This window comes from Eschrichtius robustus, chromosome 10 (genome assembly GCF_028021215.1).
Source record: "Eschrichtius robustus isolate mEscRob2 chromosome 10, mEscRob2.pri, whole genome shotgun sequence".
NCBI lineage: Eukaryota > Metazoa > Chordata > Mammalia > Artiodactyla > Eschrichtiidae > Eschrichtius > Eschrichtius robustus.
Window position 1 is genome coordinate 6,116,226 of NC_090833.1, and position 570,677 is coordinate 6,686,902.

Below are 570,677 nucleotides of genomic sequence, written 5' to 3' on the forward strand. Positions count from 1 at the left end.
AGGCCTGGGCATGCTACGTGGCCCCTGTCCACCCCAGGGCCTGCCCCTCCCCCAGAGACACACACCAGCAGATTCAGACAGGACAACACCCCAAAAGAGGCTCAGAGGGATTGGGAAGGCAAACAAAGAAAATCACCACCCAGGAAACGTTGCTTTTTTTTTTTTTTTTTTTTTTTTTTGGTAAGAGTTGCCCAAATTCCTTTCCAAAGCTGCAGGCTCTGGTGGGGGGGAGGGCACCATGACAATTCAGACTCCCACTGGCCTTTCAGCTCAGCCAAAGGCTCTGATGATTCCGCTCATGTCTGCTCCCCACAATGGCCCTGTGACATGGGCTGAGCAGAGACTCACTCCCATCTGACGGATGGAGAAACTGAGTCCCAGTGAGAAGTGACTTGCCCAGAGTCCCGGAGAAAGCTGGTCACTGAGTCAGACTGGGAGCCTGTGGCCCTCCCTGGGGCCATGGGTCAAGGCAAAGACACATGGAAAACAGAAATGTACAGCCTGGGCAGGGGGCAGTGGGCGTGGAGGTGGAGGGGATTCTGCGTTTGTCCCAATCATGGGGAGCAGACAAAGCCTGAGAGGCCTAGATGCCAAGACAGAAGATGGGACCAGCTGTGTATTCAACAGAAGCCTTTTATTCATTCAAAAATCAACCATTGGGTTTATTCCGCAGATATTAAAAAAGGCGGGGGGCAAAGCTTCCCATTACAGTGCCCTTATGCTGATTCACTTGCTATCTCTGGGGTAGACCTAGAAGAAGGGCGTCTGGGAGACATGCTGCCAATAAGGTGGGGCTAGAAGCCCAGGGCCTGGGTGAGATCATAGCCCCCGCCTCCCCATCTGCGGCCTCCCTCTCAAATCACCTATTTGTCTGGTCAGGTCCCCCAAATGCCTTTACTGATCATTGCCACCAGGGGGCGCACCCGCGTTCCCCTCAATCTCTTAGAAGCTGAAACCACGGGGAACCCGATAGCTTTCCACTAGGTGAGCAGTGGGGCTTTCCCCAGGGAGAGGCTGCCTCTTCCCAGGGGGCCCAGGAACCCCACGCCCCAACCCCCTAAAGAAGAGACAGGGTCCCCGAAAGCCCAGCTGCATCTTTCATCTAGGAAGTTGGCTGTCAAAATGAAAAGCATTTCAGGGGCAGAGGAGGACACACATCTGCCTTGACGTTATTCTAAACGTTGCCTGGTTAAATACTGGAAACTCATGACGTTCTCCTAAGTACCATCAACGCAGAGTGGGGAGCGGATTCTATGAGGAAGAGGCCAGGGCTGCTGCAGACGGACTGCCCGAGGCTGGCCCCTGCTCCTGGGCTGGGGAGCGAAGGCTAAGAGCCTGGCTTCTGGCTGGTCTGGAAGCCCCAGAGAGCAGCAGTTGATGGGGCTGGGCCTCGGGTGGGAAACGGTGCTGGGGAGAGAGGCCCATGGGCTGCTCAGGGCTCTGCAGGTGCTGCAGCTAGAGGCCTGGTGAGAGGAGGGGACGGAACTGTCCCTGCCCGCAACCTCGGGCAAAAATGGCCAGTGTCCAGCACCCTGCCAGGAAGAAGCGTGGCCCTTCCAGCAGCTCTGGACTGTCTCTGGGCAAGGACCCAAGGTGTGCCTGGGGCATGGGTCCGCCTGCTAAGGTCAAAAGCCACACGCGTAGCTCCAAACCAAAAGGCCTAACGGTGAGGAGGTGGGAGGAAAGCCTTGCACACAGATCTCCCTAGACTCCTAGGAATCAATGTCTCAGCTGGCGGGACCCACATGCTTAACCTTGGATAATTCTTAGCCACAAGCCCTTTCCCGTGATGCTCCAGGACAGGCTGCACAAAAGCTCCTGCCCACTGGACCAGAGAGGTAAATCAAGGCTCAGGTGGAGGCCAGAGAAATCGTTTGACCTGGGGAAAGGCCCCGCTCTCCCCATCTCCAGCCCTAAGCCACCAAGTTCACCTGCTGCCCTAGGGTCCTAGGTCAGAGCCAGGCTGAGGAACTGCAGGATTTGGTGGTGAGTACTGGGCCTCCTAGGCCAGTGGCCTGAGCAGGAAGGTGACCGCAGGGGCCTCAAAGAGCCCAAGCTTCAAAGTCACCCGTGAAAATGGAACTACTGCTCCTATCCCCGCAGGATCTGGGGGGCTTCCAGTGGAGGGAGAGGGCAGCCAGAGGGCTGGCAAATGCAAGGAGGGAGAGACAGGGGCTGGCCAAGCGGTCCAGCCTGCAGGAGCGGACACGCAAGTCCCACGCTGGCAGAGCCGCTCTCTGGCGGAGGGTCTGCTGTGAGAGTTAGGGTTAGCAGGAGAAGCTCTGGCCTCCTGGGAAAGTGCGAAGTGGACGCCAAGGGCAATTTAAAGTGGGGGCCGAGGGTCAGCTCCTCCCCTCCGGTGGCCGGGATAAGTCAGGAGGTGATAGGCTGCTGACTTCGCAAAGAAGCAGCAGGGATTCTCAACTCCGGCCTGGCCCTAAACGGTCTGGGAGGCTGCTTCTCACCCAGAAGCCTTCCCAGGGTGAGGACTAGTTCTGGGCCTGAAAGATAGCTCAAGAGTCCAGGAGGGACCAGGAAGCTCTGCGGGGAGGGACAGGGTATGTCATCCGAACCCACACACCACGACCAGCGGCTGCTGTGTCCCTGAAGACTGTGCTGAGACAAATAGTGACTCGGACAGTCCCCGTGTCTGCTGGGGTCTGTAAACTTAGCCACAGACCGCAGAATCACCAACTGCAGGAAACCCAAGCTTAGAATTAGACAGCATCAGCACGAAGGGAAGCCTTCGGATCCCCCAGCCCAGGCCTCCCGGCTCTGCAGCAGGGGGAACTGGGGCCCACAGAGACGGGGGGGGGGGCCCACAATCACGGAGCAAGAGCCAGCCTCAGGATCCTGCCTTCTGGTCCAAGGTCATCTGACTTTCCTGGTGACAGTTGTGGGCCTGCCCTGTCTCAGTGGCAGGCAGAGCTAGAAGCTTCCTGTGAGCACATGTGGGCCACAGCCCAAGAAGCTACCTGAATGGGATTGCCTGTGGCCCTTCTCTCTCCGCCTCTCCCTTCCGGCCTTTCAGCTAAAAGAGAGAAAGATACTGTGGTCCGCTGGACGAGGCAGGCAGGAAGGCAGGAAAGCAGGGTGAGTGGCTACTCTCAAAACCCACCAAGGAGGGAGACACAGACTTTACATCTGCTCACTCCTTCCTCCTTCTCTCCTTAGGTTCTCGGTCCACCCCCGCCCCTTCCTGGCTCCCAGTCTCAGCACAAGCCTCGCCACTCTCCATGGCGCTGCGAACACCAAAGCAAGAACTGAGAAACCGGAAGATGTCCCGTTTGTCCTCAGAAAAGAGGTTATGGACCCAGAGGAGGATACAGGACCGAGAGATGTGTGAACTGGGAACAGAGAAAAGAGATACAGGAGGGAGGCATTCGAGCTGTAGGGAACAGTGCATTAGCCACTTAAGAAGCCCACCTTTCCCCTCTCCAAACATCGAGCACAGTATCTGAAAAAAAAAAAAAGATTTTTGGCTTCTTGGCCGCTGCAGGCCACCATCACCCCAAGCGCCTGGGAAGGTGGGCGAGGGCGTGCACGTGTAAACGGTGGGCCCCGCATCCCTGGGAGCGTCAGACACACGAGGCAGCAGCAACAGTTACCAACCAATAAATAAAAGGTATCAATTATATATGTATATATATAAAAAAAAAACCTCACTTTCCCCACAAAAAGCACAATACTGTTATCACAAAAAAATCATCAACATTGTAATTAATCATCCTAGCCGCGCAGGTGGTCTTGCTGCTCGAGGATGGGGCGCCAAATCACGATGGGCAGGCAGCCCCCCCACGCCCCGACCCCCCGTGGCCGAGGCCGTGACTTCCGTGGCCTCTCCCGCTGACAAGGTCAAGGCAGGAGGCAGAGTTCTTTGACGTCCCCGAGGCCTTCTCCCCATCTGTCAGTCTGAATCTTCTAGGACAGAAGGTAGTTGTTTTTTTTTTTTTTCTTTTTCAATGTCTGTTTGAAATAAAGAACAAAAGCACACACGCAGGAGCGCAGGAGGGACCGAGAGGCCGCCTGCGAAGCAGCCGAGTCCTTGGTTTTGCAGAGGGCTGGAGCCTTTTCCCATCTGTACTGTCGCTTTCTGGACAAGCAGAAGTTGGTGGCAATTGGAGCCGGTGGCTTCAGGCGGCGGGTGGGTGCGGGGCGGGTGGAGGAGAGCCGGGCCTCACAGTTCCAGGGCAGCCCGGCGGGGCGTGGATGCGGAGAAAGGCTGGGTGGACACAGGAGGGTGGTGGTGTCGGGGCGGAGGGGCCCTCATGGCACGGGAGGAGGTGAGTGGTTCCCAGGCATCTGGAAGACACAGGGAGGCGGGGCAGGTTCAGAGCTGGCTGCCAGGGACACAGAGCGGGCGACAGTCAACTAGAGGACCAGGTGGCATTATATGTCACAAGTCCTAAAAATGTGCATGCCCTCCGATCCACACATTTGGTGCTTAGTATTTATCCTTAAGAAATAAATGTTTATGGGGGGTGGGGGAGGGATGGACTGGGAGTTTGGGGTTAGTAGATGCAAATTATTACATACAGAATGGATAAACAACAAGGTCCTACTGTATAGCCCAGGGAACTATATTCAATATCCTGGGATAAACCATAATGGAAAAGAATATGAAAAAGAATGTATATAAAAAGAAATATGTATCTGAATCACTTTGCTGTACAGCAGAAATTAACACGACGTTGTAAATCAACTATACTTCAATAAAAAATAAGTTAAAAAGAAAGAAAGAAATGTTTATGACAGTATCATCTGTAATAGCAAAATTAAAAGGAAGGAAGCAAACTCAGTGTCCACTATCAGGGGACAGGTTGGATAAATAAGGACAGAACCCCAGGATAAAAAAGTTTGCAACCATTAAGAACAATGTGTGCAATGGCCAATAATCACATGAAAAGATGCTCAACAGAATTAGTCATCAGGGAAACACAAATCAAAACCACAATGAGACACCACTTCGCACCCACTAGGATAAAACCTGAAACTAACAAGTGTTGGTGAGGGTGTGAAGAAATTGGAACCCTCGACCATGGCTGGTAGGAATATAAAATGACACAGCTACTGTGGAAAAGTTTGGCAGTTCCTCAAAAAATTAAACATAGTTACTATATGACCCAGCAATTGCACCCCAGGGATGTACTCTAAAAACTGGAAAATAGGTACTCAAATCCACGGACACCAATGTTCATAGCACCATAATTCACAATTGCCAAAAGGTGGAAATGACCCAGATGTCCATCAATGGATGAATGGATAAAGAAATGTGATCTAACCACACAATGGAATACTATTCAGCCATGCAAACGGATGAAGTACTGGTACATGCCCCAACACAGATGAAACTTGACCACATGATGCTAAGTGAAAGAACCAGACATAAAAGGTCACACAGTAAATGATTCCATTTATATGAAACATCCAGAATAGAGACAGAAAGCAAAGTATGGTTGCCAGAGGCTCAGTGAGGAGTGGGGGTGGGGGAGACACTGCTTAAGGGATATGGAGTTTTATTTTGGAGTGAGGCAAAAGTTCTAGAATGTACTAAATGCCACTGAATTGTTCACTTTAAGATAGTTAATTTTATGTTATGTGAATTTCACCTCAATACATTTTTTTAAAAAAGCAGCAGCCTGGGGGACAGTTATGTCTGTTACTGTCTGTGCCATCCAAAGATCCTTCCCATAACCTGCTCCAGCCCTGTGTTTAAATCGCACGTCCCCACTCCCCACTGGACAGGTGCAGGTGTCTGATCCAAAGGGGTCATTTTCCTGATTTGGGGAGATGACTTAAAAACATTATCTGGGCCAATCTGAAGCTATGTGGAGGTGGCCCTGGGGGAGCAGGAAGGCCCTGCAGGACCAGAATTGGGGGGGCCATTGTGGTGCAGGTGCCGAGGGAGAGAGGGTATGGAGCAACCACCCAGAGAAAGGCCAGAGCACCCAAGGGAGAGGCCTGGGTCCTCTCAGCCTTCCAGGTCCCCTGCCAGCCCCTGGAGGTTCAGCTGGGTCTCCAATCACATGCTTTGCCTTCCGCAGTGATCTGTGACTTGCATTATTGTATCTGCTAGTTAAGGGAATTCCCTGGCAGTCCAGTGGTTAGGACTCCAAGCTCTCACTGCCAAGGCCTGGGGTTCGATCCATGGTTGGGGAACTAAAATCCCATAAGCTGTGCGGCGTGGCCAAAAAAAATGTAAAAAAAAGAAAAAAAAAAAAGAACTGCAAACATGATGAAACTCACCAAATGCATTTAAATCCCTAAATTCATAGTTACACATATATTTTTTAAAAACTTCATTGGTCACCTCTAAGGATTTTAGAAATCCAACTTGTTTTGAAAACTGATAAAGAATCAAGTATCCATCATGCCTTCCCTATGAAAACCAAGCCTCGGGGTAACCAACGAGTGGATGAGGGGAAGTTTCCCTTTGTCAAAGTAATCTAGCCAATAACGAAGAAGGAAAGACAACTTTAGGACGTCACCATTTTGCACCATGTAATGAATGAATGGACAGAGGTGGCGATCAGCAACAGCTGCTGATGTCACCGAGGTCATGTGCACCTGCCAGACACACACAACCCCACTCATGAGGTGTTCTCGCCCAAAGTGGACCAAACCCAATGCCAAGCCAGCCTGCAGATCTAACTGCCATTTCCAGGAAGAACAACAAAGAGGAGAGCCTGTTAACAGCACCATGGGGCACTGTACAGAATGCTCTGCTCAGCAAATAGCAAGAAGGAAAAGGGAAGGGGGAAAACTTAAGAGACTAAAATAAACGTAGACCTATCAACCAGTTGCTATCTATGGACTTTATTCAGATTCCAATAAACAAAGTGAAAAAAATTGTGAGACAACAGGAAAGTGGAATATAAGTGCTGATGAGAGCATATTAAGGAATTACTGATTTTTTGGGTATTATGGATTTGTTTTAAAGAATCGTTATCTTTTAGAAATACATTTTGAAATATTTATGTATGAAATGATACGATGTCTTGAATTTGCTTCAAAACAACCCAGTGTCGGGGGTGTGTGGGGGAGGGTATAGATGGTACAAGATTGCTGTGAATCGGTGATTCTGAAGCTGGGAGATGGGTACACGGAGTTACATATTCTCTCTACTATTGCATGAGAATGTTCCCATAATAAAAATTGTTTTAATCCACTCTCAAATTTCCAACAACCTAAGTGCCCCACACCATAAGACTGGTTAAAGTGTGGTCCAGCCATAAACGGAATACTATGCAGCTATTAAAAATGATGATCTCGAGCAACATTTAGTGACGCAAAAAATATGCATGATCTCAGTTCCTGATAATAATTCAGTGAATTATATAACGGTAATTTATCTAAGAATTATGATCCATCAGGAATCTGAGAAGGCAAATAAATCACAAAAACAATGGAACACAAATTGGATATAATTACTATCAGGCAGGATCTAGGAAGGCCTGAGAAAAATGGTATGGCAATTTTCGGGAAGAGCTATAGAAAAGTGGATCTTGTCACCCTGAAAAACTTGTCATGGAAATAAAGTTACATCGTGTTGGCCGACATGTTGCCGGTGAGGGTAAGATATATGTCTACATAAATTGTGTTAAGAAAAGCCAGTGTAGAGAAAACCATAATTCAAAAAGAGTCATGTACCAAAATGTTCATTGCAGCTCTATTTACAATAGCCAGGACATGGAAGCAACCTAAGTGTCCATCATCGGATGAATGGATAAAGAAGATGTGGCACATATATACAATGGAATATTACTCAGCCATAAAAAGAAACGAAATTGAGTTATTTGTAATGAGATGGATGGAGTTAGAGTCAGTCATACAGAGTGAAGTAAGTCAGAAAGAGAAAAGCAAATACAGTATGCTAACACATATATATGGAATCTAAGGGAAAAAAAAAAAAAAGGTCATGAAGAACCTAGTGGCAAGACGGGAATAAAGACACAGACCTACTAGAGAATGGACTTGAGGATATGGGGAGGGGTAAGGGTAAGCTGGGACAAAGTTAGAGAGTGGCATGGACATATATACACTACCAAACATAAAATAGATAGCTAGTGGGAAGCAACCGCATAGCACAGGGAGATCAGCTCGGTGCTTTGTGACCACCTGGAGGGGTGGGATGGGGAGGGTGGGAGGGAGGGAGATGCAAGAGGGAAGAGATGTGGGAACATATGTATATGTATAACTGATTCACTTTGTTATAAAGCAGAAACTAACACACCATTGTAAAGCAATTATACTCCAATAAAGATGTTAAAAAAAAAAAGGAACGCCAGTGTAGCCATCCTTCACACAACAGGATGTGAAGCCAAGTTGGGTAAAACACATTAAAAATCTCTTTTCTCCAAGTCTCCAAAAGAAAAAATAAATGCTTCCTACAAGTTGTTCCTTTAAAAAAAAAACAAAACACACAGCCAACAGCATATGGTTATGAACTCGTTGTTGAGGAAATATATATACACATATATTCATAGAAAACTGTAAGACAAAAACAAATAGGGTAGTTCAAAAAGAATCACACACTTTAAAGAAATTAATTACACCGTACAACTTTTCCTTGGGGGGATACAGCAAGAACTTATGTTTGCACCATTTTTCCACGGCCTGGAGGAAATAAAGCAGCTGTTATATGATAGTTGCCAATGAGGCCACTGGTGGTAATTCACAAAAGGGGGACTCTGAAAAATCAGACAACAGATCAGTATGCACTGTGGGACCCAGAGCTGCATACTGAACATTTTTAAGATTATAGAAATAACTGTCACAGTTCCTTTATAAATTGGTTTGATTATATGTTCCTATGTGACCTAGTTACTGAGTATTAAGTTTTTGTTAAGTGTTCAATTCTTTCTGAATCATTCTGGACACAAAATGTTCACAGTGGTTATTTCTGGGTTATATATGAAGGGTTTTTTTCAATAAACTTTTTTATGGAGGTTTTCTTTTTAAACATATTTTCTAACGTCTCTTCAATGAAAACGGATGTCTTGTGCAAAAATATAAGAACATTAGAAGCTTCAAAACAGGCTTCCTAAACAAAATATCAGCAAATCAAATCTGATGGTACATAAAAGCACATCATGGGTGGCTTAGCATTCAAAAATCAATCGGTATAAGTCAGAATGGCTACCATCAAAAAATCCACAAACAGGGGCTTCCCTGGTGGCGCAGTGGTTGAGAATCTGCCTGCCAGTGCAGGGGACACGGGTTCGATCCCTGATCCAGGAAGATCCCACATGCCACAGAGCAACTAAGCCCGTGCGCCACAACTACTGAGCCTGCGCTCTAGAGCCTGTGAGCCACAACTATTGAGCCCACGTGCCACAACTACTGAAGTCGCGCACCTAGAGCCCGTGCTCCACAGCGAAAGAAGCCACTGCAATGAGAAGCCCACGCACTGCAATGAAGACCCAACACAGCCTAAAATTAAAAAAAAAAAAAAATCCACAAACAGTAAATGCTGGAGAGGGTGTGAAGAGAAGAGAACCCTCCTACACTGTTGGTGGGAATGTAAATTGGTGCAGCCGCTATGGAGAACAGTATGAAGGTTCCTTTAAAAACTAAAAATAGAGCTACCATATGATCCTGCAATCCCATTCCTGAGCATATATCCAGAGAAAAACATGGTTCGAAAGGATCATGCACCCCAGTGTTCATTGCAGCTTTGTTTACGATAGCCAAGACATGGAAACAACCTAAATGTCCGTTGACAGAGAATGGGTAAAGAAGATGTGGTACATATATACAATGGAATATTACTCAGTCTTTAAAAAGAATGAAATAGGCATAGGAGGGAGGCTGGGGAGATCAAGAGAGGCAGGTGGGAGGAGCCATCCAGGAGGAGTGGGAGAGGAGCAGAGGGCGATTGCCCCGCCCACTCGGGCCGGGGAGCCTGCTGAGCTCCCAGGCCAGTCCCCTGCCCTCCAAGGCCCCCTCCAGGCCACGTGGGTCCTTGGGGGCATAGGAAGGAGGCCAGGGGGAGAATAGGAGAGGCACGTGGGAGGGGCCTTCCGGGAGGAGAGGGAGAGGAGCAGAGGGTGATTGCCCCACCCACTCGAGCCCAGGAAGCCTGCTGGGCTCCCAGGTGAGGTCCCCTGCCCTCTGAGACCAGGGGTGGGGGACACGCCTGGGCCCCTTCTGTTCCTTGAGCCTAAGTTCCACCCCCCTACAGCCCCCAGGGCCTTTTCCAGATCCTGAGCATTGGCCCCGCCCATCACCCAAACCTCGCCCTTGCTTTGGCCCCGCCCTCCACAGCTAAGGCCTTCCCCCCCCTTTTTTCTTTTTTTTTTTTTCTTTTCCCTCCTCCTCTTTTTTACTATTGTGGTACTGATGTACCTTCCAGTTGTTGATTCATCTATATTTTTATGTTCATATTCTTCCTAACATATCTGTTAGTTTCCTAGTCTAATTTTATTTTTCACTTTGTTATTGTTGTGGGGTTATTTTTGCCACCCCAGGCAGCAGGACCTTGATTCACAAGCCCGGGTCGGCTGAAGCTCCTGCGGTGGGAGCTCCAAGTCCGAACCACTAGACTAACAGAGAACCTCAGACCCCAGGGACTATTTATCGGAGTGAGGTCTCACGGAGTTCCTCATCTCAGCACCAAGACCCAGCTCTACCCAATAGCCTACAAACCCCACTGTTAAAAGCCTCAGGCCAAACAACCAGTAAGACAGGAACACAATCCCACTCATTAAAAAAAAAAAAAAAATGAGATGGCAAAAAAATATGTCACAGATGGAGGAGCAAGGTAAAAACCTACAAGACCAAATAAATGAAGAGGAGATAGGCAATCTACCTGAAAAAGAATTCAGAGTAATGATCGTAAAGATGATCCAGAATCTCGGAAATAGAATGGAAACACGGACTGAGAAAATACAAGAAATGTTTAACAGAGATCTAGAAGAACTAAAGAACAAACAAACAGAGATGAACAACACAATAACTGAAATGAAAAATACACTAGAAGGAATCAATAACAGAATAACTGAGGCAGAAGAACGAATAAGTGAGCTGGAAGACAAAATGGTGGAAATAACTGCCGAGGAGCAGAATAAAGAAAAAAGAATGAAAAGAATTGAAGACAATCTCAGAGACTTCTGGGACAACACTAAATGCACCAACATTCGAATTATAGGGGTCCCAGAAGAAGAAGAGAAAAAGAAAGGACCCGAGAAAATATTTGAAGAGATTATAGTTGAAAAATTCCCTAAGATGGGAAAGGAAACAGTCACCCAAGTCCAGGAAGCACAGAGAGTCCCATACAGGATAAAACCTAGGAAAAACACACCAAGACACATATTAATCAAACTAACAAAAATTAAATTCAAAGAAAAATTATTAAAAGCAGCAAGAGAAAAACAAAAAATAACATACAAAGGAATCCCCAGAAGGTTACCAGCTGATTTTTCAGCGGAAACTCTGCAGGTCAGAAGGGAGTGGCAGGATATACTTAAAGTGATGAAAGATAAAAACCTACAACCAAGATTACTCTACCCAGCAAGGATCTCATTCAGATTCGGTGGAGAAGTCAAAAGCTTTTCAGACAAGCAAAAGCTAAGAGAATTCAGCACCACCAAACCAGCTTTACAACAAATGCTAAAGAAACTTCTCTAAGCAGAAAACACAAGAGAAGAAAAAGACCCACAAAAACAAACCCAAAACAATTAAGAAAATGGTAATAGGAACATACATATCGATAATAACCTTGAATGTAAATGGATTAAATGCCATAACCAAAAGACACAGACTGGCTGAACGGATACAAAAACAAGACCCATCTATATGCTGTCTACAAGAGACCCACTTCAGACCTAGGGACACATACAGACTGAAAGTGAGGGGATGGAAAAAGATATTCCATGCAAATGGAAATCAAAAGAAAGCTGGAGGGGCTTCCCTGGTGGCGCACTGGTTAAGAATCTACCTGCCAATGCAGGAGACAGGGGTTCGAGCCCTGGTCTGGGAAGATCCCACATGCTGCGGAACAACTAAGCCCACGCACCACAACTACTGAGCCTGCACTCTAGAGCCCACGAGACACAACTACGGAAGCCAGCGAGCCATAACTACTGAAGACCGTGTGCCTAGAGCCTGTGCTCCACAACAAGAGAAGCCACTGCAATGAGAAGCCCGCACACCGCAACAAAGAGTAGCCACTGCTCGCTGCAACTAGAGAAAGCCCACACACAGCTATGAAGACTCAATGCAGCCAAAAAAAAAAAAAATTGATAAACCCTTAGCCAGACTCATCAAGAAAAAAAGGGAGAAGATGCAAATCAATAAAATTAGAAATGAAAAAGGAGAAATCACAACTGACACTGCAGAAATACAAAGGATTATAAGAGACTACTACAAACAACTATATGCCGATAAAATGGACAACCACGAAGAAATGGACAAATTCTTGGAAAGGTACAACTTTCCGACACTGAACCAGGAAGAATTAGAAAATATAAAAAGACCTATCACAAGTAATGAAATTGAAACCGTAATTAAAAATCTTCCAACAGGGCTTCCCTGGTGGCGCAGTGGTTGAGAATCTGCCTGCTAATGCATGGGACACGGGTTCGAGCCCTGGTCTGGGAAAATCCCACATGCCGTGGAGCAACTGGGCCCGTGAGCCACAACTGCTGAGCCTGCGCGTCTGGAGCCTGTGCCCTGCAACGGGAGGGGCCGCGATAGTGACAGGCCCATGCACCGCGATGAAGAGTGGCCCCCGCACCACGATGAAGAGTGGTCCCTGCTTGCCGCAACTACAGAAAGCCCTTGCACAAAACGAAGAACCAACACAGCTAAAAATAAATAAATAAATAAAGTAGCTATTAATTTAAAAATATACATATATATCCAGTTAATCTATAAAAAAAAAAAAAAATCTTCCAACAAACAAAAGTCCAAGACCAGATGGCTTCACAGGTGTATTCTATCAAACATTTAGAGAAGAGCTAACACTGATCCTTCTCAAACTCTTCCAAAAAATTGCAGAGAGAGAAACACTCCCAAATTCATTCTATGAAGCCACCATCACCCTGATACCAAAATCAGAAAAAGATATCACAAAAAAAGAAAATTATAGACCAATATCACTGATGAACCTAGATGCAAAATTCCTGAACAAAATACTAGCAAACAGAATCCAACAGCACATTAAAAGGATCATACACCATGATCAAGTGGGATTTATCCCAGGATGCAAGGATTCTTCAATATATGCAAATCAATCAGTGTGATACACCGCATTAACAAATTAAGGAATAAAAACCATATGATCATCTCAATAAATGCAGAAAAAGCTTTTAACAAAATTCAACACCAATTTATGATAAAAAAAACTCTCCAGAAAATGGGAATAGAGGGAACCTACCGCAACACAATAAAGGCCATATATGACAAACCCACAGCAAGCATCATACTCAATGGTGAAAAACTGAAAGTATACCCACTAAGATCAGGAACAAGACAAGGATGTCCACCCTTGCCACTCTTATTCAACATAGTTTTGGAAGTCCTAGCCACAGCAATCAGAGAAGAAAAAGAAATAAAAGGAAAACAAGTTGGAAAAGAAGAAGTAAAACTGTCGCTGTTTGCCAATGACATGATACTATACATAGAAAATCCTAAAGATGCCACCAGAAAACTACTAGAACTAATCAATGAATTTGGTAAGGTTGCAGGATACAAAGTTAATGCACAGAAATCTCTGGCATTCCTACAACAACAACGAAAAATCAGAAAGAGAAATTAAGGAAACACTCCCATTTACCATTGCAACAAAAAGAATAAAATACCTAGGAATAAACCTGCCTAAGGAGGCGAAAGACTTGTACTCAGAAAACTATAAAACACTGATGAAAGAAATCAAAGATGACAAACAGATGGAGAAATACACCATGTTCTTGGATTGGAAGAATCAATATTGTGAAAATGACTTTACTATCCAAAGCAATCTACAGATTCAGTGCAATCCCTATCAAACTACCAATGGCATTCTTCACAGAATTAGAACAAAAAATTTTACAATTCGTATGGAAACACAAAAGACCCCAAATAGCCAAAGCAATCTTGAGAAAGAAAAATGGAGTTGGAGGAATCAGGCTCCCTGACTTCAAACTATACCACAAAGTTACAGTAATCAAGACAGTATGGTACTGGCACAAAAACAGAAATATAGATCAATGGTACAAGATAGAATGCCCAGAGATATGCCCTGCACATATGAGCACCTAATTTATGACAAAGGAGGCAAGAACATTCAGTGGGAAAAAGACAGCCTCTTCAATAAGTGGTGCTGGGAAAACCAGACAGCTACATGTAAAAGCATGAAATTAGAACACTACCTAACACCATACACAAAAATAAACCCCCAATGTATTAAAGCCTTAAATGTAAGACCAGACACTATAAAACTCTTAGAGGAAAACATAGGAAAAAACACTCTGACATAAACCACAGCAAGGTCTTTTTTGACCCACCTCCTAGAGTAACGGAAATAAAAGCAAAAATAAACAAATGGGACTTAATTAAACTTTTGCACAGCAAAGGAAACCATAAACAAGACGAAAAGACAACCCTCAGAATGGGAGAAAATATTTGCAAATGAAACAACAGACAAAGGATTAATCTCCAAAATATACAAACAGCTCATGGAGCTCAATATCAAAAAACAAACAATCCAGTTAAAAAATGGGCAGAAGACCTAAACAGACATTTCACCAAGGAAGACATACAGATGGCCAAGAGGCACATGAAAAGATGCTCAACATCACTAATTATTAGAGAAATGCAAATCAAAACTACAATGAGGTATCACCTCACACTGGTCAGAATGGTCATTTTCAAAAAGTCTAGAAACAAATAAATGCTGGAAAGGGTGTGGTGAAAGGGAACCCTCCTGCACTGTTGGTGGGAATGTAAACTGATACAACCACTATGGAAAACAGTATGGAGGTTCCTTAAAAAACTAAAAATAGAACTACCATATGACCCAGCAATCCCACTACTGGGCATATACCCTGAGAACACCATAATTCAAAAAGAGACATGTGCCACAATGTTCACTGCAGCACTATTTACAATAGCCAGGACATGGAACCAACCTAAATGTCCATCGACAGATGAATGGATAAAGAAGATGTGGCACATATATACAATGGAATATTACTCAGCCATAAAAAGAAACGAAATTGAGTTATTTGTAGTGAGGTGGATGGACCTAGAGTCTGTCGTACAGAGTGAAGTAAGTCAGAAGGAGAAAAACAAATACCGTATGCCAACACATATATATGAAATCTAAAAAAAAAAAAAAAATGGCACTGATAAACCTAGTTGCAGGGCAGGAATAAAGAGGTAGACATAGAAAATGGACTTGAGGACACGGGACTGGAGGGCGAAGCTGGGGTGAAGTGAGAGTACCATTGACATATATACACTACGGAATGTAAAATAGTTGGCTGGTGGGAAGCAGCAGCATAGCACAGGGAGATCGGCTCGGTGCTTTGCGATGACCTAGAGGGGTGGGATAGGGAGGATGGGAGGGAGGCTCAAGAGGGAGCGGATATGGGGACATGTGTATGCATATGGCTGATTCACTTTGTTGTGCAACATCAACTAACTCAGTATTGTGAAGCAATTATACTCCAATAAAGATCTATTAAAAATTTTTTTTAAAAAATGGATAAGCAACAAGGACCTACTGTATAGCACAGGGAACTCTGCTCAGTATTATGTAACAACCTAAATGGGAAAATAATTTGAAAAAGAGTAGAAAAAAAAAAGGTAGTGTATTTAAGTGGACAGGAATCCACGGATGATCCATAAAATGTATTCACACACACACACACACACACGCACACGCACACACACACACAAAATCAATCAGTGTAATTCATCATACTGACAACAAAAAAGAGAGAAAAGTCATATGAGCATCTGGATAAATGCAGAAAATTTTGATAAAGTTCAATACCACTCATGATTTTTTTAAAAAAACAAATAACTCCTACCAAACTAAAAAAGAAGGAAACTTTCTAAATCTGCTAAAATCTATCTACAAAGGATCTATAACAAGTATCGTAACTAATGGTGAATTATTGAAAGCTTTCCCCCAAGACTGAGAATGAGACAAGAATGTTCACCGTCACTACTCTTATGTGACTGGAGGGCCCAACCAGTGCGAGGAAGCAGGAAAAAGGAACAAAAGGCAGAGGGATAGGAAAGGAAGAAATAGAATGCAGACAATCCCAAAGAAACTAAGGCAGACTCCTAGATTTAATAAATGAAGTTAGCAGGACCATGGATATATGATCAATAAACAAAAGTCAACTGAATTTCTATAAATCAGAAACAAACAGAAAATACAATTTTAAAATTACTGTTTAAAACACCATCAAAAACATCAAATACTTAGGAATAAATCAACTAAAAGATGTGAGAGACCTTTTAGCTAAAAACAGCAAAATGTTATAGAGAAAAAAAATTTAAAGACCTAAACACAGAGAGAGATATACCATCTTCATGGATTGGAAGACTCAACATTATAAAGATGCCAATTCTCCCCCAAACTGAACAGTAGACTCAACTCAATCCCAATCAAAATCCCAGCATGTGTGTGTGTGTGTGTGTGTGTGTAGACATTTATAAGTTGATTCTAAAATTTGTATAGAAATAGCCTAAAGTAGCCAAGGCATTCTTTAAAAAGAAGTGATGGGATCTTGCTTCTCAAGATCAAGTTATAAAAAGACTGTGCTTTCATCTTGGGTTCTCCCTCTCCTTCCCTCCCAGAAAGCTTACCCTGGGGGAAGCCAGCCGCCATGTTGTTAGGCAGCCCTGTGCAGAGGGCCACATGGTGAGGCCGCCAAACCAAATGAGTGAACTTACAAGTGGGTCACCCCTGGCCAAGCCTTCAGATGAGACCGCAGTCCTGGCCAACAGCTGATGATCATCCCAGTTTACCTAATACAGAGGGGTTTCCCAGGACATGGGATCTTCAGCACTGAATCCGGGACAGTCCTGGGCAAACTGGGATGGTTGGCCACCCTCCTGACAGCTTGGCTGCATCCTCATGAGAGACCTTGAGCCAAAGGCACCCAACAAAGCTGTACCCAAATTCCTGATGTTTGTTCTTTTCAGCTGCTGTTTTGCAGTACTGCAGTGTGCAGCAACAGATAACTAAGACAGCACTGCACAAAAGGCGTAAAATGGAGGATGCACATACGACAAGGTGCCCAACTTCTGTGCTCATCAGTGAGACGCAAATTAAGATTACAACAAGCTATCATGACACGCCCACCCAAACGGCTGAAATTTTAAAAGACAGAGAACACCCAGTGTTGGCAAGGATGTGGAGCAATGGGAGCTCTCATACACCGCAAGTGGGAGTAGGAGATGGTACAACCATGTTGGAAAACTTCTGGAAGTATCTACTAAAGCTAAACATACACACATTCTGTGTCCCAGCAATTCTACTCTTAGATCTATATCAACAGAATGCATCATCCGTCCACCAGGAGACACATACAAGAGTGTTTGTAAAAAAATGGTCAGAAGAACCTAGGGGCAAGACGGGAATAAAGATGCAGACCTACTAGAGAATGGACTTGAGGATACGGGGAGGGGGAAGGGTAAGCTGGGACAGAATGAGAGAGTGGCATGGACATATATACACTACCAAACGTAAAACAGATAGCTAGTGGGAAGCAGCCGAATAGCACAGGGAGATCAGCGCGGTGCTTTGTGACCACCTACAGGGGTGGGATAGGGAAGGTGGGAGGGAGACGCAAGAGGGAGGGGATATGGGGATGTATGTATATGTATAGCTGATTCACTTTGTTATACAGCAGAAACTGACACAACATTGTAAAGCAATTATACTCTAATAAAGATGATAAAAAAAAAAGAGTGTTTGCAGCTGGACAGGACCATGGGGGTCAGTTCTCTGCCAGCAGCAGAGGCCTCTGTGGGCTATCATCCTGCACTTACGGAAATCCGACTGGGCAAAAAAAGAAACCACGTTGGAGCTATTGATCAAGAGAGTGGGAGCTGAGGTCTTCAGCCACCCCAACGGAGAGAAGATGAGAAACTCCTGTTCTCCCAGGCCCCTGGCCCTGGCTGAGAGCTGGGATTTTCAAAGTGTTTTCAACCCAGGGAAACTTCTATTCAAGTAAACTCTCAGGCTGAATCTGGGTATATAAAAATGACAAAAATTGAGGAGCCCTGGCTGATGTGAAGGCCCTGCCTCCTAGGCATCCCCTACTAGCTATGCTCCAACTGGGCAGACCCCGATTCCTCCCCCCCCGGGAAACTCAGGTACTTATCTGCCAACCCCAAGTGTCCTGAGGCTGGGTTTGCCCCCTTGCCCCCACCCCAGGCCCCAAGTCCCCCTCCACTCACCTCAGCTCTGGGCCCTGGACTATACCAGCCCGTCGTAGAGGGACAGCGCCTGCACGATGGACGGGTCCGCCTTGGATCCTTCCTGGAACTCCTGCAGCGTCAGCTTCCCGTCGGCATTCTGCAAGCAGAGAGAGGAGGGTGAAGGTGAGGGGACAACCAACCTCCCAGGACAGCGGCCTCTGCCGTGGGCCCTGGACGCTCCCTCCCCAAGCCCAGCCCAGGGCTGCTTCCACAGTTAAGTCAGGAGGGAGGCAAAGCAGCTCATTAGGTGGGAGGGGTCAGGCATAGACAGACGCGGGCACTTCCTGGCTGGGTGACCTTGGGCACACGACCCACCTCTCTGGGCCCTTGTTTCCTCATCTGGAGACTGGAGAGAACTGAACAGCTTCTTCAGGGCACTGAGGTGGGCACTCCTTGAGCTCAAGCTGTGTGAAACGCTCGGCAGACTGGAAGCACCCGGTAACTCCCCAGGTATCGTCCTCACTGCTGTTCATCCCCACAGAGGGTGTTAATCCCACAGGGCTGAGAGCCTGATGCATTTCTCTGGGGTCACCCTTGGAAGGGCATTTAAGCCATCCCCCTGGAGACCTACGAGGAGGCTGGACGGAGCCCATGTAAAGGGGCTTTAGTGGGTCTCTTGCAGAAGGAGATGGTTTGGGCCAGAATCCCTTCCCCTGGAGCATCTTGCAAGGAAACGCGTGAGAGCAAAAGAAAAAGGCCTTGGAAGCCACCCACAGCCTGCACCCAGAGAGAGAGATCGTGACGAGCTTTCCACAAGCTCCGCAGGCAGACCTTGAGGGTCGTCTACCGTGGGCCCTGAGCACGCTATGCGTGCGCTTGGTCTCATGGGGTCCCCACAGCCGCTCTAAGAAGAGGGGCTGCTCTGCTTTCTCTGGTTCCTTTAGGTGTAAGGTTAGATTGTTTATCTGAGATTTTTCTTGTTTCTTGAGGTAGGATTATATTGCTATAAACTTCCCTCTTAGAAGTGCTTTTGCTGCACCCCATAGGTTTTGGGTCGTCGTGTTTTCATTGTCATTGGTCTCTAGGTATTTTTTGATTCCCTCTTTGATTTCTTCAGTGATCTCTTGGTTATTTAGCAGCGTACTGTTTAGCCAAAGAGGGGCTGCTCTTATCACCATTTTACCAGTGAGCATGCCGAGGCTTAGTCACCTATCCAGGGCCCCCTGGCGGCTAACTGGGGAAGCCAGGTTTACACCCAGTCTGACTACAGCGTGGACTTTGCTTCCCAAAATAAGGGAGGTCTGAATTGGGGGTGGGGGGGATTTAACACCTTGGTGTTAAATAACATTGAACCACCCTGCGAGAAGCTAGTATTCTCTGCCGCACTCTATGGACACATCTTCTGATTATTATCAGGAGCCCAGCGTGGTCTGAGCCTCTGTGTCTTTACTACCTCTCTGACATGTGATCTCACTTTTTTAAATTAAGGAAGTAAGGCCTCAGGCTCAAAGCTTTCAGGGCAGGCACCTGTATCTAGCCAGAATGTAATAATAAGCCCAAGGTCACTGTTCATTTGAATTCTTTTATTGAAGGCAAGCAATACTGGGTTTCCTTACCATATTGATGTCAAATTCCAGTTTAAAACAAAGTTATTTCCAGTTTAAAAAAAAGTTTGGTATAAAGAAGGGTTTCTTAACCTGGGGTCTGAGGATAGAATTCAGCAGGCCTGTGAACTAAAATGGGAAAAAATGAGGTCTTTCTTTTCGCTAACTTATAACTGAAATTTAGCTCTTCCTTCCATAATGAATCTAGGTAACGATCTCCCACAGAACCAGCAGTACCTGTGACTTTGTCAACTGTGGGGATTGAGGCATTTTTATAACACTCCACGGTTGCTGTAGGCATCACCTGCACATATCATCGATTCGAAACTGTGGGGCGCTTAAACCACTATATCTCATCATCCGATGTGTTCATAAAGAAGCTCATATACCACATCACAAATTCTTTTAAAAGAAATTTTGATAGCTGAATTCCAAAATAGCTTCCTTCTTAGTCCTGTGGATTTTATCTCATGCACTTAAAACCATTACTCTGAGAAGTCCACAGACAACTTCTCCAGAATGCCCAAATTTCTTGTCCATGGCAAAAAATTAGAAAGGTTAAGAATCTTGGGACTTCCCTGGTGGCGCATTGGTTAAGAATCCGCCTGCCAATGCAGGGGACACGGGTTCCAGCCCTGGTCTGGGAAGATCCCACATGCCGCAGAGCAACTAAGCCCATGCGCCACAACGACTGAGCCTGCGCTCTAGAGCCCGCGAGCCACAACTGCTGAAGCCCATGCGCCTAGAGCCCGTGCTCCGCAACGAGAAGCCCCCTCAATGAGAAGCCCGTGCACCACAACGAAGAGCAGCCCCTGCTCTCGCCACTAGAGAAAAGCCCACGCGCAGCAACAAAGACCCAACGCAGCCAAAAATAGATTAATTAATTAATTAATTTTAAAAAATAAATAAAGAATCTTAGTTGATCAAAGAGAAAGTGTTGGACAAATTTACTTAAAACCCTGGATGTCTGAAGGGGACGGCTGCCAACCGGACCAGTGGACGTCACACCAGGTGTGCTGCCTGCCTCGAGCCAGGCCCCTAGGTGGTCAGTGGCGCCTCCGGGGAGGGGTCTCACCTTGTCCATCATGGCGAAGATTCGGTCCACCCTCTTCTCGGGGGTGTTCTCCTCCTCGGGGAGTTCCACTGTGTTCCCCTGCCAGGGACAGACAAGGTGGGGGCTGGCTCCTGGCACTCTGGGCTTTGGGCCCTTTTCCCAAAAATATGCTCCCCAGACCTGGGCGGGTTCCAGATGATGACCGCCTCTGCCTCCCACTCCCCGCAATGTCCCCCGCCATCTGTAATTCTGCTCTGGAACCTCCCGCCCACCCCAGCCCCCATCTGCCACCCCAGCCCCCATCTGCCACCCCAACTGCAGATGTGCTGAGCGGCCCCAGGCAGTGACCCTCGCCTGGCCAACGCTTGCCCCGGTCGGGAGAGCAGTCCTACGGGGGTGCTTCCTCTGGGACAGACCCAATCACTAAATTTGACGCCCCTACTGCCTCCCCCTACCCCATAGGACCCGGGCCTCTCACCACCATCTGGTAAATGGCGTCCACTATATCCAGCATCTCGTTCCTGGTGATGTAGCCGTCGTTATCCAAGTCGTAGAGCTTGAAGGCCCCTGCGGTCAACCAGCCAGGGCAGAGTGACCCCCCCGGCCCGGGGCAGGGGGTGCTGGTTCCCGCCCCTGTACCACAGCCCCATTACTCATCCAATCAATGAATATTTACATCAAAACAGACGGGACACGCGCATGCGCACGCACTACAGGAACACATGCGCCGTTTCAACTAGGGTTATTAAAAAAAAACCCTAAATATAAAAAGGAGGGGGCACTGGGTCTGCGAGAGCTGAGGCTGGAGCTGGAGCTGAGGGAGGGAGGGGACCCCAGGAGGAGCCCTAAAGGCCCCCCTCTCCTTCCCCATGCCCCGGCCTCTGCCTCCTTTCAGCCCACTTCCTTTCCACAATTACACTGTATCCTGCTGGGATCAACTTAGAAAATAAAATAATATGCCTGGGGAGGAGGGAAGGAGCTTCTGTATAAATAAAATCCTCTTTTATTCCTAAAAAGAGAAAGAAAAAGAAACTGCCGCATTTTCTCGGTGCCGATGCAAAGCAGTGAAAGTGTCTCAGTGGGAAGTGAGTTCTGGCCCAGCTGTTTTCATCTTCTCTCCAGATTCCCTCTCGCAGCAGCACGATCCCGCACACTCTCCCCTCTGAATCCTTCTCTCATTCCCCCTCAGGGCCGCGCACATGCTGTTCCCCTGCCTGGAACCCTCTTCCCTCCTTCCTCCCTGGCACCTTCACCCTTCCCAGCTCAGCTCCCGACTCATAACAGGGTCAGTTCCTCTCCTGTTGGTTCACACTTCCCTCTTCCTGCCTCGGTTGCAGTTTTCTGGGATCTTTCGGATAAGGTCCCTGAGCTAGACTGACAGCCGCGAGGGCAGGTGCCCGTCTATCTGATGCACCCGTGGGTCCTGGCCTCTGCCCAGCACTGACACGTGGCCGTGTTTGGTCAACATCTGTTGGGTGAACCAGTAAATAAGTGAATGCATGAGATCAGTCATCAAAACAGCCTCCTAAGTGGTGGATCGAGCCCTGGAACCGGGTCTTTTAACTCCACGCTGTCCTGCCCGAGGTCCCATGTCTGCACCTGCTCGGATGCCCCTTTGCTCCTGCCCCATCTGTCCACGCATCTAAGGAAGACACGTTCCTCCTGCCTGGCCTCCTCCAAGAAACTGCCTCTGACCTGGAAGGGCAGGACATCTGTGCCACTCTCAGCCCCAGACAGATGACCTGGCCCAGGTAGCTGGCCTCCCTCCCGCCTGGGACCGCCCAGCGGCCGCCCCATAGAGCCCAGGGGGCAGGACTTACACCGCAGCTTCTCATCCAGGGTTCCCCTCGAGGTCACCGACAGCGCCTGGATGAACTCAGAGAACTCAATCCGCCCGTCCTGCAGGAGAGAGAGGAGTGGGGGTGGGCCTCAGTTAGCGCTGAGTCACCTGGTCAGGCTGCACCTTGGGCAGGTGGTGATGGGCGGCAGCAAGTACCAGACACCCAAGTGGAGAGTGCGGGAGTGAAGGGATGAGGGTCAGGAGAAGGAAGGGGAGGGGGAGGGGGTAGGATTAGAAATGGGAAAAGAGGATTTCCCTGGCGGTCCAGTGGTTAAGACTCCATGCTCCCATTGCAGGGGGCACGGGTTTGATCCCTGATCGGGGAACAAAGATCTCGCGAGCTGCATGGTGTGGCCAAAAAAAAAAAGGGGAAAGCCAGGCAGGAGGGACAAGGAAAAGGGTGAGGCCAAAGGGAGAGCCTGACACTCCACATCTGGTGGGAGGAAGAGGGACCACCAGCACACATGACCCTCTGGGCAGGAGTCACCCAGAAACCCCTTTCTCCTTGGCCTTGAACCACAGGCTCAGGGGCTTTAGAAAAAGGTGGGGATCTGGACTGTTCAATCCTATTTATTTTGCAAATAAGGAAACTGAGGTCCGGAGAGGCCAGAGCTCTTCCCAGGGCCAGGCAGTGTGATTGTCAGCTGAGGCCACCTGCAGAGAAAGCCAGGGCGTGACACAGCAGAAAAAATCCGAGTGCCCTACAGCGTGGAGCGTGGAAACAAGTTACAGTACGTCCACCTTGAATACAAGAGAGCCAGGAAATATGCCAGCGTGGCACAGAGTCTGGAGGACTGCAGATGCCCCAATGGTGGATATGCTGTCAGGGTGGCCATCACCAGGAAGGGACACACTGCAACACGGATAAGCCTTGAAAACACGATACTCAGTGAAAGAAGCCAGGCACAAAAGAGCCCGTATTATATGATTCTCAGTTTCCTCATCTGCAAAATGGGGGCAATTAAAAGGCACCCCTACAGGCAGTTGGTTGTAAGGTCTCACTAAAAATAATCCACATAGCAACTAAACCCGTGCACCACAGCTACTGAGCCTGCACTCTAGAGCCCGCGAGCCACAACTACCGAGCCCGCATGCTGCAACTACTGAGCCTGTGCACCTAGAGCCCATGCTGCGCAATAAGAGAAGCCACTGCAGTGAGAAGCCCGCACGCCGCAACTAGAGAAAGCCCGTGTGCAGCAACGAAGACCCGATGCAGCCAAAAATAAAATAAATAAATAAATTTATTTTTAAAAAAATCCACATAAAGAGCGTAGTACATAGTAAATGTTCAGTAAATGTCAGTTATGATTATAAATCCTGTTATTATCCCTGGAGGCATTTGCATTTTGTGCATGTAAGAAAAGGGTCAAGGTATACATATGTGTGCATGTGTGTATACATGTATGTCTGTGTGCATGGTATGTATGTGCATACACGGAGCTCTGTGGGTTCCTTGTGCATGTGTGAGCTCCTGCAATGTATATACGTGCATGCATTTGTGTACAATATGAGTGCATGTATGTGTGTGCATGCATGCGTTTGTGTGCATCTGTGTATAAGCACGTGTGGGTGTGCACGCATGTGCATGCGTTTGTGTGTATATATGTATGTGTGAGTGCACATGTCTGTGTGTTCCTTCTCTGGAATGGAACATCAGCAGGACAGCGTGGGTGTGGAGCCGCGCAGGCTGCCGCCGGAGGGAGGGGACTCCGGGCTGGCACAGGCCTTGTCAATTCCCAGCTCACCTTGTTTTCATCAAAGACGTTGAAAACAAATGTGGCGAACTTGGTGGGGTCTCCAAACGGGAAGAACTGCTTGTAGATCTTCTGGAAGCCCGCTGCATCCAGCTGCCCGCTGGGGCAGTCCTTGATGAAGCCTTTGTACCTGGAGGTAGAGACCAGGTGAGAGAGGGTAAAGGAGACTCCAGCATCACCCACCTGCTGGGAGCTCCTGCCCAGCGCCCTGGAAGCCTGTGAATCCCTGTCCCGGGAGACAGCGCCACACGGGGCTGTGAGCACAGACCTGGACTCCACGGGCACAGGCTCATCCCACCTCTGCCTCTCACCAGCTGTGTGACCTGGGACAGGTGGCCACACCTGTCTTAGCCTCATCTGTCCCAGAGGCCTAAGAGTCACTTGGCCACTCGGCCCCCTGCTCCACACAGGCGACTAAAACAAAACTTGCATGAATGACCTCCCCGAAGTCCCGCTGTCGCACAAGGTACTCCCCCCTCCCCGACCCTCTCCACTGACCCCCTCCCGGAGCCAGGCAGGCAGGTGGTGCTGGTGGCGCTGGTGGCGCTGGTGGGCAGAGCCACCATATGGGGCCAGCAGCTGGTTCCTCCCACATGCCTGCACCCCACAGTGTGCAGACACCCGCTCCCCTGCCTGTGTTCCCAGAGAACTGTGTAAATGACGCGGGAGCCGCCCAGCAAACTGGGAGGGCATCCTGGTGGGTTCCAACTGGACCTGCCCACCCTGCATTCCCATTGCCCAGACACCCTCCAGATACCCGGCCAGCTGATGGCAACATGGCTTTGCAGCCCAAATCCCAGTCCTGCATTTGCTAGCTGCATCCTCAGGCAGGTGCCTTCACCTCTCTGAGCCTGACTCTCCTCATCTATAAACAGGGACAGCTATCACATCCATCTTGTGGGGACTGCGTGAGATGATGTAGCATACTTGGCACAGGGCTGGACGTAAAAAATAAGCAATGGCACGATCTTTAGTATTATGACCTCAATGTGTTCTTTTAAATCAATTCATAAGTTGGCTCCTGCGTGTAGCTTGGCAACTCCAACCAGGACATACATTCCTCTGAGGAGGATTCCCAGCACAAAGCGGGGCTAGAGAGAGGGGTCAGCTATTATCAGCTACCAGCTGCTACCTCTGCTGGACCACTCTCTGCTAGGAACTTTGCAAACCTTATTCTCCTGGAACGCCCATAACAGCCCTATGAGAAATGTACTATGATGAAGCCCTTTTTTTTTTTTTTTGGCCGCGTGGCTTGTGGGATCTTAGTTCCCCGACCAGGGATTGAACCCGGGCCCCAGCAGTGAAAGCGCGGAGTCCTAACCACTGGACCGCCAGGGAAGTCCCAAGCCCATTTTAAAGATGAGGAAACTGAGGCTTTGAGACAGGGAGATCTGCAAGTCCTTGCAGCCCAGACTGGAGCTGAGGTGGGGTTCGAAGTAACCACTGATGGGGCCAGATGCTCAGAGACACGGGCTCACTGAAGACGTCCCCCCCCACCGCCCCACTGTTCTCTGGTCTAGCCAGGGCCACTCTCCCGTCACGTCCCGGGAAAGTTGCTGGTGGCGCCGTGACTGAGGGCCGTATACACAGGGAGCGTGTGGAGAAGCCACTGTCCCTCCACCCATCAGAGAACAAGCTAAGGGGCCCAGGCTGGGTGAAGGGACACGCAGGGCACCGGAAGGAGGGAGGCTTGGGAATCCTGGGGCCTAAGTGATCAAGGTCAGACGTCAGAAAGAAAGCAAGACAAGACTCTTGCTAACATGTCAGCGGTTCCTTAGGGGTGAGGGCGAGGCTGGGAGATGGAGTGGGGCGTGGCGTTGGGCTGCCGTGGACACCCACCCTCCCGTAGTGCCCCCAGCAAGCATGAGCCTGTAAAAAATGGCTGGGCCTCTGCGTGCCTCCCCACCCACCCCCTGGGGCACCTCGAGGGGCCAGAGGCCCAGGGAGGCGGTCCCGGCCCAGTAACCAGGATCACTGCCCCATCTCACCACCGCCTGCACCAGTCCCTGTGCCAGGCACTGGACTAAGCCTTCGTGGGCGGTTCCTCCTGCAGTCGCCACTCAGCCCTGCTCAGTGGGTTCAGTGATCCCCATTTCACAGATGAAGGCACTGAGGCACAGAGGTCAGGGCCCCTCCCACAGCAGGTACCAAGAAGGGACTCGGCCCCTCCGGGTCCCTCCCCTTGAAGCCTCCTTCCCAGCTGGGTGTTCCAGACTCAAACCTTCACATCTGGGCCAGGACGCAGAGCCAGAGAGGAGCGTTTCGGAGCCAAGATCTGGTCCATGACCCCAGGCCCCTGGTCAGGACGGGTCCCTGGGCAGGAGGAGGGAACAGGCCCGGCACCAGGCCGTGATGACCACATGGGGGCACAGCCGGCCTTGGAGGCCAGAGGGGGGACATCGCTTCCCGTCGTGTCCCCCAGAGCCTCCTATTTCCCCACAATGGCTGTGTGTCACTTGAGTAATTTGAAAAGATTATTAAAAACAATAAAGGGAGAACAAAAGGCGCCCAGAGGCGTCTCGCGGCCCAGTCCCTGCGGGTGCCTGGCTCTTAGGAGGGGAGGCAGCGCAGGTGCCGCAGCAGCGGGAGCTGTCAGCACTGCGAACAGCCGCGGGGGGCCCTGCAGCTTTACTGGGGGCAGGTGGGTACAGGCAGGCTGGCCTCGGTGGGGAGCCTCCGGGGGACTATCTGGTTTCCCCTGCAGAGACTGTCACTGTCACTGTCACTGTGGGGCCCCAGCCCCCTTGGTGCCATTAGCAGCAGGCCCAACCCCTCGGGGGCCCGATCGATGAAGGTTAGCTCCAGCCTGACGGCCCAGCCTCCTCTGGCCACACACCCTCACCGCCCCACGCCGCCCATATTCCACACCCTGCCGCACTTTCCAGAGCTTGCCATGCCATCCAGCCGCCAGGCCTTTGGGCCTGCAGGTCCCTGTGCCTGCAAAACACATCCTCCTCCTCTTTGCCTGGCTAATGCACTCATCCACCAGGTCCTGGCTTCCCTCCAGGACGTCCGCCCAGGCCCCCAGGGGGCCGCAATGCTCATCTGCTCCCCCATCCCTTGAACGACCCCAGCGCAGCACGAACCATGCTGTGTCATGTTTGCCACCAGTCTGTGTCCTCCACTCAACAGTGAACTCCCAGTGCCCTGACGCCTGGCACATAACGGGGGCTCAGTAAATGCCCAGTGAGTTCAATGAATGAGCTGAATGAATGAATTAATGAATGAACACACAGAGAGAGGGAGAGGCCAGGTGTCAGGCGTCTTCTTCCTAAGCCCCGGGGACCGTGGTCAGAACCTGAGAACTCCGTGCAGATGGTTAGAGAACCACAGATATACGCCCACCCCTCTGTGGATTGATGGGGAACTGGGGGCCCAGAGAGGGAGAGAGACTGGCCCAAGGTCACACAGCAAGTTAGCAGCAGAAACAGGGCTCACACCCGGGACTCCTGCCTCCCAGTCTCCCTCTTCGCCAGGCTGCACTGGCCCCAGCCCCATGGAAAGCCAAGAGCCTGCTCCCCAAACATTGCATAACCCCATCGGTCATCATCAGAAGATGCGGGGCACCCTGTCTCGCTGGAGCAGAGAGGAGGAGGTCTGTCCCAGACGCCCCACTTGCCCCAGGCCCCAAATTTGCTCTTCAAGTCCTCACAGCTCTGAGGCCAGGACTTCCTGCCATGGTCCGATTCCGAGGTGCAGCTCAGCCCCGTGGTGGGCTGAGCCAGGACACTCACCCCAGGCACACACCCCCACCCCAAGGCAGGCACCCAAGGGAGCTGCGGCTTAATAACAGAGCTCTTGAGACCAGCCTGAGCAGGTCGCGGCGCAGGTCTGGGGCCAGGCGGCAGTGCCCCCGGCCCGGCCACGGTGCAGGCCTGGTACACGGACGATTCGGCTGACAACCCGCTGTGGCTCCACCACACGGAGCCCGTGCGCCCGGTCGGCCTGGAGCAGCTGTGCGGGCTCGGGGTCCTTTACTGGAAATTGGATGCTAACGAATATGAGAATGATCCAGAATTAGAAAAGATCCGAAAAGAGAGAAACTACTCCTGGATGGACATAATAACCATAGGCAGAGACAAACTACCAAATTACGAAGCAAAGATTAAGATGATTTACAAGGAGCATTTACACCTGGATGACAAGATTCGCTTCATCTGGGACGGCAGTGGGTACTCTGACGTGAGAGATAAAGAGGACAGGTGGATCCGGATCTTCATGGAAAAAGGAGACGTGATCATTCTCCCTGCCGGGATTTACCACCGTTTCACACTGGACAAGAATAAATACGAGAAAGCCATGCGGCTGTTTGTGGGAGACCCAGTGTGGACGGCATACAACCAGCCGGCTGACAACTTCGAGGCCCGGAGGCAGAACCTGGAATTTCTGGCGCAGACAGCCCAGCGGAGCCCTGGGGCCTCATGCACCCCGGCCCCCCTTGTGAAGGTTCCAGATGTGATGGCAGCAGAAAATCTGTCATTTTCTCCTTGCTTTTGTGTTATAGACTTGAGGCTAGGTGAGCTTTCCTCTGCAAGGTTGCTTGATCAGAATACATTTTAATGGAAGTAGCTATAGAACTTGTTTGTACATGGAAGCACCTGTGGAAATCTGGGCAAATCCGTTCATTTCTCTGATTCAGGATCAGTGGTCAGTGGCCCTGTGTCAGCTGGTGCCTCCAGCTCTGACCGAGTGAATTTCATCTCCCCAAATGCAGCCATTTAGCTGCCCCATCTGGACAATTTTTGGACTTTAAGCAGATACCAGGCGAGGCCATGCCTGCCTTGTGCAGAGGGGTGACAGTGGATGACAGGACTGGGCAGAGAAAAGACGCTTTTCTCCCAAAACACGGGGGAAGCTGGGGGGCGGTGGGGTGCCATGGGGGACAAACTGGCATGTTAGGGGGACACTCGCTTGCTTATGCCACTTTCTTGTTCAAAATATAGTAGCTGCCTTAATGTTAAAAGAAAATAAATAAAAATTTAAAAAATAAGAGTTCCTGCCCAAGAATTCTATCCCAGGATGACTGAGAGATGTACGTGACTGCAGCCCCATCCCTGACCCAGGCTCAGGTTCCAACAGGCCTGGGCCTCTCCCTCTCCCCGCCCCCACCCCGTCTCTCCTCAGACACGCTGCTGCCTGGAAACCTGCTCTGGGGCCTGCCCTGTGCTCCAGCCCTGGCCCATCCTGTCTCACTGTGAGAGGGGCCCGAGCAAACCCCTTCCCTGCAATGCCCCCCAGTTTCCCTGCTGGTAAAATAAGTGACTTAGACTAGATCAGGGTTTTTCCACCCACGCCATTGACATTTGGGGCCAGATGATTCTTGGTGATGGGGGTCTGTCCGGTGGTTTAGCGGCATCCCTGGCCTCCACGTGCTAGATGCCAGAAGCGCCCCCACCCCAGGTTATGACAACCCAAAGTGTCTCCAGACAGTGCCAAATATCCCCCCGGAGCAGAACCACTCCAGTGGAGAACCACGGGGCTAGATGGTCTCTGGGGACCCCCACAAAGCGGAGGGAAGGGTCTTCCCCAGTGTCTGCCTTCCAGTGATCTGCGATTCTGAATAACAGGGACCTACTGAGAGCCGGGCACGGAGCTATGTGATTTCCAGGCACCATTTCACCAAATCGTCCCAACAGGCCCAGGAGGGGAGGATTATTATGCCCATTGTACAGATGGAGAAACTGAGGCTGGGGGCTGTTAAGTCTCCTGGCTCAGGGCCTTCACACGGCATTTCTTTTGCCCGACCCACTCCTTCCCCTCCTCCTTCCCCCTTTTATTCTTGGCTTCAGTGCATCTCCCCTAGAGAAGCCCGCTCTGGCCACCCAAGACTCCAGTACACACACTGGTCGACACACTCACAGCACCCTGTCCCTGGCCTGGGCCTCGCAGCTGTGCCTGTAGCCTGTATGATGCCTGGGCCAGTGAGTGCACCACAGGGTCTGTCAAGGCAGGGACCCCGTCTTCTAGCTCACCCCGAATCTGCAGGGTCCACCGCAGGTGCTCAGTAAATATCTACTGGAGCTGCACAGCTAGCAAATGGGGGGCCACAACTGGACACCTGCCACCGCCTCTGTGTGCGGCCAGTCACCAGCGAGGCCCGAAGCCTCCGTGGCCTGCTTTCCTCAGTGCCTTCTGCCTGATTCCAGACCAAGGGTGGAAGCAGCAGTAGTCCTGGCACTGTCGCTGGCGCAGGTTAGGCCGGGGAGGGGGGGTGAGGCACGTTCTGAGGAATTTATATGGAGACCACCCCTCCCACAACCGTGTTCTAGAGCAGGGGTCTCAACTCTCTTTGGGGATGGCAGGAGAAGCTGTGGAACCGAGCCTGGGACGTGGCGCGGCTCCTGAGCTCCATACACAGTTTCCAGCCACCAGAGCACAGGTTTTCGACATGGTTGACTGTGCTTGGGAACCAGCTCTCCACGACGGGGTGGAGACGGGAGAAGAAAATCCCAGATTTGACAACTGCATTCTTAAGCCTCTTTAAAAGGGAAAGGGAAAAAAAAAAGAAAGCTGTCATTTCATAAAAACACTGAAGGCTGAACGCCACTTATAAAACACTCCCGACTCAACGCTGGGCTTCCTCCCTGTAAGCTTCCCACCCCGCCTCTGCCCCCCACTGCGCCAGCCTGTGTCCCCCAGGTGACTCCAGCACCTCGTCTCCCCCAGTCCCTGCCGCCCCCAGTGCTGGCCATGGGCCTGGCACATAATAGGTGCTCAGTAAAGATTTACGGAATGAATGAACCAACAAATGAATGAAGGAATGAGTGAGCAGATGAATGAATTAGTGAATGAGTGACAGAATGAATGAGGGAGTGAGCAAATGAGGGAGTGAGCGAATGAATGAAGGAGTAAGGCAGTGAATGAGGGAGTGAATAAATGAATGAAGGAGTGACTGACTGAATGAATGAGGAGCAAATGAGTGACTGAATGAATGAGGGAGTGAATGAGTGACCGGATGAATGAATGAATGAGTGAATGAAGGCATGAGGGAGCAATGAGGGAGCGAATGAATGAATGAATGAGTGATGAGAGAATGCATAAATGCACGCTGGCCATGAGGCACGGGTCCAACTCCAGCTCAGCATCCCGTTCTCTGTGGCCCCCAGCATCCCCAACGCCGCCAGGGCCTTGGTTCCCCAAAGGCACCAGCCTGCTAGGACTTTCTGGAATTCACTGCTCGCAGTTCCCACAGAGCCTTGTCCTCTGGGACCCAGCTTGAAGCAAGCCTCGCATAGCCCTCCATGCCCACCTCCCTCCCCGCCAGGGTTAGGTGTGGCAGATGCTGCTCTCTGCAGTGTGGAAAGTGGGAAGTAAATAGATGGATAAATAATAAAGCGTAACCCCCAGCTGCAATCAGGGATTGCCACAGCGGCCCTGGCAAACTGTTCTCCCATTATCTTTTCAAACACCTCCCTTCCCCTGGCGTTCCCCTCCCAGCTCCCTGGAGACCTGCCTTCAGACGATCCTGGAGGAGGGGCTCAAACACATCCATGAGGATGAGGCCTCTTCCCTGCTCCTCTCCCCTCCCCCATCTCTCTCCTCACCGCGCCCCCCCATCCTCCACCGCCTTCAGCTTTGTGGGGTTTCCCAAAGCCAGAGCCAGCAGAGCTGAGCCCCCGTAGCCCAGGCCATGGAGGCCAGCAAGCTGGACCCAGACTCCACACACACACACAGCTGTGAGACCCAGACAAGTATCTCCGCCCTTCGGAGCCTCAGTTTCTTCATCTGTAAAACGGGCTGTTCCTAGACTGACCCCACGGCATTGGCGGCGGCCTCCTTACCCACAGCTGTGACTGTGGAGGAGGGTCCAGGATTGACAGCCGGCCCTGTGGAGGCGGCTGCAGAATTCCTGCTGCTTCCGCCCACTATTTTTGTTACAATACCATCGGGTTATTTGGTTATTATAAATGTAATAAAAGCATTACAGACAACTTGTAAAATAGAAAATATAAGAGAAAAAAGAATACCCATGATGCCACCACCCCCAGCACACCCACTTCTAGCCTCTGGCCAGTCTCCTTTCCATCTTCTTTTCGGTCCACACTTTCTTCATCATGGAACTGTGTTGGGGCACTATTTGTGCCCTGCTGTTCCCCCTCGGGATGGCGTTCCCTTCACCCTCCAGGTGATCACAATTTCACGATCGCCTTTAAGGGCCTGGGACCTGCTATAGTTTCCTAGTCAGTCCCCATCGAGGTTCCCGATCTTCCATTGTGGTGAATGGAGCTTGGTCAAGAGGAAGGGATGTGGTGGGCGGGGGCCTCGGGCTGGCTGTGGACCTGACACTGGCCCCACCTCCCGACGCCCCAGCCTCCTCCCGTCTCTGCCAAATACAGAGCCAGGAGCAGTGGAGATGACACCATGGGTGCCCAGCATGAAGCCGGGGGTGAGGTGAGCGCCCAGCTGGCCCGGCTCAGGCATCACATCCCTGTGGCCTGGTCTGCGCTCCTGACCACCTGGGGCCTCAGCTCTCCTGGAGGACCTGGGACATGCCCAGCTCTGCTTCTGCTCACTGGGTGGCCCAGGACAAGTCACAGAGTCACAGAAGACCCCTGGGTCTGGTTCCTATTCTGGGGAGCAGCTACTGAAAGTCAGCACCAAACAAGATGATCCTATACCAGGCTGGAGAAACAGGGGCAGGGTGGTCAGTGCAGACCTCTCCCAGGAGGTGACACTGTAGCGAAGATGCCAAGATCTGGGGCAGAGGGAACAGCAGAGGGAACAGCAAGGATGGAGGCCCTGAGGTAGGAAGGAGCGTGGCATGGCTGAGGGACAGTAAGTGTGGCTGGTGCCTGGTAAGCCGGGGAGAGGGTGAGGCCAGAGACCTTGGGGAGCCCCGAGGACCAGGCAAAGGGGCTGGGTCTTTATTCTAAGTGCAGGAAGAAGCCATGAAGGGCTTTAAACAAGAGAGAGAGAAACACAGGAGGAAACTGAAGCCGCCCTGGCTGAATCCACCCACACATGTCACAGGTGTGATCGGAAAACTCTGTCCATTGCGGCCCCGCTGCTCTCCGTGTGCCCCTCCCTCCCATTTCCCAATCCCACCCCAGATGGTTTGGTGCTAAATTGTTTGCTACCCTGGTAGTCTGGGCTCAGGAACCTGAGTTTTCCCAAGGAAGGGCAGGCATTCCCCAGCTATCAGGTGCCAGAGAGCCGTTTAGGACATGAAGGGGCATGGCTGGAGGCCGTGGTGAGAAAGGGTCCTCTGAAATGGGCCAGGGCACTTGGGATGCAGGTGCTTGTCCCATTTGTCTCCTGTGCAAAGGACAGAGGGGATAGCGGGCTGCATGGATCTGGCCTCTGACCCAGCAGGCTTGTGTTATGGTCCCAGGGAAGCAGGGAGGTGTAGGCCCATCATGGGATTACAAATTGGTTCATTTCGTGTGCTAAGAATAATTACACGGGCTGCCCACAGCACTGGAGGAGACTGATCCAGAGTGCCATAATCTGTGATCCATTACTGATGTCTGCTGTGGACACAGGTGGGGAGAGTGATGGTATGAGTGTCGCTGTTTAACCATCCCTAGTCTACCTTCGTCCTGTGGGGTATAACCATTCTAGGATACAACAGTGAGGTAGGTGGTGGGCTGACCCAGGAGGGTTAGAGAAAGGCACCACCAAAATGAACCAAAGGGCATTTACTTGAGGTCCATGGAAGTTTGTGGCAAAGAAAAGATCTTTTTTTTTCTTTATAAGCTCTTTAGAGAGAGTTCCCCTACAGCAAGGACTGGGCATCACAAGGGCCCTGGTTTTGTTGTAGAAGCCTCAACTGCCTCCTCCAAGCCGGCCTTCTTGGCCTCCCTGCTGTTCTTCAAACACACCAAGCCCCTTCCCACTGCTGAGCCTCTGTCCTTGCCGTTCCCTGTGCCTGGAACACTGTTCTGTGGTTGAGTCCTGTTGTCCAGGTCATAGCTCAGATGTCAGCTTGATGAAGGAACAAAAATCCCTCCACCTGTTTGGGATTCAGTTTCCCCACCTACATAATGAGGAGAGGACCCTCAATCTCAGGATCCCTCCATGGTTGTACTGATCAGTGTTATTAGTAGTATTAGCATTATTAACAAAACAGAGAACTTATTACTAGGCTCTGTTCCAGACACTGTGTATGAATTAGCTCATTTATTCTTCACAGTATTCCTATAAAGCTTGACTATTATTACCCTCACTTTCCAGATGGGGAAACTGAGGCACCGAGCAGTCCAGTAACTTGTCCGAGGTTGCTCAGCTCAAGCCCTGGTTCCGGAGCCCTTCTGGCCACTTTGCCTCCTGTCTCTCCTGGGGAAGACCCAGGGGAGCAGGGGAGGATGCCAGGGCTCAGGTGTGCCCTGCACCTCCTGGGGCTCAGAAGCCTCGTCTAGGGAATGCCGTGGTGGGACACCGCTCTGGGTGACTACGAGGACAAAATGAACAAGGCCACATCTGAGAGCGCACCCAGCACGCAGCAGCACTGGGGAGGCATCTGCCACCTCGCAAGGACAGACCTCGCCCTCATCCCTGCTCTGACCTTCTCTGAGCCTCAGCTTAGCTTTCCCATCGCCATGGAGATGATAAACCATGTCAACCCCCAGGACAGCACCCAGGAGTCGATGACAATGCGTATGTGAAGCACCTAGGGGTGCCGGATGGGTGCTGAGCACCTGCTATGGCCAGGCCCTGGGGACACAGCAGTGAACAGGGCAGAGCCGGCCTCAAGGTCAGGAGGGGAGGCGAAGGGGGACGCAGACCTGTAACTGCTGTTTGTCCCAGGTGTGTCCTGTTTGTGCCTGGTGTGTCCCGGGCTGTGACACTGGGCTGTGGGAGGTCAGAGGAGGCTCCTAACTCAACCTGGGGGCTCAGGAGGTTTCAGGGAAGAAGGCCTGAGGGTGAGGAGGTGGTGGCCAAGCAAAGAGGAGGAGGGGTGTTCCCAGAGGGGTGAACAGCCCAGGCAAAGGTCAGGAAGCCCCAGAAAGTAAGGTGAATTCGGGAACGGATAGCAATTCGGGCAGGCCAGAGGGCAGAGGGCAGAGGAGAGGAAGAAATGGCAGTGAGACTGGAGGGGTCAGCACAGCAAGGCTGGCCTGAGCCAGGCCTCGTAACCACGTAACCATGCCAGAGGTGCAGACTTCACCTGAGTCCAGGGAGAGTTTAAGCAGAAGCCTGGCATCATTGAATATTTGCTCAACAAAAACCCCTCTGGCTGACATGTGGGAAGGAGGGGGATTATGTACAGATGGGGAATCCAGGAAGGCTTCCTGGAGGAGGTGACTTAGGTAAGCCTTGGGAGAGTGGAGTTCAGATGGCCCCGAAAGGAAGGGTGGGAAAAGTGAGTGACAAAGGCTCGGGAAGGCGGGGTGGGGCTATCCAGGAGGGAGAGCCTCACAGATAAAGACCTAGAAACAGGGACTTCCTTGGTGGCGCAGTGGTTAAGAATCTGCCTGCCAACGCAGGGGACACGGGCTTGGTCCCTGGTCCGGGAAGATCCCACGTGCCACGGAACAACTAAGCCCATGCGCCACAACTACTGAGCCTGCGCTCTAGAGCCCGTGAGCCACAACTACTAAGCCTGCGTGCTGCAGCGACTGAAACCCGCGCACCTAGCGCCTGTGCTCCGCAACAAGAGAAGCCACTGCAATGAGAAGCCCGCGCACCGCAACGAAGAGTAGCCCCCGCTCGCCGCAACTAGAGAAAAGCCCGCGCGCAGCAACGAAGACCCAACGCAGCCAAAAAAGAAAAATACCTAGAAGCAGGAGTATTTCTGGAACGCTCACCTGGGGAAGTGGAGAAGTGGAAAATGAGGTCAGAGGCAGGTCAGGCCCACCTGTTGGGTCCTAGGATGTGGGGGAGGAAGAAGGGAGTGGCAGCTGCTCCCGTCGCATCCACTCCCCCTGTGGGGCACAGCCAGCTCACCACCCCGGTTCTGCCCACCTAGCCAGGGTCTCCAGCAAGGGGTCAGCAGAGCCAAGCAGGGCAGCCACAACTCTCCCCCTCTGCCACCTGGACTCAAGGACAGGGAGGTGTAGGCAGTGGCCCCTGGGGAGCCTGGCCCTGCCCCCAGCAGGGCTCCACCAGGAGTCTCGTGGCCTGGGCCCTTGCCATGGCCGCTGCGGCCTGCTGTGATGGAGGGCACATCTGTAGGCCTCAGCTCCCCATCTGAACAGTCGACGGAAGACCACTGTCAAGGCTGTCATCTCTTGGGACCTTTACAGGGAATGTCGCCCTGATGCCTCATCATTCCTGTCATACACGTGGGGAAACGGAGGCTGAGGGGGGTTGGATCACTTGAGGTCACTTGGATAGGAAGAGGTAGGTGCAGAGTCCATTTCTAAGCCACCAAACTTTCTGGAAGGTCTCCAAGCTCGCCTCCTTGCTCACCTACTCCCAACTCAGGTTCACCTTACCATGTGTGAGTCTCCCCTGTCTGCTCCACATTCCACAATGACAGACAGTATACCACTCTCCCCTCTCTGCCCCAGGGCAGGCATAACTAATCCATTCCAGACCTTCCAGGCATTAATGATGCTATACTTTCCGTTTGCTCCATGATATACAGCCTCAGAATCCTTCTTAACACAGCACTCCAGGCAGCTACTATGGATTGATTAGAGCTGGCATCCAGAAAGAAACCTATCTGCCATCCTTGATCCACTCTAATCAATCACTTTATAGACAGGGTGGCTGAACTCTAGAGAAGAGACTTCTCAAGGCCACGGGATGATTTAGTGACAAAGCTGGGCCTGGGATCCAGTCTCCTGACTTGTTTTTGGTCCAAACCCCTCCCTTGGGTGAGCAGGGTCTGAAATTAACACTGGTGGTCCTTAGAGATGCCACACAAGGCAAGGAGTCACCACCACCCCACCCCCACCCCAGTTCAACTGGATCTATGTCAGTCTCCCGTGAACAAAGGGATGTGAACAAAGGCTGCCTGGACTGGTTTGCAGATAAGCCGCTCTCAGAGGGTCCTCCACGTGCCGCTGTCCTGGGCAGCTGGACTGCCGTCTCATCAGCACAAAGCCAACACCCCCTCTCCCACCCAACAGTTTGGGGAAAAGCAGCTACTCACCACTGCTGGACCTCCTTCTCAGTAACTGCAAAAGAAAAGAGAAAAGTGGTCTTTTAGCTCAGGAAGGCGTCCTAGGGGACAGACAGACACAGGGGAGCCTCCTTCCTGCCCTCCCCACCCCAGCCCACAGCCAGTCTGCCCAAGTCTGGACACCAGCCAGCTCTGAACAAGAAGGTGCCTGCAACTCCCACGCCCGCCCCGGTGAACAGTCCCAGTCAGGAGCTCTGTGTCTAACCCCCCCAGGGGACGACACTGGCCCATCCCCTCCAGATGCCCACTGCACCGCCTGGAGGACGGCTGAGATCAGCCTCTTGCGGGCAGCGGCTGGCCTCTCTCTGCAGTCCTGGGCTGGGCAGGCAGGATTATTGTGCCCAGGCCAACGCTGAAGATAATTCTTCCCCATCTAGCATCCTTGGGGACAGGACGGTCACAGAAGTCACTGGCTTCCCCAGGCACTCAGCTGCCCTGCCTGCACATGGGGGGCCAGGGCAGAAAGGCTGAGCCCCCTCCTCGGCCCTGGCAGCACCCAGCAGTTTCCCCTCCTCCACCCATCCCTCCAGCCCCTCAGAGCCATCAGTCCCGGCTTCTTTTTACAGGCAAGACGAGAACAGAATGGTGAACCAAAAGCTAGAATGAGCCATATAAAGTAGCTGAACCTCCAGCCAAGCCCAAATAGTCATTCTTTATTGAATCATGAAACAAACAAAAAAATGTTTTTTTATGAAAAGTACTGAATCGGTTCAGGTTGGAGCAAAACCAGTAATTTCGCTCAAATCACTGAATAAGAACATCTAACCACCTCTAAGGCCTCACTCATTCTCGGGGCAGAGGGGGTGGGGAGTGACTTTGGGAGAGCACCTCCAGCTCCCCATGCCTCAGTTTCCTCGTTTGTAAAGTGGGAAAGATAGTTATAGTACCTGCCACACGAGCTGTCCTGGGAATTCAATCAGAACAGGTGTGAAAACTCCTGAATCCCCAGCACAGGGCCTGGCACACGGATGTGCTCAATACAGGCCTGTAGAATGAATGAATGAATGAACGAACGAATGGACAGGACGGTGGGTGTTGGGTGCAGGTCAGGTGAATAAAGGAACTGGCATCCCTTCCCAGAGAAGTGAGGAGGGAGGCCCAAGGGGGTCCACCTCACCCTTTGTGCCCGATTACACTTGAGGCCACTTTTCAAAAACTGTTCAAAGCAAGCTCGTAACAGCTGCCAAGTCCTGAGTGCCCACTGCGAGCCTCGATCTGTACCAGGGTGGGCCTCTGTGCTTCGGCTCAGCTGCCCTGACAATGCTCCCAGGGAAGCTGTGACTCTGCCCTGACTGCAAATGGGGAAACTGAGTTACAAAATGGGCAGGACGTGAAGTGGTAGTGCGAGGGTCTGAACTCAGGTCTGTGGCTCAGCCATCTGCCAGCCAGGCCCTGGCAGTCAGGCTCTGGGGGCAGGCTTCAAGCTCCTGCCAGGCCCCTTCTCATCGGCGCTCTCCTCCCACGAGCCCAATCAGAGGCTAAGGAAGAGCCCGGTCCATGAGCAGGATACTGACAAAAAGAGCGAGGCAACAGTGAGAGCTGTAGGTTACTGGGAACAGCCAGACCTGGTGTAAAAAAATGCAATTTTCCAAGAGAGTTTTGGCAGAGGGTAGGGGGTGGGAAGGGAGTCCAGCAGGGGGGTGGAGAGGGAAGTGTCCGTGGTCTAACTCAGGGTAGGCTGCCCTACACCTGCCACCCACACCTGGCAGTGAAGGGCAGCAGGGTCTGAGGGGCTGATGCTTAAAGACCCAAGCTGGAGACACAGGAGTCCCATCATAGCACAGCTGGGAACTTAGGGGCTTATACTCTGGAGCCAGACTGGACAGCCTGAGTTTAAACCTAGCACCACAGCTTCCTAGCTGTGTGTCCTTGGGCTAAGTACTTCCCTTCTCTGAGCCTCAGTTTCCTCATCTGTCAAATGGGCTTGTTGGGAAGATTAAAGTGCTTGGTGCTCTTCACGGGCATAAGACTCCCACAGGTAGGTGTGATCCCATTTTCCCAGTGAGGAGACTGAGGCTCAGGCAGGTCTGCTTACTTGCCCGAAGTCACCCAAGGTGACTGGGTGGGGCCAGGGGCCAGGACTGTGCCTCCAGAACCCAGGATGGATGTCCAAGTGGATGCCCCCCCCACCCACCTTGAGTAAGCCAATGAGCTGCATGACCTTGTATGACCTTGGCGTCATGTGATATAAACGGCAGGAGCCGGGTAGCAAGGGCTCAGGCAGCTGGTCCACTGCTGACCTTAGGGGAGGCCTCCCAGGGTCAGAGAAGGCTTTCCTGGAATCCCCTAGCTCAGAAGTCCCAACGCTCTCCTGACCACACAACCCCGCCCCGTCCCCCAGCAGCCTCCCCCCAGGGCCTGTCAGCCTCCAGGCTCCCCTGTGCCCCTCACCAGCCCCTGAACCCAACAAGCTCCTAGGATGCAGACATGTTTGTCTGCCCCCTGCCCCATTAGAATGGTCCCACCACAGTACACTGTGTGGTCAGCAGGCAGCCAAGCTGTAAGCTGGGGAGGGGCAGACAGGTAGCTGTGAGCTGGGGAGGGGAAGACAGACCCTGCCCTGTGCTTTAAGCGAATTAACCTTTAGAAAACAGGTATCCCCGGCACCGTCCCAGGCCCGGCAGCTGCCACTGCTTGACTGCCTGGAGCCTTGGAGGATCTTGGAGGGTCTTGGAGGGGGACGGGCAGCAGGCAGGTCTCAGGGGGCCTGGCCACCTGCCCCCAGCCCCTCCCCAAAGGTCAGGCAGGTCTGCATCCAAATCCAAGCCCCCCGAGTCTAATCATGAGGATATAACCAGGCAAATGCAGAATGGGGGACATTCTATAAGACAAGTGGCCAGGATACTTTTATAAGTCAGGGTGCGAAAGGTAAAAAAGGCAGGGGGTTGTTCCAGAAAAAAAACCTAAAGAGACAAGGCCATCAAATGCAGCTCGCAATGCTTGGATTGGGTCCTGGATCTGGAGTTGAAGACCAGCTACGACGGGTATGGTGGATATGACGGGGCTGGTGGGGGAAGCTGCCTGCAGGCGGGCAGTTGGATGCCCTGATGGACGCACTGTTGGTTTCTTTAGGAGCAGCAACGGTAGGGAGGTTATGCGGGAAAATGTCCTTTTTCCTCGGGATGTGCCCTGAAGCATTTAGGGGTGACGATCAGGATGCCTGCAGCCTCTTGCGAAAGGTTCAGAAATACACACACACAGATTTAGAAAGCGAGAGGAAGCAGATGTGGCAAAATGCTGACAGCTGGTGAATCTAGATGCGGACACACAGGTGCTCACAGCACTAGTGCTGCTCTTGATATTTCAAAATAAAAAGTTGGGGGGAAATGTTTGTCCTCATCAGCCCACCACCTGTGTGCCGTCCTCACAGCACCAGATGGGCCGAGGGTCCTGCCCAGGAGCACGCCCCTAGCAGCTCCGACCACCACAGGCACTAGGAGGGAGGAGGGGGCTAAGGGACAGTTATGGGGTCCCTCTGCCTCCGCCCTCCACCCACATACTAGAGCGACAGGCTCAGGCTCCCGGCTTGGTCCCATCCCCCCATCTCCCGGAGCCAACCTCCGGTGTGAAATTAACAAGCATCCACCAAGCACTCGGTGGGTCCAGGCTCAGCACTCAGGGCCCGGCACGAATGAAAGGCATTTTCAGTGCTACTGGCCCCTGCTCTCCTGCCTTCCCCCAACCCTGTGACCCCCTCAAGCTCCTCTAACTGGTCCCACCTCCAGGCCTTTGTACCTGCTGTTCCTTCTGCACAGAACACATGCCCTCACCTCTGCTACCTGTAACCCCTACACACATTTCAAGTCCCAGCTGGGATGTCCCTTTTCTAGGAAGCCCTCCCAAGCCCCCTTTGGAAACTCCCCTCGTATGTGGGAATCACTGTTTTACACATAGTCTGTCTTCCCATCAACTGTACAACAGAGGATCAGACAGGGCACTGCCTGCCGGGGCCAAGCCGGGGAAAGGGGGTAACAGGACATCGGTAAAGTAGGGTGGGCCACAGAGAGGGCTCTAGTTGTGTGGTCTTGGGCGAATGACCCCACACCTCTGAGCCTTGGTTTGTTCATCTGTAAAATGGGACCAACAGACTCTCTCTTAGAGGAGGAGGATGGACTTAAAGTGCTTGGTGTGATGTCTGGCACCCAGCAAGCACTCAATGGAAGCCCTTTTTTTCCCCCTCACCTTCCCAGCTGGATGCTAAGCCCCCAGAAGTCAAGGCACTTCTCCCAGCATCACCCCCAAAGCCCAGCCCAGTGTCCTGTTGATTCCCACATCAACACCAAGCCACTTGGCTGGATTGGGAACACATCCTAAAACATGTTTCTCACAACATGTTTACCTTCACAATTAAAACTGGCTTCAGCCAATTTTACAAACAAGCTGCCTTTCTCCAGCTCACTCCTGCCTCCAGGCCTGGCGTGCCCAGGCTCATTAGGAAACCAGTATTTAAGACCTGTCTTGATCACTTGTAGGCTGGGTTGCTCCAAACAAGTTACTTAACCTCTCTGAACCTCAGTCCTCATCTGAAGGATGGGGTACAAACTCCTACCTGGCAGAGTCATCGGGAAGGTTTCTTGAGAGGTGGATAGAAAATTCCCAGCTTAGCATGGGGCTGAGCTCTACTCCCCTCCTGCTGATCTCCCCCGAGAGCTGGGGGCAGCAGAGCGGGAGGGAGCCTTCTGGGGGCTCAGCGTGGAGGGAGGGGCCCAGCCCCTGCACAGCCTTCACCCCCCAGCTATGGCAGGGGTGCCCCCAGGGCCCCCTGCTCCCCTCCACCCACAGAGCCGCGTTCCCGGGCCGCCCCCCGCTCCTCCTCCTTTTCCCGCAGCTCTTGTCTGCCAGGAACGAACACGAGAGCCGGTCCCTGGAGCCCAGGATAAATGTTGAGTCTGATTTTGATTTCCCTAAAGCAAAATACCTCTCTCCTGATTGAAGCTCAGCTCAAACATGGTGGGCACAGAAAGCAGGGGCTGCGGCCCACAGAGGCGCTGGCGGCAGCAGGAGGGATGGAGGGCACCCTGCGTGCGAGCTCTTGCCCCCCTCCCCAGCCACTGTCCTGCGGGCCCTTTCCAGCTCCAGGGACAAAGGCTGCGTGAGTGTCGGCTGTGCCTCTGCCACCCCCACTGCAGGAAAACCATTAGCAAAGGGGCCTCCGGTTTGATTCACACAAAAAGAGAACTGGGGGCTGTTTGGACCTGGCCGCCAGCATCCCCTTGTCACTGAATCCCACCCTCCCATCAGTCCTGACATCACTGACTGTACACCTTCCAGAAGTGCAGCCCCCCTCGGTCAGCTCCTCCCCAGGCCCTAGGCCTCTCCGTCTTTGCTCAGCCTCCAAATAGTGGGGTTCTCCAAGTCCCTGCCTCAATGTTCTCCTCACGTGCTCTCTGGGGGGCGGCATGTGCACCCTGCACCCCTCCCTCCAGGCTTCTGGCTCCTCTGGACAGCCCAGGGACCCCTCATGCTCCACGTGGCCCAAAGGGATCCCCATCCCAGACCGGAACTCCCCTCCTGGATCCCCATTCTGTGAGCACCCCTGTTCCTGCCCTACCAGCAGTGCCACCCATCCTGGCTCCCTGGAGAGCACGAGGGCACTGTCCAGGGCCGGCCTGGAGTCCCCCACCCCAGCCCAGGGCTGTGCCAGCCTCTTCTCAGCCTCCCACCTCTGTTCCTCCCTCCCATCTGGTCCCCATCCAGCAGCCGCCAGCAGCCCTAATTTGGTCATGTCCCTCCCCTCCTAGCAAAGCTTCTTCAGAGAAGGGAGAGAACGTGCTGGTGGGCCAGGATGCGGCCCCCTGCCCCACAGCAGCCTGACTCCCCCACTCCAGGGGCCGTGACCCCAGCATCCCCAAGGAGGGGCAGTTGTCTGTAGGAGAGATGGCAGAGCATGGTGGTCTTGTGGCACGTGGATTCCAGGGGTCTGCCGCCCACCTCCTGCATGACCTGTCACTTCCCTGGTCTGGGCCTCTGTGTTCCTGTCCCTGAAGGGGGAGAGGACTCCTCCCGCCGCTCGCAGCAACGCTACCCGGCTGTGCCAGCGTGAAGGGCTGCACCGGGGAGGACAGGAAAGTGCACTGAACGCCCGTGGGGTTTCCCACCCACAGGGGCCTGCCACACCGAGGGCTGGGTGAGAGGAGAGCTGCCCCCTCTAATCCCCCAGGAGCCACAAGCTCCCCAGCCCCAAATCAGTCCCCACCCCCAGCTGTAACAGACCCATGGGCCACAGCCCCTGACGTCAGCCAGCACTCTCAGAGCAGCTTCCAGCAGCCCGTGGAAATGCACTGGTGCCCCTGGGAGGGGCAGGGGACTTCGGGCTGCCTGCCATGGCCACGCTGCTTCCCCTCTCTGGAGGCTCCTGAGACTTCCAGGCTCCCACGAAGTGACCTGCGGGCAGCAAGTCAATGACGATGGAGACCCACAGGCCCCGAGCCCAGGGAGCAGCCCATGGACACCATGAGGGGCGGTATGGAGACTGGAGGGTGGGCACCCGCCCTGGGCCAGATAACCTGGGCTGGGTCCCAGATGCACTAACGCGGCGGGTGACCTTGGACGGGGCTGGCAGGCTCACGTGTAAAAGAGTCCTCGGCAGAGCCGCCGCAGATCAGATGTAACATGGTAACACGCACGGGAGCCCGAGTGCCACGGTCACCGTCGCTGTGATGACCATCCCACGCCTCTGCCGGGGCGGGAAGAGAGCGGACCCAGCGCCCTCCACCCCGCCCCATGCCTGTTTCCCATAAATGCCCAGCTGCAGGGGAGCTGGGCCCCAGGGCCGGCCTGAGTTTCATCAGAAAGGAGGCCTGGCCTCCTGCCCAGAATCCCGGGCAGTCTGGGCTGCGCTGGGCGCTGCGGGAGCCCCTCGTCCTGACCCAGAAGAAGCGAGGTGCCCAGAGCCCCAAACCCTACAGCCCTCCCCTTGGGGTGGCAGTGGCCCAGCCTCCCTGGCTCACTATTTCCACCCTCGTTGGCTGAGCGCCGGCTGGTAGGGGCCCCGCCTGCCTCGCTCACCCTGCACCCTGCTGTGCAGGCTCGCCCGCCAGGACCCAGGACACCAGACTGCCATCCACGGGTAGATAAGGATCGGACCTGTGAGCCACCACTACAGCTGCCAGCCCTGCACCCAGCCCTTCATACACGAGATTCTGGAGACCCTCACAAAGCGCCCAGGGTCCCGGGGTACAGAGGGAACCACGTCCACGATCACCCAGCTGACCAGGCTCTGACCGCCTCCCGGGCCCTGCTCCTTACACCCTCACGGTGCCCCCATCCCCTGCACTAAGAGGGGCCAGGGCACTGGGGTGGCAGGAGGATGGCTGAGCAGTTCTGGGGCTATTTCATCTGCAGAAGAGCCCCCTGAGGGTCTGGGGGAAGCTTCAGGCCCATAAGGCCTGACTTCAGGAACCTGGAGTGGATGGTGGGTCCCTGACCACAGAGGGTGGGTTCGGGCTGGGACTGGGCCAGCTGAGCCCCCGGCTCCTGGGACCTGCTCTCCGCCACCCTGAGCTCAGGCCTGGTGGACCTGACCATGGCCCAAAGAACCCGGGCTCTCTCCCACTGTTGGCCTTTGCAGAGAAGGGTCCACCCACCATGTGGTCGCTGTGTGTCCCCGGTCAATGCACTCCCTTCTCTGAGCCATGGTTTCCTCCTCCATCACAGGGCTGCTGTCAGAGCCAACAAGAGGAGGTTGAGTTGAAAGTGTTGAGCCCAGCATGTGACAAGTGCTCCACACGGAGACATGGGCTATCATGACGACAGATACGGCATTAGAATTAAATGGCAGGGGTCTCACTGCCACTGGGGCAGCAGCGGGACAAGTGGCTGGTGGCACCAGGCTGTGGGACCCGTGCTAAGTTAGGAAACTTTCCAGGACACAGAGAGGAGCCAAGCCCTCAAGGGAACACAGGTGTGAGAAGCTGCTCAGAGCCCCTCAAATCCCAGTTCAAATCTCCTGTATCCCACTTGGCCCCTCAGGATCCTCCCTGAGGCCCAGACTACTCCACTGGCTGAGCTTTTGGGCTGCATCAGCCCTTCTTCTGAGAGGTGGGGGGTCCCCAACAGCCCACTTCACTGATGAAGAAACTGAGGCTTCACTGAGAGGCAAAGGCACTCGTCCCAGGTCACATGGTCAGTGGCAGAGGAGTGGAGGTGGGAGCTCAGGTCCATCTGACTCTGGAGGCCAAACTCAAGAAGGCTTTAGCCTGGAGATGGTCATCCCCAAGAAGGGGGCTGCACACCAAGCACCCCTAAGCCATGGCAAGCCCTTGCCAAGCACCTGCTGCGGGCCAGGCACTGGGGTGCGTGAGACTTGGGGAGCAGCCGGCTCCTGCCCATCAAAGTGCCCCTTGGCGGTACCTCCACTGGAGAGCCAGGCCCCTGGGCTCCATCTTTCTCCTGGATGCTGTAACCCTTCTCACTTTCAGATTTACCAAATAGAGCTTGAATCTTTGTGATTCATTTCCCACTCCAAGCCTCAGTTTTCTCATCTGACAAACGGGGTAAGAATGTTCACTTTGGGTCTTCCCTGGTGGCACAGTGGTTAAGAATCCACCTGCCAATGCAGGGGACACAAGTTCAAGCCCTGGTCTGGGAAGATCCCACATGCCACGGAACAACTAAGCCCGTGCGTCACAACTACTGAGCCTGGGCTCCAGAGCCCACGAGCCGCAACTACTGAGTCCGCGTGCTGCAACTACCAAAGCCCATGTGCCTAGAGCCCGTGCTCCACAACAAGAGAAGCCACTGCAATGAGAAGCCCATGCACCGCAATGAAGAATAGCCCCCGCTCGCCACAACTAGAGAAAGCCCGCACGCAGCAACGAAGACCCAACGCAGCCAAAAATAAATTAAAAAAAAAAAAAATGTTCACTCTGACAAGCTCACAGGTAGGTGAAATCGCTTGGTCCCTGGAGCAGGGCCATGTGGTAGAAGGGTCCAAGGGCTCCCCAAAGGTGCCTTCCCCAGACCCCCTGAAGGGAGAAGGCCAGTGCCCCTGCCCCCGGGAGTGAGAGGCAGAGTCTAGGCAACCACCGAAACAAGGTGTAGTTCAAATCTTGTGTTTTAGCTCAAATATTTCTGCAGATTTTGCATTCTATTCCATCGTTTATAGACATTTGTTTTACTTTAAAGTTACAAAATGCATTGATTTTAATTTCTATGTAAGTTAAATAACTTTTGCCGAAATGTTCTCAAGTAAAACCACAGAAAGATGTCATTCGTCTTGTGGTTTCCAGGAATAGCAAGACGAAAGAGCTGCCATTTACTAGGCATGACTGTTTGTGTCCTAGACTAGGCACTTCGCACGCCTGAATCTCATTCAGTGCCCGAACCGTGCTGTGAGGCAAGGATTTTGATTATCCCATTATACAGATCAGGAAACTGAGGCCCTTAGAGCTGAAGCCGCTTGCCCAAGGACCAAAGTCAGTCTGCAGTGGAGCTGGGACCAGAACCAGGGTCTGGGTGACTGCAGGGCTTGTGCAGAAGTGCAGTGTTTAAAACGTCACACAAAAACATTCTGAGAATAACCTTCTTTAACGTCCTGCCTGCTTCCTGAACTTCGTTGTCTGGTCCCACTGAATCTTTGGTTTCTCTGAATCCCCAACAAAGGGCCACCGGGGTTCCGAAGCAAAGGTCCTCAATATTTGCTGATCTATTAACAACTTGCTTTGACTAAGTGGGGGTTCAAATTCCAGCTCTCCCATGTCCTGGCTGTGTGACCTTGGACAAGTCAGTTAACCTCTCTGAACCTCGTCAGGAAACTGAGGATGATAAAACCTACCATAGCTGTATACATAGAGAAAAGACTAGAAGGAACAGGTGAAAATGTTAATGACAGTGATGTCAGAGAAACAGTACAAGGAGTGGTTTTGTTCTCATCTTTGTGACGGCCCGGATTTTCCAATTCCGTCCTTCCCCCATCATTGGGGGCTCCATGGGCAGGATCAGGGTCTGCCTACATCACAGCCACAGAACAGCGTCTGGTACATAGTAGGCGCTCAGTGTGTACTCGTTCTTATAGAATGCACGTGTTATGCTTGATTTAGGTGGGTAAGTTGGAAAGTAGACATGCCTACTTTAGTTTTCTAAAACTCAGTTATTCCTGGCTAATAAATGGACTTGCCCTGGTGGCTACACATGGGCTCTTTCTCTCTCTCTCTCTCACACACACACACACACACACACACACACACACACACACACACACCCCAAGGTAAGACTCCAACTACTCCCTGGTTCAAGCCATCTCTACTGCCAGACTCTGAATCTTCCAGAACAGTAGTGAGTCCTGAAGGAAGTGAACCACACCTTCTGCTTCCTTTGAGACCTTGGGAAACGGTCAGCATGTGGGATTTTCTCAGGACTCCTGGTGGAGGACCTCTCAAACATTTCAGAGCTGAGCCGAGTGCTCAGGGATTCGGTTCAGCCCAATTTCATGAACATTTTCCAAGCACCTGCCAAGGTCAGAGGCTGTGGGAGGCCCTGAGGCACCTGGTCAACAGGAAAGGTCTTTTTCTGCATTGAGTCATTCTTTAGCCCCTGTGTGACCTGCAGAAACTGAGTTCACCTCTTTGAGCCTCAGTTTCCTCACCTGTAAAATGGGGATGGTGGTGGTGACAATACCTTCTTTCCAGGGTGGTTAGAAGGAACAAACGGGATTTTTCACCCCTTCATTCATCCAACAATTAATTTCTGAGCACTCAAATGGGCCAGGGAACACAGCAGTGACCCAGACCCCGACCCCTGTCCTCCGAGGCCCTGATGTAACAGTAGATGCGGACCTACAGCACATGACCACACAGCTGTCTAATTATCTGCCGTGATAAGAAGGGAAAGTGTAAAGCTGGAACCCGACCCAAGCAGGGGGTCAGGGCGTCCCTGGGGACAGGGCGCTTAGGCTGACACGTAAAGGACGATTAGACTTCAGCAGGCAAAGAGAAAGGGCTTTCCAGCAAGGGGGGTGGGGCGCAATGTCCAAAACCCAGAGACGGTACAGAGAATGGTGAGGCCAGGGGACCACCAGAAGCCACATCTCTCTGGAACAAAGTACTAGCCAGAGGAAGCGCCGTGTGGAGCTTCCGCTGGCTGCGGGGACAGAGCACAGCAAAGGGCTCCAAGATATTAACAATTGCTATTATTAACAAAGGTGTCACAGCACCCAAAGACGAGGCAGGATGACCAGGGCCAATAACATGAGCACCTGGGAGGGGAGGGGGCTACAGGAAGCCATGGACAGTTGCCACTCCTCCTACCCACCCCGTCCTGGGGCATGTGGCATTTGCCTCCCCCCACCCATAGCCCCCACTTCCTTGCTTCATCCCCAGCCCTGGGAGGGGGTGAGACACGCTGGGCTGGCCTTCATCACAGCTCAGGCACGAGCCGATTAGCCACCGTCCTTAAGGTCGCAACCACTAGAGCAAGGAAACCTCAGAATGGGGGTGGCGGAGGGGCACTCAGAGCCGGGGAAAAGGCACACAGTCCCCCACACGGGGAGAGACCCAGGGAACCCTGACAAGGACACAAACGAATAAGCAGGGGCTGTACCTGGAATGGGAACCAGGCAGTGAGGGGTCATCAGGACCCAGTCCCACCCCACCGCCGGCATCCCTCCCTTCCCCTTCCCGCCCAGGATGCGGCAGATCCCCTCCTAAGAGTAACCAGCCAGCCAGGGCCTGCACCTGAGCCGAGATGGGGCGGAATGACTCCAGCGGGGGGCCCAGGGGGTTCTGGGGCACAAATCCCAGGGCACCTGGTCCGGGAGGGTGGAGCTCCAGGTGCCCCAGGGCGGCAGCACTGCGGGGGCCGGCTCCAGCTCTGGCCATTTAAGAGCCCAGGGCAGAGGCCAGCCCGGACCCACCCTCTGTGGGCAGGCACAGAAGTGACTCTTTGCGGTCCCTGTCCTGGTCCTGGGCAGCAGGAGGAGCCCCCCGGCACTGGGACTCCAGGAGAGGCACAGCCGCACACCCATCAGCCTGGCCAGAGCCCACCAGAGGCTGGACCCTGACCCTGACCCAGAACGCCCACTGGTGCCTCCTTCGCCCAAGGAGGGCCCTGTCTCCCCTAGTGTGCCCTGTGACCTTGCCTGTTTCCCAAGACTAGCCCCATCAGTGTGCCCTCCGGGTGGGGCCCTCCCTGCTGGTCAGCCGGCCCCTCCGAGGGGCTACCCCGCTAGGCCTCTGGCTCGCTGTGCATCCCCTCTACACTCCCGCCCCTGCTCCATGTTTCCAGGGCCTCAGAGTTGCAACCTTGAGGCCTCCAGACCCGGAACACACTGTTCCTTCTGTCTGAAACACTCTCAACATCTCGCATAAACCCTCCCCCGCCCCCAAAACCTCTCTGTGCCTTCTCAACTCCTACTTCTCCCTCAGGTAGGGCTGCCAAATTTAGCAAATAAAAATACAGGATGTCCAGTGAAATTCGAATTTCACATAAACAATGAGTAACTGTTTAATATGTCTGGCAGTCCTACCCTTGGGTCTCCGCTGAAACACAGCCTCTTCCAAGAAGCCCTCCCAGGCGCACCACAGAACCGGTGGGCTCCCGTAGCGTTGTGCAACGCTCTGTCATTTCCTCACCAAGCTGTGAATGCCACGAGGGCCAGAAATCCATCCATCCAATGTGCCTCATGTCCTGGCACCCACGGGACCTGGCAGGAGACAGCTGTTCCACAAACTGTTTCTGCATCAGGCAGTGAGGGGTGGCAGAGCGGCCCGGGGATGCCCTGAGCCAGACTCACCTACACGGGTACACAGGGCCTCCAGCTGTGAGAGAACGGGTCTCCTTCCCCAAGATGCGCCCAGAATGCTTCTCATGACCACTCACCCCCCTCCACGGAGCCAGAGCGGAGCAAACACGAATCAAGGTGAGAGCAGCTAGCAGGCTCTCTCCTGTATTTTGACGGCCACTGTTGGTTTTAATTAAGATCCCGTCCTGCTCAGGCCCAGCAAGGGCCTCATCATAGGCAGTCTGGAAACAATAATCACCCAACGTGGCCGTGTAGGCTACCGAGCCACGGAGGGTGGCAGGGCGACGGGTGCCGGGGGGCAGGAGCCCTGCCAGCACAGGCTTTGAGCTCGTCTAGCTCCTTGCCTGCCCAGCACATACACCATATATTTTTGAACAGAAGGGAAGCGTTTGCTTTTTCCCCCACAGTGCCAAAAATAGCCCCATCTCCTGCCTTTGAACAGGAATCTTTTGGTTCCTACAAAGAGAAAGGAGCAGGAGGGGCCTGGGAGGAGGGGCCAAGCTGGCTGGCTGGACCCCTCCTCGGCTCCCCAGCCCCAGAAGGTGAGAGAGGCTGGGGTCTTTGCTAAGCCTCACCTGCTGAGGCCCAGCCTCCCAGAACCTGACTTCTGAGGACCGCCCCACCCCCCGCAGATGTGTTAAGCCCCTCATCACCCAGGCCAGGAGGTAGGAGGAGGCCAGACAAATGGAAAGCAAAGACCCGAGATGGATGAGAAGAAACGTCGTTTAAGGACTTCCTTGGTGGCGTTAAGACTCCGCGCTTCCACTGCCAGGGACGCAGGTCCGATCCCTGGTCAGGGAACTAAGATCCCACATGCCACGTGGCCAAAAAAAAAAAAGAAAGAAAGAAAAGAAATGTCGTTCATTCATTAGCTTGTTTGTTTATGGATTTGTTTTTTCCTTCATTCCAACAAATGTGCTCCAGGCTCTGTCCTAGGAGCAGGGATGCAGCAGTGAACCGTGAAACCAGACGCTCCCCACCCTCACGGCGCTCACAGCCGAACGGCAAGAAGGTGGGTTAAACAGGTCCTCACCACCAGGTCTGGGGCGGGCACTGGCTGGGCCCAGGGCACCTCCATGGAAGGGGACGTTGGGGCCTGATGCAAGCTGAGTGTGGGCCGGGGTGGGTCCTGCTCAGGGTCAGAGGAACGAGGCAAACAGAAGGTCAGATGGAAGGCGGTCTCAGCTGCCCCTCGCCCAGGTGAGGACCCTCATTTCTCCCGCAGCAGGCCCGCAGGAGGCGTTTTCCCATTTTATGTATGAGGCCACCAGGACTCAGAGGAGGGATTTCAAGAGCCTAGCATGTGCCAGGCCCTTTTGCCAATATTTTCACACTCATTCCATCCACCATCCTGGGAGGTGGGGTTAGCACCATCTGCCCATTTTACAGATGAAGTGAGGAAGCTCAATAGGAAAGGGCTTGGCCAAGATCCCAGAGCTGATGAGAGGAGCTGGGCTCTGTACCCAGGCCCAGCTGGTCCCTGAGGAGGAATTCCTGACACTACCAGCAAGCCATCTCAGCTGCCGTCCCCCTCCCCCCAGTTCCCTAGAAGAGAAAGCAGGGGTTCAGGGTAGGAAGTGATCACAGGGCTGGGAAGTGGAGAACAGGGGATTTGAACCTAGCTCTGTCTGCCTCCAAATCCAGGGTCCTTTCTGGTTCCCACAGCAGTTTCTTACTTCAAAAAAAAAAAAAAAAAAGAGGCCACTTCCTGTCCCCAAAAGGCCAGAGCAATGAGGGAGCTGGTGGAGCCTGGAGAAAGAGAGAATGGCGCTCTGAGCCCACTTCCTAGCTGAAAACCCAAGCCTGAAATAAAAAATGCAGAGTGCTATTTCTGCCTTGGGTTAAACATTCCTCAAAGCCACATTCCTCCGCTCTCCTCCTTCTCCCCTGCCAGGGAATCCGGAGCACGGTGGCCTGGATGCCCCGCCAGCTTCCTGGGGCCACCTCATGAGACCAGGAGTGCCAGGGCCAGCAGCTGCCCTGAACCCATCCTGGGCACCCCCAACCCAGGCTCCCTTGGTGGGGAACACGGCCTCCTAGAGGGCACCGTCAGGGTTCCCTGGGGCTGAGAAAAGGTGACATCCATATCACTGAGAGTGGGACAGACGGGGATGCTGAGACCCTGAGAGGCGCAGCCACAGCAAATTGGGCTGGAACCAGGACCCCAGACTCTTAGCTCCCTGGCAATTCCCCACCCCCATCAGATTGCAGGTCAGGGACACAGGTGGGCCCCGCCCCGGTCAGCAGAGAAGCAAAGCAAAGCAACACATGGACAAGCACTTTGGAAAGCCCAAGCCTTACCCAGAGGCATTCCCAGGCCTGCACCGTGTGCAGCTCCCGGCTGGGCACTGAACAAATGCCCAAATCCACCAGATGTGTCCCTACCCTCAGGGTGCCTGCAGTCCCCCAGGACACTGCTACCAGACCTCCAGACCCCCAGGTCCTCTCTGTCACTGTGCCTTTGAGCCCCGCATGGCACCCGTGAGGACTCGGTCTCTCCCTTGTCCAACAGACACTTCCTGAGGCGCCCAGGCCACACCAGGCACGGGCAGGGCAGGATGGCCGGGGCACTCTGGGCCTCCACGGCCTCATCCTCGGGCTTCGCCTTAGCACCCAAGGCCCCCCCCCGCCGGATGGGGCAAAGGCTGAGAAAGCCTCAGAGGCCTGGGTGCGGCCCAGCCCGCTGTACACTCCTAGTGATGCTACCGGGACTTGTCACGACCCTCCTCCTGTCACCTTACTGAAGGCCTCGACTCTGCCTCCATCCCAGAGGAAGCCAAGTGAGGCTGCCCCCAGTCCCCTGCAGGAATCAGAACAGCAAGACCAGTAGAGCTGGGGATTCCCTGGCGGCCCAGTGGCTAGGACTCCGCACTTTCACTGCCGAGGACTCGGGTTCAATCCCTGGTCGGGGAACTAAGATCCTGCAAGCTGCAACGGCGTGGCCAAAAAAAGAAAAAAAAAAAAAAAAAAAAGACCAGTAGGGCTGTGTGTTACCAGCTGGAAGGATCCTACCACCCCACCATCCAACCTCACATCCGGCCCAGGAATCCAGGACGCCTGGCAGTGTCTGACACTCCAGCAGTTGCTTGAATGCCTCCAGTGATGGGACACTCACTACTCTTGGCAGCAGCTCTAAGGTTACAAGGTTCACAGAGGCCATGGGAGGTGGGCACGGGGTGGGAAGGGCATGGCTTTGGCAAGACAAAGGTCTAAGCCTGAGCCCCAGCTTGGCCACTGACTGGGTGGGAGGCCTTGGGCACATCCCTGAACCTGCCCAGGCCTCCTTTGCTTCATCTGTAAAATGGGCATAATAGTTCCTCCTCCCAGGGCTGTGGTGAGAACACAGGAGGGAAAATCTGTACTCAACACTCCTGGCACCGAGTGCCCACTTGGTAAACAAGAGCCACCATCACTGTCACTCCTCCCAATGACAGTTCCCCACTGCTCGAGGGCAGAGGGGCTCCCAGAGACCATCGAGGCCAGGGCAGAAGGGGCAAGATGTGGCAGCCATGTCACCTGGCCCCAGGGCAGGCAGCTGAGCAATCAGCCTCTGATCCAGGGCCCGGCCTGTCTGTGCCTCCCACCTGAGTGCCCCTTGCACACCTACATTACAACCTGCTCAGACCTGCCCTCACACTCACCAACGTGCCGCTCATTCCTGACACATGCCATGACCCCGTCTCTCACACTCGGAGCATGCCCACGTGAGCCAGGGCTGCACACCCACACTCACTCACGCTCACCCGCACACCTGCACCGAAGCTTCTCGGCGCCCCCCACCTGCACGGGGCCCCTCATCACAGCCCAGGGTCAACTTCCCCCGCACCACTCACCAGATGTGTGGCCCTAAGCCGGTGCTGGTCCCCTCTGAGCCTCAGTTTCCTCACCTGTAAAGTGGGGACCATGCACGGCTCCTGGGAGGAGTGGGTGACGAACACATCAACGCGGAGCTGGGCTGGCGTGCTTAATGCCAGACTCCGGCCGAGGCGACAGCCTCTGATCCTTACTCGTTGCTGGTTACGGGGTCTCCATCACCACTGATGAGCTACGGGGAGCACCCAAGCCACCAAATTCAGTGTCTCTGCTGTTTCTAACCTCGAACGCAACAGCCCCGTGTTATGAGGGTATTATGATCTCCAAGTCACAGATGAGAAAACTGAGGCATCAAGAGACGAAAGACTTGCCTGTGGCTGAGCCAGCCAGAGAGTCCAAGTCATCAGACACCGGAGCCCGAGCACGTTCCGTCCCTGGGGCCCAGGAGGAACCACCCCACGGAAGTCTCACCATCTGGCAATCTGAATATTGTACAGAGCGGGAAAGCGAGGCCCAGGGGGGACTAGTGATTCTAAAGTCACCGTCCAGGCTGCAGTGCTTCTGGGACAGAACCCCAAGCAGGTGTGTCTCCAGTCCTCCAGGCCCACATCCACGCAGGATCCTAAAACCCAGCACTCCGGAGTCGGCCCGCCCTCCCCAGCTCCCAGAACAACACGGCTAGCAGCCAGGCCAAACACAGAAGCCGTCTGCATTTACCATTCACTCCCAATTCAGCCGAGGGCCCGTGACAGCTCACCCTGTTACCTCCCAGGGGGGTGGCCGTGAACGGTCCCCTGACTCTGACGGCCAAGCAGCCCCACTCCTGTGAGGACATTTACTGAGCGCTTACTAGGTGTCAGTCCCTGTGCCTGCCAACGGCACACACCTGGCACCCAGAGCTCAGCAGGGTGAGGGGCTCCCCAGGGTCACATGGCCGGCAAGCTGGCCCTTGAGCCCTCACCACTCTGCTGTCCCACCCCCGGCCGGGAACCTGACCCCAATTTCACATTACCTGGAAACTTGACGTGTTAATTTATGACGATCTCTGCCGTGGTAGATAGACCACGTGTGCAAAGTGTTTCATCTCATGATGACAGTAAGGAGGAACCTCTTTTTAATTTATACTGTTTTTATTTTTCCTTACTTGAGAGCAAGAGAGATTTAGGACAAGATGAACCCTATCAGCTTCAATGAAGAAAGCCAGACATCCTCATCTCCACCCCAGCAGCCAACCCATCACGGTACCATGGGAGGCACCCGACAGGAGTCAACCTGCCCCGTGTATTTGCCATGTGACCCTGGGAGAGATACTTCACCTCTCTGGTACTCGACTGGTCCATTAGTAAAATGAGGACTTTGGACTACATGACCCCAAAGTCTCCTCTAGCTCAAAGATTCCAGGATTTTATTTCATACTAATCAAAGAAATGAATATTGAAACAGTGAGCTACTCTTCTTCCTCATCAAGTTGGCAATTATTAAGAAAAACAATAACACTCAGTGCTGTCAAGGATGCAGGGAAATAGGCACTCTCTCATCCACTTTTGCTGAAAATATAAATGGGAACATACTTTGTGGAGAGCAATTGAACAATTTTTCAATCAAAAGCCTTTTAAGATGTTCCCAGACTTTAATACCACAACTTCATTTGGGGAAATTTATCTTCAAGAAGAGACATGTGCAAAGATTTACTACAAAGATGTTCATGCCGAGATTTAGTACAAAGATGATTCTCAAGCACTGTTTATATTGGGGAGAAAAAAAAACAACCTAAATGTCCGATGGCCAGGGATTAAATAAAATACGTTGCATTCATATCATGCACCATAAAAAAATCATGGGCAAACGTTCACAGTTGTCAGATTTTGAAAAGTTAAAAAGTATATAATCCCAAATTTACAAGGTAATGAAACTTATGTACCAAGTCCTATTGAGTCTTCCTCCTAAATATATGTAGGATCTGTCCTTGACGCCACCCCCAGTGATACCCCCAATTTGATCACCATGATCACCCGGACTTGATTCCAACCCCCTCCATACTTGGGACTACGTGCTAAAAGGATATCCAAACCCAAATCTAACGTCTCCACCACCTCCATCCACAGACGGCCCCCCCCGGCCCCGCCCATCTCGGAAAATGTCCAAAACCCTTCCTACGGCCTCTGGGGCCCTTGGTGAGGGATGGCGTGAGCCCAGTGCGCTGGCCGGCTGCATCTGCCCCTGAGGGGCTCAGGCCTGGCCTTGGGAGCAGAGGAGTCTGGGCCCAATCCCAAGGCCGCGGCCAGGAGGAAGGGCTCTCACCTGACACTGTGAGCTATGACATGCCAGAAGTCTCTAGGGTGGGGATGGGGGTGGATGAAGCTGAAGGATGCAGAAAGAGCCGGAAGAGGTGTTTGGAGGAGGCCTGGGCTCTGGGCCCCGGGGGAGTCCCTGCCCCTCTGTGACCTCTGCTTCTCTCAACAAGGGGGGCTGTAAACCAGTGGGCCCGTCCTGCTCTGGAGGACAGAGGACTTGCCTCTGAGGATCAGCTGCCACCGGGAGAGGTTTAAAGGGTCCCCCCAGAACCAGGCACCATGCTAAACCCTTCAAGTGCGCTGATTCCTCCCACCTCTGGGGCCCCCGTGATGCCTGTTTTCCAGAGGAGGAAAGTGAGGCTCCATGAGACGGGGCTTGCCCACGGAAAGGGCCAGAACCCCAGCGCAGCTGGTCCCCGGGGTCTACTTCCCTCCCTGAGACTCTGTGGCTAAACAGCGCCCCCTCCCCTTCTGGCTCACACTCGGACCTCCAAGCCCTCTCCCCTTTAGATCTCCACAGAGTCACGTGGGCAGGTACTGCAGATGAGCAAACTGGTGCTCAGAGAGGGTAAGCAACTTGCCCAAGGTCACAGAGCCCGAGTGAGGACCCAGCCCATTCTCCAGGATACTGAGTTTACAACAGGCTTGATATTTCTTGCCCAACCCAGCTTTAACAGTCTAACCTCAGTTCCTCCTGCTGCTGCTCTGTTTAGCCTTCAGTGGAGTCGGGGAGCGGCCTCCTTGGTCTCACCCGCATGCACACAGGATGCAGAGGGATCGCAGAAGCCGCCTCCCTCCCTCAGGGCCTTCCCTCTCCTGGGTGGCTTATCCCTTGTCTGGCTGTGGGGCCCTCCACACCCCAACTCGCTCATTTATCTTAAGATGGGTGCCAGATACTGCCTCCCCCCAAGGCAATGTCTTGCCCTGCCTGGTCGAGCAGAGTTGGGTGGGGGAAGCACCAATCAGGGAGTATTCCTTATCCTATAGGAAGGGACCCTCATGGGCCCCTTCCCAAAGCCAGAGAGACTGGTGACATCCAGCATCTCCCAACCAGACGCCTGGGGGTCCCCTTCTCTGCTCTGGGCCGCAGACGCTTTAGCTGCTGGCTACCCTGACCACCCCCCAACCAGATGCTCCTCCCTCCACCATTCTGGCATCAGGGGAAAGGCCGAAGAGACCCAAGGTTGGCAAGCAAGGTCAAGGCAGAGCCTGCACTGACCAAGAGCAGCAGGGAGGAGGTGACCTCCTCTGAGTTTTGGAAGGAGGCTCCGTGGGGAGAGCCGTGAGCACCACGGGGAGAGAATAAGGGGGAGAGAGGGTGGAGGTTTCTGCCTCTTGGGGCTGGCTGGCTTGGCCCAGAAGTCTTTAAACGGATGCAGCTCAGACCACGACAAATGGCTTGAGCCCCACAAGCTCGGTTTTCCGGATGACCTGGCTAGTTTCCACCTGAGGGCAGGAATTACATCTCTCTCGTTCACATCTCCATCTCTGTGCCCAGGACAGAGTGAGCACAGTGAAGGGCAAGTCAGGGCAGCCTCAAAATTAACAAGTGGGATGGGGGTGGGGGAGAGACTGCAGCAGGTAAAACAAGAACCTGCTAAGATTCGGGCAAACCAAAAGTCCCATCTTTCCATGCCTCCTGAGTGCCAGGCACAAAGACCAGGGCCGTAGGAAGGTTCCTTCATGGGGAGATGAACTTTGCTCACAAGATATATTTACGACCAGTTCGGGATGAAGCCGAATTCTGTAGTCAAAACAACGTGTTAATAACGATCGCTAACACGCATCCTTGCATCCTTGACAAGTGTGTGTCACACATCAGGGACCTCTTACCATACGCCTTATACTCTGCTGTATGTGAATCATCTTGTTGCCTCCTTACATGCCCTTGGAGTCAGGGACCATGAGCACACCCATTTTGCAGATGAGGAAACTGAGGCTCAGTTAGGTGAAGGGCTGGCCTGTCCCACAGCCTGGGCACACAGGGATGACAATATCCTCACCAACAAACTGCACAAAAGTGGGCCAGACCTCACAGAAACCGGGCTGCTGGCCACACCGAGCACTGCTTGATGAGTCCCGGCTGGGCGGGGCCTCCACCTCTCGCAAACCTCCTGCTGCCCCTGGACGTGAACTGTGCCGGGAAGGGTGAGGATTGGGTTACGGGGCGCTGATGACTTACAAAATCTTTTCTGCAGGGGAGGGAAAAAAATCTGCTCTGCAGTGTTAAGGCTGAATGACAGAGAGGTTTAGCTAGGCTGAATCCAGATATGCCTAGGGAGGGCCACACGGTTGGAGTTCTGAGAACTCCTCCTGCTTCCTCACACACACAGATCACCAAGACAGTCTTCTCCAGAGAGCACGAGACTCACCACCAAGGATGGCGGCCAGCACTGACGTGGGCGTGAACATCTGGGGCTCCCCTCTGGGCCCCCCTCGGCATTGTGGCTGGCTGTGGGATGCCGAGGTGGCCTAGGCCACCGGGGAATGCTTACACATGCCAGGACTCCCAGAACCAGTTGTGGGTCTTCAACTGGGACTCCTCAGAACCAAGGTCTGCATGACAAACACTCGTTAAGGGTACAAATTCCTGGGCCCGGCCCAGACTCTAAGAATCGGAAATCTGGGAGGGCGACCAGACCCAGGCACCTTGGTGTTTAACGGACCCTCCAGGAGATTCTGACATTTGAGAGTCCTTCCTAAGCGCTCCTCTCTTGACCCCGTACAACACACAGAACCCCTTGAACAAAGAGCTGACGGCTTCACGCCCCGGCCAAAGGAGGCCCATCTGGGGCCTCAGAACAGGCTCGAGGCTTTTCCTGCTGTTCCTGCCGGGAGACTTTTCATTCAACAGATACCTGTGGCCCTACTAAGTGCCAACGCAACCCGACAGGGAAGGGCCTGCCCTGAGGGAGCCGACATCAGCAAGGGAGATAGACAGGAGTCCCATGAGCCCACCACGACCTCCATCAGCCCAAACCCAATAAGAGCCCTAGAGGAAAAGTACCCGGCTCACTCTCTCCCTCATCGAAACTGTTCCAGGTCTCCAAAGGCCTTTTAAAATAGCCCGGCCCAGCCCAGCACCATGGGCCTGATTCCTAACAAGGCCTTGTTGACTCATCTTCTCCCAAAGTTGACAGATCTGCCCAGAGAGAGGGCGATGGACAAAATGACCGCCCCAGGTGCCTTCCCAACCCAGAGGCCACCATCATGGGCTTAGAAATCGGAAAGGGACACACAGAAGAAAAGCCCCTCCGGATTTCTCAGCGTGAGCTCTGAGGTCTCTCAAGGGGCTTAACTTGGGGGCCAGACAGGCCTGAGTTCGAGTCCTGGCGCCGCCTGCTGACGGGCCCTGGGATCTTGGGTCCCGGAATTACTGTGAGGATTGAACGCGTTAGGGAGGCAAGGAGCTTGGTGCGTGATGTGCTCCAGAAGCAGGAAACCCGGCTTCACTCAGCTCGCAGGTGATGGAGATACCCCAGTGCAGCCCAAGCTCACCCCTCCTTTGAAACCCACTGGACCCTCTGCCTCCCCAAGCCCAGGGGCCCGGGAAGCCCCGTGTGCAGCCTGCCTGCTGACAGCGACGGGCCGCAGCTGGACAGAGCCTGAAGGAAGGCCCAGCAAATCTCACAAAACAGCAGCCAAACTGGGAAGGGCCACCTACCCACCTTGGAAAGAAGGTAAGAGCAGCAAGGACGGAGTCCCTGGTCCTCAGGGCCTCAGCCCTTCAAGGAGCAGCTACTGGGATGTGAGCGCCTTGCTGCAGAATTCCACTGGAGAGGGGCCAGTACCTCCCAGTGGGCTAGCACCCACTCAGGAAAGACCCCTTCAATCCCAGCACATGGGGGCGAGGGGCATGGAGCTGAAGTGTGGGCTTGGACAGACCTGCAAACGTGCCCAGAAGACCAATGGAGTGGGGGGAGGGGCGAGCAGAGGTTGTGCAATGCACCATCACAAGCTGCCTCCCAAGCCTCCATCAACGCGTGGAGGTGGCGGTCAATCTGCCTCCGTCCAGGGAGGGCACAGAGCGGCTGGACCCACGCAGCCGCCCAAGTACGGGCTCAGAATCCCAACCCAAGCCCAGAGCCCCTGCCCCGTTCCAAGTCAGATCCCCAGGCAGAAGCCCTTCCAGACCACTCAGCAGTCCTCCTCCGATCCCCCAAAAGAAAGACCCTAAAAGAAAGACCGTGTGGTCAGGACCCAGTGCCATTAACCCTTGGCATGCTGGGACATCTCCAAGAGGCTTGCAGGGAAGGGAGAAGTCTGGTACAGAGAAACTGGAGAGGTGAGGTGACCGGAGAGTTGCGAAGTTGGGCACGTGGAGAGAGACACACTGGGACAAATCTAGAGAAATCTGAAATTGACAGACCCTCCTCTCAGGGGTGCCCCAGACGGTTAAAAGATGAGATGGACCAGATCACCCAGGGCTGTAGAAACCCATTTGCCAGCTTGGCAGATACAGATAGAAGCTGGGAAGGTGCAATCAGGGCCAGAGGAGAATTCAGCCTATAAACCCTGCAGCCAAAAGGGCGCCCAGGACCCTTCACCGCTGCCGCTGCCATGAGCTCTCTGACAAGTCTCGCCACCCCACCACACACGATCAGGGCCAGCGAGGGGGCGACAGGCCAACCTCGCCGTAGCAGCGGCGGCGGCGGCGGCGGCAGCGGCAGTGGCGGCGGCATCGTGATGCATGAATCACCCGCCCCGCTGCGCTCGTGCCAGTCGGCTCCGCGCAGCCGGAGCCACCTCGCAAGCAGGCGCCCCCTCTCCGCCCCTCGCCCTTGCACACTCCTGCCCTTTTGGACAGCTCTGCAGGGAGGGGGGCCGGGGGGGGCTGGGGGCTTCCCTCCGGGCCCGGGGGTGGCCCCGCGCACGCGGACAGGCGGCACACGTCCCGGGCGCGCGTGGTTGGGGGGCTGTCCTAGAACAATAGGGCCAGGTGTAGGGCTGGGGGCGCGGCCGGGAGCTTCCGAGGGGCCCGGGGCGGGTGCAGGGCAGCGGATGGCCGAGGCAGGGTGGCGGCGTCGTGGAGAGCGGAGAGCGGGCCCCGAGCGGACGCGGGGCGGGGGGTGGGGTGGGGGTGGTGACCGCGCGTGGGGGGAGGGGCGCGAGGGGGCGGAGGCAGCGCCCGGGAGCGCTGGGCGGGGGTCCCGGCGCGCGCACTCACAGTAGGTTTTCCTGGTCAGCTCCTCCACAACTTCAGGCTTCAACTTGCTGTTGGATTTCCCCATCCTCGGCGGCCGCGGCCCCCGCGCCCTGGGCCGGACCCCGTCGGGGCGCCCAGCGGGAGTGGCTGGGCCGGGGCGGGGTGCGCGGGGGGCCGGCGGGCCGGGGCCGCGCCTTTGTTTGCAGCTCGCGGCGCGGGGCCCGGGGCGCGGGGCAGCCGCTGGGCAGGCCCGGGCCGTCCGGCCGCCGCCCTCTCCGGGCGCCGCGGCGCGGAGCTGCGCTGGGCTGGGCGCCGACGCGGCCGCGGTGTCGCCGCGGTCGTCCCTGGTTACTGAGCTCCGCGGCACATGCTCGCTGCTGCGCTCCCTCTCGCCGCCGCCCCTGCGCTCCCCGCCTCCCGCCTCCCGCCCGCACCGGCGCGCCAGGGGTGGACCCGGAGCCGCCACTCAGCGCCTGGCGCCACCTCCCGCCCCGCACCCGCCCGGCCGGGCCTGCGCCCGCGGAACGGCGACCCCGCGAGCGCCAAGCCAAGCTCGCAGAGGGGCGCCCCCGGCCTCATCGGTCCCCGGGCGGGAGGGCGAGGTCACCCCCTCCACCTCCCTCGCGGCGACCCGCGGCGCTCCGGCCCCCCCCCCAAGGGCGGAGCCGGGCGGGGGAGGGCCCGGAAGATCTGACGTGAATGAGGCTGAGGCTCGGCTTGGCGAAATTCATTCATTCGACACGGATTTCTTGGGCGCTGGGGAAGCCAGGGAGCAGGCCAGGCGCGGTCCCAGCCCTGACGGGGCGGGGGCGGGAGGGGAGGACACGGCTCTGCAGGATGTCACATGTGGTGGCGGGGGGGGGGGGGAAGAGGGGTGCACCTACCGCGGCCTGGGTAAGGTGACCTCCAAGCCCGCGGGGAGGGAGGGAGGGTGGTTGGGAACGTGTTCAAGGCCCAGAAAACCTGGAGGAGGGAAGGAGGCCTGAACCCCAGGGAGAGCTCCTCTCCGTGCACGGGACTCCACGCACAGCCCGGGGTATGATGTGAGGCCAGAGAGAAGGGCAAGGACCAGTGGGGACAGGCCTGCGCTCGCCCCAAGGAGCTGGGCCTCTGCGATTTAAGCAAGGAGGTAACAGGGTCAGATCTGCTTTCTCTGCTTCTCTGGCCTCAGTGTGGAGGGGCGCTCTGGGCAGGAGCCGTGGCCCAGACCAGTGGCCAGGGCTCCACCTGGATGGACAGAGGCAAGGGATGGGGGGTGGGGTAAGTGTATGGTGAGGGAGAGAGTCTACGTGGGCTTCCAGGGCCACCCCATCTCTAATGTGAACATGTTGGGACCTCTTCTGTCCCCCTCCGAGCTTTATCGTTTTTCTCTTTAGCAACTATCACAGATTTCTTTTTTTTAAATTTAATTTTATTTATTTTTTTATACAGCAGGTTCTTATTAGTCATCCATTTTATACACATCAGTGTATACATGTCAATCCCAATCGCCCAATTCATCCCACCACCATCCCCACCCCACCCCCGCGGCTTTCCCCTCTTGGTGTCCATACGTTTGTTCTCTACATCAGTGTCTCAACTTCTGCCCTGCAAACCGGTTCATCTGTACCACTTTTCTAGGTTCCACATACATGCGTTAATATACGATATTTGTTTTTCTCTTTCTGACTTACTTCACTCTGTATGACAGTCTCTAGATCCATCCACGTCTCAACAAATGACCCAATTTCGTTCCTTTTTATGGCTGAGTAATATTCCATTGTATATATGTACCACATCTTCTTTATCCATTCGTCTGTCGATGGGCATTTAGGTTGCTTCCATGACCTGGCTATTGTAAATAGTGCTGCAATGAACATTGGGGTGCATGTGTCTTTTTGAATTATGGTTTTCACCCACTTCAGACCTAGGGACACATACAGACTGAAAGTGAGGAGATGGAAAAAGGTATTCCATGTAGATGGAAGTCAAAAGAAAGCTGAGTAGCAATACTCATATCAGATAAAATAGACTTTAAAATAAAGAATGTTACAAGAGACAAGGAAGGACACTACATAATGATCAAGGGATCAATCCAAGAAGAAGATATAACAATTATAAATATATATGCACCCAACATAGGAGCACCTCAGTACATAAGGCAACTGCTAACAGCTATAAAAGAGGAAATCGACAGTAACACAGTAATAGTGGGGGACTTTAACACCTCACTTACACCAATGGACAGATCATCCAAACAGAAAATTAATAAGGAAACACGAGCTTTCAATGACACAACAGACCAGATAGATTTAATTGATATTTATAGGACATTCCATCCAAAAACAGCAGATTACACTTTATTCTCAAGTGCGCACGGAACATTCTCCAGGATAGATCACATCTTGGGTCACAAATCAAGCCTCAGTAAGTTTAAGAAAATTGGAATCATATCAAGCATCTTTTCTGACCACAACGCTATGAGATTAGAAATGAATTACAGGGAAAAAAATCTAAAAAACACAAACACATGGAGGCTAAACAATACGTTACTAAATAACCAAGAGATCACTGAAGAAATCAAAGAGGAAATCAAAAAATACCTAGAGACAAATGACAATGAAAACACGACGATCCAAAACCTATGGGATGCAGCAAAAGCAGTTCTAAGAGGGAAGTTTATAGCTATACAAGCCTACATCAAGAAACAAGAAAAATCTCAAATAAACAATCTAACCTTACACCTAAAGGAACTAGAGAAAGAAGAACAAACAATATCACAGATTTCATTAGCAGATTTTTTCGTTGTGTTTTGCTGTCTCCTCAGCTAGAGTATGAGCCCCCCGAGGGCAGGGATTCTTTCTTATTTGTAGTTGTATCTCCAGCACCTAGAAGGCACCTGACTTGCAGTGGCCACTCAGCAAACCTCTGTGAATGAGTGAAGGGCTGAGGGAGGAAGGACACTGGTGCTGGGGGCCTGGGGGTGGACAGAGCATGGCAGGAAGAGGCCGCCCTCCTCAGGGCCGCAGGGATGAGGTGGTGGGCAGGGCCTCTTTTTGTCCCCACTTTGGCAGTGTTCAGACCTCAGGGGATCCGGGAAGCCCGGAGGAACGGGGGAGACAGAAACCCTGCTTCTCAACCCCCAAATGCCTCCTCCTCCCTCCAGACACGCCCCATTCCAGCCTTTCCCCTGAAGGCCTTTCCTGGGTTGAGGCTCCAGCCCCAGGAAGCCTTCAGAGAGGGGTACACTTGCTGGCCTGCTAGAGCTCATTCTGTCAAGGAAGTGAGGAGGGTACGGACCCCAAGAGCTGGGCCCACAGTTGGAGGCGCCTGGTTTAAACTTGGGAACAGGATGTCCCAACCATGAGGACTGGCTAGGAATGGAAAGTAGGGAGGGACCCGCGGTGAGGGGTTTAGAGCTGGCCAGCCCAGCCTGAGCGTCCTGCCTGGGAGGAGGGGGAGCCAGCAAGGGGACCAAGGCCTAGTTGGGACGACAGTGACAGCGGTAGCAATTAAAGCCCCAAATCCAGGTGCTCCTCCTGTATTTCTTGCCCACTGTCTACATGCCAGGCACTGTGCTGAGCGCTGGGGACACCACCGTGACCAACGTGGTCCATTTCCTCAGGGGGCTCAGGGACCTCCCCCTCCCCTGTCTGCCCCACATTGGTCCCCAAATCACACTGGTGACAAACTCCACGAAAGGATGCGAACCATACACAGAAACTCCTGTGGGGGCGGGGAGCTTCCTGCGGGCTTCACAGATTCACTCCGTCATTCAGCAAATATTTACTGAGCACCTACTATGTGCCGGGCCCGCAGGATAGAGACGAAACTCCTGCTGTTGTGGAGTGTACAGTTAATGAGGGCAGAGTGATATAAACATAAACAAAATTCATGAGTAAAATATATAATGTCAGAGGTGAAATATAACAATAAGGCAGGGAAGACGGATGGCAAGTGCTGGGGTGGGAGCTGTGAGATGTTTACTGGCAGGGAGCCCTCACTGAAGAGGTGCTTTCTGAACAAGGACCTGAAGGAGGGGGACGCCCTGCAGTGGAGCCTGGTGGCCTGTGTGTGGCCTGGCAGGGGCGCAGCAAGGTGGGGCTTAGAGAGTGAGGCAGAGATGGGAGATGAGGTCAGATTCAGGGATCTGTTGGTACTTAGCCGGATCCCTGGGCTGCTGCACACTGACTCCAGGCAGGTGGGGCGGAAACAGGGACCCTTGGGAGGTCACAGCACCATCAGCTGGGGCGGTGGTGGCCGGGTCCAGCGTGGCAGCGAGGACGTAGAGAGAACTGGTTAGGCTCGGTTATATTTTGAAGGCAGAGACGGCAGGATACCTGAATGGATTGGGTAAGGATGTGAGACAAAGAAAGAAAGGAATCAAGGCCAAGGATTTTGACCTGAGCCACTGGGAGAATGGGTTCCATTTGCTACCGTGGGGAGTGGCCAGGTTTGCAGGCAGAAAGAGCAGGAGTCCGGTTCTGGACGTGTGAGGTATGGGAGGCTTATTAGACATCCAAGTGGAGATGCCGAAGAGGCAGGTGATACAGGCGCCTGGAGTTCAGGGACAGGTCCAGGCTGCAGGGATCAGCTGGGGAGTCATCCTGGCAGAGATGGAATTTAAAGCCCTGCGACAGGATAAGGTCACTAAGGGAGCGTATAGATAGATATACAGGAGCTGGTCGGACAAGGCTGGGCAGAGTGTTCCGGGCCCCCATGACGTGGGGAGAGCATGTGGGAAGGTGCTGGGCCTTGGGGCCAGCCTTACCCTCTTTCCTGACCTGGATTTCAGCCCAAAGGTTCCCTGCCAACATCCAAATACCTTATCCCCAGCCACCCTGGACTAAGCACTCAGATCCACTCTCTGATGCCCGGGTCGTTCTGAGAGCACTGGTTCTGGGTCTTTCTGCCACAAGAGTTTGGTGTTTAAGGTGAAGAAAAACGTGCAGCCAGGCTTCAAGCCAGGGTTTCACGACCAGATTCCCACTTTCAGAGGCCCCTTCTGGCTGCTGTGGATTGGAGGGGACAGAGTGGAAGCCCAGAGGCCGGTGAAAAGCCAGGGAGTTTGAGTGGCAACTGATTACATGGGGCTTGGCGGGGGTGAGAGGGAGGAAGGGATGTAAAGGATCCCTGGTAGAGGGGGTGGAGGGGGAGGGGAGAGCCCGGCAAGGAGCAGGTCATAAACCAGTGCACACAGAATAATCGAATTAGCTCCGTATACCTATGTAGAAAGCAGTCTGAAGGGTATACCTCCAGGGTGTTACAGCAATTGCTACCAGTATATGTGGGATTATAAGTCATTTTATTTTCTTCTCTCATCTGTGTTTTTCCTTGTGTTTTAAAAAATTGGGATGGGACTTCCTTGGCGGTCCTATGGTTAGGACTCAGTGCTTTCACTGCCGTGGCCCTGGGTTCAATCCCTGGTCGGGGAACTAAGATCCAGCAAACCGCTCAGCGGAAAAAAACAAAAATTGGGATGTAATTCACATAACATAAATTTACCATTTTAAAGTATATAATTCAGTAGTTTTAGTATATTCTCTAGGTTCTGCAGCCATTATCACTGCCTAATTCCAGAAGCTCCTCTGTGTCTTATATAGACTGTTTTCTACAACTAAATGCATTGCTTTTGAATAAGAAAAATATTTCATAAATCATTTTGCTCAGCTGCCAGTAGCCCCAGGAATACGCCTTCCTGAGTCAGCTGCTAGAGCTTGTGGATGACCTGGACACCCAGCCCCCTTCCAGACGTGGTGAATCTGAAGGAGGTGGCATCATGGCCTGGGAATCTGCATTTTAACACAGCATCTGGTCCCCCTCTCTCGCCTTTCAGCTGAGAGTCCCATCCCTTGTGTTATAAGCTCACCTGGGAGAGTGACCCCAGATGCTTGCTTGGTAGTTCTTCCAGAAAGCTCGTGGGGGGCGGGGGGAGAAATGACACACATGTGGTGGGCAGAGTCTGGATTAAAGATTCCCCCAGGTCACTGCATCCTGGGTGTCGGTTACCTCTTCTGCCTGATCAACAGCTCCATCCTGATCTCTTCCAAGTCTCGGCCCACGTATCCAGTGCCTTATGGGGTGTGTCCATTTGGACGTCCCACTAGCATCTCAGACTCATCATGACAGAAACATAACATCACCTCCCTCCCAAAAAGAATCTTCTCCCCTTGGGCAAATGGCGCCACCCCCATACTCAGTGGCTCCAGCCAGAAATCTGAATCATCTTAGGCTCCTCCCTCTCCCCAGGAACCCCCCTCTCTAGATCCATCAACCTGGTCCATTGGATTTCACTGCCTAAATAGCCCTCAAGGCGTAACGCTTTTCTCCACTCCTCCCCACCCCACAACAGGTCTAATCCAGCCACTGCCCTTTCTCAAAGCCACCGTCTCCTGCCTCATCTCTTGGTCCCCCTAACAAGTTGTTACCCCGCTGGGGCTGCCCTCCCACCCCCTCCCACATTGCAGTGACTGCCTAGACCTTCAAGCTCCAACACAGAAACCCCTCCCACACCTGCAGCCACTGAGCACCTGAGACGTGGCCGATCCGATGGAGACGTGCTCTCTGCACAAAGTACACACTGGATTTCGAAGGGTCACACAAAATAAAAAGAATGAAAACTATCTCATTAATATATTTGATTACACATTGAACCGATAATATTTTGGCTATAATGGGTGAAATATACTATTAAAATTAATTCCATCTGTTTCTTTTAGTTTTTTTTAAATGAACCTACTAGAAAATATAAACTTCCACTTGTGGCCACATTCTATTCCTAACAGACAGTGCTGTCTTGGATGTCCCTTCTAGTCTCCATTTAAGCATCACCTCCACAGAGCCTTCCCGGGGTCCCACAGGTGACCTCATGCCCCCCTAGTGTGCACCTACGCCCAACGGCACCTGGTCCTGGGGTTTGCAGCACTTTATGTGATTTAAGGAGGTGTGTCCCGAGGAAGTCCTTTCCATTCCATCGTTCCATTGGTCAGGTGGATGAGAATGGCGGCTGCCCAGGTACAGCCAGCTGCTAGGAGTGGGGGGAGGGGTGTGCTGGAATTTGGCCCAGTGGGGGGAGGAGGAGGAGGGGACCCACTGAATCCCCAGCGTGGAGCATGCATCCTGAGGCCCAGGTTCAGGCCTGGTTCTGTTCCTCATGCACTGTGTAGCTCTGGGCAAATCATTTCCCATCTCATGGACGAATCTGATCTTCTCATGAGGGGAGGGTTTATAAGCATCAAGAAGGCTGGGCACAAGCGCATGACAAACAGTTAACATCTTTAACCTATTAAGAACTTTCTAAGCTAATAAGCAAACGGTGAGCCCTCAATAGAAAATGGGGAAAGGACTCAAGGAGGTGATACTGGAGCAAATGCAAGCCTCCCGTCAGCACAAAAGCTGTCCCTGACAACTCATCAGAGGAGCACAGAACAAACTGGAAGAAAAAAGAGTCAGTGACCATAACCCCGTGTTGGCAAAGAAGTGAGAAAATGGGCAACCAGCCACTGCCAGGCAGGTTGAGTTGCTACAGCCTTTCTGAAGAACATTTTGGCCGTAAATATCCATATTCTCTGACTCAGCAATTCCACTTCTAGGAAATTATCCGAAGCCAACAATTGGAGCTCTATACAAGTGTTTAGCTTCAAGGACGTTACCGTAGCGGCACTTATAACAACAACAACAAAAATGGAAACAACCTACATATCCAAAACCAAGGGATTCCATTATCCATACCGTGGAATCCTGTCCAACAGTATTAAATTATAGCATGGACAGAAATCTACTTACATGAGACAGATCCGTTAACAGCACAAAAAAAAGTTTCAAAAATCCTAGGATGATGCCAACTGTGGGATGAAAAAGAAATCCATGTTCTTCATTGTGTGTGTGTGTGTGTGTGTGTTTTTGGCCACACCGTGCGGCATGCAGGATCTTAGTTCCCAGACCAGGGATAGAACCCGTGCCCCCTGCAGTGGAGGCGCAGAGTCTTAACCACTGGACCGCCAGGGAAGTCCCTGTGTTTTTTAATTAAGTAGTTTTTAATCATATTTTTTCTCCAAATTATAAAAAGATTATCAAAAGTATATAATCCAGTATCTCCTGAAGAAAAACCAGTCTCAGTGGTACACATGTCCTGTGGGGAAAAGGGTTCCCTGGTCAAATGCTTTGGGGGGATATCCCATCTAAGAGTCAGGCACATTAGCATACTAATAAAGGCTCTGAGAAATCCTGCAGGAAAGAAATTTGTTTTATTTCAGTATTTCTACATTTATTTTTCCCTTAACTCCAGATAGCATTTGAAGAACCGATGTCCTGTGGAATACACAAACATGAGGAACCCACTGTTTTATGGGTTCTCCCGTGGGAGAAATGATGTAATGAAGAGGTGAAATGGATGGAGGCGAAGCATTGAGTCTTTAGTTGTCATATTCACAGGGTCGGCACTGCTAGAGAGAGCCCACCCAGCGGCCAGCTGCCTCCCCATCTCAGACGTCCTGCAGGTACCTGGCCCACAGTGGGAGGTGCATGACCATAGGCTGGGTCCAGCTGAGCTGATTCACCCTGTCGCCAAAACATGCTGCAGTGGGCTGCCGACTCCAGCCCGTGGGCAGTGGCTGCTGGAGCGTTGTGTTGGGCAGGGGCTTGGCTGGAGAGAGCAGCATGAACCACTGCGCTGTGGGTCATGGTCATCACGGAGGAAGAGGCAGCACTGTGTATCTCTGTGTTCCCCTGGGAAGAATTCTGTGGTCTTTCCCATCCTTCTTTCCTGTGGGGCAGGCTACATCATTCACCCCGAGTGAATTACCACCCAGTCAGGGCAAATGGTGATTGGAGAGGACCAGGGACTCTGGGGTCAGAGAGGACCAGGGGCTGGTCCTTCATCCATGATGTCAGAACTGCCCACCACAGTCACATCCTCACTAGGCCCTCTGGCCAGCAGCCTTGCGTTACAGGGGCCTGTGGAAGTGGCCAGTGGGACAGTGGTTAGCACAGGCCCTGGAGCAAGACTATGCTTACTGGTTGTGTGGCCTTAGGTAAGTTACTTAAACTCCTTAAGCCTCAGTTTCCATATCTGGAAAGTGGGCATAATAAAAAGACTACCTCCCCACAGAATCGTTATGAGAATTAAGTGATGTATGGAAATACTTAGCACTCCTTAGTAAAGACTGGCTATTATCATTATTGATGAATAATAATATAGGTTTTAATAATAATATAATTATTGTTATTGACAAAGGAAAAGAGATCATTTAATGACATCATCTGGGGGGGGGGGCACGCCCAGGCATGTGACGACCCGAGCACGTGATGTGGTCAGTGCCGAGATCCTCACGGGAGAAAAAAAGAACAAAAAGAAAAACAGCTGGGCAGGTCTTCAAGATGGCGGAGGAGTAAGACGTGGAGATCACCTTCCTCCCCACAAATACATCAAAACTACATCTACATGTGGAACAGCTCCCACAGAACACCTACTGAACACTGGCAGAAGACCTCATGCTTCCCGAAAGATGCCTTCAGGTGACCTACATGCAGATGTGGGGCCAAATCCAAAGCTGAACCCCAGGAGCTGTGCAAACAAAGAAGAGAAAGGGAAACCTCTCCCAGCAGCCTCAGGAGCAGCGGATTAAATCTCCACAATCAACTTGATGTACCCTGCATCTGTGGAATACCTGAATACACAACGAATCATCCCAAAATTGAGGCGGTGGACGTTGGGAGCAACTGTAGACTTGGGGTTTGCTTTCTGCATCTAATTTGTTTCTGGTTTAATGTTTATCTTAGTTTAGTATTTAGAGCCTATTATCACTGGTAGATTCATTTATCGATTTGGTTGCTCTCTTCCTTTTATATATATATATATATGTGTGTGTGTGTGTGTGGTTTTTTTTTTCCTTTTTCTCTTTTTGTGAGTGTGTATGTGTATGCTTCTTTGTGTGATTTTGTCTGTATAGCTTTGCTTTTGTCATTTGTTCTAGGCTTCTGACTGTCCGTTTCTGTTTTTCTGTTTTTTCCTTTTTTTTTTTTACTATAGTTTTTAGCACTGGTTATCATTAGTGGATTTGTTTTTTGGTTTGGTTGCTCTCTTCTTTCTTTCTCTCTTTTTTCTTTATTACTTTTTTATTTTTAATAATTTTTACCTATTTTAATGCCTTTATTTTATTTTATTCTTTCTTTCTTTCTCCCTCCCTCCCTCCCTCCCTCCCTCTCTCTCTCTCTCTCTCTCTCTCTTTCTTTCTTTCCCTTTTCTTCTGAGCTGTGTGGATGACAGGGTCTTGGTGCTCTGGCCAGTTGTCAGACCTGAGCCTCTGAGGTGGGAGAGCCGAGTTCAGGACATTGGTCCACCACAGACCTCCCGGCCCCATTTAATTTCAAATGGCAAAAGCTCTCCCAGAGATCTCCATCTCAATGCTAAGACCCAGCTCCACTCAACGACCAGCAAGTTATAGTGCAGGACACCCTATGCCAAACAACTAGCAAGACAGGAACACAACCCCACCCATTAACAGAGAGGCTGCCTAAAATCATAATAAGGTCATAGACACCCCAAAGCATACCACCGGACGTGGTCCTGCAAACCAGAAAGACAAGATCCAGCCTCATCCACCAGAACACCAGTCCCCTCCACCAGGAATCCTACACAACCCACTGAACCAACCTTACCCATTGGGAGCAGACACCAAAAACAACGGGAAATACGAACCTGCAGCCTGTAAAAAGGAGACCCCAAACACAGTAAGTTAAGCAAAATGAGAAGACAGAGAAATACACAGCAGATGAAGGAGGTAAAAACCCACCAGACCAAACAAATGAAGAGGAAATAGGCAGTCTACCTGAAAAAGAATTCAGAGTAATGATAGTAAAGATGATCCAAAATCTTGGAAATAGAATGGAGAAAATACAAGAAATGTTTAACAACGACCTAGAAGAACTAAAGAGCAAACAAACAATGATGAACAACACAATAAATAAAATTAAAAATTCTCTAGAAGGAATCAATAGCAGAATAACCGAGGCAGAAGAACGGATAAGTGACCTGCAAGATAAAATAGTGGAAATAACTACCGCAGAGCAGAAGAAAGAAAAAAGAATGAAAAGAATTGAGGACAATCTCAGAGACCTCTGGGACAACACTAAACGCACCAACGTTCGAATTGTAGGGGTCACAGAAGAAGAAGAGAAAAAAAAGGGACTGAGAAAATATTTGAAGAGATTATAGTTGAAAACTTCCCTAATATGGGAAAGGAAATAGTCAATCAAGTCCAGGAAGCACAGAGAGTCCCATACAGGATAAATCCAAGGAGAAACACGCCAAGACACATATTAATCAAACTATCAAAAATTAAATACAAAGAAAAAATATTAAAAGCAGCAAGGGAAAAGCGACAATTAACATACAAGGGGATCCCCATAAGGTTAACAGCTGATCTTTCAGCAGAAACTCTGCAAGCCAGAAGAGAGTGGCAGGACATATTTAAAGTGATGAAAGGCAAAAACCTACAACCAAGATTACTCTACCCAGCAAGGATCTCATTCAGATTCGACGGAGAAATTAAAACCTTTCCAGATAAGCAAAAGCTAAGAGAATTCAGTACCACCAAACCAGCTCTACAACAAATGCTAAAGGAACTTCTGTAGGCAGGAAACACAAGAGAAGGAAAAGACCTACAATAACAAATGCCAAACAATTAAGAAAATGGTAATAGGAACATACATATCGATAACAACCTTAAATGTAAATGGATTAAATGCTCCAACCAAAACATATAGACTGGCTGAATGGATACAAAAACAAGACCTGTATATATGCTGTCTACAAGAGACCTACTTCAGACCTAGGGACACATACAGACTGAAATTGAGGGGATGGAAAAAGATATTCCATGCAAATGGAAATCAAAAGAAAGCTGGAGTAGCAATTCTTATATCAGACAAAATAGACTTTAAAATAAAGACTATTACAAGAGACAAAGAAGGACACTACAGAATGATCAAGGGATCAATCCAAGAAGATATAACAATTGTGAGTATTTATGCACCCAACATAGGAGCACCTCAGTACATAAGGCAAATGCCAACAGCCATAAAAGGGGAAATCGACAGTAACACAATCATAGTAGGGGACTTTAACACCCCACTTTCACCAATGGACAGATCATCCAAAATGAAAATAAATAAGGAAACACAAGATTTAAATGATACATTAAACAAGATAGACTTAATTGATATTTATAGGACATTCCACCGAAAAACTACAGAATACACTTTCTTCTCAAGTGCTCATGGAACATTCTCCAGGATAGATCATATCTTGGGTCATAAGTCAAGCCTTGGTAAATTTAAGAAAACTGAAATCATATCAAGTATCTTTTCCGACCACAGTGCTATGAGACTAGATATCAATTACAGAACAAAATCTGTAAAAAATACAAACACATGGAGGCTAAACAAAACACTACTAAATAACCAAGAGATCACTGAAGAAATCAAAGAGGAAATCAAAAAATACCTAGAAACAAATGACAACCCAAAACCTATGGGATGCAGCAAAAGCAGTTCTAAGAGGGAAGTTTATAGCAATACAATCCTACCTCAAGAAACAAGAAACATCTCAAATAAACAACCTAACCCTACACCTAAAGCAATTAGAGAACAAAGAACAAAAAACCCCCAGAGTTAGCAGAAGGAAAGAAATCATAAAGATTAATGAGAAATCAATGAGAAAGCAATAAAGGAAACAATAGCAAAGATCAATAAAACTAAAAGTTGGTTCTTTGAGAAGATAAACAAAATTGATAAACCATTAGCCAGACTCATCAAGAAAAAAAGGGAGAAGACTCAAATCAACAGAATCAGAAATGAAAGAGGAGAAGTAACAACTGACACTGCAGAAATACAAAGGATCATGAGAGATTACTACAAGCAACTCTATGCCAATAAAATGGACAACCTGGAAGAAATGGACAAATTCTTAGAAAAACACAACCTTCTGAGACTGAACCAGGAAGAAATAGAAAATATAAACAGACCTGTCACAAGCACTGAAATTGAGACTGTGATTAAAAATCTTCCAACAAACAAAAGCCCAGGACCAGATGGCTTCACAGGTGAATTCTATCTAACATTTAGAGAAGAGCTAACACCTATTTTTCTCAAACTCTTCCAAAATATAGCAGAGGGAGGAACACTCCCAAACTCACTCTATGAGGCCACCATCACCCTGATACCAAAACCAGATGAAGATGTCACAAAGAAAGAAAACTACAGGCCAATATCACTGATGAACATAGATGCAAAAATCCTCAACAAAATACTAGCAAACAGAATCCAACAGCACATTAAAAGGATCATACACCATGATCAAGTGGGGTTTATCCCAGGAATGCAAGAATTCTTCAGTATACGCAAATCAATCAATGTGATAAACCATATTAACAAATTGAAGGAGAAAAACCATATATCATCTCAATAGATGCAGAAAAAGCTTTTGACAAAATTCAACACCCATTTATGATAAAAACCCTCCAGAAAGTAGGCATAGATGGAACTTACTCAACATAAAGGCCATATATGACAAACCCACAGCCAACATTGTTCTCAATGGTGAAAAACTGAAACCATTTCCACTAAGATCAGGAAGAAGACAAGGTTGCCCACTCTCGCCACTATTACTCAACATAGTTTTGGAAGTTTTAGCCACAGCAATCAGAAAAGAAAAAGAAATTAAAGGAATCCAAATCAGAAAAGAAGAAGTAAAACTGTCACTGTTTGTAGATGACATGATACTATACATAAAGAATCCTAAAGATGCTACCAGAAAACTGCTAGAGCTAATCAATGAATTTGGTAAAGTTGCAGGATACAAAATTAATGCACAGAAAATCTCTTGCATTCCTATCCACTAATGATGAAAAATCTGAAAGAGAAATTAAGGAAACTCTCCCATTTACCACTGCAACAAAAAGAATAAAATACCTAGGAATAAACCTACTTAAGGAGACAAAAGACCTGTATGCCAAAAACTATAAGACACTGATGAAAGAAATTAAAGATGATACAAACAGATGGAGAGATACACCATGTTCCTGGCTTGGAAGAATCAACATTGTGAAAATGACTATACTACCCAAAGCAATCTACACATTCAATGCAATCCCTATCAAACTACCAATGGCATTTTTCACAGAACTAGAACAAAAAATTTCACAATTTGTATGGAAACACAAGAGATCCCAAATAGCCAAAGCAATCTTGAGAAAGAAAAACGGAGCCGGAGGAATCAGGCTTCCTGACTTCAGACTATTCTACAAAGCTACAGTCATCAAGACAGTATGGTACTGGCACAAAAACAGAAATACAGATCAATGGAACAGGATAGAAAGCCCAGAGATAAACCCACGCACATATGGTCAACTTATCTTTGATAAAGGAGGCAAGAATATACAATGGAGAAAAGACAGCCTCTTCAATAAGTGGTGCTGGGAAAACTGGACAGCTACATGTAAAAGGATGAAATTAGAACACTCCTTAACACCATACACAAAAATAAACTCAAAATGGATTAAAGACCTAAATGTAAGGCCAGACACTATCAAACTCTTAGAGGAAAACATAGGCAGAACACTCTATGACATAAATCACAGCAAGATCCTTTTTGACCCACCTCCTAGAGAAATGGAAATAAAAACAAAAATAAACAAATGGGACCTAATGAAACTTCAAAGCTTTTGCACAGCAAAGGAAACCATAAACAAGATGAAAAGACAACCCTCAGAATGGGAGAAAATATTTGCAAATGAAGCAACTGACACAGGATTAATCTCCAAAAATATACAAGCAGCTCATGCAGCTCAATATCAAAAAAAAACAAACAACCTCATCCAAAACTGGGCAGAAGACCTAAATAGACATTTCTCCAAAGAAGATATACAGACTGCCAACAAATACATGAAAGGATGCTCAACATCACTAATCTTTAGAGAAATGCAAATCAAAACTACAATGAGGTATCACCTCACACTGGTCAGAATGGCCATCATCAAAAAATCTACAAACAATAAATGCTGGAGAGGGTGTGGAGAAAAGAACCCTCTTGCACTGTTGGTGGGAATGTAAATTGATACAGCCACTATGGAGAACAGTATGGAGGTTCCTTAAAAAACTAAAAATAGAACTACCATACGACCCAGCAATCCCACTACTGGGCATATACCCTGAGAAAACCATAATTCAAAAAGAGTCATGTACCACAATGTTCATCGCAGCTCTATTTACAATAGCCAGGACATGGAAGCAACCTAAGTGTCCATCAACAGATGAATGGATAAAGAAGATGTGGCACATATATACAATGGAATATTACTCAGCCATAAAAGGAAACGAAATTGAGTTATTTGTAGTGAGGTGGATGGACCTAGAGTCTGTCGTACAGAGTGAAGTAAGTCAGAAGTAGAAAAACAAATACCATATGCTAACACATATACATGGAACCTAAAAAAAAAAAAAAAAAAGGTTCTGAAGAACATAGGGGCAGGACAGGAATAAAGATGCAGACATAGAGAATGGACTTGAGGACACGGAGAGGGGGAAGGGTAAGCTGGGACGAAGCGAGAGAGTGGCATGGACATATATACACTACCAAATGTAAAACAGATAGCTAGTGGGAAGCAGCCGCATAGCACAGGGAGATCAACTCGGTGCTTTGTGACCACCTAGAGGGGTGGGATAGGGAGGGTGGGAGGGAGATGCAAGAGGGAGGAGATCTGGGGATATGTGTACCTGTATAGCTGATTCATTTTTTTATACAGCAGAAACTAACACACCATTGTAAAGCAATTATACTCTAATAAAGATGTTAAAAAAAAAAATGAGATCATCTGTGGAAAGGACCCTGAACCAAGATTGTGAGGGCTGGTCCTAGGGTCAGGCATGGGGCCTCCTGAGCCTCGGTCTCCCCACTTGTAAGTTGGGATCGTGGTGCCCTGGGGAGCCTGCTGCCTCACAGGGCTGCTTATGGGCCTTGATGGTGGGGCTTCCCCATCGCAGAAGGAGCGGATATCACAGGGAGCAGCTGAGCGAGTGGGTCTGTGAATGAGAAGCAGGTGCAAAACCCATCGGCCTGGGGACACAGGCGCCTGGGGAAGTGAGAAGGGATCTCTTTGTTCCTGAGTCCATGACCATCACGCCCACCCACCATTAACAAGCAGTGTTCTGGTCCTCAAAGTCTCTCTGCCCGGTGAGCTTGGGAGATGTACCTCCTCTAAACCTCACCTTCCCAGGGAAGCCTTCCGTGAGGGTCTTGAGTGAGGCGCTTCTCACAAGTGGGCAGCTGGCCAAACACACACACACACACACACACACACACACACACACACACACACTCCTTCTGCCCCAAGCCCCACGCAGAAGCAAAGGGGAACAGGCTGTCGGCTAGTGTTCCCCTGTCCTTGCCAACCCCACTAAGGCTTATGCTCTGGGTCTGGGGGAGGGTCAGGGAACCCATGCTTGCCCCTGACCCAGCCGAAGTGAAAGGGGGATTTATTAGAAGGTCAGGAGGAGCCAGGGGGCAGCCCTGGGACAGTGCCGGTTCCTCCCCGACATCCCGGCTCCCGGTGGCCCGCAACAGAGACCAAAGCCGGCTAACGGCAGCAGAACTGGCAATGTGTGTACGCACAGAAGTGCTCAGGGGACTGATGGAACAGCCGGAGGACGGGCTGGGGAGGGGCAGGACCCAGGAATCTCCGGGATGTGGGATCTACCGGCAGAGGCAAGGAGACAGTGTCTTCAGGATGAGATGGGCTCTGGGCTCTTCCTCCTTCTCTGCAGCCCTTTGCCCAAAATCCAGTCCCGAGGGAGACTGTGTGATGGGCCACACCACACGGGGGTCTGGGGACTACACTGGATGGGGGTGGGCAGGGCAGCTCGGTGGACAGCTTCCCCAAGGTTGATCCTAGTGGAGGAGTGGGGGGAGTCTCCCTCCAAAGTAAATTGGGTGTTTTTTCCAGAAGAATGGGGAATGAATGTTGGGGAGGAATGGGGTGCAGCGGGGCAAAATCCACTACATGATGCCCAGGACCCTGCTTCCTGGGGGCAGTTTCTGCCTTTGCAGACAGCTTCCCCTGTGCCTCCTGCCCCAGCTCGGCCTTACAATCCCTCCAGGTCACCTGCCCACCAGACCGGCCGGTGAGTCACAAAGCCCAATCCTGGGGACAGGATCTGATTGGCTCACATGAGTCAGGTGTTTGCCTGGTCCAACCAGCCCTGGCCAACGAGGTTAGGTCACACAATGCCAGCTTCAGAAGTCCCCCATCCGGAAACGGGAGCTGGACAGACACCCCGAATACCAGTAACCACAGAATTCGAGAATCCTCAAAGCTGGTAGCCAGTATTTGAAGCCCCCAAGTCCAATGTGCCCAACTTGCGGACAGGAGAGAGGAGGACAGAGGCTTGCTTCTCTCTGAGGGGTGGGTGCTGGACCCCCTCCCCAGGGACCAGTGGGCCCTCCCAGGGTCAAGCTCAGACATGCTCAGGAGTGGGGAAGAGGAGCAGCTCTCTTGGAGGCCCAAGCCCTGGAGCCCATGACCACCCTGGGTGCTGGGGAGCCGCACACCACCCGCCCCCCAGCTCATCAGAGAGATGTCTGCTGGTTTCCAAGCCAGGCCCAGCCCCTCCTCATCCCAGGGAGTGCCAGAGCCAGAGTTAGGAGACAGAATATGGTCTCTTCTGGGCAGATCCAAGGGTTGGTTCCTAGGAGAGGCCCTGACGGCTCCCGGGCCCCAGCCCAGCTCTCCCAGGCTCCCGGGCCCCATATGTCTGTTATCTCTGAGCCAACCCAGCACCCCATGAGGGCAGGACTCCATGTGTCTTGTCACTGCTGCCTGGCCAGGGCCCAACCCAGAGTGGAAGCTCAGACAACACTGATGAACATGGGTGGTGACCCTTCAGCCCCTTGACTCCTCTTTGACCATGACGTTAAGTCTATCTGTCTCCTTGAGGTCAGCCATGCAATGAATACAATCATGCCCAGGCCACTGTCCTGGGCTCCAGGCCCACTAACCTCCTTTTGGTACAGACTTGGACAACTGCTCTCACTCTCTGGACCTCAGTTTCCCCGTCTGTACAATGAGGGGCTTCAAGGTTCTTTCCAGTTGGGACATTGTGTGCTGTAACAGTTCCAAGCTGGGGTTCAGTCTTGAAGCAGCAGAGCTGACCAGCATTCAAGTGGGACGCCTTGCCTTCTCTTGGAGTCCTTCAGCTTCTCTTGCTTTCAGACTTGAACTTAGTAAAGAGCAAGTCCACAGTAACAGCAGCAGCTACCACTCACTGCGCCCTTGCTGTGTGCCAGGCAGTGCGCCAAGCGCTTCCTCAGCACCAGCTCACTGAGCCTTTGCAGGATGCTATGAATTAGGCAGCCAGGCCCAGAGAGGTTGAGGAGCTGGGCCTGGGTCACACATCTGCTGGCCAGCCATAGGGATTCAAGTCAGGCTTGCCTGATCCCCAGCCTGTGAGTTCACTATGTGGTGCAAAAACACCCTGAAATCTGAGTATAAAGAGATGTGTGGTCTGCTGAGACCCATCTTCACATTAACCGCTTGGTTTCACAGCTCACCAACGCTGGCAGAAGGCAGGGTGTCCACATGATTTGGGGCTACTTACTGCATGGGTAAGTCTGCAAAGCCTCTTCCTCCTAACAGCTCTGGGGGGCCTGAAGGGCTTCACCTGTTCGGCCTCTGAAGTTTTGCGGAGGGAGCCTGACAGCACCCCCTGGGTCCGGCAAACAGTGGACAACCATCAACTGTGCATCTTTAAAGCCCTCACTGTCAGGACTTCCCTGGTGGTCCAGTGGTTAAGACTCCAAACTCCCAATGCAGGGGGCCCGGGTTCGACCCCCGGTCAGGGAACTAGATCCCACATGCCGCAACTAAAGATCCCACATGCCGCAACTAAGACCCGGCGCAGCCAAATAAATAAATAAATATTAAAAAATAAAATCAAGCCCTCATTCTCAACGGCCGCTGGGCCATCACTAACATACTGACGTGCAGACCACACACCCACTCCCCCAGCCCAGAGAAATTCACGCTCCCTCACTGACTGCTGGCCACGGATGCCTGACCCAGGGCTCCATGCCCAGTGTGGGATCCCTGCCCGCCCTTCGAAGCCCAACCCACTGCGGGGGACTCAGACGGGGTCTTCGTGTGGATTCTGGGAATAAAGAGGCAGAATGCTGTAAATTAGGATGTAGGAAAAGCTCCTCTGGTAGGTGAGGGCACAGGGCTGAAAGTTTGGAGGAGGAATTCTAGAAGTGTCTTTCCTGGACTCCCCAGCCCCCATCTCTCTGCGCCTTCATTTATAAAAGAATGGCCTCTGCTCCTCCTGACTGTGAAATGCTTCTAGAGCTGGCACTGCCACACGCCCCCTCTCGCCCCGCAACAGGTTAAGTATGGGCTGGGGGCTGGAGAGGGGACGTCCTTTCCCCCCTCGCTCCCACTCTGAGAGCCCATCCAGCAACACACCTGACCCAAGTCCCAAGTGGCTCCCAGGCTGGGGGCGGGAAGGGCAGATATGACCTGACGGTCCGCGGAGTTCGGCCTCTCTCGCCTTCCTGCCCCGCCCAGCAGTTCCTGCTTCTTGCGGTTCTCTGCCCCACTCCATCTGAAGGACACCTGCCAACAGCAAGCTGACAGCAGGGCCCTGCAGGTGACAGAGTGCCCCTCGGGGCCTGGGGCCTGGGGCCTGGGGCGAGACTGAAAACAACAAACCAGAGGAAAGAGAGGCATAGCTTTTGGCTCCTTCCAAACAGGCTGGTGGCCTGGGGGTGATTTAAGGGCCAGCTTGTCTCCAAGGGTGAGGATGGGCCCTGAGCCTGGAAGGCCGTGGGAGCCAGTGCAGGCTGTGGGGTGGGGGAGGCCCTGTGATGACTTGGACCCTTACTGCCCGTGTGGCCCTAGGTTCTCCCCCACTCTGTTGCATGGCCAGGTTTCCCGGCAGTTCCCTCCAGAGAAGTAAATACAGCCTTGTTAATAATTCTGTCTGAATCACCCGGCCTCTGGCTGCTCTGTGCTAAGAGTGGTTCATAGGGGCCTGGAGAGACTCATAACCGGGAGGTTAAACAGGACTGAAAATCAATGAGGCCACCCTCTAATGGGTTTTATGAGGCCTGGACCAGGAAAAGGCAGAAGCCACGATAGTCGGGGCCACCAATATGCAGGGTGGGCAAAGGAGCCCGCATGTGAATTCCAGAAGGGGTAAACAAGTTTTCTCTCAAAACCAACAAAATCAGCTTTTATCCCAGGCTCAGCCCTGGAAGGCTTGTTGCTTCCAGTCAAAACCCAGAGTGGTGGGTAGGAAGGACTCGCCCCAGGATACAGCACAGCTGGGCTCCATGTCCGGCACTTGCTGTGTGGCCGTGCGCAGGTCAGTTGCCCCCTGGGACCTCACCTTGGCTGCCTGGTCTATGGAACCGGGCGGGCCCCCTTCCGTGCTCAGTGTTGGGTCTGGGGTCAGGGCTGCTGAAATCCCCCCTGGCTGCCTGCCCTCAGGGCATCGGTGATGAATGAACGTCATTAGCAGATTCTCAGGAAGGACACTGTGTATAAACCATCCCCTCCCCTCCCATGACAGCCCTTCCACCTCTGCTAACTACCCCCTTCTCGTCTCAGAATTCTGCCCCAACGTTTTCCAGGGAGCCTTTCAGAACCTTCCAGGGAGACTGCAAAGGTTCCTCAGGGCTTCCTGATCCCTTGTGCGTCCCTTCTGTCAGAGTGTTTATCTGCTGGAGCACTTTATAGTAACAGAAAACCTGACCTAAACTGGCTAGAGCATAAAGGGAACTTTGACTCATGTAACTCAGGAGTCCGGCAGTATCTGCCTTCAGGCAAGGCTTGATCCCGGCTTATAGGTTATGAGAGGATCTGGGTTTCCTCTCTCCATTTCTGGCTCTGCATCCTCAGTGTTGGGGCCATTCTCAGGAAGGCTCTCCAACTTGCTGCAGGCGGCAGTTTAGGCGTCCCACTTGGTGTTCACATCTTGCTGAAAGTGACCCACTTCCTCCCCACCCCCATCCTGCCAACCAATCAATGTAGTGGGGTGGGGAGACGAGGGATGTGCTGATCAGTTTCAATCACTTGAGGTTCAAGCCTAGAGCTAGGAGTATGGGGTCAGTCTCCTCCAAATCACAAGGCTGAGAATTCTGAGGTCCAGTTTGGGATAGAGGAGATAAAAGTGCGAGAAGCAGCCAGGCGATGTCCCCCACATCACTCCTTTGTGCTGTAATTACCAGCATGCTGGCTGATCAGGGGGCAGTCTGACCATATCACTTCCCTGTTAAAACTTGCCAGTGCCTTCCCACTGCCTTCGTGGTAAAGGCCAGCCTCCTTAGCAGAGGGCCTCCTGATATAGCCCACATCTGCTTTTCTAGTCTCATCCCTCTCTGCTCCTGACTTTCCCACTCATGATTCCAGCTCTACTGGATTCGTCCCAATGTGCCAGGATCTCATCACTGGCCTTAGCACATGCCATTCCCCCCACCCAAACACCTTTCCATCACCGCCTGCTTCATTGAACTAATCCATACAAAATGGTACTTCCTCCATGAAGCCCTCCTTGACCTACCCAGGGTTGGGTGCACAGGCTCTGTGCTCCCACAGACACCTCTCAGTTTGGATCACTATTTTTTTAACAGCTTTTGTTAGCTATGATTCACATACCATACAATTCACACATGTAAACTGTACATTTAATGGTTTGTAGTATATTCATAGTGTTGTACAACCATCACCAAAATTTTAGAACATTTTCATCACTTCAAAAAAAAAAAAAACTCTTCTAAAAAAAAGAGTGGATATATGTATAACTGATTCACTTTGCTGTACACCTGAAACTAACACAACATTGCAAATCAACTATACTCCAATAAAAATTAAAAACAACAACAGCAAAACTCACTCTTTAGCAGTCACCCCTGGCAACCCCCTTCCCCCAGCCCCTGGCAACCACTAATCTACTTTCTGTCTCTACAGACTTACCTATTCTAGACATATTATATACATGGGATCATACAATATGCGGCCTTTGTGTTTTCTTTCATTTAGCAAAATGTTGTCAAGTTTCATCCATGTCGTAACATGTATCAGTAATTCAAGCTTTTTTTTTTTATTGCTGAATAATATTCCTTTGTATAGATAGACCACTTTTATTTATCCATTCATCAGTGATGGACATTTGGGTTATTTCCAATTTTAGGCTATCAGGAGTAATGCTTCTATGGATATTTGTATCCAAGTTTTTATGTGGACCTGTGTCTTCATTTCTCTTGGCTGTGTACCTAAGGGTGGAATTGCTGAGTCACATGGTAACTCTACACGTCGTCTTTGGAGGAACGGCCAAACTTTTCCAAAGCAGCTGCATTTTATACATTCCCATCAACAAGTGTGTAAGGATTCCAATTTCTCCATATCCTCACCAATACTTGTTATTATGTATTTTTTTATTATAGCTACCCTAGTAGTGTGAAGTAGTATCTCACTAATTTTGATTCACTTTTCTCTGGATGTTGAGAGTCTTTTCAGGTGCTTGCTGGCCATCTGTCTATCTTCTTTATAGAAATGGCTATTCAGATGCCAAGACCATTTCAATGGGGTAAGGACAGTCTTGTCAACTAACGGTACTGGGAAAACTGGATATCCACACGCAAGAGAATGAAGCTGGACCCTCATCCTTACACTATATACAAAAATGAACTCAAAATGGATCAAAGACCTAATGTAAGACCTAAAACTCTTAGAAGAAAAATAAAAGCTTCATAGCATTGGATTTGGCAGTGATTTCTTGGCAACAACAAAATAAATAAATTGGACTTAATCAAAATTTTAAAATTTTGTGCAGCAAAGGACACTATCAAGAGCGAAAATTCAACCCACAGAGTGGGAGAAAATACTGCAAACCATATATCTGACAAAAGATTAGTATCCAGGGTATATAAAGAACTCCTACAACTCAACAACAAAAAACCCCAATCCAAAAATGGGCAAAGGGAACTTTGAGGACATGACGCTAAGTGAAATAGGCCACTCACAAGAGACAAATACTGTGTGATTCCATTTATACGAGGTGTCTAGAGTAGTCAGATTCATAGACAAAGTAGAATGGGGGGTGCTAGGGATTTGTGGGGTAGGGGAGAATAAGGAGCTGTGGTTTAGTGGGTGTAGAGTTTCAGTTTTGCAAGATGAAAAGAGTTCTGGAGATTGGTTGCAGAACAACGTGAATGTATTTAACACGACTGAACCGTACACTTAAAAATGGTTAAGATGATAAATTTATGTATATTTTACCATAATTAAAACTAAACTAAAACTAAAATGAGCCAAGGACTTGAATGGACATTTCTCTGAAGAAGATAAACAAATGGCCAAGAAGCACAGAAAAGATGCTCAACATCACTATTCATGAGGGACATGCAAATCAAGACCACAATGAGATACCAAATCACAGCCACTATGATGGCTATGATAAAAACAAAATAACCTATAAAATAACAAGTGTTGGCAAAGAACACTTGTGGAGAAACTGGAATCCTTGTGCACTGCTAGTGGGAATGTAAAATGGTGCACCTGCTGTGGAAAATGGTATGGCAGTTCCTCCAAAATTTAAATGCAAAACTACCATATGATCCAGCAATCCACTTCCGGGTATGTACTCAAAAGAGTTGAAAACAGAGACTTGAATAGATATTTGTACACCCACGTTCACAGCAGCACTACTCACCATAACCAAAAAGTGGAAGCAATCCAAGTATTCATCAATGGATGAATGGATAAACAAAATATGGTATGTCTATATATACATAAAATGGAATACTGTTCAGCCTTAAAAAGGAATGAAATTCTGATACATATCACAGATGAACCTTGAAATTATTATGCTAAGTGAAACACCTATTCAGATCCTTTGCCCATTTAAAAAATGGGTTCTCTTTTTATTGAGTTGTAAGAGTTCTTCATATATCCTGGAGCCAAGACCATTCTCAGATATACGGTTTGTAAGTATCTGGGTTGTCTTTTCACTTTCTTGATGATGTCCTTTGAAGCACGAAAGCTTTAATTTTCATCAACTCCAGTTTATCTTTTTTCTTTATTGCTTGTCTTTGGTGTCATATCTAAGAAACCATTGCCTAATAATACAAGGTCATAAAGATTTACTCCTGTGTTTTCTTCTAAGAGTTTTATAGCTTTAAGTGTATGGTTCATTTTGAGGTAATTTTGGTATATGGTGTGAGGTAGGGCTACAAACTTACTTTTTGCATGTGGATGTCCAGTTGTCCTTAGCAGCACTGGTTGGAAAAAAAAAAAAAATTCTTTCCAGATTGAATGGTTTTGGAACAGTTGCCAAAAATCAACTGACCACAGATATATGGGTTTATTTCAGGGCTTTCTATTTTATCTCATTGAGCTATACATTTATAATTCTATCACTACCACATTCTCTTGATCACTACAGTGTTTTAGTAAGTTTTGAAATTGAGAAGGGGGAATCCATCAGCTTTGTCCCTCTTTTTCAAGATTGTTCTGGCTATTCCAGATCCCTTGCATTTGCATATGAATTTTAAGAGCAGTCTGTGAATTTCTGCAAAGAAACCAGCTGGGATTTGGGTAGGGATTGCACTGAACTTGGAGATCAATTTGGGGAGTATTGTCATCTTTAACAATATTGTTTCCTGATCCATGAATATGAGATGGCTTTCTATTTACTTAGATCGTCTTTCTTTCAGTGTTTTTGTTTTCAGAATATTAATTTTATACTTCTTCCGTTAAATTTATGTGTTTTATTCTTTTTGATGCTATTGTAAATGGCAATGCTTTCATTTCATTTTTTGGACTGTTCATTGCAAGCATATAGAAATAGTTGATTTCTGTATATTGACCATGCATCCTCCTTGCTTGCTTTTGCACCTCTATGCTTAGCACAGTAGGCAGGCACTCGGCCGAGGCGTGGCAAAGGCTGGGAGTGGGGCAAGACTGGAGGTCAGGCCACCAGCTGCAAGGCAGCAGCTGATGTTGTAATCCAGGTTACGGGTGAGTGTGGCTGGCCTGGCTAGTGGCAGTGGGGAGAGAGAAATGGGTAGGCTTGAGCCACAGGACTGGGATGGGGTGGGGGAAAAGGGAAGTGCCAAGGATAAGGCCCAAGTTTTTGGCCTGGATCGCATTTACCAGGATTGGGGAGGGGACGTGGGAATTTCATTTTGCAAGTGTAGCTTTGAAGTGCCTTTGAAACAGTCCAGGGACTTCCCTGGCAGGCCAGTGGTCAAGACTCCATGCTTCCACTGCAGGGGGCACGGGTTCGATCCCTGGTCAGGGAATTAAGATCCCGCATGCCACGCGGCGCGGCCAAAAAAACAAAAACAAAACGGTCCAGGAGGCAGCTGGATAAACCATTAGCAGCTCAGGACAGTTCTAGGCTGGGAATACGATCCTGGGTGTCAGAGAGCAGAAGAAGAGAGCTGGGGCAGTGCCGAGGAGCCCAACACCGACGGGCTGGGCACAGGAAGCCGACTGTGGCCAAGCAGCTGGAGAGAGAAGGAAAACTACCGGAAGTCTAACCTGGCTGGCGTGGAATTCCGAGGAGGGAGGCAGTGGGTGCAAGGTGATGTGGCCAAGGGTGAAAGGGGAGGGGTCCCACTGTGCCACAGGCTGCTACAGTCACGGCAGGTAATAACCAAGCCCTAGAGGCTGCGGGAGACTTTGGCCGGTGGAACCCAGACCACAGTGAGTTGGGGGTACTGGAGGGGAAAGAGGCAGACCTGAGAAGTTCGCCCTGTAAGTGGGGGGCAGGGGCTGCAGCTTGGCCTAGGGAGATTTGTTTTTTTTAATGGGAAAAAAACTTTGACCAAGCCGTACTGCTGATGCGAAGGGGCCAGTTAAAATGGAAAGGGTGGGAGGAAGGAGGGGAGGCAGTTACGCGCTCAACTCTCCCCCATGCACCCCCCTTATTGCTCTCCCATCATGCGGTGGAAGCCAGGCTCACATCATTTTACGCTGTGGTCCTGCAAATGCTAGTGCGTTGAGGAGTGCTTTCAGCCCTCGGTGAGCCTTGCAGCCTAGAGCCCGGGCCCTGAATGAGACACGTGTTAAGTGCATAAACAAGACTTAAGCTCGGTTGGTTCTGCAGATGTTTCCATGAGCAGATTCCTTGTTTTTTATGAAAGTCAGCAACCCTGGCAAACTGGGAAAGAGCGGTGCAGGGTGCAGCTCCTGCAAGGGGCACACTGATCCCCGAAAATCCAGCCCCCAAACCGCTGAGGCAGCTTCTCCCCGCGTGGTGGGGGCCAGGCCAGCTCTAGGGCTGGATGCATGCTCAGGGGCAGCTCGGCGCAGCTCGGGCGCAGATCTGCGGGAAGAAAGTCAGCACTTTCTCACCCCACTTAACCAGCCTCACTGTCGAGTAGCCTGAGGGACCGCGCAGCTCTCAACCTGCCGACCTGACAGATCCCTGGAGAAGGGCAGGGCGCCCGAAGGCGGCTGCCACAGGGAAGGAGCCCACGTGGGCGTCGGAGGACTCCACAGGGTCCCAGTGGCAGTCGGCCGCTCTCAGCAGGTACATCTGGGTCAGCTGTCCGCTGCCCACTTGGTCTGCTCTTCTGGCTCGTTAGAGAAACCAGAAGGCGAGTGAGCTGTGGTCGGACCCACTGGCACAGGCCTTCCTGACCCTGAGCGGCACTGGAGATGCAGGGTCCTCGGCCCGCGAGGCTCATAGGTAGTCAGCCCGGATGGCTACATTTCTAATGGGGGAGGAGGAAACGAATGCTGATGGAAGGGAGCAGTTCAGCTGGCCCGCCGGCACCCCTCACCGGATTACCCCTGCAACTCTGCCAGGCAGGGCCAGAGTCAGGACGCCGTCTCACTGCTGTGTGTCCAGCAGGAGTCTGCACGGGTGGGTGCTCGACGCACCCCCTGAATGACTGGGGCAAGTCTCAAGAAGGGAGCTGGGTTACAACAGCGGTTCTCAAGGTGTGACCTGGGACCGGACGAGGTGGCATCACCTGGGAGCTTGTTAGCAACGCAATGTCTCGGGCCCCGCAGGAGACCTACTGAATCAGAAGCCCTGGGCCCTCCGGGGACTCTGACGCTTGCTCCAGTTTGTGAAGTACTGGATTAGATGGTCCCCAGGTCCTTCCCACACCTTTCCTCAGCTGTCCCCTTCCTGGGTGGCCTCAGCATCTCTCACCCCTGAGAGTCTCACCCGATTCCTGGGCTCTACTCTTGGAATGCCTTGTCCCCGCTCCTCAGGCTTCTTTCCATGGACACCCTGGGTAACCCAAGGCCTGTGCAGAGTCAGGAAGGAGCTGTGGGTGAGGCATGGCCAGTAACTGGAAAGCCCAGGGGAAATGACACGGACGCTGAGGCCCTTCATTCCGAGCTTCTGGGATACAGTGAACTGAGGATCATTCTAACGTTACTGCAAACACAGCAACAGTACCCGACAGAGCTCCAGGCCAGGCCCTTGACTTAATCCTCATCACCACACCAAGGCTGGAGTCAGGAGACCTGGGTTCTCACCTCAGCTCCGATACTTATTGGCTGGGTGAGGGGGAGGGTGGGGCACAACCCTCTCTAGGCCCCCATTTTTTGCAGCTTTAAAGCCAGGGCTTTGGATGGACAAATCACAGACAGTCTCCTGCGTGGAAGTAGCCATACACGGAAGTGTGATTCCACTCACGTGACGTTCTAGAACAAACTAACCTACAGCGTAGAAATCAGAGCAGCGGCTGTGGTAGTTCTGGATAGGGGTTGGTTTTGACTGAGAAGGGGCACAGGGGACTTTATGGGGTGGTGGAAATGTTCCATCTCACTTACGGCGGAGGCTACAGAACTGTATATACACTTGTCAAAACTCATCCAACTACAAGCTTAAAGGGTAAATTTTACTGTATGTGAATTATACCTCAATTTAAAACATTCCTAGTAAAATAAGGGGTTTGGGATTGGATGACTTCCAAAAATGCTTTGAGTCTGAAATCTTGGATTTCTCTGATTCTGATGTGGGAACACCAGCAGGGTTATCTGATGACCAACATCATAAGAGGGTGAACCCGAGCCTGTCGCAGGGTGGGCTTTACCCCAAGTCTCCGCCGTCATCTCCCCTCAAACGGCAGCAGTGCCCAGGCCCTGACTCAGAGAGCACCCCCTGTCCCCAGTGGAGGCAGGACACCAGTCAACTACAACTGATCTTCAGTCTGTTCCAAAACAAAGCCTCTGGAGTTGAAGTCACGTTTGAGTTTCAGTGGCAGCTGAGACACAGGGAGCTTCTCTAGTAGGTGTCACTCTTGCCAGTGGGAACGAGTGGGAGGCAATTAACTAATTTAATGAACAAAAATCACAAAGGAAAGAATTACAAGGGGGGAGGGGGCGGAGAGACAGCAGGCAGGAGTCGGCAACTCCCTCGGATTACAAACATACGTTCCTGTCACAGAATCTTTATTTTACATGTTTGCATCGCAGCAGGAGAACCCGTCCCCTACATCACCCCGATCGGAACCTCCACCCGGCAGATGTTCACATAAACACTCTTCAGTGACCATCAGTGTTAAAAAAAAAAAGTACCGAAAACTCCTGCTGCATCCCATTCTAACCTGGAAAGCAAAGAATATTTACAGACATTTTCTCCCCCAAATGAAACTTATTTCTGGATTGGATGTGTCTGAGTTCTTCTGAGGTCACATGACTAGGCAAATCCAATTTATCATCCACAAAAGCTGCTTAAGGCATCAAGAAACCCCCTTGTGTGGACAGGATTTTTGGATCCTTTTGTAATAAGTGTCTTAAACGCTAAGAAGGCTGACCGCCTGGCCCCCTGACCGGTTTGGCTGCCCACCCCAAAGCCTCAAACCCCACCCCAAGATAAGCTTGCTGTCTGGGGGCGAGCTAGCTCTTCTATTTTACCTTGACCTTTACTGACTTTATCCGCACTCCTTCCCAAATGGCCTGCCTGCAGACTTCCTGCCAGTAGAGCCCCAAAGGTCCTTGACGCGACACAACCGAACCCTGGCTCCTGCCCCTCCCCGCCGAGTGCTTTCTGCACACAGTCTCTCAGAGGATGTGCGTGCCCATGTCCTAGCAACGAGCCACCGAAAAACATTATCTTTCAAGCATAAGCCGTGCAGAGAGGGCAGATGCATCGCCAGGCGACAGAAGGGGGGCCCGGGGGGAATGTCCGGCTTGCCAGTCAGTAACTACATTCCAGGTCCTAGTGACAAGTATTAGCATCAACTCAGGTGGAGCTCTTGTACGACCTCCTGCCAGAAACACCCTAGAGAAAACTGGAGTAAAGGGCAGATCTTCTAGAACGTCTGGTATGGTTTCTGATACACCAAGAGGTATCAAGTCAAAGTCTAACTTAACTTCTTCAGTGGGGAATTCTGAATTCTCAAGAGAAAAAAAAGCAGCAGGCCACAGGCACCCTGGACTCAGCGTGTTTGGAATCTGCTGACGGTCAGGCGTGGGTCAGGGAAGCAAGGGCGAGGTGTGGAGTGCAGAGCGGGAGGAGGAGTGGGCGAGGAGCCGTGCCCTCTGAACTCGCTGCTCGGCAGCAGGAAGCACCAACAGCCCCACTGTTCCACGGGGTGTACAGAGCAGGGCCGATAACCCATCAGACTGTCTCAGGTCCTAGACGCCTCCCTCGAAGGAACTGCTCCAGGATGGCAGAGATGGCCAGAGCCACTCACAATTAAAACTGGCATCTTTGACACTGTTCCTTGGTCGGTACGGACTAAAACAAGACATACACTTCCGTGCGGGGGGCAGATCATATATGGTCCAAAGCAATAATATGTGCTCTTGGGATAAAATTCTCCTTAGCTTGGAAAATACATCCTTCACACAGCTGCTGGGAGAAAATGCTGCAATGCACCAAAGGCTTCAGCCCGTATCCCAGACTGAGCCCATGTGGAACTGATGGGCGAGGGCCAAGGCGAGGAAAGAGAAGGAGATGGGGGGGGAGGGGGAAGGAGGAGGGGGAGGAGGAGGGGGAGGAGGAGGAGGGAGTGGGGAGGGGGAGGAGGGGAGGGGAGGAGGGGAAGGAGGAGGGGGGAAGAGGAAGGGGGGAGAGGGAGGAGGGGGAGGAAGGAGGGGAAGGAGGAGGGGGGAGGAGGAAGAGGGGGAGAGGGAAGACGGAGGGGGGAGGAGAGCATCCTGTGGCGAGATCACAATGAGGGAGTGGACGCCTTGCCGTGACAGCCCCGTGGAGTGGACTTATGAAGAGACTGGGTGCCGCCTTGGCTGGCCGGACATGTCCAGGGGAAAAAAAAAACTGGAAATTTTACTCTAAAGTGGTTTCTTGAAAGAAAACTGAACTGACTCAGGCTATGATCTGAGAAACCATCTTTTACACTAGAGCAAGCTTCTCTTTACAAGAGAACGAGCCAGCAGGCACATTCAGTGGAGGCACTGCTGCTAAAACGTTAAAGTACTGCGGGACCAAGAAACAGGCTGATGGAGTCTTTGGCCACTGTTAAGAGCCAGGATTAAGAGATCAGTGATGGTTCTTGTGGTCCAAGAAGCAATTTTCCAGCAAAACACACATACTTTATTAAAGGAAAACAGACCCTTCACTTCCTAAAGTTTCACAGGCAGCGGCACTTCCAGCCCACGGCCGGATGCTTAGAGGAAGTACGTATATTTCGCGCAGGCAGAAACGGGGAGCAGCAGCACAGGGCGAAGCTATAAATACCACCGACCGATCGTTCTGTGATGTGCACCGATCCCTGAAATACTGAGCGCGCTTAACCACTCACACACTGCATCGCCACGAGCCCAAGCGGACGGTGAAAATCGGGCTGCAGGAAGCGGGCTGTCAGCTGGGGAAGCAACTTGGCTTTAGACCCCAATCAGTCATCTTCACTCAAGAGTAGAGCTGAATGCTGCTCATAGCCATCAAGTCATAGAGAAAGAGAACACATTTTTGCGGAACAGGATGAAGAGCTTAAATAATTTTGTAAAAACTTGAACTACCACCTATTTTCCCAATCTTGGGCTGGGGTTTTGATTTCTCTTGATCAGCGGCCTGCCTTTAAACCTTCTGCCAGTTAAAATATAGGACGTGGGCAGACGACCCGTTTGTTAGGAAGCCTGCGGCCTGCCTTTATTTCTAATCCACCACCTTATCTCATTTGTACCTTCCGGTTCCAGAAGGGTCAGGACTGTAAAACTGCAGCCTCTCAGCCATTCTGTGAGCCTAGAGGTGCCGCGTGGGATTTGAAGACCACCCGGTACCACAGAGAAGCCCAGCCCTCTGGCTCATGCCCTCCTGTGACGGCTGGGGCCCGGGGACCTCAGAGCAGGAGGGCTGAGCAGGGGCCGGTGCCAGCCCACATGCACACCCTCATCTTCATTCACTCGCTTCCCCGCTTCCAGCACATGAAGTGAGGACACCTCCGTGGAGACCCTTTCGTGTGTGTGTGTGTGTGTGTGTGTGTGTGTGTGTGTCTCCTCAAACCTTTGGTTCTTGCCAAGAGGTCTTGGCCTAGTCGAGAACATCTGCTTGCAGGACAAACAGCAAACACGTCCCTCGGAGGGGAGCACCAAAGGGAGTTTTGGACACGGTATGAGACACATTTCTTAATCACTGGGATGGTGTTCACATCAGGAAAACAAAGCCTGAAAAATACTCCCGTCCTCCTTGCCACTTCCTTCTCCCATCACACAGCTCCAAGATTACTTAAAAGACAAAAAAAGGCCCTTAGATGAATACTTGGGGCATATTCCCTTGCTCCTGAAGATGGGAAGACACACGAACCCTTCCCTAAGATATCTGCGGAGAGATGGGCAGCAGCGGCCTTGGAAGATGCTGGCTCTTCCTCCTCACTCAGCCAGGACCGAGCCCCTGTGGAGGTGGCACTGGGCAGAGCACAGAGGGCTCATCGAAGTGCATAAAAAGGACACTTGCTTCCTCACTGGCCGTTTAGGAAGTGACAATGGTACAGGAGAGGGAAAACAACTGTTTTCTGAGTAAAGACACTTCAGGTTCCCAAACCGGGCATACTGAGCGGCACCCCTAAATCTTGTGGCTTCTGATCGACCCTTCCAAGCCAGAGGTAAGAGAATAACCACCAGCTACCGTCACCATCCAGCACCCAGGAGGCAGGCCAGGAGGTCGGGTGGGGCTCGGGCTCCTGACGCACGTGGGCACCGGGAGCTACCCCACCCGGCCGGGACCCCACGCTCCAGGGAGCTTGCCTGATGCAGTGTTTCAGTCCCCAGCTCAGGCTCTGGCAGCCAAAGCCTTAGTAGGAAATGAGCGGTAAGCCCTGCTATGCCCTCCATCACAGTGAACCTTCTGAGCTTGTCCCACTACTCAGATGACTTGGCTACGAGCTGCAATACTGTTCACCTCTGGCAAGCTATCCGTGTTCCTCTCCAAGCTCTGAAAGTTTGGAAGGCAACCTCACTGAGCTTCTGTGAAAGATCTCATCATCCCCACACCCCGAGAGTAAACCTGTTTAATCACCCTCATCTTCTTCGCATACTTACTCTTGGAATACAGGGACAAGGTCTGCTTCATTCCTCCCTTTAGAAGTCCTACCTGGCTACAGGAAAAGCTTTGTCATGATGACGATTTGCCTTAAGGATTTGCTTCAACATTATCCTTTCTGCCCCCAGCTGCTCCTTAAGGAAAAGTCCTTCCTGTTTCCCCGTACTCTGATCACACAAAATAGACGCAGCTGCGAGAAGAGAGGGCCGCCAGAGACGGTGCTGCTCTGGGCCGTCGGGGGAACCAGATGTTCAGGGAAATCCTACAGGAGGCGGCTTTTCGAGCTTAAAAACACACTTCCGTCCATCCATTAGGTTAACACAACACACTTCAGTCAAGAGAACCATTTGCCACCACCAGGGCCTTGACTCTGACACCGCAGCCCTCGGACGACCGTTGTTCCTGGTCATTTTCAGAATCCGGGATGAAGGTCTGGGGTGACATTCAGGGCCGGAAATCCTGGGGCAGGTTCTTAATACTAAATTGGGTTTTGACTTTGCTTTCTAAAATAACCTGATCTCACTCGTTTTTTTCTCCCCAAGACGCAGCGATGCTCGCCGCTCCCTTCTTTGTGAGCCCCCGTGCCCCACTTGACATCTGCTCGTTTCCTAAAGCCCCTTCCCAGGCCCTGAACGGCTGCAGACACACCGCCACCCGCCATGCCCCATCCACCAACATTCCGCTGCTACACACTGGGTCACAACTGCACCTACCTGAAGAGTTCCCAGTTTAAAATAATAGAGATTAAAAACAAAGTCTTCCTTTTAACCTCCTTCTCTTACACCCCCTACCCAGCACTCCCACCTGAAGGAGAATTCTAGCTGCCTATCACTAGCCACAGATCCGGCTTCCAGAAAAGAGTGAAAAGTTCGGCTTCCGTGGTAATTTGCTCCCAGCCACGTGCTCTGCGGTGTCACCGTCGGGAGGGGCCGACCTCTCTCGCTGACCAACAGGACTATGAATCAATTGTTTCCTTTGACAGTGCCGCCTCGGAGCTGCTCCATCACGCGCTGCCTTCCCACTCACCCTGCGGCTCCACCGAGCCGTTGGTCACCTTCTTGACTTTCTTCATATTCTCCATCACCCCTGACGTGGTCACTCTGAATGAGGGAAAAAACGAGGAAAACCTCAGCCTTAAAGTAAAAGGCCGTCTTCACCACAGCACAGTGGCAGCCAGGGGTAAAGGGTGTTGGCTCTGGAATCAGACACACCTGGGTTCAAATCCTGACCCCCCCCCCCCCCCCCGCACTCTGCATGCGGTGTTAAGCCTGCCCGAGTCACGTGACCTCTCTGTGCTGCGGCAGAAACACAGTCCCCACTTTCCAGAACTGTCGTGAGGGAAAAACGAGATTCTCCATCGTGCCCAGTCACTACGTACCAGCTGTTATCACAACCGGCATTCATCTCTTTCTTTTTGTCACCAATTTTTATGTTACATATATACACTAGTCACAATTATGACACCAGTATCTGTGTCATAATTAACATTCTGAAAAAAAGCTAATCAGCTGTAGACATTTACACTAACCAGCCACAGTGGATCATTTCTGAGTCCTGGGACAGAACCACAGGTTTGGAGGAACTTTCTGGGCTCAAAGATTCTTTGACCGTTAGAGACAGAGAGTGACTCACGACATCTCCTGAGAAGGTGGGGGTCTATGAGAAGACAGCCTCTTGCCTCACAGAATGTGAGCTAGACAGATTCTAAGGATCTGGGTATCCATGACGCAATTGAGCGGCTCCGTAGCAGGAAACACCAAGCAGATACTGAACTCCACCTGGTAGGCGGAGCACAGGGGATTTTCAGGGCAGCAAAATGACTCTGTGTGATTCTATTATGTAACGGTAGGCACACACCTGTCCAAACCCTCACAGTGTGCAACACCAGGAGGGAGCCCTACTGTAAACTACGGGCTCTGGACGATAATAAGTTGATAGAGGCTCATCAATTGTAAGCAATGTCCTACTGCGGACAGGGGATGCTGATAATGGAGGAAGCTAGGCGTGTGTGGGGCGGGGGCGTATGCGAAGTGTCTGTACCCTCTGTTCAATTTTGTTCAATGTTATGAACCTAAAACTGTTCTCCAAAAATAAAGTGTTAGAAACAAACACCCCTGGCCCAGCATCTCCCTAAGGACTCTAGGAAGCAAGGAGGCACCTATGTTCCTCCATCGTGGACCAACAGGAATTTCCTAATCAGTAAAATAAATTCAATCAATCATTCCAATAGACTCTCTCCAAGGACCCTACCTATCCCCCCCACCAACTCCCAAATCCTGTTACTTACAAATGGCGACTCAGTGGCCCTACATGTGACATCTAGAGTTTGTCCAGCTGGACCTAACAGTAGATAAATTATTTTATTTGAGTAAGGAGAGAAAGTTTTTTCTCGCTTCTCTCCTGCCACCACGCGGCTGCTGTGACCAAGCCCCAACACCATCCAGTCCTCCCCAGAGTTGGGGCTTTTCTCAAACAAGAGTCCTTTGGACTCATGCGTTATCTGTACTTCTGGTAAAGTCAGGACAAAGTATGCTGCAGGTAGGTGGTTCTTGTGGGAACTGAGGGATCCCTGCAGAGGCTGTGCGTTGAGTGTAAATGCAGCCCCCAAACAAAGGGAACACTGCAACTGAGAGAACCCAGCATCACTTCCTGCCAGCCGGTGCCCGTCTCGGGCCTGACCTCACCGGGAAGCGCTCACACTTCTCCCAGGAGAAATCCATGCACCCAGGGCAGCTTCTAAAGGGACCTTCTCCAGACTAGGACACGGGCACCACAAGCCTCTCCAGCCCCAGCAGAGCAACCCCTATGCGCCTCCAAACCTGTTGACGTAAGGGAAGAAATACAACCTCGAGTCTTCCAGAAACACTCCTGGCAACAGCCAGCAGATCTGTGGCTACTGCCCCAGGTTAAAAAGGACAAGGAGGAGCTCAACCCGTGCGGACGCTGAGGGCAGAGCACAGGCACCGTGACCCGAGGACGGCTCGGAGAGCAGGCTTGGGAAAAACCTTTGCTCCCTTCCTTTCCCTAAGGAAATACTCCTTGCCAGATGGCGGCCCAATTGAGAAAACAACGTTCACTCTGTCATGCCAGGCCTGGGGCAAGGACAGAGAGCTGGAACTGGTGTTCCCAGGGTGCCCCCTGCCCAGCAGAAGGGACGGTCTTCCAGACGGACACGCAGAGCCACTTCACACACACAGGACAGAAGTGCCAGGGCGCAGGTGTGGCGACGGCTCAGGGTGAGAAGAGCCACCTCTGCTGGGGGGGTGGGGAGCTGGGGGCCGCTTTGAAGCCTGTATTGAAAGACGAGGAGGGGCAAGATGGAGGAGTGGGAGGAGGGCAGGGGAGTGTCTGAAAAGAAATCTAACAAGCAAAGGCATGGAGGGAACACAAGAAAGCTCCCCGACAGTCAGGCAGTGCTAAGAAGCTGCTGGTGAAGGAACGTGGCAGGAGAGTCGAGGGTGGGCGGGCGGGGCTGTGGACGGCCTTCCGTGCCGTGTCACCGGGGTGGACGTGACTCTTATACCTGGGTTCTCGGGCCTGGCTCCAGCAGGATCCAGGGGAGCTAAAAAAGCACAGAGACACCTGAACCCCCAACATTCAGAATCTAGTCTCCGGGGAGGAGCCAGGGCACCCTCTTACAAAACAGTCTACAGGTGATTTGGGCGGCTGAGGAGAATGGACGGGAAGGGGAGAAGACGGGAGGTAAGGACATAGGCCACACGAGGGCAGGGCGCCAGGATAAAGCGGGGAGAGGGCGGGAGACGCGACGTTAAGCCTCCAAGACGCGGTCACTCGCCCCACACGGGCCGAGAGAGAGGGAGGCATCTAGGCCAAGACCCATATTCTGCTGACAGCGACTGGGTGGGTGGATGCTGGAGCCCACAGGGTATGCAGGGGAGAGGCAAGCTTGGGGTGACGGTGGGCATGTGGACAGAGGGACCCGAAGCTCAGGACAGGCAAGGGGCTGGAGACTGGGGAGCGGTCAGTGGGCGGAGCGGAGGCACCCCGGGCGAGAAGCGGCTGAGCGGGAGTCCCCCGGCTACAGGGTGAGGGGTGCGCGGGCACAGAAGGGCGGCACGGGCGGAGCTGGCGATGATGGATGTGGCGTGAGGCTGGACGGGCGCTGCGCCCTGGCTCCCCAGTGAATCTCTGGGAAGTGAGAGGGACGCCAGGTGGAGGAGACAGAGGAGGAGACCGTGGTCAGACTGACGCCCGGGAGCCTCCCGGGCAGGAGGCGGCGCTTCGGCAACTTCACAGCTCCACACACACCTCCCCGCGTGTCCCGGTTTCAGCACAAACACTGAAGGGGGACAAACAGCCGAAGAGCCGTCCTCGGAGCAGCACCCCGCGCTACACACAACCTGCGCAGAGGCCGTACATGTGGCGCAGAAAGACGCCGGACAGAGCTCAGGTCAAGCACCGAGCAGCGGTGATTTTCAGTCGAAACTCAAACCCCAGGGGTGTGAATGCAGGCGCAGCCCCCAGAACCGCCCAGGCGGGGAGAGCCCGGTCCCCAGAGGGCAAGGCCTGCCCTTCCTGCCTCTGCCCGTTCCTGCCCTGCCTGACCAGCTCCTTCTCACCCCCACTGCTGAGGTGCCTTTCTGTGGCTCCAGGCACACACCTCTATCGCAGCGCTGTCTACACTCTGTCACGCTGTTCCCGTAGGAGACTGGGGGATTCGGCACCGGCTGGTGTCCAGAACCACCTGTGGAGTCGACAGAGCACTCACACCAGCACGAGTAGACTCAGTGCCCGGGCCAAGCCAGCCTCTCTGGCTGCCAGGCCCCACGCTGTTTCCAGCAGAAGCTGTCCTGCCCCCAGGGCCTGCTCAACTTTTCTGAGCCGAGGTGGCCACTCCTGACTTCAAGAGGACACTGGCCCAAGGGTCAGCAGCTCCTGAGCCGGTCTGAGGCAAGCGGCAACAGTGCTAAGCCGACAGAGGTGCTCCCAGGGGGATGGGTCCAGGGGAGCGTGGAGGATGGAGAAGACAGTGGAGCAGAGAGGCGCCCAGAGAAGGGGGGCTAACGCAGAGACAGGGGGAGCGGACGGACCCAGCTGCCTCCCGCTTTCCTTCTGCCCCTACGTGGTGACCTCTCTTTTCCTTGTAGAGGCCTGAGTCTCGTGTTTGCAACCAACAGGGCCTAATGAATACGGGAAAGACGAGAAAGGGGGCTTCGGGTCCCCACTGCTCCTTCTGCCACACGAGACTGCCGTCAACTGTGGCCTGGGCCGAAGTGGCACACGGATGCATCTGTTTCTGTAACCAAACTGAATCTAAATGCTAACCATTTCTGGACTTGAATTGTAGAGAGGCTTGGTTAAGAGACAATTCTATTAGTCTCCAACCTCTGTTTCTACATTTATTGGTTACCCACTTGCATGAATGCAGGAAGTAGTAAAAGGTTACTGGCAACCCTGAAGCCGGCATTCTGGAAGGGGAACTCCAGAGACACAGCTCCTGGGCCCTGGAACCCAAACCAAATCTCTTCCCACTCCTGCTTCTCAAGATGGCAGAAATAATTCAGATCATCAAGGATAAGCACAGCACATGCGGTGGCCGTTAAGTCTGATAACTGAAATTACATCCAATACTTAACTTGCTGATTTTGTTATGATAAATTCTGTTACCAAAATCAGTAAGCCACTCTGAGCTTTAGCCCAAAGAGAGATGTCAAAAGGAACAGAAGGAGAAAAAGATGGAAAGTCAGCATTACTTCCGAAGGCGCCCTCATTCCCCAGGCCCAGAGGGCGCAGCTGCCCGGACTGCATGCAGGCCTAGGCTGGAGGCAGGGAGGACGCACTACCTTGGGCCAGACTCACTTGCCAGTGCACCGCCCTCCCGCAGCTCAGCTTCAGACAGAGGAGGTGAGAAGAGGTGAATGAGAAGCTACCCAGAACCCCAGCCGGCAAGGTCAGTGCGTGGCCCAGGTCAGAGTTCTGGTGCAGAGGGCATACTAGGAAGGGTGTGAATTCGTCTTAGGTGTGCGAGGCATAAACATTATTATTGATACTTTGCACAAAGAGGTGCTTAATATCCTGGGTGGGGATCAGACCTAGCGCCCTCCTTCAGGAAACACCCTCCAGTGTGCATGACAGAGCACTCGTGACCTTCTAGAAAATACAGGCAAGGCTCTGCTGCTCTCTGGTTTGGGTTATTTCTGGAGGATTTCAGAAGGGCCCTCCAGGAACAGTACTTCCGAGCAGAAGAGGGAGATGACAGCCCGGGCTCGGCGGTCCCAGAAGCTGCTGAGCCTTGACCCTCACCTGCGGCTGAAGCCTCCCCCTCAGGCCTCTGCTGCTGTCACATCTTATAAATTCACAGAACTTTCCCAACAGTCGAGTTCTTAGCTAGAGAGAAACCCCAGCACAACTGCCTTGCTGACTAAAAGGCACCTGGCCTCAAGTGGCTCCTCAACTTGTCTTTCACAGGCTCATATGGGCTGGTGCTCCCGGGAACACCACCACCACCCCTGTAAGCAAACCTTGATTTGGGCCGACTCCTTCTCTAGCTGGTACGTGTGCAGCCCTCCCGTCACGGAAGAGACGCTCACTTCACCATTACGGGAGGGCCCACACTCAGCCAACCCCGGAGAACAGAGCACGGAGCGCTCTTCCCCGGTAACAGGAGTAGAAGCTGAGGCAACCCAAGGGTCAATCTTGGCTCAAACTGCCCACCCTGCCCAAATCTTGCCAGAAGCACAAAACACACACACCCTAGTCTCCAGTGGACTGATGGTCTGTCTGTCTTCTTCCCTTTTCCTCCCCTGATTTTAACACACACACAGGCCCTCTTGCGTTTTCGTTACCACTACCACCAAATACTGTCAGAGAGAAATAAAAACCAAAACAAATTTTAAAAAATGTTGCCAATGAGACAAACATACCTTAACAAAGCATCTGCGCTTCTAGATGCAATGGCTGATGGAAAGGATGTGGGGAACAGGAACGCCTGCCTTGCTGGGGAGAACATCAACTGATCACACTTCAGTCAAGCGGAAGATGCTAGGACCCAGCCATTCAGCTTCTCGCTATGACCCCAGAGCAACCCTGCCTTAAACGGTTACGGAATGCTGAGCTAAAGGGCTCCCCGCAGGGGAAAGGAAAAATACACCACGTCTCAGGTTACTTCCCGACGCCGCTGCTTACCAGATGGACTCTATATGTTTTTATTTTTTACCAACAGCTTAAGTATTTTAATTGTTTCCAACTAAGCCTGTTCATTATAACTATATAATAAAGATGTACAAAGAATAATGTAGCACTTTTTGGTTAGATTTAAGTCAAAGGCATTCATCAATAAGGAATCTTCGGATGTGAATATTCCAGCAATTTCTCTAAGCCATCTGATGAGGACAATCGTCTCTGAATATTACCTTACTTCAGAAGGTATTGGCAGACATTTAAATTGAACTCAGACTTCTTCAAAATAAACCTTAATTTAAAAAAACTATTCTGGCCTGAGGGTCTGGCTTCCAATCGTCCTGAATCTCGGTGCTGCCTGAGATCCTTCCCTTCGGGACACTGATAGTTGTAGGAAAACCCTCAACTACCGGGAGCCACTAAAAATAAAATAGGCCACTTGGATGACCACAAAGGTTTGCGAGACAACCAAGAGCCAGGGCAGGGTTGAAGGAGGAGGCTCACCCCTCCATGAGGCCCCTCCTTCATGACTGGGAGAGGGGGCTGTTTATCTAACGCACAGATACCAACACACGGTCGAGCAGAATGAAGACATCGAAGATGATGTTCCAAACAAAACAAAAGACAGAACCTCAGAAAACGCCCCTAATGAAATGGAGAAGTGACTAGAAAGCTTTCCTGAAAACTAAAATGACTAGTTTAAACAACTTGTGTGTGAACGTGAAGCGTGAAAACAAATTTACACAAATGAGAGACCTAACGGAAGGAATGGCTATCTTGATTTAAGGCAGCCTGGGCGCATGTCTTAAAAAGCAGCTATACAAGATGATTAAGTTCCATATATATGTTGTAAAACACTGGGCTATAATTAGCAACACTGTATTATACACTTAAACATTTATTAAGAGGCCGTGTGGCTGACAGGGTCTTGGTGCTCCAGACAGGTGTCAGGCCTGTGCCTCTGAGGTGGGAGAGCCAAGTTCAAGACATTGGTCCACCAGAGACCTCCCGGCTCCATGTAATATCAAACAGCAAAAGCTCTCCCAGAGATCTCCATCTCAATGCTAAGACCCAGCTCCACTCAATGACCAGCAAGCTACAGTGCTAGACACCCCATACCAAACAACTAGCAAGACAGGAACACAACCCCACCCATTAGCAGAGAGGCTGCCTAAAATCATAATAAGGTCACAGACACCCCAAAACCCACCACCGGACGCAGACCTGCACACCAGAAAGACAAGATCCAGACTCATCCACCAGAAAACAGGCACCAGTCCCCTCTACCAGGAAGCCTACACAAACCACTGAACCAACCGTAGCCATTGGGAGGAGACACCAAAAACAACAGGAACTACGAACCTGCAGCCTGTGAAAAGGAGACCCCAAACACAGTAAGTTAAGGAAAATGAGAAGACAGAGAAACACACAGCAGATGAAGGAGCAAGGTAAAAACCCACCAGACCAAACAAATGAAGAGGAAATAGGCAGTCTACCTGAAAAAGAATTCACAGTAATGATAGTAAAGATGATCCAAAATCTTGGAAACAGAATGGAGAAAATACAAGAAACGTTTAACAACGATCTAGAAGAACTAAAGAGCAAACAAACAATGATGAACACCACAATAAATGACATTAAAAATTCTCTAGAAGGAATCAATAGCAGAACAACCGAGACAGAAGAACGGATAAGTGACCTGGAAGATAAAATAGTGGAAATAACTACCGCAAAGCAGAATAAAGAAAAAAGAATGAAGAGAATTGAGGACAATCTCAGAGACCTCTGGGACAACACTAAACGCACCAACATTCGAATTATAGGGGTCACAGAAGAAGAAGAGAAAAAAAAGGGACTGAGAAAATATTTGAAGAGATTATAGTTGAAAACTTCCCTAATATGGGAAAGGAAATAGTCAATCAAGTCCAGGAAGCACAGAGAGTCCCATACAGGATAAATCCAAGGAGAAACACGCCAAGACACATATTCATCAAACTATCAAAAATTAAATACAAAGAAAAAAGCAGCAAGGGAAAACCAACAAATAATATACAAGGGAATCCCCATAAGGTTAACAGCTGATCTTTCAGCAGAAACTCTGAAAACCAGAAGGGAGTGGCAGGACACATCTAAAGTGATGAAAGGGAAAAACCTACAACCAAGATTACTCTACCCAGCAAGGATCTCATTCAGATTCAATGGAGAAATTAAAAGCTATACAGACAAGTAAAAGCTAAGAGAATTCAGCACTACCAAACCAGCTTTACAACAAATGCTAAAGGAACTTCTCTAGGCAGGAAACACAAGAGAAGGAAAAGACCTACGATAACAAACCCAAAACAATTAAGAAAATGGTAATAGGAACATACATATCGATAATTACCTTAAATGTAAATGGATTAAATGCTCCAACCAAAAGACACAGACTGGGTGGATGGAGACAAAAACAAGACTGGTATATATGCTGTGTACAAGAGACCCACTTCAGACCTAGGGACACATACAGACTGAAAGTGAGGGGATGGAAAAAGATATTCCATGCAAATGGAAATCAGAAGAAAGCTGGAGTAGCAATTCTTATATCAGACAAAATAGACTTTAAAGACTATTACAAGAGACAAAGAAGGACACTACATAATGATCAAGGGATCAAACCAAGAAGAAGATATAACAATTGTAAATATTTATGCACCTAACATAGGAGCACCTCAACACATAAGGCAAATGCTAACAGCCATAAAAGGGGAAATTGACAGTAACACAATAGTAGGGGACTTTAACACCCCACTTTCACCAGTGGACAGATCATCCAAAATGAAAATAAATAAGGAAGCACAAGCTTTAAATGATACATTAAACAAGATAGACTTAATTGATATTTATAGGACATTCCACCGAAAAACAACAGAATACGCTTTCTTCTCAAGTGCTCATGGAACATTCTCCAGGATAGATGATATCTTGGGTCACAAATCAAGCCTTGGTAAATTTAAGAAAATTGAAATCGTATCACGTAGCTTTTCCGACCACGACGCTATGAAACTAGATATCAACTACAGGGAAAAATCTGTAAAAAATACAAACACATGGAGGCTAAATAACCAAGAGATCACTGAAGAAATCAAAGAGGAAACCAAAAAATACCTAGAAACAAATGACAATGAAAACACGACAACCCAAAACCTATGGGATGCAGCAAAAGCAGTTCTAAGAGGGAAGTTAGCAATACAATCCTACCTCAAGAAACAAGAAACATCTCAAATACACAACCAAACCTTACACCTAAAGCAATTAGAGAAAGAAGAACAAAAAAACCCCAAAGTTAGCAGGGAGGAAAGAAATCATAAAGATCAGATCAGAAATAAATGAAAAAGAAATGAAGGAAATGATAGCAAAGATCAATAAAACTAAAAGTTGGTTCTTTGAGAAGATAAACAAAATTGATAAACCATTAGCCAGGCTCATCAAGAAAAAAAGAGAGAAGACTCAAATCAATAGAATTAGAAATGAAAAAGGAGAAGTAACAACTGACACTGCAGAAATACAGATGATCATGAGAGATTACTACAAGCAACTATATGTCAATAAAATGGACAACCTGGAAGAAATGGACAGATTCTTAGAAATGCACAACCTTCCGAGACTGAACCAGGAAGAAATAGAAAATATAAACAGACCTATCACAAGCACTGAAGTTGACACTGTGATTAAAAATCTTCCAACAAACAAAAGTCCAGGACCAGATGGCTTCACAGGCGAATTCTATCAAACATTTGGAGAAGAGCTAACACCTATCCTTGTCAAACTCTTCCAAGATATAGCAGAGGGAGGAACACTCCCAAACTCATTCTATGAGGCCACCATCACCCTGATACCAAAACCAGACAAAGATGTCACAAAGAAAGAAAACTACAGGCCAATATCACTGATGAACATAGATGCAAAATCCTCAACAAAATACTAGCAAACAGAATCCAACAGCACATTAAAAGGATCATACACCATGATCAAGTGGGGTTTATCCCAGGAATGCAAAGATTCTTCAATATACGCAAATCAATGTGATAAACCATATTAACAAACTGAAGGAGAAAAACCATATGATCATCTCAATAGATGCAGAAAAAGCTTTTGACAAAATTCAACACCCATTTATGATAAAAACCCTCTAGAAAGTAGGCATAGAGGGAGCTTACCTCAACATAATAAAGGCCATATATGACAAACCCACAGCCAACATTGTTCTCAATGGTGAAAAACTGAAACCATTTCCTCTAAGATCAGGAACAAGACAAGGTTGTCCACTCTCACCACTATTACTCAACATAGTTTTGGAAGTTTTAGCCACAGCAATCAGAAAAGAAAAGGAAATAAAAGGAATCCAAATCAGAAAAGAAGAAGTAAAACTGTCACTGTTTGCAGATGACATGATACTATACACAGAGAATCCTAAAGATGCTACTAGAAAACTACTAGAGCTAATCAATGAATTTGGTAAAGTAGAAGGATACAAAATTAATGCACAGAAAATCTCTTGCATTCCTATCCACTAATGATGAAAAATCTGAAAGAGAAATTAAGGAAACACTCCCATTTACCACTGCAACAAAAAGAATAAGATACCTAGGAATAAACCTACCTAAGGAGACAAAAGACCTGTATGCAGAAAACTATAAGACACTGATGAAAGAAATTAAATTGGGAGATTGGAATTAATACATATACACTAATATGTATAAAATGGATAACTAATAAGAACCTGCTGTTTAAAAAAATAAATAAAATTTAAAAAAAAGGTATGTAAAAAAAAAGAAATGAAAGATTATACAAACAGATGGAGAGATATACCATGTTCCTGGACTGGAAGAATCTACATTGTGAAAATGACTATACTACCCAAAGCAATCTACAGATTCCATGCAATCCCTATCAAACTACCAATGGTATTTTTCACAGAAATAGAACAAAAAGTTTCACAATTTGTATGGAAACACAAAAGACCCCAAACAGCCAAAGCAATCTTGAGAAAGAAAAACGGAGCAGGCGGAATCAGGCTCCCTGACTTCAGACCATACTACAAAGCTACAGTAGTCAAGACAGTATGGTACTGGCACAAAAACAAATATAGATCTATCAAACAGGATAGAAAGCCCAGAGATAAACCCATGCACATATGGTCACTTTATTTTTGATAAATGAGGCAAAAATATACAATGGAGAAAAGACAGCCTCTTCAATAAGTGGTGCTGGGAAAACTGGACAGCTACATGTAAAAGAATGAAATTAGAACACTCCCTAACACCATACACAAAAATAAACTCAAAATGGATTAAAGATCTAAATGTAAGGCCAGACACTATAAAACTCTTAGAGGGAAACATAGGCAGAACACTCCATGACATAAATCACAGGAAGATCCTTTATGACCCACCTCCTAGAGAAATGGAAATAAAAACAAAAAATAAATAAATGGGACCTAATGAAACTTCAAAGCTTTTGCACAGCAAAGGAAACCATAAACAAGATGAAAAGACAACCCTCAGAATGGGAGAAAATATTTGCAAATGAAGCAACTGACAAAGGATTCATCTCCAAAATTTACAAGCAGCTCATGCAGCTCAATATCAAAAAAACAAACAACCCAATCCAAAACTGGGCAGAAGACCTAAATAGACATTTCTCCAAAGAAGATATACAGATTGCCAAGAAACACATGAAAGGATGCTCAACATCACTAATCATTAGAGAAATGCAAATCAAAACTACAATGAGGTATCACCTCACACCGGTCAGAATGGCCATCATCAAAAAATCTACAAACAATAAATGCTGGAGAGGGTGTGGAGAAAAGGGAACCCTCTTGCACTGTTGGTGGGAATGTAAATTGATACAGTCACTATGGAGAACAATATGGAGGTTCCTTAAAAAACTAAAAATAGAACTACTATATGACCCAGCAATCCCACTACTGGGTATACACCCTAAGAAAACCATAATTCAAAAAGAGTCAAGTACCACAATGTTCATTGCAGCTCTATTTACAATAGCCAGGACATGGAAGCAACCTAAGTGTCCACTGATGAATGGATAAAGAAGATGTGGCACATATATACAGTGGAATATTACTCAGCCATAAAAAGGAATGAAATTGAGTTATTTATAGTGAGGTGGATGGACCTAGAGTCTGTCATACAGAGTGAAGTAAATCAGAAAGCGAAAAACAAATACCATATGCTAACACATATATATGGAATCTAAAAGAAAAAAAAAAAGGTTCTGAAGAACCTAGGGGTAGGGCAGGAATAACGATGCAGACGTAGAGAATGGACTTGAGGACACAGGGAGGGGGAAGGGTAAACTGGGACGAAGTGAGAGAGTGGCATGGACGTATATACACTACCAAATGTAAAACAGATAGCTAGTGGGAAGCAGCCGCATAGCACAGGGAGATCAGCTCGGTGCTTTATGACCACCTAGAGGGGTGGGATAGGCAGGGTGGGAGGGAGACGCAAGAGGGAGGAGATATGGGGATACATGTATACGTATAGCTGATTCACTTTGTTATACAGCAGAAACTGACACAACATTGTAAAGCAATTCTACTCCAATAAAGATGTTAAAATAAATAAATAAATAAGAGCAACACAAGTAAAAAATAAAAATAAAAAAACTATTCTATATTCTGTTCTATATTTAAACAATTTTAAAAGAACTTTCCTTTCCGGAAACAATAATAAAGGAAACAAGGCATTTCATAAAATGTGGTCCTGAACAAGTCACAGTAAAAACTGAATGTACACTTAACTCCAGGTGACTGTCACTTGTGCCTCTTCAACCAACAGTCACTTGCTCAGATTATGCCACTTCTAAAGAAGGCACATCTGACGGTTCTCCTGCTTTCCCCTCCACTCTCTGTAAAAAAAGGGGCTTCTTCCTCTGAGCAGGGAGCTGTTGTTTGGGGCTCTGCTTCCATTTACTGTTCCCACACAGGAGCTGAGCACATCCCACGCTGCCTGACCTGCCCGCTGGCCCAGCGGAGCCCGCTGTGGGCCGAGGCTCAGCCTGCGAACTGGGAAAGGTGAAAAGGCCGCCTGCACTGAAGGCAGCACTCTCGAAAGAGTGGACAGGAAGGGAGAAACACAGCCACAAGCTAATCATCAAAGTCATCTACTGACCTGGCCCAGCAGAGCTCATCAGTTAACGAGCAAATATTCTTCCCCTTTTTTTAATAAGCAAGTATTCTTAATCACCATTCACTTTTCTAGAAAACGGTTGCCCTTTCCCAGAAAACAGGACCCTAGAGTCACTTAGCCTGTGACTCAGAACAGCCCATTTTAATGCTCAGATATAGGTCAAGTCATTGTGCTAGCTGTGAAAAGCTACTCAGTTACCTGATGATAAAGGACGTGCGAGGATAACTGGCAGACTTACAGATGACTCGGATGATTCCATTTTTAGACATAAGCTCCCAATGGCAGGCCCAGCAGGAAGTTGGGTGCCCATCCTCAGTAGTTTCGAACTGGCCAAGTATATCCTCGAGTTCTTGCCACTAAGTTATTGGAAGCTGGCTCCAATGATGCTTAATAGAATGGCAAGTTCTACTTCCCCCGAAAAGACTGAGCGATGCTTGGTAGGTACTGTACCTCAAACTGAACACGAGAGCATGGGGCCTGCATGTCCATTTCCTTCTGCTAAAAAGGGAGGGACAACCTCTGGAGCAACAAACTGCAGAGAGCAGCTGCTCCAGTTCATACCACGCTGCTCTCAGTTACGTAAGGGGCGAGGGAGGGGAGGGAAGAAAGGAGAGTCTTACACAGATTCCATTTCCAAGTCATCTTCTTCCTGAGAAAGTTGTAGGTAGGGGTTATCTGAAGCTGGACGGAACTTATACCCCGTTAGAACAAAGAACACCAGCGTGGCCATTTCATCCAGGAGCTGCAAATTTTAAAACCACCCCCAAATAAAGGGATTAGAATATTGTTCTTCAGGAAGCAGTGGAACTAAACAAACTGACCCCCTCCCCCCGACCACTCGCCGATCAGTCACTCAAATGCCAGAGCTGACCGCTGGGGAGCATTTTCCTTAGGGGATTTGCTGAAGCCTTAGCTAGGCGCATTCTGCCCAGAGATGATATTTGAGACTCCTTGTTTTAAGTGTCTTCATCGGCATCTTTTAAGAGCTCATTACATACATACATTTTCCTACAGTGTCTAAAGCACCAAGTGAGAGCCTCCAGAAAAAAGTCTCTAAATCATATGGTGGCTACCCTAGTAGTTAAACTAGTTCTAGTATATTGCAAAGATACTTTATTATTGAAATACTAATAATGGGCAAGAAAAAGGGAGGTCTGGATTCCAAGCTATTCTAAGCCCTATAACTGATTTCATCTAGATTTTAATTATACAGGGCAAGTCTTTCTCGGCCTGAGGCTTTTCTCTGCAAAAACTTTTCAAATTGAAAACTAAAATCAATAATGCAATTACTTCCAGATTTCTCATGTAATCCAGCAGCTTTCCTGGACACACATATCATGTTAATTGCAGACCGGAAGAGACAAAAGGTCTTAGTGGCCACCGCCAAATAAATTAGTAACAATCTTAAATTACACCCTAAGACTTCATCCTCAGACACAAATTCTCTGGCACTGTCCCCTGTGAGCAGCATACCTGGTAGAGCCACTTCCACTGGAACGGAACAGCAAGTTTGAGGAGAAATGCAATAATCCTGGTGAAGTATATATAACATACGATCTGTATGAGGGGCAAAGAAAACAAGAAATAAAATCAACATAGAAATTATGGCACCACTTTCTTCCAATGATCTGCTTTCACAAATTAACTACAAAAGAGAAAACAGAATTACCTGAAGATTATTTGACACTTATAGTGCTAATTAATAAACATGGCACAGAGACAGATGCTCTGCTACTTACACTAGGAAGAATTTCTTCTTTTTCTCTAGGCGACCAAGATATGGACTGACCACAGTCACACCCACTGGGAGGACACTTTGCTGTGGTTGCTCTTAATTCCTGAGTAACCCTTTCGTTGCCTAATTCTCATACATAAACCACTGATTTCAAGCCCCAAAGGGTACTAGTTTTTTATTCCTAGGATTTGAGAAATATTTTCCAGCAGTAATAGCAAAATAAAGCCACACAGGGAAAATACTGATTTTTAGTCTCTTCAGCAGATGCTGTAAATGTTCGAGGTCCACGCTCGGAGGAAGTACCAATAATCCTAAGCATTCTAGTAAGAGAGGATGTGAAAAGGATTCAACACGCTGACCCCTCGAGAGTGGACGGCTCACTGGGACTGCACCCAGGGCGGACAGGCTTGCAGGGGACTGTGCAAAGTGACAGTCAATGCCAAAAGCACAGATGAAGATGACTCAGAAGCTTTCGTTTAGGAGTATGGAAGCAAATTCTAGAAGAAATCTATACCTTATATAGTCCAGGAAATTATGACTCTAATAACTTATAGTAAGTCCTGCCTTTGGTGCTACGTTTATATGGACTTTTCGTGTTCATTCCAGTCCTGTTTGTAGATATGATCCCATTTTTGTAAATGAATTTTTTAAAAAGCAAGTCAAAGGAACAGCTATGCGTGGCATATGCCTAGAAAAGAATCTAGAGAAATAACCACTGAACTGTTAACCATAATACCTGGGGGAGGAGGAAGAAAAGGGGAAGGGGTATAGAAGGTCAGGGTCATAAAGGGCTTTTGCTGTGTTCCTATAATCCTGCATTTAAAAAATATCAAGCATGTATTACTTTTCTGAGTATTTAAAGCCCAATTTAAAACTAAAATTTAAAAAGAAGCAACTCAGATATTTAATTTCCCATGTCCACGGCCACCATTTGGTTTTGTAAAACGAAGCCCACACACAGCTCCAGGTAGCACACTTCCTGTGCTTCTACCAATGCTTTGGAAGTTCATTAGCTCTACTCCATGAATTGACCTTATTTACAAATTTAGGAATTTTGTACTCACCAAGACGTAGTAATGTCTGAAAAGTTTCAGCTTTGCCAAGTTAATGGCAGCTGGGGAGAAGAAAAGAACAAAATGAGAGGCTACTTCTTTTCTCATTCTTAAAGCCCATCACATTCAGGTACCCTCTCAGTCAAGAGGCCAAGTCTAATGCAGATGAGTACCGCCCAAGGCGGGGGTGGGGGGGGGGGACGCGGAGCACATCTGTATTTCTGGAAATGCAGTTTGGCAGGGTCTCCCCCAGTCACCAGGAAGAATTTGGGAGTTGTGGCGGCAACATGCTGAGACTCCCAGCTCCAGTAAACCAGTGCACCTCCCCACTCCGCGTTCAGAAGCTTTAACCAGCCATGCAGAGAATACAGTGACACCAGAGAAATCGGCAGACACTACAAATCAGGACTCTTCCCCCGCCCCCGCAAAGCCATCATTAAATATTTCAGCTCTGCTACTGTGGCTACAGGGCTGCACCCCCCAATAGGACCAGTCCCAGGTAGGTCCCTGAGCCCCATCCAAGGGAGCCTCCAGCTAACTGAGGGTGTAAATTCAATTAACCCATGGGTGCGTCTTGCAAATTTCACTTAGGTTTTCACTAAGTGTCTTGTAACAGAGCCCTTTAAATACAACCTCCCCAGCTTTGCCCTACCTTCAAGATTGCTCAAGGTCAGGGAGCCAGGACAGCTAACTTCCTGCCACCGCCAATGGCCATGAAATATTGATGACCAGAGAGGGTAGCCTGGCTCCCTCCCCGATTAGCAATTCTTTCATTCATCATAAACCTCCCTGCAGGAGGCAAATTAATTTTGCTTAATAACATTTAATTACCGGTTCCCTTTAGGAATGGAACTGTGGGTGGTGAAGGAGCGATTTCCTTCTGTCTCCCTCCTCTGGCTCATGATTAGTCGGGGGGCAGTCAAGCTTAGGATTCCCGGAATCCTGAATTAATCTTCAAGGTGATTATCAACTAACAGTATCTGCAAGAATCCGCTCTGAGAAACTGCGTGTGTCAATGACAGAAGGTTCAGAAAATCTGAGAAATTCTAACTCTCCAAATTGAGAGGCTATAATACCCACATATAGAGCTGTGATGGACTCGTGCGCTCAAGTAACACCTGAAGAAGCTAAATGAAGTAGGCAGATCAGTAAAAGCTTTCTTATCTAGCAACCCCTCTGGTGGTCTTGCTATTTTTTAAATTAAATCTCTCCGGTTCTCAGTCCTTCTTCATCTACTCTGACTCTGGGCCAGGCCCCGGGATGCAGCAGTGACCACGGCGCCTGCCCCAGGGGCGGCTGCCATCCCTTAGGGAAGGAGAGGCACTGGATCACCGGCCAGCCACTCACAATGCTAAGCGCACAGAGTACTGGGCGGTGCGGGTGTGGGGTCAGGTTCTCCTCCCCGCCTGGGGGTCAGGAGAGGCTTCACGAGGTCAAGATGTTAAAACTGAGAGGTGTCGGATAACTACGTCCCCAGATTTCAAACTCTGCACGTTGGCATGAACCAGCGTTCCCTCTGTGTTCCTCTTTGCGTGCGAGTCTCTGCTCACACTGGCGGCGGTCAACGACATGGCCAGCTGCTCCTGCACTCTGTCTGCCCCTTAAAACCAGGTGGCCTACGAGAACTGGGCCCCTTCCAAACAAGCAAATCGGTCTTGAATTTGGACGTTCAATCCTCTTCTTTGTGAATAACTGACAAAGAACAGCACCAACAATCAGACCATTTAAACAATAAAAATGCTTTACAAGTCTCTGCTGAATTTTGCTTGCTGAAATAAATCCTGGCAAATGAATCTCCTGCCTTTGCTTCAACAAGGAACATCAGCCCGACAGAGAGAAGCGGCATGTTTCTATTCCTGGATTTCAAGGTGCTGTGCTGGGATATGCATGGTTGCCATGGCCACGCCCAATGAAGGGCTCCCAACTCAGACTAAGGGGATAGGGAGGAAGGACAGGATTCCCAAAGGAGGTGGTGTCCAAGCAGAGGCCTGACCGGGGCTCAGGAGGGAGCGAGAGTGGAGAGGCCGAGCGGAGAGAACGTTTGGGAAGAGCAGATACCAAGGTCTGGAGGTGCTGGTATCACGTCTCGGTGCAGAGAAAGCAGCTCAGCGCGACTGGACTGCGGAGAGGCCAGGGACCCGGCCGGGCTGAGGACAAAGCCCCAAACTGAGTCAGACGCAGACCACGAGCTGCACTCCCCGTTGGTGCCAAGGCCCCAGGGAGCCTCTGAAGCGTCTCAAGCAGGGCAAAGCCTGAATCACATCTACATTTTGGAATAATCTCCCTGGAGAAAAGATGGAAGAGTCAGGAATAAGAGCCCAGGGACTTCCCTGGCGGTCCAGTGGTTAGGACTCGGCGCTTTCACTGCTGAGGGCCCGGGCTCAATCCCTGGTCGGGGAACTAAGCGCGGCCACGAGAAAAAAAAAAGAAGAAGAAGAATGACAGCCCCACTGAAGTCAAAAACCTTGAATTTGTGGAGGTTCCTCTAAGAAGTGGCGAGGGATCTGTCAGGGCAGAGCAGTGGCGGGCCAGGGAACAAGGTGGATCCTGTCTTAGTGGCTGGGGGAGAGGTGGGATGAAGGTGAGGGTACCAGAGAGAATTCTTCAGGTGAAGTCTGAGCCCCGCGCCATCACAGGAAAGCAAATCAGGGGCAGAGGGAGGGCTGACTGAGAGGAAGCAGAGGGGTCAGGTCACCGCAGGTCTCCATGGGGTCAGAGGAAGCGGGGGAGGCACTGCCTCTCCCATCCCCCTGCGATCCGCACCACCACGGCTGCCTGTCAGACACTCCGAGAAGTCAGGCAGGCCAGGAAGCAGTCAAATAATGAGCCTGCACACGCACGTCCAGGCAACACGAGGCAACGTCAGCACGGGCACCGATGCTGTGCCATCCCAGGACACGTGCTAGAACGGATAAACGGACCTTGGGGACAACCGGTGTTGACTCTTAAGAAATGCAGCGGCCATGAAGAACCTAGTGGCAAGACGGGAATAAAGACACAGACCAACTAGAGAATGGACTTGAGGATATGGGGAGGGGGTGGGGTGAGATGTGACAGGGTAAGAGAGTGTCATGGACATATATACACTACCAAATGTAAAATAGATAGCTAGTGGGAAGCAGCCGCATAGCACAGGGAGATCAGCTCGGTGCTTTGTGACCACCTAGAGGGGTGGGATGGGGAGGGTGGGAGGGAGGGAGATGCAAGAGGGAAGAGATATGGGAACATATTGTATGTGTATAACTGATTCACTTTGTTATAAAGCAGAAGCTAACACACCATTGTAAGGCAATTATCCTTCAATAAAGATGTTTAAAAAAAAAAAAAAAAAAAAGAAATGCAGCCACAATACGCAGAGCTCAGGGTTGATCCCGAAACCCACCAGTCACGACAGACATCATTTCCAGTCACAAGACAGACATCTGTTTGCAAATCTGCTGCTCGTGGGATCAGGCTCCCGGGTCCCACATGGGTGTTCTAGTCACAGCCAAGGCTGTGAAGGCAGGAAGCAAGCTCACTTATTGTTGTAACAGCGTAGGCCCTGCACATTTGAACATCTTGGGTTCTAATTCCGACTGTGCTGCTTACTAGCTGTGTGACCTCAGATAATTCACCTAACTTCTCTGAGCCTCAGTTCCTTCATCTGTAAAACAAGAATAACACCACCTACCACTAGGGTTGGTTGGAGGGACTGATTGACACCGTACATGGAAAACAAACAGCACACAGCAAGCACTGGATGACCGTCTGATGTTACAGCATTAGGACTGTATCAGGATTACAGCTGATCCTTGAACAACACGGATTTGAACTGCTCAGGTCCACCCTTCCGTGGATTTTTTTTTCCCAACGGTAAATACTATAGTACTAGGGGACCCGTGGTTTGTGGAATGCAGATACGGAAGAACAGCGGTGGCTGTAAGTTATACTCAGATTTTCGACTGCGCAGAGGGTTCGACTGCCCCCAGCCCCGCGTTGTTCAAGGGTCAACTGTTTATAGTTTTCCGATACCAAATGCGTTGCGGTGGCCGCCACATCTGGCAGGAGTCCAGGCTCTGGTAAGTGAAACGGGACCAAGTGGTGGCCCCGGGCTCTCCTGGAAGCAGGGCTGCTGCGTGCACACGCTGAGTCAGCACGCTGAGCAGGGGAGGACCAGCGCCGAGGGTGCAGCCTCACCAGCGTGCGGCAATGGGCAGTGATGCAGCACGCCGCAGCCTGGAATCCCAAGCCTCCCCCTGCGTTTCTTCCAAAAAAGCCTTCCCTGCAGTTAAGAACGCTGACAGCCTGCAGCTTACTGGACCACGGCAGGGCTGGCCTCCCACGGGAGTGAAGGCTCACCAAGTCTGGGCTGGCTATTTCTGATCCCACCACGAGGAACAGCAAATATGGTAGAAGAACGAGCAAGATGAGAGGAAAAACACCTCGGACAGGAGCCAGGAGACCTGAATTCTGGTCGCTGCACCATCGTAACTCAGTGTGCCCTAGCCTGGCCTGCCACTTCCTTCTCTGGGCATCAGTCTCCTTTAGAGGAGAACGTCTTCATGGTGGGTTAGAATTTCTTGATGGCAGTGGCTCTTAACCGGGTGAGCACCGGAATCATCTGGAGAGCTTTATTTAAGGCTAGATGCCCAGGTTGCCCCTGATTCTTCTGCAACTGGGCCTGGCTATAAGGATTTTGAAAAGCCTCCCAGGGAACGGGGAAGGGCAGGGAGTGGGGGCAGGGAGGGAGCAGGTCCACCTGCTTCAGGAGCTCCTACAAGGCTGACCTCTTGTGGATTCCTCTTCCTCCCACTCACTCTCAGGAAAACAGCCATGACTCTGGATTTTGGCAAGTGCTTTTTACTGATGAGAACAGAACAAGTGCCCAATGAGAACAGAACAAGGGCCCGCGAGGCAGGAAGAACGCAGGTTCTCATATACTTAACAAGTCGGTTCTCTGACGCAGTAGCAAAAGAGCAAACGCACCCGATCTAGAGGAAACACCACACCTTCCCTAGACTTTCACCTTTCCTCTTTACACCAGTGGGTAACTAAACAGGCTGGCAAGAAGGCAGGTCACCCCCTTCCTCCCCAGTGGTCTTCCCTGGGTGGTCTCGGAACCGTGACAACGAAAAGAACAATAGTGCTGGTGGTCACATCTACTGAGTGGTAACCATGCACCAGGCACCAGCCTGGGCACCCCTCATGCTTCATCTCATGTAATCCTCCCAACAGCCTCTATGAGGGAAGAGGCATTGTTACCACTGCCTCACAGATGAAGGACTCAGGCCTGAAGAAGTTTAGTAAATTACCAAGGTCACATGGCTTGCAAGTGGGGAGGCCAGTGCTCAAACCCAAGTCCCTCCCTCCAAGGACCAAGCTTTTAACACCTACACTTCGTGCTAAGAGAAAGGCAATTCATGGCTTCGTAATCCACTGGCAGCTCAGGGGTGTGATGGTGGCTCAGAGTGTGGGCAATGCCCAGGAGCTGCCAGCAATCCAGTACTGAGGAGTCAATACTGGATGATCCGCGGGACACACAGAGGCAAAGGCCCACGACAGCCACTTAAAGGGTGAAAAATTTCCAAAACAATCCTTCCCTGGGTGCAAGGAAAGCCTCGGGGCTTGAAAACATCCTCACCTACCCATCACCTTTTTCTCCTGCTTCCTCCCTGCCACGCTTCAGAGGGAATTTTGAGTCAGGCACAAAAATTAAAGAAACGAGTGTGATGGCAAAGCCTGGACGGCAGGAGACTCACTCTGACTCACTCTCAGTAGTACCATTTCCACAACCTGCTTCAGCCTCGGGCTCAGGCCCACTCTGTACGGGGGAAAGGGCTGCTCCCCCTGTTCACGGTCAAGCACAGACCTGAAAGCCAGGCCACACACTGACCTGGGACCCCACTGTTCTGAAAGGGTCCTTTCTGGGGAGTGATCAGCTCATGGGGTGCCCTCTGGCCTCCATTAAGAAGAGATTCCACTAACGCATCTCGCAGAGAAGGTATCAGGAGCAAGTACGGGAAGGGTGCGCTAATACAAGAAGAACTACTTAGAGAATGAAATTCTTTGACATTCAAACTGTTGAGGGTTGTGTGAAAAGTGGTTCAAAATACATTTCCAATACATATTAAATCAATGACCCAGGAGTGGTCAAAAGTCACTGAACTGAACAGTTAATGACTGTGCATCTTACTGTAAGCAAAATTTTATCTTAAATGACTAATAAAAAGAAAGAAACAAGAATGGCCCAAGAGAGCGGCTGATGGCCATCCCACACGAGGAAAGTAATTCTATGAAGACTTTCACTGTCAAGTCAAGCAAGTTTCTGCCTTTCACTTCCCTTATACTCTAGAACCACACCAAAGGCCCTGCTAGAGGAGGGGTCCTCAGGGCCAAGCTGATCTCAGACTCTGCTCCTGTCAGCCCCTCCCATCACGTCCCGTCTCTGGAAGTTCGCAATGAGCTGAGCTGAGCAGAGTGTCTGGGACTCCCCCAGCCCCAGGGCCGCCCACTGCACAGATTCAGTCCGCGGCGGTGAGGAAGACAGTCAGACATCCCACTGCTTGAAGACACAGCTGGTTAACAGCAGACAGCACCTTCTCAATAAGAGAACCGGACCTCCCTGAGTACTGCAGTGATGGAGAAGCGCTGGTTTCAACTGTGTCTGTCTCAAGACTCTCAGAGTCAAATGCGTGCTGACACCCCTAGACAGAGAACCACGCCCGGAGCCAAGGTAAGCCGCCAACCCAGATTACTGACCAGGCCCGCGGGGTGGCCGAGGGAGGGACCCCTCAGGCAGTTAGGTTCCCAATGTTTTAAAGGCCTAATAAAAAACTGGTAATGTGGGCTTCCCTAGTGGCGCAGTGGTCGAGAATCTGCCTGCCGATGCAGGGGACATGGGTTCGAGCCCTGGTCTGGGAAGATCCCGCATGCCCGGAGCGGCTAGGCCCGTGAGCCACAGTTGCTGAGCCTGCGCGTCTGGAGCCTGTGCTCCGCAACAGGAGAGGCCGCGATAGTGAGAGGCCCGCGCACCGCGATGAAGAGTGGCCCCCGCTTGCCGCAACTGGAGAAAGCCCTCGCACAGAAACGAAGACCCAACACAGCCAAAAATAAATAAATAAATAAATTAAAAAAAAAAAAAAAACTGGTAATGTGACCACGATGAGGCTGGTTCTCAGCCCGAGAACATGAGAGGCCCTTTTGCTTTTGGTTGTAGATTATACGAACTCAGGGTGGTATCACTGGCTAAATGATTATTTCAGAATGTTGATCAGAAGCTGTGATTAGGTTCACGACATTGAAGGAATTTTGTGTGATCTGTGGAGGGAAAGTAATGAGATGAGGTTTTGGTGTTTAAAGAAATTAAAAATCACTGGGCTTCCCTGGTGGCGCAGTTGTTAAGAATCCGCCTGCCAATGCAGGGGACATGGGTTCGAGCCCTGGTCCAGGAAGATCCCACATGCCGCAGAGCAACTAAGCCCGTGTGCCACAACTACTGAGCCTGCACTCTAGAGTCTGTGAGCCACAACTACTGAGCCCGCGTGCCACAATTACTGAAACCCACGCGCCTAGAGCCCGTGCTCCACTACAAGAGAAGCCACCGCAATGAGAAGCCCACGCACCGCAACAAAGAGTAGCCCCCGCTCGCCGCAACTAGAGAAAGCCCACGTGAGGCAACGAACACCCAATGCAGCCAAAAATAAATAAATAAATAAATTTATTTTTTTTAAAAAAATTAAAAATCACTGTATTAAGCCAGTCTCATAAAATACACTTTTTTCTCTCATTCTCTCTTCATGACAGTCTACTTAGCTATGGTTTTCACCCTTCCTAGGGTCACAGACTTGTTTGAAAATTTGCTGAAGGCCACGCACCCCCTCGCCGCGCCTGAAGTGCCCGGTGGCACACGCCAGGGTAAGGCACTCACGGATGCCATGGGAAGAACATCAGAGTCAGAGGGTCGCCACACACTTCAGTGAAGTGGCCCTGAGCACAGGACAGAATCCTTCTGAGAGCTCAACATATGCCCCCTCACCTCATGCCTTAAGAGAGGCAGGAGCTTTATGAGTACTTCTATCACACTGCCGGAGAGAAAGCGTTCTGCCTGCGAACGCTCCACCCTTCTGGCGCCGAGGACTGTTACAGTGCTCCCGTGGCGTGCGTCAGATTGCTGGCACACAGGTGCATTTACAAGTACGTGCTCTAGCTACACGCGGACAAAAGGAGGCATGAACATCTTCTGAGGGAGCAGATAAAGGGAATCTCATCTCTTCTGCCTCTTCTCTCTTATCATCAGGAAACAGCGCTCCAGAGCCAGGAGCCCAACAGACTGCCCTCCACAGCGGGGGCAGACACTCGCAGACGGCAGTTCTGGAGGAAATCAGCCTTGCCCAGGCCGCACCCCGTCCTAGAGCACCGCCCGCAACCCCCACCTCCAGCCCCAGCCCCAGCCCCACGCCGAGGAGGTGGAATCACGCCAGATGTGCAGCCGGGAGGCTCCGCCTTCTCCTGCCCTCCTCCTTCCCCTCCAGGCTTTTGACCCAGAGTCTCCAAGTTTAACCCAATCACGGTCCTCAGTGCCTAGCGCATCAGCGCATCTGGGGCCACCTTAGTCTCCACTTGGAAAGTGAAAAAAAGTTTGGACAAACCTAGAGTTATAACCAGGAACTGAGGAAGAGGTGCTTATTCACATGGGCCAGGCGGAAGGGCACAACCCAAAGCCCCGCTGGTAAACAGAGGAGATCCATGTGAAAAGCCATCTTGCTAGTTAAAGAAAAGCACCAATTCCCATTAGAGTAACAGGTCAGGTAAAATATCAGAGCAGATGAAGATGCAAAAGCTGCTGTTCCAATCAAACAACAAAGAACACAGTTCTGGATACAAAAGTTGGAGTTCGGCAAATACTTAAAGGCAGTGATTTCTTACATCTATGTGAGCTTAATAGTTTTCAAAGTGCTCACTATAGAGTGAAGTCAGTCAACAGCACTACATTGTAGGTACGGTTTTTAAAATGGTATCTCTTAAATGTCTACAACAGCCAGGAGCCGGCAAACTGTTTCTATACAGGCCTGGAGAGCAGGCGTCTAGGCCTTGTGGGCCGGGGATCTCTGCCACAGCCCCTCAACTCTGCCACCTCAGCGCAAAAGCAGCCACAAACCACAGGCATACACACTGCACAGCTGTGTTCCAATAAGACTTTATCTATAAAAACAGACAGAGGGTATTTCTCTTCCTTTCTCATCAGTGGGTTTTTCATTAGGCCTGTTTATATGAACATATCCAAATAAAACATTTTTCCCCCCCGTGAGTTGCCCAGAATGAACAGACATCTTAAATAGTCATAGAATATGGCCAAGTAAGTCTGAAGCGGGCTCCGTAGGCACAGGAGAAGAGAGCCAGGCAGGCTTGCACTCCCCCCATGGTCATTGTGACCACCAAAGACTCAAGAAGGCTTGTCCCTAACACACGTTTCTCAAACTTTCAGTCTCAGGACCCCTTCACGCTTTTAAAAACTTACTGAGGACCCCAAAGAGCTTTTGTTAATGTGGGTGGAGTCTACCAATACTTACCGTATTAGAAACGGAAACAAATTCCAAAAACATTTAATAATTCATTTAAAAGTAACAAAAATAATCCATTACATGTTAATATAAACAATGTTTTCCTTATTAAAAAATAACTTTCAAAAAAATTTCATGAGAAGAGTGAAACTGTTTTCCATTTTTGTAAATCCCTTTAACGTCTAGCTTAATAGAACACAACTGGATTCTTGTATTTGCTTCTGCCTTCAAATCTGGAGTGAGGGAGTGTTTTGGTCGAAGTCTACGAAGAAAATAGGGCCTAATCAGATGTCGGCCTTCTCAGAGAACTGTGAACAGTCGTCTTTGATTCTGCATTAAAGCTTGACAAATGGTAGCTTCTTAAAGATAGGTGAGGTGGGGAATCCGAAACTGTAGCAATGAACTTTCTTTTCTTTTTTAGATTACTGTTTTTTTAATTAAAAAAATTTTTTTAAAAAAAAATTTTTGGCTGCATTGGGTCTTTGTTGCTGCACATGGGCTTTCTCTAGCTGTGGCGAGCGGGGTCACGGGCTTCTCAATGCGGTGGCCTCTCTTGCTGTGGAGCACAGGCTCTAGGTGCACAGGCTTCAGTAGCTGCAGCACACGGGCTCAGTAGTTGCGGCACGTGGGCTCAGTAGTTGCGGCGCACGGGCTTCAGCAGTTGTGGCTCGCAGGCTCCGGAGCACAGGCTCGGTAGTTGTGGCACACGGGCTTCGCTGCTCCGCGGCATGTGGGATCTTCGCGGGCCAGGGATCGGACCCATGTCCCCTGCATTGGCAGGCGGATTCTTAACCACTCTGCCACCAGGGAAGTCCCTGTAGCAATGAACTTTCGCACTCTGTCACAGTAAAATCCACTGGTCCATCTTACACTCTGAATGGATCTTTTATTCATGCATGACTGTGTAACATGCACTGATCAGGTAGAAAATAGTGTTTCACTGAGTTAAGCAGATCTCTGAAATACTGAAATTTTATCATAAAATATTTTTAAAGTCACGTTTGTTTAATATCACCCCTGCTCACGTCAGATGTCTGTTAAGAACTGGGAAGCCGTCAAGCTTACAGTGGTAGATTATAAGTTTTCCTAAATTAAAATCTGTGCTTTCAAGTGAAAATCAGATCACTGACAACAAATATTTTTAATTGTTTTCCTGAAGTGACACATTCACTTCGTTCATTTTCAGGAAAATGTTTGTTAAAAGCCCAGGTCTGAGTAAACATAGTTCGACTGTCATCATTCTTTCAAATAAAAACAGTGTCCCGAGAGAAAGCAGCTAGTTCAGCTCACAACTCAAACAACTGCACACGTGCTTTTCCTCAAGATGACCACCACACCCCGGTACAATGCAGAAGTGCTTCCTGGGTACTTCCCATTCCACACAGAATGGTAAAAGACATATATTCAAGGGTTGAGACTTAATAACATTAGTGCTTTCTCCTAATTCATCAAGGTCATTCTTAAGTGAAGTGAGCCTTTTTCACCCCCAGGAAGTAGATGGCAATGAAGAATGCAGTGGCCACTAACAGTTTGGTGCCACCGTCCTGAATCATGCTAAGGCGCCAGCTGTTTTACCCACCTCTGCTTCTGCACCATCAGTGCAAACATGAACAGCAAAGAAGGCTGATAAAGTCTTACTATGAAACAAGTTCTGATCCCGAGGAGCCTCTTGAGAACGGCTGCCCTCTCAGGGCCACAGCTACTTTCAGAACGTAGCGGCAGCTGGGAATGAAGCCTTTCCTCCACAACCTCTTCAACCAGCCAATCACCATTTGTTTAAGTGCTTTTGAAGCTCACGTGAAAGCTAAGGTTCCGAAGAATGCTTCCGCTGAAATTTCCTCAGAAACAAAAGGGGAAAAAAGAAGATGCTGCGAAGCAGAGACTGTTAATTAGATGTATGGTGTGTCTCCCCAGTCCAGTCCTCTGAGGTAACGACACCGGAGACAGAGAAGGGAACAAGGGTGCAGGCTCAAAGGCAGAAAGAGCCAGTGACCCCTGGCAGGCAAAACACAGCGCAGCAGAGCTGGGCGCGCCTGTGAAGACTCAACGAAGCCTCCTCGCAGAGGCTGTGGCACGGCAGTGACACTAAATGACAGAGCACCTGAGAGAAGCCACCACGTGTGACAGAAGAGACAAAGACACGATTAAGGACGGTGGGCAGCTTCGCCCTTAATGTTTCCCTTTATACTTTCTCAGCTTCTGTCAAAAGGAATCTAGACACAAAGAAGTAAACAAATCCAAACCCACATTCTTTGAAAGCAACATGCCCCCAGATAGCTGGAACACTCCTCCCACTCATTACCTATGAAATTACCCACTCCTATAAAAACTGACAACCCCGTACCCTGGTGCCGCTCTCGCCTTCTGAGATGGCCCACACTCTGTGGAGTGTGTTTCTCCCTAAATAAATCCACTTCTTACCCATCAAAAAAGAAAAAAGAAAAGAAAAGAAAGCAATATGAATCCCACGTGCAGGGAGAAAAACTACAAACAGCCTTTCCCCCACTTGCAATCAGTCAGCCTAGACTGCACTTAAACTGACATTCTTAAGCCCAAGTCGCGGTCAAGGTCACGTAATGAGTCAGTGGAATAATGAGACTAAGAATAAGAACCAAAGTGTCAGGCTCCATCCAGCCAAAAGCTTCCAAATCCAGTAGGAGACTTTATTGCCCACGGCCTCTGCTCTGTCAGCTGCCTCCAGGATGGGCTAGATCTCAGGCAGGGAGAACTGAGGAGCAGAGCGGGTCAACCGCAACATTCCAGAGCCAGCAGGCGGCGGGCAATGCGCTCACTCAGGCTCTCCCGTGCTGCCTCACCTCTGTCCTGGGGTGGCCGAGCAGGGCATGGCCGCTCAGCAGCCATGCCCGAGGATGGTGTGCCAGCACAGCGTGCTGTCCCTGAGTTCTCTGCAGGGGAGACTTCAACCGTGGGGACATGGCCCTGTTTCTGGAAGGGTCACAAGCATAACCATTCTTCAAAGTTCAGAGTGAAATATGCATTTGTGGATTAGCTCCAAAGCACCCCACAACCTAAATCAGTTCAGTGAAAGAACACGAATCAAGAAGACACCCCTATTCTAATCAACTCTGTCCCTCTTTCAAAGGGCTTGTGATATCTGCTGATGAGAAATGGGTGCTTTCTTAATGGTATGTCCCCGAGAATGGTGGAACGAAAGCCCTGGTGTGCCTGCATGACTTCCCGTTTTCATATTCGCTCTCTGCTGAAGAGGTCCCATGCTGTCACCTGGTGGAAAAAACAAGAAACTGCCTTGTATGCCCCAGGGGATGACAAAAGCGTTCCTGTTCCATAAAGTTTCTCTTTACTACAGATGCTGGGGGACAACTGTGACCCCCCATCTTGGGCTTCACTTGCTGTGTTGTCCACCGCAGGCAGGACACTTTACTAACATCCTCAGCCAACAATCAATGTCTCAGGGAATAAATGGTCACAGAGACAGTTAATTACCACAGTCGCCCCCAAGCCCTCTCTAAAAGCAAAGCGGAGAAGGCAGAGAGGTGTCAGAGGATCAGAACAATGGAGAAGGGGAGAAGGGAGTGGTGAGGAAGGAATAGAGGAATTCACAAAGGGGTAAGGATGAAGCCAAGAAGAAAAGTACAGATAGGACTTCTCTGGTGGTCCAGTGGTTAAGAATCCACCTTCCAATGCAGGGTACGCGGGTTCGATCCCTGGTCGGGGAACTAAGATCTCATATGCCGCAGGGCAACTAAGCCTGCACGCCGCAACTACTGAGCCCGCGCGTCACAACTAGAGAGCCCAAGTGCCGCAACTACCATGGGACAACGAAGCCTGCACGCCGCAACTACTGAGCCTGCGTGCTCTGGAGCCCACGCACCACAACTAGAGAGAAACCCACGCGCCGCAACACAGACCTGACGCAGCCAAATAAATAAATTAATAAAAAAAAGAAAAGTACAGATAAAACTTATCAACTGGAAAACATTACCCTTGGGAGTTTTAGACATTTTCAGTCAAATAGTCAGTAAAATGAACCCAGAACTACTGAAGTGTAAAAAGATGAAAAAGTTAAAATGTCTCATTTCAATATAGTAAGGTAAGAGAAAGACCTATTCATTAAGTTACAGAAATAATAAAACCAACTTTTTATATAACATGCATAGAAGAAGGAAAAAAAAAAAAAAAAAAAAGGCAAGAATATGCCCAAACAATAAGTTCCCAGAAGGTGGGGTTTTTATTTCCTGTTTGTGGCAGCGTGCTTTATCAAGATTCTAATTCATGGTTTATTTTTTGCAGCTTTCCTTTACCCCACTCCAAGAAGGCAGAACGGCTCTCTGAGATCCGTGGCTCAGAAAGCCAGGCTAAAAGCAAAAGATTTCTGCAGACCACGTTCCAGCTTAAACTCACTGAAAAGAATCTACCCCAGAGGGCATTCCAGAGGGAGAAGGGAATCCAGGGCCTTTGAAGGAAGAGAGAAAAAAACAAAAAAAAAAGCTATTTCCTGGGACTAGAAAGAGAGTTGGCACACTCTGCAAGTGGGGCCTTATGGCCCCCTGGGAAGCTGGGGGCACCTTGGGAGCCTGGAATCTGAGTACCAGGGCTCCCAGCCTGGCATGACCCTCACACACCAGCCTTCTCACAGCAAGAGCGCTTCACAGACCCAGAAAGCAGGAATCCCAACAGGAACTACTGTGGGCCCCAAACTGGAGATACCCCAGCGAGCACTGTGCTCTCGGTAAGAACGCCGGGATCGTGCCTGACACTGGCGTGTAGTCTTGAAGTCAGGTTAATTCAATTTAAAGAAAATCATGTGATGTTAATTGTATAGCAAATGTGAAGGAAGATGTGTACCTACTATCTATTTTCCAAAATTTCCAAAATGAATCTACATTACTTTTACAATCAGAAAACAGGTCAGCAACAAAATTTTATTTAACAAGAACAAATGAATAATCTGCCTTAAAGAACATTACTACCAGCACTGCGTGTGGGATTTCATGGATCCAGAGGCCGACGGGACCTTTGAGAGAGCATGGCTCCTCAACCCGCTGTGGCCTGAAATCCCCACGTGGCCCACGGCAGCCTGTAGTCGTGGACATTATTCAGATAAGCCCAGAAATGCAAAACATTTTCTCTGTGGTTTCTTTTCAGACTTAGGAGGCATGGTTCAAAAATCAAGAAGATGCAAAAGGGTTATAATGGCACAACCATTTAAAAATCAGAGAGTTTCAGAGGTTCTTTCTGGCATGAGTCTCTTTTTAAATTAATACTGACACAACTATTTTGAAAGCGTGTTAAATCAGCAGGAAGGGATGCTTCACACATAGCCATTCCCAATCCATAATACCTCCTGTTCTCACAGTGAAGTGTAATCTGGTCCTTCCAAGACAACATTTTCTCCTCCTGACTCAGTTCTGAGAAGGTGAAGATCCCATTCACGAGTGGAGATAAGCAGTCACCCCCAGGCCTTACACAACTGCTCTCGGTAATGCTCCCCACCTGCCTCACCACCAAACCACCTGGGGCTGCTCTTACAAAGCCCCTAGGGCTCTCCCTTGGGCACCCGCCTTCCTGCTCCACCCTCAGCAGTGCCCAGGCATGTGGCTTTAGGGAACGCTGTCCAGCACCCAAAGGAACTTGCCTTTTCCATCTGTTGCTGATGCTTCTTGTAAATGTCTGATTGACCTAAAAATAAACATTTGGAGAACAAAAGGTTAGCTGACAAATTTGCACTCCTCTTTATTTTCAGCACTAGTAACTTGAGGCCTTGAATTTCTCAATTATAAACTTAAAAGGCTGGACTAGATGATTTTAGAGCACTCTCCCTAGACAACATGATTGTTGATAATCAACCCTTCAGCATGTATGGTGCCCAAGCCTGAGGGTTAAAGATGCCCTCTGCTGGCTCAAAAAAGCCTGGCAGAGACCCTGGGTGTGAGGGGATAGATCAAAACACAATAACATTAACACTCTTCATCTTTTTCTACCTAATCTCTCAGTCCCACAGCTACGCCCCCGCCGCAACACAGCTAGGACAATGGAGCCTCAGTGAGTTCACCTGCTACCTGGAGAGAACGGACCCTGTAAGAAGGTCACAGGCCGACTTCCGAAGTCTCGGTCTAGGAGCTGCGAGCACAAGGCCTCATGCAGACTCGATACTTCATCGACCTGAGATTTCTAACTTCGCTGAAAAAATGCCAAGACTTCAGGGAATCTTTTCTGGCTGTGAGGTGCTTGGTAACTAATTACCATTCAGACAGGGGAACGTGATCGTTCTTAAAGAAGCTGTAGACCAGCGTTCTAGGCAGAGTTCACAGGCACCGAGGGAAGGACTGTGTGGGAGGAAGGGCACAGCACAAGCAGACATGGCACAGGCAGAGGAGGGCTGGGGTCTCACAGACGCGGGCTGCAGTCCTGGCACAGCTGCCCACTCTCTACTCAACTGTAAATAAGTCATTTCTCCTAAAACCTCCGCAGTTTGCCTACCTGTGAGAAGTGAATGGCGCAACATGTGAAATTAAGTGGCACAAAGCTGACACTGAACCAAAGCTGGCCGAATCTGAATGTTTAAAAAAATTTTTGATACTGTTTCTTAAACTACCTCTCTAGTACTTGAGTTTTTTCATTTTACAGCAATTTTCAGAGTGTTTACCTTGAAGAATCTTGCCATCTGGCACCTGCTCCTTAGTGCTGTAATTAACAAATGGCAGGAAATGGCCCCTTGTAGCTCCAGAGCGCATCTGGGGCTTCCCCAACCCCCCCAGGTCCTTTCTATGTTACTGTGCAAACGTGGCAGTGGGGGCTGAGGCTCTGTTCCCTAATAATACGATGCTCTTTCTACCTGAAGACAATGCTGGTCATCCTGTTACAGAAGCCTGAGCAGGATACGGGGAGGTTGTGGAGATTAAGAAGACTCACTCGTGCTCTCTCTCCTATGCTGGCAGCTGTCTGCTCTATCTGCTGAACTGATGCATGTACACATGTGATGTATGACGGAGTTAGCGTTAAGAGTGAACCTAAACAACTGGCTGGAATGAGGATTACACTCCACTGGCACCATGTTCTAAATAATCAGAATAACTGAATGACCTGATCGACCCCAGGAGTCTAAAAATATTAATTCACTGCACGGGGCACTGCAGAGTGGAACACCTCACTTCTAATAAAAGGTAGGTAAATCTATGTTTTTAAACTTTATTCTAAAAGAACTGATTGCTTTCAAGTAGCCACGGAACTAGATCATTATGAAGGCGAGTGTTTGATTTTTGTTAGCCCTTCTTCCTCTAATTGCTTCCTAACGAAGCAAGAAGTTCCTTCACTTTGATGAGATCTCAGGAGGATATTCTTTCTCATCAACCACTGACTTGGCACTAACGTGTCTTTACACACAATCGAAGCACAATACATACACGCATCTAAAGCCTGCCACTTCCAGGAATGAAGCAAACCATTCTGAAGATATCTGCAATGTTTATGAGCTGAGAACTATCACTAGTTTTATGTTAATAAACTTCCTCACTTTCTACCTCATTTGGCAAGATGAGGCCGTTTATGGGCGTTCTTCAACTCCCTTCCCTTTAAATTCATTCTGCTATTTTATGTTGCCACTAAGTTCTCATCTCAAGAATCTTCTCTAGTGTCTGAACTGCTAAAAGCCTGTGCCAGATGAGCGTTATCACAATCTACCGGGGAACCTGAAAGAGACAAAAGTTCCAAGGTCCTGCCCCTGGAGACTAATTCAGGTGAGTCTGGGGCCCAGGAAGTTGTCACTTTTAAACAGATGCCCTGTGTGCTTCTGACCAGTTTGGGAACGGCAGGTTCAGCCATCGGGCTGGACAGACAAGACCACGGTGCCCACGCAGCCTCCCTCCCCGCAGACACTCACCATACCACCGGGAAGAGGATGGCTCCACAGCACAGCAGGTCCACCAGAAACAGGGAATCCTTCCACAAGCCATACTCAGTCGTCCCCTCCTCGGTGGACTCTATGATGATATAGGCCACGTTTGCCAGGACCTGCAGGACACAGAAGTTGCTGAGGCCCCAAAGCATGGACAGATCTTTACAAGAGCAGCCCCGATGCGGGGGGACACAGGGACCTACAGGCCCCAACCTGGGACCACAGCATGGTTTCCAGGTCCACGTGCTCTTGCAGAACTTTGCTTCCCTCCGACCAAGAAGTAGTCTCCGTGCCTCCTCGAGCTTGCGACTGCTCTGACCAATGGAGGGTAGCCATGACTGACACATGTCACTTCCAAGGCAGGTCACGCAAAGGACACTGCCCCTGCCTGGCTCTCACACACCTTTGGAGCCCCGGTCTTATAAGAAGTCTGGCTACCCTGAAGCCGCCCTGCCGGAGAACCCCGGCAGAGAGAGAGACGATGCCCGAGGAGTCCCCACAGTTCCCGCTTCATCTGACCAAGTCCTCCCAGCCCAGGAGACAGAGGCAAGTGAAGACAGCCCCACCACCGTCTACCAGAACTGCATGAGACCTACCAGACCCACCCACGTAAGCCGCTGCCGAATTCCTGACCGACAGAAAATGTGAGACAGAGTAAACAATCATTGCGCTGCGAAGTCACTAAGCCATAACAGGGCGATCTGTTATGCAGCCACAGACGACCGGGACACTCTGCTCTGTAGGCACCTTCAGCCTCAGCAGTGGCTCAGGTGCTGAACAGGTGGCACTTCACTTCCCCTCCAGCCACCTCCTCAGGCCTGAGATCTCACGCATGGGGCCCCTGGCTCTCGGGGACAGATAACAGGACTGTTTTATCAGAGACCAGAGCGGCAAGGAGGGCCAGTTTCAGCCCAGTGGGTGAGTGGCACGTTGCTCCTCAGAGGAATAACCCAGGTCGGCCTGCCCCACAGGGGACGCGGCTTGGTTCTCCGCACTGAGGTGCGTCCGCGTCCATGGCCTGCTTCAATCTCCAAAGTGAAGGATGTGCCTTGTATGTTCGGTCCTGTCATTAAGCTCTTAGCATGTTATGAAAAGTCCCTCAGCTGGCTAAACAGAGAGAGCAATATTTTAAAAACTGTGACGCTATTGAGCATAAGGGAGACATAATTTATGAGATATTCTTTCGAAGATTATCACTAGGTATGAAAGCAGAGATTAGAATCCCACCTCTGTACTCCATGCGAAGTCCATGGTCCCAAATACTCTCCTTCACTGCTCTAAAGGGAATTCTCCACACTTCTATGAAAATGTGAAACCTGTCGTGCAATGACTTGGCAAGGGTAGTTTCTCTTTCCATCTAGGACTTAACAGTTAAATCATCACTGAAGCCATAGTTCACTTAACACAAATGCAAAAATTAGCTTGAAATTTCAGTCTCCCACCGACACCCAGCCTCTGGGTTCCTCCTGCAGCCCAGTTCCTCCTAAACGTCTGCATCTGTGGCTCTGTCCATGCAGACAAAGTGGGAAACTAACAGCTTAAATGCTTAATTCCATTTTGTCCTTAGTTCACACTCTTGACACGAGACACAAAATGTTCCCAGAAGTGCTGGTGTGGAACCAAGCGCCAATAATGTTCTCGAAACTCCATTTTTACATCACTCCATTTTTACATCACTCCCTACTCAGAAAGGCACAGTGGCTCCCCATGACCAAAAGGAAAGTTTCAACTTTTCAAGGCTGATGCTCAAGGACTTCCCAGACGAGTCCTTACATTTAAATACTCATAACTTCCTTATATTTAGTTTTTTAAATGGCCTTGTTTCCTCAGAGTGACCTGCCACGTAACCTTGTGGGGAACAAAAGCAGGGAAGCTGGGAAGGTGTGTCCGTTATATCACAGTTTAGGCTATGTGAGGAAGAGTCAAACCGGAGGGGAGGGCAGCGGCTCCTAGAGGGAAGGCGAGACGGGGCAGGACCGCACGGGGAGGAGCACCCAGCCCACCGCCTCCGAGCTCTGAGACCTCGGCAGGCTGGAGGACTCAGCCCGGCAGAGAAGTGGCCCCAGTGGCTCAACAGCCAAGACCTGCCCAGCGCCTCAGCATCTCCTGTACACCAGACAGTCGTGTCATGTTTGCCTCTGTCATGTGTCTTACCTTAAAATCTCGGCAAGGCCCGTCTCCACCATGAAGCTCTTCCGGATCATTTGAAGTGGGGTGAACACTCTCTCGCTGGAAACCTACAGCAACTGGTCTGTACCATTCACTTGGCACTAGTGTGTGCCCCTTATTATTGAACGTGAAGATGGTTTTGCCGCAAACATTGCCAAACCGTCGATCACCAGAGTGGAGCAGGCCGACCTGGGTGCCCAGAAAGTTGTCCCTCTCCCACCCTCACCCGCCACACTTACACTGTGCTCCAAAATGATTGGCTGACGAGAACAACTTTATCAAATAGAAGCTCCCTGGTCAAGCAGAGCTGAGGAGCTGTGCATCCCTGCTAGGACCTCTCTGTTTAGTATGCGTCCCTTACGTCCAGGTTCTATATCCAATAAGACTGTTACACATAAGACAAGGTTCCTCTCTTGAGGGGCTCACAATTTTATAAAGTTGGCCTCAGTCCAGGGCCCCAAACATATAAAGCATTTAATAAATGTTTGCCCCAATGTCTCATATTCTACCTTGTGGAAAACTCACTGGTGGCATTCAGTTTGAAAATAATTTGTTGGGAATTCCCTGGCGGTCCAGTGGTTAGGACTTGGCGCTTTCACTGCCGTGGCCCGGGTTCAATCCCTGGGTGGGGAACTAAGACCCTGCAAGCTGTGCGGCATGCCGGGGGAAAACAAAAAACTGTTGCTCAGGTCACTGTGTACCCAAGCTTCTTTGCTAACAGGATCATCCTGTTACAAGGCAAACAGATTCCCTCACTTCTCAGCAGCTCCCTATTCACACGCTGGCTTAAAGATGGTGGATGGTGGAACATCCCCCAGTGCAACGACCTGAGGTCTAGGTCTGGGAGAATTCAGAAAGAGAGGCCCAGTCTTCAATCCCAAAGGCAGAAGCGGGGGTTTGCAGGAGAACTGACTCCCTCTTCCCAGGCCGGCCTGGAGCTGAGCCCAGCGAAGTGTCAGGAGAGAACGAGGACTAGGCAGGACTAGGGCTCCTTTACCTGAAGCGGGATGACGATCATGAAGATCTTTTTGTCTTTATCAGAAAGGATGTGCTTAATGAAAGCCCAGCCGGTGCCAATGAGTGCGATGGTGATGAACAGCAGTGCCCCTTTCAAGCTGCAAAGGAACAAAATGAACAGACACCAATGGGTCTCTTTAGCCTCTCACTCTGAGAGTTAGAGTCTACAGCTCATTCTATGATTTCACGCACTTCCTGCAAAAGACAGGCGGCCAAACTCAGGGAATTCACCGCCAGCGAGCAGCACTTTCAGGCACACAGACAGTTAGCTAGGCACCCCGCCATGTGCTCGGCAGGAGCACGTCGACAGCCCCGAGTTCTCAAGTCGGGACAGCCGCTGTACGCCACGCGCCTCAGGCCTGGCAGGAATTTGGCAGGCTGCCCTGGGAGGGCAGGGCCAGTCAACATGGGGCAGGTCTCGTCCTGCCACGGCTCCCCCAACTTGTCTGGCAAGCCACGTCGCAGGATGGGTGCTTCCTGTGTCACTCTGCATACTTACAGATGAGTGATGTAGTACACCACAGCCCACCCTTCGATCGGGAAGCCCTGGGAGGAGATATAGTGGTAGTCGATCTGCAATCAAACAAGTGCATTTCAGAAAGATCATCTACTACGTGCCTTACACACAGCAGAACAGGAAATGCCACCAGAGGCCCTCGTGGCGGGGGACACCCGCTCCCAATCCCTAATACTGAGCTTGCTGATGCACAGTGAAGCCTGTGAGCGCACTACAAATGTCAGGTAGCTGGAGAAACTTGACGCCAGGGTTCCATGTCACTAACACCTAGTCCGGGTCCCTCTCTTTTTTTGGCCGTGCCGCGCAGCATGTGGGATCTTAGTCCCCGACCAGGGATCGAACCTGCACCCCCAGCATTTGAAGCTCAGAATCTTAAGCACTGGGTCACCAGGGAAGTCCCAGGGTCCCCTCTCTTGAGGCAGGTGATTCACTCTGGCAAATGGATGCCTATTCTTTTCTTTAAAATCTCCAAGGGAGTTCCCTGGTGGTTAGGATTCCAGGTTTTCACTGCCGTAGCCCAGGTAAAATAAAATAAAATAAAATAAAATAAAATGACGTATAAAACCACCAAAAAACAAATAAACAAACAAACAAAAAAACCTCCAAATGCCACAGGTCTTTTCAGTGCCCCAGTCAAGAACTTTATCTTTCATAGCCTTGCTGCTTACATAATAAATCAGTCAGTAAAGTCAGTAAAAAAAATCTACGTGGAATCACCTAGCTTCAACTATGTTTTCTTTGGGAAAAAAATCTGTAAATTTAGAGCTACCTGAAATCACCAGTGCATTTTAACTAAAGTGACCAGTTTCAGCAGTGGCCCAAATGCTTCCAGGCAGGACTCCCAAAGCTGACATCAGTTTCTTTATACATCTTTCATTCTCCCACACGTGGCTGTCTAGATATGAAAGTGACTCAAGAATCTTATCATTCGTTATCTACATGGTTCCAGAAAGAATCTTTTACCTTACACCCAAATGGGAAATTATCCAAATAATTGTCATTTCTTGAAATTGTAACTGGCTATATTATTACTTTTTCTATGACAATAGTTTTAAGTGCAGTAGGATCTTGTGCACATGTCTGGAGACTGTCACCCTCACGTGTGACCCATGGATACCTCGTAGGCCGACAAATCAGGGAAGTTGTGATCTTACTCCCATGGGCAGGCTCGTTTCAATCTGCATCGGTACTAAATATTCAAAGCTTAAGCTCAATTCTTATGCCTCAATCCTTAGAGGATCAGTTTTCTCTCAAATAAGTATCCTAACACTGAACTTCAAATCAAACGGGAACATGAGGGAATACTTGGAAAAATAAAGGAAGTCACGGAAACAATTCAGCAGGTGGCACACTAATCTCAAGAAATGACTGGGAAAACAAAAACAAAAAAAATAAACACCAACAAGTGTTCTGAGAAAACTCTGAGTCTGAAGGTAACGTCTGAAGATCTCAAGTCTAGTATTAGGGAGACTGTGATGATTTATCTCCGTGACCAGTCCCTCCCAGACCAAAGGAGGCTTCATGACAAAGGTATTCTTTCATCTTCTATTTGATGTGTCCTGTCTTCTACCTTATTTTTCCAGACAGTATAGGCATTGTACATCATTTCGCGAATGACCCCAAAATACTAATACGTACTGCGTGGAACACCAAGGAAAGAGACTTGGTGAAAGGAAGGGCGGCCATCAACCAGTGAATTTTAAATACATCATTCCTATGTAAAAACAGAGAGAAAAGAATTAAAGGAATATTTCATACTCCCAAAGAACAGGTGAAGCTCCAGGCATCATATATTTATAAGGAGGCAGTAAATATAATCTAAGCAAACCACAAACATGAAGCTTTTTAAACAAGTGGTTGCTGCCAGCAGAAAAGGCCTGGAATGGAGTCCCAAGTCACCTCTACTATATAATTCAATGCTGTGAATGGAGCCGAGTTACACACAATGGGTTTCCAGGCCTGATAAGATGGAAATCTAAACAGGCTGCCAGCTTCTTCTCCAGAAACCACCTTGGAAAGCCCGCAGAGGCGAGAATGAGGCAGATGGATCTATGAAAATGGCATGAAATCCCCAAGAAGGCAGAGGTGATTAGGCACAGCTATAGGGGAAATCTGTAGCCAGGAGGAGAGGCGGATTTGGAGCCAGGCAGCAGGGATGGTCAAAGAGAAAGCGCTGGGGTCGTGCCCCTCTCTCCCCCCTCACAGCTGGAACCTGCCAAACATACCAGGACAGTGGCGCAAAGCACCCACTGCCCCACCTCCCCCTACGGGCACGAGTCCACCTTCAGGCTGCCAGGCATTCAACTCCTCTACCCCTTCCTGCCTCGTCCTAGGAATTAACCTAATAAGACAAACAAAACCATGATGGAGAAAAGTCTTAAACTCTATTAAAGAAAGCTAACAAAGACTTGAGTAAGAGCTGCAGTGGGGACTCCCACTCTCGCATATCAAGACATTCTGCAAAGCCACAGCAGTAAAAAAAAATGGGAAACGGGTGTCGCATCAGACAAGTAAACCAACAGAATAGACTAGAAGGCTTATGAATAGATTCGTGTGTGTATGGAAGCTTGATAGTTAAGGTGATACCAAGTCAGTGGGAAAAGAACAGCCTGCTTAATGACTGACACCGGGAAAAAATTAGCTCAAACCTATATAAGAAATAAGGAAAGCTGGATCTCTGCTTCACACTTCCTTACCACCCAGGCGGAGCCTGCTGCTGAACATAAGACACGCATTTTGTAATCCTGAAGTAGGAATGGGCCTCCTAAGATCCTAGGAGCACTGCCCAAAAGACTAAAATTAGACAGCTGTGACTCCATTAGTATGAAGGATTTTTACTCAACAATTCAACTGGGAGAAGAAATTTGCAACGTCTAAGACATGCAAGGGATTGAGATCCCAATGTGCAAGGAACTTACGCAAAGCAACAAGAAAAACACAGAAAATCCCACAGAAAAATATGCAAATACAGGCAGTCACAGAGGGAAAACCTAGAAGGTTAACATGTCTCTGCAAAGATAATTCACATCACTGATATTCAGAGAAATGCAGAAGAAAATGAGGTGCCAGTTTATACCCATCACACTGGCAAAACATTAAGGTGTCAGTGTTGGCACACGTGTAGTAGGAGCATAAGCCCGGCACAGGCACGCATCCTGGCGGGCAACCGGCGGCACTTAGCAAAATTAAAGGAGAGCTCCCCGACACCCAGGGCACCTCCTTCAGAGGCTGCAGAGCCCTCCGGGGACAGGAAGGAGGGTGGGTCATGACAGTAGGGGGAGCAGGGAAATGAAGACAACCTCGGGGTCCACCACTAAGGGGCTGGGTGAGTGGGATGGGGACGCTCACTGTGGATGACCCGGAGCAGCTGAACAGTGACGAACTGGATGTGCACGCAGCCATGTGACTAGAGCTTAAAGAGGACGTTCTGAGTGAAAAATGTCCAAAAACAACACCTACAGGTGGAACAGTTTATATAAATTAAAAATACATGCAGGGCTTCCCTGGTGGCCATCCCCGGTGGCGCAGTGGTTAAGAATCCGCCTGCCAATGCAGGGGACACGGGTTCGAGCCCTGGTCCGGGAAGATCCCACATGCCGCGGAGCAACTAGGCCCGTGCGCCACAACTACTGAGCCTGTGCTCTACAGCCCGTGCGCCACAACTACTGAAGCCCGTGCGCCACAACTACTGAAGCCTGCGCACCTGGAGCCTGTGCTCTGCAACGAAAGAAGCCACCACAACGAGAAGCCCGCGCACTGCAACAAAGAGTAGCCCCTGCTCGCTGCAACTAGAGAAAGCTCACGTGCTGCAACGAAGACCCAACACAGCCAAAAATAATAAATAAATAAAATAAATAAATTAAAAAAAAAATACATGCAATACCAATAAACATTATTTGTTTACAAGAATACACAAATATCCCCAAAACACATACTAAACGCACCTGAGTGGCTGGCCGTGCGGGGGAAGGAACGGGAGAGGGGACAGGAAATAAAACAGGAGAGGGCCTGGCACAGACCGATAAGGAGGGCGTGTCGTGAGCTGACGCACACCCAGTTTCCGGACTGGTTTCCTCCCTGGTACTTTCCTGCTCCAGTGCCTACCTACTTGAAGGTCGAAAGGGAAGTCAAGGCCAGAGTAGTCGGCCCCTCCTGAATAGTAATGAGATTTACCCAGAGTGCAGAACCGTCAAGGGCTGTGCTCACCACACACCCTGGCCACCAAGACTCGCGGTCCAAGTTACAGCATTGATGGCTGGGCCGTTATGTGAATGAAGGAAAGATCTCGGGCTCTGGAGCCACACCGACCTGGCTCACATACGGGTTCTACCCTGACGACCTTCATCTCTCTAGGCCTCAGAAACCTCTGCTGAAAATGGGCCAACAATGACCTCAAGGAGCCACGACGTCCAGTGCCTGGCTGGGCAGAGAGCAGGTACCAAACCGATCAGCTGCCCGTGTTCCCTTCCCACTTCCCGTGCTCTGGGGCCCACGACAGAACCACAAAGGCACAGCAAGCCACTCTGGGCCCCAGGGCCAGCTCTGTTGGGGGACGCTAGCCATGTCTCTCACGTCCCCCCTCAAGGCCTCAATAAGATGAGGCAAAAAATCTCTCAGTTCCCTCCAGCACTAAGGGGATACAAGTCTCTGAAATGCGCTGGCAGCCCTGGAGTCACATCTGTGACGTGACTCACATGGCTGGCTGTGAGACTCCTGGAAAAACAGGGGGATGGGGCAGAGGGCTGAAATGATATGTTTCTGTATATACGCTATACTTCAACAAGTTTAAAATACGTTGTACAAAGTAGGTCAGCCTCGTTTAACCACAGATTTTAAACTGTTGTCATGATTTTATATAAGTGAACCAGTGACAGTGACTGTTGCATCGCCAAATAAAGGGAAATTAAAATACCACTGAACATCTGGCTAAACTATTTTGTATGTCCCTCATCTTTGCATAGCACCCTGATCTGCAAAACCCTCTCGTACACATCATTTCAGGGGGAATCACGTAAGAAACCTAAGGATCTAAGACTTTGAGGGGAAGGCAGGGCAGTTATGACTGTCCCAGTTTTGTAGCCGAGGAAAAAGAGACTTAGAGTGAAGGAAGGCACACAGGCAGTAAGAGTCAGCATTTACACCTGAAATCAGGTCTCCGACTCCTAGTTCTTACTTTTCTAATAACGGCAAAAGCAAAACTTTCTTTAAAAAAAACAAACCAAACCCCGCCCCCCCAAACACCTTTTATGGCCTGAATTTGTAGGATTCTTTTTTTCTTATTAATGGCTGCCTGATCTCTAGTCCAAACATGATTATGTAGGGTTCTTCACAAGTAAACAAGACACAGTTCCAGCCAGCGGATGTAAAAGATTTACAACAAACGGGAACCAGCAACCACATCCAGCAGAGCCCAGGACCCGAGCTGAGCATGTCCACTAGAAGACAATCTGGCCACCAGAGGTTAAAGGGATCTCAATCTGTCCCACTGCTCCAGAGAAAGAGGTATCTGGTACTTGGGGGTGCTTAATAATTGTCTGAATTTAAATCTATATTATAATACCATATTCACATAGCATCATTTACACAGTTTATGGGCCTTATACTATAACAAACACTTCACACTATTTTTTAACTGAAAATTAGTGTTTTGTTTTCCATTTTGGGGGAGCGACACAATTAAACACTAGCTCCACACATATGTTGCTGCTCCCCTCAAGTACCAAGAACGGCAAGTTAAAGCCTCAGGGATTTCAGAAGAAAGGCCAAGAGTCAGGCAGGTGGGCTTTGAAGGGGTTTTCTCGAGGGATGATCCTCTGGAGGTCAGTATCTACCCCGCCCAGGCTCTGGGCCGGGGCCTTCAGTGCGCAGCAGCAACTCCATGCTCCCACCAGGCACTGGGCTGTCGTCACTCATCTCTTAAGAACAAAGAGCCCCTGAATGGGACCAACGTGTTCACTCTGAGTCCTGGACTCCAGTGTCCTCGCTATGGAAATGTTTTGCTTATACATTTTATTTTGCTTGTATATTACTGAAATATTTGGATTTGCTTTTTAAACAAAGCAATGGGAAGTGAACAAACACCAAGGCATGCAAAGGCCTCCCAGGTGGCAAGGCTCCTGCACGGTCTCCCTTTGTTTCGGGGAAGATGCCCTTTGAAGAGAACAGGATCGCTAGTGCCAAGTCCTCCAGGTTCAGAAGGCAGCAAAAGGTGAAGTTATACAAGTCCCCGAACACTCTTGGATGAAGGGCTCAAGGAGGTGATAATTTACCGTCGTTTTCGAAGGATGTGAATCCAGATGGTCCCAGAGAGAAAAAAGAAAAAGGCCATAGAAATGTATAATTTGGGGAGAGGAATTTCTCCCGCTGAGAGGTAGCTGTCAGGATTCTTCTCTGTGATGTCGATCTGAAACCAACATGACATTAATTTTTACTTTTCAGAAACAGATCATCCCATATTCAGCAATCTGGAATCTTAGCTGTTTCATGGAAGTTCAAGAAAGTGAGTACCAGCAGATAACAACCACATTCTTAATGCATAGGCTGAAAGTGTAAACACATCCTAAATTGCTGTATATTTTCTTATTTATGAACCCTCTGCTGAAGTATCCTGCCCACTGGCATAAATGTTATTTTGGCCACATGTTTCTCTTACTCTGGCTTAAGTGTTCTTAAAACTACTCTCATAAAGAAATAACTGTCTCCCATTTTACACGGCTGACAACACCCACACGTGAGTTTCTGTATGGTACTCACATCGAGGCTGAATGAAAACTTGTCATTAGACCGTATTTCACTTCCAGGGCATTTATGAAAATAAAGACTGTAGAGGCCTTCTTGGTCTTCAGTGCTGATGTTAAAGAAAAACTGAAAGTGAAGAAGAAAAAAATTTAAGGGTACCCAAATCCTCGGCTAAATATTTAAATCTTAGAAATAAGTCGTGAATACCAGGAACAGAAGAAAACAGACTGCTTACTTAGATTAATCAAACTCTCCCAGAGCAGAGTTTAAATAGATGTTTTCTTATTCTATGATACCCTCCTAATATTTTGTTATAAGAATTTTCAAGCTAACAGAAAGGCTAACAGAATTATACAGTGAATACCTATGTACCCACTACCTAGATTCTACAATTAACAGTTTACTACACTTGCTTTATCACATATCTATCCATCAGTGATGGGTTTTTGCAGAAGTCTGCAGAGCTAACCTAAGATACAGTTTTCTGGTTTTCAAGACAACATATTGTTGTTTTGCTCTTTGGTAAAAAATACTTCTGAGAAAGAAAGGAGGTTCATCTGATATTTGAAAAGGTAAAGGACCAGTATTCCCTCATCAAAATTTACCCATATGATTTTAAACAACAGTAACAGAGGCTACATTTTCTACATTTAGACATTTTTCTTTGTTTTTCAACATTATTTCATGTATTCAAATGAAGTTTAATGTAAATTTAAAAATGTATGTATATAAAAAGATCACAGAATGTGACACCTTAATCAGTTCCAGAGAACATTTTACTAAAAGCCTAAAATATACTGCTTAGGGTTACACATATCGGTGGTAAACTCTGAAGAAAAGTGGGAATGGTTATGATAACATCTCTCACGACAGGGGTTACTCTAGGGTTGAGAAGAGCACGAGGGCCACAAGGGGGTTCTGGGGTGTTGGCACTGTTCTAGTTCTCGTCCCAAGTGATGGTTACAAAGGTGATTATTTATAATTACTTGTACTCAACATAAGTACTATACACTCTTCTATAGGTACTATACCTCAAAATTTAAAAGAATGGGGGAAAAAAAGAGACATCTGACAAGAAGACAAAAAGAAAAGACCAAGAATTATTCAAGCTGAAATTATTAGCATGAAACCATGTTGCAAACTCATCACTGTAAAGTGAGAGTATGTATTCTTGTCCACCCAAGGTAGCCAGAAAAAGAAAACTTTTCTAAACATGTAATTTTAATTACAAAAGTAAGACTCTCAGGAAATTTCTAAAAAATGTTTTTTTTAAAAATCAATAGAACCTCGTGTTTGGTAATTGCAATCATTGTTGCTTTTGTTGTGGTCATCCATTTACAATGCTTGGTGTCAGTCTATTTATCTCTTGTAAAAATAAAATACAGTGTGTGTGTGTGTGTGTGTGTGTGTGTGTGTGTGTGTGTGTGGAAAAAAAAAAATCAATAGAACCATCATGGTGGATCAGAGTAGACACCTGACACTTGAAGGAAAAAAAAACAAAACAAAATAAAGCAAAAATGAGAATTTTAGGGTTGAGGTAAGCCCTGACAGTCCCTTTCCAGCTCTAGGTAGATAAACTATCAGACCTACTCTGTGGATGGAGCAGAAAAGCTCAGAACGACCGTACTGTCCGAAACTGGGAGGACACCGGGTAGCAGAACACTAAGGAGCCACCTACTGACTTCTTCACAAGGAGAGGGGAAGCCAGAGAACACGCAAGCGGTCCATTTTGTGTGCTGCCTGTTTTATGCATCCCAAGAACCCTATCAACTGGCTGTCTGAAGCAATGTTCTGAATCACCACAAATGCTGCTTTCCCCTCAGTGCTCACCTTGACACAAAGCACTAGTAACTGACAAATGTGTATCCTATAAATGCTTTCCTTTTGTGACTTAAAAAAAAAAAAAAATTCAAAATACTTATTTTATTAACAAACATTTTAAAGTGAGGGAAAGAAGAGAGAAAAGTACCTTTTGTATTTTCTTAAGAAGGTAGTAAAGCAAAGTGATTAAACACATGGGCCTTGGAGTGAGACAAACCTGGGTTTGAACCCTCCCCTTGGGCAAGTTACTTAACCTCTCTGAGCCTCAGTTTCCTCGTCTGTAAAAGGAGAATAATAACAGTACCTACTTCACAGACTGCTGGGAGGATGAACTGAGATAATGATGACGTATGAGTACTTAGCACGATGTCTGACTCACTCATTCATCTCCATAATGACTGATGGGCAGCCTGTTATGGGCCAGGCCCAAGATGAGTAATTTCATATACAGCAGCAATAAAGCAGACAGAAATCCCTGCCCTTATGGCTACCTTCTGAAGGGAGGGACAGATAATAAATACAATAAGTAAGTACAAGTATACCGTATGTTGGAAAGAAGCACTAAGGGAAAAAACAGAGCCAGGGGCGGGGCAGGGGGGTGCTGCATTTAAAACAGGGCGATTGGAGGAAGCTTTGTTGAAAAGGTGACATTTGAGCAAAGACTTGAAGGAGGAAGAAATTGATCACACAGATTCTGAGGGACGAATGTTCCTCCAGCGGGTACAGCTAGAGCAGAGCCCAAGGCCTGATCTTTTCTAGGAGCAGCAAGGTGGCCTGTGTAGCTGGAAGAGAGTAATAAGCAGGGGGTGGGGAGGAAACAGGAGCTGAGGTCAGAAAGTTGACAGCAGCTGGACCATGTGGGCTTGCAGACCACGTGGAAGGACCTGGGCTTTTACTCTGAGACAGATGGGAAGCTGTTGGGGGTTCAGAGCAGATGAGCACCCCAAAAGCCCTCAGTTAGCTGTTAACACCGACGGTCACTAAACTTAAAAGAACATATAAAAATTGTTAGATAGGCAAAAGAATCTATGGGGAAAGAAATCAGAATAGCAGATGCAGGGGTGGGGGCCTTTCGGAGATGGTAAAAATACAGAGAATCTTGAGAGTGGGTTATGTGGGTGCATGCAGTTGTCAGAATTGATTGAACCATACACGTAAGACCTGGGCATTTCCCTCTAAGCAAATTATACCTCAATTAATGAAAACTGGTTAGAAAAGTGACAGTGATTCTTACAAATTAATGATAAAAGATTATTTGTATAGTGCTTTACAAAGCACTTTTATTTTTGAAGAATGATACACCTAACCACCCTATGAGACACGCGCCCTCATTTTCCATTTTCAGATGATTCAAGAGCGAGGTTCAGAAGTTGAGGGAGCTGTCCAAGGTCACCAGCTGGCACATGGGCTCTGAGATCCAGTCCAGTGTGCTCCCCCGTACCCCACACGTGGGCTCTGATGCTGCCATGAACACCCGTGTGCAGTTAACAACGGTGATGGCTGAGCAGGTCACCCAGGCCTCTAAGGCTCAGTGAACTCACCTCTGAAATGACATCACCCTAGAAGATCACAATGGTCCTTTCAGGTACAGAAGTCTGTGTTTCTGACACACTCTGAATGGGAGGCAGCGTGGGACTGCAGAGGCAGAGGTGTGGGGACAGCCAGGGAGAACCGGGTTGGAATCCGGGCCTTCTCACTCACACTGGACATAACACTCTGAGTTATTCTCTCTCAGAGATTTATGATTTGATAAGTGGTGGGTAACAATACCCACCTTGTAGGTTTGTTATGGAGAGAGCTACTGTATTCAAGTGACTGACACACAGCATACCTAAATTACTACTCCTAAATTCAAAATGTCTATAAAAATTCACCCTTTTACATGGTAGAGATAAATTCTACGAAGCTTGACTGGAAGAGAATACATACCTGAAATGAAACTGCCCCATCATTATTACGAACAGAAAAGGATTTCTCTCCTGTTGCCTAAAAAAGACATTAACAACCTATTTTAGAATGAGACTGGCAGAAAAAGCATGCTAATAACAATAAAAATTTTAAAACTCCAAAACATGCTTCTCTTAAACCGGAAATTTGCTGGTCTTCAAAAGCTCACTGAAAAAGAAATTCATCATTTTTTCAAGATGTATGAAATCACCTTTCACAGAGAATGGTAATTCTTTACCCATTTCCTTTCTTCATCTACCTCTTGTCTCTTCAATACCCCCTATTCACTACTGAACACCTCTCTAGTCTTAAAGCTTCAGCTAGACAACGGACGCCAACCCAGGTCACACCCCGACACAGCACCTGGGCTCCATCCCCGACTTCAAATGATCTACATATTGCCACCGGCACAGCGGACTAAAGGTAAGTAACAGAAAGAAGGAACTACTGATCCATAGAACAACATGGGCAGACCTAAAATAATTATGCTAAATGAAAGAAGACAAAAAAGAGTAGGTACCACGTAATTCATTCATAGCAGCTTCTATAAAACTAATCTATAGTTACAGATCAGTTGTTACTTAGGGAAAGGAAGGTGACAAAGGGACAGGAGAAACCTTTGGGGTGATGGACATGTTCACTCTCTTGTTGTGGTGGTGGTTTCACAGGTGTACACACAAGCCAAAACTTATCAAATTGTCACTTTAAATATGTGCAGTTTATTGTATGTCGATTATACTTCAATAAAGCTGTTAAAATAAAACAAAATAAAATACTGCCATTTGGATGTCCCATCACTGAAAAATCAAGATATTCCCAAACCAACACTTTCCCGTTTTTCCTTCTGCTATTTCTACTTCCTACACCTCTGGGGGAAAAAAAAAAAAAAAAAAAAAATCTACCTCTTCTCCTACCCTCCCACCACCCCCAAATGACCTCCCAGACTGATTCCAAAGCTCTGCTCTAGTTCAGATCCTCATCACCCTAAACCTGTATTATCACAACAGCATTCCTCCTGGTCCCTCTAATTTCACTGTCTCCCTCTCCAAGGCTACCCTGCACATTCCTTCAGAACTATGACCTTCCCTTAACACCTTCTGTATCACATTCCATCCTTGTCAAGAACACATGATGACTTCCTGTTTTCTGTGCATCGATACCTTCAATTTTCCAGCCCTCTGTTATCTAAGACTGCTCCTCTCTGCTCCCAAATAGGTACCTTTTACTTCCAATAGGCCAGTGCCCAGCACCTGTCATGCTCATCTCCACTTCCGGTCTTTGCTCATGATGGTCTTCATCTCCTTCCTTCTCTTCTTCCCCAAACAATCTACCAAACTTCAAGCCCTGGTGACGCCTCCCTCCAGAGGGCTCTCCGAGAGCCCACTTCCCTCTCCCCTCACTATCTGAGCCTCTATCATGTAAGTGCTGTATAGCTCAGCACTCAGTCTTACTTTGAAATTGTTTCCGAGTGCCTAAGTTATCTCCCCAAACAGAAGGCAACCCCCTGTAGATCAGGCATGCAGATGTATGTGTGCACACCTGTGTGTGTACATATATACATATGTATATACATTCCTATATGCACACACATACACAGACATACATATACACCCAGGAAAGCTGAGAGCATAAGTCAGGTTATTTCTTACCTTTGAATCCACTGTACTTCTTTCAGACTTTCCACTGTCTAGAAGCAGAACCATTTAAGAGCTATTATTGCATGATTCAGCTCATATGTATATTACAGTATCATTTTATGAGACTCTAGCTCGTCTAATATCAAATAATGCAAACAATCAAAACGGTGAGGCCACGTGCCATCTTGTGAAATGCCATCTGCTTAGAACCCCAAACACTCCTGAGCTGTAGAAGCCGCAAATGGCAACCTGTTCTATTATAAATGCAATCTAACAAATGATAATGCTCAGTACAGACGAGGGAAATCATCTCAAAATAACCTAGTGCATGTCACTGTCAGAGACACCACGTGGAATGACTTCCTTATCTTCTAAGTAATTACGTTTGAAAACAGATCATTGTTTAAAATACATATATATATAATATATGAGATTTATTTATATACACGGAAAAATAGGAAATAACATTAGCATAAAGCATACTATTTTTATTTCCACGGCAAGGAGTGTAGAAATTGCTAATGACATCTTTCAATGAACAGAGAGGGCATCTGTGTCTTATTTTTACTTAAGACTCTCTTCGTGAGGAAGACAGCATCTCAAACTCCCTGCAGGAAGGGAGAGAGTTTCAGAATAAAAAGAAGGAAAAGAGGATTTTCTGCCCAGGGAATGGTTATGTGAGCCTGAGGAGCCTGGACAAGGAGATGGTACACGTACGTGAAACTACACCATCACACAAATGTAACATTTCTGCACATCTTTTCAGCTGGGTTAGAATTTTGACAAACTGAGAAAAAACCACATAAATAATACAATAAATAGTTATCTTTAAAACACTCATAAATTCTTCGATAAACCTAACGGTTAATGAAAGAGGTGATAAATATAAATTGGTTAATCAACATATGGAGGAAAAGAGCAGCCTCAGTAATAAGAGTGACTTCAAAATCAAGAATACCTTTTTGCCTTTCACTTTAGAATTTAAAAAACAAAACAAAACAAAACCAAAAACCCAGTATTGTCTAGGACATGGTGACGTGGGCACTATTCTTATATATTTCCCAACAGGAGTATAAATTCACACAACTCATGTGGAAAGGAATGAAAATATGTATCAATATTCTCAAAAGTATTCATATCCTTTGAGCCAGAAATTCCAATTCTGGGAACCCATCCTAAAGAAAGTTCTACATATGAAAAAAAATCTACAAATAACAATGTCTGATGTAACAATGTTTTAATATAATAGCATCAAAGTAGAAATATGTCTCTTTACAGGGAAAGGCTGAGCAAATTACAGTATCCATTTAATGGGATATCTGATAAGTATGAAATAACTTAAAGTTGAGTGAACAGGGATGCTTATAAAATTATAAACATGTGTATGAGTTTTAAAAATCAAACACTCTAGACTTAGGAAACAAGTTTAGAAGGAAACATAAATTACTAAAATTCTAACACAGGGAGTATGGAGAAATGACTTTTCTTCTCCCATCTTTTCCACATTTTTCTTTGTTACATATTTTTATATCACCTCAAAAATAAAATAATGCTAAGATCCTATTTGTTTTTACTTAGGAACAAAAAAGAATCTACAAATCAGGGTAGTGAAGAAAATGCTAGTTTCTACCTCACAGTTTACCTTGTTTTTTCTGAGTCTGGCTGCCTGCTGAAACAGCGTTAACACCAGGCTCCTGGTTCTGACCAAGGACTTTCTCATTCTTGCTGAAGATGATCTTTGGTAACTGGGTACCAGCTTCTGGTGGAGATTTTATTCGCACTCTATATTCAAACAAGACAGAAGAAAAAGAGTTCAAAGTAATGCTTATGGCCATTAAGTGTTATAAGTTAGGTGTTGTTTCCAGCTCCAAATCCATCATCTCATGCAGTCCCATGATGTCCTATGATGCAGATTCTATTATCTGCATTTTACAGATGCTGAAATGAAAGCTCAGAAAGGTTAAAGAACCTGCCCAAGAGCAGTAAGCTAGTGAGCAGCTGGGCGAGGACCTGGGCAGTCTCACTCTAAAGCTTAAGTTCATAGCAACCATACAATTCTGAGGTACACATTCCCTCCTAAGTATGTGCAATGTGTTCAACAAATTGGTGTACAAGGGAAAAGGAACAAGAGGTAAAAAAAAAACCCCAGTAAGATGTTAAAGTGAAGCCTTGGGGACCGCACGAGGGGCAGTGAGCATTATTAGCAGCCCACCTAATATGCATCTCCCCCCTTCTCCCTGCTTACCAGACCGTGATTGTGTTTGCCCCATCCCGCCTGAGGAGGCACCAGCAAGTCTCCACGCCTGAGTGGACACACAGCCTCAGCTGGCACCGCCACGCGTACCAAGGGGAGCATGTCTAGCACTGAACGGGGAGGAGCCTTCCTCTCGTCCCCTTAGCTGGATGCAGACAATGCACTCACCTCACTGAACACACCACGCTATCTCACACCACTCCGCCTTTGTACATCACGTTCCCTTTGCCTAAAACGCTCCTCCCTTTCTTATTCATCTGTAAAGTCTATTCATGAGAAGGGTGGTTGCACCAACACTTCTCTGAAGCCTTCCCTTCTCTTCTGCAATCCTCAGTCTCTCTGCTCTACTACTTCTCTAGTTTGCTGTGATCGTTTGTATTGCTCTTCTGTCTCCCTCATCCATCTAGAAGCTCCTCCAGGACTGGACCTCTGTCTTCCTCATCTTGTTTTTAATCTCCAGCACTCAGCAAAATATTTGGCATGTGGCAGACAATAAATGGTAACTTAACTACCAAATTCCCCCTAACTTTACTCTAGGATTGAACTGAAGGATCAGTAGAATTACTTACTCACTTCTGGAGATGTCTAGGATTAGAAGGGTGACAGAGGCAGACTGTTTCTTTAAAATACAGTAATTCACATCTTCATCCTGAGAAAGGAAGACCCAATTACACACCACCTTATTCATTCACACTAGAGTATGAACAAAACGTTTTCAGGAACAAAGCAAATAAGTGGCCCAGACTCCGTTCAAATAACACAACTGTGGGTGCTCAGAGATGCCTGGAAGTCAAAGCTGCTACCACCTCAAGACAACAGCACTGATGGAAGCAGGGTGTTTCCACCCAGTGTCTTGGGTTCAAGTGAAGGGAGTGATCAGGTCATGCATTTGATGCTCACCAGATAAGAAGAAAATCCATCATTCTTTGTGCGGTCTAGGCTGAATGCAATCTAAGAGGAGGTAAAAACAATGGAAGTAAATAACCACATGATGTCCGGGCGCCCATACCTTCATTACTCCAAGAGCAGAAAGGTGACTCTTTTGGCCTGGCCACCTCTTGGTTTTCTTAGCATTCATTTTGTAAGAAGGATCAGTTACTACTAAAATTATTCAAGAATTACAACTTAACTGTTAAGAATAAAACTATCTGACGCCCACTCACAAGTTTAATGGTCTCTATATTTTGATACTTCATATTTAAATATGGGGTGAAGCTTTCACCTAAGCAACAGAAAAGATCTCCTGGAAAGGCACTTACAGCTGCGTCCTTGTCTGTGGTTCCTTCAGGCTCATTCACTGAAAGGCTACTGACATTCACCATCATGTACCCATTCTTGAAGAATCCAAAGGTGTTCAGATGAACCTTATGCCTCACATCATCCTAAAAGGATTTGCAGTGGTGGAATTAGTAACATGGAGAAGTTAACTTGATTAGTTAACCTATTCATTTGCTTGGAAAACTATGGCTATCTAGTTCCCTGCTACCTAACCAATGTTTCTATATATTCAGTAATATAGACAGCTGTGGGACCTTTTCTTGCTCCAAAAGCTGAAGAAGACTCATCAGAAACTCATAATATAGCAACAATTTTGCAGAAGGAAACACACAATAGATTCGATTCATTCCAGTGTATTTGTAAGGGTCCCGGGGGCAGACTCGATGGCCTGTGGAATGTGGATTCCAGGGAAGGAGGAACAGTGTTTTAGTCATCCTCCCATGCTTCCTTCAAGTACAAGGCCTGGCATCCAGCAGGCACTCAAAACATGGAGGCGGGGGAGGGGGGCATGGCGGGAGGGAGAAGAGGCCAGAGCCGCTCCAAGAATACACTCATTTATATAAACCTTCTTAGGCGTTTCAGTGTGACCAGCTCCTCACACTGCAGGACAACAGGAATATCTGAACGTTACTTGAAACTATCTCAAAATGGCGATTCCAATGTCAACTCAGTCAACAAATTTTAGGGCCAACGGAACAATGGTATTCGTGAATACTTCTAAAGTTGAGGTTCCACAAAGACGCTTCACACTGTGTAAAGTCATGAGTTTTATATTGAAAATTATCTGCCCAAACGTTCACAGTTACTAAGTAGCTCCGAAATGCAAGACATTATGCTAAGTACTCTTCTAAAACTCGGATTTGGTTCTTCCTCAAATCTGCATAGTCATTAATGGTAGTGTTTGTTTCTTGCTCATATTTTAAAACTCTATCCGTCGTTTCTTTCATTTTAAATATAGCTATCTTACAACACACTGAGCAGCTCTGAGACCCCTAATTCTGCTCTTGGTCATCTCTGCTGACTTTCCTAGCAATTGGTTTCTTTGTGTGAGGGGTAATTTTTTATCTCTAGACTTGGAGCTCCTGGACTTCAGAGGTAGTCTAATTGCAAACACCAAACGCCTATGATGAGAGGCTAAGGATCAGATCTTCAGCAGAAAAATCAAACTGATTCCTCCCATAGCTAAGACACGTTTTACTGCCGTTAGGAGGGTTTTATTTCCGAGCCCACTCTCTCACTCAACGAACAGAGCTCTTGAGAGTCTGCTATTATGAGCTGGGGACAGGGACACAGTTCCAGCGCCCCTCCTGGCCTGGGTCTAGGGCTTTGGCTCCTGCTCCCCCTCACCAGCTGCTCAAAATCCAAGGCTCTGGGTCCAAATTTCTATGCCTTGGGGCAGCCCTGGCTTGTGTTATTTTGCCACTGGGGCTTCAGCTCCTTCTCTCCCTCTCCCCTTTATCTGGCCCTGGGACTTCCCCTCCTCCTTCTCGGAGCCCAGCTATGCATTTGTTAGACTTCCACTTCCAGGTGGGATGGAGGAGCTTGCAGCAAACCAGCACTCCCAGGGAGAAAAAAAAAGCCAGATAAGATAACTTAACTGTTATCTTCCAGAAGTCATCTGCTAGAAGACACTGGAGAGCTGCTTGACCACAAAAACCAGAAAAGCTAAAGCTCCCAGTCTTTCCTGGGACTCTACGAGAGATGAGCCTCCAGAGAACATGATTTGAGTGGGCACCTTCTCAGTTCTCCCGAAGGTGTTACAAGGCTACTACCATCCTAGACTCACAGGACAGAAATTAATTCAGCTACATATGATGGATCACTTTGGACATTAGGGCTTAATACTCTGGCAAAATCCACAGGTGAGAAGGGCTACAGAGGGACAATGAAGGAAAATGAAAAAAGTCCTGCCCCACGCAATGTGGAGGGATCTCACAGACATTAACACTAAGCAAAATAAGCCATATTCCCCATAGGTATAACAAATTCAAATTCAAACGTAGGGGGAAATATGCTAAGGCAACAGAGGTCAGGATGGTGGTTGGTTATTCTTGGGAGGGAGATACTTTCCAGTCGCTTGGGGAATGCGGCCTTAAGGAGCTTCTGGAAATGCTTGGTAACATTGTTGCTGGTTGCACAAGTGTTCTTACACAGTGGAAATTCATTGAGTTGTACGCTTACAATGAGTATTTCCTGTAGCATGTATATTATACTTCAATAAGTTTAAATTTTGAAAGTATGTTTGTTCTAATTTATCCTGCATTTAGATGCTGTGTAGCAAAAATGGAAGCCTGTTAATCGATTTTTATATTCACGTAGTCCACTACAATGTCTATTTTCTAGGTTTTTGGGGGAAAATGTTTCAATTGCAACCTTATAACAGTGATTTTTTTCCACACAAACTCTATATTCCTTTACTGGTTTTTTTTCACTTTTATATAGCATTTTACTTGATAATACAATGCCATTAAAAACATGTTTTTGAAGAATATTTTAAACAATCACAACAGCATCACAACTCCCTGTTTCCAGCACTTACCAAGAACTGGGTTATGTGCCAAGGGCTTTCGTATGATGTCTAATCCTCACTCAGCCCAGTGTGGTTAAAAGCAGTATCCCCATGACAGGGATGAAGACACAAGTTCAGAGATGAAACGCTACCCAAGACTATGGAGACTCTAAGTGGTAAAGCTGGGATTTCAACACAGATCTGACATGAAAGCCATTTTCACACCACTATCCCCTACTATTGGAAAGTAATAACAATATAATATTAAATGCAGGTTGGAGTACCTAGAAGAAATGGACAAATTCCTAGAAACATATAACTTACCAAGACTCAATCTGAAGAAACAGAAAATCTGAATGAGACTGAATCAGTGTTCAAACAGTTAAGGAAAAATTAACACCAGTGTTTCTCAAACTCTTCCAAAAAACTGAAGAGGAGGAAACACTTCCAAACTTATTCTACAAGGCCAGAATCATCCTGATACCAAGCCTATAAGGACACCACAAGAAAAGAAAATTACAAGCCAATATCCCTGATGAACAAAGATGCAAAAATCCTCAACAAAATTCTAGCAAACCAAATTCAACAGCCTATTAAAAGGCGCAAAAAAAAAAAAAAAAAAAAAAAAAGGCTCATACACCATGATCAAGTAAAATTTATCCCTGGGATGCAAGGATGGTTCAACATATGTAAATCAATAAATGTGATACACCACATTAACAAAGTGAAGGAAAAAATCCTACGATTATCTCAGTAAATGCAGAAAAGGCATTTGACAAATACAACACCCTTTCATGATAAAGATGCTCAACAGATTAGGTATGGAAGGAATGTACCTCAGCATGATATGGGCTGTAATATGACAAGTTCCCAGCTAACATCATACTCAGCAGTGAAAAGATGTAAACTTTCCCCCTAAGATCAGGAACAAGGCAAGGATGCCTACTCTCACCATTCAACACAGTACTAGAAGTTCTACCCAGAGCAATCAGACAAGAAAAAGAAATAACAGGTATCCAAATCGGAAAGGGAAAAGTAAAATTGTTTCTATTCAGAGACGACATGATCTTATATATAGAAAACACTGAAGACTCCTCCAAGAAACTATTAAAACTAATAAATTCATGGGACTTCCCTGGTGGGGCAGTGGTTAAGACTCCGCCCTTCCAATGAAGGGGGCCCAGGTTCAAACCCTGGTCAGGGAACTAGACCCCACAAGCATGCCGCAACTAAGAGTTCCCATGCCGGGGGCTTCCCTGGTGGCGCAGTGGTTGAGAATCTGCCTGCCAATGCAGGGGACACGGGTTCGAGCCCTGGTCTGGGAAGATCCCACATGCTGCGGAGCAACTAGGTCCGTGAGCCACAACTACTGAGCCTGCGCGTCTGGTGCCTGTGCTCCGCAATAAGAGAGGCCGCGATAGTGAGAGGCCCGCGCACCACGATGAAGAGTGGCCCCCGCTTGCCGCAACCAGAGAAAGCCCTTGCAAGGAAATGAAGACCCAACACAGCCAAAAATAAATAAATAAATAAATAAATAAATAAATATTTAATATGTAACTTTCTCTTCAGTGATTACTGTATTAAAAAAAAAAAAAAGAGTTCCCATGCCACAACTAAGGAGCCCACCAGCCGCAACTAAGACCTGGCACAACCAAATAAATAAATAAATAAAATATTTTTAAAAACCTAATAAACAAATTCAGTAAAGTTGCAAGACAAAATCAACATACAAAAATTAGTGGCATTTCTGATACAATAACGAAATATCTGAAAGAGAAATAAAGAAAACAATTCTATTTTCAATAGCATAAAAAAACAACAGGGACTCCCCTGGTGGTCCAGCGGGTAAGACTCTGCACTCCCAATGCAGGGGGCCCAGGTTTGATCCCTGGTTGGGGAACTAGATCCCGCATGCATGCTGCAACCAAAAGTTCACATGCTGCAGCTAAGAAGTCCACACGCCACAACTAAAGATCCTGCATGCCACAACGAAGATCCCGCGTGCTGCAACTAAGACCCAGTGCAGCCAAAATAAATAATAAATAAATAAATAAATAAATATTTTTAAAAAAAACTTAGGAATAAATTTTACCAAAGAGAAGAAAGAACTATACACTGAAAACGACAAAAACACTGATGAAAGAAATTAAAGAAGACACAAATAAATGGAGAGATAAGCTGTACTCATGGATTAGAAGAATTAACATTGTTAAAACGTCCATTCTATCCATATCATTCAATGTAATCCCTATCAAAATTCCAGTGGCATTTTTCACAGAAATAGAACAATCCTAAATTCACATGGTACCACAAAAGACCTTAAAGCAATCTTGAGTAACAAGAACAAAGCTGAAGGCAACACATTGACTGATTTCAAAATGTCTTACAAAGTTATAGTAATCAAAATACCATGGTACTAGCATAAAGACATATAGACCAATGGAACAGAAAATAGAGCCCAGAAATAAATCCACTCATTTATGTTCAACTGATCTTTGACAAAGGTGCCAAGAACACACAGTGGGGAAAGGATAGTCTCTTCAATAAATGGTGTTGGGAAAACTGTATATCCAAATGCAGAAGAATGAAACTGGACTCTTTTCTCACACCATATATAAAAATCAGCTCAAAATGGATTAATGACTTAAATGTAAGACCTGAAACTGTAAAACTACTACAAGAAAACATAGGAAAACAGCTTCTTAACAATGGTCTGGGCAATAACTTTTTGGATAGAAACCAAAAGCACAGGCAACAAAAGAAAAATAGACAAATGCGACTGCATCAAACAAAAAAGCTTCCGCACAGCAAAGAAAACAATCAACAGAGTGAAGAGACAACCTACGGAATGAGGAAAAATATTTGCAAACCATGTATCTGATAAGGGGTTAATATCCAAAATACACAGGGAGCTCAAACAACTCAATAGCAAGAAAACAAATATCCTGATTTAACAATGGATTAAGGGGGCTTCCCTGGTGGCGCAGTGCTTAAGAATCTGACTGCCAATGCAGGGCACACGGGTTCAAGCCCTGGCCTGGGAAGATCCCATATGCCGCAGAGCAACTAAGCCCATGAGCCACAACTACTGAGCCTGAGCTCTAGAGCCCGTGAGTCACAACTATTGAAGCTCGCGTGCCACAACTACTGAAGCCTGCGCGCCTAGAGCCCGTGCTCTGCAACAAGAGAAGCCACGACAATGAGAAGCCCACTCGCCGCAACTAGAGAAAGCCCGCACGCAGTAACGAAGACACAACACAGTCAAAAATAAATAAATAATTTTTTTAAAAAAAGGATAAAGGATCTGAAGAGACATTTCTCAAAAGAAGACATAAAAGGTGCTCAATATCACTAATCATCAGGGAAACGTAAATTAAAGCCACAATGAAATATCACCTCACACATGCTAGAATGGCTATTATCAAAAAGTCAAAAGACAACAAGTGTTGATGAGGGAGTGGAGACAAGGGAACTCTTGTACACTGTTGGTGGGAGTGTAAATTAGACCAGTCATTATGGAAAACAGTATGAAGGTTCCTCAAAAAATTAAAATTAGAACTCTAGGGAATTCCCTGGCAGTCCAGTGGTTAGGACTCACTGCTTTCAGTCCCGTGGCCCGGGTCCAATCCCTGGTCAGGGAACTAAGATCCCATAAGACGCAGGTGCGGCCAAAAAGAAAACCACAACTCTATATGATCCAGCAATCCCACTTCTGGGTATAAATCCAAAGGAAGTAAAATCACTATCTTGAAGAGATAGCTGTAACATTATTCACAATAGCCAAGATATGGAAACAGTCTGAGTAGCTGTCAGCAGATAAATGGATAAAGAAAACGTGTGTTCATGTATGGACTATTTTTCAGCCTTAAAGAAGAAGGAAACCTTGTCATTTGCAACAACACAGATGAACCTGGAAGATATTACGCTAAGTTAAATAAGCCAGACACACAAAGACAAACACTGCACAGTCTCACTTATATGTGGAACCTAAAAAAGTTGAATTCTAAGAAGCAAAGAGCAGAATGGTGGTTACCAAGGCTGGGGGCAGAGGGAAATAGAAAGATGTTGGTCAAAGGGTACAAAGTTTCAGATACGCAGGATGAGTAAGTTCTGCAGATTTAATGCACAACGTGGTGACTACAGTTAACTATACTGTATACTTGGGGTTTCCCTAGTGGCGCAGTGGTTAAGAATCCGTCTGCCAATGCAGGGGACATGGGTTCGAGCCCTGGTCCGGGAAGATCCCACGTGTCACGGAGCAACTAAGCCCACAAGCCACAATTACTGAGCCCGTGTGCCACAATTACTGAAGCCCACGCGCTCTAGGGCCTGTGCTCCACAACAAGAGAAGCCACCGCAATGAGAGGCCCGTGCACCACAACGAAGAGTAGCCCCCACTCACCGCAACTAGAGAAAGCCTGCGCGCAGCAACAAAGACCCAACGCAGGGCTTCCCTGGTGGTGCAGTGGTTGAGAATCCGCCTGTCAATGCAGGGGACACGGGTTCGAGCCCTGGTCTGGGAGGATCCCACATGCCGCGGAGCAACTGGGCCCTTGAGCCACAGCTACTGAGTCTGCGCGTCTGGAGCCTGTGCTCCACAACGGGAGAGGCCGCGACAGTGAGAGGCCCGCGCACTGCCATGAAGAGCGGCCCCCCCCTCGCCGCAACTGGAGAAAGCCCTCGCACAGAAACGAAGACACAACACAGCCATAAAAAAAAAAAAAAAAGACCCAACGCAGCCAAAAATAAATAAATAAATAAATAAATTTATTTTAAAAAAACAATACTGTATACTTGAAATCTGCTAAGAGAGTAAATCTTAACTATTCACAAACATACACACACATTGTATGTCTTAAATACATACAATTTTTATTTGTCAATTATACCTCAATAAAGCTAGAAAAAATATTAAAAGCAAAGAACAGAATCAAACTATATACAGTAAGAAATTCATCAAACCATGAAAAGGTTAGTACCAGTGGGATGGTGGGTAGCAATTTTTTCTTCATACTTTTCTATATTTCCTAAATTTCTAACAAAGACCATGTGTTAATCTGTAATTACAAAAAAAAAAAATCAATCGTTATTTCTAAGTATTACCATTTGCCAGTAATAACTGCAGGACCCTCGCCTAATCTAACCTCTGACACTCCATTTTAAGCTATCATGTCACCATATCAAATAAGATACGTATGGAAGTGACTTTGTAAACTGTATTTCACTATACAAATCACAGAGACACAAACTTTTAGATTGAAAGTAACCAGGAAGGTCAAACATTCTAACCACTCATTCAACTTTGATTTAATTCAATGTAAATAAACCAATATTTACAAAACACCCCTAAGGGCTGAGGCCCAAGAAGTGATAAACACTCAGTCTCAAAAAAAATCTCCAACAGCCAGGCCTAACTGTCCAGGAACAAGGAAACCTCTCCTTCTACCACAAGGAAGCCAGAAATCTGGGGGCCCTGGGATGAACATCCCGCCCACTGTAAGTGCTACAGCCAGAGTGCTACAGGCAACATCTGGGGATGGGGTGTGAGAGGGGAAGAGAGAAGCCTCAGCACTCACATCTGTCCCTCCAGATACTCTCCCAGGTTAAGAGGCAGCAATGTCAGTGTCTTGATGGCAGAGTGACAAAGTAAAAGGAGGCAAGGCAAGGAGTTGCCAAAGCGGGGTGAAGATGACAATATCTGACACAAGCAATGAAGATTTAATTACATTTTCAAAGCCCACTCAATCATTTCCATCAGCACTGAACCAGCAGTAAGGTTTGTCTGTTTCTCCAAGGATCACAGAAATCGCAAACATTTGACCTTGTACTGTGCTAGGAAGAACTCTGTCTATCACCATTCACTCATTACAACATTGTGAGGCAGGTGTTGTTATGCCCATTTTACAGATGAGGCTCAGAGTGGTAAAACTTGCTTAAAATCGTAATGTTAGTAGCTGGCAAAGCCGGTATTCTAACTCAGGTTTGTTTAAAACCCAAACCTGTGCTCTTATCCATCTCATACTTTTTACAGGGACTTCCCTGGTGGTCCAGTGGTAAAGAATCTGCCTTCCAATGCAGGAGATGCGGGTTCAATCCCTGGTCGGGGAACTAAGATCCCACATGCCGCATGGTGCGGCCGAAAAAGAAAAAAAGAAAACTAATACTTTTTACAACCAAATAAACAGTATATCTTTTGTTTGTTTTAAAACTTTTTTATTATAGAAAATTTCAAGCCATCAACTTGTGGTCAATTTTGTTCCCTTACATTCCTCCCCATATAGGGGAGGAATAAAAAAATAACCTTAAAAACAAGTTATATTCCTAATCACAGTAAACTGCTTATCAAGTTAATTAAATGAATTTGTTCACTCATGAGAAGTCAAGGTTACCAGAACATAAACAAAATACAGGACTGTTCCCAGGTACATATTTATATGGTTGATTTTTGTAAAAACTTATATTTTTTCCTGGCCTTCCTTAGTAGATTTATATTATCTGAAGTTGGTGGAAACATAATTGGCCCAGTTATAATCTCAAAAGTACTAGTTCAAACAAAGAAATAAGCATTAGTTTGATGATGAAGCCATCTGAATTAATGTATACTTAATTTATCATAGAGGATCTCAGAAAAAAATGCAGCATCAGATTATTCTGGATTATTTCAGATTATTCTGAAAGGTTTTTTTTGGTAAATAAATAAATATATTTGTTTATTTATTTATTTATGCGTGCATGCATGCATGCTGTGCTGGGTCTTAGTTGCAGCACACCGGATCCTAGTTGCAGCATGCATGTGGGATCTAGTTCCCCGACCAGGGATCCAACCTGGGCCCCCTGCATTGGGAGTGCGGAGTCTTACCCACTGGACCACCAAGGAAGTCCCCTGAAAGGTTTGTTCTTATTTGCAAGAAACTACTTTGTAAAATTAAAACTTTAAGATTGTTGAAATTCTAAGCCAAAAATTTACGCAAAAAGTTTATTTAAAATGTGAAGTTTTGGGGCTTCCCTAGTGGCGCAGTGGTTAAGAATCCACCTGCCAACGCAGGGGACATGGGTTTGAGCCCTGGTCCGGGAAGATCCCACATGCTGTGGAGCAACTAAGCCCGTGTGCCACAACTACTGAGCCTGCGCTCTAGAGCCTGCAAGCCACAACTACTGAGCTCGCGTGCCACAACTACTGAAGTCCATGTGCCTAGAGCCCGTGCTCCGCAACAAGAGAAGCCACCGCAATGAGAAGCCCACGCACTGCAACAAAGAGTAGCTCCCGCTTGCTGCAACTAGAGAAAGCCCATGCGCAGTAATGAAGACACAACACAGCCAAAAATAAAAATAAATTAAATAAATAAATTTATTTTTAAAAAAGTGAAGTTTTGGGTCTTAATTATGGGTGCAATTTTTTTTCTCTTCTTCATGTTTTCTGTTTGCATGCAACTTTATTTTTCCCACCACAAACGCTTTACCAGCATTTAAGAACACATATACACTGAAAAGTATATTCTTACTGAAATAAGTTTTCCTAAAATTTCTGGTCTACAGAGAAGATCTGAAATTAAAAGACAGCAGGGGGCTAATAAACATGCTGAGATCCTGAACCTCACCAACAGTCAGCTTAAAACAAGATGTCACCTCTTCCGTATCAGGTTGGCACAAGCTAAGACATAATGTGCTGTGGAGTATGTGGGTAACTGCACACTCTGAACATGCTCATACTCTACTGCTGGAGTGCAAATTGATAAAACCTTTATAGAGGGCTATTTGGTACCTTTCCTAGGAATCTACCCCACAGAAATACACAAAGGTATATGACAAGAATATTCATAGCAGCTTTGTTTATAATAGCTAAAATCAAGCAGTAAAAATACACTATAAACTTCCATCAACAAAAGAATGATTTTTAGAAATGGTGAGTCCCTCTTACAATGAATATTACTGTAGTAGTTAAATAGAAGGAAGTAGACCCATATATATACTAACATTTTTTAAATGTCCACAACTAATAAATGAAAAAGTTCATTCATTCAACAAGTATTTATTGAGTACCTACGGGCACTGCTCTAGGTTTTGAGAACAAAACACTGAAAAAATGAACAAAAAGGCCTCTCTCGCTGAGCTTACATTCTAGGAGAGACAGACAGATAAGAACAAATAAACAGTATAAGACATGGTCTGCTCAATGGTGATGAGCGCTGCAGAGTAATACAGCAGGGAAGGGAGAGGAGGAGGGCGTGCAGGACTGCCACCCAAGCGAGGCTGCTCAGAGAAAGCTTCCCTGGGAAGGCATCTTTGAGCAGGGACCGAGAGGAGCTGGCCATCAGCCTGCAGGCATCAAGAGGAAGGGCCTCTTGGGCCCTTGGGCCTCGGCACCCAGGAGTGCCACCCTCAGGTGAACCTGTGCTCTGTGGACGGAGGAGTGCAAGAGGCCAGGACGGCTGGACATCGGCTTAGAAGTCATCGAAGAGCTCTGCACACACCCTGACCTGACTTAGATGTTATAAAGTGATTACACCAAACAAAGAAAAGAAAGAAACATATGTGTGGGAAATGTGTATATGAAGACCTTAATGGGGAAGGGACACACCAAATGGAACCAGTGGTTAACTCGGAAGAATCCAACTAAGGGGATGGGGAACAGCAAGGACTAGGACTCGTAACAGAAAAGCTCTTACGTCACCAAAAAGCAAACTTACTTGTCATATACTAAATACTATTTGACTCCCTCAAATGTTTTACGAAAGGTAATTGTAACTTCTGTTGTTCTAATCGACACTTTATCCAAGCAAAAAAATTTTGGGTTTTCTGTAAACTATGCCTCTGAAAATGAAGTACTGTATTCAAAAAAATCATTTTTATTTGACTTCCAGAGTGAATAGGATAGTTTTTGTAATCAAATTTAATTTTTAAAAATTATAAACGGGGAATTTCCTGGCGGTCCAGTGGATAGGACTCTGTGCTTCCAGCGCAGGGGGCACGGGTTCGATCCTTGGTCGGGGAACTAAGATCCCACATGCTGTGGCCAAAAAAAAAAAAAGACAACTATATTAGGGAAAAAAGAATCAAAGTTCTCCCCTGCCCCCGAGTCACTACTGTTTCACCACCTTGTGAAAACTATTCAGAATTTGGAGATTTCCCTCTAATCTCTGTTTTATTTTAATATCATTTATTTTGAATTATAAAACTTGCACATGCTCACAGAAAATGAAATTGAAAAAGTACAGAAAAGTAGCTACAACCTTACCACTCAGGTATAAACTAATAATAATAGTTTGGTGTTTTCCTTTTACATCTAAGAATATTTAAAACACATTTTTCAGTCATTGTAGCTTTTCAGTGGTACTAACCAAACAAAACAGAAAAGTACAGAGCCATAATTTATAATCTTGCTGTTTGGTGGCATCTATAACAAGATCAGCCACGTACTAAGCACTCACAAGCCCACCACCCAGGTGCAGAGAACTTGTATTTTTATAAACATTGGCAATCATACTTTTTCCAGTAGTAAGCGCTCATTTTAGAAAATCTGGAACACAGACACACATCCATTTCTTCACTCAACATACTCTTCCTGAATCCTCATCTGTGTCAGGCCCTGCGCAATCGATGGTCAGCGAGACAAGCGAGCCGTGCCCTCATAAGACTCACAATACCCCTAGCTGTAGAACAGTAAAAGGAATAGCAACAAATATCTGTCTACCCACTCCCCACAATTACCAAATGTCTGTATTACAGTTGCTTCAGAGCCACAGGAAGGGAGGGCGGGAAGGAGGAAAAGAACAGAACTTCATTGACAAGGTGAAGTGCCTTTGTACCTCTACCGAATCCTACTCCCCTCCACCATCGCTTTCCAAGCTCATGAATTGGTTAAGTGCGCTTCTATTTTTCACTGGACATATCCATAACCATAAACATCATATAGCATTGCTATGTTTTTAAAATTTGGATAAACTGTGTCACAGTGTATGTGTATGTCTGGCAACTTGCATTTTCAGACAACTCTGTATTCTTTGAGCACCTACCTGTGTTGATACATTGAATATGCTCTAGTTCCTCACTTTATCTGCTTGTGTTCCATCATTATGTACATCACAGTATATCCATTTCCCCAAAGCATTACTTGTGCATTCAGGTTAATTCCCAATCTTCTGCTGTGACAATGCTGTTATGAACATTCCCTGTACATATCTTATGCATTATGTGTGTGGGGATTGAGGGTATATATATATCTAGATGGCACATTTTCAATTTTACTAGAAATTGCCAAATGGATCCCCAAAGTATATGAAAGTTTCCTTACATCCTTACTGAAACTTGATGTCATCAAACATTTCATTTTTCCCAGTTGTGGGGAAAATCAAGGCTGATGTTGACCGAATTTGCATTTCCTGGTACTTCATGAGTTTGAGCACCTCATCTGGGTTTATCAGCCATTTGGGTTTTTCTTCTGTGAAATGCTTTTTTAAAAATATCATATGTCCGGGCTTCCCTGGTGGCGCAGTGGTTAAGAACCTGCCTGCCAATGCAGGGGACAAGGGTCGAGCCCTGGTCCAGGAAGATCCCACATGCCGCGGAGCAACTAAGCCCATGTGCCACAACTACCGAGCCTGCGCTCTAGAGACCGCGAGCCACAACTACTGAGCCTACGTGCCACAACTACTGAAGCCCAGGCGCCTAGAGCCTGTGCTCTGCAACAAGAGGAGCCACCGCAATGAGAAGCCCGCACACCGCAACGAAGAGTAGCCCCCACTCGCCGCAAACAGAGAAAGCCCGCACACAGCAACGAAGACCCAACGCAGCCAAAAATAAAATAATAAAATTTAAAAAAAATAAAAAAATAAAATATCATATGTCCATTTTCCTTTTAGATTTTTAAAATATTTATTTATTTATTTATTATTTATGTTTGGCTGCACTGGGTCTTTGTTGCTGTGCGTGGGCTTTCTCTAGTTGTGGTGAACAGGGGCTACTCTTCGTTGCGGTGCGCGGGCTTCTCCTTGCAGTGGCTTCTCTTGTTGTGGTGTACGGGCTCAGTAGTTGTGGTTCGCGGGCTTAGTCGCTCCGCAGCATGTGCGATCTTCCCGGACCAGGGATCGAACCCGTGTCCCCTGCACTGGCAAGCAGATTCTTAATCACTGTGCCACCAGGGAAGTCCCTGGATTTTATTTTAAGTTCTTCATATATTCTGGCTACTAATCTTTGATTTTTATACTGCAAGTATCTTCTCCCAGTCTCTTTTTTTTCTTTTGTTATATAAGTCTTTTTACATTTTGAAGGAGAAAACGTATTGATTCTTATTCCTGATACTTTTCTCCTTCAAAAAACCTACCGGGAGGTGGGGGAGGGAAGTACTGGGAGTCTGTGATTAGCAGATCCAAACTATTATATAGTATAGGATGGATAAACAACAAGATTCTACTGTATAACACAGGGAACTCTGTTCAATATCCTGTGATAAACCACAATGGAAAAGAATATGAAAAAGAATATATACGTGTATAACTGAGTCACTTTGCTGTGCAGCAGAAATTATCACAACATTGTAAATCAACTATATTTCAATAAAAATTTAAAAAAACCCATCAATACTTATTCCTGATAGTATTTTTAAATGTCTTTTAAAAAACATCGTTCTCTATTCCAAAGTCATAGAATATTCACGATATGTTATTCTAAAAGTTTTAGAGTTTCTGTTTTCACATTTTGGTCTTTAATTCACGCAGAATATATATTTTTTGTAGGGTAGGCATCTATTCCCTGCTCCCCCCCGCCCCCATGGCGAGCCAGCTACTTATCCTAAGACCACTTGAGAGCAATCTGTCCTAACTTCCACTGCCCTATGATGCCCCCTCTACTGCACATCAAGTTCTCAGGTTGACATAAGTCTCTTATCTGTGCTTCCTATTCTGCCCCATCGATCTGCTTGATCCCCACTACAGTACTGTATGGCCTTACAGTACAAAACTGAGCAGGACAAGACCTCTCCCCTCCTCGTTTAGGTGTGTGTTGGTTATTTCAAGACTTTTAGTGACTGGAAGAGAAAACCAGGGGGGCTTCTGGTGTGCTAGTAATGTCCAGCTTCTTGACCTGGGTGCTGGTTATGTGGGTACATTCAGTCATTAAAAAAATTCACCAAGCTGCACACACATGAACTAAGAAACTAAAGAAAGGAAGGGCAATGAGACTAGAGAGGAGGCTGGCTAACAGAAAGACTGGCGGTCTAGGGGTTTTGAGTTCCCCCTGATGGGACCAGGGTGCCACTGATGGGCTTAAAAGGGGACTGACACGACTGGCTTTGGCTTTTAGGAAGATCATTCCAGCGACAAAACAAAATACGAACTGGAGTAATGCTAGGACACCAGGTATGAGGAGACCGCCCTGGTCCAAGAGATATGAGGATGGCCTAGACCCAGCAGTCACAGTGGTGATGAGAGAGAGCAGTGAATGGATTGGAGATCTATTTATTTAGAACACACATATATGGAACGTGGTGATGAGAAGATAAGAATAAAAGATTTCTGACTTGAGAAAATGAGCAGCTGGTGGTCCCAGATACTAAGAAAAGAAAAACTAGAGAAAGAGTACATATAGGTTGAGGGTGAAGGGAGTGGGAGATCAGGTTGGTTTCTAACATACAGAGGTGCTTATGAGCCATCTGAGTGGAAACGGGGGTTAAGAAATCGGATATACTTGTCCAGAGCTCAGAAGAAAGGTCAGCTCTGGAGATGAAATAAGAAAAAAAATTCCCATAATTCTTAAAGACAACTACCATTTCGGTGTATTTTCTCCTTTTTAAAAAAAGTTGTTTTAAACTTTTCACTAAATACTAGAATACAATTCTGCTCTTTGTACTAAATATTAGAACACAAGAAGTGTTTTATGTTCCTCAATAACTTCATATTTTAAACTGCTTTCAAATATAAAGCAAGTGGAGTAACGATACTTTAGTTTTTCTCACAAACTGAATTTAGAAAATAAATACAGTAACATTTAACTGAGCTAGCTGATGGTCACTTACCTAGCCACTTCTATATTTTAAACAGCTCTCCAACTGGCAGTCCACTGACTTAGACTGGCCCACAAATGTGTTGTATTTGGCCAACACCGTGTTTTGTTTTCGTTTTTAAATTTGAGTTAGTTGCTAGTTAATTTCACATAAAAGCCTGAATTTCTAGCTTTTCTTAAATACACACACACACACACACACACACGATCCAGCATATCTAGGCCACACAGGATGAAGGATAGATGAACATACTAAATTACACCACAAGGAAATAATCAGCAAAATCCAGTACAGGGGTGCTTGGAGGAACGATTTATTTTTCTACCTTCCAGATCTATTAACCTGCTGAATCGCCCCTAGATCAAGAGAGACTTAAGAGACATATTAACCAATCATACTGTAAGGACAATATTTAGATTCTGATTTTTACAATGTTTAAATCCATTTATGACCAATGGAAATTTGAACCTGATTTGGTATTTCATGATATTAAAGATTAACTTCTTTTTTGTTATAATGGCATTGTAGTTATGTTTTTGAAAGAGTCCCTGTTTCTTATAGGTACATACTGAAATATTTATGGATCAAACGACATGATGACTTTGATTCACTCTAAAATAACGTAAGAAGTACTAATGTTGGCACAATATGTAGAAAGAAGAACCCTCACAAATTTCTGGTGGGACTGTAAAATGGTATAGTCACTTTGAAAGTGCTTTGGCAGTTTCTTAAGAAGTTAAATCCAGATCCACCATATGACCCAGCAATTCTACTCCACTCCTAGCTATCACCCCCCAAAATGAAAACATATGTCCCCACAAAGACTTGCATGTGAATGTTTGCAGCAATATTATTCACAATAGCCAAAAAAGGAAACCCAAATGTCCATCACTGGTGAATGGCTGAGCATAAGGTGGTATATGCATACAATGGAATAGTAGTCAGCCATTGAAAGGAATGAATTACTAATACACAGTACAACATGTATGAACCTCAACAACATAAATAAAAGAAGCCACACACAAAAGATCACATACTGTGTGATTCCATTTACATGAAATATCCAGAAAGGGCAAATCTACAGAGACAGAAAGTAGATTAGTGGTTGTCTGGGGCTGGAGGTGGGAACAGGAATTAACTGTAAAGCAACACAAGGGATCTTACAGAGGTGATGGAAATGTTCTATGGCTGAACAGTGGTGATAGATGCACAACTCAGTAAATTTACTAACAATCACTGAATTGTACACTTAAAATGGGTGAATTTTAATGTATATAAACTATGCCTCAATAAAGTTGTTTCAGAAAGTTAAGGAATCTAAAGAAAGAACAAAAGAGAAGAAATTTGAGAAGACTGAGAAAACCAGAAGAATGATGGAAAATGTAGCATGGGATGAGACAACTGAATAAAAAATAAAAAAAAGACTTGTTTCTAATTAAATAATAAAGAATGCAAGTGAGAAGTGATTTGTGTGGGGAAAGGGCAGAATTAGCCACTGGTTAATGGTTACTGAGGCTGGGTGACAGCTACATGGGAGTTCACTATACTATTCTGTCTATTTGGTGTATGGTTGAAATTCTCCTTTTTCTCTCAGTCTCAAGCAAAAGAAGATAATCTAATGCTGCTGCTCTGACAGGCTCTCTTCAGGTGATTTCCATTTCCTTGGGCAAAACGCCATACTGTTTACTTTAAGAGAAAAGGAGCAACTACAGTATTGACTATGGAAAGGGCACCACAGTATTTGAGAAACAATTACAAAGATGAAAAATATTAATTAATTTAGCACAATATGGAGAAATCAATCACCAGAATTACACCAACTCGGGTTGCTTCTACCACTGAGGATAGTATACTTTTTCCTCTATACCAATATTGTCAGTATTTACCTATTGATGTTGCCCATCTGACACTTTAATTTTAGAAATGCCCAAAGCCAAGAGACATGATCCAGTGTCTTTAGCTTTGTCTCTAATTAGCTTTGTCTCTAATTTATAAACTACATAAACTCAGTTGCATGACTTCATCTAAGACTCATGATCCCAAACTATAAAGTGAAAGAATTTTAGGAGTTCATCTCTTGGAGTCATAAACCTGGGGACTAGGGCCTATGGATAAGCTTCCGCAGGATTATAAAGCCCTAGAAATTCCAAGAAAGTTTTGCCTACATTTCTACCTGCATTTTCTGGGGAGAGATTCAATACCTTTCAGCAGATTCCCAAAAGGAGCCAAGTCTCACTTGGCTTCCTGCGGTTGAGAACCATTTTAATCAGTATACATATTATTTACAAACAACTGATAGCCAGGGTATGGAGTATGGGTCTGGCCAGGTTTTTAAATCCAGATTCTGTATTCTTTAAACTGTACATTCACAAAATACAATGCTTTGTTAAAGTACTGTTTTAATAAGACAAACTTTCTACAATCCCACACTTCTAAGAAAATTGTATATTACGAAAACAGTGCACAAGGCTTTGAGTCATAACGATTTATTTTTCTACTTTCCAGATCTATTAACCTGCTGAATCGCCTGGAGGCATGTTTTGAGTTATAAAGCAAGATCCAAGGGATCATTCTAGGCCTATCATAAATCTCTGCCCTAGACAGACAATGACAGGAGCGAGAGATAAAAAGGCAGGCCCTCTAATTAGAAACATATTTTAAACGTTGGGTTTAAATTTCCGGTCACGTATTTCAAGCGAGATTTGAAATTCCTCCTGGAGATTCCCGCTTTGATCGGTCCAGAGTGCGCCCGAAGCCGAACCAGGAAATTGAGGCAAAGGTTCTGCCAAGTACAAGGGCATGGACAAGTGGAGACCGCGGACAAGCGAAGTGGGGCATAAAAGTTGGAGGTGACAAGGGAGGAGGAAAAGCAGATTGCTGTCGGCAAGGAAGCTAGGGAAACCAGCAGGGACTGCAAGCGCGGCCTCCGGAGTCCTTCGGGGTTACGCCGCAGTTCAGCCCCTTCCCCTCTTTCAGCTCGAATCTTCCTACCCTTTCCAGACAGACCGAGGACTCCCGCCATTCCCACAGTTCCCAACAGACCCCTCTCGGAGGGAGGCCGCGCCCGGGAAAAAGGGCGGGAACCCAAACGCTCACAGACCACCCCCCCCTCCTCTGGGCCAAAGTAGCCCCCAGCCCCCGGGAGTGGCCGCAGCCTCCGGCCCCCGGCTCGCTCCTACCCGGCCCCGGTCGGCCTTACCTTGAGCGCCAGGTGGTGGACGCGGCCCAGGCCAGGCTCGGCCAGCAGCTGCAGCAGCCCCAGTAGGGGGAACAGCCGAAGGCCGGCGGGCAGCCGAGGACTGCGGGAGCCCGAGGAGCCGAGGGACGCCGGGGCGGCCATATTTGTTCCAGCATCACCAGCCGCTTCCTCTCCCGCCCACTTCCGGGGGTCAAAGGACGGCGGCCGCCGGAAGGGCCTGGAAGGAGGGCTCAGGGCCTCCGCGGCAGCGGCGCGGGAACTGTAGCCTTTTTCCTGGACTGTGGGGCCGGGGAAGTCGCCGAGAGGCCTAAGCTGGCCACTTCGAGGCCGTTCAGTTGGCCTCCGCTGTGAAGACTTTAGGTTTAGCCAGAAGAGGTGGCGCCTTCATTGGGGGACCCTGTGGCGGTTGCCATGGCAGCAGTCGCTGGGCAGGACCAGCCCGGTCGTCGCCTCCGCCCGGCGGAGCTTGGAAAGCGACCTTGGGCCTGCGCGACCCGGCCCACCGAGGCACCCCGCTTTCCAAGGGTGGGGGTACCTCCAGGGTGCCTGGCCGTTGATGGGACTGATTTCCCGAGCAGCGTTGACTCGGTGGAAAATGCCAAGTTCGTGGCTTGTCTTTAGTCCTTTGGTTTTTTTGAGGCTCTTCACGCTGAAATTTTTGACGAAGTGGTTGTAGTGATAGGAATTTATTGAGCCCTTATCAGGCACTTCGTTAGACCTTTTGTGTGCATTTTTGCATTTAATCCTTGGAACAATCTGATGAGATAGGAGGTAGGTATAAGCATTATCCCCCTTTACCGGTAAGCAAACTGAAGCTCTAAGAAATTAAGTCATTTGTTCCAGGTTGAACTGGGAATCACGTGGAAACTACTAAATACTATGTTATATTGCTTCATGCTAGTTTATCCGACCACTAGAGTATGAATCTTTTAATTCTGTGTGGAAACTTCCTTTGCCTCTTATCTTTGGAATTTGTAGGGAGATCTTTTTTTCTTTATTATTTATTATTTATTTTTTAATTTATGTAAGGTGATCTTTAAGGGAAGGATTCAGTAGCTGGTTGCCTTGAACTCAACTATTTTTTATCAAGGAGTTATAGAAGAACGTGCTTATTAAAATTGCCAATAGACTAACTAGGTTTATTTAGTTTTTAGTTTTTTGAGGTTTTTTTTGGTTTGTTTTTGTTTTTTCGTTTTGTTTTTCTTGCCACACAAATAATGCATGCTCTTTGTGTGCAATCATTTAAGCAAAAGAGGAGAAAATAAAAACCACCAGGAATCCCAATACTGAGTGACTATCAGTGTACTAATGTGTTTTATGACAGAATCAGATTCTTCGTTTTTAACTGGACCTAGGAACTGAAATTAACATGATGTATTTAAATGGAGCTAAAGTGCTGTACTCAGGTTAAAAAGAATCAGTTGGGAAAGTACAGAATAGAGGAGGGAGGGTCCTAGATCTTTTAGCTGTGCAATCATAGTAGTAAAAGTCATGAATCTATGAATTCTTCCCTTGAGTCAAAAACCAGTACAGGTTCTGTCACACCCTCTGCAAGAAAAAAAACAGGGTACTAAGGTGTAGCCGAGAAGCTAGAAAGGCAATGTTTACTATTTGGTTGTTTACTTCTTTCTCCAACCTCATATCCTTAGCCATCTATTGTGAATATGCAACCTTACTTCTTTGAACAGAATTCTCATCTGATCTTACTACCCCATCTTACAGGAAACTGAGAAGAAGAAACTTTATTGTTTTGGAAATCCACAAAGGAGATAATAGTTAATCTATTTATTGAGCAATTAAGTTTGCCAAATATTCTGCTAAGTACTTTATATGTACATTTTCTAATTTAAGACCAAAATCTTTATAAGATCTATATTTATGTTCCTTTTTTAAAGATAAGACTTGGTTAGATAGATTAATTTATTCAGGGTGGTCTGATCATTTATAAATGACTCTCATCCAGGCCTCTCCCATAAAGCCCAGCACTTAATCCCTGTCCTGCTATTGTTGTAAAAAATTCATTTCATGTGAGGCTGGAAGGGTCCTTCGATAATCAACAGATCCTTCCACCTTATTTAACAGATGTGAAAACAAATCCAAGGAACTCAAGTGACTTGCTCAAGATCACACAATGAGTTGGGTAATTTTGGGCAAGCATCTTTAGAACCAGGACTGGAACTGCATCTGCTTCAGAACAGGATCTGCGCTTCTTGCGCTATACCGTACATGGCTTTCTAATTCTTATAATTTTATTATTATTTTCTTTTAATTCTTATAATTTTAAATTTTCAAAAAATAAAATCCCAGAATCTGAGTAACCAGCGTGTTATCAAGTGAAATGCAAGAGAAATTTTCAGAAAGTATTTTAACGATCAGCAGTATGAAAGAACATAAAAGAAATGTAAAATAGTTGATAACTTTCTTTTAGGTATCTAGAGGAAATACCAAAGGCAGTTAGCTGATTCTCACTTCAGTATGAAACTAATTGTTAAAAGAAATGGGGATTTTCAAGTGCAGTTTCATTTTTAAAGGCAATTTACAGTGTTTTGGAGTATTATTATAGTTTACTTTTTAAAGTGAGGTACCATTTTTGAGAATCTCTGGTTTTAAATTTGAATATAATAGGCTTCTAAAAGTGGATTGATCAGGAAGAATATTAATTTTATTTAATATTGTAATAACTAGTTTATAAAGTAGAAGACGTTTGTCTTTTAGTCTCTGGGAAAACAAGTTTTACAAGGGCTCAAAGCTGGGTTCTTATTCCTTGCTTCTTTTCACTTGGGAATTATTATGTGACCTTCACAGGGTCACATACCAATGGCATCTGTCCAGACGTTTATGAGGAATAGCTTCTCCAGGTATTTGAGAACTATATTGTGCCAGTCATTAGCTTGGAATTGAGAGAAGTAAGAAAGGGAACACAAATTACAAAGACTTAAAGTGAAGTATTGATTAGACAGTTGCTTCTCAAATTCTGTGAAAACTGCTATCTTGGCAATTTTATATTTATTTATATATTTTTATATTTAAGCACATGATTTCAGAGTTTCAAGAACAGATTATTTGCATAATCATGGTACTGTAACCGGAAACAGACCTGTTGAGTAAGAGAACAAGTTAGGCCTGCCTCTCCCTGGCAACATTTTCAAAGGGGCATTAAACTTTGAGGTACTGACTGAAAAGGCCTGGAGGGGCTGGAAATACTATCTCCTAAACCTGACTTTCGGCCTTATCCTCTTAGTCAAGTGGATTTTATTTTTCTATTTCCTCTAACTTTGCAAGATCCGCTGAAGTTTGCCACTAGTAGCAGAATTGGTAGTTTGAACCTAGTGTGATTCATAATGTTTAGCATCAATTTAGAAATTTCCAGAGATGTTTAATGTAATTATTGGGTTAATATTCTCCACTTATGATTGCCATTTGTCTTTCTTATCAAAAGGGATGACATTTCAGACCAAAACCCTCTATAAACACAGTATAGGGAACCAAAAGTCAAATTGGGGTCTGGCAACACACTCAGAAGTCAAATGTCACTTTCGTTCTTTGACTTGAAATGCCATTTCTTGGGGCATGGGGGAAGCCCACGGCCTCTCCTTGCAGAGGGTGATCTTCTTGGAAAAGCTAGGCCCTGACACATCTTGAGTCCTGCAGGCTGGAGAAAAATTTCCAGTTCATTACTCCTCAGTTTGGTGGCACAGTGTGTAACTGGCTCAGCCACATACAGCTGGTTTTTCCTGATTTTAGGCACATCTTTATAGAACTTCAGGGGAATTCCACTGTCAGGTACAAAAATTGGTTGCAGTTTTAAGATTCTACTCACCACAGAGTTCCTACTTTTATCCCACTTCAGCTTTTTCCACTAGAGTTTGAATGATAAGCAAATGGAGAATTAAAAGCTAGAAACTGATGGAAGCTATTTTAAAGGAAAAAAAAAAAATCTTGAGAATTTCATTAGGAAGAGTACTTCACCAACAGACAACCACCAATCAATTGCAGTTCAGGCAATCTGTCTTGCTGCATCAGAAGTGCTTTAAAGGATTGCTTTACTTGATAGAGGAAGTAAAAATCCTCCAGAAAACAAGAGGAAAGGAAAGGGAACCAATACTTGTGCCCTCACGTGCTAAGCATTTTACATGTATTCTTTCTTTTAATCTTTGCAGTAACCTTTGGAGCAAAGTAGCATTATTTCCATTTTATGGAGGAGGAGACTGAGGCTTAGAGAAGGAAAATAATTCAACCAAAGCTCTAGAGCTTTCTGTGCAGGGCTATCCACTCTGGCTAACACCAAAGCCTGTGCTTACCGCCAGCTCCCTCCTTCCAGCCTCACAACAACCTGTGAGGTCCCTGTTTTAAGTGAAATTCTGAGAGTTTAAGTAACTTGCAGAAGGCCACGTACCTAATAAGTAGTGGAACACTAGGATCCCAATTGAACAATTACAAAACCTAGCTTCTTTAAAATAGATTAGATAGAGATATCTGTACATCTAAGCCCCTGAATTAGATGTTTATTACTTGTAAGCAGCATTAGAGTTGCCAAACGACCCTGTTAGAATTGTTTACCTCTAACTACATGGCAACTACACAGGGTCTCTGTCTAGATACCTTATTTCAGTGCTAATAATGTCCATGTGATCAGATTATTCAGTGGAAATTTATATAGTCACCTGCCAAGATCATAACTTTGTAAATCAGTGTTCTCTAGATGTTCCTGAAAGGGAAAACAGGTGTATATAACCCAGACTGACCACCTAGGTAATTCCAGCATTTACATAGACAGGGTTTACAATACCTCTTGTGAAAATTGATTCCTAAGTAGGTCAGTCACAGTAATGTTAATAGAATTTTTAAAACTCACTCCCTTTTATTATAAGGGAAACTGAAGTGGATTTAGTTCACCCTAAAAAATACTGTGCTGTATATATGTTTTCCTCTGCTGGCTTATTTCTCTTTATCCTGAATCCTGTTGGCTTCCATTGTTTTAAAATCAATGGTGTTTTTTTCTTTTATTTCTTGGAGATTCTGATACTTTCAAACCTTTTTCAGTTACCAGCAGTCTTTTTTTTTTTTTAATATAAATTTATTTATTTATTTGTTTTTGGCTGTGTTGGGTCTTTGTTGCTGCGCGCAGGCTTTCTCTAGTTGTGGCGAGCGGGGGCTACTCTTCATTGCGATGCACGGGCTTCTCATTGTGGTGGCTTCTCTTGTTGTGGAGCATGGGCTCTAGGCGCGCAGGTGTCAGTAGTGGCACACAGGCTCAGTAGTTGTAGCTCATGGGCTCTAGAGCACAGGCTCAGTAGTTGTAGCACACGGGCTCAGTTGCTCCGCGGCATGTGGGATCTTCCCGGACCAGGGCTCGAACCCGTGTTCCCTGCATTGGCAGGCAGATTCTTAACCACTGCGCCACCAGGGAAGCCCACCACCAGTCTTAATGAAGTTAAAGATATTTGCAGTGTGGTCTAATTAACCCAGTTCCATATAGTTCTGCTGCTGTGGCTTTTTATGGGCTCCTATAACTATTTCCTGCTTACTCATCTTAAAAGGTTTCCTTTTAATGTGGTCTCTCTCTCTTTTTTTTTTTCTGCTGTCCCTTCCTCTTTGTCCCCTCTTCTTTCTCTTCTTTAGAGCAGCAGGTTGCTTTTCCTCCTGATTAGCATCTTTTCACACGTGGTCACTCTGTTTTTGAGAAGTCTGCTAGAAGGCAGTCAAGTGTACTTGAAAAAATATTAAACCTTGGTAGGAAGGGAAATTGAGGTGAATACTGAGGTAGGGTCTTGTTAGATGATCTGCATTTCACTTACCATTTCCAAATAGCCAACTAAACTGTGCAGTATTGTTTGAATTTCTAACCCCTCCAACTCACTCTGGCTATTAATCTACCTTGGGAGATAAGTGGATGGCAGTTCTGATTGTTACACATCTAGCAGGCTTGGGTAAAGAGTTCCCAGACCTGGTAACCGAGAACAAAATATTTAAACACACACACTAAAAACAAGGGGATGGAGGGAACTTGTAACTGAAGACAGACCAAAACAGTTTTGACTGTTTAAATTTATTGTAATTCTGCCCAACAAAGGAAGTAGAACTTGGTTTATCTGCAAGAGTAAAACACCACCCTTGCTCCACCCTCTCGTGGAGAATGATAAGCTGGTTGAGGCTGGGTGTAGTGGGATTGGAGAGATGCATCACTGTGAAATATTTCTAAAATGGGGCCCATTTTAGGAGTCCACAGTTATTCAGAAAAGTCAGTAGCATTAGCTGAGGAAGAAAGAAAAGTTGGGGAGAAAAGGCCTAGCGATTCAGAGGAAGGAGTTGGAACTCAAGCAATTCTCCATTCCGGGAATGTTATTTGTGTAGACCCTCCAAATACAGAGAAAAAGGAGTCCGTATCTACTGAAAAATGAGCTCTCAGTTTACCACCAACAGGCCAGGTAACAGGTGCTCATTTCCTTGATCCTCGCCAGCACACGGCAAGATGGCTACATTATTAAATAACTCCATTTGTCAGGCGAGGGCTCTGAGCTTCTAGAGGTGTAGGCATTGTCGGAGGCCACCCAGCTAGTAAGTGCGGGAGGCTGGATTGGAACCAAACGCGTTATCTGTGGACCCAGCGCCTTTGCTTTTACCCACTAAGCGGCAACGTGATTTCACGTCTGAGAGTTTCTTGGCCGAACAAGTTGGAAATCACTGTTGGAAAGCTGTTTGGCCGCTCTTCGCCTCGACGTCCCTCTGTGTGCAGTACACACACAGCACCGTACCAGGCCCCACTCCCACCGCGCAAGGCTGCAAGGCTCCTCGGGCCTCCACGGTTCCCGGGCGGTGGGGAAAGACCATCCGAGCGAACTCCGGTCGGTGTGAATGGCTGCCAGGGAAAAGTATGGTCCTGAAATTCAAAGCGGCGCTCGGCGCAGGGGAGCAACCTCAGGCCTCTGCAGAGCACCCGTAATAACCGGGGCCGGCTATGTTCAAAGGCGAGTGGTTGTCCTAAGAGCAGAGAGTGTGGTTGCTAATAAGTAATAAAAAAAAATCGGTAGTGGGGTGCGGGGGGAAGGTCCGGGCCTCCAAGTCCCGGCGGTGCCCCCTCCTCCCTCCGGGTCCTTCCGGACCCCCGGACCACGCGGGCGGGGCGGAGGGCGCCTAGGGGGAGGTGGGGCCGGGGGCGGGGCGCGCGCGTGCGCGAGCTGTCAGGCCGACCCCGCCCCCGGCGTGCAGTCCCGCCCCCTCCCGCCCCTCCCCCTCCCCTTGCTCTCGGGCTGTGGGGCGGGCTGGCGGGCGCTGCGGCGACCGCGGCTGCTGCTTCCTCGGGCCATTTTGCTGAGGAGCGAAGGGGAGGAGGAGCCGCCGAGGAGACTCAAGGCGAGGAGCGGCGAGCCAGAGGAGGCGGCGACCGCGCGGGCACGGGCTTTCCTCGGTCGCGGGGATCTCGAGGGGCGAAGGGATCGCCTGGGAGGGGGACCGGAGAGCCGCGCCTGCCGCGCGGCGCGCCCCTTTCCGCCCCCTGCACCATGAGCTGGGGCACCGAGCTCTGGGTGAGTGAGGGGCTGGGCCCGCCGGGATGCGGGGGAAGGTGCCTGGCGCGCCTGGGCTGGGGGCGCGGGCCGGGCTGCCCGGGTGGAGGCGACCGCGCGCTGGTCGGGGTCCCGGCGGCCTGGGGGTAGGCGCAGGTCCGGGAGCCTCTCGTCGGCCTTGGCTTGAGCAGGAGGTGCGAGCCAGATTCGCCCTTCGGAGGTGAGGGGCGCTGGGGTGGGTCCCCGGCGGCCCGAGCAGGGGGCGCGGATCTGGGTCCCCCCGCGGCCTGAGCCGGAGGCGCGGGCGGGACTCCCTCTCCTCGGCGCCCGAGGCCAGCGGTGTGTGTTGGGAAGAGCCTTAATCCCCCGGAGCGAGTAACCGATGCGCCGCGGGCCGATCCAATGGGGGCGTGGAGGCCCGGGGATTTTCAGGGCTGCGTTCGGTGTTCGGCGCCCAGACCCGAGGTCCTAGGCTGCTTTCTCTTCGTGGAGGTGCGGGCGGGTCAGGCGCTCCTCCGGGGGGCGGGGCGGCCCTGGAGGGGCCGGCCCCGGGTCTTGGGTTTTGGGGCGCAGGGGCGAGAACTGGTGTCTTCCTCCTAGTGGCGAGGACGTTTGCCCTGTGGTGGTTTAGGGGTGCACTTGTGATTTTTTGAGGGGCAGCTCAGATCCTCGATTTGATGTGGGGACTGCGGCGTTTGGCCTGGAGGGGAAAGTAGTCGGAGTTAGAGGGAGATCTGGTGTTATCACCTTCAGGAAGAGGCATTCGCGGGGTAGATTTTATATTTTTTGACTGCTCAGAGGAAAGAGGCTAAACTGGGGTAGGGAGCGCCCCGCCGGGATTCTTAACCTGGGGCGCGGATGGATAAACAAGTAGCGTGCTGTCTGGAAGCTCCTCTCCCCGGACCAGGGCGAAAGGAGGATGCCAAGGCGGTGCACAGGCCGTCCTCGGGGAGGAGAGGCTGTGGCTTGTGGACCGGAGCTCGTTTCCCTGCCTTCCTCTGGATTCCTGAGGCAATCACCGGGCAAGGGATGTGCAGAGCAGTGTCCAGAGGGAGGAGTAGATGAAATCTCAACTATCGCCCTGAAGTGTTCTCAAGATGAGACATTTCCCATGGTGAACTCGAAAGTGCCTCCCTTCGGAATTCCATTTGTAAAGGGTGTGGAGGAGAAAGTGTGGGGTGGTGGTGGCTCTCTGAGCTGAGGCGAAGAAATCTCACGTCAAAATAAAACAAGGTTAGAGCAGCTATAGAAACAGCGCGCACCCTCCCTTAATTTTTTTTTTTTTTTTTTTTGCTTTAATTGTTTTTACATAACCACTTCTTAGGCTCAGAAGCAGCCACTGGTATTAATACCAAAATCCTGAAGGCAATAGCTCCCTTACATTAAGATAACTCATTTTATAAACATCCTCTATCAAAAGGGACTCCAATTTTCGACTGATGTTTACAAATATTCATTTAAAAAATAAAGTAACAGATGGTTTTAAGTATTTACACACGGCCAATTAGGCAGAATCTACCATTTTAAGTGTTGAATTTCTTTCTTCTTCTATTCCTTCTCCACTCCCTTTGGCTCTTTTTACCTTTTCTGGGATGAGGGGAACAAATCAGAAGTAATTTTTAATCAAGAGAATAGAAAATTTGGCACGATTTTGTTTCACTTGTTCAAACTAGAGAAGGCGATTATTGGGGTGGGGGGAATGCAATATATTTCTAAGTGAAATAGGCTGTAGTTAAAGGGACTGAACACAATGGTGGGCACTTCACGGTGATGTTGGTGAACGTTATAGAAGGTGATCCAGAAGAGGGGGGGTAGCTAAGAGAAGAAAACCGGTAAAATAGCTACAATCACCTGCATTATTCTGTACACTTATTTTTGGAGGTAGAGGGTGGGAAGGAAGGCAAAGACAGGGAGTTGTTGAAAATCAGTGGGAACTGGAATATATATGAATGAAAGGAAATCTTGGATTTGCTTCAAAAGAATTTGGGGTGGTAGTGGATGGGGATGTCAATGAAGGGAACGTGCTTGGGAGTTGGTCATTGTTGAAGCTGGGTGATGGGTACAGGAGGACTTGTGATACTATGCTTTCTACTGTCTATGCTTGAAATTTTCTACAGTGAAAATAATTGGAAAAGATTTTTAAGGGAGAAGGTGTGTAAACTAATTGAGAATTTTTTTCACTTGTTTTTAAGTTTATGAGGAAGAATGAGTCATCCGTTGTCTCTATACAAGTATATGTCAGTGAAGAGTTAAAAAAAAGAAAAAGGCATTCCAGTAGAGTATTGCCCTTTGCCCTTTAGTGGCTTAGAGGTTAATAGAGGGAAAAGAATGATCACATAATTTGTGCTGAGAGAAGTGCAAAATCTGAGTTTAAATTCCAAGAAGTAGAAGGGGAACGAAATGTCTGTTTCCAGTTGCCTTGTTTTATTAATGTTTGAGATTTTTTAAAAATTAGAATAATGAAGGATTCTGAAAAATAAACCTCCAGTTCTCTGGTGGTGAGAGACTCAGTGTTGTGCGGTGCGTTGGGCAGCCCTGGGCAGCCTGGCAGGGCCGTGATTGAGGGTTTTCCTTGAATGGTGGCTGTGGGGATCATGCACATAGGTAATGAGATAATGATGGGGCGCTCAAGCCTAACATGGCAGAATGATGCTTCTGTATGGAGGGAGATGGAGCTCTGGTTCGGGTAGCCACGAGCTCTTTGTAATAGGTGTTCTCAGCTTTCATAGACCTCCACAAATGACATCCAGTTTCACACACGTTTTAGGATGCCAGTCAACGTCCAGGCAGGCTTTTCAAAATGACAGGTTTCTAACATGCACTTTACATTAAAGGCCTGTTCTTAGCCACATCCTGCTTTGTAGACAGAGTAAAACCGTTCTCTTTTCTCCTTTTTTTTTTTTTTTAACCTCTCCATAGGCATAAACTTTGATATTCTAGGACATTTTTGAGAAATCATAAAATGTCAGGAAGTTATCAGGCAATCATAAAAATGGACTCAAAACCCATAATTTGTAATAACTTTATTGGATTAAATTGTATTAAAATAGGGGACTTCTATTTTATATCAGGAGCTATAACAAAGTATAAACGGCTGATTTAAAGTGACTAGGGTAAAATTGTTTCTGTACCAAAATTAACCAAAATGCATTTACTCACGACTTTGTTTAAAAAGTCATGTTAATAGGCTAAATAGTTTTCACTGACTTGTTGAAATTGTGACTGGTCATTGGAGAAATGGCAAAGCAAGAATTTCTTACATTTGAATTTTTTTTTTTGGTTTTGTAGCTACGTGTTAGAAAGAAGTGAGAAGTTATTGAAGTGTCAGCTCAACTTTTTGTAAGCTTGATCATTAATGTGAAGTAAGAAAAAGTCCATTGGAAATTTTAGCTTTCCTTATAACTGTTCTACTCTTTGTGGCTAAAAATTTACTCGGTGACAGAATCTACCTTTATCTCCTAGTGTCCTCTCTGCCATCTTTCTTTTGGTGCTAATAAGAAATGGAGTAGCCCAAAATAATAACAGCAAGAAAGCAAACAGAGAGACCCGAATAATACATATTGGTTAACATATTACTATGTTAAGCCACCTGTGTTGATTGTACTTAATTTTTTTTCTTAAACCTATGTTTTTAGGACAGTGCCAGGCATATAATGTGCATTCCACAATTTGTTGAATATAGTGACATTGATTGTGGTGTGCACCTTTAAGAGGCAGCAGTGAAAGAGTTGTCTACCAACTGGACCAGGAACAATGCCTGCCTCACAGTTGGGAGTTCAAGAAATATTTATTGAGGGACTTCCCTGGTGGGGCAGTAGTTAAGAATCTGCCTGCCAATGCAGGGGACACGGGTTCCAGCCCTGGTCCGGGAAGATCCCACATGCCGTGGAGCAACTAAGCCCGTGCGCCACAACTACTGAGCCTGCAAGCCACAACTACTGAGCCCACGTGCCACAACTACTGAAGCCCGCCTGCCACAACTACTGAAGCCTGTGTGCCTAGAGCCCGTGCTCCGCAATAAGAGAAGCCACCGCAATGAGAAGCCCGCGCACCACAACAAAGAGTAGCCCCCGCTCACTGCAACTAGAGAAAGCCCGCGCACAGCAACGAAGACCCAGCACAGCCAAAAATAAATAAATATATTAAAAAGAAAGAAATATTTATTGAATAAATGAATGAATCCTTTTTTTCCTTTTGTTTTAACATTTGCTGTTTTAAAGTAATGGGAGGGTAGTTTTAATGCCTTTCTGCACTTTGGCAGTTGTAAACATTTAAAAAAAAATAATTCTAGGCACCATTTTTTTTTAAATAGACTTATTTTTTAGAGCAGTTATAGTTTCACAGCAAAATTGAGCAGAAAGTCCAGAGATTTATACTGCTTCCTCACAAATACACAGTCTAGATCTCCGTTTTGTGGGGGGGACACACTGCACGGCCTGTGGGATTTTTTTTTTTTTTTTTTTTAAGAATTTCACTTTTATTTATTTTTTTATTTTTGGCTGTGTTGGGTCTTTGTTTCTGTGCGAGGGCTTTCTCTAGTTGCGGTCTTTGTTTCTGTGCGAGGGCTTTCTCTAGTTGCGGCGAGCGGGGGCCACTCTTCATCGCGGTGCGCGGGCCTCTCACTGTCGCGGCCTCTCTTGTTGCGGAGCACAGGCTCCAGACGCGCAGGCTCAGTAGTGGTGGCACACGGGCTTAGTTGCTCCACGGCATGTGGGATCTTCCCAGACCAGGGCTCGAACCCGTGTCCCCTGCATTGGCAGGCAGATTCTCAACCACTGCGCCACCAGGGAAGCCCGGCCTGTGGGATTTTAGTTCAGAAGTGAGGAGTCGTAACCACTGGACCGCCAGGGAAGTCCCTCTAGACATTTTTTTAAAATAATTTTTTAAATTAATTAATTAATCTATTTATTTTTGGCTGCGTTGGGTCTTCGTTGCCCAGTTGCGGCGAGCGGGGGCTACTCTTCGTTGCGGTGCGTGGGCTTCTCATTGCGGTGGCTTCTCTCATTGCGGAGCACGGGCTCTAGGCGCACAGGCTTCAGTAGTTGTGGCAGGCGGGCTTCAGTAGTTGTGGCATGCGGGCTCAGTAGTTGTGGCTTGCAGGCTCAGTAGTTGTGGCGCACGGGCTTAGTTGCTCCACAGCATGTGGGATCTTCCTGGACCAGGGCTCGAACCCATGTCCCCTGCATTGGCAGGCGGATTCTTAACCACTGCGCCACCAGGGAAGCCCTAATGGACTGTTAATAGTTGCAGGATTTGGAGAATTAGTACCTATTATTACTTGCCAGTACTAAATGGAGTAGAGTACTAACAACAGTTCATAGCTCTTCTCCTGCTCTTTCTTCTTTAATCCTTCAGAGATTTCTGTTTGGGATAAACATGGCAAGACCAACAGGGGAGACATCACTCTTGGAACTTCGGTGAGCAGAGCAGAACTGCCTCGAAAGATAGACCAAATCAAGTTTAATTCTGTCATCCCTACCTCTCTATTAAAACAGGGTTTACACAGTCTTTTCTGGTTAGTAGATTTTTTAAAAAATTAGTTTACTTTTTATCTTTATTTTTTGTAATCGAAGTGTAGTTGATTTATAATGTTTCAGGTGTACAGCAAAGTGATTCAGTCATATATATATATATTCTTTTTCACATTTTTTCATTATAAGTTATTACAAGATATTGAATATAGTTCCCTGTGCTATACAGTAGGTCCTTCTTGTTTATCTTTTTTACTGATATATAGTAGTTTGTATCTGCTAATCCCAAACTCCTAATTTATCCCTCCCCTCCCCCCCTTTCCCTTTTGGTAACCAGAAGTTTGTCTTCTATGTCTGTGAGTCTGTTTTTGTTTGTCTTTATTTATTTATTGTGCCGTGCAGCTCGGGACATGTGTGATCTTAGTTCCCCGACCAGGGATTGAACCGGGACCCACAGTATTGAAAGCACCAAGTCCTAACCACTGGACCACCAGGGAATCCCCAGTCTATTTCTGTTTTGTAAATAAGTTCATTTGTATCATTTTTTTAGATTCCACATGTAAGCGATATGATATTTGTCTCTCTGGTTAGTAGATATTAAACAAAACAGGGGAGGTCAGGTGATTCTGTGGTTGGAAATTTACCCATCAGCTTGTTGCCTTCACTTTATACATTAGATATCATCCTGAACATTGCATTTTTGGTAAGTAAAACTGTGTTTCAAGCACCGTAAGGGGTTTTGTCTGTGCTTACCGTGTGATCACATTAGAACTCTTGCTTTACATTGGTGCGACATGGAAAGTGCCTCTTTGAAGGACTATTCAAGTATCACCCACTTCCTTGCTAAAGCTAATATTGTGTTTCCTGCAAGTATTACTCATACTTGTTTCATCAACACCACCCACATTTAAAAATAAGGCTTTATTTTGACACTTAAAAATTGCAAGCTACCAAGAATACACGTATGCCCTGGGAAATTAATCTAATTAGATTTTGGAATGTGGGTGTGAAGTCTTCTGGAATTAGTGTTTGTAATGCAATATTTGTTTCCTGATTTAATAATATATAGTCATACTAGCTTGAGCCTAGTGATGTGTCTAGGTAAAAAAAATTAAAAAAGTCATAAAGGGCCAAATATGTATATTATCTTAAAGAGTTAGTTGGGAATATACAAGTTTTTAATATTGATTCTTTTAACTCATAAGCCTCATCTGTAAAATTCTATGCTAAATTTATGTAACTCGGGACTTCCTTGGTGGCGCAGTGGTTAAGAATCTGCCTGTCAATGCAGGAGACACAGATTTGAGCCCTGGTCCGGGAAGATCCCACATGCCACGGAGCAGCTAAGCCCGTGTGCCACAACTACTGAGCCTGCGCTCTAGAGCCTGTATGCCACAACTACTGAAACCCTTGTGCCTAGAGCCCATGCTCCACAACAAGAGAAGCCACTGCAATGGGAAGCCCACGTGCAGCAACGAAGACCCAACACAGCCAAAAAAAAAAAAAGAAAAAAAAATTTATGTAATTCTTTTTAAATTTGTATTTTATTTATTTATTTATTTTTATACAGCAGGTTCTTATTAGTTATCTATTTTATACATATTAGTGTATATATGTCAATCCCAATCTCCCAATTCATCCCACCACCAGCCCCCCGCCTTCCCCCCCTTGGTGTCTATACGTTTGTTCTCTACATTTGTGTCTCTATTTCTGCCTTGCAAACCGGTTCGTCTGTACCATTTTTCTAGATTCCACATATATGCGTTAATATACGATATTTGTTTTCCTCTTTCTGACTTACTTCATTCTGTATGACAGTCTCTAGGTCCATCCACGTCTCTACCAATGTCCCAATTTCATTCCTTTTTATGGCTGAGTAATATTCCATTGTATACATGTACCACATCTTCTTTATCCATTCGTCTGTCGATGGGCTATGTAAATCTTAACAACCTCAGTTGTTTAATACTAGCACTGTATTCATACCACCACTGCCAACAGCAAAATAGATGAAACTTCCAATCTCTTGCTGCAAAAGTTATTAAAACCTGTTCACATTTAAACTATAATATCACATTAACTATATCGTGGTTTCTTTTTAAAACTTTGAACACACCATTCTAATCATTGGCATGAAGTTTTTAATAAGAATTATTTCTTAGGACTTCCCTGGTGGCACAGTGGTTAAGAATCTGCCTGCCAGTGCAGGGGACATGGGTTCGATCCCCGGTCTGGGAAGATCCCACATGCCGTGGAGCAACTGAGCCCGTGCACCACAACTACTGAGTCTGCATGCCACAACTATGAAACCCGTGCACCCTAGAACCCGTGCTCCACAACAGGAGAAGCCACTGCAATGAGAAGCCCGCACACCACAATGAAGAGTAGCCCCTGCTTGCCGCAACTAGAGAAAGCCTGTGCACAGCAATGAAAACCCAATGCAGCCAAAAATAAATAAATAAAATAAATAGCAGACCGTACCCTAAAGGAGGCTGTCCGCTAACCAGCTGGGCAGGGAGGTCTTTCTGGAAGAAGGATCTGAGCGGTACATCTCTGCACTGGCCACATCCTCATTATCCCCTTTTACAAGAAAGGAAATCGAAGCACAGAACGGTAAACTAACTTATCAAGTTCACAGAGTAGAAAGCAGAGATTCAATCCCAGGTCTGGGACTCTAGAGCTCTCCTTCTCGTCCTTTTTTTTTTTTTTTTTTTTTAATTATTTATTTATTTATTTATTTATTTATTTATTTATGGCTGTGTTGGGTCTTCGTTTCTGTGCGAGGGCTTTCTCCAGTTGTGGCGAGCGGGGGCCACTCTTCATCGCGGTGCGTGGGCGTCTCACTGTAGCGGCCTCTCCGGTTGCGGAGCACAGGCTCCAGATGCGCAGGCTCAGTAGTTGTGGCTCATGGGCCTAGTTGCTCCGCGCATGTGGGATCTTCCCAGACCAGGGCTCGAACCCGTGTCCCCTGCATTGGCAGGCAGATTCTGAACCACTGCGCCACCAGGGAAGCCCTCGTCCTTTTTTTTTTAAGTTAATACCATCAAAATGTATTTTTATTGTTTGTACTTTTTATTATAGGAATTTTCAAACATACTTAGAGAGAATATGATGACCCCTATGTACTCATCACCCAACTTCAAGATTATCAATATCTTTGGCATTCTTGTTTCATCTTTTTGCCGCCACATGGTTTTTTAGAGCCCTCAGTCTTCCCCGCCACACACTGTAATAAATACTACTCTGCTCCCTCCCTTTCTGAGGAATCATGCATAGAACCCAAATTCTCCCTCCATCTTTTAAAGTATGAAAACGGAAGAGAACCAACTTGTTAAGTGCTTGACACACCTTGATTAGGGTATTTAAATGCATCCTTTCATAACCTAACAAGGACCCTGTGAGTTTATTTCCATTTTATAGACCAGACCCACCCAAACAATGAATGCTAGTGCTAGAATTTAAATATTTGTTTCCGAACACTAAACAAATGTAGTTTTAAAAAAATTCATCTTCTCTATTAGTAACTCACAATCCCTCTTTTCCCCATTACTCATATTTCCCCTATCACTGATGGAGGTTTTGCTTTCTAAAACGTTTCATGTTACTCACATTGAGAATCATTAAGAACCAATGACTCACAGTACCGTGTTGTAAACGCAACAGAAACTATTATGAATGAAGCTTCGGTTCTAGCAGGTGTTTCATATATGTCTAGTGATTCCCTCCCATTCCTTTAAGTCCGAAGTTTTTTTTTCTTTTTAATTTAAAGAAATTAATTTGTAAAGGTATTAAATAGTAAGAGTAATATCAATTTTCTGATTTGGGGGGTCTAACAAAATTATGTCTTGTTGAAAAGTATTTTTAATGAAATTGAGACGAAACAAAGAGAATTCAATATTGACCACTTTGGGGGTGCTCTGGCTGTCCCATGCAGGGCTTCAAAGTTTTGGTTCTTGAGGAACAGGAAACTAAATATTTCCTTTCATATCAATAGCAAAAGAAAACTTGGCACCTTCACAGGAAGCTATTCCCCTTGTACTTCTATTTGCACAACCAAAACTGAGAGTGGGTTCCTGAAATGCATTAAAATACCCGACGGGTGCTTGGGAGAAATGGCGTGGGCCCACCCAGGTGGATGAGACAGCCTGGAAGGGCTAAGCCAGGGCCGTATGGCTTGCCTCTTCCAGCATTTATTCGTGTCCAGCAAGTCTTCATCTCTGCTCCTCGTTTTCCCCATCTATAAAGTGGTGTGGCGATGCTTGCCTTCGGCTCCACAGAAAGCATAAAGATCAGTGCTTGTTTGTGAAGTGCTTTCAGACTGTTGGATGAGAGGTGATGGGAAAGTACTTAGGAGAGTCTAGGGGAGGGTTAAAGGAAAAAAAAATCCTGTTCCTTGAGAACAAATTGCAGAGCTCTCCTGCTGGAACTGGGACTTGTGAAAAATGAGCAATTCTAGTTTGCACAGTGCAGTCTGTCCTTTGATTTAAAATTCTGTTTTCATGTTAACCATAAAATAAAATAACCTAATAGTAGGAAAGTGCCTGGAAATCAGTGCTTTGGAAAGGAAATCTGGATTATAGGAGACTATGCATGTTTATCTCTTTTCTTTTTCCTTTTTTTAAAAATATAAAATGCACTGCAAAACTCTAACCATACTAATTTTTTAGCAATATACTTGGGTCTACTTAAGGGATAATTTAAATGTTATCCCTCAGAGGGAGATAGTTCTCTTTGGCTATTAATACCACTTAAAAAAAAAAAACTACCGAAGTCACATTATTTCCCCCCAAAAGCTGGGTATTTGCTGCTTGAGACAGCTAATGAATTATTCTACATATCAGCTTAGTTTGAGATTGTTTTCTTCTTAGCAAAGAGAACTAAGAAGTTTTAAAATATTTGTGTTAGGACAGATATATATGGAAATGCCTGGCAATGTTTGGGCAAAGAAATTTGTATTTCATGAGTGTGTATATGTATGTAAACTGTATTTTTCAGCATGACTGAATTTTTTTTTTTAATTTTTATTTTATTTATTTTATTTTTGGCTGCGTTGGGTCTTCACTGCTGCACGTGGGCTTCCTCTAGTTGCGGTGAGCGGGGGCTACTCTTCATTGCGGTGGCTTCTCGTGTTGTGGAGCACGGCCTCTAAGCACGTGGGCTTCAGTAGTTGTGGCACACGGGCTCAGTAGTTGTGGCTCGTGGACTCTAGAGCACAGGCTCAGTAGTTGTGGTGCACGGGCCTATTTACTCTGCGGCATGTGGGATCCTCCCGGACCAGGGCTCGAACCATTGCGCCACCAGGGAAGCCCAGCATGACTGAAGTTTTAAATTTAAAATTTACTTATCTTTGGTGGTGCAGTGGTTAAGAATCCGCCTGCCAATGCAGGAGACACAGGTTTGAGCCCTGGTCCGGGAAGATCCCACATGCCGCAGAGCAACTAAGCCCGTGCGCCACAACTACTGAGCCTGCGCTCCAGAGCCTGCGAGCCACAACTACTGAGCCCTCGTGCCTAGAGCCCGTGCTCCACAACAAAGAGAAGCCACCGCAATGAGAAGCCCACACACCGCAACGAAGAGTAGCCCTAGCTCGCCACAACTAGAGAAAAGCCCGGGCACAGCAGCAAAGACCCAGTGCAGCAAGCAAGCAATCAATCAATCAATCAATCAATCAATCAATCAATCAATCAATATTAAAAAATAAAATAAAATTTACTTATCTTTAAAACTAGCAAAGCAATCTGTTTGCATTGTTCAATTTTCAAACAATACTAAAGTGTACCTGAAAAGTCTCCCTATCATCTTAGGATAGATGTAATTCTTTTTGTTTTGTTTTGTTTTTTGGCTGCTCTGCTCAGCTTGTGGGATCTTAGTTCCCCGACCAGGAACTGAACCCCAGCCATGGCAGTGAAAGCGTAGAGTCCTAACCACTGGACTGCAGGGAATTCCCAGGATACATGTAATTCTTAATTGCCATTACCGTTTTTGGCAGAGAGATAGGTGATGGTTGGTGGCAAATAATGTGACTTTAGTATGTAAAAGAAGAGACCAAAATTATAAAAATTATATCAGACAAGAGAGATGAGGATGATTGAGACGTCCATATTTTGTCCAAAGTATCTATTTATTCTTTGAGCATCTACTAAGTGCCCAGACATGGTTCTTGCCTACAAGTAGCTTATAGTCTAGTTGGGGAGGGGCAGAAACATAGATAGGAAACTGCAGTACACTTTGACAAGGACTCAGGTAGGGTAACCACATGGAAACTTGTACACAGGAGTATAACTCAGTTGGGGAGGAAATGACATCTGTATGGTGTCCTGAAGGACTGGTAAGTTACACAGGTGAAGGGAGGTGGTCAGGTTGGCAGGGTGATCTAGACAGTCTTTCTGGAGGAGGGAGTAGATGCCATGTCCAAAGGCTCATAAGTATAACAGGACGCAGAGCTCCAGAATGAGCCAAGCACGTGAAGAGGAGCCTGGAAACGTAGACTGTAGCTGAAACCAGGTGACTATGGCTTTACCTTGAGGGCACCCACGCTTGAACTGCTGAAAGCAGTTGCTATGGGGCTAATTGTTGGTCTCCTTACTGCAGTGTGGAGAGGACTGGAAAGGAGGGAGATAGCTTCGGGCTAGACTAGGCTAATTGGCTGATTGGATTAATCCTGTGAGTTGGAGCAGAGAGTACCCCTCCACATTTTTATAAGGGTAGAATTGATGAAAATGAATTGCTAAGGAGTCTTGGATGCCGAGAGAAGACCTGGCAGTGTACATCGGGAGTGGTGAGCCAGGGCATCAGGAGGATGAGGTCAATTCACTGCTTTGGCTAGTGGGTTAAGTAGTAAGTATATCAACCTCGGGTTTTTTTGGGTTTTTTTCTCCAGTTGGATACAAAACCAAAACCTACAGTCACTTCTTTCTTTCTTGCCCTCTCTTTGTTTCTGCTCAGTTAGTACAACCTTGATAGGGCTACCAGGGTCTGTTCCTCAGCTCTTTTAAGCTAACAGAGTTGGTATTTTCAGTATGCCTTGGAGGTGACTCACATTAACCGAACTCCCAAGACTGATGCACAAACCAGAATGCAAATTTCAAATTTATAATGAGAAGTATATCCATAAGGAGACTAGCTATTCATATTTGCTGAAGTGCACATTTTCTCCCTGAAGGCTAATCTATGTGGAAGGCTAAATGCTATACACAGTTTCTTGGAGAGCATAAAATCAAAATCGAGTTGGAGGAATTTAATGGATTGTGACACCAAGCTGTGGAAGCTTGAGGCATCTATCTCTTCTAGAGGGATAGATCTACATTAAGGGTAGAATAGAGTCTGTTTTTACAGATGCTATGTGGGTGATTCCCTTTCCTTTTAACCTGTCCTTTCTTTAGACAGACTACAGGGTATTCGGTTATACAGATAGATAGATAGACAGACAGACAGACAGATAGATAGATAGTTTGGCTGCACTGGGTCTTCGTTGCTGCGCACAGGCTTTCTCTAGTTGAGGCGAGTGGGGGCTACTCCCCTTGCGGTGTGGAGCTTCTCATTGTGGTGGCTTCTCTTGTTGTGGAGCATGGGCTCTAGGTGCGCAGGCTTCAGTAGTTGAGGCACACGGGCTCGGTAGTTGTGGCTCGCAGGCTCTAGAGTGCAGGCTCAGTAGTTGTGGTGCACGGACTTCGTTGCTCTGCAGCATGTGGGATCTTCCCAGACCAGGGATCAAACCCGTGTCCCCTGCAGGCGGATTCTTAACCGCTGCACCACCAGGGAGGTCCCTTTGGTTATGTTTAGACCTTCTAAATTCTAATCTCTATTCCATCTTTCGTCCCTGAGATTCCATCCAACATTTCCCAAACTGGCAAGAATGAGCATCTATAAATTTAAAAGCTCTCCTTGGTAATTCTGATGTGGCTTAGGTAGCATGATGTAACAGTAAGATTCCTACGCATACAGTCTCAGTTTTTGCTCATTTTTATTCTTTACAAAAAATTTTAAATCTAGCAATATTTTGGAGCTACTTTCTTACCCTGTCAACCACTTACAAGCATAATCGTTCTAAGGTACCCTTTATTCCTTTATCCCTTTATTCCTTGGTTCTCTCCTTGTGATTTACTCAGGGACCCAGATAAGTCATAATTCATTCAACAATATTATTGACCACCTGCTATATGCCAGGCATATTTCCCTTTGTTCTAGACGAAGGGAAAATGGCAGTAAGCCACAGAATAAAAAATTTTGCCTTAATATATGTGACCTAAAGGCAAGTATAAGGGTATAGCTAATGTATCCAATAATGATAAATGCTATGGAGAAAAATAAGGCTTTGAGAGACTGAAAACAGTAGGATTAAGGTTGATGGGGAAAAGAACAGAATTTTAGTGCTGGACATTTTGCAAGATGCCTATTAGATATCTAAGTATCTTGTATCTAGTAGCTAGTTAAATGTACGCATCTGGAGCTCCGGGAACAGATCCAAGCTGTTTGGGTCTGTTTGGATCTGATTACCCAATGTAAGTAGGAGAAGCTAGAATTATAATGGTAAAATTCTAAGCTCTTGACATAGTTATATTCCTGCAAGCACTCTTATTTAACTTTAGAACTCTGTCACTTGGAAAAACTGTCATAATATGTTGCCCTTTTGGACAGTGGCTGTGCTCCCTGTTTGCTGGACTGTTTGCCTTACTGAGAATCATTATGTGAAACTTGGTTTAGGTTAGGAAGGGCATAGACTATTAAGAGTTGATTGGTTTTGTAAATTGTTATATGAGCATAATAAACAGATCTTGAAGCTTCGATAGGTGTAGAAATAAAACTAATGTACCAACTTGTAAATGAAAAAATAAAAATAAATGGCCACTGATGGGTAGTGAGTTTTTGGTAATAATTAGAAATTAATGTCACACATGCATCATTTTAATAGGTTCTTGCAGACAGTCTAAGATTTTCAATTTTACTTCTTTGAAAGCTGCCTATTTGCTTTGGAGATGATTAGCAAATGTTTAGAATTATTCAGTTTACACTGTGCTGACTTAGATCTCTGTCATACCTGATATATTGCTTACTTTTCCTCTTTACATTTCTCGGAGATAGTTTAAAATCGGCAATACTAGATCACCAAATTGATCAGATTTTGGGGGGAGCTCTACTTCATATGTGTGACAGATTCTGTTTTGTAAGGATGGCCACAGCAGTATCTCCAATTCCACGTGCTCTTCTAGTGTGACGTTGAGACTCCTCCCACTGAGGGGAAGGGGAGGGCTTACATCCCTTCCCCTTGAACCTAGGCAGATCTTTGTGACTTCCTTGATGGGTAGAATATGGTGAAATGGTGCCATATGATGCCATATGATCCTTTCTGAAGCAGGATCATAAATATGCCATGCACTTTTGCCTTGCTCTTTTGGGATGCTTACGCTTAGAACTCAAGCACCATATTGTTAGGAAGCCCAAGCAGCCCACATAGAGAATCCATATGGAGAAGTCAACTGTAGGGGTTCCAGCTGACAACCCAATTGAGGTTTCGGGGAACAGATGTAATCGGCGGCCAGCCTGAGTGAAGGGTGTCCAGATGATTGTACCTCCTCGTAATCAAGTCCCCGCAGCCTTCAAGCCTTCCCAGCTGGGGCCCCAGCCACGGAGGAGCAGAGACAAATTGTCCCTGTCAAATCGCTGACCTATAATTAAATGGTTCTCTCCAACTAAGTTTTGGGGCTGATTTCTTATACAATAACAACTAGAACAATATCCTTGAATGTCAGGCTAGATAATAATACTACTATCCTTGTTTATTTATTTAAGAATAGGGCTACCATGTGTCCTTTTCTTTTTTCTTTTTTTTTTTTTTATAAACATCTTTATTGAAGTATAATTGCCTTACAATAGTGTGTTAGCTTCTGCTTTATAACAAAGTGAATCAGTTATACATATACAATATGTTCCCATTTCTCTTCCCTCTTGCATCTCCCTCCCTCCGACCCTCCCCATCCCACCCCTCTAGGTGGTCACAAAGCACCGAGCTGATCTCCCTGTGCTATGCGGCTGCTTCCCACTAGTTATCTATTTTACATTTGGTAGTGTATATATGTCCATGACACTCTCTTACCCTGTCACATCTCACCCCACCCCCTCCCCATATCCTCAAGTCCATTCTCTAGTAGGTCTGTGTCTTTATTCCCGTCTTGCCACTAGGTTCTTCATGGCCTTTTTTTTTTTTTTTTTTTTTTTCCTTAGATTCCGTATATATGTGTTAGCATACTGTATTTGTTTTTCTCTTTCTGACTTACTTCACTCTGTATGACAGACTCTAACTCCATCCACCTCATTACAAATACCTCCATTTCATTTCTTTTTATGGCTGAGTAATATTCCATTGTATATATGTGCCACATTTTCTTTATCCATTCATCTGTCGATGGACATTTAGGTTGCTTCCATGTCCTGGCTATTGTAAATAGAGCTGCAATGAACATTTTGGTACATGACTCTTTTTGACCTATGGTTTTCTCAGGGTATATGCCCAGTAGTGGGATTGCTGGGTCGTATGGTAGTTCTATTTGTAGTTTTTTCAGGAACCTCCATACTGTTCTCCATAGTGGCTGTATCAATTTACATTCCCACCAACAGTGCAAGAGTGTTCCCTTTCCTCCACACCCTCTCCAGCATTTATTGTTTCTAGATTTTTTGATGATGGCCATTCTGACCGGTGTGAGATGATATCTCATTGTAGTTTTGATTTGCATTTCTCTAATGATTAATGATGTTGAGCATTCTTTCATGTGTCTGTAGGCCATCTGTATATCTTCTTTGGAGAAATGTCTATTTAGGTCTTCTGCCCATTTTTGGATTGGGTTGTTGGTTTTTTTGTTATTGAGCTGCATGAGCTGCTTGTAAATCTTGGAGATTAATCCTTTGTCAGTTGCTTCATTTGCAAATATTTTCTCCTATTCTGATGGTTGTCTTTTGGTCTTGTTTATGGTTTCCTTTGCTGTGCAAAAGCTTTTAAGTTTCATTAGGTCCCATTTGTTTATTTGTGTTCTTATTTCCATTTCTCTGGGAGCTGGGTCAAAAAGAATCTTGCTGTGATGTATGTCATAGAGTGTTCTGCCTATGTTTTCCTCTAAGAGTTTGATAGTGTCTGCCCTTACACTTAGGTCTTTAATCCATTTTGAGTTTATTTTTGTGCATGGTGTAAGGGAGTGTTCTAATTTCATACTTTTACATGTACCTGTCCAATTTTCCCAGCACCACTTATTGAAGAGGCTGTCTTTTCTCCACTGTATATTCTTGCCTCCTTTATCAAAGATAAGGTGACCATATGTGTGTGGGTTTATCTCTGGGCTTTCTATCCTGTTCCATTGATCTATATTTCTGTTTTTGTGCCAGTACCAAACTGTCTTGATTACTGAAGCTTTGTAATATAGTCTGAAGTCAGGAAGCCTGATTCCCCCAGCTCCATTTTTCATTCTCAAGATTGCTTTGGCTATTCGGGGTCTTTTGTGTTTCCATACAAATTGTGAAATTTTTTGTTCTAGTTCTGTGAAAAATGCCAGTGGTAGTTTGATAGGGATTGCATTGAATCTGTAGATTGCTTTGGGTAGTAGAGTCATTTTCACAATGTTGATTCTTCCAATCCAGGAACATGGTATATCTCTCCATCTATTTGTATCATCTTTAATTTCTTTCATCAGTGTCTTATAATTTTCTGCATACAGGTCTTTTGTCTCCTTAGGTAGGTTTATTCCTAGATATTTTATTCTTTTTGTTGCAATGGTAAATGGGAGTGTTTTCTTAATTTCACTTTCAGATTTTTCGTCATTAGTGTATAGAAATGCAAGAGATTTCTGTGCATTAATTTTGTATCCTGCTACTTTACCAAATTCATTGATTAGCTCTAGGAGTTTTCTGGTAGCATCTTTAGGATTCTCTATGTATAGTATCATGTCGTCTGCAAATAGTGACAGCTTTACTTCTTCTTTTCCGATTTGGATTCCTTTTATTTCTTTGTCTTCTCTGATTGCTGTGGCTAACACTTCCAAAACTATGTTGAATAATAGTGGTGAGAGTGGGCAACCTTGTCTTGTTCCTGATCTTAGTGGAAATGGTTTCAGTTTTTCACCATTGAGGACAATGTTGGCTGTGGGTTTGTCATATATGGCCTTTATTATGTTGAGGAAAGTTCCCTCTATGCCTACTTTCTGCAGGGCTTTTATCATAAATGGGTGTTGAATTTTGTCAAAAGCTTTCTCTGCATCTATTGAGATGATCATATGGTTTTTCTCCTTCAATTTGTTAATATGGTGTATCACATTGATTGATTTGCGTATATTGAAGAATCCTTGCATTCCTGGGATAAACCCCACTTGATCATGGTGTATGATCCTTTTAATGTGCTGTTGGATTCTGTTTGCTAGTATTTTGTTGAGGATTTTTGCATCTATGTTCATCAGTGATATTGGCCTGTAGTTTTCTTTCTTTGTGACATCTTTGTCTGGTTTTGGTATCAGGGTGATGGTGGCCTCGTAGAATGAGTTTGGGAGTGTTCCTCCCTCTGCAATATTTTGGAAGAGTTTGAGAAGGATAGGTGTTAGCTCTTCTCTAAATGTTTGATAGAATTCACCTGTGAAGCCATCTGGTCCTGGGCTTTTGTTTGTTGGAAGGTTTTTAATCACAGTTTCAATTTCAGTGCTTGTGATTGGTCTGTTCATATTTTCTATTTCTTCCTGGTTCAGTCTCGGCAGTTTGTGCATTTCTAAGAATCTGTCCATTTCTTCCAGGTTGTCCATTTTATTGGCATAGAGTTGCTTGTAGTAATCTCTCATGATCTTTTGTATTTCTGCAGTGTCAGTGGTTACTTCTCCTTTTTCATTTCTAATTCTATTGATCTGAGTCTTCTCCCTTTTTCTCTTGATGAGTCTGGCTAATGGTTTATCAATTTTGTTTATCTTCTCAAAGAACCAGCTTTTAGTTTCATTGATTTTTGCTATTGTTTCCTTCATTTCTTTTTCATTTATTTCTGACCTGATCTTTATAATTTCTTTCCTTCTGCTGGCTTTGGGGTTTTTTTGTTCTTCTTTCTCTAATTGCTTCAGGTGCAAGGTTAGATTGTTTATTCGAGATGTTTCCTGTTTCTTGAGGTAGGCTTGTATTGCTATAAACTTCCCTCTTAGCACTGCTTTTGCTGCGTCCCATAGGTTTTGGGTTGTCGTATCTCCATTGTCATTTGTTTCTAGGTATTTTTTGATTTCCCCTTTGATTTCTTCAGTAATCACTTCGTTATTAAGTAGTGTATTGTGTAGCCTCCATGTGTTTGTATTTTTTACAGATCTTTTCCTGTAATTGATATCTAGTCTCATAGCGTTGTGGTCGGAAAAGATACTTGATACGATTTCAATTTTCTTAAATTTACCAAGGCTTGATTTATGACCCAAGATATGATCTATCCTGGAGAATGTTCCATGAGCACTTGAGAAAAATGTGTATTCTGTTGTTTTTGGGTAGAATGTCCTATAAATATCAATTAAGTCCATCTTGTTTAATGTATCATTTAAAGCTTGTGTTTCCTTATTTATTTTCATTTTGGATGATCTGTCCATTGGTGAAAGTGGGGTGTTAAAGTCCCCTACTATGATTGTGTTGCTGTCGATTTCCCCTTTTATGGCTGTTAGTATTTGCCTTATGTATTGAGGTGCTCCTATGTTGGGTGCATAAATATTTACAATTGTTATAGCTTCCTCTTGGATCGATCCCTTGATCATTATATAGTGTCCTTCTTTGTCTCTTGTAATAGTCTTTATTTTAAAGTCTATTTTGTCTGATATGAGAATTGCTACTCCAGCTTTCTTTTGATTTCCATTTGCATGGAATATCTTTTTCCATCCCCTCACTTTCAGTCTGTATGTGTCTCTAGGTCTGAAGTGGGTCTCTTGTAGACAGCATATATATGGGTCTTGTTTTTGTATCCATTCAGCCAGCCTGTGTCTTTTGGTGGGAGCATTTAATCCATTTACATTCAAGGTTCCTTTTCTTAAAAATAAAATAAAATCACTTTCTCTCTGAAGAAATCCCTTCAAATAAGAAATTGAAAAGTTGGGGAACATTCAAGAAGTATTTATATTTACTTTCTCTGAAGATGATGGAATAGGAAAGTGAGAACCTCTGACATGAAGACTTACAGGAGAAAGTAAACTCCTCAAACTAAGTTTGTCCTAAGGTTCTTGTCACCAGATTGTACACTTTGACTATGATGATGCTGTGTCAGTCTTTACTAAATCTCAAGAATTTTTACATTATTGTCATAGCCATTGACCCACAGAAGAGGACATTTCATTGCCCATCCTTTTTGTAAGAAATGGTTTTTCTAGTTTTCTCCCCCTAAAATTCATCTTCTCTCCTTTGAAATGTAAGCCATGCTGATCCACTAAAGAAGTGTTTTTTAAGAAATATCAAATAAAACACAATAATTTCTGTAGTTTTAGTTGTGAAATAGAATCAATATTCTGGAGGCAGTGAGTCTGTCAGACTAAAGCTAAGCATATGGATCTCGTCTTTCTGCTACTCACTCTGTCTTCACTCTCTGAGTGGAACACTTGGGCTTCTAGTCTCTAATGGCTGCTTATTTTTAAATTCTTTTGTTTTATTCTTAGAAGATTTCTACAGTTTAGTCAGTGCCATATTGTTCAAGAGCATGGGTTTGGATGCCGACTGCGTGGTTCATAGTGTGATGAACCTAGCTGAGTAATTTGGGACAAGTCATCTAACCTCAGTTCCTTCATCTGTAAAATGGGGATAATAATAGTGCCTGCTTTATGGGATTATTGAGAACATTAAATGAGTTAATGAATACTTAGAGCACTAAATGTCCGACACAATAAGCTTTATGAGCATTGGCTATTGTTATTCACCTTCGTATGTTGCTGGTTGTGGTGATATTTGGGTTCACGTCTTGGGTTCCATGTTGAGAAGCAACTGAATGAATACTTCTTTGTTGGGGGTTTTGTAGACGTGACCAGTGAATTGGGTGTAGATTAGACTGCATGACCTCAAGTCTCTTCAACTCAAGTGTTCTAGGGTAATCCGAGTTCCAGGATCAACTGACACTGGAAGTGGTTGTCCCAGGAGTACTGGTTCATAATACACGGAGAATACATCAAGGTCAGTTATGGTAGAGTAACTACTTCCAAGGCTAGAAACTCTACTTAGAAATTTTATGTATAGTTCCCACACTGTAGCCCAAAGAAATGCCAATAATGTTAATAGGAGGTTTGTAAAATTTCAGCAATTCAAAAAGTGACACAGAAATAGAATCATTAGGCACATTCCTTAAGTTGTCAGGCACTCTGTACATGGATTGAATGTCTTGGGTATGACACTATAAGCAGAAATATCAGGGACTGTTTTGCTGAACAGAAGTTTTTTGGCTGAGAAACCTGAAAGGCTTGGTGTTTAATTTATTTTGTCACTTTGGTAGATCAGTAGGTAAATAAGGTAGATAAATAAGACCATTCCAGAAAAACTTTAGGCAAGTGCTTCATTTCTAGATAAAAATATTCAAGCACCTGATGGAAATGAAATGCAGGTTAATGACTTCTTTCTTCTTTACTTTCTGGATTATTTTTGGATTATGAAGTGCTGGTAATTGAGAAAGTGGAAGGAAAAGCTAATTAGATGAGAAGGAAACCCTCAGTTAGATGAAAGGCATTGGAAACAGTTGGCTGGGATAAAGAATGTTTCTGATAATTTCTAGCAGATCTATACATTCTTTGATTATTACCAAAGAAGAAGAAGAAGAAGGAGATTAAAAACTTTAATCAATTGCAGAGTCAGTTGCAGAATTGCGCAAAGGATTATCTCTATCAGCAGTGCTCAGTTAGGTGTTACCCATGTCCGGTAGTCTGTAAAAAGATCTTTTTGTTTAAAAATAAATCGTGTTTCTTTGAGGTATAGACCACACCCAGGTCACATGCTTGGAGTGTGTGGCTGGCTGTTAAATGATTGCAAATGTAGGCCAAGCTGAAGATTATACTTAACTTGGTTTTTCAACGTGGCAGAGACTAGGGTATCTCAAAGGGAGATTAAAGGATTTTTCTGCACTATTTGCTTGGTCATCTTTGAATTGTGGGCCCGTCCTAGGGACCAGGCAATCTCATATGGGATGAAAGGAAAGAAAGAAAGGGAGAAAAGAGAGACTAGCTAGAGGGAATGTAAGGTTTGCTGATGTCAGTAGAAGGTTGAGCCCAGAGAAACTGAGTAAATGCTAAATGCCCAGATTTAAAAAGAGGACCCATCCTTTGGATCCTGTAGGCAGCTCCAAGGGGTACTGTGGGGAGAACATGTCCTGGGTAACCTGGGTTACCTCCTATGCAGTGGGTGAGGGGCGGACCTGAGCCCAAACCTAAGGAGGCCTTTACCATCTCAGAGTAAAAGCTGAATTTAGACAGCCCTTTACCTTGTCTGCCTACCAGGTGCCCCTAGACACTCTCTTCCAGCCACATCTGCCTTTTCAATCCATCCTGCGCACCAGCCTGCTTCTCCCCCAGGGCTCTGTACTGCTTTGTCCCAGCTTTGCCCTCCACCAGGAATACCCTTGCCCGGGGTAGCTTCGTGCCCCTTCACCTCCTCCCGCCAACCCTACTTGTGTGTCGTTTTGTCCCCATAATATACTTCATGCATTTCCACACTTAAATGAACTCTGAGAGCTCAGCCATGATAGAAGACTCTGTTCAAGCAGCCAAACTGGGGAAAAGTCATGATTTCAAAAGCATGATTTATTTCTTATTTACGTCTTGAATTTATTTATGTATTTGAATAGACGATATACCTCTTTTCCTCCCTGGGGGCAACCACTGTTACTAGTTTTTTGTGAATTCTTCCAGAGAGCTATCAAGCATTTATAAACAGATGCCCCTCCCCCCATACAAATGTTAGTATACTGTTTGCACTTTTTTTTAACCTTACTTTTATCGCTTATACTATCTTGGTGTTTTGTTTTGTTTTGTTTTCCTTAGCTGCCTCATTCTTCTTCTTTTTTTCCCCTTTTTTCCTTTTTTTTTTTTTAATTCAAGTATAGTTGATTTACAATGTAGTGTTAGTTTCAGGTGTACAGCAAAGTGATGTAGTTATACATATATGTATATAATATATATTTTTTCAGATTCTTTTCCCTTATAGGTTATTACGAAATATTGAGTATAATTTCCTGTGCTATACATGCCTCATTCTTCTTAATGTAACTTAATTCTTATTTAATAAATAAAATTCTATCCTATGGATATATTGAAATTTGCTGTGGTCACTAAGTTGTCTTCAATATATTTTCCTATTAAACATAGTACAGATTAATAGTCTTATATGTGTTATTTTACATCCGTGTAAGTATATTTGGAGGATAAATACCAAGAACTTAGATAAGTATCACCAAACCACCCTCCAAAGAGGGTCTAACAATTGTGCTCTCACCAGCCATGTGTTAGAGTTTTCCCCAACTGTGTGTAATCAAACGTTTTGATATCCACTCAACAATCGAGTGCTGTTAATTTTATGTTATGTGAATTTCACCTCAATTTAAAAGAAAAAAAGATAAAAAACCAGACTGGTACTGGGCATATTTGTTATCTCTAAGATGGCAAACAGATCATCTGGGAAGCTCCTTGGTCTTTGGAAATTTAAAAGCCATTGTAAACACTGTATAAAACAATTGCGTTTAAGCTTCTCAGAAGGGTTCTAGAAATGTTTTCCCAAATAATTAAAGGATTGCTGTGTCGTGTTTGAAGTCTCCTTAGTGACTGTCTAAGAACTCTTGTTGCAAAAAAGGTTCTAAGGGTATATTAGGTGCTATTTAAAAATATACCCACAACGTTAGACCGAACTCAAAAAATTAATTGGTAACTGTTCTCTCTGCAAAATTAATTTTTCACCAAATCAGTTGTTAAGCTATCTACCCAAACCATTATTTAGTGGCTTTCAGTTAAGTTGGCTAATGGTAGTGTTCTGAAGTAGAAGAGAATGGAACTGAGAGTGAGCGGTCAAGGTTGACTTTTTTACACCTTACTGTAATTGCAGCGTGGGACCGAAAATAACTATTTGGTTCTTTCTTTTTCTAAAGCCACTATAGCTAGATTGACTATAAACATCATTCAGTTTACCTGTGTTATAACTCACTTCCACAAACATGCATTGCGCAAGGCACCGAGCGAGGTGCCGAGGGGGTGGGTATGAAAAGACCTGAGAGCCGTCCTTAAGTTGAATAGGTATGAGATTTCTAGAAATTGCTATCATAATTTTTCAACACCTAAAAACCCATCTGTTCTGAATGGCCAGTTTTATGTTAGGTCAGAAGCACTTTGGAAAAGTAGCCAGCAATTTGAGATTATTTTGGAGAAGTCTTTTTTTTTTTTTTTTTTTAAACAGAGGTGGGAATCTATGGGTATCTATTTAACAGTGATTTTAATTCATCTCAGTAATAGAGGATGTTAGAACTAACTCTGGCTGTATGCTGATGCCCACGATCTACAGGGGCCAGTGGGTTTTATATTCTCTGTTGTTCCTGCAGTGGGAATGAAGGGCTGAAGGCTGCCTGCCACTTGAGAAAATGGCAGCTTTTCAAAGTTCTGGAGTGCTAACCTCCCTTGAACCTGTTAAGGCATTCAGAGCAGAGTACAAGAAACTTAAGGTTTGAATTGGACTCTATCTCTGCTGAGTTGGCATAGCATAGTAATGCTCTCTTCCTATTGGTAATTTTTGGTGTTGTTACTAAATTCTTAGTACCCTTTGGTTTTATGTTGACGTGAGGTAGTTTGTGTTACAGAAACAGTCGTTTTAAAGTTATTATTGCACTAATAGTCTCAAATAGACAACACTTAGTAAACCAAAAAGAGGGAAAAAATGCCTAACACAAGAAAAGTTAGAGGGCATTTCTGAAGTACCCCCGATTAAATGAGAAAATCTATGTTCATGTATATTGCTGATGTGAAAATAAGCACATTTGACATTGTCTCCTAGGCAGAATCACTGCTGTTCGTGGCATGTGTGTCATGCTAGGGTTTTGACAGCCAACGGGGATTTCCCCTTTAGTATCCACATGGAGAAATATGATTAAAACATAGTTCTGTTGCCTAAAAGGCAAATCATCAGAACAGCTTTATAAGGGACTTGTAGTGGTTACTTTCAACTTCTGTAGTCTTTTTTGTTTTGTTTTTAATCTAGTGGGGTCCTGTTAAAATAGTGCAGTGTTTATAGAGATAAAATCAGCATTGTGCATTTGACCACTTGAAAAATTTGAGGTTCCTTCCTGGCCAGCCATCATTCAGAAAACCAAAACAAACAACAAAACAAGCAGGGGTGGTATTGTTTATTTCTTTCCAGTTAATTACTGTCAGATTTGAACTTGTGTGGTAGTTTGAGCTCCAGATGGCGCAGTCATAATGATCTCTTTTGGAGCTTTACTCATTGATTTTAGTAAACATCAGAGCAAATTACAAAATTGGTATTCCAAAATATTTTCCTAAATCACTCCATGGGTGTATCTTTCATCCAAAATCACTATTAAACCCATAAAGACTTTTTATGAAACCAATGCAATCTGATTGTCAGTTCAATCCAAAAAATCAGCTTGGCTGGTGTATGTTGGCTTTTGTCTGGGGAAAAATATAATGATTTGATTGTCTTTTTTAATGTATTATTTTACTGTTTCTAGCTAGCAAAAGACGATTCTTACTTGCTTGAAATAAAGTCCGTACTTCAGATTTTCAGGGGGCAGAATTTTCAGAGTTAGTAGAAATTCTTCTGGTACAATTCAGCTACATTATATTCTTCTTTACCTGAGCTATATTGAAATATAATTGACATATAACATTGTATATGTTTAAGATGTACAACTTGTTGATTTGATACACTTATATATTACAGAGTGATTACCACCTTAGTGTTACCTAACACCTCCATCATGTCACATAATTACCATCTCTTATTTTGTGGTGAGAACATTTAAGATCTACTCTCTTAGTGACTTTTAAGTATATAATATAGCATTATTAACTATAATCACCATGCTGTACATTAGAACTTGTTCATCTTCTAACTGGAAGGTTGTACCCTTTCACCAACATCTTCCCATTTCCATATTCTCCCCTGGTCCTTGTTAACCACCATTCTACTCTCTGTTTCTCTGAGTTTGGCTTCTTTAGATTCCACATATAAGTGATACCATACAGTATCTGTCTTTCTCTGTCTGACTTCTTTCACTTAGCATAATACCCTCCAGGTCTATCCATGTGTCACAAATGGTGGTATTTCCTTCTTTCTCTTGATGAATAATATTCCATTGTTTATGTAGACCACATTTCTTTATTCATATATTCTTATTTTACTAAGTGGTAACTGTATATAAAAGTGGACTCTTTTGACTACATTTAAAATAATCCAGGTATTCTCTATATGCTCTATGGCAGGTCTAAAAACAAAATTTTGAGATAGTGAAAATTGCAGTGAACCTTAGTAATTCTTTTGTCTTTTCTTTCTACAATAATTTTCAATTAGCCATGAATGTGATGCCATTTAAATCTTCTCAAAACCAGAAATATGTTTTTAAGTTTAAGAAATTTCTCACTAACACTGGCTCTTTTGATATTATTAAAATAGTACTTTTGCCAAGATACTCATTCTGTTATGTCCTGCGGGAATACAGGGATGAGCACCCAGAGGGTGTCTGCCCTCATAGAGCTTACTAATTAAATAACTTCCCAGGTAGATGTGGATTTATACTCTGATCAATGTCGCAAGAGAAAGGTACATAATATTATGAGACTATGATTGGGGAGCCAGCTAAGTCCAGGTAATTTCAAGAGGCTTCTCTGGAGAAGTAAATATTGTCTTGCTAGTTTATGCTGTCTTTACAAATACTGCCTGAAAAAAAAAATTGCACAGCATTCTTACAATTTGCCCCACCTTAAATTATTCATAATTCTTAAAGGCACCATGTCCTTTTTTGTTCATTAGAATTTCTTATAAATGCCTAATAGTGCTGAGAGAACCATCCAAGAGAAAGTTTTCTTAATTTGAGGAAATCCTGACTTTTCTGTGCAGTGTGCTTTTTAAATAATACTGTCATACTTTTGTTATCCACGTCACTTTTTAAAATAAAGAAATAAAGAGAACAACTCCAGAACAAAAAAGAATTTTTTTTGGAAGGGAAAATATCAGTCAGACCGGCACACTGATGTTTATAGCTTTATTCATAATTGCCAAAACTGAGAAACAACTGTGATGTCTTTCAATAGGTGAATGGTAAAGCAAACTGGTACATCCAGACAATGGAATATTATTTAGCAATAAAGAGAAATGAACTATCAAGTCATAGAAAGACAAGGAGGAACTTTTTAAAAAAAATCTTTTAATTGAAGTATAGTTGATTTCCAAATTGTGTAAGTTTCAGGTGTACAGCACAGGGACTCAGTTATACATATCCCATATATATACATATATATATATATATATATATGTATATATATCCTTTTTCAGATTCTTTTCTCTTATAGATTATTATATAATATTGAGTATAGTTCCCTGTGCTTTACAGTAGGTCCTTGTAAGACATGGAGAAACTTTAAATGCACATTGCTAAGTGAAAGAACCGGTCTGAAAAAGCTACCCACTGTCTGATTCCAACTGTATTACATTCTGGAAAAGGCAAAACTATGCAGATAGTAAAAAAATCACAGGTTGCCAGGGTTTAGGATGGAGGGAGGGATGAATAGGTGGAGCATAGGGGATTCTTAGGGCAGTGAAACGACTCTGTATGATACTGTAATGGTGGATACATGCCATTATTCATTTGGCGAAACCCGTAAAATGTACACCAAGAGTGAACCATAATGTAAACTATGGACTTTAGTTAATAATAATGCATCAATATTGGCTAATGATTTATAGCAAGTGTACCACACTGATGCAAGATGTTAATAATAGCAGAAACTGGGATGGGGAGAGCAGTATATGGGAACTTTGTACATTCTGCTCAATTTTCCTGTAAACCTGAAACTGCTGGGGAAAAAAAAGTCTATTAATTAAAAAGTAAAAAAATAAATCAGTGCAGTAAACCAAGATCATTAAGTAACCTGTTAACCTGTTAGCTCTTGTGAAGGAAAAAAATTGTCTATCGATTTTTATTTTAAACTTAAAAGAATCTGCATTGGTTCTTTCCTTTCCTTTTTTTTTTAATTAATTTTTATTGGAGTATGGTTGCTTTACAATGGTGTTCCTTTCTTTTAAAAAGACATTTTCCACCCCCAGAGGCTAATGTTTTAATTTTTTTTTAAAGTAAATTTATTTATTTATGTATTTATTTTTGGCTGTGTTGGGTCTTTGTTGCTGCACGCGGGCTTTCTCTCTAGTTGCAGCGAGAGGGGGCTACTCTTCGTTGCGGTGCACGGGCTTCTCATTGTGGAGGCTTCTCTTGTTGGGGAGCACAGGCTCTAGGAGCACGGGCTTCAGTAGTTGTGGCATGTGGGCTCAGTAGTTGTGGCACACGGGCTTAGTTGTTGTGGCTCATGGGCTTAGTTGCTCCCACAGCATGTGGGATCGTCCCAGACCACGGATCGAACCTGTGTCCCCTGCATTGGCAGGCGGATTCTTAACCACTGCGCCACGAGGGAAGTCCCCTAATGTTTTATTGATGCATGATTTCATAGAATCAGATGTTTCTGAAGATTCCATTTTTTAAAAAATTTATTTTATTGAAGTATAGTTGATTTATAATGTGTTAATTTCTGCTGTACAGAAAAGTGATTCAGTTTTATATATGTATGTACATATATATGTATATATGTACATATATACATACATGTATATGTACATACATATACAGACATATATTCTTTTTCATACTCTTTTCCATTATGGTTTATCACAGGATATTGAATATAGTTCCCTGTGCTATGCAGTAGGATCTTGTTGTTTATCCATCTTACATATAATAGTTTGCATCTGCTAATCCCAAACTCCCAATCCACCCCTCCCCCACCTCCCTCCCCCTTGGCAACCACAAGTCTGTTCTCTATGTCTGTGAGTCTGTTTCTATTTCGTAGATAAGTTCAGTTGTGTCATATTTTAGATTCCACACATAAGTGATATTATATGGTATTTGTCTTTCTCTTTCTGACTTCAATTAGTGTGATAATCTCTAGGTCCATCCACGTTGCTGCAAATGGCATTATTTCATTCTTTTTTATGGCTGAATGGTATTCCACTGTATATATGTATCATATCTTCTTTATCCATTCATCGGTTGATGGATGACCATGCTGATTATCTTGAGTAGTTAACATCTTCTGCACCCTTGTGTTTGCATAATTCTTTGAAGAATTCCTGAAATATGGGCACTTCCCACTGAATTAGAGGTCTCCTACGGTCCTACCCCAAATCCCTGGAACACTGGGATTTCTGCTCTTAGACTCAGGATTATGGTCATAACCACTAGCAATGTTGGATTCCTTACTAGCTCACACTGTGAGTAACCCATGTGCAGAAAGTGGGAATGGAATCTAGTGTTAAAGATGGTTTTACCTAGTCTTTTAATTTTTTATTTTAATTTTTTATTTTTTGGCCACACCATTTGGCATGCGGTATCTTAGTTCCCTGACCGGGGATCGAACCCGTGCCCCCTGCAGTGGAAGCATGGATTCTTAACCACTGGATGGCCAGGGAAGTCCCTTACCTGTCTTTTAGGGTACAGAATTTAACCATTAGACCTGTGTTATGATATCGCTATGATGTTTAATTTATCAGTAAGCTATTATTTAGCTACTTAATTACTTGGTGCCAATTTTCATCACTTTACTCCATATTCACTCATTTTATGTCCCAACCACTTTACCAGGTTGGTACTTTTTTTTCCCCACTGCCTCATTTTCGCTTTTCAGATCTCATGAGCATTATCTCGCTTGTGAAACCTAAACACAGATCCCTACGTACAAGAGAGTCTGAGAAATGTAGTTGTTTTTTTTAAAATTCTTCTTCTTTTTTTTTTTTTAAGTAATCCTTTATTTATTTATTTATTTTTATATTTATTCTTGGCTATGTTGGGTCTTCGTTTCTGTGCAAGGGCTTTCTCCAGTTGCGGCAAGTGGGGACCACTCTTCATCGCGGTGCGCGGGCCTCTGCACCATCGCGGCCTCACTTGTTGCGGAGCACAGGCTCCAGACGCACAGGCTCAGTAGTTGTGGCACACGGGCTTAGTTGCTCCGCGGCATGTGGGATCTTCCCAGACCAGGGCTCGAACCCGTGTACCCTGCATCAGCAGGCAGATTCTCAACCACTGCGCCACCAGGGAAGCCCAGAAATGTAGTTTTTAGCCTTCTAGTCTTTATGGTAAAGTAGAAACTTCGAAGGGGTGAAAAGTGAATACTGAAAGTCAGTAAGCGATATCAGAACAACTCACTATTCTCAAAGTATTTCAGTGACTCCCCAACCTACTCTAAAATTCCTTCCAATGGCCAGCGTGGCCCTATATTGTCTAGTCTAATGTGATCTTTCTGACTTCTCTTAATAGTCTTTTTCATAAACTTTTTTTATTGTAAAATATACATAATATAAAATTTGCCATTTTAGCCACTTTTAAGTATACAGTTCAATGGCTTTAAGTGTGGTATTATTATTTTCACTTACAGATGAGGAAACTGTAACACAGAAGTTATGCAACTTCACACTGCTAGTGCAGGGAGGCGCTGAGACTGGAGTCTCATGCCACAGTCCACAAACCTCCCCCTGCCCTGCAATAAAACACTTAGCCTGACCAACAGCGCTGTATGTTTTTAGTTTACTCATTTTAGTTTGTTTTTAAAGCATTAGTATAGTGTATTGGTTATATTAGCATTTGCCCAAAATAAATCTGTAACACAGAAATAGCTCAAAAGAATGAAATAAGATGCAGCTAGAAATAATTTACAACCACTCAAAAATAGAGCCAAACATGCGGGTTTTCTTTGAACTATCTATTCATGTTTATTTTTAAAACTTGAATAGCTTTTACTTATTAAGAAAACTGACTATCCGTGTATAATTAATGAACAGAAAACACTTGTGCCAGGATTACAGGTATCTAAACATTTAGCTGTCTCACATTCTTTGGCAACAGCTTAGGGAAAGCAGTCATGTACTAGAATTCTTTTTTTAAGCTTTTTTTTTGCACCCGAGCTCAGGGACTTAAGTGCTCCTAATGGTATGATTGGAGGTTTAAGAAACAAGGCAAAAAAAAGAAAGCAACCCTATATATGTAAAATCTCATGTTATTGCAGGCTCTTCGAAAGTAACATTTTTAATAGCTTCATTAGAACAGGGTACTTTTCTGTTCACAGTTGCGTCCCTAGCTCTTGGCAGAGAGGCTGGCACACGTTATCCTGAAATCCAGGAAAATAAACGACGTATGTGAACTAAACTGACTCTGATAATGGGCTTGAAGAAATTAAATAGCAGAAGAATTACAGTAATGGCTGAAGGAGTTTCCATTGACTCATTCATTCATTCCACAAATATTTAACAAGGGCCCCCAGGTGGTATGTGCCATGTTAGTCTTGACTGATGGTGCAAGATGTAGTGAGTCAGGCTCAGATGAGGTCTTGCTCAGTGAAAGAGGTAACTAGCGTTGGGATTACAGGTAAGAGTACCTGGTGCACCTTCGATAAACTGATTAGTATGAAGGTGGCAGCACTTGGCAGTAGATTTAGAAATTTAGAGGAAAAGACATTTGAAAGTGAACCCTGGATTTCTATTTAATGTTACATGATATGTCAGTAGAGATGTTTTTCCTTTTAGTAAAAGCATCAAACTTGAGTAAAATGGCAACATTTATGTTATTTTATCATGAATTACTACCTGGAAGGAAGTGGTAATACAATAAAGTGAAGGTAAAAGTTACTTCCAGAATAGATATTTCCTTATGTTATTTCCTTGGGTGTCTTTAAAATAATAACTTGTTAGTTAAATTAGCATTGTACTATATTGATAATCAGGAAAAATGCTCATTGAAGAAAATTTGGAACACACAGAAAAGTGGAAAATAGTCACAGTTCTAACCCCCTAGGTAAACGTACATTTATATTTCTCTGTGTCAAAAATACATATCAAATTTTAAATCCAACATTTATACCAAATATGACACTCTAAGATATGATGAGCTTATGCAGAACAATAAGATAATTTCAAAATTTCTAACAGAGAAGTGAATAAGGATTAAGAAGAGAACCATTATAAGAGGAAATTCCAAATGCTAATGAACATGTCTAAAAAAGGTTAATTCCACGAATAATCAAAGAAATTCATAATAAAGCACTTTCCTTACCAAATAAGCAAAATGGGTTTTTTGGTTTTGTTTTTGTTCATTTGTTCTTTGTTTTACAAATGGTAATATTCAATTCTGGTCAGGGTTCAGTAAGATAGGGACCCTTGTTCTCTGTTGGTGGGGTGTAATTGGTTCACCTGTTTTGCAAGAGGCTTGGGCAGCAGACGAGGCTGGTTTTCAGTCAGGATGCTACAACACAGCTGGCCTCTGTTCTGATTGGATGGGGAGTCAGTTGATAAGTGGTTGTTAAATATTTTGACTGTCACTTCTGCTAATAGGTATCAGTGGGTGTTAAGATGTTCCTATCTGGAGACCCAGTAGTTCTTCTCATGGGAATGTAAACTAATTTTGAATTAATCTTTCTGAGATTTCTTTATAGCATTGTACAGTAAAGATCTAGTAGTATGTAAGCTCCATGAGAATAGAAAATTTATGTTTCTCTTTGCTGCTGCACTCTCAGTTCCTAGAATAGTGTTTAACACATAGTAAGTGCTCAATAAAATATCGCTGGATGAATGAATGGATGAATGTGATTTTGGCATAGGGAAGAAACAGCATATGTTGTTGACTGTAATATTTTGTGTTCTCTTAACCTTCATCGACATTTTATTTGAGAGAAATGATTATATTCCTGTGATAGTATGTGAAAAATATTTTTGGCTTTTAGACAATAATAGTCTTGGATTTTTAAAAAGTTTTTTCTTTCTAAGTGTGAAGTCTTTTTTTGCAATCAATAATCAATCCATACTTGGGTATTAAATGATGCCCATCTTCTGAAGAACGTTTTATATTTTTTATGGGAACAAAATAAGCACATCAATCAAGGAAAAAGTAATAGTTCAATACTTCATGTAAGATGTTTCTGTTGACTTCATTTTTTTTCTTTCATAAATGTATCTTCATTTTTGTTCTCCAGTTGGCAGAGGTTCAAGTGATCTTAAGTCCCTCTTAAACTGAAGATTTCCCTATCAATCCAACTGTAAACTAGCAATTAAATATTAATTATGGTATATTACAAATGAATGTATGAAACTGTATGGATAGAATGATGTGTACAGAAATAGCAGTGAGATGAACATCCATGTGCATTTCACCCAGGGAAAGAAATAGAACTTCACTCCAGAAGCCCCCTATGAGCCTGATCACATCTCCACCTTCATACTCTCCTGCCCTAATTGAGTATTATTCAAAATTTTGTATTAAAAATACTATTTTGTTTTTCTTTGTAGTTTTTCATCACTTATGAATATATCGGTAAACAATACATTGTTTAGTTTTGTTTCTTTTTGGACTTTATATAAATGGAATCAGATGGACAGTTGGGTTGTTTGTATTTTGCTGCTGTGAATTATGCTGCTATAAACATTCCTGTGCATGTCCCTTGGTGCACATGAGCAAGAGTTTATTGTTTTGGTCCTAGACCTTAAGATACATCTCCAGCAGAAGAATTGCTGGGTTATACAGGGGCAAATGCTCACCTTTACTAGGTAAACCAATCTGTGTTCCAAGGTCCCCAGCGGTATATTAGCATTCACCTAGCAACACATCCTTGTTAACACTTGGTGTTTTCTGAGTTAAAATTTTGCCAGGTGGGTGGGTATAATTTTAATATGCATTTTCTTGATTACTAATAAAGGCTAAATGTCATTTCATTCTTAAAATTATTATGATTTTTGCCCCGTTTCCTATTGGGTTATTTCCTCTTTTTTTAAAATTATTTATTTATTTATTTATTTTTGGCTGTGTTGGGTCTTCGTTTCTGTGCGAGGGCTTTGTCCAGTTGCGGTAAGCGGGGGCCACTCTTCATCGCGGTGCGCGGGCCTCTCACTATCGCGGCCTCTCTTGTTGCGGAGCACAGGCTCCAGACGTGCAGGCTCAGTAGTTGTGGCTCACGGGCCCAGTTGCTCCGCGGCATGTGGGATCTTCCCAGACCAGGGCTCGAACCCGTGTCCCCTGCATTGGCAGGCAGATTCCCAACCACTGCGCCACCAGGGAAGCCCGTTATTTCCTCTTTTTGAGAAATGATTTAGTTCTCATCACAAGAAAAACATTTTTTTGTAACTGTGTATGGTGACTGATGTTAACTAGACTTACTGTGGCAATCATTTCACAATATAAATATCAAATAATTATTTTGTACACCTGAAACTAATATAATGTTATATGTCAGTTATACCTCAATTAAAAAAAGAAAATTGATTTGAAGGAGTTCCTTCTATATTCTAGATACTTACTAGCCCTTTGTTGATCATGTGTTACAAATATCTTCTTCCAGTTTGTCCTGTATCGTTTCACTTTCCTCCTGGTATCTTTTCATGAACAGAAGTTTTTAGTTTTTATACAGTCAGGTTTATCAATCTATTTTTCTTTACAGTGAATGCTTTTTTGTATCTTGTTTAAAAATTCTTTCCTACCTCAAGGTCAGAAAAGCATTCTCCTGTATTGTCTCCTGAAAATGTTATGGTCTTGCCCTTTCCATTTAGGTCCTTAATCTACCTGGAATTAGTTTGTGTATGTATTGTAAGAGAGTTTTGATTTCATTTTTTTCAATAGATATACGATTATCCCAGCACCTTTTATTTTATTTTATCTTTTTTGAATTTTTGAATTTTATTTTATTTTTTTATACAGCAGGTTCTTATTCGTTATCCATTTTATACATATTAGTGTATATATGTCAATCCCAATCTCCCAATTCATCACACCACCACCACCCACCCCCCGCCACTTCCAGCATCTTTTATTGAACAGCTTGTTTTTTCCCCATTGGCCTTTGATGATGATGATGGTGGTGGTGGTGGTGGTGGTGGTGGTGGTGATGCTAGTATTCACACTTACTGAGGGCTTACCATGTACCAAGCAGTGCTCTAAGCATGAGATAACTTATTTAAACCTTACAGTAACCCTACAAATAGATCCTGCTATCATGCCTATTTTTTAGACAAGAAGCAGAAACACAGAGAAGTTAAGTAACTTGCTCCACGTGACATAGCTGGTATGTCAAAGAGCCAGAGTTCAAACCAATTCATTCTAGCTCCAGACCCCAGGTCCTACCATCAGGTTCTCTATACAAAGTCTTTTTTGACATGGGTCTGTTCCTGGCCTTTCTGTTCTTTGCATTCATCTATTTTTCTGTCCCTGGCCAATACCACACATCCTCTTAATTAACTTCATAATAAGTCAGTATCCGGTGTGGCTAGTACCCACCCCTGTCTTGTTCTTCAAGAGTGTTTTTGGCTATTGATTTACCTTTTCAACTCCATTTTTTTAAATTTATTTATTTTTTATCTTTGGCTGCATTGGGTCTTCGTTGCTGCACGTGGGCTTTCTCTAGTTGCAGGCGAGCGGGGTCTACTCTTTGTTGCGGTACGCGGGCTTCTCACTGCAGTAGCTTCTCTTTACTGTGGAACACAGGCTCTAGGTGCGCGGGCTTCAGTAGTTGTGGCACTCGGGCTCCGTAGTTGTGGCTCACGGGCTCTAGAGCACAGGCTCAGTAGTTGTGGCACGCGGGCTTAGTTGCTCCGTGGCACGTGGGATCCTCCAGGACCAGGGCTCAAACGCGTGTCCCCTGCATTGGCAGGCGGATTCTTAACTGCGCCACCAGGGAAGTCCCTCAACTCCTTTTAATCTTTGAGTTATATTCTCCAAAAACTTGTTGAGATTTTAATTGAAACTGCATTGGATCTATAGATAATTTGGGGGAGATTTGATACATTTACAGTATAGAGCCTTCCAATCCATGAACATGACTTGTATCTCTCCACTTATTCTGGTTTTCTTTAACGTCTCTTAAGAAAATTTTATCATTTTCTCTATGACGATCTCACACATTTTTTATTAAGTTCATTTCTATCTACTTGCAGCTTTTCATGCTACTGTAAATGAAATTGTTTCTAAAATTTCATGTTCTGTTTGTTGCTGGTTTATAGAAAAGCAATTGTGTCCTGTACATTGATTTTATATCCAGCAATCATGTTAAACTCTTAATTCTAAAAAATTGTCACTGGATTCTTTTGTCTGTGCTACATAGTTAATCATATAATCTGTGAGTGACATATTTCTTCCTTTCCAATCCTTGTACCTTTTATTTTTCCTATCTTGTCTTATTGAGCAACTGATTTCCCCAAATTACGTTCAACATCTATTGATATTATCCAAAACCTTTGGAGCCAGATGTGTTTGGAATTTCAGATTTTTTAGAATTTAGAAAGGGGACTTCCTGTAACCAGGAGGAGGAAACATCACTGATGTGCTGGGAATGGCAGAAACAAGAGATGAAAAACATCTGGCTCTTTAATGAAATTACTGACCATCAACACCAATCCTGGAACATCCCTGCCTCTGGACTCTTTGTAATGTGAGATAGTATGTGTCCTTACCATCTAAGCCTCTTTTCTTCATGTCTTTTGTTACTTTCAATCTAACCCACACCCCCTTGTTTCTTTTCCAAAATTGCAAGCATTCAACCATTTCTTACTGAGCGCTGACCATAGGCACTGGAATTATAGTGGAAACACTGGAGTTGTAGTGGGGGTTAAAATTAAAAGGCAGTGGGAGCCTGGAAGTATGGGACTCAATCTAGATGTGGGATTAGAGAAAGCCTTTCAGAGGAAGTGATGTTTAAACTGAAACAAGAAGGAGCAGTAAAAGGCAGCTGGGCAAATCGGGGAGAGAGGGTGCAGTTCCAAGCACCACAGGCAGCTATGACCAAGTCAAGTTAAGAAGAGGAGGAGTTCAATAAACTTTTGTTTGTTTGTTTGTTTGTTTGTTTTTAAAGCTTTGGGTTTATTTATTTATTTATTTATTTATGGCTGTGTTGGGTCTTCGTTTCTGTGCGAGGGCTTTCTCTAGTTGCGGCAAGTGGGGGCCACTCTTCATCGCGGTGTGCGGGCCTCTCACTATCGCGGCCTCTCTTGTTGCGGAGCACAGGCTCCAGACGCACAGGCTCAGTAGTTGTGGCTTATGGGCCCAGTTGCTCCGCGGCATGTGGGATCCCCCCAGACCAGGGCTCGAACCCGTGTCCCCTGCATCGGCAGGCAGACTCTCAACCACTGCGCCACCAGGGAAGCCCAGAGGAGGAGTTTAATAGGGAGGATAATCTTTCTCAGGAGCCACCTGTAGATATCCCATACACCTGACTAGCCAGGGTGATGTCACATGTTCATGTCCTAGTTGCAAGGGACATGGGAAAAGAGACCTTGTATCAGGAGAGGTGCTCGACCCACAGAATGGGGGGCAGGCAACTGCTTCGTTGCCAGCCAAGAGGGTCTGTTCCAAGGGATATCTTACAGAACCAGGGGCTGGAAGAACAGGCCAGTCTCCCAAAGGACTTGAGTCAGCCAGTGGAAAGCTCGCCATACACCCATTTTGAATGCCCAGAGTAATGTTGTCTGGCATCTCTGCTTTATTCTCCATCTCTGCAGGCTCACATTTTTTTTTCTCTAACTTAGCATGCACAGGGACAATTTTCACCTCTTACCTCCAGCACCTATTTTCAGAGACTTTCTGATGGGTCCAATCTAGCCTGTCATGTGGGTTCTTTGGGTCAGACACTGGGTTGTGGCAGTGGGATTGAGACTTGGTATCCCCTGTTTTGGAAAGGGACAGCCTGTTTTTGCTTAACCTTCTTTACTTAAAATTGGAAGTGAGTAAATTGCTAAATGTTTAGATAATCTTTTTCATTGATGTTAACTAAGTTTCTGGTGCCAGGGCTTAAAAAAATTTTTCCCTGTGATATTTCTATAATATTTTGCCCAACGCCCCACACACCTGGAAATATTTTTATAGAGTTTAGAAATAAGTCAGACTTTTAAAATCTGGCTTTTCCTTTTCATTAAAAATTTAGCTTATATACTTTGCTCTTCATTAGTCTTTGGACTGCCTTCAAAGTTCTTCCTGGTATTTAGAGTGTGGTTTCCTCCTCTTTCCCTCCCTCTTTTCTTCTGCCCTTGTGTTGGTCTTGAACGTGCTTCCTGGAGGAGAGAATCACCCGTGGAGGACAGTGTGGGATGTTTGAGAGGTACAGTGAGTTCTCCAGGGCACAGAGGAATGCTGGACAGCTGGAGGAGGGGAAGGGGACTGAACTCTTGCACCTGCTGATGGAGTGGGCTCGGGAAAGGAACCAGTTCATATTTAGACAACCTTCAATGTTCCAAGCTGATGCACAGAAACCAGGAAATGAATGAGGAGATTCCGTGCCAGGTCGAAGCCAGACAGTAATGATTCTGGGTGTTTGTGTTACAGATATTCATCTTACAGTCATGAGTTGACTAAGCAAAGCCCCTCTTGTGTGCTGTCACAATGAGACAGAGCGTTTTTTCTTATAAAGAACAAGATTTTGTTCTCTGACTAGTTTCTATCTTCAATTAGCATTGATTCAGCCCACTACTTACAAGCTAGACCCAGCTTTCTGAACCTAGTTTTTATAGCTTCATCGTCCTTTTTCTTTCTTCCTTCCTTCCTTCCTTCCTTTCTTTCTTTGAAGTATAGTTGATTTACAGTGTTGTGTTTCAGGTGTACAGCAAAGTGAATCAGTTGTACATGTACATATATCCACTCTTTTTTAGATTCTTTTCCCATATACATCATTATGGAGTATTGAGTAGAGTTCCTGTGCTATACAGTAGGTCCTTGTTGTTTATCTACTTTATATACAGTAGTGTGTATCTGTTAATCCAAAACTCCCTAATTTATCCCTCCCCCCTGCACCCATCATCCTTAATTCTTTGCCTCCTCTGCTTAAGATATTTGATAATGCCTATCTGGAAAAATACTGTTAAAAATATCATTTACAAAGTTAGTGGGTTGGCTTTTTTTTTTTTAATGAAAGAAAGTAAGCCCTATTTGAAATGTGTTTTCCTTAAAATCCTATCCTTTGCAGTCTCTTTCACTCAGTCTGTTTGGGGGAGTTACAGATGTTTGTTGCTTTTACTGTATCCAAAGGAACAGAGATGGGGGTGGAAAGTGACTAAGGTGTTCTAAGAACATTGACATAGGCCAGCAGCTCATTGTGGCTTCTTTTTTTTTTTTTTTTTTTTTAATAAATTTATTTATTTATTTATTTTTGGATGTGTTGGGTCTTAGTTTCTGTGCAAGGGCTTTCTCCAGCTGCGGCGAGCGGGGGCCACTCTTCATCGCGGTGCGCGGGCCTCTCACTGTCGCGGCCTCTCCCGTTGCGGAGCACAGGCTCCAGACGTGCAGGCTCAGTAGTTGTGGCTCACGGGCCTAGCCGCTCCGCGCATGTGGGATCTTCCCGGACTATTGGCAGGCGGATTCCTAACCACTGCGCCACCAGGGAAGCCCCTCATTGTGGCTTCTTAAAGGAATACGTTCCATAGCAATTTCCCCTCCAAATCTCATCTGCTTGGACTCTGGTAGAGTCAAAATTCTGGTGCTTTTTCTCCATGTTATAGTTGTCACCTTCTCTTTTCACTTCAGGATGCAATGTGAAATCGCATCACATTTGGCTGAGGGCACCCCACATTCATTAGCCCCAAGTCTTCTGCTTTCTGGGGCCTCTCATTTGTTGTACATCCAACATTAGCCTCTTTATTGCCCTTTTTACACAATATAATTATCATTAGAAAAATTCCAAAATGCAGCTTTTCATGTTCTGTGCGCCTTTCCACATTCTTCATGTCGCTAACTTCATCCATATGCTGTTGCCTCAAACTTCAGCTAAAGTTTTTTTTTTTTGACTCATACATGTATTTTCATCTTGTGTTTGTTTATGTTCTTACCTCTCATGTTTCCAATGCAATGGCTGGAAAGAACCGTGAACATGGACTAATTCTTTAGTCTTTTCATTTTCACAACAGAAAGAGTGTTCAATGGTGACTCGTTACAGCAAATATACCTAAATTTGTATACCTATTTTTATGACATGTTGTAGACTTGCTTTTTAAAGAGATTCTGAGTTCAGGAAAACCTTTCATTTTGCGTGCATTCCCTTCCTAATTAAAATCCATTGTACTAACTTGACTGTCCAGCCATGACCCTATGATATCAGAGCCCCTATTTTGTCAATTATGTCACAGGCTCTTGCTTGAGTAGGCATTTTCAACCCAAGGAGCACACCACACTAATTCACAGGACCCGTTTCAGAATCAGCAGATGTATTGTGTATATGGTTTGACAGAATCTGCCTCTACTTGTATTGCCAAAACACAAGGGTTTCTGGCTGCTTGAAAGAAACACTCTAATGCTGCCTTTCACATTTTATCTACTGTGGTCAAACATTGAAGTCACTTTGGGTAATGGTTTTTCATCACTTTTAAGGTTTGACAACTTTTATGTTGAACCTATATTTGGGGGTATTTCTGCTTTTAATTTAATGTATGAGAACAAGTCTTCTTTTGTCCATGAAAATGAATTGAAGTCTTTGTTAAACATTCAAGAAATAGAATTGCAGGTGGTATTTTGGATGACACATTTTTGTTATTAAGTTTTTAAAAATTAATTAATTAATTAATTTGGCTGCGTCGGGTCTTAGTTGCAGCACATGCGATCTTCACTGCGACGCACGGGCTTCTTGCTAGTTGTGGTGTGCGGGCTCCAGAGTGTGCAGGCTCAGTAGTTGCGGCGCGAGGGCTTAGTTGCCCCGCGGCATGTGGGATCTTCGTTCCCCTACCAGGGATCGGACCACGTCCCTTGCATCGGAAGGTGGATTCTTAACCACTGGACCACCAGGGAGGTCCCTTGTTTATAAAGTTTTATAAAACTTTTTTTGTTTCTGTAGATGCAGCCACTTGACTATTCAGACTCAAATGGATTTTTTTAAAACATTTTTTTAAATTGATTTATTTGGTTGCACCAGGTCTTAGTTGCAGCACGTGGGCTCCTTAGTTGTGGCATGCGAACTCTTAGTTGCGGCATGCATATGGGATCTTGTTCCCTGACCAGGGATTGAACCTGAGGCCCCTGCATTGGGAGTGTGGAGTCTTATCCACTGACTGCACCACCACGGAAGTCCCTAAAAACACTTTAAATGGAGGTTTTGTTACATTTACTGAGGATAAATCTATACCTTCTGACACTCTTATTTTTTAATTTTTATTTTATATTGAAGTATAGTTGATTAACAATGTTGTGTTAGTTTCAGGTGTACAGCAAAGTGATTCAGTTATACATATACCTGTATCTATTCTTTTTCAAATTCCTTCTGACACTCTTCCCTCAAAGAGAAGAGGAAGCCAACACCAGTAATTGCATTCCAAGCGATTCTGTTGAAATGGAGCCATTTAAGGTCTGCCGCTTTATAAAGTGCCCACGTCCTTAGGAAAGTGGATTTTTACAGAATTAGAGTATCCTAACATGGTGGTTTGATAGCACAGATGGAACTGCCCCAGTGATATGGTGGGGATAATTCCCTTCCCTGAGTAAGTAACTTGCTGCAGAGGGACGGATTTAAGTGGAGGAGAGCTACCCTCAGTATACCCTTCCTCTTGAGTCTGAGCCATTTACACAGAGGCAACTTTAGCAACTTAGTTTCTTACTAGATTGGCTTTTTCCAGGGATTTTGAATGTATCTGTTTAGCATACTTTATTTATTTGGTTGTGCTGGGTCTTAGTTGCAGCAGGCGGGCTCCTTAGTTGTGGCAGGCGGGCTCCTTAGTTGTGGCATGCATGTGGGATCCAGTTCCCTGACCAGGGATCGAACCTGGGCCCCCTGCATTGGGAGCGCAGAGTCTTAACCACTGCGCCACCAGGGAAGTCCCTAGAATACTTTTTGATTACAGGAAGTATCGTGTTAAAAATTGACCTACACTTTGGAGAAAACTTCCTTGTGGCTGATTTGGGTCTCCTCATCTTAAAGTAAATAGCTTTTGTGCATGTAGTTCCTGTGTTAATTCTTTTGCATCATTTGAAAAAAAAAATCAGATTTCAGAAGTCTTCCTAAATAACCAAAAATAATCATTGTATGCTGACCTAGAGAGACCAGTCTCAACCCTGACTGAGGTTTATATTGTAGGTATATGGGAAGGCAAAATTTGTTTGTATTCAGCTTCATGATTTTTTTAAAAAATAAATTTATTTATTTTTTTATTTTGGCTGCATTGGGTCTTCGTTGCTGCACGTGGGCTTTCTCTAGTTGCGGTGAGCGGGGGCTACTCTTCATTGCAGTGCAAGGGCTTCTCTTTGTGGTGGTTCCCTTGTTGCTGAGCACGGGCTCTAGGCGCGTGGGCTTCAGTAGTTGTGGCACGCGGGCTCAGTAGTTGTGGTGCATGGGCTTAGTTGCTCCGTGGCATGTGGGATCTTCCTGGACCAGGGATCTAACCGGTGTCCCCTGCACTGGCAGGTGGATTCTTAACCACTGCGCCACCAGGGAAGTCCCAGCTTCATGATTTTTTAGAAACTGATGAAGATATAATGAGCCAAACAAATGCCAGAGTTCATGCTTATTTCGGTTCAATCTTCAGTGTATAAAGGAGCTTAATCACAGTCTAGGACAGAAAACCACACCTGAAAAATAATTGTAAAATACAGCAATTGTATATTGATTAATACAATTGCAACTTTCCTCATTTGTCTCTGCAGCTTGCTCAGTCCCTTATAGCTGAAAGCTCCTGGCAGGAGCCTTTGGCTGGTTGGAATTCAGGGAGCAATGAGAATTCAAGAGGAGGCTCTGGGGGAGCGGGAAGATTCTGGAAAGGTACCTGTCAGGTTGTAAGCAGCTACTTGGACGCATCCATTTGCAGTCTTTTTGGCAATTTTGGAGTTATTTGTTGAGTGTATATATAATATGCTCTTATAAATTAAACATTTTCCATTAGGTCATACATTATCTGACTTTCTTCATCTTTGGCAATATGAAGCTTTCAAGTAGAAATTTTAGAGTATGTGTCATATGACAGTGGTTCCTAAAGTGTGGTCCCTGGACCTCTGGAGGTTCCAGAAACCCTCTCATGGAGTCCATGCAGTCAAAACTATTTTCATAATGATACTAAGACATTGTCTTTTTCACTGTGTTGGCATTTGTACTGATGGTGCAAAAGCAGTGTTGGTAAGATGGCTGGTGCCTTAGCAGGAATCAGGGCGGTGGCTCCAAATTGTAGTAGAAGTTAACTGAGTTCTTCACCGTTAGTTGTTAAAAAAAAAAATCGGTTTTATTTTTAAATGTCCTTGATGAAACAGTAAAGATTATTAATTTTATTAAATCTCAACCTTTGAATATACATCATACATCTTTTTAATAGTGTGTGTGACAAGACAGACAGGAAGTATGCTTAAACCAAAATACTTAAGTGATTGTTTTGAGCTGGTCTAGCTGCTTTTATCATAGGACACCGTTTTTACTTCAAAGAACGATCGACAGACAAACTCTTGGGCATTTGGCAGACATTTTCTCAAAAATGAATGAAGTGAGCCTGTCACCTCAAGGAAACAACTGACAACATTTGTTGCCAATGATAAAATTCCAGCTTTTAAGTGGAAATTAGAATTTTGGAAAATGTGTACATGGCACTGTGAGCTTGACAGTTTCCAAATATTTAAAGACTCATCAGATAAGATAGGTAGTGAAATAAACATGGAATTTTAAAATATTTTATACTGAAATGTGTCAACACTTGGAAGATCTGCATATATCAGTGAAATAATATTTTCCAAATGACCAATGCATAATGCAGTCATGCGTAGGTAAAAGATCCATTCAAAGTGCAAAATAGACTAGTGCATTTTATTGTAACCAGTATGAAAAATTCATTGCCATGGTTTCAGATTTCACATTGCAGCTAGCCTTTAAGAAACTACTATTTGTTGAGTTTGGGTGTGGTGTCAAATAAGAACATCTGCAATTACCTAGGAAAGGCATTGAAATACTCCTCCATTTTCTAACTACGTATCTGTGTGAAGTTGTATTTTTTTTTTTAATTTTTTATTTATTTATTTTATTTATGGCTGTGTTGGGTCTTCGTTTCTGTGCGAGGGCTTTCTCTAGTTGTGGCAAGCGGGGGCCACTCTTCATCGCGGTGCGCGGGCCTCTCACTATCGCGGCCTCTCTTGTTGCGGAGCACAGGCTGCAGACGCGCAGGCTCAGTAGCTGTGGCTCACGGGCCCAGTTGCTCCGCGGCATGTGGGATCTTCCCAGACCAGGGCTTGAACCCGTGTCCCCTGCATTGGCAGGCAGATTCTCAACCACTGCGCCACCAGGGAAGCCCCGAAGTTGTATTTTTTGATGTACTTCCACCAAAGTAAAGACTCATAACAGACTAAATGTAAAAGAATATGAGAATCCAGCTGTCTTCTATTAAACCAGACATTAAAGAGATTTACAGAAATGTAAAACAGTGCCATTCTTCTCATTTTGTTTTGTTTTGGAAAGTAAAGTTCCTAAAAATAAAAAAAAAAATTAAAAAAAAAATATGCTAGTTACATTAATATGTAATGGATTTATTATTGTCTTTTTAAGTGAATTGATAGGTATTTTAAAAATCTTTTAGTTTTTAATTTCTGATAGAGTAAATATTGATAGCTATAAACCATGTAAACAAAAGCTCTTTGGGGTCCTCAACGATTTGTTTTTAAATTTATTTATTTATTTATTTATGGCTGTGTTGGGTCTTCGTTGCTGTGCGCGGTCTCTAGTTGCGGTGAGTGAGGGCTACTCTTTGTTGTGTTGCGCGGGCTTCTCATTGTGGTGGCCTCTCTTGTTGCGGAGCACGGGCTCTAGACACACGGGCTTCAGTAGTTGTGGCTTGTGGGTTCAGTAGTTGTGGTATGTGGGCTCTAGAGCACAGGCTCACTAGTTGTGGCACACGGGCTTAGTTGCCCTGCGGCATGTGGGATCTTCCCGGACCAGGGCTCGAACCCGTGTCCCCTGCATTGGCAGGCGAATTCTTAACCACTGCGCCACCAGGGAAGAAGCCCTCCTCAACGATTTTTAAGAGGGCAAAGGAGTTTTCAAAACTGTCATCATGTGACATTAAACAGGAAGGGATGCATTTCTCTCTCTCTCTTTCTCTCCCTCTCCATCCCTCCCTCCCTCCCTGTCTTTAATTGAGGTATAATTCACAGATAATGGAAAGGACTCATTTTTGATAATGGTACCATCCCCAAAGTAGCAAAGGCTATTTTTAAAAACACCACCTAAAATATTTGCTTACAAAAGAGTCTTTTTAAGATTTGGAGTTTTTTTTCCATTAAGTTTTCCACATTTTAGTCAAGAATGTAAGTGGGTTGATTAGTTTTTCATCTGTTTTGAATTTTCTCATAGCTGCTGTCAAGAAAGTCCATGTTGTGGCCATCCATGTGACAGCAGCAGTAGACCCTGGCGTCACTGGAGATGTTTTAATGTAGCATAAAAAAGAACTATGCTATATTCACAAGCAAGTACTAGTTTATTTGTTACTGAGTCAGGTTTTTTATTATTAAGATCTTCTATCTCACTTGGACCCTGTTATTTTAGTAAGTGCTTTATTATAGCTTGCAGAATGTTCTTGAATGCAGATAACTTTATTGAAAACATATTGTTGGTTTGAGGCCCGTAATTTTTAAGGTGGACTCAATTCAAATGTAGATTTTTTAAAAAAGTGTTTTGATCTCAAAAGCTGTTGCTTTATATTATACATATTAGGGCTAAAAAGAATTGCAAAGTAATATAATAAGGAAAAATATGAACTTAGGTTGTTAGCAGGACAAGGGTGAAATCTAAGAGCAGACTATCTTAGTAAGTCTTCAAGGAAACATCTATAAACATCTATAGATGTTTATAACATCTATAAACATCTATAACTGCTAAAAACAGTAAGGCTCTGGAGATAGGAAATTATACAGAGAGAGGGCTCTCAAATGGAGGGAGGTGTGTGAAAAGGAATTTTAAATAAATAAGGTCAATATGAAACTATATTAACAAAGGGTTACCGATTAGCAGAGAGCTTTAAAGAAGCCTTCTCTAAATAACTAGGAATGATTGTAATCATTACTTGAACTGTTTGTATATTTGCGCTCTCAAGTAGTTTAAAGAGATCTACAGTCTTGTTTACACTATAAATTTGCCTGACAACCCTTGACCTTATAGGTAACATAAATAAATAACATTCTTGAGCAGTGTTTCTTGAAATGAAATCTCAGAGTTTGTGGAATATGTTATTGAGGACCAAGAATCAATGAAAATCTTAAATATTGGTCTCTGATTTTTTATGAGAATATTAGAAATTATTAGGTATAAAGGTAAACATTGTACAGTGATTACTTTCAATTAGAAAATATTCTTGTAAAAGAAAGCCTGAACTTCTTAAGCTGAGGTTTCTCAAACTGTTCTGTGGGCCTGGGCGGGAGTAAGGTTGAGGAAATTATTTTTCTTCAGAAGAGGGTTTCTCTTGTGGATCTTGCTTGCAGAATCTTAGTTCCCCGACCAGGGATGGAACCCATGCCCCCTGCAGTGGAAGCGCAGAGTCCTAAGCAGTGGACCGCCAGGGAATTCCCAGGGTTTCTCAAGTTTGAGAAAAAAGTGTCTTGACTCTGCCACCCTCCTGCTCCAGGTCAAGTATATGGAACGTTTTCTCATGTTACAGTTTGCTCTGCTTTGAATGGAAAATAGAATCAAAGCACAATGATAGATTTAAAATTGAAGACGCTGGATCTAAAAAATAAGCTGAAGGACAATGCCGAGTGTATATTGTAAGATTGTACATGCCTGGGACAGGGTTACATGGTGGCTTTGTGTGTTTGTATTTGACTTGGCACTTTTCCATTTTACATGATCCTCACGACCGATTTCTCAAATTAGGCGGGGATTCTATCTTCATCTTGTAGGCGGATGACTAAAACCTTGAGATGTTCTGTGGCCTTTCTCTGCGAAGTCCCAGAGCTGGGGCTAGAACCTCATCCGCTATTGCTGTTACCTCTTATGAGCAGACTTTCACCTTTGCAAATTCCTCTTCCCCAATGTTGTGCTAACACCCTCTTCACCTTCGTAGGTCTTTCCGGGCTCTCCTCCCTGGGCTTGGCCCTCTTTATGAATTCAGTGCAGAGCTGCAGCCGACTCTGGGGTTCTGATCCTTGGCTATTGTTTCAGATCTACCAGCTCCCTGGCCTCCGTCCTTGAGCCCTGAATACATCTGTGTTTCCAACTCTCTTCTGGACATGTCAGTTCCTGACTCCACATGTCACTTCACCCCAAACTGCTGCCCCTCCGCCTGTGTACTCACAGGAAGCAGAACCAAGGAGTCGCCCTAGAATCCTCCCCTCTCCTGCACATCCCTTCCAGCCTCCCCATCCGATCAGTCACGAAGACTAGCTGATTCTTTGTTCATGGTCTATAAAATCCTCCCCTCTGCTCCCAGTTTCTCTGCTTTGGACTACTGAACAGTCCCCTGACATCCAGCTCCTGGTGATGCTAAACATATCTCTGGTTGTGCCACTCCGTTTGCGAGCCCTTCAGTGGCTCACTTGTGCCCACCAGGGAGTCTAGACACCTTAACTCGGCATTCAAGGCCCTGGGTGATCAGGCCGGGACCCTGTAGTTCCGTCACCCACCACCGCTCACTCCCTTGCGCCCTACCCCCACCTTGAGCTCCAGCAGGACCGGTCCCCCTGATTCCTGGGCCTCTCCCTGCCTTTGCATTACGGGTGGCTGGAATACCTACCCGCTCTCTTCCGGACTAGGAATCTTGAGGCAGCCTGTACATCGTGGCTATAATTCTCTTCTTTCTTGTTCCCCAGCCCCAAGCACCATTCCTGGCAAATAGAGTAGGCTTGATGCATGGTTGAATGTTGGAATGAAGTCCGCATGAGTCATTTGTTTGAAGAAAGCAGTATTTTGTAACTCTTCTCCCTGCCATTTCCTTGTCCCAAATTTCAGTGAGCTTATCCTGAATGCTAACTCAGAGATAACAGTTAAGGTGCTAATAGTGTGACTGAGTTGACACGGGAGTGTGTTTCATCTCTCAGTTTTTGATATCTGCAGAAGACACTTTGCTTTGCACTAGGACATTAAATACATCCAAACACCATGTTTCTAACAGGAATACGGGACGTGAACAGAGAGGTCAGAGTTCAATATCTCAGGCAGTTTTCAAACCAAATTTGGTAATGTTGATTTAAAATTGCTCAGCGAAAAAGCACCCGAGTACAATCATGGAAAATGTTAGAACTGCTTTCTACGTACTGATTTATTGTTGAGAGAATTGTTCACTGAAGTTACGTTAATCACAGAGAAAGATTACAAGCTCTCCCTTTCTTTTTTATTAACAGGATCAATTTGACAACTTAGAAAAACACACACAGTGGGGAATTGATATTCTTGAGAAATACATCAAATTTGTAAAGGAAAGGACAGAGATTGAACTCAGCTATGCAAAGCAACTCAGGTAAGTTGATATTGAGAAAGTTTGTTAACTGCAGAATGGATGTAAAGATAATTTATATCCTCATTTTATACTGTAAATGTATAATCCTTTAAATATTTATTTTCCCCTTTCATGTAAGCTTATATTTCAGTAGAAACAATTTTTTTTTTAATATTGAAAATTATTTTTTAGAGGACAGTAAACATAAAAACCAAGTTATTGCTTTTAGGCTCTGTTTCTTTTTTTTTAATTTTTAAATTTAATTTTATTTATTTTTTTATACAGCAGGTTCTTATTAGTCATCAATTTTATACACAGCAGTGTATACATGTCAATCCCAATCGCCCAATTCAGCACACCACCATCCCCACCCCCCCCGTGGCTTTCCCCCCTTGGTGTCCATACATTTGTTCTCTACATCTGTGTCTCAATTTCTGTGCTGCAAAACGGTTCATCTGTACCATTTTTCTAGGTTCCACATACATGCGTTAATATACGATATTTGTTTTTCGCTTTCTGACTTCACTCTGTATGACAGTCTCTAGATCCACCCACATTTCAACAAATGACTCAATTTCGTTCCTTTTTATGGCTGAGTAATATTCCATTGTATATATGTACCACATCTTCTTTATCCATTCATCTGTCGATGGGCATTTAGGTTGCTTCCATGACCTGGCTATTGTAAATAGTGCTGCAATGAACATTGGGGTGCATGTGTCTCTTTGAATTATGGTTTTCTCTGGGTATATGCCCAGTAGTGGGATTGCTGGATCATATGGTAATTCTATTTTTAGTTTTTTAAGGAACCTCCATACTTTTCTCCATAAGGGCTGTATCAATTTATATTCCCACCAACAGTGCAAGAGGGTTCCCTTTTCTCCACACCCTCTCCAGCGTTTGTTGTTTGTAGATTTTCTGATGATGCCCATTCTAACTGGTATGAGGTGATACCTCATTGTAGTTTTGATTTGCATTTCTCTAATAATTAGTGATGTTGAGCAGCTTTTCATGTGCTTCTTGGCCATCTGTATGTCTTCTTTGGAGAAATGTCCATTTAGGTTTTCTGCCCATTTTTGGATTGGGTTGTTTGTTTCTTTAATATTGAGCTGCATGAGCTGTTTATATATTTTGGAGATTAATCCTTTGTCCGTTGATTCGTTTGCAAATACTTTCTCCCATTCTGAGGGTTGTCTTTTCATCTTGTTTATGGTTTCCTTTGCTGTGCAAAAGCTTTTAAGTTTCATTAGGTCTCATTTGTTTATTTTTGTTTTTATTTCCATTACTCTAGGAGGTGGATCAAAAAAGATCTTGCTGTGATTTATGTCAAGAGTGTTCTTCCTATGTTTTCCTCTAAGAGTTTTATAGTGTCTGGTCTTACATTTAGGTCTCAAATCCATTTTGAGTTTATTTTTGTGTATGGTGTTAGGGAGTGTTCTAATTTCATTCTTTTACATGTAGCTGTCCAGTTTTCCCAGCACCACTTATTGAAGAGACTGTCTTGTCTCCATTGTATATCCTTGCCTCCTTTGTCATAGATTAGTTGACCGTAGGTGTGTGGGTTTATCTCTGGGCTTTCTATCTTGTTCCATTGATCTATGTTTCTGTTTTTGTGCCAGTACCATATTGTCTTGATTACTGTAGCTTTGTAGTATAATCTGAAGTCAGGGAGTCTGATTCTTCCAGCTCCGTTTTTTTCCCTCAAGACTGCTTTGGCTATTCGGGGTCTTTTGTGTCTCCATACACATTTTAAGATTTTTTGTTCTAGTTCTGTAAAAAATGCCATTGGTAATTTGATAGGGGTTGTCTTGAATCTGTAGATTGCTTTGGGTAGTATAGTCATTTTCACAGTATTGATTCTTCCAATCCAAGAACATGGTATATCTCTCCATCTGTTGGTATCATCTTTAATTTCTTTCATCAGTATATTATAGTTTTCTGCATACAGGTCTTTTGTCTCCCTAGGTAGGTTTATTCCTAGGTATTTTATTCTTTTTGTTGCAATAGTAAATGGGAGTGTTTCCTTAATTTCTCTTTCAGATTTTTCGTCATTAGTGGATAGGAATGCAAAAGATTTCTGTGCATTAATTTTGTACCCTGCTACTTTACCAAATTCATTGATTAGCTCTAGTAGTTTTCTGGTGGCATTTTTAGGATTCTCTATGTATAGTATCATGTCATCTGCAAACAGTGACAGTTTTACTTCTTCTTTTCCAATTTGTATTCCTTTTATTTCTTTTTCTTCTCTGATTGCCATGGCTAGGAGTTCCAAAACTATGTTGAATAATAGTGGTGAGGGTGGACATCCTTGTCTCGTTCCTGATCTTAGAGGAAATGCTTTCAGTTTTTCACCATTGAGAATGTTGTTTGCTGTGGGTTTGTCGTCTATGGCCTTTATTATGTTGAGGTAGGTTCCCTCTATGCTCACTTTCTGGAGAGTTTTTATCATAAATGGGTGTTGAATTTTGTCAAAAGCTTTTTCTGCATCTATTGAGATGATCATATGGTTTTGATTCTTCAATTTGTTAATATGGTGTATCACATTGATTGATTTGCCTATATTGAAGAATCCTTGCATCCCTGGGATAAATCCCACTTGATCATGGTATATGATCCTTTTAATGTGTTGTTGGATTCTGTTTGCTAGTATTTTGTTGAGGATTTTTGCATCTATATTCATGAGTGATATTGGTCTGTAATTTTCTTTTTTTGTAGTATCTTTGTCTGGTTTTGGTATCAGGGTGATGGTGACCTCATAGAATGAGTTTGGGAGTGTTCCTTCCTCTGCAATTTTTTGGAAGAGTTTGAGAAGGATCGATGTTAGCTCTTCTCTAAATGTTTGATAGAATTCACCTGTGAAGCCATCTGGTCCTGGACTTTTGTTTGTTGGAAGATTTTTAATCACAGGTTCAATTTCATTCCTTGTGATTGGTCTGTTCATATTTTCTATTTCTTCCTGGTTTAGTCTTGGAAGGTTATACCTTTCTAAGAATTTGTCCATTTCTTCCAGGTTGTCCATTTTATTGGCATAGAGTTGCTCATAGTAGTCTCTTAGGATGCTTTGTATTTCTGCGGTGTCTGCTGTAACTTCTCCTTTTTCATTTCTAATTTTATTGATTTGAGTCCTCTCCCTCTTTTTCTTTTTTTTTTTTTGATACTTACACTGTCATTTTAAATCTTTAATCAGATTCCATCCATGATTATCAGTCATATTACATGCCATGATTAGCTTTCTATAAACAATTTTGCTTTCTGTGTACAAATCAGTATCAATGAAATAAAATATAAAACCGTATACTAAGCAAAGAACTTTATTAATCTTTGTTTCAAACTTTATTCCCAGGCTTCCTCAGCTTAATTAGCTGCAAAGAATGAATTGTATATAAGCAAAAACTGAAAAGAGCTGCAGTGTCCAGGGGCTTGGGCTTAAAAATATTAGAGATGTAGATTTTATCAGATCCATAAACAAAATTTTAAAAAGCAGTCATAATATAAAATAGCAGCTCCCAGTAACTTCTTCAAGATTTATCTTCTTCAGAAGTTGACTCAATTCAGTTTGCTTCATTCTTGGAAGCCTCATCAAAATTCTCCACAAGATCTGGAACTTCATCATCATCATCCTCTCCAGTAGCAAGTGGTGCTTTTCCATCCACAGATTGTTTGGGCAGAGCTTCAGCCAGTCTCCTTAAACTGGTCAGACTGTCTGCGCCAAGCTGGTTTAAGATGCTGGGCAGCATTTCTGTCAGCTGCTTTGTCTCAGCATGGCCTGTAATGGTGAAAGTGTTTGCTGCCAGAGATGCCTGAACTTTAGGGTTGTTAAAGTGGATCACTGTTCCTTGGTTTGTGAACATATTCACCTCTTCAATACCAGAGATATTGTTTACCCCTAACTTCTTTAAAGAGAACTGAAGTTTTTTGTCGTCTGCTGTGGCTGTTCTATGAACCACCTTCTTCTTTCTGCGAGCAGTTCCTTTCCCACCAATGCGCACTTGTGCCTGCAGTTTGGCGAGTTTCTCCTGGTTCATGATAGTTTCTTTCATCTTGTTGGAGCGGAAATGGGGCCGCGCGGGGGACTAGGGTTGGCGCTCGGGGGGGTCTCGGGCAGACCAGCTGAGATAAGGCGCACACACGCGGGGACGCAGGATGGCAGCTAGAGCTCCCTCTTTTTCTTGATGAGTCTGGCTATTGGTTTATCAATTTTGTTTGTCTTCTCAAAGAACGAGCTTTTAGTTTTATTGATCTTTGCTGTTGTTTTCTTTGTTTCTATTTCATTTATTTCTGCTCTGATCTTTATGATTTCTTTCCTTCTGCTAACTGTGGGTTTTGTTTGTTCTTCTTTCTCCAGTTCCTTTAGGTGTGAGGTTAGATTGTTTATTTGAGATTTTTCTTGTTTCTTGAGGTAGGCTTGTATAGCTATACACTTCCCCCTTAGAACTGCTTTTGCTGCATCCCACAGGTTTTGGATCGTCGTGTTTTCATTGTCATTTGTCTCTAGGTATTTTTTGATTTCTTCAGTGATCTCTTGATTATTTAGTAACGTATTGTTTAGCCTCCATGTGTTTGTGTTTTTTACGTTTTTTCCCCTGCAATTCATTTCTAATCTCATAGAGTTGTGGTCAGAAAAGATGCTTGATATGATTTCAATTTTCTTAAATTTACTGAGGCTTGATTTGTGACCCAAGATGTGATCTATCCTGGAGAATATTCCGTGTGCACTTGAGAAGAAAGTGTAATCTGCTGTTTTTGGATGGAATGTCCTATAAATATCAACTAAATCTATCTGGTCTATTGTGTCATTTAAAGCTTCTGTTTCCTTATTTATTTTCATTTTGGATGATCTGTCCATTGGTGTGAGTGAGGTGTTAAAGTCCCCCACTATTATTGTGTTACTGTCGATTTCCTCTTTTAGAGCTGTTAGCAGTTGCCTTATGTATTGAGGTGCTCCTATGTTGGGTGCATATATATTTATAATTGTTATATCTTCTTCTTGGGTTGATCCCTTCATCATTATGTAGTGTCCTTCCTTGTCTCTTGTAACATTCTTTATTTTAAAGTCTATTTTATCTGATATGAGTATAGCTACTCCAGCTTTCTTTTGATTTCCATTTGCATGGAATATCTTTTTCTATCCCCTCACTTTCAGTCTGTATGTGTCCCTAGGTCTGAAGTGGGTCTCTTGTAGACAGCATATATATGGGTCTTGTTTCTGTATCCATTCAGCAAGCCTGTGTCTTTTGGTTGGAGCATTTAATCCATTCACGTTTAAGGTAATTATCGATATGTATGTTCCTATGACCATTTTCTTAATTGTTTTGGGTTTGTTTTTGTAGGTCCTTTTCTTCTCTTGTGTTTCCCACTTAGAGAAGTTCCTTTAGCGTTTGTTGTAGAACTGGTTTGGTGGTGCTGATTTCTTTTAGCTTTTGCTTGTCTGTAAAGCTTTTGATTTCCCCATCAAATCTAATTGAGATCCTTGCCGGGTAGAGTAATCTTGGTTGTAGGTTCTTCCCTTTCATCACTTTAAGTATATCATGCCACTCGCTTCTGGCTTGTAGAGTTTCTGCTGAGAAATCAGCTGTTAACCTTATGGGAGTTCCCTTGTATGTTATTTGTCGTTTTTCCCTTGCTGCTTTCAATAATTTTTCTTTGTCTTTAATTTTTGCCAATTTGATTACTATGTGTCTCGGCGTGTTTCTCCTTGGGTTTATCCTGTATGGGACTCTCTGCGCTTCCTGGACTTGGGTGGCTGTTTCCTTTCCCATGTTAAGGAAGTTTTCGACTATAATCTCTTCAAATATTTTCTCTGGTCCTTTCTCTCTCTCTTCTCCTTCTGGGACCCCTATAATGCGAATGTTGTTGTGTTTAATGTTGTCCCAGAGGTCTCTTAGGCTGTCTTTATTTCTTTTCATTCTCTTTTCTTTAGTCTGTTCTGCAGCAGTGAATTCCACCATTCTGTCTTCCAGGTCACTTATCCGTTCTTCTGCCTCAGTTATTCTGCTGTTGAGTCCTTCTAGTGTAGTTTTCATTTCAGTTATTGTATTGGTCATCTCTGTGTGTTTGTTCTTTAATTCTTCTAGGTCTTTGTTAATCATTTCTTGCATCTTCTCGTTCTTTGCCTCCATTCTTTTTCCGAAGTCCTGGATCATCTTCACTATCGTTATTCTGAATTCTTTTTCTGGAAGGTTGCCTATGTCCACTTCATTTAGTTGTTTTTCTGGGGTTTTATCTTGTTCCTTAATCTGGTACATTGCCCTCTGCCTTTTCATCTTGTCTGTCTTTCTGTGAATGTGGTTTTTGTTTCACAGGCTGCAGGATTGTAGTTCTTCTTGCTTCTGCTGTCTGCCCTCTAGGCTCTGTTTCTTAAAAGGATTCTGCTGAATTTTGGAGCACCTTTTTTTTTTTCCCCAGAAAACTTTTTTGAGATATAATATATATACAGAAAAGTGCACAGATCATAAATGTAAAGCCCCAGAAATTTTCATAGTGAATACCACTATGTGACCAGCACCCAGGCCAAGAAACAGGAAATTACCAGCCTCAGAGGCCCTCCATCGCCCCAGCCCTTTCCAGTTCATCCCCCTCTCCTCATGGTTGACCACTTTCCTGATCTCTGACAGCTTGGATTAGTCTTGCTTACTTTTGAACCTTATGCAAATGTAATCATTTATTATGCACTGTTTGTATTTGGCTTCCTTTGTTCCTCATTACGTCTATGAGATTCATTTGTGTTGTTGCATGTGGTGGTGATTTTCTTTTGATTGCTGTTTAGTATTTTGGTATATGGATGTATCACAGTTTGTCCAGTCTACTGTCACTAGGCTATTGCTTGTTTCCAATTTGGGGATATAAAGTATATACCCAGGAGTGGAATTCCTGGGTCATAGGCTTTGTGTATGTTTAGCTTTCGTAGATGGAGTCAAACAATTTTCCAGACAGTTTGTCTGATTCACGATCCCTCCAGCAGTGTGTGAGAGGTCCTGTGGAGGCCTTTCTTATAACAATTCAACAATGATGAAATTATCCAAGAAAGTTGTGTTTTCATATAAAATGTTTAAAAGTGGCTGGTAGAACTAAGCTTGAACTTGAAGTGGCAAAATCTTTAATGATTTCTTTCGTTAAAAAATTTAATTATTTAATTATTTATTTATTTTTGGCTGCGTTGGGTCTTTGTTGCGGTGTGCGGGCTTCTCATTGCAGTGTCTTCTCTTGTTGAGGAGCACAGGCTATAGGCACACGGGCTCTAGAGCACAGTTGCTCTGCGGCATGTGGGATCTTCCCAGACCAGGGCTCGAACCTGTGTCCCCTGCATTGGCAGGTGGATTCTTAACCACTGTGCTACCAGGGAAGTCCCTTTAATGATTTCTTGTTTGGCTGGTTTGCACAGACTGTGAAATGTCTAGATGACTTTTGGTTTAGAAATATTTCATTTTAATCCAAAGAGCATCTGGATGAGGTGTATGTCATGTATCTTTGAAAGAATGTGGCTTCACAGAGGGCTGTTGTTGTGGTTTGTAAATAAGCACCTAAGTGGTAGTACATATGGTATACTTTTACGGATGATAAGTTTTGTTTCCGTTGAGTAAATGAAATGTAAAACAGATTGCTCAATGAAATAATTTGTATAAATAATTTTATTTAATGTATTTAATAATAAATTTATTTAAGAATAATTTAATAATAAATAAATTATTCTTAAATTTGCTTAATAAGAATTTAATAAGTAAATTTGTTTTTATAAATAACTTTTATTCCAGATGAATTTCTGGTGCCCTGTATGTGTATCAGCCTCATTAGCACTTTAAGGCTTTTAAAACTGAAAGTGTGAATGGAGAATGAGCTGCTTTGCTGATTATTTAAACATTGCGCTGTCATAAAATGTTGTCTTTCATGTGGAAATGGGTTACCTAACAGCTTTAGGCAAAGTAAGGTCTCACCTAATGGATTTCCCTATATTTGTTGTATTCTTTTTCTCTTAGCCTAGTCTCTTCTTTCCTGGTGCCTTATCCACTGTCTTGTTTTGCTTTGGAGGTTTGTCATGGGATGTCATTAAGTCGGTTCTCAGCAAATTTCTCCATCAGTTCTATGTCATGAAGGGAAGGTGCTTTCTTTGTTTCCCTCTGGGAAGTACCTGGCTCCCTGCCCTTTCTCATCCCCCTCTATGAGGGAAGTGATGATTTAGGTAACAAAATTGGAGGCTATTGGAAAAGACTCCAAATCCCAATAATAGGTTTGGGATAATATTTAATAGCTCTCCATCGACCATTTTACCCTGTTCTGGATCATGTTTCATGACTTGAAATAGAGTAGCGGTATTACTGCTCTGATGGTAATCTCTTAGGAAGTCCTTTTCCTGAGATTTAAATGTTAACATTTGTTTCATCACATCCCTGCAAAGTATCTAAATTTGTGCTTATTGGGAGAAGTTGATAAAAAAAGATTATGAGTAATTGAAGACAATTCAAGACAATTACTAATCCTTTGGAGGTGTCTTCTAATTCTTTGGACTGAGATCTGGGCAGGGCCCTTGATGCTGATGAGTAATCATACTATCTGCCCTTTGTTGATTTGCTTTCCCACTTGCCTGTGTCTTTCATAGCTTCTCTTTCCACAAACCCCCACACCTCCCTTCCCATCCTCACCACTTGCTTCCTACTTCACTGAGAAAATTGAAGCAGATAGAGGAAAACACCCTCAGACTCTCAGGCCCTGTGACCCATCTGTCAGCATCTGTTTCCACACCTCGATGCCCCCTCCTCTGATGCTCCTGGCTGAATCCAAGCCCTCCTCTTGCACACTAGATCTTCCCCCATCTCTCCGACTCCGGAGCTCTGTTCCCATTAGTTTTCCTCTGTCTCCTATGTTATCAAGGCTTTACTTTCTACTGGATTATTCCCATGGTCACAAGAATGTACCACTGTCTCCCATCATTAAAAAACAAACAAGAAAACAAAACTTTTCTTGAGCTCACTTCCCCCACCAGCTGCCACCATTTCTTTGCCTTCCTTTGCAGCAAACCTTCCCAACAATGTCTCTCCAGTTCCCCTCCTCTCTCTATTAAGCTCACCTGCACCTCTGCACCAGAATGGCTCCTCGGGGCACCAGTGACCTTCATCCTGTCCCACCCAGTCGCCCGTCTTCAGTCCTCACCACCCTTGACCCCTCAGCATCTTTGAAGGGGTGGATGCTCCCTCCTCGAAACACTTTCCTCACTTGGCATCTGAAACCCCAGTCTCTTGGCTTCCTTTCTATCTCACCAGAAGCTCTTCGGAAGCTCTGCTCAACCCCCTTCGCGGTTCCTCCTCTCCTTCTGCCACTTCACTCCGATGTGCCCCGGCACCCAGTTCTCTGTCACCTTCCCTTCTCTATTTATACTCTCCTGGTGATGGCTTTAAGTACGATCTTTACGGCAACAGATATGTCTTCAAGCTTGACCTCTGTCCTGAACTCCAGAAACAGGTTACTCAGAATCTCCATGTGGATGTCTGAAACAGAATATCCACTCAAAATCTGCATTTCCGGGGCTTCCCTGGTGGTGCAGTGGTTGGGAGCCCGCCTGCCAATGCAGGGGACATGGTTCGAGCCCTGGTCCAGGAAGATCCCACATGCCGTGGAGCAGTTGGGCCTGTGCGCCACAACTACTGAGCCTGCGTGCCACAATTACTGAAGCCCACGCGCCTAGAGCCTGTGATCCACAACAAGAGAAGCCACCGCAATGAGAAGCCCGCGCACCGCAACGAAGAGTAGCCCCCACTCACCGCAACTAGAGAAAGCCCACACGCAGCAACGAAGACCCAACGCAGCCAAAAACAAACAAAAAAACCCCAGCAAAATCTGCATCTCCGCAGCCCGGCTCCCCCCAACTCCCCGGCTCGGCTGGAGGGCAGCTGCATCCTTCCTTGCTTGGGTCAAAAACTGCAGAGTCATCTTTGGCTTTTGTCTTTCTCCCACACTCCCCCGCCCCCATCGGGAAGTCCTGGTACCTCTGCTTTCCAGATTGATCCAGGATCCCTGCCCTTCTCAGCACCTCCACTGCTGGCATTGTGGTCCAAGTCCCCATCACCTCTTACCTGGCTTATTATGAGTCTTGTAGCTGGTTTCTTATTCCTCCCTTGTTTCCTACTGTCCGTCTTTTCCACAAGACAGCCAGATCACAGTACTCCTCATTCAAAACACCAGCGTCTCCCCATTTCCCTCGAAGTAAATCGAAAATCCTTACGGTGGATGTCCTACAAAGCCCTACATGAACGGGTCTCTCTACCTCTCAGACATTATCTCTTTCTCTCTCTCCCTTCGTATCTCTGCTCTAACAGAATTGGCCTCCTTGCTGTATCTTGTACGTGCCAGGCATGCTCTCACCCCGGGATGCTGCATTAGCCTTTCATATAGATGTCACCTAGAGGTTCATCCCCCAGGATCCACGTGGCCAACTCCCTCACCTCCTTCAAGTCTTTGCTCAAATGTCACCTGCTCAGTAAGGGCCTCCCTGCCTCCCTGCTGGACTTTTTGGTTTTTCCAAAGCACTGATAACTTTCTAACATTATGTAATTTTCTTATATATTGTGTTGTTCATTGTCTTCTGCTCCCTCCCTGCTAGAATATAAGCCTCTCAAGGGCAGGGCTCTTTGCGTTGTGTTCACTAATGAATCCCTGTAGTATGGAACAGTGCATAAAATAGGTGCTTAGTAAATAGTTGTAGAAAGAGTGAATCAACAGGGAACAGGTCTACAATATTTGGTCAGCACTGCTTCAAGGAGAATTATGTGTTTGCACAGGCCTATGGGAGCTGATGAGGGTTTAAAAACAAACAGAACAACTAATAATGTGTCAACAGAGTTAGGGGGTGGGGGGACTCTAGTGAACAGACACAGGAAGTGCCTGAGCCTGAGGGACTCACCTTCTCACTATGGAAAAAAGACTGCATGCAAATAAGCAAGGCAGTAAATCACTTAAAGATAGCATTTATCACCCCGAATAAGTAAAACCAGTGATGCATTAGAGCATGATGGCGGGGCAAGGCTTACTTAGCCTGACTGGCCAGGGAAATCCATTGCTTGAGAACTGACAGACAAGGAGAAAGCAGGCCTGCAAAGATCTGAGAGCAGTTCTTCCAGGCCAAGTAATCAGCGAGTGCAAAGGTCCTGAGGTGGGGACATGTTCAAGGAATGGAAAGACCAGTGTGACTGGAGCATATTCAACAAAGACTTGCTTAAAACATCAATATGATGTTGAAAAACCATCATGATCTCTTTGGGGAGTTGTCTGTCGTTAAATAATTTCTTGTCTGCATTAGAGGAAAAAAAACTCTAACTTATTTTAGACATGGAAGATGATAATTAGGGCTTTGATTTCTGTAGGTCAGTGGTTAACAAACTACGGGCCATGGCCATGGCCAAACCCATCACTGCCTGGTTTTATAAATAAAGTTTTATTGGAATACAGGTGCATCCATTCATTTATGTATTGTCCATGGCTGCTTTTGCAGCCCCATGACCATGAGGCTGCAAGTCTAAAATATTAACAAGTCTAAAATATTTACTGTCTGGCCCTTTATAAATTTGCTTTTATATATAAGCATATACACATATATGTGCTTATATATAAGTTTGCTGACCCCTGCTATAGTTAATATCCATTCAAGGCAGCGTAGGGTCAAATTCTTAATATAATCTTTTTTTTTAAAAAAAGATTTATTTATTATATTTATTTTTGGCTGCATCGGGTCTTAGTTGCAGCACGCAGGATCTTCGTTGAGACATGTGGGATCTTTCATTGTGGTGCGTGGGCTTCTCTCTAGCTGTGACGTGTGGGTTTTCTCTTCTCTAGTTGTGGCGCTCAGGCTCCAGGGCGCATGTAATCTGTAGTTGTGGCGCGCAGGTTCTAGAGCACGTGGGCTCTGTAGTTTGGGCTCACGGGCTCTAGTTGAGGTGCATGAGCTCAGTAGTTGTGGCACGGGAGCTTAGTTGCCCCATGGCCTGTGGGATCTTAGTCCCCTGACCAGGGATTGAACCCACGTCCCCTGCATTGGAAGGCGGATTCTTTACCACTGGACCACCAGGAAAGTCCCAAATTCTTAATATAATCTTTTTCAAAATTCTTATTTTTTATTTATGGCTGCATTGGGTCTTCGTTGCTGCACGCAGGCTTTCTCTAGTGCAGCGAGTGGGGGCTACTCTTCATTGCGGTGCACGGGCTTCTCATTGCGGTGGCTTCTCTTGTTGTGGAGCACGGGCTCTAGGCGCGCGGGCTTCAGTAGTTGTGGTGCACGGGCTCAGTAGTTGTGGCTCATGGACTAGAGCGCAGGCTCAGTAGTTGTGGCACATGGGCCACAACTTAGTTGCTCCGTGGCATGTGGGATCTTCCCGGACCAGGGCTTGAACCCGTGTCCCCTACATTGGCAGGTGGCTTCTTAACCACTGCGCCACCAGGGAAGTCCCCTTAATATAATCTTAAAACATCTTACATGACCTATATAAGAGAACCAACTATTGTTGCTTGCCCCTTAGCAACTGTTTCTTTAAAAATAAACAAACAGGACTTCCCTGGTGGCGCAGTGGCTAAAAATATGCCTGCCAATGCAGGGGACATGAGTTCGATCCCTGGCCGGGGAAGATCCCACATGCCTCAGAGCAACTAAGCCCGTGCACCACAACTACTGAGCCTACTCACCACAACTACTGAAGGCCACGCACCCTAGAGCCTGTGCTCCGCGACAAGAGAAGCCACAGCAATGAGAAGCCCACACACCGCAAGGAACAGTAGCCCCCGCTCACCGCAACTACAGAAAGCCTGCCCTCAGCAACGAAGACCCAACGCAGCCAAAACAAACAAACAAACAAAAACAAAACAAACTAAATTATTTGTTATGACCAGGTAATGAATTCATATGATTAAAACTTCTAAAGGTACAAAATGGTTTACAGTGAAGTGTCCCTTCTCTTACCCCTGTTCCCAGGGACAGTAAATGTTATCTGTCTCTTACGTATCCTTCCAGAGAGATATTATGGATACACAGGCAAGGAAGTGTCAAATTTCTTTTCTTCCTTGCTTCCCCAGCAGTTCAGTGTGCCCTTGCCTTTCTGCATCCTGGAAATTACTCCGAGGGTTCATTTTTATTTTTTACAGCTATACAGTGTTGCATTGAATTGGTGGATATGTTGTTTCCAATTGTTTGCAACTCTGAACAGAGTTGCACTGGATAACCTTGAATGATACACTTGGGCAAGCATATCTAGAGAATAAGTTCCTAAAAGCAGCACTTTGGTTCTGGTAGAATTTGCCAAGTTGCCCTTCTCGGAAGCTGTGACCCTTATCACCATTTCAGAGTGTGTGGCGGTGCTTCTCGCCTTGACCCTCGATGCTTCTTGTTCCCCATCTTTTTTATCTTTGCCGATTTGATAAGTAAAAATTGCTAAGTCTGACAGGTAATTTGTGTTTCTCTTAGCATGAATGAGGTTGAGTATGTTTTTATACATTTGAGCTGTTTGTACTTTCTTCTTGATGAATCATTCTTGTCCTGGTCAATTTTTTTTTTTTATTGGATCTCATTGTAAATAAAAGGTAACTGTGTAAAAGTCATTTTATAAAATATGTTGCATATTGTATATGCAAGGTATTAAATTTAAATTTACTTGAACAATTAAAAATATTTTATTAAAGTGAAACTGAAGGATTTAGCAAACTTGAAATATTAAACAAATTCTTATAAGATTTTGAAAAAAGATTATGAAAAATGTGTAGGGTGTCATTCATGATTTTTGTTTGTTTTTGTTTTTGTTTTAACTCATGTAATTTTTATTTTGGTAGATTGGAGTTTTATTTATTTATTTATTTATTTTATTTTTGGCTGTGTTGGGTCTTCGTTTCTGTGCGAGGGCTTTCTCTAGTTGCGGCAAGCGGGGACCACTCTTCATCGCGGTGCACGGGCCTCTCACTGTCGCGGCCTCTCTTGTTGCGGAGCAGAGGCTCCAGAAGCGCAGGCTCAGTGGTTGTGGCTCGCGGGCCTAGTTGCTCCGCGGCATGTGGGATCCTCCCAGACCAGGGCTCGAACCCGTGTCCCCTGCATTGGCAGGCAGATTCTCAACCACTGCGCCACCAGGGAAACCCCTCATGTTGTAATTTTAAACAGGCTCAATTGACTCACTGGTAGGAAAGATAAAGAAAATAGTATTTACCTGTTTTACTTCCTCTCCTAATTGAGTTATATAATTTAGTCTGTAACATGAGTCTCACAGTTAATTTGCCTTAATTATAGATTTATGCTCATCACCATTCCCTCTACCACAGTCTCTCCACTTGTTTGTTGGCCTCAAGAAAAATAGGGATATTTTCTCCCTATAGGAGCCTGTGGCATAATCCTCCAGTTCTTTCTTGTTTGAGAATGCCACTATACAGTCATCCCTCAGAATTCGTGGGGGATTGGTTCCAGGAACACCACCCCCTGCCCCTGCCCCTGCCCTCCTCGGATACCAAAATCTGAAGATGCTCAAGTCCCTTATATGACATGGCATAGTATTTGTGTATAATCTACACACATCCTTCTGTATACTTTAAATCATCTCTTGATTACTTATAATACGTAATACAATGTAAATGCTGTGTAAACAGTTGCCATCATGAAGTAAATTCATGTGTTGCTTTTTGGAACTTTCTGGAATTTTCCCCCCAATATTTTTGATCCACAGTTGGTTGACTCTGTGGATGTAGACCCCACAGATGCAGAAGGTAGACTGCACTTAACAACAATTTGACTTGATTATTCTCTGGTCATACTTTTCTCTCCAAACTTTGTTGCTGCATTGTCTTCTGGTTGAAAAGTCTGGGGCCAGCCAAATTTTTATTCTTTGTAGGTGACTTGCTTTTTTGACTCTGTATGTGAAGAACTTTTTTGTTCCACTTAGCAGTTTGATAACTTTACCAAGCAATGCCTTGTGGTTGATCACTCTTTATCAATTTCCCTTTCATATGAAAAGTCAATAATTTATTTCAGGGGAACTTTTGTCAATTATATCTGAATTTTTTTCTATTCTACTTATTGGGTCATATGCTTCAGAGATCCATTTTCCTTATGTTACAGCATCTTGTTCTTCAGATCTTTTTTCTTCTTCTGATTATGAGAGTTGCTTTCCACGTTATGATTGTCTTAAAACTTTCCTCACTTAAATTTGATATCCAGCCTAATTTATTTATTAGCTCTGGAGTGGTGTGTTTTAGTTCCTAGTTCATATCCTTAGCTTTGCAGCCTCCCAGTTTCATCCCATTCTGTTTTATCCTGTAGGCTGGGGATTCTTGCTTTATTGGCTTTGTGTTTTTATTAAATTTGTTTATAGTGTAAAATATTCTGCAAATCCTAATCCAAAGTTAGAATTTGCTTCATTTCCTTGTATGTTTTCTTACAGATTGGGTTTTTCTCTGTCATTTTCTTCCTTCCTTTTTTATTTTTATTTTTAAAAAATTTTGGCCGCATTGGGTCTTCGTTGCTGTGCGTGGGCTTTCTCTAGTTGCAGTGAGTGGGGGCTACTCTTCATTGCAGTGCAAGGACTTCTCATTGCAATGGCTTCTCTTGCTGCTGAGCAAGGGCTCTAGGCGCACGGGCTTCAGTAGTTGTGGCGCACAGGCTTTGTTGCTCCACACGGCATGTGGGATCTTCTCGGACCAGGGATTGAACCTGTGTCCCCTGCATTGACAGGCGGATTCCTAAGCACTGCGCCACCAGGGAAGTCCCTTCCTTTTCTTCTGTATTACATACTGCATCTTTTCACCTTGCTTATATTTAATACAGGCAGTTAAGTGAAGTGGTTACAAGTAACAGACTCTAGAGTCCCAATGCCTGGGATGTTCTTCCAGTTAATAGTAATATGATTTGGGACAAATTACTCTCTGTGCTTTGTCTTTTTCATCTGTAATATGTGAATAATAATAATGACGATAATTCCCACCTTATAAGGGTCTTGAGGGGACTTAATGAGATAAAACATGTAAACGTCTTAGGTTGATGCCTAAGCATGTTTTTGTTATTAACACAAGCAACACCAATGCCCCTGTTTGATCTGATAGAATGTGAATGATCACTGCTGTGCTTCCGGTGCCATTGGTCTTTCCCTCTGAGCTCCCTTATAGGGTAAGGTGGGCGAAAGTGTTGCCAAACCAGGTTCATTTGCCAACATGCAGCAAGCCAAACACTGAGTCGCCGAGGTTTGCAGCAGGGAAAGGGTTTATTCACAAGGCAGCCAAGCGAGGAGATAGAAGAACAAGTCTCAGATCCACCTCCCTGAAGGCGAGGGACTTGGGATATTTATGGCATAAAGAAGCAGGGTGGTCTTAGGCGTGGGGAAAGGTGATTGCAGGTAGGGAAAAGGTGAGGTAATTAGTGTTCTGTGCAGGCATATCTGAGTTACTTGCTTCTTCATGGGATGCATGTTCAAAAATGGAGGCGCTTAGCATGATCTGAAGGTGGGGTTTTTGGCCCTCTGGTGTCAAAATGTCATTTACCAGACACCTGTGCAGGCCCTGTTTTAGGTAGTCCCAACCAGTCTTAGCTGGCTTGAGCTTGAGCTAGACACAGCTAGCTCTAAGTTCCTGGAAAACAACCCAGGCAAACATCTTATTGTTTCGGCTGTGATGCTTGGAGGACAACTAAGCCTTTTGTAGCAACAATTAAAGCATCGGCTTGATCGGTGAAGGCAGGTTACACGTGAAGGGGTTTTTAATAAACTGGAAGGCAAGCTCAAGAATTCCTGTTAGTCACCAGTTTGTATTAACCCCATGGGGCATGGTCTCAAAAGCACTTGTTTTTGTACATCTTGTCTTTGAGACTCTGAGTTTTGTTGTCTGTTCTGAAACTTTGTTAGAGGTTCTGTTTTAGCATTCACTCCATTAGGTCAAAGGCGTTCACCCCTATTCCTTGGGAATCCCTAGGTTTTGTGGTGATCTTCCCCAGGCATTCAGCCTGCAGCCCTGGGAAGTAGAGGCCCAGGTGGCCAGCCCCAGCTCCTGCCAAATCCTGGAATCTGGGTGGTCGGCCTGCATGTCTTCCTCTCAGATCTTTTCTGTCACTGTTCCCTGAGTGCTTACTCACCCCTCAGTTTACTTCTGTCTGAATCGGTTTTCAGGGTTTTGTGGACTCAAGCATCTGTTCTACACTGTTCCAGAATCTTCTGTCCCTCACTCTGGTCACCGCTTCTCAAAGTGTGTAGATTGAGGTTATGTGCCTTTCTTCATTGGTTTATTTTCTGCTGTTGAAAATTTCCTGGCTTTTATTTCACCTCTTGTTGGAAAAGCACAATTCTCTGATCAGATTTTATTGTGCCATCTTTATCTGGAAATCTGTGGTGAGCTTTTAAAATATAAAAGACAGATTAAAAAAAAAAACAACAACACAAAACATTCCTGTGTCCAGCCTTGGACCTTCCATTTCAGAGGGTCTGGAATGAGGCCCAAGTGTTTCCTTTTTAAAAGCCTAACTGCAGTTCTTGGGACCAACCAAATTTAAATCCAGTATCTTTATTAAAAGATATCTATTTTCCTCTTACCTTTTAATTAGCCTATCTGAAGAGCGAGTATATAAAACAATTTAAATTTCTCAGAAGGACCCCATAAATTTAAAGGTGCTTTTGGTGTTTATTTGCTTGCTTATTTTTAAAATAACCTCATACAAATGGGGCGAGAAAGCCCGCCTCCAGAGAATGGAAATGCAAGTTGCTCTTTTTTTTGTAGTGGTCCCTGAGAGAAATATCCTTAGATCTGAAGTTCCCTTATAGACCTCTTAAGCTTTTAGTTTTCTGCTGGTGTTTATAGAGTGAAATATTCACTGATGCTTTTAAGAAGCATTTTGAATGCTATATATGCTAACATCGTCAAAGTGATACTCATTCTTCAGTACTGGACCGTCTTTACTGGAGAGCACCCACAACTGGTCTTTAATCCTGTTTAGGATTTGACTGGTAAAACGGAACTATAAAAAGTACTGGTTTCACCTGGATCTCTTCAAGCTATGTTTCCTTCAACTAGATATAAAGTTTAAGTTATTTTTACGGCTGCTAATGACTGAAAGCTAAAAAGAAAATGTAGATTTAAATCAACCTCTAAAATAAGAGTTTTGAATGAGTTTTTATATAAGATGTGAATTCAGAAGTGACATTTTCCATTTGGAATTTATAGTTAGCGGAAGAAATGGTCAATATTTAAAACCATGCACTAAAAATATCTCACATGCAACCTCTAGGCTTTTCAATACTGCAGGTCCCATATATGCTGCTTTAAATATATTTGGAAAATAACCTATTGATTAGTCATCTGCTTTCCATGGCTCCCCTTTTATTCCTGGTACATGTAAGTCGGAGCTATTGTTTTTATTAAATCTACCTTTTTAAGGACTAAATGTGGTAGGCAACTCAAAGAATTCTACCGTGCTTTCAATATATAAGATTTCTCTCTTTTAACAAAGTGAATCAGCTATGTATAGCTGATTCACTTTGTTATAAAGCAGAAACTAACACACCATTGTAAAGCAATTATACTCCAATAAAGATGTTAAAAAAATTAAATTAAATTAAAAACAAAAATTTCTCTCTTTTGCATTAATTTTTCTCTAAGGCACATGCTTAGAGGAAATACTGCTTTTTCACATTCTTTCAAATCTAGATCTATTAGATAATCTTTGCTGTGTATCCAGAGTATCAGTAGAGAGAACACAATGTAGTTTGTTTAAGCATAGCTCACGTGATAGCAACCTCCAAGTCAGTACATTTTTCTTTCATCAGTTTGTCTAATTATAATTTTTAAATTGTTATATACCCATGCCTTCTTTTTAAAGTAATTGCAATAATCACTATTCTATTGGGTGATATATATTCCCTGGGAATTTACAAACTTTAAGGGACAATAGAGGTCATTTCACCCACCTGCCTCGGGCTTACAGATGAGAAACTGGAAGCACAGCCTTGCCCATTGCTTTGTCTGAGGTTACACCATCTAGTCACATGGCCTCTGGATTCCCAGAGCAATGTCCTTTTTACTAAAGTCCTCTGCCTCTCATGTCACCTAGTAACACCTGTTAGAGGTGAACTCACATTTCGCTTTGTCTGTAAAACGTAACATGATCAAAATTGTAAATTTACAGTAACTTTTAAAAATTATTTATTTATTTATTTATTTATTTATGGCTGTGTTGGGTCTTCATTTCTGTGCGAGGACTTTCTCTAGTTGCGGCAAGTGGGGACCACTCTTCATCGCCATGCACGGGCCTCTCATTATCGCGGCCTCTCTTGTTGCGGAGCACAGGCTCCAGATGCGCAGGCTCAGTAATTGTGGCTCACGGGCCTAGTTGCTCCGCGGCATGTGGGATCTTCCCAGACCAGGGCTCGAACCCGCGTCCCCTGCATTGGCAGGCAGATTCTCAACCACTGCGCCACCAGGGAAGCCCTGTAAATTTATTATTGCACACTTTTCTAGGCACATCTGTAGATTCAGGGGAAATGAAAGAAATAGAATGTGAAATAATGAAAGTAGCTACTATGAAAGAGGAATAGCAACATGGAATAAACAGGGAAGTGAATACTGAGATGCTGTCATATGAAGAGTCCCACTGTGGACCACTAGTCCACTCCTAGGGCTGTTCTTCTTCTTTTTTTTTAAAATTGAAGTATAGTTGATGTTAGTTGCTGTACAGCAAAGTGACTCAGCTATATATATATATATACACACACACACACACACACACACACACACACACACACATTCTTTTTCATATTCTTTTCCGTTATGGTTTATCCCAGGACACTGAATATAGTTCCCTGTGCTATATAGTAGGACCTTGTTGTCCATCCATTCTATATGTAATAGTTTGCATCTACTAACCCCAAACTCTCAGTCCAGCCCTCTCCCCCTTGGCAACCACAAGTCTGTTCTCTATGTCTGTGAGTCTGTTTCTGTTTCGTAGATAGGTTTATTTGTGCCATATTTTAGATTCCACATATAAGTGATATCATATGGTATTTATCTTTCTCTTTCTGACTTACTTCACTTAGTAAGGTCCATCCTTACTCTAGGTCCATCCATGTTGCTGCAAATGGCATTATTTCATTCTTTTTAATGACTGAGTAGTATTCCATTGTATATATGTACCACATCTTCTTTATCTATGGCTGTTCTTCTTCCTTTTTTTTTTTCAATATTTATTTATTTATTTATTGGCTGCATCAGGTCTTAGTTGTGGCACGTGGGATCTTTCGTTGCATCGTTCGGGCTTCTCTCTAGTTGTGGCGCATGGGCTTAGTTGCCCTGCGGCATGTGGGATCTTAGTTCCCTGACCAGGGTTCGAACTGGTGTCCCCTGCATTGCAAGATGGATTCTTAACCACTGGACCACCAGGGAAGTCCCTCTATGGCTGTTCTTCTAACTACACAAGCCAAAATCAGGACCCAAAAGAAATCAATCAGTGGAACAAATGTTAGTGAGTTTTCTTTTTTCAAGATTACCTCTTAGTTTTTGTGTAACTTGAAGCATGCAGAATGTAGAGGGGAGTATCTGGATTCTTGACCTGGAGATGGGATTAGGAAGAGAGATTAAAGCAATTTTGACTAATCTGAGTGTGTTCAGTGCAAGCCTGCTAGGCAGGTTAAAAATTCTCCTTGCTGAATGTCTTAGCATAACCATCCCCCCAATATTGTCTCTACTTCCTCCAAGAAGACTTATTCACAAGTAGTTTTCATTAAGTTTTGGGAGAGCAGCACACAGCCTTGAAAACCTGCCCTTGACACTTTGATTTTTCATTTAAACATTTGGACTCAGTCCATATGCTTGCCTTGGATTTAGAGCAATAATGGTTGCATAGAAACACATGGTCTGCCCTCTCCAGTTAAATAATGTCAGGTCTTAACATCCAGGTAAATGACCAGTTGGCGACCATTTCTGTTCTTATTTGCTCTACCTTTAGGTAAAAGAGTCAAAGCTATGCAAGTCTTTCACGCTGAAAGATGGAAGGAAATAAATGGATTTCAGCTGTGGACATTTTGTGACTTCTTTTTTTAACTTGTAAACAAAAGCACTGACTTCGTTCATTCCTCATTTCTCAATTATCCTTCTGTATAAGGTGACATGTCTTTCTTTTTGTCTTAGGAATCTTTCGAAGAAATACCAACCTAAAAAGAACTCGAAGGAGGAAGAAGAATACAGGTGTGTTTATCACTGATCGTTATGTGGTAATATCTGTATGGCATTGTTGATGATTATAAAGGAAATCTACATATATTTTGTAGATATATCTACAAAAACAAGTTGCCTTCCTCATTCATATCTGTGTCAGTTTTTAAATTGGGGGAAAGACAATAAAAACCTACTGAAATAACTTATACTCACTAGACCTATTCCAGATTGTTTCAATTAAGGTAATTAGGAAAAGCTTAGAATATAATCTAAGCAAATACAGGAAGTGTGGACTGTGCATTCTACATCTTGATTTGGTTTTGTAATATCAGGTGTCTCATTCATCTAAGAAATATGTCTGTTTCAGACAGCAATTAAGACATCTAAACATGAAAAGCCCAAAAGTATTGTCTATAATTTAGATCTAAATATCCATGACATTAGTACCTATAGTACGTATATGTATTTTGGGTTATATGTGGGCTATTAACAAAGCCAAATATTGCCTTATTTAGGGCAATTTGGCTTCACAAAATGAAAAATATTTCAGTTGTAATTTATTCTGCGCCATTTTGATGAGAACCCTCTTATGTGTAATGAATTGTCAAGACCCTATGGGAACTGGATGCAAATTAACCTGATTTTAATTACTGTTTCGCTGGTGGGAAGCAACATGAGAGAGGATGTGCCTTGTTTGAAAAGGAGTGGTGTGCATTCTGTTCTGTAGGTATACAGCATGTAAAGCCTTCCTTTCCACCCTGAATGAGATGAACGATTATGCTGGACAGCATGAAGTCATCTCCGAGAATATGACCTCCCAGATCACCGTGGAGTTAGCACGCTACGTCCAGGAATTGAAGCAGGAGAGGAAATCGGTAACTAAAATTTGTTTTTTCTTCCTAAGAGATGGACCAAAGATGATGGGAGTATCCCTACAAGTTTTAAAATTATCAATAAATGGAATCATATGAGATGGTGGGTCTTAAATTGCCACCTTTAAGACACGTATAAACATTCCTGACCCGGTTCGTAGAAAGTGTTTCTAGGTCTTTACATCCGATTTCAAGCGTCCCTCGGACATTCTGAAACTCATTTGTGGATCCCAGAATACTAACCCCTTTGAGGAATTTAAATATATTTGCGGCTATCGGATATACAAGAGTAAGCAATACAATATGATGTACGCTGTGTGGAATAAACTGTGTTAAAATAAATGTTATAAGGAGTTCAAAAGAGCCAGAAAGATGACCTCAGTTACAGCCACTTCGTTCCGTGGCTCATTCGTTGTCATCTAACGAAGAGGGCCTTTTTGTTCCTCTTGTCATCATTACAATCTTTTCATAGCTTTTGTTGTTAACAAAAGGGAAAAATGTACCCTCAAGTAAAGTATATTCATAGTCAAGATTTTGCCCTAAGAGATTTATCATTAAGCCGTGGTGGTCTGTATCATTGTACTTTGATCGCCTGTGAGGTGCATTATAATTTGTTAGTAATAAAGTACCAAAGTTGGCCAGTGATATGCTTTTCTATATAAATTTGAGTCCACAGTAATTCTTTTAATGCTCTGGAGATACATGAGACAACAAGATTAATAGGGTTCTTGCTGAAATGGTGGAGATATTAAATAATAATGACCAAAATAATTATTTAATTGCAGTTGTGATAGTTTTGACAAAGTACGAGTACATATGTGAGAACATATAATGAATGGGAACACCTAACATGCTTATGCTCTGGATCATGGGAAAGCTTCCCGGGCGGCTTGACAGTTAAGGCTTTAACAGGACTTGAGGGACAAGTAGAAGTTGCATGGGACAAACATTCAGTAGAGGGAGCAGCCGTGCAAAGGCCCTGAGACAGGAAGGTGTTTGGAACATCTGAGGAGTTTAGTTCTTTCTGAACTGTAAATATGTAGCAAATAGCTTTGGGTATGTTTAGAAGTTAGGAAGAGATATATGCCTTAGGATCAACCCATTGGATTAAAAAAAGAGCTAATACACTGAGCTGATGTTTTTATCTATTCACATTAAAGCAGTGATTACCAAGCAGGCACAATTTTGCTCCCCACCCCAGCAAACATTTGTCAATGTCTGGAGACATTTTTGGTTATTAGGGGCATTATAGCTGGGGGGTTGCTGCTGGCATCTAGTGGGTAGAGCCCAAAGGTGCTGTCAAACACCCTATAACACTCAGAACAGCCTCCACGACAAAGAATTACCTGGTCCAAAATGTCCATAGGGGCTGAGAAACCCTGCACCAGAGCTCCAATTAGGTGACAGTCTCTATAGACCATGCACTAAAGGAGAGCTTTTCCTTTATATGATGGAAAGGAAGAAGTGAAACAGAATATTAAGGTTTGGAATTAAGCAAAATACCTAATATAATCATAAAGTAAACACGATAAATCTGAACACAATGCTGGACTACTTCCCTCGTTCCTGACTTGCCCTTGACCTTGCAAAGTTTATACCTTCTTCTTATTTGTTACTTTGGTCAGTGGCTTGTATCTCTTGCTGACCTTCCTTCACTCATACAGTTTAGCATTTTAGCCAACACCCTAAACAAAAACTATGCATTTACCTTAGTAGGAATCATTAATTGTATTTCTGGAGTGAATCATGAAATGTGAAGCCCACATAACTTGGCCTCCTCCTACTTATTTGAATTCTCCCCCTCCAACCATGTGGCCTTCTTACCCTGTGCAATCAATGCCCTGTGCGATCCTGCCCCTGGGCCTTTGCACTGGCTTTTCTCGCCTTGGTAAGCTTTTCCCCCAGGTATCTGCAGAACTCACTGCCTGACTTCTTTCTCAGGAATATCATCTCATTGAAGTCTATCTTGTTTACCTTATTTAAAAGTACAAAGTCCCCCCGCCTTCTCCACCCCATTTCTACCACCTCCCCCTGCTTTATTTTTCTTTAGTACTTAACCAGCGTCTAACATTTTATATATTTACTTGTTTGTTTTTCTTTCACCCCACGCTGTAAGCTCCACTAGGGCAAGAATTTTCTTGTCCACTGTTGTATTCTCAGTCCCTGGAACGGTGCCCAGGGTGACACAAAGCAGGCTCTTGATCAATACTCTTGGAGTGAAAGAAAGAATTGAGAAGTAGAAGCAGCCTTCTTCGACATAGCTTAGTTCTCAGTTAGACTTCGTTTCACTAGTTGCAGATCCTTGTATTTCTTTGCTGTGTTATGATTGTGTCCTTTTGTTTTATTTACTCACTGGTAATCATGTCTTTTTTACAGTCTGTCATGTCTGTACTTTGAATTCTTTTCCTTTTTTAATAAAAAATTATAGTAATTTAATGAGTAAATTATAGGTGGTGCAGACACACGTTGAATAATATCTTGCGATGCATAGTGTTCCTTTTATTTCAAGGAGAATTGCATGTATGCTTCTCTGAGTCAGATGTTCTGTTGAGAGGAGCTGTAAACAGTAATGCTTTCTTAAAGCCTTTTGTAATTCTATTGAGATGAAAATTTTGGAAATTGTGAAACCTTTTAAAATTCTAGAAAGAGTATCAGTAAGTACATGTACATTTGTGGTGTTTTGATATCATGCATCATGAACATTTCTGCTTTGCTTATTATATGGGTAATAGCTACCATTATTTTGAATGACTGCATGATGTGGCATTGTGTTGATGTTCTCTGATTTCTAAAATTACTCTCATAATATTGGATATTTAACTGTTTGGCCTCAAGGGATCGTTTTTACAGGTTATAATAACTGACTTCTATCCTCACAGCATCCCTGGGGGAGGGGGAGGGCTGTTATCTTATACATTGTGCTCATTATCTTACATTTTGTTACCAGGCAGCCCACCTCTCAGGGCAGCGCGCATTCACACACATGCTCTGGTTCCCACTGAGTTATTTTCTTGAACTGACCCCCAAGGATGCTGGGCTAACTGGTGTGAAGGTCTCCATCAGCAGTCAGCTGTAGAAAGGGCTCCTTGAGATCATCTCACACTATGCAGTATTTCTCCTTGCAACCTTTCACTTTTGGCTACCCTGACTTTTCTTAGTAAGTGATCTAATTTTCATAAGGATGACTGTCAAAACCACAGGAGAATGTGATGGTTTCCACTTTCTGGTGACGGTCATTATCAGCAGAAGTGCCACAACAGAGCGAGAGCCCAAATCCAGCTCTTCTGGGGTCAAATCCAGTTGCTGCTTTGATGCGGGACCATGAAGGGCTGACAGTGAACTTCAGATCTTCTTTAGAGGAGAGGAGAGCCTCAATCAGCAGTATGTCCAGAGAGCCGCAGCTCCTGGCAGGCAGGGAGGAGAGGAAAGGACCCACGCTCTGCAGTCAACAAACCCACTCAGGACCCGGGCAGCCCCACCAGCTAGGAAACCTTAGGCAGGTTATATAACTCTCTGAGCAGCCAGTTCTGCATCTGTAACTGAGGCTGATTATAATAAACCACCTTCCCGAGTTCAGGGGAGGATCGCAAGAAAACAGGTACAAACCGCCTAGCACCACATTCTGTGTATTGATATATAGGCACTGCATATCTGGTACCTTCCATCAGGTCATTCTGTTTCTCAATACAGAATCTCCTTTCTACTCCAGGAAGGGTTTGATCAGGGTTTATTACAGAAAACAGGAGCATATACAGGTCTCCTTGTGACCATATGTCATAACATATTGTCCATAACAGGACCAGTCTAAAAAATGTTGAATTGGCTGATGGCATTGAAAACAAGCCGCTTTTAAAATTTTAGGTGGAGTTACTGTTTCTCATGGCTGACTACAAATAGTGTCTTGCTAAAGTACCATTCTTAACCATCAGCCTAATACATTTTGGGCCATTTGATACAGTGGCGAAATCCTCCCTGCCCAAAGGGATGATTTAGAATTTACAGGATTACTGCTGGATCTCGTTACTGCATATAGAGAGGATTTCCAAGTTCAGTTCAGAATACTAGTAGAAAATTATTTTTCATATAGATTTTGCGATGTTTGAATAGATGAATCTCTAACAAGAGTGCCTGGTGAGAAATAGCTCACCATGCAAACAGATGAGGTTTCCTTCCTTTTTTGAATGGATTTGAAAGGAAGTAGAAGACAGTAAGGTAGTGGGAGAGATGGATATTCTCCTTGCCCCTGAGGCCATATCGTGCTCATGAGCCAGCTGTTTGATCTTAAACAAAAGCTTAAAGTCTTAAAGGTATAACTGATTCATTTTGCTGTACAGCAGAAGCTAACACAACATTGTACATCAACTATACTCCAATAAAAATTAATTTTAAAAACTCTTGAAGTCTTAAAAGTAAAATAGGATAGTACTTGCTGTTCATGTTTTTGGGAGAAAGGATGATTTTTTAAAATTTATTTTATTTTTTATTGAAGTATAGTTGATTTACAATGTTATGCCAGTCTCTGCTGTACAACAGAGTGACTCAGTTACACACACATATATATACATTTCTTTTGGGACTTCCCTGGTGGTCCAGCGGTTAAGAAAGACTCTGCGCTTCCGCAGCAGGGGGCACAGGTTTGACCCCTGGTCTGGGAACTAAGATCCCACATGCCGCGTGGTGCGGCCAAAAAAAGAAAAAAAAAAAGTGTGAAAAGACTTTGTCAACATAAAAAACAAATTCTTTTCCATTATGGTTTACCCCAGGAGATTGGATATAGTTCCTTGTGCTATACAGTAGGACCTTGTTGTTTATCCATTCTAAATGTAATAGTTTGCATCTACTAAACCCCAAACTCCCAGTCCGTCCCTCTCCCTCCCCACCACACCACCCCCGCCCCCCTGCCCCTGGCTTCGTTCTCTATGTCTGTGAGTCTGTTTCTGTTTCATAGGTAGGTTCATCTGTGCCATATTTTAGATTCCACATGTAAGTGATATCGTATGGTATTTGTCTTTCTCTTTCTGACTTACTTCACTTAGTACGATAATCTCTAGGTCCATCTATGCTGCTGCAAATGGCATTATTTCGTTCTTTTTTATGGCTGAGTAGTATTCCATTGTATATATGTACCACATCTTCTTTTTCCATTCATCTGTTTATAGACATTTAGGTTGTTTCCATGTTTTGGCTATTGTGAATAGTGTTGCTGTGAACATAGGGGTGCGTGTATCTTTTTGAATTATAGTTTTGTCTCAGTATATGCCCAGGAGTGGAATTGCTGGATCATATGGTAGTTCTATTTTTAGTTTTCTGAGGAACCTCCATACTGTTTTCCATAATGGCTGCACCAACTTACATTCCCACCAGCAGAGTTGGAGGGTTCCCTTTTCTCCACACCCTCTCCAGCGTTTGTTATTTGTAGACTTGAGAAAATGTGATTTTTATGCAGCAGTTTCCACATATGCTATGTTCTCCTATTACAATGCAGCTCACTCACATAATATTATGAATAACCAGTGTTGGTCCTGACACACAAAAATCCGTTTGCTCATTTTGATGAGAATATGTTGATTTTGTAAAAGGAAATTCTTTAAAAGAGAGCTTTGACTTGCCATTTGCAAGAGCACAGCTGTTGAGGTTCTTTCCTAAGCCTGGTGTTCAAGCCAGCAGCAGTTCTCATTAAGAAACACCAACACTCCTGGAAGCCTGAGAGGAGGGGGGCTCTTAATTTCTTCACCTCATGGGCTCCACTTAAAGCAATTGTATTTTTGTCAAGATGCTCACCTTCTCTTTAGAGGTGATGGACTCAGTGGCCAGTCCTTGGGGTGAATATAAGTCAAAGCACACAGTGACCGTTCCTTTGTTTTGCCTTCAGTCTTTTATTCTCAAACATAAATTATCAATGCATCTGATCCTGTGACAATGTCTGGGATTAACTGGGTGTTCAATGATAATGGATAGAAATAAGTGGAAAATCAACAGTTCTTTCTAAGACAACATGATTAGTTTTAATGTGTAAAGTTTAGACATTTTATACTTGCCTGATTTTCCTAGATTTTTATAAACTTACAGGAAGTACAAGATTCATCATCTCTTTAAGCTGACCACATACAATAAGAACGTCTGTTTCTTTTATTTACTTTCCCTTTTTAAGGGGAGTTGCTGTGATTCATTGATTAGTTACCAAAGTTTTTAAAGAATGTTACTAAAACTCTGAATTAAAGGACAAAAACTCACAATTCTTATCAATCAAAATCATTTTTCCAAGTTTCCTTCTGGATGTCATTTATAGATATATAGATAGTTATTTATATAGAGAAGTATTGATATCCTCTATATATGGATATAATATACATATAATATTTAAGGGTATTAGTCCTAGTATAGGTATAATTTGTTTTTCTTTATTCCCCATTCAATATCATAAACACTTTATATGTTTCTACATGAAACTATATAGTTTTCATAATTAGAATTTTAGTGGCTATGTATTATTCTAACACATAATTCACTTAACTAATTACTGTTTGATCATAGGTTATTAGTGGTTTCTGATTATTTATTTATTTATTTAGTTAGTTAGTTATATAAATAATACTGCCGTGAATTCTTTACTTTTGTAGCTGTTTTCTTTGTGCGGGGGGTGGGGATTATTTCTCCAAGCTAAATGCCCAGAAATGAGAATATGAGGTCAAAGCAGACCAGATTCATGGTTCTTGGTTCAACTTTGGCCATTTGTGAGATTGATGGTCTTTAAAAGAAGAAAAGATGAGATTCCCAAGTTGCTGAAAGGACCAACTTGGGTGTGAATTGGCTTATCTGAGATGTGGGTAATTCAGAGTTGCTATCAGATAGATTCCTCTGAAAGAACTATTATAAATATGCTCTTACTAGCAATTTTTGCACTCTGAATCAAGTTATTAAAGAATTTTAGAGAGAGAGATTCAGCTCCAACCTTTGAGTCTGGGTAGGGTTATCTGCAGTGGTCACCACTAACCACATATGAGGGATTTATGGAGATTTAAGGCTCCAGGAGGGGAATGAGGAAGTTCCAGCCAACATTTACTGGAACCTCCAACTACGTTTCTCCTGGCAGGTGGAAAGAACGCTTGATTACGAAATGTTGGCCAGGAGCAGAATCACTTTTTTGGCAATGGTTATCTGAAGAGTTCTGGAGGAAATAATTATACCTTCAGTGACTCACTAAAATTTTTATAAATCTCAGATAATGCTTGCAAGACCCCACATTACTGAGAATTGACAATATGAAATTTTCCCCCAAGGTTTTGGAAATGTTTGAAAATGGATACTAAAAGCCACACATTTACACAGCGGTTAAGAATCTGCCTGCCAGTGCAGGGGACACGAGTTCGAGCCCTGGTCCGGGAAGATCCCACGTGCCGCGGAGCAACTAAGCCCATGTGCCACAGCTACTGAGCCCGAGTGCCACAACTACTGAGCCCGCGCTCTAGAGCCCGCTCACTGCAACGAAGAGTAGCCCCAGCTCGCCGCAACTAGAGAAAGCCCGCGCACGGCAACAAAGACCCAACTCAGCCATAAATAAATAAATAAATTTTTAAAATAAATAAATAAAATAAAAGCCACACATTAAAAAGTTTAGGTATTGGCTATGTCGTATTTATGAAACTTATGAAGAGGCTTAATTTCCTATAAGGCAGTTCTGCAGCCCAGACTGACTCTAGTATGTTTAGAACATGTTTTGGTTTTTTGGTTGGTCTTTGTTGGTTGGTTTGTTTTTCGGCTGCTCTATGCCATGCAGCTTGTGGGATCTCAGTTCCCTGACCTGGGCCACAGCAGTGAAAGTGCTGAATCCTAACCACTGGACCACCAGGGCACTCCCTAGAACATGTTTTTATAAGAGATGACAGCAAAGAGACAAAACTTAGCATGAAGGAAAGCAAAAAGTAAAAGGAGCTTATCTATATGACCAAGCTAATTACAAATCTGTTTTTGATTTATTCAGTTCTATTGAGATTCAACTGTGGATAATCTGCTATAAAGCCAGAACCTGTAGGAAGAAAACACAGAAAAGCAAGACAGATTTTAGATTTCATGATCTGGAAAAGGAGCAGTGGGTCTAAAGAGCTGTTCTTCCTTACTGGTGTTACTGCATTTATTTAAATAAATCAAAATGCGGGAAACCCTATAAAAGTTGTTGGTCTTCTGCATGTCACACTTATACAGCACCCACTAATAGCCCCTGGTTTAATGTATGTCTAGGTGTATTTTGTTTTGTTCTGTTCTCTTTGTTTTCAAAGAACATGTGATAGCGGCATTCAATTAAATAACACCCTGTCCCCACTGTGGTTCTGTCACTGCAACACCACTGGCCTGGTGAACCAAAAAAATTTTATTTTCTCATTTATGGGGTAACATACTTAATTATCAGGATCCTTAAATTCTGTCCTTGATTTCTTGGATTTGAAATGCGACTTTGGGTTTTGTATTTCCCCCTTGTAAGTTAGAATGAGACCTTCTTTCTCTTCCAAAAAGTGTGAGAATTTCTTGACTACTGTGGTGTGTCTCACCTGACTCTCCTATATCCAGTCATCTCCCCTTAGATGTCTGATATAGCATCACCCATCACCCATGTCCACACCGCTGTCAGCAGAGGCCCTGGAGCCCGGCAACAGTGTGAAGGATGCCCCAGAGTTGTGCAATGCGGTGGCCCTGTCAACCTGTCCAAAACAAACTTTGGATTCCCCAAAGTTTATCCTTTATCATGCCCCATTCCAATCTGCAATTCCTGCCATCTGTGAATGGCAGTCCTTTTTAACCCAGTTGTTCTGGCCAAAAACGTGGGGCACCCAGGACTTACTTTTCCCTTATGCCCCATCTTCTGTCTAGTGTCAAGTCCTGTCAGCTCCCCCTTCAGTAATTGTTCTGAATCCAAACACTTCTCACCACATCCAGTCTCTCATCGTCTCTCATCTGGAGGACTGTCCTAAGCCTTTTATTTTTAATTCATCTCTGCTTCCAGGCTTGCCCCATGGTCCGTGGTCCAGCTCCCCATCTCCGTCTCCACCACCAGCTCATCCTTAGGCAGGTGGTCCCCATCCTCCTGCCTGGTCCCCTTGCACCTCCTGCCCCCATTCAGTCCATTCTCCATGCAGCAGCCAGCGCAATCTTGTGATAGTGCAAATCAGACAATGTCCCTTCCCTTCTTAAAATTTCCAGTAGCTTTCCATTGTGCTCATGTGGCTTGGGAGGCTGTCCACGGTCTAGCCCTTGCCGCCTTCTTCTGCCTTATCCTTCCTCTCAGTCTAATTGCACTGGCTTCTAGCTGTTCCTTGGACACGCCAAGCCCTTTCCCACTTCAAAGCATCTGCATTAACTGTTCCTGCTGCTTGGAAGGGTGTCTCCGAGAACTTTGCAATTTCACTCCTACACTTTATTCAAGTCTCTGCTCAAGCATCCTCCCAGACCGCCCTATCTAAATGCTGCCTGCACCCACACCCATTCCTCTTGAGTTCCTTACCCTCTTTCTCTTACTGCTGTGTCCACTATTTCACTAGGAAAGGGGCTTTGTTTTATTCGCAAGTAAAGCAACACCCTGCACATGTGGGTGTGGAATTAACACCTGTCGAGTGAACGATTTGAGTTAGATTTTAAGATCTTTCAGCCCAAGGAAGGATTACTGTCCCAAACGTTTCACCCATCAACCTCGCACTCTATCTAAAGTCCTTATTAAGGGCGATTTTCCTTGTTTTGGTTTGGAAGAACAGTTTCATACCCTTGGAAGAGATCAAGTGAGGAATCTGAGTCATTTGCTGCTTAATACTGATCATTTGAAGATCCTTTCATCCTGAGTTAATAGGGATTCTTCAGAGGAATTAGAACTTTAAGGGATGTGAAAGAAGGAATTGTTTTGAAGAACAGTTTAAAAAAGACTACTGGAGTCTAGGTAAAAAGTGTGGATGTGGGGAATTCCCTGGCGGTCCAGTGGTTAGGACTCAGTGCTCGCACTGCCGAGGCCTGGGGTTGGGTCCCTGGTCGGGGAACTGAGATCCCACAAGCTGCACGGCAAAGCCAAGGGGAAAAAAAAGTGTGGTTGTGGGGAGAGTTCTGGGGAGTAAAAGCCAGCCTGAGAATAAGAGGGTCGGTGGCGTAGGGGAGCAGCTGGAGAGGGGATGAAGGAAACTTGGCCGGGGCTGCTGGACCTGGACCTGGACTGGGGAGGGTAGGGGTGGGGGTTGCTGCCCAGTGCCTGGATGGTCAATGTTACAGGGGAAGTTAAATAACTGAAAACATTGCACGGGGAGGCAGGCATTTTTAGGAACTTTAAACAGGTTCATTGAGAAGATATTTTTATTATAAATGAATTTGGGGGAAACAGGCCTTACTGAAGAAAAGCAGAATGCAACTCCTGTCAGGAACGTTTCTGGGTTTATGGTTTGGGACTTCAGTGAGGTGACGGAATGCTCCCTTGAGCAGGTCTGAAGATGCTTCACAGTTTTCCTACACGGTCCACATAAAGATCTACACACAGAGATTTATTGCTACGTTAATTAATCCTGAGTCAGGCTTAGAAGCTGCTAGCATTCAAACCCACCACACTGTAGGTTTTGAGGAAATTCTAATATTTGTCACAGACATATTTTCTGGAAGCTCCTTTTCTCTTGGCCTTTTCAAGTTTTTGTGTTCCTTTGTTTTCATCTGTGGAATCTGAGTTTTATTTAAAATTCCAGATGGCTGACTGTCCTTAGTTGAGTGTTTATTCTTTTTATTTTTTTTTCCACTTTTTTTTTTTAAGTGGCTGTTCTCACATCAATGCCATATTTTGCTTTTTTAAATGTAGTTTTAAAAATTAATTTTTATATATATATATATATATATATATATATATATATATATATTAAAAGGAGCGGCTGTTGTACCTAATTGTAATGTGTGAATAATAAACATTCTCACTGTTTGTCTATCCAGCCTAAGTATGATTTCTTGCAGTGCAGTAAAATCTCCTTGGAAGCTTTGTCATTGTCTTTTTTTTTTTTTTTAGTTTATTTATTTTATTTATTTATTTTTGGCTGCACTTGGGCTCAATAGTTGGGCTCTAGAGTGCAGGCTTCAGTAGTTGTGGCGCACAGGCTTAGTTGCTCCGAGGCATGTGGGATCTTCCTGGACCAGGGATCGAACCCATGTCCCCTGTATTGGCAGGCGGATTCTTAACCACTGCGCCACCAGGGAAGTCCCTGTCGTTGTCATTTTGCTTTAAGTTAATGTTTGCCTATTTTAGGTTCCCTGTGATTTTTTATCTCAGCTACCCCTGGCCCCCAGGAAATTTCTAAAAAATTTTTCAAGGCTGATTTTATTTGTATAGATTTTACCTGTATATTTTTAAGGTTCAACCAAAAAGTTGAAATGAAAGTAAGTTTAGCTGTCACCCCAGATACCATCAGGCATTTTTAAAAGGTCTATTATTATGTTTGAAGAGAAACTAAAGCATCTTATTACAGGAGAAAGCAAAGAGCATTTTTCTGGGTCTCTAGAGATGGCATTTCCTGTCTCTCCTCTGACAGGAGAAAAGAGCTGTGATGACTTCACTCCGTGGCTCCAAAAGAAGTGCTTATTATCTTTTTCTAGAGAACAATTCCTCTTTATTTAGGGCTTGGAGACACACTTTTTAGATCCACACTTGCTATCTGCCCAGCGAAGAAATGTTTGACCATTGTTTGTTAGTAAACAACAAACACATCTGGCAAGCTGGTTGGTTTGTTTAACTTTGTAACTGTTAAGATAGCTTTTCCGATTAAAGGAGGGAAGATGGAGCTGGCTACAAAGGACCGCCGCTATTTAGGTCATGGGATACTCAGGACTGTCAGGAGGGCTTTTGTTCCATCCGTTAGTTTCCTAAGGGGTCAGGCAGCACAAGGTTGTTTTTGTGTGTTGCAGGCAAATCCATTTTGGAGGAACACATACTAGGCAAGAAAGACTGGAAGGAAAATCAGTGACACCTCGATTTTTTTTCTTAAGCTACATGGAATGCAATCACAGGTGTAGTTCTCAGATCATTGTTTCGGTCCCACCGAATTGTGGTGTCATGGGGTGTATTGTGACAGGAGTCCTTCCCGGCAAAAAGCTCACCAGTAACGTCAAGCAAGGTCCACACCGTGCTTGAAAAATAAATTCATACTTATTTTTGAACCTTGGAATGAAGAAGTGACAAGAGAGTTTACTATGTAGTAGATTTTCAATAAAAATCATCCCTCGTGCTTCCAAAAACATGACCTTTTTTGGAACACTATTGTCTTCAGAGAAGATTCCTTTGCTAGTAAAGCCCATTCCACCTTTCCTGTGCCATGTCCGTCACTTCTCCATGTTCTTTGTGTGCGTTTCCTCTCCATCAGGACGGCCCCGGCTGTGAGGGAGCTTTCGTTTTGTGAAAACATTCATTTCAGGGTTGCTGTCGAGTTGGAGCGGAAGCTTAGAGCCCAGCTCTGAATTGGGTGCCGAGGTTTTCTTTTTCTTTTTGTGTCTGTCTTTGAATCTCGAAGTAAGATTTGGGGGAATGGAGGTATCTTTTCTGCAAACTGCAGAACACAGGAGACCTGCTTAGGAAATGGGGCTGGTCCTCTGGACTGTTTGGGACAATGACGAGTGACTCCCAGGGCCTAGGGGCACAGCTGAGCCTTGATCTCCCTCCTGAGCCTTCTTTAAAACGACATATGTGGCTTTCAGAAGACCTGTACTTCCTCCAAAGCTCCCTAACTCTGCTCTCAGCTTACCTTACTCCTCCCGAAGCCCGATCCTTTCTTGCTTGTTTATTCCTACCTTCGACTCCATCTCTTTGCGGTCCTATCCCTGTGTCTATTATGAGACTTGAAAAATGAAGCCCCACGGGGCTCCTCTAGACCAAAAAATTGCTAGATGGATAAACCTTGCTGTCAAGAGGCACTTAAAATGGTGAAACTTGACCTCAGAAGAGAGACAAGAAAACATTCCCTTATAAAGGAACACTGTTCTTAAAAAAAAAAAAAAAAAAAATCTGATTTTGTCTCCTCCTCCCTGGCCTCCCAGGAGTCAGCTACCTTTTGCGACTCGGCTAAGCCATAGGCGCTGACGACTGAGAGAAAAGGCTTTGAGGCTGTACCAAGGGGACCTCTCCGTGCCTGTCCCCCTTTCACCGTGCCTTCTCTACAGCACACCCCTCCCAGCCGTGCTTACCTCGGAGGCCAGAAAACAGACAGCACATTCAAGCCTAGTCATTGAGGGAAGGCCATTTATTAAAAGGAGCATTTACCACTTGTGGAAAGGGCTCAGGAAAAGCAGTAAGGGATGGAGCGGTACCCCCAGGCTAATCACGGTGGGGAGCTGCCGTGGCCCTGGGTCTCAAAGGGCAAGGCAGCCTTGTAGGAACTTCAGAGATCAGCTGCAGGGGCGCTGCCTGACCGGAGCTGTGGCCTTTGGTCAAAGGACGTGGCCAGCCCCTGGCATCCTAGCGAGGGAAAGCTGCAGATGGAAATTCATACCCTCTGATATGCCAGAACCCTCTCCGTGGCAAATCTAACGGAACCAGAGGGCAAGGGCTTCTGTTCACGTAGTCCATGCAAGTCTGAACAACCTTGGAATCACCCGGACCCCTCCGTATCTCACAGCCCACATCTGATCTGATTCGCCAGCAAATCCTAGTGGTTTTCCTGATCAAAGGACACCCAGAATCTGAGCCTCTGTCACCACCTGCACTGCTACCCCATGGTCCAAGTCTCCATCATTTCCAGGGTTGGAGAGAGACTCCCACCTGGAACCTTCCTTTACGGCATCTACAGATCCCCCGCTCATTCATACAAAAAGCCTACGAGACCCTGCACAGGCTGCCCCTTTCTTCTCTGACGCCATCTCCTCATATTCTTGAGGCTCACTTTGGTCTGGCCCTCTGGTGTGCTTGATGGTCAACACCAAGCACATACCTGCCTCAGGGCCTTTGCAGATGGCAGGGAGGTGAATTTTAAGTTTTAAGAAAATCTAAGTAATGGAAACATCTATCCACACAAAACTTATACAAATGTTTGCAGCTGCATTATTCATAATAGCCCCAAACTGGGAACAACCAAATGCCCATTAGCTGGTGAATGGACCAACAAAATGTGGTATAGTCACCCAAAGAAATATCACGCCACAATAAAAAGGAATAAAGTACTGATACATGTGATCACGTGGATAAACCTTGAAAACATTAGGCTAAGTGAACATTATGAAATAATGAAGGCATGATGTGAGTCACAAAAGACATCATATTGTACGATTCCATTCATATGAAACTTCCAGAATAAGCAAATCTATACAGACAGGAAGTGGTGTGGTGGTTGCCTAGGGCTGGGGAGGATGGCGGGTGACAGCTAAGAGGTACGGCGTTTCTTTTTGGGGTGATAAAAATGTTCTAAAATTGACTGGTGAGGGTTGCCTATTTTGTGGCTATACTAAAATCCATTGAATTGAACAATGTCGATGGGTGAATCTTTTGGTATAAGAATTACATCTCAAAGCAATTAAAAATAAAGATCAAAGTGATTGCCGTCTTAATAAAGCATTCCTGTCATTTTTACAAGTGGTGTATGTAAGTCTTAGCATTCAGTATTATTATAGCTAAAGTTTGAAAGTGAACTCTTGACTATTACTGTTTTCATTTCCCGTTTATTTTTTAACTCTTAAATGTCTCTGGCATGCACATGCTAGATATTCAATATTTAAATATCATTGAAGTGGATGAATTTTTCTTTTCTCAAGTGTTAATGTGAGAAAGAGGGGGTACTAATTATGGGTGTGTTCCCCCCTCCAGCACTTTCACGACGGACGGAAGGCACAGCAGCACATAGAGACTTGCTGGAAGCAACTAGAATCAGTAAGTGAAAACCCAACCGCTCAAGAAATGTCTTTATAGATTTTCTTGTTTGACTTTAACTTAAGCTTGAATCAACCAGTAAGTACAAAACAAACAGAGACACTATTTATTGTCTTTAGAGATTTTTATAATTTGAATTTAACTGGTTTCTAGAAATCATTACTGAAAGTAAAATGTTAAGCCCAAAAGAGTTCGAGCAGAGTCTTTTTCTAAAAATCATATGGAAAGAACAAAGATTAGACAGTTTGGATGGAAATAAATGTGGATTTTAAAATAACTTCCTGAAATGATGACACGGAACAAATCAGTTTGGAGAAGAAAGCTTTCGGGGTGGTGGGGGGCGGGGCGGATGTCGATAAAATTACATCTTCTCATAAGAATCTCATGGTTTCATTAAAAATTACTTTCCCCGCCACCATCTTCCTCTGCTTTTAGAGTAAAAGACGTTTTGAGCGGGATTGCAAAGAGGCTGACCGAGCCCAGCAGTACTTTGAGAAAATGGATGCTGACATAAATGTTACAAAAGCAGATGTTGAAAAGGTAAGGCGAAAGTGAGGGTCTTTCTTTCATTTCCCTTTTTAATGTTCATCACGTATCCTCCCGGACTGCTGGTCCCCAAGTTCTCCTTTCTGCTGCAACCACAAAAGGCCACTTTACTTGGGATCATTTTCGTGTTTTGTCAACGGAGGGATGTTGGCGGTGGGGTGTCAGGGAGAGAATCTAAAATTTGGGGAATCTTCGGTGTTATGATTTGAGCAGTTTGTTGATTTATTTAGTCATCAGGGCGATAACACGGAGACTTAGACCATGAACATACCTTAGGGGGTGGTTTCCGCAGGCTGTGGTTCTCTCTTAATGGCTTTTCAAAGAAAAAGTCAGCCTCTTAAAACCTGGAGCAGACTGTCCAGTGCCATCTGGAAGAGCTCGGCCGCTTACGGTGCTTCTGTTAAAAAGATAAAGAGATTCACACGAGTGGCCTGTGTTCTAATGGATTCATTCAGGTTGATAACAGGTTGGACTTGAAGGCTTGCATTGGAGAGTCCTCCCGAAAGCTTTTCCCGAAATGGACTTGGATTGGCAATTAGGAATATTATTATAAAGCTTGTACTGTGTCTTCCTGTGGTTCCCTCTGTGTTTTTTCCCTGGAAGTTAAAGTTTCTTTTTATTAAAGTCATCAATATTAGTGTAAACAAAACTAGGCTGTTAAATAACAGTATTCATTCGTGACTGCCCAGGGCTATTTTGGCATTCACAGACTCATGCTTTACATGGGGGAAAACCCTGCATTTTTGTAGATTTCTTTCACTTTTGCCAGATTATTTGGAGTTGAATTTGCTCAGAAAATAGTGTGAATTAGTTATTTATTGCCCAATTCTGCCAAATTCCTTGCTTAAAGCCTAGGTATATATTAGTATGCCTTCCTGTAAAATTATCTAATATATTAGAAAACACATTCTTAATGTCTATATTTGATCTTGAGTGGAGATATTTACTTTACCAAAAGATATATTAATTTGCTGGTAAAGTTACCATAAATTTGTTATAAGTTCTCATAAAATATTAATTCCCCAAAGTATTTAATATGTTATTCCATTAAAATAGATTGACCCGAAGTTTATCAAAAAAACATTTGGGGTTAAAGGAGGTAAAATCAGTATATGTGTCCCAGAAACATGCCTGGCACAAAGGTATGCATTCTGTAGCAAATATTTTATTACCCTAAATGTAAAATTGGAGTGATTTTTATTTATTGAAAGACTTTTTAAAAGGCATTACTATTATGGCCTTTTCTTAGAAAAAAAGCTATCTATCCTTGCTCATTGTAGAAATACCTGAAAATACAACCAAATGAAGTGGGAGAAAAAAATTAAAACATCCAACTACGGTTAATAAAATACCTTTCAGAGCCTCCACCATTCCTTCCTGGTCTCTAAACAAAGCTTTCTTTTTTTTTTTTTTTTTTTTTGGCCGCGCCGCGTGGCTTGCGAGATCTTAGTTCCCTGACCAGGGATCGAACCCGTGCCCCCTGAAGTGGATGCACGGAGTCCTAACCACTAGGACTGCCAGGGAACTCCCTCAGAGCCTTTTCTTTAAAAAAGATTACGTATACTACACATGTACAGTGTAAAGAATAGTAACAAAGGGAACAGCTGCTAATCCACAACCTGTCTTAAGAAATAAAAATCTTATTGTTGCCTTTCAAGTCTCCCTTCCTAACTTCATCCTTCTCTTCACCCTAGAGGTAAACTTTATCCTTAATTTGGTGTTAATCACCTCCTCGCTTCTTCATAGCTTTACCGTAGGTGTCTGTACCTCCAAAGAGTTTATTTCATAATTTTGCGCCCTTTTCACCTTTATAGAAACAAAATCATACTTTCATTTCTTTTCTTGTGACTTGACTGTTTTTCATTTGATATTATGTTTTTTACTTAATTCATGTGGACTGTAGAGCACATAACTTTTATATATTAATTTTAGAGCCAGATGCTTGCTAAACTCTCTTTTTATTTCTATTTTGGGGTTTTCCGTAGAGACAGTCATAACACCAGCAAATAATACAGTCTTATTTCTTCTTTTTCAATCTTTATGTCTTTTATTTATTTCTCATATCTTGCTTTGCTGGTTATGACCTCTATTATGCTGGCAGTAGCAGTTATTGTGGACTTCCTTATCTCGTTCTAGATTATAAAGAGAGTGCTTCAAATGTTTCCCCATTAAGCATGATTATAATATACCCTTTATTGGGCTAAGGGACTTCCCTTCTTTTTCTATTTTGCCAAGAAGTTTTTTGTTTTTTGTTTTTTAAAAATTTTATTTATTTATTTATTTATTTATTTTTGGCTGTGTTGGGTCTTCGTTTCTGTGCGAGGGCTTTCTCTAGTTGCGGCAAGCGGGGGCCACTCTTCATCGCGGTGCGCGGGCCTCTCACTGTCGCGGCCTCTCTTGTTGCGGAGCACAGGCTCCAGACGCGCAGGCTCAGTAGTTGTGGCTCATGGGCCTAGTTGCTCCGCGGCATGTGGGATCCTCCCAGACCAGGGCTCGAACCCATGTCCCCTGCATTGGCAGGCAGATTCTCAACCACTGCGCCACCAGGGAAACCCCAAGAAGTTTTTTTTTAAAGCTTGACTTAATATTGAACATCATCAAATACCTTTTCTGCTTCCTTTAATCCATTAACAGGTAGATTACATTATTAAATTTTCTCGTATTGAACCAAATTAGCGTTCCTGGGACTAATATAACTAGGTTATGATGTATTTTTTTTTTAGACAGAGCTGAATTTATTTTGTTAACATTTTAAGATTTTGCATCTATAGTCACTGAAATTGACCTGTAATTTTTCTTTCTTGGCTGTTCTAGCTTTTGCTTTACTTCTTTTTAGTTTTGGAGTGTTGCCCTTTATTTTCTGGATAATATATGTAAGATGAAATTAACTGTTCCTTAAATATTTTGTAATACTTTATTGTGGGAGAGTGTCTAACTACTGATCCAATTCCTTTATTATCTTTTCTTTGGTTGATCCTGGTATGTTATATTTTTCTAGAAATATATCCATCTCATCCCAAGTTTTCAAGTTAAGTGGCCAAAAGTTGCCCATCATATTCTCTCACCTTAATTTTTTGCTGCATATATTGTGTGCCCCCCTTATTTATTCCTAATATTATTTATTTATACTTTTGGGGGAGGGCCTTTTTTTTTTTTAATCAATTCTTATTTATTTATTTATTTATTTATTTGGCTGCATTTGGTCTTAAATGTGGCATCCGGGATCATCGTTGTGGCATGAGGGATCTTTCGATGCCGCACGGGCTTCTCTCTAGTTGTGGCACGTGGACTCCAGAGTGCACAGTCTCAGTAGTTGCGGCGTGCAGGATTAGTTGCCCCACGGCATGTGGGATCTTAGTTCCCCAACCAGGGATCGAACCCATGTCCCCTGGATTGGAAGGTGATTCTTAACCACTGAACCACCAGCGAAGTCCCGGGAAGGGTCTGTTTTGTTTTGTTTTGTTTTGTTTTAATAATGTATACATTTTAAAATTTTTATTTATTTATTTATTTTTGGCTGTGTTGGGTCTTTGCTGCTGCGTGCGGTCCTTCTCTAGCTGCGGTGAGTGAGGGATACTCCTCCTTGCGGTGCGCTGGCTTCTCATTGCGGTGGCTTCTCTTTGTTGCAGAGCACAGGCTCTAGGCGCACGGGCTTCAGTAGTTGCGGCACATGGGCTCAGCAGCTGTGGCTCATGGGCTCCAGAGCACAGGCTTAGTAGCTGTGGCGCATGGGCCTAGTTGCTCCATGACATGTGGGATCTTCCCCAACCAGGGCTTGAACCCGTGTCCCCTGCACCATCAGGCAGACTCCCAACCACTGCACCACCAGGGAAGTCCGAGGGTCTGTTTTTTTTTTTTAAAGGACGTTAATGGTCTTCATCTTTTATTTGTTTGTTTGTTTGTTTGTTTGTTTTTGGCCACACCGTGCAGCATGTGGGATCTTAGTTCCCCGACCAGGTATCGAACCATGCTCCCTTCAGTGGAAGCGCAGAGTCTTAACCATTGGACTGCCGGGGAAGTCCCGAGGGTCTGTTTTTTAAATCATTTTTTATTAGTATTTTACAAGAACCAGAAGTTATCTTTATGGAACTTCTTTTTACTTTCTATTTTATTTATTTTCTTTTTCTTCTTCTTCCTCCTCTTCTTCTTCTGTCAATATCTTTGGATTTATTTTATTGCCCTTTTAAAAATTTCTTTCTGCAGATGCTTTCCTCATTTCAACTTTTCTTCTTTTCTAATATAAGCATTTAAGGAACAAAGTTCCCATTTAAGTACTGTTTTATTTGCAACCCATGAATTTTGGTATGCAGTATTATTATTATTATTCATTTTCAGATATTTTTCATTTCTTTTACTATTTAGTCTCTCCACTAATTTATTTGGAAGCATATTTTTAAATTTCCAATTGTATGGTGTATTTAAACTTATCTTTTTGTTAATGATTTCTAACTTAATTGCATTGTGGTTATAGAAAGTCTGAGTTTGAGACTTTTACGTTTGTTGAGACTTGTCTTATAGCCTAGTACAGGGTCAGTTTTTATAAATGTTCTCTAAGTAATTGAAAAGAATGTGTATTTTCCATTTCTTGGTTGCAGAGTTCTACATTTTTTCATTAGAGCAAACTTGCTGATTACCCACATCTTCCCATCATTAAGGATTTTTTGTCTGCTTGTTGTAATGTATTTTGATAGAGATATGTCACTTCTTTGTGCCTCACTTTCCTTGTCTGTAAAATGGGAACACAGAGGGAAATGACTGATGCAAGTGTTGGTTGAGATAATATGTACAAGATACTCAAAGCCATTTATGGCAGTGGCCAGTGATCATTACATTAACTATTGCGATGATAATGATGAAAGATTTGTTATTTTCTGTCCATTTTGCTCTTCCATTGTAAAGCTGTTTTATTAAAAAATAAAGTTTAGAATTGTAATGTCTTCAATGTGATTTAATTTTTCACTGATATGTGGTGATCTTCTTTCCACAGTCATGCTTTATGCCTTGAAGTCTATTTTACCCAACATAAACCAGCCTTTTCTTTGGGTCAGCATTTGCCTGGCAAGTCTTTCCCATAGTTTTAGTCTATATGTTTCTTTGTTCCCATATTTAGATGTGTCTTTTGTAAATGGCATATAGCTGGATTTCTTTTTAATCCAGTCTGATGGTCTTTACCTTTCACCTGGAGAGTTTGGATGGATGTATACCATCTCATTTTATTTCTATTTGTTTCACTTTTTCTATGTTTCCTTCCCCCTTTCCCTGATACTCTCTGTTTCTTGCCTTCTTGGATTTTTGAAAATTGTGTTTTGTTTTCCTCATTCCATTTTCTCCTCTACTGCTTTGGAGATTATGTATTCTATTTCTGTGCTTTATTTGGTAAACCTAGACTTTTTTTTTTTTTTTTTTTTTTGGCTGCATTGGGTCTTTGTTGCTGTGTGTGGGCTTTCTCTAGTTGTGGCAAGCGGGGGCTACTCTTCATTGCGGTGCACGGGCTTCTCATGGTGGTGGCTTCTCTTGTTGCGGAGCACGGGCTCTAGGCACGCAGGCTTCAGTAGCTGTGGCACGTGGGCTCAGTAGTTGTGTCTCATGGGCTCTAGAGCGCAGGCTCAGTAGTTGTGGCACACGGGCTTAGTTGCTCTGCAGCACGTGGGATCTTCCTGGAGCAGGGCTCGAACCCATGTCTCCTGCATTGGCAGGCGAATTCTTAACCACTGCGCCACCAGGGAAGTCCTAGACATTTTAACATATATGTTCAGCCTAACTATAAAGAAAATTAAGGTCTTTACTAGTGTCCACCCAAACAACTTTAACTAAAACCAGCTCCCTCTTAACATTGCAATGTATTTGTGAATATTTTTGGTTCAACTGCATTAATTTTTTTTTTTTTATAGTTCTGTAAGTATACTTTCTATTTTCTTTATTCACCATTTCTTTTTGTACCTGGGGTCTTATTCCTTCTTCCCAAAGGACACCTTTAGAAGTTCCCTTAGCAGAGATTTATTCCAGTAAAATCTCAGTTTTTGTTTGATTGGAACTGTCCTTTTTTCACTTTCATTCTTGAAACATGATTTCTCCATGTGTACAGCCCTAGGGTGATTGTATTGCACCTGGAGGGTCTTATGCTACCATCTTTTGACTCCCATGTGTAGTTGACAAGTCACAGTGTGTGAGAAGCCAGTATAATTGTTAATCCTTTGAAGATAATCTGTCTCTTCTTTTTAGTAACTATTAAAATCTATTTTCTTGTCTTTTTGTCTTTAAAATAGGGGTGACTTTCTTTACCTTCCTTTTGATTCATCGGGCTTATTACCTCCAGATTGGAATTTTCTGATGCTTGCCTATTCCTCATTCTATTGTTTCCATTGGAACTCTGATTATAAGGCATTAGTTAAAATATCTACTCTATGTCCTCCATGCCTATTAAGCTATATTTGTATTTTCCATCTCTTTGTCCCTCTCTTTCTCTGCTGTGTTCCATGTAATTCCTTTAGATATAACTTTCATTTCAGTAATTCTGTCTTAAGCTGTGTCTAATCTGTGGTTTAACATGTCCATTGAGTTTCTAATTTCAGTTGTTACATTTTCATTTCTAGAAGTTCTTTATAGTTCTCTTTAAAATCTATCTAGTCATTTGTTATTTTCTTGTTGCTTTCTCACACCCTCGTACCATATTTTACTTCTTTAAACATACTAAACACACTGACTTTATATTCTCTATTTGATTAATTTCAGTATCTACAATTTATATGGGCCTGTTTCGTCAGTTTGTTGTGTCTGCTGACTTGTTTATGGTGACTTGTTTCCTCCTATATTTTTGTCCTTTCTTCTATAATGCCATAAATGCGTTGCTGAAAAACTTTATGTTCTGCAAAAAAAGCTGCTATAAATAATGAACAGGACTTAGGGGAAAATAGGCTTAGAAATAGATCACTCAATACTTACAGAACTTTGTAACCAGAGAACCAACAAAACAACAATCCTAGTAAAACAACTAGTATTTGAATTGAGTATCACAGTCCTTGTCCTTTAAGATGTAGGTCCTTCTGAGTATTAGGGCCTTAAGACATGTAGGTCCTTGGAAGCATTCACTTTCAGCAAAATGAAAAATCTGATCCTGGCTAAATACTTCCTGCACTTATCTGTCGTTCTGCCACAGGTGGAAATATCTTTCCAGATTTTGCATTCGTAGCTTTACCAGGTAGTTCATCAGAATGAGTATTGTAGCAGTTCTTGAAGCCACTGAAGCAGCCACTAGTTGCAATTCTGTAGATTTTTAGCCTTTTTCTTTCTTTCTTTTTTTAAATTGAAGTATAATTGACGTACAATATTATATTAGTTTCAGGCGTACTTAGCCTTTTTCTTAAAATCTGCATGACGTTGCTAAGGCTTACCTGTGATTGCTTCGAAACATTAATTTACTGTGAAAAATTGCGTATAGACTGGCAAGCCTTCTGTGTTATACCAACATCATTGCCTTATATTTCAGTCACATAAGAAAGTATGTCACAGCAGAAAAACATGTGAGATTCAAAACAGAGTGTGTGTGATTATAAATGTGCGTTTCTTGGAATTTCATCTCTGGCCTACATTTAAAGTGGGTTCTCCAGGGAGTTGGCATTACCTGGGGTCACTACCAGGCCAGGACTGCATCAATCTGAATTTCCAGCTTGGGGTTGGGGATCCACACATGCTGTGTGAGTTCTAGTCCTTTGTGATTGAAAAATTTCCGGGATGACTTTTTAATTTTCCTCCCTCAGGTCAGATCCAAGGTAGTTAGCTTAACGAACGTGCAATTGCTGGGTCCAGTTGCAGCTTTAGGACTTTTGGAAGGTACTACCAAACTGAATTGCTCTCCTCAACTATTTTAATATTTCCAAGGATGTATTATTATTTCTTATACGTAGAGAGTCATTTTGTTATTTTTATGGAAGTACTATTTACCTCCTCCCTAAGGATGTGATAAATTACTGGATTTTAGCATCACAAATGTTGAAGCTCATAGAGCAATGTCTAAACATTGGAATTCTTAAGTTATTCTTAAGTTATTTTGCTTATGAGTATCACTTGAAGCACTATAATTTCCCCAAAACCAACTGTGATTTGATTGTTATATCAGTTTTTGCATTATCAGCAGTGAAGCCTCTTGTCAGTATCAAGCTGAAAGGATGCAGTGTTTCAGTTCTTATGGATACTTAATGTAATTTCCCATTTTGACTTCTAATAGCCTTCAGATCTAATATAAATGTCTTTTCCTCCAGTTTCTGCCCATGATTAAATTATCCAGTTGTATTCAAGATCACTCCCCCTCCTTTTTCCAGCAGTCAGCCCCACGACACTTGGAATGCCATGCCTGTGTTTACAAAGACATTGTAGCTGCTCCCACCATGAGTAGGATGGACTTTCCTAAACTACGCTTGTGTTTGATGACACAGCTCATGGGAACTATATGTGCATGCATCTTCTAAGCTGCGTAGGATCTGGGTAGGACCCTGATTTTCTTCTTCTCCTTTTGGGAAGTTAAATGTTCCGCAGAGGGATTGGCTCTGTGTTCAAATTGCCTAAATCTGCTCGAGTCCACGTTTTTGCTTTGTGTTCAGCATCAGTGTGTGGCCAGATGTTTAGTCATTTGCTTACAAGAGGGTATTTGTTAGCCTTGAGGCACCCAGTTTAACTAAATGTAAATTTATACATAGAAAGTAGACATAAGAAAAAAAAATTGACAGTTTAACCTCTGGGCCAGTGAACATATTTGGATGTTGTGAGGATGCCATGTGCCTTAGAAGAACGATGGGGAAAGAAAATAAGTTCAATGGAATGGTTTTTATGCCACTGTCAGAAAGCTTTGGATTTGAAGACTTGGAATGAGTTGTGGTGATTTGAAATTAGTGAAGCTGGCTATGTCAAAGAACCAATAGAGGTTGGAATAGGTCATCTCATGGCTCGTGACCCATACGCTCAAGTTGAAGGTAAAACCAGACTTTTTTCCTCCTTTTTAAGGAGATGGAAAAGATAGTCCTTACTATCTGTCTTGTAATATTGAGCAGTCAAAGGACTGCAAGGGAACATGGAAAAATCAAACCATATTATGTCTTACTCAAATATAGGAGTCTCCTGTAAAAAAATTAAAGCACTGAGGATAAGGTGGAAGTATTCTCTGCTGTCCAGCCGTCCACCTTCCAGACCCTCCTCAGAGGTGGTCACTCTCGCCATTGGTATGTGTCCTTATAGACCTTTTAAAATAGGTTTTTATTGAGGTGTAATTTACATACCATAACGTGGCCACATGTTACGTGGACAGCTCAATGAGTTTTTACATATATATGAAATCGTGTGCCACCACCCCAGATAAGGAACATTTCTAGGACCCCAGCAGGCTCCCTGGAACCCTCCCCCCACCCCAAAGTTATTGTAATAATAATAATAACTGTTATTCTTACCTCTGACATATATTCGTTTAGCCTATTTCTGTACTTCATACAAATTATATAATACATATTCTTCTGTTTGACTTCTCTAACTCAATATGATGTCTGTGAGATTCATATTTTTGTCATGCGGGGGTGGTCCGTGTTGCCGTGTGGTGCCCACTGTGTGGATGTACCACAATTTATCCATTCTCAGGTTGGTAGATGTTTGGACTGTTCCCATATTGAGACTAAATTAAGAATAAAGCTCCTAAGAAAAAAAAAAAGAATAAAAGCTCCTGTGAACATTTTTATACATGTCAGTTGGTGGCCATGGTCTCTTCACCTTGGGTGTGTACCTGAGGTGCGGTGGAACCCTGGGTCACAGGTGCGTATTTGGCGTGATGCGCTGTCAGAGCTTTGACAAAGTGGCTGTACCAACCGACACACCTTCCGCAGCTGCTCCTCACCCTCATGGAGGGTCGGTATTCTCAGTCCTTTTATTTTAGCCTTTTTGATGAGCATGGAGTGGACTCTGGTAGTGGTTTTAATTTGCATTTGTATTTCCTTGATGACAAATGATGTTGAGCATCTTTTCGTATGCCATTATCCACCATTTGAGTAACCTCTTTTTTGAAGTGCCCAAATCTTTAGCTCATTTTATTAAAGAAAAAAAATTTTATTTAGGGGCTTCCGTGCTGGCGCAGTCATTGAGAATCCGCCTGCCAATGCAGGGGACACGGGTTTGAGCCCTGGTCCGGGAAGATCCCACATGCCGCGGAGCAACTAAGCCCGTGTGCCACAACTACTGAGCCTGTGCTCTAGAGCCTGTGCGCCACAACTACTGAAGCCCGCGCGCTTAGAGCCCATGCTCCACAAAAAGAGAAGCCACCACAATGAGAAGCCCATGCACCACAACGAATTGCAGCTCCCACTTGTGGCAACTAGAAGAAAGCCCGTGCACAGCAACGCAGCCAAAAATAAATAAAAATAAAATAATAAAACATTTAAAAAAAAAGGAAAGAAAAAATAAAGTGCAGTGATTTAACTGCATTCAAGGTCAACATTAAAAAATATATATATATATTTATTTATTTATTTGGCTGTGCCAGGTCTTAGTTGCAGCATGTGTGATTTTTAGTTGCGGCATGGGGTGTCTTTAGTTGTGGCATGCGGGATCTAGTTCCCTTACCAGGTATCGAACCTGGGCCCCCTGCACTGGGAACGTGGAGTCTTAACTGCTGGACTGCCAGAAAAGTCCCTTTAGCTCATTTTAAAAATAGATTTTCTTCTTTCTGGCATACAGGTGCTCTTTATACACTTCATATATGAGTGTGTATGTATATATGTGTGTGTGTGTGTGAGTGTGTACATATATACATATGTATGTATGTATATGCTAATACAGTTATCTTTACTTACCCCCAATAAAGCCTTTTCTATGCCTTTAATCGATATGTGGGTCATCTTTTATTTTAAAATTTTCATCATTGCTGTTAAAATATTGTTGTGTGATGGAAAAAGCCTAGACAACCAGAATATTATCATTTCCAAGTTACACATCTTTAAGGATCAGGCTTAGAAATACAGAGAGCCCAGCTCTCCGTGGCCCCATCTCTCAGAAGCCCAGTGCCATCAGATTGGACATGGTGCCAAAGGACCATTTAAACTCTTGATGTATTCTCGATTTGGGGGGCTGGGGGTAGAGTATAGTGTGTAAAGAGGTGGGCAAGAGACTACTTTTTAACGGAGTCAGTATTTCAAGCTTTATAGAGTTTGGAGGTTACTTGTGAAGAATCAGAATGCTAAGTAGCCATTAATTTATTTTATTAAAATGTTTCTAGTAATTTTTTTCTTGCAGTTTGCTTCCGCTTGGTATAGCTTTTCATCCAACTAAATTCCAAAGTTGTCTATTTCTTTTTTTTTTTTTTAACATCTTTGTTGGAGTATACTTGCTTTACAATGGTGTGTTAGTTTCTGCTTTATAACAAAGTGAATCAGTTATACATATACATATGTTCCCTGTCTATTTCTATTTAAACATGGGCCCCCAAATGTGTTACCGTATATATATATTTTTTAATTTAAGGGAATTCTAATGGAATCACGATTTCATGACCTTATTGTCATTTTCAAAAAGCATCTAACTTGTTGACAGCATTCCTGAGTTGTGAAGTGTTCCCATCCATTCATTCCCTCACCCATTATTTGTTGCCTATGTGCTGGTGAGGTGTGGTGGTGGCATAGATACCGTCGTGGAATCACACAATCCTTGACTTGAAGGAATTTGACTTTCGTTTTCTTCCTAATACTTAGTGACTGTATGGTGAATTTTCCCATGTGCTCCCTACATACTTCTTGAATGCCATTTTGGTGACAAACACTTTAAAGTCGGGTTTTATCTGTCGCTGTGCTTTGGAATAATAACATGCTAGACAAATGTGGATGAGAGGCAGTGCCTAATCTCTGCTTTCTGATAATGCTGCAGCTGGCTAGTGCGGTGCTGGGATGAAAAAGGAAAAGGTTATCAAAATGAATGGAATGTGAACTAATATTTCCGAACAGAGAGAACAGTATTTTCTAAATGCATGCATTAAACTGAGTTCATCCATGTCAGGCAATGAATAATTCCCTTTCTCTAATTCGCCCTTGCCTTGTGACTGTTGGCTCTTACATAATTTCTAAATGCAAAATAGGATATTGTTTAACAGAAACTGCAGTTCGTGGTTACAAGTAGCTGCAGAAATTGTTAGTGAGCTCAAGTTATGGTTTTTAAACTCTGGCATCAATTTCTCCTTTTCTTACAGGTCTAGTTTCATTTAAATTGTGTGATTCTTTGACTGCTAACGTCTTCATTTTCTGGGCAGTTGTTTGCCGTCAAACAGTTAACTTGGCTTCTTAATTCAAATTCATTGCAGTTCTGAGTGTTGACTAACCAGAAGAATTCTCTATACAATGTGATAAGTTGCCCTGTTTGGCCTAATCATGAGTTTTACTGTATAACCCGATTTAAGGAAATGTTTTAAAAGTTAAATTAAATTAAAATGCTGACCATGAGCCCTTAGAACAGTGTATCCATTTCTTAGGGAGTTTGCATTCCATTTTTGTGTGATATTATGGCTTCCAAACATAGTTGGCTTTGAACATTATTAGCTTTTAAATTCTACATAGATGCCCCTATCATGAAGTAGAACAGGACATTCTGAGTCATTTATGAATTAAGGTAGAATTCTAAGAAGTATGTGATAAAACTTCACGTTTCTAATGACAATAAACTATGCATGCACTCTTTTTATGTCATATATTACATAATAGAATCTTTTAAAGAGAAAAATACAATTTTAGTAAAGGATCTATGTCAGTGTTAAGCAAGAATGAAGGAATTTACTTTGAATGATTATCAGTTTGATAATTATCTTGATAAAACAAATGAAATTTACTAGTTTAAGAGGTTGTCCTCAGTTGGAATCAGGGATGTCTGCTCTGTGAAGCACAGGCAGGACAAAGTTGGTTCTGTTCTAACTGAAGCCAGCTGAGTAGCAGAGTGTTAAATTTTTTTACCATTTGGGGAAACATTCTCTAGCAAGATGACTACTTTAGTTATTGTACGTATAAGGAATTGTACTATTAAATTTTTTCTCTGCCCTTGCTGTAACCACGAGGTTGACATCTTTATTAAACATGTTAATATCTTTGGGGCTTTCCCCAAATTTGCTTCATATCAAATGTCTGACTGGTTATCTGAAGGAATTGTTCACTGTAACAATTTAGAAAACAATTTTTTTTTTTTCAAAAGAGGAAGTGGTTTGTATGAATGCAGGAAATAAATTTCGCAACGGCAGCTTGATCTTTTAGTTTAAAATTGTTTTCGTTTGCAACAAGAGAAAAATGTATAGAATTAAAAATGGATATCGTTGCTGTGACTATTCTTTAAAAGTGGATCAGTGTTCAAATCAAAGATTCTAGAAAAGTCATCTTTGTTATCCTCTTGTTTATATTTGTCCTGTAAGCAGTCATATCTGTAGAGTTTATGTTTTGTTTATTTTGCTTCTCAGTGTGCCTGTATTAAGTGAACATCCTGGATGGTTTCGGTTGTTTTGATGCTTAATGTTTGTCCTGAGTTAATACGGATATGTTTTCTTCTTTTTTGATGCTTCACATGGGAAATGGAATTTAATGGAAATTTTCCCCAATTATCAAATGTGGAATAAATGAATTTATATTTGGAAACAGGACACAACTTTGAATATTAGTAGGATGCGTTGTTTTTTTTTTTAAGGCTGTGACACTCAATATTTAAAAAATGAATTTGTGATAGGAATGTTGAAACATAAAATTATTTACTGTGGTTAAATGTTTCACATACAGGTATTCTTAACGTTGCATTCAGCTCCCAGTTTTAGTTCATTTGCTAGCAATTACTACAGCCTCTATGTTGTTGACCTTAATTTTCGCTTCTTTGCTTTGGAAATAAGTGGTTTTTACACAGCAAATGGAGTTTGGGTAAACAAACATTTAAAAAGAAACAGGAAAGTCAAAATGTCAAAATCTCAGAGCATCAGAAATGTTGGAGGGCGGGGTGCTCCCCAAAGTGAATGCATATAAAGACCAAATACTTTTTTTTTTTTTTTAATTTATTTATTTTTGGCTGTGTTGGGTCTTCGTTTCTGTGCGAGGGCTTTCTCTAGTTGCGGCGAGCAGGGGCCAGTCTTCATCGCTGTGTGCGGGCCTCTCACTGTCGCGGCCTCTCTTGTTGCGGAGCACAGGCTCCAGACGCGCAGGCTCAGTAGCTGTGGCTCACGGGCCTAGTTGCTCCGCGGCATGTGGGATCTTCCCAGACCAGGGCGCGAACCCGTGTCCCCTGCATTAGCAGGCGGATTCTCAAACACTGCGCCACCAGGGAAGCCCAGACCAAATACTTTTAAAAGCCTCTTCAGTGAACTATTTCCAGTATGCATTATGTTACTTACATGAAAATGCTAACACGAGAATCTATCTTAGCTTTGCTTTAGTACTCCTAACAACAAAAGCCTTTAAGTGAATGTTCAAAATAGCAATAGAATGAAGTAAGATGTTAGGTCATTCCCATACCCTAGATCTGAAAATAAAAGTGAATTGAATAAAACATGAATACAAATATTCATATTATATGAATATATGAACATGAATATAAAATAAAATAAATAAATGATATTTACTTATTTGAGTGTGTGTGTTTGTGTGTGTGTGTGGCTTCAATACTTGGCATTTCCTTTGTGCCCCTCATCGTTCTAAAGGCTTTTGTACGGCAACTCATTTAATAAAATATTTTAATTTTTACTGATAGTAAATGGTCTATCTTGGCCAGGAGCTGGTTCTTAATATTTTTTTAAATTAATTCATTAATTCATTTTATTTTTGGCTGTGGTGGGTCTTCGTTGCTGCACGCGGGCTTTCTCTAGTTGCGGCGAGCGGGGGCTACTCTTCGTTGCGGTGCGGTGGCTTCTCTTGTTGCAGAGCACGGGCTCTAGGTGCGCGGGCTAGAATCGCGTGCCCCCTGCAGTGGAAGCCCAGAGTCTTAACCACTGGACCACCAGGGAAGTCCCCGATTAAGTATATTTTAAACATCCTAGACATTCTATTAGAGTATTTATTGAACAAATAGTTCAGAGCATCAGTAGGATTATAATGAATACCTTTCTTGAGGGCCTTGCTTAGCAGATAACGAAGAGATAGAGAGACAAGGAAAACTCGAGTCAGTTGCAGAATCAGATAATGTGTATAACATGCCAAGCTGCGGGGTGAAGATATTCAGAGCAGCAGTAGATAAAAAATGATTAATGAGGTACATCATATGTGAAATCACCTGGTCTTATGACCAGCAAATACTAGGAGCTTAAAAGTTGCTCATAGATTCTGCATCTGAAAAAGCTCCATGTGGATTACAGGTTGTTGGGATAGGGCTGAAGGAAGAATCAGGACTTGAGTATGATGGATGGGTAGAAATTGAATGGATAGAGCAGAGAGGGAGCATCTGAGATGGAGAGAACTTCATCTCAGGCATTGCGGGAAGCATGCTGCTGATGTTGACAGACAGGGAGTTGAGTAGGATCTTCCAGAGAGGTGACATGAGAACGGATTGTGAAGGATATTAAGAGTGAAATGGGAGAATGAATGTGATCCGCATGAAATGGTACTGAACCTACTTCTCAGAAAACTTACACTGGGAACGTGTTTTATTTTTTTCGAAGAGGGTTTCAGTCCTTGCCATAATTCTTTTATCCCTTTATAGATAAAAAAGGTAAGGCTATACAGTGTTAAATTTCCATTAACCTGGGACTTCCCTGGTGGTCCAGTGGTAAAGAATCCACTTTCCACTGCAGGGGATGCGGGTTCTATCCCTGGTCCGGGAACTAAGATCCCACATGCCGCGGGGCAACTAAGCCCGCACACCACAACTACTGAGCTCGCGCACCTCAACTAGAGAGCCTGCGTGCCACAAACTACGGAGCCCACGCGCTCTGGAGCCTGTGCGCCACAACTAGAGAAGAGAAAACCCGCACACCACAACTAGAGAAAAGCCTGCACTTCACAACTAGAGAGAAGCCTGCATGCCACAACAAAGAGCCTGCACACCTGAGAGAAGATCCCGCATGCCACAACTAAGACTTGACACAGCCATAAAAATAAAATTTAAAAAATTTTAAAAAATTACCAGTAACCTAAAATGGCCATGCTGGATGCGGGAGAGCTAAGACTGAAGCACATTTCAATGAATTCTTTGTGAACTCAGTGTCCTTACCAGTGTACCGTATGATTTCACTCCTGGTTTATATTAAACGAGCTCTTTATTGTTAGCCACTGCTCTTGCCTACAGAACTAGGCTGGTGATAATGGGCTGGGATAAGGTGATAAATAGCAATTGACGTGAAGCCTCAGTATATACTAGGGGCCCAATAAGGAGAGGTGGGTCCAGGGACCATCTAAAGGGGGCAGCCATGTCTTCACCATCTATCCACACAACCAGAGACATGTACTAAGGCAGGCCAAGTGTTGTTACTTCTTGCATATTCCTCCTTTCTGGGTTAAATTCCCTCCTTTCTGAATGATAGGTTGTTTTTATTTTTTTCCATAAGGGTTTGTGAGTAGTAAGTTCTTTATTTGTCTGAAATGTTTTTATTTTGTCCTCACTCTAATGTGATGGTTTAGTTAGGTATAGAATTCTAAGCTGACAGTGATTTTCTCTAAACATTTTGAAAACCTCATTCCATTGTCTTTTGTCATTCATTGTTCCTTTTGGGAAGTTGGCTAACTACTTAATAACTATGTTCCTTTTGTGGATGCTTGACTGTCCTCCCTAGCTCTTAAGACCTTATCATTGCCTCTGGTGTTCCGTGGCATCACTGTGATATTTCAAAGTACAGACTTTTTGTTTCTTATTTACTCTGCTTAGGGTTCATTGGGGATTTGTTCCTTTCATAAATGTAGGAAAAATCTCAGGTGTTAACTCTGCAAATATGCCTTTCTTTCATTCTCTTGAATTGTTGGTTCTGGGGCTCAGATATGTGTGAAACTTCTCATTCTGTTCCCCATGCTTCTTAACTTCTTTTTCCTTCATTTCATTTCTTTATCTCTATATATCACACTTTGTGTAACTTTCTCAGCTACTTCATGAGTTCTCTTCAATTATTCTATTATTTAACTGATCTATTAAGTTTTTAAATTTCAATGAGTGCATTTTTTATTTCTGGAAGTTCCATTTGGTTCTTTCTCAGATATACTTCATCTTTATAATGTCTTTCATTTTCTTGTGATTTCTATTGCTTCTTTTATTTCTTTCATCCTTTTAAATGTTCTTGTTTTATATGTTCTTTAAATTTTTCTTTTAGCTCAGGTTTTTATAAAATTAATTAATTAATTTATTTATTTGTTTATGGCTGCGTTGGGTCTTCGTTGTTGCACACGGGCTTTCTCTAGTTGTGGCGAGGGGGGCTACTCCTCATTGCGGTGCACGTGCTTCTCATTGCAGTGGTTTCTCTTGTTGCAGAGCATGGGCTCTAGGCACACGGGCTTCAGTAGTTGTGGTGCACGGGCTTAGTTGCTCTGCGGCATGTGGGATCTTCCTGGACCAGGGCCCGAACCCATGTCCCCTGCATTGGCAGGCAGATTCTTAACCACTGCACTACCAGGGAAGTCCCTAGCTCAAGTTTTTATGGTGATAGTTTTTCTCTCTACTGTGTCAGCTCTCACAGTGGTTTATTTCCTTGTGCATTTATGATTGTTAATACTATTATTTTTTGTATGAGCATACCTTCAACAGGGATGGTTTTTTTCCTCTGGGAATCCCTTAAAAGCAGGATTGTGGGTGTATCCCCACTCCCATTAGGGTTTTATATTTATTTTGGCCAGACAACCTGGGGCCGATTTTTATGTTAATTTCTTGTGGTGGAGATTCTTGCAACACCTTTACGGTATACACAGGCTTAAGGTTTTGTTTCTCAGAGGACACTCTTACCCCACTTCATCCCATAGCCTGATACCTAATCAAACTTCTTTGTTGTCTTCTTTGACCACTAGAAGTTTTGCTAGGTGTTGCCCAGCTTAAAGAACGCAGAGAAAAGTAGTACTGTGGTCAAAATTCAGGAAGGGCCTGTAATCTTTTATCTTGACCTATTAATAATATACTACTGAAAATAACATCTGTAAGATTTTTAGTATTAAACATTCCTGATTAAACATCTATTGTGACTTGGGTACTAAGGATGGACAGCTGCTCACCAAACACCTCAGATTTCTCTTTTTTTTTTTTTAAACTGAAGTATAGTTTTTTTAATAATGTTTCATGTGTACAGCAAAGTGATTCAGCCATAAATATATATATATATATATATATATATACCTTTTCAGATTCTTTTCCATTATAGGTTATTACAAGATATTGAATATAGTTCCCTGTGCTATCTAGTAGGTCCTTGTTGTTTATTTTATATATAGTAGTGTGTATCTGTTAATCCCAAATTCCTAATTTATCCCCCTCCCCTTTCCCCTTTTGTAACCATAAGTTTGTTTTGTGAGTCTATTTCTGTTTTGTAGATAAGTTCACATGTCTCATTTTTTTTTAGATTCCACATATAAGTGACATCATATGGTATTTGTCTTTCTCTGACTTACTTCATTTAATGTGATAATATCTAGGTCCATCCATGTTGCTGCAAATGGCATTATTTCATTATTTTTAATGGCTGAGTAATATTCCAGTGTGTGTGTGTGTGTGTGTGTGTGTGTGTGTGTGTGTGTGTACATATATATACCTCAGATTTCATGGTATTTCATTTCTTTCTCTGGGGTATATAACATGATTAATTTTTTTTACTCTTCTAAGGAATATATATGTTTTGTAGAACTGCATTCCAGAGTGCTTTCAGTAGTTTTGCTCTTGACAATAATGCCACAGCCATAGAGAATGGTGATCATATAGGCATCAACTTTCCAGAATCCAGGCTGTTCTCTTCAGCTGTGCATATATGGAACCTTGTGAGTGTCATATTTTGGGGTGACGTCACTTATTAAGGGGGGAAAGGGAAGAGAAAGAAATCATCAATCTCAACCTACTTTAACTGAAAACTCAAGACCCTTACCAATAATAATGTGTTAGAAGCCAGGGAGGAGGAGGGGGCAAGTCTTGGAGACCATGATTTATATTTTACCAAGATCTCTGAGCTCATACCAAGTTTGTTTTCGCCAGCTTAACTTGGAGGTATGCCAGCATCAAGAGCAACCGTATCAGCAGTGGCTTCTGTTTCAGCAGAAATTGTCACTCACCTTCTAATTCTACTTTTTAAATAAGGCAACTGGGGTATAGGGAAACAGAAGGCCTTTTCTAAACTATTTAGCAAGTGAATGGCCCCTGAGGGATTGAGATGCTGGTCTCATTTTGCTGTCTTTCCATATTCTCTCCTATTTCAGCACCAAAGTAACCTACAATGCTGGGACTAGAAGTTGTAAGCCTGTTTAAAAAAAAAAAGAAATCAGGAAATTGCTGGAATATTTCAAGCATATTTCTTTGGTTAACTTATTTTGAAGTTTTTCTGTGTTCTGTATTTTAGCTGCCCTTATAATTGATCAAAGACAGACTCATTGTTTTGGCAAGTCCCCGGCCTGGAAGTCTCCAACAAAAACTCACGGTGCTCTGTCTGAATAGGAATTTTTAGATGCATTTTAGCCTTGAACTTGAAAATGTATTCTAGATGCAACAGTTTGCTGGGAAATTGAAACAATGCCATTTATCATACAACAACATTACTCCAGACAGAGAACTTTTCCGTCTCTTCCTTTGTTAATATCCCTCCTACTATATCTTTCAGAGCAGTGTGTGTGTGTGTGTGTGTGTGTGTGTGTGTGTGTGTGTGTGTGTACCTCAAAGGCAAGCCATACCTCTTCAATCTTTCACTGTTTCTGGAATTCTGCATTAGAATTTGCCTCTTTTGCTAAGCTTTTTGGCAAAATAAACTAACTTCATCACTCTTTTCAGAAGTGATCATTATTAATGTTTTATTTTTATAATAATGAGATTATACTGTAAATACTGTTTTAGAAACTTGAAAAAAATTAAATTATATATAGCTTTCACTTTCCCTTATTAAATAGTCTTTCACATTATTTTTCTTCCAGGCTACACAATGGTCCATCAAGGGTATGACATATAATTAACCAATCACATTACTGCACATGGTCTCAAATTTTTAGCTATTATAAACAATACTGTGTGGATATCTTTTGTGAACACTGAAAATTATTTCATTAGGATAAATTCCCAGAAGTAGAATTGCTGGGTCAAAGACTAGGGTGAAATCAGTTTTACTCCTAATCATTGACAAATCATAGAGAAATTCAGTTTACCAGTTAGAAGTTTCAGGGATTCTCAATAGATTGCTGTTTTTCTGGTCTCAAAAATACCTAGAGGAGGACTTCCCTGGTGGCGCAGTGGTTAAGAATCCGCCTGCCAATGCAGGGACACGGGTTTGATCCCTGGTCCGGGAAGATCCCACATGCCTCGGAGCAACTAAGCCCGTGCGCCACAACTACTGAGCCTGCGCACCTAGAGCCCGTGTTCCGCAACAAGAGAAGCCACCACGATGAGAAGCCTGCGCACAGCAACAAAGAGTAGCCCCCGCTCACTGCAACTGGAGAAAGCCGGCACGCAGCAATGAAGACCCAACGCAGCCAAAGATAAATAAATAAATAAATTACTTTAAAAAAAAAAAGTACATCCTTTATTTAAAAAAAAAAACAACAACCTAGAGGGACTTCCCTGGTGGTCAGTGGTTAAGATTTCATGCTTCCACTGCAGGGGGTGTGGGTTTGATCCCTGGTCGGGGAACTAAGATCCCACATGCTGTGCGGTGCTGCGTGGGGCGGGGACGACACACCTAGAGAATAGGTCACAGTATCCAGTGGCCCCTACCTCTCTTGTATGCTGTGAGAATGTGTGCATTTCTTCTCTTTAACCTGGCCACGTCCAAAAGAAAAGGTGCTCCAATCATTGGAGCTACTGGTGACTCTGAGACTCACCATCTTTGCCAGCTGTTGCTTGGGGATCATTGTAATGTGGTGCTGTCATTTAATGATGTCCTTGCAGCTGTGTTCTTGGAACTTTCCGGTGAATTTCCCAAGGCTGCTCTACCTCCTCTCAGTGTTATCTCAGATCCCGCTCCACCAGGGAAGGACACTAGGTTGTCACTATTACCAGCGTTTACCAGAGGGTGGAATGTGCAGGGACTTTTAGTTTCTAAACCTTACAATTCCGTAAATTTGAATTATTTACAGCAAGCATATTTTTGAAATTGGGTGAAAAAAGAACTAAAGATGGAGAGAGGCCAGATAACCCAGGTTATTAAATTCGTAGGTTTGATTTTATCCACCATATTAAGTCAGCGGCTCAGGTAGTTGCAGAGGGGTGAATCGAGAGCCAGGTGCCCTGCTGGATTCTTGCTGTGTCTCCAGCCCAGGCTCTGTGCCCTTTTGGCTGGATTTCGGGGCTGGTGGTCAGGCCATCTGCCCCCTAAGTGGAGCTGTTGCAGGTCACTGGCTATTGGATAATAAATATGGACAGCCTAGCTGTGGTTCAGAATAGTAAATTCAGAATAAAAATCTCAATTTAGCCCTCCTTTCCCCTCTGGCCTAAAATACAATTGATCTCTTCTTATGATAATGATGAAATAAAATATTGAAAGTCAAGCTGCTCCAGAGAACATTTACTGCTGTTGGAACTACCAGTGATAAAACATTTTTCATTGTGCTCCCCCAATTTTTGGTAATCAAGTGGGGCCTTTCTAAGTTGTTATATTTACGTACTCCTAACCAAGGAAAAATATGACTTTCCAAAAGCTAGGAATGCTGCTGCAATAAATAGTTTATCATTTAAGGAACAACAGTGTCCACAGTCCTGAGAAGTCTGAGGTCATGTTCAAAAATTAATACATCTCATTATGTATTTAACAATAAATATATAAATAGAACCAGTCCATATTTGCTCATCTTGTTGAAAGGTCAAAAGCTATAAGCAGCCCTGATAAAAGATGTGAGGGTATAACCTAGTAAGTATAACCGCGTTCCCTGTGTGAAAGTAAACACATTCCTTAGTATAGCTCATTTTCTCTGTTTATGACAATTGAGACTCCGCCAGCAGTGTTCCTTTCTTCTTAATATTTGAAATATTAAGGAAAATGTAATAGCGAATTGAACAGGAAATAGCTACACATTTTGGCCATGCTAATCATCTAAATTTAACTAACTGAATGGATTTTAGTATTTTTGTCTTTAAACCTGTGAGGATTTAGAAGCATTGGGCTGCAGCTCAGTTTCTAAAATATTGTTTTCTTTATTTAGAAACTGTAACTCTGACCTTTTAGGCAGCACAGCTTTATTTCCATAGGATGTTGAGTTAGACGGTGTTAAGAATTACTAAGCAGTGAAGTAGCGCTTAAGCAATACATACTTAGGCCTATTTGGATTTATTTGGGGAGATTCCCAAGGATTTGTCAAAGAAATTCTAAAATTTAAATTCAGTCTTTCTGATTGACAGTGAAACTGGTGTAGTTCTTATTTAAAGATGTCTGTGAATTACAGCCTCAGGCAGTTGTGGTCATTCTGGACTTTTTTAGAATGTTATCTCTAAATTCTGTAACTCTGAGTCATTAAAAAAAAAAAAAAATCCTCTGACCTTCTCTCTGCCCTACAGTAATATTGCTATAAGATGCAGTATCTTTTTTTCTTAGAATGAGAACATGAATGAAAAGAAATAGCTAATGGTCTGGCTGAGAATAGAAATACTGTACCTCTTTAAGATAATAGTTGCTATTTTCAGATGGACTTAAAAAGGGAGGAGAAGTTGTGATGCTTCTAATCTTCGTGTAGCCTTAGACATTAGGAGATACACTCTCGAAAATATCTAGTTACTTAGCGGTTACTCCAAATAAGTTTTTGAAAATACTTTTAAAGATATTTTTAAAAACATATTTGTAGTAATGAGTAACTGACTCAGCACTAGTTTTAGAGAGAGACTCTTGAAGTTCCATCGCAAAATAAACATAGCAGCTTACGAAACAAAAATAGATTTCCATAGTAAATCTTGGTCAGAACAATGGCACATTCCTGGGCCTGGGATTCAACAGTGAGTATTAATTCAAAGCAGCTGGATGCTGGGATTGAGAGTAAGACAGTCCTGTCTTCCTGCTGTGGCCTTGCAGAATCTGATGTGTGACAATATTTTGCTGCTTTTAAATGTTGCTTTATCCTTTTAGTGAGTCAGAGAGAATCTGCAGAGGTACAGAGGCTTTTGCAACCTCAGGTCCAAACTTTTCCTTTCAGGAAAACTCCCAGAGAGATCATGCTTCTTTAACAAAAGGTAGACCCATTCCCTCTGGAGTCTGTTTGTTTTCTTCTACTCAGCTCACTTTCCAGGCTGGATTTTATCCATGTTCTTCCTTATCTCAGTTTCTTCCATAGTTTACATCTACTGGTCACCTAGTTACATTTCAGGAATGCATTGTGCAGGGCACTGTGAAACTATTATGAATTAATATGCTTATAAAAGCAATTATATAGCCAAAGCAAAAACATGATTAGAGATTCTGGGGAGTTCGGAGGTTAGAGGATGACAACCACTTCCAATCGGATGGTGCTGGGGTACCTCTGGCAGGCTCACCTCCAGTTCTCATGAGTAAGATATTCCATGGTCGTTACGATGGCTTGATTGTCAGGAAGCATTAATCTGCTTATGTGGGCTGTGTGTGCGTGTGTGTGTGTGTGTATACACACATTAAGTGCATTTAATGATGCCATTCTGACCGCTGTTTCAGAACTAAGCTATTTTAAGTTTTCACCAAATTAGAATCATTTCTCCAAAATAAATAAGGAGACTGTCCATCTTGCTACTCTCCTTACAAAAGAGATGACGCAACCTCCCTCCCCTGGGATTTTTCTGAGACTTTTTTTCTGAGGAAGTTTTGTAAATGAAAGAGAGAATTTTTTAGAAATGGGAGGTCTACCTGGGAATTTCCTTGTTTGTTTGTTTTTTCCCCCATAATCATAATAGAGTGAGAAATGATAAAATTCTAGGCAATTGAAAGAGTTAAAAGGGTTTTTGAGTTGGTTGCATCAGGGGAACAGATGGAGTGCACGTAGGTGGGGAGGCTACTATTTAAATGGAGGAGGGTTACTGTGTATTGGAAAGGCATGGATTTTGCAGGGTAGCTGGGGACTCAACATGCTGGGAACTAGCTTAGTGTATTTGCTAGTGAACACAGTAAAGCGGAAGCCAAAGCGTATGGTCAGGAAGGGAGTTAACAGTCCGCTGACAAAGAGGAAGAATGTGGCAGCTGAACTAACTGAGGGGAGGTGAGAAGTTGGTAAATTGGTTTTGAGGTACCTAAAGGTCTTAAGAAACTAAGAAACCTCAGGTAGTAAGGAAATCAGTTTGGAAATATTAATATTGTTCCCTGCATTTGGGAAGTGTTTACGTATGAACAGGGAAGAAAATAAAGGAAGCACCTCTGAATGACCACCTTGGGCTTTCACGGATACACAGATGAGCAAAGCATATCAAGGAAGTGAAATCAGGTTAAGCCTTCAAGTCACAGAGGCAGGAAACCAATGAAGGACATGGAGGTGCGAAGAAACCGATCTGATACCAGTGATCAGACAGAGAGTGGGACAAACGACTCCTGCCTTTCTTCTTCGTGTTGGCATTTGAACGGTTCTTTGTTTTTTCTTTTTCTTTTTTTAAGCAGTTAGGTTCAGTAAAACAAGACAAAACAACAAACAAAAGTTGCCTTGGGTATGTTGGAACAAGGCCCTTTTCCTGTTGTGTTGTTGGTTCAGTGTGGTAAGTTTGCCCCGTATACAGGCCAAGCCATCTCTTCATCTGGCAGGGGGTAGTTTTTTCCCTGCACGGACCTCAGATTGTCTTAGAGATTCATGAGATTGTATTTATCAAGGTACCTCCAAGGTGCTAGAGGAATCTGAGGAGTTCTTACCAGCATAACAATCTCTGCTATTTGTGGAGGACTTGTGACTTTACAGGCATTCTTGTTTGAACTTTCAAATCGATTCTGCAGCTTGTCACTAAGAGCCCCTTTCTTGCCTGTGTGTAATTAGCCAAAAAATGAATGAGAAGAGAGAAACAAATTTATGAATTCTATTATTATTTAGGAGAAAAGCAATGCAGTAAAACACAAAATAGCACGCACGCACACACACACACACATAAAAAGCACAAAGAGAGCACCATACTTACTGCTTCTTTGAAGTATATTCTGAAAATAAACATAGTGGAGAGTTTTAGAAAGGTCGCTTTAGATCAGTGGTTCATATACCTTTTTTTTTTAAATTAATTAATTAATTAATTTATTTATTTTTAGCTGTGTTGGGTCTTCACTGCTGTGCACAGGCTTTCTCTAGTTACGGCGAGCGGGACCTACTCTTCGTTGCGGTGCGCGGGCTTCTCGTTGCAGCGGCTTCTCTTGTGGAGCACGGGCTCTAGGCGTGCGGGCTTCAGTAGTTGTGGCACACGGGCTTCAGTAGTTGTGGCACACAGGCTTAGTTGCTCCGCGGTATGTGGGATCTTTCTGGACCAGGGATCACAGTCGTGTCCCCTCCATTGGCAGGTGGATTCTCAACCACTGCACCACCAGGGAAGCCCCGATATGCCTTTTTAATTCATGAACTCCGTTGAGAATTGGATTAAAAACTTTATGGATCGCCCGTCCCCTCCTCAGGAAATAAAAAATATGATCAGCGGTTCCCACAAGGGAACCTGAATCTCAGTAACATAAATGTGCGAATTGGGCCAAGTGCAGACAGTAAAGAATATTGGCACATGTGTCAAACTAGCAAGTAATGCCAAGTTAAGACAATAGAGAATGGTGGGGTTTGTGAAAAATTAGGGTGCACATCCTTGCCTAAAGTAAATTCAAATTCTAAATAATTTCTTTTTCTTTTTCCTTTTTTCTTTTTAATTGAAGTGCAGTTGATTTATAATATTATGTTAGTTTCGGGTGTACAGCATAGTGATTCAGTATTTTTGTAGAGTATACTCCACTCTAGGTTATTACAAGATAATGGCCATAATTCCTGTGCTATACAATATATCCTTGTTGCTTATCTATTATAAATATAGTAGCTTGTATCATTAATCCCATACCCCTAATTTGTCCCTTTCCCCTTTGGTAACCACTAGTTTGTTTTCTATCTGTGAGTCTGATATTCTTTTGTACTATTTTTTTAGATTCCACATGTAAGTGATCTCATACAGTATTTGTCTTTCTCTGTCTGACTTATTTCACTAAGCATAATATTCCCTAGGGCCATCCATGTTGCTGCAAATGTTAGTATTTCATTCTTTTTTATATCTGAGTAATATTCCATTGTGTGTGTATATATATGTGTGTGTGTGTGTGTGTGTGTGTGTGTGTGTGTATCACATCTTCCTAATCCAGTCATCTGTTGATAGACACTTGGGTTGCTTCCATGTCTTGGCTATTGTAAATAGTGCTGCTATGAATATTGGGGTGCATGTATCTTTTTGAATTAATGTTTTCATTTTTTTTCCTGGATATATACCCAAGAGTGGAATTGCTGGATCATATGGTAGTTTTATTTTTAGTTTTTTGAGGAACCTCTATATTGTTTTCCACAGGGGCTGCACCAGTTTCCACCAATAGTGTACAAGGGTTCACTTTTCTCTACATCCTCACCAACATTTGTTATTTGTAGACTTTTTCCTGATAGCCATTTTGACAGGTGCGAGGTGATATTTCACTGTTGTTTTGACTTGCATTTCTGTAATAATTAGTGATGTCGAGCATCTTTTCATGTGCCTGTTGGCCATCTATGTGTCTTCTTTGGAGAAATGTCTTTTCAGGTCTTCTGCCCATTTTTGGATTGGATTGTTTAAACAATTTTTTTAAAAAACAGCACCTGCTAAATACAACAAATGGAAGGTAAATTTGATCCTCCAGTTCCTCCAGTGTGCAATCCTAGGCTTTTATTTATTATGTGTAAACATGTGGGTATTCTCATTTTTTGCCCTAAGGCACGACAACAAGCTCAAATGCGTCACCAAATGGCAGAGGACAGCAAAGCAGATTACTCATCAATTCTTCAGAAATTCAACCACGAGCAGCATGAATATTACCATACTCACATTCCCAATATCTTTCAGGTAAGGAGTTCAGATCTCTCAGATTTGCTTTGCTTAGAAAAACGTTGCCTTGGAATCATGATTTCTGGGCTTATATTCTAAGTATTTATATAATTCCAAGTTTCCTCTAATTCAAATCATTTTTTAAAACATTCAGATCAAGCACTGACTGACATTAAGATGAAATCTAACATGAATCTCAGGATTAATCAATAGCCTTTGCAAACTTCCTTGGTTTGCCCCTGCAGCCATTCTTGGTCAGTCTTAGAACTGTGATTCTCAGATTAACACTCTTTTTGGTAAAAGGACCGTTCTGGTTACAAAACTTCCAACTTACCTTTAGGAATCTAAGCGGCATTGAGACAGTTGTAGGATTTGAACAGATGACAGTTCTTTCCTTTGGATTGTTTTTCTTTTGGCTACTTTAGGTTGTCAAAAATAGTATGAGAAAAGATACATACATTCCCACTCTGGGAATTTTTTACAACTTAAAGTCCAACTGTAGAAAAAATAATAAATATTTGTGTCATAGTGTCTACACAGCAAACAAGAACCTCCAGCTTGTAGAAGCCAGGTATACTAGTTAATGTAAGCCTGTGTTGGGTCAAGGCAGTTAACCAAATACCATACTTTTGGTAAAGGATAAAGCAGTGCCTCAAAGATGGAGGAGATGTTTAAAATCTAATACCAAATGGTGTTAATAGTAAAACTACTTGAGTTTCGGGTTCTTAATGAAATTGGAATGGAATTGTGTAAAGTGTACATTTAGGCAGCCCAGCAATTCATAAAATAGGTGTCCAGCTGGCTAAGGTAGAGGCACAAGAAATTTACGGTTGCTGTAACTCTAACCTTTTTATAGGCCTATTTCCCGCCTAGAGAATTTTTTAGAGGTAACAGTGCTGTCAAGAAACAACTTCCTTAAGTAACAGTGGACCAAACTGGGGCTTCCTTGGTGGCATAGTAGTTAAGAATCTGCCTGCCAATGCAGGGGACACGGGTTCGAGCCCTGGTCTGGGAAGATCCCACATGTTGCAGAGCAACTAAGCCCGAGTGCCACAACTACTGATCCTGTACTCTAGAGCCCACGAGCCACAACTACTGAAGCCCGTGTGCCTAGAGCCTGTGCTTCGCAACAAGAGAAGCCACCGCAATGAGAAGCCCATGGACTACAACAAAGAGTAGCCCCCGCTCGCTGCAACTAGAGAAAGCCCGTGCACAGCAATGAAGACCCAAAGCAACCAAAATTAAATTAATTAATTAACTGATTTTTTTAAAACCCAGAAAACAGTGGACCAAATTAATTTTATGCAAATTCTAATGTTTCAGAAAATACAAGAGATGGAGGAGAGGAGGATAGTGAGAATTGGAGAATCAGTGAAGACGTATGCAGAGCTGGATCGGCAGGTGATTCCAATCATCGGGAAGTGCTTGGATGGAATAGTAAAGGCAGCCGAGTCAATTGATCCGAAAAATGTAAGTACTGTAGTTCGGACTTAATTTATAACTAAGAGTTTGCGGTCCCATTATTTCCCTGCCCCTTTGCACAGTGACCATATTTAATCACCTGAAAGTAGTTGCTTTCAGTGGTCACAAATACTTTTCAACAGTAACAGCACCATTTTAGAGTTTTTTAGTTCAGCCCTCTGTGTTTTGGATTAGTATAGTCACTGGCACACTTAGGATTGTAGAGCTGAATCTGCTAGTATAGGTTTAGGTTCATATAACAATGGCAGTGTTGTCTTAAGGTGGTTTATTTTTCCTCCCATGTAAAGATGTCTAGAGGCAAGAGGGTCCAACCATGGTATGGGCAGATGGTCCACAAGTTCTCAGGGACCCAGGCTTCTCCTAGTTCACAGCTTTTGATGATATGACTTTCAAACTCAGTATGGCTTCTGTAGCTCCAACCATCACATCCAAATTCCAGAAAACGTTATATAGAGAAGGGCCCATGCCACCTCTTTAAAGAGGCTTCCTAAAATTGCTCCCTGTACTTCTGCCTACATCTCAAGAGATCTCAGAGGTCAAAACTTAGGGGCCACCTCCTGCTGTACAAAAGACTGGGGAGTGAAGCCTTTTTGCTGGGTGGCCATGTGCCTGACTTAAAATCAGGGTTCTTGTTACTAAGAAGGAAGGGTGATTGGCTATTGCAAGACAGTTCATCCCTTTGGCACACCTACAAAATCAGTGTCAACTGAAATAGCTATGGCAAATTAAAATGTGGGCTCACTGTAGGAAGTTGAGATTTTTCCAAATTGTCTTCTCTAGTAGTTTTTTTTTTTTTAAAGATTTATTTATTTATTTATTTATTTAATATTTATTTTTGGCTGCAATGGGTCTTTGTTGCTGCATGTGGGCTTTCTCTAGTTGTGGCGAGCGGGGGCTACTCTTCGTTGCAGTGCGCGGGCTTCTCATTACGGCGGCTTCTCTTGTTGCGGAGCACGGGCTCTAGGCGAGTGGGCTTCAGCAGTTGTGGCACTTGGGCTCAGTAGTTGTGGCTCACGGGCTCTAGGCACGTGGGCTCAGGAGTTGTGGCTCGCAGGCTCTAGAGCACAGGCTCAGTAGTTGTGGTGCATGGGCTTAGTTGTTCCACGGCATGTGGGATCTTCCCGGACCAAGGCTCGAACCTATGTCCCCTGCATTGGCAGGCGGATTCTTAACCACTGCGCCACCAGGGAAGTCCCATCTAGTAGATTTTTTAAATCAGATGATCATTGAGTTAGAAAGTTATTACAAATCACATGTGCTTTTGTAACAGTTTAACTATACATCTATCTATCTATCTTTGACACGATGGTTGTCATTTCCTTACGTGTTGGTCTTCACCACCTGACCCCAAGAAGATTCTGAACTCAAAGTTCCTAGCAGGGTGCACACCACAGAGTAGGCAATCAGTTCACTGATTTATTCAGCAAACATTTACTGCACCATCATCACTGGACATCATCTAGGTACTAGGGACACAGTGGAGGAAAAACAGAAAGGAGCTTACATTCTAGTAGAGGAGAGACTGTGAACAAATATATACATAAAGAAAAATTATTCAATAAAGTCATATCTTTGAACCACAATTAACCAAAGAAATCAGAGAGATTATCTACTCTTTGTTTTGACTTTGTGTATGCCAAATTGCTTTAAGACCTTCTGATGAGAACCAGTTTTTGTATTACTGTATTTTTCAAGGGAATTGCATAATAAATGGCCCAATTTTTCTGCTTTTAGCAAAGTCATTCTTTTTTTTTTTTTTTTTAAATAAATTTATTTATTTTATGATTTTATTTTATTTATTTCTTGTTTCTGGCTGCGTTGGGTCTTCGTTGCTGCGCACGGGTTTTTCTCTGGTTGCGGCGAGTGGGGGCTACTCATTGCAGTGGCTTCTCATGTTGCGGAGCACGGGCTCTAGGCATGCGGGCTTCAGTGGTTGTGGCATGTGGACTCAGTAGTTGTGGCTCGCGGGCTCTAGAGCGCGGGCTCAGCAGTTGTGGCGCATGGGCTTAGTCGCTCCGCGGCATGTGGGATCTTCCCGGACCAGGGATCGAACCCGTGTCCCCTGCACTGACAGGCGGTTTCTCAACCACTGCACCACCAGGGAAGTCCAGCAAAGTCATTCTTAATTAATATTCGTTTCTGTAAATGTAGAAAAATGGTTAGTTATTAAAAGTATCTTCAAATCTCAGCTAGACATGTAGCTTTACAAATTATTCTTTCTAATGATAAAAATATTACTAGAAAATCTATTATTAATCAATATAACTTATTTAGAATATCATCTGTATGAGGTCATCATAGTTCATTGTGTAAAAGGTATTTGCATGCATTTGAACGTATTTGTGTGTGATGGGTGTAATTTCAGGATTCACAGCTGGCCATAGAAGCTTATAAGTCTGGTTTTGAGCCGCCTGGAGACATTGAATTTGAGGATTACACTCAGCCGATGAAGCGCACTGTGTCAGACAACAGCCTTTCAAATTCCAGAGGAGAAGGCAAATCAGAGCTCAAATTTGGTGGCAAATCCAAAGGAAAGTTATGGCCGTTCATCAAAAAAAATAAGGTACTGATGGCTGGACCCAGTGTGAAATGAGTGTTATAAAGTGTGGAGATGTTCACTTTATCTTTTAGTCTTAAAGGAACGAAGATTTTAAGCTTGTTTCAGAATGCAAAAAAAAAAAGCTAGTGTGCTATTTTATTTTAAGACAGTATCTCTCTTTGGTGATGGTACCTTGGCTATGGCCATTTGTCTTATTGCAGACACATTATCACCTGTACCGTGTCACCCACACTAACAGATTACTGACCTCTGGCTGTTTTGCATCATGCCTTTCACTCCTAAGTCTCCTAGATTGCTGGTTACCTGGGCTGGGAGTAGGAAAATTGTACAACATTTCTATAACCATGTATCAGCATATCTAATTGAAATTGTTTCCATGGGTTAATAACTTGGTTTCCAACTCATGTTAACATATGTATCCATGAACATTTTTCATTTTCTTTTTGTAGTGTGATACGTAAGTGCATGACAGCATTAACCTGGGCATAAAGTATGATCAAGGCGACATGACTGCTTTAACCTTAGAATAATTTAATATTTCAAGACTGTCTTTGCTGTTTTCACAACCTTAGCATTTAAGGACTTTCATTTTCTCCCATCAAGCTGTGTTCGTTTAGGTGGTTTAGAAATATTTACCCTTCTGGCTTACACTGGTTTAGAGTAACTAATTAGAACGGTAGTTTGCATGTGAAAGTCTGCATGAGCTTCTTGTCAGATATTTTTTGCTATTCTTCTGTTGCTTTACTTACTAAAGCTCCCACTTTCATCATATTCTCATTTAACATATCCTTACATATTTTCTTTTGGACCATGGCCGAAATATTTAATTGTTTGTGTTTGACTTGCTTTGGGTTTCAAATATTATTTGATGCTTATTTTTGTTTTGTGTCTTATCTTCTTGTTTCTGATTTTTTACTCTGTCACTGCTCCGTCTCTTACACGTAGCTTATGTCCCTTTTAACATCCCCCCATCAGCCTCCCCCACCTCCCCCTGCCTCTGCCTCACCCTCTGCTGTTCCCAACGGCCCCCAGTCTCCCAAGCAGCAAAAGGAACCCCTCTCCCATCGCTTCAACGAGTTCATGACCTCCAAACCCAAAATCCACTGCTTCAGGAGTCTAAAGCGTGGGGTAAGTTCTGCTCTGGAATCCTGTCTCTCTTGTGCGCTTTGGTTGCATGTTTTGTTCTGCATAACTTATTTTGTTTGTGAATGACTCCATTGTGTTTTCCCATAACATAAAACAATAAGAACCTATGATTCATTATAGCCGGAAAGAAGAAGAGCCACAGAGAGAGGAAAGAAGGAAGGAAGCAGGATGGGTGGGGGAGGGGTGTGGAGCCAGCCACCCCAGAGTTCTTTTTGTCTGTAGTACATTTTGGATGGACCTTTCTCCGTTTCCCTTTTGAAACATCTAAGTCATTAATATTTTACCTTGATTTTACCAAAAAAGGAAACTTAGATTTCGTTTCTAAAGCTAGCAACATTTGAGGCGTTGGAAATCACTGTATAGTCAGAAAATATTTGCTTAATAATTACTGAAACAATATGTAATGAGGGTACTTTTCTCTGAGCTATGCCTCAGGGTTTGAGGCGAAATGGTATGGGTTACAGCGGTTTCTTTAGCTATTTTGGTGATCGTACAAGATGTTGATTAAATATCTGATAACAGACTGACTGCAAAAAGGCATAATGCAGTATTTATCTTAAAGGGGGAAATAATAGCGGCTCACATTTACTGAGTGCTTGTCATTTGCCAGACTCTGTTCTATGCGCTCATTTACTTTTTTCAACCACCCTATGAACCTAGGTACTAAGAGTTCTTTATTTTACTGATAAGAAAACTGGTGCATACAAAGATGAAGTTAGGAAGATATTGAGCCAGGATTTAAAGCCAGGGAGCCTGCTTATGATCTGAGATTCTGTAAGTCCATACTCAGGGAGAATCTATTATACTATGATTGACTCATAAGTGGATGTTATTTAGACTCAGGTTTGCCATCCTAATTAAGATCTCATGTGCTTAAGTCACAGGGTTTTATGGAATTGATCAGCAGTCCAAAGTAGATACCAGTTCGGTTTTTTAGAAAAAGATTGGAACAAGGTCATTCCTAGCCTCCTGAATAAACCTAAATGGTCAGTCTAGTCTAAGCCATCCCCAGATATTCTTTATAATGAATAATGAGTAAACAAACATTCAATGCATTAACATATCCAGTAAGGTTTTCTTTTGTCCTGTCCTGTGGGAGTTGAAATATAGTTGTAGTGGGATGTGTTCTTGTACAAATACAATTTTTACTTTTCCCTTCCTCTGTGTAAAAAAGTTGTAAATATAGTAGATAGCTACATTGTTACCTTTTAAAATAAGGGACAAAAACCTCATTTCTTTATATGCAGAGTTCCTTTAGTAATGGAATCTCAAAGTTTTATGCAAAGAATGCAGTTGGTGGAATTATCCTGTTTTAAGGTTACCCAGCATATCCAGGTTAAGAATTAGAATTTAATTTCCTAAAGATTTCAAGGGAGGCCTTGTTGGAAGGCAGAATATAGCTTCAAAAGTGGATGATGAATCGTGTTGAGTTCTATAATTAGATCTCCATTATGCTGGCTTTTAGAATTCTCCATCCATCTCTGCTCCTTGTTCATCGAAGAATTTTCAACATATGACTGTGTGTCGCTACACTAGACTATAGACTATAAAATTTTCCATTAACTGTAAATCAGTTACCCCATCTCTGCTGCTTCCAAAACCTTCACAGAGCACTCATTTATTATATTTATAAATATATCTCTGCATTGTCTTTTGCAATCTCATAATGAAGGATGTTGAATATTCATGATTGTTTACCATTTGTGTATGTATCTATTCCATTCTTCTCTCAACATCACAGTCTTTTGGTTGCACATGGTTTCTGAATCATGTTTCATGGTGTTCTGTAAATGTTTAGGAAGAGACCAAGAATGTCAGTAATCAATAAGTGTAAGAAAACATGGCTAGGAAAAAATTAACACTTGAAAACAAAAACAGTGAAATGAGAAACAGGTTATTTTGATTAATTAAAGGAACCCTATCCCATTTTTAAAAAAAAAAACATAATTAGCAAAAATAAATTTTATTTCTTACACCTCAAATCTGTGCTCAGCAAACTTCTATTTTTTTAAAAAAATTTCCTAAACTTTGAGTGTGTTTTCAAGAATAAACACACACACACACACACACACACACACACACACACTAGAAGCATCAGTAAATAAATAGAAACATATTTTTGCTTCCCTCATTTTTAGTTGATCTGTTTTTAGGATCAGATTTGATGTACTTTTCTTCAGGAAGTAGCAGTGCAGAAAAAAAAAAAAAGGAAAGGAAATACATCATACAAGTAAGATGAGGAAGTTTAAAAAAATCTGAAGTTTGGGGAAATAAATTTGATTTTAAAGCAATTTCAAAACGGAAGGTACATGGTTTAACGGGATCCATGACTAAAATGATGCAGTCCTTGATATTTCATTTATTCTACTTTTTAAGACTGTTACGCCAAAGATAGGAAAAGGATTCTAGGAGAATAACAAACCTGTTATTTTAATATGTCTTTTTATTTATCATGTTTTTCAGCTTTCAGATCTAGATTTTAATCATTTGTTTCTATTATCAGAATGTATAAATCCTATGCAAACGTTTCTTCGCTAAGTAATTTCGTTTCTGAAGAGCTAAGTAGGATAAAATATTTTTTGTTGTAAATCATTCACATTTGTAAGCAAATGTCTCATTGAACATCTTTAAAGATTGGCATGCCACCATTATTAACCATTATTTCATCTTTACTGAAGTCAAAGAAGAATGAAGCTAGATTGTGTGTTCTCAATTTGCAGTCTACAAAGTGTAACTTTATTGTCTTAACATTTCTTTTTCTGGTATGAGCAAGGGGCTTCTAAATCTAAAATATGGACATACTTTCCCCACGTTTTAGAGTTAATTGTACAGAAAAATACCATCATCGTTGATCAAAAGATTTTGAAAATCCCGACCAATTGTTTATCAGATGTAACAATCTTCTGGTTACTTTCATTTTATTTATTTTACCTTGTTCTCTTGCTGATTATTGGCAGACTCAGTCTCTCTGTTTTCACAAAGAACTCATGAAGAGGACGATAGGGAAACCCACGTATGCTTTTGAAGCTAGGGATTATGTTGTAAGTTTACCTGTGACGGCTAGGTCATACGGTCACGGCACAGGCACTAACCCCTGTGACAGCACCAAGACTGGGGACCCAGATGCTCTCTGACCCGGACGCTGGGAAAAGCCTCACTGTATCGATCCAACCACACAGGCTTCTTCTTCCGGAAAAGTTGCATGGAAAAAGGAACCAAACTATCAAACTTCCTAAAAATGTCAGTGAGCTGAGCTTGTGTTTTTCCCCTTTTCACTGATTGGGATTGCCGTCTGAGCTGATGTCACTAGGTATGATTTTACGGCAGAATTTCACCCCTAAAAGGCAGCTGGTCACGGGAGAATGACACTCTCGCAGACGGCAGCGTGTAGCACGCTTACCCACACCCACGTCTGAAACAGATGGATCCGTGGATCCGTAAGGGACAACCAAAAAAATCAGCGAAGCCTGAGCAAGGTCATAGAGCAGTGAAATGACTTTCCGTGGACCTTAAACCAGATACTTATATATTCATGTTCACCGTCCCCTTTCTTTGTACTTGAGGTTAGTACCTGTGACGGCCCAATAACACATGGATCCGCCAGCTCTGTGTGCCCTCATGTGTTATTGACACTCGTGGCTCCCCAGGGTCCGTAATTGTTGCCTGAAACTGACAGCTTTTTAGCTCTTCAGGTGTCTTGCAATGCACTTAATGCAACCTTTAAAAGTATTCTCTTGGCAGATGATTCAGTTTCTAATTTGAAATGATCTAACTGGCTGGCTTACAGCTTAAGACCAAAAACCAGTTTATAATTGTTAAAAAGGATACCATATACTGTGATGGCACTTCTTGTAGATTATCCATCACTGTTCACTTCAGAAAATTGAATTTGTCTGAGAATTCGATATTGCCTATCTCTGTTGAGATTTGTTCTCAATCCTAATGACTTGTTTTTTATTATGAAGTGGTTATATTCCTATGCTCTTAGTTTTGATGTTAGAATTCTGTTTTTGGAATGCTTAAGAAAGAATATATTACTTTAAGCAATGGAAGTAGCCAAATAGCAAGCAGATAGAGTGCTGAGTTCAAATTAGGACATTTATACAGTAATGTCTGAGAAGCATTTGTATATGGTCGTATGCTTTGCAGGGAAGATATTTGCAAAGTTTTCTGCTGTGCACCATAAGTGTTGTCTGTAAAGAACTCAAATTGTGATGAACAGATCTGTGCTAAAGTTTACAAGAGGGGCTCAAGGCATTCATGTAGGTTGCCTGTGTGAGAGCGGTCATGAATCTGACTGTACCTGTTTCCCCCAAAGTTTTGTCCTGCTACATCTTTCCTTAAAAGTCTTTTTCCCCATAGGGACAATTTCTTTAAAAGCTTAATGCTTGTTCACAAAGAAGTATCAACTTTGAGTTAATCTGAAGAATAAGATTTTTAAAATCTAGTTAAGGAATTTTTAACACCCTCTCCCCTCCCAATTTAAAATCAAAGGACACTTTCTTTGGTACTTTGTCTCCGACATATTTTTGGATCCTACTACCAATTGCCTAAACTTTAGGGTTGATAACAGCTAAGTAAGTGTGCACCGAGCTCTCAAAATACTGCTTTATAGCCAAAAAGCATGTCTCACCTGTTTCTGAAGAACCAATGTTTCTTTTCCTAATTTTGAGATGCCTTTTAATCTGGTTTTGGATCCAGTAATTAGTATAGTTTTGCCAGTCTCCGGGCCTAGCAGAATTGCAGCTGCTGTGTCCTGGTAATTAACAGGAAATCCATAGCAAGGAGTAAGTACACCTCAGTAGTTGAGACAGTTGGCTATCTATTTCCTACAGGAAACTTGTAAGAGCAGCAGCTTCTGTTAACTCCCCAGATGCTATAGAACCCCTGTGGGTAGGGCTCTCAGTTCGATAGAAAGCCCCAGAAGACACCTTCTGCAGAGCAAGAGGTGCATGAAGTCCGCAGGTGGAAGAGAGCATCATGCTTCCACCTCCAGCCGGGCGCTGAAAGGCTCCCTGGAGGTTGGTTCTTAGAGCATCTTCCAGTCCTTGGTTCCCATTTACCAGTTTGAGACTTTGCCTTAATACCTTTAGGAAATGCCACTGTTCGTATTTATTAGATCTCCTTAAGATAAAAATATTACTGGGATGTTCTGGAACTAATTGCTTTCCCAACGCTTTTAGTCTGTGTGAAACTTTCCATGGGAAATTCGGTGAACAAAAGGCTATGTGATTATTTCCATCTTTTGTAATCATGCTATTTCACCGACTGCAAACTTATATTAGTTTATACTCAGGCTGATGTGACCAATCCAGAGCAGTAAACGGAAACTTTCCTTTTCTATCTGTATTCTTTGCTCTGGCAACGTGGCAGCTAAAGAAAGGTTTTGGTCGATCAGCCCCTCTTGGGAACTTTGGCACAGAACCGCTACAAATCATTTTCACAAAGTGCCAGGTGAATTGATGTGTTATGTTAATTCAGTGGAATGGACCAAGTTCCTCTTCTTCTCATGTGTTGTTGTTTCTCTCTCTCTCTCTCTCTCTCTCTCTCTCTTTTTTTTTCCCTATTACCCCTTCAATTTTTACACGAAGCTTTCTCTCAAGCTGGTAAGCACAATTCCTCCATGCATGTCCTGAATCTAATCAGGTTTTTTGGTGTATGTTTTGTGGGTGCTGTGCCACTGTGCAACATATCTTCAGAGTTAACTGTTGATTTGTGTTTCTCTTGTGTGTGCTTTTGTTGGTGCTTCTTTATTAGACCTCTGGAATACAAAGGTCCAGAGTCTAACAGAGGTGATCGTAATCTTTTCAAGTTGCTAAGAAAATTAACGCTTAACTCATGATTTGGTTTTCTTTACCACTGGAGTCTTAAGAGGATGACAGATGTTGATAAACTTTATTTAAATATGAACATAAATATGAACATTAAATATGAGGGAGTTTATGTATTGGATCATTTGGAATAAAAGCAAATATAATCATTGAAAATTGCTCCTCCCCGGGAGCCATAGAAGCAGATGAAAAATGCTGGGGACCTGAGGGAGACATGCAGGAATGATGCCGGGCTCCAACTCAGGTCTAAGGCACCTTCGAGAATTGGAGGTCATGAAATCTTTAAGTTGCTACATAAATACATTGGTGCCTTGCGCATAGCTGATTTAAGAAATCAAAGACGATTTTATGGACAATGAAAAGAGCCTCCTAAGCCTTTCTAAAATGATTTCCTTAGTGTTCGGTGTTGTTTCTACTTTTAATTCCATAGCCCTAGTAAATAGTCAAACTAATCATTAAATCTATTAAAAGAAACTCTTAACCACATAACCCATTACTGTACTTCAAATATGTGTAAGTTACTTAATAGTCTCAAACACCAGAGCTGAGAATATCCTAAAATTATGGACAATGGTGAACTGTGACACCTCTTCAACCAGGAACAAGATCAGCATTTTATGAGCTGCTGTTGAGAAAGTAGGACAATATTTTATGGTTATCCTTATACATACTTTTATATGTGTTTCAGTATATACATAAACATATATATACATAATTTTTTGACCTGACTCAGTATTTGGCAACTGTTCCAGGCCTAAGGAAAAGGAATATTTTATTAAATTAAACATTTCTTAGACGGCAAAATAAAATCCCGAGAAGAATTCTACAAGGAGGAAAGATCTTAAATGAACATCAGTCATTAGCAGCAGTATGAATTTGGGAGAAATTGGATCCATTAACTGGGAGTCTGTCAGATGCCAGGGTTTCTTTTTTGCCCTTTATTTGTTCTTTTGCTCACGTGCTAGCAGCTAAAGATAATATTATCAGGCAGTCTTTCTGTTTGAGATAAATCATTTTACCAACCTTGTATTGAATTGTTGCTTGATGCCCTTACTTTGAAGCTAACAAAGAAGTTACACACAGACGGCTTGGGTGTAAAAATAATAAAACTCAAGAAGCAGCTCATTTCATTGCCCAGGAGCAAGTGTTTGATTCCAGTAGCACGTAAAACAAGATCCTCTTAGAGCCACAGCCATTGAAAATATGCGTATTTTGGCCCTTTTCCCAAACCCTGGTACTGCCAGTCTCTTAGGTGCCCCTCCAAAGAGTTCAGAAAATCTTTTCTGACTCGAAGTTAGAACTAAAAATTCTTTTGTGGCAAAATGAATCATAGGTGAGAGTATTGTTTGAAAGAATTCAATCTTCAAAAGGCGAATAGGACAAAATGAACCTTTGAAGGTACTTTCCAGAAACCTCAAGTTTCTTTGGATCTAGAAGAAGCTGTTGACCTGAATCTCCAATGGTAACATGAAGTTTGTTTGAGGCATAGTTACTGGGATTAGTTTTTAAATAACAACACAGAAATATAGAATATCTATTGAAAGGGACCTAATTGGTCAGTTAGACTAACTCCTGATCAAGTGAAGGGGATTCATTTATTATTTAATTGCTTTCGTTTTTGTAGATAATCAGGGTTGCATTTGTTGTTATTGTTGTTTGGGCTATCTATTTATAAGTCATAAGTTAGAGTGTTTTTTACTACAGATTTCTATGCACCTGTTTATCCAGTGCAAATCTTACACCTGTTCACAGTCTAGACCTATGTGGTACAATATGGTATCCACTCACCCCAGGTAACTTAATTAAATTTAACTTAATTTAAATGAAAAGTAACTAAAATTTTAAAATTCAGTTCCACAGTTGTACTGGGCACGCTTCAAGGGCTCAACAGCTACGTATGGCTACTATATTGGACGGTGCAGATGTGAGAACATTTCCATCACTGAGAAAGCTCTTTTGGGTCTCATAGCACATAGCGAGGCTCAATAAATCTGTATGAATTAACACTGACTGCTTACTAGGCTTGCTGACTTCTGCAGCAGTGTATCTCACGCTGTGTTTTGTCGCATTCTAGCATTAAAACAAAAATGAAACAAAAACAAAATCTCTGTTCTAGAAAACATGCTGATCTGTTTTAAGTCAATTCAGCATGAGAACAAAGTACTGAGCTTTCAGGCTCAGTGACTGAGTTGAGAAAATTGAAAAGCACTTAATTAAGGTTTCAAGTGTTATAGCCCAATAGTATATGGAAAAGGAAAAATAAGTCTGCTTTATTTTTATATTGAAGATTAGTTGGCTTCATCTTAGTTTTAGAAGCAAGTTGAACTTCCTTGGTTTGGCATTAGGGAATAATCACTTCTATTTTGCTTTTCACTCAAACACACACACACACACAAGTCTTTGAGACTATTAGCTGAAAGGTCTTTGGTGGCCTTAGTGGTGAACTATTTGCTGAATCACAAACTTCCAACCCAGCAGCCTGGCATTTTCTCATAAGCAGCCTAGGAACTTCAGTCACAAGCCCCCGTGTAAGCTGCTTGGCAAACTCAAGCTAATTTTGCAATTATATTATCCGGTCCCTTCTTTTCCACCCACTCCCAGGCAAGCCCGTCTTGCCTTTGTTTAATTGGTTCTAAAGCAAAATCTCTTTTATAAATTCCCTGGCTTATCCCTGGCTATTGATAAATTTCTCTTTCTTTATGAAAATAGCCTCATTTAAGGAAAAGCACCTGATGGCCACAGCTTAGCTACAGCTTCTGACGTGTAAGCGTAGGTAGGAGTCTAGAAACTCACGGTTGATATTTTCTACTTAAATCACGTGCACAGAGGAAAGAGAGCAATTTTTTTGAAAGGGAATCAAGATATCAAAGTACACTTCTTCTGATGAATTAGAATCAGCTGAGGCCGATTTCATACACTGTGGGAAGTTGGTTTTGAATTTGGGGCTGGGGGCGGTGTTCTCTATGAATTCTCTGAGATGATCCTAAAGATGACGAAAAAGAACCGACCAGATTTTTTAGAGGCAGCAGAGGCAAGAAGAGTGCATGGGAGGGAGGTGGGGGGCGGGATTTTTTTTTTAATGTCCCTTTTACCCACATTCTCTGAGGAACTAGACGTCCCATCTGTCACTTCACGGGGATGGAAACTTTTGGCCTCAGCCTGTGTGAAGAGACGGGAAGGAATACTCAGACGGGGTGGGGTGGGGAGAAGCAGTGCCATGGAAATGAAACAGTTGGCGGGGGCACTTAACACTGTTTTATGTGAAGAAACATAAACCTAAAGCTTCAGTGTTGCCACCGACACTGACAGTAAAGTGCAGAATCAGTCTCCAAATTTGTTTTTCATTGATCCTCTCTGGAGTCAGAGGTATATCTTCCTGTCTCGGTGCTCCCTGCCTTGTCAGAGGTGGCGGGGCCGGCATGAAACGGTTTGCGGGCCTTTTGCGGTTTGCATGCACTGATTTTTGCATCTCAGCTGGGTGTCGTGGGAAAGAGCTTAATTTAGTTCATGAAAACACATGCAGACGTCTGCATTGCCCTGGTATCTGGGGACTCTTTCCCGCAGGCTTCCCTCGGTGTCTTTTTGTCAAGGAGCACCGTGAGGTTTTCTGGCTTATTTCTATTTGCATCTGCAGGGTGCGACTCCAGAAGATTTCAGCAACCTCCCACCTGAACAGAGAAGGAAAAAGCTACAACAGAAAGTCGATGAATTAAATAAAGAAATTCAAAAGGAGATGGATCAAAGGTAGAGTGGATCAATATGACTTATTAAGAAATTTGAGTTCAGTTTGGAAAGATGGGAGGCCCTAAATTAAATTTTAATCCAAGTGATTATTTTAGCTGTGTGTTTGGTTGGATTGCTGGATTGCTTTATTAAAGACAGGGAGGGGGCTTCCCTGGTGGTGCAGTGGTTGAGAATCTGCCTGCCAATGCAGGGGACACGGGTTCGAGCCCTGGTCTGGGAAGATCCCACATGCCGCGGAGCAACTAGGCCCGTGAGCCGCAATTACTGAGCCTGCGCGTCTGGAGCCTGTGCTCCGCAACAAGAGAGGCCGCGGCAGTGAGAGGCCCGCGCACCGCGATGAAGAGTGGCCCCCACTCGCCGCAACTAGAGAAAGCCCACGCACAGAAACGAAGACCCAACACAGCCAAAAATAAATAAATAAATAAAGTGTAAAATTAAAAAAAAAAAAAAAGACAGGGAGGATTCTTTTAACAAATAGGTATTATTCTGAGTTTGGGCAACAAAATACATATGGTTATCTTCTTTATTTTTGTATGTGTTCACTTACTTTAATAATGCTACATTTTATGCTACATTTAATGTTATAAGTAATAATCCTAGTTATTACTTTAAAATGTATATCTCAGAAATAACTAATTTTCTTGTCAACTGCATTATTATGAAGTTTCATCAAATCTTTAAAAAAAAAAAAAATAATGCTACATTTACCATGTTGTCACCATGGAATGTAAATTCAGGTTAGACAAGAAAATTTCACAAGTACAACAAAGCATTCTGTAGCATACCAAAGTTTGTATAATGTCTGACCAAACCAGTTTGCTCATAAATCACCTCCATTATAGGTAATCTATTTAGTTTAATGTTTATGATTCTTATAGAGAAAATAAACATACTGCACACATTAAAAAAAGTGTTTTTCATTTACCTTTGCATTAGCACTTAAAAAACACATTTCTATTTCAAGATGTATATTAGCCGTAAAAAGGAACAAAATTGGAACAACATTGGAACAAAAGGAACAACGTCTCATTTGTAGAGATGTGGATGGACCTAGAGACTGTCATACAGAGTGAAGTAAGCCAGAAAGAGAAAAACAAATATCGTATATTAACGCATATATGTGGAATCTAGAAAAATGGTACAGATGAACCTATTTGTAGGGCAGGAATAGAGACATAGATGTAGAGAACGGACATGTGGACACGGGGGGGAAGGGGAGGATGGGACGAATTGGGAGATTAGGTTTGACATAAATATACTACCATGTGTAAAATAGATAGCTAGTGGGAACCTCCCTGTATAGCACAGGGAGCTCAGCGTGGTGCTCTGTGATGACCTAGATGCAGGGGCAGGGGGGAGGTCCACGAGGGAGGGGATATATGTACACATATAGCTGATTCACTTCATTGTACGGTAGAAACTAACACAACACTGTAAAGCAATTTTACTCCAATAAAATAAAATTCTAATATAACAGCAGCAAAATAAAACCCTGCAATTACAAAAGTGCTAAACGGGGATCTACAATTATTTTCTTTTTTTAAATTAATTAATTAATTAATTTCTTTATGGCTGCGTTGGGTCTTCATTGCTGGGCGCGGGTTTTCTCTAGTTGCGGGGAGGGGGGGCTACTCATTGTTGCCGTGCGCGGGCTTCAGTAGTTGTGGCTCACGGGCTTAGTTGCTCTGCGGCATGTGGGATCTTCCTGGACCAGGGCTCGAACCCATGTCCCCTGCATTGGCAGGCAGATTCTTAACCGCTGCACCACCAGGGAAGTCCCTTAAGTTATTTTCATGTTTACAACTATGATTCTGAAATAAATACTACTTCTAAGCAGCTCTGTTACCAGCTTTTTAGGTTTGGTTTAAAAACATACACATAATTGCTAGGAGGTTTATAATGTTGTATTCCGTTCCTGAAAGCGTTCCTCAAAAGCCAACCAGCCCTCAAAACAGTACTCAGTCCACAAGGCAGTCAGAAAGAGTTAAATTAACTGAGGTAAATAAGAGTCCTACATTACATCAAAAGCATATGATATTCTGCAGCAACTAACTGGGAGCATTTCAGGATTGGTTGGCGTGTTGTCCTCTTTAGAACTAATTTCATCAGAAGAGTTTAAGAAGGTGGACATTGGGGACTTCCCTGTGGTCCAGTGGTAAAGAATCCAGCTTACAACGCAGGGGACCGCAGGTTCGATCCCTGGTCGGGGAACTAAGATCCCACATGCCGCGGGGCAACTAAGCCTACGCGCCACAACTACTGAGCTTGTGCGCCTCAGCAAGAGAGCCTGCGTGCCACAAACTACAGAGCCCACGCGCCCTGGAGCCTGCGTGCCACAACTAGAGAAGAGAAAACCCACGCACCACAACTAGAGAGAAGCCCGCGCACCCCAGTGAAGATCCCCCATGCCGCAACTAAGACCTGACACAGTCAAAAATAAATTAAATAAATAAATTAATAATAAATAAATCTTAAAAAAAAAATAAGGTGGACATTGTACCACTACCAAGTGCATTTAAAAGTGACATGTTTCTTCTGTGCTAATTTGACTTCCCTGAATGACCTAGCTAGTGAACTAGTCAACGGTAACTTGGTCACCAGGCAAACCAAGCCTGCAAGAAAGGACGCCAGTGTTCAAATTACCATGTTATTGTCTGACCCAGTTTATTTTCAACATAAACATAAATCTCAATATGAGATGTCTAACTAAAGCAAGCACCGCCAAGAAGACCAAGACAGCATCTCCTGTTCCAAGGTTTAGGTTTTGCCCAGAATTCTCGGTAGGTGGAATAGCCCGCACCAAGAGTCATTGCTCCCATAACAAAGCTTTGGGCTGCCACACGCATGTGGATCAAATAAACAGACATTTTAGTATTTCCCCTGCTCTTCAATCTATATAATCCATGTGCAACGATTGCTGCAAAAACCTGCCATTCCAGTGGGGACAAATGGTGCCTCTCTAGCTTTCTGGATAAGTTTAGATACTTGATCTTCATCATATGAAGAAAGAGAAACATCTGTGTCGCTTGGCATAGTGATTGAAGAATCTTCAGACAATGACAAGACATCTCAGGCTCCAAATGGCTTCAAAAAGGTTTTCTGGTGGTTTTTAAAATTATTTATTTATTTATTTATTTATTTATTTATTTATTTATTTTTGGCTGTGTTGGGTCTTCGTTTCTGTGCGAGGGCTTTCTCCAGTTGCAGCAAGCGGGGGCCACTCTTCATCGCAGTGCGCAGGTCTCTCACTATCGTGGCCTCTCTTGTTGCGGAGCACAGGCTCCAGACGCGCAGCCTCAGTAGTTGTGGCTCACGGGCCTAGTTGCTCCACGGCATGTGGGATCTTCCCAGACCGGGGCACGAACCCATGTCCCCTGCATCGGCAGGCAGATTCTCAACCACTGCGCCACCAGGGAAGCCCCGGTGGGGTTTTTTTTGTTTGTTTTTGTTTTGTTTTGTTTTGTTTGGCCGCACCACGTGGCTTGTAGGATCTTAGTTCCCTGACCAGGGATTGAACCCGGGCTGTGGCAGTGAAAGCCTGGAATCCTAACCACTAGGCCACCAGGGAACTCCTGTTATCTCTCTATCCTGAGTGTAGAGGTGAGGTTTTGTACAAATGAGGAAGAGCAAAGTGGCATGACCCCCACCCTCTCGCTTGCCCCACGTCCGAGCTTTGGATACAAAATGTACTTGTCTTTCTATTTGAGGGTAAGTAAAAATCAGCCTTCCTATAGATTCTCATGTCTTCTTGTCTTTCTATAGAGTGTGTTGATGGTATCTAGAAAACAAGTCACAGTACGTCTTATACACATCACCAGCCATTAGAGGTGTAAATATTTGCTTGTTCTTGACAAGCATCTGCCCATCTGCCCAGGCTCCCACGGTGAGAGTCCCCTGGTTTCTGAGCTGTTCTGTAAGTTTGATCCTAGGGATGGTAGGTTGGTGCATATGCAAAAAAAAAAGAAAAAAGGAGGAAAAGATTCAATATCTCTTCCCATTTGCACTTCCTTCCCACATTTATAACGAATAATACTTTCACATCATTTAGGGGATACTTGCTAATAATCCTGATTGAAAAGCCACTTTAGGGAACTATACTCAATATTTTGTAATAACCTATAAGGGAAAAGAATCTGGAAAAAAAAGTTAGATATGTATATGTATAACTGAATCACTTTGCTGTACACCTGAAACTAACACAACATTGTAAATCAACTGTACTCCAGTTAAAAAAAAGAAAAGAACAGCTACTTTTTATTCTCTCACCTATATTCTCACTGAGGGAATTAAGTGAATCATCATTAATAGCGAGTTGAACTTAAAAGATAACTTGAGATTTTGTGCTCTATAAGTAGGCCAAATTGTAGTCCTACATAAATTTAGTTATATTGAAGCTGGGGTTAAAACTTGGTTGTGCAAAAAATAAACAAACAAACTTGGTGAGGCAGTCAGTTTAAGTACATGCAAAAGAAAAGTGGGTTTTGATTTTTTTTTTAATCTCTGGGAGAGCAACTCCTGAAAAATAGATCATTTTATAAACATTGTTGCAGTATGTTGAAAAGAGGAACGCATATGATGAACTTTGTTCTAGTTTTATATTAAAAATATACTTTATGAAATAAAACTTTTTGTACTTTTTATAAATAAAAGTCTTTGTACATTTTATAACATCTGGGACCAAATATAAAAGGGTTTATAAATGTATTATAAACCTCCTGCTGTTTACTAAGTGAGCACTTATATTTTGCACAGGAGTAACAAGTTATGACTCAAATATCTGAAATGACATTTTATAGGTTGTTGACAGACTCTCTCTAATTGTTTGATATCATGCAGAAAAGTTTCTCTGTCACTTGGGTTGTGGCCATGGAACTTGGTTAACGTTTGAAACCCCAGAGCAGCGCTTGCTGGTAATAAGGCAAATCACGTTCAACCGCTCACTTCACCTCTGTTTATTGAGCATTTACTGTGTACAAGGAAATATTCTAGGTATAGCAATGAGGATAAAGTGATGAACAACACATCAAAAACATCTGTTCTCATGCAACTTACATTTTGTGCAGGAGGAACAGAAAATAAAAGGTTTTGAGCAGAGGTGGCATGATCTGGAAAAGGTTGGATTTTTGTTTTCAGTTTTGTTTTTTTTTAATAATCAATCCAAAAAGTCAAGAAAGGAGAGAAAAAATATTAATATATAGAATAGGCAGGACAAATCAAAAGCACAAAGTAGAGTGGAAGATTTAAAATTCCAAGCACACTAGACACCCCGGATCCCAATCTGGTTCCACCTGTTTCTTTTGCACACTTTGGACAAGATTCTTAACCTCTTAGTACCTCGGTTTCCTCACCTTGAAAAGGGAGTTAATATGCCTGTCTATGACGATTAAGTGTGTCAGGGTATGTCAGGTGCTGAGGACAGTGCCTGGCATATTGTGTTTGTAAAATAAAATGAATCAGTATGTTAAATGTGAACAGACTACATGTTCCAACTAAAAGAGATTTTCAGATTGGACAAAAAACTAAAACCCACATGTATGCTAGTTACAAAAGACACGTCCAACTCATAAAGTGCAGAAAGGTTGAAAGTAAAGACTGGAAAAAGATGGGGCTTCCCTGGTGGCTCAGTGGTTAAGAATCCGCCTGCCAATGCAGGGGTCAGGGGTTCGAGTCCTGGTCTGGGAAGGTCCCACGTGGCGTGGAGCAACTAAGCGCATGTGCCACAACTACTGAGCCTGTGCTCTAGAGCCTGCGAGACACAGCTACTGAAGCCCACATGCCTAGAGCCCGTGCTCCGCAACAAGAGAAGCCACTGTAATGAGAAGCCTGCGCGCAGCAACGAAGACCCAATGCAGCCAAAAAAAAAAAAAAAATTAATTAATTAATTTTTTAAAAAAAGAATGGAAAAAGACAGACCGTGCAGGTACCAACCAGAAGGAAAACTGGTGTGAGAAGACTGACTTTCAGGCCAAAAAACACCCCAAACTATTCAGCTCAAAAGGATCAACTTCATAAAATAAATGATTCAAATAACAAATAGCTCAATTCACCAAGAAGACATACAATTTTAAATCTGTAGAACCATAATAGCATCACCTCAAAATATAGAAAAGGTTATGCTATCAACCTTCTGACGTAAGTACAAGAAATACAAATACATCATTATAGTGGGAGATTTTTAATGCACTTTTCTCGGTAATTGATAGGATAGATTAGCAGAGAGTCAGGATAGAGGATTTGAACAATATAATTAACAAAACTGACCTAATACACAGATATCCAATAACTGCATGCTACACATTCTTTTCAAGCACACATAGAACATTTCCAAAAATTGGGCATATCCTGGTTGTATAAAATGAATCTCAACAAACATCAAAGGATAGACATCATTCAAGGTATGTTCTCTGAAGGCTGCAATTAAGCTGGATATCAATAACAAAAATTTAGAAATTAAGAAATGTGGCTCTCAACTAACACAGCATTGTAAAACAACTATACCCCATTAAAAAATAAAATAAAATAAAATGTGGCTCTCCGCATTGGCTCAGTTATAGCAAGAAGCCTGCTCAGTCAAGTTAGAAAGGCTCCCCACCCTTGTTATCTATCACTCTGGCATGACATCAGGAAGAATCCTGTTAAGTTGGTTTAGCAGGAATCACTCCATTCACCTTTGATTTTCCATCCACTGAGTCCCTCATTCTGCTTATTGGCTAAAAATCCCCAGCTATCTTTACTGTATTAGGAATTGAACCCAGCTCTAAACTGAGGTGTCTTTTCCCCGACTGCAATTGTTTTTTGTTTTTTGTGTTTTTTAAATATAATCTGTTTTTACTGCTTAAAAAAAAAAAGAGAAAGAAATGTGGCTCTAAGTGACACATAGATTAAGGAAGAAGTCATCATAGATACTAGAAAATATATGAAACAGAACTGAGCCTTAACCTTAATGTACATTCTCCATCTCCGTTTTTGGGATGTCACTAAAGCCATGCTTATAAAAGGAAATTTAAAGCTTCCAATACATATTAGAAACAAAGAAGGCTGCAAATCAATGAGCTAAGCATCTATCTCAAGAAGTTAGAAAAAGAGTAGCAAATTGAACCAAAGAAAATAGAAGAAAGGAAACGATAAAGGAAAGAGTATCAATTAATGAAATAGAAAGAATCACACATTCAACAGAGAGGATGAACAGAGCCAAAAGTTGGTTCCTTGAAATGATTAACAAAATTGAAAAACCTGCAGAGATTGATTAGGAGAGACCTGGGCAAGAGGAATGGGAGATAGTGATTTTAAACAACTCTTTTGAGAAGTTTTGCAGAGAAATAGGGTACTGGAGGTATAGGCCATGAAGTCAAGAGAAGACTTGTGTACATGTGGATGACCTTGCAGTTTGTTTGTTGTAGGGACATTTATTCATGTAACAAATACTTAGTGAGCATCTATAGTGCGCCAGGCGTCGTCCGGTCACTGGGGGTTTATCATGTTCGTAAAGGGGTTGAGCCCAGAGAGCTCCTCGGAGAGCTGCTGTTCTAGGTGGGAGAGGCAGACAATAAACAATAAGCATAATAACAAGTCATATAATGTTGGGAAGAGATACATGCAGTGGAAATAAAAGAAAGTAGAGCGAGGTAAGTGGGCTGGGAGGGCAAGTGGGTGGAGGGCTCCCGTGGAGATGTGGTCTTAGGGAAGAACAGAGGGTTCCTTGTGCCCACCAAGGGGCAACACGGGCTCAGAGGCAAGGGGGCAGGTGGAGGGGTGGTGAGGACTTGTGGAAATTCTCTTCCACTTATTTCTGTTTTTTTTTTTTTTTTTTTTTTTTTGGCTGTGTTGGGTCTTCGTTTCTGTGCGAGGGCTTTCTCTAGTTGCGGCAAGCAGGGGCCACTCTTCATCGCGGTGCGCGGGCCTCTCACTGTCGCGGCCTCTCGTTGTGGAGCGCAGGCTCAGTAGTGGTGGTGCACGGGCTTAGTTGCTCCGCGGCATGTGGGATCCTCCCAGACCAGGACTCGAACCCGTGTCCCCTGCATCGGCATGCAGACTCTCAACCACTGCGCCACCAGGGAAGCCCCTATTTCTGTATTTTTGATTAAACTATTTCCCATGACTCAAAATACAGTTTGTGTTGTTGGTCTTATGCTGGGTGCTTGGTGTAGAGTTTCTTTTGCTGAAGCTCATTAAAGTTAGCCCCTCACCCTCGGCAGGGAGTCATTTGCTCTAAATTTAACTCGAATGCTCCTGAAGTCCCTTGAAGCCAGGGTTCCAGTTAGCAGAGCTCTCTGGTCCTAGAAACAACCTTCAGAGAGCTGCTACGGGCGGCCTTCCAGACAGGATTGCAGGAGGGGTGTGGGATCTTGCAGTGTGTAGCTTTAAGGCTCCGCTGCCCACCTGTCACGGATCCTGACTGTGGGCTCCGTTTCTTAATAGTTGAAATCATTGATTAACTTAATCTTTAAAATTCCCAAAGCAATGACCTGCGCTTCTTCATGAGGTAAACATTGCAGCCCACGAGACCCATGGTTTGCATGCAAAACATGTACGTGGAAATATTGGGGTTTTGTCTCTTGTTATGTAGGGCAAAGCGATGTGCAGGATTAATTTATGTTTCTTACTCGCTAAAGACAAGAGGGAGATTTCGTTCCGAAAAGGCAACTGGAATTTAAATATGGGTCTCTGGATCATACCAACCTTGGTAGCAGAATCCTTATAGAGACGTTTTAGAAGGGAGGCTGACCCAGTATCCCCCTCCAATCCACACCGCGGTGCAGTCTCGCCACGCCCTCATTCCCGTAGTTTTCATGGTGGTGGGAGAATATGACTGGCTGACGACAGCATTAACCTTTACCACGTTCTGCCCCTTCTTCTTTTCAGAGATGCCATCACAAAAATGAAAGATGTCTACCTAAAGAATCCGCAAATGGGAGACCCCGCCAGTTTGGATCACAAATTAGCAGAAGTCAGCCAAAATATAGAAAAACTGAGACTGGAGGCCCAGAAATTTGAGGTAGGAAAAAGCTGTTGTGGAAAAGCTTTGTTGGAAAAAAAAAAGAAATAGAAGTGGGTGGAGGGGTCACGAGACGCATATGGTTGTAAATCGCCAGCGTTTCTTTCCCTGCGAGAGATGCAGCTGGAAAAATCAGGTGTCTCATGAGTTACGATAAAAGGAAAAAGACACTGTCATCCACTGGGTGTTCAGCTTTTCAGCATATCCTATTTTAATGGTGTCCCTTAAAAGGGACACTATTTAAGGTTATATTTGTATACAGTGTTCGTTTTGTTTTTTTTTTTTCATCTAAGTGTTTCACTTAAGTTGTTCTGCTTCATCTCCTGTTGACAGTGGGTATAATTGGGAATATACAGTCGTCCATCATCTCAGTGAATCAAAAAGATAATTTTTAAAAGACCATTGATATTTGTAATTTTCATGTAGTGTCTTTGCCTGGCTTTGGTATCAGTGTAAAAATTTTCAAAATATATTCTGGATGCAAATTCCTTTTCAGATCTATGATTTACAAATATTTTCTCCCATTCTGTGGATTGTTTTTTTACTCTCTTCAAGGTGTCCTTTGAAACACAAAAGTTTTATTTATGTTTTTATTTTTTTGGCCACGCCACACGGCTTGCAGGATCTTGGTTCCCCGACCAGGGATTGAACCCAGGCCACGGCAGTTAAAGCACCGAGTCCTAAGCACTGGACCGCCAGGGAAGTCCCCAAAAGTCTTAATTTTGATGGAATCATTTTTTTTTTCTTCTATCACTTGTGCTTTTGGTGTCACAGCTAAGTTACCAGTGCCTAATCCAAGATCACAAACATTTATGCTATGTTTTCTTCTAAGTTTTATAGTTTTAGCTTTTACATTTAGGTCTATGGTTCATTTTGAGTTAATTTTTGTATACGGTTAAAGGTAGAGGTCCACCTTCATTCTTTTTTATGTTGTCCTGGCACCATTTGTTGAAAAGACCTTTTCCTCCTTGAATTGTCTTGGCCCCTTTGTCGCAAATCAATTGATCATAAGTACAAGAGTTTACTTCTGGGGGGGAAATAACCATTGAAATATGTTATTGTTCTTTCAAAGGATCCGTTATCAAAAGATGATATATGTGAAAACCAATGGGAAACACAGATAAGAAATGAAAAAGAAACACAAATAATAAATCTTTTAAGGAGGGAGTGGGGCACTCAAAAGCTGTGGACAGAAGGCTTCTTTTCCCCCTCGAAATGTAAAGACTACAGAGCCTGGAAAAATAAATTAGTAACTGAGCATTCCAACCAGAATAGATTATTTCTAGCCATAAAAGGTCAAATATGGTTTTTTTCATTCTTTCTAGAATCTGTCAATAAGGTATTAGCATTTGAGATTTTAGAACCTAGAAATGTCCTTTGCTGATCATTTTGATTCTTTTGCCTCTTTTACACTATTTCAAATGTTGCTGAAGATACTTTGATCTACTTTGATTTCCTATGTGTGAGTTTTCTTCACTATTTAAAAAAAGAAAAATGTTACACTCCTTAACAAAAATGGGAAGTGTGGCTTTCAAACTGAGTCATGGCTCAAGTGTGGCAGGACCCTCATGTTTCCCAGTGTGACCTCATGGTCACAGAATTTTGGGAACCAGAAGGAACTAGAAGTGACTTAACCAAAATCACACAGCTGCTTAAAAAGCCCAGGAGTGTAACGGAGGCCAGTGTCTTTCTGCCACATTATGAGCAGTGGCTAAATATAAGTTTGCCTGTACTTCTCCAACTTTGCCTTCGGGTACATTTATACAGTCAAGGCACACAAACTGGAGACTCTGCCCCCAGGGGGTCCTTCTCCAGTCTGCTTCAATGACCAACGAGCAGCCCGAATTTGGGGCCTGAAGCCTGCATGGTCAGGCCCTCAGCTGAGCTCAGACCAGAGTCTTTCATGGCTTCTGTTTGCAGGCCTGGCTGGCCGAGGTTGAAGGCAGACTCCCAGCACGCAGCGAACAGGCCCGTCGGCAGAGTGGCATGTACGATGTGCAGAATCCCCCGGCCGTCAACAGCTGTGCACAGGATCGGGAGAGGTACAGTATCTGTACGGCGCCTGCTTTTTTTGGCTTCGTATTTATTTCTCAATTCTGGAATCAGAGACGAGCACAAGGTACTTGTTAGATCCCAAGCGTCTGTAATGACTGGCCTGTGATGTTTCCCATGGTGCAGGTGTCTAGTTCCCCGTGGATGGTGCCCAAGCCTGCGGGGTGATTGAAGATGGTCCTAGTTACAACCGTCGGGAGGTGGGGACGGGGGCGGGTTGCAAGCACTTTGCTCTCGCGGGGGCTGAATTCGAGTCCTCGCTGGGGTCAGTGGCTATAGTTGCTGTGTGTTTTGCTTTCTTGAGCAGCCCGGATGGCAGTTACACGGAGGAGCAGAGTCAGGAGAGTGAGGTCAAGGTGCTGGCCACGGATTTCGACGATGAGTTTGATGATGAGGAGTCCCTCCCTGCCATAGGGACGTGTAAAGCTCTCTACACGTTCGAAGGTAACACTGCGTGTCACCTAATTTCCCCACTTTTTGGGAACTGTCTGAGTCACTCTTCTCTTTCTGTGATCAGGCTTTCTTTTGAAGTCGTCCAGAACTTTCCCTCATTGCTCTTTTGCTCTGCTCGTGGTATTTGTGATTATGATTATGATCTGGTCGATGGCTGTATATTTTACCTTTGGGTCTGTACTTTTGAACAACTTTGAGTGAGCTTAATTGCAGCAGATAGTATGGAATAATGATTATTTCATCCATTCATTCAATACTTATAGAACTTCTGTCTTGTAAAGACCCCTGAAAGGGTGGGAGGCAGATGGTATGTTCTGGCATCCACCTTTGGAGGAAATAAAGCAGACACACGTAGAGAGAGGGCTGCCTGCAATATTCACCAGAGGAGGGCTACAGAGTGATGGGGGATTCACGCGAGGATAAGATCACTTCCTTAAGGGGATTTGGAGAACTCTCCGTGCTGAAGTGTTTCAGAGGCACAGGCAGGCACTGCTAAGCATGGAGCGAGGAAGGCATGGGGTTTGTATGGCTGGTGCTCAGATGTCTTAGGTGGTAAGATGAGGGTGTAGGCGGTGCCAGTGGGGGGTATGGGTAACAGAAACGTCTGGATTTTATTTGGCAAATGTCGAGAAGCTACTGAAAGTATTTGAGCAGGTTGTTGACACAAGCAGAGCTGTACCTTGAGACATTTATTGTCGTATGTGTAGAATCAGTTAGAAGACAGGGAAATTGGTTAGAAAGACTAGCCTAGTGTTTCCTAAACTAATGAGCCTTGAAACGGCATCTTGCAGGATGCTGATAAGGATGATGTGAAAGAAGCAATCAGAGCTCAGATCATTTTCAGAAGCCCTGGGATAAATGAATTTCTTTACTGTAGGACTTTTTTTTTTCTTTTGGCCATACCTCACAGCTTGCAGGGTCTTAGTTCTCTGACCAGGGATTGAACCTGGGCCCCCTGCAGTGGAAGTACGGAATCCTAACCACTGGACCACCAGGGAATTCCCTTTACTCTAGGACTTTTAGAGCCTTTAATAAACTAAATATTCATTGTGACAAAATGAGAAAGAGAAATGCCAGGTTCAATGTTCCCGGTTTTACTTCACGTCCACACCATCCCTCTCCCCGCCCCGCGCCCACAGTACCGCTATTAACAGCCCCCTAGACAGTCTGCCTTTCAGGACACTGCTTGGGCGATGGTGGCTAGTCTTTTGAAATTATCTTAGCAAATGGTGTTCGGGGCCTTGATTAAGGAATGGACGCAGAGATGCTGCAGCCAATAAACTGCTCAGACGCGTGTCTGATTGGAAGTTGGAAACAAAGAGGGGAGGAAATCACAGATGATCCCTGAAGTTGCATTCCTGGGACGATGGAAATGTCCACTGAAATGGGAAAGTGGGAGGAGGATCTAGTTTGGGAGGAAAAACAGTGAGTCCGGGTTCACCCCTATCGCGTTCCAGGTGCCCGGGTACCATCAAGGTGGAAATGGGCTTCAGGCAGAAGGCGACGTGGAACCTTACCTCAGACGAGAACCAGAACAGGAGAAAGAAAAGCCGGGGTGCTGTGTAAAGAGATGTAATTGACGCCATAGGAGTACCTTCAGGGAAGAGTAGAGAAGCGGACCCAAGATTTCCTCTGCGGAAAATTCCTCCTGTTCTGGGAGGGAGGAACGAGAGGGCTCCCAGGAGGAGTTAGAAGAGGGTCCTAGAGAGACGCAAGGTGAGGACCTGGAAGCTTCTGTGTGGGAGGAGAGCAGAAGGGTCAGTGCATCCATCTTTTCCTGCACTTGTTTCGTCGTTGCAAAGCTGTGCTCTCAACCCGGATTTGACAAGAAGCCTAAAATTCTCTGATATTGCTTTTTCAGGTCAGAACGAAGGAACCATTTCAGTAGTTGAAGGAGAAACGGTGTACGTTATAGAGGAAGACAAAGGCGACGGGTGGACCCGCATCCGGAGAAACGAAGATGAAGAGGGTTATGTCCCCACTTCGTACGTCGAAGTCTATTTGGACAAAAATGCCAAAGGTGCTAAGACTTATATTTAATACAACTTAAAAAAAAAACCAAAAACACAAAAAACTTTAAAACATTGGAGTTGTTTCTCCCACAACTATGACTGTTACAGGCAGTTCTTCAAAAGACTGAATGGGGAGCGTCGCAGTTTCCTTTAGGGACGAGGTGGACTTTCAGGCATCTTACACCTGAATTTCCTGGGCTGGTTTTGACGATAATCAAGTTTCACTTGCTAATGACATTTCACTTGGAAAGCTGCCAGCTGCCAATTTACAACTGTGTCCTTTGAAATCCGATAAACATTTCTTCTTGGGCAGCATCTGTAGATAACCAAAAAGTTGCCTTCTAGCTTCTAATCCGTATTTCTGAATCTAAAAGTCCATGCACATCCTAGGGGTGCAGAAGACTTCAGTTCTCTTATTTATATGTAGTATCTGCCAGAAATTGAACTACCTTAGAATGTTACATTTTGTAACTTCATAAACTGAACTACGCTAGTTTGTTGAATTTTACAGTCATTCACTTCGAAGGAAGTCATCAATGAAGTACAGAATAAGTAAAGAATAAGATTGGTACCAAAAGTGTGTATATTTCCTTAAACATGTTTAAGATAGTTGTTAGATCACCGTGTTTTCAGGTTATGTCTATATGATCCTAAACAACCAATTGAAATATGGAAAACTTTGGTCGACCAACCAGTTGATTTTTACATATGACTACTGATCTTCCTTCCTTCTGCCAATTGACAGAGTTGATCAGATGTGCTAGTGTTGTTTAGATAAACTTACATAAAAACAGCGCACTTCATTCTGTTCTGTCGGAGGTTTTGTGGGAAGTGGAGCTGTATTCCGCTCATACTTGCCCAGGTGGGGCTGTGAATAGACCCTTGTAAGCAACTGCTTCTACACACAGACCCCAGCACATCACTTTTCAAGGGTTTTTTGGTTTGTTTTTTAATCATTGGCATCTTTAAGACCCAAAGTGTGAATTTACTGAAAACTGTTTTAGAATTTCTAGCTCGTTTTATGTTTCACCATCTTAAAAGAATCTGGGTCACATGGGGATCTGCATTTTTAAATTGGCAGGATAGGTAGTGAAATGGGTGACATGCCCAATGGCTGTGCTCATTTCTAGAATCTTCCCTGAGATCACAGAAAACCAGCTAAAAGTGAGTCAGAATAAAGGTATGGGGTTGAGATTCTCTTTTTATTTGGCTTTGAAAATTATTTATTCATGTCCTTCCTACTCTTAAATAGGAAATTAGCTCCTTGCTTCTACACTGTGGGCTCCTTTTAGAATGTCAGATCAATTTAAAGCTGATTTTAAAACTGACAGCAGCACATCAAGGGTCTACGAGCTGGCAGGAGGCATGGGTGACTGGTGCAGAATGTAGCAGAAGGCTCTCTTACATTTCCCAAGGGCCGCCAAGATGGAATTTAGTAACCTTACTTAATGACTGTCTGATTTTTAAAACACTTTTTATTTTTAAATGATTATAGATTCTCAGGAAGTTGCAAAGATAGTACAGAAAGATCCCCTACATCCAGCTTCCCCCAGTGGTTACATCTGACACAACTGTGGTCCAATATCAAAAGTGGGAAACCGACCCTGGCCAGCCTGATTTTTTAAAAAATATAATTTTGTAATTCAGATTTCTTTTGCTTTATTATACCTTTGCTGCCGTAATATCAATAAAGCCACTCACCCTGACCCCAGACCTCTCAGGAGAATCATTTCAGTTCTTCCTTTTAACTACTGCAGCGAGAAAATCAGCTGACCATGGGGATTTAACGAGCAGTAGGGGGGTCACAGCTTTGGGCAGGTAACCAAGTGACTCCCTAAGATATTAAAACCTAACCTTTCTATCCTGTGATGAACTCATTTCCAGACTGTGAATTATTGGAGACAGCAAACTTAAGCACTGAAAATGTCTTAAAATGAGGCATAACATTAGTCTTTTAACAGCCTGACTTGAAAAGTATGGCATTCCACGAAGTTGGTTGGTGTTGTTTCTTTTGTTTTTCCCCTCCTCTTTAGAGTTGTGCAAATCTGATTCAGGAAATAGCTCAGCTGGCTTTCGGGGATGGGAGGGGCGATTTGGGCACATAAATTATGATCATTATTTTAGGTTGTATGCCTCAGTACCTTTACCAGATGAATCTATGTACTAGTGACTCAACAGTGAAAGATATTTTGTAGTTTCAGGTCCATCTAGCCAATGCGCAGAGGATTAGCAAAAGTCTTCATTCCCGGAGAGTCACAAATTTCCATTTCCACCCAAAGTATAATTTGTGTTCTTCCAACAGTTACCTGTTAAAATAAAAGTAGCAAAGTCTCAGCTTGTATATAAAGTTTTCTCCTTTTGTTTAGAGATACACTTAGAGGTTAATAATGTATGTAGAAGCCTTCCTTCCCTGCCTTGTTTATAAATCTGTTCAGCCTGCTCCATAAACACTGCCCTCCCCTTAAGCCCATCCCAGGTGGGCGGGGCTGCTGCTTTCTGATGCCCATAACTCAAAAGGAGTTGTTTTATTGTCAGTAATGCCAGTGCACTTTTGTGTTTGTGTGTGGTGTCTACCATGTGACTATTTAATAATTGCCAAAATAGTTAGACTAGAGTTAAGTTCCAACTGGTCAACTGAATTGTGACTGTCCTCTTTCATGGTTTTGTTTTTGTTTCTTTTAATTGCTCTCTGTGAAACATGTCCATAACCGCGCCCCCCCCCCCCCCGCCCCAATAGATTTGTATATACTGCAATAGAAAAACTAAAAAGATTACTTGAATTCGTTGTTTTAATGTTTTACTCTTTTATCTGTTTGTTTTATTGGTGATTCTGATGCCTAATGACCTTTTTGTTTTTGTAACCGCTGGGGGAGCCGGAAGGACGGTTACACTGGTAGCTAGGCCCCCTGCCGGCTGATCCACACTTGAGTTTATTGTAGACTCTTGGGTTCTGAGTAAGTTTTGTTTGAATATGGCCAACATGACTGTTTCTCTCTCTCCTTATCCTACAAGAAAAGAATCTGTCTGGCACCTTTTAGTTGTACCCTCGTATCTGCCTCTCTAATAAACGTTATATTTTTCTCAGTGTTGTGTATTTTAAATGATTTTTCACCTTTCCGAGAAAATTATTCTGTGTAATCCGAGTATTTAACTCTTTCGTCTTTAATAATGGGGAATTTTCTAGCCAAATGCTTTTCAAAAAATCCTGCCCTTTCCCCCTTTTATATGATGACACCTTCTCTGTTTCCCACCCTGTGTTCACCTCCGGGCTTGTGGAGTCTGCCTCCTGTTTCTCTTCTGTCCCCTCAAGATGAAGAACTTTCACTGTTTATTGCTGAGTAAACGCTGAGCGACAGGTTTTCCTCTTCACCAAAGATGTGGCCTTTTACTGCCAAGGAACTGAGAGTGTCAGTCGGAGAGGGAACCAGGCCTTTGGGCTTCCGGCATCATTCTGGGAAGCCGGTTTCTTTCTCTGTCTCAGAACTCAATTTATGAGAAAGATGAGTTCGGGTGCCTGGGCACATCATCTCCTGGGCGGCTCCTCTCACCCCTGAAGGAAAGACTAGCTGCTCTGATTGCAGATGAAACCGTGAAAGTTCCTTATCTCAGACTCGCCCTGTGGTAACCCATTGCTCTAAAAATGCTCCCTCCCCGCCCCCCCCCTCCCCAGGGCAGTGCACTTTGCACTGAGGAGCGGAGTGCCCGCCCCTGACCTGCTGCCAGACACTCTAACAGCCTTTTCCTCTCTCTGTCTTTTGTGTTGTAGATTCCTAAAGATGGTTCCAGGAGCCAGAGCCTCGGGAGAGCCTTCCCAGGAGAAACCCTTCGGTCTGCTTGTCCCCACAGGCCTGGGTGCCCGCCAGCGCCTTGGGGCTCTGCTGGTGTGTGGCCCTCGGAACCTAAGCCTGAAGCGACATCCATCCCCACGTGCAGCTGCTTGCCTTTTTCTTTCTTTTCTTTTTACAGCATGTTCCTCGTAGCCTGGTTCCTCCCCTGGCCCAGCCTGGCTGCCTCTCGCGGGGAGGTCTGTCCCTGTCTCGGTTCCCATCCAACTCGGGGCCACAGAAGGCGGCTTGATGCGTGGTCCCTCCTTCCCGGGCCTCGGCCCTCAGCCCACCTGGCGCATCCCGGCCCGTCCACAATTCACACTGTGCCTTTCGTGAAAACTTTGCCACTGGTCTCCTGGGGAGACGAACCGAATCTGAACTAGGAGGGTCAGGCCTGCACCAGCTGGACTGAGCGCCCGAATGTCACTCACGTGTCCCCGTGTCCTTTACGTTAGAAAATACTCATCTTCTCCCAAGTCCATTGGGTATTCGGTGGTCCTTTCCTGACTGTGCGTCCTCACCCCGTACTAAACAACTGGCCCTTGAAACGTTTCACAGCCTGAGTGTCCGTGGCGGGCACTGGGGCATGTACACGCACACTCACATACACACACGTACACACATTTTTGTTTGGGGCCCTGTCTTCAGTGGCCTGGAAAAGTCCACAGCGAAAGTCAAATTCCAGCTCTTGGGCCAGCCCAGCTGTCCTGCCTGTGTCCACCTTTCATGGGGTCAAGGAAGGCCCCAGCCCCCCTTCTCCCCGTTGGCCGCCTGTTAACGAGAACTGCAGATCGTGGACGAGGGTCTCACCTCGGCATTAGCTCATTGCCAAGGGAAGACTCTCTGCTTTCCATGAAGTCCAAGATCCGCATCTTAGGATTCTAGTGCTTTCATCACCAAAGACCCTGTGCTTCTTGTGGTCCATCAAGTGATCCTGTGGCTACAGCTTCCACGTTTTCCCACCTGCTCTCCAGGCCAAGCGGAATTAATCAAGTTTGTTTTTTGAGCTAAATTTCCTTCCTCTTATGGATCTTTGAGGAAGACATGAGGTCATGTACCCTGTGGTCACTCATGCCTTAGAGCAGCAGAGCTTCTCTGCTTACTCGGTGCAGAAACAGCCCAGAGAAATCACTGGCTGTGAGTTTCTGCGAGCGAGGATGCCGTCAGAAGCCCAAGGATGCCACCAGCATCTTTCCTCTCTGGTTTGGCTTTTGGTAACTAGGAGGTCACCCTGAGCGTCTTCATTGCTTCTCGACACTTATGAATCAAGACAAGGAAATCTTACAGGAGCCGAAGGGACAAGGACAGAAAGGACAGGTCCTGAGGGTTGGGCCTTTGTTCAGTGGTAGGAAAACGGTTCCTCTCGGCAAACCAGGGTTGACCACACACCAGCCTCTGAGAGTGGCTCAGTCAACCCTTGGTGACAAGAAACCCTGAGGGAGCAAATACCAAGGGCAAGCAGGGGAAGAGGAAGTGGCTTCAGGTTTGAGCAAGCGTGAGACACCCCCTCACTCTTTCTTCCCCGGAGCGAGCCTCTGCAGCTGTGGGCGTCTGGGGGCCGCTCCGTTAACACCCAAGGGGCGGCCCCATTGTCACATGCTCCTGAGTCTCATGAGAGGACCGTCTTGGCAGATGACGGTGAAGCCAGGATGCCAAAGGGCGAGAAGAGTCAGGGCCTCACCCGTGTCCCTGCAGACCAGCAGGTGCGTGGTGCCTACGGACAGTCCCAGTGGCAGGGTGACCGGGTGTCTCCAGCAACTTCGGAATCTCACCAAGTCAAGCTGCCCACTCTTCACTCTACAAGGATGCTAAACATTTTTTTTTAAATCTGATTTTAGAGCCTTGGGAATGCATGTGCGTTGCATCTTTCGTATTAGGGGTCAGGATAGATTAATTTCTTACAACCTAGGGGAAAAGGCATAAACTGCAGTAATTTGTTCTTTCAATGTCTGTTAAACCCAATATAGAATATGCTGGTATCCTCTTGTATCCCCTGTGCCTTTTTTTTTTTTTTCTCTGCACCACCTGTGTCCAAAAAAGAATGGATAATGAGTGCTTTTCAATGTTAACCTTGGTGTTTGCTTCTCTGACAGTCTGTGTGGCTATGGGGAAAGCGCAATGCTGTACCAGCTGGGCTTAGTAAAGGAAATAAGTTATTATAGGATAGTTGAGGTATATCATTTACTCTGGGAATCCTACTGTGAAATCATCTATATATTATTATAGAGCAGTTCACATAGAGTAGAAACGTGGAATTTCCCATGTGCTTCTTTCTCAGCCTTCCCTCGTATCCACTGCCCGTCATTTCTCCACCAGTGCTAGAATATTGTTGTGCCGTAAGAATAACTCATTTTTAAAGAAGCTACCCTGAAAATAACTTAAACAAAATGAAAGAGAGGAACTTGTTGTTTACCCAATTTTTCCTTTGCAGGATAGGAAAAAATAAACAGGCATGGAAAGCTGTAATGGGATTTTCCTTCGGGTTTGTATCACGATCATCCTGAAGCTTTTGGGTGCAAGCAGGCTGCCTCTCCAGCAGCAGCATAGAGGCCTCTAATGCCTTTTGGTAACATCTGTAATTACTGGGGAAAAGTTTACTGAACATGAAAAAGTTATGTTGATGCTAAGTATTTTTCCAGAAATGTCGACTTCATACTTCCTAATGGCTCTGCCTCCTGTGCTTACATCAAAAAACTTTAAAAAGTGATCCAAAATTTTATTTTAACCTGGTGTCGAGCACCTTTAAACTTCTTGGTTTATCTGTGTGTGTTGCACTAATTCTAAACTTTGGAGGCATTTCAGTGTTGTAAACGGCCCATTGCCATTGTAAAGGTTACGGAATTGCCCATTTGTCTCTGGAGATGGAATTAAACCAAATAAAGTGCTTCCATTGGAAGGCTTATACTGACCTTGTAACTATATGTTAATCCTCTAAATGTTAAATAAAAGTGTAACTTCTGGCACGGTATCGCGGGACTGTTCTGTTGCACAAAGAGGCGACCCGGGTCACAGAAGCAGTCAGAGTCCCCTGGGCTGGGGGCTGGGCTCCCACCTGCATGTCACTGATTTACTGTGTCAACCCGACACCAGTCCCGGCGCCATCTGCTTGGGGAGGGGCCTGAGACCCAGGGAGCTCCAAATTCCAGCCCCGCCCACTGGGGGAAGCTGTCGGAGACCTCAGTGCTGTAGGATTCCGTTGATTCAGTGCAGGGATTTGGGGAGGCTCCTTAGGTCCAGGCCATTTTTCGTGCATGCAAATTCAGCTGGCAGCTACTCTGGGGTTTCGGGGACCCTACTGTGGGGACTGAGGGGCCAGGAAATCGCAGCGGGTTTGCGTTTCATTGGCGGTCTGGTGTCACGAGTGCTCAAGCCCACCCTCTCCTTGGCAGCTTGGCTGGAATAATCACTGGTTTCTGTGACGCCGCGGACAGTGTGCAGCGTTTAAGGGTGAGGGCCTCGTGCCTGCACCAAGCGGCTGCATGCAGCGGGAGGCCCTTTCCATACCCAGCGTTGAAACTCTCACCCCAGGCTTTGGGGGGAAGACTGGTTCGTGCCCACACCTCTTTGTTTCCTAAGGCTCTTTAGAGCCGATTTAGGAAAACAGTTGTTGAGGGAGTGAAATATTAAGTGAGCAGGGCGGCCTAATGCCAAGTGCCACTCACTCGCTGAGGGGTGGGAGGTGAGGCCACCCCTAAGAGGCCAGGCCTCACTGCAGCCGCGGCCTCCTCCCACAGATGCGTGTGACTGGCCTTTCAAGCAAGAGCTTCGCCATGTTCTCAGCAAAGTCTGCTGCCGTCGGTGCTGGGGAGGATGGCGTCGGGGAGGCAAGGCCTCCTCCAAACAATCAAGTCGGGGTTCTCAGGAAGAGAGAGGATGGTCAAGGGAACTAGGTGGCCCTATGACTGTCCTACTGAGGTCCTCTTGTCCAGGTTGTCAGCAAAAGGTCAATCTGGGAAGAATGTCTCCAGCATGTTCTTTCTGGGCTTTTATCATATTTGGGGACTAGTCTCTAACAGTCGGTAAGAGACAGAATGTCTCCCTCTGTCTCACGTAGAACCTTCCGCCCTGCAGGACCCCGCCATCGTGAGGGGCTGGGAGCCGGGTGTGAATGGGGCGCGTGTCCTCACCTCCCTGGGCCTCAGTTTCCCCGGTAGTGGGGTGAGGACAGGAGACCTCTGGGAAAACACTTGGTGGACGCCACCTCCACAGCCGTTCTCAGCTGTCAGCTCGGATTCCGAGCTCCCTCCCGGCTCCGTGATGGAGCCTGTGTTATTCTGATTCGGGGACAGAGTTCACGGCTGGCAGCTCTGTGACCTGACGCTGCGCTCGCGGGTCTGAAACACTGAACCACCTCCCAGCTTGGCCCGTCTTTACTCACCTACCTGGTTCAAGCGTTCGGGGAGGTGACGGCCTCACCCCATCGCACACGGAAACCAGCGGCGGCAACGCAGTACGTGCTGCGGGCAGTTAGCTGGTTTCCCGGTGTGCTCCCGAAGGCAGCCTCTGTAAGCGCACAAACCCCTGACTCAGACCCGTCGGTCAGGCTCCTCCGGCGGGGCTGGGAATCTCAGCATCCGCCCTGCTTGGCCCCGCCTCTCCCCGCTCCCCACCTGCCGGCCGCGCCCAGGCCACGCCCCCCGCAGCCGCCGCCGCGCAGAAGCGCTGGCGACCCCTAGTGGGAGAGAAGCCGGCGGGCGAGGAGGGAAGGACGAGGGTCCCCAGCAGGGTGACCAGGAAGGAAATGGAAGTGGGCAGAGGCAGGGGGATTCGAGTATGCCGTCACTTTTTAAACTAAAGCAAGAGAGATCTCTGGAATTGTGCGATCCACGGGACAGCAAGAGATGGCTGGTGCGGGTCTGGGTGAGGGCCCACCTGGCCTGGAGGGGGCCTCTCTTCCTCTTCCCTGGCCTCTGCTGGCCTTTTCTGAGAACGGGAGGCATAAGCCTTGTTGCCAGCGCCCTCTGAGACCGGGGATTAAAGTGCAAGCGCTGCAAACGGCACTTCGCAGCCTCTTTGAGAGCGTCAGGAGCCGTTTCTCCGGAGCTGCGTGCATTCGGCCCTGACTTAAACGCTGTCTCTGTCCAGACGGTACAGTGAGTGCCATTTACTTAAATGACCTCCCATTAGCTGGAGACGTCGCTGGGCCACAGAAGGTACAGCAGAAACTGAGAACGGCCCCCAACGTGGCTTTGTCCTCAGAGCTAAGGGACCAAAAGCCGCGGGAGGAAACGGGGATTTCTTCATTTTCCTGTTGGGCCCCGGAAGCAGCGGGGGCGGGAGGATCCCCTGGGTGCTGCGGCATTCTGCCCCGGGGGCCTCGTGCCCCTCACGGGGTGCACATCCTCCCACACGCCAGGCCAAGAGCCCTGCCCGCAGTTCGGGCTCTCCAGACAGCCCTCATCTGGGCTGCTCGCTGGTGGCAGGTCCAAGGAAGGCCTGGAGGCTGCGTCCCAACATGTCCCTAGGGCAGCCTTCCAGGACACACTTTGTCCAAAATGTGGACGGCTCTTTTTCACAGCTTTTCCCAAGGGCATCAATTTCCTCTGCACCCTGTGCCTTTGCTACGATCAACGGGGCCTCTCTCTGCTGTAGGTAAAGGTGTCGTAGGGAAGAGAGCCAGAGGGAGGTGTTCCAAAACACCTTTTGCTTCCCCAGAGGCTCTCTGGGGCTCAAAATGAGGTCGTGAAAGACTCGCAGGATAATTTACGTTTGCACATAATTCCAACTAGAACAAAGGTAGGAAGCCATACTTCTGGGGTGGCTGCACCTTGCAAATGTTTTTCGTTTTGTTTTGTTTTTTTCCCCGCCACACCGCGCAGCATGTGGGATCCTAGTTCCCCCACCAGGGATTGAACCCGTGCCCCCTGCCTTGGAAGCGCGGAGTCTTATCTACTGGACCACCAGGGAATGTACTTTCTGATGCAGCTTTGTCAGCAGAAGCACAGACAGGTGGAAAGGCCTGCAGACACAGGTGGCAGTTGGCCTACAAACTCCCCAGTCTGCCGGCTGGCTTGTGACTCTAAAAGGTATCGCTGGAGCGAGGCCCGGGCCAGCCTGGAGGAGGAGCCCGACCACGGGATGGCACGTGGGAGAGAGGACACAGAGGCGGCCTCCCCTGCCACCCAGCACTGCCTGTCTCCGCTCGTCTGTGAATGGAGGTGAACAACCACACGCTCCTGCCCTGTCTTCACATGCCAGCATCTCAGTGTGACCGAGCCACTGAAAAGCCCGGTATTTCAAGGGAAAGTATAGAGGAAACATCTTAAGGCCAACTGGTACCTACCTCTCTCTCTCACCTTCCTGTAGTACATACAACAAATGAATGTCTCCAAACCTCCAGATCAAGCAACCCCTCCAGACAAAACTTTCCCATTCCCATCTTCCATGTTTAACAGGAAAAGCCAATCACAAAATCTGTACCATGGGATCCAACGTTCGAATGTGAGCAAAGCTAAAATGACGTTCAGACACACACGTATGTGGTGAAACTATAAAGAAAAGTGAGGGCTGAAGGAAACGCAGGGAAGGAGCGTCCTCGGGGGTGGGCAGGGGGGCGGTGATCCGGAGGCCCCGAAGGGGCTTCAGTGGAGCTGGTTAACAGTCCTACCTAGGGGCGGTACCGGTCACCTGTTTTATCACTCTGTGTTGAACGTGTCTCTGCACATGCACGTCTGATGGGATTTCACAGGTAAATGTTTAAAGTCATACATAAAATCTCAAGTTCTTCTCTCCCCTCCAAACCCCCAAAGCATAAACAGAACCAACCAAAACCACAGAGACTATAAACGACTAGCCTCACTAAACGTGAGGGAGCTCCCGACGCCAGACACCAGCAACCACGATGCTGTGACGGAGGTGCCAACGTCAGCCGTCAGGGGAGGAAAGGGAAAGGGTACCCCCAGGGCAGCCCTCGCAGGGTCCAGGGAGGGGGACCCCTGCTCCGAGGCTGCTCTGAGCAGCCGGCAGGCACCGAGTCCGTGGTGTGATGCCAGTAGGCGAGCGGCCTGTGGGCTGTGCTGGCCTCATCCCCCGACCACATCTGGCCCCCCTCCTCTGGGGCCGGGGCTGGTTCCAGGAAAGGAGAGACACAGGCCGAAGGGTGTTTAAAGCAGCTCGGCCTCCACTTCCTCCTGAAGCCTCCGGATGCGCTGGCTCTCGGGGAGCCATGCGAAGCCCCCCGTGGTGTCTGGTCATTTGTCACATTAATTTTTTTGTTTTGTTTTGATGGTCCATTGTATTTATTTTGCTTCTGAACAATGACGATCTGAAAGTTCCTCTGAGATCATGATTTATCTCAGCGTCCTTTTTACGATTTATATTTGTCTTAAGTAACTGAGACTAAACAAATGCCTTCATTTTAGAAATGTTAGTAATACTGTCATCTAGAAACAGGTAAAAATATTGCTCCTGCGTTGACATTAGTTAGCACAGCCATCTTCAAGCAGTACTTTAAAATTTAATTCCTGTTCCTAGGACAATAAAAACGCTAGGCAAGAGACAATTTTTCAATATCACTACTGCAATGCAATATGTATAAACCAGATGGTTTAAGCCATGAAACAAATGCAGACTTTCTTTTCCCTGGAATATAAACAGGATTCTAGGCTTACTCTATTCAGTAATAAGAGTTTAAGTGATTCTTTTACAAAGCCCTGAAAAGAAAAAATACTCTTTATCTTCATTGTCTGTAACATTGTTTTGTGTATCTGGTTTTCAGTACCAGAAGGCTGTAAACTTTGCATTCGCAATCTAACTCACAATAAAAGCTTTCTAAGCATTTGAAATAGAGTGAAATATTAATTCTTGTCTGATATCACTGGGTTGTACTATACATAGTTCCATATAAGTTAAACAAGAAATCTGACCCTTCTAAAAATGCTTACATGTAAAGAGGAGGGTTTAAATAAGAAATAAACATCAAGGTCTGTCATGATTAAGCTCCATTCTAAAAAAGCACCAACAGATTACAATAGGGTGACATGATTTTCATTTTTAAGTTCAGTGAAAACTGCATACACTGTTCTTACTCTTAAACACAAGTGGTTTATACCGTATCAGGGCTGCTAGCCCCAAGAAAGACATGAACATAGAAAGGTCTTATCCAACTTCAGTATTATTTCTGTAGTAATGTGAATAAAATCCAACCACTGCTTGGGCAACCTTAGGAGAAAGCAAGCCTAAGAGATGAAGACATTTACACCTTTTAATTATACTGTTACCTTATAAAAATGTGAAGTTCAACATTTGTTTCCCTAAAAGCAAAGCACTAAACAGTCTCCAGTACAGTAACCTAGCTAATAGTTAAGATGTGTTTAAAGTGTATGCAGGACCTTTAAGGCTAGAACACATCAAGGAGTTTTTCTGAATTACGTATATTCAAATGATGGTGTTATAATTCAAGCTGAACAACAACAACAAAATCTTGATAAAACAGGAAATGGGAGAAATAAAAACTGGTTTCTGAACCAAATGTGTACCATCTCACAGTAGAGTGAATCACTGGGAAACGTAGGCATGGAGTAGATAAGCTCCCTGTGAAGAAAGCTGCATACAGGAGTTCGAAAGAGTTAACAGTACACGCTCTTTGTTTTTTAGTTTTTTAAATATATAGGCTCATAAAACTGTTTTATCAGGTTTTTTTAATAGCACATCTTTTGGGGCTTCCCTGGTGGCACGGTGGTTAAGAATCTGCCTGCCAATGCAGGGGACACGGGTTTGAGCCCTGGTCCAGGAAGATCCCACATGCCGCGGAACAACCGAGCCCGTGCGCCACCACTACCGAGCCTGCGCTCTAGAGCCCACGAGCCACAACTCCTGAGCCCTCGCTCCTAGAGCCCGTGCTCCGCAACAAGAGAAGCCATTGCAATGAGAAGCCCGTGCACTGCAACGAAGAGTAGCCCCCGCTCGCCACAACTAGAGAAAGCCTGTGCGCAGCAACGAAGACCCAACGCAGCCAAAAACAAATAAATAAATAAATTTATATATATTTTTAAAAAAGCACATCTTTTTAAAATAAATTCTCACTTTTCATTCCAGAAAATGTAAGAAGCAGTTAGCAAGAATTCATGCAAACATGTTTCTCTAAGGCCATGAACTGGTTTGCTAAGTTGCATTGTTTTATTCAAGTAAAAAGCCCTTCTGGAATAAGCGGTCTGTAAAGGAAGCCAATCACCCTCAACTCCAGGGCCTGCACGCTTGTAAAGATCTCTATCACTCTGAAAGCAAAAAGGGAGCGTGCTCGTTTGAGCGTTAGCAATGTGGTTTCTATCTACATTTTGAAAAATCTAATGCATGTTAAGTTTTTCTGGCAGATTCTTTTTGTATGTTACAAAACGACAAAGCAAAAGCTTAGAATAAGAATCCTTTTTTCTTAGAAAGGTCAAACATTAATCACCGTGGCTCCACCGCCCTCCCCCGTGACCCTCCCCCACGGCAGCCAGCTTCCCTCTCCCTCCAGTAACAGAATTCACTGCGGCGGGTGCAGAGACGAGAGCATGGGCTGTGGGGAACGTTACATATTTATTATGACATTCTGAGCACAAACGAGACGGCGCAGACGTGGGGCGAGATTACAACCTGCACAGCGGAGTCTACGTCACAGACGGTGCAACATGCAACCGCCGGGCTCTGCAGGGGGGTCGCCGCTGGCGGCAGCAGCAACTTCCAAAGGACTGTGGCAAATGTCCAGAAATTCCAACAGTGGCTTGTTCTTTGATCTTATGCTGCCTCGATGGAGAAGGAAACAGATCGGGGTGAAAGGAGATCACAGAAGTGAGTGACACGTGAGAGCTTCAGGGGCTGCGCCAGAACCGCCTGCTGGAAAGTTCCACTGACATCTGCTTCTATGGAGGCTGAAGGCCACGGTATCTGGGGGGTTTGGTCCCGGGACCCCTCTCCCACCCCCCATTCGCTTTGGTCCTGACGAGGTGAGCACTGGCCACGGCTGTTTCGTCCAGGGGCTTCAGTGCCACCTCGCTGTGCTCGGAGGTCCCAGCCCCCCCAGCAGTGGCCTCGCTCAGCATCCAGAAGACGCACTTCCGGGACCCACGCGTACGAGCCGGCCCAGGGCCGCTCCTCCCTGGGCCAGGGGCCCTGTGCAGCTCAGTGTTGGGGAGAAATGTCAGCCCCCCGGGGAAGCTGCATCAGCAGCAAACATAGCAACGCGAGGTATTTCTGTTTCATCATCTGGGTCCCTGGCAGGGGCAAATGACAGCCAATCCACAGGGCCAGCTCAGCAGCACAGGGTGCGAGGGGACCAGCTGCCTCCAGAAATGATCCCCACTGACAGAAAGCCAACCCCGTCCTCGGGTCCCAATCGCAAACGTGTCCAGAGTCATTAGTCTGCAGGAAAAACATCGAGAGCCGCCCAGGATTCAGGAGACTTGCGTGACGACCGGGAGGTGCGGGGGCGAAGCGGGGCCTTGGGAGGACCTGGCCCAGGGACCAGCGGCAGCACCCTCACTGCCGAGTGCTCGGCACCCTGCTCGCGGCTCTGACCGTCGACCCGTGACTCAGGTGCCGGACCAGGCACCAGTGGGAAACACCTGGGGAGCGGCAGCCGCTCCCCGACCCTCTGTCCCCAGGCCATGGCCCCTGACTGAGGGTCCAGGGACAAAAGCTGGGCCCGAGCTAGCGAGAGGGCAGGTTTGGGGACACAACGACGGCAGTGACACGAGGGCACTGCCGAGACAAAGACCCGAGTTAACGTCGCAGAGCCTTGGTCGTTTAACAAGCCTAAAATGGATACATTTCCTAGTTGCAGCATTACTCACTGTGAACCAAAACAACTTTTCTGCCTCTTTACACATCTGGGTTTCCAGAGCGGCCAGCCTCTCTTCCGGGTACAGACGCCCCCTCCGCAGGGAGGAGGGCAAAGGCGGGGGCCTGTGGGGACACCCGGGTCATCAGCCGGCGGGGGCCTCGTGAAGGTCCTTCCGAGCAGCCTCAGGGCAGGTGTGTGCAGGGCACTCTTCCAACACGTGAGGGACACGAGAGGGTCTCCGCGGAGGGAGGAGAGGACTTACAGACTGGCACACTGAGTCACACGGCCCGGGTCTCGGCTTCGATTTTCTGCTCCCCATGCAAGCTCTCCGGGTCTTGGAGCTGGGCCACACTCTGGCGGAGGGCGATCTCGGGGCCGCCGCCATACAGGTTATTCAGGTACACCCAGGTCTCCTCTGAGATCTGCCCATAGTCAGCTCCTGCAGGGCCCAAGAGGCTACCGGTCAGGCTGGGCTCACCCTCGCCCCCTCGCCGAAGCCACCGTCTTGGCAGTGGGGGGTCTGGGAGGGCAACCACGGGCTTCCGTGCAAAGCTGTAAATGGGAAGCCTGGGATTTTCCAGGGGAACGTCCATTCTCTGAGGACCCTAGAGGGCACTACGATGGCCGCAGCCCCTCATTTCCCAGGGGGTGGGGTTCACGCAAAAGGGCAGGCAGGTGAGGTGGTGGAGTGGGGAGAGGGCGTGGGTAGGGGCAGAGGGGCTGTGGGAGAGGGGCTTGGCCCATCTGCTCGAGTCTTGGACCTGGACACAGACAGATGTCACAGCCTGACTCAGACAGGTGGCAAGGGGGCGCCTGGTGGGACCTGCAAGCCAGGAGGGGCAGAGGGGAGCCTGGCTGGCTTGGGAGGCCAGGGCTGGGGCTGGTGAGACTCTCACCCTGCTTCAGTTGGATGTGGCCGCTTCCTTTGACTTGTGCGATCCTGCTGTTGTCAATGGGCCCGGGGGGCTCTGGAACAGACAGGGCTCAGGCTCAGTGCCTCTGGGCCTCCGCAGCGACGGCACGAAAGCCCAGTCCCCTCCTCCGCCACAGCCTTCCACCCCTCAACAGATACGAGCCATTCTCAAGGTGTGCCACCGACACCCGTGATCCCGGAGAGGCTGTCCTGGGTCCAAGGGGTCAGTGTGAAGCTCTTACGGGCTGAGGTGCTCAGGGCACCAAATGCTCATCTCCACGAGTCTGAGAGCCAGAGGGACTGTGGCATCCCTGGACCCAGCAGAGGGAGTTTGGAGGACTCGCACCCTAGTTTCAGACCTCGGCATGGGGCGGGGGGCGGGGGGCGGAGGGGGGGGGGTAGGGGTAGGGTGGATGTCCAGTGCCAGGTGGACACTGCCCTAATCTGATGGCAGCTGTGCTTGCTGAGCACCCTTCCCACGCGCCCCACTAGCTCAACCCTCAACAACTGGGTGAGGTGAGGCAGGTGACGGGACCGCCCAGCTCAGCGCTGGCAGAAGGCAGAGCCAGGGCCCGAGGTGGGGCTGCGACTCCGGAGCCGGGTTCTGGATCAACCGCAGCCACTCGGGAGGCCCCTCCCCCTTCCCGCGTCCCGGCGCTTATGCTCCAAAGGGCAGGTGTCCAGTGCGCAGAACCTCCTGGCTCTGCTGAGCCCGCCAGGCTCCAAAGCCTGGCCTGGGAGCTGAGTGTGGGACTCGGGGGCGGTGAGGGTGGCCGCATGCCGGCCACGGCTCGGGCTCAGCTGTTCCCTGCCGGGGACCGCGAGGGACTCTGGGAGCGGCCCTCTGCTGGGGCCTGTTTCCACCTCTGTAAATCGAGTGATCAGAGGACATGGTGTCCAAGTCCTTTCCTAAGAGTCTGAAGCCATCTGTCAACTAAAATCTATTATTTAGGGCAACAGAGTCCCCAAGGGAAAGGGCCTGGCAGGAGGGAAGAGCAGCCGCCCCTGGGCACCCGCAGACGGAGGGTAAAGGGAGGGAAGGGGCAGAGCGAGATGGCTTCTGTCCTGCTGCAGTGAGAAGGCCTGGCCAGGGTGAGGACAGTGATCCCGGCACTCGGGGAGGCGGGGTGGCGGCAGGGGAGCACCCACGCTCTGTGCTCCTGCCCAGAGGGCGCGTGCCTGAAGGGGTGACACCAAACACCTGCCGGGCAGGCACAGATCCTGGGCGCCCCACCTCCGCCTGCTGGGACACTCCCAGCAGGTCGGCAGCCCCAGGTCCCTCCTGGTGTGGGGAGTGGCAGGCACGTGCCGCCTGACTCACCGTTGTCCTTGCCCTTGACGAAGGCCTCCCACTCCCGGAACCACTGCATGCTGATGCAGTAGATGACGCTGGGCGACTCCTCGGCCTGGAACGCCTTGTTCAGCTGGGCGGGGCGGGGCCGAGGGGAGGGTCGGCGTGACTATCCAACACCCCACGGGTCAGTCCCCACCCCGGGCTCTTACCAAACACTAGATTCTCAGAGAAAGTTTCGAATGCCCAGACAAGTTCAAAGAAAAGAAACATCTCCCACGATCCCACCACTCAGATGACTGCTGCTAGCATTTGGGTGAATCTCTTGTTAATAACTTTTTTAAAAGCCACTTGAGATCACACGGTAGATGCTGTTCCCCCACCACTTCATAGAACGTGTCCCCCGCTCACTCCTTGACTGGTCTGACGTCTCATATTGAATGACCACAAAGCAGGGTATCTAACAGTCCAACCCGGGGCTGTTGAACGATGGCGGGTCCCCGAGTCCCCCTGCTCTGAGCAGCAGCAGGGGCCTCGGTCCTCACACACCCCCGTGTCCCCTGCACACGTCCCTTTCCTTAAAATGGGATCATGCTGGGTCCTATCTTGCAACTTGCTTTTTTCACTTAATGCACCTTTCCGTGTCAGTTTGTAGAGCCCAGTGGTTCCCAAAGGGGGGCAGCGGGGGGGGACGACTCTGCCCCCAGGGGTCACCCGCCCACGTCTGGAGGTAATTTTTGTTGTCACTGGCATCGAGTGGGTAGAGGTCAGGGATGCTGCGGAACCTCCTACAACCCGCACGATGAAGAAGCATCCGGCCCCGAACGGCCGCACTTGTTCCTTCACCAGATGCTCGACAGCCTCCCAGCAGAGGGACCTGAACTCGCTAAGCCCAACCCCTTCCGCCGGTGAAAGTCTTCAGTGTCAGGCCAGGCCTCTGGCCACTCTGGTCCCCCACAGAACAGGTCTTCCAAACAGAGCCTGACTGCACTCGGCTCTTCCGGCTCAGGTGCCCAGCTCTCCCGCGGCCCACCCCCTTCCCCAGGCACCTTGATGAAGGTGTCGACCTCAATCCGCCTGCGCTTGGCCAGTGCCTCGATCTCCACCTGGCAGATGGAGCACACGTACAGATGGTTCACGGCAGGGCCGCCCCCAAACCTACGCCAGGGCGGGAGGTGCAGAGAGAGAGGGCGTCATGAACCCTGAGGGGAGGGCCCCCGTGGGGAGGGCAGCAGAGAACCTGCTGGAGAGCGAGGCTTCCTGACGCTGCCCTGGCCCAGCCACTGGGCCCCTGGGCACCCTATGCACGGCCTGCTTACTTGTCTCGTCTTCCTCACCTGACTGGCACGGCTACCTGCGCACCTGAGAGCCCACAGCACCCAGGAGAGCGCCCGCCGCAGGGCAGGTGCCTCACACACACGCGCTTAATACGTGCTGCCGAAGGACAGTTTAACGCTCTCGCTTCCTCTCCTGGCCGCTGGGCAGGAGCCGTGGCGGCCAAAGCCCGCCTGGCCTGATTCTAAGGACGACATCAAGGGGAGGCTGCACATCCTTCTGCGGGGGGGGGAGGGGGGCCCCCACAGGACCTGGGGATGCCGCTCCCTGTGGGGTTCTGACCCATCCACCAACCACAGGGCGCGGGCCGTGCCTGAGCTGTGAGTGGGTGGGGCGAAGCCCGTCCAGCGAGTCTCCCCGGCCTCTCCCTCCCCGCCCGTCTGACCACCCCCTCGGCCGCGGCACAGCCGGCCTCCCGGATCCAGGGTGACCCGAGCCCGGCCGGGGGCTCTCCCCTCAACGAGAGAGTCACACGCTCTGGGTCTTGACGGACTTGAACCTGGAAGGCCCCAGGCAGCGCACGGCCCCGGCCCCCTGAGCCAGGCACGGGGCTGGAGGGAGACGCTGGTCAGGATGCCCTGCGGCCAGCGGCCCCACGGCTGTCTGCGAGAGGGACCAACAGCCCCGCTTGGGCTTGAGCCGGTTTTCCGGCCCCTGCGACTGGGAGGAGCCGGCTGGAGGCCCCCAGGGGCGGGCATCTTTTTCGATGCAGACACGGCTGCCAGGGGCGCGCCACAACTGCTGGCGTGCTGTCCTGCCGCCTGAGGGCGGCGTGGGGTCACGGAGGCATCCCCCCGCCTGCCCCGGCCTCCCGCCCAGCTGAGTGCCCGGCCTGGACGGCAGAGGCCGGCCGCGGCCGCCGGTACCTGTTGTAGAGATGCTCCCAGACGTTCTGAGGCAGGATCACCACCAGGTCGTCGATGCAGTGGTACTTGTAGGGCGGGACGCCTGCGGAGGAAGGCACAGGATGGAGGGCTGGGGCTCCGCCCACCCGCCCCGCGGCCCATCGCGGAGAAGGCGACCTCACCTCCGTGGGAGCAGAGGAAGGTATGGTTGGTGATGGGCCCCGGCTCGGCGAAGGTGTTGAACTTGTTGAGCCACTCCCGGGACACGTAGAACCGCAGCAGGCTGGGCTCCCGCATGGCGGCCAGGGACACCACCTGCTGCCGCTCCCGCACGGCCTCCTCGCTGCTCTTCCTGGGCGGCGGCCGGGTGGGGGCAGATCAGGGGCCGCAGCCACGCCCCATGCAGGGAAGCCCCGCCTCCCGGGCCCCGCAGCAGCCCTCCGCCTGCCAGCAGCCCCACCGCCCCTGCCAGAGGTCCGGCTGCCGTCACCTCCCACCAGGACCACCGGAGGAAACCCAACTCGACTCCTTGGGTTTCCAGCTTTCCCACCAGCAGCCAGCGGGCTCTCTGCTAAAAACCCAAACCCTTACTCCTCCCTGGCCTAAAGCCCTCGCAGGCGCTGCCAGCCCCACGTGCACCGGCTGAAGCCCTGGGGGGCAGGCGCTGTCCCTCAGCCCCCCGCCACGCGCTGCCCGGGCCCCACCTGTAGAAGAGCACGTAGGCCTCGGCGTTCTGCACCACTGTCTCGTGAACCTCGGTGACGTACTGGTCGTCGAACTCATACCACTGCCCGTTGATCACGTTCTGGCAGTAGGCGATGTAGTGGCCACCTACGGGGCGGGACAGGCAGATGGTGACAAACACCCTAGGGACGGGGCGGGGCCGGGGTGGGGCCGGGTGGCTGGACTCACTGCCTGCCGTCCCGTGGTGGCAGATGACCGAGAGGAGGTCGTAGGTGGTGATCTGGGACGTGCACTCCTTGGCGAGGAAGGGGCGCAGGTCAAGTCCCTCCAGGGGGAAGGAGACATGGCTGCTGATTTTGAATGAGTACATCACCTCGTGTCGAAAGCGCTTCAGGTGAATGCACAGGATCTGGGGGCAGAGAGGGGAGGTGCCAGTCACTCCGGGGCTGGCCAGGGCCCCGGGACCCCTGGTAACCTGACGGGGGCCTCGGGGCAGGGCTCTGGGACACCCACTAGCCCACTGTTTGACCCACTCAGGCCCTGTCACCCAGGGGAAAACAAGAAGCGTAGCGGCTAGAGCCTTCCAGAGACCCAGGCGAACTGATGGTCCAGCCTTGACTCTAAACACACTTAAGAACCATGCCTGGGAGCCGGGCCAGGCCAGCGTCCAGGGGTAAAGGCAGATGCGACAGCAGAGCTGAGCCGCACTAACAGGACTGGCGGTCAGGATGGGCTGTCCCCGAGCGCTGGGCTGGCCTGCGCAGGAAGCTGTCACTGGCCCGTCGAGTTGACCATCCAAAGAACTCTGGCCGCCAGTCCTGTGGGCGCCGACTTGTAGAAGGCTTCTCCACCAATCTCCCCAGACCTGCTCAGCCCAGCCCGGCACCCACGTCGGGCCATGCTCCTCTCATTGCAGCCACAAGCCTCGGCCAAGCCCGTTTCTGCTTTGGGGTTTTGCCCACCTGCTCTTTCCCCACTCTCCTTCCACCAGACCGACCCCTGCCTATGTCCTCAGGCCCCACTCAGATGCCACTTCCTCGGAAAGGCATTCCCAACAGCCCCGCCTATGCCTCACTCCAGACGGTGCCCTCGGCGCCCCACACCTGCCTCCCGCCCGCACGAGACGCGCTGAGGGACGAAGGAGCCGGGCTCCAAGCTACACACCGAGCTACGAGCCTCCCCACCGGCCAGACCCTCCCGGGGGGTCGCCCAGCCAGAGCAGCAGTCTCCACGGGCCTCCTGAGCCCGGGAGGGGGTCGGCCTCTGCCCTGCGCGGCACCGCTCGGGGTGCAGGAGGCCCGGCAGGCAGCGGTGGCGGAAGGCTGCCCACTCACCTCCGGCAACCGCAGGACCTTACAGTACTTCACGCCGTTGCGCAGCCTGGGAGCAGAGAGCGGGGGACGTGAGCGTCCCAGGGAGGCGGCCGGCAGGCAGGGGAGCACCCCCCCCCCAACCCCGCTCACTCTGTGAGGTCAAGCTATCTGGGGGAGCCCGGGGGAAGCATGTGGAACACGGATGGACCACAGATGAAAACAGGAAGTCGGGGAGAAGCCTCTAGAACGCACACACTTACTTTTTACACCGTTCACAGCTATACATGTTGTCACCTAGGGCAGTAAAATACAGAGACAAAGGTTAGCAGGGATGGAAAATGGGGGAGAAGGGCACGTAATGACTTATGCTTAATAAAACCACAACATGCTGACTACAAGAGACTCACTTTAGCTTCAAGGACACACGGAGGCTGAAAGTGAAGGGATGGAAAAATATATTCCATGCAGTGGTAACCAAAAGAGAGCAGGAGTGGCTGTACTTATATCAGATAAAATACACTTTCAGCCAAAATCAGTTACAAGAGACAAAGAGGGTCACCATACAGTGATAAAGGGGTCAATTCATCAAGAGGATGTAACCATTGTGAATATATAGGCAGCCAACATTGGAGCACCTGAATAATTAAAGCATAACTGAAGGGAGAAATAAACAGCAATACAATAATAGCAGGAAACTTCAATAGTCCACCCTCAATATTGGATAGATCATCCAGACAGAAAATTAACAAGGGAACAGCAGACCTGAATAACACTATAGCCCAAATGAACCTAACAGATATAAACAGAACATTCCATCCAACAGCACCAAAATACACGTTCTTCAGAAGTGCACACAGACATTCTCCGGAATAGATCGTATGTTGGCCCACCAAGCAAGCCTTAACAAATTTAAGAAGACTGAAATCATATCTAATATCTTTTCCAAACACAATGGTGTGAAACTAGAAACCAATAACAGGAGGAAACCTAAAAAATTCACAAATATGTGGAAATTAAACAACACATTCCTGAACAACTGATGGGTCAAAGAAGGAATCAAAAGGAAATCAGAAAGTATCCTGAGACAAATAAAACTGAAAATACAACACACTAGCACTTATGGGATACAGCAAAAGCAGTTCTAAGAGGGAATTTTATAGCAATAAATGCCTACATTTAGAAAAAAGAAAGCTCTCCAACAATCTGATTTTACACCTTGAGGAATCAGAAGAAGAACAAACTAAATCCAAAGTTAACAGAAGAAAGGAGATAATAAAGATTAGAGCAGAAATAAAACAGAGACTAGAAAGACCATAGGAAAAAAAAAAAAATCAATGAAACTAAGAGTTTCATTGAGAAACTTTGCTAATTTTGTTTCAAAGAAAAACAAAATTAACAAATCTTTAGCTAGATTAACCAAGAAAAAAAGAGGACTCAAAATTATAAATGAAACAAGAGACATACAACAGACACCACAGAAGTATAAAGGATCAAAAGAGACTCCCATGACCAACTATACACCAACACAACAAATTGGATAACCTAGAAGAAACGGATAAATACTTAGAAACATACAACCTACCCAGACTGAATTATGAAGAAATGGAAAATCTGAAAACACCAATGACTAAGGAGATTGAAGCAGTAATAAGAAACCTCCCAACAAAGAAAAGCCCAGCAGAAGTTGAGATACAGATGTAGAGAACGGACGTATGGACACCAAGGGGGGGAAAACAGCAGTGGGGTGGGAATGGTGGTGTGCTGAATTGGGCGATTGGGATTGACATGTATACACTGATGTGTATAAAATTGATGACTAATAACCTGCAGTATAAACAAACAAACAAACAAAACAACTAATACTAAACTTTCTTTGGGTTATTTGTATGGAAATATGTTAATATAAATGTTTCAGACATTACATGAAATTTCTAAAAATCTTAAAAAAAAAAAAAAGAAAAAGAAAAGCCCAGGACCAGATGGTTTCACCAGTGAATTCTCCCAAACATTTAAAGAAGAATTAACAATTCTTCTCAAACTCTTCCAAAAAATTGAAGAGGAGGGAGCACTCCCAAACTCATTTTATACTGATAGCAAAGCCAGATAAGGACACTACAAGAAAAGGAAACTACAGGCCAATATCCCTGATGAATATAGACGGGAAAATTCTCAACAAAATACTAGCAAACTGACTTCAACAGCATATTAAAAGGATCATACACCATGATCAAGTGGAATTTATCCCTGGGTTGTAAGGATGGTTTATCATACGCAAATCAATGAACATGATACACTACATTAACAGAATGAAGGATAAAAATCATATGATCCTCTCAATAGATACAGAAAAAGCATCTGACAAATTTCAATACCCTTTCATGATAAAAGGTCTCAACAAATTCGGTGTAGAAGGAATGCACTCAACATAATCAAAGCCATATATGATAAACCCATAGCTAATATCATACTCAACAGTGAAAAGATAAAAGCTTTTCCTCTAAAATCAGGTACAAGGCAAAGATGCCCAATCTCACCACTCCTATCCAACATAGTACTGGAAGTCAGAGAAAGGCAAGAAAAAGAAGTAAAAGGCATCCAAATAGGAAAAGAGGAAGTAAAACTGTCTCTGTTTGTAGATGACATGATCTTTTACATAAAAAACCTTAAGACTCCACAAAAAACTGTTAGAACTGACAAACTAATTTGGTAAAGTAGCAAGACACAAAATCAACGTACGAAAATCAGTTGCATTTCTACACACTAATGATAAAATATCTGAATGAGAAATAAACAATACCATTTACAAAAGCATCAGAAACAATAAAACATATAGGAATAAACTTAACCAAGGAAGTGAAAGATTTGTACACTGAAAACTACGAGACGTTGATGAAAGAAATTGAAGGTGGATGTGAGATAACAGAAAATATACATAGTGGGCTCTCCCCGAGGTTCCTGGCACAGAGCTCTTAAAGTCCTTGTAATTTCCCAAGTGATAAGAGCACTGGGAGGATCTTCTGTTCTAATATTTGCTCTTTGACCAGGGTTTCTAATACAGAGCTCCTAAATCCCTTGCGATTTCCTGAGTGATGGCAGGGTCTTTTGTCCTGATGAGGTGACTCTGGGTGGGCTTCTGGATTGGGGCTGGCCACCAGGAAGACCAAATCATAACTGGAAGTTTGGAATTTTCAGCACCACCTGGCATTCTTCAGAGAGGGGAGAGGGGCTAGAGATGGAGCTAATAACTGATCATACCTACGTAAAGAAGCCTCCATTAAATACCAACAGTATGGGGTTTGGAGAGCTTCTGGGCTGGTGCACACAGGGAAGTTTGGGGAGAGGGTCACGCTCAGAGCAAATGAAAGCTCCAGGCCCCTTCCCACATGCCTTGCCCGATGCGCCTCTTCCATCTGGCTCTTCCTGAGTTATATCCTTTTATCATAAACCAGTCACCTAGTAGCAAAATGTTTCTCTGAGTTCTGCGAGCCGAGCCGCTCTAGCTGCTCTAATTGAAGCCAAGGAGGGGGCCGCTGGAACCTCCCATCTATAGCCAGCCAGTCAGAAGCCCAGGTGACAACCTGCACTTGTGACTGGCGTCTGACGTTGGGGAGGGGGAGGTCTTGTAGGACTGAGTCCTTAACCTGTGCGATCTGATGCCATCTCCAGGTAGAGAGTGTCGGAATCAAGTGAAACTGTAGGATACCTGGCTGGTGCTGCATAATTGCTTGGTGTGGGAAAACCACCACACACCTGGTGTCCACAGTGCTGTGTGGTAGTAGTGTGAGAGGAGAGGAGAGACACACAGGAGGAAGACTGAGTTGTTCCCACACAATGACACAAATAAAGAGATAGCCTGTGGTCATGGAGCAGAAGAAGAACTATTGTTAAAATGTCCATCTTACCCAAAGTCATCTATAGATTCAAAGCAATCCAATGATGTTTTCATAGATATAGAAAAAAAAAATCCTGAAATTCATATGTAACTACAAAAGATCCCAAATAACCAAAACAATCTTGAGAAAGAAGAACAAAGCTGGAGGCATCACATTTCCTGATTTCAAACTCTCCTACAAAACTACAGTTATCAGAAGAGTATGGTACTGGGACTTCCCTGGAGGTCCAGTTGTTAAGACTCTGCCCTCCCACTGCAGGGGACACAGGTTTGATTCCTGGTCGGGGAACTAAGATCCTGCATGCGGCGTGGCCAAATTAAAAACAAAACAAAACAGTATGGTACTGGCATAAAAACAGACACATAGAACAATGAACAGAACTGAGAGGCCAGAGCTAAACCCATGCATATATGGTCCACTAATATTTGACAAGGGAGCCAAGAATACTCAATGGGGAAAAGACAATAAACAGTGTTGGGAAAACTGGATGTTCACATGCAAAAGAATGAAATTTTACCCCTATCTCACATCACTCATAAATATCAACTTGAAATCAGTTAAAGACTTAAATGTAAGACCTGACACCATAACACTCCTAGAAGAAAACATAGGGAAAAACTCCTTGACATTGGTCTTGGCAATGATTTTTTGGATATGACACCAAAAGCACAGGCAACAAAAGCAAAAATAAACAAGTGGGACTACATCAAACTAAAAAGCTTCTGCACAGCAAAAGAAACAATCAACAAAGTGAGGAGGCAACCTACAGCATGGTAGAAAATATTTTAGAAACCATATATCAGATTAGGGGTTAACATCCAAAATATATAAAGAATTCATACAAGTCAATAGCAAAACACAAATAATACAATTTAAAAATGGACAGAGACCTAAATAGGCATTTTTCCAAAGAAGATATACAGATGGCTAACAGGTACATGAAAAGATGCTCAACATGACTAATCATCTGGGAAATGCAAATAAAAACCACAATGAGATATCACCTCACAGCTGTTAGAATAGCTATTGTCAAAAAGAGATTTTTTTTAAAAATTGTGTTTATTTATTTTTGGCTGTGCCACGTGGCTTGTGGGAGCTTAGTTCCCCTACCAGGCACTGAACCCGGGCTCTTGGCAGCGAAAGCGCGGAGTCCTAACACTGGACCGCCAGGGAATTCCCAGAAAGAGATTTTTTAAAAAGACAAGAGAGTACAAGTGTTGGCAAGGATGTAGAGAAAAGGGAACCCTTGTGCACTCTTAGTGGGAATGTAAATTGGTACAGCTATCAAGGCAAACGGTATGGCGGTTCCTCAAAAAATTAAAAATAGATCGATCATATAATCCAGCAATCCCACTTCTGGGTATATAACCAAAGGAAATGAAATCACTATCTTGAAGAGATATCTGTGCATCCATGGTCATCGCAGCATTATTCACAAGAGCCAAAAGGCCGGAGCAACCCAAGTGTCCATCGACAGATGATGAATAAACAAAATGTGGCCCACTTACACAATGGAATATTTATTCAGCCTTAAAAAAGGAAGGAGGGACTTCCGCTGGTGGTGCAGTGGTTGGGAATCTGCCTGCCAATGCAGGGGACACGGGTCCGATCCCTGGTCTGGGAAGATCCCACATGCCGTGGAGCAACTAAGCCTGTGTGCCACAACTACTGAGCCTGCACGCCGCAACTACTGAAGCCCGTGTGCCTAGAGCCCGTGCTCCGCCACAAGAGAAGCCACCACAATGAGAAGCCCACGCACCACAACAAAGAGTAGCCCCCACTCGCCGCAACTAGAGAAAAGGCCGTGCGTAGCAACCAAGACCCAACACAGCCAAAAATAAATAAATAAATAAATAAATTTATTAAAAAAAAAAAAAGTAAGGAAATTCTACACTTGCTACAACATGGATGAGCCTTGAGGACATTACGCTAATAGACGTAGGCTAGTCACAAAAGGACAATCACCGTATGATTTGACTTAGATGAGGAACCTAGAATAGTCAAATTCATACAGACAGAAAGTAGGATGGTGGGTGCCCGGGGCTGGGTGGAAGGGGGAACAGGGAGTTGCTCTTTAAGGGATAGTTTCAGTTCTGCAAGATGAGAACGTTCTGGAGATTGGTTGCACAACAATATGAATATAGTTAATACTACTGAACTGAACACCTAAAAATGGTTATGATGGTACATTTTGTTATGTATATCTTGCCACAATTAAAAATTAAACAAAAAGAGTTTTCCCAAAGGTTAGTGAGATGCCAATCACTGAACAGAAAAACAGGAAAAGGACAGGAATGGGAAATTTTAAAATAAGAAATACAGCCAATACACTTTAAAAACAAAAGTTCAAGCTCATCAATAATCAAGGAAATGCAAAATTAAAGACTGTTATCCTTTTTGTCCACCAAATAGGTAAAGGAAGGAACACAGGTGAACCGCCAAGAGCTACAGGCGGTGGGGCTGCGAGAGTGTGCAGTCCCAGGCCCAGCCTGGCAGGCAGGGGTGGGACTCTGACGGTGAGTCCCAGGAACCCTGAACTGTGTGCTGACCCAGCCGGCCGGGTCCACTCACCCTTCAGCTCATCGGCGGCGAAGAAGGCAGTGAGGCAGTCTTCCAGGGTGACGACCGGCCCCCAAAACCAGCTGGGGGTACAGGATACCACGAACCTACAGAGACAGAAAGGGGGTGGCGGGGGTGCTGCCGGGGCCTCGGTGAGAGTAAGACGTGGGGGCCTTTGGGCTGGGGTCTGTTTGGGCCCAGACGGGCAGCTTGGCCCGGTGGGTGGAATGGGCCGAAGTCTGGAGCCAGGAGGCTGGGACCACCAGCCAGCAGCTCCGTGTCCTTGGGAGGGCGACATCACTTCCCCCCGAGTCTCGCCTTCCTTATCTGCGAAGGGGCCCCAATCTTCTGGCCCCAGAAGGGGCCAGACACGCTGGCCTGTCTTCTGGGCAGAGTACAGGTCCCTGACATCAGGCAGGTAAAGCCGGCCTCGGGGCACACAGCGGGGACTCGCGAAGGCCACCACGGCGCTCCCCACAGGGCCAGGCCTGCACTCCAGCCGCCGCCCTCCTTTCCAGCTGCCACTTGGTCACACCCTCCATCGTCACCTGCCTTCCGATCCAGAGGCCCACCCGAACCAGGCCATCCCAGGATGGCCGAGGAGCACTCCCACCCCACTTGGCTAACCCCCGAGCCCCCTTCAGCCTCAAGCTCCCTTCCGAACTACACCCTCAGCCCTGCAAAAGCTTGCACTTTGCTGTTAAAGGTCTGTCGCCTGTCAGCCTGCGAGTTACAGAAAGGCCAGGCCCGGCTGGCCTTGTGTCGCCAGCAGGCGGGAAGGTGGCGTACCGTCGGATATACTCCACGATAAAGGCCAGCCAGCCCTGGGCGGCGGAGCTGTCCCCACAGGCACCCGGTTTGGCCGGCACGTTCTGGTAGATGGCCGAGTGGAGCTTGGCCAGGTCTTCCTTGCCAGGAATGGGCAGCGACAGGTCCTGGAATGTCTCCACTGTGGTGGACACCTGTGGGGTTGAAGGTCAGCCTGGGTCTCCACCTCCCAGGGTTCCGCCCTGCCCAGACCAACCAGAGTTTGCACCCCAAACCCCAGCCACCAGAGGGCAGGTGTGGGGCAGAGAGCCTGCTCCCCGAGCCCGGGACACGGGAGGCCCACAGCCGGGGCCCACCCCTAGAGAAAGGCAGGGGGCACCAGGCAGAGCCAGCGCCCCACCCCCAAGCTGTGTGAGGACCCCGGTGCGTCCCTCCCCTCCCCCAGGGCGCCCACCCGGTCACAGGTGAGACACTGCACGAGGCTGAGGATGGAGCCGTCGAAGATGTCTGAGATGACGCTGCGGTAGCGCTGCTCCTTCCGCCACCGGCTGCCGGCGCCCGGTACCTGGGCTGGGGGCACAGCACAGGACTAGGCCCAGCCCCCACTGGCCAGTCTGGGGCAAGGGGCGGTGCTGGGACTTGGGGTCAGATCTGCATGAGTCATGTGACTGGCTGGTGCCTCACTCATCGTCTGCGGGATGGGGCCCCGCTCGTGTCCCAGCCGTGTGAGGAGGGTTCAGAGACACTGCGTGAGGAGTACGGCAGCCCAGCCCCTGGTAAAGAGCGCTCCAAAACCAAAAACGGCAGCCAGAGGTGCGACTGCCACCCCAGCCCCGAGCTCCACGCGGGGAGGCCCTGCCCACCTTCCCTCCCCGCCCGCTCCTCCGAACCTTTCTTGAGCACGTAGGACGGCCCCATCCTCACGGGGCTCGCACGAGGAGGGCTGCCGGCCAGCTTGGCGTGGCCCTCGTGGTGGTGGACAGGGCTGCAGGGGCGAGAGGCGCTGCGCATGTGGGCCTCGTTGTCCGGCTCTGGGGGCAAAGGGGGGACCGTGCTGGGGCAGGGCAGCCGAGCCAGCCCCAGGCCTGGTCAGGAAGACCTGCCAGCGCCTCCTAAGGGGACTGAGGCCTGAACCCACCACATCTCCTCCGTCCTGGGCCCACCCCAGCCCCCCAGCCCCACGCAGAACGCGCTGTCCACACCCTTCCCGTTGCCAGCGGAGGGCTCAGGCGGGCTCTGAGTCCAAGTGAGTCCGGACACATCATCTACCCGATTTCTCACCAGTAAGTCGGGTCTCGTGGGAGAGCCCCCCAGGGTGGGGGGGAGCTGAGCAGGCTGTGGGTGCTCTGCCCCCCATCAGGAGCTGGACGAACGGGGCTGCGACGCCCCGAGTGGCTTGGCTGGTACCTGGCGTCCGGCAGGGGCTGGTGGACCGCGGTGACGGCGGCTGCGTGTCCGTGGGCTGCTGGTCCAGGGCGGCCATGGCGGTGTCCACGTCGGCGTCCTCGTCCACCTGCTCCGAGTTGGTGCGCTGCTGGCCCCACGAGAACTTGCGGTCCTTCATGCGCTCCTTCTCGGAGATGGCGCGGCCCGCCTCGTCCGCGATCAGCAGCTCCGTCTCAGCCTGGGAGCCGCCCCTGCCGCGCCCCTGCCCGTCGCCCTCACCGCGGTCGCTGCTGGAGTCACAGGACAGGAACTCGTCCTCTGATGGGCTCCGGTCGCCCTCCCGCTTCTCATCCGTGTCGCTCGAGTCCGAGTCCCGAGCCTCGGTCAGCGCTGCCGCCGCGGCCACCACGGGCTCCTTGAGCTCCTCGTGCAGCTGGTCCATCAGGCAGCGCAGGAACTCTTGGGTGTCCTGGAACCAGGGGCGGCATCGACACGGATGCCGGGGGTCCCACACGGGCACCCCTCACAGTGGCCTGCTCAACACTGCTGTCCTAACCCCCCTTCCACTGAGGACGACGCTGAGGCTCGAGAGGCTGGCCGAGCCCTCCCAGGTCTCGCGCTGTGAAGTGGCAGAGCAGAGACGGTGACCCAGGTCCACCCGACTCCCAGCTCCTGCTCTCCATCACCTGCGGCCCTGCTTCCAACTCAGCATGGGAGAGAGTGGACGTATCGCGTTCAGCCATTAAAGTCGCCTTGCTCCCTAAAGGAGGGGACGGTGAGGGTGGGCAGGGAGCCCGAGTAGGACAAAGGTGACACTGTGAGTGCGTCTCCAGGTGAGCACTCAGCTGAGTTCCACAGGGAGCAATGCCACCCGGCAGGCCAGGCTGCCTGCATCCTTGACCTGCCTCTGGTTCTCTCTGCCCTTCCAGTCCTTCGCCAGCCCCCGTGCCCACGCCTTCCCCTGCCATTGTGACTGGTGCAGGAGAACACGCTTCCCGCAGGCCTGGGCATGACTCGGACTAAGGTGCCACTTCAGGTTGGCTGGGTCTCCAATCCCAGCAGTGACGCTGTTATTCTGACTACGCTGTGACTACGTCATAACCGAGAGGAAGCCAGGGCAGCGAGGCCTCTGGCACAGCCTGCCCACTGGCCCAGCCATGAGCAGCGCACACAGGAGGCGCTTTAAAAGGTCAGAAGATGATGGTGGCCGGCCTCTGACAGCTGGGGGCACTAGGTGCTGTGCGGGGCCACTGGGTTCAAAGTCCTGTCCTGTCCCTCACAGTCCCTGCCCCGGACGTCAGAAGCAGCTCCCGAGGCCAACTCCTGCCCAACGAGGCGGGGATCACGCAGTGGCCAGACCCAGCCAAGCACCCAAAGTCTCAGGTCACCGATATGGAGAGAAGGGCCTCGTTTTCTCAGTTCTAGTGGAGGGAGGAGAGGGCTCTGGTTGGATTACATCGAGCATTAGGGAGGGGGTAGGAGACGTGCGTCCTGTGTGTCAGGGACACTGAAAGGTTCTTTTAAGAAACAGGCCCTCAATACATCATCTACTTTTCTTTCTGGTTCTTCCTTTTAACAAAAGTACCCTGTGTTCATTGCTAAAATCTCAAGCCATGTGGAAGCATGACAGCATCCTCTGGCCATTAAGAGAGCTCTACAGCTACCTGTATGTTTCAGACTCAGAAACGTCCCCTGTGCTACGCCCAAGACCCAGAGAAAGGGACGCTTTGGCGTCGAGTGGATGTTCGGCAGCAGCGAGTAGCCCTGCTCCCGGTGTCCTCACCGAGAGCCTGAGGGCCAGCAGGGGTCCTCGTACAGGGAGGGCCGCACTGTGGTGAGGGACGGCTCAGGTAAGCCTAAATCCCGGCCCTGCCGCTGTGCACTGTGTGACCTGAGCCACTTGTAGAACCTCTCTGAGCCTCAGCTCCTTACCTATAATGTGAAGGCAATGACGGGGCCCACTTCATGAGAGTTCTGTGAGTAGAAACAGGGCTGAACTTATGTGGCAGGTACTGACCACCTAATAAATGGTACACGGTGGATTCTGATTACCGTGGGTATTACCACTCCCCAGAAAGGGCGGTGCGGAGGCAACGCTGGGCTTCTCAGGCAGAGGCCAAGTGTTCATCCAACTGAGGGTGTGAGCAGAGAAAGGCCCAGCAGCCCTCACCCTGGGGAGAGTGGGGGCCGAAGGAGGGGGCCAAGGGCATCCCTCGGTGACCGCTGCTCTGTTCCTGGGCCCCCCACGCAGGCAGCAGCGTCGGCAGTGCAAACAGGTTCAGGCCAGCAGCGAAACCCCAGTATGGGGCAGGACTTGGACCACTTGAACGGTCAGCCTGGGGCAGGGGGAGGTGTGTGGCTGCATTCTGCTTCATCTTGGGCCCACGATTTTACGCCATAGAAAGATATCACTGGTTTCAGAGGGATTCTCTAGATTTACAAAAACTTGTCATCAAAATGTTTACTTTAATAAAAGTGAAATTCTGCCTGCGACTTGGGGAACAAGAAACCATGTGCCGATTTGAGTGAGTGCTGAGGTGCACACACCTGGAGATAAGGCTGCCTGAGGTCAACTTTCCCCTCTGCCATGTACCAGCTGTGTAACTGGTACGTGGTAAGTGGGTGAGGACTTGGCCGCTGAGCCTCAGTCTCCCCATCTGTTGAGTGGGGAGAACACCAGGTTGCCGGGAGGCCCCGACGTCCCCACACAGATGAAGGGCTCAGGCAGCAGGTCTGATCCAGGAGCGCTGCCTGGCAAAGCAGAGCTGCTGCTGCCGATTTCCACAATGGTCTTGGCTTCAAAGCCAGGCCTGGTACGTTACAGCCCTGGGTGTTCCCCGGGCAGCTCGGACGGCCTACCTGCTGGGCATAGCCTCGGAACATCGGGTTGACCAACTTGATCCCATGGGACAGGCTGGTGGGAACCACGTAGCTGGGGCTGTAGGAAGACCAGACCCGTTAGTACAGGTGGCCTGCTCTGAGCTGCTCAAGCCCATGAGGGCAGCCAGGCAGCCAGTACAGCCAGATCAGACTCAGTGATGCGTTTACTACAACTCTGGGAGGTGCTAACCTGGCCAGGAGCCCCAGCAGGTTTGCACATCTCTAAGGTCAAGATGGAAAACGTCAAGTCACAGTTCAGTGAGGCAAAGGGCTCCTGATTGGGATGGCATCATGTCCCACCAGCCCATGACAAGCTACTCTAAAACTGTTCTCATTATAAAATATTTATTGTGGTTTTCTAATTTCAAAAGTAATACATGGGGGCTTCCCTGGCGGTCCAGTGGTTAAGACTCCGCGCTTCCACTGCAGGGCACACGGGTCTAAACCCTGGTCGGGAAACTAAGATCCCGCACGCGGCGTGGCGTGGCTAAATAAATAAATAAAAATAAATAAAAATGACAGCTGCTTTAAAAGAAAAACACATGTTCATGATTGAAAAACAGAAAATTTCAGAAAAGCACAGCAAAGAATCATCAACACTAACAGCACCACCCAGAGATAACTACCATTAAGATTTCCAGATTTTTCCAAGAAAATAGAGACGCATATACAAAATTACATGCAGGTAAACAAATGTGGCTTCTTAAAATTGGAATTATATTGCATCATACTGTTTAATAATCTGCTTTTACACTTAATATGTTTCTATGCACTCACAGTTTTTTTTGTTGTTGTTGTTTTGTTTTGTTTTGGGTTTTATGGCCACACTGCGCAGCTTGCAGGATCTTAGTTCCCCGACCAGGGATTGAACCCGGATCACAGCAGTGAAAGTCCTAACCACTGGACTGCCAGGGAATTCCCAGCACTCACTTTAAATTAGTCCCAATTTTAACTTTTCCTGGAGAAACAGATCTAACCCAGGCTTCTGGTCTTTAAAGTCCTTTTCACTGAGCTAAAGCCCCTGAACGTCAGTGCAAGCCACTTCTGAAATCCTTTCCTGTGTGCACAAATGTGGCTGAGACCTAGGAGTGGTCACCACACAACTCTGGACCTCAGCACACACGCTGCAAAATGCTGCCATCTTCAATCAATACCAGGCTCAAATTCTAGCTCCACCTTTCACAAGACGTGCTATCTTGAGCGAGATCCTTACATCTTCTGAACCTCAGTTCCCCAGTTTGTGAAACAGAGTTGGCTATGACCTACAGCTCGAAGGGCTGATGTAAGCATTGCACAGGGTAAAACACAGCAAGTGATGGTGAGAGGCTGAAGGCACAGGAAGGGCTCTATCAAGGGGCCGACAGAAAACCCATCCCCACACCCCTGCCCCAGGTCAGGGACTCGGTCAACTCACCGTTTCCTGTGCCAGACCTCAGAGACCAGCTTCTGGTAACTTTTGCACAGGGCTGGCTTCTTGTCTGTGCGCACCAGGCCTCCACACTCCAAGAAGAACTGGGTCAGTGGGGGGCTGGGGGACGGGGCAGGGAGCCAGGTCAGAAGAGAAAAGAAGGGGGGCGTGGCATTGTTTACAAAGAGCCGGGTGGAGAAGCAAAAGCGTCTTGTGTGGGGTGTACTGTGGCCCCCCGGAGCCAGAAATGCCTGCAGAAGGCATTGAAGGACACCACCTGTTATGGGCTGAATTGTATCCCCCCAAATACATACACTGAGGGCTTCCCTGGTGGCGCAGTGGTTGAGAATCTGCCTGCCGATGCAGGGGACACGGGTTCGAGCCCTGGTACGGGAAGATCCCACATGCCGCGGAGCAACTAAGCCCGTGCGCCACAACTACTGAGCCTGCGCTCTAGAGCCCACGTGCCACAACTACTGAAGCCCGCGTACCTAGAGCCCGTGCTCCGCAACAAGAGAGGCCACCGCAATGAGAAGCCCGCACACTGCAATGAAGAGTAGCCCCCACTCACTGCAACTAGAGAAAGCCCGTGTGCAGCAACGAAGACCCAAAAGCAGCCAAAAATAAATAAATAAATAAATAAAAATTAAAAAAAAAAAATTCATACACTGAAGTCCTAACCCCTGTACCTTAGAATGTGATTGTGCTTGGAAATAGGGTCTTTCTTTAAAGACTGTTGTGTGAACGAGAGGAACCACTGCCTGTCCTCCCATCAGCCCCTTCCTGGAAACCTTCCTGAGCCCAAAAGCATCTCCCCCACTCCCCTTTTCTTTGTTTTTGTTATCTTATTACATAAGAAATACTCATTTACTGTAGAAAAATTTAAAAATACTAAGCAAACAATAATAATTGACCTTAATCCTACTACGTGAGGATAGCTACTCTGTAGATCTGGGGGCATATCCTTCTAGACTTTTCTATGCATGCATATCCCCCATCCCTCCTTCCTTCTCTCTCACACGCTCACACACACACACACACACACATATTGAACCCCTACTAGGTGGGAGACCCTGAGTGCCAGGAATAGGAGATGTCCCAGCCTCAGGGAGTGGACACCCTATCCTAGATGGAAAATAATATTTTCCCTCCAAAATGGGATTGCACCAAACAAAGGTTTATAATCTTCTTTTTCCTACTTATCATATTCTGAACTCCTCCCCTTTTTAATAAATATTGTCCTGCACCATTTTTTCCTGAACTCACTGTAAGGCTGCCATACAATAAATTTATGATTTTATCAACTATTAAGTTGTTTCCAGTAAACAGCAGAATGATGAACCTCATTGCACAGACAGCTTTCTCAACATCTCAGGGTACCTCCTTAGGATAAATTCCAACAAGAGGGATTGCTAGGTCAGAGGGCATGTGTGGTTTGGGGCATTTTGATGTGTATCCATATACAGGCTTCTGTGGGCAACATACAGAACCTGGCTTGGGGGCCCCAACTCCCAGATGAGGCGCAACCTACCAATTGGACAGGGCCTGCAGGGCCGCGTTCATGTAGCAGGAGTTGCCAAGGTTCTTCATGCCCGTGAGGCCTGGGAGACCAGCGCACACAGAGGAAGGGGAAGGTGAGCATCTCGACCCGGCAGGAACCCGTAGAGGATGGTTCTGAGCCCCCAGGACCCACCCCGGAAACCTGCCGAGTCCGCTGACGTGGTTCCACTCCCAGCAGCTCTGGTTACCGCAGTGTACAGAACCCATGGACACCCCGCCCTCCGCCCTCCACCCAGCCCAGCCCACCGTCAGCACCGAGCAGGGGCAGCGGCCTGGGTGCAGAGGGGCCGGCCCGCCCAGGGGCACACGGCTGTATGGGGCTGAGGGCAGCGGCTGGCGCCCCAGGGAAGCCCTCGTGCCCCACAGGCCACCCCGCCCTGCCCAGGAAGCGCAGCGCAGCACGTGGGGCCGTTACCTCGCGGTTTGAGGTCATCGTCCTCTGACTCGGACTCTCCTTCGTCAGCCACAGCAATGGGAACAGCTTTCAGAGGGTGGGAGGGCAGCGCAGAGTCCTGAGTTCGAGAACCAGAGTGAGGAAAACTAGGGGGGTGAGGAGGGAGAGGGGTTGGGGTCAGAGGCCCATGTGCCTCCCCCGCTGAGGTTCAGGGTGGGGGGAGAAGCCCAGCCCCCCAGCCTGCACTGAGCCAGCCCATCTGAGCCGAGGACACTGTGCAAAGAGAGGGCATTGGTGGCCTTGCCCTGGGAACTCCGTGACTTGTATTTTACTTACAATAATGAGTACTAATAATTTAATTTATTTATAATAAATTTGGGAAAAAACAGAAACACAGAAAAAACAGGCAATCCAACTTTCCTGAGACAACCACTGTTGATAGTCTATCTTATCTATGTAGTGTTTTAACTGTTAATACACATACACACTCAAAACAGGATTTGTATATACTTCTTCAGAGCCTTTTGTGTAAAAAATCATAAATATCTACCATGTCCACAAACGTATTCCATATACACTTATCAAGCACCCATTACGTGATGGCCACTGTCCAACGTGGAGAAGACAGCACTGCACACACACAGACACACGCACGCAGACACGCCTGGCCTCCACACACACACACACGCACGCACACACACAGACACGCCTGGCCTCCACACACACACACACACACGCACACACGCACACATGCACGCACACACGCCTGGCCTCCACACACACACGCACACACACATGCATGCAGACACACCTGGCCTCCACACACACACACACACATGCGTGCAGACATGCCTGGCCTCCACACACACACACACACACACACACACGCACACACAGACACACGCACGCAGACACGCCTGGCCTCCACACACACACACATGCAGACATGCCTGGCCTCCACACACACACACACACGCACGCATGCACACACGCCTGGCCTCCCGGGGCCCCAGGGCCGGCTCTCTGACTGCTCCCCGAGGCCGGCTCCGGGCTGGGCTCACCCGCCTGCCTCCTTTAAGGGCTGCTCAGCTCCCTGCGTGTGCCTTGCCTGGTGGGGGGCAGGAGGTTTCCGGGTGTTTCCCCCAGAGAGGTGGCTGCAGGACCATCACCAGGGGCTCTCCACAGGCCAGGGAGGGTGTGCCCCGCCCCACGGCCCTGGGCTCACCCGAGGCCTACAAACTCCCTGAGGGAGGGCCGCCCTCCTTCCACTCACCTCTGTGTCACCGGGCCCTGACACAGGGCTGGGGCTCAGCGGGCATTAGCTGACACGAGCTCCTCAAAGCCAGCTGGGAACGCTGGGCAGGAACGGACGCCGTCAGGGACCCACCGCCCTGCCCTCCTGGGCGTCTCCTCAGCTGGCGCCCGCACCCACTCACCTGCTCTGAGAACTTGGGCGAGGGGCCTGGCGGCTGGGCCGCCAGCCGAGGCTCCAGGAACACCTCCTTCTCGCAGGCGTAGCACCACACCCGGAACGTGGTCAGGTTCACTGTCAGGTTGTGCTTTTTGGCCTAGAGGGCAAGATGCAACATCAGAAGGATACAGTGGCCTAATGGGTGTCCCAGGCCTGCCTCAGGGCTGCGTGAGCACTCCGGCCTCGGGAAAAAGCCCCATCGGGTCAGAGTCCTCGAAGCTCGGGACCCGCTCCCCCCACAGGCCAGGGGTGCCAGGGGCTGCAGCAGCATTCTCTCTTGCTGCTTCGCCGTGATTCTTCCCATTTTACACACATAACCACTGAAGCCCAGAGCGGTAGATGGCGCTGGGGGCGGCCGAAGCTGGGGTTTGAACTCTGGGCTGTCGGACCACAGCGCCCGTGCTCCCGGCCACCACGCTCACCTGCGCATGGATGGTGCTGTGGTCAGCGAAGGATTCTCCGCAGCCAACGTAGGAGCAGGCGACCTGGGGAGGGGGGTGGAGAGGAAGGGAGAGCGGACGGATGGGGCGGCCAAGAGGACGCTGCCAGCACAGCGAGCCAGTGCCCGTCTCCACCCGACAGGACCCACAGGCACCGAGGCCCTGCCACCCTGCAGGAACACAGGTTTGCCCAGCCAAGGTCCGCGCTGGGCAGGGATGGCCACCACACAGCTGCCCCCGCCTCTGAGTGAGACAGGCAGTGTGCCCCGAGCTGCTGCTCTCCTGCAAGAAGCCAGGCAGGGTCGCAGCCAGATCCGGGCAAAGCTGAGGCCCGGCTGCTTGGCGCCCAGACCCTCTCCCCCTCCACTTGTCCCTTTTTCACTAAAACCCCACTTCCTGAGGGGCCACTTATCGGGACCCACACTTTGGGTGGGGAGACTGGGCCTCACAGCCATTTTCTAACGGGGAACACTGAATCGGGCAGAGGCGGCTGGGGCCCGGTGCGGACCCCATGCCCCTCAGCATCCCTGGTGACCTGCCTCTGGCCTTGCACTCTCCTCTCCCAAATCCACCCAGCTCCCAAGGCCCAGCTCAAGGTCTCTCCTCTGCGGGCCTCCACCCCAGCGATCAGCCCGCTTCTCTGCAGGAGTGCTCTGGTGTCATTTGCGGCTGTGGTCAGCACTGCACAGGCTGCTGAGGACCTTGCAAGGAAACGACCTCTGGGCTGCGGCATAAAGGACGTGCCACTTTCTGCGTCAGGTCCGTCTCTGTCTCTCTGGGGGGCCTGTGGGCTCCCGGGAGGTAAGACCACGCCTCGCACTTCTTGCTGTCCCCTGCGGGCCCAGACGGTGTCTTGGAGTGTATTTTACACTGAGCAACAGGCCCAAAAGGAGGAGGCCGAAGCCCCGTGGGGGGTCCTATGTCTTCTGCAAAGACAGACTTGAACTATGGTATTTTCACCCCTGTGGGCTTTTTTGTTTCTCCTTGTATTTGTTTTCAAAGAAATTTTAAGTAACAGCCATTTTCAGTATGACTATAAAATGCAATACATACTTATAGAGAAGTTGGAAAACACTACAAAGTTACAAAGAAAAATGAACTACCCATAATTCTACCCCCCAGAGAAAACTGTCACGTGTTGATACATCTACTGTTACTCTTTTTGGTAAGCAGTAATAATCACGACCAGATTTTCCTGGACACCGTCTACCGGCCACACACCCTGTTAAGACCGTCACAGGCATCATCTCGTCAAATTCTACCCTAAGGTGGCTCTGCAAGGCGGGGGTAGTTATCAGTATGGTGGCCTCTACTTTATAGACAGGGAAACGAAGGCCCGGGCCAGGGCTCAGAGCCAAGATGCTACATCGTCTCTCTCTCTCTCTCTCTCTCTCTCTCTCTCTCTCTCTCTCTCTCTCTCTCACACACACACACACACACACACACACACACACACACACACACACACACTTTAATGCCGATGGGATCATTCAATCCAGAGTCTTCTCCAACTTGCTTTCTCCTCTTGGCATCTTTAATGGCTGCCAGGGCAGCCAGCCCGGGGGCTCGCAGACTCTGGGGCCCTCTTGGCTTGGGCTTGGGAACCACACCCAAGACATCCATGCCCTGTGTCCCTGCCCAAGGTTCCCGGCCATGCCCATGGGGGACGGATGTTCCCATCCCAGAGTCTGGACCCAGCTCCCCACCCCAGACAGCTGCAAGGATATTTTACCTGGAGACAGGCCCACAGGTTGGGTCCGGAAACACCGCATGACTGACAGGTGCCCTGTGTGAGATGCGGAGAGAGAGGAAGAGAAGGGTGTGAGCGGCCTGTTGCATGTGCACTGACGGACGCACCTGAAGGTCTCAGCTTAGAGGCTTTGCCTCAGAAAGGCCCTCGCTGGCCCACAGGGGCACTTTAAATTTTATTGTTTGAATTTTGTTTTATCATGTGCCTGTAAAAACATTTTCAATACAATCATTTAAAGCCTAAATAAACAGACGCCATAATATGCTCCCTCAACACACCTTCTACTCTTCCTTTGTTGCATTTATTTATTTAAGCCTTTCTCCCCACCTAGACTGTGGGCTCCATGAAAGAAGGATGGTCTGTTTTGCCTACCCCTGCGACTTCACAGAGAGCCTGGTACGAATCAGGAGATCAATGTATTTGCTGACCACAGAAAACACCCAGGTTTCTGGTGGTCTGGATGACAGAGCCTGCTTCTTGTCTACCAATATCTCTCCTCCCCGCTTTAATAAAAGAATCCATGAATTTAGGCTGAGCACATGGCCAGCCAGCTGCAGACTATGTGTCCCAGCCCCCGCTGTGATCATGGGGCTCAGTTCTAGTCAATAGCATGACAGCAAAAAGCGACATGTGCCACTTCTGAGTTTTGCATAACTCTTGCTCTTTCTCCTCTTTCCATTGGCTGGAATGCAGATGTGATGGCAGGAAGTGAAGCAACCACTTTGGACCTGGAGATGAAAGCCATGTGTTGAGAATGGCAGAGCCACTCTATCAGTGCTACCTACATCTGGACTGTTCAGTGAGAGAAAAGTAAACTTCTATCTCATTTAAGCCACCGTATCTCAGGGTCTCTTTGCTGTAATTTAAACTGTCCTAAGTAATTTTGTCTGTGCCTGTCTAGAACAGCAATTCCCAACTGAGCCTCCACAATACCCAACGTGTCTCTGCCAGTTGTGAGATGAATTCTAGGTGCTGGTAGCAGTTACAGAGTACTTAATCAGAGTGAGAGCTGACCTCTGGTGAAGGATCACAACGGTCCAAGCAACCAGCTAAGTTTTTTACACCTTGCTCATGTAATCCCCACCACAGTCTGTGCAGCAGGTCCCATCAACATCCCCTTCGTAAGATGAGAAACTGCGGCTCAGAGAGGTCATGACCCTACAGAGCAGAGTCAGAAGGGGAAGCTGAGGAGCCGGGGTCATCAAACTTCCCAGTTTCCTCCCAAGGGTGACCACGTCGACCCCCAGGCCTCCACGGGAACTTCTTCGTCTTACTAAGCCCAGGTTTTGGCTGTTTGTAAAGAGCCTGAATGTGGGACTCTCACTAGGGTGGAGGCGACACAGCTCATCCCACACAACAGGGCAGAGATTTGCAATCTGTGATTTAGGGTCTCTTGCTAAGGATGCTACAGCTGGCTGGAGATCAGTCTGCTTAGTGGACTCAAAGTCACAGCTCTTGACCTTTCCAAATCTGTCATCTCTTTTGTGATTTCCTGATTTCACAGTTCACTCCCATCTTCCCAAGTTTTTTTTTTCATTTCAGTCATTTGAATGATAAAAGTATTGTATGTTTAACAATTTAAATGATACACATACACTGTATATGATGTGTAGTATATTATATACAATACATATATTCTGTATATAATGTGTAGTGTATTATATGCAATACATATATGCTGTAGTAATTTGAAGTATACCCCTCCATATCTTCTTCTTATATAAACATATATGCATAGATGGGGGGTGTGTGTGATTTCTAGCAAAAATAAGATCAGGGCTTCCCTGGTGGCGCAGTGGTTGAGAGTCTGCCTGTCAATGCAGGGGACACGGGTTCGAGCCCTGGTCTGGGAAGATCCCACATGCCGTGGAGCAACTGGGCCCGTGAGCTACAATTACTGAGCCTGCGCATCTGAAGCCTGTGCTCCACAACAAGAGAGGCCGCGGTAGTGAGAGGCCCGCGCACCGCGATGAAGAGTGGCCCCCGCTTGCCACAACTAGAGAAAGCCCTCGCACAGAAACGAAGACCCAACACAGCCATAAAAAATAAATAAATAAATAAATAAATAAGATCATACCATACAAATTTTTTGGTAACAGGCTTTTGTCACCTATTTGTGGTCATGCTTCTAGTCTGTACACGGAGACCACATCTCATGCTTTGCAGTAAGTGCATGGTGGCACACACTATGGGCACAGACACCACAATCTGTTCACTCATTCCCTTCTTGATGAATATGCAGACTGCCACCAGTATTTTCCTTTTACAAATAATGCTCAATAAATACTGCTGTATGTGTAACTGGTACTACATTTCTACTAGATAAACTCCCAGAGGTGGAATTGCACCCCTAAAGTCACAGTAATGCCTAACCCCACTACCACGCCTGGTCTACTTCCCTCCCTCGGTCAGCTCTGAGTGAGAGCAACTTCTGCTTTGCCCATCTGAAAATGGGGTCATGTTGTTTTCTCTGGCAAAATCCTTAACCATCAGGGAAGTCAGGCATCTTTTTTCAAGAGTTTCTCGGCCATTTGCATTTCCTCCATTTTGAGCTACCTGTTCAATCCTTGCCCCTTCTGGGTATCTTATTTTATCAATTTTATTTATTTGTTTGTTTGTTTATTATTTATTTATTTATTTATTTATGGCTGCATTGGGCACGCAGGCTTCAGTAGTTGTGGCACGCGTGCTCAGTAGTTGTGGCTCGCGGGCTCTAGAGCGCAGGGTCAGTAGTTGTGGCACACGGGCTTAGTTGCTCCATGGCATGTGGGATCTTCCCGGACCAGGGCTCGAACCCGTGTCCCCTGCATTGGCAGGCGGATTCTTAACCACTGCACCACCAGGGAAGCCCCTTCTGGGTATTTTAAAACAACATTGGTTTCATTTTGTAGATTTCCAAAAGGCTGCCACGTCCCAGCCCAGTCTTTCCATGTTTTGCCTCCCTCTTCCCACCTCATTTATCTCCTCCCTGCTCTCAGATTCCCTGAGAAATCTCTCAGTTTGTCTCACTTATTGCTTTGTGCAGACTCAGGAAGAGACGCAGCATTAGACAGTGCAAATGCACCAGAGCCTTGCTCTGCCTCTCCTCCCGACCACACTGAAACCGTGCCCCTTAGGGTTAACAGAAATTGGTGATTAACAGAAATTGAACTTGTCTTACAGAACAGCAGCTAAGGAAACAGCTCCTTAAAAAGCCCCTCTGCTCTGAGCCTGCCTTCACTGAGCAAGCTTGTCTTAATTATTTTTCTCAAATTGCATTGCATACCCTCCAAGCTTTGCGTAGCCTATATATCGCAAGACTCCTTAACAACCCCTACAGATAACAGCTCTAACAGCGCTGATGTATGGGTCACTATAGGAATAGGGGCTTAAGCTGTTTTTCAGAAACTTGGAGTCAGCTCTTGTCCAGTTTGAGCTGGCTTAGACTGGTTGGGACCACTGACCCTAAAACTGGGCCTACGTAGGTGTCCGATGAATGACCTTTTGTCGTCAGAGGGCCAAAAACTCCACCCTCAGCTCATGCTAGTTTTGAACACACATCCCAGGAAGAAGGATGTAACTCAGATAACACCTGCGCAGAACACTGATTACCTCACCTTTCCCCACGCCTAAGACCACCCTGCTTCTTTATGCCATAAATACCCCAAGCCCCTCGCCTTCGGGGAGGTGGACCTGAGACTTGTTCTCTTGTCTCCTCGCTTGGCTGCCTTGTGAATAAATCCTTTCTCTGCTGCAAACCTCGGTGTCTTGGTGTTTGGCTTGATGCATGCTGGGCAAACAAACTTGGTTCAGTAACAGCCAGTGAAACTACTTCAAAAGAAGCCAAGGGTACTTTGAAGAATCGTGCCCTCATGCGGGCCCAGACTAAACCAGCTCAGGCCAAAAGCCACCCAGAACCTGCTGGTGCAGGGAGGCTGAACGACCAGCATTAGGTGCCTGGAAAGAAGACAAGGAAATATGTCTAGGAATCTGACCCACCCCCACTTCTGGGAATGGCCCCTACACATGGCTCTGCCCCTGAACACAATGACACTGTATCGGCAGAAGGCTGCAAAGGGCCCAGATGTCCACCCACAGAGGATCAGCTATGGAGTCCACACAACGAATATGATGCAACTTCAAGATAAACCATGAGATCTATGTGCCGAGGCCAGAGAGCTCCAAGATATACTGCCCTGTGAATAAAGTACGTTACAAAAATAGCTGCGGGGGCTTCCCTGGTGGCGCAGTTGTTGAGAATCTGCCTGCTAATGCAGGGGACACGGGTTCGAGCCCTGGTCTGGGAAGATCCCACATGCCGTGGAGCTACTAGGCCCGTGAGCCACAATTACTGAGCCTGCGCGTCTGGAGCCTGTGCTCCGCAACAAGAGAGGCCACGATAGTGAGAGGCCCGCGCACCGTGATGAAGAGTGGCCCCCGCTTGCCGCAACTAGAGAAAGCCCTAGCACAGAAATGAAGACCCAACATAGCAATCAATCAATCAATCAATCAATAAATAAATCTTTTAAAAAAAATAGCTGTGGTACACTACCTTTTATGTAATAAAGGGGAAAATGAAAAATAAGTATTCCCATAAAGAAACTCTGAAAAGATACAAAAGAAACTAATGTCCCTGGCTACATGAAGGTGGAATGGAGAAGGTGGGCACAGGGCAGGTGGGGGCGGGGGTACTTCTTGACATTTTTCTTCTTACATTGTTTCATTTTTGAACCACATGTTACCTATTTTAAAAAATTTAACTTAACAAACAGACAACAACACATCTTCCCTATTCAAAGTGGCCCACCTTCTCTCTTTGAGGCTCCCTGAGCCCTTCCCAGGTCACGTGTGCAAAAATGCCCGTGGACTCTCAGAGTCTGACTCATTCCCTGCCTTGCACCTGCTCCAACCACTAATGGGCAGAGCATCAGTGTTCCCAAATGGACTGGTCTACATGGTAGTTAATGGCTGTTAGGACACAGCCCCCAGAAGGCCTCCTAAACAGACGCCAGCTTCTCCGTTTACAGCAAAGGCCAAGCAGAGACCGTCAGGAGCCAGCTCTTCCGCTGCTTCAGAAATGTTCGCACCCCAGGAATGTGGTGGCCCTGGGTGTGGGCCTCAGCCCCGTAAGGTCTGACCCTTTACCTTGGATTTGAGCAGCAAGTCCTCTTTGGTCACCTCCCCTACAGAGTCAAGATGAGGGCAAAGGTCCCTGGAGTCCCCCATGCTGGCCTGGGCTTACCTACGAGAAAACACAAGGAATCCTGGGTTAATGGCAGCCACTGCTGGCCAGAGGCAGGGGAGGCAGGTGGTGAAGTGCACACTTTGGTCTCGAGTCCCAGCTCTGCCACATACCAGCTGGTGACCCAGGGAAGCTGCTTAACTTCTCTGAGCCTCACCCTCCTTGCCTGAGAACAGGGGAGGGAGATAACACCCACCCTGATGGGTTGCTCAGAGGACTCATGAAGATAATATACGTCAAACGCCTGGCGCAGGGCTGGCACAGGGCTGGCACAGGGAGAGCAGGTGCTGGGACGATGATTAGGATTCAGGTGCTGGGTGTGATGATTAAAAGTGTTGACAGGGAAGATGCAAGGGTTCTGCCTACATTGGGGAAGCTGCGTGTCAAGGAATCTAAAACCGTGGTACTTTTATTAAAAGATACCAGACCCATGACCCGGAGACTACTCTACCCAAGGGGGCAGCAGAGGGCTGGGTGGAGAGGCTGGATCTCAAAACCAAGTAGAAAGGCAAGAAGCAGATGTTGACCTCAGTCTTCTCTAAGCAAGCAAGACCCCTCTTCTCAAGAGCTTCTGAGAGGCCAGGTGCCCCAAAGGCCACTTATCTCACTTCCTGTGAGAAACCCCACTTAGAGAAGAATCCTTAAACACCACGATACTAGAGGAGGCCATCAGAGCAGAAGCTCCTCCAGAAAGTGTTTCCTGAGAAGGAGCAAGTCAGAGAGAAGGGCGGGCAAGCCAACCTAGGAAGAGGTCTGAAAGATGTTCACTAAAGCACCAAATGGTGGTGTATCTGGGTGATAGATTTCACAATAGCTTTGTTGTTTCTTGACAATGATACGTGCTTATTATAAAAACAAAACTCAGATGATGTTAAAAAAAAAAGTACAAAGTAGAAAGTAAATTGCTGATGATACTGTGGCAAACTTCCTTCCTGACACTCTTCTGTGTATAATTTCTCTCTTTTTTTAAATCAGAAGGAAAAACAGCTATTTCTGTTTTGAAAAACAAATGCTTCCTTTGAGGGAACTCCTTGGTGGTGATAGGTGGTTCTGTATTTTGACTGTGGTGGTAGTTACGTGGCTCTACATGTGTGTAAAACTGCTCAGAACTGAACACACACACACACACACACACACACCTCATACACACAAATGGGTGCAGGTAAAACTGGTGAAATCTGAATAAGCTCCGTGGGTTGTACCAGTCACTTTGTTGGTCATGACACTGTGTTACAGATACACCAGAGATGTGTTACCACTGGGGGACACTGGGTGAAAGGTACAAGGGACCTCCCAGCACATTTTTGGCAACTTACTGTGAATCTATAATTATTTCAAAAGAAAATGTTTAAAAAGAAATAACTAAGTAAATGCTTCCACAACCCAATATTTTAGCAGAAATTGTACCCAGGAACCTGGCTTTTGATTCTAGCTCCAAACTATTACCAAGAAAGGTCCAACCAATCAAAGATGTGGGTGGAGCCAAAAGTGCTTTAATCAAAGGCAGAGGCTGTGCATCCACCAGAGGGAGGTAGACACCCCCAGGCACCCTCCTGTAAGCCCCCTCCTCACTCCAAATGGTCAGCCGCGGGTGAAGTGGCCCGGACTCCCAGCCAGAGCAGGAGGGGTTGGGACTGATTAGGGGCCAGGTCCCAGACTAAGTGCTTTCCGTGTATTCTTTCACTGAAAACGTCCCCCGGCAATCTTGGAGGCAGCTGTGTTTTGCCCCATTTTGTAGATGAGGAAACAGGACACTTCTGGTCTCAGGTCTTGCAAACAGGAGCACCAGGGCTAAGGCCGAAACCCAAGCTGGTCAGACACTTAAGGCTCTCTCTTTGGAACTTACGGAAAATGTAAATATGCAGATGCAGACAGAAGTGTGTAACACACCCCCATGTACCCATCACCTGGCTTCACAATTAATCCACGGCCAACCTTGCTTCATCTCAACCTCCCACTTCCTCTTTTTTTGCAGCAAATCCCAGATATCACGTCATTTCATCTGTGTATGTTCTTCTATGAGACTTGAAAAAAGAAAAAGTAAAAACAAACAAACATAACCACAATTCCATTATTTCACCTAAAAAGAAAAATCCAAACTTCCTCCTTGGTCTGTGCATAAGGGCTACACCTGAGTGGAGCAGGCTGTGGGCCTACCTTTGTGCAAAGCGACAGCCCCAGGAGGCAGCCAGCATCCGCATTCTCCGGTGACGGCCGACAGTGCCGGGCTGCAGTGGGCCGGGGTGAGTGCAGTCCTCTGGCAGGGAACCTAGAAGGACAAACCAGCACACCTCATGTAGCTCCGTTACCTTAAAATCACTCTTAGCACCAACCAGGGGCTAAAAACAGCCCAGAATTCCTCCTGGGAAAGGAAAGTGAATTTTTGGACATTTGGGGTATCCACAAGCTGGACACACTCCCCAGTCCATCCACAGGGACAATAAAAACACACCACTGAAGGCACAGTTGAAGAAGGCTTGGGTGGAGCTGGCAAACAGGGCCAGCCCCTCCTGGGGGGTGTTGGCCCTTCACTAGTCACTGCTGAGCGTTACCTTCGTGATCCCCGAGAGAGGGATCTGCAGGAGAGGGCCACGGGGCCTCTCCAACTATTGCTCCCCATGGACAGAAGGATCTGCCCCTTCCAGGAGTGCCACTGAGACCCTCAGATCATCCTTTGAGCCTCCCAAGAACTTTGTACTGCTCAGAACCCCCGACCCTAGGCGACAGACACAATCAGGTTCGTCCGCATGTCACCAATGCTCCCCCTTCCTTGGTGGGCCATGGTTTCCCAGGTGTGGGCAGTTCATAGAGACAGTTAGAAGCTATCAGTTAAAATGGTCACATGACAATGACGAGGTTCAAGGTTCCAAATTCCAGTCCTCCTCATTTGAACCCAGATTTTTAGTTTTTCGTTTCCACTGAGGCCAAGTGCGCTGGATTGGTGGCAGCTCCACACTATTTTAAGCTTCAGTATGTGGGTTTTTTGAGTATCTTTGGTATGTGCCCCATCTCGCCAGCTAGATGGCTGAGCCAGGTTATGAGCTTGATGCCCAGTGCCATGAACACTGCCCCAGACAAGGATGACAGTGACAGGCCCACTCTTGACTCACATGTGCAATCAGACTACTTACGTTCCTGCAACTTCAGATAGGAAAAAAAAAAAAAAAAAAAGCCCTGTGGCCGACAACCCTCTGTGTACTCTCACTGCCCGTTTTACAGATGAAGAAACAGAACTGGAGCTTAAGGAGCTAGGAACTTGGCCACGGTCAATCCTGGGCTAGTACGTGGTGGGCGGGGACCTGATCAGGTCTGTCCAGTGCAGAGCCTTGCTCTAAGTCAGGGGTCAGCAAAGTTTTTCTATAAGGGCCCAGGTAGTAAGTATTTAGGCTTTGCTGCCCACAGAGATCTTCATCACATACTCTTCTTTGTTTCTGTTTTGTTTTATAATCCATTAAAAATATATTTAAAAAAAATTCTTAGCTCGAGGGCCTGACAAAACAATCCCGGCCTGCTGTCACAGTTAGCCGACCCCTGTTCTAAGTCACTGTGCACTGGGCCTCACCAAAACCAAGCCCCATCACTGGCATTCCACATTCCACCGCACACAAATGCCCACCAGTTTAAGTAAGGCAGAGAGCAAAGAACAGTCAAGAGGGTTGACTTGGCTCCAGATTTTCTCTCAGTAAGTCATCAAGGGTGTGTGCAAAGACAGAATAACAAAGACATCCACTGTAGCACTGTTTATAATGGGGGGAAACTGGACATAATCTAAGTGAACAACAAGAGGCAATTGGATAAATAATAACACAACCGTACACTGTTGTACTACGTTGCCATTGAAAATGATGATGAATGTTGAATCTTCCTATCCATGAAACTAAATTAGATCTAAATAAATGGAGAGATATACCATGTTCACGGACTAGCACACTTAATATTGTTAAGATGTCCGTTCTCCCCAAATTGATCTACAGATTCAATGTAATCTCAATCAAAATCCCAGCAGGCTTGTTTGTAGAAATTGCTGAGCTGATTCTAAAATTTTTTTTTTCATTTATTTTTATATTTATTTTTGGCTGTGTTGGGTCCTCGCCTCTGTGCGAGGGCCTTCTCCAGCTGCGGCAAGCGGGGGCCACTCTTCATCGCGGTGCGCAGGCCTCTCACCGTCACGGCCTCTCTTGTTGTGGAGCACAGGCTCCAGACGCGCAGGCTCAGTAGTTGTGGCCCACGGGCCCAGTTGCTCCGCGGCATGCAGGATCCTCCCAGACCAGGGCTCGAACCCGTGTCCCCTGCATTGGCAGGCAGATTCCCAACCACTGCGCCACCGGGGAAGCCCTGATTCTAAAATTTATAAGGGGACTTCCCTGGTGGTGCAGTGGTTAAGAATCCTCCTGCCAATGCGGGGGACATGGGTTCAATCCCTGGTCCAGGAAGATCCCACATGCCACGAAGCAACTAAGCCCGTAGTAGTAGTGCCACAACTACTGAGCCTGCGCTCTAGAGCCCGCAAGCCACAGCTACTGAGCCTGTGCACCACAACTACTGAAGCCTGTGTGCCCTAGAGCCCGTGTGTCACCACTTCTGAAGCCCCCGCACCCTAGGGTCCGCGTGCCGCAACTACTGAAGCCCACACGCCTAGAGCCTGTGCTCCACAAGAGAAGCCACTGCAATGAGAAGCCCACGTGCGGCAATGAAGAGTAGCCCCTGCTCGCCGCAACTAGAGAAAGCCCGTGCACAGCACTGAAGACCTAACACAGTCTAAATAAATAAATAAATAAATTTTTTTCATTAAAAAATAATAAAATAAAATTTATAGGGAAAAGCAAAAGACCTAGAATAGCCAAAACAATTTTTGAAAAGAACAAAGTTGGAAGACTTATACCACTTAAGACTTTCTATAAAGCTACAGTAATCAAGTCAGTGTGGCATGGGCTCAAACACAGACATACAGCTCAAGGAAACAGAGTAGAGAGTCTAGACCCACACATTTGTTGTCAATTGATTTCCAACAAAGGTACTAATTCATTATTATTATTATTATTTTTTTTTTAATTTTGGCTGTGCCAAGTCTTAGTTGTGGCACGCAGACTTCCTAACCACGGCATGCGGACTCTTAGCTGTGGCGTGTGGACTTCCTAGCCGCGGCATGCGGACTCTTAGTTGTGGCATGCAGGATGTAGTTCCCTGACCAGGGATAGAACCTGCTCCCCCTGCATTGGGAGCGTGGAGTCTTACCCACTGGACCACCAGGGAAATCCCAAGGTACTGATATAATTCAATGGGCAAAAGATGGTCTTTTCAACAAATGGTACTGGAACAATGATATCCATATGGTAAAAAAAAATGAACTTTAACCCCTACCCTACATATCGTATACAAACGAACATATAGAAATGAATCACAGACTTTAATGTAATTGGTGATCAGTAGAGGGTTTAAAAGATCTTCCCTTTCTTCTCATTCTTTTCCATGGTTCTCAGAGTTCGGTTGTTCGAAAGTACACTGTTGAGCTTTCCAGTTTGCTTTCTCATCTTCAAATTTATGACATTTTTCCTCTAATTCTTTGTGCAGTGCTTCCAAATTCTTTTTCATTTGCTCATGGTGCCGGCTGGAGCTCAGCTTCAGAGTCCTTCAGCTTTTGAACTTTTTCTTTGGCCTTCATCTCCAACACCTGCTCCATCTCCAACTTCATCTTAGCTACACGCTCCCTTCTTTCTTCTTCCATTTGTGCCAGGGGGCTCTTAGGAAGCTGTCTTTTGTTCTTGTTGTTATCAACTCCATTGTAAGTCACAGCTGCAGGTTTTCTGCTTCTGTAGTTCTCATAGCGCACGTTACCAATCACATTTTTCAAGTCCTGCATGTGTGTTCTTAGCAACATATTTCTTAGAATTGTCAAATCCCAATGTTCACCACTTTTAACTTCAGCAATACCCCAAGGATACCGCCTTCCTCTGACCCTTTTGCCATTAACCTTGATGACAGTATTGCCACCTTCCACAGCAAGAGGTAAACGGTCCTCCATGTTTTTAACAAGTTTTTCTTCTTCATCATCATCTGTTTCTGGAAATTCACGTATTTTAATTTTATAGTCTTGGGTTTCTTTCACCATCTGTTTTCTAAACTGCTGGCACTTCTCTGGTGCGAGCTTTGGCAATAAGTGGGATAATACTCACTTTTTCATGCAAACACTTCAGAAACTCGATATCCAATCGTTGAAGTCCATGACTTGAAGGAGCAACGAAGTGTAAACAACACTGCATCTTGTTGTCCAGCATCTAACGTCTGTTCACTCGAGATTCTGCACTTAGGTGGTCCTCGCATGTACTATCAATGCAGTCAGTAACAGGCTGTCAGCAGTTACTATGACCGACTGCATCTCCAAACCCCAGGGCATCAACTGTTGTGAGCAGCAACTGAACACCACCTTCTATGAAGAAAACTTTGGATTGTTCCACCTATACGGTCTTTTTTATTCTATGGAAGGACCTGGATGCTCTGGAGAATACAAATCCGTGAGGAATAATGAGTTGGTTAATGTAGAACCCTAAGTGTGAATTCAACCGCTCTCTTCACTGATTGCTGTATACTTGATGTGGGAGATCTGCAAACCCCACGGAGCCCTCAAGGTCCGTCTGCTGAGCCACCACGGTGCTGCGGCTGACCTCCCCTCCACCGCAGCCCCGGACCTCACCCTGACCCTCCCGTCGACCAACAGCCCCTCCAGGACCAGCCTGGGCACGGAGCAGCCCGCCAAGTCTCCGGATCACAGACTTTAAACAAACAAATTAAAACTCCGAAACTTCTAGAGGAAAAAACAGGAGAAAATCTTGGCGACTTTGAAGCTGGCGAAGGTCTCAGGACACAAAAGGCATTAGTCATAAAAGGAAACATGGATGAACTGGACTTTTTCAAAATTAAAACTTTTTCTTTTCAAAAGATGCTGTTAAGAAAATGAAAAGGCAAGCTACAGGCTGGGAGAAAATGTTCACGAAACCTGTATCTGACAAATATCCAAAATATATAAAGAACTCTTACAACTCCCAAAAGGATAAATGGTCCAATTTTGTTAAACGGACAAATGATTGAACACATACTTCACCAAGTAAGAACGGCCAACGAACCCATGAAAGCACGCTCAACGTCATCTGCCATCAGAGACATGCACGTTAAAACCATGAGATAACATCTCACACACCCAAGAATATCTAAAACGAATAACCTATGTTACCAGCTGTTGCTGAATTTGTAAAGGAATTCTCATATATTCTGATAGGAGTGTTAAGTGGTATAAAAAGCTTTGGAAAATAGTTTAGCAGTTTCCGACAAAGTTAAGCTTGTACTTATCATAGGATCCTGCAATTCCTCTCTTAGATATTTTCCTAGGAGAAATGAAATCATGCATCTACACAAAGACTTGTACACAGACACTCATAATAGCTTTATACATAATAGCCAAAAATTGGAAAGACCCTAAATGTCCAACAAACAGGGGACTGAAGCAAACTATTGGTATTTTCATATCATAGAATAATACATGGCATTAGAAAGACCTACTGATATACACAGCAACATGAATCAATTCCAGAAACATTAAACTGAGCAAAAGAAGTCAAAGAAACAAAAAAGTACACATTATATGATTCTACTTTTATGAAATTTCAAAACAGACGCAACTAATCTGCAGTGATAGAAACTGGATCAGTAGTTGCCTGGGGCAGAAGGTAAGGCTACATTGCAAAGAGGCAAGAGAGAACTTTCTATGGTCTTGGAATGTTTTAGATGACGTTATGCGAAATGAAATAAGCCGGACACAAAAGGACAAATACTGTACGACTCTACCTATATGAGGTCCCTAGAGGAGTCAAATCCATAGAGACAGACAGTAGAATGATGAGTGTCAGGGGTAGGGGGAATGGGGAGTTGATTTGTGGGTGCAGAGTTTCAGCTTGGGGAGATGGAAAAGTTCTGGAGATGGATGGTGGTGATGGTTGCATAACATTGTGAATATACGCCAGCGAACCGTACACTAAAAAATGATTAAGATGGTACATTTTATGTTATATGTATTCTACTGACATTTTAAAATTAAAATAAAATACAATAACTTTTAAATAAGTTGCAGAAGAATACATATGACACCATTAAAAAAATTTTGAAAAAGCTGGGACGGGGTATAATGAAGTAAAATACTCAATGACCAGGAAAGACACTGGTCCCCACTGGTGCCCTGCCATGCTGCTCACTGTATCTCTCCCTCTCTCATCCTTCAGGTCTCAGCTTCACTGTCCCCTGACCAGGTCCCCTGGCCACCCTGCTGAAGGCAGTCCCACCCTACCCCGCTACTCTCTTTCGAGAAAGGCCCTCTGTCCATCCTGGCCCGTACTTGGCATGCTCTATAATCATTTTGGTCATTTATCTTTTTTTTTTTTTTTGGCTACGCTGTACAGCAGGCAGGATCTTAGTTCCCAACCAGGGATCGAACCCAGGTCCCCTGCAGTGGAAGCGCAGAGTCCTAACCACTGGACTGCCGGGTTTTTTTGTTTGTTTTTTTGTCTAATTCCTATCTTTCCTCAAGAATGTGAGTCCCCTAAGGGCAGGGATCTGTTTTATGCACTGTTGTATCCCAAATACCTAAAACAGCACCTGGAACACAGTAACTTCTCAGTAAATATTTGCTGAATGAATCGGAAGTCAAAAAGCTATACAGGGCTCCCCTAGTGCCGCGGTGGTTAAGAATCCGCCTGCCAATACAGGGGACACGGGTTCGAGCCCTGGTCCAGGATGATCCCACGTGCCGCGGAGCAACTAAGCCTGTGTGCCACAACTACTGAGCCTGCAGTTCTAGAGCCCACGAGCCACAACTACTGAAGCCCTCGTGCCACAACAACTGAAGCCCGTGCGCCTAGAGACCGTGCTCTGCAACAAGACAAGCCACCGCAATGAGAAGCCCACGCACCACAACGAAGAGTAGCCCCCGCTCACCGCAACTAGAGAAAGCCCGTGTGCAGCAATGAAGACCCAATGCAGCCAAAAAATAAATAATAAATAAACAAATAAATTTATTTTAAAAAAAAAGCTATACAGACGCAAACTACTATACCTAGAATGGATAAATAAGGTCCTACTGTATAGCACAGAAACGATATTCAATATCCTGTAATAAACCATAATGGAAAAGGAAAAAAAAGTCAAAAAGCTATAAAACGCTGTTATAGTAAAATTCCACTTTGGTAAAATAATTTTGTTTTTGCACCTACAGAAAGGGTGCTCTCCTCATCTCTGGGAGGATGGAGTCAAGTGATGTTTTTTCCTCCTGTTTTGCTCGTCTGCATTTTCTGCAACGAATTTGTGTTGCTTTTGTAACGCAGACCCTAATAGGTTACTTTTAAGTATAATTTTTAAAGTTTCGAAAATAGGAGGCGCATGTGTCCGGCCTCTTCGGTATGTGGGGCTGCCCCTCTCGCTTCTGCCCGTGCTTCTCTGCAGACTCCTGAGAGCACCCTGGGGGAGGAGAACCTCATCCCTTGGAGCTCTCCAGGCCCACAGAGTGTGAACAGGACACTTGAGGGCCATTTCAGAGAGGGGCAGCAGCACCTGAGGGGTCTCGGAAGCCCCAGCAGAGGAAGTGCCTCAGCCGCCACCTGGATGGCTTGAAAGTACAACGCTTCACCTTGTGACTCATTCGGAAGAAGATTTGCTCTAACACCTTTGTTTTTGCCTCATGAACTTCTGCGCTGGATTAAAAATTTTCATCGTCTCCTACCTATCCTGCAAAGAGAAAACGGCGTTTTTGTTTGGTTTTAATGAAATTAATATTCACCTCCATAGAAGCTGGAAAACACAGACAAACATAAAATGAAATAAAAATCACCTGTAATCCTTCTATACAGAAAAAAATTTGGTTACTGCTTTGGTAAGTCTTATTCATATGTATAAATATATAAATTTTAAAACTAAACCAGACTATAACAGATATAGTTTGTATACAGATTTTTTTGGTTTATATTATATACGTTTCCCACGTCACTAGATTTCTTTTCAACAACTTCATTTCTAATGGCTGACTAACATTACACCACATACAATTTAAGCTCTACAATACCTTACTTAACCATTCTCCTACTGTTGGACACTTAAGATATTTGTGTGTGTGTGTGTATGTGTTTTGTCCTTAGATATATGGCAGTGAGGAATATTTTAGAATATAAATCTTTGACTACATCTTTGACCACAGGAAAAATTACTGGGTCAAAATGTTTCTTTTGAAGGCACTAGATATATATTGACAAATTTTCCTCCAGAAAGATTATATAAATTTACCTGCCTCCCATCAGTGTATGAGCAACATAGAAAGTTTAAGGTTTACTAACATTAGTTAAAAAGTTAATGGTTAGGGGCTTCCCTGGTGGCTCAGTGGTTGAGAATCTGCCTGCCGATGCAGGGGACACGGGTTCGAGCCCTGGTCTGGGAAGATCCCACATGCCGCGGAGCAACTAGGCCCGTGAGCCACAACTACTGAGCCTGAGCGTCTGGAGCCTATGCTCCGCAACAAGAGAGGCCACGATAGTGAGAGGCCCGCGCACCGCGATGAAGAGTGGCCCCCACTTGCCACAACCAGAGAAAGCCCTCGCACAGGAACGAAGACCCAACACAGCCAAAAATAAATAAATAAATAAATAATAATTTAAAAAAAAAAGTTAATGGTTAAAAATCATTTTATACAAATAGACCCACAAACATAGAAAACAAACTTATGGTTACCAAAGGGGAAATTAGGAGGTTGGGATTAACATACACACCCTACTATATAAAATAGATAACCAACAAGGACCTACTGTATAGCACAGGGAACTATACTCAATATTTTGTAGTAACCTATAAAGGAAAAGAATCTGAAAAAGAATACATATATATATATATATATATATATATATATATAAACACACCTATATATACCTACATACACACATATATATACCTATGTACACTTACATATGTATGTATGTATAACTGAATCACTGTGCTATACACCTGAAACTAACACGACATTGTAAATCAACTATACTTCAAGTTTTAAAAAATCAGTTTACATACAGGAAAACGTCAAGTGGTAGTACCAAAAACTTTGGGTGCTTAATATTCCACACAGGATCTGAAACATCTGAAGTGCATGAGTCTGCAAGGATCATACTTTACTGATCCCAGCCGTCTAAAAATTTTCATTTTGTTTTATCTTGGTCCCCAACCAACACTGACCTCCTTAGGGTGATGGGAAAGAAGCCAGGCCCGGGCCCTGCCCTCATGGGGCACAGAGTTCCCTGTTTCAACACCAGGGCACCTGTGTGCAGCCACAGGGGATGCTGTAATTACTAACGGGAGCCACCTTCCACTGCGCTCTTACTACACGTCAGATTCTCCACACCCATCATCCCCGGAGTTGTCTGTAATCACACAAGGTGATTATGGAGACAGCTAGCCCTGCGTTTGGCTCCTTGCTCTTGTCACTTGCAAGCTGTGTATCTTTAGCTAAATCACCCAACCCTCAGTTTCCTCATCCAGGAAAACGGGGACAAAGACAGCAACGAGGGTAACTGAGAGGATGAAGTGGGACAATGCATGGGAAGGATTTAACGACTTCTGATCACTTGGACTTGCAGGGCGGCTCAGAGTTTGTATTTATCTGCACAGCAACAAAGTTCAAAAAATGCTTAGTACTATAAATTGTGTTACTGGCCATGTTTTATAGATCTGGAAACTGAGACTGGTAGGAACGTAAGTCACATGTCCTGCATCGGCTTTTCATTCAGGGCTCCATTGCCCAGGACAGTGCAGGCCAACCAGCCCAGCCGAGAAATGTATAATGTCCACCAAGTATGACACACAGCAGGTGACTAACGCAGTTCTGGCTCTCGGTGACGCTTTTAAAGATCCAAGCTCACCTCCTGGTGCTTTTGACATCAAAGTAAAGCCCTGAAAAGAGACCCAAGGGAATGGAGCAAATCCTTAAATAGGGTTCCTGTCCCAAGGCAGCCAGCACCTCTGCTTCTGGGCACATCAATTCCCTTTCTCAACACAGGCTGAGAAACTGTTCCAGAGAAAAGGCACTAAAAAGACTTGACAAAATTGGATCCTGGATCAACAGGGAAAAGGACATTAGTGGAACAACTGACACATTTGAATGTGGACTGCATATTAGATAACAGTATTTGTTATGGACCCAATTGTGTCCCCCCACCAATTCATATGTTGAAGTCCTAACCTCCAGTACCTCAGAATGTAATCTTATTGGGAGATAAGGTCTTTAAAGAGGTAATTAAGTTCAATGAGGTCTTTAGGGTGGGCCTTAATCCAACCTGACTAGTGTCCTTATAAAAGGAGGAAATTTGGATACACAAAGAGGCACCAAGGATGCACCCAGAGAAAAGACCATGTGAGGACACAGCAAGAAGGTCACCGTCTACAAGTCAAGGAGAGGCCTCAGAAGAAACCAAATCTGCTGACATCTTTATTTTGGACCTCCAGCCTCCAGAAATGTGAGAAAATAAATTTCTGTTGTTTAAGCCACCCAGTCTGTGGACTTTACGGCAGCCCTGGGAAACTGATAGAGTATTATATCAATGTTAAAGTTTCTGAAGATGAAAACCATTTTCTGGTTACGTATTACAGTGTCCTTGTTCTTAGATAATTCCTCCTGAAATATTTAGGGGCAAAGGATTATATCTGCAACTTACTCTTAAATAGATCGGCAATAACGATTCTGGTGATAATGAGTGTATAAATATATAGACAGTAAACGGGGCAAACATATTAATAATCGGTGAATACAGGTGAAGGGTATAAATGGGATTTCATTTTATTATTCTTTTTACTTTTCTATAAGTTTGATGTTTTTCAAAATAGACACTTTTGAAAGAGTCCCTTTAAATCACTTAAGGTGGGAGCAGGGAGGGGTCTTTTGGAAAAGGTAACCCTAACTCAACAGCAGAAGCTCGAGTGTCTGCTCCGAGCTAGGCACGATGCCCGCTCTGAGCTAGGCACGATGCCCGGCACTTCACTACACACTCTTGGGTAAGGACCGCTGTTTCTCATCTTATGGACGAAGAATGGAGGCTCCAAGATGGGAAGCCATTTGCCTGAGACCACAGAGCAAGGAAGCGGTGCAGTGGGAAGTGAGCCAGGTGGGGTCCGCCTTCACAGCCCTTCCCACCCTTCCCTCTGTGCAAATAAATGGAGTGCACACAGCAGGTGTTTAATAAAGACTGAAAGGGAAAGATACCTGCGCTGCTGAGAGGCCTGGATGCGGGAATGGGCCCTCTTGAGAGCCGCGGCTCCGCTGTGCTGTTGGGAATCACCACCCCACAGCCAGCGCCCGAGACGCCAGCCAGAGGGGTTGCGCCTCCACTCCAGCGACCCCAGGGCACCTCTCCCTCCTGACCCACCAGACCCACCTCCTCTCTCGGGGGACGAGAAAGCAGGAAGAAAGGAGGCAGGCCGGTAGGTCTGGCACTGAGCCCACCCGTTGCAGGCCCCGGATGAGACTTCCAAGATGCTTCATCCTGAATAAGGGCAGGCACGTTCCCCCTCCCCGGGGCCTGCACGGAGTGACGGGGAAAGTAACCCACCTCAACCCCGCGCAGGAGCGCAGGCAGTGAGGCAGCACATCTGGGCCTGGCAGAGCTGCTGCGACCAGGCCTCAGGTGCCCATTACTCATCACTTTCCTAGGGGTTCCGGCTACATCCTCCTGCCACCTAAGAGCCCAGTTCCTCAGGACGGGAAGGTGATGCTACCAAGCCCGCCCCCAGCACAAGGACCCCAGCTGCCCTGATCCTCACTACACTGGCCACTCCACACCCCACACACCTGTGCCCACACCCCTCCGTGCTGCCCTCCGCCCCACAGAACACGTACCTCTTCCCTCCCTCGTGCCTTCTCTCCATTCTACTTCCAAGCAACCCCATCTTCCCCAAACCCCAGATACACCCCTTCCTTTAACCAGTCTTAATTCACTGAGTCCACCATCTTTCCGACTCTCAAAGCAGGACCCTCAAACCTCCTTCCCTGCCAAGCCCTGCCTGCCGCCGCCCGGAGCGGCCCTGTGTACTGGAACGGGTACTACCAGACCTCACTAAATCCTCACAACCACTCTGGAGGTCGGGCAACATTGAGAACTAAATCCATCTCCACCTCCATCACTAAAGGAGGAAAGACGGAGGCTCAGAGAGGCGAAGTGACTGGCAGGGGGCCACACAGCTACTGAGCAGCGGAGCCAGGATTCAAACCCAGGACTGCCTGCCCCAAAGTCAGTGCTCTGAGCTGTCGGCTCTACCAGCTCCCAAACAGCCCTGGCCAGACTGGAGTGCGGATGACCTTCACATCCTTGAACCCACACCCCCACACCCCCAGAGTAGCTTCCCCTGGCCTCCCTCACGAGTGCCTCTTCTGAGTCATTCTTCACACAGCAATTTCTGCTCAACTTAAATTCCTTAAGTTTAGGATAACATCTCTGCATGGCCCGAAACCTGGTACTGCACTTTGTTCCGGGGTCCACAAGAGTCTGTTAATGGGGTTTGTGGCTGCCCCACGCTGGCAGTCCCTGGGGCTTAACAGGCGGGAGGCAGTGACTGGCCACGGTCACTGAGAAGCTGCAAACCCTGGAGTAGGTCTAAGCAGAAACTCAGACTAGAACCCCTAAAACCACCAAGCAGGAAAGGATCAGAGAGGTTCATGCCAAGGTCACACAGCCAGTAAACGGCACAGCAGGGACTCTGGTGGGGAAACTGGCTCAGAGAAGGGAAGGTTCCTGGCCAGACTCACACAGCAAGCTGGCAGAACTGGGACTTGAACCCAGGGCCTATAATTCAGTCCACTGCTTTGTCATGTTACTGACCAAACCGCAAACCAGAACACCAACTTAAATTAGCAAGTCAATCCTCCCTCCCACCCCTGATTCCCTTGCCTTGCTCTATTTTTTTCTATTTCCATGGCATCACCTTCTAACATACTTTACATACTTATCATGTTATCAGAACATAAAGTCCACTAGTTCAGGGGTCTTTAGTCTCTTTTGCTCCCTGATGTTTTTCAAGCACCTAAAACAGTGCCTGCTCCGTATACTGAAAGCTCAGTAAATAGGTGATGAATAAGTAAACCAGTCTAACAAACATTCACTGAATACTTACTATGGCCAGGCTGTGAACTGCAATCATTTTGCTGGATCCCAAGGACATTAATGCTCCCTGACACAAGCCCACATTTCACCTGGCTCCAGAAAGGAGCCAGCACACTAACCCAAACCCAAGCCAAACCTGGACATTTCCTTTAGGAACCAAGCTCTCAAACCAGACTAAGACATGGTCTATCTCTGAACTGAAGAGAACCCAGATTTCCCACAGGCTCCCTCTGAGAAGCAGTTTCATCCCATCCCCAAAAAGGCCCAGCAGAACTCAGAGGATCTGCAGCCCCTCAGCCCAGCCACACGCTGCCAGATTCACAGCTGCCACTTTTCAGCATGACTTTTGCTAAACAAGTCTCAATTAGATCTGCTACAGCCCAGGAGGTTATCAGTGGGCACTCTGGTCTTGGCCAGCGGGGACAGTGCATCTGTACCAGATGGTCCTCCCTGGGATGTCAGATGAGGAGGATCCAGAAATGTCCTTGACCTTGTAGCCCTCCCCGTAGTGCTGCCCAGTACCCCCGGTGGGAGCGCTGCTGGGAGGGCAAAATTGGAGCCAACTCTGAGAGCGTGAGAGCTGCAGACGTCGACTCCCTGGGTTCCTGCAGCAATTCCCAAGGAGCCTCTCCTTCAGCCGCCACGGACAAGGTGCCCAGTGATTCCATGTGCATCTGGGTTTGGCTGAACCAGGCTGCAGAGGGCAGGACTTGGAGGCTTTTAAACTACGGCTTTTCATCAAAGCCAAAAGGCTGTTCCAACAAGTCCTGAGTCTACTATTTGCCTTAGTCCAAGGAAGAGAACAACCACCTCCAAGGAGACTGTTCCAGAGAAAAGTAAGGCATTCCAGAAATGCTGCCCTGCTTCAGAATGACCTTCCGGAACAGGGAACCCGCAGTAAACATTTACTGAACTCTGATGTGTACAAGGTGCAGCAGAGGTAGGCTTGTAACTGATTCCTGCTCCACCTTCCAGCTGTGTTACCTGAGGCACATACTGCCTCTCTGAGCCTTGGTGTCTTCATTTGCAAAGTGAAAAACAGTAACTGAATCTACTTCCTAGGATTGTTGGATGAGTTCAATGAAATAATGCTGAGTCCAGTGCCTGCCACATAAGAAGTGTTTAATAAGAGGTAGTTCTTGCAAAGGAAAGGACAGACAGTATACTGAGAAAGGAAAAACTAACAAGGGCTTTCTAGACGTCCCGTAAGCCATTATTTATGCATTTAGGTATATCCTAAGCGTTTGTTGATGCCTGTTTTTTCAAATAAACTTAATCCTCACAGCATCCTCGGGTAGAAGGGGCGGAGGCCGGAGAGACAGTCCTCGTGACAAAGGACGAAAACAAGGTCCCCGAAGGTCCCGGGAAGCGGCCAGCAAGCAACCTCTACCCTCAAACCCTCCCGGGTGGGTTCAAAACACCAGACGCGACTCTCCTCGGGGAGAAGTGGCTGGAAGCCATCATTAGCGGGGCAGTCGGGGCTGGGACTTTAATTCATCATCGCTAAGAAGTGGTCATCTTTTGTCCCTAAAGAAAAAAGTGCCCGTCAGGGCCCAGACCCCAGGGAAATACAAGTCAGCGCTCCGAGACGCCACACGTGTGCTTTAAACGCTGGGTCAGGCCCAGACAGAAATAAAAGAGACAGCAGCCCTTGTTCCGGAGAAGCAACGAGCCCCTGGGGGCTCGAAGTGGGCTGCTGGGGCCCGAGAGGATCCCCTGGGCGCTGGCCGGAGGAGGGGACAGGGCGGTGGCGGCCGGGGGGAGGGGTCCCAGGCTCAGCTCACCTGGCCGCGGCGTTCTGCGTACCAGGCAGGGCCAGGCCCCCGCCGGCCCGTAGCTGGACTGTGCTCGCCGCTACTCCGAGAGACCCGGCCCCCTGAAGCAACTGGCTACGGCCCGGAACTCACCTGTCGTAGCAACCGCGCCGCCTCCGCCTGTCAGCCAAGCGCGCCTTCCGCGGCTCGGCGCAGCGCAGGGTCGTGAGGCCCGGCCGGCCGCGCCCCGCCTCCTCCCCCTTGGCCGCCCAATCGGAAGAGGCCGACGCCAGGGGTAGGGGCGTGGTCAGATGAACGGTGTGGGCCGGGGGCGGGGCGGGGCCGGACCGGGCAGGGGCCGGCGCTCTGATCTCACTGCTGAGCGCCGGAAGTATCTTAGATCTCAGCGCAGGGGCTCGGCGGTTAGACCGTGGGGTTGGCGCGACTATGCCGGTCACCGGGAAGACTTTCCGCCGGCGCCGGGCCGACTCGGAGTCGGAGGACGATGAGCAGGACTCAGAGGAGGTTCGGTGCGTTTGGGGCGGGCTTCCACGGGGCAGGAAGAGAGAGGCAGCCTAGGGGGACTCGCCACCGGCCAGGCACCTCTTTGACAACATTGCTAATTATGAGCCGGGTTGTTATCCCCTTCTGCGAAGAAATTGAGGCCGCTAGGGATGAGACCGCCGCCCCAAGGTCTCATGGTTGGGAGAGGTGCCCCTGGCATGCGCAGCGGTTCTGACTCCCGTTGGTGGGTCCAGACGCAGAGTCACCCTCTGGACCACTGCGGGCAGGCAGCGGGGCAGGGGTGTCCGTCGAAGCTGCCTTTTGACTCTGAGTTCCGTGGAGGGTCTCTCAGCCTGTGCATTGCCTTTTGTTTTTTGTTTTTTTAGATTAAAACTGGAAGAGACCCGAGAGGTGCAGAACCTGAGGAAGAGGCCCAACGGGGTGAGGTGGGTACTGCGTGGGGGAGAGGACCCGGAGGAGGAGGAGGAGGAGGGGATGACCGAGACACCACCTACCCCGACTCCCCCATCCCCACCCGGTCGCTGTCACAAACATCTCCTCAGACATAGCCCCTTCTCTTGACACACTTTACACCTAGTACTGCCTGGGGAGGGGTCCAAGCGTTTTTTGCAGATGTTTAACCAGGACATGCCCCGAGCCTTGTGATCTTGAAGTTTGCTCCAGAGGTCAGAAACAGGTCATTGATCAGTGTTTTTATTGTCAAACGCACACTGTGATTAATTGTGAAATGCACACTGATTGTTAAGAGTTTGGGAAAATTTAGAAAAGTATAATCATAAAAATAAACAGTACCCATAATTCTCCCATACAGAGGTGATCAGTGTTAACATTGAATGTTCGTTTCTTGTCTGTTTTGTCTCTTTTTTGTAAAGACGATGAGCAGCTTCACTTTTATTCTATTCTTCTTCGGTAGTCCCCTCTTATCCACGGGGGCTATGTTCTGAGACCCCCAGTGGATACCTGAAGCCTGGGTAGTACTGAACCTTATGTAGATTATTTTTTCCTATACTGATGGGTGAGTAATGTATAGTGTGGACACTCAGGACAAAAGGATGATTCACCTCCTTTGTGGGACGGGGCAGGATGGCAGAGATTCATCACACCATTCATAACAGCTGGTAATTTAAAACTTACGAATTTTTTATTTCTGGAATTTTCCATTTAATATTTTTGGACTGCAGATGACTGACACTGTGGAAAGTGAAACCACAGATAAAGGGGGACTGCTGTATTTTCAACTCATGATATTGTGAGCATTCAACCACATTGTGGGTAATTTTTCCGAAAACCTTTTTAATATCTGCATAATATTCTATCAGATGTACATATCATAATTTAACTTACCCCTTATTTTGGGACCTGTACATCATTTTTTAAAATTTCACCATCAAATAAGGCTGCAATAGTATTTTTCTGCATTTGTCTTTAGCTTCATTTTCCCTGAAGGCATAATCTTAGAAATGAGATTTCTAAGCCAAGATAATGCTAAATGACTTTACAGGAAAATGTACCACTGACGTCACCACTACCCCCACCTCCAGCGTCTGGAGTGTTTCTTGGACCCTGTTATTCTTGTAGGTTTTTCCAGCCGGCTTCAGTGTTCACCCAGCAAATCTCACCATTGCCCTAATGTTGCAACCTACAGACTTCCTAAATGTTTCTCCTCATCTCTGAATTGTGCCCTTTCTCTCTCTCTCTCCCCGACTTTTTGGCTTTTCTCAGTGCTGTAGCCCTGCTGGTGGGAGAGAAGGTACAAGAAGAGACCACTCTAGTGGTAAGTTGTGGGGTCCTCCTTGGGCAGTGGGAAGATGTGGCTGCTCTTCAGTGGATGATTGTGTTTTCTTAAAAGAAAAAAAAAAAATTCCACTGCAAGTTATATAGATGCTTCTTCTCGGCTGTGTTTGCTGTCTGCAGGATGATCCCTTTCAGATGAAGACAGGCGGGATGGTGGACATGAAGAAACTAAAGGAAAGGGGCAAAGATAAGTAAGTGCAAAACTGGCTGAGAGGCAAATTCACCTGCAGCCCCTGCCTGGGTCTGTGTTCCCCCAGGGAGCTGGGTCCTGCCGCAGCTTTAATGGGACATCTTGGAGTACCCTTTGTGCTTTGTAAAGGGTACGTTGTTTAAAAACAAAGAAAACAAAAACTCTTCAAAAGTTAACTTAGAGTGATGCAGGTAGGCACCTCTTGCAAAGGTGCATTGTATATTGTCTTTTTTTTTGTTTTAATTTATTTATTTATCCTTGGTTGCGTTGGGTCTTCGCTGCTGCGCGTGGGCTTTCTCTAGTTGTGGCGAGCAGGCTTCTCATTGCAGTGGCCTCTCCCGTTGCGGAGCACAGGCTCCAGGTGCACGGGCTTCAGTAGTTGTGGCGCACGGGCTTCAGTAGTTGTGGCTCGCAGGCTCCAGAGCTGTGGCGCAGGGGCTTAGTTGCTCTGCGGCATGTAGGATCCTCCCGGACCAGGCCTCGAACCCGTGTCCCCCTGCACTGGCAGGTGGACTCCCAACCACTGTGCCACCTGGGAAGCCCCTATATATTGTCTTTCAAACCCACGTGGAAGTTGTTTTTCTTTTTTGAGGAAAACATAGAAACACAATTACAAAAATAATACAAACGATACAAAAGTGAAATATAAACGAATCTACTCGTTCCCCCGAGGTATGTCCAGAGGCCGTCAGTGTGCTTGCATATGTTCCCAGAGTTCCTTCTATTTACATATCATATATATGTATATATTTTTTGACCATAAACAGGATGTTGTACGTTTCGTTGCATACTTGTTTTATTCAGGTAACATCACACTCAGCCTCATTTAGCGGTGACTCTAAGGCTCTGCTTCACTGTTCTCTTTTTTTAGGATCAGTGAAGAGGAAGACCTCCATCTGGGGACGTCATTCTCTGCAGAAACCAACCGAAGGGACGAGGACGCGGACATGTAGGTGTCAGTCTGTTCATCAGTAAGAGATTGGGCGAGGGCTCCAGCCAGACAGAGTCCAAGATATTTTGTCACAGATGACATTTCTAGACTTATCCAAAGACAGCAGATTGGCCCCTCTCGCGCCCCTGCCTCCCCTTTCGCCACCCCCTGAGGCTTGAGGACTTTGAAAAACTCAAAAATTCTTTAAAAGTGTGGTTCTTGGAATTTTAGATTCCTTGACTAGTAATGTTCCACCCCCCGCAAAATTGCAGGGATAAACAAAGGACTTGCCTATTTTTCATTTTGCCAACAAGGCTGTTAAACAAACTACCATCTACCATTATCTTTTTGTCTTCAAAGAACCTTACACATGGTGTGGTAGGACAGAATCTCATAATATAGGTTGGTGCTTTAAGTTGAAAAATTTTAGCTTGATTTAAAAACTCAAGTTATTTTTATTTTTCTCCTTCTCCATGGAACGATGGCAACTTCATCGTCAACCATCACGGCTCCGTGAGCCAGTGTTGGGGACCACTCATTTAAAAGACACCAGTTGTGAGCTCTCCTGCCCCTCTTTGAGGCCTTTGGGTATCTCATTTCAGGATGAAGTACATTGAGACGGAGCTGAAGAAGCGGAAAGGGATCGTGGAACACGAGGAACAGAAAGTCAAGCCGAAGAACGCAGAGGACTGCCTTTACGAACTGCCGGAAAACATCCGGGTCTCCTCAGCAAAGAAGACCGAGGAGATGCTGTCCAACCAGATGCTGAGCGGCATCCCGGAGGTGGACCTCGGCATCGAGTGCGCTTCCGACCTGCGGTCGCGCCTCCCCCCACCCCTAGGCAGAAAGGACGAGCTCTCTGCTTTCCAGTTCAGAGTTAAGGGACTGTTTCTTAACCTGCCTCCTTGGAAACCCACAGACATAAACTGTCTTCTGTGGCAGGCTGACATGGTTGTTGCCAGGAGTTTCTCTGAAGGGTTGGTCAGAAGTAGTTAAAGAGACAAGGGACTCTGCCGAAAACAAGAATTTTTTTTGTTTTAATATATGTGCGCTTTTTTTTTTTTTTTAATTTATTTATGGCTGTGTTGGGTCTTCGTTTCTGTGCGAGGGCTTTCTCCAGTTGCGGCAAGCGGGGGCCACTCTTCATCACGGTGCACGGGCCTCTCACTGTCGCGGCCTCTCTTGTTGCGGAGCACAGGCTCCAGACGCGCAGGCTCAGTAATTGTGGCTCACGGGCCCAGGTGCTCCGCGGCATGTGGGATCTTCCCAGACCAGGGCTCGAACCCGTGTCCCCTGCGTTGGCAGGCAGATTCTTAACCACTGCGCCACCAGGGAAGCCCCCAAGAATGTTCTTATTTAGCCTTTGTTCACAGCTCTTCAGCTCTTCTATTCAGGTCCTTGTATTCTTCTGCCTTATTCTAGCAGGAGCAATGATAAAGGCTCACCCACCCCGTGGTCCTTCTTTCATTTTTACTAAAAAGCATCTGCTCCAAAAGGGGATTTTTGTGGAGGAAATACAGTGGTCATTATCATCTTCGGGTGTGGTAGAAAGTTGGGAGACTTCTGGGTTCTCGCTTCCTTTTTGGCCTTACTAGCTTTGAGCCTTAGTCAGTTCACCTGACCTCCAGCTCAATTTCCTCTTGATCAGAAGAGAGTAACTCCTGCACCTCCGATGCTGGGAGAGCTCCGTGACAATCTGACCGCAGGGGAGTTGGTAAATTGTAGAGAGCTGTGCCCCAAGAAAGATGACGTCCTTATGCAGTGGCGGGGGGGCTGCCAGCCCCTTTAGTCAGTTCCATCTGAGGCCCAAAGGTGTGATGATCTCACTGTGGTGTGGCTCCTTTCTCCCCATAGTGCTAAAATAAAAAATATCATTTCCACGGAGGATGCCAAGGCCCGTCTGCTGGCAGAGCAGCAGAACAAGAAGAAAGACAGTGAGACATCCTTTGTGCCCACCAACATGGCTGTGAATTACGTGCAGCACAACCGATGTAAGTGTCGCGTCTCTGGGGAAGCAGCTCCAGCCCACACCATTGGGTTGAGGTCCCTGGGTTCCCAAAGTCTGTCTGACCCGTCCCCTGGCCTCTTTTGGTCCAGTTTATCACGAGGAGCTCAATGCTCCCATACGGAGAAACAAAGAAGAGCCCAAAGCCCGACCGTTGAGAGTGGGTGACACAGAGAAGCCGGAGCCTGAGCGTGAGTACAGCAGAGGCCTCGGGCCGCCTGGCGTGACCGCTTCCCAGGGCCCGTGGGGGTGGGGAGGGACTCGGCAGGGGCGGCGCTTGGGCTTTGGGGTCAGGGCATCTGGGTTCTAGCCCATTCTCTGGACCATGGTCATGTGCCTTCCCCTGTCCAAGCCTCAGTTTCTTTACCTCTAAGATGGGGATAGTAATAAAACTTACCACTTGGGGTTGCTCTAAGGATTCGCTGGGCTGTCAAATATAATAGAGACTCAAAAAATTAGAAAATTTCAATAAGCAAAAGTAAATTAAAAGTTAATCATAATTTCACCACCCAAAGACGGCCCCTGTTAACATTTTTATACATTGTTATCCCTCAGTATCCGTGGGGGACTGGTTCCAGGACCCGCTGCAGACACCAAAGTCTGTGGATTCTCAAGTCCCATGGTCAGCCCTCCGTATCCATGGATGCGGAACCCAGGGATACCAAGGGCTGACTGTGTATAACCTTGCCCACTTTTAAAAAATAGGCATATGCTGTATACATACTTAATAGGATCTCACAGCTTTTTAGTGTGCTCTGCCTGTCTCTCCATGACAGTAAATACATTTTCCCTTTCAATGGCCATATCACGTTCTGCTGTACAGATAGAGGTCCTATAGTCTAACCATTTCCCTCTGGCAGGACACTTAGGTTGTTTCCCATTTTCCCCTATTTAATGATGATCATTCTTGCCTATGTCATGTCCTAAAGCTGCCTTCTGAGAACTCTCCAAATGATCCTAATTTGTTCTCCCGCCAGCAACGTCCAGCAGTGCCCCTTTCCCACGTGCTCACCAGCACCAGGCGGTGTCATCTTTCTCATCAACAATGGGATGATTCTAAGGAAATGCTAAATTTGCTGAGGTTTCTGAAAATCCAGCCTGTTGCTCTGTTTCTTCCTTCCTACTTGAGAAATTATTTTCTGTAACACCTTAGCTGTGTAGTCTTTGATTCCCAAAGAGCTTCCTATTATTAATACCTAGGAAGGGACTTTGGAGGCACCAGACTTGGGTTCAACTCAGCCTACCTTCACTTCCTGAGTGACCTTGAGCAAATCAGCTAACCTCTCTGAGCAGAGATGGTAACATGCCCCTGCTAGGATTGCTGGGTGGGTGAAAGGAAGTCTTGTCTAAAAAGATTTAGTGCCATGCCTGGTATGTTGTCAAGCTCTCAATGAAGCGTAGCTACTGCTGTTCACCTGGTCTAACATTGAAGTCAGCATATTTTGGCTGACACCTGACTCCACCATGTTTATTGCTATTCACCCAAAAACAGGTACTTACTGAGGCCCTACTATGTTCCTGTTCACTAGAGTAGGCACTGGGGCTCCTGTAGGGAGTGAGACAGGCATGGTCGTCCTTGCCTACGTGGAGCTAAGCCTGTTGTTGGCTTCCAGCATGGCAAACAGCTTTTCCTCTTTTCCTTCTCAGGGTCCCCTCCCAACCGCAAGCGTCCTGCTAACGAGAAGGCCACAGATGACTATCACTACGAGAAGTTCAAGAAGATGAACAGGCGGTACTGAGGGAGGCTAAAGGGGAGAGGTGCAAAGTGGGATGTAAATAGTGTCGTTCACTCCCTTTATCCCCCTGATCAAAGGCTTCCTGGACAGAAGCCTGCTCATTGGCTAGCAGACAGTTCCCAAAACAGACTCTATCAGTCCTGCTGCTTACCTGCTGGATTTTGCAGGCACTGAATTTGTAACCTTTTGAAACAATGTGTAGTTTTCCTATTTGGGGACAAACTCTATTCTTGAGAGCATTATTAAATCTCGTTTGTAAATATGTTGACTTTCTCCTAATATTTGCCCTGGGTCAGGAGGAAACAGTTGTGTGTTTCAGGGTGAGATAATACCCTTTAGATTGTGGTTTTATTATTATTATATATGCAATCATGTCTCCTATTTTCAAGTATCTGGAGTGGGGTTCAGAAATGCATCCTTCACAGTTTACAGTGGATCCAGCTGACAGCAGAAAAATCTAGGTTGAGATCAAAGGGACACTAGTATTTTCTGACTTTTACAAAATTATCTGTTTCTTTTCATTATGAAAGAAAAAACAATTTCTATCACTTTTAGCACTTAAGTATTAAATATGAAATGGACCCAGCCTTATTGTTTGTATTGCGTCTTCTTATACCAACGCTAGGTAATGTGTTCATAGTCTGGGGGTTGGCAGCTCAAAAGCAAAATTCAGTCACTGAGAGGGGTTTTCTCATTTAGTTTAAGAGAGGTGGACAGGCTCCAGTCTCTGAGCTGTCAAGTATGGCCCACCTGTGCCATTTTTCCTGAGGTAGTTACACAGGTTGTGACGAGGAAAGAACAGGTCGGTTGACTCCTGGGCTGATTTAAAGCAGGTATTATTGTGTGGTTAGAGAAGTGTGGCTTTGGAGTCAGATCTGAGCCCTGCTCACAGCTTCCTTAAATCGTTGGACAAATCCGTTCGCCTCGGAGCCTCAGTTTTCTCATCTGTAAACCAGATTTTCTTCTAGCTTTTTTTCCCCTTCACTCGAATGAATGCAAGGTCACTGAAGGCAGGAATCACGTGTGCCTCACTTTTTCTTGAATCCCCAGGATCGAGTCCATAGGCGATCCTCAAAATGATGAATGAATGAGTGGAAGTATCGTTACCTGGGAGAGACCTGACCAACACTACCTTATCCAGGTGATGAAGGTCAACATCAACAGTCATAAATCATGTTGACTGTGTACCTTTGATATGATGTTATAAAAATAGCACTTTATCTCTGTAAAGTATATTCCTCCCCAAAACCCGTAACTCCAGTCTAATCATAAGGAAAGCATCAGACAAATTCCAGTAGTTGGGGATCCTACAAAAGATTTGACCAGTACTCCCCGCAAACTCTCAAGGTCATCAAAACCAAGGAAAGTTTGAGAAACAGTCACGGCCAAGGGGAGCTAAGGAGACATGACAACTAAATATAATGTGGTATCTTGGATGGGATCCCGGATCACAAATAGGACGTTAGGTAAAACCTAAGGAAATATGAAGAAACTTTAGTTACAATCTAGCAATATAAGTTCATTAATTTTAACAAATGTAACATACTAATGTAAGATGTTAATAATAGGGGAAACTGTGCGGGCGGGGGTGTGGTAATATGGAACCTCTCTGTACTGTCCTGTCAACTTTTCTATAAATGTAAAACTGTTCCCAAAAATGTTTTATTAAAAAAAAAAATTGGCCCCTCCAGCGGCCCCAGCGCCCAAAGCAGGCACGGGCCTGCCCCTCACAAAGATGGCGGCCGCCGGCGTCGGAGGAGGTCCGCCCGCTACAAAGATGGCGGCCCCGGCGGGAGGGACCGGAAGTGCAGTCTGGCGGTAGCGCCGGTCTGCGGTAGGCGCGAGAACGCGCGGGGCGGCGCGGGTCCGGGCATGAAGCTGAGCCGGGCCGCGCTGGGCCTGGTGCTGCTGGCGCCGTTGGCGGTGCGGGCGGTGGAGCCTATCAGCCTGGGACTGGCCCTGGCCGGCGTCCTCACCGGCTACATCTCCTACCCGCGCCTCTACTGCCTGTTCGCCGAGTGCTGCAGCCAGAAGCAGAGCCTCAGCCGAGACGGTAGGATGGGGCGGGGGCTGGGGGCTGGTGCTAGGGCTGGGGCGGGGGTCAGAGGCTGGGGTCCAGGAGGCCCGGAAGCCCGGGCAGTGCTGAGGCCGGCGGGGGCCGGACCCGGAACCGGAGTGCGGGATGGGGCCTGGCTCCTGGGCCACGACCACAGGCAGACCGGACTTTGGTCGGAGACCTGCGGAGGCCAGCTACTGCTTGGGCACCTTCGCTCAGAAGCTGGGAGTGTGGACGATTGGGAACTTCCTGCAGAGAGTTTTTACTCCTTCCTCGCCGGAGACGGGAAGGCTGGTGGGGACTCTTCCGGCGCGGAGCAGTGGGGGCCGAACCGCCGCCCTTTTCCTGCCGGGCGTGGGGTGGGAGGGACCGAGCGGGGGTGAGGGGCTCACGCTGGTGGCGGAGGCACTGGAGCCAAGGGTCTCTTCAGGAAGGAGGGCTCGGGAACGGGCAGGACTAGCAGAGGGAGGGCCTGCTGGACCCGCCGGTCACCTGGGCCAAGTGCTTACCTACTTCCGCATCTCACTAGACGCTTGAAGAGCTTAGCGGGCTTTGCTGGCTTTCACATGAGCCTGTCAACTGGGCTGCGTTTTGCCACGTGTGTCCCCCTACTCCCCGCCTGACTGGCTTTGTTTTTCCCAGCGCTGCAGAAGGATCTGGACAGCAAGCTCTTTGGACAGCATCTTGCAAAGAAAGTCATCTTAAATGCTGTGTCTGGCTTCATAAGCAACCCGAAGCCCAAGAAACCTCTCACCCTCTCCCTACACGGGTGGACGGGCACCGGCAAAAATTTTGTCAGCAAGATCATCGCAGAGAATATTTACGAGGGTGGTCTGAACAGTGACTACGTCCACCTGTTTGTGGCCACACTGCACTTCCCTCACGTCTCCAACATCACCCTGTATAAGGCAAGGGCCAAATTTCGGGATCCTTCCTGGATGATGCTGGGTTTGGGGTTTCTTTGTTGGGGAACGGGATTTGGAAATTCCGTGTTGAAATGAGAGAGCCCTGAAAATGCATCAGTTCCTCTTTGAAAAGTGTGGAACTTACGGAGGGTTGGAGATGCAGGGAGCAACTATACCATCAAAGCTCGTGGTGGTTTCTGAAAACAGGCTCAGTGTGATAGTAAGTGGGGTCACAGGATTTGAGAGACGGACATAATCAAATCCAGTTTAAAGATCTTCAAATCTTAACACGTTTTATAAAAGAGGAAACGTTTCTAGGGAGGCCTAAGTTTGCTTTTACGGTTTAACTCCCTATTTAACAGTCTGGCTTTGTCAGCAGGCACACCTGGATTTGAGCCCTAAGGCTCCTTACAGCTGTGTAATTGTGGGAAAGTCACCTGACCTCCCTGAGACTCAGGTTCTTCACCTGTCAAATGGCAGTTGTGAGGATTTCTTGAGCTCTGTGTGTCAAGTATGTAACATGATGCCTGGCACATAAGCGTTCAAATCAACGTTAACTATTGCCTTTTTTAATCCTCACTTGTGTGAACACATTTTTCCCTTTGGCTTGGGAGAGCATCAGGGTCACCAACTGTCCAGGAGTCTCTGGGATGTGGGACCTTCAGTGCTACAACTGAGAAAGTTCCAGGCAAATAGAGATGAGTTAGTCACCCTAGTTAGCATTCTGTCTTCACTGTTTAATAGCTATGTGACTTTGAGCAAGTTACTTAACCTCTCTACACCTCAGTTTCCTCATCTGTGAAATAGGGAACACAGTAGTAACTATGATGGGTTTTGGAAGATCACAATAAAACATTGTATGAACAGTGGTTAGAACAGCATCTTACCTGTAGTGAGTGCTCGATACATGTTCTCTGTTGTTGTCTGTAAGTGGGAGAAGCAGAATGGGAAGACCTTGGCTGCTGGAGCCTGCCAGACATGAAGGAATCCTTGTTTAAAAGGTGGTTCGCTTTGTGGACTCGGGCAAGTCACTTCAGCTCCCCTAAGGTTCTCGTTCTGTAAATAGAGGTTAGTCCATACCTGCAGAGCAGAGTTACTGCTTAAGTTAAATGTGTACCCATGGAACATTGTAACCATGGTCCAAGTAGCCAAGCAAAACCCCAAATCATAAGAAGTCAAGAAGTCAAGTCATTGTAACTTACAGAATTTTCCTCAGAAACAGGTAGCTAATTCTTTCTCCTTACCATAGGGGGAAACATCCAGGAAAGAACTGTATAGAACCATAGTTCAAATTTCTGATGTAAAGGGTCCTTTCTCCTTCTTATCTTGATTGTTTAATATAAGAAGTGCCTAAATATGTTCTTAGGGAATGTTCCACTTAAGCAAATTTATTTCAGCAACCTCCAGGCATTGTTCCAGAAACTCAAGAGTGTTGCCTCACCACACTCATCCCCAAGTGTGTGTGCACTTGAGTTCTCCTCACTTCCCCCATCGGAAAGTTAGAGCCCATCTCCAGGCTGATCTAAGGACTGAATGAGAGAAGAGGTCACTTGGTCTCTGCCTTCTTCCAGGAAGGCTGGTGTACACAGGATATGTGTTAACGTTGCCATTTTGATGACAGAGGCCCTGCAACTCAGTGACACAGCGTCGACGTGACATGTCGCAGGACAAGAATTACAATCAGAGTGTGGGGCCTTGGAATCAGGCAGGGTGGGATTCAGATCTTAGCTCTGTCACATACTAATTTTGTAATCTTGGGCAAAGTTTGTAATCTCAGTTGACTATGCTCTCTGTGCTTCAGTTTCCTCATCTGTACAATGGGTATGATAATGCCCACTACGTGGCGTTGTGGGGAGAAACAAAAGAGCTTGTATAAAGTTCTTAGCACAGCGGGGAGCACACAGTAAGCAGTCCGTAAATGCAGCCTTTGTAGAGGCGGTTGTAGCGTTAATAGTGCTCAATCTGGTGGTGTCACTCGCACTCTGAGCATCTGTATTGGCTCTTCCCTCTTGTCGTTCAGGATCAGTTACAGTCGTGGATTCGCGGCAACGTGAGTGCCTGTGCGAGGTCCATCTTCATATTTGATGAGATGGACAAGATGCATGCTGGCCTCATAGATGCCATCAAGCCTTACCTAGACTATTATGACAACTTGGATGGGGTCTCCTATCAGAAAGCCATCTTCGTATTTCTCAGGTAAAGTCGGGGCTGGGACATGGTTTGAAGAGCTCTGAGCCCCAGGCTGGGGGCTTCGGGGAAAAAACCCCAGTCCTTATTCACTAGAGTTCTTTTGCAGCAATGCTGGAGCAGAAAGGATCACAGACGTGGCTTTAGATTTCTGGAGAAGTGGAAAGCAGAGGGAAGAAATCAAGCTCAGAGACATGGAGCATGCCTTGTCTGTGTCGGCCTTCAATAACAAGAACAGTAAGTGGGGGGACTTCCCTGGCGGTCCAGTGGTTAAGACTCCGTACTTCCAATGCAGAGGCCGTGGGTTCGATCCCTGGTTGGGGAACTAAGACCCCAAATGCAGTGCAGTGTGGCCAAAAAAAAAAAACAACAGTAAGCGAGGCCATCCGTTCCCAGCACAACGTCCCCCTACTTCATGATCCCACGCCTTTAAGTTTTAAATTGACGACCTCACCATCACCTGGGGGCTGGTTAGAAATACCAATTCTCAGTCCCTTCCCCAGGCCTACTGAGTCCAAATTCCTGAGGGAATCTGTGTTAACAAACTCCAGGTGACTTTTACACATACGCAAGTTTGGGAGATGCTGTTTTAAAGAAATAGGGACATTGTTGATCATCAAGATATTAAAAATTCGTTTCCTGGTTTTTTCAGCCAAATCATTTTCCTTTGTAAAAGCGGGTGGTGGAACAAGGAAGGCTGCTGGGGAGCCTCTGATGGAGGAGATGGGGCCGTTAGGTCCCTCTCTTTCTGCACATTGACCTAGAACCCTGAGGGTCTGTGCCCGGGAGTAACAGCCAAGCAGTGGCTGGGCCCCTGTTCTGTACTGGGCACTGTGTGAAACTCTCTACCTGCATGTTTCCTTTAATCTCCACAATAACCTCCTGGGGTAGAAACTATTACTGTCCTCATTTTATAGATGAGGAAACTGAGGCTCAGAGAGAGAGCCCCTTGCCCAAGGACACACAGCCTATTAGGTATCTCTATTCCAGAGTGTGAGCTTTTACTACCAAGCTCATTGCTTTGCCAGTGACCTGACACATTCACTTTTGACCTTGAACCCTTGGATGTGGAAAGACACCATGTTGGAGACTGACTCACTGGGTAAAATCCGTGAGCCATGTGGGTTGAACGCTACCATTTGCTCAGGTTTGTTCTTGAAATTGTAAAACAGAAGGTCTCCTCTGAAACAGACTTGTCAAGAAATTCATAGCACTTCAGAGTTACATGAACAGTAATGGGCTATTTTATGTCAATTCGTGCAAGTGGAATGTTAACGGTGAAACACAAAATATTTTGTAATATGTTGAGTAGATTCTTGGCATGCCAGAAGTATGAACACATGCAGTAGAAGTCTCAGCCCCTGAATACCACAGCAAGTGGTTCTGGCCTAGAACCCACTCTGCAGGTTCCAGAGGGTTCCAGAGGATGAGCTTCGGATCTGGGCAGGCCTGGCTCAGCCACGTCCTGACTCCGGCCTTAGGCAGATGGCTGAACTCTTTCATTCGTTCACTCAACGTATTTGTTGAGCACCTACTAGGTGTCAGGCACTGGTCCAAGAACTGGGGACACAGCAGTGAGCCAAAACAGAAATCCTTACTCTCGTGGAGTCTCTATCCTAATGATAACAAGTAAGGAAACGTGTCAGATGCCGGGACCCATATCTACGTAGAGGTAGAGATTTATCTTCCGCTTTCCCCACAATAGGGAAAAAAGTAAACCAATAAATAGGGGTTGGGGGGTGTGGGACGAGGGTGAGCTGCAGTTTTATTTACTTTTTAATTTTTAAAATTAATTAATTAATTAATTAATTTATCTTTGGCTGTGTTGGGTCTTCGTTGCTGCACGCGGGCTTTCTCTAGTTGCAGTGAGCGGGGGCTACTCTTCGTTGTGGTGCACGGGCTTCTCATTGCGGTGGCTTCTCTTGTTGCAGAGCACAGGCTCTAAGCGCGCGGGCTTCAGTAAGTTGTGGCACGTGGGCTTCAGTAGTTGTGGCTTGCGGGCTCGAGAGCACAGACTCAGTAGTTGTAGCGCATGGGCTTAGCTGCTCCGCGGCACGTGGGATCTTCCCAGACCAGGGATCGAACCTGTGTCCCCTGCCCTGGCAGGCGGACTCTTAACCACTGCGCCACCATGGAAGTCCCTGCAGTTTTAAATACAGTGGTCAGGGAAGGCTTACTGTGAGGGTGACATCTGGGCTGACCTGAGGAGTGAGAGAGCCATGTGGACACGGGAGGGAAAAGCATTCCATGGGAGGGAACAGCACACGCAAGAGCCCTGAGGCAGGAGTGTGCCTGGGCCAGGATGAAGGCAGGGGACAGGAGGTCAGATGAGAGGTGGAGCTTGGGGTGGGGTGCAGATTGTGGAAGGCCTGGGGAACCACAGGAGGGCCTTGGGCTTGGCTCCAAGTGCAAGAGGGAGCCCCTGGAGGGTTTTGAGCAGACAGTTCCCTGATCGGACCTAGTTTTAACAGGACCACCTGGCTGCTGGGTGGAGAACAGACTGAAGGCAGCAGGGACGGGGAGGCCAGCAAGGAGCGGCTGCAACAACCTTAGGGGAGATGCTGGCGGCTTGGCCCAGCGTGGCAGCCGTGGGGGAGGTGGGACACGGTCTGACTGGGATTTGAAGGTGGAAACAATAAGATTTCCTAAGGGACTGTGTGTGGGAATGAGAGAGACAAATCGAGAATCTGGCCTGAGCACTTGGCAGGGTGGCACTGCCATTTAGGGGCCGGCCTGCAGGAGGAGGAGGTTTGCAGAGAGGGTGGGAGATGAAGAGGGACGTGTCCGGCAAGGGATGACTCGTCTGAAGGCAGAGATGTGGGGCAGGCGGCTGAAGTTCCAGTGCAGTTCCGGGGCGGAGCGGGGGGAGGTCAGGCTGAGGATGTGGACTGCGGGGTGGTCGGTCAGTGGTCGGTCGGTGGTTTGTAAAGTCACTTGCTCCACCTGAGCACTCTTCGGGGCCCCTGTGTGGCGGGTCCTTGTCGTCCTGACTCCCTGGCTGATTAGCTTTCTGCTCTCCTTGCCTAATGGCCCCAGCTCAGTGCTCACAGGCCCCGGCGCTACCTGGAATCGTCTGTTTACTGGGTGGCCGGTCCACGTCCGCCTGGCCCTGCTCCATCCCCTGCCTCGGGCCTCAGGCGCGCCTGGCACAGGGCAGGCCTGCTGGAGACGAGCTGCCCAGGGCTGTCCGGCTTGCTGCTGCTCAGCGCTCGGTGTGCTTCTTTCCCACGGCCACAGACTCCACCGCATCCGGGCTGTCAGATGTTTATTGAGCACCAGCTGTGTGCAAAGCACTGTTGGGCAAGAAAAGAATAAACCCCAGATGTGACTGATAGTAAGAAAAGTATATTTGGTCTTCGTCCGCATTTTCTGGCACAGAGCTCCTAAAACCCTTGGAGTTTCAGAGTGATAGAGCCATAATGGTGTCTTTGATATTCCTAACAAACCCCTTTCAACCACATCAGAGTTTGTGTTAATGAGGTGACTTTTGAAAAATACCAGGGTGGGGGGTGGCTTCCAGGGGAACCAACCCTTGATTGGAGGGTTGGAACTTTCAGTCTCCAGCCCTCGTAGACCTCCCAGGAGGGAAGAGGGGCTGAAGGCTGAATCAGTCGCCAATGGCCAGTGATTTAATCAACCGTGGCTATGTAAAGAATTTTCCATAAAACCCCTAAAGGACAGGGTGTGGAGAGCTTCCAGGTTGGTGAGCACGTGGAGATCTGGGGCGAGTGATGCGCTCAGAGGTCATGGAAGGGTCACGCCCCTTCCCACATACTTTGCCCTGTGCATCTCTTCCAGCTGGCTGTTTCTGAGTTATATCCTTGTATAATCAACCAGTAATCTAGTAAGAAAATGTTTCTCTGAGTTTCTGTGAGCTGCTCTAGCAAATTAATTGAACCCAAGGAGGGGGTCATTGGAACCTCAGAAGCACGGGTGACAACCCGAACTTTCGGTTGGTGGCTGAAGGAGGGGATGGTCTTGTGGGGCTGAGTCCTTAACCTGTGGGATCTGACGGAGTCTCCAGGTAGAGAGTATCAGAATTGAGCTGAACGCAGGTGGGCTCAGAGAACCGCTTGGTGGTGTGGGGGAAAAATACAGGATGGAGTTGGTGTCAGAGGCAGACCGGGATTAAGGCACAGGGGTGAAGCGGCAAGGCGGAAGGGGAACCGTCCTCATGAAGAAACGCTGAGTGTGATCCAATGGGTGCTGCGTCGTCTCAGAAGGGGAAGTGGGAGGGTCAAGAGGCCGAGAATCTCGGAGGACCCGAGACTGGGCAGAGGCAGGCCTCATCCAGGGAAAGTGCGAGCCCTGTGGCCGTAACAGAGCGCTGTCTTCACACATTACTGAGGATTCTAGCTTTTGGTCCCCCAAACGCTCTGGAGGGTTGGGACCTGCCGGCAGCGGCAGTGGGTCTCTACCCTGTTGCTAATCCCAGCCGCTGGAACCCCGGCCAGTCGCAAATTTCCACGATGCGGGAGTGCTGGTCCTTCCCTGGTAACTCTTCTTCTCACCTTTCACTTTCTGTGAATCTGTTCCGTTTCCTACTCGGCCTGCCTGCTTGTTCCAGGGTGGGTGGTGAGCCCCTTTCCCACTTCAGATCCTTTTTTTTTTCGTATCTAAAAATTTTAATAAATGCATAGGAAGGGTACCCGCCTGAGATCTTAGAGGTCACATCTTGAGAGGCCTTCCTGCCCACTGCGGCATCACCCTGCCCTTGGCTCTCACAGGTGCGTCGCCCCTCGCGGTTGCCCTGGGTGAGCTCACTGGCTAGTCTGACTGCTCGTTAGGCTGTGAGCCCCATGAGGGCAGGTGCGGGGCTCCACCTCATGGCTGACACCCAGCAGAGGCGTGTGGATAGGTGGACGGGTGGGTGAACAGTGGATGAACAGCACCTTTTTCTTTTCCCCAGGTGGCTTCTGGCACAGCAGCTTAATTGACCGAAATCTCATTGATTATTTTGTTCCCTTCCTCCCCCTGGAATATAAACACCTAAAAATGTGCATCCGAGTCGAAATGCAGTCCCGAGGCTACGAAGTTGACGAGGACATTGTAAGCAGAGTGGCCGAGGAGATGACATTTTTCCCCAAAGAGGAGAGAGTTTTCTCTGACAAAGGCTGCAAAACTGTGTTCACCAAGTTAGATTATTACTACGATGACTGATGGCACCAGAGATGTCGCTTCCCGCATCCCCGCTCTGGTCCCGGAAGAGGAGTAAAATGAATTATTCCGGTGTGACAGGACAGGCAGTTCCCTGGGCGTTATTTTCATCCAGCAGGGCCTGCAGGCCGTCGGTGACGCATCACAGATGGAAACAGCCCCAGAGCCTACAGAAGCAGGAGGAGCCAGCCCCCAGCTCACCTGTGCCAGGCCTCATGATTTTTTAAAAATCATGTTTTAATTTCAAGTGTTTCTGTTTCAAGGAAGGATGAATCAGTTTTACTGAAAATGTGATAATTTTATTTAAAATGGTTTTTAACATTATGAAGAAACTTTTCAGACTCTTAAGTTGTTGGCTTTGTGTGTTTTTTTAAGTTCCTGTCATTACAACATACACTGTGGTGTCTTTACTGCTAAAAAGCCTGAGTCCTCGGCCTGTCTTCTGTAGGATGGTGTCACTGTACTGGGGACGGAGGCTCTAGCAGCGAGCCGATCTGTCCCAGGATGACCATCGCAAGGGCAGTAAGTGTTTATAGAAGGACAGGTGTGTAAGGGGACACACCCAGGCCCGTCACAGACAAGACCTAAATGTCCTCCCCAAGAGTTTTCATCACAGTAGCATTGTGAACTGTGGGAATGATCTTAGTAATGTCGTCAACAATTTGTTAGAAACAGAATTTCCTCGAAAGAAAAGCATCTGCAGCTTGTCACTGGCCGGTCAGTCAGCTTTGCAAAGGCCCTTCTCTGCTTTCCATTCCTAAATGAGCCACATGCTCTGTACCAGGTTTTGCCATATTTTCTTAAAACCCTCCTCACTGATTACTAATTTTCATTATGTTTAATCAGAACTCCCCAAACCTCTGGGAAAGCTCAGCTGCCCCCCAGGATGCTGAGAACAGTGTATTTATTAATGCAAACAGCTACCATTTTACAGTAAAATTGTGTACGATTTGTGAATACATTTTTTTTTTTTAATTTATTTTTTTATTTTTGGCCACATTGGGTCTTCATTGCTGTGTGCAGGCTTTCTCTAGTTGCAGCGAGCGGGGGCTACTCTTCGTTGCGGTGCGCGGGCTTCTCATTGCGGTGGCTTCTCTTTGTTGTGGAGCACGGCCTCTAGGCACATGGGCTTCAGTAGTTGTGGCACTCGGGCTCAGTAGTTGTGGCTCGCAGGCTCTAGAGCACAGGCTCAGTAGTTGTGGCGCACGGGCTCAGTTGCTTTGCAACATGTGGGGTCTTCCCAGACCAGGGCTCGAACCTGCGTCCCCTGCGTTGGTAGGTGGATTCTTTTTTTTTTTTTAATAAATTTTATTTATTTATATATTCATTCATTCATTCATTCATTTTTAAACATTCATGTCACTTGCTTTTGTTTTTAATTAAAAATTTTTTTTTTATTTTATACTTTTGGCTGCATTGGGTCTTTGTTGCAGTGCGTGGGCTTCTCATTGCGGTGGCTTCTCTTGTTGTGGAACACAGACTCTAGGCATGCGGGCTTCAGTAGTTGTGGCACGCAGGCTCGGTAGTTGTGGCTCGCAGGCTCTAGAGCGCAGGCTCAGTAGCCGTGGCGCATGGGCTTAGTTGCTCCACGGCATGTGGGATCTTCCCGGACCAGGGCTCAAACCCGTGTCCCGTGCGCTGGCAGGCGGATTCTTAAACCACTGCACCACCAGGGAAGTCCCTAAGCTGTGAATTTAGACCTAACAGTGCAGCCCAGGCAGGAATGGAGGGGAGTGTGACACGGACTCTCAGGATCTTGGCAGCTCCGGCTCTTTGCTCAGCTGCCCGGGGTGTCACACTCCGTCAAGGGGGGCCATGGAGCTCCCGACACTCAGCTGTGGAGTTCATTCAAGTCTACAGACATACCTCCCGCTGAGAAGCCGGGCAGGAGTACAGAGCAGTGTCGGAACCTAAACATGCCTTGTTTTGTGCGACACACCTATGTGCCTACGAGGGCTGCTGTGGGGTATGAGCGTCTGCACAGTGCTTGCAGGGGCAGTTTCTAGCAGGCACAGAAGACGGGTTGGACCCCTCTGCCTCATGGCTACCCACCCGCCCAGGCCCCCTAAGGCAGCACTGGACGTAGGAAAGTGCTTGATGTTGACCTGAAGCTGGCCTGTCGTCACGGCCCCAGGAGTAAAGGATTAGGGCTAACCGTTCATCTGAAAATGGCAGCTCCAGCACCTGGGAGTCCCTAATTAGGGAACACAGGGGTCCCCTGACTCCCCTTGGAAAGTTCAGTCTTTGAGATGGGGCAGCGTGGGGTGAAGTAGAAGCGACATTAGCCTGAGACCCAGACGGAGAAGGGCAGCCTCATGGGATGAACACCTCCAACCGGGAAATTACAGGAGTGGGTGACGTGATGGCGAAGAGGGTCTCAGCTTTCTAGAAAGGGCTCCATCCTCAGTCCTGGGAAGAGTTGGTGTTAACAAATCACTGTCAAAGATAAGAGCCCAGGTTAATGGATTAAACTGAAATCTGGTTAACATAACAAGGATTTCATTATTTACCACTTCAGGGCAGGCAAGACCAGGCAAGTAGGTGTCCTGGTCTGAGCTCGGCCTTGCTCAGGTTCAGAATGGCAGCCGTGAGTCACGTTTTAGCGCCTCAGTTTCCTTCCTACGTTAATTTTAGGAGAATATATTTGTTAGGAAGACGACCAGCTCTTTCTGATGATACTTTCATCCATGAAAATTCGATGGAGTAGAACCCATCTCTAATCCAATTTAACTTTGTGTTTGTTTGGGGATAACAGCCTTTAAGGTAAATTTTTTTTTTAAGGTCTAATACTTTTTTTTTTTTTTTTTTTTAATTTTTGGCTGCGTCGGGTCTTTAGTTCCAGTGTGCGGGCTTCTCTCTGATTGCGGCATGCGGGCTTAGTTGTCCCACGGCATGTGGGATCTTAGTTCCCCAACTAAGGATCGAACCCACGTCCCCTGCACTAGAAGGTAGATTCTCCACCAATGGACCACCAGGGAAGTCCCTAAGAAAAATACTGATTCTTTATGAGGTAAAGAATGCCAACCAGCGTGTCCAGGGTACGGTGAGCCTAAAGCCACCTGAGTTATCAAAGAGCCTTTATTCTAAGCTCAGACTTTTCAGAGCTACCAAATAAACAAACCAGAAAGAAAATCTGCAAGTGGCATCTCACATGATAAAATTTAGGCTTTATTATTTGACATTCAGTAGGTCAATTTGTCTACATCTTACATGGGGTGGGGAGACTGGGCCATGAGCAACTGTGGCCTTTTCAAGTTACAAATCAGTAACAGCAGTCCAAAGGTAGCCAACACGTGTTGAGTTTATTGCATCATAACAAAAAATCTTATCTCCTCCCGACCAGACACCCAAAAGGTGACAAAAGAAACATAACTTAGCTCCAACTTGAGAACATGTGCTAAAAATTTTAAGCCTCACCTTGGCATTTTTTAAAGACTCAGTGTGATCCTCTATAAGGCACTGCCACATGGGAGGAACATTCATTCTGCCACGTCTTATATAGAAAAAAGCTGCATGTTCTCATTACATGTCTGCAGTTGCATTGCAACTACAAGATAGAACGATTCACACTGGCTGGAATGGAAGTCGTATTTCCCAGTGGCCAGGGCAGCCCAGCCTGACGCTGCCATACAGGGTGTCATTCTCAGATGACACCCAGGATCAGCCACAACCTTAAGAGTATCTGATAAAGGAATAAAGGAATTTATTCCTTCCCATGTTTTAAAATGAGCAATGTCCCATATTTCTATTATCTAAGATTCAGAAGTAAGAACATTATAAAAAATATACATATCCTTGAAGACTCGAGCACTTCTAGTGTCCGATACTTCCACTTCGGCAACGAGAACCTGCAAGCTGACCGTTCAGTCGGCACACGTCATCCGTGGAGAATGACTCTGTCCTACGGATTTCAAATGGTTCTGTGCAGTGAAGTGAGAGATTGACCCACGTGTAAACTGTAACAGACAAACATTTCACCGTGGGAACCAAGGACTCAAACTCAAAGCCAACAGTCGCGTTCTGATCCGACTCTAGGGATGATATGGCTGGGGGGACATCTAGCCGTGGCTGAAGTTAAGGAGTAGAAGTGATACAAGGAAGGCTGCGATCAGTACCAAGTGAGAATTGGGAGAAGGAATTCCATGACCAGGGCTGTCAGCAGCAGCAAAGCCACGGACAGACGGAGAGTTCCTGCCCGTCCTGCCTGGCTGCAGGGCCCCGGCGTGGAGCCCCCATGCCACACACAGGCGGTTCCCCCAGCTGCGTGCTCAGCCTGTGGGCCCAGGTCATCCCACACGACACTGTGCCTGAAGGTGCCGCCGATTTTACTTGAAAATACTTCAAGTCAGTGAACGCGCTCTGTAAAGAAAAAGAACTAGAGCGGAAGAATGTTTCTGGCAGGTGAAAATCCAGTGCTCCCCGGATTGCAGCGGGGCCCTCGGACTCCTTCAGTTCAGCTTCTGAGGTGTGGGTACCGTTGGGTCAGAAAGAGTCCTTGGTCTCACTCACACAGCTGTTTTCAAGGCACTTCTGTCAAGGTCAGTTAAGTGGTAGTGGCAGGGGAGGGGAGGGACTTCACAAGTTCATCTTCAACCACAGTGAACAGCTGGCTTGCTGTCCTGTTGCAAAACGACAAGCAGCCCTAACAGATGAGTATCATTTCAAAAATCAACCCTTAGAACCTTCCATATCCCGCAAGTCCACGGGTGCAAATGTGCAAACCCTGAAGAGGTCTTCAAAAGTGCTTGGAAAGGCCAGGCCCCGAGTTCCCTGGGCTCCCAGCCGCGTCTCACCCCACCTGGGTAAGAGTTCAGTGAAAATCCAGCCGTGACTGCACAGTCTTGCAGCCCTTGTCTGAGTAGATTTTCTCGTCTTTAGGGAAAAACGTCATTTCCTCTGCCACTCTGGTGACGACATCTTCGTCGATGGCAGAACCGCGGGCCTTCATCTCTGCCCGCACGCACATCTTCACGTGGCTGTACTCCAGGGGCAGGAAGGGGATGAAGTAGTCGATGAGGTTTCTGTCTATCAGTCCGCTGTGCCACAGGCCACCTGGGAAACAAGGCACAGCTGGGTTTCTCGCCTGTAACTGTCCCTGTCACCCGGCCAAGCTCGCTGCTCTGACAGGGCCCAGCACATTCTTCACGTCTGTAGCCCTCAAGATTCTCTTTTTGTCAAGCCTGATGTAAGGATCGGTTGGCTACCCCTGCTAACTAGCTTCTAGAATAGAATGCCCTCCGAAAAAGTCCCTACTTCAACCAAGGCACGGAGGCGAGCAGATTCTGTGGTTTCGTGAAAGGCTTAGAGACAGGGTGACTGCGGGCAGGGTGAAGGGCTCCTCACCAGGGGCACTCACTGTGTTTGTTATTGAAGACTCCAACAGACAGCACCGGCTCCAGGTCCTTCAGCTGGATGTCTTCCCTCTTTCTCCCTGCCCGCCAAAAGTCAAGGGCCGTCTTAGTTATGAGGTCCCCGCCTGCATTGCTGAGTTTGCCAAAGAAACGAGAATTAAAATCACACATTAAGACTTCTCTGTCTAAGACATATACACACTACTATACATAAAATAGATAACTAATAAGAACCTACTGTATAGCACAGGAACTATACTCAATACTCTGTAATGACCTATATGGGAAAAGAATCTAAAAAAGAGTGGATATACGTATACGTAAAACTGGTTCACTTTGCTGTACAGCAGAAACTAACACAACACTGTAAATCAACTATACTCCAATAAAAATTAATTAAAAATAAAGACTTCTCTCTCTAATCAGGAAACGTACCTGCTCTAAGTTTATTCTTTTTTTTGAGTTTCTATGCAGCTTTTTTTTTTTTTTTTTTTTTTTTGATGTGGACCATTTTTAAAGTCTTTATTGAATTTGTTACAATACTGCTTCTGTTTTCTTATGTTTTGGTTTTTTGGCCGTGAGGCATGTGGGATCTTAGCTCTGCGACCAGGGATCGAACCCACACACCCCTGCATTGGAAGGCGAAGTCTTAACCACTGGACCGCCAGGGAGGTCCTTATACAGCTTGTTTCAAAGTCAAATATATAAGCCAGCCTATATGTATTAAAGGGTTGTAATGACTTCTTACAAATGTCACATGCTATCAGGAAACACTATGAGTTTTCTAATATGGAATCAGATTGTGATATTTCTCTAAGGTTTATTCTTAACCAAGGAATATTTACTAAGTTTTTTTTTTTGCTACTAGACAAGAAAAAATAGCACCTGCCCTCAGGAACTGAAAATCTTTTTCAGAACTTGGTGTGTAATGCTACAACTTTTTTTTTTTTTTTTAATATACATTCATTTTTGGCTGTGTTGGGTCTTCGTTGCTGTGCGTGGGCTTCTCATTGCCATGGCTTCTCTTGTTGTGGAGCACGGGCTCTAGGCGTGTGGGCTTCAGTAGTTGTGGCTCGCGGGCTTCAGTAGTTGTGGTTCGTGGGCTCTAGGGCACAGGCTCAGTAGTTGTGGCGCACGGGCTTAGTTGCTCCGCGGCATGTGGGGTATTCCCGGACCAGGGCTCGAACCCGTGTCTCCTGCATTGGCAGGCGGATTCTTAACCACTGCGCCACCAGGGAAGCCCGCTACAACTTTTTATAACCCTCAGAGACAACATGTGCAAGTAATGAAATTACCTGTTATCAGCAACTATTTCCTTCATTCGTTTCCTCCTGCCCCTGCTCTGTGCCATGCTGACACTAGCAACCCCAAAGTAAAAGAAGTCCGCAAGTCACTTTTGCCAGGCTGGCACTTTTGTCCCTGGGACCTGCTGAGGTTGCCAGTGCCTTCTTCTAGCCCTGGCAGAATGAAGGGCTGTGTGCCCTCGGAGAAACACCTCCCACTGACCTGAGAAAGATGAAGATGGCCTTCCGGTAAGACACGCCGTCAATCTGCTCGTAGTAATCTAGGAACGGCTTGATTGCATCAATGACCCCCGGGTGCAATTTATCCATCTCGTCAAATATGAACACGGAGCTCGCACATGCACTCACGTTACCCCGAATCCACCTCTGTAACTGGTCCTAGACCAACCATAAAAGAAGAAATAGGATGCAGGGACTCAGAAGATATGCCCAGGGGAGCAGAAGCGCTCCACTGTTCCTCATGCTGGGGAAGGTGAAAAATCAGAGCTCTCTGGGGTTTAACAAAGAAAAATCGCACCCTAACCTCCACTCACTGGCTGAGAGCTTTTCCAAAACTTCATCTATAAGAAGTGGAAACTGGCAGAGAGATAGGTGCTAAAATGCAAATAAGTGTTTTCCTAACTCAAATGACGTGCCAAATGTGACTTTTTAAAGGTATCAGGGTCTAAGATACATGAATATTGATCATTTCACTGTTAACCAACCCGTAATTTTCATCTCCCCGTGGCTGGGCATCTCACGTTAATTTTACCAGGCATACTGAGGAATAAGAAACTAGACTAAGACCGGCATAGCATCCCAAGACCAGTGCCTTTTACTGGTGCAGTGAACAAAGGTGCTGACCTAGATGGACATTTCACGAAAAGCGTTTGTTCCTGTATTTCTAGGGATTTATGACAGAATTTGGTAAATAAGAAAATCATTCTCTCTTTTTGGTAGTCTTCCCTGTCTTACAGTTTATGGGGCAAATATCCACTTTCACTTCCTTGTTCAGTTTCTATTCCACATTTCAGTCCCCACCTAACAGCAGGAACACTAACTTTCACAAGCATGTCCATTTAAATGCGAGCCCTACAGGACGACTTAACATAGCAATAGCGAGAAAAAAAAGTTGCAGGAGGGCTCTGCAAATGGCAAAGGGTTACCAGGGTGGGGGAAGTGTGCAGGGGCCTGGGGCTACTGGAGTGCAAAGGAAAGAAGCAGAGGCCGGAGTCAGGGAGCGGGTCGCCCGGATGGGTCTGAGAGGCCAGGGGACGGGATAACAGAATTCCTTGCCTGGTACAGTTTTATGTGCTGCTCGTGAGGGAAGTGCAGGGTCGACACAAACAGGTGGACAAAGTCGCTCTTGAGACCTTTTGGGTGAAGATTTTCAGCCGCAATTTGGCTGACAAAATTCTTGCCCGTGCCAGCCCAGCCGTGTAAGGAAAGAGTCAGTGGTTTCTTGGGATTTTTGTTGTTCCTGAAGCCGGTCAGCGCCTTGAGAATCACCTCTGTGGCCAGATGCTGCCCAAAGAGCTTCTCCTCCAAATTCAGCTTGAGGGCTGCAGGAGCCAGCCCAGGAACAGAGAGAAAAATACACATTAAACGTGCACCAGAAAAGCAGCACTCTCCCCAGCTGGCCAAAGTGAGAGGCACAGGTTAGCAAGTGGTCCAGCAGGGTCTCTGCCAAACCCCAGGGTTAGCGCTGAGGCAGAACCACACGGGCTGCAGTCACACGACGCCACTTCCAAGGAAATGGACTAGAGAAGGAAGCTAAACGTGTTCGTTCATCCAAGGATTGGCCCTCTCTTGACTGAGCTGCTTGCTATTTCCCCAGCCCACCCTTCCGGCTTGTAAGAAAACCGAGGGCCAAATGTGGGCTTTCTGGGCAGACGCTGCACATCTGAAAACTACTTAACAGGGGTGACATGGCGCCGAAGGGCTGCTGCTTTCAGTTTCTTCTTACTGTCATCCCAAAGAATCCAAACTTTTAGAAAGGAACTTGGGCAGAGCCCCACGATCCGGAGAATCTGTCTCCGAAGACACGGCTTCCGAGGCTGGAGTCCGGGCCGAGGCGCCACCCCTCCTCCTTCCCACCCCACCTCAGGGTAAGCGCGGGGTGCCGGGCGCTGACGCCCGCGGGGGCTGTCCCCCGCGCCCCTCGAGCCCCTCCGGGGCAGACCCGCCGTACCCGACGCGTTGAGCGGCTGCTCTTCTCGGCAGCACTCGGCGAAGCGGCAGTACAGGTCCGTGTACGACAGGTAGCCGGTGAGGGCCGACGCGGCCCCGATGGCGATGCCCAAGCTGATAGGCTCGAACGCCGCCGCCACGTGGGCCGCCAGCAGCAGCCGCAGCGCCGCCGCGACCCAGAGCAGCCCAGACGGATGCATCGCCCAGCTCGCAGGCAGCCACAGCCGCTGCTAGGGCCGCCCGGGCGGCCGAGCGTGGGGACGGACTTCCGGTCCGTGCGTCACCTCCGCCCCGCAGGGCCCCCGCCCCGTGGGAAGGCCTTGTGGGCGAGGGGCGTGGCTCTGCGCCACCGTCTTTGTGAGAGCCACGGAAAGGGGTAGTGACTCTCTCAGCTGCAGGTGAAACGCACGGCTAGATTTTTACGGTTTCTTTTTCTTAAGAGCTTCTCAGATCCTTCACACTTTGCTTTGTCATCCCTCCCTTCACTTCCCCTGGAGTTATCGTGAGCGTTTCTCAAGTCTCCCCACCCTGCCTGCCTTCCTGAAACAGTTGCGGAGTGCTCTGGGTGCCTGGCCCCAGGCTGAGCACTGGGGCTACACCAAGGCAGACGTGCCCTGGTGTGCACAGTCAAACCCAGAAGCGCATTCTTTCATTGAGCATGCTACAAGGCAGGCCCCTTGCTGGATGCTGGGAGACAGCAGGGAAGGAGATGGGGTTGCCCGCCCCCGCCTCGAGCTTCTAGGCTCTGGGGGAGGCAGTCAGTGGGCAAGGGCCAATAGTGAGCGGTCAGAGAAGCACCGAGGCCATGGAGCAGGGAACGCTCTCAGTCTAAACTGAGAATTAAAGGAGGTAGCCAAGCAAACATTGAGGAGTAGGATGTCCTAGGCAGAGAACAGAATATGCAGGCTGTGCAGTTTGGGGAGCTGCAAGTATTTCACATGGTGGAGGCTGGTGAGAATGAGGATGGAGAGCTAGGCAGAGACTGGAAGGGGAAGGCCTCTGTTTGGGGGGCAATAGGGAGCCACAGAAGGTTTCACACAGGGAACGACATGGTCAGATCAAAGATCACGATGGCTGCTGGGTTTGTTCAGGTAACGCTGGCCCAGGCTTTGCCAAAGTTGGTTGAGTTCACTCATCAGCCAGTGTATCAACAAATATTTAACAAACGCTGGCTGTGTCAGATCCAGTGCCGTATGCTGGGGATAAAGCAGGGCACAGGGGAATTCCCTGGCGGTCCAGTGGTTAGGACTCCTCGCTTGCACTGCAGAGAGCATGGGTTCCGTCCCTGGTCAGGGAACTAAGATCCTGCATGCCACAGCACAGCCAAAAACATTTTTTTAATAAATAAATAAATAAATAAAGCAGGGCATAGGACAGGCACAGTCTCTGCCCTCACAGAGCTGTCAGTCTAGTGAGGGAGACAAATGGGCAAACGGACAGTTTACGACCAGCACGGTCAGTGCTGTGATGTGAGATGCACAGAGGAGGCACCTCACCCAATGGGCAGGTCGGGGAAGGCTCTCCTCCTCCATGTCTCAGTTTTGACCTGAAGAATGGGTAAAAATTACCCAAGGGGACTGGGGCAAGTGAAGAGGGGAGAGGTGAAGGTGGTCTGCGTGAACGCTCCAGGCGGGGGGTAGTACGCCCTGTGGCTGGTGGTAAGTGGGAGCTGGGCACACAGGGAGCCCCAGGTGCTCAGGCAGCTGGACTGTGAAGACAGGAGAGACTGGAATGGCAGCCAGGGGCCAAATCATCAAGGCCTTTTGCGCCATGCTTTATCCTGGGGCCAGAAGGGAGCCCCAGGAGGGCTTTGGGCACGTGATTGTTCAGACCACTCTGGCCCTGTATTGGGGTTGGAGAGGCCAACACTATGGCAGGGAGACTGGGTCCAAGGCTGGGGCAGTATTCCAGGAGAGAAGACCGTGGCCTGAACTGGAGCAGGGGCAGCAGGAGGGAGGGAAAGGAATCTGAGAATCGCGGGGGTGAGGAGGGGGTGGGGAGGAGCCGCTGCGGCTGGGGAGGTGAGGGGCCCGACGGGGAAGGAACAGGAGGAGGGCGGGCGTGGGGGGGTGATGAGGACTCTGATGAACTTCCATTGTTCAGTGCCAACCTTCTCGTTTCTTGCAGGACATTGTATTTTGTGTTATCTTTAGAGTCATAAATACCAGTTACTGAGCTTTTGTAATTCCAGCTCCAAACGCCATTGATTCCTTCCAGCACCATATACAATCCTTAAAGACACAAACGTTTCCTTTCAAACACTAGTGGTCTAAACAGTCTCTCCTGGTACTTCCCTTTTTCTTTCTTTCTTTCTTTTTTTTTTTTTAATTAAAGTATAGTTGACTTACAAGGTTGTGTTAGTTTCAGGTGTACAGCAAAGTGATTCAGTTTTTCAGATTTGTTTCATTATAGGTCATTACCAGATATTGAATATGGTTCCCTGTGCTATACAGTGGAAACGCAGCTTCTTTCCTCTTTCCTCCCTGAGCAAGACCCCAGTGGCCCAGCTTCCTGCAGGTTCCTTTCTCACCTCCCCTTTCTTACCTCTGGCCCCCTGGAAAGAAGAAAAATCACTCAGTAATTTTCCCCAGTGGATACACGAAGTAAATGGAAAAAGAAAAGAGAGAGAACCCCATGCATCTCATTAATAGATAGATTTTCCATAAAATCTTAATTCTTGGTTTAATAATTATTTATGAAAAAAATTGTATCCCATTTATGTTGGTTTGATTGACCGTGTACTAATACACAGCAATCCAAAAGAAATATTTTAACACTTAGAGCGTTGTGGTCGCCAGAAAAACTTTTATATGAAGTTTTAATTTGTAGTATATACATATCTTTGTTGCAGAGAAATAAGGTAGAATGATTGATAAACGACTTCTAGGCAGAAAGTACACTTCATTAGGATGACATTTGATGGGGGAAGTGTGAGTTCAAGTACCGAAAACTGATTGTAAACATCTGACTTGTGCATGCATTTTATAAATGGATGATGGCAGGTAAGGCTGCTATGGCGTTCAGATTCCATTGAGCAGACCTAGAAGAACAAAGTAACAATGTTACCGTAAAATGTCCATGCTTACAATAGACAGGAAATTGCGTCTTTTGCAACCACTTAAACTTATAACGAAAAGTTTCTATGTTAATCTAAAAACGTGCGAAGGGATGTGTGAGCAAAAAAAAAAAAAAAGTGTGAGCCCCCTCACCCCAAAGCAGCGCCTGGCCAGTAAGCATTTATTCTTCAGCCTTCGTGTCCACACTCTGAATTTACTGTAAGTAGTTGACACCTCCCTTCTGGATTCTCAGCTGCCGGGGAAGGACTTGTGTATTGACCTGGAGCTCAGTCCCCTGGCTAGATGGCCTCCTTCCTCTCCAGTGTTAGCCTCTTTGGTTGCCACGTCTTCCCTGTCACCCCCTCCACAATCCTGAACGACCCCAAGTCTCCGTTCTAGACCGCCTCTCTCTCTGTCCTCTCTCCCTGAGTGAGAGGGCCCCTGACGACTTTCTCTCTCCAGCCCCTGCATCTGGCTGCACATTGGACATCTCCACTTGGCTGTTGACCAGACGTCTCAGCACCTACACGGTCAAAGCAGAAGTCTGGATTGTTTTCTCCAAATGTGTTCCTCCCCCAAGGTCCCTATCTCAGGCAGTGGAGCCATCCTCCACCAGCTGCTTAGCCCCAAACCTAGGGCTTGTCCTGTATTCTTTTTTCCCTCAGCCTCCACTTCTGACCCATCAACAGGTTGCCGGCCCCATCTCCAAAACACACTCAAGAACTCTTCAGCTGTCTCCATCTCCTTGGCCACCCCCTAATCCAAGCCACCATCACCTGTCACATGGATGACCACAGCAGTCCCCAGGGAGTCCCCTGCATCCACCCTGGTCCTCCCTGATCCGTTCTCCCCACAACAGAGACAGGTGGTCTTTTCACAGCAGACTGGATCATGTTGGTCTTGCTTTGAACCTGTCAATGGCTCCTAAAGCCCTTAGGAAAATATCTACCCTTTTCACTCTGACCACAAAGCCCTATGTGCTCTGCTCCTGCCTTCCTCTTAGACCTTTTCCCATTCTATTCTCCTGCCTCGACTCTTTTTTTTTTTACTTGAAGTATAGTTGATTTACAATGTTGCATTAGTTTTTAGGTGTACAGCAAAGTGATTCAGATATAGATATAGATATAATTTTTCATATTCTTTTCCATTATAGGGTATTACAAGATATTGAATACAGTTTCCTGTGCTATACAGTAGGTCCTTGTTGTTTATTTTATATATAGTAGTGTGTATATGTCAATCCCAAACTCCTAATGTACCCCTCTCTCCCCCTTCTTTCCCCTTTGGTAACCATAAGTTTGTTTTCTATGTCTGTGAGTCTATTTCTGTTTTGTAAATAAGTTCATTTTGTAACATTTTTTTTAGATTCCACACATACGTGATATCATATGGCATTTGTCTTTCTCTGTTTGACTTACTTCACTTAGTATGATCATCTCTAGGTCCAACCACGTTGCTGCAAATGGCATTATTCCATTCTTTTTTATGGCTGAGTAGTATTCCATTGTATATATATACCACATCTTCTTTATCCATTCATCTGTCAATGGACATTTAGATTGCTTCCATCTCTGCCTGAACTCTTGCTAAGAATGTTCAGACCTCAGCTTGAAGCCCACCCAACCTATATAAAGTAGCCCTTCTTCCTCCCACCTGGTCACCTACTCTGTTGTCACCCTGTTTGTTTCCCTGTCTATTGTCCATCTCTTCTGCCAGCCTGAGAGCTTCAGGAGGACTGGGGCCTTGTCTGCTGTGTTCAGTATCTCTAATTCCTAGAACTGTGCCACATACACAGCAGGCACTCCATAAATATGCATTTAATGTTCAAGTATAGAACATCTCCAGGAGGGTGGGCTTTGATCTGGGGGCCAGGGATGCCGCTATGGACTGTATGTTCTCACCCCCCAAATTCATATGCTGAAGCCTAACTCCTGATGTGATGGTATTAGGAGGTGGGGCCTTTGGGAGGTGATGAGGTGTGAGGGTGGAGCCCTTTACACTAAGACGTTAATAACATGAAAAATTGGGTGTGGGCTATGTGGAAACTGTCTGTACTATCTTTGCAAATTTTCTATAAATCTAAAACCATTCTCAAATAAAAGGTTTCTTTTGTTAAAAAAAGGCGGTTTTGTATGTGCTACTATCTGACCTTCGGTGATACTGTAAAAACCATAATCACGTAAACTTTACTTCCTCTAAACTGAAATTGGTTTGTGAAAGCGTATAAACTGCACTTGATGGGCAGAAATGCTCAAATGGTTGAACACAGTGGATGTGAAATGGGCAAATTATTCTACATCCATGAAAATAAATATTAAGTGTTAAAACACTCTTTTACTGATTTCCTATCATATGTGTCTGCAACAAAAGTAGAAATACACACTGAAATTTTAAAGTGTATGAGGGTTTCTCTGAACATTATGCTAAGTGACATAAGCCAGTCACAAAAGACAAATACTGTATGAGTCCACTCATATGAGGTCCCTAGAGTAGTTGAATTCACAGAAACGGGCAGCAGAATGCTGGTTGCCAGGGGCTGGGGGAGGGGCCATGGGGAGTTAATGTTTATTGTGTGTAGAGTTTCAATTTTGCAAGCTGAAAAGAGTTTTGGATGTTGGAGGTACAACGATGTGAATGCACTTAACACTACTGAACTATACACTTAAAAACGGTTAAGATGGCAAGTTTTATGTGTACTTTACCACAACTAAAACCTTTTTAAAAATTTTAAGTTCCGGGACTTCGCTGGTGGCGCAGTGGTTAAGAATCCGCCTGCCAATGCAGGGGACACGGGTTCGACCCCTAGTCTGGGAAGATCCCACATGCCGCAGAGCAACTAAGACTGCGAGCCACAACTACTGAAGCCCGTGCGCTCTAGGGCCCGCATGCCACATCTACTGAGCCTGCGTGCTGCAACTACTGAAACCCGCGCACCTAGAGCCCGTGCTCCGCAACAAGAGAAGCCACCGCAATGAGAAGCCCGTGCACCGCAATGAAGAGTAGCCCCCACTCGCCACAACTAGAGAAAGTCTGTGCGCAGCAACAAAGACCCAACGCAACTAAAAATTTAAAAAAAAAAAAAAATTTAAGTTCCTCTGATTCTAACCCTCTGAATATTGAAATTTTTCTTCTTGCTTGAGTCATCCTTGTAATAATCATTAAGCCACAATTGCCAACACAGCATGAAGATGAATGTTTTAAATTTTTTGATAAGTAATCAGTACGTCAGCAGCGGGGTCCTTGGTTGAAGGAGGCTTCGTTGATACCTGCAGCTTCAGTTTCTTGTCTGGTATCAGAGATGGGGTGGCCGAAAGCTGGCTCTTCCTTCTGTACAGTGAGAGAAGGGCAGGTTGAGAAACGGAGGCAGATCAATTTTAGGAGAGAGTGCAGTGGAAGTTGAGGACCTAGAAATTGATTCCCTTTCCATGATTCATGCTTAGCACTCCTTGCAAAGTCTGTGGTACCCAGGGTATGCATCCTGCAGTCTGGGGCTCCTACCCTACTTATGCCCTTTGATGTCATGTGACAGGGCCTGTGTTCGGTCCAGGTTTGCATTAATCAGCCCACAAAGCTGCCTGACCCCCGGCCGACAGGTGTCCCGAGCTGGCCCCCCAATGCAGAGTCTCCAGTGTGTCCCCACCGTCCCCAGTTCTGCCTGCCCTCCTTGGTCAGATAACCTTCAAAATCTATAGCTCTCACATCCCCCTAGATTGCCTGATTATCTAAAATAGCGGATTCCCACAGTTCCTTCTGGAGGTGACTCCTCTTTCCTACTGAGATCCAGCAGGGCTGTGCTGAGGCTGAAGGGAGGATGGGGAGGAGCCTCAGGCTGGGGGGGGCGGGGCGCGGGGATGCAGAACTTTGCTCTGTGGGGCAGGCACAGCTGTGGAGCCATTTCTGAGGGTCTGGAGTTCCAGCGCTGCCAAGTCCTCCGGATGCCCCCAGTGCCCTCTGTGCAACTGTCCTCATCCCACTTTTTCTCTAGCAAAGACCGGGAAAAATGGAATCAAACCACGATGGGGTTTAGCGTCCATAGAATCCATGTCTGAACTTAACTCTCCAGAGGTCCTGGCCCTTTGGATGCTGTAGGAGATTTTTCCAGACGATTCTTCACAGAAAGGCCTGGGAGTCTCTGAGGCAAGATGTTGACATTTGCAACTGCTTTCGACTTTCCAGTTTTTTTAGGACTCAGCCCTATCCTGGGGCTGGTGGCGGAGGGGGTCTTGGCCTCAGCTTCTCAGAGTCCTGGAGCTCTTCCCCTCGGTGGGCATGTGGTCCCGAGGGGAGCCTGGGTGACACTTGCTTCTCTGTGTTGTCACTGCGGGCTCTGGGGCTCCCCTCTCCTGGAAGATGGAGATCGGGGAAGGAGGTGCCTCCTGCAGCGTCCTCCATGTGGGTTCAGTAATCAAGTCCAAATCCCTGCACTTCCCTGAGCTTCTGCGGCCTGTCTCCCCCTCTCTGTTACCAACTGTTTTATCAGTTGAGGTTCTTTGCTTCCAAACAATAGACCGACACTGACTGGCTTGGGCTTCTCCAGGGCTTCTTAGAAGAACCCAGGGTGGCCCGTGGAAATGTAAAAAGCGCTGAGCGACCCCGACTTGGGAGAGAGGATCCCAGAGGTGGGGTGTGGAGGCCTCAGTGGCAGGAGCTCTGGGGCCCTGTTGCTCCGGCACTGCCCTCACGGAGAGAGAAGCTGATGGGCCCAACCTGGCTCGGGTACCTTGACCTTGTATCAACCAGCCATGGGCAAGGGTGTTGTGCCCGGGTAACCCGCCCAGTTTGCACTATTGTACATACTCAAATGACATTTTTTTTCCTTGAAAATGTGACTATTTCCTGATTTGTCATTTGGTCACTTATCTTGAAGTTGGCCACTGGAATTTATGGAGGGTGGGAAGATGACCACAAGAGTTGAGGGCCTCAAAACCCCTCACAAAGAGCTCTGTGGACAACCCAAACATATCTGAGCCCCAGGAATGGATATAAATGGGCCCCCGCAAGTGCCCCCCAACTACATAATGATCCTGACACTGTATTGTGCCCCATTCCCCCTCTTTTAAGAAAGTTTTAAAGAGTGTAAAACAACTTATCTATTTCCAGTATCAGTGAGCATCTTAAGATAAAAACTAGTTCATTTAGAATATCTTAAGAGAAATTGCCTTTGAATGGGAACTTCCAGTACTCTGAGGTCTGCAAGACGTACCTAGAAAATTTGCTGCTGTGGAAAATGAAGAAGTCGGATTGGGAGGCAGGTGGTGGAGAGCCTGTGGTTTATCTTTTTTATTAATTGCTGAAATACTGTCCTTCAGGCAGCTGAGGGAGTTTCATATTTTCTTTAGACAACATCAGGAGCTGAAGCTCTCTTTGGACAAGTTTGGTGCTACATGAATTCTGCCATTTTGCTAACACTGTTTTGGCTCCGGGGTGACCACTCCATTAGAACTATTAACTCCATCCATATTAATTTTTGTTATAAATCTTACAAAAGGGAGTGCTTCTGGGTATTTATGCCCACATTTTTTTTCAAAAATTGTCCAAGCCCATGGTAGCTGCCATCTCGCATCACTGCCCCTGGAAGGCTGGTCACCTCACCTCCCACCCATCCTCTTGTCCCTACATTATCCCCTTCCCCTTTACTCTTTCTATCATTTCTCTCTTGGAACATCACCTACAGTGTTTAAATTGTTAATAAAAAAACATTCAAAACCACCAACTTGACTCCTTAAGGCCGTCATAACTTGAAAGAGCAACCAGGAAAGTCTTGGAAGGGAGCTGCAGATAGGGCTCTGCCCTTTGGTTCGAGGTGGGCAGAGATTTTCAGGACCAGAGACAGCGCCCTCTGGTCCACACCTGTTTCCAGGGAAGTTTTGGAGTTGACTGTAAGGAGAGGCGTGACCACGCTGGTAGAGTGGGAAACTGCTCAAGGCTGGAGAGACCTACTCGCACCGAGGGAAGCACTAGAGGGTACTGGTGAGCTGCTGGTCTGAGGACTCAGAGACATGGGTTCAAATCCTGCTCTCACTACCTCTGTGACCTCCAGAAAAAAACGACAACAGAAGTTCAAACCCCTAGATTATATAAAAAACCAACTGTCGGACTTCCCTGGTGGCACAGTGGTTAAGAATCCACCTGCCAATGCAGGGGACACGGGTTCAGTCCCTGGTCTGGGGAAGATCCCACATGCCGTGGAGCAACTAAGCCTGTGCACCACAACTGCTGAGCCCGTGTGCTGCAACTACTGAAGCCCGTGCGCCTAGAGCCTGTGCTCCACAACAAGAGAAGCCACTGCAATGACAAACCTGCACACCACGACAAAGAGTAGCCCCCGCTCGCTGCAACTAGAGAAAGCCCGTGCACAGCAACGAAGACCCAACACAGCCAAAAATAAATAAATAAATAAATAGAAATAAAAAGCCAACTGTCAGCCTGAAGACCTGTTCTCATCTAAGTCTTATCAGTGTCTATTTTATACAGAGGGGCTCTGCCGGGGCACATGGTATTTGGTGTTCTTCTTGTTATCGTTCATACAGGGATACACACTTTATTGCTATGAAATCCTAATGGCTATAGAATATTACATATGCCTTCAAACAGCTTTACTGAGGTAAGTTTGACATGCAGCAGAATGCACACATTTAAAGTGTACAGGGCTTCCCTGGTGGCGCAGTGGTTAAGAATCCGCCTGCCAACGCAGGGGACATGGGTTTGAGCCCTGGTCTGGGAAGATCCCACATGCCGCGGAGCAACTAAGCCTGTGCGCCACAACTACTGAGCCCATGTGCCACAACTACTGAGCCCGCATGCCACAACTACTGAAGCCCGCAAGCCTAGAACCTGTACTCTGCAACAAGAAAAGCCACCACAATGAGAAGCCCGCGTGCCGCAACAAAGAGTAGCCCTGCTCACTGCAACTAGAGAAAGTCCGCGTGCAGCAACGAAGACCCAACACAGCCAAAAAAACCACAAAAAACCAAAAACACTGCTGTGATCACCAGATGGTAATAAATGCTATTAAGAAAAAAAAAAACAGGGTGTGTTGCGAAGTTCCTTTCTTAACTGTGAGCCCCTTGTAGTACTCAGGGTTCTCCGGAGAAATGGACCAATAGGATGTATAATATATGTATGGATATATATATATATATATAGAGAGAGAGAGAGAGAGAGAGAGAGAGATTTATTGTAAGGAATTGGCTCACATGATTATGGAGGCTGAGACATCTAAAGCCAGAAGAACTAAAGGTATAGCTCCAGTCTGAGTCTGAGTTCTAGGGCAGGAGAAGTCCAATGTCACACCTTGAAATCAGTGAGGCAGAGAGAGATTTCTTTCCTACTCAGCCTTTTATTCTATTCAGACCTTCAGTGGATTGCATGAGACCCACCCATATTGGGAAGGGCAATCTGCTTTACTCAGTTTACCAATTTAAATGTTGATCTTGGGAATTCCCTGGCGGTCCAGTGGTTAGGACTCAGCGCTTTCACTGCCGGGGCCCAAGTTTGATCCCTGGTCATGGGACTAAGACCCCTCAAGCTTCACGGTGTGGCTAAATTTTAAAAAGTAAAAAAAAAATGTTGATCTCATCCAGAAACGCCCTCGCAGACACACCCAGATATAACATTTAATCAAATATATGGGCACCCCATGACCCAGTCAAGCTGGTGGATAAAATTAACCATCATACCCTTCAAAACAGGCCAAGGGGACCCTTCTCTTTGAGCCCTTCAGGCTTGTGATAGTGCTTTGTGCATGGTGGGAAAGGGGATTGTCTCGTGAAGAATGGTGAAGTGTCTCAGGTTTTGCCCTGCTTGCAAGCTCACAAGTTAGCCTGCCAGTTTCACAGAGGCTATCAAAGACATGAGCTTCCTGGGTCAGAGACAGGGATGTTATTACTCATGGCACAGCAGATGTCAATAAATATCTGTGACGTAAACAGATGGTTGCACGTGCTCCAGTCCTAAGCTACATACCCAGGAAATGGCAGTCACCCAGATCTTTTGGGGGAACAAGAGCCCCCTGATGTCCCTTAAAGTGACATTGAAGACAAGACCAATTTGGCAATACCTGGCAAAGTTGAAGGTGTACATGCCCTGTGACCCAGAAATTCCATCTTCAAGCCTTTATCACATTATGATGCATGAAGAAAATGAAAGTATGGGTACAGTGCACTGGTGTTAGTGGACGGGCTACTGGACAAGGTGACTGAGCCCAGGGCCCTGGCTGCCTCTGGCTCTTTCCGTCTGCCCACCTGTAACCCATTCATGGCAAAGCCCACTCCTAGAGGGACCCATGTACACAAGGAGACACATTCAAGGATGTTTGCTGAGGTGCTATTTGTAGTATTAAAAATTGGAATCAAAGCTAATTTTCCATCACCAGAGGAATGGATAAACAAACCATTGTTTAGTCCTAGAATGGAATATTATGCAGAAGATAAAAATGGATACACTAGAACTATGTGTATCAATGTCAATAAGTCTCACGAACCAGAGTTGAGTGAAAAAGAAAAAGTAGCCAAAGGAGATGTACAGTATACCATTTATGTGTTTACATATTTTTTGTTTTGTTTTGTTTTTTTGGCCATGCCACACGGCTTGCAGGATCTTGGTTCCCTGAACCTGAGCCCTGGCAATGGAAGCACGGAGTCCTAACCACTGAACTGCCAGGGAATTCCTTCTATTCACATATTTAAAATGCACATTGTGGGACTTCCCTAGTGGTCCAGTGGGTAAGACTCGTTGCTCCCAATGCAGGGGGCCCAGGTTCGATCCCTGGTCGGGGAACTAGATCCCACATGCATGCCACAACAAAGATCCCGTGTGCCACAACTAAGACCTGGAGCAGCCAAAATAAATAAATAAATATATTTTTTAAATGCACATCGTATGCGGATAAATAACATGTGTAGTTAAAATAAAAACAAAACATAACAAGGAATTGATACACTTCAGTTTTGGCATGGAGATGACTTTTGGGGAGGAAGGCCAAAGGGATGGGATTAGAGCTCTACTTTTATTAAAGATACTTTTATTAAAGAGAGCTGAAGGAAATACAGCAAAATGTAACATCTATTAAATCTGGGGTGTTATACTGTTTCTTTTGATTAAATAGTTTATAATTAAATAAAAGAGTTAAGGTGGCCTCCAGAGAGGTAGCTAGAACGCATCTGGAGAACCTGGCTTCTGGTAACCTGAAGACTGTTGCTATTTTTGTCCTGGACAGAAGGGCTCAAGGCATTCATTCCCTCAAACCTTGCCTCGCCCTGCGGCTTCTCAGAGGGAGGATAGTGTAATTCCCAAGTCTTACCACTAGATGGGGCGAGCACGCAGGATTAGAAATGGAGAAACAGGCTCACCCGAGCAACTTGAAACAAGGAAGAAATTTTGCGAGAGAAGCAGAGGCAGAGAATTTATTTGAGGACATGAGAGACAGGTAGAGGTAAAAAAAAACAGCGTCCAGGTAACAAAAGGACCCCAATTTGAAGTAGCAAACCATTCACTGGGGTTGATAAAGTATCTATTTTCTAGTCCTTAAAGTTACCCAAGATGCAGTTCTTAGGCCTTAAAACAGATGTCAACAAGGGGTTCAGGGAAACTCCAGTTCCCACCCCCGCGTCTGACTGATACCATTCCATTGAACGACCCAGAGGTATGTTTAGTTTCAAGTGCCTGGACTTTGAAGGCCCTGAGTTCACTTCCTGACACTGCTTCTGACCAGCTGTGTAACCTTGGGTGACTGCCTTAACCTTTCTGGGCCTCAGTTTTCTGATCTGCAAACTAGGGGAAATAATAACACCTGGCCCACAGGTGTTATTGCAAGGGTTGGATGCGATTACACACGTGAAGCCCCCAGCACATAGTAAGCCTTTGGTAAATGGTAGAAGCATTAGACCCTAATGCCCAAATCACTCTAAAGTAAGCAATTCCAGGGAACAAGGACAACGTTTCAAACCGCAGCATGATGAACAGAATTTAATGCTCTCCTGAGGGGTAAAGATATTCCCACGTACCCAGCCATGGGAAAGGATAGTGGTGAGATATTTGATGACCATATAAAAGGAGCAGCTAGAGGGACTTCCCTGGAGGTCCAGTGGTTAAGACTCCTTGCTTCCAATGCAGGGGGCGCGGGTTTGATCCCTGGTCAGGGAACTAAGGTCCCACATGTTGCATGGCGTGGCCAAAAACTGAAAATTAAAAAAAGAAGAAGAAGAAGAAGAAGAAACAAGACTGAATTGTTTAAAAAAGAAACTAAAAATTAAAAAAAAAAAAAAAGGAGCTTCTAGGAACCCTGCCACTTTCCCAAGGAGAGGATGACACCATCCCTTCCTTCTTTCACTCATTAGACAAATATTTAGAGAGCAGCTTCCTAGAGCAGGCCCTGGGATGCAGTGTGAGCAAGACACACACTGCCCCTCCCTCCCCTGAGGATGTACAGCCCAGTTGGGGCAGAAAAATATGTGGTGAGGACTAGAGGGCAAAGGAGATGAAGGCAGGGATAAGATCACGCAAGTAAGAATGATGGGGCCCTGTGTGTCTGAAACCCCAAAACCATTGGTCAGTATGTTCCAGCCCAGTGACATTCAAAAACAACATTATTGAGGCATATTTGCATACCGGATTGTTCACACTTTTCATGTGTGCAACTGAGTGTTTTTTAGTAAATTTACCAAGTTATGCAACCATCACCATAAATCAGTTTTCAAACATTTCATCATCCCAATATGAACCCTTGTGCACATTGAATGTTAGTTCCTATCCTTGCCCCAGGAAACCACTACTCTTCTTTCTGTCTGTAGCTTTGCCTTTTCTGGACATTTCATATAAATAGACCATACAATATGTGGTCTCTTGTGTCCGGGTTCTTTTCCTGAGCATATTTTTGAGGTTCATCCATGTCATAGCATGTATCTGTAGCTACCTCATTTTTATTGCTGAATAGTATTCCATTATAAGGATATGTCACATTTTGTCTCTCCATTTGCCGGTTGATGGACATTTAGGTTGTTTCCTGCTTCTGTCTAGCCCATTCACATTTTAATTCTAGGGCCAGTGGATGGACATCAGAGCTTGGTGGCCATCACAGCTTGTCAGCTCCTTGACATGACATCTAAAATGTGTGTGTGTTTTAGGGGAATTTTGTCGTTTTCAGAGTCTCAAAGTGAAACCATGCGCCTCAGATAGGGACTTGAAGCCAAGTGCCTAAGCCCAGATTGGGACTTGAACCCACAGTCTTTAAATTGAGATCACACACCTGGTTTCAGGACTTGATGAAGCTCAGGTTCTTGATGTCTCCTCACAGAAAGAATTCAGTGAGACAAAGTGATAGGTAAGAAGTGGACTTATTAAGAGAGAAACACTCTCCACAGACAGAGCGTGGGCCATCTCAGAAGGCGAGAGGCTCTGAAATATGGCGTGGTTAGTTTTTATGGGCTGGGTAATTTCATAGGCTAATGAGTGGGAGGATTATTCCAATTATTTTGGGGAAAGGGTGGAGATTTCCAGGATGGGCCATTGCCCACTTTTTTTTTTTTTTTTTTAAGAAATTCACGTTCTTTTATTTATTTATTTATTTATTTATGACTGTGTTGAGTCTTCGTTTCTGTGCGAGGGCCTTCTCTAGTTGCGGCAAGTGGGGACCACTCTTCATCGCGGTGCGCGGGCCTCTCACCATCGCGGCCTCTCTTGTTGCGGAGCACAGGCTCCAGACGCGCAGGCTCAGTAATTGTGGCTCACGGGCCCAGTTGCTCCGTGGCATGTGGGATCTTCCCAGACCAGGGCTCGAACCCGTGTCCCCTGCATTGGCAGGCAGATTCTCAACCATTGCGCCACCAGGGAAGCCCCCATTGCCCACTTTTGATCTTTGACGGTTGGCCTTGGAACTGTCATGGTGCTAGTGGGTGTGTCACTTAGCAGATGCTAATGTGTTACAATGAGTGTATAACGAGGCTCAAGGCCCACTGGAAGTCAAATCTGCCGCCATCTTGGATCTAGCTGGTTCTAACCAGTTTTGTTTTGTTTTGTTTTGGTTTTTTTGGCTGCATTGGGTCTTCGTTGCTGTGCACGGGCTTTCTCTAAGTTGCGTTGAGCAGGGGCTACTCTTCGTTGCGATGGCTTCTCTTGTTGCAGAGCACAGGCTCTTAGGCGCACGGGCTTCAGTTGTTGTGGCACGTGGGCTCAGTAGTTGTGGCTCGTGGGCTCTAGAGCTCAGGCTCAGGAGTTGTGGCGCACAGGCTTAGTTGCTCCACAGCATGTGGGATCTAATCAGTTTTTGTCATGTCCTATGGCTATGCCATTCTTTTAAAGGTTGTGTGTGACCGTTGTCCCATATATTGAGAAGCATGACTCTAGACTAAATGAAGTTGGTTTGGTGAAGTCCAAATTAGGTGGAGTTATTTATTGTTCTGGTCAAAGGGCCTCTGCTTGGGGGTGTGGCTGCAATGGCCAAACTGACATGATTCGGGACTAATGTCCAGGATGTACCAGCCCAGCAAGGATGGGGACAGGGGTCCTGAACGTGTGCTAGTAGCACTTCTCCCTAGGAACAGCATTAAGAAGAGTGGTGAGGCTCCCTGGCTGGCCCAAAGCATCTGTTTGACACACAACAGCACACCTTAGTCGGGGACCCTTGGAGCGATGCGGAGGAAGAGAGAGAAGAGGGAGAAAGTTCCCAACACTTCTCCTAATGCAACAAGAAAGCAAGACCCTCTTTCTTAGAAAATTGATAGCATTTCAGTTTGGAAAAAAAAAAACTGTTTTAAACTTTCAGATAAGTAGAAGGAATACTACGATGAATGCCCACATTTGCTCACCTGGATCCAGCAAGTGTGATGCTCTCCCATTGGCCTCCTCTTTCTCTTTTTTTACTGACCCATCTGAAAGCACTTTGCAGCCATCATTAAACTCCAGCCCTACACTCTTCATCAAGTGTCTCCTAAGGTTAAGGACAATGCCTGTAAAACCACAATACCATCATCTTACTCAATTTAATTTCAACACGGTGTTATCTGTCATTTGGTCCACATTCAAATTTCCCCAATTATCTCAATAATGTCCTTCAGGGTTTTTTGTTTGTTTGTTCGTTTGTTGTTTTTAATTCAAGAGCTAATGAAGGATTAAGCCGTGGACTTGGCTGTCATTGGAAGCCAGACTTTGAATTGAACCAAAATGAATGGAAATTGCTAATCCATGTGAGGTGAACGGGCCAGGCTCCTGAGGGAAGCACACGCCAACAGCAATCATCCGGTCCTCAGAACAGCCGGGCAGGGGCTACTGCCCACATTCCCAGAGGAGAGATGGCAGGTGATGTCACTGTCAGAGGGCTGAGCTGCCCTCGCCCCGGTTCGGTAGATGAGAAAAGCGAGGTCTGGGACCTGGAACACCTCGCCCGCGTCCACCTACTTGAGCCCGGAGGAGTCAGAACCCACGTCTGACCGACTCTGAGCGCCTAGACGCTGAAGCACCTGCTCTCCGGCTGGCTTTGCTGACCCCGCGCCTCCCTCCCGTCCCATCCCGGGCCCTGTCCTGGCGCCCACCTTGCTCCAAATCGCGCTCCGAGTTCCCGCTGAGCCGGCTCGGCTGCAGCGGGAGGTCCCCGGGTTGGGGAACTCATCCCAGCCGCCAGAGGCTCCGCATGTGCGCGCACATCAACACCTATGCGATGGGCGGCATCCGGCCGCGCTAGGGGGTCCCAGTCGGGGAGATCGCAAGGGGAGCGCAGGTGGGACGCCAAAGCGGAGAGAAAAGGCCACGCACAACCAGCCAGACGGCGGCTCTGGGGCGAAACCCGAGCTCACGGCCGGGGGAGGGGGGGGGGGCGGGGGGCGCACGGCTCGGGGCGCCCTCCCTGCGGGGTTTCTGATTTCTCTGGTGGGCACCTCTCCCCCACCTCAGACCTCGCACAGGCTTTGAAAGGCCCTGAGCAACCGAGTGAAGGGTCTAACCGAGGCGGGTGGGGAGCCTTGGGCCGCCACCCAGCACTTTTTGGACTGCAGAGTTTTTTTTTTAATAAAATAAAAAGCATCCGTAATATGTGCGTGTATATTTAAATACATATTTTAAAATATATAATATATATTATATAATGTATTATATATCTAAATATATATTATTTAGATATATTAATATATTTTTAAATTACAGAAACAGTACACGTGCATGAAGAAAATTAGAAAATACGAACAATCAGAAATAAACACAGGGACTTCCCTGGTGGTGCAGTGGTTAAGAATCCTCCTGTCGGGCTTCCCTGGTGGCGCAGCGGTTGAGAATCCGCCTGCCAATGCAGGGGACACGGGTTCGAGCCCTGGTCTGGGAAGATCCCACATGCCGCGGAGCAACTGGGCCCGTGAGCCACAACTACTGAGCCTGCGCGTCTGGAGCCTGTGCTGCGCAACAAGAGAGGCCGCGACAGTGAGAGGCCCGCGCACCGCGATGAAGAGTGGCCCCCGCTTGCCGCAACTAGAGAAAGTCCTCGCACAGAAACGAAGACCCAACACAGCCATAAATAAATAAATAAATAAATAAATAAAAATAAATTAAAAAAAAAGAATCCTCCTGTCAATGCAGGGGACACGGGTTCGATCCCTGGTCCGGGAAGATCCCACATGCCGCAGAGCAGCTAAGACCGTGTGCCACAACTACTGAGCCCGCGTGCCACAACTACTGAAGCCCACGTGCCTAGAGCCTGTGCTCTGCAACAAGAGAAGCCATGGCAATGAGAAGCCTGCGCACCGCAACGAAGAGTAGCCCCCGCTCGCCGCAACTAGAGAAAGCCCGCGCGCAGCAACAAAGACCCAACGTAGCTAAAAGTAAATAAATAAAATAAATAAATTTATTAAAAAAAGCAATTCTCCTGTGGTTCCCATCGCTCTTGGGATGAAGCTCTAACCTCCTGCCTGGCCCTGCAGCCCTGCCCTGCACTCCTCAGCGCAGGACCTTCGCACATTCTGTGCCCTTTTCTGGAATGCTTTTCCCCCTCTGGAGTGCTTTTCCTCTAGAGCTCTGGTCACTCTGGCTGTCTAATATATCTTTCTCTGACTACAGAGGAAAAAAAATATCACTAAAAATAGCTGGTTTCAGGCCAGCGTTCTGGGCAAGTGTTTCACCCCTTTGGGGTTGAATAGACCCCTCTGAACAAGAGGGTCCCTCTTCCTACATTGCCCCCCACCCCAGACTGGGCGCTCCAGGAAGCGGGTGGCAGCAATCTCCCTGTCTGGTCTGCCACTGTGTCCCTAGTACCCAGGACAGGGCCTGGCACAGAGATGGCGCTCAGCGAAGGAATGAATGAACAAATGAATGAATGTGGGAGGGAACGCAGATTGATAAAGCCTTACTGACAATGTGAGTCAAAAGTCTTAAAGACATGCTTGTACACTTGGATCCAGAAATCCCACTTGTAGGAATTTACCTGAATGGACACCGACATTCATCTTGGCATTGTTTATACCAGGGAAAGCATTGAGAACAACTTAAATGTCCAGCAATCGGTTAAATACAAAACCGAATTCTTGATCTTTTCTCTCAAGTCAGCGTTTCTTCCAGGCTTCCCATGTCAGTACATGACATCCCCATCTACTCAGCTATTCAAGTCAGAGACCTGGGCATTGGGATTTTATTCTGTTTTTTTATTTAAAAAAAAAAAAATTTTTTTTTTTTTTTGGTCGCGCCATGCAGCTTGTGGGATCTTAGTTCCCCGACCAGGGATTGAACCCGGGCCCCAGCAGTGAAAGCGCTGAGTCCTAACCACTGGACCACCAAGGGATTCCCTTTATTTTTTTTTTATTGAGGTACAATTTACCTAAGTAAAATACACAAATTTTAAGTGACAGCTCAAAAAGAAAAAAAATTTTAACCTATGTAGACATCCCTAGGTTAAAAAATTTTTTAGGGCTTCCCTGGTGGCGCAGTGGTTAAGAATCCGCCTGCCAATGCAGGGGACACGGGTTTGAGCCCTGGTCCGGGAAGATCCCACGTGCCGCGGAGCAACTGAGCCCGTGCACCACAACTACTGAGCCTGTGCTCTAGAGCCCGCGAGCCACAACTACTGAGCCCGCGTGCCACACCTACTAAAGCCCGCGCGCCTAGAGCCCGTGCTCTGCAACAAGAGGAGCCACGGCAATGAGAAGCCCGCGCACCGCAACGAAGAGTAGCCCCCGGTCACCACAACTAGAGAAAGCCCGCGTGCAGCAACGAAGACCCAACGCAGCCAAAAATAAATAAATTAATTAATAAAAAAAAATTTTTAACTACCACCCAGATGGAGACACAGAAATTTCTCAGCACCCAGGGAATTCCCTTATGTCCCATCACAGTCAATACACCCCCTGCACACAGAGGTAACCACTCTTCTGACTTCTGCTGACATTCTGTCTCTAACACCTAACAGCCAGCCTATCGCTAAGGCGTACCAGTCCTTGTGCCATATCTTTCTCAGGCCCTGTCACCTCTCACCCGGGCAATAGCACCTGCCTTCTCACTTGTCCCCTCTCCTCTGGCACCCCCTCCTCCCCAGCAGCCAGGGACCTGAGCAGTCACCAACCTGCCTGAGACTTCCCAAAGGCTCCTAGTGCCCTCAGGGAAGTGCCAGCTCCCTCTGTGCTCAGCACCAAGACTAATCATCACCTTGCACCGGGCACCCTGCCTGCACCATCTCCTGAGTCCTCACCACCCCCCAGATAAGGGAATGGAGGCACGATGGGGATGCCAGTGGTCCATGATTGCAAAGGCAGCAAGCAGTGGAGCTGGACACACCTACAGGATGACTCCCAAACCCATGCTCTTAATAATCCTACTGCCACTCCATGAATGAATGGAGAGTGAATGAGTGAATGATCTATTCATCTATTCAGGTTTTCTTTTTCAGAAATACAGCTACCCTTAAGAAAAATCATGTGTCCCACTGCTAATGGGTTGGATTTGAGATCACTTTGCTGGCTGCGGAAGAGGAAAAGGAGAAGGGAGGGGGAGAAGAGAGGGGGAGGAGGAGGAAGGAGGGAGGGAGGAAGTCCCCACAGAGCCGGGCAGAGTGCGTCTCTGGAGTGGAGGCTTTCCTCCACTGTGGCACTTTCCTGAGGACTGGCCTTGACCCCCAGCAGAGGAGAGGCTCTTTATTTACCCAGTGTCTGAACCCTGACAGTCACTGGGTTTTGAGGCAGGGGAGGGGGCCTCCCCTACAAGCCCTGTGGTTTGAGTGAACAAAACAATTGCGTAAAAATGGAGAGCCTTACCACATTCCAGATTCTGTCCCCGCCTGAGTCATGCTGGAGAAGGGGGAGGATAGAGCCAGAAAGCCGGAGCCCGAAGCCCCCGGTATTGCAGGCCGGCCAGGGCCTCCTGTGTGACATCACTGAAGTCATCGCCTGTGAGCTCAGGCAGAGGCGTCTGGGGCCAGGGTAAGAGGCAGGAGGAGGGGCCGACGCTGGCTCAGAGGAACTCCAGGCCTGGGTTGGAGAGAGGTCACCGGGTCGAGCGTCTGCCTTGCAGAGAGCCCCAAACCCCTCCCAATGTTGGGGCGCCTCTGACATGACCCCTGTGTCCCCAGCACCTGGCACAGTGCCTGGCACACTCAAGCACTCAGGGTTCAGGGGTTGAATGGACGAATGAATGAATGAATGAATGAATGAATGAGGGAGCAAGGCACCTCTGCTGGGCACACTGGTCTCCCACTTTAATTCTGCAACCTTCGGAAATGACTGTCCTTGGGGGGACTTCCCTGGCGGTCCAGTGGTTAAGACTCTGTGCTTCCAATTCAGGGGACATGGGTTCAATCCCTGTTCGGGGAACTAAGATCCCACAAGCCTTGCGGCACGGCCAAAAATATAAATTAAAAAAAAAAAAAAAAAAAAAAAAGACTGTTCTTGGGAATTCACCGGTGGTCCAGTGGTTAGGACTCCACGCTCTCACTGCCGAGGGCCCAGGTTCAATCCTGGGTCAGGGAACTAAGATCTCACAAGCCACATGGCACAGCCAAAAAAAAAAAAAAAAAAAAAAAAGACTGTTCTTGGGCTTTACGTGTCCCTGGTTCCCATGAGGGCTGGTCTGGCATTCTGGTCACGGGCCAGCATTTTCACCAGCTCCGTACACAGCTGGGGAATGACAGACAACTGGGTGCAGAATGGCCTCTGGCCAGGAGGAAGCTGCACTTTTTCCCTTAGCGCCAAAACTGTGGCCAAAACTGTGTCGTTCCCAGGGCTGGAGGGGATCGCTCACCATGAGACAGGAGGGGCAGGGCCTCCCAAGGTGGTTAAAATGGAGCTGCCTGGGTGCCTGGCTGCAGGTTGTGCAGGGACAATGGGAGTGGGGGCAGCAAAGGACATTGCTGGTCCTTTCCTGGCTCCAAACTCAGAAGCTTCTGGAACACCACCCCTCAGTGCTCTGGGCTGAGCAGTCGATAACAGCACACATGCTACCTGCCTGCAGTTCTGAGACACACAGTCCAGATTGGAAACTGGAGATTGCGGGGAAGGTCAGAGCATCCAGCTGGGCCCGTGGAAGATCAGCTTCGTGTGGGTATCAGCCCCTTCTCAGCCAAGTCTTTTCCTCCCCCCTGGGCTCTCTGAAGAGTCTTTTTCACATACACCAGTGCAGTGATGTATATATGTCACTGTGGTTTAGCGTGGAAATTGATCAAGTCACTTCACTCCTCTGAACCTCAACTTCCTCACCTCTAAAATGGGGACAAGGGAGACAGTGGACTAATATTGGGCACAGTATCTGGCAGCTAAAGTTAGCTCTTATTCGTGGATGGATCTAGAGACTGTCCTACAGAGTGAAGTAAGTCAGAAAGAGAAAAACAAATATCGTACATTAACGCATGTATGTGGAACCTAGAAAAATGGTACAGATGAACCGGTTTGCAGGGCAGAAATTGAGACACAGATGTAGAGAACAAACGTATGGACACCAAGGGGGGAAAGCAGCGGGGGTGGGGATGGTGGTGTGATGATTTGGGCGATTGGGATTGACATGTATACATTGATGTGTATAAAATAGATAACTAATAAGAACCTGCTGTATAAAAAAATAAAATTAAAAAATTAAAAAAATAAAGTTAGCCCTTATTATTGTTAATCTTGTTCTATAATGATAATTATTTTATCACTTAGTTCACTGCCCTGCTTGTGTTCCCAGCCCAAGATGAAGCTCTGCCTCTCAGCTGCCCTGTCCGGGAGGCAGGAGCCTGCTCTCTTTGCCAGATCTTACTCTTGTCTTGGAGCCAAATTTTGTCTGTTCATCCCCGGGGTCTCACCCCCTCCCACAGGGCTGGTCGGTCTCACCTCTCAGCTGCTGCCGCCAACATGCTCAACAGTGACACACTGTTGAGCCCTAGTGGCCCTAGTGGCCTTTGATGGGTCCACATGGCCAGAATCTTGCCCAGAGAATGACCTGGCAGGAAAAACGCAGTGAGGAGGGGGCTGCTGGCTGCGAGAGGCTGGTCTGGGTCAGTTCTGTGCTCTTCCGTGTTAGGGAGGATCTGACTCTTGGGACGAGGTGAGAGCAGGGAGGCCTTCACAGTGGAGGAGTTAGGGTCGGGTTGGGGGCAGGGAAGCAGTGAGAGGCTTGCATAGAAAATGTCGTCTTACCCTACTATACCCAGAGGACAAGCGGGATCTGAAATGGGCTTCTGGGGGGCCTTGGCTTCCCGTGGACACCGGCGCCCAGTAAAGCAGGTGGCCGACCAGCGCTAACTAGCTCGGGTTGGTGGTAGGTTGTTTTCTTGTTGCTAAGGCAGAGCCGCACTGAGGATTCTGGGATAGAGGGACTTATGGTGAGGGTGCTGCGGTACAAGGGGAACTTCTCAGGCGGGACACAGAAACACAGGTGAGGATCCCAGGGCTGGACAGGACCCGAAGCAGATTCATGGAGGGGCCTGGTTGTCAGCGTTCTTTGATTTGTTCCTGCTGCTTGCATCCCACTCCTCGGGCGCTGAGCTCAGACTCCTCTCAGTGGTCTGGGCTCCTGCACCATGCCCACCTTTCCATCTCTTTTGGTATCTTCTGTTCACACCTGGGAAGCACCTGTTTGAGCAGAGCTACCCCAGCTGCGGATTTCATTGGCTGTTGGCTAGCTTCCCATTGGCTGCCTGTGGTCAGGTGCTCTCTGCCGTCCAATCAGCTATGGCCATGGTGGCCCTACCTCAGGAATTGCCTGGGACTGCCTCCCTGGGGGAGGTGTCTCTACCTGTGTGTGTGTGTGTGTGTGTGTGTGTGTGGAGGGGAGGTGGGAAGGACCCCTTGCAGGGGCTCAGTGAAGGCCCGCATTCTGGGCTTGTCAAGTGCACCCCCTGGCTTCCAACCAGTCAATCAGGTTCCTGGGCAATCCAGCAAACCCCCAAGGCTTCCCCACCCCGACCACCTGTTTTCTTCTTCACCTGGTACACACACATCATTATACATGGTTCTTATCCTGTTGTAAGGTAATTAGTTCAATACCGGTCTCGACCCCCACTGGACTGACAACTGGAGAGCCGGTGGCCCTTCACACACACATCCCCAGCCCCTGGGCTCTGCCTCTGGAATTAGACTGGCTCAGTTGAATAAACCAATATGAACACCACCAGCAGCAGTGACAGTTTATATTTAATGCCAGTCACAATGCTACGTGCTACCTGGATTACCTCAGTAATCCTCGGAGGAAGGTCTGTTCTCACGCCCACTTTAGAGATGGGGAAAGCGAGGCTTGGAGAGGGGAAGTATGGTGCTCAGAGAGGAAGCAGTGGTGCCCAACAGTGACCAGCACTGGCTCAGACCTGTGCTCCTTCCTGATACTCAGCCGCTGAGCCCTGGTGACAGGTTACTTGGCATCTCCAGGCCTCAGTTTTACTTTCTCCAAAAGTAGGATAAGAGGATTTAACATACGAAGTGGTCACAGAAAATCAGCGCTTTTCAAACTAAAACTCAACCCGTGCGTTGGCATTATTATCACAGATGGGAAGTGGATTTTTGCTGTTCGCTTGGTAATAAATTGGGGTTTTCAGAGTTAAATTTCCAGCTTGCTTGAAATCATCCCCAGATTTGGGCACATGCCTCACAGGCAGATTCGACAGCTTGATTCACAGGTCTTCGGGTCTGAACTGAAAGGCTCAAGTTTCACCCGAGATTCTAATCACATCTGTGACCTTTGTACCACGTGCCTTAAAGAAATAAAAAACCAGAAAGACAAGTTCTAGAACACTTTATGTAGAGCTGCACTGTCCATATGGCAGTCTGTCTCAAGCCAGATATGGTCCTTGAGCTCCTGAAATGTGGAGCTCCAAATTGAGATGTGCCATGAGTGTAGAATTCATTCCTAATTTTGCAGACCTAATATGAAAAAAAAAGTTAAATATCTAATTAATAATTTTAGAATATTAATGACAGTAAAATGATGATATTTTGGATCTAGTGGGTTAAGTAAAATATATTATTATAGTAGACGGAACAATGTCCCCCAAAGATATCAAGTCCTAACCCCTGGAACCTGTAAATGTTACCGTAATGGAAAAGGTGTCTCTCTTTGCAATTGTGATTCAGTTAAAGATCTTGAGATGAGGAGATTATCCTGGATTATCCAGGTAAACCCTAAATGTAATCACATGTATCCTCCTAAGTGGGAGAAAGAGGGAGGTGTGACATAGACACACAGAGAAGAGGAGGAGAAGGCAGTGCGGTTGTGGTCGTGAAGGCAGAACCCGGAGTGATGCTGCCAGAAGCCAAGGAATGCCAGCAGCCACCAGAAGCTGGAAGAGGCAAGGAGCAGATCCTCTCCTTGAGGCTGTGGTGGGGAGCGCAGCCCTGCTGACACCTTGGTTTCAGATTTCTAGCCTCCAGAACCGTAAGAGAATAAATTTCTGTTAAGTCACCAAGTTTCTGGTGATTTGTTAGTGTCCTCAGGGAACTCAAAGAATTGTTGAGGGCTTCCCTGGTGGCGCAGTGGTTGAGACTCCGCCTGCCAATGCAGGGGACACGGGTTCGAGCCCTGGTCTGGGAAGATCCCGCATGCCGCGGAGCAACTGGGCCCGTGAGCCACAAGTGCTGAGCCTGCGCGTCTGGAGCCTGTGCTCCGCAACAAGAGAGGCCGCGACAGTGAGAGGCCCGCGCACCGCGATGAGGAGTGGCCCCCGCTCGCCGCAACTAGAGAGAAAAGCCCTCGCACAGAAACGAAGATCCAACACAGCCCAAAAAATTAAATAAATAAATAAATAATAATTAAAGGTGCTTAAAAAAAAAAAAGAATTGTTGAAATTAATCTCATTGTTTCATTTTATTTTTTTTAACACAGCTACTAGAAAAATTTTAATTACATACGTGGCTTGCGCTTGTGGTGACCTTGGACCTTTCTCACTCTTCTTTAACCATAAGGGGAGGAAGCCACCTCCCCTCTCCGGCTCCTTGTCTGTAAACAAGGCATTGAACCGGGACAGCACTTCTCATCCACAGTCCTTGGGTCTCTGGGGGTCCAGGAAGGTGTCCGTAGATTTATTTTCAGGTTGGCAGTATCAGTTAAATAAATCTTTAGTTTTTGGCTGGATTATATGAAGTAAGCACTCTCTGGAGATCCAACCAGCAGTTACACGTGTCCTGTGGACATGCAAACACTTTTAAAAACACAGAAAGGGGGCTTCCCTGGTGGCGCAGTGGTTGAGAATCCGCCTGCCAATGCAGGGGACACGGGTTCGAGCCCTGGTCTGGGAAGATCCCACATGCCGCGGAGCAACTGGGCCCGTGAGCCACAACTACTGAGCCTGCGCGTCTGGAGCCTGTGCTCCGCAACAAGAGAGGCCGCGATAGTGAGAGGCCCGCGCACCGCGATGAAGAGTGGCCCCCGCTCGCCGCAACTAGAGAAAGCCCTCGCACAGAAACGAAGACCCAACACAACCAAAAATAAAAATAAATAAATAAATAAATTAATTAATTAATTAAAAAAAAAAAACAAAACACAGAAAGGCATTTTATTAGTTTCCTGGGGCTTCTGTGACAAATTACCACCAACTGGGTGGCTTAAGCAACAGAATTTTATTCTCTCACAGTTCTGGAAGCCAGAGGTCTGAAATCCAGGTGTTGGCAGGGTTGGTTCCCTCTGGGAGAATCTCTTCCAGGCCTCTCTCCCAGCTTCTGGTGTCGCCGGCAGCCCTTGGCGTTCCTTGGCTTGTGGCCGCACCACTACAATCTCTGCGTCCACCAGAGACGCAGAGATTGGCCTTTCCCTCTGAGTCTGAATCTCCCTCTCTGTTCTCTTACAAGGACACCAGCCATTGGATTCAGAGTTCACCTCAAATCCGAGCTGATCTCATTTCAAGATCCTTGACTTAATTACATCTGCAAAGACCCTGTATGTCTTAATTTTATGTGTCAACCTGGCTAGCCACTGGGTGCCCAGATTAAACATTATTTCTGAGTGGATCTGTGACACTGTTTCCGGATGAGATTAGCATTTGAATCAGTGGACTCAGTAAAGTAGGACACCCTCCCCTGCGTAGGTGGGCTTCTTCCAATCCTCAGGGCCTGAATAGAATCAAAGACAGAGGAAGGAGGAATTCACCCCTTTTTTCCTGCCTCACTGCCTCACTAATCTCCCCCAGCCCTTGGACTGAGCTTTTCACCATTGACTCCCCTGGTTCTCAGGCCTTTGGGCTTGGACTGAATTACACCACCCGCTTTCCCGAGTCTCCAGCTTGCAGATGGCAGGTCGTGGGACTTCTCAGCCTCTATAATCACATGAACTAATTTCTCATAAAAAAAAAAAATCCCTCTAGATGGATAGATAGATAGACAATCTCTCTCTCTATAGATTATATATAGATAGATTGTATCTATATAGTCCTATAATCTCTCTCTCTCAATCAAATCAATAGGATTTGATTGATTCTGTTTTTGATTTTGTTTTTCTCTGGAAAACCCTGACTAATACAGACCCTATTTCCAAGTAAGGTCACATTCACAGGTGCTGTGGGTTAGGACTCGGACGCATCTTTTGTGGGGACACTATTCAACACACTACAGACATGTTACCTCTGTCTTTGATAGAGGCTGGACTGCAAAGGGGCTTAGAGCAGGAGCTCTGCAACTGTGTGGTTCTGGATTTGAATCCTCCACTTGTGTTCTCATTACTATGGTTGTTTTTTGGCCCCTGAACCTCAGGAATCCTCTATGATAATTGGAGGTCATGGTGTTATGAGTAATTACCCCAAAAGATTGTTGTGAGACCTCTCATTAGCTCTTTTTTAAAAATTATTTTATTTATTTATTTATTTAATTAACTTTGGTTGTGCCGCATCTTAGTTGCCGCAGGAGGGCTCCTTAGTTGCGGCTCCAGGGCTCCTTAGTTGTGGCTTGCGAACTCTTAGCTATGGCACGCATGTGGGATCTAGTTCCCTGACCAGGGATCGAACCTGGGCCCCCTGTATTGGGAGCACAGGGTCTTATCCACTGCGCCACCAGAGAAGTCCCTCTCATTAGCTCTTAGGGTAAGTTACTCAGATGCTCCATACCTCAATTTTCTCATCTGTAAAATGGGAATAACAGTACCTACCTCAACAGGTTGTTATGAATTTTTTGTTATGAATTTTAAATAAGTTTAATATTTCCCGGGCACATGGTAAATGTCATATAAGTGCTATTATTAAAAAGTAATCGTGATGCCTGGCTCAGGGGAAGTGCTGAACAACGCTAGCTGCTATTATTGTTCACGTTATTTATCATGAGATGTTGGCACCCTGAAAGGCCCTATCAAGTTCTGATGTTATCCTTTCTCTGGTTTTTATGAGGACATGCCTTCTTCCCTCAGCCCACGCTAAGTCACCCTGAGCTCAGAATCAGGGCCAGCTTCATGCAGTCACACAGGCTCAGTTTAATGCTCTTAAAGTTTGATGCATACAGGGTTTCCTTTGGGGAAGATGAAAAAGTTTTAGAGAGGGTTGGTGGTGACGGTTGCACGACAATATGAATGTACTTGATGCCACTGAATTGTACACTTTAAGGTGGCTAGTTTTACGTTAAAAAGAAGAGCTGTCTCATTTATGTTAAAAAGGGTGGCCGTCTCATTCACGGCTGTATCGAAATTCGTAATAACTTCTGATCGAGGGGCTTTGCCTTGTCATTTTGCACTGGGCCCCGCAAACTGTGCAGCCAGACCTACTTGGAGTCACGGTGCTTCCTGTGTTTATAGCAGTGAGGGGTGAATTTCCCACTCTGGTCTGAGCTGGCTCAGCGGCACACGGGGTGACGGCCCCTCTGAGAGGGACCTTTCCGAACTGGGTCACGGCGGCTGGAAAACGTGGGCTCCAAGGATGAGCTGACAGGGCAGCAGTTGTTTCACCTGGAAGAGGGGATTTGGCGTGGACACTGCGTGTCCTCCAATTTCTGAAAGGCAGTGGGGAAAACAAGGGAACTCGAGTATTCTCTGTGGCCCCAGAGGGCAGATCCAGCATAAGGTAGGGATTTTAAACAACGAGAGTTGTGCAAGAAGGGAATGGCTGGCTTCAGTTCAAACCTCAGCTCTGCCTGGGGGCGAAGGCACGGGCTCTGTCTTCGAGCAGCTCCACCTCTGCCCAGATCCGTGACCTTAGCGAAGGTCATTCGTAGCCCTGAGCCAATCTTCCCATCTAGGAAATGGGCCTGATAATGCTCCCTAATACAGGGTGAGATGCTAAAGATTAAACAAGGCAAGTTTACAGGTACAGCATGTAAAGGGAGCCTGGCTCCTAGGAGGTATCTAGTGCATAACAGCTGCTGCCATTGCTGTTATTGCTATTGTTATTATTACTGGAAGGTAGTGCGTTCCCCAGACTGGCAGGGTTCTAGTTGAGATGGACCAACAGGGAGTTGCAGAGCCGACCCTTGCATCAGAGCTAACGGAAGAAGTTCCCACTTTGCCCCCTTTCGGCATCTGGTGTATTTGGATGATTAGTTTAAAAACCTGCAGTCGTAAAATACTGTCTTGGTGACAAAGGCAGCGAGGGAAAGGGGGTGGTGTTTTTTGTGGAGTAGAGGCAGTTTTGGGTCCTGGAGGCTGCTGAAGAAGTGGGAGGGGTTCCCGTTGTTCTTGCCTTTGAAAACCTCCGCCAGCTGTCCCCTGAGCCATCCCACGCTGAACACGATCCCAGGAATGCAAAAGCTCCCTTCCAAGGGCCTCCTAGGAAATGGGTTCCTGATGTGTCTGAGAGCAGGACACCGGAAAACAGCATCAGTGGGTGGCGTGCGTGTGAGAGCGAGGTTGCATGTGTCGCTTGATGCACGGACAGCCCGGGCAGGGGAGGGTCTTGTTCCTCGCTGATCCTGGAGCCTCTGCCTAGAGTCACACTTGGGGTGACTGCCGCTTCCCTGGAAATGCCTTGGCAGGGATTTGTGCTGAGACAAACATTTCTCCTCTCCCTCCTCCCCCATCTGCCTCTCCTGTTGTTTGTGTCATGTCCCCAAACTGCATCCAGGAAATATTCCTGCCTGACCGCAGCTCTGCTCATCAGTAACAGGATCTGAGACCCGGAGGCCGAGGAGCAGCAAGCAGATGGGCTCCATCAAGGGCCACGCTTAGTCAGAGCTTGGAATAGCTAGAAGGGTGTTTCTCTGCCCTGAGAAGGGAGGAGAGGACGGGCACCACAGCTAGCCCCAGAGTTCGCCAGCATCTCATGCGCACATTCAGGTGGTCCAACTTTTGACAAATATTTACCCAGCGCAGCTTTATGCAGACACCACGTTAGGTGTGTAAATATAGCCGTGAACGAGACAGCTGCCCTGGCTTTTCTTTTTCTTTGTAACGTAAAACTAGCCATCTTAAGGTGTACAATTCAGTGGCATCAAGTACATTCATATTGTTGGGCAAACATCACCACCAATCCTCTCTAAAACTTTTTCATCTTCCCCAAAGGAAACCCTGTATGCCTCAAGCCATCACTCCCATTCACCCCTCCACCTACACCCTGGCCACCATCAATCTGCTTTCTGTTTCTATGGATTTGCCTATTCTGGACATTTCATATAAGAGAATCATACAATAGGTGGATTTTTGTGAATGGCTTCTTTCTCTTAGCTTGATGTTTTTCAGGTTCATCCACATGTAGCCGGTATCAGTATGTCATTCCTTTTTTTTTTTTTTTTAAGTTTTTTTTTTTTTTTGGCCTCGCCACACGGCACGTGGAATCTTAGTTCCCCGACCAGGGATCGAACCCACACCCCTTGCAACGGAAGCGCGGAGACCTAACCACTCGACCGCCAGGGAACTCCCCCCAGGCTCCACATCTCTAAAATGGGTCTAATAGTCATCTCTCCTCAGGATTGAATACCATGGCATCTGTGATTAGGCCAGTGTTGGGTATAAGGGCGATGCCCCAATGGCCCTGGGGCCATCATCCCACGTGACTGCTGTTCTTAGTGGGACGGCATCATCCCTGAAGGGAGTCTTGGCTGTCTCAGGAATGGGTTTCAGGGTCAGGCTGGGCTTGGGAGCCCAGGCAGACAGCTTGGCAAGAAGCCCCAAGTCAGCCTGGTTCACTGATGGGCAGCTTCTAGTCTTAACCATTTATCCTTGTCCATAAATGTCAGCTTCTGTGTTTCTACACTGCTGGGTGAGTGTTTGTGCTGTTAACATGCAAACTAACCAAATTTAAAATCATGCCTTCTTTTCCAGTCCTAACTGAATGGTTATCAAAGGCAGGTACCCTGGGGCAATGCCCCAGTTACCTTGTTCTGGTCCCAGCCTGCCCGGCAGCCAGTGCCACTCAGAGACACATAGTCCTCTTCCCTGGCTCTCCGCTCTTCAGGCAGGAGAGACAGCCAGCCTGCCCCAGGGGAATTCCAAGAAGTAGGCAGGCAGCAGTCGGAATGCAGAACCAAACTCTGGAGCTTTTTACTTACCTTGGGCTAGACTCTTTGTGTTACAAAAAAAGAAATCCAAATCAAATAAGCTTAATTCAGTTCAATTCAATTCAATTCAACAAGTTACAGTTGTGTCTATATGTCAGGCATGGGACCAATGCTTGTGGTTCATCAGTAAACCAAAGAGACCCCTGCCCCAGAAAGCCAGGTATTAGTAAGGATACTAAATAAGTTATATGATGTGTCATTGAGTGATATGTGCTATGGAAAGAAAAGAGAAAGTGAAGGCAGGGAAGCCGCATCAGGAGTGCTGGGGGTGGGGACAGGGTGCAGAACTGATTTAAGGTGATCAGGGTGGGCTGCATCAGGAAGCTGAGATTTGAGTAAAGACCTGAAGATGAGTTGTCAACCCAGTGGATGGCTGGGGGAAGAGAATTCCAGGCAGAAGGATCAGAGAAAGGACAGTGTCTGGCATGTTTGAGGACCAGCAAGGAGGGCAGTGGGACTGGGCTGAATGAATGAGGGGAGGAAGGAGAAGAGGACTTCAGAGAGAACCAGATGGGGACCAGATGGGATAGGGCCATGAGCCATGGTCCAAACTTTGGCTTTTGCTCTGAGTGAGATGGGAGCCACTGCAGAGTTTGGAGCAGAGGAGGGATGTGATTTGACTGATGTTTTGTTGACGCTAAAAAGGAAATGCCTAGACTCCTAGGCCTGGGTGAGTCAGAGATTGGGGCCTCTTTGTTTCCCTGAGACTACAACCTCCTCTATTCGGGGAGAGGGAATGGCTGCACACTGCTTCAGGCCAACACCAGGCCAGGGTCCCGTCTTGGAGCCTAGAGGGATTTCTCCATCAGTGTCAGAATATAAACTCCCAGGGAAGGTCTCTGATTGGCTCTGCTTGGACCAATCGCAGTGCCCAGATGCCAGGAACATTGTGACTGGCTGGTGTGTGTCGCATGGCTGCCCCACACTGAGAAGATGGAGTCGTCGGGCTGCCCCACCAGGGTTACAGGCAATCGGGCTGCAAGGAAAGGAAAGGAAGGTTGTGATTTCCCACAGGAAGGTAGAAAGGAGAGGTGAGGTGGCAGACAAAAGCAACAGTCCTTCCTTGAATTGCTCATCCCAAGGGGAGCCCAGGGTTCCCACCTGGTGGACCTCTGACCCAGGAGGGGCTGCAGAGCCATCAGAAAGCACTCACTCGTCTCCATTTGCCTCTCCCATGGACCACATACCACATTTCGCAAACAGCGCTTCTCTGAGGAGGCTTGGCGCCGTGGTGATGACTACCACACAAATCTGGCCTAAAAGGTCACTTCAGTGACAGTGACTCTCGTCACTGCGTTTCCTCATCCCTGGCTGGAGAAAGTCCCAGCAGTATTCACTGAGGTCAGGAACCAGTGGCCGAGGTGTAGCAACTTCCTCCTCTCTCTAAGCCTCCTCTGAAGTCACGGACAATTAAACGGCGTGCGGATCCTCAGGAAATGCCGAAGAGGGCGAGCTGGGAGAAGGCTCAGACAGGGCAGCCGCTCTCTGCTCAGGCTTGTAGAATTGGGACGGGAGAACCTCTGTGGGTTTTTTTTTTTTTTTTAATACAGTATAGTAACACATTTTGATTACACAGCTCGGTGAATTTTTATGTATCTATCCACCTGTGTAACTATCACCCGGGTCAGGACATAAAACATTTCCAACGTCCAGGAGGCCTCCTCCTCCAGGGGTGGTCTCAGGGCCTTCTCTTGCCCTCTTTTTTTTTTTTTTTTAATTCGGCCACACCTCTTGGCTTGAGGGATCTTAGTTCCCTAACCAGGGATTCAACCAGAGCCTTAAGCAGTGAAAGCTCCCAGTCCTAACCACTGGACCACCAGGGGATTCCCTCTCTTGCCGTCATTTCTGTGCAGGCACCAGTGTATTTTCTGGGGGCCTTGGGGCCAGGCCCACGGCGAGCACTCCCATCCCCGACCCTGTCCCCCCACCCCCTGCAAGGCGGGGCAGGGATGGGGGCACCGGTCCCATTTTACATGCAAAGAACGTAACCCCGGAGCTCAGAGAAAAGTAATACCACTATCGTCATCTCCACCAAAATCAACAAGGGCAGCTCCACTGAGTGAGGAAGGCTTTAGGGAAATTCTTGGCAGAAGATCAGAGAAGGGTTTGTTATCCTTACCGGGCCCTGGCTTAGCTGGTTCATTTCAGCAGACGATGAAGAAAAGATTCCTACCACGAAGTCACACACACGGGTCAGAAGGTCCTGCCTACAAAGTCCCTCTTATTTTCCGCTGCGGGTAACAGTAGGTAATCATCTGCTCTTTGCCCATACCGCTTTTCCCAGCCTCTGCTGGTGAGGTTTCTATTTTGCTGTTTTAGAAGACCGAACAGGGCAGAGCACGCCCCCTGGTCTAAGGAGGGATGAACACAAGCGTCCCCTCTCGGTTGTCTCTGGTCCACGATTCTGGGGCTGGTGCAGAGATCCCAGCCCCGTCACTGGGCTTTTTGACAAGGAAGACAGCCCCCTGCAGTGGTTCCCCTGAGTTGGGGGCAAGGGAGGCGGGAGTTGTCTGTTCTCAGACAAAAACATCGGCACGGAGGGAGCCAGCACAGTCCCTCCCAATCTAATGTCAGAGATAAAACACGTTTCAGGATATCCAATGCCTTCTATGTTTGTCCGTGATCGTGACCTACCATTTATCTCATGGGGCTGGGACAACCCAGGCCGGCAGCCCCATGCTCCGGAGACATGGGCGTCGGTTTACAAGCTCATCTTTTGTCCAGATAAAGGAAGGCTTGGCACGTATAAATGGACAAGAAGCCATCCCTCACCTCACGTCCCCCACCCCCCAACCCACTGCCCCCAGCCTCAGCGGCGGAGGGTTTCCAAGAGTCTCCCTCCTGGCAACCCTGCTAGGTAGGCATCATTATTCCCGCTTTGAGGCTCAGAGCTTCTGCAGATGGAGGGCCCACTATGTGCCAGGTGCCTAATAATTAGACATGACTCCTCCTAGTTCCCACAGCTGCTGTGGGGAGCGACTGACTGTCGGCTGCATTTTACAGTTGAAGAAGTGGGTTCAGAGAGGGAAGCTGCTTGCCCAAAGCCACACAGCTGCCACTGAGGGCTGGCTCCAGAGTTCACAGCAAGTGTCTTTGCCCTCTAGCCAGGTCTCTCCTTGGTCTCTGCTGCTTTGGGGCACAGGCCAGGCTGTAAGCAGTTAAGGTAGGGGGTGCCCGGAGGAAAAGAACCAGGTATAGTTTTTTGACGTTAAGAGAAGCCGTTTTGGCCTAAGCCATTTTGTGATCTAAGCGTGGCCACAATGCTAGTCCTTGAACAGATCTCAGTAATAAGGAGTTTAAGGGAACAAAAAAACAAACTGTTATCAGGCAGGAGGAATAACAAAGATAATTTATCAGTTGTTAAAACTCCTCATTCTGTTTCAGCTGGTGCTTCAATAGCCTGAAGCACTTTCCAGAGAGGTTTTGCAGAATTTAAACACCCCCCTCGGGCACCCGACCACCAGATCAACTGAAACCTAGGGGACGGTGATGATAACATTTTCTGACCCTCGTGACTTCAATCACCTAAAGCTTGGACGCGGTTGACCTCTGCCCCAATTCTATGCTGAATTCTCCTCTGCTCAAGCCCCTCTATGAATATGCATATACCCTCAGCTTAAAACTTCCCCAATTTTGCTGTTAACTGACACTGCTTTGGGAAAGATCCCCGGTGTTCGCCTTACTTGCTGCAAGGAATAAATCCTTCCTTCTCCCCATCTTTGGCTTCGTGTGTCTTTTGCCTCAAAACCCACCGAGAGGCGAACCCAGTTTTCAGGTAACAAGACTGACGCTGCTGTCCCTCTGGGCAGGTCCAAGTTGGGAGTGGGCACCGGAGACTGATTTTTCCCTCTTCCCCGCTTCCCCAGGGTGCCCCTGCAAGCAGGAGCAAGCCGTGTTGGCAAAACTAAAGGGATAAGATCCCTGCCTCTACCGAGGTCCCACCCCAAACCTGGGGAAGGGCGCCAAGGGGAGGGGAGGACACAACTGGGTGAGGATTTTGAAGCAAGGGATTCAAAGGGGTCACAAGCCGTTGATGCTTTCTATCGAAGAGCTGGCTCTTTTGGGAAGTTCCTGTTAATGAACAATGAAACCATTTGCCTGGGAGTCTCCTGGAAAAGTAAAGTGACACTAAAAAAGGCAGTAGATCACTGTGCTGGTTTGCTACAGTTGCTGTAACAAATTAACACAAATTTAGTGGCATAAGACAACACACATCTGCTATCTCACAGTTCTGGAGGCCAGAAGTCCGAAATCAATTTCGGTGGGCTGAAGTCGAGGTATCCACAAGGCTGGTTCCGGGGGAGAACTTGTCTCCTTGTCTTGTCCAGCTCCTAGAGGTCACCTGCGTTTTCTGGTGCACCTTCCTTTCACCTTCAAGGCTAGCAGTGTAGCATCTCCTCTCCTCTCTGACCTCTGCCGTCTTCACATCTTTTCTCCCCCTAATTCTACCGCCTCTCTCTTAGGAGGACCCTTCTGATTCAACTGCATTCACAGAGAATCCAGGATAATCTCTCCATTTTAAGACCTTTACTTAGTCCTTGCAAAGGCCCTTTGCCATGTTCTGTAACATATTCACAGGCTCTGGAGATCGGGATGTAGACATCTTTTGGGGCGGGGGAGGAGCAGTATTCAGCAAAGTCCCATCAGTGCAGGTCTGGCTGTGGCTCAAGTGTCCAGGCTGAATGTGGGGACAGATAGCTTGGTTCTCACACCCTGACCCTCAGGGCCGTGGCCACAGATTCAGTGACTCTGCCACCTGTGGAGGTCCTGCCAGGCTCCTGGCTTTGTTGCACGTCCTGAAGACAGGCACTGCCATACACCACACACCGCCCCCCCACCCCCCACCCCTTGACAGACTGAGGAAACTGATTAGAAAGTGTTTAAGGATTTGTCAGGGAAGGGTGGGGCGGGGCCAGGGGCCCGATTGGGACCCCCCCACCCCCGGCTCTGCTTCTCCCAGCATCTGGGGGCAGAAGTTGCGGCTGCTGGGAGGTGGGCGGGTGCCGAACGCAGACAAGCCTCCCGCGCGCTCTCCCCGCCCCTCCCTGCACTCGGAGAAGGAGCCACGCGCCCGGGCTCGCAGCCGCTCGCTGTCTTTCCCGGAGCTGCCGCCGCTGCTGCCACCGCGGAGATGCCTCCCCCCGGCCTGGAGCTGATGAGCGGCCGGGTGCTCCCGGCCTTCCTGCTCTGCAGCACGCTGCTGGTCATCAAGATGTACGTGGTGGCCATCATCACGGGCCAAGTGAGGCTTCGGAAGAAGGTACGTGCCGCCCTCGGGGACCCCAGCCCCGCGTGCGCTCCCTTCTCCCGCCGCCGGGAAGGTTGGGGACGGGACCCTTGGCCCAGATGTTTTCGGGGCCAGAGTTTGAGCGAGCGGGCTCGGGACCAGGTGCCTCTCCCAAGCCCTTTGGGATGGCTTCTCTGCGGCCCTTGGTTTCAGCGGGGCCCGCACCTCCTTTTCCTGTTTTAAGAGCATTTACCATTTGCTGTGCCACCAGGTGAGTTCTCGGCACAGCAAGACTCCACGAGTCCCACTGAGCTCTGCCGGCGGCTCAGAGAGAAGCAGGTCCCAGAGGGTGGAGTGAGGCAGCATTCAGCCTCCGTCCGACCTGGCGGCTTCCCGCACCGGAGATCTGATGTTTGGGTGGGGTGGCAACCGGCAGAACAGGAGCCCAGAGAAACCTTTAAGTGGAAATTCCCAACTCGCCCGGCAAGGTCGCTCCCAAACCCACCGCAGCCTCCCTCTAGAGGCCAGGTCTCAGCCAGGCTGCACTGAAATTCTCGGGGAGGAATTTCCCCCAGCGATCCGCCAATCCGAGTCCTGGAGCCAAAACAGCAATTAAAGACGCCAAGATCTGGGCCGGTGGGGGCGGACGGGGGGTGGAGCAGGGGGGCGGGTGGACCGGTTCCAGGGCGGCCGCTAGCCCGCGGGGCAGCCAGAGCCAGGAAAACTGCAGCAGCAGTCCTGTTAGACATAGAGAAGCCCAGGGGTACCGCTGATTGTCCCCCCAGGTATTTCAGAGAGGAGTTGTTTCCAACCGTGCCCCTTTGTCCAGTTCCAAGGCAAGGCAAGGCAAGGCAAGGCCGGCTCCCACGTCGTGCCATGCCGGGGGGTGGACACTGGGGAGAGGAAAGTTGCTCAGCAGCAGGACTCAGCAGGTACGGGCAGGACTGAAGGCAGGGCAGCTCCCCAGGTGAAAGAATTCCCAAAGCAGAGGCACACGGATCATGCTGACTTCTCCCTGCCCTGGCCCATCCTGGGATGCAAGATACAGGCACCAAGCTCCGTTCACCCACTGAGTCCTTCCATGGAGCATTTAATCCCCACCACCGCCCAGGGCGGGGGGTGGGAGTCGGGGTGGGGCGTATTCAGCTTGTCGTCCAGTTGAGGAACCTGAACTCAGAGAGGAGACATCTCTTGTGAAAGCCACACAGCAGGGTTTGAACCCAGGTGCCCAGCTCCGGAGCCCACACCCTGCCATGGCGGGGATGGTGTTCTCACCAGGGCCGTGCAGGGCCCAGAGTGTTTCTTTTAATGTGAATTAGGGAAGGAAGAGGCAAACCTGTTGGGGTGCCTGTCTGCTGGGTCAGGAGGGAGTGGCAGAAGGAAACCTCCCCTTGGGCTGTCTCAGGTTCTCCCTACACTACAAATTTCCCCCTCATTCAGTCAGTCAGGGAGGAGCTGGAGGAGCCACACCGTGGGAAGGTGATGGATGCCGGGCTCTGGCTCCTCCACCCATTAGCCTCGGGACCGTGGGCGAGTCTGAGAGCTTGACGTCCTCGTTTGTAAACTGAGGATGGTCACAGCAGTGCCAGGAGACTACAGCGCCTGGCACGGAGCAAATGCCCCACCAATGGTAGTCTTCATTACTTATTAACAATTGGAATTAACATGACAGGCCATAGATCTCTTGGTGGGAGTGCATCCCGAGGCCTGACCCTGGCCCCAGCTAGAGGCAGTGCTTATGCTTCTGACGCTGGGGCTTTATCCCGTCTGCACTGCCGCTGGCTCCTGGCCAGGCCAACTTGTATTCGTGCTGTCTTCAGGGGTGAGCAAGTCCATGGACTGTGGCCACCCAAGACAGCTGCCCACTGAATGCCGAGCCCCTGTGAAAGGTGTCACAGGCCCACGGGCTCTGCAGGGCCATCAGAATTGGTGATTCCATGACTTAAGGGCCAGCAAAGAAGAATTCTGGGCGTTGGGGAATCCTGATCGTGACAGGCGTTGCATTCACCTCTGGGCTGAAGCAGGGGCAGACCCACCAGGCAGGACAAAAAAAACTCCAGCGCTTGGGGACAGATATCTCAAGGGCTCATGAATCAGAAGCAGCAGGATCTGCAATTTAGAAAACGTGCCTCAGAGATTCAGGTTTGCTGTGGGGTTGGTGGGGCTGGCTGGCTGGATGCCCGCAGGGAACAGTGGAGCAAGAGCCACGGGTGTGACCCTCAATGACCTGAGTGTGACCTCAAGTCCCTGTTCTGCACTGACAATTCACCGAGCGAGCGCCCTCCTGGCGCTGTGCTGGGGCGTCTCCACTTCTCTCCCTTGCTCTTCGTGTGGTAGATGCACCTTTGATCTGGAATTCACAGATGAGGAAGCTGAGACCCAGGGAAGTTCAGAAACCTGCAGTTAGTCGGTGTGGAGCTGAGTTTCTCACTGGGACCTGTCAAGACCCTCTCATTGCTCTTAGTTCAAAGTTTAAATTCTTAGGGTCCTGCCTCCAGGACCCCTGCTGACCCCTGCAACTTTACCTTGGAACTCTGTCCCTTGCTGTCTATGCTCCAGCCATGCTGGTTTTTCATTCTTTATACATGCTCTTCTTCTGACCCCAGGGCCTTTGCACATGCTGTTCCGTATGCTATTGCTATAACCCTCCCTTCTTCTGGTTAATGTTGATGCATCCTTCAAGCCTCAGCTTTACTGTCACTGCCTCAGAGAAGCCTTCTCTGATCCCCAGCCTTGGTTGGGTCTCCTGTGAACATTCTCACAGCAAACCCAGTCTTCTGTTTCTTAACACTCACCACCTGGTCTTCCCTGGTTCATCGGCAATCCCCTCATTACACTGTGAGCTTTGCAAGAGCAGAGATAGGAGGGCCTTTTTCTTAGTCTTTTCAGGCTGCTGCTATATAACAAAATGCCAGAGACTGGGTGGCTTATCAGCAACAAAACTTTATTTCTCACAGTTCTGGAAGGCGGGAAGTCCAAGGTCAAGGAACCGGCAGATGTGGTGTCTGATGAGGGCCTACTTTCTGGTCCGTAGATGGCTATCTTCTTGCTGTGTCCTCACGTGGCAAAGGGGCAAGGCAGCTCTCTGGGGTCTCTTGTGAGAGTGCTAATCTCATTCAAGAGAGCTCCACCCTTATGACCTACCTGCCTCCTTAAAGGCATCACACTGGGGGTTAGGCCTCAACATAGGAAATTTGCAGGGACGCAAACATTTAGTCCATAGCAGTCTTGTTCACGCTGAGTCCCCGGCACTTCGCACACAGTAAGAGTTCATGGATGCTGGTGAATGGACACGTGTGTGCCTGCATCGCCGCGGACCTAGTCGACTGGGCCGTCCATCTCATGAACAGTAATTCTCAGCTGATGTATTCCAGGCTTTTGCCAACCCTGAGGATGCTCAGAGACACGGAGGCCTCCAGTATTGCCGGAGTGACCCGGATGTGGAACGTTGTCTCAGGCAAGTACCACTGGCCCTCAGCCTGATCACGGCCTGTCCTTTCAGGCCGTCTTCTGAACACGGGGGCTTAGAGGATGCCCAGGGGCCCTAGGTCTTCTGCCTTCCAGATCCTCTTAGACTGTTTTCATTTATTCATTACTTTAATTTCTGGTTACTCGTGGAAAAGTAATATGTGCTCGTGGCTCAGGATGACAAAGTTAGAAAAGGATATTCAGTGCAATTTCAGTCTCTCTCCCGCCTCTGACCTGCAGGTCCTGCCTAGATCTGCTCACCAGGGGCCAGTGCTGTTACCAGTGTCTTATGCATCTTCTCCGAGACATTTTTCCTGCATTTACAACACACGCGCTATGCCTTTTCCTTTTTACCCCCAAAGGATCACGCTTTACCCACTGATTTATACTGTCCTTTTTTCACATAACAGAAATTGTTTCATATCAGCCCATAAAGGGGCCTCGTTTATTACATCGGCACTGTAGTATTTACACCATTTCTCTATTAAATAGATGGTCTGTAGCTGATCCAACCACTTACCCTCCGATGGCATTTAGGCTGTTCTAAGTCTTTCTGTGTTATGAACAGAGTGCATCAAAACTTCTTTCATTTTCCTTTGTGCGTCAGTGTGAGCAAAACTGCAGGTTGCAATCAAATGGTAAGAAATACTGTCAAATGGTACACAAATCTAGTCCCACAGCTGGTGTGTGAGATATGTCTCCGACCCTGCCAACTCTGTATCCACTTTTGGATGGGTCCTTGCCAACATGACGGGTGAAAATGTACATCACATTTCAGTTTTACTTTGCATTTCTTTTTTTTTTTTTTTTTTTTTTTTTTTGGCTGTGCTGTGCAGCTTATGGGATTTTAGTTCCCTGACCAGGGATCGAACTCAGGCCCTCAGCAGTGAGAGCACGGAGTCCAAACCACTGGACTGTCCAGGGAATTCCCTACTTTGCATTTCTGAGTGAAGTTGAACATTTTTTCATATGCTTAGCATCCCCCAGTCAATCAAAAGCAATTTTTCTTATTATAAAACTCGGAACTATTCATTGCAAACAATTTGGCTAATATTGAAAATACATAGAGGAAAAAAGGGAAAACCACTCACAATTCTAGTCACTGTTAACATGTTCATCTATCTCCTCTTTGTCGTCTGTCTAAATATTTTTCATAACATTAGGTGTGCATTGTACACCCAACTGGGCGTTCTGATTTTTTTTCAGTTAATTATTTCATGAGCACTTTCCATGTCAGTAAATACTACTCGAAAAGTGATTCTTAAAAAGGGATGCAGAGGGAGTTCCCTGGCGGTGCAGTGGTTGGCGCTTTCACTGACGTGGCCCAGGTTCAATCAATCAATCAATAAATAGGGCTTCCCTGGTGGCGCAGTGGTTGAGAATCTGCCTGCTAATGCAGGGGACATGGGTTTGAGCCCTGGTCTGGGAAGATCCCACATGCCGCGGAGCAACTAGGCCCGTGAGCCACAGCTACTGAGCCTGCGCGTCTGGAGCCTGTGCTCCGCAACAAGAGAGGCCGCGATGGTGAGAGGCCAGCGCACCGCGATGAAGAGAGTGGCCCCCGCTTGCCACAACTGGAGAAAGCCCTCGCACAGAAACGAAGACCCAACACAGCCATAAATAAATAAATAAATAAATAAATAAATAAATAAATAAAATCTTTTTAAAAAATCAATAAATAAAAGGCTGTGTAAAATTCCATCAGAGACTAAATGATAATTTCACGTAGCCAGTCTCAGCGGTGGGTATTTTGGCAGTTTCCTCTCTGCTGTTTTACACCAATGGGCTGGAGAACCAGGAGGAGGCACTCCCAGGGGATGGGGGTTGTCAGCAGGAGTGGGATGGGTGTGGGAAGGATGGGTAGCTGGACAGGAGTGAGACAGACACAAGCCCTCACCTGGTTCTTGACACAGTCCCATGAATCACAGGCAGAAATGGGTGGGACCAAGTAGTATAAATAATAGAGATTCTTTTATTTTTCTTGGCCATTGAAAATAACATGTACTTGTGGTTTTTAAAAATTACAGAAATGTGTAATGTAGAAAGTGAAATTCATTGCTATTTCATCCTTTCTAATGTAACTACAGTATATAGTCCTTCATACGAGGTCGGTCCATCCATCCATCCATCTACCTGTTCATTCAACATTTAACGAGCACTGACTATGTGCTAGCTGCTGTGCTAAGCACTCGCTGTACTTTGGTGAACAAAAGCCTCACCCATACATGAATCCATACTGGTGACCCTCATGCCATCTGGTTGGCATGACTCTCCTGGGCGGTGGAGAAGGATGTGATGAGTAGCAGGGGCAGCCGGTTGCCAAGCCAGCTCAGAGCAGCCACCCAGAGGAGTGTTTGGCTTCTCCCAAGGGGTGACAGGTCTGTGTAGCAAAACTTGTGTTACCTGTGGCACAGGGGTGGTTACATAGGGTCATGAACGCTTTATTTTTATTGGCTGCAGCCATGCCAGGGAGAGACCGCACACCCGTGTGGTGCCGCGATGTCTCCACCCACCCAATACAATTTTCATTTCTGAACAAAAGGACACATCGTCTACAGTGCTGATACTCAAATAGCTGAAATTCAATTCAGCACTTTTTTTTTTTTTTGACTGTACCACGTAACTTGTGGGATCTTAGTTCCCCAACCAGGGATCAAACCTGGGCCCCCCCAGCAGTGAAAACACCCCAGTCTTAACCACTGGACCATCAGGGAATTCCCCAATTCAACACTTATCTTTTATTTTTTAAATTAATTAATTAATTTATTTATTTATTATCATTATTTTTTTTTTGGCTGTATTGGGTCCTCGTTGCTGCGTGCGGGCTTTCTCTAGTTGCAGTGAGCGGGGACCACTCTTCGTTGCGGTGTGCGGGCTTCTCATTGCGGTGGCTTCTCTTGTTGCAGAGCATGGGCTCTAGGCGCACGGGCTCAGTAGTTACGGCGCGCAGGCTCAGTAGTTATCGCACACGGGCTTAGTTGCTCCACAGCATGTGGGATCTTCCCAGACCAGGGCTCGAACCCATGTCCCCTGCATTGGCGGGTGGATTCTTAACCACCGTGCCACCAGGGAAGTCCCTGAATTTTATTTTATTTTATTTTTTATACAGCAGGTTCTTATTAGTTATCCATTTTATACATATTAGTGTATATATGTCAATCTCAATCTCCCAATTCATCCCACCACCACCACCGACCCCTGCCGCTTTCCCCCCTTGGTGTCCATACGTTTGTTCTCTACATCTGTGTCTCTATTTCTGCCCTGCCGACCGGTTCATCTGTACCATTTTTCTAGGTTCCACATATATGCGTTAATATACGATGTTTGTTTTTCTCTTTCTGACTTACTTCACTCTGTATGACAGTCTCTAGATCCAGCCACGTCTCTACAAATGACCCAATTTCGTTCCTTTTTATGGCTGAGTAAGATTCCATTGTATATATGTACCACATCTTCTTTATCCATTCATCTGTCGATGGGCATTTAGGTTGCTTCCATGACCTGGCTCTCGTAAATAGTGCCCAATTCAGCACTTTTTGAGCACCTCTTAGCTAATAATGTCTTATATTCATTCGGTGAGTGGTATTGGTGACCTTCCATGTACTGTTATTTACTGGGGCTTACTATGCCAGACCTGGGGGTTCCTGGGGCCCCTGGGCTCCTCCTGACTTTACATAACATCATGGAACCTCGAGGGTGCAGAGAATCACACATCCTGCCATCCGCTACCGGAGAACTGGCTGGAACCTGACAGGAGATGCCCTGGAAGCAAAAGTGAGTTAAATATTAGACTAGAGGTTTTAGTGCGACCAGGGCCGCCTTCTGCACAAACAGGAAAGCACTTTGGTCTCGGTTCTTGGAGCACAGATCTGCCTTGCAGATTAGCACAGGCTGGAGCCCAAATGTGAGCCCAGCTCTGGGAGAGGTCAGGAACCAGGTTTCAAGGAAAATGATGAAACCCAGGCACGTCCTTTTAGTGATACCTATCGAAGTCTCCCGGCAATGTATGTTTGGGCCACATTCTGAGTTTATGTGAATGCAACTTCAGTGGGGCCGGCGGGGGTGTGTGTCTCTGAGTGGTCCTAAGGAAGGAAGACAAAACACTTGACCCAAACTTTGGGATATTTCTGATTATTTGGAGTGTGGTGTGGAGACTTAATCTGAGTGAACTGGTTTGTCAGGAGATGGAGTCACAAAAATCTCAGCCCTAGAAGTCCTTTAAGACCCCATCCAAACACATTATTTTGTGGATGGTGAACAGAGGTCCAGAGACAGAGACTTGCCCGAGGCCAGGGGTCTAACGAGCAACCTTGGGGAGGTGCGAGGCTGCTAGCCTCGCACCATAAAATGTTTATTAATTTGGCCTGGGCGTCTGAGGGCGCTGGGAGTCTGGCAAAACCAAGAGCTGAAATTAGCTTTAACAGTCGTGTCCAGGACAGGGCTGGTGGTGATGGTGACGACGACAAAGAAGATGGCAGCTAAATTGGGGCAAAGCTACTCAGTGCCAGGCAGTGTTCTAAGCACTTTATAGGAACCAACCCACTCTGCCTCCCAGTAGGCTTCCAAGGGCGGCACTAGCATCTATAGAGGAAGAAGCAGGTTTGCCAAGGCCACATCGCTCGTGACGGCTAAGCTGCCATTGAGCCCAGGCCATCTGATATGGGCTCTGCTCTCCTTTCAAGAACACAGTTTAACTCTATTTTATAACCTGCCTTCAAAACTAAGCAGGCTTCACCTCATATCAAACCTGAATTCAAGGAAATCACCTGTGCAGATGGAGAGCCTGGTGAGGGAAGAGGAGAGAGCTAGCCAGCAGCTGTCCCTGCCCAGGAGGCCTGGGGGGAACCGTAGGGCTCTCTCCGCACTCCTGTCACCTGATGCAGTAAAATGCAGCCGGTGTTGCAGTGTCTGTTGACGGGAGAGGCAGGCCTAATGCTGCAGGAAGCCATGCAAGTCCAGTCTAGCGGGAATTTGCTCTGAGTAGCTTTTACCTTAAAAAAACTGGTTGTTAGTGGAATGACACATTTTGCCCAAGCATCTCTCTGGTACGTGACTCCCTCCATGTCTCTCGATTCAGATCCTGGGGTAGGGATGGGGGGGAGGAGAGGAATGAGGTTTCTTGGCATCATGCCTGTCCTCGGCACCACTTGTGGCTTCGTGGGGGCCCCACTGCGGTTTTCAATGTACTGGGGGTGGGGACTGGGCACCCCAGGGGCTGAGGGGCTTTCTCAGCTCCCAGCCACCTCTCCTCCCTCAAAGGTGACCTCTGAATCCTGTAGTCCTGTACTCCTCCTCTCTGCCTGGTGTCCCCCGACTTCTTTCCCTCACCTGTGCTTTGGGGTTTGGCCAATGATCCTCTTCACAGCTTTCTAAAAAGTGACTCACTCTTAGAATGTAAATACATACTTTAAGGAGAAGTGTCTCATTGAATGGGTTTCACGTGCTAGTTACGCTTTTCCTGAAACTTTCCGAGAAATATACAACATGACAAAAATACTCCCAGCTGGCACCATCTCATATGAGTCAACCTGTGGGAGGAAGACCACATTCTAGGACACACTGACTTAACGTAAAATAGGTTTCCCAAGGTGTCTGTCTCATAGCATGTTAGGGGATGTTGGTGTACACAGATTTATCTCCATAGCATGGGGTGGGTTTAGAGCAACAGTTGCTGCCTCTTCCCCAGTAAGGTAAGGGACTTGCTCGATTGAGGAATTGAAATGGCCCCAGTCCTCAGGTTCCCCCTCTTCATCCCTGTAGCCAAGATCCGGCCAGGGCCTGCTTCTCTCACATGGGCATCCAGCAGTATTTCCCCCAGCTGGTGAGACCTGCCCTGCTGTAGACTTGCTTTCCCTGGGGCTGGGTCCCAAGGTCAAGCTTTGGGAATAAAGGAGAAGAAAGACTCATGTTGGCTCCAGGATATGGGGACAGAGACACCAACTGCTGTGTCCTGAGTTTGACCTAAGATCCAGGCCCTGCTGGGTTTACGGGAGCTTTTGTACACTCAGATTGAATTCCAGACCCCTTACCCTGCTTCATGAGGCCCCTCTCCCCGTCTTATCCTGTCTCACTCCCTCTTATGTGCCACACTCCAGCCACATGGGTCACTTTTCTGAGCCTCGAACACACAATGCTCATTCCCACCTCAGGGCCTTTGCACATGCCCATCCTTCTCCCTGGAGAGTTCTTCCCCTGCACAGATGGCCCCTCATCATTCAGGCTTCAGTACAACGTCTCCTTCCCTGACTACACCCACCCTAGTCATGCCACAGAGACCCCTGCAGCCCTGGGTTGCTGAGTGCTCCTCCTCTCTGCCCTGCCCCATTCCTAGCATCCGCATACCCTGGCCCTCGCCTGAGGTCCTTGCAAGTGGCAGGGAAGGGGGGCACTCTGCGGCAGGTCCCCACACAGGGGCTGCTGCTGGGCTGGGCTGGGCTTGGCCCGTTGGTGCAGCCTTGGTGAAATGCACTCCAGCTGGAAGGCTTGGAGAAGGGGCTTCAGTTCTAGAAGCGTCCCCGTGCCTCACACATGTGGCCTGTTCTTGGGGGAGGTCATGGCCCAGGCACTGCGTTCCTGTTTGTTTGCGCCTCCAACATGCCATCTCTGGCTTTGGTCATTTGCTCAGTCTCTGATTTATGGGGCTTGACCTCCCCACCCTCCACAGAGGAAGCTGCCCATTAGCAGGAGTCATGGAAAATGTGAACCAACTCTTAGCAGAAGTGGATGAGCTTTCTTTGTTGGTCATTTTTTTATGGCAGGGTTATACACAGCCGCCCCTCCCCACCACCACCACATATACTCACACACCTGATTATTTTAAACAAAGAAAGAAGCAGGATAGCGCGGATGAAACAGAGCTTCGCTGCTGTCCGGCGATTGGCTGGCTCCAGTGAGTGCAAGTTCTTATTACCCCTGAGAGGAGGAAGGGTTTGCTTAGATTCAGGGGCAGAATAAGACAGAGCCAGGCGTGGATTTCAGATGCATGTTCTTAGCCCACCCCGCTGGGGAGGGCCCAGGAACCTGCATTTGGAAGGAGGACGGCCTCAGAAAAGCCCTGCCTTAGTGGTAAAGAGCACGGGCTGGGGAGTTTCCTGGTGGTCTAGTGGTTAGGATTTGGCGCTTTCACTACTGTGGCCGGGGTTCAATTCCTGGTCAGGGAACTGAGATCCCGCAAGCCGTGCGACATGGCCAAAATTTTTAAAAATAAATAAAAGAGCAGGGGCTGGAGGCAGACCTAGGCTCCACCCCAGCTCTCACTCAACCCCACTGAGCCCCACTTTTCCTGCCTGGTGTCCAAGGCCAGAGGGGAAGATAGGGGAGACCATGGTGGGGGCTGCGTCTTGGCGAGCCCTGGGGTTGGTAAGAAAACCAACCAGCAGCCCTTCGTGGCTCCCGGTCTACTAACAGGGCTTCACTTTCTGAGCTGCTCACAGGCACAAGCTTGGAGTCACCGTCGCCCCTGCCTCTGGGGTATCTCCTTGTCTTGGCCATGATGGACGTGAGTCTGGCACCCCCGAGATGGTCCCCAGGGGTGTGGGGCCTTTCGGGGCGGAGGGTCTCAGCTTCCAGGACATTCTCAAAGCTGACTCCTGGCTGACCGCACCCCCTTGCCTTCCCAGAGCCCACCGGAATGACATGGAGACCATCTACCCCTTCCTGTTCCTGGGCTTCGTCTACTCCTTCTTGGGGCCTGATCCCTTCGTTGCCTGGATGCACTTCCTGGTCGTCTTCCTGGGCCGCATGGTGCACACCGTGGCCTACCTGGGGAAGCTGCGGGCGCCCACCCGCTCTCTGGCCTACACCCTGGCCCAGCTCCCCTGCGCCTCCATGGCCCTGCAGATTGTCTGGGAAGCAGCTCGCCACCTGTGACCAGCCGCTGACACCTCCTCGGCCGCCAGACCCCTGGCCACGAGCCACCGGGAGACCAGGTGCCCGTCTGAGATTGTGATAGGCCCCGGGGCCTGGTTTCCTGGCAACGAGCTGGATTCCTGGGTGAAGCCACCGATTGGAACTGTTTCGAGACCGGTTGTCATGACTGATAGAAAATCCTTCCACTTAAAGAACAGAGCATGAAAAATATCCCTCCCTCTTCCTCCCCAAATCTGGGAAGGGCGAGCAGAGACTCAGTTCAGGTTTCTGAACCTAACGCCCCTCTGAATCCAGGGCTGTAATAAATAAGGACTTCTCACCTCCACCCCAGAGATTCTGATTTAGCTGGTCTAGAGGGGAGCCTGGGCATCTGCATTTTTAGAAAGTTCCTGTGAGTCTCAGCAATGGCCGGGCCTGGGGCCCACTGCCAGTTCCCTCTAGGGGAGGGCCCAGGACCGACAGGGTGGGAGTTTCTCTCACGGTGGGGGAAGGGTTGTGCTCCTCTGCGCCCTGTTGGCACTTCCCTGTGCCACATTCCTTTGCTGGATCCGTCTCTCTTTGGCACAGGTGCCGATGGGAAGGGCCCACAGTAAGGTCGGCCTTCTCTTCCCGAGGCTTTAGTTGCTCTGAAGGGCTGTCATTCAAGGACAATGGGCTTTGAAGGACCAACTGCTAAAAGGAAATTTTGACTCCATCGGTATTTGCGAGGCTTGAAAACCACAAATGTGCACCCCTGCGGGGAATCATGTGTCTCTCCTGGACTCTTGCTCTAAGAGTGTGTGGCTTTAGTCATTAATGGAGTGTCTGACCAGCTTGGCCCCTTGGCTGCTGGATCCTGGCATCCACCACCGCCCAGGCTGGCTGGGGATCCGGCTCGCCAGACACTTTTGCGGGTCTGTGTCTGGGGAGAAACTGACAAGACACAGTCTCTGGCAAACACACAAACCCACCCAGACGAGGGCGCTGAATCATGCAGAAAGCAAGCAGGCTGCTGGGAGACACCCTCCCACCTCCTGCCGTGGGCCAGTAAGATGGTCAGTCAACCCCATTTTTACAGATGAGGAAACCGAGGCTCAAGGTGGAATCCCTGCAGCGTGGGATCAGCTCTGAACCCCGCCTGTCTGGCTCCCCCAAACTGCTCTAACCATTGTGCAGTCCTGCCTTTCCCCCAACCCCTTCCCCAGCGCTGCCCCTTTCCTCCAGGATCTAGGGAAGCCCCCCTCGCACCTGGGCACGGCCTCCTCTCACAGCCCTGCAGCCCCTGAGCTTCTGCCCCTGCGGACTGATGGGTCTGCCTAGTGGGGGCCTCACTGGGGACCCAGGGTTCCCCAGGCTTCACTCGAAATCCGAGTCGGCCCCCCTGCCCGGCTGTGCTAGGAGGTGGGATGGGTAACATTGCTCCCTGGTGGTGAGATGAGACTCTGTTCTGGGGCTGCAGCTACACATCTGGAAACAGAAAGCACACGTCCCTGTATTCAGTGCCCGCTGTTTGCTAAGCATCGGCTGAGCTTGGTGTTTACAATTTTTTTTCCACTTGATCCTCCATCCCAAGAAGGAGGTATTTCTGCTTTTTGATGAGGAAAGTAAGGCTCAGAAAGGGGCTGTAACTTGCCCAACATGCCTGAGCTGGGATGTGGTAAAAGAGGAGCAGACCCAGTATGTGTGCTTGTAGTTTAATATTTTCCCTTCTGGGGAAAGAGGGACTGAGAGGGCAAAGGGCCCAGCTCAGACCCGGGTGAGGAGGGCATCCGATATCCACAGGGACCATGTGACCCTGGGACCGAGGGAGGGGGCAGCTCCTCGGAACTGCAGAGACAGCAGCCCCTTGTGCACTGGCCCATCATTCACTCCCTGCCCCGTCCCCCGGGACCCCTCAGATGCTGAGCCGCAACAGGGTGGGGGGACGGCAGGACATCAGACAGTGGCAACTCCAAGTGCTCAGTGCCCTAATGGGGGGGTGGGCAGTGGGAGCACAGGGAGGGCCTCTAACCCCTGCTGGGGAGGGCTTCCTAGGGGAGGTGACAGCTCGCCTGCCATGGGGGTAAGTCAGACCAGTTTTCGGGGGGTGTCCAATCAAGCTGAGGAAGGACGAGCAGAGCTCAGCCCCCTGGGGTCTTGTGCCTGGGAAGTGGAGGGGGGCGTGTGGGAGAGGGTGGGGGAAGGGGGGTGGGCGGAAAGGGGCTCATTCAAGGCCTTGGGGTCTTGTCGGGTGGGTTCAGAGCCAGGGTGAGGACGAGTGGGCAAGGGATTAGTGACCTGAGTCTGTGTCCTAAGAGGATTTCCGAGAAGGCCACGTGGAGGGCAGCATGGCGAGGTTGACAGCTGGGCAGTGGCTCTTGTTCCCCAACTGACACGGACAGTGCCCAGCTGCCCCTCCAGGTTCTGGAGGGGCCGGGGAGAGGCAGGCGCAGCCTGCCGGCAGGGAGGGGCAACCAGTAGGAGCCGGGCGATGTTGCCAGGGTAGACCTGGAACCCTCCAGGATGGGGAAGGGCTGGGGCGGCTTCCCGGAGAAGCTGCCCCTGTGGCTAAACACCCAGGCCCAAGAAAGCCAGCGCCCCTTTCCTGGGCAGCGGCAAAGTGAGCACAGCAGGTGAGACGATGCCGGTGGGCTGGAAAACCCACCCCCACCCGCCCCAGGCCATCCTGGGCGCCGGTGAGCTGACCTCAGGCACCAGTGAATTCCTCTGACTTCGCCTCGATCGCACCCCATCCAGATGCGGGCCCCCTCTTGGGCTGCCTCCTCCTGACCCTGGGCTGGGGGTGGTGCGAAGTGTGGGCAGTGCTGGGGGCAGGGCAGTGCTGAGCAGCAGCCTGGGGGCCCCGGAACCACAGCCCTGGGGGCAGGCAAGGACTCTGGGGCCCAGCCCAGGCCTGGGAAACCGGAGCTGCCCCTGACTGGGGCCTGGTGGCTGGGGGCATCTTCTCCTGGGCTCTGAGTGAGCAGGAAAGCCCAGAGCCAGCCTGAGGTGTCACGCAGACCCCAGGGTCAGGGCCCTGGTCTGCGAGTTAGGGCCCCTCTCCTCAAAATGTTGCCAATTTGGTCTAATGCTGTAGAACCTTTCACCCCTACCCGAGTACACACACTTCTTTTTTTTAAATAAATTTTATTTATTTATGGCTGCGTTGGGTCTTCGTTGCTGCGCGTGGGCTTTCTCTAGTTGCGGCGAGTGGGAGCTATTCTTTGTTGTCGTGCGCTGGCTTCTCATTGCGGTGGCTTCTCTTATTGCAGAGCACGGGCTCTAGGCACCTGGGCCTCAGTAGTTGTGGCACGTGGGCTCAGTAGTTGTGGTTAGCGGGCTCTAGAGCGCAAGCTCAGTAGTTGTGGTTCGCCGGCTTAGTTGCTCCGCAGCATGTGGGATCTTCCCGGATCAGGGCTCGAACCCCTGTCCACTGCATTGGCAGGCGGATTCTTAACCACTGTGCCACCAGGGAAGTCCTGAGTACACACACTTCTAAGGAGGAAGCCCAAGACAGGTGATGGCTGGTATGCCCTGTCCACCTGGGCTCTCCAGTCTCCTATGAGGGCCCCTCTGGGGAACCACTGGGGCTCCCTCGTTTAATGGATTCCTTGGCTCCAGGCTTCCAAGAGCCTCCCCGGTACGTGACAGACTTGGAGGAACAGGCAAAGATGAGAGGACAAAGGAGCCTGGTTTTCAGTCCTGGAGGCAGGGACAGAACCTGGGGACCCCCTTAATTCCCACAGAATTAAGGGCTCCTGGGGTTTCTGTGTGTGTCCCTGGGAGGCCATTGGCCTCAGGAATGGGCTTCCAGGCTGGCTAGGGCGCAAAGACGGACCCCTTCTTATTCCAGGTGGGCTGGGCCTTGGGCAGTCACAGAAGAGGGGTGTCTGTCCGGGTGGCTGGGAATCCAGGCAGGATTCCCTGGAGAGGCATCCTTTGAGTTGGAAGCGGAAAGGTCGATGAGATTTTAAACTGTTAATTACAGGTACTCACAAGTAATGGTCACTATCAAAGGTTTAGAAACTACAGAAAAGCTCAAAGAAGAAAATAAAAACTTCCTGTATTCTCACCACGCAGTTGTTGCCCTGGTCACGCTCTGGGTCACTGCAACAGCTCCCAACTGGATACCTGCATCCACCATCCACCCTTGGCCCCCACCGTCCACTCCCCACCCAGGGCCTGAGGCTTCCGTGTGCCAGTCCTCCGGTGGCTTCCCCCTACCCAGAGGAGGCTGGCAAGGCCCCGCGCCATCTTCCCGCACCATCATCCTGCCACCTTCTTCATTGTCCATCTCTCCCTCTAGAATGTGCACTCCAGGGGGACGGGGATTTGGGTCTGTGTTATTCCTTGCCGTGCCTGTGTCCCCAGGTCTTGGAAGAGCACCTGGCTTCTAAGGCGTTTCTATTAAGTGAGTGAATGATGTGTAAAATGAATGTGTGTGTGTGTGTGTGTGTGTGTGTGTACACATAGTGTAGAGATAGGGATTCCGAACTGTTTCTATCCAGGATGGAATTCCACAACAAAAAATATGGATCGAGGGTTTTTGGCTTCGGGGAGATGTCGTCGGTGTGTCACAGATGTGGGTGGCATCTGTGCTCAGGGGCTCACAGCCCGGCCTTTTCATCATCACTTGAGATTTTCCCTAACAATACATCTGCACTTCCTCCCAGGGCTTTCGATGGTCAATATCATGACTTTTAACAGCTCCCTGGCACTCCATCATCCCGGATACCCTCATCATTTATTTAATCTGCCCTTATTGTTGGATAATTAATTTTCCGGGCTGCATCAGCATAAGCAATGCTTTCATGGGCACCTTTGTACAAAAATCTCAGTGCAGATCTAGTATTTTCAGGTACGTTACTAGAAGTAAAATTACTGGGCCAAGAGGCATGCCTGTTTTTAAGACTTGTGGTATATACTGTTCTCCAAAAAGATGGTTCCAATTTGGATAGAGTTCTAAAAAGCTTTGTCAAATTTTAGAACCCAAGTAGGGAAATTTACAAGTGTGTATATAAAGAATAGAGACCACCCACAATCCCACGTTCCTGAGAAAACAACTGTTCACGCTATGGTTTATGACTTTCCAGATTTTTAAACTATGCATATTAAATACACATACAAATTATATGCAATATACATAATATGTATATATCTATGCATATTAAATATATAATATTTATATTTTATATATTACCTCTCCTCCCTGGAGATCCTGCCGTGTGGCCACCCATGAGACAGTGGTCGCTTCTCTTGGTATCTGTGCCCGCCAAGAACGTGTTGAGTAGCTTCACTTTTTAAAGTTTGAATTATGGAAATAATAGGGTTTTTCTTTTCATTTTCCAAATATAAAATTACAACATTGAATTATTCTTTTTCAAACGACACACATCTCCCCAGACATGCCAATGCATCTTCTGTCTAGAATTTAACTTGCTTTTTAAAAAAAGCTGACACTACATTGTAACCCTCTGGGGAATACATTTTCACTGGCAGAGCGGGGCTGGGTGGGCAGGATGTTGCTGCAGGGGGACAGTAGGAGGAGGGGACTGAGTTGTCAGGATTGTCTGAATTATCTGGAATAGGGGACAAGGCGGGTTTAAGGAGAGCAGGGCTGGATGCTGGGACCTCAAACACCTGGCCTGGGTGATGGTACTTTGTTGGGAGAGCCCTGGGGAGCCCCAGAAGGCTTTAGGCAGGAGAGGGACATGATCAAGGCTGTGTTTTTTGTTTGTTTTTTTATTTATTTTTATTTTTGGCTGCCTTGGGTCTTCGTTGCTGCGCACGGACTTTCTCTAGTTGTGGCGAGAGGGGACTTCTCTTCATTGCGGTGCGCGGGCTTCTCATTGCAGTGGCTTTTCTTGTTGCACAGCACGGGCTCTAGGCACATGGGCTTCAGTAGCCGTGGCACAGAGGCTCAGTAGTTGTGGCTCACGGGCTCTAGAGCGCAGGCTCAGTAGTTGTGGCACACTGGCTTAGTTGCTCCGCGGCGTGTGGGATCTTCCCAGACCAGGGCTCGAACCTGTGTCCCCTGCATTGACAGGCAGATTCTTAACCACTGCGCCACCATGGAAGTCCCAAAGCTGTGTTTTAGGGCAGTTAATCTGTCGGCTTATGCAGAATGGCCTGGAAAGTGATAAGATGGCAGATAATTTGAGCAGAGGCGTCAAGTCTCCTCTGTCGTGGGTCCGGGGGGTTCTTTGGGTGTGCTGTGGGCAGAGGGAGGCCAAACTCAAGAGGACTTCCAAGCTCCATCTCCATCTGCATTGGTTTTCTACACTGGGTAACAAGTTGCCACAAACGTAGCAGCTGAAAACAACACCCAGGGAATTCCCTGGTGGTCCAGTGGTTAGGACTCTGTGCTTCCACAGCAGGGGGGCATGGGTTCCATCCCTTGTTTCCTGGTCAGGGAACTAAGATCCTGCAAGCTGCACAGTGCAGCCAAAAAAGAAAAAAAGAAAGAAAACAACACCCATTTATGGTCTTACAGTTTCTATAGGTCAGGAGTCTGGGCACAGCTTAACTGGTTTCTCTGCTCGGTGTCTCACAGGCTGCAGTCAAGGAGTCCTCAGCTGATGTCTCATCTGGAGCTCAGTATCCTATTCTGAGCTCATTCAGATTGCAGACAGGATTGGGTTCCTTGTGGTGGTAAGAATGAGGCTCCTGGCTGCTGGGGGCCACCTCCTCCACAGGCAGGTCACAGCACAGCTGTTTGTTTCTCAAGGCTGATGGGAACGCATCTCTCTGCTCTGAATCTCTTCTTTCAGGGAAGACCTGGACTCTCTTTTAAAGGGTTCACCTGGTTAGGTTAGGCCCACCAAGGATAATCTCTCTTCGGATTAGTCAAAGTCGACTGATTAGGGACCTTAATCACATCTGCTAAATCCCTTCATCTTCACCATATTCTATTGGTTAGAAGCAAGTCAGAGGTTCCACCCTTACCCAAGGAGAGGGGATTACAAAGTGTGTGTCTCCCTGGGGTGGGAATCATGGGACCATCTTAGAATTATGTCACCCACACCACTTTATCAAGTGCACCTTCCAGTTTCAAGATGCCCACTCCTGACCCCACGTATCCCAAGCTCGATCCATTCCCACTTGTTCTAAGATGTGAACTAAGAGCTTAAGAAGTTCTCAGACACGCTCTTTCCAGCTCTTGCAATAGAGAAGGGAATTCCTGATGACCACAAAGCTTCAAGACCTGAAGGACTAATGGTGGGATAACAAGAGCAGAGAGGAGAGCTTTGGATGGGGGCCACTCACTTACCAATAGGTATGGAAAAGACAAGTCCACCTCTGACTGGGGCACCAAGGGGGACATAAAAGGGAAGAAAGCACATTTTTTTCATTTCAAAGAGCTTCTCATGTAGTTGAGATGATCACATTGGCCTGCTTGTTCTGTTTCCCTATGAGGTTATTAGTATCATTACAGAAAACATAGAGACAAGTGGATTGTGAGCCATTATCAAATTTAAAGTATTTACAACTTGGTTTGGGTCTTCCCAGATTTTTTACACTGCATCTATGAAAACGTATGATAAACATCTTGGCACACGTTGCTTCCACCCCCCACCCCCCCGCACGCCATTTTGGATTATTTTTTGAAGTGGGGCTTAGAGGTAGAATTACTGGGTGGAAAGCATGCAAACATTTTCGTGGCTGTTGGTACATTTTCCAAAAGGCTTGTGCTGATGTTTATGCTGTGACCCCTGCTGGTGATTTGGGATTTGCTTGTTTCTTTGTCTTTGGATCAGGAGCCTGCGGCCATCTCTGGTGATCTGTGTGGGAGAGGGCCCTTGTTCTTCCAGCTCTGTGCCTGGCGGGGACCCCACAGCGCCCTCCAGTGGCAGGCAGCAGAGGTGCAGGAGCTTTGGTCCCCAGCTGGTGCCCAAGGAGTGTGGGCTTGGAAGGGACAAGGGAAGAGCCAGGTTCTCTGAGGAGGGAATGTGCAATTTCACCCCAGAACAGGGAGTATTTTGACTTCCTTAAACTCCACCCCTTGCTCTCTGTTTTTCCACCGTAAACACCACAGCGCTCATTTATGGAAGGTAGCTCTGCCAACAACCCTGTGAGGTGGCTTCTGTTATCACCCCATGTTACAGAGGAGGAAACTGAGGCCCGGAGAAGTGCCTTGCCCAAGGTAAAGCTCTGGTCTTAATTTCTCAGCTTTTGGGTTTTGCAAGAGCCAGACTGCCTTTCCTTCAATTTCCCTCGACCCAAGTTTCTTATTTCAAACAAAAAAAAAAAACAGAAGCAGATACATTCAATGCCCTGTCCCAAGCTTGCTTGGCCGAAAGGGGAAAGGGAATCAGAGGGAGAAGGATTCCAAGTTCTCCCAGCCCGGGACGGGGCCTCGGGTACCTTGTCCTCACGGAAAATTATATCCCGGGATGGGTGCCCAGGAAGCTGCCCACGCGGCCCTGCAATTAGGGCTACAATAGCGACAGCGATGTTGGAATATATTTTCTTTCACAAGGAGGGCCGCTGTGGCCCCTCCCTCAGCTCCCCAGAGCAGCATGTGTAAACGATTAGGCCGGTCTGTTTTCTCTTGAGCGCTTGAGAGGAAGTGACATTGACATCCTTGTGGCCCGATGGCGGGGCCAGTGCCTCTGTGGGAACTGGGCCCATGGCTTTTTCTGAAGCTGGTGTTCTTGATACCCACCTTCCAGGCCCTAGTGGGAGCCCCCCGCCAGTGTGACCCCATCTCTGCTGCAGGCAGCCCCAACCTGGCGATGCTTCATGGCCCCTCCCTCTGGACTGAAAATAGAAAGACCAGATGTGCCTCCATCTGAGTTCTGGGGCACTGCCCAGGGCCTGGGTGGGCTCGTCCACGTGCTCACAAAAAGGCCGCTCTTCCTGGCTGCCCGTGAGGGCACAGCTCTGGGCCCTGTGGGCTGGCCCTTCGCTGGTGCAAATCCCTGGGGTGGGTGTCAGCTCCTTGTGAGGGAGGACCCTGCTCAGACCAGGACGGCCCCAGCGCTTGTCTGGGTGGAAGGGCAGGCCAGCATCTTCCCGACCCCTCTATCAGGTGGGTCTTATTTCCAGGGTTTCTTCCTCCCAGGCATCCACGTGCCTAAGCCAAGTCCTGGCCCCCTGGGCTCCCCCTTGTTCCCCAGCCCAACATCTAGCCATCAAGCCCTGTCCCTGCTGTGTCTGGGACACCTCCCAGATTGCCCACTCTGTCCCCATCTGGTCCAGGCTGCCACTTCTCCTGCCTGGACATCCAGCACAGCCTCTGCAGGGGTCTCTCTGCTTCCAACAGGGTCCAAGGGGCAGGTCCCTCCACCCAGCAAATCCCCTCCATGGCTCCTCACTGCCAGGGTGACATCCAAACTTTATTTATTTAAAAAACAATTTTTTTGGCTGTGCCACACAGCATGTGGAATCTTAGTTACCCGACCAGGGATCGAACCGGTGTCCCCTGCAGTGGAAGCACAGAGTCCTAACCACTGGACCGCCAGGGAAGTCCCGACACCCAGACTTTAGATCTGGCCACACAAGCCCCACGTGAGCTGGTCCCTGCTTCTCTCCATCTTCATCCTGCAGGAGATCCAGGCCCAGAACTGTCCCCACTGGCCCCAAGAGGCAGCTTCTGGCCTACCCCAGGGCCTTTACACTTGCTGTTCCCTTAGCCAGAAACACTGTTCTCGCTCCCCTCTTTGTCTGGTGGACTCTTCATCCTTCCAGGACACTTCCTCCAGGAAGCCTGCCTGGATGCCTTAGACTAGGTTTGGGGCTCCTTGGGCTTGGTGTGGCCTCTGAAGCCAGGGACCCCGTGTCAATTCTCTGCTTTCTCCTCAGGGCCCGGCATAGGGCCCTGCACACATATAGTATTTCATAATATTTGTTCAGTGAATGAATGGCAAATAGAAGCCCAGAAATCACTTACCCAAGGCAGAGGCCGAACTGAGCAAGAAAACACAGCTCTGGCTGTACCCCCCGCACTCCCTTCCCCTGCCATACACATACGCAGCACAGGGCACAGGCCAACCCTTTGCTCTGGCCGCCGTAGTCAGGCCGGCAGAGCCAGCTCCATATATCAGCAGAATGCCCCCTCCCCACTCCTTCAGCTGGAGTCTGTGCCTCCCCCTCATTGCTTCCCCCCTCCCCGCCCCGGGCAGAGTCCCAGCTGCCCAGCCACAGGGAAGTCACACGGCGATGGTCCCCAGGGCCTGTTGGCCCATCTGAAGGGGACAAAGCTCACCCCACAAAAACCGTGTTTTCTTTTTTGTTTGTTTGCTTTGTTTTCTTATTTATTTGTTTATTGGCTGCCTTGGGTCTTCGTTGCTGCGCGCGGGCTTTCTCTAGTTGCAGCGAGCGGGGGGCTACTCTTCGTTGCGGTGCACGAGCTTCTCATTGCGGTGGCTTCTCTTGTTGCGGGGCACGGGCTCTAGGTGCGCGGGCTTCAGAAGTTGCAGCACACGGGCTCAGTAGTTGTGGCTCGCGGGCTCTAGAGCACATGCTCGGTAGTTGTGGCACACGGGCTTAGTTGCTCCGCGGCACGTGGGATCTTCTCGGAGCTGGGCTCGAACCCGTGTTCCCTGCGTTGGTGGGCGGATTCTTAAGCACTGCGCCACCAGGGAAGCCCAGAACCGTGTTTTCATGGTGGAATTCCCGATGAAGGATGGGGAAGAATCTCGGGGGGTAAATTGGGGGAGATGGGGAGGGTCCTCACCTCACTCAGGGGTTAGTTACACCTTCTAAAACAAAAATGGGGACCATCCCTCGTGTTAGGATTGTCAGGTGGCTTTGACCTATTCAAGGTCACCTAGAAGATGCAGCCTGTGGCTGGTGGGGGGGGGGACACTGGCCCTCTGGGGGGGCTTTGATGTGGTGTGGGTGGGGCAGACTAGAGAAACGGGGTCCATCCATGGAGTCCAGAGGTGTGATGGCTGTGTCACTGTGAGGGCAGCCCCTCTGGAGGGGCTGAGCATCTTTGCGCCCTCTGGGGGTCGGGAAGTGTTGTCTCACTTCCTGGGGGCTGGTTGCAGAAATGATCGCTTTATTTTATTTTATTTTTTTCCGGCCGCATGGCTTTTGGGAGCTTAGTTCCCCGACCAGGGATGGAATCCGGGCCCTGGCAGTGAAAGCAGCGAGTCCTAACCACCGGATGGATCACCAGGGAATTCCCAGAAATGATCTCTTAACTTCCCTGGAGGGTGTGCCCATCAGGAGGCGTGGCATGGGGCCAGGTGGAGAGGGCTGGCTTCAGACCATTCCCCTCACCCCCCATTTTTCTGCAGACTCCTCATAAGTGATGTCAGTGCCTGGTGGCACATGTGTCCTCTGTCACCCCCAGTGACCATCTCTGAAACGGTAGGTTGGAGGACTTGGAAGAAGGTCTCTGGTGGCCCTGTCTGTTAGGACCACCCGTCTGTCCTGTGAGCCCACCTGGGACCTCCACTCTGCACCCCGACATTCTGGGCCATCTGCCCGGGTCCCCCACAGTCAAATGCCCAGGGGACCCCCAGCTTCTGCATGCCCAACAGCAAGGGATTTAATTCTAGCGTCTGCCTCCACACACCCTCTGCTCCTGCCATAGGGCAGGGGGGACACTCCCTGCACAGAGAGGGTCCGGGTCCTGGCCAGGGTCACACATCAAGGTTTCTCCCAAACACCCGGGTGTCAGGGGTTCCAGGGCAGGTCTCTGTCTTCCTACCCCGCTCCCCACCCCTGGGGCTCTACAGGGTGATGGAGGACTTCCTGCAGAAAGAGGCACACAGACGAGGGCAGCGGGCCCCAAAAGGCCGTCCCTTCATCGGTTTGCTGCCCTTGTCCGCCCTCCCGCAATCTTTTGGGGCTTAAAATTTTTTTTTTTATTTCTTAAAGACAACAGCTTTTTGGCTTTAATACACAAAGTAAGTGAGGTCCTTGGTGAGCCGCTGCTCTAGCCTTCCAGCCCAACCCCTCCAAGGGTCAGGGGCCGCAGTCTCCAGCGGCCGTGGATGAGGGGCTGAGCCAGGCTCTGGGCATCTCAGCAGCCTCTTGGGCCCAGAAGTCCGGGCTGAAGAGAGGGGCCAGGAGAGCCCACCCAGCCTGTCCTGGAGACAGGGGACAGGAGAAGGTCACCTTCCTGCGTGTCTGCCCTCTTTTCTGCTGTCGTGAGACCAGGGAGGCAGCGGGGTCCTGGTGGGGCTGGCTGTCAGTTCACCGTGGGCACCTGGCTATGATGCAGGCTGAACTCCTTGGCCTTGAGACGGAGGCTGGCGATGCTGTTGGCCATGTTGACCCCCGGGGTCGCAGGGCCTGAGCCTCCGGGGCTGTACGGCGGCACCGTGCTGGGGGCGACATAAGACACAAGGACATATTGCTGTGGCTGGCAGACCGCCGGGGGCTGGCCACCTCTGGCGGCCAGTCTTGGACCCCAGCCTCTGGTCCTCCTGCCTCCCCTCCTCAGCTCACTCGGCTGGGAAGCCTTCCCCTGGGGCTACAAGACTGGGGGGAAGAGGCAGAAGTGCCCACAGTCAGCCCTGGGACATGGAGCCGCCCCCGTAGGCTTGTGGTCCTTCCTCGCTGGACCAGGAGCTTCCTGAGAGCGGGGCCTGAGTCCTGTTCACCCCTAGCGCCTGCCCTGGGCCTGGCACACAGCAGGATGGGGCTGGGATGAACGCACACCTGTATGGAAGGAGGCCTCTTGGAGGTTCTCCTGCCCCAGGTAAGAGCAGGGCAGGGAGGGAGCTGGGAGAGCTGTGAGGCTAGCGTGGGCATCACTAGGACTCAGATCCCACAACCCACTGGCTCTTGCCTCTCACGAGACCATGGCTCCAGCAGAGCTGCTCGCACAGACTAAGGGGTGGATGGCACTCCCTGGAGCTGTGGGGTGCAGAAACCCAACTCGCCAGCACCCTGCTCCCTCTCCCTTCCTGCCCTGCCACCCTTCCCCAGCTTTGACCGGGACCAAACTGCCCCAGACTTTGACTCTGGGTCCCAGCCAGGCCCCTGGGACAGGGAACCACTCCCTCGGCCCCCCGGCCTCTCTCCGGGATGGTTGACGAAGGGTGCTGGGCCGCTCGTGCCAGCTTAGAAATCTGCAGGTTTTCAGCTTCCTCAGGATGATGTGGGTTCTCCACTCCTTCCAAACAGGCCTCATTTTCTCGCCCCTCCACACACTCACACGCTTGCCCACACACCCCTTGGTGCACCCCAGATCCACGGGGCACCTGGGCACCTTTCCCAGCTCTCTTCAGATCCTCAAAGGAGTCTGGGCCCTAAAACACCCCACGGGGTCCCCTGGTTGCTTGCGACCCAAAAGGGTTCCCGCTCTCACCTGTAGGGGGACGAGGCCGTCCAGGATAGATAATCGGGGCTCAGGGCAGTGGGCCGGGGAGCCACGGGCTGCTCGATGGCGGCTTCCTGGCTGTAGGACTTGAGCAGTGAGGCTGAGCGGTTGGCCAGCATGGCCCGCTCATTTCGGCGGAACTTGGCCCGGCGGTTCTGAAACCAGACCTGGGGGCGGGAAGGAGGGGTGAGCGGGCTGCCGAGGGGACCCAAGTCCTTTCGGACCCAGTGTGTGCCTGCTCTGCCACCCACCCTGCACTGGCAGCTTCACCTTTCTGAGCCTCAATTTTCTCATCTGTAAAATGGGGGTGATAAATGGTGCCTGCCGCCGGGTAAGTATGTGTTGGAGAATGTGCAAGTGGATGAAAGAAAGAATGAATAGATGAGCACTTAGCTGCTGTGAGGTTGTAATGAGAGAGGTGCATGCTGGGCACTCAGCTCAGGGCTGGCACGGAACAAGCACTGAACACTTTAAAACGACTTTTATTTATCCAAACCCCATGTGCCAGGCACTGCTCTAAGCTACAAAGATATCAACTTCTTTCATTCCCGTAAGAACTCTATAAAACAGACCCACGTGATCCTCATTTTACAGGGAGGCACCTAAGGCACAGAGAGGCTGAGTAACTTGCTCAAGGTCACACAGCTGGTCAGTGGCAGGGCTTGGATTTGAACCTCAGCCCTCCTGGCCTCAGATGGTCCTGCTCTTAAACACCTCACCTTGGCAGCTCCTTATCCCTGGGTGAGTGGTGGCTGCACGCTCCCCCGGGGGGCCCACGGATGGGAAGCACTCACCTGGACACGCGCCTCGCTGAGGTTGACGCGCCGGGCGAGCTCCTCCCGCACGAAGGCGTCGGGGTAGTGCGTGCGCTCGAACACGCGCTCCAGCGCCTGCAGCTGGCTGCTGTTGAACGTGGTGCGGTTCCGCCGCTGCTTCTTCTTCCGCTTGGCGGCGCCACCGCGCCCGGGGCTGGGACACTCACCTGCGGAGGGGCCCGAGGGTCAGCGGGGCGGCGGACAGCGCGTGGTGGGTGCCCGCAGCGCCCCCAGCCCGGAGGTGCCGAGATGGTCACGACTCAGGCGCCAGCTCAGCAATGTGCTCTGAGCCTTTTACCTGTGTCTCCCTCTGCTGATGGATGGTGCAGCCCGAGAGCAGCAGCACCTCCCTTTAATTCACTCCTTCATTCATTCCTCCATCCATCCATCCATCCATCCATTCTGCAACACATTTACTGAGCACCTACTAGGTGGCAGGCACAGGGCTAGGGCCCTGGGGATATAATGGTGAACAAAAACAGCCAGGTCTCCATCCTGTGGAGCCCGGGGACAAGCACCCACCGCCATGAGGGACAACTGACCTGGTTGGGGGGGGGGGGGCGGGCCGCTGGAGACATCTACATGTCCTCGGCTCCTAGCTCAGGCTCTGGGGCATGGTAAACCCTCCATGGGTATTTGTTGTTGAATTATATTAATATATTAAAAAAGAGCAGTGAGAGTCACAGTTCCAAGGGTCCCCTGCAGGCACCCACAGATCATTGGATGCTCACAGGAATCCTATAGACAGGTGCTCTTCACACCCCATTTACAGAGGGAGAAGGGAGGGGGGATGTTCAGCTACTATTTCCACATTTCAATTTTACCCAAGGGCTGAACTGCTGACCCTTCCTCCTGCAGGGCCCAGCTCATTGTTCACTCCTCCAGGGAGCCCTCCCTGACCACCTGAGTCCATATGGAATCCCCTCTCCTCCACTGCACTCACGCAGCACTTAGAACCAACCCTGTCTGGTTCAGGGTCCGGTGTACCTTAATAAAAAATGTATATTTTATGGATAAATAGCAAGGTCTTACTATATAGCACAGGGAACTATATTCAATATCTTGTAATAAACCATAATGGAAAAGACTATGAAAACGAATATATATATTTAACTGAATCACTTTGCTGTGCACCAGAAATTAACACAACATTGTAAATCAACTATACTTCAAAAAAAAAAAAAAGAATATTTAATCAAACATTAAAAAAATCTGGATCCTTAAAATTTGTATGGAGACACAAAAGGCCCCGAATAGCCAAAGCAGTCTTGAGGGAAAAAAACAGAGCTGGAGGAATCAGACTCCCTGACTTCAGATTATACTACAAAGCTACAATAATCAAGACAATATGGTACTGGCACAAAAACAGAAATATAGATCAACAGATCAATGGAACAGTATAGAAAGCCCAGAGATAAACCCACTTACCTATGGTCAACTAATCTATGACAAAGGAGGCAAGGATATGGAGAAACGACAGTCTCTTCAATAAGTGGTGATGGGAAAACTGGACAGCTACGTGTAAAAGAATGAAATTAGAACACTCCCTAACACCTTACACAAAAATAAACTCAAAATGTATTAAAGACCTAAATGTAAGACCCGACACTATAAAACTCTTAGAGGAAAACATAGGAAGCACACTCTTTAACATAAATCACAGCAAGATCTTTTTTGATCCACCTCCTAGAGTAATGGAAATAAAAGCAAAAATAAACAAATGGGACCTAATGAAACTTAAAAGCTTTTGCAAAGCAAAGGAAACTACAAAGAAGAAGAAAAGACTTGTATGTTGTTTCTGAATGGGAGAAAATATTTGCAAATGAATCAAGGGACAAAGGATTAATCTCCAAAGTATATAAAGAGCTCATGCAGCTCAATATTAAAAAAACAAAAAACCCAATCAAAAAATGGGCAGAAGACCTAATAGGCATCTCTCCAAAGAAGACATACAGATGACCAAGAGGCACATGAAAAGCTGCTCAACATCACTAATTATTAGAGAAATGCAAATCAAGACTACAATGAGGTATCACCTCACACCAGTTAGAATGGGCATCATTAGAAAATCTACAAACAACAAAGGCTGGAGAGGGTGTGGAGAAAAGGGAACCCTCTTGCACTGTTGGTGGGAATGTAAATTGATACACTATGGAAAAAAGTATGGAGGTTCCTTAAAAAACTAAAAATAAAATTACCATATGACCCAGCAACCCCACTACTGGGCATTTACCCAGAGAAAACCATAATTCAGAAAGACACATGCACCCCAACGTTCATTGCAGCACTATTTACAACAGCCAGGTGACGGAAGCAACCTAAACGTCCATTGACAGACGAATGGATAAAGAAGATGTGGTACATATACACAATGGAATATTACTCAGCCATACAAAGAACTAAATTGGGTCATTTGTAGAGACGTGGATGGACCTAGAGACTGTTATACAGAGTGAAGTAAGTCAGAAAGAGAAAAACAAATATCGTATATTAACACATATATGTGGAACCTAGAAAAATGGTACAGATGAACCGGTTGGCAGGACAGAAATTGAGACACAGATGTAGAGAACAAACGTATGGACACCAAGGGGGGAAAGTGGGGCAGGGGGTGGTGGGATGAATTGGGAGATTGGGATTGACATATATACACTAATATGTATAAAATAGATAACTAATAAGAACCTGCTGTATAAAAAGAAAAAGAAAACAACAACAAAAGAAAAAAAAAAAAAAAAAACCTCAGTGAGGGGTCCACTTAAGATTTCTACACTATTGTATGCAAACTTTACCTCAAAATTCAAAAGTAAGAGAGAAACATAAATAAATATTAAATTTAATTTTTAAAAAATCTGGAGATTTCATGTAAGGAAAAAAAAAGTATATTTTAATAACCAAATAATGTCACTGCTTGTTGCAGTAACAGATTCAAGCAACACAGAAAGGCACAAAGTAAAACAAACTACTCCTTTCTCCCGACTCTGCTCCCCAAGATTTACAAAATTACAAACGTGCATTTAAAAAAACTTACAAGCATGAGATCACGCTGAACACACTGGTGCTGCAACTTGTCTCTCTCTTTTTTTAAAAAGTTATTTATTTATTTATTTAGGCTGCACCAGGTCTTAGTTGTGGCGTGCATGCAGGATCTAGTTCCCTGACCAGGGATTGAACCCAGGCCCCCTGCACTGGGAGCTTGCATTCTTACCCACTAGACCACCAGGGCAGTCCCAAAACTGAAGCTTGCCTCTTCCTATTTAATTGGCTCCAGAGATCACTCCACCCTGCCCAACAAACCCAGCCCTCTTTATTTGCATTAATTTCCATATTATATTTTCCCTCTTGTTCCCTCCCTCCACATATCAGAACAATTTTTAAATTAGTCTTTGCTCTATCCTTCCAGCATTGCTTTTTAAAAATATATATATTTTATTTATTTATTTATTTATTATTTATATTGGCTGTGCCAGGTCTTAGCTACTGCATGTGGGATCTTTGATTATGGCATGTGGACTTCTAGGTTGCAGCATGTGGACTCTTCGTTGTGGCATGCATGTGGTATCTAGTTCCCAGACCAGGGATCGAACCCAGGCCCCCAGCATTGGGAGCGCGGAGTCTTACCCACTGGACCACGAGGGAAGTCCCCAGCATTGCTTTTTGCCAATATTTTTTTCAAGTATAATATTTTCTCCCCCTCTTCTACTGAAAGATAGCAGACCATGTACTGTTGTGCATCTCCCTTTTTTCCCACTGAGCGATACATCCCAGGGATTCCTCCATCCAGTGCAGAGAAGTCCTGCATGTACCTTCTCACAGCTCTGTACCACTCGGTTGTGCGAATGTACCGTGGTTTAGTTAACTAAAACCGGAGCCCTATGGATGGGCACGTAGTGTGTTTCCAATCTTTTGCAATTAAAGAATGCCACAATTAATAACCTCGTGCAAACATGATTTTCTGTTTTTGCCAGCGAATATTTGGGACAGATTCCTAGAAGTGGGATTGCTTGGCCAGTGAGTAAAATGCTAGATGTGGCCAAATCCCCCATAACGCTTCCCAGCAGCGGTGGATAGGAAGGTCAGTTTTGCCCACAGCTGGGCCAACAGAATGCATTGTCAACCTTTTGGATTTGGGGCCACACCTTGTTTTATTGCTTCCCCAGTTACACATTCCCTTTATACACGCTATGTTCTTCACACGATGCTGAGAAGTTGTTCAGCTGAGCATCTAGAACATTCCAGGCCCAGACATGGATACCACTCAATCCTGGCTTTTGAATGAGCTCCCAGGTTAGCAGGGTTTACTGATTCTTGAGCAACCAGCTGATTTGATCGGAGGCTAAATTGTTCCATGAGCCTGGTAAGTAATTGCATCGGGGGTAGGGTCGGGGGTTGTCAGGCAGGAATCAGGCAGGATGCCTGGAAAAAGATGACCTTACTTGGTTTGGACCAGTGGTTCTCAACAGAGGGCAATTTAGCCTCCAGGGGACATCTGTCCGGAGACGTTTCTGATGGTCAGGACTGGGAGAGGGGGAGCTCCTGGGATCGAGGCAGAGGCTGGGGATGCTGCCGAGTAAGGCCCCGCATCCGGGAATTCTCTGGTTCACCGTGTCCATAGAGCTGAGAGAGAGAGGCCCTGGTTTGGAGGGAGGACCAGGAGTTGAGGTCCAGTACTTTTCCCCTTTGGGAAGCACTGCAAACGTGGGACACATCTGGGGGTGGGGTAGGCAATGGCAGGGAACACGGAGCGGCCCCGGGCGAGCTGGCCTCTTCTCCTGGACCCGCTTCAGTCTTCACTCCTCACCCCTTTCCTCCAAGAAAAGGTGAAGATGGATGAGAATGTCTGGTGCCAGTGAATGGCTCTCCACCCCCCGCTCCCCACCCCCTTGAGCTGGAAGAAACCTTAAACTGAAATAACAAGGGCTGAGCGCTGAAAACCTGTGGGATCAAGAGCCCGAGAGCGGACGGAAGCTTCTGGAACACCAGCCATCGCGAGCCGATTTCCGCCCCCCTTCAGGCAACGCTTCTTGGGCACAAACCCAACGCAGGAGGCATTTCTGCCAAAAAAGGAGAATTTTCCAGGAAATTTAGCAATTCAAAACTGAGGGTGTTGAAATGAAAATCATTTTGCAGCCTCAGCCCCCTCCAAGTGGGTGCCGGAAGAAACAACTCCCCTCTTTGGCCAAACTGCGTGGTGCCTTGGAGCTGAAACCCTCACACAAGGGCGCTTAACACCCCTCCCAACAACCCCAGGCTCTCACCACCCCTGATACCAGCTGGTCTCCACTGGTCTGGAGTCACGTCTCCCCGGGGGTTCCCATCAAGGCAGCTATGATGGGATGCGCTCAACAAAAGCTGGCTTGGGCAGGAGGGATGCCAAGCGCTCTGTCCGTTTCCATCCACTGAATCCTGGCATCTGCCCTATGAGGCATTACCCCATTTCACACACTGGGAAACTGAGGCTCTGAGAGGTTCACCCAAGATCACACAGCGGGGACTGGAATCCGTGTCTGTGGGAAGGTTCAGGCGGCCTGGGCTGTGAGCCTGTCTCCGAGGGGGTCGCCTCCCGCGGTTCCCAGGGAAGGTGATGCGGGGGTCTGTCACACTCTCCGCCCCAGCTCTGGGAGACACCGTGGATCATGTCATCTCACTGGTGCGGAAAGGCCCCCGAGTCTCCATCCTATAGCCCCCCGGGAGGAAGACCTCACCTCTGGGAGCCTCGAGGGACAGCGGCTTGCCCGAGGTCACACAAAGTTCCTGGAGGAGCTGAATTGAACTCAGTGCCAAGAGCATAGTAATCGCTTGATAAATGCTCGCTGCTCCTGGCTTTCTTCCTTGTGTGCAACCCTCTCCCCGCCTGAAGACAAAGATCTTTCTCCCTCAGCCCCGCCCACAGTAGAAAGATGGCTCCAGTCCCTGCTGTGGGCAGAGGCTGAGGAGAGGCAGCCGAGGTTCAGGAAGATTCACACAGCGTCTTGGAGGTGACCCAGGACTCGAACCCACAGCTTTGGACTCAGCCAGGGCTCTCGGGCTGGACTCTGCTTCCCAGCAGATGTGCTGGATATTCGTTACCATGAGTTCCTGAATCACCCCCTGAGAAGTAGATTGTGGTAGGCGTGTGTCCTCTGGGGGTTCCACGCTTGAGCTTAAAGCATTTGGAAAATAAATACTCTTGAAGCCTCAGGCCAGCGAGTACTGGGGCCAGCTCCGTGCAAGTCAGGGCTGTGCCCAAAGTTTCCTTTTGTTCCGTAATAAAAGTTCTGCTTTCCTCTGGGATTGAAAATAAAGCCTGAAACCACCTCCATTTACGTGGGCTGTTTAGGGGCTATTGTGAGGGGCGGGATCAGGGAAGAGAAAAACAGCCTCACATAGGGGAGGCCAGCCATGCTGTCTCTCCCTTATTACATTACAATGAAAAAGAAGTGACTGGTGCTCAGTTTTCTGCCATTAAATTATTTCACACATACAATTTATTTGGCTGACTTCAGGCCAAAGACATTTAAAAACTCTGCTCTCGGCCAAATGATCAAGTGTTCCTGGCTCCTTCCCCTGCACCCATGGTTTTTCTTATTCCCTGTAATTTAAGGGTCTAAATAGTCTGGAGGGAATTAACTGCAAATTCTTCCTAAGACAAATAAATCCAGCCTCTTCGTTTCTGCCTTTCTCAAGCTGTTGAGAGACACTCTCTGTTTGTTTTTGCTTCAAATAGTCAGTTTGTGCCTGACCCTGGGGCCACGGCAAGCTCCAACCCAAATAAATAACTTTTATTAATTAGCATTTATTCTGACCGAATAAGCAGCCTCCCCCCACCCCAAATGTGATCTCTGCCAACACGTTCACAAAAATAAACAACGCGTCCCCAGGACCTTGACGTGGATTTAACAAATTAACACTGGGCCTTGGTCAAAGGAGCTTCGAAGCTGCAGAAATATTTACAGCCAGAAAAGTCCGAGGAAGGAAGTGGAGGTGGGGGGCACAGAGAGGCTGCCCCCCCCAAACACCCAGGTCTCTTGGTAGAGACTTGGGTTCCTTTGAAAGACCCCTGGGAGAAGGGCTCAGACAGGAATTCTGGAAACGGTGTCCCTAGTTGCTGCGAGGCGGCATCCCTGGCTCAAATGCCACCAGGAGAGACTTGGGGGAGAATCTCACCTCCTCGGATAGGAAGTGAGAGGCAGTACGGGCGGTTAAGGAGCCGGGGGTCCTCCTGGTTTAGGACCTCAGGCTGGCCCTGGCGCACCAGCAGCGTGGCGGTGGATGAAGCCTTTATTCTGTCCCAGCCTCAGGAATTTCGCTGAGAAACGGAAGTAACAGGAATCACCTCATTGAACCCTCACAACCATCAGACCTGCGTGCTCTTAGCCTGATTTTACGGACGAGGAAACTGAGGCACGGGGTTAAGCAACCTGCCAAATCCATGTGGCCAGTCATGGCTGGAGCTGGGACTTAAACCTGCGGATTGGCACGGAGCCTAGGCTTTTAACCAGTTTGGCAAGGGCGGCCTGCCCTAAGAGTACTCCCAGGTCTTCATGCAGCGGGATTCTGGGGGTCTCTCCAGGGGCTTAGGGTGAATGGGTCAGCCAAGAAGAGGGGGGCTGAAGGCAAGAAGAGGGGGGCTGAAGGCAACAAGGGCATCTCTAGAGCTGGGGTCTGTGCTGGAGTCCCCGGCACACAGGGCAGGGGGGCTGTCAACAGCACGCAGGGTGGGGTATCTTCGAGGGGGTGGGGCATGTGAGACCTGTGAGGGCAGAGCCAGGGTCAGGCCTGGCACCAAGTGCGTCACCCACATTGGAAGGAAGAAAGGAAGGATGGACAGAAGGGAGGAGGAAGGAGAAGAAGCATGGAGCCTGCAGCCGTCTGGAGAAGGGCGCCTGGGCTTCCGGGGGCTTCCCCAGGAGGCCAGCTCCGCCCCAGCCAGAATCTCAAACAAGGAGCTAAGAGCTGCTTTCATGTTTGGACAGGCCGGCCTCAGTCCAGGACACTCAGGGACCAGGGCTGAGGCACAAAGGGGGGTGAGATCACACAGGCGGACTTCCCAGCATCACCTCCCTGGAGGCCCCCAGCAACCTCAAGATGGGAGGCAGGGATGTCTCTGCCTCACAGAGGAGAAGAGGGAGAGAGGCCCAGAGAGGGGCTAGGACCTACCCAGGGTCACACAGAGAGTGACAGTCCTCCCCCTGCCAACCCCAGGTCCTTTCTTTTCTCCCCTGGTAGCCACTTGGCAGGGAGAACCGAGGGAGGAGATAGCCCCAGCCTCCAGCCCAGCCCTGGACAAACTGACGGTGAACATGACAGAAGGATGGGGCCTTTGTCTTGAGGGTTTTCGGGCTCTGTCCACTGGACGGGGCCCCTCAGGCCCCCTGGGTGGGCAGTGGCAGGTCAGGGGGGCTGGGGTGGTCTCAGTGCTGCTGTCCCAGGTTCGCAGCCTCCCTGAGGTCAGGACTTACATTGGACATGCACATCCTTTCCCCTGCGGACCTCTGCCCGCTCCGTTCATGGGCTTGCGACTTCTCTCTGCCTCCCTGGCTCACCTTGAGGTCTCCCCAGAATGCCGCTTCCTCCAGGAAGCCATCACAGACCCCCCCCATCATAGCTCTGTCACGTTGCAGCGTATATGTAGGGTCATTTGTCTGGCAGGGACTGGAACTTACTGTTTTCTGTCTCTCTGGGACCTGTCACAGGGCCTGGCTCAGGGTAAGCTCTCCACAAATATTTGTTGAGTGTTGAGTGAGTGAATGAATGAAGAGATGAACAGACAAATGAGGAGGCCCTGGAAGAGCGTGGGAAGACTTCAGAGTCTGCCCTGGTCCCGGGCTGTCTCCAGGGTCCAGGTTTTTCCTTATGGAGCCATAGAGACCTGGCTAGGGCTGAGTCATGACAGCATGTGTCACAGGGCAGGAGGGAGGGGCTTGGGGCAGTGGGGGAGGGGAGTCAGCCACCGACACCCACTGTCCAGCTGCCCCTCCAAGGATGTTTCACCTCACTCATTTTGAACAAAAACCCAAGGTGCTGATACATTTTTATAGCTACCAGTCTAGAGAAGGAGAAAATATCTCAGGAAGGAAGGTGAGGAAGGAAGACACAGCGGGGCCCAGGGAGTCAGAGAGGTCCCCTGGGGCCCTATCCATGTCCCTATGATCTCACAGGCCTCAGACAGCATGTAAGAACACAAGGTCGTGGGCCACCTCATCCTGGGACTGCTGCGCCCCCCCACCCCCTCCCAGCCCTAGCCCAGCCCTAGCCCAGCCCTATGAGGAGGCCTCTGCAGGCTTGGGCTAACCCTGGAGTCTGGAGGAGGCCGGGGGAGGCCCCTGCATGTCCTCTCGAATCCTCAGCAGGGTCCTGGAGGCAGCTGCAATGCATCTGGGTCTCTCTGGGGTCTAGAACCTCTTCCGTACATGCACTAAGGACATGGCATGCTGCACACACTTCCATCGGGCCACTGGACCCGCCCCAAGAGACCTCAGTGGAGGGGCCATTGCGCCAAGGTGATTTGCCTTACCGGACAGCAAGAGCTCCTGCCACCTCAGGGCCTTTGCACATGCTGTTCCTGGCCTGGAGCACTGCACCCCTTTTGCCTGGCTAATGTTTCCCGGCCTTTAATCTCAGACTAGATGCCCTGTCCTGGGGGGTCTTTCCCAGCCCTCAGACCAGGACAGATCTCCTTGTTACAGGCTCCTGGGCCCTCCTCTCTCTCCAGTACATCTGTAATTAAGTCATTCTTCTGTTTTGGTTTTCTGCTTCATGCTTGTCTCTGCCATTCCATTCTAAGCTCTAGGAAGGTGGGGGCTGGGTTTGCCTTGTCACTGCTGTATCCCCAGGACTGGGCAAGTAGTTTGGTTTCAGAAATATTTCTGAATGAATGATTATATAGATGAAGGAAGCCCTCATTCCAAAAAGGGATGAAAGTCTCAACTTCCAAAGCCAGTTCCCTTTACCCTCAAAAGGGCCAGACAATGGTTTCTTAGATATGACAGAAAAAGCACAAGCAATTAAACGAAAAAAAAAGAGAAATCGGACTTCTTCAAATTTAAAACTTTTGTGAACACCATCAAGAAAGTAAAAAGACAACCCACAGAATGGGAAAACTATTTACAAATCATATATTTGATAAGAGACTTGTATTTAGAAAATATCAAGAACTCTTGTAACTCAACAATAAAAAGACAAATAGTCCAATTTAAAAATGAGCAAATGATCTGAATAGACATTTCTCCAAAGAAGATATACAAATGACCAATAAGCACATGAAAAGATGCTCAACATTATTAGCCACCAGGGAAATGCAAAGCAAAATCACAGTGAGATACCACTTCACACCTACTAGGATGGCTAGAATCAAAAGGCAAATAATAACAAGTGGTGGGAAGAATGCGGAGAAATCAGAACCCTCAGGCACTGCTGATAGGAATGAAAAGTGATGCAGCCACTTTGGAAAACAGCCTTGACAGTTCCTCAAAATGTTAAAAATAGAGTTAGCATATGACCCAGCAATTCCACTCCCAGTTGTATACTCAAGAGAAATGAAAACATATGTCCACACAAAAACTTCGATACGAATGAATGTTCATAGCAGCAATACTCATAATAGCCCAGAAGTCGAAACAACCCAAATGCCCATCAGCTGATGAGTGGGTACCCCAAATATCCATACAATGGAATATTATTCGACTATAAAAAGGAACGAAGTACTAATCCATGCCACACCATGGATGACCCCTGAAAACATTATGCTGAGTGAAAGAAGACGGTGCCATTGACAAAAGGGCACATAATGTACGATTCCACTCATATGAACTGTCCAGAATAGGCAAATCTATAGAGACAGAAAGTAGATCAGTGGTTGCCAGGGACCCGGGGAGCGTGATGGGGTGGGGTGAGGGGGTGAGGGCTAAAGGGTGCAGGGTTTATTTCTGGGGTGATGAAAATGTTCTAAAATCGATTGTGGTGATGGTTGTACAACTGAACAGACTAAAAATCACTGGATTGTATGCTTTAAGAGGGTGAATTGTATGTCATGTGAATTAAATCTCAATAAAGTCGTCACACAAGAAGAACACAGAAAAAAGGGAGGGGGTAGAGAGAAATACTGGGATTGGCTGAGAATAGCAAGGAAAGGAGATCCCCTGAACGCTTGGCGGGGATGTGACAGGGAGTGGGGGGGGGGGGGCGGGGCGGGGACAGAGTCTCTAAGGCCCAGATAGTGGCTCAGTACTGCCTGGGAAGCCCCAAAGCCACTCTGGGTCAGGGTCTTTGGGGAAATGCTCAGTAAGACAGCCGCCACAAGGCGGGGTTCTCCGGACAGAATGTCTCCACGTGGGGGCCGCCACAGGGGGGATGCGTGAGGCCAAAACACTTCTTCAGAGACCCAGGAGCCTTTGAAAAATGTGATCATTGGGCCCAAGTAGGGAAAAAGGGGTGAAGCTACCAGGCAGAGAACACGTGTGTCCTATTCTTAGGCACAGAGAAGGGTGGGAGGTCAAAAGCCAGATACCCCTGACCATCTCAAAGGCTCTGGGGTCCCTGGAACCTCCCCTGCTGCCCCCAAAACCTCTGGGTCCGGGTCCTGATCACCTCCCACCTCAGCATTCCAGGACCCAGAAGTTCACATCTGTGGTCAGCCCTGTCTTCTCTGTTCCCGACACCCCCAAACCGAGCTCCAGAAAGTGGGTGCACATGGCTGGAATGGGGTTACAGGGGGATTGGGAGCCCGGGAATCAATCAGGACGAGGAGCAGCCCTTTGCTTAAAATTTGGTCTAAGAAGGGGGCTAGCGTCTGTCCCGTCTGGTTTTAATCTAAGGTTGGTGGCCAAATGCCAGATTTATTGTAAAACCTACATTTTAATAAGGGGCTGGTATCTGGAGGAAAGCTCATTAACCATTTCCAGACCAGGGTGAAGTTGCCGCTCAGGGCTCAGTGTGGGGTTTCCTCTCCCAGCTCTGAGCTCCTGGGCCTCTCGAAGCCCACAGCCAGCACCTGCTGGGAGTCAGGGCGAGGGCTGGGGGTCGGGCCCAGAGAAGGTCCGATTTCGTGTGGCTTGGTTCTGAAACAAAGCTGCAAATGGCTCTGGGGATCTCAAGCCTGTTACGCTTGTCTTCTCAGGACTCAGACCTGAAGGATCCTTACACGATTATCTGTCAAAGCCCCTCATTTAAAAAAAAATTTTTTTAGTTATTATTTTTTTTTGGCCACGCTGCGTGGCATGTGGGGATCTTACTTCCTCAACCAAGGATCGAGCCATGCCCCCTGCAGTGGAAGCGCAGAGTCTTAACCACTGGACCACCAGGGAAGTCCCCAAAGCCCCTCCTTTTTGCCGATGGGGAAACTGAGGCATGAGGAGGGGCAGTGACTTAGCCAAGGGCTCCCAGCGAGGCAGTGGGACCCCAAGTTCTTTCCACTGACGTCCAACCCCCTGAGAACACACGTTTTCCTCCTTCCTGCTCTCTCTCTGTTTCTGGGTTCCCTGGGGAGGGGCGTGCAGGAGCGCATCCCTGACCCAGCGATTGGGCACGGTTGGCAGGGGGCGGGGCAAACCAACAGCCCAGCAAGAGAGCCTCTCCCAAGCATCTGAGCTTGAGGAAAACGTTACCCTGTGTGTCCTTAGTCAAGAGACTTCCCTTCTTGGGCCCTCGGTTTCACCATCTGTGCACTGGGGCAAGAAGAGTATCTATGCCTCCCTCTCAAGCTGACACAGAGAGGATGGAACAGTCCAGGGCTTTCCCAAGAACATGCTAAACGCAGTGGGCTACACAGATGCCCACTACCCTCACTATTACTTTTCTTTCTTTTTTTTTTTGTGGCCGCGCTGCACGGCATGAGGGATCTTAGTTCCCCGACCAGGGATCAAGCCCGTGCCCCGTGCAGTGGAAGTGTGGAGTCTTAACCACTGGACCGCCAGGGAAGTCCCCTCACTATTACTTTTCCAAAATGAAACCTAGGCCGTGGCTCATTGGTTCTTCCTCCATTTCAGTCATGAACCCCTTGAGGAATCTGAGGAATTCTATGGACCCTTCCCCAGAAAAAAACAGGTGCACACAGAAGTTTGCATGTAACTTTTTTTTGCGGGGGGGGGGGTGGTTCATAGACTTTCTGAATCGTGTGCACAGACCGCCACGCTAAAAAGTCAGCTTGATGGAGAGTCAGCTTTTGTGCCCCAGGAGAACCTGTCCCTTTGCCCCTGTTTCACCTTGGGGTCCCTTGCACAGCTCCCCACAGATAGCGGCTGAGATAAAGGCAGTGCCCATCGGCCCCTCTTCCGAGGCTGGCGGGACCTCCCCTGACCCCAGCTCTGGGTCGATGCTGTACTCCCAGAGAGGCTGACCTTTAAAGCATCACTGCAGGTTTTTATGACCCATGTGTGAGTTCCAGGCACGCTGGAAAATGTGAGTTTGAGGTTCAGCTCAGAGAAGCTCCAGGCTGTCTTCAGTGTTTCTGCTGCCCTGCTCACCACAGTGTGGGCATGTGGTGAGGACAGGACTCCCACTTCCCACCCTTTTTTTTTTTTGGCTTCCATTTACTGAACTTTTATTGTGTGCCTGGCACTGGGTTACAAAGCCCTGCCTTCTCCAATGCAGAAGGCGCTGTTAGTAAGCCTTGTTCTCAGTCGGGGCCAGTGAGGTTCAGAGAGGTGAAGTAGCTGACCCAGGTCACACAGCCAGGCGGTGATGAAGCGGGAGCTTATGTCCAGTCTGTCTGTCCCCTAAGTAGCTGGCATCTGGCAGTGGAAGCTGCCCTCATTAACCATTTCCAGACCAGGATGAAGTTGCTGCTAAGGACCCAGTGTGGGTTTTCTTTCTTCCACTTAAGAGCTCCGGACCTCTCAAAGCCCGCAACCAGCACCTGCTGGGAGTCAGGACGAGGGCTGGTGGCTGGATGCAGAGACCACTCCAATTTCCTGTGGCTTAGCTGGCCCCTCTGTTCTATTTGAGCAAATCTGAGTGCTCTGCCCACATCCCCCCACCCCAAGCTCATGGGCCCTGGTGCCCTCAAGGCTGACTATCCCCTGCTGTGTGTCAGCGGGGTGGGCGCCTGTCTGTGTTCCCGGCCTCCACCAGCCTCACCAGCAGGGTGCACTCAGAGCTTGGGCACAGAGCCATCTGTGACATCTCTATCTGGTCCCAGTCACACCGTCAGATGACAGTCAACGGTGTCATCTGATGACCCTGACTCTAGAAAACTCTAGAAAACTTTCTAGAGTCAGATGACCCTGACTCTAGAAAACTCTCTATTGCAGTGAGTCATAATCCCTTTCCCTGTGGGTCCCTCAGTTTATGCTTCAAGCGAGGGACAGCACAGGGGAACTCTTCCCCAGGACCACCTTGTTACCATTTGAAGGCAGCTTTTCCAATGCCTCTCCTGTGATTCTGGGAGCCTGCCCTGCCCCCTCACCACTCCAGTGGCCCCCAGGGGAGGGGCTGATACCAGATCTTCCAGATTTCTCAGAGGGTGACCACTGACCATTTGCTTCAACACTCCCTGGGAAGCTCATTAAAAAGGGACACTGCGGGACTTCCCTGGCGGTCCAGTGGTTAGGACTCCGTACTTCCACTGCAGGGGGCGCGGGTTCGATCCCTGGTCAGGGACTAAGAGCCCACGTCCCACGCAGCGCGGCCACAAAAAAAAAAAAAAAAAAAAAGGGACGTTCGCATCCCATCTCCAGGGATTCCGATCCAGCAGGCCCAGGGCCAGCTGAGAGTCTGAAGCTCAGTCTCCCTCACCTGCAAGGTTAGGAACCACGGGCTTCAGTGCAGCAGACGGAGAATGTCATGACTCGACATGAAAAGCGCCGATCCACCCGCTAGCTCTACACTGGTCCATGCAGCTATCTAAAGTCAAATTTACATTGATTAAAATGAAATAAAAACATAAATCCTGTTCCTCGGTCACACCAGGCACACTTCAAGGACTCAATAGCCACATGTGGCCAGTGGCTGCCAGACTGAAAAGCACAGATAGGGAGTATTTTCCTCATTACAGATCAGATAGAGCTGCTATCTTGTATCAGATAGAGCTGCTCTAGATATTCTAATTTTTCTTCTTCTTTTTCCTTTTAAAGGATGGGGAAGAACAACAACAAAGCCCAGCACTGAAGGACTTTTTTTTTTTAATTTAATTAATTAATCTTTTTATGAAGCAGGTTCTTATTAGTTACCTATTTTATACATATTGGTGTATATATGTCAATCCCAATCTCCCAATTTATCTCACCCCCCCACCCCCACACTTTCCCCCCTTGGTTGTCCATACGTTTGTTCTCTACATCTGCGTCTCTATTTCTGCCTTGCAAACCGGTTCATCTGTACCATTTTTATAGATTCCACATATATGCGTTAATATACGATATTTGTTTTTCTCTTTCTGACTTACTGAAGGACATTTGAAAGGAGAAAAATCATCCCTAAATCCCACCATGCCAGCATATCGATTAAATTTTTGGCAGACTTTTGGACCCATGTCCACAGGTATCCAGCTCACACATGAGTCCACTTACAGTGTGCATGAATATCATTTCCTTTTTTGGATGGGGCATTAAGAGGCCAGCATTAAGACCAGACACACCCAGGGACAGCATGTACGGTTGAGCAGGTTGTGCACTGCACAATTCCATGGCAGCATCCCTATAGACTACAGTGTGACTGGTGCCCCCTATAGCTATGCAGTGGATGACCTGCTCAACCGTACCTCTCTTTCCTGGAAATAGCTGCATTCAAGTCCTGGCTTCACCACGCACCAGCTACATGAGCTCTCTGGACAAGTGGCTTCACCTTTCCGAGACTGGGTTTCCTCACTGTAAATCGGGTTGGCAGTACCTAAAGTGCTTAGACAATGTCTGGCACCTAGTAAGTGCTCAAGTAACATTAGCTATTATGTGGGTGACCGGTATTACCTCACCATTTCACAGAGCAGATTCAACGTGACAGTTCAGGTAAAGTGTTTCTTGCTGTGGGTGGCATGGGCCAGGGCTGAGCGTGTGGTGGATGTTCACTTAACCTCCACCCAAACCCCAGCTGCTTCAGTGGACGTTCTTACAGCCACACCCTCCCCTGTGCCAGGACTTTCTGGGTTCTTGCTCGCCACCAAGTCAGTCAGAACAGGCTCCCCAACAAAAGCATAAAAGGTGATTCACCCAGCACAGTGTTACAAACCAGACTCCGGAGTTAGCTTTCCTGGGTTCATATCCTAGCTTCACTGCTGTGTGATCCTGAGAAAGTTACTCCTTTTCCGTGCTTCTGTTTTCCCATCTAGAAAATGGAGCTAATGACATCTCCCTTAGAGGGTTTTTGTGGGGATTAAATGAGTTACCATATGTAAGGTTCTTAAAACAGTGCCTGGGACATGGTAAGCGCTGAACTACCTTAGCCGTTACTACATTTACTTGGAGTCAGATGGGTCTAGGTTTGAGTCCCAGACTTGCCATATATTGGCTGTGCCGCCTACTGGCAAGTTCCTTAACCTCTCTAAACCTCATGTTTGTATCTGTTGAGCGGAGACTCTATTGAGAGGATCAAGGATGCACTGAAGCCTTGCTCCTAAACAACAGCTTGTAGGACACTTTTTCCCCAGAGCTGTCCCGAATGTGCCCAAGGAATCCGTCCTTCACGGATGCTTCTGGAGAAGCTGGGCTGGATCAGGCAGGAAGCCCTGCCACAGTCACAGACTGAACTCGCCTCTTTATTATCAGTGCCTGGCACATAGTAGGTGCTCAATAAATACTGAACAAATACGTATATGATTGACTGAACGGAACTTGGGTCCCAATGGGGAGGTAATTTCAGTTCTCTGTCCATCCAAACATGTGAAGACTTCCGTGCACTATAGACTGGGTGAACTGTTACAAGCCTTCCCACTTCCCTGACCCTCTTATCTGCAGAAATATATTTACTTAATTGGTTTTTTTTTTTTTTTTAATTTAGGGGTCAGAACAGGAGCCAGAGAAATCCCCTCCGGAAGGGAAAGGCTTCAGCCTGGCGCTCAAGGCCAGAGGAATGGGGGCATCATTCTACCCCTGGGGGTGGGGAGGGGAGAGGTAGGAGGGGGAGGGGGAGGGGGGGGGCCTGGGCTGGAGCCACAACCACTGAGCCTGCTTGGCAGGAAAGGGATGGCTGGACTGCACTGGAGAGGCGGCGCCTGGCTACCCTGATCCCCTCTCCAACTGGGGCCACCACCCTCCCTCTTCCTTGAGCCTCCAAACGCAGAGGGAATTTCATCCCAAGCCCAGTTTTGTCTCCAGAGCCCCGCAGCCTGGGTTGGAATACCACCTCCTCCACTTGCCAGCCCTGTGACCTCGAGCCTGTCACTGCTCCTCTCTGGGCCTCAGTTTCCTCTTCAAGAGGGCACGTGATGGTCCCCACAGGATGCCAGGGATGTCAGAGGGAGCATCCACCGCAGCACTGACAAACGGCCAGAGCTCTGGCCCAGGGCTGAGCCCTCTCCATCCTGAGCCCCTGGGGACGGTGCAGCCATCTAGGGGAGACTAGTCTTTCAGTGTCTGATGTTTACGGGGCTGACCTCCCCTCCCCCCACTCAGCATCTCAGCTCCTCATTTCCAGAACAAGGAAGGCTGGCAGGGCTGGGAAAACCCAGTCTTTCCACAAATCTTCGAAGGTCTTCTATGAGACACTCTTCTAGAAAACACGCGGTAGAGCTACAAACCGAGGGAACCGCCCCCAACGCAAAGGCCCTGCGTGAGGCCCCCTCCGCTGCAGCCAGAAACGGCTGGCCCAGCCTGACAGCACCGCCCTGCCCTCTGCCTTCTCTCTGCTCTCAATTCCGCCTCCATCTAGTGGTACCAAAGCGTCCCCTTTCCATGCCCCCACCCCCCTTCTTCCTAACCTCTCCTGTTGGGAGCGGTTGCTGCCAGAGCCTGGGAGCCCAGGCACTGAGACCGGGGAGCTCTGGGGGCCCAGCTCCCGTTGCTCCCTTTACAGGACCCCGGAGGAGGCCCAGAGGGGAAAGCAGGGCACCCCAAGGCTGCCGCGGCGTGAGGTGGGGCAAGCTGCTGACCCGCAACCAGGGCTGGGGACCATCCTGTGGCTGACGCAGATCTGGGGCCAAGCTGGGACAGGCCTCAATGAAATCCTTGTATTTCACCCGCCGTGGGTGAAAAACCCCCTTCCGAACCCAGGCGTTAAAAAGCCGCCAACCCCTACGTTTCCTTTGCCCTATTTCCTGCTCCCCTCCCCCCATTTTGGCATTTCTCGGTATGGCCCAAGCTCCTCTTCTTAGGGGAAGCTCTGACTCAGAACTTTAAAAAATCTTACACACAAACTTAAGAAAACAAACTTGGGGGGCGAGGCGGGAAGAGTCCCCGGCCCTTGTAGGGGGCGTGGAGGGGCTGGGCTTTCCGAGAGGGATCCATCCCTCGGGAGACAAGGCCGGCGGGCTCGGTGGCCCCACCCGCGGGAGCCCATCGTGCCGGGGCCACTTTCCCCTACTGGCGGGGCACCGTCGGCGCTGGCTAGTTGGTGGGGGGGTGGTGGGCGCTTTTCCGCACCCGCGGGTCTGGGGTCGGCCACGGAACCCCGGGGGTGCCCGGCCAGGCGCGCCAGCCGCCGCCCGCCCCGCCTGGCCATGTGCGCTCCAGCCCGTGCGTGCGAGCGCGCCGCGCCGGTGGCGGCCAGAGCGGCGCCGCGGCACATCTGGTTCCAGGCGAGCCTCTGGCGCCTGCCTCGCCGCAGACCCGCGGCCCAGACACACAGACGTTAATAGATCGGCGCGCCCAGCCCCGCGCGGCCCGCGCCCGCCGCCGCCAAGCCGCTCAGCGCGAGTGAGAGGCGGCCGCCCGCGCGGGAGGGTGGGCGCGGTCGGAGGGGTGGGCGCGCGGCGGGTGGAGGCGGGGGCGCAGTGCCCACCCTCCGTTCCCCCTTCCAGCTGCCTCCTTCCCCAGCCCACCCCTCCCCCAGGCTCCGCTAGGTCCCGGGCTGGAGCTAGCACTGGACTTTCCCATCCTAGGAAACCAAGTTCTAGGAAATCCAACGCCAGTTAGCAACAGAGACAGTTCCTGTTTACCCGGCGCGTACCAGGGGCTCAGGGTTGGGCTGGGCACTGCCCGGTGCGTCTCCGCATAATAACCCTATGCGACAGGTACCCTATGCGATGGCTGCTACCATCTCCGGTTCCCATTTCACACTCGGGGAAACTGAGGCTGCAGAGGTCACTCGCCCAAGATCGCAGAGCGAGAAGGCAACAGCAGAGCTGGCATTCAGCTGCACTGTTGGACCCCAGCCCCCAGGCAGATCCACACACCTGGGGCCCAAGGCCTCCCAAAGCTGACAGCAACACACGCCTTCATCTGGGGCGCCCCTCCCCTTCCTTTCTCGGAGAACCTCTCCTCATCTGCACCCCTGGTCCCTTAGCTGAGGTCCTCCGACCCAAGCACTTGGGGGCAGTGAGGCTTCCAAGGGACTCCCAGGAATCTGGGTGGATGCTTTCCCTTCAAAAGGTTCCGAGATGGCTGCTTATTCCCAATCGCACCCCACATCAAGCCCTGAACTTGGAGGGTAAACTCCAGGCCCACTCTTGATCCCGAGAGAACTGCTCTGTGGTAGAAGCTCCTTTTTATTATTCAAGGCTAAATGACGTGTTCTACTTCTAAAGGGGGCTATGGTCGTTAGGAACAGTCCGTGTACCAGAATAAAGGGTTATTGGTCTGAGTGAGCTAAAGTGGGTCGGTGAGCCCAGGTGGGTTTTGTCTTTCTTGTTACTTTCTTTCTTTCTTTGTTTATTTTAACCATGGCCTTCAGCCCCTAAGGGCTAAGCATGTGTACTTGCAAATTGCAAGTACTGTGTTGGGTCCAGGTTAAGTGTTAGCCTACCCCTCCTCGGAGGGGACTTTATAAGGACAGGGGCCCACATCGAAGTGCCACACTCAGCCTTAAACCGGAAGAAGAGGCTTCTCCTGAGATGCTTACATTACAGCAGAGTCCTGTTCAGAACTTTCCCATTCATACCCTCTGAATTCACTTGGGGGCTCATTAACTCGGGCTGTCAGAAATTCTGGGTTTTAGAACAAAACCACACTTTTAAAATTCCCAGGCTGAAGGTAATAAGCTCTGTAATGGCCTCTATGGACACGCCCAGGCACTGGAAACCAACGGAGAAAGGCGTATTTTTACTTACCAGCCAAGTCGCACGGTAAAGGTTGCCGACTGGGAGGTGGGGGTCTGGGGAAGAGCAGCATGGTGCAGGAAGGGGAGGCTCAAGCAAACTGGGGGCTCCTGACCCAGCTCCCAGCTCTCAGCCCCCGATCATGGTGAGACCGGCCCCTTCCCCGCCGGGCTCGGGAGGGGCTGAAGGTCAGGCCACTGGCCAGGACTAACTGACACTGGCTCTGATGTGTGAAAACTAAACCAAAGAAGCACACTGCTCAAGTGGAGCCTGGAGCAAGTGACTGAATTTGGAGGGAAGCCGATTCTACAAGGCAGCTGTCACTTCTGCATCCCTTCTCCCTACAAAGGCAGTTTCTTCTGTTCTTAGAGAGGGCTTGTGGCAATTTCTGGTCACAGAACTCAGTCTCCTTGTCTTTCCTTCCCCCTCGCTCCCCCTGAGTCAGAAACTTCTGCAGGGAGTGCTGATTGCAGGCACTGTGTCCACACTCCAGGGCTGGCAGTGGGGGAGGGAATCCTGGAACTTCCAGAGCAGCCCTGAACTCCATGAGGCCCATGAGACACTGAAACTTCCAGGCCAAAGGCTTGGCCCAGCCCCTCGGGGCCTTTGCTTGACCATCACAGCCATGTGCAGACACCACAAGGGTTATCAAGATCTGAAAGGGGCCCCCGCAGCTGCCCTCCACGGAGCCCCCTAAGGGCCAGGCACTTTACAGGCGTGACTTTGTGGAATCCTCACACCTGCAACCTTAGGAAGCAGGTATCATCAACCCATCAGACAGAGGAAGACACAGGATCTGAGAGGTCTAGTAACTTCTCTAAGGTTGCACAGCCTACTGGCGGAAGAACCGGGACTCACCCACACCCTGATGCACCAGATTGCAGCACCTGAGCTCCCAACTACTGAAACATACTACCTCCTGTTGGGAAGTTCTCTGCCAGGCATGGGTAAGTCTGTGCTCACCTCCTCCCAGGCAGCATCCAGTACAGGGTCAGAGTTGCAAGGGACTTTAGAGAGTGCTTAGACCACGGCTGGCTCACAGCGTCATTTCCGGCCCCCCCTCCACCCCCCATCACTCAGAATAATAGCCTGGTAATAGCTGCTTGGAACACTGTGTTAAGGAGGATTCTGAGGAGCACCGGTTGATTAGTATTGTCTGCCAGGGGCTCAGGAAGGGGATTCTGACAAGGAGGCAACTATTTGCCAATCCTGCCCCTGGTTCCGATGTGCTCATTCTACAGATCTGGAAGATGGAGCCCAGAGAGGAGGCATGATTTGTTCAAGGGCACAGAGAGAGTTCTGGATAGAGCCAGGTAGGGGACGTGGGCTTCACTCACTGATCAGGGCTCTTTCCACCTTAAGGGACATAGCAAACAGCGTCACATGTGCCACCATCTCACCACCCCTTGCCCCGAGCATGTTCATTTTGGGAAGTTCCACATAGGTCACGAGAGTACATTTGAAGAGAGCTAAGTTAGTTCTGCCTCTTTAAGGAAATTAATGAGTAGCAATCTGGTGTTGCCAAGAGGCAAACCCTTGTCCAGGGACTTGGTGGTGCAGGAAGAATTATCCAGCCTCCTTCAACATTTAAAAACACTGCTGTATGTTATATATGAAAGTTGAGAGAGTAAATTCTAAGAGTTCTCATCACAAGAAAAAATTATTTTTCCATTTCTTTAATTTTGCATCTATATGAAATGATGATGTTCATTAAACTTATTGTGATAATCATTTCATGATGTATGTAAGTCAAATCATTATGCTGTACACCTTAAACTTATGCAGTGCTGTATGTCAATTATATCTCAATAAAACTAGAAGGAAAAAATAGGGACAATATTCTACCTCCTGCACAGAAATACCACATTGCTAGGTTTTGCCACAAGGGAACATTTTTTTAAAGACTATCTACCGTGACAAAGCTCTTTTACAAAATTAAATTATAAACAACCCGATTAAAAAATTGGCTAGAGATCTTAACAGACACCTCACCAAAGAAGATATACAGATGGCAAATAAGCATATGAAAAGATACTCCACATGATAGGTCATTAGGGAAAATGCAAATGGAAACAACAGTGAGATACCATTACACACCTACTGGAATAGCCAAAATCTAGAAGACTGACAATATCTAGTGCTGGCGAGGACGTGGAGCAACAGGAACTCTTATTCGTTGCTGGTGGGAATGCAAAATGATACGTACACTGTAAAAAAACAGTTCGGCGGTTTCTTACAAAATGAAACCAACTCTTCCCATACAATCCAGCAAGCGTACTTCTTGGTATTTGCCTAAAGGAGTTGAAAACTTACATTCACACAAAAAGCTACACATAGACGTTTACAGCAGCTTTATTCATAATTGCCAAAACTTGGAAGCAACGACTCACCTTCAATAGGTGAATGGATAAGTAAACAGTGGTACGTCCAGACGATGGAATCCTATTCAACAATAAAAAGAAATGAACTATAAAGCCATGAGACGATATGAAGGAAGTTTAAATGCATATTACTAAGTGAAAGAAGCCAGTCGCCGAAGGCTCCGTACTGTATAATTCTGGAAACGACACGATATTCTGGAAAAGGCAAAACCATGCAGACAGTGAAAAGATAAGTGGTTGCCAGGAGTTGGGGGCACGGGGGGTGGGGAGGGATGAATAGGTAGACCACAGAAGATTATTAGGGCAGTGAAACTTTTCTGCGTGATACTGTAATGGTGGATATCTGTCATTATATATTTGTCCAAACCCTACGGATTTTGGGTGATAATGACGTGTCAGTTTAGGTTCATGGATTGTAACAAACATACCACTCTGGTGGGGGAATGTTGATAGTGGAGAGGGTGTGTATGTATGATGGGGGCAAGGGGTATCTGGAAACTCTCTGTACTTCCTGCTCAATATTGTATGAACTTGAAATTGCCCTTAAAAATAAAATCTACTTAAAAGGGAAAAAGAGAAAATTAAAACTTAAAATATAGCCTATGGTGTTCTAGTAAATGTTTTAACAACTGAACCTCTGGGAAAGGGGACCCTTAATTTATAGGGTTTGCCAGTTTCTGGGGTATAGATACTTCCACCATGGCCAATTTCTAGCTACACTGTGACATCAATTAGGGTGTGCAGAGGCACACCAGTATATAGTTTCCACTATCCAGAGACAAATAATCCCAAGAACATAAATAATAGTAAAATGTAGTAAAATTACTAGAGAGAGGTAAGTTTGGAGTATATATTGCCTTTGTTTTAAATATAATTTGTGTAATTGTAAGTTTATATAGTTTAACTTTGCTAGCATCTGTATTTGACAACCAGCTTCCAAAATTCTGGAAATTTAGGGCTTCCCTAGTGGCGCAGTGGTTAAGAATCCGCCTGCCAGTGCAGGGGACACGGGTTCGAGCCCAGGTCCGGGAAGATTCCACATGCCGCAGAGCAACTAAGCCCCCGTGCCACAACTACTGAAGCCCGTGCTCCACAACAAGAGAAGTCACCGCAACGAGAGGCCCACGCACCACAACGAAGAGTAGCCCCCACTCGCTGCAACTAGAGAAAGCCCGCGTGCAGCGACGAAGACACAATGCAGCCAAAAATAAATAAATAAAACAAATAAAGTTTTTAAAAAAATTCTGGAAATTTAACAGTTGGTTCTCATGAGCCAGCACCAGCCGGTGCTAGAACACTACTATGATTTCCAGCCCATCTAAGGGAAATAGTCTCAGTTTTTGTTTTTTGTGTTTTTTTGGTTTGTTTTGTTTTGTTTTTATTTTTTGGCCGTGCCACACAGCTTGTGGGATCTTCTTCTTTTTTTTTTTTTAATTTATTTATTTTATTTATTCTTGGCTGCGTTGGGTCTTCGTTGCTGCGTGCGGGCTTTCTCTAATTGGTGCGCAGGCTTCTCATTGCGGTGGCTTCTCTTGTTGCGGAGCACGGGCTCTAGGCATGCAGGCTTCAGTAGTTGTGGCACGTGGGCTTCAGTAGTTGTGGCGCACGGGCTTAGTTGCTCCGCAGCATGTGGGATCTTCCTGGACCAGGGCTCGAACCCGTGTCCCCTGCATTGGCAGGCGGATTCTTTTTTTTTTTTTATCTTTTTTAAAATTTTTATATTTTTATTCTTGGTTGTGTTGGGTCTTCGTTTCTGTGCAAGGGCCTTCTCCAGTTGCGGCAAGCGGGGGCCACTCTTCATCGCGGTACGCGGGCCTCCACTATCGCGGCTTCTCTTGTTGCGGAGCACAGGCTCCAGACGCGCAGGCTCAGTAATTGTGGCTCACGGGCCTAGTTGCTCCGCGGCATGTGGGATCTTCCCAGACCAGGGCCCGAACCCGTGTCCCCTGCGTTAGCAGGCAGATTCTCAACCACTGCGCCACCAGGGAAGCCCTGGCAGGCGGATTCTTAACCACTGCAACACCAGGGAAGCCCAGGTTGCGGGATCTTAGTTCCCCAACCAGGGATTGAACCCTTCAGTGAAAGCGCCGAGTCCTAACCACTGGACCACCAGGGAATTCTCAGAAGTGGTCTCAGTTTTGCCTATTTCCTCCCATCCTTAACCACGTGCAGGCGTATTTTGTCAGAGCTGGCATCATGGTGTACAGCCTGTTTTGGATCTGGAAACCAGTATTGTAGTGATGGTGATGGCCATTAGCAGCAACCCCCTGCCTCACCTCCCACCCCCCGAAGGATGGGGAGTAAGGTGGGAGGGATGGAGGTGGCAAGGTGGAACCGGGGTCCTCAGCCCTAGCTGCTCAGTGCAATCACTGGGTGGGGGTGGGGGGGGTAGGTGGAGCTTTTAAAAATAGAATGCCAAGCTCCACCCCTCCATGTTCCAGAGTCTGTCTCAACAGGTTTTGGGTGGGGCCTGGACATCGCATTCACTGACCGCTCTCCAGGTCATGCTGTCCTGTAGTCAGGGTTGAGAACCACTGACGATGCCAAGTGCGTGATATTTGTTTATTAGACAGGCCTAGAGTCAAGTCCCAGCAACAGGCCACTTAGCCAAAATGAGTCTCTTCATCTGCAAAATGGAGATCTACCTCCAGGGTTGTCATAGGTGAGAACTCAGGTAACCAAGCACAGTGAATTGTACAAGGAGGGAGAACGGGAAATAATGATGGATCCTGCAGACACGTGTTGAGCGATGCCTGTGTGCAGGGCACTGAGCCAAATGCATCACCCCGGGAATAAGCACTACTGTCTACTCCTCTTTTACAGATGAGGAGCCAAGCGTCAGGGAGAAGGAGGACTTGCCCGAGCTCTTCCAGCGAGCTGGGGAGCAGGCTCATTACTCAGGACGTGAGTGCCTTGGGTGCTCAGAGAAGAGTGGCGGGGCGGGGCGGGGGGTGGAGATGGCAGAAAAGCTGGAAAGAGGAGGGCTTTGGAAAGGAGATGGGAGTGTGTTAAGGAGCACAGGAGTGTCTCCTTGTGCCATGGGACCAGCACCCCTAAGCCAGGGGCATCTTAAAAACCAACAACATGGAGCATTCCTGGCCTCATGCATACTTCACCTCTTTCCTCTGCAACCCTACTTACCCATAACTTATGGGAAGTCTTAGCACAGTAGGCACTTTCCATTCCATCCTACGAATGAGAAGGTAGGGACGCTAGGCCCAAAGTCACACAGGCAGTGGGGTGGTGTGGCATGAGCTGGTGAACAATGGACTCCTACTCATCCTACAAAACCCCACTTGAAAAGCCCTCCCCTGATGCCCAGAACCCCTTGTGCACATGTCTGATTCCGCCTCCTCACACTGGCTTCTGGGCTTGGTCCTCTGTCTCAAGCCCTGCTAGGCTGTGAACTCCCAGGTGCCTCTTTGGACATAGTATAACTGAACAGAAGTAGAAAGAGTGACAGAAATGTGGACCCAGGGAATCTTCCTGGCCTTTCTCCTTCAGAATCAAATAAACTTTGTCCTGACATTGATGGTGCTTCTTGGAGAAAATGTGAGATGGACGTGCTATTGCACGTGTTTGGGGAGGGGGGAGGAAGCTCTAGAGAGAGGGGCAGACTACTGAGGTGGGCAGCTCATGGTCAGTGCCCATACCACAAAGTCTGGGTCCAGGGTGGCTCTTCAGACAACCCCCTTTCACATCATGGGACGCTTCCAGTCTTCAAAGCCTTTCTCATCTACCCAGAGGGGATTCTGTCATTAACTTGCTTTACAGAAGGAGAAACAGGTGCAGAGGGTTTGGTGTTCTTGCCCATTGCCCAGCTGGGATCTGAGCTAGGGTGTGTCTATCTGCTCTTACTTCCTGGGCCATGCTACCTTTCTGCTCCCCAAATCTCATGTGGATATAATGAGAGTAGCCATCCCCACCGGGTTCTTATCATGATTGCGTGGACTCAGGTACAGTGACCAAAAGGGGCTGTGAGTCAGGCTGCTGATTCTGTGACCCTGGCAAGTCATTGCGCTGCTTCGTGCCTCAGTTTCCCTGTCTGTATAGCACTTCACTCATGGATTGTTGTGGGGATTCCACGGGGTGATACCTGGAAAGTGGTCAAGACAGAGAACCCACAAGTGTCGCCGTGGCTGACATGCACTCGTTCGGCCTTTGTACACCTCGCCTGGCAGGAGGGGATGGGCTGTACAGGCCAAGCTCCTGCCAGCCATCTTTGCCCCTTCCCTTCCATGAAGCATCCCTGAAGGCCAAATGTAGCCCATGTCTCAGGCTCCCAGGACTGAAGGAGCAACCCCTCCCCCATTCTATCCCCCCCCCATCACCCTCTGCGGGGGGGGGGGGAGGCGGGGGGCTGCACCGCAGGGGGCTGTCCCTCAGCCAGCACCAATCAAATATGGTAAAGAGCCTGCAGCAGGCTGGGTGTATTTGCTTAATTCTCCTCTACCCGGGGCCTGGCCCCCACCTGGGTGCCTCTGATTTCATTAGCATTCTGCCCAGGCCCCCCACCCCTGGCCCCCAACCAGACCCACCAATCCCCCTACTTAAAAAATCAGGATGGTGGAGTTTTTTCAGAGAGGAGGGGAGGGGTCCCAGGGTGGAGGAGGGGCAGCTGATTGTGAAGACAAATTCCAAGGCTCCTGATGAGCAGAGACCTCTTTCTGAGCTGGCCCTGCCATCGAGGGAGCCAAAGGGAGGGAGGCGCTGTCTCAGATGCCCCCCAGCACTTGCGCGGCCCCGACAGTGAGCACTTCCTTACAGTTTGCACCCTTAGTGCCCCATCCCCCTCACCCTAGTCCTGACCCAGAGAAGAGCCAACACGCTGGACTGGAGTCTAGATCCCAGACTTAGGATCCACCGCCCCTCCCCTGGTCTCAGCTGGGTCCCCGACCCCACCACAAATGTCCCACCAGCCGCACTCTGTCATTTCTGTCTTTGCACGTGCTGTTCCCTCTGGCTGGAATACTTTTCCCACCTCGTCATGAAGCCCAACCTACTCTTCACCTCTCACCTTAGGCACCACTCCCTGTAGGAACTCTCCCCTCACAGCCCCAGAAAGGCTCAGGGGCTCATCTGCCTCCCCAGCTGCTTCACTATCATGAACTAAACTCACTTGGACCGCACCAGCGTGTTTCCCTCCATCCCTCTTAAGGGTTCTCTGTGTTGATAGTGGTGCCCGGCACAAGGTAGGTGCTCAGTAAACACTGGATGAATGAATGAATGACTCACAGCCCAGCTCAGTTTAGCCTTTAGGCTCCTAATGCCTAGGGCCCAGGAGCTTTTCAAAGGCTGACCTTTGGGACACCTGAAATACAATTTCTTATTGCCTCCAAAATACAAGCAGACGGGTAATGAATGACATGTTGACCGCACATGATGGCATGTCAACTGGACACCAAAAGTCCACCACGCTCTTGGCTGTGGATAAAGTGTATTAGCCATGGAGTGATTGACAGAATGGGAGAGGGACACTGCTACTTAATGGGGGGCAGCAAGACTTTCAGTGGATAATACATGTGAAGCACATAAAGCAGGGCTAGCCCTGTTTAGGGAACTCTTCCTTATAAATGTGAGCTCTGTTGTGTCCAGAAGCAGCGCTTTGGAGGCAACCTCCCTCCATTTCTGGTCCAAGGGATTCGAGTGAAGCACACCGCACCCACCCACCCACCCACCCCCGCCCCCGCAACACACACTCCACTTCTGGCCAATCAGCACGGAGCTCCTCTGCGGCCGCTGTGATTGGTTCAGAGGTGGGCAGGGACCCGATGCGGCACGGCAAGATTCCGGTAGAGAGACTAGGGCTGCTCGATTGTTTAAGCCCTAGATCGAGTGGTGCCTGAAGTCCCACCCTGGATGTTTCAGTTTTGCACACATTATCTTAGTTCTGCTTAAGCCACTTGGGGCCGGTTTTCTATCCGTCGTAGGTAACAAGCCCGTCTAGAACACTGCCCAAGCCCCACGTACACCTGGACCCTGGCAGAACTAGAGTACTGTGCCCCCCACTAGGGGAACCCCTACCCCCAAGTTTGCAGTGAATACAGCACCAGAGGGATGTGTATAATCTCTCCTCTGCTCCCAGCCTCGCCCCTGCCACTTGGGCTGGTCGTGGGTCCCTCTCCCAAATGATTTGGGATGAAGGTCTTTGCAGCCTGTTCAGAGGGGCTCCCATTAGCCACAGCATTGTGCCATGGGGACAGTTAGGATTGAAGGGCTCTGGGGTCTGATCCCACCCCTGCCAGGTGCTGGCGGCTGTGCAGCCTTGGGATGGTGACTCCTGTCTCTGAGCCCCAGAGGCCCTGTGCTTCTCAACTTGGAATTTACCAGTACTGCAATTATCAGTTAATTGCCTGTCTCCTGTTACTTGGAAGCTCCTAAGGGGTGATGGGTGGATGTCTGCCCAGTGCCCGCACATAGTACGAGCTCAGGAAATACATGTTGAGTGGAGGAGCCTCTGTTTCTCACCCGTAAGATGGATTTTTTTTTTTTGTGCCACCACGTGGCATGCAGGATCTTAGTTCCCCGACCAGGGGTCACACCTGTGCCCCCTGCAGTGGAAGCGGGGAGTCTTAACCACTGGACTGCCAGGGGAGTCCCTAAAATGGACATTTTGATAGCCTTTTGTAAAGATGAGGGGTTAGCATGTACACCCTGGGATCAGTGGGGGCCTCTTCAGTGAGAGGATGTGTTACTGCTATGAAGGGGGTCCTGGCAAGGGCTCCCTGTGGACAGGGAGTTCAACCAAAGAAGTGACATTAAAGGTGGCGTGGCAGGCACCGGGACAGCCGGGAGGAGTGGGGGGGGAGGGATGGAGGCAATGGTCTGAGGTCCCCACGATGGAGCTGGAAGCCCCTCCCCTGGGCTCTTCCTGACGCTGCTCTAGTGACAGAGGCTTCTCTTTGTCTGCTGTGTCCAAGACTGGGTAGCGCTGAAGACACCCGAGCAGTCCTCCAGGATGGACACAGCTGCTGCTGAGAGAGGGGTGGAGACGCTGTCTGCACCCCTCCCCTCCATCTCACCCTGAACATGCCAACAGGCAACGGGAATAAACAAGCCCCACTCACGCTGCCCGCCCCAGGGTGGGGCTGGGGGTGGAGGCAGCAGGAGAGCTGTTGCCTTAATGTGGAGCTAGTTTGGGTTGGGACAGTTCCCATCCTCATGCTGGGGAGATGAGGGACCCTGGGGACCAGCAGCTGCCAGGGGTGTGCCTGGGTCCTCGGCCTGCCCTCTCGCAGGGACCCGCCTGTGAGTTGCTAATAATAGCAATGGCAGTAATGATAACAGCAGCGGCTGGCCTTGTGCCACTACTATGTGAAAGTACTGCTGCCTATCTGCACCCTCACAATTCACTCGCCATTATCCCCACTTTACAGATGAAGAAACTGAGGCTCAGAAGGGGGAAGCCCCTGGCCCCCGGGAGCCAGCTGGGGTCGGTCGGACTCGCTGGCCTCACTCTGGACCCCCTCTCCCTGGGGCCCTTGGGAGCATTAGGAGGCCACTGGACTCCCACCCTTGGCTACTGACTCCCTAGAGCTGCTGCCCTTCTGCCAGGACCCATGGGAAGGTGGGGAGAGGAAAATCTGCAGTGCAGAGGGCAGACCCACTCTCCCAGCCTCTGCTGTTGTTCTGGTTTGAAGAAAGCAGCGAACATTCGCCACCATCCCCACAGAGCCCAAGAAGCTGCCTCAGAGCTCTCCAGAGCCCCGACGTTCTTCTGTGGGGGCTGAGATCTGGCCCGTGGGTGCCAAAGGGGACACACTCCGCCCCTGGCCTCCTTGGAATGGGGCTCACCCAGCTTGTCTGCCTCCTCTCTGATCAGGGCTCCATCCCACGCTGTCTGCCCTGTCCGCAGACCCACTATTCACTTAGATTTCCATCTGGTTTTGGTTTTACGGGGTGGAGGAAGGGGAGGGTTTAGGGAGAATCTGAGAGCTGGCACCCAATGGAGGTTAACCCGATACATTCGCTTCTTTTCTTGGCGCCCCAAGTTCTGTGAATTTCCCCCTGCCATCCGCCTCCACAAACCCCAGGGCTGTTTGATTATCATGTAACCTGCTTCTGATGGACGCTTGGACATCAGAGTCCTGGGCCGAGAAAGGAGCCAGCATCGAGATCAGCTTTCCTACGAGTGCAAACACCGTGTCTAAACCAGCTTTGCTCAAGCCAGAGATCAGTTGAGTGCAAGCGTGTGTGTGTGTGTGTGTGTGTGTGTGTGTGTGTATGCATGTGCATGTCCTAGACATGTGGTGAGAACCCATCTGTAACCCCTGAGGGAGCATATCTGAATATCTCAGCCTTCCTCCCCAATCCATCTTATCCACAGACCTTCTAGAAGTTGCAATTAATCTCTAATTTGAATTTTTAACCTCAAACGCCACATTATAAAAATAGTTGTGTTGTGTTTTATAGACGGTATTTGTCATGAAATTATACATGGTTATAATTTATACCATGGAAAATAAAGCAAGATACTCATGCCACACGGGAGCAGGGGTCAGTTCCAGCTAGGCTGGGGCTGCAGCAAACTCACCCAGAGGGCACCCTAGGTCACCAGGCAGGGCTGGGCAGGGGCAGAGGGGTCTTGGTCCTGCGTGTGTGTTGGATAACTTGTCTCCTTTTTGGAAAGCATAGTTAGGAACCAGCAAAGGCCACTGGGGTCAGCTTCTGGGGCCAAGAACTCTGTTCCTAATCTCAGCTCCTCTTCCTGTGGGACCATGAGAAACTTTTCCCTCCTTGTTTTTTCCATCTGTGAAAGGGGCTTGACAGTCCTAAAATGTGCATCTGCCTTCTCCTCCCAAGTGTCAGGGAGAGTGAAAGAGAAAACAAATTGGTGTTTACTGTGCACCTACCTGAGGTCAGGTGGGCCTAGAGCTGAGCCCCTATCTGCTTGACTTTATCAACTCCTCTAAACAACCCAGGCCTCAGGTACTAGTGATGTGCCCATTCTGCAGATGAGGAATTTGAGGCTCAGAGAGACAAGACACTTTCTCAAGATCATCCAGGAAGTGGGGGTGAGGACGGAGCTGGAATCCCACAGCTAAGCTGGGTCCCCACCGGCAGCACATCCTGCCCCTGAGAAGGTGGGGGACCCACTGGGACTCTGGAGCCAGCTATGCCTGTGTCTATGCCTGTGTCACCATTGAGCTGCATGGGAACAATGGGGGCCGTCCCTGTCCCAGGATCCTGGCCTGCCTGCCAGGGTCAAGGAGCAGCTCTGGTTTCTGTCCGGCAACCCTGTGCCCCGCGTTATCACCTCTCTCACCCATCCCTTTCTAAACAAACCCAGAGAGGCTGGGCGAGGTCAGAGTGAGCACAGCCAGGGGCTCCGGGGCCAGCAGGGGTGGGGAACACGCCAAAAACAAGGGCCTAAGGCCTGGAGCCCCCGTGTCCTCCATACATAGCCCACCTTTCTGGGCCTCAGCTTCCTCATCTGGAAAATGGGGCCATAAGACTGCCTACCTCCTAGAGTATCTGGGAGGAATTAATGAGATGATTTACGCAGAGGGTTGAGCACGTAGTAGGTGCACAATAAATGGTCCTGACTGTTGGGACAGTTGTTGACAGTGATGAAGCTGAACACACTCCGATGCCACCCAGTCACCCCAGTCACCCAGCCCCCGACTCAGCCGCAAGCACCCCAAACTCCCTCCACTCCCCCCGGGAGGCAGGATTTGCAGTCAGACAGCCGGGGCGACCGTCTTCATCTTGCTAATGGGTCTGCTAAGGAAACTGCCATCTCAGAGTGGTTGTGCACCTATGGCACAAAGCCCTAGTGTTGGGTCCATGTCTTGGGTAGAGCCGTCCCACAGATGGATCGGCGAGCCCCATGTTGGGCATGGGGTCCCGCCCTGCCTCGGGTTCTGCACGGCTCCTGGACCCACCGCTCTCTGACTTGGGATGTCAGATCTCACAGCAGCTGGGCCGGAGCGGACAGTTAGGGCTTGTGATCGGCTCCTTTGGAGATGGGGCACCCCAGGAGGCTCTGAGCAGCCAGGACACAAGAGCTGTTCCCAAGTCAGCCATTCACGTCCCACAGGACAGAGAACACCCACTCCACAAGGGCGCTACCGGGGAGGGCCTGGGTGCTCTGGATACGCCAAACGCCCACAGGTGCACAGAAAGCATTCCCACCCCGCCTAACACAAAAATTGCAAATCTTGAAGTAGGCCTTGCTCATTGGCCCTCTCCACCGGGCTCCCTCTCACCCCCTCTGCTCCTGGAACAGCCAATCTCCTTCTCACCTCTGAGCCTCTGCATCTGCTGTTCCCTCCACCTGGAGCACCCTTCCCAACCTCTTCTTCTGGCTAACTTCACTCATCCCTTTAGGTCCCTTCTGAAAATCCACTTCCTCCAGGAAGCCTCCTCTGAACCTCCAGACCAGGTAGGGGGCCCCATTATCTGTTCTTACCTCCTTCATAGCAGGGAGACCACACCCCCTTGTTTCCTGATGGGACCCCAGGATCCAGCCCTCGCTCTGGTATGGAGTAGATGCTCAACAAATATTTGTGGAAAGAAGGATGGAGGGAAGCCTTCCCCATTTTCCCCCCTTGGAGCTCTGATCTGCCCCCAACTTGAATCCGCTGCAACAGCAATAATTTTCTTTAAATAATGAACCCACTTTCAGCCGCTTTAGATCTTTGCCTTTTCTTTTTTCCTTCCCGGTGAAACCAGAGTAGTTCGTTTTTACTTCTTGTCTCCAGCAATTTCCCACTTCGAGCCCTGACACTCTCCTCGCCTCGGGGTGAGGTGGCAGGGCAGCCGGCTCTGCAGGAGAGGCTGGCCTTCCAATAAGACCTCGATGTCTCTCGGAAATACGAGATTCCCAAAGGCTGGGGTCCCTTCCCAGCCCCAGCCCCCCAATCACAGCACAGCCCAGAGCCCTCCGGCCTGGGTCAGCTATGGGTCAGGCTCTGCACAGTGGTGTCCCTGGAAAAGTGGCACCTTCCTCAGGCACTGTGGAGGTTTGGGGTAAGAACCAAGGAGATGGGTGGCACAGTCCCTCCTTGGCAGGGCCTGGGATGCTTCCAGCAAGAGGACACTACGGCTCCTTGGCCATCTGGGAGCCCAGCATGGGGTGGCCAGCGCTGTACCTGGGCTCTGGGGATCACAGCATATTTCCTGGGTGACCTTGGGCAAGTCACTTTGCCTTTCTGAGCCTCGGTTTCCTCATCCGTAAGATGGGGATAGTACTGCACCTGCGTCAAAAGGCTGCTGAGAGGACTCAGCGTGAGGCTGCTTGTGAAGCACTGAGCTCGGAGCCAGACAGAGGTGAAGAGCTGGGCGTCAGGGAGCTGCCTCCGTGCTCTGCTCCCTGGTTAGGGACCACGTCTTGCCTGTCCACTGATGCCTCAAACAGCACGCATGTGCACCAAATGAATGAATGAATGAATGGGTGAATGAATGAATGGACGGGTGAATGGGTGAATGAATGAATGGACGGGTGAACGGGTGAATTAATGAATGGAACCAAGTAGCAAGGCATCTCTTGGAGGGGGACAGGGAGGCAGGGTGTTTCACATACAGTCTCTTGGGGGAAGGGAAAAAGGCCTGTTTTCTCTAACTTCTTCATGAGGGAAACAGGGAACAAAGGGCCAATTTGTCTTTTCTCCCACTTCTGGGATGTTTTCCTGGATTTTCCTCCCTAGTCTGGGATGCAGTCCTTCCTCCTCCCGGTTTGAGCTGTGGGGATGGTGCTTTAGATCCTGGGGAGGCATCCGGTCTCTTGCCACACGGGGAGGATGTCACATCTGGAGGCCCCCGTGGCTTCCTAGCCCACGGGGTTGGTGGCGGGAGTGCTGGGGGGGCGCCTGGCCTCAGTGAGGGCAGGGCCAACCTGCTCTCTCTCAAAGGTGAGTTCATCCTCTGCCATCAGCTACCGACTGGACATTCCCTGAGGGCAGGGGCCGTGGCAGCTGCATTTCTGAACGTGCGCCTCACTCAGCACAATAATTGGCTCCTCACTCCGTGTTTCAAGGTCTCGTGAAAAGGGTGTAAACTCCGAGACTCCAAACCTCGCTTCTCCACCCACTGTGGAACTGTGGGCGGGTCACGTAACTGCTCTGAACCTCAGTTTCCCAACTGTAATCATAATAGCAGACACCTTTTCTGAGCTTCTTATGTGATTAGCTACCCAGCTTCCATCACTCCTCTAAATTCTTTTTGTTTGTTTGTTTGTTTTGGGTTTTTTGGGTTTTTTTTAATTTATTTTTTGGCTGCGTTGGGTCTTCGTTGCTGTGCGCGGGCTTTCTCTAGTTGCGGCGAGCCAGGGCTACCCTTTGCTGCTGGTGCGCGGGCTTCTCACTGCGGTGGCTTCTGTTGTTGAGGAGCGCGGGCTCTAGGCATGCGGGCTTCAGTAGTTGTGGCTCGCGGGCTCTAGAGCGCAGGCTCAGTAGTTGTGGTGCACGGGCCCAGTTGCTCCGCGGCATGTGGGATCCTCCCAGACCACGGATCAAACCCGTATCCCCTGCATTGGCAGGGGGACTCCTAACCACTGCGCCACCAGGGAAGTCCCTCCCCTAAATTCTTAAAACCACCCTGCAAGGAGGCACGATTCTTCTCCTCATATGACAAACGAGGTGCTCAGAAAAAAGTAGACGCTTGCCAAGGTCACACGACTGGTCAAGGTCACACGACTGGTCAAGACCCCCCCCCCCCTTGAGTGGAGGGCTGTGATGCCCTGTCCAGGGCACTGTCCCCATGCAAACAGACCCTCGGATTACTGGTTCTCATCCGCAAGAAGAGAGGGCTGAAGACTGAGCTGGAGGAGGATGGAGAGGTGGAGAAGGAGGCCCCCAGGTCCACAGGGTGCCAGGGGGAGGTGCAGGAGAGAAGGGGAGGGGTGCCAGGCTCTCCCGAGGGTCCTCACCATCTCGGGCGGGGGCAGCCAGAACCTGAGCCCCGGGCGGCCCGGCTGCCCGCTGGCTGGACCGGCTGCCCGCGGCACCATCTTGAGAGCATTAGGGGCTGCTGTTCACAGATGTTTTCTGTTACGTGTTATTTGTTAGTCTAATGAAAGGAGGTGCACGGGCTTTCAAGACCTCGGCATTCTGCGGGGGCTTTATATGGGAGGCCGGCGCAGAGCTCTGGCGGCGAAGGGAGGCCGCGAGGCCCCTGCCAGGCGCGCCTGGCGGCTCCGGCTTTGATTCCGAGGTTTGCAGCCATCCGCGTGGTAATTCCAGCTCTGGTTAAATGTCATTTTTAATAACGCCATCTCTGGTGTGTAAACGGCTGCGCCCGGGGCAACAGGGGCGGCCAGGAGCGGGAGGCCACTGGTGGGGGAAGACAGGCAGGGAGGCGGGATCGGGGACTGGTGGACAAAACCTGGGGCAAGGTGGCCGCCCTCCTGGGGCTGTGGATGTCCTACCCCCGGGGACCACTGCTAGGGGGGCCTGCAGGGTTGTGAGAGGCAGGGTGAGTGGAGAGGAGGAAAGAGCAACAGGTGGGCAGGACAACGGGAGGGGGCTTGTCCAGTGATGAGTGACAGAGACCCCCAGCTCAGCACTGAGGCTCCTGACCACCCCACCCCACCCTGTCACCCTGGCAGCTAGAGGGAGTCAGGATGCTTGAGAGAGAGAGAGACAGATCTTCCCCCGTGGCAATGCCAGCTCTTTGGGTGGCCTTGGGTGGGTACCCAGTAGGTGCCCAATGAGTGCTGGCAGACGGTCAACAGTGACCGTGCTCTCCTAGACCCAGCAGTGCGGCCTCCAGCGTAGTCAGGGCTCTGGGGACGCTGCTCTGGGGAGCAGCACCCTCCCCCCACATACTGGACCCTTCCAGGTGCTTCCAAATGATGCCCGGCTTCCCTGGCAGCTCCACCTGGCCTCTCCATCCTCCCACAAGAGGACCATTTTCCACTCAGGCAAACTGAGGAAGACGACGGAGGGGCAGCGTTAGCCCTGGAAGGAGCCTCTGAGAGCACGGCAGTGCTCACCTTTTAATGCACATAAAAATCACTCGGGGCCCTGCTAAATGCAGAGGTCCAGGCCCGGGCTCCAGAGGGTGTCATTCCATGGGCTGGGTCCTGGGAACATGCATTTAACCAGCTCCCAGGGTGATTCGAATGCAGTGATTCCTGGGACCACTGTTTGTTGACAAACAGATGGTCCGACCCCCTCAGATGGGGACACTGAGGCACAGACCAGGGTCAGGGCATGTCCCGAGTTGTAGGGCTGGGCAAGCCCCAGTGTCCTAACTCCTTGTCCAGGGCCCTAGTGCCTCCTGGGCAGCAACGTCACAGGAGGAGACACATCTTCCCTTGTCAGTTCTAAGCACAGAGGTGATCGCTCAGCTCTGGGAGGAAAGGCCTCTGTAGAAGCTTCCAGGTCTTGCAGTCCCTGGGCCTCCTGATCTCACTGCCCCCCCCCCCACCCCAGGACCTTCTCCAAAGACCACAATCCCCCCAGCAGCCCCCGTCCACCTCTCGGGCCATCAGGTCCCAGCTTCTTGGCTTCTCTATAACTCGTCACCCCAGCGTCCTTCTAAGGTCTCCACTGCCCCCCAAACCAGAAGGTCCCGGCTGCCCCTCCCACACACAGGAAAGCAGAAGGGATCACAAAGAAGGACCAGAAGTAATGTCTTCCAGAGCCTGCTTCATTTTTAGGACGCAATAAAAGATATCATTAGCCGTAAAGGGCCCCATGTGGACAGCATCCTGTCATCACGGTGGCCCCTTGGAGCCCGGCTGGGAGCAAGCAGCTTCCCAGATGTGGAAGGGACACAGGGCGAGGGGGCCTGACTGGCAGGGGGCAGCGCGAGCATCAGGGTCATTGAGGTAGCGACCTTCATTCCCTGGACATCTGGAGACGCCCCGAATCCCAGGGAGGCACGGCCTCTTCCTGGCAGCCGCTCTGCTCCCTCCGGGCGGGGAGTGCCCTGCCACATGCCTCCGGCCCCTGGGGGCTGCCCGCCACCCAGTCTCCCTGTGTCGGCTCAGCATGGGCGCTTGCCGAGATAACTTTCCCCAACTCTGTCTAAACAGGAAGCTCCCACGGCGCTTTCCTACTCACCACCTCGCAAAAGGCACTTAACCCTTGGCCCATCCCGGCAAGATCAGGCCGCTCATCTATCCACCAGCGGCCTGAGGCCACGCTGGCCATTAAGAGCCTGGACCTGATCATTTGGGCCAGGCTGGAGCCCTCAGGCCGGGGTGTGAGGGTAGGTGTGTGTGTGAGTGAGCAGGTTTGTGTATGGTGGGGCGGGGATCGTGTGTATTGGTCGGGGGTGGGGGGGCGTGGGTGGATGGGGTGGGTTGTGCACGTCTCCGTGTCTGTGAGCCTGGGAAAGCCAGTCCACCATGTGGTTCCCAAATGCCAGCCCATGACAGAGTTTTCACCGACCTACCGCAAAATGAGAAAAATAGGGGCAATTCGCAAGTTTTTTTGTTAAGCCAAATTAAGTCCGTTTTGAGGATCGTCCTTTACTCCGAGATTAAGATGCTGAAAGGTTCTTTTGGGCTTCCCTGGTGGCGCAGTGGTTAAGAATCCGTGTGCCAATGCAGGGGACACGGGTTCGAGCCCTGGTCCGGGAAGATCCCACATGCCTCGCAGCAACTAAGCCCGTGCGCCACAACTACTGAGCACGCGTGCCACAACTACTGAAGCCTGCACGCCTAGACCCCGTGCTCCGCAACTAGAGAAAGCCCGCGCACAGCAACGAAGATCCAACGCAGCCAAAAATAATACATAAGTTAAATAAACAAATGTATTTTTTTTAAAAGATGAAAGAAAAAAAAAGATGCTGAAAGGTTCTTTCTCGGACAAACGGATAGGGGCAACAAGATGGTAGTTGTCGTGAGTAAATGGCTTTTCCTGGCAACTTTTAAAACTGCCCACTCTATGCCAGTTCTTCGAAGTGCCTGGAAATTTTCACTGGGGCTTGAAATCTGAAAGTCTGGGCAGGTGGTTGGAGGTCAAGTCCTGACACATAGTTGGTGCTCAGAAAATGATTGTTGAATGAATGAGTGAATAAATGAATGAATGAAGGAAGGAATATGGAAGCTAGGGGTGGACTGGGAAAGGGAGCCTGTCCTATGGCTGTTCCTCGGAGTCAGGGACCCTCCACAGCTCTCCCGTGTCCAGGAGGCCATTCTGGACGTTTCTAGGCAGGAGGGGGTAGAAGACCTCCACTTGTTCTCACTCCTTCCCAAACCTCCCAAGCCAGACGGTCCCCACACTGCCAGGCCTGACCCGTCTCCCACACACCCGTGACCCAGGCCAGGCTGCTGAGGATGTGGAAGAAACCCCTCCCTTGGCTGCCTCATGGCCCCCTGAATGCAGCCCACACCAGCCTGGAAGTGGGCATCCCTGGCCAGACCACCCAGCATTCTGGGGGCTCCGGGGATGGCTTCAGCCAGCGGTAGAGGGCAGGGGCTTCGGGACAGGCCTGGGCTGGAAGCCCGTATTCATTCGTGTGAACTTGGCAACTGCTCAGCTTCTCTGAGCCTCACTTTCCCTCCCCGTAAGATGGGGATAATAAAAAGACCCACTTCCACGGTTGGTGGGAAGACAGTGAGGCGTAAGGGGTACGGGGCCCCGGCCAGCAAAGAGGAAGCAACTGGTCACTCGCACCACGTCCCATCAAGGGCTCATCCCTTCAACTCCACTCCCATGGCCTCTAACCCCAGGGCAGCACCCTGGTCGGGTTCCAACACTGATGTCCCATTTGGAGGCTGTGTTCAGGGAAGCACCGGCTCCCCCTTAAATCACTCCCAAGGTTCTCTTCCACCTGGGGTTAGCCACTGCCCTTTGGGTCTGGCAAGCCAGGCAGGCCTCCCAAGTTTTGCCTTGTCCAGGTTGACCTCGCATCCCCGCCCAGGACAAGCCACTGAAAACCCTTCCTTCCTGTCTCTATCCGCTTAGAAACCTAACACGGCACTGAGTCCATCCCAATAGCCCCACTCTGTGCCAGCCCTCAAGGCCTCCCTGCCCCCTTTAGATCCCCAGACAAACCTTAGCCTGCATCTCCCCAGCAACTAGATGGGGCTGCCCCTCTCCCATTTCTCCAGCCCAAATGCTGAGCTCTGCAGGAGAGAGAAGCTTGGACTTGGAATCCAAAAACAAATCCCACCCCTCCGTTCCCAGGTGGGAGACCTTAGGCAGGTTGATTTGCCTCTCTGGGCCTCCCCAAAATAGGAATGGCAATCACTAGCCCTGCCTGACTCACAGGGCTGCTGTGAGCATCTCCACGAGCTGTAATGGAGGCCCTTTATTTAGCACCTACTATGCGCCAGGCATGGTCTCCCACAGCCACTGAGGGTCCGCCCTGTAAGGGACATTGCTGTCCAGCATTCCCATTTCACAGATGGCAACACTGAGCCTCAGGGTACTTTCTAGGCCTCAAGGGTGGCGTGCCAGCAGGCATTATCACTTCTGCTCCAAAGTCACTTTTCTGGAGTCTTCTGGAAGGGAACAGTGACAGCACCTGCGCTGTTGAGCTCCTGCTCACCGGGAAGGGCCCTCGTGGGGGTGCCAGCTGGTCTGAGGCCCCCGTGCCAGGCCCCCAAGCACTACCTAGATGATCTACAGAGGAGCAAGACCACCCTGCAACCACAGACGATGAACGAAATAGCAAGAGCGCTCCCTCTGACAAGAAGCCAGAGATGTAGACCATTTCCCCCACTCCCACCAGCTACCCTGGTAAACCCAGCCGTTCTCAGACTGAACCCCCTGGGCTCTCAGCTTCTAGGCCTGGTTCCTCGGCTCTCACCACTCCTGTCTCCCTGCTCCTGGGCATGTGCCGTGGGATGCCCTCACCTGTCTGGGGGTCCAGGCCCAGCCAGGACCCGGGCCTCAGAGACTCCACCTTCCTGGGGAGACGGGCCCATCACGGGGCAATTTCTCAGCCCGAATCACCTCATGATGAGAGACAGGAGCAGCCCCACAGACATCTGTGCGCCACCTCCCATTGTTCAGGTGACGTACTGAGGCCCGGAGAAGGGATGTGACAGGCCCGAGGTCACACACGGAGATGGCAGCAAAAGCCAGGACCTGATGCTGGGTGTCCTGACCCCCCCATCCAAGGCTCATTCACAGCAGATGGCTCTGTCCCCCCTCGCCACCCCTCCCCCAAGGAAATGGATGGAGGGAAAGGAGGGGAGGGGAGAAGGGAGGAGGGAAGGAAAGCAGGCTTATCTTTAAAAGGCCTGGTTCTGAAGAAACCCTTTTGTCTTTATCCCTCACCAGCCCTGCTCCTGTTTCACAGGCCGGCCCCCTCCGTCTCCTTCCTCCAAGGCCCCAGAGGCTGCAGCTGCCACCTTTCAGAGCCAGTTAGAAGGAGGCTGGTTAAAAAGTCAGATATGGGGGACTTCCCTGGTGGTCCAGTGTTTAAGAATCTGCTTTCTAATGCAGGGGATGCGGGTTCAATCCCTGGTCGGGGACCTAAGATCCTACATGCCGCGGGGCAACTAAGCCCGTGCACCACAACTACTGAGCCGCGCGCTCTGGAGCCCGCGTGCCACAACTAGAGAGAAGCCTGCACGCCGCAACGAAAGACCCCGCATGCCGCAACAAAGATCTCGTGTGCAGCAACTAAGACCTGACGCAGCCAAATAAATAAATAATAAAAAAAATTTTTTTTTAAAGTCAGATACGAAAAACAGTATGGCAGTTCTCAAAAAATTCAACATAGAATTACCACACGACCCAGTAATTCCACTCTTGTGTATATGCCCCAAAGAACTGAAAGCAGGGACTTGAAGAGATATTTGCACACCCATGCCCCTAGCAGCATTATCCACAACAAACAAAGGGCAGAAGCAACCCAAGTGTCCACCGACAGATGAACGGGTAAACAAAATGTGGAACATTATTCAACACAGTGGAATATTACTCAACCTTAAAAAAGGAAGGAAATTCTAACACCTTCTATGACATGGACGAATCTTGAGAACATTAGGCTAAGTGAAATAAGCCAGACACAGAAGGATAAGTACTGTATGATTCCACATATATGAGGTCCCTAGAGGAGTCAAATTCATAGAGACAGACAATAGAATGGTGATTGCCAAGGGCTGGGGGAGGGCAAACAGGGAGTTAGTGTTTAATGGGGGCAAAGTTTCAGTTGGGGAAGATGAAAAAATTTTAGAGGTGGATGGTGGGGATACAATGATGTGAATGTACTTAACGCCACTGAACTGTACACTTACAAAATGGTTAAAATGGTAAATCATATGTTCGGGGTATTTGACCACAAGAAAAATCCAAAAATTGAAGGCCATTCGGCCTGTCTCTCAAACTCAGTGGTCCCTTCAGGCCCCCCACTCAGACACTCAGCCCTGCCTTCCACCACTGGCAAGGGAGAGGTAGAGGTCCCCACCCAAACCAGGCTCATGTTTGGCCTCCTGTCACCCATCAACAGGTGTGGCTCAGGGACCAGCTCTGCGAGGGGAGCGCAAACCCCCTGGCCGGGGTCCCAGCCCACTCCGGCTCAGCCTGTGCCCTCAGGCTCCAAGAGCCCCACTGTCCTGAATCTCCGTGAAGTAGACCCACTTGGTCCTGGCATTTTCTGTAACACGTCCCAGCCCCACCCGGGGCCAGGCAGCCTCCCTGGGCTGGGGGCCTCACCCCTGCCTGGCTCCAGGGGTTTCGCTTATTTTCAGTGTGTCCACATCCCTGTTTCTGCCCTGCCCACAGGAGGGAATGCTTTAAAGAAAATCTCAGTTATTAATGTGGTTTCTTTTGTTGTAAGTCAGTGCAAAGGCAGCAAACGAGAGTTTATTTTCCTAACGTGCTTGGCATAGCTCAGTGCCACGGCCCAGACCTCAGCGTTTGATTTGGGAGGAACCCAAGACCCCAATTTGCTCTGAGTCACCGGCGAAGCCACAGCCTTCCCGGTCAGTTCCAGGGGGACCCTGGTCCTGGGGAATCATTGGCAAGAATAGGCTACATCTACTGATGACTTGGTGAAAACAAAAGATGGAAAAACATATTCAAAAAACTTTGAGACTGCTAACCTGGCAGGTTGAAAATATATCAATTTTCCAACTCATCAGTTTCCCCATTAACCTTCATTTTTCTAATAAGTTGCACCCCATCTCTGTTTGGTGTCAGTCGCTTTCTTTGGACCTGGAAACGGCTCCAGAAGCCACAGGAAAACCCACTTCTGAGTATGTCCAAATCTTCACTGAGGGGCCAGGGTTCCCTGTGGGTCCAGGACCGGAGGACTAAGCCACAGCCCAGGACCCAAGCCTGCCGGCCTGGGGTCCAGAGTCCCAGCATCCCGAGGTTTGGTTGCCTGCTTTGTAAAGGGGTCCAGTGATGCAGGCTGGGCTCACCAGGATGAGGGGACGAAAGGTCCCCTCTCCCCCAGCTTTGGAGACTTCAGGATTTGGGAGTCCAGCGGCAGTGGTGGGGGGACCTGCTTGAGGGAGGAAGGAAGGAAGGAAAGAAGGGAGGGAGGAAGGAAGGAAGGAAGGAAGGAAAGAAGGGAGGGAGGAAGGAAGGAAGGAAGGAAAGAAGGGAGGGAGGAAGGAAGGGAGGAAGGAAAGAAGGAAGGCAGGGAGGAAGGAAGGAAAGAAGGGAGGAAGGAAGGGAGGAAAGAAGGGAGGGAAGGAGGGAGGGAAGGAGGAGAGAAGGAAGGAAGGAAAGAAGGGAGGAAGGAAGGAAGGGAGGAAAGAAGGAAGGAAGGAAAGAAGGGAGGGAAGGAGGAGAGAAGGAAGGAAGGGAAGGAAGGAAAGGAAGGAAGGAAGGAAGGAGAGTGGGACACAGGCCTCTCCTCCATCCACTTTCTGTCTGCAGGCCCAGACCCAGCGAGCAAGCCAAAGGATTCTCCCAGGCACGGGGGCTGCCTCAGAGTGCCCCCACCCCTGCCCCCTACCTCCTGGCAGCGGGCACCCCTGGAATGAGCCCAGTTGGCCTTGGGGAGCTGCTTGACTCGACATAAAACATTTGGATTTCATGGCCTAGTGATTTGTTTTCAGTCTGAGGAATGAGTGTACGGTTACCTCCTTTTAATTTTGCCAAGTAAGGACATTAAAATAAAACAATCTCCAGTTATTATCCTTATTTCATAAAAGAAAGGGTGTTTTAACACCAAAAATGAGTAGGAAAGATATAATCCCAAACAAGAGACTCCTTTAAGCTGGATTTTAGAGCTTCAGGAACTCTCCATATTGTCCACGTTGCTTTCCATTTGCAGAGGCCTGGAGCAAATCGCCCCAAGGGCTGAGGGCCAGAAGGACGGAGCTTGGGGGTGGGGGTGGGGGGGTCCCTTGAGCCCTGCCCCGACTCTGCCTGCGGCCCCTTGTGCCTCACAGATGAGAAAGGTGATCCCCACCTCTGGAAGCAGACCAAGTGAGGGCATCAGGGGCCCCCAACTCCGTCCCACCTGATGCCACACCTAGGGTGTCCTCTGTCCCCGGTACCTGGAAATTCCCCGTGTGCAGAAGCCCCTCCTCAGAGAAAGGGCTCCTGGGCTCTCAGTGAGGGTGGCCTGACCCCAGGGGGCTGCTGCAGAGGCCTGCTGCCCACCCAGCTGTCCGGGGGCTGCCAGTGGCCCTGTCCAGGTACTTGTGACCCCAGCTGTTCTGGGACTCCCCAGGAGAACCCGCCATTCAGAGCCCTTCTATGCTGTGTCCAGGAGAAGCAAGACCTTCCCCCGTCCGTCCCCACGGCCAGGGCCTAGGACGGAAGTGGGCACCCACCCCTGCCGGCACTTGAGTACAAAACGCCCTGCCTCCTTCCTTCTCTCCCCATCCCTCCTGTACTCCTCTCTTCTCCTTTCCTTCCTTTTTCCAATTTGCTCCTCCTCCTCTCCCCAACCCTCAGGGGTCCCCCATTCATCAGGGCAAAACCGAAGACCTCTCCTCTGCCCTGCGGGGAAGCCAGCTCAGAGCCAGCAGAGACCCGAGGTACTCAAACGACTCAGGCTGGCCGGCCCCACCCCCTCACCAGAGGGCACCCCACTTTACCCTCGGCCCAAACCAGACACCTTCCTTCCACTTTTCCACTAGGGAAACCCCAACTCCCAGGAGTGGGTCTACCCACTTCCTGATCACCTGGGCGGGTGAACAGATGCCAGCCGCTGTGGCTGGCGGTAGGCGGATGCCACTGGGAAAGATGGCACCAGCTGGGCGCTCTCTGAGGTGCACTTTGAAAGTCAGGTGTGTGTCAGGTGTCCCTCACGACTGCACAGGCTCCCGGACAAGGTTTCTGATGAGGCTGCCGTCACCTCCGTTTTCCCTGCACCTCCTCTCATCTGAAAAGCGGGGCACGCAGCCATGCAGAGCTCCCCTGAGACCAAGGGGCTGGTGCGGGAAGTGGGGGGGGGGGTCCCTGGGGACAGGTGGGAAGGCTGCTGGAATCAGGTGGGTGACTCTTAGGGGCCCAGAGCCCCCAGCAGGGCAGCCTGCTCCCCAGAGCTAGGGGAGCAAGTGGGCAGTGGTCTCAGACGACCCCACCTCCTTTTCAGGGCTTGGGTGAGCTATGGGGACTCCAGTTCTCCCCACCCCCTGCAGGAAGCTCTCCAGGGCCGGGATCTTTGCTTTATCTTCATCTTCTCCTGCCCTAGCCACACCCCCCTTCCTACCAAGGGCTCAGGGCCCAGCAATCCTCTGTGACTTTTTGAAAAAAGCCACTTGGGTGGGTTGTTTGTTTTTAAAGCCCTTTCCTGATGACCTTTAACCTCGGCAGGGGAAGAGAGGCCTAGCTAGCTCTTCAGGGCTGGGCCATTCCCCCTAGAGAGCTGCTAGTGGGGCAAACTGGAGGGGGGGGTGCAGGCATCGGTACCCCAGCCAGGAAATCCATCTTACAAGAGCCTAGTAGTCGCTGGATTGGTATCCTGGAGCTAGAGAAGGGGGCAGAGTTTGAAACTCAGCTGTGCGACCAGGTCACTTTGCCCCTCGGAAGCCTCAGTTTCCCCAGCAGTAATCGCACCCGCGTCTCAGGCTCTTTGGGAGTGGGGCCTCCAGGGCTGCCTCCGGGGTAGGGCACAAGGCACACAGCTCCCCGTGCTTCCAACGACTGGAGGTGGCTCTGGCCAAAAGGCAGTGCCCTCCGCCAGTCGAGAGCTCCTGTCCCGCAGCCCACCCCATCGCGACGTACAGCCTCAACGAGGGCTGCGGCGGCGGCGGGCCCAGCCATCACTCGGGCTGCAGTGCCCGGCGCCCGCACCCCTGGAGGTCCTGCCGCGGCGCCTCCTTCCCAGGCTGGGGTGCGGCTGAGCCAGCGCCCCGCATCCGTCGCCTGCCCCGTGCTCGCCCCTTCGGACCCACGAACCTCTGGCCTCGCACCCCTCCAGCCCCCGCACCCCCGTATTTCAGTTCCCACGGCCCTTGGCAGCCCCGCCCGAACCCCCGGCCCCGGCCCCGGCCCCGCGCACTCACCGTCCTGCGGCGCCGCCTCGCTGCCGCTGCTGCCCCCGGACGGCTCGCGCGCCGCGCCCTCCCGCGCCTCTGCCCTGGCCGCGGGGCGCGGCGCTAGCCGCCCGGCCGCCGCCACCTCCTCCAGGTCCAGGAGGTGGCTGACCGTGAAGTTCTTGCGCGCCTGGGCGCAGTCGCCGGGCCCCAGCGCTGGCGGCGGCGGCGGCGGCGGCGGCCCCGGGCCCAGCGCCGGCTTGTCCGGGGCGAAGGCGGCGCCGGCCGCGCTGTCCATGCCCGCGGGCCGCCCCGGGGTCGCCGGCGGCGGTGGCGGGCGCGGGTCCGAGGCGGGGGTGGCAGGCGCGGGTGGGAGCGAGCGCGCCCCGGCCGCCCCGCGCTCGGCCCCGCTCCCGGCCGCCTCCTGGCTCCGCGGCCGCCGCGGCCCGCCCGGCGCTGACGTCGGGGGAAACCAACTTTCTTCCCTCCCCTTCTCTGCCGCCTCGCTCGCTCCCAAGTTGCTCAAACGGGAGCTCCTCCGGCCACACGCCCCTTCTTGAAGCAGACCTCGCCCCCTGCCTCTCCTCCTCCTCCTCCTCCTCCTCGCCTCGCCCGCCCCCATCGCTCCGGCGGCTGCGGGGAGGGAGGGGGTCCCGCTTGAGTCTGGCTGGAGGCTGGGGGCGGGGAGGGGGAGAACAAGGGGTGTCCTCCTTTCACCCTCTCCACCCACATTTTGAGGAATGGGAAAGTTCAGTGTTTGGGTGTGCGTGTCTTTTTTTTTTAAATCCCCCAACAAGTGTCTGGGGAGGTGATAGTGGAGGGATTAGCAGCCCCGCTTCCATTTACAAATTCCTCCGCAGAGGAGCGGGGGGGGGGGGGGGGGGGGGGGGGAGAGACTCTGAGACAGTTGCCAGGGAAGATCTGAAACTCCCAACTCCATTCTCACCCCCATGCACCCCAACGCCGTCCCTGATCTGACGGACGAGAGTCCTGGGTCCGCCTTGTTCACTCCGCCTGGCCCCAGGTACTCTCCCCCAGAAAGCAGCACATCGTCAAGCTTCTGGGGTGTATGCATCCCCCCCACCAACACATGCACCTCGGAGCCCACCTCCAGGATGCTCCAGGCCCTCCCCAAGGAAAACCAAACCGGGAGGAAAGAGTCTCCCCCCAGAATTCCTAGTTTACACACAGAGGGTAGATAGACAGCCAGACTGACAGCCAGACTGACAGATGGGTGACAGGGAAAGAGAGAGGCCAGCCTGAGTCTCTGCTCTTGTTTTTGTTTTGCAAGGAAAGCACAGAAAAGATGCCCCCGGTGGTGAAGCTGAGACTGTAAGCCCTCCAGATGCTACAGTTCTTTCCCCAGGAAGGCTGCTTGGAGGCCTGGCCCTCTGTAGCCCCTGCCACCATTGTAGAGCCATAATGTTATAGCAACAAAGATAAGCCCACAGGGAGAAGGCCTTCAGAATCTCCTTTCCCCACTCACGCACAGAAAACCCACCCTGCACACACCCCCTGAAAACCTGCAGACCAGCAGCCCAGGTTCTGCATGAATGAGAGTTCTTCCCAGAAAGGAATCACCCCCAAGATGAGGCTGAGTGTCCCCCAAGGTGGCATTAGCCACAGCAATCCAGAGAGGCACATGCGTGGGTAGGTTGAGGATTTGGAGGTGATGAGATGATGAGATTCTTCTTCTTTGGAAAGTTGCCCCAACGAGTGTATAGTGAGAAAGACTGGCAAAGAGGTGGCACCAGGGGGTTCCCAGCACTGCCCACAGTGTAAGTGGCTGAATGACTTTCTAAGGGACTGAGCAGGGTGGGGCCGTGACTGGGCTCTAGGGACTGCCTAGAAGGCCCCCCCCCCCCCCCACCGCTGGAGCACCCGGCAAGCCAAGGGTGGGGGCACTTATCCCAGGAAAAACACAGCCCAGCGTTCAGAACAGCATTGGTGTCAAAGACCATGTGCCAGGCCCAGTCTGCCATACACTGCTGTGTGACCTCAAACCTGTCACCTTCCCTTTCTGAGCCCCAGCTCCTCCCTTGTAGAAGGGGTCTAATGAAGCACCTACCTCCTGGGCACTATGGGGATTCCATCACAGGTGAAATCCTGGGCCTGTGGCCTAGAACACAGGACGCTGTTAGCATCAGCCTGCAGAGCTGGAAAGGGCCTGGACATCATCTGGGTTCAAATGCAGACCCTGCACTTCCTAGCTGTGGACCTTAGCAATCTACTTGCCTCTCAGTTGCCTCAACTGTAAAATGGGCTCTTAGGAGGATTATGTAGGTTGATATATGGGGGTCACCTGATACCTGGCGAGCACTCAATTGGTGTTAACAGTTACCATTTTTAAAACATTTATTCCAAGAAGCAGTGGAGGACAGTGATGGCAAACTCAGACTCTAGAGCTGGGGGGGTGGGGGTGGGGGAACACATGAATTTGAATCTGTTCACTGCCATTTACTAGCTGTGTGGCCTTGAGGAGGTCACTTGCTGGTCCTCTCTGGGTCTGATCTATCATCTGTATAATAAAAGGGCCAATTCGAAAGGATCCTTGTGAACTTGGCATTATCAATGCTGTTGTTATCAGGTTGTTACTACCCTTGCCAGTCCTGGGGCTGGTGGCCGGGGTGGTACAGGGATGGCAGAGTGGGGCAAGAGGCATAGACTGCTATTCCAAAGCTCAGCCCTCGAGCAAGAGCTCCAGGACTGACGCAACCTGGAAACGCACCCAAGGAAACTCCAGTTAGCCTGGGAAGGATGGAACTCATTACCCGAAAGGGATACAGCTAAACGATAAATAACTTCCTTGGTGATTTAGATAAATCCTGCGATGCTAACCCAGAGGAAGGAATGAAGGGAGCATAGGGTCCCTTGGAACTTCTCTGTTCAACGAGTGGTTATTGAGCCAGGCCCTGCTCTAGGCAGCGGGGATGGGGAGGAAGGGAAGGGAACAGAGCGGGCCCCTGCTCTCCAAAGAGGAGTCCATGAGGAAGTAGCTGATCCTTAATTGGTGCCTCTGTTGGAGGTTGGATCCTGGGTCTGACCACGAGTAAAACTGCATATTTGCCCCAGTCTCAAAAACTTGCGTGCTTAAAAGAAAAGAAAAAAAAAGTTAACTTCCCTTATTACAGAAGTAATATGCTTAGGAGATTTTAGAAAACATAAATAAAATTAAGAAAATAAAAACACATATATCCCACTCCCAGAGATTTCTGAGACACAGTAGGTATTTTATATATATATATATATATATATATATATATATATATGTTGGTTTAATGAAAGAGATTGATGATAATCATCCTATTTATTCAATATTGAATTGAAGACCTAGAAGAAGCAATAAGACAAGAAAAAGGAGTGAGCTAAAAATAAATTTAGAGTATATATCTCTAGCTTTTATCTATATTCTAGATGGAGAGAGATAGTTACATATGTTATAAAAGTCAAACTATGTTGTACTAACTTTTTAATAACTTGCACACTGTGTCATTAGCCTTGTCCACCACTATTTTTAATGAAAGCCTAGTGATACATTATTCCCTATTAATATACATAGTCATTTTCTTTTCTTTCTTTTCTTTTCTTTTTTTTTCAGCCATGCCACGCAACTTGTGGGATCTTAGTTCCCCAACTGGGGATCGAACCTAGGCACCGGCAGTGAAAGCACCAAGTCCTAACCAGTGGCCTGCCAGGGAATTCCCCATAGTTATTTTCTTGATAGTGAATACCTAGAAATAGGATATCTGGATGTGGTAGGCAGATAATAACCTCCCAAAGATGTTCATATTATAATCCCTGGAACTTGTGGATATGGCAAAGTGGAATTAAGGTAGCAGATGCAATTAAGGTTACCTATCAGGTGACTTTAAAATAGGGAGAACATTTTTTTAGATATTTATTTTATTTATTAGTTTTGGCGCCATTGGGTCTTCGTTGCCACCCACGGGCTTCTCTCTAGTTGTGGCGTGCGGGTTTTCTCTTCTCTAGTTGTGGCGCGAGGGTTCCAGAGTGCATGGGCTCTGTAGTTTGCGGCGCGAGGGCTCTCTGGTTTAGGTGTGTGAGCTCAGTAGTTGTGGCGCGTGGGCTTAGTTGCCCCTCGGCATGTGGGATCTTAGTTCCCTGACCAGAGATCCAACCTGAGTCCCCTGCATTGGGAGGCAGATTCTTTACCACTGGACCACCAGGGAAGTCCCAGGGAGAACATTTTAGATTATCTGAGTGGCCCAGTGTAATCACAAGAGTTCTTCAAATTGGAAGAGAGAGATGGGAAAGTCAGTGCTGGAGTAATGCAACATGAGAGACTTGACTGGGCAATGCTGTCTTTGAAGGTGGAGGAAAGCAGCCATGAACTAAGGAATGTGTGTAGCCTCTAGACGTCGGAAAAGGCAAGAAAACAGATTCTTCCCTAGAGCCTCCAGAAAGAAATGCAGCCCTGCAGAATCTTGATTTTAGCCCAGGACTTCTGTTCTCCGCAAAGGTAAGATAATGCCTTTGTATCATTATAAACACTACGTTTGTGATCATTTGTTACAGCAGCAAATAGACAACTAATGCACTGAGTCAAAGATACTACAAAAGATTGAAGACTTTTGATAATATTGCTATGTAGCCTCCAAAAAAGTTGTATCAATTTCTACCCCTGAAGAGCATGAGCTATTTTATTAATTTTCTTCATTGATGGCACAGTCTTTCTGGTTTTATTTAACATGAATAAAATGTGCACGTGAGCTGTCTATTCACTTTCTTTGCTGCACAGCCTCATGCTGGGATGGGTGACTCTGATGGCCAGCTGGCTGCTCTTCCAGGACAGCTTTGTAGTGGTTGGAGGAAACACTGTGAACGCTCGCAGCACAGTAAGATCTGTTGCACATCAGCAACACTGTTACTTCCAGCTCCTTGATGCTGTGGACCAGGAACTTCAGGAAGCCACTGGGTAGCATGTACTCATTTCCTTGCTGCTCCCGTAACCACTGCTGGGCATCAAGAACAGGCCCTTGAACCTTCTCTGTATCCTGTTGTCAATGTCTCTGGGTTTCTGCCCATTTTCTCCTTAGCATCATACCGCCCTCAGACAGAGGAAGAGGGTTAATAATAATAACTTATTTTAAATTTCAAAAGGAATTTCCTTCTTTTAATCTGCATACCTTGAATTAATCACTGAACGGGAATATTTAATGGTTACTTATTTTAAGTTTTTAAAATTTAATTTTTATTTTATATTGGAGTATAGTTGATTTACACTGTTATGTTAGTTTCAGGCGTACAGCAAAGTGACTCAATTATACATATACATATCCATTCTTTTTCAGATTCTTTTCCCATATAGGTTATTACTTTGATGGCTACTAGTATTTATTTGCAAAATGTCTGTTTATAGTCACCACCCATTCTTCTAGTGGAATGGTTCTGTTTCTTTTTTTTTTTTTTTTTTTTTTATTTTTTTTTAATTTTTTGGTTCTGTTTCTTATGGAGTTATAATCGGGCCATTCTTTCACTGTAACGACCTCTGCAAAACACTTGACTGTCAGTCACTAAAGGACCAAGCCCATTTCATGGATGGGAAAACAAAGACCAAGGATGACATGGCATCCTGCAGCTCTTCTGTTCACCTGATCAGCCCCCTTAGCCCCAAACCCAAGAGTCTCTTCTGAAGGAGATGGTTTAGCAGGGACGGCACACAGAGGCTCACAGGCCAAACTCTGTTCACTGCTGCACGTCTGCGGAATCATAAACACTGCAGGACGATGTGACTCAGATGTGACCAGGCGTGACCGTGACAGATCACAGGGTTCTGTAAATATTGTGTCAGGCTGCTATCACAGCAGGGCTCCCTGCTCACCCCAGACCCCGGTCCACCCTGTGGGAAGTGGAGTCAAGCCCAACGGGGCAGAACATCTGGTTCTCTCCCTCAGCTCACTGCCCAAACTTTTCCCAGCCTCAGTTTCCTTCCTGAGGGCCTCCTAGCCAGGATATCCTGCTGAAGCGACTGGGTCTCAGCTCTTGGCAAGGGTTGAAATATTATACCCCTTTGAAAAATGTTTCTGCTCTACCTGCAAATCCGAAGATAAAGATGTGCTCCATAATAGCGGGGGCTCGTATTCAATGAGCCTTACTGTAAACCAGGTGATGTACCGAACCATATTGTTTTGTAGCATCCTTACAACTACCGTGAGAGGAGGGGGAAACCGAGACTCAGAGAGCTTAAATTGTCTCCTGGTAAGTTCGTCAGGCTCCTAACCATCACAACAAGTTATCCCATGAGAATTTAGGGCTAGGAAGTCGTTTGTTTCTCTTGAAGAATTATGGTCTCTCCTAAAAAAAAAAAAAAAAGACCAAATGATGAGATTTGGACAACCCATTGCATTTCCCTTTCTGCCTTGGCTACCAGGAACCCCAGGGCTAATATTAAGACATAATCACAAGAACTCTATCTGTCCAGGTGGCAAGTCAGTGTATTAACTTCTCGTTTCCTCTCCTTTCATGTGACTTTTTCATTTTCCTGTTTTGTTTTCAATCTTTTTGATGCAGTGGGCCTGTGTTGGACATTTTCCAGCAGCGTGACACTGATCAGGTCACTTAACCTCTCAGGGTTTTAGTTTCCTCATCTGTAAATTGGAGGTAACAATGACACCTATCTCACAGGGCTGTTGTGAGAATCAAATGAAATGATCTGTGTAAATAAAAAATCCCAGCACGAGCCCGGCATGTGGAAAATATTCCATAAACAGCACCTATGAGCGTGAGAAAAGACTTTGATAAAGTCAAGAGAGCAGAGAGAACCTCTCCTAAATGGGAAGACTTGGCTGGATACAAGGCCGGCCTGCTGTGGACCTGCTGTGTGACTCTGGGTCATGTACTTCCCTCTCTGAGCCTCAGCTTCCCGTCTATAAACTGCTTGCTTTATCCTTTTCACCGTTGTGTCCCCAGAGCCCGCAAAGGAGAAGAAAGGAGAAGTGATGCAGGCCCTGACCCAGCACACAGTAGGGCTCCATATATGGTTATTTCGAAAGTGAACGGCTGGTTGAATGGCTGGTGGCCAGATTCCCTACAGCCCAGGACACACCTGGCTGGCACGGTGCACTATGCCTGGGCCAGTGCCACAATGGCATTCAGGCGGTTTTTGGGGGCCCGAGGAACCCCCAGGGCTGGGACAGGCCTGGATCTGGGTCTGGGGCCAAAGACAAGCTCCTATTAAGGACCTACTGCGTGCAGGGCTCCCAGTGTACGGTACGGCGTGGTGCCCATGTGACTTACACTCTGGACCCACGACAACCCCTCTGCTGCCCTGGGTGGGGGGTCGCTGTAGGCTTCACAGGGAGATGGACCAATGGGAAAGAGTCCTGAACAACTCATTCCACAGTGATTTATTGAGCACCTACTATATACTGAGGCATTTGGGGTGAGCACCAGGCCATAGACCTAGTGGGACTCTCCGAGGACGGGCTGCTGTCCAGCCTCGGCAGCTGGAGCACCACAGACTCAACTCCGGTGGGCCGGGCACTCTGTTCCAACACAGACATCTTCCAAGTCGTGACACTTGGGCTCTTGGGACCGACGTGACTCCCAGGCTGGCCCTTGTTGGAGAATTCTTTTCTGTTACAGGTGGACAAACTGCGGCTTAAGGGGGAAAGGACCAAACTTGGGACGCACCCCACCCCACAGCTCTCCAGAATTCTCTTTCGGTGAACTGCCCCTAGCCCCTCCCGCCCTGCCTTTCCCAGGAGTCAAGGGAAGGATGCGGGGCAAGGGGCACAGGCCTAGGCCTAGGGCAGCCCCCAGCCTTCACAAAGGTTTCCGGAGCCCTCGGGCCCTGCCCTCACTCCCTCACGGGCCCTGAAACATCTTGCTGTGATTATTCTGCGGAGAGCAGAGTGGAACTACACGAGGCTCTTCTTGGCACTCAGCATGGGGGTGAGGGCCTGTGCACGATGGGGCCCCCGTGGTCGCTGAGGACAAGGCGGGGCTGAAGGACAGGGCTGAGGCTTTCCGCTCACCGGCTTAATTGGGGATCTAATCGTTATTATTATTTATAACTCGCTCTTGAACCCTCGCCAGGAGAGAGTGTTCACAGCCTGCACAATCCAGGCAGGCGTTAAATAATTAAACCAAGGGCCTAATCGGCGTTGAAACTCTCCAAGGGCCCCCACTTCCTTAGTTCGCTGATTGCTGATATTTTGGGGGTGAAATATGACCATTTTTACGATCAAAGAGATCAGAGTTCCAAAGGAAAGAAACGGAAAAAAAGGAGGGGTGGTGGGGGACTCTTCCAGTTTTCTTTTCCTCTGACTTAGCGGTCTGGTAAAGTTTCTTTAGACATGCAAAGATTTACACACCTTTCTGCAGGGAGCCTTAAATTACTCCCCATTCCTCACACATTTCCCCAAGCAGCCAGGAACAGTAAGTCATTGAGAAATGAACAGGCCTCCCTGTAATCGCTCCGGCGGCCTTTGAGAAGGAGAATGTCTAATGACTTTTTTTGAAGTGGAGGTCAAGGTTTTTTAAATAAAACAATCTGTATTAATGCAATTTCCTTTTTAGCTATAGCGTTGGATTTTTTTTTTTCCTTTTTCTCCTTTTTTTCTTATCGGGGGAGGGACGGGAGGCAGGGGTGGGGAAGAGCATCATTTTTCTCTTGCCAGACAACGCGTCCCTAATGAGATACATTTATTTAAAACTCTGTATATCATCACCCTGTCAGGGCCTCCAAGTGGGACCCCGAGTCTCCCTCTTGGTTTGTTTCGGATTAGTTAGCGGGGCTTGCGGACGGCCCTGCAGTCTGGCTGCTTTGGCAGCCACCGTCCCTTCCCGCTCCCTCCCTTAGCAGGGCCTTGACCGCTGCATTGTGTGCCCGCGCCCTCACCCCGTCTGATCACCCAGATCTTAGTACAGCCCTTTGGCCTCTGGTCCTCGGCTTTCCCATCCCCCCTCCACCCCAGCTGCCTCTGCTGCTCAGTGCTGGCCCCTCCTCGGGGTCCTTTTTTCCCTGCCCCACGAGGAAATACGGCTCTGTGGTTATGCCAGTGACAGAACTGACATGACCGCCCCCGACAGAACTGAGTTCCAGTCCTAACTTGGTCACTTTCCAACCTCCCCCATCTCCCCAGTTTCCCTAAGGCTTCATTTACTTATCTGTTCAATGGGAGGATACAAGAATTACATGCACACCTGGGGGCTGCAAGAAGCTGCTGGGCCTCCCTTGCATCTGCCCGGTGTCCAGCCCGCAGAGCACATCCACTTAGAGCAGTGGCCACTGTCACCACCGTTACTGCTCCCCCCAACCTAGAGCAGAGCCTGAGGGCAGGACCCGGCCTGTCCCCCCTCCCCCAGCCCACCCCAGCTCACAAGCTGGTGCACTCAAACGCAGGGCTTAGTACCTCTATCAACACGTTTTTTTTTTTTTTAATTAATTAATTAACTTACTTATGGCTGTGTTGGGTCTTCGTTTCTGTGCGAGGGCTTTCTCTAGTTGCAGCAAGCGGGGGCCGCTCTTCATCGCGGTGCGCGGGCCTCTCGCTATCGCGGCCTCTCTTGTTGCGGAGCACAAGCTCCAGACGCGCAGGCTCAGTAGTTGTGGCTCACGGGCCTAGCTGCTCCGCGGCATGTGGGATCTTCCCAGACCAGGGCTCGAACCCGTGTCCCCTGCATTGGCAGGCAGATTCTCAACCACTGCGCCACCAGGGAAGCCCAACACGTTTTTTAATTGAATGCCTTCCAGCGCTGGGAGCCGGCTGGGGCACTGGGGATAGAGTGGTGACCCAGACAGCCCGGTCCTGCAGAGAAGCCAACAAGCCGATCTCAACAGAGAAGTAAGCGGATCCGGGCTCCACGGGGGAGAGGGCTGGGGGAGGGGCATCAGGGAGGGCTTCCCTAAGGAAGGGGCATTAAACTGACTCTTCAAGCTTGAGCAGGATTTAGCAGGTGACAGGAGACAGAGTCTAGGGGTAGCCAGGCAGGAGACCCAGCATGTGCAAAGGATGCCCAGAGCCTCCAACCTTACCTGTTCCAAGCATCCTTTTTGGTCCAGCTGTGTCTCACTTTCCTCTCCAAGCCAAGAGCTTGAATTACATTTTTCAACTGCTCCGCAGGTACCAAGGTCATGAGATATCCATTCCACAAATAGGCACCATGCTCCTTCCTCTGCCTGCTCTGGGCTAGGCCTGGGGTTAAGCTGGGGACCACGCTGGAGCTGGCTCCTGCCCTACAGAGGAAGAGTGAAGATGGATATGGAACTTGGGGCTAAACTTCAGCCATCCTGGGCGGGGGTGGGGGGGGCGCGGGGGGAAGAGGGATCAGAGAAGGGCCCCCAGGCTGCACAGGCTGCAGGGCGGGTGCTGGGTTTTAGGGGAGGAAGGGAATTAGTCCAGAAGTGGTCCGCCCAGAGTGGAGATCCTGTTCCTCCCCTACAGCCCTGGCTGGCAGGAGCCTTGGGGGCCTTTTGGGGCCTGGGGACTCTGGGACCTGGGGGAGGGGGGGTGGTAAGCTTGGAGACCAGGGGCCGGATTGCTAACGTGCAGGAGTCTGGCTTAAAGGGGACTAGGCCAGTGTCAGATGGCTCAGCGACGGGGCTCAAGGCTGGGAAGCCGCCCACCCATCCCCGTGCCCGTGAGCACCCGCTCTGACCCAGCTCCGGGCTGCAGCCTGGGGCCTGGAGGGTCCTGTTCCACAGGGGCAAGAGAGGGACCCCAAGGCCTCTGTCTACACCTCGTCTCTTAGACAACTCTGGCCCGGAGAGACTGTTTCTCCCCAGAGCCTAGACCTGGGCCCAGCACTGGCTGCCCAGCGAAGCCAGGCAGTACATCTAGACAGTATCAGACAGGCCTGGGATCAAACCACGGCACCGCCACTCGTGTGCTCTGTGACCTTGGGCAAGTCACTTCCCTCTCATCTGTAGCTACACCTCAGGGGTGTCGGGAGGATTCAGCCACAATGTGTTTCAAGCACGGCAGGCGCTTGATAAATGCTGGCTACCTGAGGGACCCTTGGCCTGGCGTGTTGTTTTCTGGGACTTTCTGGGACTTACTCTCTTGGTCTGTGAAGTAGACCTTTACCTCCTGTCACTGCTGACACCTCTGAGGCCAAATCCCAGGGCACCGCCCGGCCGCCCACCCCGCCTCTTCTTTCCTGACTCTCCCGTCCCTGCCTCTGCCTCAGTGTTCAGCCAGCTCTTCTCCTGCCTCTGTCTGGGCCTCCACCATGGTTTCACTGCCTTTGGTTTCCCTCTGTCTCTGTCTGCCAGGAATTGTGTCCCAGAGGAACCAGTACTCTAGGGCTCTCCTGTGTTCCCTTTTACAGCGGTGAGATGGGAAGAGGGAGGGAGGGAATGAGAGAGAAAGAGAGAGAGAGAGAGAGAGAGAGAGAGGAGGGAAAAAAAATCAAAGCCTACATATTGGTTCCAGATGTGGCTCTCTCTCACAGCCCTCTCCAGCAATTTAATTAAATTCCCCCAGACAGCCAGGAGGGTTTCTTAATGATCAAATTTCCCGGCTCCCCTCCTTGAACGGGCCCACTCTGTCTCCCTGACGGATGGCCGACGGGATTCTTCCTGCCGTCAGCTTTGCCAAGCAGGGCCAGTGGGGGTGGAATAGGGGGCTTCCCCGGAGCACAAAGGACCCGTCCTGCGCCCACCTCTGCCCCCCTCCATCCCCGAGGGCTCTGAGCCCTGCCCACCCCCCCACCCCCGAGCCTATCCTTGGCAGAGCCTGCCTGGGCCAAGCTGCAGTGGCTGGAGGGGGCCCAGTGGTCCCCTCCCATGAGCTCTGCCTCTGGGCCAGCCTGCTGGGGACTGATGCCACGTGGGTGCCAGCAGGGGTCAGATGGGGAGTCTGGGATCAGTACTCTGGGCTCACAGACCAGCCAGAGATGGGGCAGGCTCGGACCTCCTGGGCACCCTTCCGAACCCATCTGGCAGTGAGATAGACCAAAGCTCAGAGAGGGCAAGACCGGGGCCAAGATCACACATACCTGCTTGCCAGGGACGGGAAAGGCAGAGGCAGGCTGATCAGCATTTAGGTGGAGAGGCTGTGCCAGGGAGAGACCTGGGATGGTTCCCCCACGTGAAGCTAAGGGTCACTCTCAGGAGGACCCCTCCCTGACTTCTGGAGTGGGAAGGAATCTAGGTGAGACTTGCAACCACCATCTTCTTGTGCCAGTGAGGCAGTGAGGCTGAGAGAGGGCCAGGCCAAAGCCCAAGTCCCAGACTCCCTCCTGTCTTGAGGCGAGGGGCCTGAGGGCCTCTGAATTGAATGTTTGCGTTCCCCAACCTGCAAATTCATATGTCGAAGCCCTAACCGCCAATGTGATGGTATTAGGAGGTGGGCCCACTGGAAGGAGTTAGGTTAGATGAGGTCATGAGGGTGGAGCACCCATGATGGGATTAGTGCCCTTATAAGACCAGGATGCGGTCATGTGAGTGCATGGGGAGATGGTGGCCACCTGCAAGCCCAGAGAAGAGGTTTTGGAACGAAACCTACCTTGCTGGCATCTTGATCTTGAACCTCCCAGCCTCCAGAACTGTGAGAAATAAATATCTGTTGTTGAAGCCACCTAACCTACAGTACTTTGTATGGCAGACCGAGCTGACTAAGACAGGCTGTAAGCACCTTCTCACCCTGTTCTCCTGGGTGAATCCCTAAGGACCCACCTCATCTGGAAGAGGCTGGGGGTCAGGTGGGGCCTCTGATGTGGGCACACAAGGATGGCAGAGAAAGGGAGGATCCCTCATCTTCCCCTCTGAGGCTCTGGGCTGCCCACCTGGGGCTTCACCAGGGCCTGACCCAGCCCATAACTGGCTCTCACAGGCCCCACACCTGGCCAAGCATCGGGACCACCTGGCAGTGTCTGGGTGTGGAATGGGGTGGGGGGATAAGTCAGGGAGGAGGCCGCCCTTGGAGCAGGGGACTCTGGCCAGCAGGGCTGGATTTCCTGGAGGGCGCAGGTGGCAGGGGAGGAGCAGGGCAGGCCACTGGGAGCAGAGATGTCCCTGGGTGTCGGGGTCTCCAGAATGCTCCTGGGTGCTGGAGAGCAAATGGAATGAGGGAGGGGACAGAAAAGTCTTTCCCTGGCCCAGCTGAGGCCCTACCACCCACTCCGGCTCCCAGTCCCCTGGTCCCTAGGCTCCTCCCTGAGCCCACAGAGGGCCAGGCCCTTCCGCATGGGGACGGTGGCCAAACAGGGCCAAGCAGGCCAGGCCTCCTGGGGTCTTGAGGGTCAGGGGTCAGGGCGGGGTCAGGTGTGGGGGAGGGGAAAGGAGAGGGAAGGAAGCTGGGCCCGAGGAGGAGGGGCGCAGGCAGAAGGAAGCCCAGGGCGGGGGCCCCATGACGGCACTGGAGGAGTCCGCCCAGCCCGCGGGCTGCTCCCTGCTGCCAGGCCTGAAGCTGGAGGCTCCACCAAGGAGAGGGGGAAGCATATTCCTTGCGGCAGATTGCTGCGTTTTCCAAATATCTCGCTTTATGGAAACTCTGCCAAAACAAAAAGAAAGAGAGAGAAATAAAAGGGGGGCCTTTTACCCAATTTCTCTCTCCAGTGCGTTATAAGGGACAGACCTTGCTGCCGACTGCCCCTCCTGGACGGGGGACACCAGGAAGGTGGGGTGCTGGGCCGGGGCCATGACACCACCCCTCCTGCAGCCCCTGCCCTGAGCGTGTGTGTGTGTGTGTGTGTGTATGAATGAGTGTGCATGATTGTGTGTCTGAGCAAGTGAGTGTTTGTGTGTGAGAATGTCTTGTGAGTGTGACTGCGGTGTCACAAGCACATGTGGGTGTGTGAGGGCGCCTGTGTGTGAGAATCTGTGTGAGTGTGTGAACCGGTGCGCAGGAGTGTGTGAGGGAGGGGAGCAGGGCAGAGCGCAGGGGACCGTGGCTGGGCAGGGGGCAGGTGTCCTGAGCCGGGGTCCAGGGAGCCGTTAAGGGCTAGGCTCGGGATCGAGTCCCGGAGGCCCCTCGCTAGCCAGCTGCCCTGGAGCTGGTCAGTTCTCTCTCTGAGCCTCGGTCTCCCAGACTATGACACGGGAATCCTGCTGTCACTTCCTTCCTGGAGCGTTATGATGAGTTGATGAGACATCCGTGCTGAGCTTCTAATCTGATTCACAAGGCACAGGACTCACTCCACCAAAGGCTGCTGCTGTCATCAATGTATCATTCATACGATCAGGCTGGGCCCTGCGGTACCCAAGGACTGGGGAGGGCAGTGGGGGGGTGCCCAGGGGCGGGGGATTCAGGAAGGCCTGTGTGCTAGGAAGGATGTCACTAGGTGGAGTTGGGAGGAGAAAAGGTTTTGTGGACAGACCTTGCCCTGGTGTTCACGGCCTTACCTTCAACCCCAGGTGTGAAACTGTGCAGGGCCTGGCCCCCTGCCTCTGGCTGATTTAGTCTCAGGTAAGACACATTCATTGGTAAGAAGGTAGAAGACACACAGAAGCACAAAGAAGATCAAAGTTCTCCAGATCCCAGCACCCAGAAACAACCACCACTCATATCTCAGCACAGGGTCATCAAGAATTACTCCTGCCCACGAGCAAATGCATACACACACACACACACACACACACACACCACTTTTTCCTAAATGGGATCAGAGAGTACCTACTGTTCTGTAACTTGCTTTGCTGAGCTGCTATAGGGCAGAGTCAAGCACATGATAAATCTTATATGTCAGCTATTATCACTGTTGGTGTTGGGCTAGAGAGGCCAAACTTCTCTCCTTATGTTTGTTGACAGCAGTTTTTCATCCTTTCTGACTTGCCTACGTCCTTTGCCCATTTTTCTCTTAGTGTTTTTGCCTTCTTCTTGTTGATTTTTAACAGTTCTTTATATACGAAGGTTATCCCCCTCTGTGCATTGGATAGTCAGAGTGACTCCCAAACTCCCCCAGGAGAAGGAGGCAGGGACAGAAGCTGCCAGGGTCTGAGCACTGGGTGCTTGGCCCCAGGCCCCCCAGCCGGCTAAGAACCCTGGAGTTGGGCATCAGAAAGTGGCTGGGCTGACAGGGCAGTGAGAGGCAGTGGCAGGGAAAAAAGAGAAGGTTCAGAGCTGAAATGAGAGGCTCTGAGCGACAGAGCCTTAATAGGAGGCAGATGGAGGAAACGGGTTGCCCTTGCTGATAGGAAGGAGGTCATGGGTCACGGAGCTTTCTAAAGATAGGAGCCTGGGAGACGGGCAGGCAACAGGGCCTGCTCCATGGTGTGGTGCCCAAGGACTGTGACAGAGCAGGGCTCAGCCCCTCCCTCCAGCATGTCCAGACCCTCTCAGGCCCAGAACCAGAGGAACTGCAGGGCACCTGAGGCCAGGTATATGGAAGAGCCCACCCAAACTTGGGTTAAGGTCCCAACCTAGCTGTGCCACATCGGGCAAGCACCCAAACCTCTCTGAGCCTCAGTTTCCTTGTTGAAAACGGGTGTAATACCATCACCTACTTAGGGGGCGTGTATTAAGATTAGTATGTCAAGTGTTTAGCACAGTGCCTGGCACATCCAAAGGGCTCAGTAAATAAAAGTTAACTCGTGATTGGGATTCCCTGGTGGCGCAGTGGTTAAGAATCCGCCTGCCAATGCAGGGGACACGGGTTTGATCCCTGGTCTGGGAAGATCCCACATGCCGCGGAGCAACTAAGCCCCTGCGCCACAACTACTGAGCCCATGTGCTGCAACTACTGAAGCCCACGCGCGTATAGCCCGCGCACCGCCACGAAGAGTAGACCCCACTCACTGCAACTAGAGAAAGCCCGCGCACAGCAACGAAGACCCAATGCAGCCACACAAAAAAAAGAAGTTAACTCATGATTGTCACTATCCTAATCACAAGACAATTATAGTTTTCTTGGTGGTAGAGCCCATTGGTGACATCAAGGACCTCTTCATTGGCTCCAACACTGTCAGAGCTGAAGGGCCTTCAGGTTACAGGTGGGGAAACTGAGGCCCAGAGACCAGAAGGGCCATGCCTGGGGTCATCCATTGGAGCAGCTTTAATTGTGTCCTCCAAAGAGATATTTTCAAGTCCTAACCCTGTGGAAACTATGACAGTGATCCTATTTGGAAATAAGGTTTTTGCAAAGGTAATCAAGTTAAAATGAATTCATATTGGATTAGGGTGGGCCATAAATCCAGTGACTGGTGCCATTTAGAAAGGACAGGGAGATTTGGACAGAGAGACAGACACAGGGAAGAAGGCCATGTGAAGACAAAGGGAGGCAGAGATTGGGGTGACGCTGCCACAAGCCAAGCCATGCCCGGGGCTGCCAGAACCTTCCCTAGTGTCTTCAGAGGGAGCATGGCCCTGCCTACACTTTGATGTCAGATTTCTGGCCCCCAGAACTGGGAGAGAATACATTTCTGTTGTTTGAAGCCACCCAGTTTGTGGTGCTTTGTTACCACGGCCTTATGAAGCCAGGGCAGAAGCTGGCCTCAGACCAGGCTGTGCCCACCACTCCCAGTTCTGCCCTGGACCCCATTCTAGGTGGGCCTCCTCCAGTTACCTCCACGTGCTCTAGCCTTCTCCAGGCCCCTCAGGGCTCTCACCTGCGCCATGGAGCAAATGACCCAGGATCAAATAGGGCTGTGAAACCTGGGGACTGCTGCACCATTCAGGGCCTGGGGATCAATTGAGGGGTGGGGTGTGGATCCTTCAGACAGGGGCAGACATTCCCAAACCCCCAGGGTAACGCCTGGGGAGACTGAGGCACTTCAGAGCAAACCCCCATCCAGATGCGCCTTGTTGCCAGGTAGGAATTTGGGCCCAAGTGCCCGATCTTCTGATTTTACCAGACAAGCTGGAAATCTCCATTGCTGTGTGAGCAAAAAAATGTCCCAATTTCACTTAAGGAGAAGATACTTCTTCCTGGAGTGAGAACGCAAGGCAGATGTGTGCTGGGAACCAGGGACCCTATGGTCTAGAGCCCCTTCTGGCAACCCTAAGCTGGCCTGCCCTAACAGGGCTTAAACCCCACCCCTCTTTCTTGCTCCTTTAGGCAACGGAGGGGCAGGCAAAATGAGGCCTTCTGAGGCCTGATGGGGATTTTAATAGCTCATCACTTGATATGCACAACAACCTTGTAAACCGAACAATAATAATAGTGAGCAATTATCCAGCCCCTGCTGTGTACTCCACACTGCTGGGCCCCCATAGCTGGACCTGGAATATTTTGGACTGGGTTTTCTTGCTAAGACTGTTTTTGCTCTTGGCAGGGGAGCCTTATTCTATCTATCTTTTTACATTTAATCATAGACACACGGGGTTGTCTTTAAATTCCTCTCTAAACGTTTTCTACTCCGCTCAACAACGCTTGCCTCTGACAGGTGCCAGGCGGGAGAGCTCCCACGCCCATGTGGTGGAAGTGGGGGTAGATGGGAGACCAAGGCTGCCACGGGCACGGCTGGGACTGGCGCACCTCTTCAAAACGGACTTTCCAGAATCACGAAGACATCAGGGCTCCACTGTGGGCCTCGAGGTTGTGGAGGTTCAAATGCGAGGCCCAGGGCCGGATGCCTACACCCCAGACAAGTGGCCCCAGGCTTGGGCTCCTTCCTGCTAGTCTCCACTTCCACCGACAGTGTCAGAGCTCTTGATCCAGGTTCTTGCGTGCGTTTGATTATCCCCATTATACAGATGAAGAAATTAAAGTTCGTTGAGTCCATCAAGGCAGAAAGTGGAAGGAGCCGGCAGCCTGCGGGGCCAGGAGCTCCAGGGGACAGAGACTCAGGAATCATCCCCATCGCCCGTCGGGTTGGGTGTGGTCCAGTCAGCGTGGGGCGAGGAGAGAGCCAGGCCCAGCCGTGGTCCGACCCGAGTCCAGGGCGGCTCGCGGGCGCCGGGGGTTCGAGTCACCTCCACCGCGGGAGGGAGTTGGGCAGGGGTCAGGCCGGTGTGCTCGCTCAATGGGCGGAGCTCGGACGGCGCCCAGCGGCCGCGGGCGGGATCGCAGGGCGGAGCCGGGCCGGGCAGGCAAGGCTCGGGCCCTCCAAGGGCTGCGATCCGGCTGGGCTGCAGGTCCGCGCCCTCCAGTCCCCCAGGGCCGCCCCCCAGACACCCGCAGCTGGCGCGCCCAGTCGCGCCGCGGTCCTCCCAGCCCGCAGAGGGCGCTGTCGTCCCCCGTTCGCTTTCCCGGGCCGGAGCGGGCCGGAAGTGCCAGAGTTACTTCCGGCGCGGAGCAGCTGGTTGGGCGGTGCAGCGGGCCGGCGAGGGGACTGGACCAGCAGTGGCCAAGCCTGGCTGAGACCGCGGCCCCCGGAACGTGCCCAGTCGGCGTCTCGGCCTCGGCGGAAGGTGCGGCCGCCGCAATGCCGTTCCTGCACGGCTTCCGGAGGATTATCTTCGAGTACCAGCCGCTGGTGGATGCGATTCTGGGCTCCTTGGGGATCCAGGACCCCGAGCGGCAGGAGCCCCTGGACGGGTAACTAACTCGCTCCCTTCCCGCCTCCGACCCGGAGCTGCATCCCTTTCATTGTCACTACAAACATGGCGGGGCGGGGCGGGCGGTGTCCCCGCCTGACAGATAAGACTGAGACGGCGGTGGTGAGGGCTCCCAGCTAGCGCAGGCAGGGTCGGAGGGTGGGGTGTCGGTAGGGCCTCCGCCTCGGGGCCCCACCCTGCGCCCCGCCTGTCCTGTGCCCTCCACCTGGAGTTGCAGAGGAGCAGGGTGGAATCTGCGAGCAGTGCGAAATGCGCTTTCCAAGGCCGAATTTGCATTTGGTATGGACAGGCGCGGGTCTATCCGTGAACCGGTGGGAACGGTGTTAGAAAGTGCATCGTTCAGGGATACGTCAGTGAGCTAAACCCCCAGCCTTCATGATGCTTGTGCTCCAGAGGAGAGAGACCGATAGTCCGAAGTAAACTTAAGTAAATAGTGTGTATTAGGTGGAACGGAGAAAAGGGCAGATGAAAGGGGCATCAGGTGTGCGTTTTGGGGATCAGCTGGAATTGGCGAGGGAGGTAGGTGGGTTGGGACTTTGTGTGCGCTCAGCCTTCGGAACACCAAACGTCTCTGGGTGTGAGCGGGGGAGGAGGTCTGCTGACTGCCCTGGCTGTGGGGTTGCCTGGGCTGGTCTGGCATCGTCTGCAGCTCAGGGACAGTCACTGTCTGCGGTGGGGGTGTGTCAGTGTCTGGTTCTTGATCTTGGCCACAAGAGTTCCCTTCAGTGCCAACAGCCCAGGTGTATGAGGCTTTGTACCCAAGCCAGGGACTAGGTCCTCTGGGCCGCTTGGAGGGAGGCTGAAGACAGCCCCAGTCCTTTCTCAGCAAACCCGAGAAGTCTGCTCCGGTGAGCAGATCCAGCTTGGCCCTCTGTCTACCACCGACCTTTTCTGAAGAGACTTTCAGCCCCACGGAGCCAGGGCCCTGCCTGTGTGTGACAGCAGGAGACTAAAGGCCACCCGCCCACAGGGTACCCAGCCAGCTGGTCCCACTGCTGTTCCCACCCTCAACTGGTCTGCCTCTCTCCTGCCCCAGGCCCAGTTACGTCGCCAGCGAGGAGAGCCAGATCCTTGTTCTCACTGAGCTGCTGGAGAGAAAAGCCCACTCTCCATTTTACCAGGAAGGCGTGAGCAACGCCCTGCTGAAGATGGCCGAGCTGGGGCTGATGCGTGCAGCTGACGTTCTCCTGCGGAATGGGGCCAACCTCAACTTCGAAGGTCAGCTGGAGCCCACAGGGGCCGGGGTGGGTAGGTGGCTTCAGCGTGGCCCTGCTTTGGGTGGGCGGCCAAGCCTTCAGGCTCTGCTTTCACTGTTCTCTTGGGAGATACTTCCCTCATTTATTTCATGGGTGATGACTAAGGAAACCCACATTGGGTGGCCTCCCATCCGCCTGCGGGCTTTCAAATGGCCCTGAACCGCCTCTGATCAAGAGCGAGTTTGTCATTGCTTCTGCCACGTGATTGCTTTAGCAAACTTTCCCCCAGCTCCCAGCTAAATCCCTGCTTCCATGAATGTGAGAATGTGGCTGCTGGCGCTGTGCCCAGAGCTCAGGGAATTTTCTGCCGCTCACTCTGAGCCACCTTGCATTCTTATTCCTGCCACAGGGAGAGGGGAAAACAGATAAGACACACTGGGCAGAAATGACAGCAGGACGGTGTTGGCTTCTAGCTTGTGTGCTGGGGGATGGGGATGGAGCCATTTTCCTTCCCCCTTCGCTTTCACCCTGGGAGGGCAGGCAGAGTCGGCCAGGAGACATGCAGGGCTGACTTGTGGCCGACTGGGGGGTTTTGTGCTGACACGGGATGTGGCCAGGCGTGTCTCCCCTCCCCATCTGAGGACAGGCTCAGAGGCTTCTGGGCTCCTGGAGGGTCAAGGAGCTGAGAGAGGCGGGGGAGGCATTCTGAAGTCAGCCACTGGGAGACCCAGCTTTGAGAATTTGGCTTTTATTGCAAGGCTTAAGGAGCTGTCATTCTGGGTATTCCTCCAACAGCCCTGTTTAGGTCCCATTTTACAGAAGGAACTAAAACCCAGATTAAGTACCATGTCCATTAATTAGAACACCCCCAGGACCCAAACCTAGGCCTGACTCCATGCACTGTCCGACAAAGACAGCCGTGTCCTGACCCCTCGTGGTGCTGGGAGCCCTTAGGTCGGAGCACTGGGGCTGGGCTGCCAGGCTGGTCCTGGGACCCTGCGAGAATGTGCCGACAAGCAGGACTGACGTAAGCTGTGTCTGTGCCCTCAGACCCGGTCACCTACTACACGGCGCTGCACATCGCCGTCCTGCGAAACCAGCCTGACATGGTGGAGCTGCTGGTGCGCCACGGGGCCGACATTAACCGCAGGGACCGGGTAAGAGCCAGGTCCGGCCTGCTCTGAAGGGGGGATGTGGTCGGGGTCCTGAGCAGCTCACAGGCCCCCGGGCCAACGCAGCTGTGCTTTCTTGACTCAGATCCACGAGAGCAGCCCCTTGGACCTGGCCAGCGAGGAGCCGGAGCGCCTGCCCTGCCTGCAGCGCCTCCTGGACCTTGGAGCAGATGTCAACGCGGCCGACAAGCATGGTGGGTGCCTCCTGTAGAGAAGCAGGGTTGGCCTGGGCCGAATTGCCTTGTGAGGTTACCCAGGGTAACCTGGGGCGATGGCTTGGCAGGCAGGCTGGAGGCAGCCCGTCTGACGGCACAGCACAGCCGGGCGCACACTGGTGCATTTTGCTGACTCGCCGAAGCTTGAGAGCCAGTGCACCATCGGCCCCGTGAGCGCATCTGTAGGAGGAAATGGGGTACCTGTGCGCTCAGCTTCTGAGGCACGGGGCTCCCTGTAGGGAGAGGCCCAGCCTGGGTCTCAGGTAGCATCTCAGGGTCTAGAAAAGTCCTACTTTCCCTGGCCCTTCTGTTCCCATTTCTGTGTGAGTGGAAAGAGAATGGCCAGAAACCTGTCATCCTCAGGGCAGAAATAGAGACACAGATGTAGAGAACAAACGTATGGACACCAAGGGGGGAAGGTGGCAGGGGGGCTGGTGGTGGGATGAATTGGGAGATTGGGATTGACATGTATACACTACCATGTGTAAAACAGATAGCTAGTGGGAACCTGCTATATAAAAAATAAATACATTCAAAAAATAAAAAATAAGGGCTTCCCTGGTGGCGCAGTGGTTGAGAGTCTGCCTGCCAATGCGGGGACACGGGTTCGAGCCCTGGTCTGGGAGGATCCCACATGCCGCGGAGCAGCTGGGCCCGTGAGCCACAAATGCTGAGCCTGCGCATCTGGAGCCTGTGCTCCGCAACAAGAGAGGCCGCGATAGTGAGAGGCCTGCGCACGGCGATGAGTGGCCCCCGCTTGCCACAACTAGAGAGGGCCCTCGCACGGAAGCGAAGACCCAACACAGCCATAAATGGATGGATAAATAAATAAATAATAAAAAACAAAATAAAATAAAATAAAATTCGAAAAAAAGAAACCTGTCACCCTCAGCCCTAGCTGAGAGGTCAGTCATTTTTGAAGTTCGTTTTCTGGTCCCGAGAGTCTGTATTTCCCTTCCACCTCTGGGGTTGGCCTGACCTCGGCTTCCCGGCCTCCCACTCCCCCTCACTCACTCTCCCTCCCCAGGAAAGACGGCTCTGCTCCATGCTTTGGCCAGCAGTGACGGGGTGCAGATCCACAACACTGAGAACATCCGGCTCTTGCTGGAAGGAGGTGAGCCTTGTCCTTCCACGCTGTCCCCTGGAACATGAAGCATTGCTTTGCCAGGGTTTAAGGCCTCCTCCCACCTTCTCTTCTCCCTCCTGGTTCTTCTAGGGGCGGATGTCAAGGCTACCACCAAAGACGGGGACACCGTGTTCACCTGCATCATCTTTCTGCTGGGCGAGACGGTGGGAGGTGACAAAGAGGAGGCCCAGTTGATCAACCGCTTCTGTTTCCAAGTAACGCAGCTGCTGCTGGCTCACGGCGCCGACCCCAGCGAGTGCCCGGCCCACGAGTCCCTCACGCACATCTGCCTCAAGAGCTTTAAGCTGCACTTCCCTCTCCTGCGCTTCCTGCTGGAGTCCGGGGCCGCCTATAACTGTTCCCTCCACGGCGCGTCCTGCTGGTCCGGCTTCCACATCATCTTCGAGAGGCTCTGCTCCCACCCAGGCTGCGCGGAGGACGAGAGTCACGTGGATCTGCTGCGCAAAGCTGAGACCGTCCTGGATCTCATGGTGACTAATTCCCACAAACTCCAGCTGCCTGAAAACTTCGATATCCATCCCGTGGGCAGCCTGGCAGACAAGATCCAGGCCCTTCACTTCTCTTTGAGGCAGCTGGAGAGCTACCCCCCACCCCTCAAGCACCTGTGTCGCGTTTACATCCGGCTCTACCTTCAGCCGTGGCCTGTGGACGCGAAGGTCAAGGCCCTACCTCTGCCCGACAGGCTCAAGTGGTACCTTCTCAGTGAGCACAGTGGCACCGTCGAAGATGACATCTGACAGCTCCGAATGCAGGGAACAGGGTCTGGGCAGCTCAACCTGTTGGTGGATTTAAGTACCTGTGGCGGCCTTAGGGGAGAACCTTCAGTCCCGTCTGTCAGAAGGTGCATGTTGGAGGCGAGACTGGATCCTTGCTGAGGACAGAGAAAGCCAGGTGGAAGGTGGCAGCTGCAAGCACTCCAGCGGGGAAAGGCTTCTGTCTTCCAGGGAGGCTGCCCCGCTTCCCTCTGGCAGCACCCCCAAGTCTCACCCCACAGTGGAACAAGGGACAGGGTTTAGACTGGGGACACGTTTGTACCCTCTTAATCTGAGGGAAGCGCCGGGCATTTAGAGAAGCAGGGTAGCTCCGAGACCGGGCCCTCCTGCGGGCTGCAGGAAGCCGGCCTGTCCTGCGTGGAGATGCGGCTGAGGCCGGAGCAGGCGGGAGGGGCCCGTGGGGTGCAGCCCAGCCGAGACCCTTTACACGCGCCTCTTCACTCCAGTCTGTCAGAAAGTAAGTGCTTTTGGGCAGGCAGGGAGAAAGCTGCGCTGATGCCTGCGGCTTCCGCAGCTCTGGGCCCAGGTCGCCCACCAAGGTGCAGGGCTCTGCTCTGGTGGCAGCTCTGTTTGTGCCAAACCTGGGGTTTTGGGGACCATGCCTTCTAAAAAGCAATCATGCATGACCAGGGGCTGTCTTTCCAAAATGTCTCGCTTTGTGAGGGTTCATGTGATGGAGAAAGCCACCGAGACTGAAAGCCAACCTCCGCCCTGTGCTGAGCCCTCACCAGGCTGTCTGCAAGTCACAAGATGGTCACTGTGAATTGTGTAAATGCCTGGGAGATGAGCTGAGACAACCAAATGATATATTATAAAATTAAACTGATTTCCCTTGGCCTTAAAGGTCCTTGTATAACATTTCGGCCCCGCCCTTTCCCGAGTTCAGGGTAAAGGATCCACGCAGCTGGAAGAGGTGGCAGGCACGAGGAGATGCCCAGCTTAGGAGAGCAGTTTTCAAGCAGCACAACACTGTTGTCCCAGTAAAGAAAAGCACCACTCCAGACTGGCGAAGGCCTTTCCAGTACAGGGGTTCACCCTTTTATTTGTGACTGAAAATGCCCCCTAAGGAGGAGCCACAAGGCACAGCCAAGAGGGAAGCTCCAGGCCTCTCCCCTCCCTGCAGGCTGTTGTGGCGATCACGTTAAGGGCACCAGGGCCCCATCGCCAAATAGCACTCGGAACGTGGACATCCATCCACTGCACCACTCGGCAGGCACCACGTAGGCTCAGCGCAGGCAGGAGGGCGCTGAGAGCCGCAGGCTCCGCCGGCCCAGCTCCGCTCGCCTCCCCTCTGGAGGTATAAAGTCCTCAGCAGCCGCTTTAATGGTTACTCTCTTCCTCTTCAGCCAGCCAGGCCTGTGGCAGGAAGGCCAAGTGGTGGTACTGGAGAGCAGGGAATCTCACTTCTGATGGGATCGCCGGATTCCCGCGAGGCGAGCACCAGGGGCCCAGGCAGGGGTCGCACTCACTGTCCCATTCAGCAGCACCCCTCCCAACTGGGTCCCCTTATGCCTTTTTAATAAGAGTCTGTATAGTGAGTGGACGGCAGACAGGTGTATTTAGCGGCCCCGCTCGACACTCCCGAACCGCCGAGGTTGAGCTTGTGGACCTCACCCGGCTGCCAGCCCTCCCCCACCCCACACTGGTCCCTCTCTCCTGCCAGCCCCGCTCATCTTAGGGCTAAGCTGTAGACGTGGTAGATCTCGTCCGGAAGGTTCTCCTGCCGCTCCTGGGCCAGGAGGCTGAGGCCCGCGCTGTGGACGATCCCGTGGACCACGTCAAGGTCCCGGCACACGCTGCTGTCCACATCGTCCAGGATCACGCCCTCCTGGGCCATGTTGTCTTTGATGACGATGATGCCGTTGGGGCGGAGGCCCCGCTTGCAGCGCCGCAGGAACTCGGCCAGGTGCTGATCGGTCAGGTGGCCTGGGGGAGGCAGAGGCCGTCACGAGGGAAGGATGCCAGCCCCTCCACGCCACTGCGTGTCCACTTGCTGAGCACTTACCGGTGCTGAACACACAGGGCCGCTGGCTTTCAACAGCCCAGAGGGGTTTACCAAACCCCATTTTAAGAGGAAACGGGCTCAGAAGTCACCTACCCAAGGGCAATCACGAAGTATGCCGCTGGGATTTCACCCTGACTGGGTGACTTGCAGGCCGTGCCCAACGCCTACACTCCACCCGCCCCTCCTAGGCCTGGATCAGCGGAGTGTACCAAACAGAGTTCCTTCCCTACGTTACAACTCCTAACAGGCTTTTGAGGACCACAAAATACAGGGCGAATCCAGCGTGTTCCCCGCAGGCCTGTGCCGCCCACCTGGAGGAGGTGGCCTGCTGCTAGGTCGGCAGCCTGAGGAGAGCACCCTGGGTACGCCATCAGGCCAAGTGCGTGCAGGACCGGATGGTACACCAGGGCTCGCTCACCGCGAGCAGCAGAGGGGCAGCTAGGGCTTCAACTTTTCCTCTTACTGAAAACCCCTTCTTTATGAAAACTCATTTCCACATTCCTTGAATGCAGTAAGTTATTGATAATTAAAACTTTTCAACAACAAAATCTGTGCCCAAATGGGTCACAGCAGGTATTGAGCTGAAACAAAACATGGAAGCAAATGAACCTTCTCGGTGGAGTCCTGGGGAGTGCAGGGAGGATTCGAGGGACCCCCGCCGGCCGCCTCTGCAGCAGCGCCGGAGCCTCAGCTCCCAAGGCCTCGGGAAGCCCGGCCTCTGCGGTGGGAGACGTGCGGGCAGGCGGAGAAGGGGCGCGGGACGCTCACCTATCACCCACTGGATCCAGATAACGTCGTAAGAGTGAGGCTCCGGGCTGAAGTCCTGGAGGCCGCAGCAGAAGAAGTTCCTCACTCTCTTGCCCTCCTCACCCAGGTAGGTCTTAGCCTTGAGCAGGAAGTCCTCCGTCACGTCCACCATGTCCACCGCTCCGAAGAGAGGCAAGAGCAGCCTCTTGGTGATCCTTCCAATGCCAGCGCCGCAGTCCAGGGCATACGAGGTGCCCGTCTTGTTTGGGCCTTCCTGAAAAAGCAGAGAAGGCACTGACTATAGGGAAGGGTTAGACAGCCAGAGGGGCCCTGTCACTGCGAAGGGGCCTTTCCTCATGAGCCCCTGGCACTACTCAGATCAGGCCTGGGCACAGGCCGGCAGCTGGCACTGGTGGGCCGGCAGTGGGCGTAAGCACAGCACAGCCTTTTTCTGGGCCACATGTTTCTCACATGAAAGCCAACCTCCACTTAGGGGTGTTAACTCAAATAGGTGCGTTCATCTCCTGTCACTCCTGAGACCCCATTAAAAGGACAGCAGCAGAGAGAGAATAAAGAATTCAGGCAGCGAAAGGAGGGAAGAGGGCACTCAGTGAACAGATCTGGGAAGATGGAACGCGGGTAGAGCAGGGGGCAAGCGGCAGCCTCGGTGTTTGCCGAGGGACAGGCAGGGAGGCTCCGGCCACGGCGATGCCAGCCTGGCACAGAGGAGGGCGCCAGGGCAAGGAACTAGAAGCCTGTGTTGGCACAACAGCCAACACCCACAGCCCAGATGCTTGCAAACACGGCAGGAGAGCAAAGCTTTTGCCTCTGGAAAAACAGAACGGTTTGTGAGAAGACTGCTCCGTTCCGGCACCGAGAGGCCCCAGCGCGCCAGCCGCCTCCTGTCGGGTGACCTGGAGGCAAAGCCTGTGAGCCACCCCGCCCCACCCGCGCTTCAAGGCCTGGGTCGTGGACACGACGGGGTGACCCTGCGGCGGCGAGTGTGAAGGTGGCGCCCCACGCAGAGCAGGCAGTGCCACAGCGCCACAGCCTCTCCTCCGGGAGAGCACAGCAGCCCTGCCTACCCTCAGGAACCTCTGCAGGAACTTCCGGGAGCTGTTGATGTCGATGCTGGAGATGTGGCCGTACCCCCCGAGCATGCCGTCCACGGTGGCCGGGACCTCCTTCCAGTACGTCTTGGCCTTGGAATAGAATTGTTTCTCGTCCTCGATCACCTCACTCGTCATGCTGTCGCCAGCCACGTCTCTGCTCAGGCACCAGACTCAGCAGCAGCGTCCCCTGAATTAAAAAAGGAGGGAAGCAACCAGGTTGAGGGCCCTGGGCTCCCCGCATGCTTCTGCTGGTCACACGATCCTGCCTGACGCAGAGGAGTGGCCAGTGTCCCCCAACCTGCTTCTACCCATTAGAGGGCACTGCCTCCCGTCTCTTGCATTCAAGTCATTTTGCAAAGCTATCTTCATGTCAGAGCGGGAGACCCAGAGTCCTGGCTTCTAGTTCTTTCCTTACCCTACATGACACCTGACTCAGTGGCTTCTGAACCCAGGGTACAGAGAACCCCGATCTACACTTAAGAGAAAGGAAAACAAAGCAAGGAACCCAAGCCTCCTACAGCGGACATTCCGGCTGATCCCAGCAGGGCCCGAGGAGCCCCACGCCTCCCTTCCTCTGTCGCGAGCACAGAAACAAGCTCACCGCGGGGTCCAGTCCACGGTTACCCATGAGCCTGACTCTGTGCCAGGTGCTGTCTGTGAACAGCGAGACGGCCAGGCGGATACACACGATCACGCGTGTGTGAGGGCTGCGGAGAGGTACGAGGTGCTGGCAGAGCACAGGTGTCAGGAGAAGCGACACACCAGCTAACATCAAGGATGAGGAAGCGTTCGCTCAGCAACGAAGAAGACTGCTCCAGGAAGACAGGAGCGTGCGCTGCCCTTCCAACGGGAAACTCGGGGTCCTAAGGGTCATATTTACTAGTTCAGACTTCACGCCAAAGAGCAGCGAGCTGGGACTACTCTAGGTGAAGCAGGGAGTGGCCTGAGATGTGTGCTTCTGGAAGGCTGTGTTGGCAGCCGCGTGGGCCACAGGGGAGAGTGAAAGCAGACGGCCGGGCCCTGATGGCAGAGCAGAGGCCCACCGCGAGCGCCGCATTCAGCCAGCTGGGCCACACCACGTAGGGGATGGAGGGTCACACCTCTCCCGAGGCACCGCGCTCATCTACAGACGCTCACTAGTGCGCAGGGCTGTTCCAGCTGCTGTGAGGCTTGTCCAGATAAAGTTCAACACCCAGAGGCTTACAGCAGGGGAGACAGGGAAGAAATGGAACCAACGAGAACACGAGGCAGAAACGAGGACTCTTCGTTGAGCCAAAAAGTGCTATGGAAACTTGAGGGACAGAGGAGTCCCTTCCGAATGGCAGGCAGGGCAGCAGCCAAGAGAAGGCCGGGCCCGGAGGACAAGGAATGCTCTGGAAGGGGACAGGGACAGAGCAGAGGTGGCATGGCACGTGTGCCGCACAGAGGGCTGGGGATGGCCAAGCTAGCTGCAGTGTGGACAGAGAAAAGAGTGTGGGAGGTGAGCCCGGCCTGGCAGACGGGGCCTGGAGTACAGCGCCCTGCGTGCAGCCTGGGGCCGTGGGTCCAGTCTGTCAACAACGGGAAACTGATCAGCTGAGTTTCTGAAGGGCAGGGGTGTGCGGGGACCCAGCCTGCGGGGGCTGAGTGGCGGTGGTGCGGGAGCGGCAGGGCCGTGCCAGGAGGCAGAACGGGGGTAGCAGCCACCCATCCTCTGCCCACACGCACTGCGCACTCTTCGCTGGCCACTGGACCCTCACGACTCAGCGCGACCCAGGCACCCCACGAGCCCCGTGCGGAGGAGGGAGCCGACGCACATGGTGGCATCCTACCCAAGGTCAAGGGGCCCGTGCGTTCGCCGAGCCCTGGGCCTTCCCACGTGGGCAGCTGATTTTCAACACAGAGTTCCACTTAAGTGTCACCTCAAAGAGGCCTTCCCTGACCAGTCTAAGGCGCCTTCCTCCAACACGCTTACCCAGTCCCCGTGGTTGCTGCCTTCCGGGTGCGTATTTCTAGCTGAAATGACACTGTTTACTGACCGTCTGGCCTCCACTGGAATGGAAGCCCCCGAGGTAGGACCTTGCCTTTTCACCACTGCGTCCTGGCACCGAGCCACAGGAGTCCCTCTGTGCAGGGGTGAAAGCCCCCCGGTCCCCCAGGAAAGCTGTGCACGTCTGTGCTCCTGGGGGCTCGCTCCGCCCCCTTTACAGTACTCCACGGGGCTGTAGTTAAGTCACTGACCTCCCGGTACGGTCCTCAAAAACAGCTGAAAACCCCCTAAGACCGAGAAGTGCGTTAAGAGCTTCAAGAGAAGTAATAGAAAAGTGCCCTGAGGACAAGCATGGGCCTTCGACACGTAACTTAGAGACGAGAAGGAGCGAAGGGGAACAGAACATGGGAAACGCTGAAGATTCTCACTGCCATGTCTGTAGTTAGCCTCCAACATACACCTGTACTCTGAACTTGTCCTGGAAGACAAGGAACCTTCCAGAAGCAGCAGGCCCACCCCAGCCAAACAACTCAGAAACGCTGCTCCCTGATGCAATTCCACTTCTGCCATGGCCAGCCCTTTCTGGAGACGCCAGCCAGCCAGTGGGGGCACCAGGGGTGGGCCTGGCCTGGCTGCTGGGAACAGATGGGAAGGGGGCCTCCTCCTCGTGCCCGGACCCGGCTCCTTCTGTGGACCCGGGCATTCCCCAGGAAAAGGGTCACACGCTGGCCTTCTGAGGAACAGAAGGGAGCCGACAGCAACCACATGCCCCACCAGGGCCGCCCTGAGACCTGGACTTTGCCACTGTTTCCACCCTCCGTGGACCCCTTCCACTGTGCCCCCAGAGACCCCTGCTCCACCCCCTCTTCAGGTTCTTGAATCAGCTCTCAGACGGATCCCCTCCCTTCCCTGTTCAGGTGCAGGGCTTGGGACTCCAATGAGGACGGTTCCAGTTACGGCACCAACCCAAGAGCCCTTTGGGGTAACAGGCTGGGGGGGGCCTCAGTTCTAAATACTGCCCCCCACCCCTGGCTCACGGCAATGTCCCACACCCGTGTCCCAGCCCCTGAAGCTACTACCCCCAGCCCACAAGGAAGAAGTGGCACGCTGCTTGTGAGAATGAACTCTTGTTCCAACCTTGAGGAACATGACAAGCAAAAGAATGTGGAGACCTGCCAGTCCCCAAGAACGCCAGCTGTGGCAGAGCAACTGTCACTGTAGCTCCCTGAGAACGGACAGGAAAGGGAGCCACCAGCTTGAATGTTACCATGGAACTTTACTGGGTTTGGGGGCTGCCTATGTGGATGCGGTCTGAAAGCCCAGCCCCTGCCACTAGGCACCGCAGCAACCCTTTCCCAGCCCCTCCGCCGTCACCCAGCAAGGACAGCACCAAAGCCGGCCACACAGCAATGTTCCCACTCGGACGAGCTCAGCGAGTTCGGCCCTGTCCCCCTCACACAAACTTCTGGTTTTGTATTTGTGTCTATCTCCCCACTGGACTGGGAACTCCTTAGAAAGCAGTGGCGACACCCTGAGATGTATCACTGTATTTCGCTTGCGTCTCATGTAGCTCATAGGTATTCAACAAAGTTCCCTTCCGATCAGATGAACAGAATAAATCCGGGGCCAGACGCTTCCCTGGCTGTACTCTCTCTGCCTATCTGTCTGCCTTCCCTCCCAGGAGGCAAGCTTCCAAGGCCCAGGGACACTACATCATACACCGTTAGCCTAACACCTGCTACAAGGTGGGTGTTTACTAACTGGTTGCTGAATGAATCATAGAAGGACCTTTCTGCGGCTAGTCATTCTGCACTTTTAAGAAAATCCTACAGACAAAAATCGAATCATTCAAGCCTGATATCACTGAAGCCCTTTACTGACGATACAATTTTTTGCTTTACCAAAAGCCTTACAACATGATTCCTTTAAATGTCAAGGTCCCCCGAATAATCCAATTTACAAGAATTCCACTTACGGGGAGATTCTAGGAACAAGCCAGGGGAGGCACATCTAGGCCAGGAAATGGCAAGTATTACTTTGACATTTGATCTAACAGCTTAGATTCATTAGTAAACATGACTTCTGGGGCCCTGTGTACACTTTGCCTCCCAGCATCCAGATTGAGGTGGGCAGGAGGTCCCTAGGGGTCAGAGGGAACGGCGGGGTTGTCAGTCAAACGGCAGGAAGTCCTCCTACACTCTGTCCGGATCACAGTGAGGAGCCGCATGGCTGCAGGGACAGGGCAGGGGCCTGGGCGGTCTGGCTTCGTGCGCTCTGGGCTAGCTTGGAGGGGAAGTGAAACCCTTTGCTCATGGGGAACTTCTGCTCCTCAGCAAGTGGAATGTGCCTGTGAATCCTTCCTGATCATCTGGCCCACCTACCCACGCCCCCTCCAAGGTGTTTAGGGCCACCGCGGCCAGCCGCCCCAGCTATTGCTCTTCTCCCAGGATCCATGGGAGAATGGTGTTGGAACTGTCACCATCAGGCTCTGCAGGCCCATCTCATCCTCCTCATTTTACCGGTCTCTAAGGAAAAGCCTGGAAGCATCGGGAGGCAAGAGCCTGCCTGATGTTACCTCTTCCTTCCTACACCCTCGTGGACAGGGCCTGTTCTCCCTGGCTCTGTGTGGACAGCCGTTGGACTTCTGAGAATGGCAGGGTGTTCTATGAAAAAGAAAGGGAGGGAGGGAGTAAAGAAGACCAAAAAAAAAAAAGGGGGGGTGGCGGGATTTAAAAACAAAGGCTCTGATGGAGTTGAATGAACCAGGTCTGAATCCTGGCTCAGCTTCTCACTGGCTGTGTAAGCTCAGATAAGACACAACCTCAGTTAAGTGTCTTTATCTATAAAATGGGAACAGCAACCATTGACTTTATAGGAAGGCTGTGATGATTAAACATGGATATAAAAGCGTAAAGTGGGGCTTCCCTGGTGGCGCAGTGGTTGAGAATCTGCCTGCCAATGCGGGGGACACGGGTTCGAGCCCTGGTCCGGGAAGATCCCACATGCCGCGGAGCAACGAGGCCCGTGAGCCACAACTACTGAGCCTGCGCGTCTGGAGGCCCGCGCACCGCGATGAACAGTGGCCCCCGCTTGCCGCAACTAGAGAAAGCCCTCGCACAGAAACGAAGACCCAACACAGCCAAAAATAAAAAAAAAAATAAAGCGTAAAGGGATGCATACACTGCTGGGCATGCAGTAATCTCAAAAGTCTCTGTCAAATGAGATTCCCATCAATTCTCTCTGCCAAGTGTGAAGCTCTAATGAGAAAATGTGCTGCAAGGCCCTATAAACCAGAGTGTTGGCCACACCTAAGGGATTATTACTGTTACTGCTGGGTGGTCTTTCCAGTGACTCAGCTCTGCCAATCGGCAGAGGGGAGTGAGCTTCACATCCATGGAAGCACGGAAACCCTGCTGGTTTTGGTGACTCTGTCTTTGTGATTCTACGGCTTCTAGTCTCCACCAAAGCATTCTACGTGTACTTCAACCCTCCCACAGTCCCTAGTTCACAGAGAGAAAAACCATTCCACTCATGGAGTGATGCACACACACAGAAAACCAGCAATAGAATAAGGACGGAATCCAGACTTCTGACCGGGTCAAGGCCCTAGTTCTCCCAGGGGTTCATCCCATCTCACTGGGCAGATTTCATACATCCAGACCGTGTGCAATACTGCCCAGCCCCACCCGCAAGGCCTCTGACACCAGCTGGTTCTATGCCTTATTGTGCAGAGAAACCACGGTCCAGAGAGAGATCACACAGTTGATGGGCAGCAAAGCCTGGGCCTTCTGATATGGCAGCCTCTCTGCCAACAGGCTGACCTTGGCTCCAAGGGCTTCTCGCGGCGGGCTGTCTTTTGAGCGGCACCTATGTTGACCCCTAACTGGGGTCGGGTCCAAAGTGAAATATGATAGCAACGCCTATGTAACCGGGCACTGCCCTGTGCCGACTCTGATCTGAGCATTTTACTGAATCCTCACACCCACCCTCCTAGTGGGTGCTCTCCTTACCCGTTTCTCACAGGGGAAACTGAGGCTCAGAGAGGGAAAGGAACTTGCTGCGGCGGGGGCCGGCGTGGGGGAGTGCCCTGATCAGGCTTGGGGGGCCTCGGCCTTCCTCCTCCCACCCCACCCGGGGCCCCGGGCCGGCCGGCCGGCGGACCTCCCCGGAGCGCGCACGTGGGGCCCTGCCGGCTCGCGCCCGGGTCACGTGAGGAGCCGGGGCCTCAGGGCGCCGAGGCGGTTGGGGGCCGGGGCCTCCCCTCTCCCGGCGGCCGCCGTCCCCCGCTCCACCTCGCGCTACTCACCCCACGCGGGGGCTCCTAGGACCCGGGAGAAGAGGACGGGGAAGAGGAAGGGAGGGCGGAGGCGGCGGCGGCGGCGGCGGCGACGGCGGCGAAGACCCCACCAGCCCCCCGAGCAGCTCCGCCTAACCTCTACCAGACGCGACACCTCGCGGCGCGCGCCGCCTTTGTCCGCTTACGTCACTTCCGGGCTCCCGGGGGCGGGGCCGCATCGGGCTCCGCCCCGCGATCGGCTCGCCCCGCCCCGTGGGCTCCGGACCTAACTCGAGTACTGACCCGGGAAGAGCTTCCCAGCTCTAAAAAGCCGCAGCGCCGACTCTGTCCCGCCTCCAGCTTGTGCACCAGCTCATTTGGAGGCGGCAAGGCTGGACTTTTAAAAACGAGCGTTCTGTGGAATTTCCACTGGGTGAAAAGGGGAGGAGGAGCCTTATGCAAGCCTTAATCCCACCCATAACAATTAACATCTCAAAATATACAGATCAAAAAGGAAAAAAAAGGAAGAAAAATACCCTTGACAGTGCCAAGGGGTTGCCACTCCAAATAAGCAGAGCAAATCCATGAAATTTCTGTTCCCAAAAGGTTGCCCTCCCCTAGGCTCCTCCCATACACAGAAATTCTGGAGCGGTCCCTGAAGCAGCCTTGATGGAAATGAGAGTTTGCAGGTAGGTAGACCCTGTGAACCTTTCCAAGCCTCAGTCTCCACTTCTGCCAGATAGATGGAATGCTCTGAGGGTTAAATTTGTGGGATATTGTGCGTCAAGGCTTCTGCCCTGTGCTTGGAGTCAGCTCTCAGTAAATAGAAGCTGATTCATAATATTCATCACAATATTCATCATAAGTTCTTTTTTCCTAAACTGACATCCTGGCTTAGATTTACAGTGCCTTCCTCTGGGCGTTGCACAAAGGAGGGGCTTAAAGTGTGTTTGCTCTAATGAAGTGAAAGCTATGGGGGGGGGGTGCCCTGAAAAGCCCCACATGCTTTTGAGTCCCCCCAAACTGTCCATATTATGTGGACATATTATATGTCCATCCTCGCTAGGGCACTGCAGGTCAGACTTGGTTCCCTTGGCCTGGGCTCCTCTCCCCAGCTTCATTTTCCATGTCTCTACGGCAAGGGGATAAATCTTGGGCAATCTCAATCTGGAGGTTTCTATAATCTTTGGGGGGCAGCTCTGAGCCTAGCTTTTTTAGGGGTGCCTAAAAATCCACCCCTACCTTTTTTTCCTGTCAATAGAAGACAAACTCCCTTCCCTACACCTGGACTCCAAGGCCTTTCCAGGTCTGGCCAGTCCACTAACCTCAAAGCCTCTTGCATCTCTGAATTCCCAAGCCTCGCACATAGTAGATGCTCAATAAATGTTTGCAGCTGGAGGCCTCCTTAGAAATCATCTAGGTAGTCTGGTGTTCCTCATCCATTTTTTAAAAACTCACATACCCTTAGAATAAATGTAACCTTCCCCACTCAATATTCTGTCTTCCCAAGGAGGTATGCCCTTCCATCCCTGGTTGAGGAGTATTTGCGGAAATATATTACATTGTCTGGGATGCCTCCTCCAGGCAGACATCTTGTAATTTGAATTCCAAAGTCATTTTTTTCATTTTCAAATTGTAAAATCCTACCAGGCCAGTGAAATTACTGGTCCAAACTACACTCGTCCCCCACTCAAGTTTTACAGTACAAGCTTTTTCCCTGCCCCCTCCCAGCCAAGAGTCACAGGTGGAGCCCAACAGTCCATTTCACCATGGAGAGAAAGGAGCGATTTATCCAGCACCACACAGCAAGCAGGAACAGAGCATGGACTCACAACTGGTTCCTCGTAGTTTCCAGGCCCACCGCATTCTTACTACCCAGCCTTCTATGGAAGTTCCACCTCCAAAGCCACCCAGCCCAAACATGACCCACCTGAGCCTCCCAGCTCCAGAGAGGGTAGCTGAACCCAGGGCCCTCCATCCCTGGCTTGGGCCTGACTGCCCTGGCCAGGAGTCCCACACTCCCTTGTGACTGCAGCCTTGGCATCCTGAGCACAACAGCCCTGCCCTCTGCCCCCAGCCTCAGTGCCCACTTCGCCTTGGGTGAGGGGTGCATCATAATGACCCTGAAGAGACCATGGAGGCAGAAGGGAGGGGCCAGCAGATGGACCAAGCCGGGAAGATGGGCTCTTCCAAGGAGCAGCCCACCTGGTAGGGGGCTCTAAATTCAGGGGACCGTCTCCGGCCCCGCCCCAAAGCCCCACTAGGGTGAGTGTGACACTAGAAACCAGCTCAGAGCTGACAACAATCTGGGAGTGGGGTGTGGTAGGGAGGAAGCAGGCTCTGAGAACCCAGTGTCAGAAGTTGGGGGCGGGTCTGGGGCTCTGTCTCCCAAAGGGGGAGTTTGTTAAAAATATGTCTTGCCCCACCCCAGACCTCTGAATCGGAATCTGGGGCATCTGTATTTTCACTAAGCTCCCACCCAAGGGACTCTGGGGCTCCAGAAGGAATGGGCAGCTGCAGGGCAGGTCACCCTTTCAAGCTGGTTCCAGGTTTCCCAATTCCCACCTCAGCGCTAATAACAGTAACAACACGTTGAACACTCCAGATGCTAAGTGCTCTCTACCATGTGGTGCGGTTTCATTCTCACAAAGGAGCAGGCGCTGGGTTATCCCCATTCTGCAGATGAGGGCACTGAGAGCAGTTAATTAATTGGCTTGCCCAAGGGTACAGCTAATAAGTAGTGGAACTGAGTCTAAATCCTAAATAATAATTTTAAAATATAATAACAGCAGCAGCTAGGCTTCGTTGAGCACGTACAACGTGCCTGTCATTATTCTAAGCCATTTACATGTGCTCGCTCATTTAAACGTCACAGTAACTCAAAAAGTGGGTACTCTCACCGTCACCGTTTTTCAGGTGAGGAAACAGAGGATCGGGACAGAGGAAACAGTAGCCTGAAGCCACTTACTGTCTGGCGAGCCAAGGGTAGTAGCCCCGAACCACGCTGCCCCGCTCCGGGCGCTATGGCCTGGAGGCTGGTCTACGCCCTCCTCTCCACTTCACACGGCACCGCCCCCACTGGCGTGAGGATGCCCTGAGCTGGTCGCAGGGCCAGACATGCCCCGGCGTCGCCGCAGCTCCTGTGCCCAGCAGGTGGCGCCCGAGGGGCTCCCCGGCGGTGGCGATCGCAGACGGAGAGACCCGCTGCTGCCGAAGCTGCCGCTGCCCGAGCTCCGAGCAGCCTCTGGCGCGGGGGCCTCCGGGGGCTCCAGGGCTTCGGATGGCGGCGCCGAGTGGTGGCAGGCCCTCGCGTGTGAGTCCTCGCACTCGGATCCCGGGGTGGGCGTCAGGCGCCCCCGGTCGCGCCTGCCCGTCCTGCCCACCGTGGCTCAGCGGGCGGCGCGGAACCGGACAGGGCTGAGGTCGCTGCTGCTGCCGCCCATGCTCTTGGCCGGCGAGACCCGGGAACCGGCGCCCCGGGCCTGGACAGTGCAAGGACCCCCGCAGGGGCTCGGCCAGGGAGAACCCCGACTCTTTGGGCGACCTCCTAGGAGAGTTCCCCCCCAGCCGGTCCCGGCAGTTCCTGCGCCAGCTCAGGGCTGAGTCTGCGGAGCAGCCGCGACCACCGAGGGAGGCCCCTACGGCCCCCACGGGGGGGGGGGGGGCTGAGTCATTTCCGGTGGGGGTCCCACCACCTGGCATAGAATAATGGCAGTGTTAGCAGAGTATGCCTGGCAGAGTCCTGGAGATGGCAACCACCCCTTGAGGGAGGGTCTACCACTGCCCCTATTGTACAGATGAGTAAACTGAGGCCCAAGGCCATGCAACCAGGAAGAGCCTGGTAAGGATGGTCCCCAAGAGAAGGCTCATAACTATTTCCACCTCCTCCTGGCTCCCAGCATCCTCAGCATCACAACATCAAAGGGGTGTGTCAGAACACTCTGGAAGTCCTCCTCAGTGTCCCCGCTACTCCTTCCTCCCAGACCTGGGGTAAGTGTCAGTGACCTGCTGGTGGGGACAGGGTTGTCATCAATGCTCTGACGATGGGGGACCCTGATGACTCATGCCAGGTGTGGCCTATTTGTCTTCAAGGGGCCAGTCATTGTACTTCAAGAATAGTCTTAAGAAGATTTTGCTCCATCACATACCTGCCCTAGGGCCCTTCAGGAGAGATCACTCACAATTCACCACGGTCGAGAAGACCAATCAGTGCGTTATGGGAGGATGGGGTAGGGGAGTGGGGAGAAAGAGCATTTCTTTTCCTCTGCCTTTCACCCATGAATGTATCCATCTGTCCACCTATTCATCCATCTGTGTGTCCATCCATGAATCAGGTCTTCTCCCAACCTGTTCAAGGATCATCCATCAACATCTATGAATCCATCCACCCATTAATCAGGTCTTCTACCAACACCTTCATAATTCATCGATGAATCCATTCATATATTCATTCTCCCATTCACCCATCCACCCTTGCATACATCTTATCTGTGAACCAGGTCTTTTACAACCTATTCATGAATCTCTCCATCCATCCACCCACCCATGAATCAGGTCTCCTGTTGATCCATTAATCCACATATCCAGCCAGCCAGTCATCCAGCTATTCCCAAATTCCCACAATTCTATCCATCTATCCATGAATCCAGTGATTGATCATCTACCAATCCTTCCATCCACTTGTAAATCCAGGATGCTATCCATCTTTAGTCTTGAAGCCATGTACAAGTCTACACACTCATCTACATAATCATTCATCCACCCATGCATGCATACATGTGCCCATCCTCCTAAGATCCAATCCTTGTATTAAGACCTTTTCGGGAATTCCCTGGCGGTCCAGTGGTTAGGACTCAGCACTTTCACTGCTGTGGCCCAGGTTCAATCCCTGGTCCAGGAACTAAGATCCTGCAAGCCATGTGGTGCAGTCAAAAAAAAAAAAAAAAAAAAAAAGACCTTTTCATTAATTCATCTATCTGTCCACCCACCTACCCAGCTACCCAGTCTTCCATCCTTTCACACAACCCACCATTCATTCATCCATTTCTTCCTCTAACTTTTATTAGCTTTTACTATATGTCAAATATCGGGGGAAGTAAAATAAGGGATGGGGGTAGGAAGAGCCTGGGCATTAGAGCTTAACTGGGCCTAGACGCTGTAGCTCTAATGGAGGGGGAAAAGAATGCAGAACTAATTCCTCCTGCTTAAACAGGCTTAAACGTGGATGAAAGGTGAAGAGCATTGCCCATGAGTTTAAAGACCAGGGAGAGGAAATACACTAGACATGCCATTCCTTCTCATCCTGGACCCATGGCAGACAGTACTAACTGATCACAGCACTTTTCCCCCACTGAGCCTCAGAACCCTTCCTGACACAGTGCTCCAGGCAGACACCACCAGTGGATCAGAGTAGGTGCCAGAAATGAAACACATTTGCAAACCCAGGAACTTTAAATCAATCAGACCAAATAAACACACTACTTCTCACAAGATATAATAAATAAGAGTATGGAACTCATTATCTCGAATGTAAGCAACAACAGGGATGGATACCTTCACAGTGTTTCACATTCAGGAGCTAATTCTTGAGCATCTTGAGGTGTGTGGCGTTCCCTAGTAGGCCCTGCTGGAGACAGCTGGGTGCATTAGAACACGCTCCAGCAGCATTTGAGAGGAGAAGCTGAGATTTCAGACCAGTGGGCACAGCTGCGGCAAGCCTTTGGCTGGTCCTGAGGCCAGCACCAAGCAGGCATGGATAAGCAAACAGCTGTTGCATAACTAGGTCCCAATGCCTGTAGCCGACACTGTCTTGGCCATCTCCTGGATGCCTGGCTCTTCAGTGGGCTTATGAAAAGCGTCCCCTCTGTGTCCAAACGGACATAAAGATGTGGTCAGATAAATGGAGTCAGACATATCAATAGGCAATAGGTGAGGTCAAACGTGGCATTTCTGAATAACAGAGCTGTGGATGGATCAAGCAAGCCCTCCTGCAGCCTTGCTCTGGAGGCTGAAATTAATAAATGTAACCATAACAGATCCCCTTTATTGAGCACAGGCCCCTTGCCAGGCCCTGTACCAGATGCCTCACGTAAGTTATTTGATACTCACCAGACTCTTACAAGGATGCTATTATTGTGTCTACAATACATAGTACATAATTTAAAGGGGAAAACTAAAATGGAGACTTGAGGGCGGTCTGCCCCATGTCACAGGACTGGGAAGGGGCATAATTGAAATTGACGATTATAAAACAATTCTCAGTTAGAGGTGCTTACCCTTGGCCCTGCAGACCCTGGCGGGGGTGGTGGTGCGGGGGACAGTGCTTTTCAGTCCCTATCATCTCTTCACAACCCTGTACGGTGGGCGCAACAATGATCTCCATTTTACAGACAAAGAAACTCAGGCTCAAAAGAGTTAGAATTGAAACCCAGGACTGCCTGACTCCGGAGTTCATATCCTTATTGTCGCTGCTGAATTGCTTGATATATAAGAGAGCCAGCTCTGGAACCAGATTCAGATCTCGGCTCTACCCCTAACCAGCTGTGCGATCTTGGGCAAGTTGCAAAAAACAAAAACCCTCTGTGCCTCAGTTTCCTCATCTGTAAAATGGGAATAATAATCATGTTTCACAGGGCTGTGTGGGTTTGGTGGGCTGATGCCTGTTACATGCTTGAGCCATTGCCTGAAGGGCAGGAAGTGCTCAGGAGAGGCCAGCTGTGATTGTCAGGATCCCACAGGGAGCTCCGGCCTGGTGGATGTGTGTTGTCAGGGTGGCATGGGGGGCTGGGGGCTCAGGCCTTGGTCCTCCCCTGCCCTTCTCATCTCTCTCACCAGGCCCCACGCTACACAGGCCCCCAAGCTCAAGGCCGTGCTCACCCACAACTACTCGGGGGAAGGCTCAGGGCACCGCAGGCGGTGTTGCCCTTTCCGCGTGCGGTTTGCGGATGAGACGCTACGGGACACAGCGCTCCGCTACTGGGAATGCAGCTGTGCAGGTGAGCAGACAGGAAGGGGAGCTCCAGGACTCCAGAAAGTTCCAGCCTGAAACCTGAAGAGCAGAGGCTGTGGCCCTGGGTCCTGGGAGTTAGGGGCCGGCCAAAAAGCCCAAGAGGCCATTGATCCTGTGGAGGAGGCCCTTGAACTGGCCTCTCTGGAGGCTGTTAGGGTGACCTTCAAGGACCAAGTAGAGGGTCTGAGGTCCAGCAGAGGTGTCCCAAGGCTGCAGCTGTGGCCCAGGAAACAGTGACTGTCCAGGCCTGGCCACCACGGAAGGATTTCTCACTGCCAAGGGTTCCCACACGCTGTATCTGCCCACCTTGGAACCCACAACCTCAGCCTGCAGACCCCGCACATGGCCTCCAGGGGCTGGAGAAGGTAGGAACAAAGGCACCCGAAGCATCTTTTTCCCATATCCCTGAAGGCAGACCTCAGAGGCCTGGCTTGGGAGGTGCCCAGAAAGTTCTAGAAGGTCACACCTCCACGGAAGGCTGGCACTGCCTGGTCCAGCAAAGAAGCTAGGAACCAACCACCAGGCCCAGGTTCCCAGGCAGAGCTTTGTTCATGTTGGCGCAGTTTCCAGTGTTTTCTGAAGTGGGTGTCAAGAGGCAGGAAGAATACATGTCCTTGCTCTGGTATGATCTTTCCTAAGGCCTGCTTTCCCCATCTGCCCAGCTCTTTCTCTTCTCAGGATCCAGCAGTCCAACGGCCTCATCTATTTATTAAGCACCGACTGTGTGTGCTCTCAGGGAACAGCTGCCCCAAAGCCCCGCTGGGGGCAAAGCCCTCAAAATCCAGAACCTTGGCTGATTCAGAAGGAACCTGACCCATCCCCCTCAGGGTCACAGGAAGTTGGAGGTGGGAAGCAGCAATTCTGCCCAACTTCTGGTTGTTCGATGGGGCAGCCAAGGCCCTGAGGACACATGACACAGCAGCTGAAAAGAGAAGCCAGAGTGCCCCCTGGCCACCCCTGGGAACACAAGGAAAGGGGGCACCTGGAGAAAGTTTCTTGGGAATGGCAGTTGGCTGGCATGGGAGACACTTCCTTGTCAGCCACTGGGCTGTGGTCATACCCCAGAACGCCAGAGTGGCGCTCAGCGGCTGCTTCCCAGCCCTTTCCATCCTCAGGAATTCGGGGTTCCTGACCAGCTGGAGGGGCAGCTGTTGGACAGGAAACACTCTCCATCCTCGTAGGATTCTCTGCATCGTCTCTTGGATTCGCATGGTGGGGCGACTGGCCTTCCCACTGTGGGAAATGGGGCCCATTTTGGGCTGAAGCAGGAGTGGGGGTGTGTGTGGGGGGGTAGGGGGCACAGCTTCGGTAATAAAGGCAGAAACAGTCATGCAGGATAGTTTTAAAACCAGAGCCTTCCCTGGAGGCAGCCAGAAGGCACTGGGAGCCTTCGGTTGCCATGGAGACAGGACTCTGCCCGATCTTGCCTGCCAGAGGGAGGAGGAGAGAGGGGGGTATAGGTGCCCGCCCGGGTAGAGATCTCACCCGTGCTCTCTCTCCTCCAGTCCGGCAGGGCATCCTTGAGAACAGGACAGCCAGCGGGTCAGCAGCGTTGGAGCAGGTGTTCGGGAGTGTCGGGAGATGGCTGGAGAGTTTGCCCAAAGCCCTGTATCCCAGGGCCAAGGAGGACACCATGGCCAACTCATTCGGCTGGGACTTCCCTGGCCTGTGAGGCTCTGTGGAAGGGGATGGGATTCATGCATCTCCTCATCCTGTAAACCTCCGTGTCCAGCTGTGGTCTGGGCCCTTGAGGGCTCTGCCAGTCATGGGTGGACCTGGGACTCCCCTCAGGGTCCACGCAGTTCATGGGCTCCTGTCCCCCTTAGGTCCACCCTGGAGCCGAAGGGCCACCTCTCTGAGGACACCTCTATGAACAGCAGCCTGCCCTTCATCCCCAGAGGCAGCGGGGGGACCTCAAAACCTTTCTGGAGCAGGTGGGCAAATCGCCCTGTTCCTGGAGCCAGAAGCTAGTGAGCAACTGCTGGCAGCCAGACGCCTGGAGCCCCCCTGCCTGGTGGGGGGGTGGTGCCCTGTGGGGCGGCCAGGGCTCTGGGTAAAACCCCCGTATGTGCTCGGCTAAGGGGTGGGCTCTCAGGCCAGGCTGCCTGGGTTCAGATCGCAAGCTCCTAACTTTCGATCGGTGGCGTCTTTTTCGTGTCAGTTTCCACATCTGTAAAATGGGGCTGACCACAGTGCCTGCCCCCTCGGGCTGCGGTGTAGAATCCCCCTGGGCCCAGGGAACCCCATCTCCTGCCCAAAGGCCCCCAAAACGCCCAGCTGGTCCTCCTTCTCGCCCTAGGAGTCCTTCCTGCCTAGCTTGGTGTTGCACACACGGTCCTGAAACAAGGCCACCCTAAGGGGCACCAGCTCCTCCTGCCGTCAACATCACGTCGCGCTCAGAGATGAATGGCTGCTGGTGCCCAAGCCCAGGTGTGGACACGGGTGAGGGGTGAGGAGAGGCCTTCCCTGACCCACAAATAAACGCACATCTCCGGTGGCTGGTGTCTGCTGTCAGGTCTCACCCTACAAACCTCTCCTGGTTGCTGGTCTTTGGGGGTCCTGGGCCAGGGGGAGGGCAGGGGCGGAGTCACAGCTGGGATGAAGATGGGGGGGGCAAGGCATCTTCAGGGGTCAGGCTTGTTCCAAGTGAGCCCCTCTTCTGGGAGGTGGGAGACCCTGCCACACACCTCAAACCTGGGACCAAGCCTCTGTCAACCTAGATCAGCCCACACCTGAAACAGGCACCTGCCCCAGCCTCCCCCAGCCCAGCCTCCATCTTTGACGGGAACCAAAGGCTGCTTGCGGACCTCCCCTGTGGGGTGAGGGCATCCAGACTGTGGCCCAAGGGACAAACATTTGTCTTCTGTGTTCCCCAGGCCAGGGTCTCATCTGGTCCCTGGAGGGCAAGCATCTGGGTGGGCAGGGGTCAGATGTTTCTCTCCCACTTAGGGGGGCAGTGTTCAGAGTCACACAGGCGGTGGTGCAAGACAAGGTGGCAGGAAGTGCCTGGAGCTTTTCTGACCGCTGCACTGACCCAGCAGTGCCACCCCCATTTGCCTGTCTTACAGGTTTGGCCCTGCCACACACCTGCGTTCCAACTGCTGGGCAAAGTTTGGCCCCCTCCCCTCTCTCCTAGAAGCAGCGCTTTGGCTCCAACCCCTCGCCAAGCCCGGGATCGGGGTCTTTATCGCCACCTCCTGGCCAGTGAAGAAACAGCCACGGAATCCACACCCAGACGCAGTGCTGAATAGGAAAGGCTGGGATTGGGGTTGGACCGGCCGTGGGGACTTTAGGGCCATGACGGGTTGTGGATGGGGGAGAACTGTTTCGAAAGAGGGCCCTGGCTCCAGAAAAAGCCATGGATCTACCAACCCTGTGGGGATGGAATGGAGCAATGCTACCATTCCCCTTCACTGGGGAGTGTAGTGGGATTTCGATCCCTGGGATGATCTGTCCCCTCCATCCCCACTTTCTGGACTTTCACGCCTCCCCCCCTCCCCCCCCCCTCCCAGTACTTCTATTTCCTGGAGAGCCTGCGGGTCCCGGAGGCCTGATTCTACCGCACCTTTTCCTCGTGGCCTTGCACAGCCCACCTCGCCCTCTCCGAGCCTCATTTCCCCGGCAGAGCCGCGGCGGACCCCAAACCGGCCGCCGGCTGCAGCGCCGCGCCGCGCCCACGCGGGGGCAGTGTTGGCCTGGCTTTGGCGCCGCCCGGCGCGGCCGAAACTTCTCAGCCTCTTGCTAGAGGGTCGGAAACTTTTCCCCTCGCGCGGCGCTCGCGTCTCCGGCCCCGCGCCGCGCCGCCTCCTTCCACCTGCCCGAGTTCGCTGCCGGACCGCGGGGCGGGGAGGGGAGGCTCCCCAACCCCCAACTTCTCTTTCTCGCTTTTTCGTTGTTCAACCAAAAAACTGCTAAGCTTGCAACAGCGCCGTCAGCCACGAGCACTGAAGATTGAGTCCCACGTGCAGCGCACAGGGGCGGGGAAGGGGGCAGGGGGCGGGGGACGGCCCTGCGGCGTCGGGCCTCCCAAAGCGGGGCGGCCGGACAGCGGCCTTCCGGCGGGGGCCTGTCCGGTGGGGTGGGGATGGGGACCCGGCGGGCGGCCACGCGGCGTCCCGCAGCCCAGTTTCTCGGGGACCCCTCCGCTCCCCGCCCCCCCCGCCCGCCTCGCCCTCCTCGCCCGCCTCGCCCGCCTACCTTCCGCTCGCATCGCCCCCCTCGCCCCCGCCCCAGCCCTCCATTTCTTCCTTCCCTCTCTCCGTTCTCCTCCCCTCTCCTCCCTCCGCTCTCTCTTTCCTTCCCCAACAAACATGGATTCTGTGTCAAGAGGACCTTGAGCGGCAGCCCCGAGCCTCCCCTCCCGCCCCTGCCAGCAGAAACGCAGGGACACACAGGGACAGCCGCAGACAGGCCCCCGGAGACGCGCCCCACGCGCACACCACACACTCGTCGCACACACACGTCACACACGCACACAGATAGGCACCACAAACACCTCCACACCCACACCCACACGCATGCAAAGACTCACACCACGACACTTAGAAACCCCACATACTCACGGAGGACACGCGCGTGTCCTCCCCAGCTAGGGTCTCCCAGCGACCGCACCCCGACATTCCAGAGTCCACTTGTTGCCTTGGAGGCCGCAGACGCAACCTCCACCCCAGCCCTCTGTAGACCTTCCCAACATGCCCCTGCCCCTCTGCAGGCAGAGCTTGAACTTGAATGTGGGGTGACCAAGAAGGGGGAGAGGAGGGGAGGGAGTGCTGCAGGGAGGGGATGGACCCCTCCCCAGGGTCCCCAGCAGGGTCCTTTCGCTGGTACATTTCCACTCAGGGCTGGCAGGTGGCCAATCCCGCCTGGGCTCCTGGGAGCAGTGCAGCGGGAAGGCTGGGGAAGTGGCCGTGGCTGGAGCTGGTGCCCCAGCTCTTGCTCCCTACAGCCTCAGAGCCCCCCTGAATCTCTGGGGGTGGGCAAGGCAGGCGTACCCCCCACCGGTCTCCTCCAGTTCCTGTCTGCCCTTATCACTCTGTGCAATAGCAGCCCGCACCCCATTCCACCTCCCACCCACACCCCGGCCCTGGACCATGGGCAGACCGGGGCCAACCCAGGCTGGGGGGCAGTGGGAGCTGGTCTAGTTTTGGGGGTGGCGGGGAGGGAGGAATGACTCCCAACCCAGGGCAGAAGGAAGTGATGGGAGAAGCAGGAAAATCTCTGCTCCTTTCTCCCGGCGGTGCCCACCTCACTGGGCCTCTCCACCCGCTGCAAGGGCATCGCCTTAGCTCCTTTGCAGATAAGGAAACCGAGGCCCAGAGAAGTTAGGGGGTCTTGCCCAGGCCGTGCCAAGCGCAGGAGCCGGAGCTGGGACTAGGCCCACGCGTGTCCTATGCCAGTGCCCAGCCTTCAGCCACTCACACCCGTGTCCTCTCACAACCATTTGTCGCTGGGAAACCGAGACCCAGAGAGGTGCATCTCTTTCTCAAGGTCACTTCATTTTGAAGGGTTGGAGTCAGGATTCAAATTCAGCAGGAAGAGGTGCCGACGTACAATCCTGGGGCTCCCTTGCCCCAGGGCAAGCAGGGTGGTCTGGAGGACCCTTCCTGCCCCAGGTCCTTCCTCCTGCATGAAGGGCACCTTGGAGGCAGGGAGAACGGGGCAAGGTCAGGGAGGGAGAGAGATGTATTTGGAGGTGGTGTTTGGGGAGGATGTGGAGACAGGCAAGCGAAAGGACAGGAGCAAAAGGTCCTGTGAGCCGGAAGCCTCAAGAATTGCCCAGAGGGTGGGGCTGGACCCACGGGGAGGCAGGAGGGCAGCGCTGCCTCCAGACATGGGCGTGGTCAGAGAGGCCCCCCCCCCCCCCGCCTCAGCCCGGATGGCAGTGAGGTGCCACTGGAGACGTGGAACCGGAGAGAGCCGGTCCCACGGTGGGCTCCGGGGACATGAGCTGCCCCAGGCGCTCATTCACTTTCATTCTGCCGGCAGTTCGGTGAGCACCTGTTTGCCACACACACAGGCTGGGCCCTGGGACAGTCTGGTGGGGGACATGGACTCGAATGGGCGATTGCAGGGCACAGTGACAAGTACTGTGAGGGGAGGCCCGGGCTCTGGGGGCACAGAGTGGGGGGACCAAACCCACAGTTTGGGGCACGGGGTGGACACCTGGGCCTTTTGACGACAGTGAGATGGAGGCATGGTCAGACCCAGACAGCAGACCAAGAGCACGGGAAGGGAGGGGATTGCTACAGGCCCTGCAGCGAGGCTGGTGCCACGATTCCTAGCACGGGTCAGGGTAGGGCAAGGGGCCCAGGAGGGCTGTTGATGAGGCAGGAGGAAGGGCCGGAGTTCCCCTAGCCAAGACAGGCACACACACACACACCCCCTCTGCCCGGCCATGTGGGGCTGCGCACTGCTCATTCCTGCTGCCTTTGTCTGTGCCATTTATCCTAACTCCCCCCGACCCCCCGCCCTGTCATGTCCTCCGTTTCCCTGACATTTCTGCCTTTTGGGGTCCTGTTGTCCTTCCCTCCCAAATATGCCCTAAGTGACAGATGGTCTGCAGCTTCCAGGGGCTCCTGCCGAGGGCCATCAAACCCCTCCATGGAGACAATGCATGCTGCCACCTCCACAAGCCTCAACATTCCCCTGTAAACAGCCTCAGGAAAGGGGGTGACACTGGTGATGTTCTTTGTGCCGTTTGGGCCCATCGGAGCCAGCTTCGGATGCTGGGTGGAGTCCGAGCCAGCAGCGGAGGTTGGACCCATCACTGGCTTCTGGAACCCTTTTGAATGGTGGCACTTGGACCCAAAGAGCCAGGGGCAGCTCATCTGCCATCTCCCATCATGAGGCCTTGGGGACCCTTAAATGACTCACCCGCCAGGGTTTCCGGATTTATTGTCTGCACCTGGCAGCCCTGGGGATTGTGGTGACACCCGCAAGCTCCCAGGGAGCCCCCATCTGGGCTCTGGGCTGGCTTCCAGCTCCCCCAGCTGCAGGGCACAGCAAACCCCAAAGAATCTTCTTCCAGAAACCTGCTGGCCCAGGCAGCCCAGATCCCAGTGTGCATTCTCCAGGGGACGATGCCTCCCCAGGATGGCTCCTGAGTAACTTCTGACAGCCCACAGCCATCCCATAATGTAAACCAAGAATCCACGTGAGCAAGACAGACCTGGGCCCTGTCCTCATGGAGCTCAGAGTTCGCCGGGGATCACAGAGGCATAGCGACAAAGGCTATCGAGCAGGTCCTTGTACAGACGTTGGTCCAAAGACTGCCATGCTTCGGAGCTTACTGATCCATGAAGGAGGGCGCAGCTCTGTGAAGTAGGCACGCCCTTAGCTCCATATTACAGATGAGAAAACCGGGTCACAGAGAGGTTAAGTCACTTTCCCAGGGTCACACAGCTGAGCTCCAGATAAGAAGTCAGTGAGAAGTGCTGTGATGAGGGATGTACAGGCAGGTGTGCAGGGGAGCACAGGGCAGCTGCCTCCTCTGAGGTGAGGGTTTCCTCCTCCAGAAAAACTAGCCCCAGATTTCCTCTGGCCCAGAGGGGAAGGCCCAGGAGGGCAGGACTGTCGCCAGCGTACACAGACTGCCTATCGATGGTAAACTCTGCCCACGCCTCAGTTCTGTTCCTTCTCCCATATTCATTCACAGAACACATTTATTGGGCATCTACTGTGTACCAGGCTCTGTGAACAAGACAGACGCACTCCTGCCTCAGGGAGCCCACATCGTGGTGGCCAGGCAGATACAGATGGGGCTGGGCTCGCAGTGTGTGACCCCTGCAGTGAGCCACACAGGGGCTTGCCTAAAAGGGCCCTCCACTGAGTTGAAAGCCGTCATCCTGAGATCCTTAATCAATTTTGAGCAAGGAGCCCTACATTTTCACTTTGCCCTGGGCCCTTGCAAATTGTATAGCTGGTCCTGGACACAGACATTAAACTGCGGTGAATGCTGGGCTGGGGCTACAGGGAGGTTCTGGCAGGAGGGTCCACGAGGTTTGTTGGAGGTGGCAGTAACAGATCGGCTTAGGAGTGGGCTTTGTCCGGACCCCAAATCCTGTCATGGGTCCCCAGCTCCCTCAGGGCAGCTCCCTGGGAGCTGGTCAGCATCAGGCAGGAGGTCAGGACCAGCAAAGCTCCAAAGGGACTTTAAAAATACCCCTGCGTGTCTGCATCGACTAAATAACGCATGCCCAGCATCGGTAGGCAGAGGCCAGAAACCAGAGAGAAGAAAGCCCCGCTCAGCCGTCCCCCCCCCCGGCCCTGGTCCCTCCCACTAGGTAACAACGTTTCCTGGGCACTTTCCTGAGTTATTCTGCATCATACAAGGAAGTGCTTACACGCGTGTATTTTTGTATTGTGATACTGATTATTATTTTTTTTTTGGTGCGGTGTCGATTTTATATCCATTCTGCATTGCACACACTTTCTGCTCCTAGTGTTCCCACTTGTCAGTCTAACTGGGAAATCGGAGAAGGCGCTTTCAAGGTCATTTAATTGTAGAGATGGAGAAACTGAGACCCACAGTGTCACAGCAAGTGTGGGTGTTCTGGTGGCCCAGGCGTGGCTCCTGGCCTTGGCATACTGAGACTCATGGTCCTTCCACGTGCTCATATATGCCCAGGCCTCCCTGGCAGCCTCTCTCCTGTCCTAATTTCAAGGACTACCGTGGAGGGAGCCAAAGCTCTATCCTGTGAAGGAGGTACTGTGATGATCTGCATTTCCACATGAGGCTCAGAGAGGTGTGGCCACCATCTTGGGGTCACACAGCTGAACCAAGGTTGGAACCTGCAAAGCTGCACTACCTCCCAGGAGCAGGTTCACGTTTCCCTGGGGGGGCGGGCACTGCCCCTTGCCATATACTCACAACTTCCAGGATGCCAGATGGGGAGGCCCCTGACTTCAGCAGGTGAGAATTGGGCAAAGGACCCTTCCAGCCTGACAGAGCCACTAGGATGGAGCTGGCGGGAGTCCCAGCAAGGCTTGGAGGGTGGGGCTGAGCCAGGTGGCCTGCTGAGGCGGGGGGCGGGGGGGGGGGCAGGTGTGGGTGCCTGTCCCCTAGGCCCCAGATGCATGGAGGCTCCTGGCAGGCGCCCCTTGGTGGGCTGTGCCTGTCGAGAGGGCTGGCATCAGCTGGTTGAATATGCCTGGGGCTGCCATTCAGCATTTGGGTTCTAAGGGTTATTTTTATTGTGTTTTGTTTATTCAAAGCTCGCCTTTGAAATCTGTTTTCGTGCCTCCCCCATCCCGGAGAAGGGAGCTGGTTTAGATACAACGCGCTGCGTCGTCTCAACCTTAAAAAATAATTCCCCTTGAGTTGGGGGCTCATTATCCCTGGGCACACATGGTCTCCCAATTGTGGGTGCCAGTGGTGGGTCAGCAGGACAGCCCGACACCCACCTGCCCTGCCGAGCCACCCCAGGCAACAGGCAACCCCAGAAGTTGGGCCCTCCAAGCACTGGGGGTGCCATTGACGCTGGCGAAAGAAGGTGCAACTTTGGGGGGGGGTCATGAAACCTTTTGACGAAAGCTAAGGACCTTATCTGTCCAGAAAAATGTACCCACACACAAAGCTTTGCAGTCAATTCCAGGAGCTTCTAGGACTTACTGAGGCCCATCCACAGACCCCCTCCCTCCAGTTTAGAACGTGTTCCTAAAGGAATCCCACGGTCAGCCTTTTTGGAATAATAAGGAATAATAATCGTAATAGCCAAAACTGAGCACTTACTCTGTTTCAGGGGCTGTAGCGCAGGGTTCCTCAGATTAACTCACATATGCCCCATGATTGAGGGTCACTCACCCAAGGTCACACAGATGGTAAGGGGCTAAACCAGGATCTAAGCCCAGCCAGTGCAGCCAGTCTGTACTCTTAACCTAACCTTAACATATATGCATGTGTGCGCAGGTACATACACGTGTGCGTGAGGGTACACACACACACACACACACACACAGTGCCTCAGTACACCTGTGGGTTAGCCCCAGGGAGAGTCTGCGTGGGGAGCCCCAGGTCAAGCACCCAGGCTTGGGAGTCTGGCCAAGCTTCATGACTGGGGTCCAGTCCTTGTGAGGATCAGATGAGACCCACCTGGAGATTCCCCAGGCTCAGGGCCAGCGTCCAGGCTCCACCATCCCGGGAGCTGATATTATTTTGAGGGAAGGAACCAAAGTGGGTGTCCCACAGTGCAGACACCCCTCGAAGACTGCCATGCAGCACAAGGCAGGCTCCTCCTCTCCCTCCCTCGCCCCTCTTCCCTCCTTCCCTTGCTACTGTCTCTCTCCCTCCCGATTCCATCCTCCCTCCCTCCTCCATAGCCCCCCTCCCCCCTCCACAAACAAGGCAAAGACTAGGGTGGAAACAGCTCTACCCTGTACACAGCACACTTCTGAGAAGCCCAGACCCCGTCTTGGGGAGCCACCAGCTCTACCCAGTTTGCATGTTGGCTGAGCCCTCAGACCAGGCCAGGCTGCCCAATCCAGTCGGCCCCTCCCTCCTGCCCCAGTGCAGGGTGGACAGGGCCGGGCCTCCATGGGCCTTCCAGGCTGGGATTTTCAGCGTTTGTGGAGTTAAGACCCTAATACTATTTTCCAACAGCTTTTGGTGGTTTAATAGAATTGCGGGTAAATCTAACTTGCAAATTTTCCCTTTTGACCTCCTTCCTTTTTCTTTTAGTAGCTCAAAAGAGTTGGGTTTAGAACAGGGCTGGAGACAGCTCCCACCTTAACCCTGCTCCCAGCCGGGGTTCTCCCAAGGAGATTTGAAGTCCTGGGGTGTCACCGAGGTGGTTGCCAGCCTTCACTCTCCCCTTCCCCTCACCTTGCCTCTTCTCCTGCCACCAGGCACTGACCTGGCCCAGGCAGGCTTTTCCGAGGTCCTGCCCCTCTGCCTTCTCCTTGGCTTCTCCCCTCTTCTGCAGCAGGCCAGACTCCTTCATGCCCCCAGGGCCTTTGCACTTGCTTTCCCCTCTGCCTGACATGCTCTTCCCACTAGCTTCACTGACTCCTGTTAAACATCAGGTCTCAGCTTAGATGTCTCCTCCTCAGGGAAGCCCTCCTGGATCAGAACTGAACAATGGTTACATGACTGGTGCACAGAGGACCACTCTCATCAGACCCTGAGTTCCAGGAGTACAGGGACTGAACAGGTCCCCAGCCCAGACCCTACCACACAGGAGGCCCTCAATAAATGCTGGGCGAGGGGGCTCCCTGCTGTGTTCTGCGCCTCAGTTTCCCTGCCTGTAAGGTGCTGTGTGATGATTCTCTGGTGCTCCCTGTGGGTTTCTGGCAAGGATCACACTCATTTCACGGTATGTGACTTCCTTGATTATCTGATTTTCCAGGGAGGAATTCTAAATCTCTGGGTTGGGGTGGCATCTGCCTGATACCCGGGCACCCATCCCATCCCCCCAGACTGAGTGCACCTGACATCCTGGGGAGGCCCATTAAAACCGCCCTCTCTTGGCAGATAAGGCCCTGCACAGAGAAGCACTTCCAGGCTCTGTATCTGTGTGTTGTTTGGCCCGTGAGGTGGGGGATGGTGGTGGTGACACCACTGCTCTCTGTGGCCAAAGCTATCAAATCAGGCACCGCGGCTCAGTGTGGGTTCAAATTTTGACTTGGTCATTTCCCGTGAGACTGAGGCCCACCCTTCACTCCTCTGTGCCTCAGTCCCTTAGCTATATAATGGGCATAATAACGGTACCTCCCAACTGGGGTTCTTGTGTTGACTGAGATGGTTCCCTGCCTGGGCTCTGGGGAGCCCTGCCCTTCTCATCCCGGAGGCAGCAGCTAAGCTTCAAGTCTCTGGAGAAAAAAACAAAACAACACAACAAGCAAACAAACCCAGGTCAATACCCAGCTCTGCTACTTAGCTGGCTGTGTGACCTCCTAAGGCCAAGGTTTTCCCATCTGTAAAATGGGGGTGATAAGTATAGCTGCCTCTTAGGGTGGCTGCCGACCAAGGTGAGCCCTAGCTCCCTGCTCGGATCTCAGTAATCCAGACATTAGGGAATCTGCCCAGAATCTTCCCGGTGCTAGGGTTTCCTGGGCAGGGAGGAGGGTAGCTGTGGAAGCCGAAGCACAGAGAAGGCAGCGACAGGCCCGAGGTCACACAGCCCGACCAGGATGGAGGCTCTGCCCCTGCTGGGCCCAGCAGCGCAGCCTCGCGGCCCCATCAGCCCCTACCTTCCCTGACTGCCAGGCCCTGTAGGGACATGCCCTGCAGGGACGTGCAGGGCCTCCCGGAGGGCGCGCCGGCCGAGCCGCGGGATGAAAGGGGAATCCGCCCCAACCTGCCTCCCTCCCGGCTCGCCCGCCACTCCAGCAACTGGATCAGGCCGGGACGGCGGGCTTTGATGTCGGCGGAGTAGCAGCGGCCCCAGCGCCCGGCCGGCTCGGAGCCTCCGGGAGGCAGACTTGAAAGGGAAGCGGCGGGTCCAGCCTTCGCGGACCTCCCGGAGGAGGGGAGGAGGCGGGGGAGGGGGTGTGGGACGCCCAAGCCCCGCCCATGGAGCGAAGAAGCGGGTTGTCCTCGGCGTTCAAGACCCCAACGGCGGGTACCATGCCAGCACCACCGGTCGTGATGCTCCCACGCAGCCCCTGGGCCAGACAATAACTGTGGTTCCCAGATATTGCCCTATCTCGGGCCCTAGCATATGCTGTTCCTCCTGCCTGAGAAGCCCTTCCCATCTTTTCCTTCCAGGCCTCAGGGTCAGCTCTTGGCTTGGGGCTTTCTCTCTTCTTGCGGGCCTTCCTCGGAACCGCTCCCCACCCCTGCCAGGTGCCCTCCTCCTGGTCCACTGCCGCAGCGCCCCCCGTGGCAGCCCACGCTCTGGTAGCCCCCCCGCACAGGCCTCTGGCTGTGAGCTCCAGGACTGCATCCTTATCAGCTGTGGGTTCGCGCTTGGGAAACAGGGAAAAGGAATCTTTCAATAACAGCAGCCATAATAATAAGCCTTAGGGACAGCCAGTCTGGTGGGGGGAGGTGGAGGGCGCTGAGAGAATTCCAGGTTCCCAGTACACTGTATCCTCCAATTACAAAGCTGGGTGGCCTTTCTCCCCACCTCCAGCCCGGGCCTTGCCCTCACTGCAGAGGGGCTCAACCATGGACAGCTTCCAGAAAGCCCCAGCCTCCTGACTCCCTGCCCCAGTGTCCCATGATGCCTCCTTGAACCCTCTCCTCTGCCCGCCCAGCTGACTTCCTGCGCCTGTCCCAGCGCCCCAGAGTGGCAGGCTGGGGACGGAGTTCTAGTTCCAAGTAGCAGATGGGAACACTAAGACCCACAAAAGGGTCAGGTCCCAGAGCTTGGGGGACAGAGCTGGCAGTGCTAGGCCTCAGGAAAGAGAGGGAGCCCCTCAGGCTAGATTCAAACCTAGGACTCCATTCAACCAAGGCCTCCTGGGTCCACTCATCATCCTTTTGTGGAGGGCTGGGGCTTTCGTATACTAAATACAGGAACAAATTGGCCGCAAGCCTCAAGACAGGTTTCAGTGTTCTGTCTCAGGAACTGATGTTTAGATGCATGCACAGCACCATATAACTGGCTGTATGTGCACACAAATCCAAGGGCAGCTCTGAAAGGGCCCTCCGGTGCTTCCCCAGGAGGGGGAGGGTGGGGCGTGGTTAGGCGGGGTGTAGAGGTGGATGTGAGGCCTGCAGGAGCTGCGGCCTAGGTGGGCCAAACCAGATGCGAGCTTCAGTCTCCCCTCCAGCTCCAGCTTTCTGCCTCCCCAGGGGACTGGGTATTCTGTCTGCAGCTCCTTCCCACCCCTCTCACTGCCCCCACCCCCACCCCACGGTCTGCTCTCTCCTGGGTTAAGCTGGCAGAGGGGAGAAGGGAGAGAGAATGGAGGGCTCACCCCGGGGGCAGGAGACCTGACTCCCGCCTGGGCCAAGCCTCTCAGCCTGTTTTCTCATCTTTCCTGGAAGTTTGGACTAATTCTCCTACTTCCTCCCTTTAATAAGTGTTTGCTGAGCACTTACTCTGTGCCAGCCCTGTGCTAAGTGCTGTGGGTGCCTCTGTGGACAGGATCGAGTCATCATTTAGTGGGGGGAACAGACACGAATCAAATAGATCCATAAATACAGGCTATGATGGTAGAACTATAGACAGTTCAGAGAAAAGGCTCTACTCCAGACATCAAGGAAGGCTTCCTGGAGGAAGTGGCATGGATGAATTGAAAGCAAAGGCCAGGGCAGGTGAGAGTAAGTGGTGGCAATGGCAGAGGGCACAGTGGGTGGGCTGGATTTTGTGAGTGTGAGAGAGGGGACGCGCGGCAGGAGGGAGGAGCAGGGTGGTGTGGCAGAGGCCAGGGGACAGCAAGGGGTCTGGGCAGGGTCCTGGTTCAGCAGGGCCTTGCCGGACCTGGGAACCCACAGAATCCAGCCCAGAAGGTCCCCACTGCCTGGTTGAGGGAACGCAATGGGTGTGACCAAAAGAAGCAGGAGGGATTAAACTGGGGTTAGAAGACAATCCCAGCCTGCATTTCAGACCCCACCTAGAATGGACTGGCCAATGGAGAAACCAGAAGCTAGGCTCTGAGGAGGTGTGATGGGTGGGGCTGGCTCCAAAGTGCATGGCAAGTAGAAAGGGGGTGTGATCCACGCTCCTAGAAGACCTTTTCTTCCCCTAGGCACGTGGGCTCTTCGTAGTGTGGCGTGTGGGCTCTTCAGTTTGCGGCCTGCGGGCTCTTCAGTTTGCGGCCTGCGGGCTCTCTGGTTGAGGCCTGCGGGCTGTCTGGTTGACGGACACAAGCTCAGTAGCTGTGGCGCACAAGCTCAGTAGTTGTGGCGTGCGGGCTTAGTAGCCCCATGGCATATGGGGTCTTAGTTCCCCAACCAGGGATCGAATCTGAGTCCCCTGCGTTGGAAGGAGGATTCTTTACCACTAGATCACCAGGGAAGTCCCCCCTCAGGACCCAATCTAAATGTTCCCTCTACTGTGAAGACTTCCAGAACACACCTCCACCCTCTGCCTCTGTCCCCTCTACGATTTCATGCACGGTTCACCCATGTGTTCTAACACAGCCATCTTTCATTGGACCCCTACTATGTGTCAGGTACTTGCTGAACGCTTTGGCTCAGAGAGAGAGATAGCTCGCCTGGGTGCCACAGCTGGGAAGAGGCAGGACCAGGCTAGGGGCCCAGGACCACCAGACTCCACCCCAGACTTGTGCTCCTGGAAGGGTGGGGGTCCATCTTCATTCCTTTACCTCTCCTCTCCTCCTCCCACCTCAGATCTCAGCTTGGCTGTTCCCTCCTCCCAAGGCCCTCCGTGGACTGTCCTCCCAGAGTCAGTCAATGCCTCCTCCACTCCCCCTATTGTTCTCCATTCTCTTGTTTCATTTCCTTCATGGCTCTTTTCACAACTGCAATTATTTCCTTCTTTGTTTACATGGTTATGGATCCCCCACAACTCTCAAGTCAACTGAAGTCCCCACGAGGCAGGGACTGTATGTCTTCCTCACTGCTGCATCTCTGCGTTAAAAAGGATTTGGTTGTGCTTCACACAGGGCAGACTTCAAATATTAGTGGTTTAAGCAAGAAAAGTTTCTATTCTTTGCTGAAATAAATACAGGCAGTCAGGGCTGGTATGAGAGTCCATGGCCACTGGGGACCCGGGCTCCTACTGTCTTGTTGCCCTGCCGTCCTTGACACACAGCTGCAACCTTGCAGTGCACAATGGCTGCTCCAGCTCCAGCCTCCGTGCTCACATTCTAATCCCAGAAAGGAGAAAAAAGGGAGAAGGTGTCCCCTCTGTCCTTTAAGGAGACTCCCAGGGAGTGAGCCCCAGCACTTCTGCCAACATCCCATTGGTCAGAACTTGGTCACATGGCCACACCTAGCTGCAAGGGAAGGTGGGAAATGTAGTCTCTAGGCCAGGCAGTTCTATGCCTAGCTAAGGATGGGGGGTGCTATTCTTATGGTTGAAGAGAAAAGAGACCTAGCAGCCTGTGTCAACAGTTCTCATCTCCTGGCTTATAACAATAATGATAATAATAATAATAGCTGATGTGTATTTATTACGTTACTTTGCAGTTGTTCATTTAATCCTCACAATAACTCTCAAGGTAGGGAAACTGAGGAACAGTATCAGTCAAATCACCTGCCCAAGGCCACCTGGCTGGTAAGTGGTGGAGATGGGATGCGAACCTAGGGCCTTCTAGCTCTAGAGCTGATATGTCTCTACTTCTCTGCAGTGCCTGATAAATTGCTGCACAATGAACTACTGACCTGACTGAATTTGCTCATCTCCATGTGCCCCATAAATGCACTGGGCACCCCTCAGTGTGGGTTCCCCCCTTGGGCTGGCTCAGGGTCTGGGCTGTGGCCTCCAGGACTGAGCCTGGCCTGATGCAAGGGGACTCAGCGAGGCCAGCTCCTGGACGGGGCAGGGGGTTTTACCACTTGGAGGGGACGGAGGGGCAGGGCTGTGATGGAGGGTTCCAGAGAACCAAGGGGGAGGGGCGACGTGGAGGCAACCTCTGGCCTCCTTCAAAAACTGGGACTGAATCAGTGTGAAAAGATCTTTCCAGGGCAGTGTGGAAGCTGGGGTGGCCCTGCCCCAGCTTCTGGCTCCTGGGGTGTCCTGCTCCTGGGGGAGCACGCAGGTGAGCCTGGGGGTGGGTAGGAGCCCAGGGATGTTGTCTCACCGGCGTTTCTCCAACGTCTCCCCTGGGTGGTGGTTGCCTCCCCATGGGGTGTCTTGCCAAGGAGCTCTTCCTGGGGACATCTTCCTACTTAATCCATCTGGGTGTGGTGCAGAGAGAGGAGGCCTGGAAAGGCCAGTCTCCAGCCTTGAGGCTCCATCCCTCAGGGAGAGAGGCCCAGACGACCAGAGAGCCCCGTTCTCTCTCTACCCAGCCCCACCTGGGTACCAGTCGCCCATCTGCTGGGCCCCCTGCCAGATTCCGCAAAGCTCTTACTTCTTGCTCACGGCAGAGGTCAGCTGAGTGCAGGAGGGCAGCAGCTCCGCTGCGTGTCACCTTCTCTCCAGGATCCAGGTGGAGACATAGCTGTTTTCATGGTAAGCCAGGGCCCCACGAAGGCCCATGTCTGCCTACTTTGCAGGTTTGAACTGTTCTTAATACGCAGTACGTGCTCAACCAGTTGCCCTGAATCCCCACACAACCCAGGAAGAGGGCTCCACGATTATCTCCATCTTCCCAATCGGCCCCTGGGGCTCAGAGAGGGGGTGAGACTCTCCATGGGTGGCCCAGCAGGGACATGGCAGAGTAGAGACTCCCTGCTCCAAGCTCCCTGGAGTGCCCTTGGTTCCAGGTCCTGGAGCCCCCCCTCCCCTTCGCCCCCAGGAGAGGTCCAGAGCCTGGTGGGGCCCAGCTAACTGGCTGCTGGCATCGTTCCCCCAAAGTGGGAGATACCAATCAGGCCTAGGGGAATTCATACAGGACTTACGGGTCCCCACCAGCTCCAACTTCAACTCCTCCTTGGCCAGCTCTTACCTCTGGCAAGGGAGAGGCAGGCCTCAAGTTTGGAGCCAGAGAGCCGAGGACCTCAAGAGCATCTTGACTCCTTCCCAGGAAGCCTGGATGGGGCTCCCTGTCTTCTAGGCAGCAGTGGTGGGCCCCATGCCTATCCTGGGCAGCGTGTAAAGGCTGGGGGAAGAGGACGTGGGAGAAGCACTGCCGAGCCCTCCAGGGGCTTACAGTCAGGCTAGCGGGGTTGGCCCATTGTGATCACAAGAGAGGCAAGAAGCGCAGAGTCAGAAAGAGAGATTGGAAGGTGCTGTGCTGCTGGCTTTGAAGGAGGATGCGGCCACAGCCAAGGAAAGTGGGCAGCCTCTAGAAGCTGGAAAAAGCAAGATTGTCCCCTAGACCCACAGAAGGAACACAGCCCTACTGACACCTGGACTTTGGGCTTCTGACCCCCAGACCATAAGAGAATACATTTGGGTTAAGCCACTAAATTTGTGGTTATTTGTTGCAGCAGCTACAGGAAACCCATACGGGCGTGTTGCACCAGCTCTTCTCCCAGGTCTTAGCCAGCCCTGCTGTTCCAGAAAGAAAAGAAGTAACATGCAGTGATGCTGCTTTGCAAATGATTAAGGGACAGAGGTGGGAGCTTTCTGAGGTCGTGGGGTCACAGAGGAGCCCTTGTCTGGGACTTTCCATCTGTATTTTCTCCAGGAAACAAAACTAGCCCGTTTGACTGCCGAGCCTGGGGTTGCTGGGGGGGCCTGAGAGGTGAGCAGGAGAAACCGGAGAATGTGCTTCCAAAGCAGAGCTGTGGCGCCCCTCTTGGCTGCTGTCGCCGCTGCCTCTCTTCACCAGGAGACCTCAGAGCCCAGGGGTCACAAGCTTAGCCTGGAGACGGGAGCCCGGGCGCTGCTTCTCTGCTCTGCTGAGCTGTCACATGAGTCTCTGGGCAGGTCCCCCCACCTCTCCGAGCCTCAGTTTTCTCTGCGGTAAAATGCAGAGAATAGGTAGGACTTAGCTGTAGGGCCCAACTGGATGCCATGTGTGTGAAGAGCTCAGCACAGGGCCAGGCACACAGGTGTATCCCTGCATGTGTCCGGGTGGGCAGGCATGTGTGTACAGGTACTTGTGAACAGGTGTGCATGTGCAGGTCTGCGTGTGCCAGGACCTGTGTGCAGGTACATATGCAGCCTGGATGAGCATTCTGAAATTCACCTTTGACCTGTCACTCCCCGACTCACAGCCCCCTGTTGGCCCAGGGAGAAGTTCACCTCTTCACCGTGGCCTCCAGGACCCAGCGCCGTCTAGCACCTGCAGCCTCTCCACCTCCGCAACTCCCCAGCTTGCACCCTGAGATCCAGCCCTGCCTGCTTCCACTCCGTTCCTTAGGCGGTCACGTTCCTGTGGGAGCCCAGGCCTTCGCCCATGCTATTCCCTCTGTCTGGAACACTTTTCCCTTTTCCTCCTCACTGACTAGCTCCTACTCAGTCTTTAGGTCTTGGAAAGGTTACCTCCTCCAGGTAGCCTTCCCTGACTGCTACCCCCACTGGGATGATTACCCTTTGACCTCACGGCAACTCCCTCCCATGTGCTCCCCTGGTCTCAGCACTAACCACAGGGTAGGATAATCGTTTGTGAGCATCCTTCTTCCTTCTGAGGTCCTGTTCTGAGGACAGAAACCTAGACTGCCTTGTTCTCCCCTGTCACCAGCACCCAGCATGGGGTCTAGCCCAGAGCAGGTGCTCAGAACTTTGTGGAATGAATGAATGAACGAGTGAATGCACAGGTGTGGGTACATGAGCGAGGAGGCTGCGATCACACGCGTGTGCACATGCGTGCTTGCTCGATGCAGGAGGGCTGTGCAGCCCGTATGTTCCTGCAGGTAGTGATAGGGGACAGTGGTGGAGCCAAGACTGTGCCCCGGAGGGGGGCTGGAGCAGGGGGAGGCCAGAGCGCTCCACTCCCCACTGTGGTCCCCTCTCCCCTGCGCAGACCGTGGACTCAGGGAGGTTGCTTTACTGTTGGAGGGGGAGGAGAGAGTGGGAGAAGGAAAGAGTATGCCTGCAGCCTTCAGTGCTGACACCTTCTGCTCCTTCCTTCCTCCCTGACCTCCCCGTGACCTCCATCCCCCAGCCTGGGCCCCTCCACTGAATGGGGGAAGGGGCAGAGACCTCCCAGTATCCCCAGGGGACACCAAGCCAGGCACTACTTCTCCAGGCAGCACCCCCCCACCCCCCGCATCCCCCTGCCCCCCTCCCGCACCGTCCCCCCAGCTCTGGCTGGGGTCTTGCGGACGACCTGCTCAGGCCAAGAGGAGGGCAAGCTGGGGTGCGCTGGCGTGGTGAGGGGTGGCCTGGCCCCTTAGCCCAGACAGGCTGCCTGGTCCCTCCCTCATCCGTGGGTGAGGCAGGTCATGCCACCTCTCTGACCTTTAATCCTGTCATCTGTAAAATGGCACCACAGCAGTCCCTTGCAGTGTTGTAGCAATTAATGAGATCATGTTTACAGAAGGTTTGACACAGTGTCTGGGGATGGAGAATGCTCGTGGGTATAACTTTGTCAATATCGTTATCACCCCCCCTCCTCCCCAGTGGCCATCCTGCCCTGAGAACCGCGCAGGTTTGGCCTCAGCGCACCCTGGGACAGTAAGACAGCTCTGTCTTGCTCTTATTTATGTCCCCAGCCTCTTGCATAGTGTCTGGCACCTAGCAGTTGCTCAAAAAATGTATGTTAAATGAATGAACCAGCACACTCACGTGGATGTAAAGCACTTCCTCTCTCCAGGCCTCAGTTTCCTCGTGTGTAAAACTGTGTGTCCACAAACTAAGAATCTCTGAGGTCCCTCCCAGTTTGAA

At 48.3% G+C, this 570,677-nt stretch overlaps 13 protein-coding genes and 2 pseudogenes across 28 annotated transcripts; 6 read left to right on the top strand and 9 right to left on the bottom strand.

Annotated features, from left to right (window-relative positions):
• Positions 1 to 617: 617 nt before the first annotated feature.
• NCS1 (neuronal calcium sensor 1) lies at positions 618 to 61,857 on the bottom strand. 2 transcript variants are annotated; one of them, XM_068552999.1, is made up of 8 exons: positions 61,698 to 61,857; positions 37,655 to 37,679; positions 24,607 to 24,745; positions 22,842 to 22,920; positions 21,500 to 21,588; positions 21,043 to 21,120; positions 18,403 to 18,520; positions 618 to 4,302 (listed from the first exon to the last, which is right to left on the bottom strand). In XM_068552999.1, exons 1-7 carry the CDS (start codon positions 61,759 to 61,761, stop codon positions 18,422 to 18,424), a joined length of 573 nt encoding a protein of 190 aa, XP_068409100.1. In that variant the 5' UTR covers positions 61,762 to 61,857; the 3' UTR covers positions 618 to 4,302; positions 18,403 to 18,421. The 2 variants fall into 2 exon arrangements, with proteins under 2 accessions (XP_068409100.1, XP_068409099.1); XM_068552998.1 differs by lacking the exon at positions 61,698 to 61,857 and adding an exon at positions 44,253 to 44,434.
• Positions 61,858 to 92,205: 30,348 nt separating this feature from the next.
• GPR107 (G protein-coupled receptor 107) lies at positions 92,206 to 166,958 on the bottom strand. Its single transcript, XM_068553894.1, has 18 exons — positions 166,791 to 166,958; positions 148,067 to 148,189; positions 147,708 to 147,758; positions 147,377 to 147,456; positions 146,196 to 146,335; positions 144,566 to 144,603; positions 142,899 to 142,955; positions 139,164 to 139,274; positions 138,680 to 138,813; positions 134,049 to 134,124; positions 132,393 to 132,466; positions 131,874 to 131,991; positions 128,693 to 128,823; positions 126,449 to 126,492; positions 111,305 to 111,354; positions 109,979 to 110,062; positions 109,126 to 109,247; positions 92,206 to 95,272 (listed from the first exon to the last, which is right to left on the bottom strand). Exons 1-18 carry the CDS (start codon positions 166,929 to 166,931, stop codon positions 95,176 to 95,178), a joined length of 1,671 nt encoding a protein of 556 aa, XP_068409995.1. The 5' UTR covers positions 166,932 to 166,958; the 3' UTR covers positions 92,206 to 95,175.
• A 7,123-nt stretch (positions 166,959 to 174,081) lies between these two features.
• On the top strand, positions 174,082 to 321,945 carry FNBP1 (formin binding protein 1). Of its 7 annotated transcripts, XM_068553616.1 has the most exons (16): positions 174,082 to 174,316; positions 222,281 to 222,396; positions 243,487 to 243,543; positions 244,241 to 244,388; positions 259,180 to 259,242; positions 259,678 to 259,782; positions 286,765 to 286,893; positions 288,199 to 288,345; positions 290,723 to 290,920; positions 291,863 to 292,045; positions 301,529 to 301,638; positions 310,501 to 310,633; positions 312,554 to 312,675; positions 312,990 to 313,129; positions 315,000 to 315,158; positions 318,917 to 321,945. In XM_068553616.1, exons 1-16 carry the CDS (start codon positions 174,293 to 174,295, stop codon positions 318,922 to 318,924), a joined length of 1,842 nt encoding a protein of 613 aa, XP_068409717.1. In that variant the 5' UTR covers positions 174,082 to 174,292; the 3' UTR covers positions 318,925 to 321,945. The 7 variants fall into 7 exon arrangements, with proteins under 7 accessions (XP_068409717.1, XP_068409715.1, XP_068409716.1 ...); XM_068553614.1 differs by lacking the exon at positions 318,917 to 321,945 and having other exon boundaries at positions 315,000 to 318,234; XM_068553615.1 differs by lacking the exon at positions 318,917 to 321,945 and having other exon boundaries at positions 312,993 to 313,129; positions 315,000 to 318,234.
• LOC137770696 (transcription factor BTF3) lies at positions 225,671 to 226,526 on the bottom strand. The gene has a single exon (XM_068553530.1). The coding sequence runs from the start codon at positions 226,413 to 226,415 to the stop codon at positions 225,927 to 225,929; it is 489 nt and encodes a 162-aa protein (XP_068409631.1). The 5' UTR covers positions 226,416 to 226,526; the 3' UTR covers positions 225,671 to 225,926.
• LOC137770425 (HIG1 domain family member 1A, mitochondrial pseudogene) lies at positions 304,341 to 304,671 on the bottom strand (annotated as a pseudogene).
• Positions 321,946 to 328,477: 6,532 nt separating the features above from the next.
• Positions 328,478 to 377,011, bottom strand: USP20 (ubiquitin specific peptidase 20). Of its 5 annotated transcripts, none has more exons than XM_068552058.1 (27): positions 376,928 to 377,011; positions 362,008 to 362,119; positions 361,786 to 361,874; positions 359,754 to 359,850; positions 354,612 to 354,665; positions 352,862 to 352,924; positions 352,405 to 352,536; positions 350,990 to 351,086; positions 350,546 to 350,615; positions 349,021 to 349,134; positions 347,586 to 347,664; positions 344,748 to 345,195; positions 344,231 to 344,371; positions 343,795 to 343,910; positions 343,362 to 343,534; positions 342,585 to 342,679; positions 336,381 to 336,414; positions 336,142 to 336,187; positions 335,036 to 335,216; positions 334,828 to 334,954; positions 334,306 to 334,475; positions 334,145 to 334,226; positions 332,993 to 333,101; positions 331,974 to 332,076; positions 330,636 to 330,707; positions 330,002 to 330,178; positions 328,478 to 329,861 (listed from the first exon to the last, which is right to left on the bottom strand). In XM_068552058.1, the coding sequence occupies exons 4-26, from the start codon at positions 359,832 to 359,834 to the stop codon at positions 330,018 to 330,020; spliced, it is 2,748 nt and encodes a 915-aa protein (XP_068408159.1). In that variant the 5' UTR covers positions 359,835 to 359,850; positions 361,786 to 361,874; positions 362,008 to 362,119; positions 376,928 to 377,011; the 3' UTR covers positions 328,478 to 329,861; positions 330,002 to 330,017. The 5 variants fall into 5 exon arrangements, with proteins under 5 accessions (XP_068408159.1, XP_068408162.1, XP_068408161.1 ...); XM_068552061.1 differs by having other exon boundaries at positions 361,758 to 361,874; XM_068552060.1 differs by having other exon boundaries at positions 361,751 to 361,874.
• LOC137770890 (septin-7 pseudogene) lies at positions 365,286 to 368,221 on the bottom strand (annotated as a pseudogene).
• Positions 377,012 to 377,166: 155 nt separating the features above from the next.
• Positions 377,167 to 384,217, top strand: C10H9orf78 (chromosome 10 C9orf78 homolog). The gene is made up of 9 exons (XM_068553400.1): positions 377,167 to 377,304; positions 377,665 to 377,724; positions 379,022 to 379,073; positions 379,214 to 379,284; positions 380,155 to 380,232; positions 380,817 to 381,014; positions 382,069 to 382,205; positions 382,312 to 382,410; positions 383,867 to 384,217. The coding sequence occupies exons 1-9, from the start codon at positions 377,222 to 377,224 to the stop codon at positions 383,956 to 383,958; spliced, it is 870 nt and encodes a 289-aa protein (XP_068409501.1). The 5' UTR covers positions 377,167 to 377,221; the 3' UTR covers positions 383,959 to 384,217.
• A 1,546-nt stretch (positions 384,218 to 385,763) lies between these two features.
• TOR1A (torsin family 1 member A) lies at positions 385,764 to 394,608 on the top strand. Its single transcript, XM_068552790.1, has 5 exons — positions 385,764 to 386,008; positions 386,654 to 386,919; positions 388,937 to 389,112; positions 389,213 to 389,340; positions 394,013 to 394,608. The coding sequence occupies exons 1-5, from the start codon at positions 385,828 to 385,830 to the stop codon at positions 394,261 to 394,263; spliced, it is 1,002 nt and encodes a 333-aa protein (XP_068408891.1). The 5' UTR covers positions 385,764 to 385,827; the 3' UTR covers positions 394,264 to 394,608.
• Positions 394,609 to 397,407: 2,799 nt separating this feature from the next.
• TOR1B (torsin family 1 member B) lies at positions 397,408 to 403,350 on the bottom strand. 2 transcript variants are annotated; one of them, XM_068552788.1, is made up of 5 exons: positions 403,086 to 403,350; positions 402,191 to 402,456; positions 401,118 to 401,293; positions 399,604 to 399,744; positions 397,408 to 399,312 (listed from the first exon to the last, which is right to left on the bottom strand). In XM_068552788.1, the coding sequence occupies exons 1-5, from the start codon at positions 403,282 to 403,284 to the stop codon at positions 399,135 to 399,137; spliced, it is 960 nt and encodes a 319-aa protein (XP_068408889.1). In that variant the 5' UTR covers positions 403,285 to 403,350; the 3' UTR covers positions 397,408 to 399,134. The 2 variants fall into 2 exon arrangements, with proteins under 2 accessions (XP_068408889.1, XP_068408888.1); XM_068552787.1 differs by having other exon boundaries at positions 399,617 to 399,744; positions 403,086 to 403,348.
• Positions 403,351 to 438,904: 35,554 nt separating this feature from the next.
• On the top strand, positions 438,905 to 450,859 carry PTGES (prostaglandin E synthase). Its single transcript, XM_068553184.1, has 3 exons — positions 438,905 to 439,230; positions 442,572 to 442,654; positions 450,285 to 450,859. The coding sequence occupies exons 1-3, from the start codon at positions 439,102 to 439,104 to the stop codon at positions 450,532 to 450,534; spliced, it is 462 nt and encodes a 153-aa protein (XP_068409285.1). The 5' UTR covers positions 438,905 to 439,101; the 3' UTR covers positions 450,535 to 450,859.
• Positions 450,860 to 461,477: 10,618 nt separating this feature from the next.
• Positions 461,478 to 510,674, bottom strand: PRRX2 (paired related homeobox 2). The gene is made up of 4 exons (XM_068553612.1): positions 510,392 to 510,674; positions 464,569 to 464,756; positions 463,763 to 463,941; positions 461,478 to 462,773 (listed from the first exon to the last, which is right to left on the bottom strand). The coding sequence occupies exons 1-4, from the start codon at positions 510,657 to 510,659 to the stop codon at positions 462,638 to 462,640; spliced, it is 771 nt and encodes a 256-aa protein (XP_068409713.1). The 5' UTR covers positions 510,660 to 510,674; the 3' UTR covers positions 461,478 to 462,637.
• Positions 510,675 to 528,514: 17,840 nt separating this feature from the next.
• Positions 528,515 to 534,111, top strand: ASB6 (ankyrin repeat and SOCS box containing 6). The gene is made up of 6 exons (XM_068551979.1): positions 528,515 to 528,745; positions 529,802 to 529,983; positions 531,012 to 531,118; positions 531,219 to 531,327; positions 532,376 to 532,462; positions 532,565 to 534,111. Exons 1-6 carry the CDS (start codon positions 528,633 to 528,635, stop codon positions 533,230 to 533,232), a joined length of 1,266 nt encoding a protein of 421 aa, XP_068408080.1. The 5' UTR covers positions 528,515 to 528,632; the 3' UTR covers positions 533,233 to 534,111.
• Positions 534,112 to 534,277: 166 nt separating this feature from the next.
• On the bottom strand, positions 534,278 to 543,569 carry NTMT1 (N-terminal Xaa-Pro-Lys N-methyltransferase 1). 4 transcript variants are annotated; one of them, XM_068551982.1, is made up of 5 exons: positions 543,408 to 543,569; positions 537,734 to 537,995; positions 537,106 to 537,319; positions 536,042 to 536,294; positions 534,278 to 535,194 (listed from the first exon to the last, which is right to left on the bottom strand). In XM_068551982.1, exons 3-5 carry the CDS (start codon positions 537,265 to 537,267, stop codon positions 534,938 to 534,940), a joined length of 672 nt encoding a protein of 223 aa, XP_068408083.1. In that variant the 5' UTR covers positions 537,268 to 537,319; positions 537,734 to 537,995; positions 543,408 to 543,569; the 3' UTR covers positions 534,278 to 534,937. The 4 variants fall into 4 exon arrangements, with proteins under 4 accessions (XP_068408083.1, XP_068408081.1, XP_068408084.1 ...); XM_068551980.1 differs by lacking the exon at positions 537,734 to 537,995; XM_068551983.1 differs by lacking the exons at positions 537,734 to 537,995; positions 543,408 to 543,569 and adding an exon at positions 543,112 to 543,390.
• Positions 543,570 to 546,494: 2,925 nt separating this feature from the next.
• On the top strand, positions 546,495 to 552,875 carry C10H9orf50 (chromosome 10 C9orf50 homolog). The gene is made up of 6 exons (XM_068553950.1): positions 546,495 to 546,690; positions 547,277 to 547,367; positions 550,212 to 550,372; positions 551,892 to 552,054; positions 552,213 to 552,320; positions 552,686 to 552,875. Exons 1-6 carry the CDS (start codon positions 546,495 to 546,497, stop codon positions 552,741 to 552,743), a joined length of 777 nt encoding a protein of 258 aa, XP_068410051.1. The 3' UTR covers positions 552,744 to 552,875.
• The last annotated feature ends 17,802 nt before the right edge of the window (positions 552,876 to 570,677 follow it).

Excerpts from the sequence above, each read along its gene's own strand:
- LOC137770696 (XM_068553530.1), bottom strand. The coding sequence starts at position 226,415 with ATGAAAGAAACTATCATGAACCAGGAGAAACTCGCCAAACTGCAGGCA.
- TOR1B (XM_068552787.1), bottom strand. The coding sequence starts at position 403,284 with ATGCATCCGTCTGGGCTGCTCTGGGTCGCGGCGGCGCTGCGGCTGCTG. Across the intron at positions 401,294-402,190 it reads AGCACATAAAACTGTACCAG|GACCAGTTACAGAGGTGGAT; the intron begins GCAAGGAATTCT and ends TGGTTGGTCTAG. Across the intron at positions 399,745-401,117 it reads GCCATCTTCATCTTTCTCAG|CAATGCAGGCGGGGACCTCA; the intron begins GTCAGTGGGAGG and ends TGGCAAACTCAG.
- FNBP1 (XM_068553614.1), top strand. The coding sequence starts at position 174,293 with ATGAGCTGGGGCACCGAGCTCTGG. Across the intron at positions 244,389-259,179 it reads TGAAGCAGGAGAGGAAATCG|CACTTTCACGACGGACGGAA; the intron begins GTAACTAAAATT and ends TCCCCCCTCCAG. Across the intron at positions 310,634-312,553 it reads TGGAGGCCCAGAAATTTGAG|GCCTGGCTGGCCGAGGTTGA; the intron begins GTAGGAAAAAGC and ends TTCTGTTTGCAG.
- GPR107 (XM_068553894.1), bottom strand. The coding sequence starts at position 166,931 with ATGGCCGCCCCGGCGTCCCTCGGCTCCTCGGGCTCCCGCAGTCCTCGG. Across the intron at positions 144,604-146,195 it reads CCAGACTCAGAAAAAACAAG|ACAGTGGAAAGTCTGAAAGA; the intron begins GTAAACTGTGAG and ends TTCTGCTTCTAG. Across the intron at positions 139,275-142,898 it reads ATGGGGCAGTTTCATTTCAG|TTTTTCTTTAACATCAGCAC; the intron begins GTATGTATTCTC and ends CTTCACTTTCAG.
- TOR1A (XM_068552790.1), top strand. The coding sequence starts at position 385,828 with ATGAAGCTGAGCCGGGCCGCGCTGGGCCTGGTGCTGCTGGCGCCGTTG. Across the intron at positions 386,920-388,936 it reads CCAACATCACCCTGTATAAG|GATCAGTTACAGTCGTGGAT; the intron begins GCAAGGGCCAAA and ends CTTGTCGTTCAG. Across the intron at positions 389,341-394,012 it reads GGCCTTCAATAACAAGAACA|GTGGCTTCTGGCACAGCAGC; the intron begins GTAAGTGGGGGG and ends TCTTTTCCCCAG.
- USP20 (XM_068552057.1), bottom strand. The coding sequence starts at position 359,834 with ATGGGGGACTCCAGGGACCTTTGCCCTCATCTTGACTCTGTAGGGGAG. Across the intron at positions 354,666-359,753 it reads ACTTGCTGCTCAAATCCAAG|GGCACCTGTCAGTCATGCGG; the intron begins GTAAAGGGTCAG and ends CATCTCACACAG. Across the intron at positions 343,535-343,794 it reads AGTGTCTCACCTGTGACCGG|GTGTCCACCACAGTGGAGAC; the intron begins GTGGGCGCCCTG and ends TCAACCCCACAG.
- C10H9orf78 (XM_068553400.1), top strand. The coding sequence starts at position 377,222 with ATGCCGGTCACCGGGAAGACTTTCCGCCGGCGCCGGGCCGACTCGGAG. Across the intron at positions 377,725-379,021 it reads AAGAGGCCCAACGGGGTGAG|TGCTGTAGCCCTGCTGGTGG; the intron begins GTGGGTACTGCG and ends GGCTTTTCTCAG. Across the intron at positions 382,206-382,311 it reads TTACGTGCAGCACAACCGAT|TTTATCACGAGGAGCTCAAT; the intron begins GTAAGTGTCGCG and ends CTTTTGGTCCAG.
- PRRX2 (XM_068553612.1), bottom strand. The coding sequence starts at position 510,659 with ATGGACAGCGCGGCCGGCGCCGCCTTCGCCCCGGACAAGCCGGCGCTG. Across the intron at positions 463,942-464,568 it reads TCAGCGAGGCGCGTGTCCAG|GTCTGGTTTCAGAACCGCCG; the intron begins GTGAGTGCTTCC and ends TCCCGCCCCCAG. Across the intron at positions 462,774-463,762 it reads ACGGCCTCGTCCCCCTACAG|CACGGTGCCGCCGTACAGCC; the intron begins GTGAGAGCGGGA and ends TGTCGCCCCCAG.
- NTMT1 (XM_068551980.1), bottom strand. The coding sequence starts at position 537,267 with ATGACGAGTGAGGTGATCGAGGACGAGAAACAATTCTATTCCAAGGCC. Across the intron at positions 536,295-537,105 it reads TCCTGCAGAGGTTCCTGAGG|GAAGGCCCAAACAAGACGGG; the intron begins GTAGGCAGGGCT and ends CTGCTTTTTCAG. Across the intron at positions 535,195-536,041 it reads CTGGATCCAGTGGGTGATAG|GCCACCTGACCGATCAGCAC; the intron begins GTGAGCGTCCCG and ends TGCCTCCCCCAG.
- PTGES (XM_068553184.1), top strand. The coding sequence starts at position 439,102 with ATGCCTCCCCCCGGCCTGGAGCTGATGAGCGGCCGGGTGCTCCCGGCC. Across the intron at positions 439,231-442,571 it reads AAGTGAGGCTTCGGAAGAAG|GCTTTTGCCAACCCTGAGGA; the intron begins GTACGTGCCGCC and ends GATGTATTCCAG. Across the intron at positions 442,655-450,284 it reads GATGTGGAACGTTGTCTCAG|AGCCCACCGGAATGACATGG; the intron begins GCAAGTACCACT and ends TTGCCTTCCCAG.
- NCS1 (XM_068552998.1), bottom strand. The coding sequence starts at position 44,409 with ATGGGGCGGGGTGGAGGGCGCTGGGTCCGCTCTCTTCCCGCCCCGGCA. Across the intron at positions 21,121-21,499 it reads ACGCCATTTACCAGATGGTG|GGGAACACAGTGGAACTCCC; the intron begins GTGAGAGGCCCG and ends TGTCCCTGGCAG. Across the intron at positions 18,521-21,042 it reads TCTTCGCCATGATGGACAAG|AATGCCGACGGGAAGCTGAC; the intron begins GTGAGACCCCTC and ends CTCTGCTTGCAG.
- C10H9orf50 (XM_068553950.1), top strand. The coding sequence starts at position 546,495 with ATGCCCCGGCGTCGCCGCAGCTCCTGTGCCCAGCAGGTGGCGCCCGAG. Across the intron at positions 550,373-551,891 it reads CTGGGAATGCAGCTGTGCAG|TCCGGCAGGGCATCCTTGAG; the intron begins GTGAGCAGACAG and ends TCTCTCCTCCAG. Across the intron at positions 552,055-552,212 it reads GGCTGGGACTTCCCTGGCCT|GTCCACCCTGGAGCCGAAGG; the intron begins GTGAGGCTCTGT and ends TGTCCCCCTTAG.
- ASB6 (XM_068551979.1), top strand. The coding sequence starts at position 528,633 with ATGCCGTTCCTGCACGGCTTCCGGAGGATTATCTTCGAGTACCAGCCG. Across the intron at positions 529,984-531,011 it reads GGCCAACCTCAACTTCGAAG|ACCCGGTCACCTACTACACG; the intron begins GTCAGCTGGAGC and ends CTGTGCCCTCAG. Across the intron at positions 531,328-532,375 it reads CAACGCGGCCGACAAGCATG|GAAAGACGGCTCTGCTCCAT; the intron begins GTGGGTGCCTCC and ends CTCCCTCCCCAG.